The sequence below is a fragment of the Homo sapiens genome, chromosome 14 (assembly GCF_000001405.40).
Source record: "Homo sapiens chromosome 14, GRCh38.p14 Primary Assembly".
Taxonomy (NCBI): domain Eukaryota; kingdom Metazoa; phylum Chordata; class Mammalia; order Primates; family Hominidae; genus Homo; species Homo sapiens.
In genome coordinates this window covers 38928911-39505626 of record NC_000014.9, presented here as the reverse complement: position 1 = coordinate 39505626, position 576716 = coordinate 38928911, and the positions used below count along the sequence as shown (strand labels likewise).

General features: G+C 39.5%; 6 protein-coding genes, 8 long non-coding RNA genes and 7 pseudogenes across 100 annotated transcripts in view, besides 32 other annotated features; 9 read left to right on the top strand and 12 right to left on the bottom strand.

Annotated features, from left to right (window-relative positions):
- LOC105370460 (uncharacterized) overlaps positions 1–30787 on the bottom strand; it is a 39079-nt gene extending 8292 nt beyond the window's left edge. Inside the window, exons 1-2 of the long non-coding RNA XR_001750731.2 lie at positions 30672–30787; positions 25313–25758 (exon numbers count right to left, since the gene is read on the bottom strand). This is a non-coding gene — a long non-coding RNA (uncharacterized LOC105370460). The remainder of the gene's footprint in view (positions 1–25312; positions 25759–30671) is intronic.
- LOC105370461 (uncharacterized) overlaps positions 1–73278 on the bottom strand; it is a 433650-nt gene extending 360372 nt beyond the window's left edge. For 7 of the 13 annotated variants that reach the window (XR_007064127.1, XR_007064128.1, XR_007064125.1 and 4 more), the window contains exons 1-2: positions 72952–73015; positions 35227–35309 (exon numbers count right to left, since the gene is read on the bottom strand). This is a non-coding gene — a long non-coding RNA (uncharacterized LOC105370461). The other 6 variants (XR_007064121.1, XR_007064122.1, XR_007064119.1 and 3 more) reach the window with 2 other exon arrangements.
- LOC112267899 (uncharacterized) lies at positions 12109–22110 on the bottom strand. The gene is made up of 3 exons (XR_001750732.3): positions 21267–22110; positions 20370–20610; positions 12109–13372 (listed from the first exon to the last, which is right to left on the bottom strand). It is a non-coding gene; the product is annotated as an uncharacterized LOC112267899 (long non-coding RNA).
- Positions 37285–37354: an enhancer, noted in NCBI's record as "active region_8291". NCBI's record gives its function as "activates an Ori minimal core promoter by ATAC-STARR-seq in GM12878 lymphoblastoid cells {active_cell/tissue: GM12878}" and the evidence as "EXISTENCE:reporter gene assay evidence [ECO:0000049][PMID:35858748]".
- Positions 72596–72765: a silencer, noted in NCBI's record as "silent region_5691". NCBI's record gives its function as "represses an Ori minimal core promoter by ATAC-STARR-seq in GM12878 lymphoblastoid cells {active_cell/tissue: GM12878}" and the evidence as "EXISTENCE:reporter gene assay evidence [ECO:0000049][PMID:35858748]".
- Positions 73156–73405: an enhancer, noted in NCBI's record as "active region_8290". NCBI's record gives its function as "activates an Ori minimal core promoter by ATAC-STARR-seq in GM12878 lymphoblastoid cells {active_cell/tissue: GM12878}" and the evidence as "EXISTENCE:reporter gene assay evidence [ECO:0000049][PMID:35858748]".
- Positions 73194–107943, top strand: FBXO33 (F-box protein 33). The gene is made up of 4 exons (NM_203301.4): positions 73194–74063; positions 103116–103226; positions 103766–104451; positions 105840–107943. Exons 1-4 carry the CDS (start codon positions 73465–73467, stop codon positions 106109–106111), a joined length of 1668 nt encoding a protein of 555 aa, NP_976046.1. The 5' UTR covers positions 73194–73464; the 3' UTR covers positions 106112–107943.
- Positions 73506–73635: a silencer, noted in NCBI's record as "silent region_5690". NCBI's record gives its function as "represses an Ori minimal core promoter by ATAC-STARR-seq in GM12878 lymphoblastoid cells {active_cell/tissue: GM12878}" and the evidence as "EXISTENCE:reporter gene assay evidence [ECO:0000049][PMID:35858748]".
- Positions 74076–74205: a silencer, noted in NCBI's record as "silent region_5689". NCBI's record gives its function as "represses an Ori minimal core promoter by ATAC-STARR-seq in GM12878 lymphoblastoid cells {active_cell/tissue: GM12878}" and the evidence as "EXISTENCE:reporter gene assay evidence [ECO:0000049][PMID:35858748]".
- On the bottom strand, positions 117105–271712 carry MIA2 (MIA SH3 domain ER export factor 2). Of its 63 annotated transcripts, none has more exons than XM_024449592.2 (30): positions 271398–271712; positions 268572–268705; positions 264980–265066; positions 257486–258716; positions 252661–252879; positions 252456–252556; positions 228562–228693; positions 226269–226290; positions 226090–226178; positions 214516–214608; positions 212921–212947; positions 212246–212356; positions 211556–211627; positions 210598–210702; positions 205641–205763; positions 203378–203498; positions 202103–202149; positions 201246–201336; positions 197040–197178; positions 192186–192287; positions 190828–190888; positions 189909–189944; positions 187616–187683; positions 186336–186418; positions 184571–184699; positions 178605–178763; positions 159601–159723; positions 157856–157914; positions 156650–156884; positions 154223–155529 (listed from the first exon to the last, which is right to left on the bottom strand). In XM_024449592.2, exons 1-30 carry the CDS (start codon positions 271510–271512, stop codon positions 155363–155365), a joined length of 4281 nt encoding a protein of 1426 aa, XP_024305360.1. In that variant the 5' UTR covers positions 271513–271712; the 3' UTR covers positions 154223–155362. The 63 variants fall into 63 exon arrangements, 60 of the variants coding, with proteins under 60 accessions (NP_001341083.1, NP_001341074.1, NP_001341084.1 ...); XM_024449593.2 differs by having other exon boundaries at positions 214531–214608; XM_024449595.2 differs by lacking the exon at positions 184571–184699.
- Positions 118499–121110, top strand: COILP1 (coilin pseudogene 1; annotated as a pseudogene).
- Positions 134533–135032: an enhancer, noted in NCBI's record as "H3K4me1 hESC enhancer chr14:39839799-39840298 (GRCh37/hg19 assembly coordinates)". NCBI's record gives its function as "activates a minimal SCP1, AML or CMV promoter by ChIP-STARR-seq in primed H9 embryonic stem cells {active_cell/tissue: H9 hESC(primed)}" and the evidence as "EXISTENCE:reporter gene assay evidence [ECO:0000049][PMID:30033119]".
- GLRX5P3 (GLRX5 pseudogene 3) lies at positions 134871–135348 on the top strand (annotated as a pseudogene).
- Positions 135033–135534: an enhancer, noted in NCBI's record as "H3K4me1 hESC enhancer chr14:39839297-39839798 (GRCh37/hg19 assembly coordinates)". NCBI's record gives its function as "activates a minimal SCP1, AML or CMV promoter by ChIP-STARR-seq in primed H9 embryonic stem cells {active_cell/tissue: H9 hESC(primed)}" and the evidence as "EXISTENCE:reporter gene assay evidence [ECO:0000049][PMID:30033119]".
- Positions 237874–238454: an enhancer, noted in NCBI's record as "H3K27ac hESC enhancer chr14:39736377-39736957 (GRCh37/hg19 assembly coordinates)". NCBI's record gives its function as "activates a minimal SCP1, AML or CMV promoter by ChIP-STARR-seq in primed H9 embryonic stem cells {active_cell/tissue: H9 hESC(primed)}" and the evidence as "EXISTENCE:reporter gene assay evidence [ECO:0000049][PMID:30033119]".
- Positions 238455–239037: an enhancer, noted in NCBI's record as "H3K27ac hESC enhancer chr14:39735794-39736376 (GRCh37/hg19 assembly coordinates)". NCBI's record gives its function as "activates a minimal SCP1, AML or CMV promoter by ChIP-STARR-seq in primed H9 embryonic stem cells {active_cell/tissue: H9 hESC(primed)}" and the evidence as "EXISTENCE:reporter gene assay evidence [ECO:0000049][PMID:30033119]".
- MIA2-AS1 (MIA2 antisense RNA 1) lies at positions 238566–239924 on the top strand. Its single transcript, NR_038935.1, has one exon. It is a non-coding gene; the product is annotated as an MIA2 antisense RNA 1 (long non-coding RNA).
- Positions 238798–238847: a silencer, noted in NCBI's record as "silent region_5688". NCBI's record gives its function as "represses an Ori minimal core promoter by ATAC-STARR-seq in GM12878 lymphoblastoid cells {active_cell/tissue: GM12878}" and the evidence as "EXISTENCE:reporter gene assay evidence [ECO:0000049][PMID:35858748]".
- Positions 272558–272737: an enhancer, noted in NCBI's record as "active region_8289". NCBI's record gives its function as "activates an Ori minimal core promoter by ATAC-STARR-seq in GM12878 lymphoblastoid cells {active_cell/tissue: GM12878}" and the evidence as "EXISTENCE:reporter gene assay evidence [ECO:0000049][PMID:35858748]".
- On the bottom strand, positions 288468–290563 carry YTHDF2P1 (YTH domain family member 2 pseudogene 1; annotated as a pseudogene).
- Positions 292887–305756, bottom strand: LOC100313942 (transmembrane protein 92 pseudogene; annotated as a pseudogene).
- Positions 300597–301364: an enhancer, noted in NCBI's record as "NANOG-H3K27ac hESC enhancer chr14:39673467-39674234 (GRCh37/hg19 assembly coordinates)". NCBI's record gives its function as "activates a minimal SCP1, AML or CMV promoter by ChIP-STARR-seq in naive H9 embryonic stem cells {active_cell/tissue: H9 hESC(naive)}" and the evidence as "EXISTENCE:reporter gene assay evidence [ECO:0000049][PMID:30033119]".
- Positions 300597–302131: a biological region, named in NCBI's record as "CDK7 strongly-dependent group 2 enhancer GRCh37_chr14:39672946-39674145".
- Positions 300686–301885: an enhancer, noted in NCBI's record as "CDK7 strongly-dependent group 2 enhancer chr14:39672946-39674145 (GRCh37/hg19 assembly coordinates)". NCBI's record gives its function as "activates an origin of replication core promoter dependent on BRD2, BRD4, P300/CBP, MED14 and CDK7 cofactors, with strong dependence on CDK7, by STARR-seq in HCT116 cells {active_cell/tissue: HCT116}" and the evidence as "EXISTENCE:reporter gene assay evidence [ECO:0000049][PMID:35650434]".
- Positions 301365–302131: an enhancer, noted in NCBI's record as "NANOG-H3K27ac hESC enhancer chr14:39672700-39673466 (GRCh37/hg19 assembly coordinates)". NCBI's record gives its function as "activates a minimal SCP1, AML or CMV promoter by ChIP-STARR-seq in naive H9 embryonic stem cells {active_cell/tissue: H9 hESC(naive)}" and the evidence as "EXISTENCE:reporter gene assay evidence [ECO:0000049][PMID:30033119]".
- Positions 322407–330373, bottom strand: PNN (pinin, desmosome associated protein). The gene is made up of 9 exons (NM_002687.4): positions 330235–330373; positions 329478–329549; positions 329032–329100; positions 328143–328215; positions 327940–328034; positions 327711–327786; positions 326381–326536; positions 326165–326303; positions 322407–325124 (listed from the first exon to the last, which is right to left on the bottom strand). The coding sequence occupies exons 1-9, from the start codon at positions 330345–330347 to the stop codon at positions 323764–323766; spliced, it is 2154 nt and encodes a 717-aa protein (NP_002678.3). The 5' UTR covers positions 330348–330373; the 3' UTR covers positions 322407–323763.
- Positions 327804–328304: an enhancer, noted in NCBI's record as "H3K4me1 hESC enhancer chr14:39646527-39647027 (GRCh37/hg19 assembly coordinates)". NCBI's record gives its function as "activates a minimal SCP1, AML or CMV promoter by ChIP-STARR-seq in naive H9 embryonic stem cells {active_cell/tissue: H9 hESC(naive)}" and the evidence as "EXISTENCE:reporter gene assay evidence [ECO:0000049][PMID:30033119]".
- Positions 329484–330683: an enhancer, noted in NCBI's record as "MED14-independent group 3 enhancer chr14:39644148-39645347 (GRCh37/hg19 assembly coordinates)". NCBI's record gives its function as "activates an origin of replication core promoter dependent on BRD2, BRD4, P300/CBP and CDK7 cofactors, and independent of MED14, by STARR-seq in HCT116 cells {active_cell/tissue: HCT116}" and the evidence as "EXISTENCE:reporter gene assay evidence [ECO:0000049][PMID:35650434]".
- PNN-AS1 (PNN antisense RNA 1) lies at positions 329747–330752 on the top strand. Its single transcript, NR_186208.1, has 2 exons — positions 329747–329848; positions 330315–330752. It is a non-coding gene; the product is annotated as a PNN antisense RNA 1 (long non-coding RNA).
- Positions 330156–330365: an enhancer, noted in NCBI's record as "active region_8288". NCBI's record gives its function as "activates an Ori minimal core promoter by ATAC-STARR-seq in GM12878 lymphoblastoid cells {active_cell/tissue: GM12878}" and the evidence as "EXISTENCE:reporter gene assay evidence [ECO:0000049][PMID:35858748]".
- Positions 330526–330645: a silencer, noted in NCBI's record as "silent region_5687". NCBI's record gives its function as "represses an Ori minimal core promoter by ATAC-STARR-seq in GM12878 lymphoblastoid cells {active_cell/tissue: GM12878}" and the evidence as "EXISTENCE:reporter gene assay evidence [ECO:0000049][PMID:35858748]".
- Positions 330846–330985: an enhancer, noted in NCBI's record as "active region_8287". NCBI's record gives its function as "activates an Ori minimal core promoter by ATAC-STARR-seq in GM12878 lymphoblastoid cells {active_cell/tissue: GM12878}" and the evidence as "EXISTENCE:reporter gene assay evidence [ECO:0000049][PMID:35858748]".
- Positions 334067–334656: an enhancer, noted in NCBI's record as "H3K27ac-H3K4me1 hESC enhancer chr14:39640175-39640764 (GRCh37/hg19 assembly coordinates)". NCBI's record gives its function as "activates a minimal SCP1, AML or CMV promoter by ChIP-STARR-seq in primed H9 embryonic stem cells {active_cell/tissue: H9 hESC(primed)}" and the evidence as "EXISTENCE:reporter gene assay evidence [ECO:0000049][PMID:30033119]".
- Positions 335247–335836: an enhancer, noted in NCBI's record as "H3K27ac hESC enhancer chr14:39638995-39639584 (GRCh37/hg19 assembly coordinates)". NCBI's record gives its function as "activates a minimal SCP1, AML or CMV promoter by ChIP-STARR-seq in naive H9 embryonic stem cells {active_cell/tissue: H9 hESC(naive)}" and the evidence as "EXISTENCE:reporter gene assay evidence [ECO:0000049][PMID:30033119]".
- Positions 335294–357813, top strand: TRAPPC6B (trafficking protein particle complex subunit 6B). Of its 2 annotated transcripts, NM_001079537.2 has the most exons (6): positions 335294–335612; positions 346077–346144; positions 347225–347342; positions 351333–351416; positions 353788–353881; positions 355246–357813. In NM_001079537.2, the coding sequence occupies exons 1-6, from the start codon at positions 335532–335534 to the stop codon at positions 355275–355277; spliced, it is 477 nt and encodes a 158-aa protein (NP_001073005.1). In that variant the 5' UTR covers positions 335294–335531; the 3' UTR covers positions 355278–357813. The 2 variants fall into 2 exon arrangements, with proteins under 2 accessions (NP_001073005.1, NP_803235.1); NM_177452.4 differs by lacking the exon at positions 351333–351416.
- Positions 335438–335487: an enhancer, noted in NCBI's record as "active region_8286". NCBI's record gives its function as "activates an Ori minimal core promoter by ATAC-STARR-seq in GM12878 lymphoblastoid cells {active_cell/tissue: GM12878}" and the evidence as "EXISTENCE:reporter gene assay evidence [ECO:0000049][PMID:35858748]".
- On the bottom strand, positions 347711–348505 carry RPL7AP2 (ribosomal protein L7a pseudogene 2; annotated as a pseudogene).
- Positions 368654–391304, bottom strand: GEMIN2 (gem nuclear organelle associated protein 2). Of its 5 annotated transcripts, NM_003616.3 has the most exons (10): positions 391152–391304; positions 390714–390798; positions 387539–387628; positions 387028–387087; positions 383084–383197; positions 380591–380635; positions 377279–377347; positions 373559–373669; positions 371908–371966; positions 368654–369187 (listed from the first exon to the last, which is right to left on the bottom strand). In NM_003616.3, exons 1-10 carry the CDS (start codon positions 391286–391288, stop codon positions 369148–369150), a joined length of 810 nt encoding a protein of 269 aa, NP_003607.2. In that variant the 5' UTR covers positions 391289–391304; the 3' UTR covers positions 368654–369147. The 5 variants fall into 5 exon arrangements, with proteins under 5 accessions (NP_003607.2, NP_001009183.2, NP_001009182.2 ...); NM_001009183.2 differs by lacking the exon at positions 371908–371966; NM_001009182.2 differs by lacking the exon at positions 380591–380635.
- Positions 390798–395804, top strand: LOC105370459 (uncharacterized). 3 transcript variants are annotated; one of them, XR_943772.3, is made up of 4 exons: positions 391567–392460; positions 393537–393699; positions 393811–393940; positions 395256–395804. It is a non-coding gene; the product is annotated as an uncharacterized LOC105370459 (long non-coding RNA). The 3 variants fall into 3 exon arrangements; XR_001750717.2 differs by lacking the exon at positions 391567–392460 and having other exon boundaries at positions 393479–393699; XR_943771.3 differs by lacking the exons at positions 391567–392460; positions 393537–393699; positions 393811–393940 and adding an exon at positions 390798–391165.
- Positions 391025–391244: an enhancer, noted in NCBI's record as "active region_8285". NCBI's record gives its function as "activates an Ori minimal core promoter by ATAC-STARR-seq in GM12878 lymphoblastoid cells {active_cell/tissue: GM12878}" and the evidence as "EXISTENCE:reporter gene assay evidence [ECO:0000049][PMID:35858748]".
- Positions 394325–394842: an enhancer, noted in NCBI's record as "H3K27ac-H3K4me1 hESC enhancer chr14:39579989-39580506 (GRCh37/hg19 assembly coordinates)". NCBI's record gives its function as "activates a minimal SCP1, AML or CMV promoter by ChIP-STARR-seq in naive H9 embryonic stem cells {active_cell/tissue: H9 hESC(naive)}" and the evidence as "EXISTENCE:reporter gene assay evidence [ECO:0000049][PMID:30033119]".
- Positions 396699–397432, bottom strand: PPIAP4 (peptidylprolyl isomerase A pseudogene 4; annotated as a pseudogene).
- Positions 401815–402487, bottom strand: SEC23A-AS1 (SEC23A antisense RNA 1). Its single transcript, NR_146545.1, has 2 exons — positions 402256–402487; positions 401815–402082 (listed from the first exon to the last, which is right to left on the bottom strand). It is a non-coding gene; the product is annotated as an SEC23A antisense RNA 1 (long non-coding RNA).
- Positions 402177–402406: a silencer, noted in NCBI's record as "silent region_5686". NCBI's record gives its function as "represses an Ori minimal core promoter by ATAC-STARR-seq in GM12878 lymphoblastoid cells {active_cell/tissue: GM12878}" and the evidence as "EXISTENCE:reporter gene assay evidence [ECO:0000049][PMID:35858748]".
- On the top strand, positions 402392–473708 carry SEC23A (SEC23 homolog A, COPII component). Of its 4 annotated transcripts, none has more exons than XM_005267262.2 (21): positions 402392–402595; positions 409488–409729; positions 412383–412440; positions 413000–413086; positions 413914–414150; positions 418619–418698; positions 419721–419865; positions 429534–429692; positions 431097–431212; positions 438331–438454; positions 440634–440714; positions 442214–442303; positions 443756–443862; positions 450331–450484; positions 456898–456975; positions 458189–458260; positions 460303–460464; positions 462755–462841; positions 464740–464895; positions 466531–466596; positions 472299–473708. In XM_005267262.2, the coding sequence occupies exons 2-21, from the start codon at positions 409509–409511 to the stop codon at positions 472386–472388; spliced, it is 2370 nt and encodes a 789-aa protein (XP_005267319.1). In that variant the 5' UTR covers positions 402392–402595; positions 409488–409508; the 3' UTR covers positions 472389–473708. The 4 variants fall into 4 exon arrangements, with proteins under 4 accessions (XP_005267319.1, XP_011534657.1, NP_006355.2 ...); XM_011536355.4 differs by lacking the exon at positions 472299–473708 and adding an exon at positions 468019–468180; NM_006364.4 differs by lacking the exon at positions 458189–458260.
- Positions 402567–402686: a silencer, noted in NCBI's record as "silent region_5685". NCBI's record gives its function as "represses an Ori minimal core promoter by ATAC-STARR-seq in GM12878 lymphoblastoid cells {active_cell/tissue: GM12878}" and the evidence as "EXISTENCE:reporter gene assay evidence [ECO:0000049][PMID:35858748]".
- Positions 402707–402786: a silencer, noted in NCBI's record as "silent region_5684". NCBI's record gives its function as "represses an Ori minimal core promoter by ATAC-STARR-seq in GM12878 lymphoblastoid cells {active_cell/tissue: GM12878}" and the evidence as "EXISTENCE:reporter gene assay evidence [ECO:0000049][PMID:35858748]".
- Positions 479048–479342: a silencer, noted in NCBI's record as "tiled region #2779; HepG2 Repressive DNase matched - State 5:Enh, and K562 Repressive non-DNase unmatched - State 23:Low". NCBI's record gives its function as "represses a minimal TATA promoter and a strong SV40 promoter by Sharpr-MPRA in HepG2 and K562 cells {active_cell/tissue: HepG2 | K562}" and the evidence as "EXISTENCE:reporter gene assay evidence [ECO:0000049][PMID:27701403]".
- Positions 487704–488214: an enhancer, noted in NCBI's record as "OCT4-NANOG-H3K27ac-H3K4me1 hESC enhancer chr14:39486617-39487127 (GRCh37/hg19 assembly coordinates)". NCBI's record gives its function as "activates a minimal SCP1, AML or CMV promoter by ChIP-STARR-seq in naive H9 embryonic stem cells {active_cell/tissue: H9 hESC(naive)}" and the evidence as "EXISTENCE:reporter gene assay evidence [ECO:0000049][PMID:30033119]".
- Positions 488215–488725: an enhancer, noted in NCBI's record as "OCT4-NANOG-H3K27ac-H3K4me1 hESC enhancer chr14:39486106-39486616 (GRCh37/hg19 assembly coordinates)". NCBI's record gives its function as "activates a minimal SCP1, AML or CMV promoter by ChIP-STARR-seq in naive H9 embryonic stem cells {active_cell/tissue: H9 hESC(naive)}" and the evidence as "EXISTENCE:reporter gene assay evidence [ECO:0000049][PMID:30033119]".
- On the top strand, positions 531597–532099 carry RIPPLY3P1 (RIPPLY3 pseudogene 1; annotated as a pseudogene).
- On the bottom strand, positions 531801–553954 carry LOC102723516 (uncharacterized). Of its 3 annotated transcripts, none has more exons than XR_429358.2 (3): positions 553837–553954; positions 549294–549411; positions 531801–531977 (listed from the first exon to the last, which is right to left on the bottom strand). It is a non-coding gene; the product is annotated as an uncharacterized LOC102723516 (long non-coding RNA). The 3 variants fall into 3 exon arrangements; XR_943769.1 differs by lacking the exon at positions 531801–531977 and adding an exon at positions 536004–536117; XR_943768.2 differs by lacking the exon at positions 531801–531977 and adding an exon at positions 540380–540539.
- Positions 572328–573527: an enhancer, noted in NCBI's record as "MED14-independent group 3 enhancer chr14:39401304-39402503 (GRCh37/hg19 assembly coordinates)". NCBI's record gives its function as "activates an origin of replication core promoter dependent on BRD2, BRD4, P300/CBP and CDK7 cofactors, and independent of MED14, by STARR-seq in HCT116 cells {active_cell/tissue: HCT116}" and the evidence as "EXISTENCE:reporter gene assay evidence [ECO:0000049][PMID:35650434]".

Genomic DNA, 576716 nt, shown 5'->3' with positions numbered 1-576716 from the left:
CATTGCCTCAGAAAAGCCTACCTTGAGCACCTCCCACCTCAACAATGTAAGCTGCTATGCTCAATGCCTTGTTGACACTGGACCCTCAGCTAGAGTGTGCCCTGCACTAAGAGCCAGTCTCTATCTCTGTGACAGAATCTCACTGTCTCTGAGACTCGCCATCATTCTACCAAGTTCATCTGGATGCCTGCAGCACTATGACCCCAGCTGTGTGAAGCCTAGGCCACATAACAACTGAGACCCTGGCATCTGAACCTACATAGCACACTACCCCCACTCCCAGGGAACAGGCAAACCTATACAGTAAGGAAGCCGCTGAACAGCTGGCCAGCCACTTCACAAACACCTGTGCTGCAAAGCTGACTAGATCACTGAGCCCATATGTGCCCATGCCCAGCCTGACAGCTAGTCCTGTGGTATCCCTGCTTTCGTGGATACACCACTGCAGGGCCACCTGGCACCACCACACCCACACTCACCCCAACATCCAGTCCAGCGGCAGCTCTGCCTCTCCAGAAAGCCCACCAGATAGCCTGTCAGCCCTCTGTGACTGCATGTACCCAGCCTGACAACCAGACCAGTGCCCCTGCTCCCAGCAAACCTGTGCCAATACCATCAAAACTCCCACAGCCTAGGTCACTGAAGCAATCACAGACATCACTGATGAGAATAATAGCTGAAGAAACTGCATGGGGACCATGTTACTGAGTTCACCAGAAATAAAGCCAACGCACCATACCCAATTAATACTCTAGATGCGTCTACAAGAAAAAGATCTCTTCCTACAAAAGCTACTCCATAAAACAAACAAAAAAAAATCCCTATTCTATTAGATGTGCAGATATCAACAAAGGGACACAAGAAACAAGAAAAAGTAAGGACATGACACTCCCAAAGGAACATAGTCTCTAGTAACAGGCTCCGAAGGAAAGGACATTTATGAAATGCTTGAAAAGAAGTTCAAAATAATGATCTTAAGGAAATTCAGTGAGATACAAGAGAACACAAACAATTTAATGAAACTAAGAAAACATTCATGTTCTGAATGAGAAATTCAACAAAGAGATAGACATTAAAAAGAATGATATTAAAATGACCAAACTGAAATCTTGGAGGTGAAGAAAAGAAATAACTAAAATCAGAGCAGAACTAAATGAAATTGAGATCCAAAAACCATACAAAGAATCAATGAAGTAAAAAATTAGTTCTTTGAAAGGATAAACAAGATTGATAGATGGCTACCTAGATTAACAAAGAAAAAAAAGATTATCCAAGTAAGCACAATCAGAAATGACAAAGGGTGACATTACAACTGATTCCACAGACACATAAAAGGCCCCCAGAGTCTACTATGAACATTGCTATGCATACAGATTAGAAAAATCTAGAGGAAATGAATAAATTCCTGAAAACACAAAACCTCCTACGATTGAAGCAGGAAGAAACAGAAATCCTGAACATACTGATAATGAGTAATGAAATTGAATCAGTAATAAAAAAGACCTACCAACCAAAAAAAAAGCCCTGGACCAGATGGATTCACAGCCAAATTTTACCGCACATACAAAGAAGGGCTGGAACCAATCCTATTGAAACATTCCAAAAATTCAAGGAGAGACTCCTCCCTAACTCCCAATAGATGCAGAAAAAGATTTTGATAAACTCTAATATCCCTTCATGATAAAATTCCTCAACAAACTAGCCATCAAAGGAACATAGCTAAAAATAATAAGTGCCACCTCTGACAAACCCATGGCTAACATCATAGTGAATAGGCAAAGTTGGAGGCATCTAAGAACTGGAAAAAAACAAGGATGTCAACCTCACTACTTGTATTCAACATAGTACTGGAAGTCCTAGCCAAAGCAATCGTCAGGAGACAAAAATAAAAGTTATCCAAATAGAAAAAAAGGAAGTCAAATTGTCTCTCTTCACTGATGATAGCATTCTATACCTTAAAAACCCAAAGGTTCTGCCAAAAGACTCCTAGACCTGATAAACAACTTCAGCAAAGTTTCAGAATGCAAAATCAATGTATAAAAGTCAGTAGCATTTTTTTTTCTTTTTTGGGGGGGGATACGGAGTCTTGCTCTCTTGCCCAAATCAAAAACACACTCCCATTCACAACAGTTGAAAAGAAAAAAATACCTAGAAATACATCTACCCAAAGAGATTAAAGATTGCTGCAATGAGAACTACAAAACACTGCTGAAAGAAATCAGGGATGACACAAACACATGGAAAAACATTCCACATACATGGATTGGAAGGATCAATATAATTAAAATGGCCATACTGCTCAATGCAATCTACAAATTCAATGCTATTCCTATGAAATTACCAATGTCATTTTTCACAGAATTATAACTATTCTAAAATTCATACTGAACAAAAAAAAGCCTGAATAGTCAAAATGATCCTAAGCAAAAAGAACAAAGCTGGAAGCAACACATTACCCAACTTCAAATTATACTACAAGGCTACAGTAAACAAAACATGATACTGATACAAAAACAGACACATAGACCAAGGTAACAGGATACAGACCCCTGAAATAAAGCTGCACACCTATATCCATCTGATCTTTGACAAAGTCAACAAAAATAAGCAATGGGGAAACCCTATTCAATAAATGGTGTTGCAAAAAGTGGCTAACCATATGCAGAAGAATGAAACTGGACCTCTACCTTTCACCATATGCAAAAATCAACTAAGATGGATTAAAGACTTAAATGTAAGACTTCAAATTATGAAAATCCTAAAAGAAAACCTAAGAAATACTCTTCCAGACATTGGCCTAAGCAAAGAATTTATGATTAAGTCCTCAAAAGTAAGTGCAACAAAAGCAAAAACTGACAAGTGAGACCTACTTAACCAACGAGCTTCTGCACAACAGAAGAAACTATCAACAGAGTAAACAGACAGCCTACAGAATGGGAGAAAATATGTACAAACTATACATCCAACAAAGGACTAGTGCCCAGAATCTATAAGGAACTAAACAAATCAACAAGCAAAAGTCAAATAACCCCATTAAAATTGGGCAGGCCGGGCATGGTGGCTCACAGCTGTAATCCCAGCAATTTGGGAGGCAGAGGTGGGTGAGTTCCTTGAGCCCAGGAGTTCAAGACCAGCCTGGGCAATAAAATGAGACCTCGCCTCCATCAAAAAACTAAAAATTAGCTGGGTGTGTTTACGTACACCTGTGGTCCCAGCTACTCAAGAGGCTAAGGTGGGAGGATTGCTTGAGCCCCAGAGGTCGAGGCTGCAGCAAGTCATGATCATGCCACTGCACTCCAGCCTAGGCAACAGGGCAAGGCCTTGTCTCAAAAAAAAAAAAAAAATGGGCAAAGGATATGAACAGACACTGCTCAAAAGAAGACATACAAGCAGCCAAGAAACATACAAAAAAAATGCTCAGCATCACTAATCATTAGAGAAATGCAAATCAAAACTACGGTGAGATACCATCTAATACCAGCCAGAATGGCTATTAATAAAAAGTCAAAAAATAATGGATAACGGTGAGGTTGCAGAGAAAAGGGAATGCTTATACAATGTTGGTGAGAATGTAAACTACCTCAGCCCCTGTGAAAAGCAGTTTGGAGATTTCTCAAAGAACAGAAAATAAAATTATCATTCAACCCAACAATCCTATTACTGGGTATATACCCAAAGAAAAATCAATCATTCTATTAATACCAAAAAGTTACATGCATTCACATGTTTAGTGCAGCACTATTCACAATAGCAAAGACATGAAATCAACCCAGGCACCTATCAATGGTGGATTGGATAAAGAAAATGTGGTACTTACGCAGCATAGAATACTACACAGACATAAAAATAGAATGAAATCATGTCCTTTGAAGTAACATGGATGCAACTGAAGGCCACTGTCATGGGCAAATTAACGCAGCAACAGAAAACCAAATACCACATATTCTCGTAAGTGGAAGCTAAATACTGGGTACAAATGGAACAAAGACAGGAACAACAGACACTAGGAATTCCAAAAAAAGGGAGAAAAGAGGGAGGGGTAAGTGTTGAAAACTACCTATCAGGTACTGTATCTGCCACTTGGGTCATGGGATCATTAGAATTTCAAACCTCAGCATCACACAATCTACCTGTGTAACAAACCTGCACCTGCACCCCTTGAACCTAAAATTAAAAAGTAAAAAGACTCTTCAATAAATGGTGCTGGGAAAAGTGGATATCCATATACAGAAGAATGAGACTAGATCTCTACCTTGCACCATATACAAAAATCAAATCAAAATGGATTAAGATTTAAATGTAAAATCTGAAACTATAAAATAGAATAAAACATAGAGGAAACACTTCACGACATGGGGCTGGGTAATAATTTTTTTAAAATAAGACTTCAAAAGTGCAGGCAACAAAAGCAAAAACAGACAAATGGGATTACAGCAATATGAAAAGCTTTTACACAGCAATGGAAACAACAGAGAGAAAATAAAACCTACAGAATAGGAGAAAATATTTGCAAACTATGTATCTGACAAGGAGTTACTGCCCAGATTATGTTTTTAAAAACTTGCATAACTCAATAGCAGAAAAAAAATCTGATTTAAAAGTGAGCAAATGACCTGAGTAGATATTTCTCAAAAGGACACCAAAAATGCCCAACAGGTGTATGAAAAAATGTGCAACATCTCTAATTATCAGGAAAATGCAAATCAAAACCACAATGAGATGCAACCTCATGCCAGTCAGAATGGCTATTGTCAAAAATACAAAAGAAAACAAGTGTTGATAAGGATGTGAAAAAAGGGGAACACTTACACACTGCTGGTAGGATTGTAAGCTAATACAGCCATTATAAAAAACTATATGGAGGTTCCTCAAAAAATTAAAAATAGAACCACTACCTATCAAATAATTTCACTACTGGGTATATATACAAGGTAAATGAGATCAGTACGATGAAGACATATATACTTCCCCATGTTTATTGCAGCACTAGTTCCAATGGCCAAGATATGGAATCAACTTACATGTCCAACAATGGATGAATACAGAAAATGTGGTATATATGCACAATGGAATACTCTTCAGCCATAAAAAAGAATAAAATCCTGTTATTTGCAACAACATCAATGTAATGTAATCTGTGATGAATCTAGATGACATCATGTTAAGTGAAATAAGCCAGATACAGAAAGGCAAATACCGTATGATCTCACTTAGACATGGAATCTGAAAAAATTCACATGTTGATTTTATAGCAGCAGAGAGTAGATCAATGGTTACCAGAAACTGGGGAGGGAAGGGAGGGAAGGGAGGGAAGGGAGGAGAGAAAGATGGGGAGAGGTTAATCAACAGGTACAAAGTTACAATTAGATAGGAGGAATAAATTCTGGTGTTCTATTGCACAGTAGGGTGACTAGGGTTGACAGCAAAATATTGTGTATCACAAAATAGCTAGAGGAGAGGTTTTTGAATGGTCTCACCACAAACAAATGCATGAAGTGAAGGACACATTAACTATCCTGATGGGATCATTATACAACATGATCCATATACAGATATGTACTGAAACATCAAATTGTACCCTATAAACATATACACTTACAATGTGACAATTTTTAAAATAAGCAGTTAAAGAAAAGACTTCAGGCATCTGGTTCAGCATTCTCCTTTATACTACAAGTCTTGTCACATCATAGCTGATTTAATCATACATGTGAAGATCCACTGAACTGTAACCTCACAGTTGTCTGACCTAGACTCCTAAAACATGTTTGGCCACTACAGCACTCCTCTCTCAGAACTATGCCCACTGGATTGTCATCATGCAGGTTTGCTACATTTCTGAAATCCTGGATTCCAAAACTCCAACTAAGTTCTGAAATCATTTCACTCATCTGAAGGCTTACCCCAGTAAACTTGCCTGTCTAAGCACTTTCTCAGCTTTTCATCTCTCAGCTTCTTCCTTTTAATTATGAATTTGTAACTTAACCAGGAGTGAACAGTGAACAAGCATGTACAAAGCAAATTATAACATGTCCTCCAATGCCACCCCCTGCCTCTATTAAATCCTTTCTTAGAAGTCTCCTCTGCTCTCTGTGGCATGTGGCATTGCTGACTCCTCTCAACTCTCTGGCTCTTTTCCTGGTTTATTTTCTACCTCTTTGCCTATTGTCTGACTTCTCTTTCTACTCATTGAACATAAATGCTATAAAGGGCTCTACCATTAACTTTCTTTTCTCTCTTTTTATACTATCCTTTTCAAATCCTGCCCAACCTCATGCTCATGAATTACCTCTGTCAGTAGTTATCAAACATGGTTGTACATTAGAATCATCTGGGGAGCTTTACAAACTATAAAAATACCAGGTCCTTACCCTATACTAATTAAATCTGCATCACTGACCAAACTGATTAAATCAAAATTTTTAGCCTTACCAATTAAATCAGAATCTCTGGGGTCCAGCACATGTACTTTTTAAAGCTCTCTAGGTGCTACTGAAGTGCAGCTATCTTGAGTACTGCTATATGCAGATAAATTTAAAATCTTATGCTTCTAGTCTGACTTCTCTTCTGATCTCCCATTCCACATTTCCAAATTTGTTGGCCATGTCTCTTGGGTTGTCACACCAGTGTTTTCACTTGAAAAATCCAAAATCGAACTCATTAATTTCCCATGTAAGTATATTCTTCTTAAGAACTTACGCACTTCTTATGCCCTTATACACTTTTATTAATGAAATCATTGTTCTCATGACCCAGGAAGGAAACCTCAGAATAATCTGACTCTTCTCTCTTCCTTGCTATCAACATCTAATTAGTTGTTAAGAACTGCTAAGTCCAGCTCTCTTTTTTCTAATCCTCATACCCAGTTCATCTCACTTCCACTGTCATCAAATTAGAGTATCTGTCTGTCAGTTCTCAAAAGTCATTATATCAGCTTCCAATTTTTTTTTGAGACAGGCTCTCTCTCTGTCACCCAGGCTGGAGTACAGTAGCACCATCATGGTTCACTGCAGTCTCAACTGCCCAGGCTCAAGTGATCCTCTCACCTCAGCCTCCCAAGTAGCTCGGACTACAGGTGCACATCACCATGCCTGCTAATTTCTTTATTTTTTGTAAAGATGTAGCTCCAATCTAATTTGATCTCTAGTCCTCCAACTCCAGATTATCCAAAAGATCCTAATATCTTCATATAACAGAGCTCTCATGTAACCCCTCTGCTCAAGGACCTTCAGGGTTCCTGACAATCTACAAAAGGAATTCCAAATGACTTAGCATTCAAAGCCTTTTCAGCCATATTTTCCTCTGCTCCATTTTATTTGCTGTTCGTGCTAACCAAATTGGAATATGTGCAATTAGTCCACACATGCCTCAGGATTTCCAGCTTCTGTGACTATTAACTACTGATATGGTTTAGCTCCGTCCTCTCCCAAATCTCATCTTGGACTTGAGTTCACATAATCCCCACATGTCACAGGAGGACTTGGTGGGAGGTAAATGAATAATGGGGATGGTGACCTCCATGCTGTTCTAGTGATAGTGAGTTCTCACAAGATCTGATAGTTTTATAAGGGGCTTTCCCCCCCGTCACTCTTGTATTAGTCTGTTTTCATGCTGCTAATAAAGATATACCTAAGAATGGGCAATTTACAAAAGAAAGAGGTTTAACTGGACTTATAGTTCCATGTGGCTGGGGAACCCTCACAATCATGGTGGAAGACAAGGAGGAGCAAGTCACGTTTTACATGGATGGCAGCAGGCAAAGAGAGGGTGCTTGTGCAGGGAAACTCCCCCTTATGGAACCATCAGATCTTGTGAGACTTATTCACTACCATGAGAACAGCACAGGAAAGACCTGCCCCCATGATTCAATTGCCTCCCACCAGGTCCCTCCCACAACACATGCGAATTCAATATGAGATTTGGGTGGGGACACAGAGCCAAACTATATCATTCTGCCCCTGGGCCATCCCAAATCTCATGTCCTCATATTTCAAAACCAATCATGCCTTCCCAACAGTCCCCCAAAGTCTTAACTCATTTCAGCATTAACTCGAAAGTCCACTGTCCAAAGTCTCATCTGAGACAAGGCAAGTCCCTTCTGCCTGTGAGCCTGTAAAATCAAAAGCAAGTTAGTTACTTCCTAGATACAATAGGGGTACAGGCAATGGATAAATACAGCCATTCCAAACGGCAGAAATTGGACAAAACAAAGGGGTTACAGGCCCCATGAAAGTCCAAAATCCAGTGGGGCAGTCAAACCTTAAAGATCCAAAATGATCTCCTTTGACTCCATGTCTCACACCCAGGGCATGCTGATGTAAGAGGTGGGTTCCTATGGTCATGGGCAGCTCCACCCCTGTGGCTTTGCAGGGTACAGCCCCACTCCCTGCTGCTTTCATGGGCTGGTGTTGAGTGTTTGCAGCTTTTCCAGGCACACATTGCATGCTGTCAGTGGATCTACCATTCTGGGGTCTGCAGGATGGTGACTTTCTTCTCACAGCTCCACTACATGGTGCCCCAGTGGGGACTATGTGTGGGGGCTCCCACCTGACATTTTCCTTCTGCACTGCCTTAGCAGAGGTTCATGAGGGCCCTGCCCCGGTGGCAAACTTCTGCCTGGACATCCAAGCATTTCCATACATCCTCTGAAATCTAGGAAGATGTTTCCAAACCCCAATTCTTGATTTCTGTGCACTGGCAGGCTCAACACCACATGGAAGCTGCCAAGGCTTCAGGCTTGCACCCTCTGAAGCCATGGCCTGAGCTCTACATTGGCCCCTTTTAGCCACAGCTAGAGTGGCTGGGACATAAGGCACCAAGTCCCTAGGCTGCACACAGCACGGGACCCTGGGCCCAGACCACAAAACCACTTTTCCTCCTAGGCCTCTAGGCCTGTAATGGGAAGGGCTGCCATGAAGACCTCTGACATGCCCTGGAGACATTTTCCCCATTGTCTTGGGGATTAACATTCAGCTCCTCATTACATATGCAAATTTCTGCAGCCGGCTTGGATTTTTCCTCATAAAATGGGATTTTCTTTTCTATCACATTGTCAGGCTGCAAATTTTCCAAACTTTCATGCTCTGCTTCCCTTATAAAACTGAATGCCTTTAACCACATCCTAGTTACATCTTGAATGCTTTGCTGCTTGGAAATTTCTTCCGCCAGATACCCTAAATCATCTCTCAAGTTCAAAGTTCAACAAATCTCTAAGGCAGGGGCAAAATGCTGCCAGTCTCTTTGCTGAAATATAACAAGAGTCACCTCTGCTCCAGTTCCCAAGTTCCTCATCTCCATCTGAGACCACCTCAGCCTGGACTTTATTTTCCATATCACTATCAGCATTTTGGGCAAAGCCATTCAACAAGTCTCTAGGAAGTTCCAAACTGTCCCACATTTTCCTGTCTTCTTCTGAGCCCTCCAAACTGTTCCAATCCCTGCCCGTTACACAGTTCCAAAGTCGCTTGCACATTTTCAGGTATCTTTTCAGCAGCACCCCATGCTACCAGTACCAATTTACTGTATTAGTTCATTTCATTCTGCTGATAAAAACATACCTGAGACTGGGCAATTTACAAAGGAAAGAGGTTTAACAGAGAACTCACAATTCCACGTGGCTGGGGAAGCCTCAAAATCATGGTGGAAGGCAAAGAGGAGCAAGTCACATCTTACATGGATGGCAGCAGGCAAAGAGAGAGAGCTTGTGCAGGGAAACTCCCCCTTGTAGAACCATAAGATCTCATGAGACTTATTCACTATCATGAGAACAGCACGGGAAATATCTGCCCCCATCATTCAATCATCTCCCACTGGGTCCCTCCCACAACACATGGGAATTCAAGATGAGATCTGGGTGGGGACACAGCCAAATCATATCAGCTCTGCACTTTTCCTTGCTGCCTCCATGTGAAGGATGTGTTTGCTTCCTCTTCTGCCATGATTGTAAGTTTCATGAGGCCTCCCCAAGACATGCTGAACTGTGAGTCATTTAAACCTCTTTTCTTTATAAATTACTGAGTCTCATGTATGTCTTTATTAGCAGCATGAGAACAGCCTGATACAAGTAACCTTCTTCCTTTTCTGAATGTTCAAAAACCATTTACCCTTCAAAGCCCAGTGTTAGCTAAACTTCTTTCTGAATTCTCTGAGTAAATCTCTCCAAATAATTCCAAGGGCATTTTGTCTATACTCTCTTATGACATTTACTTCCTACCTTGTATAATAATTGTGCCTATAGTTTACCTCTAGATTAATGCCATCCTCACACGTGTAACCCCAGCACTTTGGGAGGCCAAGGCAGTCAGATCACAAGGTCAGGAGTTCGAGACCAGTCTGGTCAACATGGTGAAACCCCATCTCTACTAAAAATACAAAAATTAGCCAGGCATGGTGGCACACACCTGTAATCCCAGTTACTTGGGGACTGAGGCAGGAGAATTGCTTGAACCTAGGATGCGGAGTCTGCAGTGAGCCGAGATCATGCCACTGCACTTCAGGTTGGGTGACAGGCAAGACTGTCTCAAAAAAAAAAAAAATTTATGTATGATCTTAGCACAGTGTCTTGATGATTGATGATATCCAAATATCTTTTAAACTAATTTTCTTTTCACTTAATTGGTAAAGATAGTAGAAACAGTATAGTATGATTGTTAAGAGACCAGATTCCAGAATTTAGAGTCAAACACACTTAGGTTCAAATGCCAATTTCACCATGTTCTGTTCTGTGACCCGAGCTTGAGAAAATAACTTTTCCTACCAGCAGATTCCTCACCTGTAAAAGTGGCTATAATAATAGTATCTCACTAATAGGACGTAACTACCTAATTGGGTGGTTGTAAGACTCAGATCATTCATGTGAAGAAGTAATTACCGTGACTCACGTACAGGTTCTTGACAAATGTTAGATATTTCTAGTAAACACTGGCCAGTAAGCATGCATTCTAACTTCTTTTAATATAATGGGACTAAATCCCTTGCACCATTTCCCAATCCCTTGCACCTAGGATTCTAGATTTAAGTTCCTACAATTAGATGTTAAACTTCTAGGTTGAGTGTCCAGGAATGACACTCAGCCTAGAGTCTGGAATCCAATTTTGTTGATGTGCCTTAGAACTGCAGTGGCAGCCTGGGACAGCAGCTGTAGCAAAGGTTTCCTAACTTGGTAGGCTATTTTCCACTGATAGCAGAGGCTCTAGAGCTAACAGCTGTGATGGTATCTTTCTTATACCATGGCTTTCTAATGGTAGCAAAGGCATAATCCCTTGACAGCCAATGTGGCTTTGGGAACCATTCCTGGACACTCAACCTAAAATCTGTGGGCCATTTAATGCTCCGTGATGAACACCTTACTGCTTAAACTAGCTAGAGTGAGTTTTACTCTCCACAACTGAACACTAACCAAAATACTATTGTTATTATTTCTTCTGGAGAAGATTTCCACTTGGGAAGGAAAAGATTTGTGACCAGGATGGCAATTCAGAGGCAGATTTCACCCTGAATAGTCGTCTTTAAGTTACTGCAGGTGGTAATCACACTCATACACAAAGAATGGCAAGCAATCATTTGTAATCAGCTTGAGTGAGCATTTAGGGTGTTGAAATTTGGTGTACCATTTAAAAATATCTCTGAATGTCTTGACAGTAACTTAGTTTAGTAAAATATCATGCTACCACTTTGCAATATGTTCCATTCAAGATGAGATTTGGGTGGGGACACAGTCAAACCATATCAGCATGTATCAGTATTTTTCTACATAAACATTTTCTAGGAATAGTAACCACCCATCTTCATGCACCTGCAGGCCCTGGAAAGGTCAAGCACAGAGTTGGAACTCCAGTAGAAAGCATAAGAGAACTCCGAATTCAGGTCTTTTTTCTGCTAGGACCTTAACGACATTCTGTCTGAATTTATCTGCTCTTTTTCCTCTATTCACCTCTGTACCTTTGAGAAGCTCTCAGTATCATACCTTCTACATTTAACCCTGCTTTACTGTAAAGAACTTATCAACAGCTGAGAAACCTCTGTGCTGCTCTCCATGACTTTGACTTCTATGATCCCATGATTATTTTCAAGGTGAACAAACAATAGCCATAAAATAGACCCAGTAAATTTTTGTGGCAGATCGTCTGGCAGCAACAAATATTTATTGAGTGCCAAAAGTATAAAGTATTCCAGGTAGTTGAGATACATATCAAAAAAATAGACCTAGATCCTGCTCTTAACTCACAGGCACTGGCCATTTCATGTCTGAGTGTTTCTGCTTGCTTGTAATGTCACTGAGATCAAACTGGAACAATAACAAAAAGCAGAGATGCAGACCTTAATCTGCGATGTGTTTCTGCACCTTAAAAACAAACACACCTAAAATCTTTTTTACTATAACAAGTACTTTCCCCCCTAATAGTTCCCTCGGACCTGGAAAAGTCTAGAACTTAGTGTGTGAAAAAAACAACAAAATAAATTATCTGGAAATTTTCTATATATTGAAAAGGGTGTGTGAAGACCAGGCATAATGCATTTATCAAAATTTATCTAGTGGTACACTTAAGATTTGGATTTCACTGTATGTAAATTTTACCTCAAAAATAAAAAGAAATTGAAAACAAGTATTATACTCCAGTTAATTATGTTCACGCTAAAATGTCTAGGAGTAAAGTATACTAATGTCTGCAACTAACTTTGAAAATAAATAAAATCAAAAAATAAGATGGTTGCTTTAATAGAGGTGTCTTTAAAAATAATAGTAATAATAAGTAATAATAGTAATTATAAGGTAGCTAGATGGATGGGTGGTTGGATGGATGAAAAGGCAAATATGACACAATGTTAACAACAGTAGAAACTAGATGACATATTCTTTCAACAATTCCTTCCACCTTTCTTTAAAATGAAATTTTTCATAATAAACATTTGGGAGGTGAGGGGAAAGTCCGCTATAGCAGACCAATCGCAATTTGCTGAACCACACCGAGTCACAAAGACAAAGAACTCTTGCTATGGTTTGAATGTGTCCCCCAATATTCATGTGTTGACAGCTTAATCCCTAATGCAACAGTGTTAGGAAATAGGACCTTTTAAGAGGTGATTACATCATGAGTATTCTGCCTTCATGAATGGATTAATGCCATTATCTTGAGAGTGAGTTATTTCAGGAGTAGGCTCATGATAAAAGAATGAGTTTGGCCTCCTTTCTTCTATGCAGTGCACTCTCTTTCCACGTTATGAGTCAGCAAAAAGGACCTCAATCTATGCAGCCCCTTGATCTTGGAATTCCCAGCCTCCAGAAACATGAGGCAAATAAACTTCTATTCCTTATAAATTTCTCAGTCTGTGGTGTTCTGTTATAGCAGCATAAAATGGACCAAGACAAACCCTAAAGGAAAAACAAAACAAAAACAACATCAATGGCAAATAAGGTAAATACTGATAGTCAGATAGTAACTGGGATTTATTTTCTAGGCAAATGGAAGATGGATGGAGGAGTAGAGAATATTAACAAACTCATTAATACCCTGCTTAGCAAAAACCTGCAACCACCACAATTTTCTTAATTTAAAAAAAATCTGCAGGGAAGTGTTTTTTAAAGCATTTTTATTACACTGAAATTACTGTCGTGCTTTCTGTTTCAGGGTAATAAACTGGCACTGCTGCCTTTTGGCAATGGTGGGGAGGAGGAGGAGAAAGAGGAGGGATTTTGTTAAGTGAAGGGCTCACTACCACAGAGCACACTGGTGGGTTTGGAGGGGAGAAAGAAAGAGCAAGAGGGAGGGAAGAGGAGGGAAAAGGGAGGTAAAGAAAAGAAGAAAGAGGTAGAGTGAAGAAGGAATGGAGAAGAGAGAAAAAAATTGAAATTACAGGGCTGAGCAGGGAAAAAGAGGAGCCAACTAGATAGAGAAAGGCTGACAAAAAGAAATTCAGTAAAATTCCATAGTGGTGGGTGGCCAAGGAACATTTTGAGACAAGAGAGGCTGCCTGATCCATTAGAGGTTGTTTTGTTGCTGCTGTATACACTCTGCTGCTATCCTTTCCTCAAATCTTCACTAAAGGCACTTAAAATCATGAATGTTTTATGTGAATGGGCTTTTAGTGGACATCAAGCAGGGAACTTAGTTTTGTTTCTGGGTCAGTGCCGTGCAGAAATCTTGAGAAGGATTTCTGACTCCCACAGGCCTTGGAAGGGGAGGTGTCCAAGTCAATTTTATGTAGATCTTTCAGGATGAATGAGAAGCAGGGGAGGAATGAGACAGCAGCTTATTCAAGGAAAAGCTGCCCTGCAGAGAAAAAATTTCAAAACCACTTTTTCTTATCCATTTTTAACCCAGAAGACCCTCATTATCAGGACTGGAAAATCAGGAAAGTCATTTTCATCCTTACATCGGTCTTTTTTTAATGAGGTTACACTGCCACCTACTGGTATTGGTTAAAAAAAAACCTTTTATTATAATTTTAAACTTCGTGATTCTTTGGAAGCCTTTATCTTTTATTTACTGACAAATTCTTCCCTTGTATGGGAACACAAATTTGCATAAGATGAGTTCTTTGCCAGCGAAATTTTATCCTCTAATAGTAATCTAATGAAGATAACTTGTAGCCCTTCAGAATTCAGACACCATTTCAACAGTAAAACCTTCCTTTATAGAGGTTTCCCATCCTTCTTAACCAGAATTGACAACTCTCTTTTTTGGGCACATACACTATCCATTGTACTTAGTTGATTACTTGATTATACTGTCTCCCATAACTAGACCATAAACTCCTAAGATTCAGGGACTACATCTTTTCTGCATTTATATTCCTAGCACCTGGAACAGAACCTGCACATAGATGACTAATAAATATATAATAAATATATAATATTAATAAATATATAATAATATATAAAAATAAATATATATATAATAAATGAATAAATGATTGATGATCAAAAAGTATAAACAAAGCAAACATCACTTTATATAAACTTTTATTAATAAAAAATTTTAAATAAACATTTCAATTCCAAATATACACATTATGTAATTCCTTGTCTATGGAGTGGCTTTTACCTTGCCCAATATTACATTTTACAAAATTCGTATAGATGAAATCAGAATAAAGAAGATATGTGAAGTTAGATTTTCCCATTAGCATATAATTCATAAACTCTTAATTACCATGAGATAATCTAAAACAAGATATTCTTAAGAGAATCAACTAAGGAAAATTTAGCATAAATAAATTTTATTTATTTAATAATGAGTCAGCATTGCTGAGGGACAAACCTGAGATTTGTAGTACTGAAATTATTCATATCACTTACATAATCCAGAATCATGAAGAGGGTTGAGTCTGAGATTTGAGATCCTCATATTGATTCTAGGGAACCTTAAGGCACCCAGGCCTCTCTTTAGAAACTGATTACGCTATAGGGAGAAGACACTCAGACCTTAACCAAGTCTCCTATCTGAATTTAAACAAGAATGTCTAAAGCACTCTCTTTAAAGCACTCTCTCTAAAGGAACCTCCAGGGAGCATGGCCACTCACTTTGAGTCAATAAAGGATCAAAGAAGTGTGGGCAGTAAGGAGCCACACCTTGTGACATGGCCCTGTTTCACCATGCAATTTTCACAGGGGTCTGCACACACACATTCTTAGCCAATAAGCCGGACACCTCTTGTACTGAGCAAAATCGGATGTGAATTCTTCTATTTTCCTCCCACTTGCTTCAGATTTCCTATTTTCCATCCATTCTTATTTTCTTATCTTCCTTTCTAAGGCTGATCTCATCCCTTCCCAGTCAAGTTCTGAGACCTAAATTCATAAACCATCTTCTTCTTCAGTCTTCCTCATTTTCCTCTCCACCAGTTCCTCCCTACATACCAATACACCAAGTCTCTTCTGTCTTGGAGGCAAAAAAAAAAAAAAAAAAAAATCCTCCGTGAGTCTTTTGCTCTGAAGAGTCAGGTGGCATATCCTAATTCTTCTTCCCTTCACTTCAATCTTCATAAAAGACTTCACCTGCTGCAATTCTCTTCTCCCTTTTATGGCACAATTCCTTGAAACTGAATTTCCCAGGTTCATGTCTTGGTACCACTTTCCCTGAAATTACCAATAACCTTCAAGTTGCCAATTCCGTTACTCCTGCTCAACTTCTGAAGCTTTATGCAACAGTGATCACCTCTGTCTACTGATGCATGCTTGCCCCAATTTTACACTCCCAACCTCTGCACACTTCTCTTGAATAGTTCTCACTTTCCTTCCCTAGAGCCTCTTTTGCCTTCTGCCTCTAAAATAGAAAGTAGAAGATGTACTAAACACTTTAGTCCTCATCTTGTTCTCACTTGACATGTTCTTCCTTAGGGATTTCATCTATTATTTTTGTCCTTCCTCCTTTCATTGATTTAACAGAGGTCTATTATTAGCCAATGATGTGACAGGTACTTTTCCTGGAGCTTGTTATTCAGCAATGAACAAGAATTACAAGATCCCCATTATCATGAGCTTATATTCTAGTGTGTGTATGTGTTAGAGGAAGGAGGGCGGCCAGTGATAGATACTAAACAAATTAAAAGGCAAATAACCAAGAAAGTATCAAAATAACTTTGCACCTGAGCCTATGAGTTTAGCTTTCCCAAGGTGGGCAAATGTCAGCCCTAGAGTATCTTGCTAGGGAGCTTGCCAGGTGAGACTTCTGTGTGGAAGTGAAGATGGAGGCTCAGAGTGAGCCACCCAGCCTGAGCTGACTCCAGCTCATATCCAGAGGGCTCCCCAATACCAGAAGCTTTGTCAACCAGCAGCATCACTAGGCTCTGACCAAACTGTGGGAGAAGCAATCCAAATGCTGAGAGAGAGCAGCAGCAGCCAGCAAACAAAGGACATCGCCATGGCAACCAGAGGAGCCTTGGGATAATATGCAAATCTGGGAATCCTGCCTTCCTTAAGCTGTAACATCATAGAAGCCACCCCAGCACCACATACTTAGATGTTGTCTTAGGAAGAGAAGCTATCTGAGACCCTGAGCAATTATTCCAAGACACTAAGCATTATTGAAACGAAATGTTTAAATTCTTACATAAGACTAAGCTTTAAACCTGATTAAATCCATTTTCTTGTGTTAGCTGTTGTTTATCTGTTTGTTCCCCCATGATCCTAATCCCCCAGTACTCAGCAGGTTGAAGATTATAATGGGTATATTAGAGAGGCGACAACAATCTTTTCTCCCATATTTCTCAGTTATAAAATGGGTAGGATTATGACACAGCTATGTGTTTGTCTTTAATTCTGACTCCTTTCTTGAGTTTTGTACCAGCATTTCTAATAGTCTGCTGGTCTAAAATAAAATTTGTGTCTCCAACCTACAGAGCAACTTTTTCCTAAATCTTTTGTCTCAATTAAAATTAATTTCTGCATGATGGTTTTAGTTGTCTCCCTAACAGAATAGGTTCCTTTTTCCATTCTGACATACACATTCTCTTTTGATTGTCAAATTATTAATGTTATTTATCTCTCACTGTTTTACTTCTTCTGAGAAAACCAGAATCATGATATTGTAAAAACCAGAGATGATTCTACAAAGGCTGTGAATGTCCCTCATTTGCAATCTTATTGGACCCAATCTTTTTTTCATTGTCATTGCCTTGCTGCTGAAACAACAGATGCACCCTCTCTCTAGGCCCAGAGACTATGGGGGAAAAGGTGGGTGTGTGAGATTGTAAGGGCCAGTTTTGAGGGACAGAATTAGTTCAGACTCTCCAAATCAAGGACAGGCACACAGATTGCCTAAAGAGCTGGCAAATTTTTGAGAGACTTTTCCTCCTGAGCCATCTTGTGGTCCCTTTCCATCCATCCAACCATAAAGAATTTCCTGCTTTCCATAGAAGTAAATGAGAATTACTAAGAGAATATCAAGACACCTGGTGACAAAGCCTTCTCAGTATAGTTGTTCCCAGTTACGGGGTTCACACAAATAATGATATAATAAGAAATTTTTCAGCCACCTTAAGATAAATTACTTAAGAGATTGCAAAAGGCATTGCAGAACAACAAAATCTCTAAATTCCTTAGCTTAAAATGGTTTTAGCAAAATGCTTATGTTTTATATAGCTAACGGCTACAAGTCTGTAACTAACACCAAGATTGTAGTAGCTCAGTGCATAGAACTGGTAAGTCACTTTTATAACCTTACTTTTTGGCTTTGGTTTTTGGCTCTTATGTTGCTTAAAAGGTTTTAAGTGTTGATGGTTACCTGCCCACCTCCATTCTCATCTGGCATAAAATGTTTAGTTGGCTGTAAGTCTTTTGGCTCTAAGTCCCTCTGTCACAAGGGTCCCACTGAGGGACAGGATGGACCTGCAGCAGGTAGCCACATCACCCCAGCAATGATATGGGACAAAAGAAAAGTCTGGCAGGTCTTGGCCAAATGGGAGAGAATGTAAACTAAAAATAAAATTCTAAGCCCCTTCAATTGATTAAACAGACCATTTCTTGGCCAAAGGAACCCCAGAGAAATCTTGAAAACTGAGTTCTCAGTCTTGATGGGATGGAGAGGTCAGACACATGTTGTTATACTCGCTACCTTGCTAACCATAATTAGCCTTTCTTCCCTAAGGGCTTAGCAGAAACCAGCCCTTTCAAAAGACTACACCACTGATATCAACCAACAGCCTGATGCTTCCCCTCCTTTTCACCCGATAAGAGACCAATGATGATGGAGTGGTTCTGGCCAATCTACGAAGAATGTACATAAGGGTTTTAATGTCCTCTGCTTCACCTTTTGGCATCAGAGGACCGAAAATTCCACCCTCAGATCACGCTAACACTGACAATTTTTGTACATGGGACCCGTGAAGGAGTATGAAGCTCAATTGTGCATGCACATGTTTCTCCTTTCATAAATACTTATGACTCCTCCTATAACTTATTAAATATGTATATTTGGCCATCCTGCTCAGCAAAAATTCCTGCTCTTTGCCCCTCCCTTGAAGTATCTGTTTATGGCTTCTGGCCGGAGGCTACACTTCCTAGCCTGTCAGAATGGCCACCCTGTAGGCTACAACCCTTTCTGAGAAATAAGGTTCTCCTATCCAAATTAAAAATAAATGAGAAATTAAAAATAAATAAATTGGCCAGGCGCTGTGGCTCATGCTTGTAATCCCAGCACTTTGGGAGGCCAAAGCAGGCGGATCACTTGAGGTCAGGAGTTCAAGACTAGCCTGGCCAAAATGTGAAACCCCATCTCCACTAAAAACACAAAAAAATTAGCCAGGAATGGTGGTGAGCACCTGTAATCCCAGCTACTCATTAGGCTGAGACAGGAGAATCACTTGAACCCAGGAGGCGGAGGCTCCAGTAAGCTGAGATTGCGCCATTGCACTCCAGTCTAGGTGACAAAGCAAGACTCCATCTCAAATAAATAAACAAACAAACAAACAAACAAACAAACTTCTGATCTTCCTAATCAATCAGATTAGGAACTTTAAGGTCTCCAAAATGTCACAAGCCTAACTTAAAATTCCACTCATATATCATTGTTTATTTATATTCTCACTGCCGCTCTGCTAGCTCAGGGCCTCGACTCTCATCTAAAAGACTGCCAAGTCTCTTAATTGGTTTTCCTGGAAAAGGGGCATGAGAATGGACCTAGGGGGGTAAACATAAAGTATGAAGATCTTTGGGTGACTCATTAACACTCACCAGAGAACATTCTGCATGAAGAAGGCACTAAACAAGTAAGTATACAGAATACTAACCAACTGAAATTATCCAGTTTCTGTCATTGGCCGTCTTAGTGCTAGTATAATTTAGGACAAAGCAGCCACGGCAACAGGGATGGAGGCTATGCATGGGCCCAACAGTATGGGCTCTCTCTCACCAAGGCTGAACTAGCTACTGCTATGCTACTACAGATTATCTAACCTACCAGTAACAGACACAAAGCTGAGCCCCCAATATAGCACATTCCCTCAAAGAAATTAACGAGACAGTTGTTGGTAAATGGATTACACTGGACCCTCTCCACTCTGAAAGTGGAAATAAATCACTTTGACAAGAATCAACATATATTACAACATGGATTTGACCTTTCTGCCTGCAGACCCTTAGCCAGAACCACTACCTGAGAACTTATGTTTCTGGTTCACTTTAACCATATTCCACATAACATTGTCTTGGACCAAGGGACTGTCTTTACAGCAAAGGAGATGTGAGCATATGACCACGGTGTGAGCACAGCAGTAGCTAGTTCAGCTTTGGTGAGAGAGAACTCATACTTTTGGGCCCGGGCATAGCCTCCATCCCTGTCACCATGGCTGCTTTGTCCATTATGCCAGCACTAAGGGGGCCAATGACAGAAGCTGGATAATTTCAATTGGTTAGTATTTTGTATACTTACTTATTTGGTGCTTTCATGGAGAATGTTATCTGGTGGATGTTAATGAGTGATCCTTTTCTTTACCGCAAAGGAGATGTGAGCACATGACCATGGTACCCACTGTTTCTATCACAAAATGCAACATTCAGAAGCTTCCAGCATGACAAGCAATGAAAGGTAATTCTAAAGGCATGGCTGAGACAACCCCTTAAAGATGATACCATCTGACGATAGGGTGCCCTGCTCCAGGATGAGGTTATACCTGAAATCAAAAAACATTACATAGTGACTGCATCTGCAATAGGTAAAATGCAGACAGGAAACTAAGGGGAGCAGCAGGAATGGCCCCACTTGCTGTCATTCCCAATGACCCATTTAGCAATTTTCATTTTTATTTCTCATCCCTGAATGCTAGGTTCAATTAATCTAGAGGTCCTGGTCCCATCAGTGGACACAGCCCGTTAAACTGTAAGCTGCAACTGCCACCTGGTCATTTCATACATTTTGGGCCAAGAGACCAGAGGGCAAGAAAAGGAGTCACCATCTATGTAGGGCTAATAGACCTTGATTATCAGGAAAAAGTGGAGCTTCTGCCACATGGTGAGTATGGGGAAGCATATTTTTATCACCCAGGTAATGAACACATTATGTTTGCCATATGAAGGGTATAAATGAAGGGTATCTCTTCATACTCCTTTGCCCAATTTTGATAGGAAATGAACAAATTCTACAGTCACAGCCTCAGGAAAGCGTGGTAACAAGGGCCTCAGGGACCCACAAGGTAAGTGGCTTAGATCAGTAGAGGCGTTAGTCAAGGGTAAGGGGAAATCTAGAATCAGTAGCAGAAGGAGACAATGAGTATTAGTTGTGGCCTGAAGACAAGGTGTAATGAAAGAGACTGGAATAAATCCTACTTACTCTCCTCTGTATTTCCAGAAAAAGAGACCAATCAGAATACTAGAGCTTCTGTTCCCAGATGGGGTGAATATATTCTATGAAGCTAGTGAACGATGGTAGGGATTGCTCGGGTGTACTGTCCAGGACTTACTTTAGTACCAATGCACTCTTCCCCAGCTGTAAGAATGTTGCATGTGGGAGCTCACAACTGGCATCTCTCCAGGAATTGCCTTCTATGAAAGGAGCTTCCTCACCCAAGGGTATGTCCCCTCTCTAGGGGAAGCCCACTTCAAATGACTGGTCCATGTTGGGTATAAGGGCCCAGCTCAATTGACCCAATTCAGAACACTCTGAAGGGTCATCCTAGGTCCAGAACTCTCCATGTGCACAAGATGAACTGCATCACAACTCAACTTCCTCTGCCAGTGCTGCTTTGCTCGCTCCCTTACAGGTGATCTTATGAAAAGTACTCTCCAATCAATCTCCTGCATGTGCTCTCTGCCCTTTTGACATGTGTCCATTTGTCTTTGAGCATTTCCTTACTTTCTGGCAAGTAAAAAAAATGCAGGCTTACTTTCTATCCCTCCTGCTCTGGAATGAGCCATCTCCAAAGAGTATACCTGAATTAGAAGAGAAATTCCACAAGAGAAATTGGTGAAACTACATAACAGTCTTTCAAATGTTATATGTGTTTGAAAGATTTCAAATTCAAAGCCGGAGGAGAAAAAAAGAAAACTTCTTTAAAATTTACAGAAAACATTTGCCAACAGTTGGTCATTAACCACTGAGATTGAAGATTGTGGTTACTGTAGCTTTGTAGTATAGTTTGAAGTCAGGTAGTGTGATGCCTCCAGCTTTGTTCTTTTGGCTTAGGATTGACTTGGCGATGCGGGCTCTTTTTTGGTTCCATATGAACTTTAAAGTAGATTTTCCAATTCTGTGAAGAAAGTCATTGGTAGCTTGATGGGGATGGCATTGAATCGATAAATTACCTTGGGCAGTATAGCCATTTTCACGATATTGATTCTTCCTACCCATGAGCATGGAATGTTCTTCCATTTGTTTGTATCCTCTTATTTCGTTGAGCAGTGGTTTGTAGTTCTCCTTGAAGAGGTCCTTCACATCCCTTGTAAGTTGGATTCCTAGGTATTTTATTCTCTTTGAAGCAACTGTGAATGGGAGTTCACTCATGATTTGGCTCTCTGTTTGTCTGTTGTTGGTGTATAAGAATGCTTGTGATTTTTTTTGCATCGATGTTCATCAGGGATATTGGTCTAAAATTCTCTTTTTTTGTTATGTCTCTGCCAGGCTTTAGTATCAGGATGATGCTGGCCTCATAAAATGAGTTAGGGAGGATTCCCTCTTTTCCTATTGATTGGAATAGTTTCAGAAGGAATGGTACCAGCTCCTCCTTGTACCTCTGGTAGAATTCGGCTATGAATCCGTTTGGTCCTGGACTTTTTTGGTTGGTAAGCTATTAACTATTGCCTCAATTTCAGAGCCTTTTATTGTTCTATTCAGAGATTCAACTTCTTCCTGGTTTAGTCTTGGGAGGGTGTATGTGTCCAGGAATTTATCCATTTCTTCTAGATTTTCTACTTTATTTGAGTACAGGTGTTTATAGTATTCTCTGATGGTAGTTTGTATTTCTGTGGGATCAGTGGTGATATCCCCTTTATCATTTTTTATTGCATCTATTTGATTCTTCTCTCTTTTCTTATTTATTAGTCTTGCTAGCGGTCTATCAATTTTGTTGATCTTTTCAAAACATGGTACTGATACCAAAACAGATATAAACCAACAGAACAGAACAGAGCCCTCAGAAATAATACCACACATCTACAACCATCTGATCTTTGACAAACCAGAGAAAAACAAGAAATGGGGAAAGGATTCCCTATTTAATAAATGGTGCTGGGAAAACTGGCTAGCCATATGTAGACAGCTGAAACTGGATCCCTTCCTTACACCTTATACAAAAATTAACTTAAGATGGATTAAATACTTAAATGTTAGACCTAAAACCATAAAAACCCTAGAAGAAAACCTAGGCAATACCATTCAGGACATAGCCATGGGCAAGGACTTCATGTCTAAAATACCAAAAGCAATGACAACAAAAGCCAAAATTGACAAATGGGATCTAATTAAACTCAAGAGCTTCTGCACAGCAAAAGAAACTACCATCAGAGTGAGCAGGCAACCTACAGAATGGGAGAAAATTTTTGCAATCTACTCATCTGACAAAGGGCTAATATCCAGAATCTACAATGAACTCAAACAAATTTACAAGAAAAAAACAAACAGCCCCACCAAAAAGTGGGAGAAGGATATGAACAGACACTTCTCAAAAGAAGACATTTATGCAGCCAACAAACACATGAAAAAATGCTCATCATCACTGGCCATCAGAGAAATGCAAATGAAAACCACGATGAGATACCATCTCACACCAGTTAGAATGGCGATCATTAAAAAGTCAGGAAACAACAGGTGCTGGAGAGGATGTGGAGAAATAGGAACACTTTTACACTGTTGGTGGGACTGTAAACTAGTTCAACCATTGTGGAAGACAGTGTGGTGATTCCTCAGGGATCTAGAACTAGAAATACTATTTGACCCAGCCATCCCATTACTGGGTATATACCCAAAGGATTATAAATCATGCTGCTATAAAGACACATGCACACGTATGTTTCTTGCAGCGCTATTCACAATAGCAAAGACTTGGAACCAACCCAAATGTCCAACAACGATAGACTGGATTAAGAAAATGTGGCACATATACACCATGGAATATTATGCAGCCATAAAAAATGATGAGTTCATGTCCTTTGTAGGGACATGGATGAAGCTGGAAACCATCATTCTCAGCAAACTATCGCAAGGACCAAAAACCAAACACCGCATGTTCTCACTCACAGGTGGGAATTGAACAATGAGAACACATGGACACAGGAAGGGGAACATCACACACCGGGGCCTGTCGTGGGGTGTGGGGAGGGGGGAGGGATAGCATTAGGAGATATAGCTAATGTTAAATGACGAGTTATTGGGTGTAGCACACCAACATGGCACATGTATACATATGTAACAAACCTGCACGTTGTGCACATGTACCCTAGAACTTAAAGTATAATGAAAAAAAAAAAAAGAAAATCGTGTATACTGCCAAGATTATTGCTTACCACTATTTCCCTTCATTATCTTCTCATATCCTAGAGTCACTGTTCAAGCCCTTTTGTTGACTGGTATATTTTCTCAAGACTTCTCTAATCTCTGAATTCTCACACATCTGCAAACATCTTTCTCCCTAAGAGGTAACTGATAGCTTAGCTTAGCCTAGCCTAAGATTCATGGGTGTAATCTTCTGGTCTACTACCATTAAACCACCACATTCCAGTCTCAAGAAGTGCACACAGGAAATGTAATGTATGTCTGATTATTTGTCCTTTCCAACTAACGTTTTTTTTCTATCTGGACCCTGTAAGATTTTATCATTATCTTTGGAGTCTGAAAATTTTATAGGAATATGCCTATTACCTTTTTTTCCTCATCCATCCTAAATAAAGCTTGGATTAGAGAGACTGGGGCACTCTTCAAGTTGCAGATGTAGGTTTCTTCTAATATAATCATACTATTTTCTCTCACATTTTCTTTTTTTTTTAACCTCCTAGAACTCCTAATATTACACCTCTTGGTCTGTCTTATCCCATGATTTCCTTTTATTTATAATTTAGGGGGCTATTTTTAGCAGAGTTACACATGTGCATCATTTAAAACTTCTACAAGGTTAGATATGAAAAAATTAGATCCCCCCACACTTCAAATTTCTCACTCCCTGAATTGCTTTCAACTCTTTTTGCTGGTTTTTGGTATTTGCCCCAAATTCCTAAATAACATTGTTATAGTCTTATACTGTTACTAACTTTAGTTATAGGCATTATTATCTATATTATTTATTGCAGAAGCTAATAATTTAAATCTTTTCCATATAAAAGCAATAATTTCAACAAACATACACACACACACACACAGGTTATCTTGTTTCCCCAATAGCATTTTACCTTGTTATAGCAGATCAACATACATTATTTATATCAATGCCCATTGTTTATATTGACTACGTAAACACTATTGGTAACTAAAACATGTAGTTTACTATGATTATTTTCCCTAGAATTGAGAATTTTTTTCATTTTTAACTTTTCTATGTACTTAACATTAATGTATCCACCCAGTTCTCCAGAACTGATATGAATCTATTCTCAATGCACTCAAACTCCTTAGGCATTCTATCAATTTTATCTTCTTGAAGAAGTCTCTCCTTGAGCCTCCTGGTCTATTTCAGTTCGAACTGCATTATTTACAGGCTGTGGCTTTTCACCAACACTCAATTAATCCTGTTGTCTCTCTTTTGTGTTGGATCCCATTTCCTCAATTTTGTTTTCTTCTTCCTTGGTTTATGCCATTATTTTGATGATGCACAAGCTCCAGCAATTTCAAGGAAAGGCTATGGAAAAGAATCTTGAGTCAAATATCTTCATCATAATTTACTTCTCTATATGTATTTCTTCTTAGTTTTTAGATATTTCTTCCTCCTAATTTTTCCAACCTATAGTGACACTCCATAGTCACAGGTCTCCATAGTGACTCTCCTTAAATCCATCTACTGAAGTTTTATTTCAAAGATTTGTTTTTCAGTGTCTCAGACCACAGTGCAATCAAATTAGAACTCAGGATTAAGAAACTCACACAAAATCACACAATTACATGCAAACTGAACAAGCTTTTCCTGAATGACTCTTGGGTAAATAATAAAATTAAGGCAGAAATCAAGAAGTTCTTTGAAATCAATGAGAATAAAGAGACAATGTACCAGAATCTATGGAACACAGCTAAAGCAGTGTTAAGACAGAAATTTTAGCACTAAATGCCCACATCAGAAAGCTAGAAAGATCTCAAATCGATACCCTAACATCACAATTAAAAGAACTAGGGAAGCAAGAGCAAACAAAAAATCTAGCAGAAGACAAGAAATAACTAAGATCAGAGCAGAACTGAAGGAGACAGATACATGAAAAAAACCTTCAAAAAAAAATCAATGAATCCAGGAGCTGGTTTTTAAAAAAAAAAATTAACAAAATAGACTGCTAGCTAGATTAATGAAGAAAAAAGAGAGAAGAGTCAAATAGGCACAAGAAAAAAATGATAAAGGAGATATCACCATTGACCCCACAGAAATACAAACTACCATCACAGAATACTATAAACACCTCTACACGAAGAAACTAGAAGTTCTAGAAGAAATGAATAAATTCTAGGACACATACACCCTCCCAAGACTAAACCAGGAAGAAGTCGAATCCTTGAGTAGACCAATATCAAGTTCTGAAATTGAGGCACTAGTTAATAGCCTACCAACTAAAAAAAGACCAGGACTAGATAGATTCACAGCCAAATTCTATCAGAAGTACAAAGAGGAGCTGGTACCATTTCTGCTGAAACTATTCCAAACAAAAGAAAAAGAGGGACTCCTCCCTAACTCAATTTATGAGGCCAGCATCATCTTGATACCAAAACCTGGCAGAAACACAACAAAGAAAGAAAACTTCAGGCTAATATCCCTGATGAAGATTGATGTGAAATGTACTCAATAAAATACTGGCAAACCAAAGCCAGCAGCATATCAAAAAGCTTATCTACAATGATCAAGTCAGCTTTATCCCTGGGATACAAGGCTGGTTCAACATACACAAACCAATAAACTTAATTCATCACGTAAATAGAACTAAAGACAAAAAGAGCATGATTATTTCATTAAATGCAGAAAAGTCCTTCAATAAAATTCAACATCGCTTCATGCTAAAAACTCTCAATAAATTAGGTATTGATGGAACATATCTCAAAATAATAAGAGCCATTTATGGCAAACCCACAGCCAACATTATACTGAATGGGCAAAAGCTGGAAGCATTCCCTTTGAAAACTGGCACAAGACAAAGATGCCCTTTCTCACCACTCCCATTCAACATAGTATTAGAAGTGCTGGCCAGGGCAATCAGGCAAGAGAAAGAAAAAAACGGTATTCAAATAGGAAGAAAGGAAGTCAAATGGTCTCTGTTTGCAGATGACATGATTCTATATTTAGAAAACCCCATCATCTCAGCCCAAAAACTCCTTAAGCTGATAAGCAACTTCAGCAAAGTCTCAGGATACAAAATCAATGTGCAAAAATCACAAGCATTCCTATACGACAATATACAAGCAGAGAGCCAAATCATGAATGAACTCCCATTCACAATTGATACAAAGAGAACAAAATACATAGGAATGGTCCCGGTACAGTGGCTCACACCTGTAATCCCAGCACTTTGGGAGGCCAAGGCAGGCAGATCACGAGGTCAGGAGTTCGAGACCATCCTGGCTAACAGATGAAACCCCATCTCTACTAAAAATACAAAAAATTAGTCGGGCGTGGTGGTGCATGCCTGCAGTCCCAGCTACTCAGGAGGCTGAGGTAGAAGAATCGCTTGAACCCAGGAGGCAGAGGTTGCAGTGAGCCGAGATCACGCCACTGCACTCCAGCCTGGGCGACAGAGCAAACTCTGTCTCAAAAAAAAAAAAAACAAAAACCTAGGAATACAGCTAACAAGGAACATGAAGAATCTCTTCAAGGAGAACTACAAACCACTGCTCAAGGAAATAAGAGAGGACACAAACAAATGAAATAGCATTCTATCCTCATGGATAGAAAGAAACAATATCCTGAAAATGACCATACTGCCCAAAGTAATTTATAGATTCAGTGCTACTCCCATCAAACTACCACTGACATTCTTCACAGAATTAGAAAAGACTACTTTAAGTTTCATATGCAACCAAAAAAGAGCCCATATAGCCAAGACAATCCTAAGCAAAAAGAACAAAGCTGGAGGTATCACGCTACCTGACTTTAAACTATGCTACAAGGCTACAATAACCAAAACAGCCTGGTTCTGGCACCAAAACAGACATATAGACCAATAGAACAGAACAGAGAACTCAGGAATAATGCCACAGATCTACAACCATCTGATTGACAAACCTGACAAAAACAAGCAATGGGGAAAGCATTCCCTAGTTAATAAATGGTGTTGGGAAAACTGGCTAGCCGTATGCAGAAAACTGGAATTGGACCCCTTCCTTATACCTTATACAAAAATTAACTCAAGATGTATTAAAGACTTAAATGTAAAACTCAAAACCATAAAAACTCTAGACGAAAACCTAGGCAACAGCATTCAGGACATAGGCATGGGCAAAGATTTCATGACTAAAATACCAAAAGCAATTGCAACGAAAGCTAAAATTGACAAATAGAATCTAATTAAGCTAAAGAGCTTTAGCACAGCAAAAGAAACTACCATCAGAGTGAACAGGCAACCTACAGAATGGGAGAAAATTTCTGCAATCTACCCATGTGAGAAATGTCTAATATCCAGAATTTACAACGAACTTAAATTTCAAGAAAAAAATAACCCTATCAAAAAGTGGGCAAAGAATATGAACAGGCACTTCTCAAAAGACAGTATTTATGTGGCCAAGAAACATGAAAAAAAGCTCAACATCACTATCATTAGAGAAATGCAGATCAAAACCACAATGCGATACCATCTCACACCAGTCAGAATGGTGATTATTAAAAAACCAAGAAACAATAGATGCTGGCAAGGCTGTGGAGAAATAGGAATGCTTTTACACTGTTGGTGCAAATGTATATTAGTTCAACCATTGTGGAAGACAGCGTGGCGATTCCTCGGGGATCTAGAACCAGAAATACCATTTGACCCAGCAATCCTATTACTGGGCATATACCCAAAGGAATATAAATCATTCTAATATAAAGACACATGCACACGTATGTTTACTGCAGCACTACTTACAATAGCAAAGACATGGAACCAACCCAAATGCCCATCAATGATAGACTGGATAAAGAAAATGTGGTACATATACACCATGGAATATTATGCAGCCATAAAAAGAAGGAGATCATGTTCTTTGCAGGGACATACAAAGATGGAAGCCATCATCCTCAGCAAACTAACACAGGAATAGAAAACTAAACACTGCATGTTCTCACTCATAAGTGGGAGTTGAACAATGAGAACACATGGACACAGGGAGGGGAACAACACACACCAGTGCCTGCCGTGGAGTAGGGGGTGAGGGGAGGGACAGCATCAAGACAAATACCTAATGCTTGCAGGGCTTAAAACCTACACGATGGATTGACAGATGCAGCAAACCACCATGGCACATGTATACCTATGTAACTAACCTGCATGTTCTGCATATGTATCCTGGAATTTAAAGTAAAATATAGAAAAAAAAAAGATTTGTTTTCTACCTATGTATAGAATCTTATTTTCCTTAATGAAAGAATTATATTTGCTCATAGTTTTATAGAAATTTCCACAAAGTAAAACATAACAAATATTTCAAAGTAAACATGTAACAGGCCATAGTCATTGATCATAATACAATAATATTACAAATAATTTTTAAACAGCTTGAAACATCGTAATGACTTCAAAATTAAGTTTTGATCAAAGAGAAAAATTACAAATACTCTAGAGGCTACTGAAAAGGTAAATACTTTACATAAAAATGTATGGAACCCAGCAATAGCCACAGTTAGATAAAAATTTATGCCCCTAAATCCTTTCATTACGAAGAAGAATGAAACTGCAGAAACATTATCATGTTTACCTGAACTTTTTTAAGAAAAGCGAAGAGTGAATGAGTTGATCAATGAACAGTTGTAATTGGTGATATAAGGGGAAAAAGTAGTAGAATTGATAAATAATTCCAAGAGTTTTTTTAACTAAAAATATAAATAAACCCTTTATGGTACTGCTTAAAAATATAAGAGGGAAAAAAATATTAGCAAGACTAGGAATAAAGAAAAATGTACAATTTCCTAGAGAATACAAATAATCCAAATTGAACCAAGAAGCAGACCCAAAATGACTAATTAGCAAAGAAAAAAATGGAAAGGTAACCATTATTTTAAATAACAATAGTAATAATAGCATTATACCCAAAAAAACCTTTAAATCTGAGTTTTACCTAACTTTTAAAGAATGGGTATTTATAGTGTTATTTAAATTATTTCATACCAAATAAAAAGATGAAATGTTTCCCAATTCATTTCACAAAGCCAACATAATTTTATTACCAAAAGTTAACATAAAAATAAACCTAAAAACTATGAACCTAATTATTTCAGTTACTATGGCTATATTTAAAAATTACTCCAATACTTAGTAACCCAAAACAACAATATGTGGACAGGTCTCAGGGGGATACTTCATCTCTGCTCCCCTCAGCATCAGCTAGGGTGTCTCAAAGTCTGGGGACTAAAATCATACGAATACTCACCCACTAACATGTAGTTGATGTTGTCAGATAAGACTTTTGCTGGAGCCAGAACACCTACACATGGCTTCTGTAACTGTCCTAGGCCTCCTCACACTATGGGGGCTGGGTTCTTGAGTGAGCTAGGCAGAAGCAGTACTATCTTTTATGACCTCACCTTGGAAGTCCCATAGTTTCACTCCCACCACATTCTATTCAACAGTGCAAAGTACAGCCCAGGTTCAGGGGGAGGGGAAATAAACTCTAACTCTTGTTGGGAAGTGACAAAGTTTAGAAGAGCATGTGGGACCACAAATATTGCTGAGGTCAGTTTTGGAAAATGCAAAATACCACAGTCCACCCTCTAGCCACAGCAGCAAAATACACTCATGCACTCCCTCAAGACCTACAACATCAGGCTGAGGCTTGAGGTCCAGGTATGGATGAACTTCTTGGGTACAGTTCCTCAAATACAGCCCCTTACGTACAGTTCCTTGTAATCTCAAGAGCTATAAACTAAAAAAGAAAAATTATCTGCCTTAACAAACACCAAATGCACAATGGTGGAGCAAGTACAGGATAACTGCTATAGACACTCCCAAAAAAAAGGAGGAAAGGAGAGACACAGAAGTCATTGGTCCATTAAAAGCTTGAAATCAAGCTGGGCAAAAGGTACTGGTACTTGATTAGGGCTCAGTTGTACTGTTTAAGAATGATTCACTGTGACTCTTGGCTCTCCACTCTGGGCTATTGGTTCTACCCTCTAAATTATTTTTTTTTCATAAAAAATAGCCATGTTCTTAGCATGCTTCCCATATGCAGAAGTTTGGGGTCAAAGGCATCTTTTCATTTTGTACTGTCTCTATGCCTTTCAGTATAAAACGATACAATCCTTTAAAAAAATTGTGTGGATCAAGAGAGAGAAAAGAAAAGCCACTGACTGGAAAAAGTATATGCAAAAGACACATCTGATAAAGCACTGTTACCTAAATATATAAAGAATTCTTTTTTTTTCCATTTTTCCCTCTGAACTTTTATTATAAAAAATTTCAAACATACAGCAAAATTGAAAGATTTCAGTGAACACCTGTATACGCACTACCTGAATTCTATCATTAACTTCTTTTAGCATTTAGAACCTTCTAAATCCTCTCCCTTGTTCCATTTTTAAATTTTTAAAATTGAGTTGAAATTTACACAATGTAAAAGTAATCATTTAAAGTGAACAATAAAGTGACATTTACAATTAGTCATTCACAATATGGTACAACCACTATCTCTATCTAGTTCTAAAATGTTTTCATCACCTCAAAATAAAACTCTATAACTATTATGCAGTTAATCCCATTCTTCCTTCCCCCTAGTCCCTGGCAACCATTGATCTCCTTTCTTTTTTATTATATTTTAAGTTTTAGGATACATGTGCACAACGTGCAGGTTTGTTACATATGTATACATGTGCCATGTTAGAGTGCTGCACCCATTAACTCGTCATTTACATTAGGTGTATCTCCTAATGCTTTCCCTCCCCCCTCCTCCGACCCCACGACAGGCCCCGGTGTGTGATGTTCCCCTTCCTGTGTCCAAGTGTTCTCATTGTTCAGTTCCCACCTATGAGTGAGAACGTGCGGTGTTGGTTTTTGGTCCTTGCGATAGTTTGCTGAGAATGATGGTTTCCAGCTTCATCCATGTCCCTACAAAGGACATGAACTCATCATTTTTATGGCTGCATAGTATTCCATGGTGTATATGTGCCACATTTTCTTAATCCAGTCTATCATTGTTGGATATTTGGGTTGGTTCCAAGTCTTTGCTATTGTGAATAGTGCCACATAAACATATGTGTGCATGTATCTTTATAGCAGCATGATTTATAATCCTTTGGGTATATACCCAGTAATGGGATAGCTGAGTCAAATGGTATTTCTAGTTCTAGATCCCTGAGGAATTGCCACACTGTCTTCCACAATGGTTGAACCAGTTTACAGACCCACCAACAGTGTAAAAGTGTTCCTATTTCTCCACATCCTCTCCAGCACCTGTTGTTTCCTGACTTTTTAATGATCACCATTCTAACTGGTGTGAGATGGTATCTCATCGTGGTTTTCATTTGCATTTCTCTGATGGCCAGTGATTATGAGCATTTTTTCATGTGTTTGTTGGCTGCATAAATGTCTTCTTTTGAGAAGTGTCTGTTCATATCCTTTGCCCACTTGCTGATGGGGTTGTTAGTTTTTTTCTTGTAAATTTGTTTGAGTTCTTTGTAGATTCTAGATATTAGGCCTTTGTCAGATGAGTAGATTGCAAAAATTTTCTCCCATTCTGTAGGTTGCCTGCTCACTCTGATGGTAGTTTCTTTTGCTGTGCAGAAGCTCTTTAGTTTAATTAGATCCCATACAAAGAATTCTTAAAATTCAACAATAAGAAAATGAATTCCCCAGTCAAAAAGCAGACAAAAGATATGAAGACACCTCATTAAAGATATACAAATGAAAAATAAGCATATGAAAAGACGTTCCATATCACATGTCCTTAGGAAACTGCAAATTAAAACAGCAATGAGATACTACTATACACCTATTAGAATGGCAAAAATCCAACACATTGCCAAGACCAAATGATGGTGAAGATGTGGAGAAACAGGAACTGTCATTCATTGCTGGTGGAAATGCAAAATTGCACAGTCACTTTGGAAGACAGTTTGGCAATTTCTTACACAACTAAACACACTCTTACCACATGATCCAGTAATTGCAAGCTCCTTGGTATATGCCCAAATGAGTTGAAAACTTACGTCTACACAAAAACCTGCATGTAGATGTTTATGGCAGCTTCATTCATAATTGCCAAACCCTGAGAACAACCAGGGTTGTCCAGTAGAGGAACAGATAAACAAACTCTGGTACATCCAGAGTTTGGAATATTATTCAGTGCTAAGAAGGAACGAGCTGTTAAGCCACAAAAAGACATGGAAGAAACAAATGTATATTACCACATGAACTACATGATATTTTGGAAAATGCAAAGCTGTAAGAGTTAGTAAAAAGATTTGTGGTTGTCATGGATATGAAGGTAAGGATAAATAGGCAGAGCACAGAGGATCTGGAGGGCAGTGGAACTACCTTATATGATACTATAATGAAGGATATGTGTCATTATACATTTGTCAAAACATATTGGTGTATTAATAGAATATACAACACCAAGAGTGAACCCTAATGTCAACTATTGACTTTGGGTGAGAATGATGTACCAAGGTAGGTTCATTGATGGTAAAAAAAAAAAAAAAAAAAAAAAAGTACCACTCTGGTCAGGGATATTGATAGTGTGGGAAATTTTAGGGAGAGAGGGGAATGGGGAGAATATAGGAACTTTCTACTTTCAGCTTAATTTTGTGTAAACTAAAACTGCTCTAAAAAAAATTTGCAACAAAAAACTGTGTGGATTTCTTGTTTATAATCCACTCCATTAGACAAAACCTGTACCCACAAATCTCTTCAAGATAAGTCCTAGAGCTTCCTATAAGGGTGCCGAGGGACAATGCTCTTAAAATTCTCAAAGGACTTTTTCTTTAATAAAGAGGATCTGTAAGGTATGTCATGTCCTTAAGATAATTAGAGAGACTACTGTCTGTGTGAGGCATGACATTAAATTTCCTGAGGTATTAGAACTAAGATTTTACAATCACTCCCTTGGCTTCATGATAAACCATGTTTTAATGACAGTACCCTAGATTTGCTCTCCTTCCATAAAGAATCTTCTTAATTTTAGAATTCTCTGCCGTCAGGAAAAACTGGAAAAGAGAAAGCTTTATTTTCAAGTCCAAGAAGTTCTGGCTCCTTTATATTTAACAATTATTTCTTTAGCTTACCTCTCTCCTATCATTTTACTATAAGCAGCAAGAAGAAGCCAGACAATCACCATTTTCTGCTTTTCACATTACCACAGGTGATAAGGTGGCCAAACTTCATGTCATTACCTAACAATGATCCTCTTTCCTCCAGCTCCAATGATATTTTTTCACTCTCCTCTAAACCCTCTCTGATAGCCTCCTTGAGGTCCATCAGCCTTCCACAGTCACCTGAAGGCCCTCTCACCTTCTGCCCTCTGTCTAGTCCTGCCTAATCCTGTCTAGTCTAGCTTCAGCCACTACCACATTTTAGATTTCTGTTACATGGCACTCACTTCCAGATAACAAAATCTGTTTTTATGATTGCATAACAAGTTCCTCCAAAATTTAGTGGCTTAAAACAACAATATTTATTTTTGTCAGGTATTTGCAATTTGGACAGGGCTCAGTGAGAATAATTCCTTTTTTTGCTCCACTCAGCATCGACTGGGGAAGCTTGAAGGCTGGAGACTAGAATCATCTGAAGGTTCATTCATATACCTGGTGGTTGAGTCTGGCTATTAGTTGAAACCTTAGCTGGGGCTATAAGCTGGAACATCTTCACTGGCCCCTCCATGTGGCCTGAGATTCCTCACAATTTCCAACAAGTCATGAAGTCACAGAGTGTTAATTCTTCAGCACTCAATTCATTGAAGCTGTTCAATTCAAGAGAATAGAAATGGATTTTACCTCTTGATGCAGGGAAGTGGCAAAGTTCTAGAAGATCATCAAGGGCTGGAAATATTGCTGTGGTCATTCCAGAGAAATGCAATCTATAAAACAAATAAAGATGCAGCAATCCTAAATAAAGTACAACTAAACAGAATCTAGCAACTTATCAAATGAATACTACCATATGATCAAGTAGAGTATACTCCAGGAATATAAATTACTTCAACACCAGGAACTACAGAAGTATAAATCATTAACTTTATCAATGAATTGGAAAATTGAAAAATATATCATAAATGAGATCATACACAAATGATAGATTTGGAAGAAAAGTATTAGGAACATACATGACAAATGATTAATAACTGTAACATATAAAGAATTCTTACCTTTCACAAGAAAAATATACAAGTCAATAGAAAATTAGGCAATGAATATAAATAGTCAATTTATTCTAAAGCAAGTACAAAAAAGAAAACATGAAAAGACCAAAGACTGGGGGAAAAAACAAGATGGCATAATAGAATCCTGCACCAATCATCCCCCTAACAGGAACACCAAATTTAACACCTATTTACACAAAAAAGTACATTCATAAGAAGCAAAAATCAGGTGAGCACTCACAGTACCTGGTTTTCACTTCATATTACTGAAAGGCACCATAAAGGGTAGGAAAGACAGTCTTGAATTGCCGACACCACACCTCCCTCCTCCCTGCCCCCATCCTCCAGCAGCAGCTGCATGGCACAGAGAATCTGTGCACTCAAGGAAGAAGGATGCAGCTATTGTGAGACATTGCATTGAACTTAGTGCTACCCTGTCATAGCAGAAAGCAGAACCAGTATGTACTTGGCTGAAGCCCACCCACAGAGGGAGCACTTGGACCAGCCATAGCCAGAGGGGAATCACCCATCTCAGAGGTCAGAATTTGAGTTCAGGCAAGCCTCGCCACGGCGGGCTGGAGTGCTCTGGGGCTCTAAATAAACTTGAAAGTCAGTCTAGGCTGCAATGACAGCAATTCCTAAGCAAGTCCTACTGCTGAACTGGCCTCAGAGGCAGTGTACTGGGGTGGGTGGGGCATGTGACCAATTGAGACACCAGCCAAGGCAACAAAGGGAGTGCTTGCACTACTCCCCCAAATCAAGGCTGCATAGCTCACAGCTCTGAAAGAGACTCCTTCTTTTTGGGGAGGGGAGGCGAAGAGAGGGGAGAATAAAGAGGACTTTGTCTTGCATCTAGAATACTAGCTCAGCCACCGTAGGAGAGGGCACAGTGGTAAGGCCCCCTTTCCAGGCCCTAGCTCCCAAATGACATTTCTAGGCACACCCTGGGCCAGAAGGAAACTTGCTGCCTTGAAGGGAAGGAACCAGTTTTGGCAGGACCCATCACCTGCTGACTAAAGAGCACTTGGGCCCTGAATAATCAGCAGCAATACCCAGGTAGTATTCCATGGGCCATAGGAGAGACACTGAGATGTGCTGGCTTTAGGTAAGACACAGCACATTCCCAGCTGTGGTGGCTATGGGGAGAGACTCCATCTGCTTGAGAAAAGCAGAGAAAAGTAAAGGGAGCTTTGTCGTGCACCTTAGATACCAGGTTGGTACTTCTGGACCTGCCCTGGTCCAGAGGGGATCCCAGCACCCTGAAGGATGAGTCTCAGACCTGGCAACATTCACCTCAAGCTAATTGAAGAGCCCTTGGGCCTTAAGTGAACATCAGTGGAAGCCTGGCAGCACTCCTCATAGGCCAGTGATGGTGGTGTCCACAGGGTTAGGATCCTCTGCCTGTGGAAAGTGGAGGGAAGAGCGGGAAGGCCTGCATCTCATGATTTGAGTGCCAGCTCAGCAGCAGTACAACAGAACACCAGGTAGATGTCTAAGGTTTTTTACTCCAGTACATGGCTCATGGATGACACCTCCGGACCCACCCGGGGTCTGGGGGAACTTGCCGCCCTGAAGGAAAGGACACAAGTCTGTCCCACTTTGCCACCTGCTGACTGTACCGCCCTAGAGCCTTGAGCAAACATAGGTAGCACCCAAGTAGTGGTTACTGCAGGCCTTCGGCAAGACTTCATGCTGTGCTGACTTCAGGTCTGACCCAGTGCAGTCCCAGTGGTGGTCACAGAGCTGCTTGTGTCACCCCCATCCCCAGCCACAGGTAGTTCATCGCAGAGACAGAAACTACTTTTGTTTGGGAGAAAATAAAGGAAGAGAACAAGAGTATCTGCCTGGTAATCTAGAGAAATGTCCTGGATCTTAACCAAGACCAGCAAAGTAGTACCTATACAAATCTACAAGAACCACAGCATTAGTGGCCTTGGGGTGCCCCCTAATGGAGATACAGCTTACATCACAACACCCAAGTCATTCTGAATACCTGTAAAGCCTTCCCAAGCAGGACAAGCACAAATAAGCCCAGACTGCAAGGACTATAAGTAAACACCTAACTCTTCAATGCCTGACGAACATCTACAATCATCACCACCACCCATGGAAAACATGACCTCAGCAAACCAACTAAATAAGGTGCCAGACATCAATCCTGGAGAAACACAAATATGAAACCTTTCAGAGAAAAAATTCAAAATAGCTGTGTTGAAGAAACTCAAAGAAATTCAAGATAACACAGAGAAGGAATTCAGAATTATATCAGATAAATTTAACAAAGAGATTTAAATAATTAAAAAGAATCAAGCCAAAGTACTGGAGGTAAAAAATCCAACTGACATACTGAATAATGTATCAGAGTCTTTTAATAGCAAAATTGATCAAGCAGAAGAAAGAATTAGTGAGATTGAAGATAGGCTATTTGAAAACACACAGAGGAGACAAAAGAATAAAAAAAAAGCATGCTTACAATATCTAGAAAACAGCTTCAAAAGGGCAAATCTAAGAGTTACTGGTCTCAAAGAGGAGGTAGAGAAAGAGATTGAGGTAGACACTTTATTGAAAGGGATAATAACAGAGAACTTCCCAAGCCTAGGGGAAAATATCAATATCCAAGTATGAGAAGATTATAGAAGACCAAGCAGATTTAACCCAAAGAATACTACCTCAAGGCAGTTAATAATCAAACTTTCAAAGGCCAAAGATTTAAAAAAAAAAGAAAAAAAGAAAAAAAAAGAACCTAAAAGCAGCAAGAGAAAAGAAACAAATAACATACAATGGGGCTCCAATACATTTGGCAGCAGACTTTCCAGTGGAAACCCTATTGGCTAGCAGAGAGTGGCATGACGTATTCAAAGTGCTGAAGGAAAAAAAAAATTTTTTGTTAGAATAGTATATCCAGGAAAACATCCTTCAACATAAAGGAGAAATAAAGATTTTCCCAAACAAAAGCTGAAGGACTTCATCAAAACCAGAACTGTCCTACAAAAAAAAGGTTAAAGGGAATACTTCAATCAAAAAGAAAAGGATATTAATGAGCAATAAGAAATCATCTGAAGGCACAAAACTTACTGGTAAGAGTAAGTACATAGAAAAAAACACAGAATATTATAACACTATAACTGTGGTATGTAAATTACTCTTAAGTAGAAACACTAAAAGATAAACCAATCAAAAATAATAGCTACAACTTTACAAGACAGACACTACAGTAAGATACAAATAAGAAAAACAAAAAGTTAAAAAGTGAGAGACAAAGTTAAGGTGTAGAGTTTTTATTAGTTTTCTTTTTGCTTATTTGTTTATGCAAACATTGATAAGTTGTTATCAGCTTAAAATAATGGTTTATAAGATAGTATTTGCAAGTCTCATGATAACCTCAAATCAAAAACCATACAACAGATATAGGAAAAATAAAAGACAAAAAATTAAATCATACCACCAGAGAAAATCACCTTCAATAAAACAAAGACAGGAAGGAAGGAAAGAAGGAAGACCACAAAACGACCAGAGAATAAATAACAAAATAGCAAGAATAAGAATGTATCAGTCTTTTAATATTACTATCAATAATAATGTTGAATGTAAATGGACTAATATCTCCAATCAAAAGACAGTGGCTGAATGGATGAAAAAACAAGGCCATGACCTGTTGCCTACAAGAAACACACTTCACCTATAAGGACACACATAGACAGAAAATGAAGAGATGGGGAAAATATTCCATGCCAATAGAAGGCAAAAAAGAACAGGAGTAGCTATACCTTTATCAGACAAAATAGTTTTCAAGACAAACACTGTAAGAAGAGACAAGGAAGGTCATTATATAAAGAGGTCAATTCAGCAAGAGGATATAACAACTGCAAATATATATGCATCCAACACTGGAGCACCCAGATATATAAAGCAAATGTTATTAGGGCTAAAGAGAGAAATAGGCCCCAATACAAAAATATGTGGAGATTTCAACACCCCACTTTCAGCATAAGACAGATCTTCTAGACCAAAAAAAAAAATCAACAAGGAAACATCGGACTTCATCTGCACCACAGAACAAATGGACCTCATAGATATTCACAAAACATTTCATCCACAGGCTGCAGAATACACATTCTTTTCCTTAGCACATGGATCATTCTCAAGAACAGACCATATGTTAAGTCACAAAACAAATCTTAAAACATTCAAAAAATTGAAATAATATCAAGCATCTTTTCTGACCACAATAAAATAAAACTAGAAATCAACAACAAGAGGAATTTTGGAAACTATACAAACACATGCAAATTAAACAACATGCTCCTGAATGACCAGTGTGTCAATGAAGAAATTAAGAAGGAAATTGAGAAATTTCTGGAAACAAATGATAATAGAAACAACATACCAAAACCTATGGGATACACCAAAAGCAGTACTAAGAGGGAAGGTTATAGTTACAAGTGCCTACATCAGAAAAGAAGAAAGACTTCAAATAAACAACGTAATGATGCATTTAAAGAACTAGAGAAACAAACACAAACCAAACCTGAAATTAGTTGAAGAAATAATAAAGATCACAGCAGAAATAAATGAAATTGAAATGAAAAAAAAAGATTAATGAAGCAAAGAGTTGGTTTTTAGAAAAGTTAAACAAAATTGGTAAATCTTTAGCCAAGGTAAAAAAAAAAAAAAACAGAGAGAGATGACCCAAATAAATGAAATCACAGCTGAAAAAGGAGCTGTTACAACTGATACCACAGAAATTCAAAGAATCATTTGTGGTTATTATGACCAACCATATGAAAATAAGATGGAAAATCTAGGAAAAAAAATGGATAAATTCTTAGATACATACAATCTAACCAAGACTGAAGCATAAAGAAATCCAAAATCTGAAGAGACTAATAATAAGTAATGAGATTGAAGCTGTAATAAAATTCTCCTAGTAAAGAAAAGCCTAGAATCTGATGGCTTCACTGATGAATTCCACCAAACATCTAAAGAGGCACTTGTATCAATCCTACTCAAACTATTCCAAAAAACAGAATAGAAAAGGGTACTGCCAAATTCATTCTAAGAAGACAGGATTACCCCAATACCAAAACCAGACAAAGACACAGCAAAAAAAGAAAACTACAAACTGATATCACTGATTAACAGTAATACAAAAATCCTCAACAAATACTAGCAAACTGAATTCAACAGCACGTAAAAAAGATAATTCATCATGACCAAGTGAGATTTATCACAGGGATAAAACAAGAACAAGGACCAAGAGTGGTTCAACACACACAAACCCAAATTAATCAATGTGCTACATCATATCAACAGAATGAAGGACAAAAACCATATGATCATTTCCATTGATGCTGAAAAAGCATTTGATAAAATTAAACATCCCTTCATGATAAAAACCCTCAAAAAACTGGGTATAGAAGAAAAATACCCCAACACATTAAAAGCCATATGTGACAGACCCACAGCTAGTATCATACTGAAAAAAAAAACTGAAAGCCTTTCCTCTAAGATCTGGAACATGACAGGGACGCCCACTTTCACCACTGTTATTCAACGTAGTACTGGAAGTCCTAGCTGGAGCAATCAGGCAAGAGAAAGAAATAAAGGGCATCCAAATGGAAAGGAAGAAGTCAAATTATCCATGTTTGCAGATAATATGATCTCATATTTGGAAAAACCCAAAAGCTCCACCAAAAAAACTATTAGAAATTATAAACAAATTCAGAAAGTTGCAGGATGCAAACATATAAAAATCAGTAGCTTTTTTATGTGTCAATAGAAAACAATCTGAAAAAGAAATCAATACCACTTAAAATAGCTACAAATAAAACAGAATACTTAGGAATTAGCCGAAGTGAAAGATCTCTACAATGAAAACTATAAAATATTGATGCAAGAAACTGAAAAGGACACCAAAAAATAAAGATATTCCATGTTCACAGAAGAATCAATATTGTTAAAATGTCCATACTACCCAAAGCAATCTACAGATTCAATGTAATCCCTATCAAAATACCAATGACATTCTTCACAGAAATATAAAAAACAATTCTAAAATTTATTTGGAACCACAAAAGACCCAGAGTAGCGAAAGCTATCCTGAACAAAAAAAACAAGCTGGAGAAATCAAATTATCTGACTTCAAATTATACTAGAGCTATAGTAATCAAAACATCATGGTACTGGCATGAAAACAGATACACAGAACAGTGGATCAGAATACAGAACGCAGAAATAAATCCATACATCTACAGTGAACTCACTTTTGACAAAGGTGCCAAGAATATACATTGGGGAAAGGACAGTCTCTTCAATAAATGGTTCTGGGAAAACATATGGATATCCATATGCAGAAAAATAAAACTAGACCCCTATCTCTCACCATACACAAAAATCAAATCAAAATGGATTAAAGATTTAAATCTAAGACTTCAAACTTTGAAACTCCTACAAGAAAACACTGAAGAAACTCTCCAGGATATTGGAATGAACAAAAATTTCTTGAGTAATACACCACAGGCACAGGCAAGCAAAGCAAAAATGAAAAAATGAGAGCACATCAAGTCAAAAAGCTTCCGCACAGCAAAGGAAATGAAGAGACAACCCACAGAATGGGAGAAAATATTTGCAAACTACCTATCTGACAAGGGATTAATAGCCAGAATATATAAGAAGCTCAAACAGCTCTATAGAAAAAAAATCTAATACTCTGGTTAAAAATGAGCAAAAGATCTGAATAGACATTTCTCAAAAGATGATATACAAATGTTAAACAGGAAAAAGTGTTCAACAGCACTGATCATCAGAGAGCTGCAAATCATAACTACAATGAGATATCATTTCACACCAGTTAAAATGGCTCTTATTCAAAAGACAGGTTAATAACAAATGCTGGTGAGGATGTGGAGAAAAGGGAACCCTTATATACTGTTGGTGGGAATGTAAATTAGTACAACCACTATGGAGAACGGTTTGAAGGTTTGTTGAAAAACTAAAAATAGAGTTACCATATAATCCAGCAATCCCACTGCTAGGTTTATACCCAAAATAAAGGAAATCAGTATATCGAAGATATATCTGAACTCCCATGTTTATTGCAGTACTATTCACAATAGCCAAAATTTGGAAGCATCCATCAACAGACAAATAGATAAAGAAAATGTGGTACATACACACAATGGAATACTATTCAGCCACACAAAAGAATGAGATCCTGTCATTTGCAACGACTAGGATGGAACTGGAGGTTATTACGTAAAGTGAAATAAGACAGGTACAGAAAGACAAACATTGCATGTTTTCACTTATCTGTGGGACCTAAAAATTAAAATAACTGAACTCATGGAGCTAGAGAGTAGAATGATGGTCACTAGAGGTTGGGAAGCATAGTGAGGAGGTATGGGGGAGAAATGGGGATGGTTAATGGGTACAAAATATAGACAGAATGAATAAGAACTCCAATTTCCTAGCACAACAGGGTGACTATAGCACAAAAAAAACGTAATTGTACATTTTAAAGTAACTAAAAGCACATAATTGGATTGTTTGAAACACAAAGGGGAAATGCTTGAGATGCTTGATACCCCATTTACCCTGCTGAGATTATTACACCTTGCATGCCTGTATCAAAATATCTCATGTAACCTATAAATATATATAACTACTATGTAGCCACAAGAATTAAAAAGTGTAAAATGAAAAAAAAAACACCAATGAGTCCTTTTTCCAATTTAAACCTCTTAAAATATAAAAAGATTTATGTTAGGAATTTGAACTTTTATCATAAGGTATGTAATTTACTACATTAACTCTAGTAAATGGATGTATTATATTAAATATCTGTGTGAATTGTGAAAAAAAGAAAAAAAGAAACTCAACTCACTGATAGAGAAATACAAAATAAAGCAATGAGAAATCCCTTTATACCTGTCAGATTGGTAAAAATTAAAAAGACCTATAAAACCTAAAATGGTGGGATATGTGTAAGACGGTTCTCCTACATTGCTAGTGACAATGTGAAGTATTACAGAATTTTTGGAAAGCAATCTTGCAATCTATTAAAAATTAAATTACAGCCGGGCGTGGTGGCTCACACCTGTAATCCCAGCACTTTGGGAGGCTGAAGCGGGCAGATCACGAGGTCAGGAGATCGAGACCATCCTGAGCAAAATGATGAAACCTCATCTCTAACACACACACACACACAAAAATTAGCTGGCATGGTGACACACGCCTGTAGTCCCATCTACTTGGGAGGCTGAGGCAGGGGAATCACTTGAACCCGGGAGGCAGAGGTTGCTGTGAGCCAAGATTGTGCCACTGCACTCCAGCCTGGCAACAGAGCAAAACTCCATCTCAAAAAATTAATTAATTAATTAATTAATTACAGATACATTCCTATCTAACACCCCTTTCCTAGAAATCTATACAACTGAAATACAAGCCCCAGCATTTGAGGACATACATACAAGAAAGAAGAATTGGTGATTTTAAAGCCTACATAATATTCCCTATACCAGGGGAATTTAAATTTAAATTTTAAAGCCTACATGATATTCCCTACACCAGGTGATTTTAAAGCCTACATAATATTCCCTACACCAGCCTATACCAGGGAATATTAGGTAGCCTTTAAAAACAATGAACCAGAGCTAAACCATATCTTGGCAGGATTTAATGAAATATTGTTGAAAAAAAAATGCAAGATGCAGAAAGGTACACAGAAATAATTTTATTTTTGTAAAAACAATAACCACTGTACTGTAAATGAAGTTTACAGAGTCTGTTTTAACCACCATATGTATCACCTTTCACTCTCATTATGATTGTATATGCATAAAGAAAAATAGGGAAAGACACACTCTGGTTGTTAATATGGATTATGAAGTGAGGAGAGAAAGGGCAGAAGAAAGCAAAGGAAAAAGGAAGAGATGAGGAAAATGGAGGGGAAATTTTGCTCTGAAAAATAAACATGAAAGATATGATCAAGTTAATGCATTATATAAAAATAAAGATGGTTATATTTATTTTAAAAGTAATTAAAAATAAAGGCATACTCAATTTTCAGTGATGGGAAATTTTATTATCCTGGTGAAGAAACCTCACTGAGGGAAAAATTTTATTATTTCTATGCTATATATAGCAAGTAAATACCTCTATATACCTGCCAAGACTTCCTGAATACAGCTTTTGAAAATAACAATCTGTCTAACTTTTACATATCAAATAGATAGATAGGACTATTAATGTCTATTAACTGTTACATACCAAATACATAGCTAGGACCATTAATGTCTATAAATTAGAAAGGATACAAAGAAGGTATATGGAAGTCTTAAAAGGAGGTATCAAAAGTCCATATGCAAATGAATGGGCTTACAATCTGTTCCTTATTAAAATAATGACCAGCCTCTAGTACTGATTATGGGAGAAAGGGAGAAGAATTACAGTTTTATGGTGTTCCTGTTTGCCTGTTAGTTTAGCACATTCTGTATTAATATTAAGGTTTTGTTAACAAAATACCTGTAATTGATTATATTTGTGTACTGAAAATCTCAAATGACTCTTTAAAATACTCACTGATGACTACTTGTTCTACATTAACATCATTATCAAGTTATGTTGATAATATTCCTCACCATTTTAAAGAAAAGCAAACTTGGAGAGATTACTTGAACTTCTCAAAATAAAACACATATTTTACTGTTGTTCTGTAACCTGAATCTTGCTCAGCTGACTCCAGATACTCTTTGCACCACATGAAGTTGGCAGTATTGTTACAGATGATTGCATAATACAGTTAATGTGTGTTATATAAAAATGAGGGGAAAATTATTAATTTTGTATATAAATTGTCCTTTTCTTGTTTCAGTTACTCATTACCATATAAAAACCATCCCAAATTTAAAACATAAAGCAACCACCATTTCACTGTGGGTCTCACAGATTATGTGAGTCAGGAATTCGGAAAGGGTACAGCAGGTTGGCTTATCTCTGTTTCACAATGTCTGGGGCCTCAGGTGGGAACACTTGAAGGCTGAAAGTGACTCAAGAGCTGGGAGCTGAAATCACCTAGAAGTTCATTCATTCATATGACTGGTGGTTGATGTAGCTGTAAGCTGGGCTCTCAGCTGGGACTGTCAGTATTAATACCTACATATGGCCTCTCCATGGGCTCTTTGGACTTGCTCACATAATGGTGTCTAAGTTCCACAAACCATGTATCCAAGAAGAGAAGCTATATCATCATTTATGATATAGTCTTGGAAATCACATAGTGCCACTTCTGCTATAGTCACACTCCCACCCAGATTCAAGGAGAGAGAACAGAGACGCTACCTCTCAGTATAAAAACGCTACCTCTCAATATAAAAAGTTCAAAGTTATACTGTAAGAAAACCCAGTGGAATAGGAGTTATGGTTGTGTTCATTTTTGGAAAACACAATCCATGATACTTGTTAATTAAAGATAGTAACTAGCATGCTAAGTACACAGTATCAAGTAAGACATATTGCCTTAATACTAAATGAATAATACTTGATTAGAGAACAATTTTTAAAATCAATAATCCATAAAAAGCAATAAAAGACAAACCAGATTATCATATTATCAGCTGATGAAAACAAGTCAAATAAAATTCAGCAGTTATTCCTAATAAAAACTTTAAGAAATATAGGCCTAAAAGAAAACTATATAAATATGATAGTCTATTCACCACAGCCTACAGAAAATATACTAAACAATAAAACACTAAGTCATTTCAATTAATGTCAGGAAGCAAATAATAGAGTTCCATCACACAGGGATTTTGTCCTTTTTGTTCATTATTGAATCTCTAGCACCAATAAAGCACTTGACACACAAAAACGTGCTCAAGAAATTTTTGCAGAATAAATTGTTTTAAAAATATGAAAAAAGGGGGCAAAGGTAACAAAAAAAGCATGATAAAGAGAAATTAGACCAAAAATGAAGTAATTTATATGGACACTGAAAAGGAAATTAATGATTACATGATTATATATTTAGAAAATATACCAATGAAAGCATCCTGATTTAATAATAAGAATTTGGTAAGATGACTACAGTAAAGTTAAATTTAGAAAAATCAAGAACTTTTTTGTACTTGGAACCAGTAACCAAAAGAGGAAAAGGTGAAAATTTTTCCTCTTACAATAACAGCTAAAACTATAATAGGGGTACAGTAGTAATAAATGTAAACAAGGAAAACACAGAACCTATATGAAGAAAACAAAATCTTAACCTACATGAAGAAAACAAAACCTAATAATGTTATAACAGTTATTGTTATTTAGCCATGGAACACTGGAAAGACATAAATTGTAAAATTCATGTCAAAATTTATATGAATTCTCAAAATTCATATAAATCAAATGTAGTATTTTGTTCGTTTAATAAAATTATGTTAAAATTCATATGAAAGAAAAAATGCCTGAGAATACTCCCAAAAAGTATAAAATATAAGAAGGGTAAAGAGGGACAAACCTAATCAGACACATATAATAAAGCCTCTGCAATCAAATCAATAGGAAAAGTGGTTTGGGATTGAGCAAACAGACCATGGAAAGAGTAGCGAATACAAAAATAGATACCAGTATACAGGAGAGTTTTATATACAAAAATTCATTGGGAAAAAATAGCGTAATAAATGAGGCTGGTTATACATATGGAGAAAAGAATGGTTAATTTGATAGTGTTTGTTATCTATATGGAAAAAAAATACTGGAATGTGATATCAAACTATGTTCCAAAATTCCAGGTGGATTAAAGATTTAAATATAAAAAATTTTGGAACAATACACCCTAAATTTTTCCAAGCAAGAGAGTCAGTTAAGAACATTTGAGATGGATTTAAATATCATCTATATGTTGACAACAAATTATACATTCATACTTTTTATCTCCAGCCCAGGTTTCTCCCCTGAACTTCAGACTTCAATATTAACTACCTACTTGATAGTTTTGTTTGGAAATTTAATAGCAACAAGACTTATCATTTTACATTGTAAGTCACAATGTTTTATTTCCCTGCTCAAAACCCTCCAATGTCTATCATCCCCAGGAAAGAAAAAAAAAAATGCCCTTGCCATGGCCTAGAGGCCCCTAAATGATCTTGTCCCACTTGCTAACTCTCTGACCTCAACTCCTACTACTATTTCTTTGCTTATAATGGTCCATTCCCAATGGCCTTCTCAGTATTCTATGAATACACAAGTATGTTTCAACCTCAGGGCTTTTTCACTTGCTGTTCTCACTGCCTAGACTTGTCTTCTAACCAGACAACCACATGTTTTATTCTCTTTACTCCTTCAGATTTCTGCTCAAACATCATCTCATCAGAGAGGGCTTTCCTGACCATCCTACCTAAATGAGCAATTGCCCCCATCACCTTAACTTGTTTTATTTTCCTCTGTAGTACTTACGACCTATTATAAATTTATTTTCTGATGTGGTTTTGCTGTGTCCCCACCCAAATCTCGTCTTGTAGTTCCCACAATCCCCACATGTCATGGGAGGGTCCCGGTAGGAGGTAACTGAATCATGGGAGCAGTTACCCTCATGTTCTCCTGATAGTGAGTGAGTTCTCACAAAATCTGATGGTTTTATAAGGGGCTTTTTCCCCCTTTGCTCGGCACTTCTTTCTTCTGCCATCTTGTGAAGAAGGACGTGCTTGCTTCCCCTTCCACCATGATTATAATTCTTTATAGCAATGTGAGAACAGACTAATACACTTTCCATCTACTCTCACGAGAACACTCTGTAATGGCAGAGAATCTTTGTTCACCACTCTATCTCCAACACCTATAACAATGCATGACTCACAGTAGACACTCAATAAATAGTTATTTAGAAAGAATGAATTCCAAAAGCCAAAAAAGAAAAGATGACCATAATGTTCCACACCAAGCAAGCAGCTGATAAGGTCCATGTAGGTGTTTCCCATTTCCTTGATCCTGATTTTATTCTTCAATAAACCCATTGCTTAAACTAACTCTTTACAACTAAAACACAAATATGATTATAATCATTCCTTATATTTGTGTATTTATTGCAGCCCATAAAACATTTTTCTAAACAGTCACACATCACTTAACAATAGGGATGTGTTCTGAGAAATGTATCATTAGATGATTTTATCATTCTGTAAACATCATAAAGTATACTTACACAAACCTTGATGGCATAGCCTACTACAAACCTGAGCTATACAGTATAGCCTATTGCTCCTAGACTACAAATCTGTACATGTTGCTGTACTGAAAACTGTTAGCAATTGTAATATAATAGTATTTGTATAACTAAACATAGAAAAGGTAATGTGTTGCACTACTGTTAGGATGGCTATCACATCACCAGGCAATAGAATTTTTCAGCTCCATTATAATCTTATGGGACCACCATTGTATATGCGGTCCATCACTGATCAAAACGTTGTTATGCAGTGCATGACTGTATATTATCACATGTGATCTTCCCAATAACCCTAGGAGGTATATCTTGCAAGTATTATTATTCCTAATTCTTTTCAGATGTAGAAACTAAAATTCAGAAGTCACTGGGCATTAAACAGTCTGACATTTTTGACAGCTTCTTTAATGTCCATTCTACTACTTCAGGTGTTCTTAATCACTAGTTTGTATCAGAACTAGTTGTAGAGCCTAAAATCCACACACCCATGTTCCACTCCATAAATTGGGAGTCAGTCAATTTGAGTGAAAACCTAGAATGATCATTACCTACAAACATCACAGAGTATTTTCATACATAGTACCAATTAAAAACCACTTTATTAAACAATTCTACTATATGTCATCTCCTTGCTCAAAACTATTTGATGGCTTTCAATTTTGCTCAAAACAAAATCCAAAGTGCTCAGTTTGGCACTCAAAATCCTTTACACAATGGTTAGTTACCATGTTACCTTTCCAGTCATTATACACAGACAAAGCTGCATAGTGCTGCCTTCATTTCCTAGTTGTGCTTCCTTTTTCCTTGCTCCTATGCTTTTACTCATGTTGCTCCACCTGGAATAACATTCCTTCTTCTGCATAATATCCAAGTGTTACATTCCTCCAGCCTTCAAAGACCAGCTCAAAAGCCACCATATTCATGAAGTCTTTGCAGAATTTACCCTTCCCTACGTTAAAGTTACTAACATCTGTCTCCTCCACTACATTAAAAACTCTTGGAAACCAGGGATTATGTTGTGGTTATTTTTGTATCTTCTATGACAATAACAACTAACACTTGCCTTATATAATAAATATATGTAGAATTAAGGTTCTTAACATCATTGCTCTTTTTTAAAGAGCAGTGTAAAGAGCACGTAGCCACCCCCAGCGGGCTGGCAGGAGCTCCGATAAAAGCTATCATTTAGAGATGGTGTTGAGCCTGCAGTCCCACTATTTGGGGGGCTGAGGTGGGAGAATCATTTGAGTCCAGGAATTTGAGGCTGTACTGATCACGCCACTACACTTCAGCCTGGGTGACAGAGCAAGATCCCATTCATTAATTAAAATATATAGAAAAAGATGGTGTTGGGAGAGTAAGTTTAAACTGCCTAGCTACACGAGCCCACTCCTTCATTCATCCAACAAATTCTTACTGCCCAGAGCCTGTGCTCAGCACTAGAGATAAAAGATGACTAAGAACCTGCATGCAAGAGTTGCAACTGCTAAAGAAAGCCCCCTAAGGTTAAAGTCAGTTATAAGAAAAAGTGCTGAGAGCTGCTATCATGGAAAAAGGTTGCCAAGTGGTATTAGATAGACAGAAAAGCTACCAGAAAGGAAAACAAGAAAAAGCCTCATTTGGAACAGGCAGAAGGTCAAGCTGGAGTTCCCAGTGTGTTCTGTGTTTCTAACTCACACATTCCAACCTTGGAGGGAGAGAGGGACATCCCCACTGTCTACTTAACAGGGACAGATGATAGTGATCATGAGAATTTCAGTACAGTTTCCCTCTAGGAAATCTACAGAAACAAGGTGAGGCCTGCAGTTATTTATAGAAGCTGGATTACTCTCTTGGGTTTGTGGTGGAAAGCATAAACCTGGAAAAGATGACTGTCTTTCCTTCCCTTCCTTCCTTTCTCTCTCTCTCCTGTCGTCTCTCTCTCTCTCCCTCCTCTCCTCTCTCCTCTCAACTCTCCTCTTCTCCTCTTTCCTCCTCTCTCTCCTCTCCTCTCTTCTCTTCTCTCTCTCCCTCCTCTCTCTCCTCTTCTCCTCTCCCCCTCTCCTCTAGTTTAACGTATGAGATTTCTATATAACCCAGAAATTAACATTTTATTACAAACCCACCAAAATTCAATAGTTTGAACCTTCTGGTCAATCATCCTATCACATGTTTTCTCCTTAGAAGTGAAGTTTTTGTTTGACAGGGACACTTTTTAAATAGGATGGAGAACAACACTAAGATTATTACTCTGTAAAATAAACACTATTTTACTCTATAAAATAAACACAATTTTACGATTTTAAAGCCTTCCTTTGCTTAACAGATACAAAATGTAACCACATTCCCTGAGCCTAAAGGAGTCCTGATGGCAATAGAAGATGCTGTCAGTCCTTATAGCTCAAGTGGATAAGAACTATAGTGGAAGCTTCAAATAGAATCACTGGTGTAACAACAGTAGCCTTTCAGATAAGGATTTCAAGTGGATATGTATGGAGGACAGAAACAAAAAGAATGTCTCCCATAAACTGACAAGTGAAGAGCACTATTCCCAATACCAAAAACTGTTTATACCTGAAAACAAGCTTATATGAAATTTAAATAGAACTTGATGGCATGAAAAAATATTTTTAATTTGGATTCAGGCAGCTCTAGAAGGAGTTGATGGAGCTCTATTTCAATATTTCAACACTGACATGACTCAGTTATTTATCTGTGCTTTACTGGGTTTTGCTCTTATAAGCAACGGCCTATCTTGCTGTAACTTCTGTTTAAAAACAAACCAAAACTAGCCAGGCATGGTGGCTCATGCTTGTAATCCCAGCACTTTTGGGAGGCTGAGGCAGGTGGATCACTTGAGGGCAGGAGTTTGAAACCAGTTTAGCCAACATGGCAAAACCCCATCTCTACTAAAAATACAAAAATTAGCCAGGCATGGTGCCGCATACCTGTAATCCCAGCTACTCGGGAGGCTCAGGCAGGAGAATCGCTTGAACCTGGGAGGCAGAGGCTGCAGTGAGCCGAGATCACACCACTGCACTTCAGACTGGGTGACAGAGCAAGACTCTGTCTCAAAAACAAACAAACGAAAAAAAAAAACTAAACTAAAAGAAAGAATCTCAGAAAGGAGATTCAGCCAGGTGCAGTAGCTCACACCACTTTGGGAGGCCATGGCAAGAGGATCACTTGAGCCCAGGAGTTTGAGACCAGCCTGGGAAACATAGTGGGACACCATCTCTACAAAACAAAAACAAAAACAAAAAACAATAATAAAAAATCAGCCAGGGCCGGGCGTGGTGGCTCACATCTGTAATTCCAGCACTTTGGGAGGCCAAGGTGGGTGGATCACTAGCCTGGCCAACATGGTGAAACCTGGTCTCCACTAAAAATACAAAAAAATTAGCCAGGTGTGGTGGCAGGCACCTGTAATCCCAGCTACTTGGGAGGCTGAGGCAAGAGAATCGCTTGAACCCAGGAGGCGGAGGTTGTGGTGAATCGAGATCGTGCCATTGCACTCCAGCCTGTGCAACAAGAGTGAAACTTCATCTCAAAAAAAAAAAAATCAGCCAGGTGTGGTGGTGCACACATATATTCCCAGCTACTGAGAAGGCTGAGGCAGGAGGATCGCTTAAGCCCAGGAAGTCAAAGGTGCAGTGAGCCATGATGGCATTACTGCACTCCAGCCTGGGTGACAGAGTGAGACCCTGTCTCAAAAACAAGAAAAATAAAAAGAAATATCTAATTGACCAGCAAATGGCCACTTCTATGTAGGCAATGTCTTCATTGCATCTTCCGGTAGGCCACTGGCCTGGGTACAGTTAGAGTGAAAGAGCACTTGACCCAACAATCACCAATTAGCTATAAACAAGCTGGCAAAGTCACATGGCACTACACAGAGCCACCATATGCAAGGAACTGGCTAGAACTGCTTCCCTGGCAATGACTGTGGCCATAGCTAGTTTCACACAGATGGAGCAGCATCCTTTCTTTAGAAATCCAGGCACTAATATGCTTTGTTCTCAGCTCTGGGCCCTCAGCCCAAAATCACAGGGAATGGGAAAAGCTCTACTTCTCAACTTGCTACATTAGGCTACTTTGAAATTTACATTTTTTATTATTCATTTTAGTAGCTCGACTTAGGAGCCTTTTTTAAATGGTACTCTAGGTAAATTTTTGAATTATTTTTTATTTTTTTTGTATTTTTTCATTATTCATTTTTATATTTTTTATTATTCATTTTAGTAGTTCTACTTAGTAGCCTTTTTTAATGGAACACTTTAGGTAAAATTTTGAAGACAGTTGGACAACAGAAATCCTTATGTTCTTTTGATGTATACAGTAGTTTCTTTCAAAATTGTCCCCAGAGAAATTCCAATATACCCAAAAGGACTCACATTCTACTTCACAAAAAATAAAAAGTTCTCTATGCTATCCAAAAGGAAAAGAAAAAAACAAGATTTTTTTCTTTGTTTAAAATGTTTGAAGGTCTTCCAGCTACAAAAGTTAAGCGTTTGGACTAGTTCATTAGAATTTTGTGTTAACAACCTATCTCAGGCATGAACAAATAACATTTTCGCTACTGGCAAAAAGACAGGCAGAAAAATAAAGACAATTGTGTTTGGGTTGTGGTCTGGGTGGGTGAAGGTGAGGGAAAAATGAGAACACCGCACACTATGAAACTAGCCACCTGCTACAAAGCCCAGCAGTATCTATATTAAACTAAATATAATTTCATATTGGTGTCTCCAAATCTAATTCAGTACCACATGGTTCATTCTATCCTCTTGCTTTTCTGCAACCTTCTTCTCCAATAGTGAGAAACTTGGCTCCCATCAATCACCAAATGTATGGTAATACATTTACTTATTTGTCAGTTTCCAGTATACACGTACAGCAGTTTCAGAATTGCTAACCAATACCCCTGTGAGAAACAACTTTACCAGCTGCAGCATTTATGTACACTTTTGTCTTTAATCTTACAGTTTCTAGTTAAAACACTGTTTTCCAAAAATTATTCAGGTCAGCACCTTTTCCCCCATCCCTTTAGTGAAGTTATATCACATATCTGAAACAAGCTTGTTAGGTTCTTTTGTCACCATTGCATTCCCCTCCGGGATCCCTAACTCTTGGTTGATTGATTTTTTTACTTGCACATATTAAGCTCTTTATGCTATAAAGTTCTATCAGTTTTTTCAAATGCATAGTATATGTCCACCACTACAGTTTACTTTTAACTCTACAACTCCCCCATTCTTTCCCCCAAGTGAAAACTCCCCTTTCCTCAAATCCCTAGCAACCACTGATTGGTTTTCCAGTCTTAAATTTGGCCCTTTCTAGAATGCCATATGAATGGAATCATTCAATATGATGTAGCCTTTTCAGTCTGGCTTCAATAACTTGGGAAAATGCATTTAAGACGCATCCATGTTGTAGCATCAATTGCTTATCATTGAATAATAACCCATTGCATGGATGTACCACCGTTTATGCATTCACCTACTGAAGAACTTCTTGGTTGCTTCTAGTTTTTGATGATTATGAACAAAGCTGACAACTATGATTAAAGCACGTGTATGGATTTACATTTTCAAACCAATTTGGTAAATACCTAAAGGTGCTTTTGCTGGGTCATGTGGTAAGTCTGTGTTTAACTTTAATAAGACACTGCTAAACCATCTTCCAAAGTAGCAAGTATGAGATAACCAGCATTTAGTATTGTCAGGTTTTTTTTTTCTCTTAACCAATCTAACAGGTATGTCAGTAATATCTTGCTGTTTCAATTTCCTTAATGACAAATAATGTTGAGAATCTTTTTATAGATGGTTATTTGCCATCCATAAGTCTTTTTTGCCATCCATAAGTCTTTTTGAAGCAGTTGTTCAGATCATTTGTCCATTTTTTTACAAGTGGCTGTTTCCTTAATTTTTTTCTTATATTTTGGATATCCATTCTTTAAGAGATATGTGATTTGAAAATGTTTTCTCCCAGATATAACCTGTGTTTTCATTCTCTCAACAGAATCTTTTGTAGAGCAAAAGTCTTCAGTTTTGGTAAGTCCAATTAATCAATTTTTTCTTCCATGGATCATAAAAGGACTGTCTCCGAGAAGAGAGTGAGTTCTTACAACCAAGTGTGACAGAGAAGTCAGATAATTTTGAGAATATGATTAAAATAACTTATTCTTTTGTCAGTAAAAAAAAAAGCAATTCCAAATTCTGTGGGAGAGGGGAGATACAGAAGAAAGTCATCATCTAATTATCAATAAAATTAAAATGCTACATTTTTTTTAATTTTAGGGAGTGGAAGATAAGATACCCCATTTGACCTTGATACTAGAAACATTATTTTTAGGGTCACAACTTTGAACACAGAGACAAAGAAATGTAATCACAGTGTACTACTTGGTTCTGTATTGTATAATCATAACAAATTAATTAGTTAAATATCATGTATTGAACTTTTAGAATAAATTGAAAGCATGGAAGAGTTCACTATGATTACAGAATAATTATAACACTAATAGCAATCATTTATATAGTCCTTATTACGTATCGGGCCCTGTTTCAAATGTTTTACATAAATCTTCACAATAATCCTGTGAAATAAGAGTACATTATCCTCATTTTATAATTGAGAAAACTGAGGCACAGAGAAATTAAATAATTTGCCAAGGTGACACAGCTAGGATGTGGTAGTGCTTGGATTTAAACCCAGGCAACCTAATTCCAATGTCCACATTCTTAACCACAAAGTTATACTGCCTTCCTTAAATAGAATATAAATATTATAAACTTTGATAATTTTAAAGTAAATGGATATTTGACAGAAGTTAAAAGACAGAAGGGAGGTAAAAATTAAAGTAGAGGGTATGGGTAATAAACTCTCACTTTATAAAAAGGGCAATAAAGGATACAGTACTGCCAAAAGCTAATGGAACATGAAATAGAGGTTCAGGCATATTGGAGTCACAAAGCTAACCAACAGAGGAAATAACAACAATAATATATAACTATATAAAGTTTGAAGAAGGGCAATAGAGTAGCAGAAGAGTAAATCATCTTAAACATCAAGTCATCGACAGTTATCGCCTTAGTTGATAAATCAAGAAGTAGTAAGATAAGCATATTATTTAAAATTATAGAAACACCCACCACAAGACAAAAAGAAATAATCAAAATTGGCATGCAGCATTTCAAATAAACTAGTTGTAGCTGTCCACTTTCACACTGCTATAAAGAATTCCCTGAGAGTGGGTAATTTATAAAGGAAAGAGGTTTAATTGACTCACAGCTCCACTTGGCTTTGTTTCCTCGGGAAACTTACAATCATGATGGAAGGTGAAGGGGAACCAAGGACCCTCTTCACATGGTGGCAGGAGAGAGAAGTACATGTGTCAGCACAGAAAAAACTACCATTTATAAAACCATCAGATCTCATGAGAATTCACTCACTATCATGAGAACAGCATGGAGGAAAGCGACCCCATAATGCAATCACTTCCCACCAGGTCTCTCCCTAAACACCTGGGGACTACAATTCAAGATGAGATTTGGGTGGGGACACAAAGCCTAACCATATCACTAGTATAGTACAGCAGTTAAAAATATAAACTCTGGATCAAACCTTCTTGGGATCAAACCCCATTCCTCCACTTAACATTACAGTCTGTTAAAGAAAGTTACTCAACTTCTCTTTCCTCAATTTTCTTATCAGAAAATGGCTATAAATATGGAGATGGCTAATTCATATGAATGTTATGAAGATTAAAAGAGTTAATGCAAGCAGTGCATTAGAACTATGTCTAGTCCATAGTAGGTAAACCTTAAACAAATATTAGCTATCAGCTATGAACTACAGGAAATAGAGTGCATGCACACACACACACACACACACACACACACACACACACACACAGAGAAAATAGGTTTATGTTTAGTTCCTGACTTACTTAGCTAAGGATTCAAAATCTTATTAGCAGTGAAACTGCCACTCAGAACAAGAACAGATGTAGCATGGCTCAACACAGCTGTGACTGGCCTCCAGAGTCATGCACTCCCAGTGAGAGAACAAGGTGACATTTTGCCATATTTAACAAGTTCAATTATGAGGGTGACACTTCTCTTTGATGCTCAGGGCTTACATCACCATTTGGGGAAGAACAAACTCTAACAAGCTATGCCCTTTAATGGAAAATTACAAACATCTGGGTTCTTACTGGTTCTTGAGCCAAACCCAGTGCCAGTAAAGCCACAACTTTACCTAAGAAGAGAAAGCAGGATCAATGTCCAGATATTCCCAAACAGCCTCACTTCCTCCAGCTTGATAGTGTTTGGAAAGACTGATTCCCCACAGATTGCCTCTGTGAAGTAGAACTGGGGGTCTGATCACTGTGGAAGATGAAATATTCAAAATTATGGTACCAGCCATAGATCCCATTAGCTCATCAGGAAAAAAAGACATATACAAAAATATGATGAACTTTATAGACAAGATTAGGAGGGGTGAAATAAAGATGCAGAATTTTGCAAAATGAAACAGAACACTCTGTGGTAATAAGATAATGCTGCTTGGAGAAAACTGCATTTAAGTTAGGTAGAAAGCAGGTAAGAAAGCACTCTTTGTACGAAGAATAAATGAGCATAGGAAAGCAGCAATGCAAAAGGAGAGCTTAGGCAACGTAAGTGTTCCAGCTTGACTGAAGTAAGAGATTTACATGAAATTCCACTATGAAACGTCATGGAAAACCTGCAGCCTTTGAGGGTATGTACTAAGCCAAAAGATGAAGGTGTAAAGTATTTCAAAAAGTGTAATCTCTTTTCTTTCTACACTTTTTCTCTAGATGACTTAACCAGTCTCACAGTTTTAAATATTATCTCTGTGATGACAATTCTCAGACCTCCTTCTTGAACTTCAGTCTAATCTATTACACTCACATGAAGCCAGGCCATCTCATTCGACTTGGACATCAAGCAAGCATCACAAATTTAGCACATTCAAAGCTGAACTTCCTGAAAACCCCCTGCCAAATCTGCTCCTCTCAGGGCTACACCCATCTTAGTTAATGGCAACTCCATTCTTCCAGCTTCTCAGGCCAAGGATTTTCAAATAATCCTTGACTTTTCTTTTCCCTTCACACCCCACATCCAATCTATCAGAAATTCTGTTAGTTCGACTTTAAGTATATCCCAAACCAGATCTCCCTCTCACTGGATTTGTGCCAAAGCTCCTAGCTGGTCTCTCTGCTTCCTCTCTTACCTCAATATCATTGCCAGAATGATTCTCTTATCACCTAAGTCAGATGTCACTTGCATGTTCAAATTCCTACAAAGGCTGGCCAGCTCAGAGTAAAAACCACACCTCTAATTGTGATCTATGTGGCCCCATTCAATCTGTACTTTTCCACTCCACACCTCTTCCCCAACACACACCCTTGCCTCCTACTAGTCATCTTCCAGCTCACTCTGCTCCCCGTCGATATTCAAACATGACAGGCACACTCGCATCTGAGGTCCTTTACACCTGCTGTTCCCTTTGCCTGGAACCTTCTTCCTGCACATATGTATTGCCTTCCTCACTCAATTCCTTCAAGTTTTTACTCAAACGCTACCTTTATGGAAGGGCTTTCCTAGCCACTTTAATCCAAAATATCAATCTCTTTTTTTTAATATTTTGTCCCTCAGAAAGCCTTGTTCTAACAAAATGTCAATGTCTCACACTCCATACTCCCTGTCTTCCTCCTTAATTTTTTTTCTCCTTTGCAGTTATCACTGCCTAACAGGCTATGTACTTTGCTAATTTATCAGTCTTTTACTTCTCTAGAATATAAGCCACCCAAGATCATAAGTTTTTGTTTGCTGTTTACTATAACCTTAGCACCTAAAAGAGTCCTTAGCACATAATAGGCACTCAATATTTGTTTAATTAATGGAGAACCTGGCAATGCTATACAAAATACACTAGAGGGAGAAGAGATTATAACTAGAATATCATATTCTCAAATTCTCAAAAATATGTGTTTAGTAGCAACAATGCTCCAAGGTTTCTGGGGAATGAAAAGATAAAAAGACCATGTGAGAGAGAGACACAATTGACTGTAATCTAAATATTCACAATTTTCACAAAGAAAATGCTATAAGTACTTGAGGGAAAATTCCACTGGTGGGGAACTACTGCAGTAGCCTAGGCATCAGGTGATCAGGCCCTATATTGAACAAAATGAAAAAAAATGGAAAGGAAAGGACAGGTGTGATTATCACAATAGACAGAAACAGTTAGTAGAGATTGGCTATTACTTGAACAGGGAAAGAAATACCACAAATTTTCAAGCTTAGATAATGACATGAACATAGTGCCACTTTTAAAAGGGGAGGGTTTCCAAAATTAATGGAAAAATGACTAGTCCAACAATAAACATGCTTTGTTTGATGTGACAGCAGACCATATAAGTGGAAATTTCAGGTCACAGTTCTAGACTGAGAACTGTTACTCGCAGTTTTAAGAAATACAGAATTAGGAGAGTTTTCCCCCCTAAAGAGAGAGAATTGAAACTGAAAAAGGTGAGATTTCTAAAAAAAGACTAAAGAACACCATGGGAAATAGGTGAACTTACAGGTCAGGGGAACAAGGGGTGCAAATGAACATGACAGAGTTAAAGAGGAAAAAATAAAATGAGGACACCTCAAAATCCATATAAATATAAAAATTTATTCAGGATTTTAAAAATAACCAAACTACCACCCACTTTCATATTTAATAATTTTGCAAATATGTTCATTTAGGTACTCAAAATCTCAGAAGAAACCAAAGCAATACTTCAATCTTGATTTAAAATTGTCAGACTGGTGTAATTATTTTCCTGGTAACCTCTGAAACAAAAATCAGCTTGTGTACTTTTGCACATTTAATTGGATTGTAGTTTGGATGTAAGATAAAGAATGTGATGCAACAAGACTCTGTCACCCAGGAAACCACGTAATATCATGGAAAATTGTGCAGCCTTCTTTATAACTGTAATTCAACCCTGCTCAGCATCTGGCCCAGTTCCATATATATAAGGAGTACCTAATATATATTCATTTATAAAAGTAGCAAATAAGACAAGTAAGAAAATACCAAAATGGGTAGATTTCAAATAACTAATTCAGTGGAGAAATGGGAAATGGAGAGCTATTGTTTAATGGATACAATGTTTTGGTTTGAGAAGATGAAAAAGGGTGGCAGTAACTGCTGTATAATGAAGTGAATGTACTTAATGCCACTGAATTGTACACTTAAAATAGTTAAAATAGTAAATTTTATGTTATGCATAGTTTACCAAAATAAAAAAATATAACTAGTTTAGCTCACATTTTATGCTATAAGCTAAATGTTAATTCTCCAGGAACAATCATTATATCAATATTCTTTTTAATCCCAGGTCTCTGAATTCATGATTGTAATTCAATAATGAGGAAAAGCTTTGGTCCAAGATGAAATTGACAAAGGAAAATAGAAAACAAGATAAAAACAGGGTTTTTCTATTTAAAATAATGTTTTTTTTCTTGAGAGACGGATTTTCCCTTTTGTTGCCCAGGCTGGAGTGTAGTGCTGCAATCTCCGCTCACGGCAACCTCCACCTTCTGGGTTCAAGTGATTTTCTTGCTTCGGCCTGCTGCGTAGCTGGGACTACAGCCGCACAGCACCATGCCTGGCTAATTTTGTATTTTTAGTAGAGACGGGGTTTCACCATGTTGCCCAGGCTGGTCTCGAACTCCTGACCTCAGGTGATCCACCCACCTCAGCCTCCCAAAGTGCTGGGATTACAGGCAAGACCCACCATGCCTGGCCTAAAATAACTGTCATCAATTATTTTTCTTTACATTTTACTTACGTCACTTCATATTAAAGCTACATTTGGCAATTACATTAATAAGCCAACTATCTAATTTTTTAAAGGCTAAATTAAAAAGCAATGTTTCAAATACATAAAATTTAAAACATACTTAGTATTACTAGTCCCCTGGAAAATCAGCCATAAACACATGGTGAATGAAGGTTTTCATCATGCCATAGCTCAAGCAGTAACCAAATGAATAGGAAATGCTCATTTTATCTGGTGTCTGGTCAGCTTTTCATAAATTTGATTTTTAATTCTGCCAGAACTCTTTCCTCCCTGGTCACCACAAAACATATCATCACACCTCTCTCTACTCCATTTGTGGTCCAAAACCTTGTCATCCCTACCTGAAACAACCCAGTGCACTACAACCATCCAAATGCTATTTAACCTTCAAGTAAAGATCTCACCTCCAACATGAAATCATCTTCTACTAGGCCAAAACATACTGATCTCTTCATTGCTAAATTCTCATATCCCTTGTAGTCTAAATCAGTGCTTCTCAAGCAATCTATGGTAAGGTGCCATTTTTTAATTTGTCTATTCCATTGTGGACTGATACTTTTATAAAATGAAATTAAGATGATTACCAGAAATTTTTTTAAACATGCAAACTAGGCCAGGCACAGTGGCTCGCGCCTGTAATCCCAGCACTTTGGGAGGCTGACGCAGGCGGATCACGAGGTCATGAGATCGAGACCGTCCTGGCTAACACGGTGAAACCCCGTCTCTACTAAAAATACAAAAAATCAGCCGGGCCTGGTGGTGGGCGCCTGTAGTCCCAGCTACTCAGGAGGCTAAGGCGGAGAATGGCGTGAACCCAGGAGGCGGAGCTTGCAGTGAGCCGAGATCACGCCACTGCACTCCAGCCTGGGCGACAGAGCGAGACTCCGTCTCAAGAAAAAAAGAAAAAAAACATGCAAATTAGAAGCCACATTTTTTACTATAAATTTCAACTGATATAAAACTACTATGTCAAATGACTATAAACGTTTCTAAAGTTTATTCTCAATTTCTTTACTTATATTCCAGCAAAGCTGTAATAAACAGTTCATGGACTGACATCCGTCTACAGAACACACTTTGAGTAGAAGTAAACAATTCAGGGCTTCAATCAATAAATATTTATGATATACTCAGCATGAAATCTTCACCATGCTAGACACTGAAGGACAATGAAAAAGGTATAAAGCAAAGGCTTTTCCTTTAGGGAGTCTATACTTTGTAAGGAAGAACACAAAGAAGTGTAAAACAATAACAAATAATATGGATAAATAAGTTTTGTTGCTGATTAGAGGAAAAGCATCACTAAGTTTGGAGTAGTCAGGACAGAAGACTTGAAAAAAGTGAAATTTGAATTCAATATTTATGTTTCAATAGGACTCAGATACAGAAAAGATGGTTACTTTAGAGAGTAGAGACCACATGTACAAAAGCAAAAGAATGAACGTGGCATGTAGATAACACAATAAACTGAGTAGTTCTCAGTAGAGGGACAAGTACTGATAGGCAGGTATTGACCAATCAGAGTTTACACAGAAATATGAGCAAGGAAAAAAATTACTGAACATTTCTAAATAAGTACTATGATAGCCAGGTGTGGTGACTCATGCCTGCAATCCCAGCACTTTGGGAGGCAGAGGTAGGCAGATCACTTGAGGGCAGGAGTTTGAGACCAGTCTGACCAACATGGTAAAACCTCATCTCTACTAAAAATACAAAAATTAGCTGGGCATGGTGGCACATACTTGTAATCCCAGCTACTAGGGAGGCTGAACCAGGAGAATCACTTGAACCCGGGAGGCAGAGGTTGCACTGAGCCAAGATGACACCACTGCACTCTAGCCTGGGGAACAGAGCGAGACTCTATCTCAAAAAAAAAAAAGAAGAAGAAGAAGAACTGCGATAGAATCAGTGTTCTAGAAAGGTAAGCCAGCAGTGACATCAAAGTTGGAGTAAAGTAGAAATTCTTCAGGTTGAAAGGATTATATATTATACCTTTTTACATATCCTCCAGAACCCCCTATTTATTTATCCTCAGTCCATCATGGATAGAAAATGCATCTTGTTCAAGCAATACATGTTTTTTCAAAAATTAAAATTCTGTTAAGGGTACTAATTGAAGATATTCTAGATTTACTTCCTCTGACTCCCGAAACTTAAAATTTAAAAACAATGTATAGATACTTGACTCTGTATAATAAGAAGAGAACTCAGCTAGGAAAGAGATGACCATTGCCACTAAGAGATTCCAAATATTTCCTCAAAGGCAAAAAGTGGACAGGAGTGTATTGACAACTGAAGCAGAACATAACATACTAGTGACCCATGCTCCTTTGGGTGTCGCTCTGCCAAACGGAAACTTCTGTGGCTGGCGATGCCTCTGCTTGAGTTCGCTCACACCCACTGGACTATTCCACCCACTCGACCCAGCATGCTGCGCTTCGCTCTCACTATTGGCCCGGATCCCACGGCTACTAAGGGTGAGCCAAGCACTCAGTGACAAGGGATGCATGAGCAAGTCAGTGTGGAATCCGGCCACTGCGCACAGCCAGGCATACCAGCTGCTGCTGCGGAGCGGGCAGCACCAAGCACCAGCACAGGCACTGGCTCCATGTGAGGCTCTGGCTGGACCAGATGTACTGCAAGCAGCTTCTGCTGCAAAGACCAGTGTCTCGATGAGGGGAACAAGGTGGCGCCCAAAAGCCCGGAGATGCCAGGAACCACAGAGCATCCAAAGAGGGTGTTATAGCATGTCACAGCTCTGGCTTAGGAAGCCCCAAGGTCTGGGCTTCCAGAAGGGCTACAGCTCTTCTCTCCTTCTCATTGCCTGCAGTGCAGAGAGCAGGGGATGGCAGCAAGTTTCAGTGGGGAGTGTTTAAGCCCATTTGTGTTATAGCTCTTTCAGTCCCACCACCACAACTGCAGCCCGTGGCTGGCCCAGCCCCACTGCTGCTTCCCACTGCATGGGGCGGCCACCCGGCGCCAACAAAGGGTGGAAGTGCTACAGTGTTACAGCAGCTCTACCTCAGGAAATCCCAAGGTCTGGGTCCCCAGAAGGGTTACCACTCTTCACTCTCATAGTCCAGGAGCGTGTCACTGCCTGCAGCTTGGCAAGCGGGCCAGGAAAGCATTACAGCTCCTTTCACACCTACCATTCAGTGATATCCTAGTTCTTGTCCCATGTCCATGAAGAATGAGGTAACATGGACAACTGGAAGGTGAACAAGGCAGAGATTTATTGAGCAACAGAACAGCTCTCAGTAGAGAGAAGACGTGTAGTGGGTAGCTCCTTTCCACTGGCAGGTCATCCTGAAGAGTATCTGAGTCTGCATGAGTCTAGGGTTTTTATGGGCTCAGAAGGGAGGAAGTGCATGCTGATTGATCCATGGGTAGCCATGGGCAGGCATGGAAAAAGCACCGTAAGTTCTCACTCTGGGCCGCGGACTCCACCCGTAATTGGCAGCCTGGCCCCCAGGCTTCAGGCCATCCCTGGCTTCAAGACGGGGTTTCACCAAGGACCTGCCCCTTCCCACCTAGGAATCTGTCTGCCTCCTGTTGCCATCAACATGCCATTTGTGCCCAGGCTGTCCATGCTGAGGGGAGCCCACAGGCCCACACCAAGCTGCCCTCAGCACCCCCGGTCTCCCTCTTGAGTTCATCAGTGCCCAAAGTTTCAGAGTTTCAGCTCCCTCTGAGCTCATCAGTGCTCAAGGCGGCAGTGGGAGTTGGTGTGTCAGTGTTGCCCCAGGCATGCACACACCTGGCTGGGTCACGACAGTGCCTGGGCTAAGCTATAACTTTGCTCCACACCAGAGTGGAAACTGAGAGCAGGGAGAGGCCAGGGAGAGTGGGAGCAGGCACTTCCGAACTTGCGGGGGCAAGAGGCTCCCTGGGCCCCAGAGAGCACAGGGATGCCCAGGTCTGGAGCCATGGCTGGGTGGTTACAGCTGCACCTAGAAGTGCAGGCTCCTGCCCCACCAATTTGGTAGAGTGTGAGGCTTCCACTGGGATCACCTGTTCCCACCCCCTACGGGCTCCACAGAGGGCACAGCCCCAGGTGCACCCCCTCCTACTGCAGCGGCCTTCACCGCAGCAGCTGCTCCAGATGAGCCGCCACCATCACTAGGAGGAAGCTGCAATTGAGATAAAAGCTGTCCTGTGCACTGAAACCTTAGAGATTCTGGGTTCAGTGCACCTGAGGAACTATCTCTAAGGAACATTAAGGAAAGAGTGAGAAGGTTAGCTAGGAATAGAGATTAACTAAAGATCTGAATACAAGAAAACTATACTAAACAAATCCACCGTTTTCTTCCATCTCTGTCCACAGCAAATACAAGGACCCTAGTATTTACCTTCAGCCAAAAATAGTAATAAAAGGATAGGCCTCCTTTGTGGCAAAACTTCATCTCTCAGACCCTTTATGTCTAGGCAAGACCATGTGTCTAGTTTTAGCCAATGAATGTAGGAAGTAATCTGTCATTTCCTTGCTACGGCAATTAAGAAGTGCCTTCTCCATTCTCTCTTCCCCTTCCATTACAAGAGACAGAGAATCACAGGGCATTTTAAGGATGGTATAACTATAAAACAGAAGGAATTAGGGTCACTGAATCATCACATGAAGGAAAGCCGCCTGCTAAGAACACCTTCAGTGGACAGTTAAAGGAGTGAAAAAATACACGGCTATTTTGTTGACATTAAGATCTTCAGGTTTCCCTTTTATAGAAACTAGCATCTTTATTAATTAGAGCCCTTCTTATAAACGAAAGACAGGAAAAATTAACTTTACACAAATCGTAAGACCCAAATCCAACATCAATAATCATGGGAGAAAGTATGCTTTTTCCATAAAGGTGGGTAAAGGGGAAAAAAGTGAATATTTGCCTAATATTTATCTAACATACTATAATCTAGCCAATTATAGACAGAAGATTGTGACTGCTATGTAGCAAAAGCTGATTAATGTAAGAACAACCAAGAGGCTGGACACGGTGGCTCATGCCTATAAACCCAGCACTTTGGAAGGCTGAGGCAGGAAGATTACTTGAGGCCAGGAGTCCAAAACTAGCCTGACCAACATGGTGAAACCCATCTCCACTAAAAATACAAAAATTAGCCAGGTGTGGTGATGCACACCTGGAGTCCCAGCTACTCAGGAGGCTGAGGCAGGAGAATTGCTTGAACCAGAAGATGGAGGCTGCAGTGAGCCAAGATCACATCACTATACTCCAGCCTTGGCAATAGAGCAAGACTCCATCTCCAAAAAAAAAACCAAGAGAAAAACAAAATATTACGATTATCAAATATTGGTAGGAATATGGAAGAGGGAAAGAGAGTAATGTAATTGAAATACATCTTCATATTTTACAAAAAGGGAGTAAACAGATGATGTCTAAAGTTAATCAGTTAAAAAGCACAGGTAGCGGCTGGGCCTAGTGGCCCATACATGTAATCCTTGCACTATGAAAGGCTAAGGTGGGAGGATTGCTTAAGGCCAGGAGTTGAAGACCCCATCTCTACAAAAAATTTAAAAATTAACCAGGTGTGGTGGTGCCTGCCTATAATCCTAGCTACTTGGGAGGCTGAGGCAGGAGGATTGCTTGAGCTGGGAGGTTGAGGCTGCAGTGAGCCATGATCCTGTCAATGCACTCCAGCCAGGGCAACAGAGTGAGACCTGTTCTCAAAAAAAAGAAGAGAAAAAAGTGTAAGTAAAGGCATATAATTTGAAATTACCTAAAGAGGCATCCAAATAGGAAAAGATGTCAAACTATCTCTCTTTGCTATCAGTATAACTGTATATCTAAAAAACCGTAAAGACTCCACCAAAAGGCTCCTGGAACTGATAAATGACTTTGGTAAAGTTTCAGGATACAAAATCAATGTACAAAAATCAGTAGCATTTCTATACACCAATAATGTTGAAGCTGAGAACCAAATCAAGAACATGATCCCATTTACAATAGCCACACACACACACACAAACCTAGGGATATATATAACTAAGGAGGTGAAAGATCTCTACAAAAAGGACTACAAAACACTGCTGAAAAAAAATTATAAATGACACAAACAAATGGAAAAACATTCAATGCACAGGGACTGGAAAAATCAATATTGTTAAACTGGCCATATTGCCCAAAGCAATGTACAGATTCAACACTATTCTTAACAAACTACCAATGTCATTTTTCACAGAATTGGAAAAAACTATTCCAAAATTCATATGGAACCAAAAAAAGAGTCTGAATAGTGAAAGCAATCCTAAGCAAAAAGAACAGAGCCAGAGGCATCACATTACCTGATTTCAAACTGTACTATAAGGCTATAGTAACCAAAACAACATAGTAGTGATATAAAAACAGACAGCATAGACCAATGAACAGAATAGAGAACCCAGAAACAAAGCCACACTCCTACAGCCTTCTAATCCTTGACAAAGTTGACAAAAATAAGCAATGGAGAAACGGCTCCTTATTCAATAAATGGTGCTGGGGTAGCTAGCTAGCCATATGCAAAAGAATTAAACTGGACCCCTACCTTTCACCATATAAAAAGATTAACTCAAGATGGATGAAAGATTTCAATGTAAGACCTCAAACTACAAGAATCCTAGAAGAAAACCTAGGAAACACCATTCTGGACATCAGCCTTGGGAAATAATTTATGCCTAAATTATCAAAAGCAATTGCAACAAAAACAAAATTTGACGAGTGGGACCTAGTTAAACTAAAGACCTTCTGCCCAGCAAAAGAAACTATCAACAGAGTAAATAGACAACCTACAAAATGGGAGAAAATATTTGCAAACTACACCACAAACAAAGGTCTAATATCCAGAATCTAAAAGAGCTTAAACCACTGAACAAGCGAAAAACAAATAACCCCATTAAACAATGGGCAAGACATGAATAGACACTTTCCTAAATAAGACACATAAGCAGCCAACAAACATATGAAAAAAATATTCCACATCACTAACCGTCAGAGAAATTCAAATCTGAACCACGAGATACCATCTGACACCAGTCAGAATGGCTGTTATTTAAAAAGTCAAAAAATAACAGATGTTGGCAAGGCTGCAGAGAAAAGGGAACACTTATACACTCTGGTGGAAATGTAAATTAGTTCAGCCACTGTGGAAAGCAGTTTGGAGATTTCCCAAAGAACTTAGAAGTACTATTCGATCCAGCAACCCCGCTGCTGGATATATATCCAAAAGAAAACAAATCATCCTACCAAAAAGACATACATGCTCGCATGTTCACCACAATACTATTCATAATAGCAAAGACATGGAATCAACCTAGATGACCATCATATGAACTGGATAAAGAAAATGTGGTACATATATACCATGGTATACTATACAGCCATTAAAAATAAGAAAAATCATGTCCTTTGCAGCAACATGGATGCAGCTGAAGGCCATTATCCTAAGTGAATTAATGCAGGAACAGAAAACCAAATACCGATGTTCTCACGTGTGAGAGCTGAACACTGGGTACTCATGGATATAAACATGGCAACAACAGACACTGGGGACTACTGGTGGGGAGGGGGAGGGAAGAGAGCAAGGTATGGGGGAAAAAAAGAAAAATGAATTAAATGAAATAAAATTACCTAATGAATCTAACATCAAAATTGTTAAAAATGTTTCTGGGAGTAGGCCTGACAATGGGAGGCAAGAGATGAAAATCTGTTGCTTTTCATCAACAGTACTTTTGTACTACATTTTTTTGTTACCATGGTCATGTATTACTCTTAAGAAAAAAAATGTAATGAATTTCTACTAGAAATTTCTTGCTAAAGGGTTAGATTTTAGAGATATGAGAATCTTCCTACATAAACTGAATACTATGGAAGAAATTCCATAACCTTCAAGTGAATGAAAAATTTGTTTTATTTTCCTTGTGGTATGAAAGTATGACTCCCCTTTTAATATTCAATATAAATGAAGAACTGATTCACATTCCCAGATAATTCAGTTACGAGTTGATTCATCTATAGATGTCAAAATTTACTTAATACGTTGTAGCTATATTATAAAAATTCCTAATTTGAAATAATTTATAAAACTTATTTAAGTGATCTGTTGCTATTCATAAAATAAGGAATTAGCATGAATACAATTCACTAAAGAATGTATCTGCACAGTGCAACAAATGTAGAAAACAAACACTAATATATAGTCACATTAGACAATAATTACCTAAACAGGTCACCAATTCTTTCCAACTATGGCAGACATCACAAATCAAATGATACTCCTTCCAGTAGAATGAGGACAACCTCAAAATCTTTCTTAACATAGTACTTCTCAGCCTGCAAAACTAATTAAAATTGGCACATCAAGTGAAACCCCTTTGGCCTAGAGCAAGACAACATTCCAATTAATGCTACTATATGAAAATATTCACTTCATTTCTCCTTTTCAGCACCTAATGGGCTAAAAAGATTTTCCAAAGGATTAAATATTAAATTCTGCAATGAGAATATTGCAGTAATTAGCCATGAATAATATATTTCTTCATGACAAAGTCTTAAGATTACTCAGCCAGTATGACCTGGAAAAGCTTGATGAAGATTCCAAGAAACTGTGGTACTCAGAGATGAAGAGAGTAACCTTAGCTCCTGCTTTTAGTTTTCCATTCCGGTCCCTACACATCAAAGGATACCTGTGGATGTCCTCAAAACTCCAGGAAGAGGAGGAAGAGGGCCAGAGGGAAGGAGAAAAGAAAATCCTCTCAGTGCTTAAGCTAGTTAGGTTAAACAACCAAAGGAACCCAATTAAAATGACTACTTTGGAGACTGTGCCTCTTAAGTAACAGTCCCGTGAGCCCCGTTGGGGGATCCTGCCTATAATCTAAGCTGCACAACTCCAACGAGGATCATTAGTCAATTACTGATTTTAACTAGAAGTCAAGGAATTTTATTGGTTGAACCAGCTGTGTTAAACATAACACTTAGTTTTTAATATGTACTTAAGCAATAAAGGGTACCTCTGAAAACACCCATCCTCTTAAATAAAAGGGAAGAAATCAGTAATGCAATAAAACAGGCATTCAAGTTAAACCTTTTGAATTCATTTTTTAACTAAATGGGATAGATAGGGAAAAAAATAGCTCTGGAAGTGGACTTAAAATGCGGGGATTAGCTAGTAGGCCTAGCTACAGAGACAAAATATGGCCTTGGCCCACAGTTTTGAGAACTTTGGTAAAGAATTTGAAATCTGGTGCCCTGAAGACTAAATCTGGTTTTGTTATGCCCACAGAATATTTTTAATGTAAATAAATTGGCAATCTGAAGGTTTAACCTTTTTAAAAATGAGGATTTTAGTTACTTTTGAAAAACTAGGAAATCTGGAAACACAGAGCCCACTTTCCCACTTGCGAAAAGCATCCTCCTGTAAGACAAAATCTTTCCATCTCCCTATATTGCACAGTACCCAATTCTTCTCTCACTACACGTATCTGATTCCTTTGATATATGAACTATCAATCCCTGCTTTATGGAGAGAGGTCTTGCACAATCAACTCATGAGTGGCTTGGTTAGAAAAAGTTGTGATATCAGCGACATGCTACACCTAGACTGACAAACCAATGACGCGGTCCTCTGTCATGTAGCTCACCAACGCAGACTTCCTCCTCTAAAGATGAATTCCCTTCAATCCCTCATTTCTTTTTACTGTAATATGATTCCACTAGGAAACACTTCAATCCACCAGACAAGGGTGACGGGAATGAGGTACCCAGATCTACTGTCGCAGGAGGTTCCTGTGCCTCTAGGTAAATTTATGGGTGCATGCTAAGAGATAATTGGAAGGGTATTATGTCACCTCTACCTGTCAACAATGTCTGAAACCCAGACATCACTCAGAAAACTGTATTTTTTCAAGAAATATTAGAATTTAGGCAATTTTCATGTTTACTGGTAGCCTTGAACATCGTTTCATGATGCAGCTAAAATAAAATCTGTCATGGTTACTTTTTTCTATTATAAAATTGCAAGTGATTCAGTATAATAAAAGTTATATTTAACCCAAAGAAAGTTGCCAAACTTAAGCAAAAATGGAAAGAAAGCTATAGTAAGATATATTTAATACCCCAATTACCTAACTAGGAAAAACACTAAACTTAGCATGTTAGAAAAGGAGAAATATAAAAATATTAAGTGCTTAATTTATCTCTAAAAGAATTAACCATGAGTATAACAAGAAAAACAGAACAGACCATTGACTATCAACAGGCAGGCATATCAATCCACCAGAGCAGATACCTACCTTAATATTATAGTCCTATCCACCATTCGTTGCCTGGGTTTCAAATCCAAATAAGCATGGTGGTTGCTATAGTGACAATATGCCACTTTTGGAACCTGGAGCTTAGTACTACTAGGTACTTATGAGCTTCATAACGTCAGTACTTCCTCCCACACTCTGAATCATAGCTCAGATTTTATAACTTCACAAAATGTAATTCCATTCTGTCCTATATGAGTCAATTTTATTTTAGCAGTATAGAATATATGTCAAAAGAATCTAACTCACTTAACATGCTAAATATACATACTCAATATACATTTAATTAATAGTAAATATATTGGCCTGATAAGATAAATTTTGTGCAACCATTGGAATTCACTGATTTATTATTGAAACTGGGCAAGATTCACAGCTAATTCTTTAGCTTACAGTTGTTAAAATAGGATTCCTACCACACTTCATTTAAGAAGAAAGTTTGAAATTCTAAAATAATGAATTTCATTTATGGCAGACTGACATATTTTCATTTTACTCAGGAACCATTCCTAATAATTAAAGACTAATTATTAATGATCTCCAAGATGGTAGCTTGTTGCTAGCAAAATGCTAAGAAAAAAATATCAATCTCAAATTACAGTGCATTTCTAGAATATTAAAAAAAAAAAAGTCAGAGAACTGGAAACCCTCATACATGGCTGGTGGGAATGAAAAATGATGCAGCCACTTTGGAAAAAGTTTCCGTTTCTCAAAAAGTTATACATAGAACTACCCTACGACCCATCACTTTCATTCCTAGGTATCTACCCAAGACAAATTAAAACATACGTCCACATAAAGACTTGCACATGAATGTTCACAGCATTATTCATAACTCGAAACGACCTAAATGTCTGTAAACTGGTAAATGGGTAGTGTTTCATCCTGCCGAACCCACGACTGGGGTCGCCCTCTAAGAGTTCATTAAAATTAATAAGGTATAATTACCTAAAACTCTTGTAAACAGGGGCTCGAATAAGTAACCTATCACAATTGATAAACCACACCATGTTGTTGGCAACCTGATATGTGCAAGGCATTAAACGGAGAGCTTTGCCCTCAAAGGGTTAAGAACATCTAGAATGGGGGTCTCCTCTTTCGTCTTGGGAGCCCCCTCCGTCTGTCTCTGTAGTGGGGAGCTTCTTCCTTCAGCCTTCTTCCTTCTTTCTTGCCTATTAAATTCTCCGCTCCTTAAAACCAAAAAAAAAAAAAAAAGTCCAAAAAGTCTTGGTGTTTACCACAAAAGAACGATGCTATTCCAACATCACAGCCTCCCTAAAGCAACTCTCAATTATTACATAAAGAGGCAGCCTCCCTAAAGCAACCCTCGATTATTACATAAAGTCACTTAATCTTTTCTGACTTCACCACTCTTTGCAACCAGAGTTTACTTTGCAGTAGGCTGTGGTGAAGTTAGGGACATGGTTTGGAAAATCTAAGTTAGGGATACCAGGCAAAAAAAGAAGAAGAAGAAAGAAAAAAAATCAAAGCTCTGTCATTACTGTGAACTTTTCAACGAGAGCCTTAAATCTCAGCACAGGGAAAAGAGACCCTTCCTCAAGCCCTGGAGAAGAGGCTGGTCACAACCTGCGGATCTCAGATCCCTTTGCCAATTTTTTTCTCTCCCTCTGAATCCAAAGGGTGACGCTGTCCTCACTGCTTCCCCACACACCAGCGAGTGCGCGGAAGTCCACCTGCGTGGTTGGACCGAGGGGGCAGGTCCATTCGCGGCCTCCGCCACGCCCCACACCGCCCCTCCCGGCACAGCCCGCCGGGGTTAGCCCGCCCGTCCGCCAGCTCCCTCTCAGCGGCGCAATCTCAGGAATTCTTAACCCTACTCTGGGCAGGTGGGATGGCTGAGAAAGACCCTGCATGCCGCCACTTTGGCTCAGGGTCCTCAGCCCAAACTGAGAAACGTTTTACAAAGAAGCGTGACGACCTTTCGCACTAAACCAGAGTACCGCCACCTCCATCGACCGAGCGCCAAAATTAACCGACTTACAGATGTGACTGGGCGCAGCGGCCACCGTAAGGCGTAAGGGGTGCCAAGTGCCGGTTCCAGTCCCGCCCAGCCCCGCCCCGCCCCGCCCCGCCCAGCCCCGCCCCGCCCCGCGGCCTGCGTGCGTCAGAGATCACGTGCCGCGCCTCCCGTCCCTACAGGCAATCGGGCGCTCCCCTCTTCCGGAAGTCGCGCCGGTGCGCGCCGGACTCCTCCCACCAGCGGCGACGTCAAACTCAGCTCCTACCACTTCTCTGTCTCTGCCGACCGGCGCAGGGAGGGCTGCCTTTTCCTTACAGTACGCCTTGAGGCTTCCGGGCCGCTGAAGTTTACGAGCGAGGGCAGTGCAGTTACTCAGTGTGCCGGCCTCGGACGCACGTGAGTAGAGTTTGAGAAGACAGAGGCTGGCTCCCGGCAGGCCACGCCCGCAGAGGCCTTTCCCCCTCTCCACAACTTGTGTTCTACTTGGTTCCGCCGAGACCCACGACGGTTCCGCCCCCTTCTTCCTAGTCATTGATGTTGTTGTTCTTGTCAGTGCCGCAGCCCCGACCGCCGGGAGCTCGAACCCGAGCCGGGGCCGCCCGGGTGGCGCGGTGGCGGCGGCTGCGGCTGCAGCAGCTGCGACGGCTGCGGGGGCTGCTCCGGGTACTGCGGGGGCGGCCGGGAGCCGGCAGCCGGCGGCGGGGCCGGATGGCTCTGTGCGGGCAGGCGGCGGGCGCTGCGTCGCTGCCCAGCGAGCTGATCGTGCACATCTTCTCTTTTCTGCCGGCGCCCGACCGGCTGCGGGCCTCGGCCTCCTGCTCGCACTGGCGTGAGTGCCTCTTCTATCCGGCCCTGTGGCCCCAGCTCCGCATCTGCCTCCGCGTCTCGCCCGCGGAGCAGCCTCGGCTGGAATTCCTCATGCGCAAGTGCGGCTGGTTCGTGCGAGAGCTGCGTGTTGAATTCGCCGCCGAGAACTATCTGAGCGGCGGTGGCCCAGGGGACGGAGGTGGCGCGGACACCGGGACTGGAGGGGAGGAAGTCGAGGCCCTGCAGCTCTCAGCTCGTTGGCTGGAAGTGCTGCGCACCTACTTGGAGCTGGTGCTTTGCGTGCTGGTCAGCATCCGGAACAACAGGTAGGCTTGCCCTGAGCCCCGCCCCGCCCGGTAACGGGGGGTCGCTCCGTCCCCGCACCCCGACACAGATTCTGTGCATAATACGTGCCCGGCCAACTTCAGTGTTGCCTTCCTCAGTGACGGAGAGTGTTGGTTCTAACTAGGCGGTTTCCTTGAGCGGAAAGGCATAACGGGACTCATCACGATACTTTATAAACAGTGGTGGACGGGGTGTTTAACAGACACCACTTCTGGCGCCTTCCAGGCACTCATTCATCCTCTTGGTGGCCGTGGGATGGAGCTGACAGGCGCTGTCACTTTTCATTTTATATATGGGAGCGTTAAGACTGGGAGGGTGAGGCCTGTGGGTGAGCCTTGGAAGAAACAAAACATACACATAACACGATTTTCTGACTCTGAATCTGTTAGAAATAGTTCATGGTGAGGGAAGGAGTAGGTACTCATAGGACGCTGCCTAAAAGAAATTTTGTAACAGCCATTTTCTTACCAGAAATAGTTTCGGCTAACTGAACAAGGCCCGAAGAGGAGGAGGAGTGTTTGTTAAAGGGATTGGGGAAGAAGTTGATCTTCAGGGTTGAAAGTCCCTCCCCATACACCACCACACTCAACTTCTCCCCAGTAGTTCACCTAAAAGTAACAGTCGGGCGGAGGAGGCGGGCGGGCAGCGAGGGAGTTGGCCAGGGTCTGCAGAGGGTAAGCACATAACTGTTCTGGTTTTGCATCAGGACTTCACTGTAATTCCAGAACTAACGCCTTATATTCTGACCCAGTATCCCTCCCAATCATCATTTTTCTCCATCGCCACCTCCAAAACCCTATTAATTTAGATCTTCTTTATATGGATATTCTAAAGAACCTTACAGTAAAGCTCTTATTAGAAGAAAGTTTAGACGTTCACAAAAGGAGCACCTTACATAGTAAAAATACTTCAGCAGTTTCACATTCACTGTGTTGTTTGAGCCTCTCAGTGGCACTATGAGGCAGGGTAATGATAAATAACCCTGTTTTACAGAAAGGAAACTGACCCTTTATAGGATCAAGTGATTTGCACATTGCTGTACGGCATTGTTTTTCTCCGAAAGCGTGTCCTTTTGCAGTAAATATACTGAACATTATGTTGAACAAGGTTGAGAGCAGTCCCTGGTTTAATGCTAGGAGATATATATAGATATAAGGTTATATATATATATGTATGCGCCATTAATCTGTGTCTTAATTTAGAAGTCAAGAGATAAGTTATAGCTCCAAGTTGTATCTGGGATATGGCTCCATTATTCCAGTTGCCTGTGCGTTTCCACAGCTTTTCGCAAGACATTCTATTTCCTTACTTTGGTTTTATCTGGCAGGAGAGGCCATTGAAGCTAAAAACAGATTAGGTTAGAGACTTTCTCAGAGTTGAATGTATGGCTAGAGGACCAACTGACCCAAAAGTTGCAAAGTTTCAGTCAGTGAGCACTTACTAATGAGACCAAGGTTGAGGGTGAATTCAATGAGTGAGTACCAATTAGATTTTTCTGTACTGAGATCAAATTGCACTTTTATGCAACCATGCAAACACTGTATGTGCCTTTGACCCAAGTAAGAACAAGACTTGATAAGTGTCTAGTTCCTTTTAAGTATTTTAATAACTGGTTGGTTGGATGGGTGGATAACATACAGGCAAAATGGAGATATTTCACATCTTTGCTTTGTAGCTTAATTCTCCTGTCCTTCTCTTCCTTACCCCTACAATTTTTATTAGCATCCCAATCTGCTTCTCTATAAGGCCACCGATGCCTGCCCTTCTGGGTCAGCTATCACTTCTATGCAAAAACATCACACCCGTCATCCCTAATTTTAAGGTTTGCTTGTCATCTACTATTAGCATGGTGTTGTATGTCATGCTGCTTTGGTAGCATATTCATTCTGTTTGTCTCAAAATGTAGTGTAATTGCATGTTGTTTGTACTAATGATACATCAAAGGGTTTTTGGAAATAAGTTAATCTCATCTTTACTGTTGAAAGTGTTTTGAGATACTCTGTGATATTGGAAAAGTTAATATGAATATTAAATCCATAAATAAGACTAGTTTCCTTTAAATTTTAACAAATCTGAAAATGTTTTAAACCACATTGTTTATCAGTGACTAGTAAAGCCTATTATTTCTTTCTATAATCACTTAAACTATAGACTTGGGACATTTGACATTGCTCTTTACATTTCCAAGTTAAATTTACAATGGTTTTGCTTTATGATTTCTGCCATTCTATAAGTAGAAAAGAGGGGGTGTGAATCATACCAGATCATAAGCATTCTGCTTCCAGGCTTTGTGCTGAATTCCTTTATACAGTTCATACAATTCAGACTGTTATTTTGTTTTGTTCCAGTTATTTTCATGTCCCTCAGGAAAATAATTAAAAGTATAAACTTGAATTGTGTGAACTTTTCAAGGGTGCTGATCTTCAGAGAGGACAATTGGCATTTTGTTTTGCTTGGTTCCTGGGTTATATATATACATGTATTCTCATAGTGATTATAGTTGCCATACCTGTATCTTAGGTTTTAGGAACAACTAATAAGGATAAAGAAGGTGCATAAGTGCCTCTCTGAGGGTAACACACAGTCCTTCACGTTTCAGAAATTCCTTCTCTACAGGGCACTAGGATACCTGTCTTCTTCATTAATAGTAAGAACAGAGGGGCAGTAAGTACTCATTCAACTGTATTTTAGGTCACATAGGCTGAATTTCTCTGCAGTCGTTCTATAAGAAATTGTACCTAGAAGTGCAAACAACAAATAGATATAAATGCATTTTTAGCATTTAATCCAGTTGTCAGGTTGGGTACTGCCTATTAAAATGCTGTATTTCAGACTCCTTAGGAAAAACGAGAGCTCATGGTAAGATTTATGATAATAGGTAATAGACTCAGTCACTAAAAATACCTGAAGAGTAGCCATAGGCACATTGTCTTCATCTGGTTTATGCTTCTATGGGCTGTATAAATGTTTTACATAAGCTTTTCTTGGGTGGAATGCTGTTAGGGGCAGTACTTTTTTGTTGTTGTTGAGAATTCATATCGTTGGCCAGGGGTGGTGGCTCACACCTGTAATGACAGCACTTTCTGGGAGGCCGAGACGGGTGGATCACTTGAGGTCAGGAGTTCGAGACCAGCCTGGTCAATATGGCAAAACCCCATCTCTTTTAAAATACATAGCCGGGTGTGGCAGTGCATGCCTGTAATCCCAGCTACTCAGGAGGCTGAGGCAGTAGAATCGCTTGAAGTCAGGAGGCAGAGGTTGCAGTGAATAGAGATCGTGCTACTGCACTCCATCCTGGGTGACAGAGCCAGACTCCGTCTCAAAAAAAAATTTAAAAAAAAAGAATGCATATTGTAACAGACCAGAGAAATTTTGTACAAGATTGATTTTCTTTTTAAGATTCTGGGTACAGCTCTAACTGCTTGTATGTAGATTGACCATTTCATGACTGTGTCTGCTTATATATCCTGTAAGTTAAAAAGGATCTATTAATAATACTTAGATTTGGGTCTTGTTGATTTGGCATGCACAGTGAAGGAGAATCTTACCTTTGTATTGTTTCCTACCAAGAAACAATAATAAAGACATTTAAAAATATTTTGAGACAGAGTCTTGCTCTGTGACTCAGGATGGAGCAATCATGATCATAGCTCACTGCAGCCTCAAATTCCTGGGCTCAAATGATCCTCCCACCCCAGCCTCCCTAGTAGCTAGGACTACAGGCATGCACCACCATGCCTGGCTGATATATATATTTTTTTAATTTTGTGTAAAGACAGGATCTCACTGTGTTGCCCAGGCTGGTCTCTAATACCTGGCCTCATATGATTCTCCCATTTCTGCCTCCTAAGGTGCTGGGATTACAGGTGTGATCCCCTGCACCCTGCCTAAAAATGCATTTTAAAATGGGTTAAAAATTCCCTGGACATTTCAGATTACTACCTAAGATGGTAGAAAATGCCTTGAAGGTATTATCTCCAACAGTTTTTAGCCTTATTTTTCTTGAAATATTTCTCCTGTGGTAGTATAATAAATATGTCTAACAATGTTTCATCTCTGAGAGTTTACTTTGTTATTATTTACTTTAAAAAGCCCATTTACAGAATAAATATATTAAAATATACTGGGCCTGTGACCAATCTGCCCTGTTCAAGAATTAGTTTCCTGTGACACTGCATTCCCAGCAGGCTCCTTACCTAAAAACTGAAAAAGAGGCTCCTTAGGGATAGCCTCAAAGTTACTGAGAAGGAAAGCTAAAGAAACTAACCTCCTGGAAGGCTGTTATGAGAGGTTTTAGGACTTTTTATTCCACAGCTGTATTGGCAACTGATAGATGGAATAGGGTGTAAAACTCAAGGAAAAAAAAGTTAAAATTTTTTGACTGTGTTAAATGAGGGTGTTAAGCAGCTTTTGAGTGGAGTGATTAAATATCTCCATTTTAATTTGTTAGTTCTGAGGCAGCCTTGGGAGAGTTCACCAAACTTGACCAATTTATTTAGGAGCTAAAATGATAGTTATAGAAAATCTAGGGTTTTTTCCTCCAATTATTGAGAGCGTACTATGTGCCAGGCGGGGAAGACATGCTTCCCGTTCTCACGGAGTCATTCTAGAGGAGGAAGGAAGACAGAAACAAGTAGACAAAGGAAAGAAGGATTATTTCAGGTTGTGAAAATAAAATCTGAAAATAAAACAGAAGGATGTAATAGTCACTAGGTGGCAACATTAGGTAAAGTGTCAGGGAAACCTCTTTTGAGAAGGATATTTGAGCTGCAGCATGAATAACAAGCGTTGCCCATCTGAAGATCTGAGCAAATAGCATTCCACACACAAGAAACAGTAAGCGCTAAGGTCTTGAGCCAGACAAATTTTTGGTCTGTTCGAGCAGTGGAAAAGAAAGTGTGACAGGGCTGTGGCAAGTGAGGATGAAAATGATGCCATGATGAGTTCTGAGAAGTAGAAGAAGGAAGAATTGGGGTTAGGTAGGCTTATTTAATGAAGTTTGGAATATATTCCAAGGATAGAAGAAGTCACTGAAAAAAATTTTAAGGACAAGAATAATGTGATATCATTTGCATTTTAAGACAATCACCCTGGCCATTTTATGAGCGACTTAGGGACCAAGAGAGAAAGTAGGGGGACAAGTTGGGAAGCTTTTACTGTACTCTAAGCAAGAGATGATGGTAGCTTGAACTATGATGGAGGCAGGAGAGATGAAAAAAAGTGGATGGATTTTGGAAGTATAGCCCAGAGTACTCACCAGTTAGATGTGGGTAGTAAGACAAAAGGAAAAAACAATATTTTTTCATCATTTCTTTCTCACTCGATTTTCTTGTCCTTATTATTGTTAAAATTATCTTTTAATAGCATGTTAAAAAAATAAATATGAAAAAATAAAATAAAAAATAAATAAATAAATAATTTTTAAAAATAGCATGTTAAATAACAACCGCAAGTGTTCATTTTATTTAAATACACCTTTTGTGTGTAACCTTCGGGATTTGGGGATGGTAGTTATTCTTAGATTAGGGGATGGTAATTCTTAGATGGAATTGTAAGTTCTGGGAAATAACTTCTGGTTAATGGGTCCCAAAGCTAATACGGAGTACTGTTATAGGCCGGTTATTTATTTCTGGGTTCTAATGTTGTACTGTCAAATATGGCAGCCAGTAGCTACAGATAGCTATTTAAATTTTAAATAGATAAAATTAAAGACCCCATTAGTTCCACTAGCCACATTTCGAGCGCTCAATAGTCACATATGGCTAGTGACTGCTATATTGTACAACAAAGAATAGTACACTTCCATCCATAGAAGAAAACTACTGGACAACACATCTCTAAACTATTTGTGTTCGTTTGATTTGGCTATGACCGTTCATTAGCATTTTTGAGGAAAGGAAATAATGTTATTAAAAAAGTATAATGTGGATGTTAAAACATGATACTGAAAGTGGACTAAGAAGAATAGAACCAGCCCAAGAGAATTTCATGCAATGATGGTGGATTATTTTAGCTTTTATTAATTTAAAAAAGGAAAAAAGTTATATGTCATTATCTCTTTTATGGCATTGGAAAAGATTTTAATGTTTTTAAGAGCATCTTTTTAAAGAACCATGTTCTTTTATGTTTCCATAACTAATTCTTCTTAGCTGTAATAACTCTTAAGGTGGCTGCATTTTGCATTTTTCTATTGTTCCTGTGTATTAAATCAAAGAAATAATTTTGGATCCTCTGGAATGAAAAGAAACTTAACAAAGTTTACTACCATAGATGAAGTTCCCCAATTCTGACCCACAGAAGAGAGAACAAGGTCATCAGGCCTGAAATCTCAAGCACTGGGTCACAATTGTGCTAAACAGTCCTAACAGGAGTCTGAGAAGAATAATAAGACAATAAAAAATTGTGATGGTTGTTTAATTCATAAGGAAATTCTTGTGCAGTATAGAAAACAAGATATCTCATTTCAGTGGAATTTTAATAAACTTTTTTTTTTTGAGATGGAGTCTCACTCTCTCACCAGGCTGGAGTGCAGTGGCATGATCTCGGCTCACTGCCACCTCTGACTCCCAGGTGGAAGCGATTCTCCTGCCTCAGCCTCCCAAGTAGCTGGGATTACAGGATGCACCACCACGCCCAGCTAATTTTTGTATTTTTAGTAGAGACGGGGTTTCACCATATTGGCCAGGATGGTCTCAATCTCCCAACCTCATGATCCGCCTGCCTTGGCCTCCCAAAGCGCTGGGATTACAGGCCTGAGTCACTGCACCCAGCCTTAACATACATACTTAAGTTGTATGTTTTCTATTTTCTGTTTCCACAGCTAATTAGACTTAGCTATATTAACTCTCATATAAGGTAGCTGCATTTTGCGGTTTTCCACTGGTTCTATTTACTACGTCAAAGAAATAATTGAGAATGGGATTTTTAGTTTTCTGGGAAAATATGTTGTTTCAGAGGGATTCCTAATGTATAATGTAACTGAAAACTGGTCTGCCCCCTAAATTTGTGGTGTGTGAGATGTAGCTAAATAGACTTTAATTTTTTTTATAAACTAAGGTAAATACACTATTCAACAAATATTTTTGAATGCCAGACCCTGTGTTAGTATTTGGAGATATAGCAATAATCAAAAGGCCCTGCCATCATAGAGCTTTTTCTTATGGAAAAGAAGACAGAAAACACGTTAAGTGAAATTACAGTATCTCAGTTGGTAATATATGCTACGAAGAAATATAAAGCAGTGAAGGGAGATGGGAATGGTGGACTTAGGAGTGTTGCTATTTAAAATAGGGAAGTTAAGGAGGGTCTCAACTACTGAAGTGGTATTTGAAGGTAGGGAGGGAGCAAGCCAGGTGTCTCTTTGGGGCAAGTGATTCCAGACAGAAGTAGCAGTAAGTGGAGTAGCTCTGTAGTGCAAGTATGACTGGCATGTTTTAGAGACAGCATGGTGAAGACCATTATCCTAAGCTAACACAGAAACGGAAAACCAAATACCGCATGTTCTCACTTATAAGTGGGAGCTAAACATTGAGTACACGTAGTTATAAAAATAGAAACAATAGACACTGGGGAATACAAGACTGGAGAGGGAGGCAGCAGGGTAAGAGTTGGATACTATGCTCACTACCTGGGTGATGGATTCATTTTTACCTCAGACCTCAGTATTACACAATATACCTTTGTAACCTGTACATGTGCCCCCAGATTCTAAAATAAAAGTTATTTTAACTTTTTAAAAAGAAACAGAACATTACTAGAGCCCTAGAAGTTCCCTTTGTGACCCCTACCAGTTACCACTCCCTTTCCTCAAAGGTAACCATTATCCTGACTTAACACTGTGGGTTAGTTTTACCTCTTTTTGGACTTCATATAAGCAAGATTATACAGTATGTTATCTTTAGAATCTGACCTCTTTTGCTCAATGTTGTATGTCTGAGACCTCACTATAATAGTTGTTCATTAATTTTTATTGATGATTAGACTGTAATTTATCTATTCTATTGCTGATGGACATTTGAATTTTTTCCAGTTTTTGTATTTAATGATCATTGCTGCTATCTGCATACATATTTGTGCACTTCTTTTTAGTGCATTTAATGTAGGCATTCATATTGGGCTTATACCTAGGAATGAAATTTCTGGATCATACCGTATACATATGCTCAGCTTTAGTAGAAATAACCAAAAAGCTTTTCAAAACGGGTTGTCCATTTGATACTCTCATTGGTAATATATATGAGTTCCAGTTTTTCCACAGTTACTAACATGTTAGCAAGTGTCAGTGTTTTTAATTCAAGTGTATTATATTGTACTTTTAATTTGTATTTCTCTGATAACTTTTTGTATGTCCTAAATGAGTCCTTTGATAGTTCTGAGTATTACAAAATTCTCCCTTTCATTATATTAAGCTTTTTGTTTTTTTTGAGATGGAGTCTCACTCTGTCACCCAGGCTGGAGTGCAGTGGTATGGTCTCAGCTCACTGCAACCTCCGCTTCCCAGGTTCAAGCAGTTCTCCTGCCTCAGCCTCCCGAGTAGCTGGGACTACAGGCACACGCCACCACACCTAGCTAATTTTTGTATTTTTAGTAGAGACAGGGTTTCACTATGTTGGCCAGACTGGTCTCGAACTCCTGACCTTGTGGTCCACCCGCCTTGGCTTCCCAAAGTGCTAGGATTACAGGCATGAGCCACTGCACCCGGCCTTAAGCATTTTTTAATATTCAGAAGTTCTTAATTTTAAAAAATTCCAATTTGACATTTTGTTCCTTTATGGGTAGAGATTTTTGTGTTCTACTGAAACAAAAACTTTGTTAGAAAAAAATCTGCAAAGTCAAAAAGATATTGTCTTATGTCACCATTTAGAAGCTTTATTGTTTTACACTCTACCTAGTAATAAATTCTTATGAAGGGTGAAAAAAGAAAAAGACACAGCATGGAAAGCAATGAAATGTAGAAGAAGTCAGCCAGGTAAGGAGGAAGGTGATAAGGAAATCTGTAGGCACTTGTGAGGCTCTTGTAAGGACTTTGACTTTTACTCTTAGATGAGGTGTCATCAGAGAGTTTTGAGCAAAGACAGTGATGTGATCTGACATTTCAAAAGGAACAGTCTGGCTACTGTGTTGGGAATAGCTTGTAGTAGGGCAAGGGTGGAAGCAATGAGCAGAGTTAGGAGATTGTTGCAGTAATCCAGGCAAGAAGTAATGGTGGCTTAGACCAGGGCATGAGCAACAGAAGTGATGAGTAGTATGATTCTGTTTATTTTGTTTTTTGTTTTATTATTTTATTGGAGATGGAGTCTAGCTCTGTTGCCCAGGCTGGAACACAGTGGCACAATATTGGCTCACTGCAACCTCCGCCTCCCAGCTTCAAGCACTTCTCCTGCCTCAGTCTCCCGAGTAGCTGAGACTACAGGCACACGCCACCAGGCCTGACTAATTTTTGTGTTTTTAGTAAAGACGGGGTTTCACCATGTTGCCCAGGGTGGTCTCGAACTCCTGAGCTCAGGCAATCCACCTGCCTCAGCCTCACAAAGGGCTAGGATTACAGGCGTCAGCCACTGTGCCTGGTCTGTATTTATTTTTATCTGGAGGTTTTCTAGAAGTGGAATAAAGTACAAAGAATTAGATATGATGTTCTAACATTACAATGCCCTTCTAATTGCTATTCCCTAAATACATCTAAAAATATTTTTCCCCTTTTTGGTTATTCTTACTCGTGCGTGTGTTTGTGTGTGTGTGTGTGTGTGTGTGTGTGTGTGTGTGTGATTTGTACTCAAATAGCTAGGGTTTGGATACAGTTTATTATGTGAAAACATAACTTACTTTGTTGTTTAACTCATTTATCACCAAGCACTTGTACAGCAGTGTTCTGTTCATATCATGTTATATAAATTTGGGTTAGTCTGTTTAATTGCTCCCAGAAACTTTGTGGTCTTCCTTACTATGGTCACCTGAAATTTTTATTTTTCTTCTTTTTTCTCTTTGACTTTTCTGCTTCGTATAAACTCATTATGCCCTGAAATTTGCCTAGGTCTAACCTTCATATGAGCTATGGACTCATATGAAGTCCATATGTGGTAGGACTGAGCAGAAAGGAAGAAGCCAGTGGTACTCCCTATGCTGATTTTTCCCTCCCCTTGCATCCAAATCAGTGGTCTAATCACCTGTGGTACTAGACCAAGGTAAATATGTCTTTCCATGTAGATGCTCATCACGTATACTCCTTAAGGTGAACAAAAAAAGGGAAGAAATAAGGGCCAGAGTTGGGCTACCTTTTAATCTGGTTTGTTATTCAACTGTTGCTGGTAACTTCAAAAATGAATCCTACTTTTCAAAACCTCAAAAGGAGAATTTTTGTTCAAGGAAAAGAAGAAACATAGTCACCTGAGGCAAGAGTCTTTGATCTTAATGCCACCTTCTCAAGCCACCCACCTTCATACCGATGTCCTATTAGAATCTACACATAGACCACAGGAGTCACCACCAGGGTCACAGGGCTGGGTAATGCCTGTTCATAGTGCCATGCTTCAGAGGGCGGAGTGGATGTGTTCTTGACATCCCCTAAAATCCTAAACCAGCTTTCCTATATTAACAGCAGTATTCAGCAACTCTAGGAGTTAGGCTTCTCTATTATTTCTATTTTACAGATGGTGAAACTGAAGCACAGAGTAAGTGAAATTATTAGGGTTCCACAATTAGAGAAGTGACTGCCTTGTTTTCTAATTTTACTTGTGAAATTTTTAACACACACTAAAACTAGACACATGAACCCCCATTAATACCATCACCCAGATTCAGTAATTTGAAGATTTTTGAAGATTTTACCACATTTGCTGCTTGCTTGCTTTTTTTTTTGAGACAGAGTTTCGCTCTGTCCCCCAGGCTGGAGTGCAGTGACGCAATCTCGGCCTACTGCAAGCTCTGCCTCCTGGGTTCACGCCATTCTCCTGCCTCAGCCTCCCAAGTGGCTGGGACTACATACAGGTGCCCACCACCACGCCTGGCTAATTTTTTGTATTTTTAGTAGAGACGGGGTTTCACCGTGTTAGCCAGGTTGGTCTCGATCTGACCTCGTGATCCGCCCGCCCCGGCCTCCCAAAGCGCTGAGATTACAGGCGTGAGCCACCGGCGCCCAGCCGCTTTCTTCTGCACTGAAGTATTTTAAAGCAATTCCCAGATATCATTGCCATTTTACCTTTACTAAAGTATGCAGGTCTGAAAATTATGGACATTTCTATGTATAACCACAATACCATTGATAACAGAGTTATCAGTAATTCCTTGGTATCATCTGATTTTTAAAACCAAGTTTATTTTTAAAACCTTTATTTCTACTCCAAGAATCTAATAAGCCCACAGATATTTAGAACTTAACCACCATAACTTTTCATGTCATTGGCACACAATATACATATTTTAGTAATTAAATAAGCAAAAAGTAGGAGAGCAGTCTGTAGGCTGTTTCTAAGTTGTAAGTGCTTAAGGATGTGCTTTAGCTCGAGATCTGGAACTCATTACTTTTAAAAATACTGTTAAGGACAAAATTAAGTAGAAGAAATTCATTCTCTTTTGATGATAGTATATGGCCTTTTGCATGCTTTAGAAAGATTATCAAGCACTGTTTATGACTTTGTGATATTTCACAACACATTTTAGGATTTACATAGGGACTAGTAAATAGCTTATATCCTATCAGTATTACCAAAGGAATCAAAGTACATTAATTTGAAGAATTAAGATGAAAGAAGAAACTTTCTAGCCAACTGTAATATTTTTCCAGTATTTTTTGTTACATGTCTTTTAAGCAAGTGTTATTTGTGGACATTCTGCGGGAAATAACCCTATTGATTTCTTTAGTTCACTTGCTATTCAACAATAAATAAATGAATGAGTAAATAAACTCAGGTTACTGAGTTCACCTTAATTAAAAGGATTATGTAGCACAATTCCCTTATTTATTACTGGTGTAGTCTCCTGGCCTCAAAATGAGACATCTGTTTATTACCACAGCCCAGTAGGTTCTGTTCCAGTGTTGCTGCCTAGATGTTCTTCTCAGTCTCTTTACTATCTGAAACAATAATGAGCCACCTAGAGGCTATATGCAGTTTCCTTGGCTTTACCATGTGGTCTATAATCTAATTTCAACACCATGTATTTGAAAGCTGCCCTTGAGTTGTCATTTTTTTTATGGTTTTCTAACTTTTAAAGTTACTGTTTTCCATATCACTTAATACATTTTCATTTTGAATTGAAAAATAAGTACCTAAAAGCGTTTTTTGCAAATGTTCATCCTATACTGCTCTGAAATACGTGAGTTATAATTTTTCCTATCACTTGAATGAAAGCATTGTATTCAAACACCTGGGTTAATTACAAGAAATATCACTTAGTGGAAGTTAAAACCTCGATTCTCTACCTTGCTGTACTTTAGTGTTGTAGTCTGAAACAGGTCACTTCAATTTCTTCATCTACAACAGGAGAGGAATGAATTCGATAATCCCACAAATCTTCTGGCTTTAAAAGTATATCTCTCATTACATATATAGGGAAAGTTTGTGCATGTATTGTGAACCATACTGTAAAGGGATTATTACCATTTTGTTGCTGCAATTAGAATTTTTGTTCAGTTCCCTTTGAATGGCATATTTCTAACATTGGTAGAACATTTTAAATTATTATATAGCTGGAACTATTCCAGAGAGTATCTTTACATTAACTTGTTAAGTTTTACTGTGATGCAGTTTGTTTTTTTTTTGTTTTTTTTTTTTTTTGAGACGGAGTCTCGCTTTGTCACCCAGGCTGGAGTGCAGTGGCGCGATCTCGGCTCACTGCAACCTCTGCCTTCCGGGTTCACGTCATTCTCCTGCCTCAGCCTCCCGAGTAGCTGGGACTACAGGGACCCGCCACCACGCCTGGCTAATTTTTTGTATTTTTAGTAGAGACGGGGTTTCACCTTGTTAGCCAGGATGGTCTCAATCTCCTGACCTCATGATCCACCTGCCTCAGCCTCCCAAAGTGTTGGGATTACAGGCCTGAGCCACTGCGCCCAGCTGCAGTTTGTTAATTTTTTTAACGATTTTGAAGTAAATTAAGTTCTTATGAACTTAAAGGCTATGTAAAGCAAATTTGACATGTTTTTCTGAGTTCTTAAGTAATATGTGCTTGTAATAATAGAAAATTTGAGGCTGGGCACAGTGGCTCCGGCCTGTAATCCCAGCACTTTGGGAGGCTGAGGCAGGCGGATCACGAGGTCAGGAGATCGAGACCATCCTGGCTAACACGTTGAAACCCCATCTCTACTAAAAACACAAAAAATTAGCCGGGTGTGGTGGCAGGCACCTGTAGTCCCAGCTACTCGGGAGGCTGAGGCAGGAGAATGACGTGAACCCGGGAGGCGGAGCTTGCAGTGAGCAGAGATCGCGCCACTGCATTCCAGCCTGGGTGACAGAGCAAGACTCCATCTCAAAAAAATAATAATAATAATAGAAAATTTGAAAATTACAAAAAAAAAGTCCACCAGATATGATCACTGGGTAAAATGTGATGCATCCTTCTACAAAATTGGGATAACAGTCTGTGTATGGTTTTATACCTTTTTCCATTGATTATATCATGTATTTTTTCACATACTCAAAAATCCTGTCATGAGGGCACGATGACAGAGTAGGAAGTCCTAGCCTTTGCTCTCCCATAGAAACATCAAGATAACAATACTTGGGCCAGGCGTGGTGGCTCACGCCTGTAATCCCAGCACTTTGGGAGGCCGAGGCGAGTGGATCATGAGGTCAGGAGTTCAAGACCAGCCTGGCCAACATGGTGAAACCCCATCCCTACTAAAAGTACAAAAATTAGCTGGGCATGGTGGTGCATGCCTGTGGTCCCAGCTACTTGGGAGGCTGAGGCAGGAGAATTGCTTGAACCCAGGAGGTGGAGGTTGCAGTGAGCCAAGATCGTGCCATTGCACTCCAGCCTGGGCAACAGAGCAAGACTCTGTTTCAAAAAAAAAAAATAACAATACTTGTACTAAAATACCTTTATAAGAAATGCAGAATCCAGTTAATAAGTTGTAGCACCCAGCCACATACATAACTGAGAAACCATGATAGGTAAGGAGAGCAAATTCACTTTGCCCACATCAGCTTCTCCCGCAAACTAGCTTAGTTCAGAGCAAAGAGAATCACCCATGACTTCTCCCACATTGGGAAAGGAAAGAATGGAGCTTGCACTTGGCCATCTGGCCTCCTGGCATTTCAGTGCACCCCTGCCAATTTCTGTCTCACCTCATATCCAGTGCTGAAAAACTGATAGAGCCCAGATGCCTGAAACAACTGAGAACAAAAGAAGGGTGAGTGGCCTCCTACAGATGGCACTGTTCTGCAAGATTGGGAAAAGGCTTGGAACCTTTCCCTTTAGGAGGGAAATGAAGTGAGCCTTGTCTCTAACCTTTCAGTGTGGTACCCAAAGGGCTCGTTTCCATCTCAATTCATGCCACCTACTAAAGGACTGGTGGAGCCTGGATGCCTGTGACAACTAGGAATAAAGGGAAATGAGTGGGTACCCTCTACAGCAAACAGTACTCTGTGAGACTGGAAAAAGTACTGTTTCTTCAAAGGCACAGACAACAATGCAGCCATACAAGGAACATGGAAAATCAAGAAAACATGACAGAATCTAAGGAAGAAAATAATTCTTTAGTAACCAATTTAAAAAAAAGTGGATGTATTAATTACCTACAAAGAATTTAAATTAATCCTCTTAAAGAAGCTCACTGAGTTACATGAAAACACTGGTAGAAAACTAAATGAAATCAGGAAAAGAATATATGAGCAAAGTAAGGATATTAACAAAGGGAAACAATAAAAAAGAAACAAATACTGGTGCTGAAGAATACAGTAACTGAACCGAAAAATTGACTACAGGAGTTCAATAAGCAGCTGACAATCGATCAAGCAGAAGAAAGAATCGAAAACAGGTCATTTTTGAAATTATCAAATTAGCAGAGCAAAATAAAAAGAATGAAAAGGAGTGAAGCTGTGGAATTCAATCAAGCAAAGATAAGGAATGGACAACCCAGAAGTAGAAAAGGAGCAGAAAGCTGTTTCAAGAAATAATGAGTGAAAATTTCCCAAATCTGGTGAGGGAAATGGATATTCAGATTCATGAAGGTCAAAGAGTGCCAAACAGGATGAACCCAAAATGGTCTACACCAACACATATTATAATCAAATTGTCAAAAATCAAAGACATAAAGGTAAGTGAGATAAGCGCTGAAAGAAAAGAAAAAAAAAACTGTCAACCAAGAATAGTGTACCCAGCAAAGCTATCCCTCAGAAATGGAGTGAAAGATTTTACCAGATAAACAGAAGCTAAAGGAGTTTAATCATTTCTAGAACTGCCTTACAAGAAATGCTAATGGGAGTTCTTCAACATGAAACAAAGGAACAATAAATAACACAAAGCATATGACAGTAAAAAACTCACTAGTGAATATATAAACAAATAGAGAATAATATTGTATTGTACTACTGGTTAATAAATCACTGTAACTCTGATATAAATGTTAAAAGCCAATGGTATTAGGCCGGACACCATGGCTCACACCTGTAATTCCAGCACTTTGGGAGGCCAAGGCAGGTGGATCACCTGAGGTCAGGAGTTCAAGACCAGTGTGACCAACATGGTGAAACCTTGTCTCTACTAAAAATACAAAAACTAGTCGAGCATGGTAGGGGGTACCTGTAAACCGAGCTACTTGGGAGGCTGAGGCAGGAGAATCACTTGAACCTAGGAGGCAGAGGTTGCAGTGAGCCGAGATCACACCACTGCACTCCAGCCTGGGCAACAGAGCAAGACTCTGTCTCAAAAAAAGAAAAAGCCAACAGCATGAAGAATAACTCCAATAATTAATTGGTGGATATGTAATATTAAAATACATAAATTAGAACATCAGTAGCAACGTATGCAGGAGCAAATGTGTACAGTTTTTGCATACAATTATATTATTATCTTAAAATGCACTATTATATATACCACATGGTAATCATACAGCAAAAACACATACAGGCATACCTTGTTTTGTTATGATTCATTTTATTGCACTTCACAGATATTATGTTTTTTTTACAAATTAAGTTTGTGGCAACCCTGCATCAAGCAACTATATTGGCACCATTTGTCCAATATCATGTGCTCACATTGTGTTTCTTGTTATATCTTTGTTGTTCTTGTTGTTGTCGTCGTCATTTTCTAGAAACAGTGTCTTGCTCTGACACCCGGGGTGGAGTGCAGTGGCATGATCATGGGTAATGGCAGCCTCACCTCCTGGGCTAAAGAGATCCTCACCTTGGCTTCCCAGAGTGCTTGGATTACAGATGTAAACCACCACACTGAGCCCACCCTTGTTATATCTGATATGATCTGTTATCAGTAATCTTTGATGTTACTATTGTAATCATTTTGGTGCCCCACGAACCACACCTGTAGAAAATAGCTAATTTAATTATAAATTGTGTGTGTGTTCTGACTACGGACCAGCCCTTCCCCCATTTCTTGCCCTCACATTGAGCTGCCCAAATCCCTAAGAGATAATAATATTGAAATTAGGCCAATTACAGTTGCCCACACCTGTAATCCCAACAGCAGGAAGATCACTTGAGCACAGGAGTTTAAGACCAGCCTGGGGAACATAGACCCCCATCCCTACAAAATATTTTAAAATTAGCTGGGCATAGTGGTGTGCACCTGTGTTCCCATCTACTTGGGAGGCTGAGGTGGGAGGATCACTTGAACCTGGGAAATCAGAGCTACAGTGAGCTGTGATTGCACCACTGCACTGCAGCCTGGGCAACAGAGCAAGACCCTGTCTCAGAAAAGAAAGAAAGAAAAAATTAGGCTTATTAATAACTCTACGGTGACCTCTAATTGCTAAGTGAAAGGAAGAGTCCCACGTCTCTCACTCCAAGTCAAAAGCTAGAAATGATTAAGCTTCATAAGGAAGGCACTTCAAGAGCCCAGATAGACCAGAAACTAGGCCTCTTGTACCAAACAGGCAAGTTGTGAATGCAAAGGAAAAGTTTTTGAAAGAAAGTATAAGTGGTACTCCATCTATCACATGAGTGATAAGAAAGGGAAATGGCCTTATTACTGATAAAGTTTTGGTGGTCTGGATAGAAGATGAAACTAGCCACAACATTCCCTTAATCCAAAGTCTAATCCAGAGCAAGGCTCTAATGCTCTTCAAGTCTGTGAAGGCTGAGAGAGGTGAGGAAGCTGCAGGAGAAAAAGCTTGAAGCTAGTAGAGGTTGGTTCATGAGGTTTAAAGAAAAAAGTCACCTCCCTGAAAATGCAAGCTGAATCAGCAGGTGCTGTCGTGGAAGCTGCAGAAGATCTAGTTAAGGTCATTGATGAATGTGGTTACAGTAAACAACAGATTTTTCAGTGTAGACAAAACAGCCTTCTATTGCAAGAAGATACCATCTAGGACTTTGATAGCTAGAGACAAGCCAATACCTGACTTTAAAAGCGTCAAAAGACAGGCTGACTCTCGTTAGAGGTTAATGCATCTGGTCACTTTAAGTTGAAGCCAGTGCTCATTTGCCATTCCAAAAGTCCTAGGGCCCTTAAGAATTATGCTAAATCTACTCTGCCTGTGCTCCATAAGTGGAACAACATAGCGTGGATGATAGCACATCTGTATACAGCATGATTTACTGAATATTTTAAGCCCACTTTGGAGAGCTACTGCTTACAAAAAGGTTCCTTTTAAAATTACATCTCATCGACAATGTACATGGTCACTCAAGAGCTCTGGTGCAGATGAACCAGGAGATTCATGTTGTTTTCATGCTTGCGAACACAGCATCTGTTCTGCAGCCCATGGATCCAAGAGTTAATTTTGACTTTCAAGTCTTATCATTTAAGGAATACATTTTACAAGATTATAGCTGCCATAGATAGTGATTTCTCTGGTGGATCTTGGAAAAGTAAACTGAAAACCTTATAAAAACGATTCACCCATTCTAGATGCCATTCAGAACATTCATGATTCATGGGAGGAGATCAAAATATCAACATTAACAGGACTTTGTAAGAGATTGATTCCAGCACTCATGGATCATTTGAGGAGTTCAAGACTTCAGTGTAGGAAGTCACTGTAGATGTGGTGAAAATTGCAAGAGAACTAGAATTGGAAGTGGAGCCTGAAGATTTGACTAAATTGCTACAATCTCATCATAAAACTGGAATGCATGAGAAGTTGCTTTTTATGGATGAACAAAGTGGTTTTTGAGATTAGAATCTACTTCTAATGAAGATGCTGTGAATGTTGTTGAAATTATAACAACAGAGACTTTAGAATATTCCGTAAACTTAGCTGATAAAGTAGCAGCAGAGTTTAAGGGGATTGAGTCCAATTGTAAAAACAATCTCTCCTGTGGATAAAAAGCTATTAAGCAGCATAGCATGCTACAGAGAAATCTTTCATGAAAGGAAGTCAACAGATGCAGCAAACTTCATTGTCTTATTTTAAGAAATTGCCAGTCACTCCAGCCTTCAGCTATCACCCTGATCAGTGAGTAGCCATCCGATATTGGGACAAGGCATTCTATCAGCCAAAGATTACAACTTGCTGAAGACTCAGGTGATTGTTAGCATTTTTTAGCAATAAAGTGTTTTTTACCTAAGGTATATGTATTGCTTTTTTAGACATAACGCTGTTGCACACTTAATAAACTACATTACAGTGTAAACATTACTTTTATGTTAACTTGAAAAACAAAAAATTGTGTGACTTTCTTTATTTCAATATTCACTTTATTGCAGTGGTCTGGAAGTAAACCTGCAATATCTGCAAGTTATGCCTGTGGTAGATACACAAAAGATAAATACATAGCACTACAAAAAAATCATCAAATCACAAAGGAAGACAGCAAGAGAAGAAAGGAATGAAAAAAACTACGAACAAAATGACGATAGTAAGTCTTTACCTATTATTAATTACTTTAAATATAAATGGATTAAATTCCATCACCAAAAGTCATTGAGTGGCTGAATGAATTAAAAAACAGGATCCAACCATGTGCTGCCTGTAAGACACTCAGCTTTAAGGACAAATACAGGGTGAAAGCGGGGAAATGAGAAAAGATACTCCATGCAAATAGTAATTAAAAGAGCAGGAGTGTCTATACTTATATCTTAGAAAATAGACTTTAAGTCAAAAACTGACACAAGAGACAAGGTCATTATAGAATGATAAAAGGGTCAGTCAGGAAGACAAAACAATTATAAATATATATGCATCCAGTATGAGGGCACCTAAATATGTAAAGCAAATATTAACATACCTGAAGTGAAAAATAAACAACAATACAATAATAAAATAAGACATCAAGACACAACTCTCAACAATGGATAAATCATCTGGACAGAAAATCAGTGAGGAAACACTGGATTTTAACCAAACTATGGGCCAAATGGACCTAACAGACATATACAGAACATTCCATCCAACAACAGCAGAATACACATTCTTCTCAAGCACACATGGAACATTCTCCAGGATAAATCACATGTTAGGCTACAAAACAAGTCTTAACAAATTTAAGAAGATTGAAATCATGTCAGATATCTTTTCTGACCACAATAATATAAAACTGGAAATCAATAAAAGGAAAATTTACAAATATATGGAAATTAAACAGTCAATAAATATTAAAAGGGAAGTCAAGGCCAGGTGCCAGTGGCTCACGCCTGTAATCCCAGCACTTTAGAAGGCCAAGGCGGGCGGATCACGAGGTCAAGAGATCGAGACCATCCTGACCAACATTGTGAAACCCTGTCTCTACTAAAAATACAAAAATTATCTGTGCATGGTGGCATGCACCTGTAGTCGCAGCTACTCGGGAGGCTGAGGCAGGAGAATCGCTTCAACCCGGGAGGCAGAGTTTGCAGTGAGCCAAGATCTGGCCACTGCGCTCCAGCCTGGGTGACAGTGCGAGACTCTTGTCTCAAGAAAAAAAAAGGGGGGGGAAGTCAAATAATATCTTGATACAAATAAAAATAAAAAACAACTTACCAAAACTTATAGCAAGTGGCAAAAGCAATACTAAAAGGAAAATTTATAGCAAAAAATGCCCTATGTTAAGAAAGAAGAAAAAGGCCAGGCGCAGTGGCTCACACCTGTAAGCCCAACATTTTGGGAGGCCGAGGCATACAGATCATGAGGTCAGGAGTTTGAGACCAGCCAGGCCAACATAGTGAAACCCTGTCTCTACTACTACAAAAAATTAGTTGGGTGTGGTGGTGGTCGCCTGTAATCCCAGCTACTTAGGAGGCTGAGGCGGGAGAATCGCTTGAACCTGGGAGGCGGAGGGTGCAGTGAGCCAAGATCACACCACTGCACTCCAGCCCTGGCGACAGTGCAAGACTCTGTCTCAAAAAAAAAGAAAAAAGAAAAATTTCATACAACGTAACTTTAAACCCTAATGAATTAGAAAAACAATGTTCAAAGCCCCAAGTTAGCAGAAGAAAGGAAATAATAAATATTACAGCAGAAATAAATACAGACTAGAAAAAGCGGTAGTAAGGACTAACAAAGCTGGGCATTGCTTTTTGAAAAGGTAAACAAAATTGACAAACCTTTAGAGTAAGAAAAAAGACTCGAAGTGAAAGAGGAGACATTACAACTGATGCCACAGAAATACAATAAGATTATAAGAGACTCCTGTGAGCCTTCATTTCCAACAAATTGAATAATCTAGAAGAATAAATAAATTCATAGAAACATAAACCTTCCAAAACTGAATCATGAAGGAAATATAAAATACCATCAGACCAATAGCAAATGAGAGTGAATCCATAATTATTAAAAACCTTCCCCCAAAAAAGAAAAGCCCAGGACTGGATGGCTTCACAGGTGAATTCTACCAAATATTTGAAGAAGAATTAATGCCAGTCCTTCTTCAACTCTTCGAAAAAGTTGAGGAAGAGGGAACGCTTCTAAACTCATTTTATGTGACTAGCACTACTGTGATACCAAAGCCAGACAAGGACACTAACAATAAAACTATAGGTCAGTGTCTCTGATAAACATAGATACCAAAATCCTCAACAAATAGCAAACTAAATTTGACAGCACATTAAAAGGATCGTATATCCTAAATGGGATTTATCCCTGGGGTGCAGGCATGGTTCACCATATGCACATCAATAAATATACTACGCCACATTGTAACAGAATGGATAAAAATCTTGACCATGTCAATAGATGCAGAAAAAGCATTTGACAAAATTCAACATTCTTTCATGATATAGCACTCAAAAAATTAACCATAGGAGGAATGTACCTCAACATACTAAAGTCCATATATGGCCATGTATGACAAGCCCACAGCTTAATATCATACTCAATAGTGAAAAACCGGAACCGTTTCCTCTAAGATCAGAAACAAGATATGGATGCCTGCTCTTGCCACTTCTATTCAACAAAGTATTGGAAGCTCTAGCCGGAGCAATTAGGGAAGAAAAATAAAAGCATCCAAATCTGAAAAGAAAAACTAAAATTGTCTGCAGATGACATGGCATTATATATAGAAAACACTAAAGACACCACCAAAAAAAAAACTCTTAATAAATTCAGCAAGGTTGGTGGATGCAAAACCAACATACAAAAATCAGTTGCAGTTCTATATATTCAACGGGAAATTAAGAAAATCCCATTGACAGTAACATCAAAAAGAACAAAATATTTAGGGAATAAACTTAGCCAAAGAGGTGAAAGTCTTCTGTTTTACTGATAAAAGAAATTAAAGCAGATACAAATAAATGGAAAAACATCTCATGTTCATGACTGGAAGAAATAGTATTGTTAACATCTCCATACTACCCAAAGCAGTCTACAGATTCAATGCAATCTCTATTAAAATCTCAATGGCATGTTTTACAGAAATAGAAAAACAACCCTAAAATTAATATGGAACAACATAAGACCCTGAATAGCCAGAGCAGTCTTGAAAAAGAACAAAGCTGGAGGCATCATACTTCCTAATTTCAAAATATATTACAAAGCTGCAGTAATCAAAACAGTATTGTGCTAGCATAAAGATGGATGTATAGACCAGTGGAGCAGAAGAGAGACCCCATAAATAAACCCACTCATTTATGATTAACTGATCTTTGGTACCAAGAACATAAAATGGGGAAAGGATAGTCTCTTCAACAAATGGTGTTGTGTAAACTGAAAATCCACAGGCAAAAGAAGGAAATTGGATCCTATCGTAGACCATGGCCAGAAATCAAAGCAAAATAGATTTAAGACTTAAATATAAATTCTGAAACTGTAAAACTTCTCACAGAAAACATAGGGGGAAAGCTTCTTGGCATTGGTCTTGGTAATGACTTTGTGGTTTGACACCAAAAACAAAGGCAACAGAACCAAAAATAGGCAAGTGGGACATCGTAATAAAAGCTCTGTACAGAAAAGGAAACAATCAGCAAAATTAAAAAGCAAGCTGAAGAGGCCGAGGCAGGCAGATTCCTTGAGCCCAGGAGCTCGAGACCAGCCTGGACAACATGATAAAACCCCATCTGTACAAAAAAATACAAAAAGTAGCTGGGTGTGGTAGCATGCATGTGTAGTCCCAGCTGCTTGGGAGGCCCAGGTGGGAGGATCCATTGAGCCCAGGAGATCAAGGCTACAGTAAGCCATGATTACACCACTGCATTCCATGCTGGGAAACAGCAGGACCCTGTCTAAAAGAAAAAAAATGTGAGATAAAAGTAAGGAGGCTGAGGCAGGTAGATCACTTGAGGTCAGGAGTTCAAGACCAGCCTGGCCAACATGGTGAAACCTGTATCTACTGAAAAAAAAAAAAAATAGGCATGGTGGTGCACACTTGTAATCCCAGCTACTTGGGAGGCTGAGGCAGGAGAATTGCTTGAATCTGGGAGCCAGAGGTTGCAGTGAGCCGAGATGGTGCTATTGCACTCCAGCCTGGACCACAGAGTGAGACTCTGTGTCCAAAAAACAAAGAGAAATGGAAGTTAAATATTAGCAAACCATCTATCAAGGTAAAAGGTTAATATCCAAAATATGGTAACTCGTATAACTCAATAGCAAAATAACAAATTTAACCTAATTTTAAAACAAGCAAAAGACTAATAGACATTTCTCCAAAGAAGACATACAAATGGCCTCCAGGCATATGGCAAGATGCTGAGTTTCATTAATCATGGAAATGCAGATCAAAACCACAGTGAGATATCAACTCACATCTTAGCATGTCTATTATCAAAAATAAATTTAAGGTCAGGCATGGTGGCTCACGCCTGTAATTCCAACACTTTGGGAGGCTGAGATGGGCAGATTGGTTGAGTCCAGGAGTTCAAGACCAGCCTGGCCAACATGCTGAAACCCTGTCTCTACTAAAAAATACAAAAAAAGTTAGCCAGGCATGGTGGCGCACACCTGTAGTCCCAGCTGCTCAGGAGGCTGAGGTGAGAGAATCGCCTGAGCCTGGGAAGTTGAGGCTGCAGTGAGCCTAGATGGTGCCCTGCACTCCAGCCTTGGCAACGAGAGTGAGACCGTCTCTAAATAAATAGACATTTGTGAGGATGTAGAAAAATTGGAGCTTTTATACAACTGTTTGTGGGAATGTAAAATGGTGCAGCCACTATGGAAAGCAGTATGGAGATTCATCAAAAATAGCACTGCCGTATGATCCAATAATGGAATATTTCTGGATATGTATACAAAAAGAGTGTAATCAGGATCTCAAAGATATCTGCACACCCATGTTCACTGCACCATTATTCACATTAGCCAATATAAGGAAACAACCCAAATGTCCATCAAAAGATGCATAAAGAAAATGTGATATAGACATGCAATGGAATAATATTAAGCCTTTAAAAAAGAGAGAAATCCTACTATATTCAACAAACTGGATGAACCCACAGGACATTATGCTACATGAAATAAGCCAGTCACAGAAGGACAAATACTACATGACTCCACTTATGTGAGGTATCTAAAATAGTCAAACTCCCAGAAGCAGAGAATAAAATGGTGATTGCTGGGGCTGTAAGGAGGGAAAAATGGAAAACTGTTAATCAATGAGTATAAAATTTCTGTTCTGCAAGATGAAAAATTTCTAGAGATCTGTTGTAAAGCATAGTACCTATTAGGATTGTGTGAGTCTGTTGATCAATTTGGGGAGAATTGACATGTTAACAGTATTGAAACTTCCAACCAACAGACATGGCATTCCATTTACTTAGATCTTGTTTGATTTATTTCAACAATGTTTTGTAGTTTTCAGTGTATAGGACTGATACTTCTGTTCAGTTTATTCCTAAATATCTTGTATTTTTGATACTACTGTAAAAAGTTGTTTTTTAAATTTTAATTTCCAAATGTTCATTGCTAGCATGTAGAAATACAATTGATTTTTATATATTGACCTTGTATCCTGTGACCTTACTAAACTTGCTAACTTTACTGAACTCATAGTTATAGTAGCTTTTTTTAGATTCCTTAGAATTTTTGTGTAAATGATCATGTAATTGGCAAATAAGGACACTTCTGCTTCTTTCTTTCCAATCCATATTCTTTTTATGGATGAATAGTTTTATGGAGTATAGTTTTAATAGCTGATTTAAGTTCTTTCCCTAAATCCTTCATCTGCCATTTCTGAGTATATTTCTGTTGATGGATTTTTCTCCTAGTTGTGAGCCGTGTTACCTTACCACTGTGTGGACTCTACTGCTTTCCAGCGGTTCTCTCTTCAGACTTGTAGTTTTGCCCAACACATGTACAAATCATTACTCAGCCAAAAACCTGGGTAATATGAAGTCTTTGCAAATCTGTGAAGCTCTTTCTGTACAGTTTGTCTCTGGTACTCTGCCCTAAAATTCTAGACTGCAAACTCCCCAAAATCTCTTGTCTCCTCGATTCAGGGAGACTACCAGGCTATGTTGTAACCTGAAAACTCTCTCCAGACCATAATCGGAGGCAATTTATAATACACACCTCATTTTTTCCCCATCTTTCAGGATCACAGTCCTATATTGCTTATTGTCCAATGTCTGAAAACAATTATTTTGTTTTCTCTAGTTTTATAGTTGTTTACAGAGGGAAGGCCGTTGTCCTTAGTGTTTCTTTGTAGAAGAAGTAAAAGTCTCTTACATGTGTATTTTAATACCACCAAATAAATGAAAGTTGAGTTGAAAGGAGAAAAATACTGAGACTGTATGACTGTCCCCTCTGAGTATTATTAGAAATTGTGTGACATATTTTTTCTACTTTATATAATACCTTATATTCTCCAAAGCCAAATATCCATTCTTTTAGAAGCCTTTAATTTTTTTTATTTTTCTTTTTAAGAAAACTTATGGAAAACAAATTAACGTCTTTATAATTTATGGATATGGTAGCAACTTTAGAATAAAGAAAGGATAAAAACCTTAAAAGCAGACATACTTATATATGTTAGTAATGTATTCTTTGGAGTCTAATATGGAAGCCATTCTCACAAGAACAGTTTTATATCCTTTCTGTAACAGAAAAAAATACGGTTTTTTTGTTCGATGTCTCCTTGAAATGTTTTTTAAAATACAGTTTAGAATCACATGTCAAGTTGATTAGATTTACCAGAGTGACTAAAACTTTTTAAAGGTCAAGAAAAATTAGATTATTTCCATTAGTAATTCCTGTGATGTTTTCCTTGACATGTTCTACATTGGCTGTTTTATAACCTTTTCCTATTTACTACTTGGATTCTTCATATTTTTCTTATGTGGGGTGATTTTATATATGAATTTTTTAAAATGTAGCATTTGTTACACATTTTTCTCACAATGTTGGTTTGCCCTTTTTAGTGAGGTATGCTGTTGGATATCAAGTTTTTCATTTTTATATAGTCAAAAATGTATCACTTCCTAATTTATTGCTATTCTAAGATTAGGAAGACTTGACTATCTTAAAAGCACCTCAGGTTCAACATGTGCAAAATAGTGCTCATTGTTTACTTCACCACCATGCCTCCACACCCCCCCAAAAAATTCCCTGATTTTCATTTCTAATATTCCCTATCCCAGTAAGAAAGAAACTGTACCATGTTAACACAACCCAGAAAATTTAGGAGTTATTCTTGCCTACTGTCCCCTCACCCCCTATAGCTAATCCAGCACCTATTCCTGTCCATTTTACCTCTGATATGTAGCTTGAGGCTGTCCATTTTCTCTACATTGACCAACAAAACTCCAGTTCAAGGTGCCAGTATCTCTCATCTCTATTACTAAAATACTTTCTTAACTCATCTCCCCACTTTGGTTCTGGCATCCTTCCAGACTCTTCTAATGCCACAGTAACATTTTCTAGACAGAAATTTAATCATTTTATTCCTTTTTTTTTTTTTTTTTTGAGACAGAATCACACGCAATGGCGTGATCTCGGCTCACTGCAACCTCCCATCTCCCAGGTTCACGCGATTCTCCTGCCTTAGCCTCCCAAGTAGCTGGAATTACAGGAGCACACCACCACACCTGGCTAATTTTTTGTATTTTTATTAGACATGGGGTTTCACTATGTTGGCCGGACTGGTCTCGAACTCCTGACCTCGTGATCCACCCACCTCAGCCTCCCAAAGTGCTGGGATTACAGGTGTGAGCCACCGCGCCCAGCCTATTCTTTTCTTAAAATGATTGTTGAGCAGCTTACAAAATTTTTTCTTTGACATAGAACCCTGTCTACCTCTACGTCATCATTTCATGTTCACTTACTCTCTGTACTCCAGTCACTCTGGATTCTTTTCAGCTCGCTTTGATCTCTTCAAGTGCTGCAAATGCTTTTCCTTTTCCCTATAATGCTGTCTCCCTACCTTACTTCTCCTGGTTAACTTCCACTTATTCTTAAGATCCATTTAAAGCCGGGCACGGTGGCTCACGCCTGTAATCCCAGCACTTTGGGAGGCCAAGGCGGGTGGATCACGAGGTCAGGAGATCGACACCATCCTGGCTAACACGGTGAAACCCCATCTCTACTAAAAATACAAAAAATTAGCTGGGCATGGTGGCGGGCGCCTGTAGTCCCAGCTACTCGGGAGGCTGAGGCAGGAGAATGGCATGAACCCGGGAGGCGGAGCTTGCAGTGAACCGAGATCGTGCCACTGCACTCCAGCTTGGGCGACAGAGCGAGACTCCATCTCAAACAAACAAAAAAAAAGATCCATTTAAATCAATTTAGGGACGCCTGCTCTCCCTTACAGTGTCAAATATGCCCATGATATGTAGCACCATGTACTTGTCCTTCACAGCACTGAATCACTATTGTGTCTCTAGTATATAGCACAGTTCCTGGTACTTCGTAGGCCCTCAGGGAATTGTTGGTTAAATGAATAAACGAATTAATGATTATTCCTCAAGCTAAATTTTAGAATCATTGGGCTTTTCCGTGAAATTAAGGTGATTTACTTGAGAAAATGTGACATACCATCAAGAAATGGTGTTTTTCAGGCCAGACATGGTGGCTCATACTTGTAATCTCAGCACTTTGAGAGTCCAACAAATACAAAATATTTAAAATTATCCACATATGGTGGCACATGCCTGTGGTCCCAGCTACTCAGGAGGCTGAGCTGGAAGGATCACTTAAGCCCAGGAGGTTGAGGCTGCAGTGAGCCGTGATCATACCACTGCGCTCCAACCTGAACAACAGAGTGAGACACTGTGTCCAAAAAAAAAAAAAAAGAAATGGTATTTTTCATTTATTTAAATCTTGTATCACTGTTGTAGATGATACATTTTTTAATTGAAATTATCCCTAAGTTTTATGTTATAAATGAAATATCTAGTTCGTTATTATTGGACTTAGGAGTTTTCTCTTCATCCAGTTTTCTCCTATTTTATTTACAATTTTACTATCAGAAAACTATATGTTTTGTAGCTAAAATTATCTAAAACCAAAAGATTTTAACATAGTTTTCTAGTTTTCTTAGGTAGAGTCTGTCTCCCAGGCTGGAGTGCAGTGGCATGATCTTGGCTCACTGCAACCTCCGCCTCCCAGTTCAGCTGGGATTCCAGGCATGTACCACCACGCCCAGCCAATTTTTGTATTTTCATTAGAGACAAGGTCTTGCCATGTTGGCCAGGCTGGTCTCGAACTCCCGACCTCAAGCGATTCCCCCCGCCTTGGTCTCCCAAAGTGCCAGGACCACAGGTGTGAGCCACCGCACCTGGCCTTACATAGTTTTCTACTTCTGTTGTTCATAAGCTGTATGGTTTGATCATAAAACTGGAGAAGGTTCTCTTTAGATTTCAGTTAAGGAATATTTCTTAACTGAGTAGATATCTTCAGGGCAGTGACTTACCCTGGAGCATTTAACATGTTGACTAAATTAACTGGTTTGAGACATGTTTATATTGTAATTATCATCTCTATAAAATTTAGAGCTTACATAGTTTGTCATATATCATTGTGTCATTTATCCTTAAACCCTATAAGGTAGGTATTGTTATTACTGATGAAGAATTGAGTCTCACGCACATTAAGAGACTTTTCCATGGTCATTATAAATTTAGTTCCTGAACCAATCTTTATACCCTGGTCCTTGTTCTTTAAAGCTTATGCCACTTCTCCTGTATCATGTTGCTTTGTATGTATAAAGAAATCTGAACCCCATCTCTACTAAAAATACAAAAAAATTAGCCGGGCATGGTGGCGGGCGCCTGTAGTCCCAGCTAGTCGGGAGGCTGAGGCAGGAGAATGGTGTGAACCCGGGAGGCGGAGCCTGCAGTGAACCGGGATCGCGCTACTGCCCTCCAGCCTGGGTGACAGAGCAAGACTCCGTCTCAAAAAAAAAAAAAAAAAAAAAAATCTGAATATATGTATAAAGCAATCTGAAAGTACTTAACTGGATTCTAATTGAGTTATAAAATAGAAACCTTCCTAGAATATCCCCTTTGCATATTCTTATTTTTTATATTTATATTTTTTAAGTATAAATTATTTAGCAAATCATTTTAAATGATTGTTCTTGTAGGAACCTTCAGAAGTTTAGTCTTTTTGGAGACATAAGTGTTCTACAACAGCAAGGAAGTTTGTCAAATACATACCTCAGCAAGGTGGACCCTGATGGCAAAAAAATTAAACAGTAAGTTATATGGTTAATGGAAAGGAGGTTGTACTATTAATAATATGTTTTTCCTAAGAAATTATGAGATACAAACAGAAGAGTAATGATTTTTTTCCTAAAAGGAACATAGGTCCTGGAAATGTTTTAATGGTGAAATACAGTGATCAGCATCTGCCATTCCATCTCATAAATCTTTAAGAAAAATCAAGTAACTTAGTGGATAATTATTGCTATTTAAAATTATTCCTCTACTTGCCTTTGCTATAACATAAATTGTATGTTATCCTACTTTTCTACTAAACGGGTATAAGTGGTGCTTTTCTTGGATGAGGAACATATTTCTACGTGTTTAATAGATCTTTATGTTTAATATACCTTATTCATTATATTTTAATGTGAATTTTAATGGTATTTACTGTGGGTTGAATCGAAATTACCTAATGAGGAAAAATAGATCTCAAAATTGCATGCTTTTCATTGCCTATTTTCAAAAGTCAGTGTTAAAAGATTAGAACTAAATGTTAATGGGATCACTGTGGCATGTGTTTTCCTTATAGAATTCAGCAACTGTTTGAAGAAATCCTGAGTAATAGTAGGCAACTGAAATGGCTGTCCTGTGGGTTTATGCTGGAAATAGTAACCCCAACATCACTGTCATCTCTCTCTAATGCTGTTGCCAACACCATGGAGCACCTCAGTTTACTGGACAATAATATTCCTGGTAACAGCACTCTTATTACTGCAGTTGAACTGGAGCGATTTGTGAATCTGCACTCACTTGCCTTGGATTTTTGTGACTTTACAGCTGAGATGGCAAGAGTCTTAACTGATAGCAACCATGTGCCTTTGCAACGACTGTCTCTTCTGGTTCACAATGTTTCTGTAATGCACAAGTCTCTGGACAACATGCCAAATGATGAGCATTGGAAAGCCCTGTCACGAAAGAGCACCAGCTTTCGGGTCTATATAATGGCTTTTGATATCAAGAGTGAAGATATGTTAAAGATTCTGAAACCCAGTATACCACTAGAGAGGATTCATTTTGATAGCTATATCACTTGTGTTTCAGGGGCTATTGTTGATCTTATATCCAGGCAATATGACAAGTTCCTCACTCATTTTATTTTAATGAATGATGTGATTGACACATCTGGTTTTCCAGATCTTAGTGACAACCGAAATGAAGATCCGTTGGTTTTATTAGCATGGAGGTGCACAAAGCTCTCTCTTCTGGCAATTCATGGTAGGTGATCTTGTTCATTGTAATCTGATACTGGAATTAGACCGAAAACATTTTCTGCCAGTAAAGAGATAGCACTGACCTTTATAGTATCAAGAAATCTTGTATCAAGTTGATATACAGATTCTTATGCTTTTTAAAGTTTGCAAGATATATCACTTACAAAAGGAAAATCATATTCAAACCCAAGTGTTCTGCTCCAGCTTCCCTGTTACTTTTTTGTCCATCATGTGAATGGCAGTATTTCATAAAAAATCAGTGAAATTAATTTAGCTAAGAAAGCACACATACCTGTGGTAGATATATTTCCTCTAATCACACGACCCCTTAAAACATAGTGCGGGGGAAGAGAATGTATGATTTCTTTCATGCTCACTACCTCATCTTTTAGATTCTTGGTATCAAAGTATTAATGTATATAATTTTTTTAACGATGGTTCCATTGATATGCTTCTTTCATTTTAATGTGACCTGTTCTCATTTGGATCTAGAGTTGGTATTCTGACAAATAAATTTACTTCCTTTTCGGATACTTGTAAGATAATTACAAAGTAGTCTATAAGAATGTCTTAAACTCTCTTATTAGCTATCCTACTAGCACTGTTTCATTATTTTTTTTTTAGTGTGCATTTGTATTTGGGAATGTATGCCTTGCTTTTCAAGTCTTGCTTTATGCCAGTCATCAGAGGTAGCAGAAAAGACTAGATCAATACTGAAAGTGCTAAACACAATGGGCTAAAGACATATCAGGTTATTTAAAAGTTAATTTAAGCCAGTCTTTTTAAAGCCTTTTTCTTCTTTATGCTAAAGCTCCCCGTATTCATTCCTCTTTATTCCTTCCCAGAAGTAGTTATTATTCTGAAGTTGGTGCATATCATTCACATGATTGTTTTATAATTTACGTATTTGCTACTGACAATTAACAGTTTACCTTTAAAGTGTCACTACATAACTTCGCAAAGCATTATAGGAGATGATTTTTCACAAATGAAAAATACATTTACCACGTGTGGTTAACAGATACATGCATATATGAACTAAAAATTTCATCCTTATGGTACATCTTTACCCAAAGCTATAAAATTTATTTGTATATACTTTAAATGTCTATTTTACTGAATGAAGTAGTGTCATAAAGGATTAGATCACCTGCCAATTCACCACCTATAGCGGTAACTCTTGAACACAACTTCTAGCCTTTTTTTTTCTGGGCTATACAACCATGTTTCCTTTTCCAATTTCAATATATTTCTAAAGGAAAAAGACCAAAACGGTAAGTGAGATACAAATTTGAAGCTTCTCTAGAAGCTTTGAATGAGGAAAAGACAGACTTACCAAAGAGAAAAGGAAATGCAAGGAAATTACAGTGTTGTCTTTTGTTTATTTTTCAGGTTACACGGTGTGGGCACACAACCTCATTGCCATTGCTCGTCTTCGGGGCTCTGATCTGAAAGTGCTTGAAGTCACCGAAGAAAGCATTGATTTTGACCAAGGTGAACTGGCCGACCAGGATGTAGATCCAGTGCATAACCTTATTGAGCAGGTATCCCTGGGCCTGGGTCAACCTTGGCATGCAGTCATGGACATCGAATCACTCAGTGTCTTCACTGAACCAAATCGTCATTTTTACAGAGAGATGCAAAGCTTCAGTGAAGACATTTAGCTTTTTTTTAATGTAGAATTCCTGTGGTTACATATGCAAGTAGGGTCCTATTATGTTTTTTTTTCAGTAGTGTGAATTAATCCTTTTGTGCTGTGTTTAATCAGTATTAGCTTTATAGAATTATATATGTATATTCTACTTCTTGATCAAAGAACGTAGTCGGGTATTGGTTTAGAAGTTCAAAGTGACAATGTATAGGGCTTTCACGGTTAATGGACTTGTTACCAAACCTTAAGGATATACAGCCGAAGATTGTCTGAGGTTGCTGGCTAACTTTATTTTTCACTGAGTTACTCTGCCTTTTTGACGTTTTTATTCTTTGTGTGTCAGAGTTCAGAGCTCAGGAGCCAAAATATTTTTATACATATATAGATATATATCCATAGCCTGGTAGATTTATATGCAATGCACTGCATCCATGCATTCTGATAGCATTTCATTAATTTTGATTTCAAATGGAAGATAAATAATATCCCAAATGAATTATCTGTAACAGAAAAGCCAAGACTTTAACTTTCATTACATATCTAATAGTTGATATCACCAGTTACCATTTTGAATTTTGTATAGTACTAGGTTAGAACATTGCTTAATCCTTTTAAAAAAAATGCATTTACGTAAACACGAATACTGAAATTGTTGGATTTTTTAACTATATCTGACATAATTTTATTCATCAATTACATTACACATTCATTTAGCCCAGATTTCAAATAGTGGGGGAAGAAAGAAACTGTATTTCAGAGTAAAATCTCCTAAAGGAAATAAAAACACAGAGTTGTAAATACACATGCTTGCAAAAACATTAGTCGTGAAATCCCTAGCAACAAGTCACTGGATTTTTCTCTGTCAGCACGCGTGTCAGCTGCCAAAGAATAGACTTAATGAAGAAGTGCCCACATGCTGGCAGGGGCCGGCCCACTCTGGCCAGCCAGATACTGCTAGATTGTAATATTTAAGGTCGAATTTCGACCTGTGGTACACAGCTGTGCTGTGGCTCAGTCAGCAACCTCAGAACTCTGAAAAAACAAAACAAAAAAAAAAAAAAAAGAAAAAAAAAACATGCACCTGTTTCACTGTGAATAGTGAATGTAAAGGAAAGAAAGGAAAAACTGAAAGCTTGTTCTATCACAGGTATGAGCTGCTATGATACATGAAGAACATTCCATGAAGTATGTTTTAAAACCTTGTTATATCTGAGAGGCTTTAAAAGCCTATTAACTGTTTCAGGGCAACCGCGGTACAGACGTGGTCTCTGTGAGACTTCCACCTGACCCCAGTTTTAAGTGGTACGAATGTTGTGCATTTAATGTTAAAGGACAGTCTGCAATAATAAAGTAAGTAGCCAACCTGGGTGCCCAGCAGTGCTGAGACCTGGCTGCTCTATTGTAAGCTTTGGAAACACAATTTATGCAACAGATGTCCAGATATGATTCTATTTATGGAAAAAAGTTTATATGTGTTTTACAAATGGTTTTACCATCTTATATTAAAATGACCTTTTGACAGGTGTGCACTGTTTTGTCTCCAGTGAGCACATACCATGCGGATTTTATATGTACATCAGTAGTGTGAATCCACTGGCACAGTGTGTGTAAATGCCAGATGTGGTGAGATTTTATCTTATAAATGTGATCAGATAAAATAACTCCTGACAGAAACTGTAAGGAAACCAGCTGAATGTTTGACCTGATGACTGATGTTGTATGGTTTATGTTAAATGTATATTCTTTTAATCAATGAATAAAGCATTAAAAATGATCATTGTAATATATTTTATTGTATATGAAGCATGACTACTTTTAGTGTTAAATAAACTGCAATAATCCTTATATTGTGTATAATAATGTGTTAGTATTCTGGTTGTATTCTGGTGCAGCAAAGCTTAAATTTGAGATACATTATAAAAAGTCTTAGCTGAATAGTTTGGAAGATTTTTTTACAGAAATTCACTTTGACAAAATACAAGCTTAAAAGCAAACAAACACTGGATTTCTTAGCACAAAATCTCAGTATATTATGCACCTAGAATACATTACATTATCAATATGGTAAAACTTAATTTATAGACTAGAGGGGCTGCTTTTTTAAAAGAAGATTCCTATACCAAATGCAAAAATACTTAGATATGCCAATATTAAATTCTTCATAAACCCCTATATTCCTTTATTTATTTTGGTATTCTGATCTCTGTTCTTGGTTGTTGAGACTCACAGCTCTTATTCATAGGAAACAAAAGGACTTCTTTTCTTCCTTCCATCTTCCCTTCCTTATCATTCCAGACATTGACTCTTCCAGGCACTGCTTTATCTTGGAATAATCTGGTGTTCACAAATAATTGTCCTTATACTTTTTACTTACCACTTCGTTACTTTCCTGGACACATCTGAGTCCTTTGAATGAATCAACATGTTTAAGTATATATTTAAGACGTACCCAAAATGTACGAAAAAGGAAAGTCTACTAATATGAATAGCATGCAAGTTAAGGTTATTGTAGTAAAGCTCTAAATTTGGGAGGCTTGACATCTGTTTTCTAGTCTAAGCTCTGGCTCTACTTGAGCACAGACTCCTCTTTCAGCTTTGGTTTCCTCATCTCTAAAATGAAGGATTGGTCTTGGCTAGCTAAAACTCCGATTCTTCATTGAAATTTTCCATTGCTGTTAGCTCAGTAGCTCACAGATACACAAGATCATCTTTAAACCAAGGTATTAAATATTTTCAAAACATAGCTTATTAAACTATATGAAATTTACATATCTATCTAAAATTACTTTCCATTTCCCCACCACAAAGATGCAGAAATTGAACACAAAGATGGGGAAACTTGCTTGGGACTTAGAGCATGAGTCATATTGGATCCTTATGAAGCCAGTAACATAACACAGTGCTAATGGAGTAACACAGCAGATGTGAATAATACCCAGGGACCATACCACATTGTATCAATGTTTCCCAACCTTTGTCATGTTGTAGCACACATAGAAAATATTGTACAGCATACTGGTATAAACCAGAAAGAATTAGAGAAAAAAATTACTTTTTTTAAATTATATAATTGATGAAAAAATGTAGAAGATTTGAGGAAAAATACTGAATTTGTATGGAACTTTCAAATAAAATCTTGCCAGATGTTTTAATTGATTTAATTGACATTTGATTAAAATGTTTTAATACTGTCACCAATGAGAAACACCCCACAAACAGGTAATAATTTTTAGGTCTTTTTTAAAAATAACCATTCGTTAATTTATGCAGTTGAAACTAAGAAATTTAACGCTTCCTTCTTTGGGAAATAATGTTGTGAGTTAAGTTCAAATTCAAATTGATGTTTATTACAATTATTTTAAAATCATGATGCTCTAATTTGTAATCTCCCTTACATAATCCTACTGCTAGGTGAGACACCACTGAAGAGTAAACAGCCACCAACTTTATATATATGTGAAGGCAATTAGAGGCTGCAGGGAGCCCTCCTCCCACCTCCAGCTCCCAACCCTTTCAAATCCAACTAGCCACACCTGGGGGCCTCACACTTGGGCTTCCTTCCTGCTCTTTGGACACCTGGAACGTATTTCTTTCACAGCTTTGTAGACGCCCCCCCCCCCCCCCCCCCCCACCCTTTTCTGTGATGGACAGTGACTCATCTGGCTAGGAATAGTGAGTATCTGAGTTTGCTCTCTGTCCAGGGCCTACTTTCAGAATCAGCTCCACTCCCACTGCTCAGAAGAGCCTGAAAGCATCAGAAGGCAACCAACCCAGGCTCCAGCCACCCCAGGACTCATTAGGTGTCCTTGCAGGGTATCACCCCTGGTACAGTATACTAATTAATTTGGTTTGCTGGTTGTGGAAAGAAACGGATGATGTATTATGAGTAAGTTTTCAGGATACTTGAATCATCCTTTCTGAAAGATTTTTTTAAAAGGGCAAGATATACCATGTGTTGGCAAGGAAGAGGAAACACAGGTGGAACTTGAACTGATATATCCATTTTGGAAAGCAAACTTGCAATATCTTGTAAAGTTGAAGTTGCCTGTGCCCTGTAACCCAGATTTTTCACTTTTAGATGTATTCTCTAATCCCATGTTTTCTAACTTGTTTTCCTAGCCCCTAAAAATGTACCCCTTTGCATATTTTTAAGTTAAACATGTAACATTGGTCATAATCTTAGCAGATATAAACATCAGCAGTTTAAAGTAAATTACATACATGACTTCTTAAAATATGTATAATGGAATCTAAATGCTATAGTAATTTAGTACTTACCATCTTTTTTTTTTTTTTTTTTTTTTGGACAGAGTCTCACTCTGTCACCCAGGCTGGAGTGCAGTGGTGCGATCTCAGCTCACTGCACCTTCCATCTCCTGGGCCTACCAAGTAGCTGGGACTACAGGCCTATGCCACCAAGCCCAGCTAATTTTTGTATTTTTTTTAGTAGAGTTGGGGTTTCATCATGTTGGCCAGGCTGGTCTTGAACTCCTGACCTCATGCGATCCTCCCACCTTGGCCTCCCAAAGTGCTGGCATTACACGCATGAGCTACTGCACCCAGCCTACTTACCAACTGTTTTTAAAATGCAATTCACTCACTCTTGATCACTAGAAATTTTGTCATTCATTTTCCTCCTTAAGCTTGTATATTGTCAGTTATCAGTTTATTTGCCTTTTAGCTCTGAATGAATCCTTCAATATATACTCTCTCATAATGAAAAACAAAAAACATTCACACCCTCTTCACAAGAGTGCTTACCTATGAGGCAGGCATGAGGACAAGGATCAGTGTGGATGGGCATGAAGGTAATTTTATCTGTAATGGGGCATTCATTATATTATTTTGTTATTTCCTATTTTAAAAAATAATTTGTAATTTACTGATCCAAGTTACAAACAAATGAATGTTCATGGACTGACTTGTTTCATAATGCTGAGTCTAAAGTCAACTGTTGTAGTCCATTTTGTGCTATTACAGAAGATCTGAAACTGGGTAATTTAGAAAGAATATTAATAATTGATTTCTCACAGTTCTGGAGGCTGGGAGGCCCAAGATAAAGACACCAACAGGTTTGGTGTCAGGTAAGGGCCCTATCTCCACCTCCAAGATGGCACCTTGAATGCAACATCCTCCGAAGCAACAGTGTAATCTCACATGGCAGAAAGAGAGCTAATCTACTTTTGTAAGCACTTTTTATAAGGGCAATAATACATTCATGAGGGTGAAGCCCTCATGACCTAAATAAACTTCTCCCATAAGACCCCACTTTCCAACTCTGTTGTATTGGGGACTAAACTGTGAATTTTGGAGGGGACACATTCAAACCATAGCAGTGACCAAGGCAGGAGGACAGAGTATTGCTTTCTATCCTTTCATGCATTACTGAATCACAGTAACTTGAAAGAGGCTCAAAGATCTACTGAGAGCTTAAGACCTAGTTGTTTGTAGGAAAGTTCTGAATAGATTTTTCAAAATATGTCACTGTGTGGGGGAAAAGGGGAGATACTGGTCAAAGGGTACAAACTTTCAATTATAAAATTCTGGAGATTTAATATACAGTATGGTGACTACTGTTAATAATGTATATTTGAAATTTGCTAAGAGAGTAGATCTCAGGTGTTCTCACCACACCAAAAATGGTAACTATGTGAAGTGATGGATATTTTAATTAGCTTGAGTATTGTAATCATTTCAGTATATATATATATGAAAACACATTGTGTACCTTAAATATATGCAAGTTTTGCCAATCACACCTCAGTAAAGCTGCAAAATGGCACTGTAATTGACTCTACCATATTTCAGTTTAAAGCACTATTGTCATTAGATTAATACTTATTTAATGTGGACATTATATCCAACAACCTCAGCTATTTGAAGTGTAGCCAAGGATCCAGAAATAAGTATAAAAGACTCGTGGAGCTGGATTAGTCCCTGACTAATGGGTAAAGGTGTCACACTCAGAAGAGCCATTTCCAATTCCTGCTAGCTCACTTTGTCTTATTTTCAGCATAATTCTAATAAACCTGTTCATCAGGTTTCTCAGTCTACAGTGGGTTAGAAAGGGAAAGGAAGGGGGTGACTGTGAAAGGCATGCAAGCTTACACATGTGAAAGCAAGAGCATAATCAGTCTTAGGCCATTTTGGAGTTTGAAACAGACTTCAACACCCCTATAACAAACCTGAACTACAGGGCAATGGTAAGTATTTGTAATGAACTTGAATCAATATGAAAATTACACTGTGTTCAGAATATTGGCATAAATTAATGGAGCATTTAATACATTTTGGAAATATTTCTACTGAAGATGGCTAAAATAATACTATATATTTAAAAGACTAGCCTTTAGCTAAAAAATACACACTTAAGGCCGGGCGTGGTGGCTCAGCCTATAATCCCAGCACTTTGGGAGGCCGAGGCAGGCGGATCACCTGAGGTCAGGAGTTGGAGGCCAGCCTGGCCAACATGGCAAAACCTCATCTCTACTAAAAGTACAAAAATTAGTCGGGCGTGGTGGCGGGCAACTGTAATCCCAGCTACTCAGGAGGATGAGGCAGGAGAAGCTTGAACCCAGCAGGGGGAGGTTGCAGTGAGCCGAGATCGCACCACTGCAAAAAAAAAAAAAAAATCACTTAAGTAAATTCTCTGAGAAACAATGTTGATAAATAGACTAAGAAATACCATAACTTATATGTATTAAATATTTACTGTGTGCAAAGCACTGTTTTGAGCATTTGACAAACAAGTATTTTGTCATTTAATTCTCACAGCAACCCTGGAGTAGATATCATTTCATTTCACATATAAGGAAATAGGCATAGAAAAATTAACAATTGTGTCTAAGTTGTAAAACCAGTAAGAGTTTGGGTAGAATTTAAACCCAGAAGATAGAACTCCTACATTACATGACTTTTATCCTGCTGATCCTAAAGACTACGATTACCTTACTATTAGGTAGATAATTCTATTTTTCCACTTAGTTTGTAAAATTTACAGATATTAAAGCTCCATCCATATTCTCCATGTACCAGTATTCTTGCTGTATTTCTTGAAGTGCATTAACTGCCCTTGGTATATTTATCAGTATCACCAAATCTATGGAATCACAAAGCAACAGAATAATCATCATGTAGGTGTATGAATTTATGCCTAACACATCTAACATACAAAGTGTGTGTGTGTACTATATAACCTAATCTATGCGTATAATTTTATTCTAATTTTTAATAATACATAATTGGCCAGGTGCAGTGGCTCATGCCTGTAATCTCAGCACTTTGGGAGGCTGAGGCGGGCGGATCACAAGGTCAAGAGATCGAGACCATCCTGGTCAACATGGTGAAACCCCCATCTCTACTAAAAATAGAAAAATTAGCTGGGCATGGTGGCACAAGCCTGTAGCCCCAGCTACTCGGGAGGCTGAGGCAGGAGAATCGGTTGAACCCGGGAGGCAGAGGTTGCAGTGAGCCAAGATCGTGGCACTGCCACCAGCCTGGCGACAGAGCGAGACTCCGTCTCAAAAAAAAAAAAAAAAAGAATACATAGTTGGTATGTGATGAGCCAATTGTTAGACAAGATAGCTCTAAAATTAGAATAGGCACTGCACTATAGTTGTAATTATTTCTGAAAGCTTAAGAACTACTCAACTGAGATGACATTATTAAAGATTTTCAAGTGGTTTTAGTTTTAGTTTTTTATTTTTTTTTGAGACAGTCTCACTCTGTCGCCAGGCTAGACTACAGTGGCACGATCTCAGCTCACTGCAACCTCCACCTCCCGGGTTCAAGTGATTCTCGTTCCTCAGCCTCCAGAGTAGCTGGGATTACAGGCACGCGCCACCACACCCAGCTAATTTTTTTATTTTTAGTACAGACGGGCTTTCAACATGTTGGCCAGGATGGTATCAATCTCCTAACCTCTTGATCCGCCCACCTTGGCCTCCCAAAATGCTGGGGTTACAGGCGTGAACCACCACACCTGGCCTGAAGTGGTCTTACACATAATTGTGGTCAATATATAATTGTGGTCCTTTATAAATATTATCTTGGCTATATTTGTGGACCCAACAAATAGAAGACATTTTTTAAAGGCTAATTAATTTTATAATTTGTTAATACCTGAGCTGACTGAATTGATCATGTTTTCCACTAAATTAATAAAATCAACAGACTATTTTCGCATCGTATCATCCACAGGTTATAAAGTTGACAGATCAAACTTTTTCAGATCTACATAGTTACCTGATTTTTTCTCCAAAATAAATTCTCTTTTGACATAGTAGATTCTTTGATAATATATAACAGTTATACTATAATCTTACTAAAACATATAAGTTAGACTTTAAGATTTTTTTGCATGGATTTAAAGACAAAAGTAAAACAGACACTCTGAGGATACTATTTGGACCTTACTTAGATACTGATTCAAACAAACAAACAAAAAAAAATTTTTAAAGACAATTGCAAAAATATGAATGGATCTTTATGTTATTAAGTTACTGGATGTTAGGTGACATTTGATGATGGTAGGAAATTATTGGGATTTTAAAGGGTGGACACTGGTATTGTAGTTATGTTTGTTGTTTGCTTAAGGGTCCTTATCTTATAGAAATATACTCTGGATTCCAGCCCAGGCACATTACTAGTTCTGTCTGTGGCAGGAATTTTAACAGCTGTCCTGCCTAATCACTGGATATAAAGCCACCACAAATAGGTATGAAAACTTTTTAAAAGCTAATGCATAATGCATTGTACAAATTCAACATGTGACTAAATATCATGTACTCTGTTAGAATATATGTGAAATTAAAGCATCAAAACTAGCTTTGGAGTTGAAACATACAGGAAGAAATCATTTTAATTTATATATTTCCAAGCTCTGCTGCACCTGAATATTTTGAAACACACAGGTCACATTTAGCCTCATGGGATAAATGTTAACATTGTCACTAGAATTTTCCAACATTGTCACTAGAATTTTTCTGGCTTACTAGAGCATTCCAGACAGAATTTTAAATATTTTCAAATATTAAAATATTTTAAATCTTCTGAAATGCTGTTTTAAATAGTTGGAACTGAAGGTAATCTAGGAAGGGTGTTCTAGCACAAGAAAAATCCATTCCCAGTAAATCCTCACCTTTGAAGGAAGATAAATAGCATTTCATGCAAGGTTTCCTAAGTCACACTCAAATCCAGAAAAGTAACCTGAGAGGATTATCTTTGTAAGTAGCCAAATTATGCTGCCTGTTTGTAAGACATACCTATAGCACAGCCTACTGAGAAACAGATTAATGCAAAGGTCTCCTAAAACTAAGCGGCAGCATCAGTCAAGTAAGCTAAGTGACAGGAAAAAAAGTAAAACATAGTCCGAGACAGACTGACACTCATTCCCTTTGATAAAATTTCTCTTACTAGAATAATGCCAGAAACATTAATCAAATCTAAGCAGGAAGGTTCTCACTCACTCTGAGGTTAATCCCCTTAATTAAAAATATATTTCTCTATTTTGTCATAAAACTTTTAGACCCATGGAGGAGGAAACCATGCCAGAGGATGTTTGGCTTGGAAGAAGCACTGCAAGGCTTAAATTTATCAGAAAGGGATGGCATGGTTTTCAGGCATTTCGGGGACACTTTTTTTTTTTTTTTTTTACCTTCCCAGATGTATCACAAAGGTTTCTAAATTGAAAGTGTTAAGCAGCTTCCATACGTACTTGATGTAAACTGTGAGAATTTTCACAACTCTACATTCACTCCCCACATAATTTCATCCACTGGCATGGTTACCTGTAAGCTGATGACTCCCAGATTAGTTTCCCCAGCCCTAAAGTGCCCTCCTCCATAAGCTCCAGACTCACAGTTTACTTCCTTCTTAGTATCTCCACTTGGATGACTAAATGGGCCTCTCCAACTTAATCTCTATTCTGTATTCTTCAAAAGAATTCTCTATTCTTGATTTTCACCCCCTCCAGAACTTTTCTCCCCAGTTTTTCCCATTTCCATAAATGGCATTATTGTTCATCCAATTGCTCAAATCAAAAACCAAGAGTCACTCTTGATTCCTTTTTTCTCTCACTCTCTACATCTAATCCACCAGCAACCCCTTGGCTATAACTTTAAAATATATCCTAAGGTCATCCACTTCTCTTCCTTCTCCATCTCTCCTTGCCACCACTGTCTCTCAGCTGTACTATTTCAATAGTCTTTCAGTTTATTTCTTTACTTTCCATCTTTCTCCCCTTCAGTCCATTCTCCACACACAAATAAAAGTGCTTTTCATTTTATATGTTGTTAGGTCATATAAAAATATTCCACTGGCATCTTGTTGTTCTTAGAATAAAATACTAACTTCCTAACATGGCCTTCAAGATAGGCATAACCTATCTCTCACACAGATACTGGGGAAAAAAAAAAAAAAGATAGGCATGACCTGCCCTGTCTACTTCTTGACCTGATCTCTCAGGCTCTCCTGTGCTCACTCTACTCCATATCACACTGGCCATGTTTCTTTTCCTGAAAATGAAAGCCCATTTCTTTCCGCACAGATGTACAGGCCAGCAGCAGCAACCTGCTCGGGTCCCCTTCCACACTGTGGAAGCTTTGTTCGTTCGCTCTTCACAATAAATCTTGCTGCTGCTCACTCTTTGGGCCCGTGCCACCTTTATGAGCTGTAACACTCACCAGGAAGGTCTGCAGCTTCACTCTTGAAGTAAGTGAGACCACGAACCCACCGGGAGGGACGAACAACTCCAGATGGAAGGAATGAACAACTCCAGACCCGCCGCCTTTAAGAGCTGTAACACTCACTGCGAAGGTCTGCAGCTTCACTCCTGAAGCCAGCGAGACCAGGAACCCACCAGAAGGAAGAAGCTTTGGACACGTCCGAACATCAGAAGGAACAAACTCCGGACACGCCATCTTTAAGAATTGTAACACTCACCACGAGGGTCTGCGGCTTCATTCTTGAAGTCAGCAAGACCAAGAACCCACCAATTCCAGACACACTAGCACACAGAAGACTCTCAAATATATTTCTCAAATGAATGGCATATTAACATTTGGGTTAGCATTAATATCACAATATCACTACATCTCTGGAAAACATTTTTCAGAGGGAAATCAGGTAAGGACATAAAATTTAGACTTAAAGGGATATGGAAAGACATGAAAAAACAGGTTTAAACTATAAAGTTTGAAATTACAGTAACAATGCAGCAAAATAAAACTGCCTCTTTGAAAAGAAAAACATGAAGGAAAAAATGTAAGATTGTTTGGATAGCTGTCAATAAATACTCTACATGGGTATGCCTTACTTTATCAACAGCTTTGTATATTGACCAAAGTTAAATTCTAATTTCTGATGAAAACAATTGTTTTTCCATAAGGCAATAAATGATTAGCAGATGGGGGAACTCGGCATTATGGTACAGCCCTACCTTGGAGATATTGCAGGTTCAGTTCCAGACCACTACAATAAAGAGAATAATGCAATATAGCAAGTCACACAAACTTTTTGGTTTCACAATGCACATAAAAGTTATGTTTATACTGAAATGTATTAGGTGTACAATAGCATTATGTCTAAAAAATGTACAGACCTTAACTTTTAAAATATTGCTAAAAAATGCTAATAATAATCTGAGCCTTCAGCGAGTCATAATCTTTTTCCTGGTGGAGGATATCACCTCCATGTTGATAGCTGCTGACTGATGGCAGTGGTGGTTGATGAAGGCTGGGTGGCTCTGGCAATTTCTTAAATGAGACAACAGTGAAATCTGCCGCATCCATTCCTTCTTTTTGTGGACATTTTCTCTGTAGTATGCCATGATGTTTTATAGCTTTTTCCCCACAGAACTTCTTTCAAAATTGGACTCAATCCTCTCGAACTCTGCGGCAGCTTTATCTACTAAGTGTATGGAATATCTGAAGTATTGTGTTATTTCAACAATGTTCACAGCATCTTCACCAGGAGTAAATTCCATCTCAAAAACACACTTTTTTTACTGATCCATAGAAGCAATTCCTCATTTGTTCAAGTTTTATCATGAGATTGCAGCAGCACTTTAGTCACATTGTCAGGCTCCACTTCTGATTCTAGTTCTCTTGCTACTTCCACCACATATGCGGTGACCTCTTCCCCTGATGTCTTAGACCCCTCAAAATCATTCCATGGATTCCATGGAATGGACTCCTTAAACATGGAATCCACTCCTTACAAAGTCCAGTTAATGTTGATACTTTAATCTCCTCCCATGAATCACAAATACTCTGAATGGCATCTAGAAGGGTGAATCCTTTTGAGGTTTTCACTTTACTTTTCCCAAATCCATCAGATGAAATACTATCTATGGTAGCTATAGTCTTATAAAATGTATTCCTTAAACAATAAGGCTTGAAAGTCGGCTTCCGTTGAGCACCAAGCAAGATGGCAGCCTCCGAGACAGTTAGGCCAAGGCTTCAATTTGATTACCCGCCGCCAGCTACCCGGCACTGTAGGGCCTTCTGGCTTCTGTTCCACTTGAACAGATACGAGTCGTCACAGATCTCGTTAGTCTCATCCGCCAATGCTTCGGCTTCATTTCTGGGGCCCTCCTAGGCCCCTACCTGAAGCCGGGGCTCCTGCCCCGGGCGGAGAGCGTGCGCCTGGTGAGAGAGAACGACCGCCTCAGAGTTAAAGTAGAAGAGAGACGAGTTGCTGAGAATTCTATGGTCATCAGTAATGGTGACACTAATCTATCACTTAGAAAAGCAAAGAAGCGGGCATTTCAGTTAGAGGAGGATGAAGAAACTGAACCAGATTACAAATATTCAAAGAAGCATTGGAAGAGGCAAGAAAACAATAACAATAATGAGAAGGTCTTTGATCTGGAACCAAAAGCTGTCACAGATCAGACTGCCAGCCAAAAAAAAAGAAAAAAAAGAAAAAAGAAAGCCCACTGTGGCACAGCAGGTGATGATAACAAAGAGACCAAAAGAAAATCACCAAAGAAAAAGGAGAAATGTGAATATAAAAAAAAAGGCCAAGAATCCCAAGTCTCCTGAAGTACAGGCAGTAAAAGACTGGGCCAATCAGAGATGTAGTTCTCCAAAAGGTTCTGCTAGAAACAGCCTTGTTAAAGCCAAAAGGAAACGTAGTGTAAGCGTTTGCTCAAAAGAGAGTCCCAGTTCCTCCTCGGAGTCTGAGTCTTGTGATGAAGCTATCAGTGATGGTCCCAGCACAGTCACTTTGGAGGCCAGAAATTCCTCAGAGAAATTACCGACTGAGTTATCAAAGGAAGGACCCTCTACCAAAAATACAACTGCAGACAAACTGGGTATAAAATCTGGCTTTAGCCTTACCCCCAGCAAGGGCAAGACCTCTGGAACAACATCTTCCTATTTCAGACTCTAGTTCAGAGTCAGATGACCAATGCTTGATGTCATCAAGCACCCTGGAGTGTGCTGCGGGTTTCTTAAAGACAGTAGGCCTTTTTGCAAGAAGAGGTTGTCCGGGCCCAGAGTTGTCATGACAGACTGTAGGTGCTGCTGGATGGAGGCGTTCTTGCTCAAATGGTGGCGGACAGGCTCCTGGTCCTCCTCTCAGTGTGTCTCTCCCCACCAGTTTAGGAAGAAGATGGGGTAGAGGAGATAACCTTTTTTCTTGAAAGGGAGCTAGGGGACGGGGCATGCGGGGGAGAGGTCGAGGACAAGGGCATCCTGTTTCCTGTGTTGTAAATAGAAGCACTGAGAACCAGAGGCAACAGCAATTAAATGACCTGGTAACAAATTCATCTACTATTATCCAGAATCCGGTAGAGACACGTAAGAAGGACTATAGTCTGTTACCACTGTTAGCAGCTGCCCCTCAAGTTGAAGAAAAGATTGCATTTAAGCTTTTAGAACTAACATCCAGAAGAATATTAAGCCCCAATCCAGAGACCCAGCAAGTAGATATAGAAATTGTTTCATCCTTACCCGCCTTGAGAGAACCTGGGAAATTTGATTTGGTTTATCACAATGAAAATGGAACAGAGATAGTGGACTACGCTGTGACACAGGAGAGCAAGATCACTGTATTTTGGAGAGAGTTGATTGACCCAAGACTGATGATTGAATCTCCAAGTAACACATCAAGTACAGAACCTGCCTGAGTATGACCTCTCCACCTTATAGTTTATGAATGTCTTGTTTGTGCAAGTGAGTATAACCTGAACTTTTTTTTTTAAAGAGGATTTGGAAGTTGTGTGGATTTTTTTGTTATCTTCACTTTACTGCATAGGAAACAACCTACCTCATCATTTAAAATGACATGGGTGTTGGTTTTGTAGATCTTTGGGTTTGTCAGGTTTAATTTCAGTTAACAAAATGTACAACATGACATTCCCTGCAGACATTGTTGTATACCAGTATGGTTTCTTCTTTTTTTAGATGTTTTGGCCATCAAGTAGCAGTCGTCAGTAGGAGTTTATAATACCAAGAATGTGCTGCTATCTTGTCTTAATAAGTTTTAAGTAACATTTAGAAATATTAAAGCATGTTACTTGACCTAATTTTTTAGCATTTGAGTTGTTCCATTAAATGGAGCATCTCATAAATTTCAAGTATTTTATACTTGCAATTGTTAAGAGTTAAAAGGTAGTTGGATTTGTCACAGACAATGAGTTAAGGAATCCTTTCACGTTTTTCCCAACTTTAAAATTAAGGATTCTCAGGGCGCTGTGTAGAGCAGTGAAAATAAGATGTGTGTGTGTGTGTGAGTGTGCGCGTGCACATGTATGTATGTCTGGAGAATTGGTGTTCCACTTAGGTGAGAGGACTGGCTGTGAGCTTCAGACCAGGAAATGTGTCATCTTGCCAGGCACCTGGCTGAGTGTGCCGGAGTGAGGATCTTGAACAGAAACTTCATTTTCTGTTATTATTCACTACAAAGCTAAAATGGCCAAATATATACTGTGAAAATTGGTTTCATCTAACAAAAGATCAGACCCCTCCTTCAGCTGTACACGTTTAAATAAAACCACATTGAACTTAAAAAAAAATTAAAAAAATAAGACTTGAAAGTCGAAATTACCCTTTGATCCATGGGCTGCAGAATGGGTGTTGTGTTCACAGGCATGAAAACATGAATTTCCTTGCACATCTCCATCAGAGCTCCTTAATAACCAGGTGCATTGTCAATGAGAAGTAATTTTAAAAGGAGCCTTTTTCTGAGCAGTAGGTCGTGGGCTTAAAATATTGAGTAAACCATGCTGTATACAGACGTGCTGACATCCACACTTTGTTGTTCCATTTATGGAGCACAGGCAGAGCAGATTTAACATAATTCTTAAGGACCCTAGGATTTTTGGAATTGCAAATGGCTTCAGCTTAAAGTGACCAGTTGCATTAACCTCTAACAAGAGAGTCAGTCTGCCCTTTGAAGCTTTGAAGTCAGGCATTGACTTCTCTCTAGCTATCAAAGTCCTAGATGGCTTCTTCTTGCAACAGAAGGCTGTTTTTGTCTACACTGAAAATCTGCTGTTTAGTGTAGCCACCTTCATCAATGAGCTTAGCTAGACGTTCTGGATAACTTGCTGCAGCTTCTACATCAGCACCTGCTGATTCATCTTGCATTTTTAGGGAGATGACTTCTTTATCTAAACCTCATGAACCAACCTCTGCTAGCATCAAACTTTTCTCCTGCAGCTTCCTCACCTCTCTCATCCTTCATAGACTTGAAGAGAGTGAGGGCTTTGCTCTGGATTAGATGTTGGCTTAAGAGAATGCTGTGGCTGGTTTCATCTTCTATCCAGACCACTAAAATTTTCTCCATATCAACAATAAGGCCATTTCACTTTCTTATCATTCATGTGTTCAATGAAGTAGCACCTATACTTTCCTTCAAGAACTTCTCCTTTGCATTCACAACTTGGCTGTTTGGCACAAGAGGCCTAGTTTCAACATGCCTTCCTCATGAAACAATCATTTCTAGCTTTTGATTTGAAGTGAGAGACATAGGACTTTTCCTATCACCTGAACACGTAGAGGTCACTGTAGGGTTAGTCATAGGCCTAATTTTAATGATTGTATCTTAGGAAGTAGGGAGGCTCAAGGAGAGGGAGAGAGATGGGGAAAGTAGTCAGAACACATACATCTGTCAATTCAGTTAGCTATTTTCTATAGATGTGGTTTGTGGTACACCAAAATAACAATAGTAGCATCAAAGATGACTGATCATAGATAACCATAACAGATACAATAATAATGCAAAGTCTAAAATATTATGAGAGTTACCAAAGTGTCACACAGAGACACAAAGCAAGAACAAACTGTTGGGAAAATGGTGCTGATAGACTTGCTCAACAGAGTTGCCACAAACCTTCAATGTGTTAAAACAAACAAACAAGAAACCACAGTATCTGTGAGGCACAATGAAGTGTAATAAAATGAAGTAGGTCTGTATTATATTTCTGGTCATGATTTACAGGTAATAGTCATATCATCTGTTTCTTTATAATTTCCACCATTGTTTGGGAATTGTATCAGGACCCACAGAAGGCCTACTGTAAAAAACAAAAGTTATATCTCTTACCAAAAAAAAAAAAAAAAAAAAAAACTGTGGCCATAGCAGATATATGTCTAAAAGCTGTTCAATTAGTAAAGAGTGTCCAATTCTTATCTTGTTATTGTACCTAATTATAAATAATAAATAGTATTTCAAATAATAAACTAGAACACATTTTTGTTACTAGACATCTCTTATGAGTGTGAAAGGAAAATAAAAAGTCTGGACTCCAATTCACTATCCTAAAGGAAAAACTGAAGCTGAAAGCAGAGTCATACAAGCAACTGCTTTTCCTTTTGTTCCTAAGCAGTAGCTACAGATAAAGGTCAAATATCTCCACTCTATGTTCACCTTATCTTGTGTACAGCGCAGAATTACTGAGCACGAGACAAATGCATAATTGACTATTCCCCTACCTGCTCCTTTTTTCTTGTAACATGTGGATTCAGTAACGTGACCATACTCTCCCAATTTCCCCTCCAGCCTGCTTTTCCCCTTTAAATACTGAAGCCCTCAAAATCATCTTTGCAGAAAGGTACAAAGCTGTCTCCTGGGCATGTCCTCAACCTTGGCAAAACAAACTTCTGCATTGGTTGAGACTTGTCTCAGGAACTTTTTGGTTTACAAATTTGTGACCAGGAAGGGGCTCAGTGGAGGTCCCCCTGACCTTTAACAAATTTCCTATCGATGCTTGGTACCAGCTTGGGCTGTCTTTATTGCTCAAATAGGATGATTTGCTGAGGCCTGTGAGCTCTCCCTTCCAGAGAATCCCTGATCTCCCAAAATTTGATTGAGATCTAAGGTTTATTTTGCTGTACAACTCCTTTTCTGGAGTTTTACTCGCTTCCAACAAGAAAGGTGAGTTTTCCTGCTTCCCTGACGATGGAGAGCAGGCAGTATCTTTCTGGAGTTTCAGCTTGCTTCCAATAGGGAAGGCAAGTTTGAGTTTTTTTCCTGCTTCTAGGACACTAGAGAACAGTCTTTAGCCTGGACCCCATTCCTAGTTAGCTGAACTAGGGTTTGTCTTAGAAATTCTCCTTAATAACTAAAGGTTAAGATTAACAACCAGCTAGTCTTAATTTCTCCTTACCATTAAGAGCTCAGTAGTCATATAAATTGTGCAAGCATCATTTGTGTTGTTTAATTGTTCTTGTTGTTGTTGTTGATTTGTTTCTGGTTTTTTTGTTTTTGTTTTTTCAGTCTTTTTCCCATTGGGTTTGACCAACTCTACCTGACTTGATCAAATGCAAAGGAACATTCCAAATTAGGAGGAGTAAGGCCTCTGAATTGGTTAGATTCCCACAGCTGGGGAAAAAAAAGAAAAAGAAAAAAAAAAACAGCCAGCAAAAGAAAAAAGATTGACTACACAGGGACTTTATTTATGTAACAAGGCCACCTTTTGCTAGCCAAGCGAAACCGAAAGAGCTTCGGCCATCGCCCCACAGTGTGGTTCATTCTTTTGCCCTTTTTTCACCATGACAGCTGGGATTGGTCCTTAAATCAAGTCCTTTCTGGCTTTATATTTTCATATTTATGTTACTTTTTAAATATAAGCAATTTGTCCCAGCTAAAATATGGTAATGAGATATAAAAGGATGTTTTAAACAGTTTGATGGTTGAAAGTCACCTTAAAAGCTGCTATCAAGATGTGTGTGTGTGTATTTAAAAGGCCTTTATGCTTTCTTTCTCTCCTAGAATCTTTTTTGAGAAAAAGGTTTTATTTCTTCTCAGTAGACTGAATTCTGTCTTCTCCATTTACTTCTGCCTATCTTTCCTTCCTCTTACCACCTTCTGCTGCATGAAGGACCTAAAACAATTTCTAACAGCCTAGGATTCCTTAATGAAAACAAAGAAGATGCCAGACTCCTTTTTAGGGAGAAGCTCTGTTTTTCCTTATGATACCCCAAGAGTGTAAACAGACAAGTTTCTCAGATTTTTAAACTGCCTGCTTTTGTATTGTTACCTTTGTTTTTTTTTTTTTTGTTTTTTTTACTAAAATAGTTATTACCACAGGGGCTGCTCTTGGGTGTTTAAGAAAGGACATAGTTTAGAGACTTACAGAAAAGTCTTTGTAACAAAATGCACTGTAAAAGCACTACATGGCCTAGTCTCTTCGGAATAGGCCCATGATATCTTTCTCTTTGGAGAACCAGGGTTTCAGTGTGGGCTCTGCCCAGAGCTCAGAAATCTAGATAGAGACTAAATTTAAAACTAGCAATCTAAATAAAATTGGTCTCTTTATATAATCCTATGGTAGATTTCTATAATTTTATGTTTGACTTGGCATCGATTTTTTTTTTTTTTTTTTTTTTTGAGTCTGAGTCTCGCTCTGTCGCCAGGCTGGAGTGCAGTGGTGCGATCTCAGCTCACTGCAACCTCCGCCTCCCGGGTTCAAGCAATTCTCCTGCCTCAGCCTCCCTAGTAGCTGGGACTACAGAGGCATGCCACCATGCCCAGCTAATTTTTGTCTTTTTAGTAGAGATAGGGTTTCACCATGTTGGCCAGGATGCTCTCTATCTCTTGACCTCGTGATCTGCCCTCCTTGGCCTCCCAAAGTGCTGGGATTACAGGTGTGAGCCACAGCACTCCAGCATCAATTTTTAATTGCCTTCTAGCCCACCGACTTTCTCTCTATATTTTGAGATGTCAATTTCACTATCTGGTTTTCATCTGAGTTGTTCCTTTAATATACAAAATTTTTTGTTTGACCCAAAAGTTTAACTTTTATTGTGTCTCTCTGTTTTCAGCTTTCTCTCCCCTTGGAGAAGACCTGAGATAATAAGTTGCTCCAGCTCCTCTTTTTTCCTCAGGTTTTAATTGCTGTTGTGACCTGATGCTAAAAATGTTTTATCTTAAAGGTCTGAAGGAAATGTTTTCTTTCAATATAACATTCTATGCTCTTGGCTTAATATATCTAAATTATTTTATGAAACCGAAAGCCTTCACTTACAACTCAGGACATATTCCTTCTATTTAAGTATCCTTCTCATTAGTTTTGACTTGTGGGTTGTCTAAATGTACTCCCCACATTGAAAAGCAATCACACTGCAGGAGGTGGTGGGGTTTTTGTTGTTGTTGTTTTTTGTTTGCCTTAGGAAAACTGAGATAAAAACATTTTTTAATTTAAGGTAATTTAAGGTTTTTGGGTTTTTTTTGAGACATAGTCTTGCTCTGTTGCCCAGGCTAGAATGCAGTGGTGTGACTTGGCTTACTTCAACCTCTGCCTCCCAGGATCAAGCAATTCTCCTGCCTCAGCCTCCTGATAACTGGGATTACAGGTGCGCACCACCATGCTTGGCTAATTTTTGTATTTTTAGTAGGGGTGGGGTTTTGCCATGTTGGCCAGACTGGTCTCGAACTCCTGACCTCAGGTGATCCACCCGCCTCAGCCTCCCAAAGTGCTGGGATTACAGGCATGAACCACCACCCCCAGCCTAGCTTGCAAGTTATCTAAATGTACTCCCCATATTGAAAAGCAATCACACTGCAGAAGGTGGTGCGTTGTTTGTTTTGTACGACGGGAGAGGGGAGTTTGCCTTAGGAAAACTGAGATTAAAACATTTTTAAATTTAAGGTGATTTAAGGTTTTAAATTAAGGTTATTACATCATGAACTGCATTCATGAGGCACAGGGCCAGAAATTAAAACTATTCAACCACTCTAGGCCCAGGGACTATCCTGAAAGAGGTGGGTGCATAAGATGGTAAGGGCTGATTTTGAGAGAGAAAATTAGTTCAAAGTTTCTCTATAAATTAAACATTAGTACCAAAGGTACACTAATGCAAGACCAGCATCTGGGCCCCATGTCAGATTAACAAGGTTTTCTTGGAGCATTAACCCACTTTTTAACCAAAAAAAAAAATTATAAAAGACTATAAAAAGGTTTATGGAAATTCCATCTTATGGTCGAGATGATTAAAATTTAATAGGTTTATAAGATTTGAGAGACAGGTTTAATTGGCCTTATGCTGTCTTTATTTTGGCGTATTGTTTGAGGAATTAAGTCTCCCCTCTCAAAGAATAAAGATTTTTGCCTTTTAAACAAAATCTTATCACTTTGGCTAAATGAATGACTTATTTTACAATGACCTGTGATCCTATTTTGCAATATCAAGTATTTTAAACTCTTTATATTTGACAAACTTTCCAAAATCAAATTCTAAATTCGGTCTTCATTAATTTTTTTGGTATTAAGCACCCTTAAGTCCAAGAGACACATTTGGCTTGTTTGGTATAATAAATTCATACAGGAAGTATTGTCAAATATGAAATTTTGTTTAGCCTTCTTTGGACTGCATTTATATAAATGTGTTATTAGTATATGTGCCAAAATCATAAGAGATTCCTGTGATTCTGATGTTTTAGTGTATGTTATCAGTAGTAATTATGATTATGTAAAACTATTGTATGCCAAAGAAGTAACTAAATTTCCTTGTCAGTTGTGTCTTTAACCATGGCTGTTCTAAGACTTTTGTCATCCACAATTGTTGTTTTACTTTGATCCTTTTATAAGGCAGTTTATAATCAGCTATAGAACTCTAAGGAGTACTCTTAGATATAGATTTATGGATAAATTTAGAGATGGTGCCATTGGAATAAAGAGGAAAACTTCCAGCACTCTCATGAAGAGCTGATGTATTCATGAGGTTTGCTGATCCAATATTGAGCACAGTAGGAGTTAACTGCATGGGATGAACTAGTAGCAGACTGGAAATAATCTTTTATGACTTTTTGTTTAACACATTTGCTGATTCTTTTTGTTTTTCAAAGTCAAGAAAACTTTTTCTTCTTTTAGGCTATTTGCAGCTTTTAACAATTCAGTAACATATACTCTTATGAGAAAAATTTAAAACATAATTCCTTTCACTCAACCTGATCTTGACAAAATTTGGTAACTAATTTGTGAGAATTCTTAATTTATGAAAATACAGTTATTTGCATAACTTCAATAAGAATGTATTTTCTTTTATACAAGTGCATAACTGGAGCCCCTTGGAAAAACTGGCCTCATACCTTGTTCTTTACAGGGTCCTGATCTGTGGTAAGTAAAGAATGTCACTTGGTGACAGGCCCAGGAACCCCAAGTTTTCTTGGGACCTCAAAAAGAGAAGAATTCACCCAATTCACACAGGTATTTGAAGGCACAGATAAATCCTCGGCTGGGCTCAAGGCTTTTAAGAAAGTCTAAATCTTAGATTCCTTATAAAAAAAAGTTTCCAGCAAAGCCAATTTAAAAAAAAAAAGGGAGAGAGCCTGTATAACAAATGATTATTCTTGCTGTACTTTATGCAAATAATCAAGCCAAGTGTAATAGGTCTAAAATGTATTTTACAAGTAAGTTGGTCCTTCTATGATTTTAAGTAAAATTGGGTTATTGGAGAGAGAAAAATCCTGTTCAAATTAAATTATAGTATACCTGTTATTAGACTCCAGCCTTGCCTAATGTTTTCATTTTTATTATTTTCTACAATTTGGACTGAATTCTAAAATTTTTGCTGGCTATGACTCTCCAAAATAATGTTTTCAATTTCTTTTCCTTATTTCTTTTCCTTCTTTTTTTCCATTTTTCCTGATTTGAAATCACTAAAAATTAAGCTTTGCTTTTCTTAAAGCCCTGTGAACTGAAGCTAGACAACTTAAACTTCAGAAGAAAACAATAGCAACCTATTTATATACATAAACCATTTTCATACCTGCCTACTGATGAATGGACTTCAGAGTAATATGGCCTTTGTCAGTTTTCCAGGATTGTTCTTTTTTTTTTTTTTCTTCCTCCCCCTATGTTCTCTTTGTAGGACATGAGACTTCACAACCTGCCAAAAAATTAGCTTCCTAACAACATGAGACCTATTCGTCTAGGAATAAACTGTCCTAGCCACAAAAGATCAGACAAAACCCAAGACCAGAGAGTCATTTTCTTCTAAAATGCTTTATCTGAAAGATTTTAAAAAGAAAAGTGGGGAGAAATGTGAAAGGAAAATAGAAACTCGGGACTCCAATTCACTAGGCCAAATGGAAAAATTTAAGCTGAAAGCTGAGTCATGCAAGCAACTGCCTTTCCTTTAGTTCCTAAGCAGATAGCTACAGATAAAGGTCAAATATCTCCACTCTATCACCTTATCTTGTGTACAGCACAGATTTACTGAGCATAAGACGAATACATAATTCACTATTCCCCTATGTGGTTTTATCTTGCAACCTGTGGATTCAGTAATGTGACCCTACACTTCCTATTTCCCCTCCAGCCTGCTTTGCCCCTTTAAATATTGAAGCCCTCAAAATCATCTGTGGAGAAAGGCACAGATCTGTCTCCTGGGTGTGTCTTCAATCGTGGCACAATAAACTTCTAAACTGATTGAGATTTGTCTCACATACTTTTTGTTTTACATGAGATTGAAAAAACAAACTCTCTTCCTAAATACTTAGTTCACCTTTAGCTTGAAATAGTACATTCTCTTATGTTTCAGTTAATAAAGATTTAAAATTGGCCATGTTTTCTGTTTTCATAAATTTGTTATATTAAACCTACTGATATTAAACATAATTTTTAAATGATAGAGCTATCTTTAAAAACATTTATATATTAAAATATTAGTTTCAAACATTTAACTTTTAAAAACACTAAATCAACCCACAGCATGACACAATAATTTATCATGTTAAACTCATTTAATTTCAATATTGAAAAATCGTTTAGAAATCAACTTGTCTAATTCCCTCACTTTATAGATAAAGAAATGTAAAACCATTTGGCTGGGCGCAGTGGCTCACTCCTGTAATCCCAGCACTTTGGGAGGTCAAGGCAGGCAGATCACTTGAGGCCAGGAGTTTGAGACCAGCCTGGACAACATGGCAAAACCCCATCTCTACTAAAAATACAAAAATTAGCTGGGCATGGTGGCAGGCACCTGTAATCCCAGCTACTCAGGAGGCTGAGGCAGGAGAATCACTTGAGCCCAGGAGGTGGAGGTTGCAGTGAGCTGAGGTTGTGCCACTGCACTCCAGCCTGGGCAACAGAGCCAGGCCCTGTCTAAAAATAAAAATAAAAAAATCAATTTTTCACTGTTTGCTTTAGGTTACCAAAAAAAGATAACTATATAACTAAAATAACAATATCCTGCTTTAAAAAGCTCATGAAACTATAGTTTTTCTCTAAACAAGATTCATAATTTCAAGAGCTTATGAAAGATTAACTTCAGTTACATGATTTTGTTCAGTGAAGCAATAACAAAATATTAATTTTCAGGTTGTTTCCTTGAACTTCTCATCCCTCAACTGGATCCACAATTTTGTTTTGTTTTGTTTTTAAAGACAGACTCTTGCTCTGTCACACAAGCTGGAGTGTAGTGGCCTGATCTCCACTCACTGCAACTTCTGTCTCCCGGGTTCAAGCAATTCTCTTGCCTTGGCCTCCTGAGTAGCTGGGATTACAGACATGCGCCACGATGTCTGACTAATTTTTTGCATTTTTAGTAGATACAGGGTTTCGCCATGTTGGCCAGGCTGGTCTCGAACTTCTGAGCTCAGGCAATCCGTCTGCCTCGTCCTCCCAAAGTGCTGGGATTACAGGTGTGAGCCACCATGCCTGGCCTGGATCCACAACTTTTAATGCTCTCATTTTACAACGTTTCTAAAAGCTTTACCATTTCAGGCTGAATTTAACATGGCAAAAACTCTATCCAAGGTAAATAATGAATAAAGTATGAACTAATGATAACATTCTCAGTAATACCATTAAAAATACTAGAAATGCAACTTTAATCAACAGAGCCAATTATTCATCTGCCTAGCCAATTCCTTAGAATTGAAGGAATAGCTTTGTCCATAAATGAAAAACAATCTAGAAAACAGAAGGCTCTTAAGTTTTAATTGGGAGCACATGCTTCTCCCTTACTAACAAGCAGCAGGAAGAATATTTATTTCCTGATTACACATTTCCTTTACCTCATACCAATCCAAGTCTAATCCCTGGTTTTCTTTGCCATGTCCAAACCTCCATGATTCAGAAGTGAGAAATGAAGCACACTCTGAAAGTTTTAAAGCACATCATCATGAGCCAGTTTTAGTTATAAAACCCAATTTAAAAGAGTTGCTTCCTAAGGTTTTACCTAAAATGAGAATTCAAATACCTGCCTTAACTCCTTCACAGGATTGTTTTGAAAAATATGAAGTATTACACGCAAAATGAGTTTCTCATATTACTAACATCCAGAGATGTTATTGCAAGTAATCGCAGAGGCTACTGGGTCAGTCTCAATACAGAAACATCCCTCAGACCTGTTAAATAGCTGCCTAATTTCCATGTGAACACATACCTTGATAGGAAGAGGACAGCCTCCTTAACTGCCTGTTTGAATATTAGACAAGATCTCTTGGGATGAACACACACTGGCCCTGGTTAAGCAAAATATTTATATCTATAGAAATGAACTGAGTCATTTTTCAGTCTTCTCCAACCCCAAGATTCTCTGATGTTTTGCCTTTTGAAAGATCACATTTCCTTTTTCCAAAAAAAGATAGCCATCATCATATCTGTTCTCAAAGTTAATATTTTATCACTCATTGAACATTTACCATGTGTTAGCATCTGTATATACATAATTTTGGACCTGTATAATTACTGATGAGAAGGCTATTAGTTTGCTGTTTATAGGTAATTTGTCCTGCTGGTTGCTTTCAAATTTCCTTAGTATTCTGTAGATTTCCAATGGCATGACCTTAGGTATAGATCTACTTTTATTTATCTGCTTTGGACTCAAAGTGCTTCTGCAATCTGAGGAATTACATTTTTCATCAACTCTGAGAAATTCTCAGCTACCATTTCTTTGAATGTTGCTGCTCTTCCAGTCTTCACTCTGGAACTCCTACAAGGCTCATATTGGACTTTTCATTCTATCTTCTGTCCCTTAACCTCCCCCATAATTTCCATTTATTTATCTGTTAACATACTCTGGTAATTTCACATATTCTCTTTTTAGCTGGGTCCAGTCTCACACCTTGAGTTTGCTTGTTGAGACAGTCTTGCTATGTTGCCCAGGCTGGGAGAGACTCCTGGGCTCAGGTGATTCTCCCATGTGGGACTCCCAAAGTGCTGTGATTACAAGCATGAACCACTGCACCTGGCCAGAGTTTGTTTTTTTTCTTATGACTGTTTTCTCATTTTTTATTTTTTATTTTTTATTTTTAGACCAACTCTTGCTCTATCATGCAGGCTGGAGTGCAATGGCATGATCTCAGCTCACTGCAACCTCTGCCTCCCAGGTTCAAGTGATTCTCATGCCTCAGCCTCCCAAGTAGCTGGGATTACAGGTGCACACCACCATGCCCAGCTAATTTTTGTATTTTTAATAGAGACAAGGTTTCACCATGTTGGCGAGGCTGGTCTCAAACTCCTGACCTCAGGTGATCCACCACCTTGGCCTCCCAAAGTGCTGGGATTACAGGCGTGAACCACCACGCCTAGCCCTATTTTCTCATTTCTACACATCCTAATGGATTCTTATCAACGATACCTCAGCCTGTTTCATAATGCTCTGCTCTTTGTGGCTTTTATTCTTTTATCTTTCAAATTATTTTTAAAATATACTTTAAAATCTCATTCAAGTTTTTCTTTTAATTCAATTAGGTAGGTTGCTAATTTTCCAGACTATTATGTCTTCTGGTTTTCCCTCAGTGGCATGCTTTTTTTTTTTTTTTTTGGCCAAGAATTTTTTGCTTTTTAACATAGAAAGCCAGTATGTATTTACATTGATAAAGCAATTACAGATAAATACACTTAAAAAGACATGACATGCTGGAATATTTTCTTAGTGATATCCTAAAACCATAATTAAATCCTTTTTCACTTCTTCATTGAAACACAATAAATGTACGTATTTAGGGTACATGTGCTAATTTAATATGTTCATGTAGTTCAAGACCAAATCCATGTAACTGGGATATCCATCACCTTAAATATTTGTCTTTGTGCTAGGGACGGCTCTAACTCTTCTGTCTTGGGGTAAATTTCCATCTCTAAACCCAATCCCCTTGAACATTTGAATTACTCTCTTCTATCTATTTTGAAATATACAATACACACACTTTTTATTGCATCCTCAATTTCAGTAGGAATTGCTTGTCTATGGACAAGCTGTGAGTCACAACTAGTCTTAAGTATTACTACAGTTCAGTTTCTGCCAAGTACTCCAGATATGTTACATTCAGTTTTTAGCACTCCTTTAAAAGTCCTAGATTTGTGCAGGAATCTCTATATCCATTTATACATTAAAACACTAGTCCATACAACTTATATCTGGTTTTAATATCCTTTTATCATTTTTCATTAAAAAGGTTTTAATATCCTTTTTAAAATTCTGGCACCAAGGATATTTTCCTTTCCTATACTCTTAGATTCCTCTTCTCAACTAAACATACCCTCAAGTTATTTAAAATTTACGAAGTTCATGCAATCTGCAGGCACATTTAACATATGGTACCCAGAACAGAACAAAGTTTTCCAAAAACTGCTGCCTGGTCCGATTTGGAAACTGAACTTCTATTATATACATCCTTAATTGTTCTAGCTTCCACATTATACTGTTGACTCACCTTATGCTCTACTCACTTATAACTCATAGATCTTTGATGTAAGAACAACTTCTAAAATAATTGAAATTGAAAAATGAGACTTCATATTTATCCTGCATCAACTTTTTTTTTTACGTTTTCACACAAAACTGAGTCAATACTACTCAGCAAGTGGGAACCTTTAAAACACACACTTGGCTTTCTAGGAAAAGAGGAATAAGCTTATTCCTATGTGAAATAGACCCTACTGTTTCTGCCTACACAGTACTCCATTCTTATAACAGAATCCCTCTACTTATAAGAAATTTATTCCACATCATTCAGATGAGGATTACCCTGTCCAGCCACAGGGGGAAGCTCCCGATCCCATACCCCAGCCAAGGGGATTTGTTCAGAGATGGAAATTCACCCCAAGACAGAAGAGTTAGAGCCATCCTTAAGACTTTTGCTAAAATTTTCCAATTTAAAAAAAAAAGAAAAAAGGACTCTCTCCCCCTTCTGAAGTAGTAAATACTAAATACCATGTAAGCTTAGAGATGTTGCCCCTACACAGAAAGATAATGTGCCTGAGAATGAAATTAACAGAGGAAAAGTAAAGCCCAGGAGACTAAGACAGAAAGACCATGTTTTCATAATATAATTTAAGTCATTAGATGTAACTGTGAAACCTTGAAACTCTTAGTCACAAAAAACAATATTCAGTTATTTTTCTCAAACCAGTTTGAGTCGTATTTCCGTCTTGCAAGCAAGAAACCTAACACAATGTATAACATGCTTAACTGCTCTTTATACAAAATTATCAGAGCATTCTCCTATTACACAAAAAACCCATCATCTCTTTTGTAGCACTCATATCAAAATCTGTAAAAGTAGCTGCTAATTTGAAAAAGCAGGAGGTTTAGTTTGTCATGATTATAACACTGGATTCTCGTCTAAATAGACACACGATGAACCCTGAACCACATCTGCAAAAACAGACTAAAAATCACTCACTATATTCACAAAATAATTGTGTAGCATCTAACCAAGTCTACAAATTGGCCCTAAAAAAGTCTTGTCTTTTTTTGCAACCAACCTGGTTCCAAAGAATATGATCTTCTCCCTTTTTCTTAACTACCCTCTCTCCCCTTCCCCAAATTCTGGCCCCAATTCTGGGAATACATTCCTAAACTTATCCTAAATCCAGAAAACAAAAGTGAATAAATAAAGATATTTAATATTACATCATCATATATATTTAAAAATCCTTTTAAAAAATGAAAACAGCGTAAGTGCTCACCAAGAAAAGAATAGTCAAGTAAACTATATTCACAAAATGGACCATTTACAAACACTAAAAGTGAAGTTTACAAATGACTACGTAACATAAAAATGATTTACGTTAGAGGATTAAGTTTCAGGAAAAAAAAGTAAAATTCCAGACACACATAATTACAACAATTCAAAAGATACTTGAATAAAAGTTTGAAGGAAATATGTAAATGCAAAATGCAATTCTGCTTTGGTGATGGCCTTGGATTATTGATTTTTCTTCTATCTGACCGTTTTCCAACTTTTCTTCAAGGACCACGTGTTAGTTTTCTATTTAAAAGACTGTAAGATCAAAGCAACGGGAAAAGTTATCCAAATAGAATCCAGAAGTAGTCTTTCTTGAAATTTTCAAGTCTACTGTATTTCAGTTCAAAATAATGCTCGAGGGCCTGGGCCATTGTGGGCTCCAGCAAATGTGTGGGGATGAGCAGCGAAGTGGTGGCTCTGCTGTGCTGGGCATGCAGCACGTGCGACAGACTCGGGCAGCAGAGAGGCGCTGGTGAAGGACAAGGTGCTGGACTTCCTCAAGAGGATGCCGGAGCAGCCCCAATGCGGCTTCAGCAACACGGTGGTGCATATCCTACAACTGCGCAGTCTCCATGACAATCTGGCCTACAAAGTGATGGGTGACCTCAAGCTCCGACAGGGCATTAAGACTATTCCAACCGGCCCACCATCCCACAAGCATACCTCAATGGAGAGTTTGTCAGGGGCTGTAACATTCTTCTGCAGATGTGCCAGAATGAGGACCTGGTGGGAGAACTGAGAAAGCTGGGGATCTACTTCACCCTTTTAGATAAAAAGGAAGACCAAGATTCAAAGTGTGGCTGCCCAGGTCCTCACTGAGCAGAGATGGAGCGTTCATGTCAGAGACTGCCAGAAAAGCCTTACCGATTTTGCTTTTCGCTATTGAGGCAACAACTGCTTGCACTGATCACTTCGGTTTGTAAGCAGTCGGGTGATTTTAGTTTGTCTAGTGTTTGAGCTAGTAATATTTTATTGTGAAAACTGCAACCACTTCACTGCAGTAATTCAATGTTGTATTATAATATTGCTGTAAACAAAATTCATTCTTATGTTGTCATTTATTCTTTGTCTGATTCAGGAGCTAAACTAGGGGCTTTGGAATCATTATTCATGACTCCTCTGCAAATGACAGTCTGCAAAGACAATATATCGCCCCCAATTTTGTGTAACTTCTATTAAGCAAAATGATGAACAAAGAAGAAACTAATAAACGGGGTGTTGTTTTTTAAAACAACTGCCAACATAGGGGGGAGAAAAACAAAACAAAACAAAATAATGCTCAGTTGAACTTTTACCTATTCATGTCGCTATCACTTCAGAAGGTGGTAACAATTAACAATAGAAAACTGAAGCTTTGAGATGGCAGACAAAGCACATGCATTTATCATCTGCCCACCTCCTGAGACCCCACTGAAAAAAACACAAAGAGCTGACTGAAATCCCATAACAGTAAAAAGAATAAAGGAGGCCACCAACAAATAAGAGGTTTTCCATTTTTTTGGAGGAGAGGAGGAGCAGAGAGGATTAGGTTGAAGATAAAATAACTAGAGAAAGCCACAGCCTAGAATCTGTTACCAGGGGCTGGAAGCCAGTCTACCTGATGGAACCTGAAGATGTGTACCCTATACTATACACAGAATTAAGGATGAGTGTGAAAAGAGGGAGATTAAAGATCTGTATATAGAATACCTAATTGTAGGTACTACCATTCTAGTCCTATAATCCCAAGCACAAGGCAGTGAGCCTGGATTTGCCTCTAGCTAAAACACCGGACAGATCTTCCCTAAAGAAATTAAACTGGAACAAGCAAGGGCTTCTAGTGTGACTAGATCTCTTTCCGGCATCTGAACAGCCTTCACCCTGCCAACCAGATCCCTATCTGCTCAACCCAAGGCAAACCCTGTCAGTCACAGATTCCCCTCCCCAAGCCCTACCCACAAGAAAAAAGATCTCCCAGTCTGAATTCTCACTTGAGAAAGCCATGTAACAGGAAAACAGTCCATCTTACATTTAAAAAAATATGAGCCAGTACTAGTTAACTAGTTCATCTTTCTGAAACATGGATAACTTCAGACTTAGCAAGCATGGTGAGGACAGAAGACCCAAGAGAAGCAAATGGAATTTAATTATTAACTCCAGAGGAAACAGATAATTTAGAAGACAACTTTTAGAAAGCTCTAATATAGAGAGATTGAAGAAGATAATAAATCTTTACAAAAAGGACAACATCTGTGAAACAAAGTTTGAACTAAAGAAACAAGTATAATAAAAATGTTCTTGAAGATTAAACGTACGTTTACTGAAAAAAATTTCAAGAGAATGACTGGAATATATAATTGAAAAAAATTTTCAGAACAAAAGTTGAAAGACTAAATTACCTATGGGTCAAAAATTACCAAAAAAAAAAACAAAAAAAAGAAAAGAAAAAGAAAAAAAGTAGAGACTAAAAATATAAGAAAAGTAGAAAAGGAATTTTCCAAAGATTAAAAAAAAAAATTCCCAGAATTTCAGAAAATGAGTCTTCAGAGTAAGTGCCTTAACACAAGGTGGCAGCCACGGTACACCAAATCATGTCTCTCCTCTGCAAAAATCCTGCTATGAGGAGTACAGCTCTTTAGCCTTCAGCACGCACACAAAAACCAGGTTCCTCCTGGGAGATTCTCCAAGCCAAGGACAGAACACAGCAGGGGAACCAGAATAGAGCCATTCCTACCTAATGAGGGACTATTCTAACAGGCAATTTTTACCCTGGGAATTGCCACTGCCCTGCCTGAGACTTTCTCAGAGATGCACTAAGACTGTTTACACCCAATTTTTCTTCCTTCTCTCTCTCCATTCACTGATGACAGACCTGAATCACTGTCTGAAGGTCCTCTCCAATCTAATTTTGCTCTCTCGCCCCTTAATCCTTCACAGGTGTTCTTCCTCAATAAATCTCTTCATTGTCTAATTCAATCTTGGAATCTTTCTCAGAGAACCTTAACAAAACAATAATTGAAAAGAGCCTCACATGTAAATGCATTATATTGTGATTGTCAGAACACCAAAGATAAAGGGGGGAAAAAAGCAAGTTTCCATAGGAAAAAAATCAGGTTACCAACAAAGGGAACAAAATGAAATTTCCTTCAGACTTCTCACCAACAACATTAAAAGATAATATATTGATATTAATTGATACTTAGAAAGCAATATGCAGTAGTTCCTCTGTAACTTTGAGTTCTGAATCCACAGAATCAATCAACCACAGATCACAATATTTGGAAAAAAAAACCGACGACAATAAAAAATAATACAAATAGAGAAGAGAAGGGGCTTCAAGACAGCAGACGAGAGGCATCTGACATTTGCCTCCTCCACAAAGAACCAAAATAGCATGTAGATAATCACACTTTGAATAGATCACCTAAGAGAGAACACTGGAATGGAATAGAGAAGTGACAGGAAATACCTGAGGCATGGAAGGAGAAGGAAGTCTGGCAGCCAGCTCAGCTGGGTGCCCAAAGAGGCTCTCCAGTGTAGGAAAAGGGTGAGGGATCCCCAGGTATCCACATTCCCACTGCAAACTCCTGCAACATTAGCCACAGGACAGAACCCTCAGACTAGCTAGCATAAGGAGCTGCCTAGACATAGCACGTTAGCATTGCTCTAGAGAGGGAGCTCATGCCGAGTACCACACACAGTCCCTGAAATCCAAGCTGTGCAGCACAGCACCATTTCAAAATCCAGCCCCACCAGACTAGGCCTTCTGCTCTAGGGCTCAACAGCCCCTGCATCTCCACATCCCTGAAGCTGCACTGATATTCCCCTGCATTCACCAGAATGACTGCAGTGGCATAGTATCAGTTGGACTCAGTGGAATGACAGGGTCGCCAACACTCTAGCACACACAGTATCCTGCACCCCAAGGATAGGGCACTGTAGCACACAAGGGAGGCTGCCCCCAGGACAAAGGGAGCCAAAGTGCTGCAAGTTCCCCAGAGCCTGAAACCTGCCTGCCTAAAGCTACTGCCATTGATAAAAACCCTGCCTCCATCAGCAGCAGGGCCACAGCACAACTGCGTGGCTTTCCAGTGTGCCACACTGCTGCTGCCACCAGGGACCCAAGCGTGCGCCACTGGCAGCAACTCTCTGCCCCTCAGCAGCACAGCGGCCATGCACTTGCACACACTCTGAGAACTATTTCTGCTGTTGCCACCAATGCCAGAGGTTGAAGTTTGTCCTCCCTAGAGCCTACGAGTTGCCTACCTGCAGCTGTGAGCACTGACAGCAACCCCATCCCCACCAGCAAAAGGACAACAGTGCACTAGTGTGTGCCCTGAGGATGGGCTCTCTCCACTCACCACAATGCAGCTGCCACCATCCAAGTGCTCTGCCAGGAAACCTAAGGGTCACCCCGATCTGTCCACCACAAACTGCACCCATGCATACCACAGGACAGACTGAGGACAGGCTATTTCCAAACACACCATCCAAGGGCGTGGGGATCAGCCCAACCCATCCACCACTGCTGGCATCTGTGCACTCCTCCTAGGGGCCTGAAGATGGGCTCACTTAGCCTGCCACTAACATCACAGCTGGTACTCGCTGGCACGTGCCCTGAGGGCCTGGGAACTGGCCCACCCAGCCCAACACAGCCATTTCCAAAACAAGTGTGTGCCACCTGGAAACTCAAAAGTTGTCTTACCACCACTACAGACATTGCTCATGATACACACACTGCCCAGGGGCACAACAACCCACCCGCCTGGCCCACCAATGCAACTACCAGCACCCAACAAAGTTACCCAGAAGCCCAAGAATAGGCTACTCGGACCTGTTAATACCTGTACCCGTGTATGGACACCCAGAGACCCAAGGACAGGCACACTCAGCTCACTATTCCCACTACTGGGCCCTGAGGACGGCCTGGCCCACCTGGCATCCCTATATCCAGCAAAACCTCACCACAGTCTCCACTAACAACTACAGCCTAAGCGACTGATGAAATCACAAACACCACTGAAGCTGCTTAAAGTCTAAGAAACTGCATAGAGACTACACTACTGCATGCACCCAGAATCAAAGCTAAAGTGCCCTACCCAACCAACAACACAGGCACACTTTTAGGAAAAAGTCTGGCCCTACAAAAGCCAATACAAAAAATCAGAAGAAGTGATTGTTACACCAGACATACAAATATCAATGTAAAGGAGACAAAAAACATAAAAAAGAAAGAAAATGTGACACAGCCAGAGAAACAAAATAATTCTCCAGCATTATATTCCAATAAAAATGAAATTTATAAGATGCTGGAGAAATAATTCAAAATAATGTTATTAAAGCTCAGTGAGATGCAAGAGAACACAGATGAACAATACAAAGAAATCAGAAAAGCAATTCAGGATATAAATGAGAAATTACTAGATAGATAGATAGATAGATAGATAGATAGATAGATAGATAGATAGGTATTTTTAAAAACCCAGGTATCCTAGAATGAAAGAATTCAATACATGAAATTACAAACACATCTGAAAGCTTCAACAACAGACTAGATCAACCAGAGGAAAGAATTTCAGAACCTAAACACAGGCCTTTTGAAATAACTCAGTAACACACACATGCAAAAAAAAGAAAAAATAATAAGAATGAACAAAGCCTATGTGATGTACAGAGCACCATAGTGTAACCAAATATTTGAATTCTGGGTATTCCAGAAAAAAGAAGAGAAGGCTAAAGGCACTGAAAACCTATTTAATGGCCGGGTGCAGTGGCTCATGCCTGTACCACTTTGAGAGGCTGAGGCAGGCAGATCACTTGAGGTCAGAAGTTCGAGACCAGCCTGGACAACATGGTGAAACCCCGTCTCTACTAAAGATACAAAAATTAGCCAGGCTTGGTGGCGCATGCCTGTAATCCCAGCTACTTGGGGAGCTGAGGTAGGAGGATTGCTTGAACTTGGGAGGTGGAAGTTGCAGTGAACTAAGATCATGCCACTGCACTCCAGTCTGTGCAACACAGTGAGATTCCATCACAAAAAAAAACAACAAAACCCCAATTATTTAAAAAAAAGAAAAAGAAAACCTATTTAATAAAATAATAGCTGAAAAGTTCTCACATATAACAAGAGACTTAAACATCCAAATACAGGAAATTCAGAGATCCCAAATGCGTAAAATTCAAAAAGGTATTCTCCACAGCACATTATAGTCAAACTGTTTAAAGTCAAAAACAGAGGATTCCAAAAACAACAAGAAAAAAAAATCTAGTTACATAAAAGGGAATCCCCATCAAAATAACCACAGATTTCTCAGCAGAAACTTTATAGCCCAGGAGACAATGAGATAATATATTGCAGTGCTAAAAAAACAAAACAAAACAAAACAAAAACAAAACAAAAAAAACAAACTATCAGCCAAGAATACTATACCCAGCAAAGTATTCCTTCGTAACAAAAGGGAAAATAAAGTCTTTTCTAGATAAGCAAAAACTGAGAAAATTCATCACCACTAGAACAGACCTACAAGAAATGCTTAAGGGAGTCCTATAAATGGAAGGGAAAGGACAAAACCTATCACCATGAAAATACAAAAGTATAAAACTTACTGGTAAAGCAAATACAAATAAGGAACAAAAAGGATTCAAATGTTACCACTACAAAAAAAAACAAAACAAAAAAAAAACCAACAAACCACAATAAACTAGAAAGAAACATGAGACATACAAAATAACCAGAAAACAATTTTTTTTTTTTGAGAGTCTTGCTCTGTCGCCAGGTTGGAGTGCAGTGGCACAATGATGTTGATGATATCAGCTCACTGCAACTTCTGCCTCTTGGGTTCAAGTGATTCTCCTGCCTCAGCCTCCTGAGTAGCTGGGACTACAGGCGCGCGCCACCACACCCAGCTAATTTTTGTATTTTTAGTAGAGACAGGGTTTCACCATGTTGGCCAGGATGGTCTCGAGCTCTTGACCTCATGATCCACCCTCCTCAGACTCCCAAAGTGCTGGGATTACAGGCATAAGCCACCGTGCCCGGCCCCAGAAAACAATTTTTTAAATGCCAAAAATAAGTTCACCACATATGAACAATGACCTAGAACACAGAGAGATTAAACTTTCCGCTTAAAAGGTGTAGACTGGCTGAGTGAATTAAAAACCAGAACCAAACTATATACTGCCTACAAGAAAATCACATCACCTGTAAAGACACATAGACTGAAAGCTTTACTCTTCAGCTTTTTAAGTTGAAAAAAGATACTCCATGTGAAGAGAAACCAAAAGCAAGCAAGAGTACTTACATGAGATAAAACAGACTTTAAGTCAAACACAGTATACAGAGGCAAAGAAGAACATTACAAAACAATAAAGGAATCAATTCAGCAAGAGATTATAACAATTCTAAATACATATGTACCCAACAATGAAGCACCTAGAAGAAATATCTGAAGCAAATATTATTAGATCCAAAGGGAGACACAGACACCAATGCAGTAATAGTTACGGACTTAAACAAAACATTGCTCTCCCAGCATCAGACAGATCATCCAGACAGAAAATTAACAAAGAAACATCAGATTTTTTTTATTTGAGACAGGGTCTCGCTGTGTCACCCAGGCTGGAGAACAAAGGCGCAATCTCAGCTCACTGCAACCTCCACCTCCCAGGCTCAAGTGATTCTCATGCCTCAGCCTCCGAGTAGCTGGGACTACAGGCACATTCCACCACACCCAGCTAATTTTTGTATTTTTTGTAGAGACAGGATTTTGCCATGTTGGCCAGGCTGGTCTCGAAATCCTGGTCTCAAGAAAACCTCCCACCTTGGCCTCCCAAAGTGCTGAGATTACAGGTGTGAGCCACAGCACCTGGCCAGAAACATTAGACTTAAACTGTACTTTAGACCAAATAGACATAACAGATATTTACAGAAAATCTTATCTGACAGCTGTAGAATATACATTCTTCTCACTGGCATAGAATATTCTCCAGGTTACACCATATGTTAGGCCACAAATTTAAAATACTTGAAACTATACCAAATATCTTATCAGAACACAATGGAATAAAACTAGAAATCAATAATACTTTGGAAACTATACAAATACATGGAAATTAAAAAGGAACTCTGGAAACTATACAAATACATGGAAATTAAATGACATGTTCCTAAATGACAGACCACTGGGACAAAGTAGAAATTAAGAAGGAAATAAAGAAGTTTTCTTGAAACAAGTGAAAACACAAACACAACACACCAAACCCCATGTAATACAACAAAAGCAGTGCTGAGAGGGAATTTTATAGCAACAGACATCTATATAAAAGTAGTAGGAAAATTTCACACAATCTAACAATGCACCTCAAGGAAACAGAAAAGCAAGAACAAACCAAACCCAAAATTAGAAGGAAATAAATAATAAAGATCAGAGCAGAACTAAACAAAATAGAGACTAGAAAAACAATACAAAGATTAGTGAAGCAAAAAGTTGGGTATTTGTAAAGATAAGCAAAATGGATAAACTACTAGCTAGACTAACCAAGAAAAAAAGGAAGACCCAAATAAAGAAAATCAGAAATGAAAAAGGAGAAATTACAACTGATAGCACAGAAATATAAAAGATCGTCAGAGGCTATTATGAACAACATGCTAACAAACTGAAAAAACCTAGAGGAAATGGATAAATTCCTAGACAAATACAATCTACCAAGGTTGAATGAGAAAGAAAGCAAAAACCTGAACAGACCAATAACAAGTACCAAAATTAAATCAGTAATAAAAAGTCTCCAAACAGAGAAAAGCCCAGACTGAGACAGCTTTACTGCCAAATTCTAGCAAACTTATAAAGAATTAACACCAATTCTCCTCAAACTATTCCCAAAAAAATGAAGAGGAGGAAATTTTCCCTAACTCATTCTATAAGGTCAGCATTATTCTGATACCAAAACCAGACAAAAACACAACAAAAAAACAAAACTATAGGCCAATGTCTCTGATGAATATGGATGTAAAACTCAACGAATATTAATACTAGCAAACTGAATCAAAAAGCATATCATAAAGTAATAAACTATATTCAAGTGGGTTTTATCCCACAGATAAAAGGATGGTTCAACATATGCAAATCAATAAATGTGATACATCATATGAACAGAATGAAGGACAAAAAACAGATCATCTCAATAGACGAAGATAAAATTAAACATCCCTTCATTATAAAAACATTCAAAACACTAAATACAGAAGGAACATTCTTCAACATCATAAAGGCTATTTCTGACAGACCCACAGCTAACATCATACCAAAATGAAATTGTAAACCTTTCCTCTAAGAACTGGAACAAGACACTTTTATGACTCCTATCAAATATAGTACTAAAAGGCCAGGCACGGTGGCTCAAGCCTGTAATCCCAGCAGTTTAGGAGGCCAAGGCGGGTGGATCACCTGAGGTCAGGAGTTCGAGATCAGCCTGACTAACATGGTGAAACCCCATTTCTACTAAAAATACACAAAATTAGCCAGGCGTGGTGGCACACATCTGTAATCCCAGATACTCACAAGGCTGAGGCAGGAGAATCGCTTGAACCCGGGAGGCGGAAGTTGCAGTGAGCCGAGATGGTGTCATTGCACTCCAGCTTGGGCAACAAGAGCGAAACTCTGTCTCAGGAAAAAAAAAAAAAAACCACACACCTAAAAGTCCTAGTCAGAGCAATAGCCACAAAGAAAACAGTAAAACACCAAAGAATAAATATAAACAAGGAGGTGAAAGGCCTTCACAAGGAAAACTACAAAACACTGATAAAAGAAGTTAAAGAGGCTATAAACAGAAAGATCCCATCCCATCATCACAGGATTGGAATAATATTGTTAAAAAGTCCATATTACCTAAAGCAATCTATAAATTCAATGCAATTGCTATCAAAATACCAACATAATTTTTCACAGAAATAGAAAAACAATCCTAAAATTCATATGAAACCAAAGAAGAGCCAGAACTAGCCAAAGCAATCCTGAGCAAGATCAAGGTGGGGGCATCACATTATCTGACTTCAAAATATATTACAAGGCTATAGTAACCAAAACAGCATAGTATTGGTATAAAAATAGACACACAGACCAATAAAACAGAGTAGAGAACCCAGAAATAAATCCATGTATTTACAGCCAACTGATTTTCAAGGTTTCCAAGAACATACATTGGAGGAAAGAACACTCTCAATAAATCGAGTTGGGAAAACTGGATATCCATATGCGGAAGAATGAAACCAGACCCTTATCTCTCACCATATGGATTAAACTCAAGATGGATTAAACACCTAAACATAAGGCCCAAAACTATAAAACTACTAGAAGAAAATATAAGGGGAACACTATAGGGCATTGGTCTAAGCAAAGATTTTCTGGTTAAGACTTCAAAAGCACAGGTAACAAAAACAAAAATGGACAGATGGGACTATAATAAACTAACAGGCTTATGCACAGCACAAAGGCAGAAGGAAACAATCAACAATTAAGAGACAAGTGGTTGAATGGGAGAAAATATATGCAAACTATTCATTCAACAAAGGACTAATATAAAGAATACACAAGAATACACAAGGCACTCAATGGTTAAAAGAACAAAAGACAACAACAACAACAAAAACAAACAAACAAAAAAAAAAACATTAAAACATGGGCAAAGGACATGAATTCAAATTCTCAAAGACATACAAATGGCCAACAGGTATATGAAACAATGTCCAACCTCACTAATCATCAAAGAAATGGAAATCAAAGCCACAGTGAGATATCATCTTACCACAGTTAGAATGGCTTTCTTTTGGACAAGGCTCTATTGCCCAGGCTGGAGTTCAGTGGCACAATCTTGGCTCACTGCAACCTCTGCCTCCCAGGTTCAAATGATTCTCATCCCTCAGCCTCCCAAGTAGCTAGGACTAAAGGTACACGCCACCATGCCCAGATAATTTTTGTATTTTTAGTAGAGACAGGGTTTCATCACATTGGCCATGCTGGTCTCCAACTCCTGAGCTCATCCTCAGCCTCCCAAAGTGCTGGGATTACAGGCATGAGCCACTGCGTCTGGCCAGAATGGCTATTAATAAGACAAAAAAAAAAAAAAAAAAACATGCTGCAGAGGATCCGGAGAAACAGGAACTTTTATACACTGTTGGTAGGAATGTAAATTAGTATAACCACTATGGCAAAGAGTATGGAGATTTCTCAGAAAACTAAAATTAGAACTACTGTATGATCCTGCAATGCCATTAACTGGGTCTTTATAAAAAGGAAAAGAAATAAGCATATAAAAGGAAGGCCTGCACTTGTGTGTTTATCACAGCACTACTGACAATAGCAAAGACACGTCATCAACCTAAGCATCTATCAATGGACACAAGAATTAAGAAAATGTGGTATAGGGGGCTGGGGCAAGATAGCCAAATAGGAACAGCTCCAGCCTAGAGCTCCCAGTGTGAGCGACGCAGAAGACAGGTGATTTCTGCATTTCCAATAGAGGTACCGGGTTCATCTCACTGGGGATTGTCGGACAGTGGGTGCAGAACACTGGGTGCAGCACACAGAGTGTGAGCCAAAGAAGGGCAAAGCATCGCCTCACCTGGGAAGCGCAAGGAGTCAGGGAACTCCCTTTCCTAGCCAAGGAAGGGGGTGACAGATGGCACCTGGAAAATCGGGTCACTCCCACCCTAATACTGCGTTTTTCCAACGGTCTTATCAAACGGCACACCAGAAGATTATATCCCACGCCTGGCTCAAAGGGTCCTACGCCCACGGAGCCTCACTCATTGCTAGCACAGCAGTCTGAAATCAAACTGCAAGGCGACAGCAAGGCTGGGGGAGGGGTGCCCGCCATTGCTGAGGCTTGAGCAGGTAAACAAACCTGCTTGGAAGCTCGAATTGGGTGGAGCACATCACAGCTCAAGGAGGCCTGCCTGCCTCTGTAGACTCCACCTCTGGGGGCAGGGCACAGCCAAACAAAAGGCAGCAGAAACCTCTGCAGACTTAAATGTCCCTGTCTGACAGCTTTGAAGAGAGTAGTGGTTCTCCCAGCATGCAGCTTGAGATCTGAGAACAGACAGACTGCCTCCTCAAGTGGGTCCCTGACCCCCGAGTAGCCTAACTGGGAGGCATCCCCCAGTAGGGGCAGACTGACACCTCACACGGCCAGGTACTCCTCTGAGACAAAACTTTCAGAGGAACGATCAGGCAGCAACATTGGCTGTTCACCAATATCCGCTGTTCTGCAGCCTCCACTGCTGATACCCAGGCAAACAGGGTCTGGAGTGGACCTCCAGCAAATTCCAACAGACCTGCAGCTGAGGATCCTGACTGTTAGAAGGAAAACTAACAAACAGAAAGGACATAAACACCAAAACCCCATCTGTACATCACCATCATCAAAGACCAAAGGTAGATAAAACCACTAAGATGGGGGAAAAACAGACCAGAAAAACTGAAAATTCTAAAAATCAGAGAGCCTCTCCTCCTCCAAAGGAACACAGCTCCTCACCAACAACAGAACAAAGCTGGACAGAGAATGACTTTAACGGGTTGAGAGAAGGCTTCAGACAATCAAACTTCTCCAAGCTAAAGGAGGAAGTTCGAACCCATGGCAAAGAAGTTAAAAACCTTCAAAAAAAAGATTAGACAAATGGCGAACTAGAATAACCAATGCAGAGAAATCCCTAAAGGACCTGATGGAACTGAACACCATGGCACAAGAACTACGTGACGAATGCACAAGCTTCAGTAGCCGATTTGATCAACTGGAAGAAAGGGTATGAGTGATGGAAGATTAAATGAATGAAATGAAGCGAGAAGAAAAGTTTAGGGAAAAAAGAATAAAAAGAAACGAACAAAGCCTCCAAGAAATATGGGACTATGTGAAAAGACCAAATCTATGTCTGATTGGTGTACCTGAAAGTGACGGGGAGAATGGAACCAAGTTGGAAAACACTCTGCAGGATATTATCCAGGAGAACTTCCCCAGTCTAGCAAGGCAAGCCAACATTCAAATTCAGGAAATACAGAGACCACCACAAAGATACTCCTTGAGAAGAGCAACTCCAAGACACATAATTGTCAGATTCACCAAAGTCGAAATGAAGGAAAAAATGTTAAGGGCAGCCAGAGAGAAAGGTCGGGTTACCCACAAAGGGAAGTCCATCAGACTAACAGCTGATCTCTCGGCAGAATCTTTACAAGCCAGAAGAGAGTGCGGGCCAATATTCAACATTCTTAAAGAAAAGAATTTTCAACCCAGAATTTCATAGCCAGCCAAACTAAGCTTCATAAGTGAAGGAGAAATAAAATACTTTACAGACAAGCAAATGCTGAGAGATTTTGTCACCACCAGGCCTGCCCTACGGGAGCTCCTGAAGGAAGCACTACACATGGAAAGGAACAACCTGTAACAGCCACTGCAAAAACATGCCAAATTGTGAAGACCATCGAGGCTAGGAAGAAAGTGCATCAACTAACGAGCAAAATAACCAGCTAACATCATAATGACAGGGTCAAATTCACACATAACAATATTAACCTTAAATGTAAATGGGCTAAATGCTCCAATTAAATGACACAGACTGGCAAACTGAATGAAGAGTCAAGACCCATCAGTGTGCTGTATTCAGGAAACCCATCTCACATGCAGAGACATACATAGGCTCAAAATAAAGGGATGGAGGAAGATATACCAAGCAAATGGAAAACAAAAAAAGGCAGGGGTTGCAATCCTAATCTCTGATAAAACAGACTTTAAACCAACAAAGATCAAAAGAGACAAACAAGGCCATTACATAATGGTAAAGGGATCAATTCAACAAGAAGAGCTAACTATCCTAAATATATATGTGCCCAATACAGGAGCACCCAGATTCATAAAGCAAGTCCTTAGAGACCTACAAAGGGACTAAGACTCCCACAAAATAATAACGGGAGACTTTAACACCCCATTGTCAACATTAGACAGATCAACGAGACAGAAAGTTAACAAGGATATCCAGGAACTGAACTCAGCTCTGCACCAAGTGGACCTAATAGATATCTACAGAACTCTCCACCCGAATTCAACAGAATATATATTCTTCTCAGCACCACACCACACTTATTCCAAAACCGACCACATAGTTGGAAGTAAAGCACTCCTCAGCAAATGTAAAAGAACAGAAATTATAACAAACTTTCTCTCAGACCACAGTGCAATCAAACTAGAACTCAGGATTAAGAAACTCACTCAAAACTGCTCAACTACATGGAAACTGAACAACCTCCTCCTGAATGACTACTGGGTACATAACGAAATAAAGGCAGAAATAAAGATGTTCTTTGAAACCAATGAGAACAAAGATACAACATACCAGAATCTCTGGGACACATTCAAAGCAGTGTGTAGAGGGAAATTTATAGCACTAAATGCCCACAAGAGAAAGCAGAAAAAGTTCTAAAATTGACACCCTAATATCACAATTAAAAGAACTAGAGAAGAGCAAACACATTCAAAAGCCAGCAGACGGCAAGAAATAAGTAATATCAGAGCAGAACTGAAGGAGATAGAGACACAAAAAACCCTTCAAAAAAATCAGTGAATCCAGGAGCTAGTTTTTTGAAAAGATCAACAACACTGATAGACCACTAGCAAGACTAATAAAGAAGAAATGAGAGAAGAATCAAACGGACACAATAAAAAATGATAAAGGGGAGATCACCACTGATCCCACAGAAATACAAACTACCATCAGAGAATACTATAAACACCTCTATGCAAATAAACTAGAAAATCTGGAAGAAATGGATAAATTCCTCAATACATACAGCCTCCCAAGACTAAACCAGGAAGAAGTTGAATCTCTGAATAGACCAATAACAGGCTCTGAAACTGAGGCAATAATTAATAGCTTACCAACCAAAAAAAGTCCAGGACCAGATGGATTCACAGCCGAATTCTACCAGAGGTACAAGGAGGAGCTGGTACCACTCCTTCTGAAACTATTCCAATCAATAGAAAAAGAGGGAATCCTCCCTAACTCATTTTATGAGGGCAGCATCATCCTGATACCAAAGCCTGGCAGAGACACAACAAAAAAAGAGAATTTTAGACCAATATCCCTGATGAACATTGATGCAAAAATCCTCAATAAAAAATACTGGCAAACCGAATCCACAGCACATCAAAAAGCTTATCCACCATGATCAAATAGGCTTCATCCCTGGGATGCAGGGCTGGTTCAACATACGCAAATCAATAAACATAATCCAGATATAAACAGAACCAACGACAAAAACCACATGATTATCTCAATAGATGCAGAAAAGGCCTTTGACAAAATTCAACAGCCCTTCATGCCAAAAACTCTCAATAAATTAGGTATTGATGGGACATATCTCAAAATAATAAGAGCTATTTATGACAAACCCACACCCAATATCATACTGAATGGGCAAAAACTGGAAGCATTCCCTTTGAAAACTGGCACAAGACAGGGATGCCCTCTCTCACCACTCCTATTCAACACAGTGTTCGAAGTTCCGGCCAGGGCAATCAGGCAGGAGAAGGAAATAAAGGGCATTCAATTAGGAAAAGAGGAAGTCAAATTGTCCCTGTTTGCAGGGGACATGATTGTATATCTAGAAAACCCCATTGTCTCAGCCCAAAATCTCCTTAAGCTGATAAGCAACTTCAGCAAAGTCTCAGGATACAAAATCAATGTGCAAAAATCACAAGCATTCTTATACACCAATAATAGACAAACAGAAAGCCAAATCATGAGTGAACTCCACAATTGCTTCAAAGAGAATAAAATACCTAGGAATCCAACTTACAAGGGATGTGAAGAACCTGTTCAAGAAGAACTACAAACCACTGCTCAATGAAATAAAAGAGGATACAAACAAATGGAAGAACATTCCATGCTCATGGGTAGGAAGAATCAATATCGTGAAAATGGCCATACTGCCCAAGGTAATTTATAGATTCAATGCCATCCCCATCAAGCTACCAATGACTTTCTTCACAGATGGAAAAAACCACTTTAAAGTTCATATGGAACCAAAAGAACCCACATTGCCAAGTCAATCCTAAGCCAAAAGAACAAAGCTGGAGGCATCACGCTACCTGACTTCAAACTATACTACAAGGCTACAGTAACCAAAACAGCATGGTACTGGTACCAAAACAGAGATATAGATCAATGGAACAGAACAGAGCCCTCAGAAATAATGCCACACATCAACAACTATCTCATCTTTGACAAACCTGAGAAAAACAAGAAATGGGGAAAGGATTCTCTATTTAATAAATGGTGCTGGGAAAACTGGCTAGCCATATGTAGAAAGCTGAAACTGGACCCCTTCCTTACACCTTATACAAAAATTAATTCAAGATGGATTAAAGACTTAAATGTTAGACCTAAAACCATAAAAACCCTAGAAGAAAACCTAGGCAATACCATTCAGGACATAGGCATGGGCAAGGATCTCATGTCTAAAACACCAAAAGCAATGGCAACAAAAGCCAAAATTGCCAAATGGGATCTAATTAAACTAAAGAGCTTCTGCACAGCAAAAGAAACTACCATCAGAATAAACAGGCAACCTACAAAATGGGAGAACATTTTTGCAATCTACTCATCTGACAAGGACTAATATCCAGAATCTACAAAGAACTCAAACAAATTTACGAGAAAAAAACAGCCCCATCAACAAGTGGGTGAAGGATATGAACAGACACTTCTCAAAAGAAGACATTTATGCAGCCTACAGACACATGAAAAAATGCTCATCATCACTGGCCATCAGAGAAATGCAAATCAAAACCACAATGAGATACCATCTCACACCAGTTAGAATGGTGATCATTAAAAAGTCAGGAAACAACAGGTGCTGGAAAGGTTGTGGAGAAACAGGAACACTTTTACACTGTTAGTGGGACTGTAAACTAGTTCAACCATTGTGGAAGTGATTGTGGTGATTCCTCAGGGATCTAGAACTAGAACTACCATTTGATCAAGCCATCCCATTACTGGGTATATACCCAAAGGATTATAAATCATGCTGCTATAAAGGCACATGCGCATGTATGTTTACTGCGGCACTATTCACAATAGCAAAGACTTGGAACCAACCCAAATGTCCGACAATGATAGACTGGATTAAGAAAATGTGGCACATATACACCATGGAATACTATGCAGCCATAAAAAATCATGAGTTCACGTCCTTTGTAGGGACATGGATGAAGCTGGAAACCAACATTCTCAGCAAACTATCGCAAGGACAAAAAACCAAACACCGCATATTCTCACTCATAGGTGGGAATTGAACAATGAGAACACTTGGACACAGGAAGGGGAACATCACAAACCAGGGCCTGTTATAGGGTCAGGGGAGAGGGGAGGGATAGGAGATACACTTAATGTAAATGATGAGTTAATGGGTGCAGCACACCAACATGGCACATGTATAGATATGTAACAAACCTGCACATTGTGCACATGTACCCTACAACTTGAAGTATAATAAAAAAACAGAAAATGTGGTATATATACACAAAGGAATACTATTCAGTCATAAAAAATGAAATCACATCATTTGCAGCAACATGGATGGAACTGGAATTCATTAAATTAAGTGAAATAAGGCAGGCACAGAATGATAAATACCACATGTTCTCACTCATATGGGGGAGTTAAAAAACTTAATCTCATGTACACAGAGAATAGAATGATAGATACCAGAGACTGGAAAGGGCTTTTGGGTGTGAGGGGAACATGAAGAGAGGTTGGTTATGGGTACAAACATACAGTTAGATGAAATAAATTCTAATCTTTGATAATTTTGATAGTGATGATACTTAGTAACAATATTTTATATATTTCAAAGTAATCACAAAAGAGGACTTGAAATGATAATCATATGTACAGAAATGATAAATACTCAAGATGGTGGATACCCCCAAATACCCTGACTTGATCATTACACAGTCTATGCAAGTAACACTCACATGTACCTCACTAATACGTAAAATATTATGTGCCAATAAAAGAAAAAGAATCAGTGGAAGAGGATGGGGTGGGGTGAAGAGGAACTGGGGAGATACTGGTCAAAGGATACAAAATTTCAGTCATGCAGGAGGAATAAGTTCAAGAGATCTACTGTACAACTTGAAGACCCTAATAACAATATCTTAATACTTGAAAAATCACTAAAAGATTAAATTTGAAGTATTCTCAATATAAAAAATGAGTATCCAAGGTAAAATATATGTTAACTAGCTCAACTTAGTGATTCTACATGCATACATACTTCAAAATATCATTCTGTGTACAACATATACACTTCTAGTCTATTTAAATAACCTTAAAAATGTAATTTAAAAATACAGTATAACAACTATTTATACAGCATTAATAAGTAAACTAGACGTGATTTAAAATATATGGGAAGAAGTACAGTTATAGGCAAATACTAAGCCATTTTATATAAGAGACTTGAGCATCCATGGATTTTGGTATCTGTGGGGGTCCTGGAACCAGTCCCCCACAGATACCAAAGAGGTGACTATACTCCAAATTCTGACCTACAATTTCATACCCTGATAAACTAACACCAGTAAAAGGAAGAAGGGGAATTGAGATTTTCAGACATCAAAGGATTCACATTTTATATTGCATATATCCTTTTTTAAGATTTTACTTGAGAGTGAACTCCAACAAAACCAAAGACAAGATAAATAAAATAGAATAAAGAAATAAAAACACCAAGATAGATGATTCACATGGAACAGAGAAGCAATCCCAAGAAATTAGTAAAAAGGCAGGCTCTGTTCACAGGCCAAGAGAGCAACCAGTATGGTTTGCAGCAGGCCTCCATGATGAAAGTATTCAACCAAAAAAAAAAAAAAAGCCAAAAACAATATTGAAGAGAATTTTTTTTAAATCTGGATATAATAAAGGTTAATTTGAGGAGACAAAAAAGAAGAAGAAAATTCATCGGAACAGTAAGAAGGGGAAATTGTATACCTGGCCTAAGTATAAAGCAAACTAAATGTATCATTAGCCTATTACTGCCAAATGAGGGAAGAATAAAATAAAAGGTAAAAAAAAAATCGGTCATTTGACTTTGATGTTTAAGAACATTCCCTTCTGAGTGACTCAGGAATTACGACACTGGATTTACTGAGAAAGAAATATAAACTGGCCAGGCGCGGTGGCTCACGCCTGTAATCCCAGCACTCTGGCAGAACGAGGCAGGCAGATCATGAGGTCAGGAGATTGAGACCATCCTGGCTAACATGGTGAAACCCTGTCTCTACTAAAAATACAAAAAAAATTCGCCAGATGTGGTGGTGGACGCCTGTAGTCCCAGCTACTTGGGAGACTGCGGTGAGGTTTCTAGCTCCCTGCCTCAGAGATGGAACCTTCTTGCTGCATACTCCTACAAGGTGGAAGGGGTGAACAAGCTCCCTTGAGCCTCTTTTATAAGGGCACAAATCCCATTCATGAAGTCTCCACCCCCATAACTTAATCACCTCCCAAAAGGCTACTTCCTAATACATCACCTTGGGGGTTAGTATTTCAACATAAGAATTTTGGGGAACACATTCAGACCACGGTAAGCACTAAATGTAATTACATTTTCACAGTCTTCATTTTACTTAATATTTTAACCAAGCATTCAGTTCAAGTATTTCTTTTTAGTTTTTTGTTTTTTGTTTTTTTTTTTTGAGGTGAGGGTTAGAATAGAAAGGGAGCAAAAATACTTCACAAGATCAGTGTTCCAAACAACACCTGGGGAAATGCTGGGGTGAAGTGTTCCAATATATATCACTGCTTTATTCAAGAATATTTAATCTTCTATCTTTTGGCATTGAAAAAAAAGTCTAATACTAAAACAACCAACTGGGCAACGTTAAGTATTATGATGTTTATTAGTTATGCTTCACTGCCTTTCCTTCCATAATCATATTAATGTGCAAGAAGCTTAACATGACCTACAAATCTGATTTAGGGAAACACTAAAGATATTGAGTCCAAAGCTCAAAATGATGACACATCATTCACTACAGTTATCCTGTAGTACATCTCAATATCCTCCACAGAAAATAGTAAATACCTTACAAAAGAACAGGCGGGGAAAAAAAAGCAATAAAGAAACCGTGCAAGAAACTCAGTGAATAAGAAGATCAAAATTCTACAATTCACCATTAGATAATATCCTGGTTATCTTTAAAATATAATCAATTTTGACTTTTAAAAGTGTATTAATTTGTTGCTTTGGGCCACTCATGTCTATTTACAAGAAAGAGAGCACATTTGTCATAACATAATTGAACACAAAAGACCCACATAAGTTTGAGTTTTGCACCTCAAAGTTATTGGTAAAAGGAAAAAAGTTAATAGAGCCATAGTTATAGAAAAACTACTGATTTTATTATTATCAATGCCAAACAAATCTTTAAATCAACTATAATTTATTTAAGCATAAAGTTACTTTCACATTTGTCCACAACCACAGTAAATACAGTTCTTGGCATAAAGACACAGACTTCAGAATTTAAAGCCTCCCCACCTGAAAGATTACATATATAAAACTCCCACTATTGTTTATATAATAGTGGATTAATCAAATTGAAATAGTTATACCGTCTAAAATAAAATTGAAATAATTTACTCATAAGATTCATATTTAAATCATCTTTATTTACAAAATACTATCCTGAGAATTATAATTCCATTAAGCTTCAATTTGAGCAAAAGTGTAATCACTTAAGTAACAGCAGTTACTTAAACTGAAAATGAGATCAGTCAAAATTACTTTTGAAGAGAGCAAAAATATTGTCAGGTTTCTTGCTGTGGTTCTGGATGTTCAGTAGCAGGCTCATTTGAAGGTGGAATCAAACCTGAGGGGAACTCACTTCTACCTTCAGAATGTGGGGGTGGGGGGAAAAATCCAGGTCTTGGGGGAAGGTAAGGAGGAAAACCCCTCGGTGGATAGACATTTCTCACTGTTCAAAGAGATTGGTAAAAGACATTTTTTAACTTTAAGAACCTGTACTGTGCCCTAATAAATCATTAAGTTTATAACTTCCATTACCTATTCTTTTATTTGAAAATTGACACTAGATAATTACTTGATCTAACAAATTAATTTTTACATTGAGAAAAACGTACCTCTTCAAATACAGATGATTAAAGGAAATATCATTAATTTTTATGTAATTTTTGTCCTATCTTAACACCTGTTTTTTAAAAAAGAGGAATTATTTCAAAATATATAAAACTTACTGTAAATCACTTTTTTCTTTCATTATCAAAGTCCTCAAAAAACATCTGCATGTAATATAATTTTCAACAAACTTAAAATTCGTATTAGTGATTCCCAATTCTAATTTGATATTATACTAAAACATTTCCAGTAATATCAAAGGCCACCTTAAAATTTCCCCAAACAAAATTCATTTTAATTCACCTTTAACTTTAAAAAGAGAAGAGAAACAAGGGAAGGAAAGACTATATGAGACATTCATAGGCAAAGCCTAGTATTTGGTAACCACATATTTATTCTGCAGAACCCTATAGTTCAAAACAGTAAAGTATGAATATAAAAGCAACATATTATTCCCTTTTTCTTATGTGAAGCTTTAAAAGAATTCAATAAATCCAAAAATTCGGTCAAACGTAATAAATACATTTTAAGTTTTAAATAAGTAGGACTGCATCAGAACTACTTATGAAAAAGACTTTAAAAAATATCTTAGCCAGTAATTTTAATGCTAGAATATAAGTTATTATTTTCACTAACTGTCAGAATAACCAGTTGCTACCAAATAAGGTACAGATAATTTTAGTTTTATCGTAAGACCTGCAAAAAGTCCATTATTTTCTTGACTGCCAAAATACAGAAATAATTCTATATTATTAAGATGAATCAAGCTGAAACCTCATTGCAGTCCACTTATGGCTGGCTGCCTTCCCAATTCGGAAAAGTAATGAGAATTTTCAGATTCACAGAATGCTAGAAAAAACTTTCCTCCACTGTGTTACTACATTAACAGATAGTAAAATTAAATCTCCGATTAATAAACCACATATTGAGCTTTAAAAAAAAAGTTTAAAAAAGCATACTTGCAAATGGAGCAGGTGGTGGACCTGGGAAATCCCCTGGTGGAAAATAATCTCGAGAAGCTCCAAACATGGCTCCTGGAGGAGGTGGGGGGAAAGGAGGTCCTCTTCTCAAGAATGGGCCTCTTGCATCCACTGGAAACAATGGACCTCTGATTGGAGCAAGAGGTGGAGGAACAAAGCCAGGGCCAGTGGCTTCATTTTCAGCAGGGAGAGATGAATCAGGCACATTTAAATTCTACAACAAATTGACATATGGCAGTCACTAAAACAGTAAATTTGCAATCATTTTCCCGAAAATCTCAGGCTTAGAAGAAATCATCTAGACAGAAAGCATTCCATGATAGTCTTAGAAAGCTCTAGAGAAAGATTCAAACAGCTTTCCACAGTAATGTATCAGCTATCACATTTTAGTTATCATAAATATTTTATTAAGTCAACAGAAAACAGCTTTAACCAACAAAGTAACAGTCTGGCTAAAGATAAAACAGAAATTTAACCCAAGAGCACTAAAATATATACTATTGTATCAAATATATACTGGAAAAAAAGAAAAAGCAAAATGTCTATGTTTATATTTTCCAAAAATCAATATCTTAATAAACAAAAATATACTTTAAAATATTCAAATAAAAATCCAAGGATGGGGAGGGAACTAAAATCTTAAACTAACTCAAACTCCTAGTCTGCAAATTGTATTTTATCACCATAGGTTACCATCTACAAAAGAAACAGCTTTCACGCTAAGTAGAAAGTATATTAATCAAAAAGAGAAAATCAGCTTTATATCAAAACCTAGATTATTAGCTATATTTCTATTCTAGTAAAGCATGAGATTAGAAGGCACAGGCCAGGCACAGTGGCTCAGGGCCAGGCGCAGCAGCTCACACCTGTAATACCAGCACTTTGGGAGGCCAAGGCGAGTGGATCATCTGAGGTCAGGACTTCAAGACCAGCCTCGCCAACAGGGTGAAACTCCGTCTCTACTAAATATACAAAAATTAGCTGGGTGTGGTGGCACACGCCTGTAGTCCCAGCTACTCAGGAGGCTGAGGCAGGAGAATTGCTTGAACCCAGGTTGCAGTGAGCCGAGATAGCGCCACTGCACTCCAGCTTGGGCAACAATAGTGAAACTCCATAAAAAAAAAAAAAAAAAAAAAAAGAAGGCTTCTGAATACATGCATACAATTCCACTCTTTCAATACTTACACCAAGATCATCTTTGGTATCATTTCTACTGGATTCCATTTCTGAAGGCATTGACCCATCTAGACATAAAAGTTAAACCATGAAAAGTACATGATTTATCACTTTATTCCTAGAGTATCTCCAGATCACAAAATTGGTATTTTCCCACTCCCCTTGTTGGCACATAAGCCAGCTGGACACCAATATCCTATATTGCGGCCACAAGAACAGCTTGAGGTCCCTAGAAATTCTGGCAGACTCAGAGTTCTATGATGGCATGTGGCAATTATTTCTCTGGCTAGTTCCTAAGCAATCCTGCTGGAGCAGAATGCTAAGAAGACATCTGGGAGGAAGCATCTCCCTCCTTCCTTCTTTTCCTCCTCCCTCCTTTTATGTTTGCCTCCTATCCTCTTCTCCTTCCTCCTCTTCTTCCTTCCGTCCTTATTCCTCCATTAAGTAAGAGAGACTAGCTACTGAAATTTAGCTACTGTTCCGAAATAAATGTTCCCGAACTTTGTTATCATCAAGAAATGCAATCCTCTCTGACCACAACTACCTCTCCTCTTGTAGCTTTCTCATTTATTCTCACTACATCTGTCCTTGGAAGTCACTGATGCTTCTGACCACTGAGTTTCCTCCCTCACTTCCTTCCCCAACTAACTAGACTCCAAAGTCCATGACTTCAGCCAGTTATAAATGTCCTTGTCTTACTGGTCATTTTTCACTTGTGCTTGACACAAGTGAAACCTCCTGGGTTTCTCTTTAACCCAGGAGGCGGAGGTTGCAGTGGAGCCGAGATGGAGCCACTGCACTCCAGTCTGGGCAACAGAGACTCTGTCTCAAAAATAATAATTAAAAAATAAATAAAATAAAATACTGACTTTCCAGGCTGAGCAAGGTGTCTCATGCTTGTAATCCCAGCACTTTGGGAGACCAAGGCAGGTGGATTGCTTGAGCCCAGGAGTTCAAGACCAGCCTCAACAACATGTCGAAACCTCATCTTTACAAAAAATTAGCCATGTGTGGTGGTGCACACCTGTAGTCCCAGCTATATTATATAGTCTACTATGTCAGAAAATCAATATTTTTAAAATTATATATATAACATTATTTATTATATATATTTAATAATATATAAATATATGTCCTTTCCTGAGGAAACCTTTTACCAATACATTTAAATCTTGACTTTAAAAAAAATTTTTATTTTCTTAACGTTGTGTACTTCTGGTTGATACACTGCATACATCTATTTCCCAACTTTAATGGGTTGCTATGAGGTAGTTTAAGTAAAAGACAGCCTGACAAATAGTAGATTGCTCAGTACATGTTAGTTATATCTAAGCATGAAATGTTTAATATAACTGATTACAATATCAACAGAGCATGCATCTAAATTGTTTTCTGGTGGGTTTTTATGTATCCATTCACATTTGCCTGGCTTATTTCCCTGATTACTAAACAGAACACATGTAAGTGGACTAGAAAAATTAGAAAATTAGTCATAGAACAGAGTAAAATTTATCATCATAGGTATATGGAGTAAACCTATTTCCATGGTGCTCAAACCAACCCACCAACATATATTTGGATGCCATGTCTGTGTACAATATAACAAGAAACATAAAACCAGGACATTTTCAGGAAAGAGATTTTGGCCTTAGGAACTACTAGAGATAGCAATTATATTGGTCTTTATTCTAACTTCCAGTTCTTTAGTGTGCCACCAAAATTTTTAAAGAAGAAAAGCACAAAGTACTTCTTACCCATTTTATCCAAAGAAGGCATATTAAAACTTCTGAGTTCTGCTGGTCCAGACAGTCTACCAGAATTAGAACAAAATCTGTCTTGCCTTTGTGGAGGAAGGGCTGAATCAGGATATGATTGTCCTAGAAAATAAGTTTTTAAAATGTCTTCATTAATGTAAATATAAATCAAGTTTACTTAAGTTTAACGTATTGAACTTACACTTTTGACCTGTATTCTAACACTTAAACTCATCATCTTCTTGGTTGACAACAGTAGACAATTTCAGAAGAATTGCATATTTTACTATAGGCAATAACCTTTATAGTAAACACAAGCATAATCTGCTACTTTGGATTTTGAAAATTTCAATTACTATGTGTAAATTAGAATATGTGAAAACAGAATTTAGTTTTATATATATGTAAATTAACTTTCCATTTTAATAATGGATGGAAGTAAATACATCAATGTATCAAAAAAGACCCAGGAAACATCTACTAACATAAGGAAAAAGTAAAGAGAAAAAACGTAAGCACAGCAAGAAATTTACCAGAACAGGTGATAATTTGTCATCAAAGCAGAAAGAGTATCATTCAGATGTCATCATTGTCAAACTTTCAGTAATATTGACGTTTTGGAATTTAGTATCTATTCCAAACCAAATGGAAAGAGACGGGTATGGTGGCTCACACCTGTAATACCAGCACTTTGAGAGGCCGAAGCGGGTGGATCACCTAAGGTCGGGAGTTCCAGACCAGCCTGGCCAACATGGTGAAACCCTGTCTCTACTAAAAATATAAAAATTAGCCAGGCATGGTAGTCTGTAATCCCAGCTACTCGGGAGACTGAGGCAGAAGAATCACCTGAACCCAGTGGGGCAGAGGTTGCAGTGAGCCGAGATCATGCCACTGCACTCCAACCTGGGTGACAGAGCAAGACTCTATCTCAAAATAAATAAATAAATAAATGAAAATAAATAAAAAACAAACTAAATGGAAAGCTCTCTCTGACTCAACAGATGAGTACCACTGCTGAAACGAAGAACATCTGGAGAGACACAAATTTGGACACCAACTATCTCAAGTGCTTCTACAGCCACCCTTTGTCCCCAGGGGTGATTTATGATGACAATATGGTATTAGGTTGGTGCAAAAGTAATTGCGGTTTAATAATTCCTGGGTCCTTGTGGAACTCATCACTCTTGAAAAAGTATAGGTAGTTTCTCATTCTTGAAAGGTGATGTCAGACTGCTAGATTAGGCATGCATATGTCCAACTCCAAAAATAAGGAGAACGACAAAGAAGGTGAATTGTGTAACTTTCCCCTATCCTATTACAGATATACGTAAACAACCCCAAATTGCCTCTAATTGACTTTATAGAATCAGTGTTGGATATATCACTCCTCATCTGACTCTGCCACAGGGGACCTTATTGACACATCATCTCTCCTACACAAAACCAGAGAGACCACCTGGCATCAACGAGAGTCAATAAAGAGAATTATATTTAATGAGCTCCCAATGGTCGGGAGATGTGACTGAGGAGAGAAAGATACAAATAGTTTGAAGGCTCATTTACACTCCCTTTCAAAATCCTAGGGAGGAGCTGTTTCAAAGGGTTTGAGTTAGCCTAATGAAAGAAAAGGTCAATACCAATCACTGAGATCTAAACTCAGTTTTCCCTTTCTACTTCAAACAAAGGATTAATTAAATGGTGGAGTTGGACAAGGGGATAAAATAAGGAAACCTGAACACCAACTCTTTTTTAATCAGGTCTCCAGATACTACATCATTATTTTGCTTCTAAATTATATCCCCACACATCAACAACCTCAGAAATAAAAAAATTTTGTTATAAATTTACTACTTTATAAACTACATGGCTATGTTGCCCTCCACTGGCAAAAGCAATTCATTCCTTAAATCTTACCAAGGCCTAGTATGTGTCAGGCACAAACAATACAATGTTGGCCTTGATAAACCCCATGTCCTTACAGTCTAATTCTGATAGAAACACATAAACACCATGTGATTAATGTCTTAATAAAAGGAAATATACATAATATAAGAGGTAGACTATCTATTTCTGATTGCAGGAATCAGAAATGGAGTCAGAGGCAGTAAAGCTTGCCCTGAAAGAAAAGTAAAGATGAACAAGTAATCAAGGGTATTCTGGTCAAATGCACATATACATATACACACATACATACACACATATACACACACCCTCATATGCACATATACACATACACATATACACATAATAAGATACAGCTATGTGGAAAGCATATGACCAATTAAAGACTGAACTGAACTACAGAAAGTAAGGACATGAAAGGTCCCTTTCTTTTTTGCTTTCAAACTTTTGTTTTCTATAATAGTATTCTACGCTTATAATAGAAGACATGATTAGAAAGAAAGAATGGAAGAAAAAAAGATAAGAAAAAAATGAATAAGGAGTGGGAATAAGTGTACTGGGCATTCTAAAGCAGTTTTGCAAACTAAGAATTATACTGCAGAAATCAGCTACTCTCATATACTTCATTCACAGCTTCTGTTGAGGGCGATGGGGAGATATCTATTAAAACCAAAAACAGGCCGGGCATGGTGGCTCATGCCTGTAATCCCAGCACTTTGAGAGGCCAAGGCAGGTGGACTGCTTGAGGCCAAGAGTTCAAGATCGGCCTGGCCAACATGGTGAAATCCCATCTCTACTGAAAACACAAAAAAATTAGCCAGGTGTGGTGGCACAGGCCTGCGATCCCAGCTACTCGGGAGGCTGAGACACAAGAATCGCTTGAACCCAGGAGGCGGAGGTTGCAGTCAGCCAAGATCACGCCACTGCACCCCAGCCTGAGCGACAAAGCAAGATCCTGTCCCAAAAAAATAAAAATTGAAAATAAGATCAAAAGTGTGCATACCCTATTACCTAGGAATTCCAATTCCTGGACAATCTTGAAAGAACATATGTACAAAAAGGGTGCTAGCTGCAGCACTGTTAGTAATGGTGAGATATTGGAGACACTCTAAATGCTCACCAACAGGAAATGGTTAAACATTTTGTGGTTTCTTATACACTGAAATACCATACCACAATTAAGGTGATAAACTCTCTATATACTAACATGGAAAGAATTCAAGTAGGTAAGGCTGATAAGGAAAGCTGATAAAACAGAACTTTAATTTTTTTTAATCATTATTAGAACTGAAAGTTTACACACGCTAAACTCATGAATAGCTGCTTCTAGGAGAGGAAGGTAATATGCCCAGGAAAGGAAATGCAATAGTGTTCAATTCATGTAAATAGTGTGCTTTTTCTTTTTATGTCTTATTTACACATTTACGCACACAAACACATATATATCTGAAGCAAATATTAATATGTAAATTCTCAAGGGTGATATCCAGGATTGTGCTATAATATCTCAATTTGTTTCAACCATTGTGGAAGTCAGTGTGGCAATTCCTCAGGGATCTAGAACTAGAACTACCATTTGATCCAGCCATCCCATTACTGGGTATATACCCAAAGGATTATAAATCATGCTGCTATAAAGACACATGCACACATATGTTTATTGAGGCACTATTCACAATAGCAAAGACTTGGAACCAACCCAAATGTCCAACAACGATAGACTGGATTAAGAAAATGTGGCACATATACACCATGGAATACTATGCAGCCATAAAAAATGATGAGTTCATGTCCTTTGTAGGGACATGGATGAAGCTGGAAACCATCATTCTCAGCAAACTATCGCAAGGACAAAAAACCAAACACTGCATGTTCTCACTCATAGGTGGGAATTGAACAATGAGAACACATGGACACAGGAAGGGGAACATCACACACCGGGGACTGTTGTGGGGAGGGGGGAGGGATAGCATTAGGAGAGATACCTAATGCTAAATGACTAGTTAATGGGTGTAGCACACCAACATGGCACATGTATACATATGTAACAAACCTGCACGTTGTGCACATGAACCCTAAAACTTAGAGTATAATAAAATTTTTTTTTTAAATCTCAATTTGTGTTGTTCACCAAGTTACCCAACCTTTCTGTGGTTTTGTTTCTTCATCTGTAAAATGGGAATAACAGAATAACACTCTTAAGAGTGTTAGAATGATTAATAAAAGGCATTTAGTCTGACACAAATACATTCTATATACAGCTTTATCAATATCTGATGATAAATTAAGCTTGTTATGATTATAAACTATATTAAAAATATAGTATTGACTGCTTTTCATTCAAATTTATGACCATAAATTTCAAACTGATGCTCAACAATGCCCTATAATCATACTACACTTTACTAATGTTTGAGTTCTTCCACTCTCCTAAATAGCTACTGCATACCTTTTTTTCTCTTCAGATCTGACAGTCCTCTCCTCTACCACCTGCTTCAGCTGATGATCTTGCCACAACAAGAAAATTGAAACAACTGGACACCTCCACTTACCCTCCACCCAACAGCTACATCTGTACTCACTTGCTCTGCCTTCCTTCTTTTTAGAATGGATAAATTGACCCAGCTACCACAATTTCTGCAATTACACTCTGGATAGCATCTTTTGTGCTTAATATTCCAGGGTTTCACTTTTATAACCAGACCTTCTCCAAACATCATTAATTTCCCCTTCTAGCCTGAATTATTCCCATCAGCAAATAAATATGTTATATTATCCATCATTTATTTATTTATTTATTCATTTATTTATTTATTTATTTTTGAGAGGGAGTCTCACTCTGTTGCCCAGGCTGGAGTGCAACGGTGCGGTCTCAGCTCACTGTAAGCTCTCCCTCCCAGGGTCAAGCAATTCTCCTGCCTCAGCCTCCCGAGCAGCTGGGACTACAGGCGCGTGCCACCACACCCGGCTAATTTTTGTATTTTTAGTAGAGACGGAGTTTCACCATGTTGGCCAGGTTGGTCTTGAACTTCTGACCTCAGGTGATCTGCCCGCCTCAGCTTCCCAAAGTGCTGGAATTACAAGCGTAAGCCACCATGCCCAGCCAATATTATCCATCTTTAAAAACCAAAACACCTCTCCCTCCAGCTACCATCTCTTTTTCATTCAAAGTGAAATTTTTCAAAAAGTTGTTTACATTTGTCCCTGTATCTTAATCTCTCCACAACCTAGTCTCTTCAGGAAGACTGACAAATTAAACACAGATTTTTAAAGTTTATAAAAACACATACAGTGGCAATTTATCAACTGAATAATCATTAGAATTTATAAAGGATCATTATATAAGACATAAGTGATTAAGATATATATATTCCTAAAAAACTGGTAGCCTAAAATTTAGGAACAACTTTAAGTAAATATCATCCTCTGAGAGGATAAAAGCATATATACCACGACTTCAGAACACCTTATTAAGTTTGGGAAGACCACAAGTTTTCATCAAAGAGATCAAAATGAGCCTTAAGACAAACTATAATTCTACTAAATCAGTCTTGTCTGAAAAAACTGTTCAGAATGTAGGACAATGGTCAGCATAAATGTCTATGAATCAGAGTCAGTGAAGTAAAAATCTACGCCTATGCATTCAAAGCTATCCAAGGTATTTTGATCTGCTTAGCACACTTTTGTTTCCCAAGGAAAGAGTCAAAACTGTTCTCATCAATTTAGCTGTACACTATATGTCTCTTATTTGTTCAGCTCTTTAAGAAAAAGAGTTTTTAAACATGCCAGGCTAGCAACCACACTTAACTCATGATTACACCACCAAGGTATGGTTGCTTAGTCTCTTTGCTATGCTTACATAAAATATATTATCCAAATCAGTAAAAGATAAGCACCAACAAAAATAAGGAGAAACCACATACACACTCCTTGTTCTTTTAAACAATGAAAACTAGGAATACTAAAGCTCAAAAGGGTACGAAGGAGGGCGTGGTGGCTCACGTCTGTAATCCCAGCACTTTGGGAGGCCAAGGTGGGAGGATTGCTTGAGCCAAGGATTTCGAAACCTGCCTGGGCAACATAGTGAGGCCCCGTCTCTACAGAAAATTTAAAAATTAGGCATTAGTGGTGCATGCCTATAGTCCCAGCCACTTGGGAGGCTAAAGCAGGAGGATCACTTGGGCCCAGGAGGTCGAGGCTGTAGTAAGCTGTGTTCATGCCACTGCACTCCAGCCTGGATGACAGAGTGAGATTCTGTCTCAAAACAAAACAAAATAATAAAGAAAATTAAATAAATTTTAACTGACAAAATTCAATAAGATTAAAAATTCTGTTTCTCAAGTTGTACTAGACACATTAGGTATTTACTAGCCACATGTGCCTAGTGGCTACTGTACTGGACAGTATAGATATAAAACATTTCTATTATTACAGAAAGCTCTATTGGACAGAGCTGTTGTAGAAAAAGATCTGTTTCAGTATTACATTCATTTCATTATATTAACTCATCATTGAAATACATAACTACACCTTTTTAATAATTTATCTTTTATCCCAACATCTTGAATAAGATGTTCAGTAGAAATTCTTGTAAAAATGAAACAAACTATAGCACATAGATCCTAAAAATATATTTAGAACAAAAAATATAGAGTTAACATTTTAATTCCTTCTCCTTGTGAAAGCTACTAACCCACTGTATCTCTCTATCTAAATATATGCCAACAATTTTCAAACTATATATCCCAACCTGAGCTACAGTAGAAGTAGTTATCAATCAGCACCATAAGACAGGGAAATAAATAAATAAATGTATGTAGTCATCTACAGCAGGGGTCCCTAACCCCTGGGCTGCGGGCCAGTACCTTTCCGCGGGCTGTTAGGAACTGTTTGCACAGCAGGAGGTGAGGAGGGCAAGCGAGCATTACCACCTAAGCTCCACCTCCTGTCAGCTGAGGCATTCTATTCTCATAGAAGCGCAAACCCTACTGTGAACTGCGCATGTGAGGGATCTAGCCTGTGCATTCCTTATGAGAATCTAACTAATGCCTGATGATCTGAAGTGAACACTTTCATCCCGAAACCATCCTCCTCCCTGCAACCTCCATGGAAAAACTGGGCTCCATGAAACCAGTCCCTGATGCCAAAAAGGTTAGGGACTGCTGATCTACAGGATAGTGACATTATCTACTTAATAAATTATGATACCTCACTTTCATTTCTAAAAGTGAAGACAAAACAAGCCAACACATACAACTTGAAAGTTTTTATGAGAATCACCTTTGTTACAGTTAACCCTGGCAAAAGAATTACATGGACAATTTAAACTACTTTCTTACCAAGTCTCTTTGATCTGTAATGTTCTCATTCTAAATATGAAAACACTTTTGTGTTTTTTCTTAACAACTGAAGCGCTGAGCAAGGTAAGTCACATTGATAAATTTTTGTTGCAGGTTAGTATTTATAAAGAATTTATAATGAACTGGTTATTCCCAGGACATATTTCTGTTAAAATTTTAATTGTGATTACTATATGATATGTGAATATTATCAACTCACTTACATTATTCAAGAACATTTTTTCTGCTAAAATTATAAATAAGTTTTCTAATTAAACTTATGAAAAACCAAACTGAAAACTATCCCTTTATCTGAGTGTTAGTTATATCACTGTGCTCAAATTGTGAAAAAAAATCACATTATATGCTTAATATTTGTACTTCCCTGTATGTGTATGATATACAATAAGATTTTTACTTTTTTATTTTAAAATAGATTCACAGAAAGATGCAAAAATACTACAGAGAGATCCTGCACACCCTTTACTCAATGTTTACGTCTTTCATAACTATAGTGTATTGTAACAGCCAGAAAACTGACATTGGTACAACTCGTGTCTAGTTCTATGACATTTTACAGCATATGTAGATTTATGTAATCACTACCACTCTCAAGATACAGAATTATTGTGCCACCAAAAACACCTCCCTCGTGCCACCCCTTTACAGTCATACCCACTCCCCTCCCCACTACTGTCTCAAACTCTTGAATCCACCAATCTGTTTTCTGTTTCTATACCGTCATTTCAAGAATGTTATATATGGCCGGGCACAGTGGCTCACGCCTGTAATCCCAGCACTTTGGGAGGCCGAGGTGGGTGGATCACTTGAGGTCAGAAGTTCGAGACCAGCCTGGCTAAAATGGCAAAACCCTGTCTCTACTAAAAATTTTAAAATTAGCCTGGCCGGGCATGGTGGTGTGTGCCTGAAGTCCCAGCTACTCAGGAGGCTGAGGCTGAAGGACAGTTTGAACCCAGGAGGCAGAGGTTGCAGTGAGCCGAGATTACACCACAGCACTCCAGCCTGGGTGACAGAGTGAGACTCCATCTCGAAAAAAAAAAGAATGTTATATACATGGAATAACACAGTATGTAAACTTTTGAGACTGGTTTTCTTCACTCAACCATTGAGATACATCCAAATTGTTGCATGTATCAATAGTTTATTATTTATAGTTTGATTCCATTGTGATCAAAGAACATACTGTATATTATTTCACTTCTTTTAAATGTGTTGAGGTTTGTTTTATGGCCCAGGATACAATCTGTCTTGTAAAATGTTCCACTGCTACTTTAAAAACACGTGTATTCTGCTGCTGTTGGGTAACTTGTTCTATAAATGTCAGTTAGGTCTTGTTGGTTGAGGGCACTGTTCAGTTCTTCTATATACTTGCTGAATTTTCTCTTCAGTTGTTCCATCAATTGCCGAGAGAGGGGTGTTGAAGTCTCCAATTATAACTGGATTTGTCTTTGTTCCTCTCAGTGCTATCAGTTTTTGTTTCCCATACTTTGTAGCTGCTGTTGGCATACACACATTTAACATTTGCTATATCTTCTTGACCTCATTTTCTTTCGATTAATGTTTGCATGGTGTATCTTTTCTATCCTTTTACTTTCCACCTACTTATACTATTATATTCGAATGAGTTTCTTATGGAGTTATATGGTTATGTCACTATATAATATATAAGGTCCAAAGAAATGAAACAAGTTTTAAAAATCACACTAAAAGCCAGGCACGATGGCTCGTGCCTGTAATCCCCCACTATTCAGGAGGCTGAGGAGGGAGGACCACCTGAGGCCAAGAGTTTGACACCAGACTGGGTAACACAGCAAAAACCTGTCTCCAAAAACAATTTAAAATAAAATAAAAATTACCCAGGCATTGTGGCATGTGCTTACAGTCCCAGTTACTTGGGAGGCTGAGAGGGGAGGATTGCTTGAGATCAGGAGTTCAAGGCTACAGTGAGCTATAATCACACCACAGCACTCTAGCTGGGTGACAAAGTGAGAACCTGTCTCTAAAAAAATTTTTTAATAAATTTTTAAAATCACACTAAAAGATAAAGGAGTGAAAACCAGAAAGCAAATTTCTTGATTTCCAGTCCAAATGCTTTTTCACCTAAGCCAGTCTTGTTCTAAACATGCAAACTAATTAAAAGCACATATAAGAATGTTAGATGAACAGATACATTGTAGACTGTTCAACACTGTACAAAACTTTGTACACATACTATGCTTCAGCAGAATTAGCTCTTTCCTAATAAGGTAGCCAAATTTGTGTACTAACCTTTAATAACCACAGAGTTTTAAAAGAAAACTTAAAAGTTTTAAAATCCTTATTAGTTTATAAGATTGAGTCTGCTACTGAAAATAATGAGAATAAAGTGTTGATTACTTGAAGAAACTAGGTGTATACTTGCTAATAAAACCTTTAAGTAATAAGAATGTTTGGATCAAAACCACAATGAGATTCCACCTCACACTAGTCAGAATGGCTACTATTAAAAAGTCAAAATAACAGATGTTGCCAAGGTTGTAGAGAAAAGGGAATGCTTATACACTGTTGGAGGGAATGTAAATTATTAGGCCACTGTGGAAATCAGTTTGAAGATTTCTCAAAGAACTTAAAACAGAACTACCATTTGACCCAGCAATCCCATTACTGGGTATATATCCAAAAGAAACTAAGTCGTTCTACAAAAAAGGCACAAGCACTCATGTTTATCGTAACACTATTCACAACAGCAAAGACATGAAATCAACCCAGATACCCACCAACGGTGGACTGGATAAAGAAAATGCAGTACATATACACCATAGAATACTACACAGCCATAAGAAAGAATAAAATTATGTCCTTTGCAACAACATGGATGCAGCTGGAAGCCATTATCCTAAGTGAATTAATGCAGAAATATAAAACTAACACATTCTTACTTGTAAGTGGTAGCTAAACACTGGGTACACATGGATATAAAGATGATAACAAGAGACACTGGGGACTACCAGAGTAGAGCGAGGAGAGACAAAGGGAGGCAAGGGCTGAAAAACTGTGGGTACTATGCTCACTTTCTGGGTGATGAATTCAGTCACGCCCCAAACTTCAGTATCATGCAATATACCCATGTAACAAACCTGCACATGTACCCTGTGAATCTCAAATAAAAGATAACATTATTAAAATATTTTTTAAAAGAATGTCTGGAATAGGGCATATGAGAAAAGAGATAAGTTAGAGCAGTTTTTTCTGACTATATAAGCTAAGTAAAGTTTTCTCCTTTTTCAAAGTATTTAACGGTGCAAAAATAAATGATTCCTTGTAAATATGGAACTATTTAAAATCATTTCTGCTAACTCATCTTAAGTCAATGGAAATCTAAAACACTTCTTCCAAGTAGAAACATGTTAAGAAAATATATACATTTTATAAATTATGCCTAACAGACTAAATGACAGATAATCTCAAATGCAGAATCCATATTCTTCAGAAACTTAGTTATTTTAGTTGTCATATTTTTTTAACATAAGTATTTTAAACTAAAATATTTTAAAATTTAAGAAAAATCTTAAAGACAATTATTAGTGAGAAGGACTCTTCATGAGTCCCAATAAGTCAACCTTACATAAAAGAGAGGCAGATTACTTTAGAATATCACCATCTCTGTTTTACAGAAGTCACTATTTTGTTTGTTTTTTTGTGGAGACAGAATCTCACTATTTTGGCCAGCTTGCTCCAGAACTCCTGGCCTCAAGCAATCCTCCTACCTCATCCTCCCAAAGTGCTAGGATTACAGGCATGAGCCACTGCACCCAGCCAGAAGACCATATTTTGAAAGAGAGAAAACCATGACAGGTAAAATTTATTGCTCAAGGTTACACAAAAAAGTAATAGCAATGATAAGGTTTAAAAAGCCTAGGCCAGGTGTGGTGGCTCACACCTGTAATCACAGCACTTTGGGAGGCCAAGGCAGGTGGATCACCTGAGGTCAGGAGTTCGAGACAAGCCTGGCCAACATGGTGAAACCCCGTCTCTACTAAAAATACAAATATTAGCTGGGCATGGTGGCACATGCCCTGTAATCCCGGGTACTCGGGAGGATGAGGCAGGAGAATCGCTTGAACCCGGGAGGCAGAGGTTGCAGTGAGCTGAGATGGCACCATTGCACCCCAGCCTGGATGACAAAGGTGAAACTCCACTTCAAAAAAAAAAAGCCTAAGTCCCCTCATTCATTATCATTTCGTTAACTGAAACACAACATAAAAGAAAAGAACCCTGAAATCTGTTCAGTGACCATTTTTTTATTTTTTTTTTGAGAGAGTCTCTCTCTGTTGCCAGACTAGAGTGCAGTGGCGCAATCTCGGCTCACTGCAACCTCTGTCTCCCAGGTTCAAGCAATTCTCCTGCCTCAGCCTCCCGAGTAGCTGAGATTACAGGCGCCTGCCACCACACCCAGCTAATTTTTGTATTTTTTGTAGGAACAGGGTTTTGCCATGTTAGCCAGGCTGGTCTTGAACTCCTGGCCTCAGGTGATCCACCTGCCTTGGCCTCCCAAAGTGCTGGGATCACAGGCATGAGCCACCACACCCGGCCTGTTCAGTGACTATTTAAATGGCATGTACCAATATACCAAGAGCAAACATAGAATATTTTTTAACTTTAGGTAGGAATGAAGCTAACTGAGAAATACATTTATCAGCATTACTCTAATTCATGCTAGAGCCTCAGGAGTCATTTAGCCCTTCTCACTCATCATAAATTTTGGAACAATACTGAAAATTCCTTTACTGTGTCTGTAGAATTACCCTTGTCTATGACATTGAGATTATAGTTGACACAGGTTGGCCCTCTGTCAAACCACAGGGATCAGGTTCATTATTTGGAGATACTCTGTAGAATGGACCATATCTCTTCTATGAAGGTATCAATTTAGAAGCTCACAAATGATTGAAAAGTACGGAGACCAGGTTCCATTTCTAGTATGGTAGAGTAAATTCAGACTGACTCTCCTACACATAAGTATAAACTCCAGACAATATGCAAAAAAATAACTGCCTGAAGCGCTTAAGCATCAACAAAAGCAGGAGGACTTAGAAAAGAAGAGAGAGCTTGGAAGAAGAAAGGAGTAACAACCGGGTATGGGGTGAGTTTTCCATTTTTATGTTTTAGCCTGATAGAAGACCACAGTGAGTTGCAGCACACAGCAGTCAAAACTCGATAAAACTTTCTTGCCTGAAGAACAAGTACACAGAGCCCAAGCCTGAGGCAATGGGATTGGGATATCCTAGAAAGGAGAAAGCCGCAAAGGTAGAGCCCAATATTCTGGGTACAATCTCTGCCCAAGTCTATGGCTGACTCCAGAGCAACACATGTGTATGGCAAATTTAAGCAGTTTTCAGCTAAGGCAAAAATAACTGAACTAATATTTGAGCTGTTCCCCACCACAGAAGGGAAAAGGCTGCAGTCTGAGCCCATCCAAGTTAATGGTCTTCTACAGCAAGACCAGTAACACTCTTAGAGGAATAGAATAGAATCCAGAATTGCCACAATGTCTAGTATCCAATACAAACTCATCAAGAAAGAGAATGTGACCCATCCTTAAGGGAAAATATCATCACTAGAGGCCAACCTCAAGATGACCCTGATGTTAGAATTACCATACAATGACTTTAAAGCAGTTATTATAAAACTAATATACTCAATGGTTTAAAAAAAATGCTTATAATGAATAAAAAGATAAAAAACTCAGCAGATAAATCAAATTATAAAAAGGAACCAAATGGTAATTTTAGACCTGAAAAATATATCTAAAATAAAACTTTTACTAGATAAGCTTAATAACAGAATGGAGATGACAAGGAAAGAGTCAGTAAACCTGAAGATAGATCACAAGAAATTGTTGATTCCCAGGCAAGACGTCGAAATAGGAACAGCTCCGGTCTTCAGCTCCCAGTGAGGCCAAAGCAGAAGGCGGGTGATGTCTTCATTTCCAACTGAGGTACCTGGTTCATCTCACTGGGACTGGTTAGAGAGCGGGTGCAGTCCACGGACTGCAAGCAGAAGCAGGGTGGGCGTCACCTCACCTGGGAAGCACAAGCGTTCAGGAAATTTCCTCCCCTAGCCAAGAGAAGCCATGAGGGACTGTGCCGTGAAGGACCAAGCAAAAACTCCATCCGAAGGTCATCAACAGCAAAGACCAATGGTAAATAAATCCAGGAAGATGAGGAAAAACCAGGCAAAAAGGCTAAAAATTCCAAAAACCAGGATGCCTCGTCTTTCAAAGGATCACAACTCCTTGGCAGCAAGGGAACAAAACTGGACAGACAATGAGTTCGACAAATGGACAGAAGTAGGCTTCAGAAGGTGAGTAATAAACTCCGCCAAGCTAAAGGAGCATATTCTAACCTAATGCAAGGAAGCTAAGAACATTGATAAAAGGTTAGAGGAATTGCAAACTGGAAAAACCAATTTCGAGAAGAACATAAATGACCTGATGCAGCCAAAAAACACAACACGAGAACTTCATGAAGCATACACAAGTATCAATATAGCCAAATTGATCAGTCGGAAGAAAGGATATCAGAGATTGAACACTAACTTACTAAAATAAAGCGTGAAGACAAGATTAGAGAAACAAGAATAAAATGGAATGAACAAAGCCTCCAAGAAATATGGGACTATGTGAAAAGACCAAACCTATATTTGATTGGTGTACCTGAAAGTGATCGGGAGAATGGAATCAAGTTGGAAAACTCTCTTCAGGATATTAGCCAGGAGAACTTCCCCAACCTAGCAAGATAGGCCAACATTCAAATTCACGAAATACAAAGACACTCTTCTAGAAGAACAACCCCAAGATACATAATCGTCAGATTCAGCAACATTGAAATGAAGGAAAAAACGTTAAGGGCAGCCAGAGAGAAAGGTCAGGTTAACCACAAAGGGAAGCCCATCAGACTAACAGCGGATCTCTCTGCAGAAACCCTACAAGCCAGAAGAGAATGGGGGCCAATATGCAATATTCTTAAAGAATTTTCAACCCAGAATTTCATATCCAGCCAAACTAAGCTTTATAAGTAAAGGAAAAATAAAATCCTTTACAGAAAAGCAAATGCTTAGGGATTTTGGCTCCACCAGGCCTGCCTTACAAGGGCTCCTGAAGGAAGCACTAAATATGGAAGGGAAAAACCGCTACCAGCCACTGCAAAAACACAACAAAACGTAAAAGACCATCAACGTGATGAAGAAACTGCATCAACTAATGGGCAAAATAACCAGCTAGCATCATAATAACAGGATCAAATTCACACATAACAATATTAACCTTAAATGTAAATGGGCTAAATGCCCCAATTAAAAGACAGAGAATGGCAAATTGGATAAAGAGTCAAGACCCATCGGTGTACTGTATTCAGGAGACCCATCTCATGTGCATAGACACACATAGGCTCAAAATAAAGGGATGGAGGAAGATTTACCAAGCAAATGGAAAGCAAAAAAAAGCAGGGTTGTAATCCTAGTCTCTGATAAAAAAGACTTGAAACCAACAAAGATCAAAAAGTCAAAGAAGGGCATTACATAATGGTAAAGGGATCAATGCAACACCAAGAGCTAACTACCCTAATTATATATGCACCCAATACATGAGCATGCAGATTCATAAAGCAAGTTCTTAGAGACCTACAAAGAGACTTAGACTCCCACACAATAATAGTGGGAGACTTTGACACCCCACTGTCAATATTAGACAGATCAACGAGACAGAAAATTAACAATATTCAGGACTTGAATTCAGCTCTGGACCAAGCGGACCTAACAGACAACTACAGAACTCTCCACCCCAAATCAACAAAATATACATTTTTCTCAGTGCCACATAGCACTTATTCTAAAATCAACCACATAATTGGAAGTAAATCACTCCTCAGCAAATGCAAAAGGATGGAAATCATAACAGTCCCTCACACCACAGTGCAATCAAATTAGAACTCAGGATTAAGAAATTCACTCAAAACCGCACAGCTACATGGAAACTGAACAACCTGCTCCTGAATGACTACTAGGTAAATAACAAAATTAAGGCAGAAATAAATAAGTTATTTGAAACCAATGAGAACAAAGACACAACATACCAGAATCTCTGGGACACAGCTAAAGCAGTGTTTAGAGGGAAATTTACAGCACTAAAATACCCACAGGAGATCAAGCGGGAAAAATCTAAAATCAACACCCAAACATCACAATTAAAAGAACTACAGAAGTAAGAGCAAACAAAGTAAAAATCTAGCAGAAGACAAGAAATAACTAAGATGAGGGCAGAACTGAAGGAGATAAAGACACAAAAAACCCTTCAAAAAATCCATGAGCTGGTGTTCTGAAAAGATTAACAAAATAAATAGACCACTAGCCAGACTAATAAGGAAGAAAAGAGAGAAGAATCAAATAGATGCAAGGAAAAATGATAAAGGGGATATCACCACTGATCCCACAGAAATACAAACTACCATCAGAGAATACTATAAAGAACTCCATGTGAACAAACTAGAAAATCTAGAAGAAATGGATAAATTCCTGGACACACACACCCTCACAAGACTAAACCAGGAAGAAGTCAAATTCCTGAATAGATCAGTAACAAGTTCTGAAATTGACGTAGTAATTAATAGCCTACCAACCAAAAAAGTCCAGGACCAGATGGATTCACAGCCAAATTCTACCAGAGGTACAAGGAGGAGCTGGTACCATTCCTTCTGAAACTATTCCAATCAACAGAAAAAGAGGGAATCCTCCCTAGCTCATTTTATGAGGTCAGCATCATCCTGATACCAAAACCTGGCAGAGACACAACAAAAAAAGAAAATTTCAGGCCAATATCTCTGATGAACATTGATGCAAAAATCCTCAATAAAATACTGGCAAACCAAATCAAGCAGCACATTAAAAAGCTTACCCACCACGATCAAGTTGGCTTCATCCCTGGGATGCAAGGCTGGTTCAACATATGCAAATTAGTAAACGTAATTCATCACATAAACAGAACCAATGACAAAAACCACATGATTATCTCAATAGATGCAGAAAAGGCCTTTGATAAAATCCAACACCCCTTCATGCTAAAAAAAAAAAAAAAAACTCAATAAACTAGGTAGTGATGGAACATATCTCAAAATAATAAGAGCTATTTATGACAAACTCACAGGCAATATCATACTGAATGGGCAAAAGCTGGAAGAATTCCCTTTGAAAACCAGCACAAGACAAGGATGCCCTCTCTCACCACCCCTATTCAACATAGTATTGGAAGTTCTGGCCAGGGCAATCAGGCAAGAGAAATAAATAAAGGGTATTCATATAGGAAGAGAGGAAGTCAAGTTGTCTCTGTTTGCAGATGACATGATTGTATATTTAGAAAACCCCATCATCTCAGCCCAAACACTCCTTAAGCTAATAAGCAACTTCAGCAAAGTCTCAGGATACAAAATCAATGTGCAAAAATCACAAGCATTCCTATATACCAATAACAGAGAGCCAAATCATGACCAAACTCCCATTCGCAATTACTACAAAGAGAATAAAATATCTAGGAATACAACTTACAAGGGATGTGAAGGACCTCTTCAAGGAGAACTACAAACCACTGCTCAAGGAAATAAGAGAGGACACAAACAAAAGAAGAAACATTCCATGCTCATGGATATGAAGAATCAATATCGTGAAAATGGCCATACTACCCAAAGTAATTTATAGATTCAATGCTATTCCCATCAAGCTACCACTGACTTTCTTCAAAGAATTAGAAAAAACTACTTTAAATTTCATATAGAAGCAAAAAAAAGCCCATATATCCAAGACAATCCTAAGCAAAAAATACAAAGCTGGAGACATCACACCACCTGACTTCAAGCTATACTACAAGGCTACAGTAGCCAAAACAGCATGGTACTGGTACAAAAACAGACATATAGAACAATGGAACAAAACAGAGGCCTCAGAAATAACACAACACATCTACAACCAACTGATCTTTGACAAACCTGACAAAAACAACCAATGGGGAAAGGATTCCCTATTTAATAAATTGCGTTCGGAAAAATGGCTAGCCTTATGCAGAGAACTGAAACTGGACCCCTTCCCTGCACCTTATACAAAAATCAACTCAAGATGGATTAAGGATTTAAATATAAGAACTAAAACCATAAAAACCCTACAAGAAAACCTAGGCAATACCATTCAGGACACAGGCATAGGCAAAGACTTCATGACTAAAACAACAAAAGCAATGGCAACAAAAGCCAAAATTGACACATGAGATATAATTAAACTGAAGAGCTTCTGCACAGCAAAAGAAACTACCATCAGAGTGAACAGGCAACCTACAGAATGGGAGAAAATTTTTGCAATCTATCCATCTGACAAAGGGCTAATATCCACAATCTACAAGCAACTTAAATTTACAAGAAAAAAGCAAACAACCCCAACAAAAAGTGGGCGAAGGATATGAACAGACACTTCTCAAAAGAAGACATTTATGCAGCCAACAAACATATGAAAAAAAGCTCACCATCACTGGTCATTAGAGAAATGCAAATCAAAACCACAATGAGATACCATCTCACGCCAGTCAGAATGGTGATCATTAAAAAGTCAGGAAACTACAGATGCTGCAGAGGATGTGAAGAAATAGGAACGCTTTACACTGTTAGTGGGAGTGTAAGTTAGTTCAACCATTGTGGAAGACAGTGTGGCGATTCCTCAAGCATCTAGAACTAGAAATACCATTTGACCCAGCCATCCCATTACTGGGTATATACCCAAAGGATTATAAATCATTCTACTATAAAGACACATGCACATGTATATTTATTGCGGCACTGTTCATGATAGTAAAGACTTGGAACCAACCCAAATGCCCATCAATGTCAGACTGCATAAAGAAAATGTGGCACATACACACCATGGAATACTAGGCAGCCATAAAAAAGAATGAGTTCATGTCCTTTGCAAGGTACATGGATGAAGCTGGAAACCATCATTCTCAGCAAACTAACACAGGAACAGAAAACCAAACACCGCATGTTCTCACTCATAAGTGGGAGTTGAATAATGAGAACATATGGGCACAGGGAGGGGAACATCACACACCGGGGCCTCTCTGGGGGTGGGGGGCCAGGGGAGGATAGCATTAGGAGAAACACCTAATGTAGATGATGCAGCTGTTGAATGGCAGTTATTATCTTATTTCAAGATATTCTGCTGTGACTCTTCTGGTAAATATATTTATTTTGGTGAGATAAAATGGTCAGTGAAAAAAGACAATTACAAAAGAGGATGAATGGTACAACTGCACAGAGTGATTAAAAGAATTTGAACAGCTATGTGTATAAATGTATACCCAAAAAAATCTCTAAAAGATATATACCTACAACTAAATTCTGGGAAGGACACGCTAAGATGACAAAAGGGATTTTTCACTTCTTTACACATTTCTGTGTTGTTTGGATTTTCTAAAGTAAACATGCATTATTACCTCTACAAGCAACAAAAACAATAAAAACATTCCATTTAGGGAGAAAACAGCTTTCTATAATATGAACAATTATCTCAAATCATTCTGTTTAGATTATTTATCATTGTTGTTTTCAAAAATGTACGATGATTTTTCTTAAGAGAGAACAAACATATACTCCTCCCTTCTTCCATTCCTGTGTATTCCACATCCCAGCTGCCTTTCAAAGAGAAATAATAACTATTGTCTTTACATACCTGGCGGAGGAAACATCATCCTACGGTCCTGGTCCCATGGAGGTGACAGAGACCCAGTGTCAGAGGGAGCCCTATGAGGATCGGTTAACCTATCACAGCTTGATTCTCCTCTTTCATTGGTAATCTGATGGTCCAGAGGATTCCCTGGGCCTCGTGAGCCTAATTAAAGAAAAAAAAACATACAAATCTGTTTCATCTTAAAAAGTCTTATATACTTGTTTTACACATAAAATCAGTGGTTAAATCATAAATTATAAATACAAAGTCTGAAAAATAACAGTGTAGAAAGTAAATTGCTATGATTCCTATGCCTGATGTAACAGGATAATTATAAAGTAATTATAAGAACTGATTAAATAAAAAATATAATATAAAATAAATATAAAATATTTAAAATAAATATAAAATATAATAAATGATTAAATAAAAAGCATAAATGATTTTGTTGCTTAAACTAATATATCAATAGTCCAAATGAGCATGATTCCTTTAAAACAGTCATCTTAGCAGTTCTATATCTATTCTACTAATTTTGCTACTAAAGTATTTTTCAGAAAAACTCTTTTGGAAATGTACTCAGTTTAACTTAAGAGCCATGTAAAAAACTGCATCTCAAAGTTAAAACATGACTCTCTACTTCTGCCCAAATTCACTGAATAGTGTTACGAGTCAATGAGAAGATAAAAAAGATAAATACTTCTGCCCCAAAATGATTTTAAATAGCCTGATTTAAAACATTATGTACAACAGATAAACTGGCACTAGATGGCTTTTAGTGATTTCTAAATATCAAATTCACATTCAAAAGAAGAATTCATAAGTTCTGAAGACAAGTCTAAAACGATAGTTTCAAAAACAACAGCACTGTTGAAATAATCACTTTAAATGAGCTAACATTCTTTTGGATAAGAAAATCTAGTATATTTACATTTACAAACAGGAGTAATTTTAAAGTTCCCTTCTTACGACCACAGAAAAGATAGTACCTTAATTAAAAACCCATATACAGGGCTGGACGCAGTGGCCCATGCCTGTAATCCCAGCACTTTGGGAGGTCGAGGAGGGTGGACCACCTGAGATCAGGAATTTGAGACAAGCCTGGCCAACATGGTGAAACCCTGTCTCTACTAAAAGTACAAAAGTTAGCCAGGCATGGTGGCAGGTGCCTGTAATCCCAGCTACTAGGGAGGCTGAGGCAGAAGAATGGCTTGAACTCAGGAGGTGGAGGTTGCAGTGAGCCAAGATCGTGCCACTGCACTCCAGCCTGGGTGACAGAGTGAGACTCCATCTCAAAAAAAAACAAAAAACAAAACCCATATTCAACTAAAATGGAAAAGACAAATATAAAAAAATTTTGGCCAGGCGCGGTGGCTCACACCTGTAATCCCAGCACTTTGGGAGGTCAAGGCGGGCGGGTCACAAGGTCAGGAGATCGAGACCATCCTGGCTAACAAGGTGAAACCCCATCTCTACTAAAAATACAAAAAATTAGCCGGGCATGGTGGCAGGCGCCTGTAGTCCCAGCTACTCAGGAGGCTGAGGCAGAAGAATGGCTTGAACTCAGGAGGAGGAGGTTGCAGTGAGCCAAGATCATGCCACTGCACACCAGTCTGGGGGATAGAGCGAGACTCCATCTCAAAAAAAAAAAAAAAAAAATTTAACATTCAATAAAATATATTAATACCTCATTTATCTGTCATTGAGAGGGAAAAGGGGGGTCTTCTCAAAATTATATTGTCCAGAAAACAAAAGCTTATTATTCTCAAGGAACAGCTTTAAAAACATTTTTTTTTTTGAGACAAGGTCTCACTCACTCTGTTACCCAGACTGGAGTGCAGTGGTGCGATTCTCAGCTCACTGCAACCTCCGCCTCCTAGGCTCAAGCAATTCTCCCACCTCAGCCTTACAAGTAGCTGGGACAACAGGCATGTGCCACCACGCTTTGTTAATTGTTGTATTTTTTGTAGATACAGGGTTTTGCCATGTTGCCCAGGCTGGTCTTGAACTCCTGGGCTCAAACAATCCCACCACCTTGACCTCCCAAAGTACTAGGATTATAGTTGTAAGCCACTGCACCCAGTGAACAATTTTTTTTCAATAGAAGCCTAACTAAAATAGCCAGGCGTGATGGCTCATGCCTGTAATCCTAGCACTCTGGGAGGCCGAGGTGGGCGGATCACCTGAGGTGAGGAGTTCGAAACCAGCCTGGCCAACATGGTGAAACCCCATCTCTACTGAAAATACAAAAATTAGCTGGGTACAGTGGCACGTGCCTGTAATCCCAGCTACTCGGGAAGCTAAGGAACAAGAATCATTTGAACCTGAGAGGAAGGGGTTGCAGTGAACCGAGATCGTGCCACTGCACTCCAGCCTGGGCAACACAGTGAGACTATCTCAAAAAAAAAAAATAAAAAAAAAAGAAGTCTAACAAAAATGCTTACTCTATTTCAGTACCTCCTTTAAGAGAACAAAATTAATTTTAACTTTTCTTGGTAACTTGTACAAATCAGCATAAGCATTCACATTTAATATATAGTAATCTTTAAAACAAATTTTCCATCTACTCCCTTTAGTAGAATCAGATCAACTGGCTTTTACATCAGGAGGTAAACTATCATTTTTCCTTATTAGTATACATTCTATTAAGTTCCCCAAATCTTTCCTTCTCGCTTCTTCATCCTAATAATTAGCTCATTAGAAGAAGAAGGCTGGGAAAGCAGAAAATGTGCAAGTCGTCATTTAGGCTGAGTTCATCTGGAATGAAGCACAGAGATTTAAAGGAGACATTCAGAGGCTTTCCTTCCTGATTGCTTACTTCCAGAAGACCAAAGCTACAGGCCAACTGACTACCCAGTGAATATTACAAACCTAAAAGTTCTAATGGTTAAAGTTTTCTATTCAAACCCAGTTACATACAATTTACTCTAAGAAGAAATTGTTTTACTTGTACTCAGTATTATTCAAATATACCACTCATCCAAACTTCAAATTAAAAAGATAATAAAAGTAAGGAAAAATAACAGGTACTCTCCATCCTCCTTTGGTGGATCATAGAAACTTTTAGTTCGGATCAACTCTGTAAGACCCGATGACAACTTACCTAGAACTTCTGTAGCTTTTTAAACAAATGGTAAAACACCCTTGCAGATAATCTAAACACACTGTATCTTTAAATTAAATAGGAGAGGAAATAGAAGAGGAGAAATCAAATGTAAATTTTAATCATTCCAAATATTCAATTGACTACAAGCAATCCTTGACTTATGTAATTCAATTTCCAGTGACTCATATTTGCAGTTTAGCCAATTATACCCTTATTTCTAGGGCACTGTTTTTTCAGACTGCTAGCTCCTACTCATTTGTGATGTGTGAAGTTTAAAAAATAATGCTAATTAAGATTAAATTAATGAAACGGGATAAAATTGAATAGAAAGCATCAAAACTGTAATGGCAAGTACTATTTCATGTAGCGGTTTCAATTATATTTCAATCATGTTTATGTTAGTGTACAATATGACATGATACAAAATACATTTCTTAGTGTAAGCCAAGGTAAAAAATGGAGGGGTGGGGGTGGACTTAGAGAACTAAGTCATAAGCTTGCAGCAGACATGTCAATGTCAAAATCAGTCTCTTTCCTGAAGTGCTCAATGCAAAGCCTCCCTAAGGCTCTAAGTATCAGTCTATAGGGCAGTCCCTTTCCCTAGGAGCTTCCAGTTCAAAATCAACACAAGCAGAGGCTCTGTAGGGACCCCAGGCTGTGGCCCAATCTACTGGGGGGACTGGGAGGTGGACAGGAACAGTTCTAAGTGAAGCAAAATGAGGGTGGAGAAAGAGGATACAAACAGGATATGGGCAAAGGGAGAATATCTCATGACCATACAGTAGTAAGTTGATTTTCTCATATTATTTGAAAGCAATTCCAAAGGAAGAGTTCCAAAAATATGTGGAGTAATGGCAGCTTCAACTAACAAGTACACAGACTTCCTGAGATACTATTTAGATGAGTAATACCCATCTGAGTATATGAACTTTGATTTGTTGGATTTAATTTGGTGTTTTTATTTAGATTCATTACTTTATGTTCCTATCTCAAATTCAATCTGTTAAAATCACTGATACAAAGGGTGGGAATGTTTCACTGGTGAAGAATGCCATCAGCTCTTATAAAACACATACTTGGAACTGAAAATGTAAGACTTTTGATTTTGAAATAAATAAGGCCCTATATCTTTGAATTTCGCCACAAATTAAGATAAAACTTTAAAGGAACTTGACAAAGAAAGTATGGTGAGAGATCAAAAAAGGAAAACTCCAGGTACACAGGAGTTTTCAAAGGTACTAGGGCCTTTTGTAACACCAGGGTGATGCTGATGAGATAAATGTAGAATAGCTAATGATTAGGCCTGAGGTACCTATAAGGGGGTAACAGCAGACAATTGTGGCTTGGTTTCCCAATGTACTTTTTTTTTTTTTTTTTTTTGAGACGGAGTCTCGCTCTGTTGCCAGGCTGGAGTGCAGTGGCACTATCTCGGCTCACTGCAATCTCCGTCCCCCGGGTTCAAGCAATTCTCCTGCTTCAGCCTCCCAAGTAGCTGGGACTACAGGCGCCCACCACCACACCCAGCTGATTTCTGTATTTTTAGTAGAGACAGGGTTTCACCATGTTGGCCAGGATGGTCTTGATCTCTTGACCTCATGATCTGCCCCCGTCGGCCTCCCAAAATACTGGGATTACAGGCATGAGCCACCACGCCCAGCCCCCAGTGTGTTAACAAATGATGCAGACCACAGTAAAGGTTCCCATCAAAAATCTGCCTACAAGAGCACTACTGATTTCCTTGAGTCTATAAAAAGATTATTTCACTTTCTAATTTTCTACAATAAAAAGATCATGATACTAATGTAAATTTTTTTAATTCCAAATTCTAATGCTTCATCAAAATATAATTTTATGGTGTTTCACACTTGTAATCCCAGCACTTTGGGAGGCTGAGGCGGGTGGATCACCTAAGGTCAGGAGTTCGAGACCAGCCTGGCCAGCCAATGTGGCAAAACAACCTTTTGTATTTTCTACTAAAAATACAAAAAAAAATTAGCCAGGTGTGGTGGCATGTGCCTGTAATCCCAGCTACTCAGGAGGCTGAGGCAGGAGAATCCAAGCTACCTGGGAGGCAGAGGTTGCAGTGAGCCGAGATCGCGCCACTGCATTCCAGCCTGAGCAACAAGAGTGAAAACAGTCTCCAAAAAAAAAAAAAAATTACATATATATACATACACATAGATAATTTTTATGCTAGGTTATACTGTTATTATATTTCATGCAGTCTTACAAAATTTTATATTATATCATGTAATATATAGTTTTTAAGAAGTCAAAAATATGGTTTAAAAAGATACGTTATCAGGCTAGGCGTGGTGGCTCACGCCTGTAATCCCAGCACTTTGGGAGGCCGAGGAGGGTGGATCACGAGGTCAGGAGATCGAGACCATCCTGGCTAACATGGTGAAACCCCGTCTCTACTAAAAATACAAAAAAAAATTAGCCGGGCATGGTGGCGGGCGCCTGTAGTCCCAGCTACTCGGGAGGCTGAGGCAGGAGAATGGCGTGAACCTGGGAGGTGGAGCCTGCAATGAGCCAAGATCGCGCCACTGCACTCCAGCCTGGGTGAAAGAGCAAGACTCCATCTCAAAAAATAAAAATTAAAATTAAAAAGAAAAATAAATAAAAAGATACACATCAAGTCCTTGATCAAAATGTTATCTAATATAGCACGGTTTCTAAGAGAAAAATACATCAAAATTAGATGTCATAGAGCTCCTTTTCCAAATAAAAGTTATCTACAGTAAGTGCAAGGAATGCCTGTATTTTCCAAATATTTTACAGATCATTTTTAAGGTAAGTTGAGATGAAAATATAAAGTAAGGAAGAAATCTAGAGTAATAAAGATGTTTAAACAATATACCTCTTCCTCCTCCCCCTGGAAGCAAAGGTGAGAGTCTGAGTGGACCCTCCAACAAAGTTGGAGGAGAGAGAAAAGCTCTTGTTTCAGATGAAGGCCAACCCAATGGTGAGGGACCATATGGGGAATGCTCTGGAATAATTAAAACAGCATATTTAAATTCATAGTTTCACTTAGCTACACTACAGAGTTAGAATCCCATTTCGACAATTACCATCAGGTCATCCTATTGCCAATTTAAGTTTAATCTATGTCCTGAATGTATCCTTTGATTTTGCTAATATAGAACAGAATTAAATACAGACCCTGGTGTTTTCGATATTTGTCTATCAAATAGACACTTTAAGCAATAAAAACATCAACGAACTGGGAATAAAAAGATCATGATAAATAATCATTTATATTAAGCAAAGGATATTGGAGATATATCTTAGAGTTATAGGAGCATAAAGTTAGATTTTTTTTTGGTTTGTTTTTACTGGCAGTATGCACCCAGACATTTCAGCTGGTGAGAGTTGCAACATAGAAGTACTCAGTTTAAATCAGGGCCAGATAGGCTGTATTGGGCCATGAATTGTTTAAATAATGCTCAGATTATGAAGAGGAGAAAAATGCATAAAATACTCTGAAGCAAGATCACAATTTACTTTTGATTCATTACCAGTAAAAAGTCAGCTTACAAATACTAATTTATCAACTAAATCACTTTATCTATAATCTATACAGCCAAGACACCTACCACTTTACAAACTTCACCACTCTCAAATAATGGTTTTGTTTCCAAAGTCAAAAATCAAAAACAAAATACAAACAAAAACCACCAAAATAACATTTTTAAAACATGTTAAATTTAAAACATGAGTGTAGCTGGTATAATATTCAAACCAGCTACAAGAAAAGATCAAAGCATTAGTTACCCTTCTTGAAATTTTGTGTTGGATTCAGACAAAAAAAAATCCTTCTATATACTTCACCCCAATCCAAACTTTGTTACTACCTGAAATTCGTAATAATCTAATATTTTTTAAATGTAGAAACAGACTTTCATTTTAATGAAATTTTACTCTCAAAAGTGATTTTTATAACTTTCCAAGGTTATTAAAATGGAATTCTACCTATATATAGATTTTTCAGTACCTTAGAAGCTTAATTCCAATTCAACCAAAATTATTATGAAAAAATTTAAACTGTTTGCAATAGTTTGAGATCACTGCAGACCCTAACTCAACAATGGACAGAAATATTAAATATATCTTACAAAAAAAATTGGTCCTCCCTTGAGGGTAATTAAAGCAATCAAACCTCAGACTGAGTTTTTCCCACATTTTAAATTGATACTTTTAAATAATTAGAAACTATTTTTTAATTATTAAACAAGCAAATTCCAAAGTATAGTTAATATATAAACAGTCACAATGCTAGTCCATGTAAGCACTCCTTATTCATTCAATCTCACAGAAAATTGTTAATGAGTACCTTACTATGTGCCAAGCACCTAGCTTTTCAAGGAGCTCAAAGTACTAAATATGTATCATCTTACAAAATCCCACTGAGAAATAAAAGCAACAGTAATTTTCATTACTGCACAGGAAACAAAACCTAGAAGCTTGTGAGTCTATGAGAAAGCTTAGTCTAGAACCTTGGTTCTAAAATCTAAAATATTTATATAAATAACAGTGTTAACTTACACTAATAGAAACTATATGTGCAATATATATATATATGTAAAATATGTATTTTAAATGAGGGGTAAAAAAAAAAAGACTACCTCTGCCAAATGCTGTATTTGGAACATCGAGTGCATAAGGATCTTTTTCTAAAAGTTCAAATTTAAGCTCTGTTTCAGTTAATCTGCAAATAAAGAACAAACATCTCTAAGTTACTCATCCAAGAGAAGCACCACAAGAAAAAATGCCTCTACCAACTACAAGCTGCTCTTCACTATTTTAATATCTACACAGAACAAACAGATCCTCTAAAATTATTCTGACCAAAACACCTTTATCTCCCACTGCTTATTAACTAGGGTAATCAGTTTCTTGCTGCCCTAGAGATAGTGATGTTATGTGGAGCCTTACAATTGTTTTATTTCTTCTTCAAAACTAGACTACCATGAGTACTATATCACAGAATCCAAATTTTTGAAATACAAGAGTCCTCCAAGGTCAACCAGTCTATCATTTTACAACTAAGGAAACTGAGGCTAGGAGTTTAAATATTTATTCACAATGAAAGTGCCTGGATTAAGACACAGGGTTCCTGGCTTTGAGTCATGTATGCTTTCCATTGTAACGTGACACTCATGATTCCAGTTACAACACTGGAAATCCCATTAATTTGTCCTACTATCTTACTCGTAAACTTTTTATCCTACAAATGTGACATTTTAAAAGAATCTTATTTCTAGTTCTTAATCATGAGATATAAAACATTTAATAATTTGATTTTAATTTCTGAGACTAGAAAAGACAAGCAAGAGGACTAAAAACTAATATTGGATAATGTTAACAGTACATTGTGACAAGAAATTATAACACTCTAGGAAGACTGTTATCATCTTCACAGAAAAGCACTTATTCTTCCCTGCTATTGTACATTGTAGACTTTTATTCTACCTTTCATTTTATTATTGTAAAACAATGTCACCCAATACTACAAAACCAGGAAATGAGAGAAATTAATGAATATTATCCTATCTACTTATCCATTAAAAGAGGCTGATATTCTGGGCATTACTATGTCAGAGAGATTCACCCCTTCTCTTTCCATCCATTTTTACCTCCATCCATCTACACTGGTTTAAAAAAAATTCTAGTTATACTTTTTGCAGAATAATCTGTTAACAGTTTCCTCCAAGTGCCACTTCAGTGACCTAAGACAAGTACTTCAACAGACAAAACAAACTAGACATTCCTAGTAAAACTAATAGATATCTCACAAGATATGCTGGATTCACTGCAAGTTTTCTTGCTTAACCTTATAAAAGTATTACCTAATTAACGAAATAACAGAATAACTAATTTTAAATGTTCCCACTAAGATACTTACTTTTGTCTGTTGTGAGCATTTTCTTTCCTTAAATCATTGAGGTTTCTTTCAGCATTCCGAGCTGCCAACTTGAAGAAAATAACACATTTTAAAAATATATTTATATAAACTTAAAAAATAAGCATAAATATGTCAATATAAACATTCATTAAATTTCTTAAAAATATATATATATCACAACAATGGTATACAAATCATAATCACTGAAGTAAGAAAAAGTGTAAGACTTAGACTCTGAAAGATCAGAATTTCTATACCCACTCTTTACCCTCTAGTCCATGACCTTCGGCTGTTTCCTCATCCATAAATCTGGGATTATAGTACCAACTTTACAGTTACTGAGTAGATTGAACAAGTAATGTATGTAAAAGGCCTTTAAGTACAGTGCCTAGGACACAAGAGATTTTAATAAACATCCTTTTTGTGTAGTTGAGACTTTATTATCCCCCTACCCTCAAATCTCTAAAGTTGACAGTGTGAGCCATGTCCTTGTCCCCATCCACCCTGGGGTCAAACGTTCAGAGCCTCATGGACTCTAAACTCAGCCAGCCTGGGTTCTATCTGATTGGGTGATTAGTTCATTGAAATGAACACTTTTTCCCTAAAAAACAAGTTAAACTCTGTTACCATGTGACTTTTCAGAAACTAATATGAGCCTCTCCTATTAACTGTCTTCTGCCCAGACCCGTCTGCTCCTGTGGGTAGCTCAGCTCTGGAGCGTGTGACAAGCTACTGCTCAGTGTCACTTTCATTCCCTCTACCAATCCCAATTCAGCTAAAAACACACCTTGTCTGTGGAGCTTCTCCCAAGTGACCTTCCTGATATGTAATTCTTTAGCCTGTGGTTCCTTGGGTTTTCCTGCCTGCCCTGTGCTCTAGAACACGTGAGGACAGATATATCCTAGGTGTCATCTGGCTGTCCCGATCTTTATATCCAACTGCTTAACTGTCTCTTTGTAGCCTCTACCCATGTCATCTGAGATAACCTTTATCTACCTTAGAAGACTTCACTAAATACGCAGCGGTGAGGGAGGGATGTGGAATTGTTACCTCTGGACCTCAGCATATTCCCTTCTTGGCCATTGTTGTTTGTGGTTTTCATTCTAATCTTTACAAGTCAGTGTCTCTGTAAGATCTGTAAGATGTTCCTGCTGCCCTTCCAGAAACAGCCTGGTTACCGTCTTACCCTGGGACTGTGTGTGGACCTCTCCATCTTCAAAGAGTAATCTACACCTAAGTATTTTACAAGTGGTGAGCAGTGGTTAACTAAATTCATCTCCAAGCCCAGCTTAATTTAGTAACAAATTTTCATTTGAACCCTCAATACTAAAGCATACAGAATCTTACAACTGAGGAGGACCTAGACATTCACCACACCTAATCTCTCACCCTAGGCTGGAATCTCCACTCCAACATGTCTAAGAAATACCTACCAAGCTTCACTACAACAATAACAACAGTTAACATTCACTGAATGTATACTGTGTGTCAGGCATTTGGCAACAACCTTACATGAATTTAATCATCACAATAACCCTATGAAATAGGTACTACTGCTATCTCTATCTTACACGTAAGAAAACTGATGATAGGTGATGAAGCCAGGACATGAGCCAAGACAGCCTAATTCCAAACTCCATGTATTCACCCACTGTGCAAACTGCCTACTGCTGAAGACTCCTAGTGACAAGTACTCCAAAGGCCAGCTACTACAACAGTCCTATATGTTACAGTGTCTTTCTTATAATTAGTCAAAATCTGCATCCTCATCACTTCCTCACACAGTTAGTTCCTCTGGAGCACAAATACACTATTTCTCATGATGACCCTTTTCTTAATGTGTACCCAGTAATTCAACACTGAGGATCAGGTAACTGAATTTTATGACTTTTAGAACTAGAAGGGGCTTCTAAGATCACTTAATCTAATCCCATTGTTACACAAATGAGGAAATAGGCCCAAAGAATTTTAAGTAGCTTGTCCACAACTAATTAGTGGCAATCCAGTGCCCTGGAACAATCAGTCCATGAACATTATATCACCTTCCCCATGGAGTATAAACTCCTTTCAAAGAAGCAATGTGATAAAAGCAAAGAAGGAAAAATCAGATTTTTCTAATAACTGTGTTGGAACAAACTAGTTCACAAGGAACATAATTTCACTACTTGTAAAATTAAAAGAAACTGATTTTTTAGAATACTATATTTATTTTCATCTAATTTAAATAAACAACGTATCTTCTGAAAAAAACATACAATTTGACAAAAGAGACTTAAGGAAATTTTAAACTTACCCAATTATCATGTGCTTTTTTCTCATGGGAAATAATCTGAAAAAGAAAGTAATTAAAATGCTACTGACCATTATTTTTCTTAAGTAAAAAACATTCACATCTACCACTATGATGTAGTGCACAACTCAAAACTATCCCAAGCATCTCTGAAGAGTAGGCAACATTTTTAAAGCAAATTTTCATGTATACATAATCTATTATATTTTAAAACAAAAACTGAATGTAAAGACAATTAAATTTTTTGTTTGGTAAACTTTTACTTTATGTAATAATCAACAGGAATTGCCAGTTAACATATAACTAGCCTGACTGAGTATGAGACCCCACTGTTGATACACATTTATGTGATGCAATCTACCTTCCCAAAGCAGCAGGAGATACGGCAATTTTATTTATTTTATTTTTTTTTTTTTTTGAGACGGAGTCTCACTCTGTCACCCAGGCTGGAGTGCAAGTGACGTGATCTCAGCTCACTGCAACCTCTGCCTCCAGGGTTCAAGTGATTCTCCTGCCTTAGCCTCCCAAGTAGCTGAGATTACAGGCATGTGCCACCATACCCGGCTATTTTTGTATTTTTTTTTTTTTTTTTTTTTTTTTTAGTAGAGACAGGGTTTTGCCATGTTATCCAGGCTGGTCTCGAACTCCTGACCTCAAGTGATCCACCCACTTCGGCTTCCCAAAGTGCTGGGATTACTGGTGTGAGCCACTGCACCCAGCCAATACAGCAATTTTAAATAAGATTTCTTATCTCAGAATCTTTGGCTCCTGGGAAATGTCCCACAGCCACATGCAACACCTCAAAAGAGGTATACAACTGGTCAAGTAATTATATTCCTGCATCAATTCAAAGAAATCAGAATTGTTTTAAATTATATATATATACACACACACACACACACACACACACATATATATATACCTGCCCTTGATAAGAATGAATAGTTCTCTCCAATTCTTCTTCAAGATCTTTGGCTCGCTTTCTAAATGGAACGAATAATTATTCTACTATTAACATATAACATGAAATGACAGAACATACTCTCTACTAAAAAAATATTTATTAGAAAACCCAGAATGCTCTACTTCATGAAAAAAAAAAAAAAAAAAACTCCAGAACTCCACATTAAGAAATAATCACCTCTGACAGGTTCTACAGTATATTTTTTCCTAAACTAATTTTAACATTGATTACAACTTAATACTACTACTTGAGTTTACCTAAACCCAAAGTCACATAAATATTTACGTGGTATATTGTGTTGTTTTTTTTTTATTTTTAAGAAGAATGATCCTAGAAGATTTATTCAGATGTTGGTCATTTTTTTTTTTTTTAAACAGAGTGTCGCTCTTGTTGCCCAGTATGCAGTGCAGTGGCGTAATCTCGGCTCACTGCAACCTCCACCTCCAGGGTTCAAATGATTCTCCTGCACCAGTCTCCTGAGTAGCTGGGATTACAGGCACCTACCACCACGACCAACTAATTTTTTGTATTTTTAGTAGAGATGGGGTTTCATCATGTTGACCAGGCTGGGCTCGAATTCCTGACCTCAGATGATCCACCCACCTTGGCCTCCCAAAGTACAGGGATTATAGGCGTGAGCCACCATGCCCGGCCAGATGTGGGTAGTCTTAATAGAATTCTAGGAAATTAGCAACCACTGTGAAGTAAAATGTTACTTGGTACTTTTGTGAGATTAACAAGATAACTTATTTTGGATAAAAAGCAAGCTTGCTCTTTCTGAGGTAAAATGAAGTATCACAACTATTTGGGATACTGCTGAATCTTTTTTTCTCTATATTTTCTATTTCCTGGGATCTAGTAAGGATCAAACCAAGGTAAAATCTAGATTTATAGTCTTTTAAATACTTCCAAATGCTCTATGGCTCACTCTTCTTTTTGTGGCACACCTATTGATTCACTAATATTACATACATTCTTCTCAATTTGAACCAATGAGGAAGGACCTTAAAATTAATATCTATTCATATTGACACTAACATAAAATAGAATTGTCCATATTCAACTTTGAGAGATTTTAAAAATCACACAACCTGAAAGAAAAACATTTTTCCTCTTTATATTTTCTGTATAATTGCTCAAGACCAAGAAATCTGAATGAAAAGTGATGAGACAAAAATATATTATTTTTTTGTCTGTACCACCTGTCAGATTTTAAAATGTTTTCTATTTTCATTTGATTTATTATTTTTCTGGCATTAAGTTTTTTAGATACTCTTCCCATTCCAAAAAAGAAACCAGAAAAATGTATTTAATACCTATAGGTCTCCAGCTCTTCAGTGGCATGGCTGATCTTTTCATCTACTTTAGAAAGTTTCTCTTCTTTCTCTAACCGATAATTTTCCTCTACTGTTAATTTCCTTAAAAACAAAAAATGTTATAATTCTCTTAATACATGTCAAAAGATAATCAATTCTATATTTTTAATTGTGAAAAAACTGGTGATTCCTGTCAAATGATTTCTAAAATACCACTGAAAACATCACCTACAAGGAAAAAAAAAGTATCTGTGTAAATATTCCTGGTGTTGAATTTAATATTATAAACCGAAATTGTAAAGCATTGTGTCTAATACAGAACTACTAATAGTTTCAAGAGTTTTCTATATAAATTTATCTTAAAAATAGGATCAAAGATATATTTAATAAAAACTATTATGACTATCACTTATCAAGTCTTTCTGTATAAACAAGCATTACATTTGCTAGTAAGAAGTCACCAATTAATAAAATGTGTTTCGTTAATTTTTATATTGGTTAGTGATTAGGCTTCCAGGCAAGTAAACACACACGCACACACACACACACACACAATTATAATTACAATGAAACCAAAGTAAACAGTAGTAGTAGCAGTCCTATTTACTACATCTAATTCTATTAATAATAATAATAGATAACTTATTGAGCCATTAGTATGTGCCAAAAACTGTTCTCAGACTTCTACATGTATTATTTAATTACCACAACAGCTCTACAAGAAGGGTGGTACTGTTATCCCATCTTACAAAAACGACAATGAAGCACAGAGAAATAATTAAACCAAAGCCTAGAGCTCATAAGCAGTGACTCTTTTATGCTATAATACCCATGTTGTTTCATTTCACATACTATCATTAATATATCTTGGTCACCCAAGAAATATTTATTGAACACCACAGGAAAACACATTTGGAGTCCTAAATGGATATCTTCCCTTCTTCATGAACTTTGAGAAGAACAAGACAAACTACTGAAGAAGTCTTGCAGTATGGCAGTAAATATTTTGTATTCTACACACTACATTACCTATTGCTTAGAAAGCATTCCCTAAGGTCAATCACTTTCATGGATGTTATAAGAAAATAAGTCATCTCCTTAGGAAAAGCACGAAAGTGCGACGGGCATGGATATGGAAGAGAGATGTGTTTTTACAGACTGTGTAGACTGAAGATAGCCAGAAATTCTTTGACACCTCTCCTGATAAAAGGTGAGGTTTATGTACCTTCCCATTGAATTTGGGTGGGCCTATTAATAATAGAAATTACACTGTGAAAGGAGACCTGATGATATGACTTAAAAATATCATATCTTGGTCGGGTGCAGTGGCTCATGCCTATAATCCCAGCACTTTGGGAGGCAGAGGTGGGCAGATCATGAGGTCAGGAGTTCGAGACCAGCCTGGCTAACATGGTGAAACCCCATCTCCACTAAAAATACAAAAATTAGGCAGGCATGGTGGCGCGCACCTGTAATCCCAGCTACTCGGGAGTCTGAGGCAGGAGAATTGCTTGAACCCAGGAGGCAGAGGTTGCAGTGAGCCGAGATCGTGCCACTGCACCCCAGCCTGGGCGACAGAGCTAGACTCTATCTCAAAAAAAAAAACACACACACACAAAAACCATCATATATATTTAAAGTAACACATCAAGGGCCAGGCACAGTGGCTCATGCCTATAATCCCCACACTTTGAAAGGCCAAGGTGGGCAGATCACTAGAGGTCAGGAGTTTGAGACCAGCCTGGCCAACAAGGTGAAACCCCACCTCTACTAAAAATACAAAAAAAAATAAATAAATAAGCCAGGAGTGGTGGCGCACGCCTGTAGTCCCAGCTACTCGGGAGGCTGAGGAAGGAGAATGGCGTGAACCCGGGAGGCGGAGCTTGTGGTAAGCCAAGATCACACCATTGTACTCCAGCCTGGGCATCGCAGCAAGACTTCATCTCACCAAAAAAAAAAAAAAAAAAAAAAAAAAGCAACACATCAAGCTTCTAGGTCCTACCATTTCATTTGTTTCCATTATTAAATTTGGGAAAATGGTATATCAGTCATGAAAAACATCAAGCCAACATCCAGACTGAACTTAAATTATACTATATGCAGCAAGAATATAAATTTAACACTTCACTGGTACTATCAACTCAATATTCTACTCTGAAGAAGTGCCAATGGCATAATTCATTGAATTTCAGTAATATAAACTACTTGCTAGTTAAATATAAGAAGGAAATGTAAAATATTTTAGGAATTTAAAATAATTTTAAACTAATGAATGAAATCCTGTGAACAACACACACAACTAGGGTACTACTCAGTTTCCTATCCTTCCTTTAAAAATCTAAAGAAAATACCTTTTCTTTGAAATGTTAAACATTACTCATCAAAATTCTATAATCAACCATATACTTTTTTTATTCAAAAGATACACTCAAAAATATTTCTTTCACCTCAATCACTTTTATATCCAAGTTTTACTTTAATACCTTTCATTCTAACCTAAAAAGAAGGGCCCACTCCTAGGTATACTGGCTGAAAAACCCTGAAGTTATACTGTAATTCTTCCATTTTGTCACGTTTAGTCTCTTGCATACCCTGAGCAGTCCCAAAGGGCCAAAGGGCCATAACAAATAACAGCTTTTTAACTGTGAACTGAATCCAAATCATGACTGAAGTACAGAACTTGGCAGTGAATGAGCCAAGCACTACCCAGCATCCTGATCTCAAAGAAGCATTAGTACTCTCTACCAGTTTCCAAATAGATAAAGTAGATTCTCATTATTTGTGCTAGTTTTGTTCCATAAAGTCACTATACATCGTAAATTAGCAAATACTAGATCACTGCTCCTAAGGGTAATACAGGGTTAGCTTCCTGCTACAGCCTCTGGTCACAACAATTTTATCAACCAATCAATATATAACCTTGTTTTTTTGTGTGCTTCTGTTTAAAGATACTTTCTTTAATATATATTGTTAATTTATTGACATTGAACTCACAGCCAAAAGCACTGTAATTCATGCCTAAACAAAGTTTATCTAACACATGTATTTTCTCCATAACACATATCACAGCATTCTTGTGCTTAAAAACACTACATAGCAGTTCAGCACTATGCTTAGGGGGCATTTTAAACAGCTAAATCACCAGCAAAAAGCATAAAAATGTAAAAAATGAGGCACTAAATATACTGTAAAAAGGACACCTGTTTACAGAATGAGAGCTGAAACAAGAAAGCAGAGTGTCACCTTGTTTGACCTCAGCTGGGAACATGCACATTGGGCAACTCAAATTTTTCATCATTCTGAATATGTCCATGAATGGCTACAAAAGCTTTGCATGTACTGATCTGATTTACAAATAAATTTTAGCTAGTAAGTCAATTCACAAATACAGATTCTATAAATAATAAGGAACAACTGTAATAACTATCATTAAGAGCCTAAAGGAACCTGAAAGTCTGTTACATTTTATTACCCTTTATGATAAAAAAAAAAAAAAATACATGCCATGGCACTATTTGAAAATCTAGAGTCTTCAGATATCTCAAGGGTCTTCAGTGTACTTAGGCATTTAGGCAACAGCATGTACACACACACACTCCTTCACTCCAATATATAAAGGCACTGAACATATTTGTACATATATTCAACAAACATGTACTGAACAGTTACCACACGTCTCATGTAGCTTTAGGCACTGGGAATACAGAAGTGAAGAAAATAATTTTCTCTCAGAGCTTGTATTTAACATAAGGAAGATAAAAGAAAGAAAAGCAATCAATCAGAGGACAATAAGAGCCATGAGGCAAAATAAGGGAATAAAGAGTAGCAGGTATTATTTTAGTTAGAGTAGCCAGGGAAGGATTCTTTGAGGTAACATTTGAACCCAGGCCTAATAAAATGAAGAACTGAGCCATTCAAATATATAAGGAAACATCATTCCAGGCAGAAGGAACAAGCACAAAAGACCCTAAGGTCAATGTGCTGAAGAGCATCAAAAAGGCCAGTGCTGGATGGAGGGTACTGAGAGGAAAAAGAACATGAATAAGCTAAAATTAAAGAGGTGGCCAAGGGTCCAATCCTGTACTGTCTTGTAGGCCAAGATATAAAAGCTGTGGGTTGAGTGTGATATAAAGGCACTCAGGGATTTTGAGCACGAGAGTGACCATACTCACAATTCACATTTTAAGGGTCATCCTGCATGTTGCAGAGAAAACACAGTGCAGGAGAAAGGGCGGAAAGAAGGAGACTACCCATAAGGCTACTATAATAAGCCGGGTATTAACTGTTGATGACTTGGACTAGACTAATATGGAAGATGGTAAAAAGTGGTCAGATTCAGGCTATAAAAAAGCTGACAGGATTTAATGACAGAATAAATAGGAGATATAAAAGCAAGAGAGAAGTCAAAAACAGCTTGAGGTGCCACCCTAAGTAACTAAGTAAAGGACACTGCCATTTACTAAGCCAAGGAACACCTGGGCAGAAGCAATTTGCACAGAACAGAAAAATCAGTTTTACATATATCAGAGATGGAATTAATGGGCAGTTTAATCAAGAGTGTCCATTCAGATTCCCTGCCAGTATTAGGAAGTTTAAGGCAATAAGTTGCTGACTACTTACTAGGAGCTAAAGAGGATTCTGTTAACTAGCTTGGAAATTCCAACATCACTTACAATATTTTCTTTGTTGAAAAAAAGTGTCTCCAGATCAAATACCTTTCTTAAAAATAAGTTGATGAAATACAATCTAATCATAAATTGAGAACTTTCAATAATCACTATAGCTAACTATGTAACATATATCTCTAAAGCTATTTTACTTGCTGTTCAATGGAGTTAACATAATTTTTATTACCTGTGGAGTTTCATTTCATTTTCTTGATATAATTCAGTCATTACTTTAAGTTTCTGTTGAAGCTTCTGATTCTCATTTTCAAAATGTGTGTTTTCTGACTGCAAAGATGCTTGTTCAGTCTGAAGATTTTTAATATGCTCTATATAAAAATTTTAAGTCATAATTAAAGGAGAAACATTTTGAGTTGCATATTAACATTTCAGAAAGATAAAAATTACTAAAAATAATAAATTATTAATAAACTAAACTCTTTCCAATAACAGAAAATCTATAAGGGATTCTGTTTACCTAAATGCTTTTATTGTTATTAGTTGATTGACACATAAAAATTGTACATATTTATGTGGTACAGTGTGATATTTCAATATAGGTATTCGATGTGTAATAATCCTATCAGGGTAATTAGCATAACCATCGCCTCTAACATTTGTCATTTCTTTATGTTATGAACATTCAAAATCCTCTCTTCTAGCTATTCAAAAATAACAATATGACAAATAAAGTAGATCTAAGAAAAAGAAATATAAATATACAGCAACTTAACTAACCACTCTACAGTGCTATAGAACATTAGAAATTGTTCCACCTATCTAGTTATAATTTTGTATCTGCTAACTAACCTCTCCCTAACCCCCTACCCTCTATACTTCCCACCCTCATATTACTATTACTATTCCACTCTTTACTTGTATGAGATCAACTTTTTTAGCTCCCATATATAAGTGAGAACATGAGCCATTTCTCTTTCTCGTGTGGCTTATTTCACTTAAAATAGGCTCACTCATGTTGCCACAAAACAGGATCCCATTATTTTTTGATGGCTGAATAGTGCTCCATTGAGTGCATTAATATCTGAATTAAGGAGCTATATAAATTGTTTTAATTTTGGCCGGGCACGGTGGCTCACGCCTGTACATCTCAGCACTTTGGAAGGCCGAAGGGGGTGGATCACTTGAGGCCAGGAGTTCAAGACCAGCCTGGCCAACATGGCAAAACCATCTCTACTTAAAATACAAAAATTAGTCAGGCGTGCTGGGGCGTGCCTGCAATCCCAGCTACTTGGGAGGCTGAGGAAGGAGAATTGCTTGAACCTAGGAGGCAGAGCGTGCAGTGAGCCAAGATCACGCCACTGCACTCCAGCCTGGATGACAAAGGGAGACCCTGTCTCCAAAAAAAAAAAAAAAAAAAAAAAAAAAATTCTTTTAACTTTTGTTATTATTTATAGGATTCCCAACACCTTCAACATTCTAATTCTAGCATCTAATTTTCAATTTTAGAGCTAAACGCCACTAAAGTTCTCAGGAAGGTTTTGGAGATAAGAGTTTTAAAGGGAGATATTGTAGTTCAACATTCCCCGTAAAACTATTTCCAGGTGATGAATAATGCCTGTTTTTATCTAGTAAAAACTTTCTCTCTTAATAATACTTAAATTCTACCTAGCCCTCCCTTTTAAGCTAAAATTTTGACATATAAGTCAAGCCAGAAATCTAGATCTTCTCATAACAAATGCCCAAACATACTCCTAGTTTAAAACAGATCAAGACCAGAGAGAAAAATACCAACTTTAAGCGTTGTTTCAACCGCTAAGCCATCTTTAAAAAAATCTATAAAATAAAAATGAATCATTCTAAATAATTATGAATGCTTTATAATTTATGCATCAATTTTTTTAAAAACCTCGTTTCTCTTCTAACATAATTACCTCAACTCTGAGCGCCTCTAAAATTGAAGTACCAACTCTGAACAACTCTAACATTAAGGTATCAAGATAATAACCTCAACTCCTCTAAGATGAAGGAAGGCATCATCTCCTGTAACGTGTATATGAATCACCACCACAAATCTTAAAAGACAAAACTCACTCTGCCTAAAGAGGGAAGTTTTGGAAACAGTATTAACAAGCATGAAAATTTTAGTAATTACATGTAATGGTATTTAATTATTCTAAAACCCTCATGATATGGTTTGGCTTTGTGTCCCCATCCAACTTTCATGTTGAATTGTAATTCCCAATGTTAGAGGTGGGGCCAGATGGGAGGTGATTGGACCAAGGGGGTGGTTTCTAATGGTTTATCACCATCCTCCTAGCGCTGTCTCCCCCTAGATGATAGAGTTCTCATGAGATCTGGTTGTTTTAAAGTGTGTAACACCTCCCCCTTCACTCTCTTCCTCCTGCTCCCACCATGTAAGGAAGCTACCCCTTCACCTTCCACCATGACTGTTAATTTCCTGACACCTCCCCAGAAGCAGAAGCCTGTACAGCCTGCAAAACCATGAGCCAGTTAAACCTCTTTTCTTTACAAACTTCTCAGTTTCAGGTAGTTCTTTACAGCAATGTGAGAACGGACTAATATAACCCATTAAACATACAAACCAAAAGAACAGTTTACATAAATACCTAAACATTAAATGATTAAATGTATAGGAAATTGTACGTAACTATCTTTCCACAGAAATTTTTTAATCTACATCAGAAAAAAAAAAATTCATTGACCTAGGCTTTAAGCCATTGCCAAGAACAATCACGTAAAGAAATTAACGTTGGGTATTATCTCTATTAAAATTTAATCATCCCTATTGTAAAACAAACAAGAAAACTACAACCCAACACTTAATTATTTAATATATTTATGTACTTTTTTTTTTTTTTTTGAGACAAAGTCTCGCTTGGTTGCCTAGGCTGGAGTGCAGTGGTGCAACCTTGGCTCACTGCAACCTCCACCTCCCATGTTCAAGCGATTCTCGTGCCTCAGCCTCCCAAGCAGCTGGGATTACAGGCATGTGCCACCACGCCCGACTAATTTTCGTATTTTTAGTAGAGACAGGGTTTCACCATGTTGACCAAGCTGGTCTTGAACTCCCCAGCTCAAGTGATCCACCCACGTTGGCCTCCCAAAGTGCTGGGATTATAGGCGTGAGCCGCCGCGCCTGGCCATATTTTTGTACTTCTACTGTGTTTCAAATTGTAACATAAAGACCACTGTAAATGATTACCAGAAAAGGAAGAAACAGTTTAGAGGAAAATCTTCATGCTATGAATAAAACATCAATTACAGAAATTTATCTTTCATGATCCATTAAAAAAACAAAGTTAGATTTGAAAGAAGAGTACAAGGAGACATAGGTCTCCAAGTATTAGTCTAAGAAAGAAACAAAGATTTGCCAGGAAACTGTATTAAGGAGTGGGATAACTGGTGAGCAAATTTCCTTGCCACTCTGGCACTTTCTACACACATTTTTTGAAATACAGCTTCCTTGAAAGTAAGCTATCTTTTCCTTCTGTATATCTCCCATAGTTTTTAGTACAATGCTTTACATATAGCAACATTCTCTTAAACTAATACTAATGTTTCTTGAAATCCAAAAATAATCCAATTACTATAATCATGTGAGTAGGGATATAATTTTTTAATAACCTCTATCTTTGGTGGTTCAATCTTTTAAAACAGTATTATAAATGCAGTTCACTTACTGTAGAAGTTTTTGAAAATACAGATAAGTAAAAAGAATATAAAAATCTGCCCATAATCCCATATTCAGAGATAATCATTGTTGACATTTGAGTATGTCCTTCCAGTCTTTTCTGATGCAAACGCATATGGTAAATCTTTATATTTTTTATTTTTACAAAATGAGATGCTATTTATCTCAACTTTAAAAATTTTCAAACATATTGACAGAACTTGTTTACTTTTTGAAAATACAAACACTATCAGCAAAATAAACATAAATGTTTTCAATTAAAACAACACCTTCATTTCTACAGGTCTAACATCACTCTCGTATGTACTAATATACTACGTATGTACATTAAAGGAACGAATCATACTGCAAATAGTACCACTATTGAAGATCAATTTTTCAATTAACAAAGACTTTAAACATTAAGTTTCAATTTGCTACTTTTTAACATCTAAAACCATTCAAACACATAACACTGTAATTCGAAGATAAATACGGTTTTACATGTTTTTTAAAAAATTTCCTTATTTTAACTTCACATAAATACAGAGGAAATCGATATGCCTTTAGCAACAATGACAACAAAAACCAGGACTAATGTTTCACAAATACCCAACAGGAACAAAAGTTAAAAAAAAATAAAATTGGATCTTCCCAAAGTTAATTCAATTCATTTTTACCATTCTCTGCCAAGAGATGTACTTACTTAGAAAAACATTAAAAGTATGTATGTCAATGACCTACCTGTAAGCTCTTCCTTTGTTTTATCAACTTCAGACAACTGAATATAAATTTGGTTTCTTTCTCCTTCTAAGGTTTTTAAAGAAGCATTTAACTTTAAAGAAGGGAAGAAGGAAAAAAGTAACATTAATCAGTTATACAAAAAAATAAAAATAAAAAATAAAACCTCAGTATGACCCCCCTAACACTTTTTAAGTGATTTTATCGTTTTGATGAAATTATCACCTGGAATACAGAAACCATAATGCAGCTTCCGTCTTAAAAAAACCAGCAAAGTCGTCAATGCTTGTAAGTCTCAGAACAAGGGACAGGGAAAAGTAGTGAATGCTTTTCACTGGCTGCTTAAGAAAGTGACTATTTTCATTCTATTTACTTTCAACAAAAGTTTTTATTAAAGCAGCCTTCAAACTACATTACCAAGACTTCACATAGATCAGCAAAAATGAGGATACCACACTACTAGGGTGGAAAAGAGAAGGAATAAACCAGAAAAAAAGGCATCTAGTATTTACTTAAAATAGGATATAGGGCAGAAGGGGTAAGAAAATACTGAGACTAGAAGAAAAAGAATGCACTGAGGGAACTACAAGATAAAATACAGGAAACATTTTAAATATAGTCTTATCCGAAAAATGAGTACAGAACTTGGAATTTTTTATTTTGATAAATTCCAAAAATTATATAAATTTCTAAAGTTAATAATTGAAAGGAAAAAGCAATTGATGATGAAAATTCTGATAATTTGTAAATATATTTATATGGGAACAATAAAATGGACTTTTTAAACATTTACTGGGACATGAGTAATCCACGTTCTCTTTCTTCCTCCTTATTCTTTTTAAGTATCTAATAGCACAAACCTTAGCAGCATGAATCAGTTTCTTCAAAGCTCCTTTTGGAGGATTATCTACAGTGAAAATCAAAAGCACAACAATGATTTGGGAAAATAGTACAATACGACAATAGACATCAAAATGATTTTATCAGTTCACTAAACCAGAAACTTATAATCCCTCTTCTTGCTACAATAAAGAATTTGGTATAAAGCAGAATGGCCTTGGACCTGCTCCCAGGAAGCTAAACAATAAAAGCACTGAAGTGTCATACCATTTAACAAGGTTCTTCAGCTCTAACTCCAAGAACAGAGTTATAACAAGGATTCTATATTCATCTAAATATAGACCACAATCATTAACTATTCTTGGATTCTTACAGCATCCAAAATATGAGTAAAATTATAACCCAAGTTAAAATAACATTAAACAAGCATGAGTTTTCTCAAATAGAGAAAGGATTATTTTATATATAATAAAGTAGAAATGAAAAAGTACAAACAGAACTTTATATACTTATTTTAGGGATGTAATTTTTTCCAACATATTAATGTTGTCACGAAAAAAATTTTTAATCACACTTTTTCCTCCATAATAAATTTGTTAATTATGCAGGGGCTGGGGAAGAGAACAGAAAAATGACATAAAAGTCTGAAGAACTGCCACTGGGGTAAAATGAGAGAGGGGTACATGGGACCTCTGTACTAGTTTTAGAACTTCCTATGATGCCATATTTCAAAATAAAAAGGTTTTTTTTAGGTCAAAGGAATTGGTGTGAGAATACATTAAGGGGCTATAGTGAAACTAAATTTGGCCACTTTTGCCAACTTCAGAGCACAACCATCAATGGCAATAATAATTTGAATGGCTAACATTAAAAGTACTGTAACCATCTGAACCTCTGACAAAAGCAAAAGAAGTATCCTGAAGTATTTATAGAACACTTGTTCTTCAAACTAGTCATTCATCCATTTGATTAGCTTACAGTACAGGGAAAAACAGGCATTGAAATGATTATGATGTAATTTTGAAAATGGCTATAATAAAGATATGTATAATACACAAAAAAAAGGGAGGAGGCTGTAAGTGTGTCTGAGCAGCTGGAGAAAGACTTACTGAAAAGGCAGTGCTCCAGCTGAAGCTAAAAACTATAAGGGATGGTGAGAAAGGACAGTGTGTCACAGACAGACAGAATGTGCCAAAGTAAAAGCATATAAAGAACATGGTGCACACAGGGAACGAAAAGGAAATAGAAGAGCTAGTCACCATTTTAGCAAAAGGAGATGAGTCATGACTTAATACCTAAGTAAGCACCATTTTCCGATTCACTGTTCATTTCTAATTCCAAGTTATCATCATCCGTTATGTCTTCTCCAAGCATAGCAGCCCAATCTTTCATCTTTAACAAGCGTTCAGTCAGAGTCTTGACATTGAACAAAGGGGAAAAATAGAGAGGGTAATGCCTTATGCTAACAGCTTTACAACTTGTGAATGTACAGTTATAGTTTAAAAATCAGTCCACATAAATAACAACACAAGAGCTCTTATTTTCCACCTCTTATTAAGATATTGTAGTCTTGAGAAATGGTAACATTTATTGACTATTAAACTCTGCAAGTAAAAGCCAAAACTAGTTATTCCCAAATCAAATATAGTACATATTAATATTATGCAACTAAAAAGTAGTAAAATATTTTTTATATGACATTTCTCACATGCCACAAATAACAGTGCCCTAATTAACATGAGAGTAAATTCTGTGTGACACCAAACACATCTGCAGTGAGATACATAATGTATAAAAAGATCGTAGATTTTTAGTTGATTTATTCAAGGAAACAATTAGCTGAGATAAAGACATTTATAAAAGAGAATTTGAATGGAACATTAGAGGTTTTCCAAAAGTACTTTTTGAATTTTGTTGATTAAAGAAATATTTTCTAACACTACAGATAATCAAATGACGTGTCATGTATTCCTCTGGAGGGACCCACCTAAAAATAATGCACTGATCTACAATTTTCACCCTTCGATCTCCTCCCTCTCTTCAGAGTTCCAGGCACAAATAACATGGCCTATACCTTTGAGCAGAGCTTGAGGTTAGCATCTCATTCTTGTTATCTTTAAAAGAATCCCAAAGCCTTTAGTAGAGGAAGTTTAGAAAAAATAAATAAAACAATATGCCACAGCCAGATGCGGTGGCTCACGCCTGTAATCCCAAAACTTTGGGAGGCTAAGGTGGGCGGATCACCTGAGGTCAGGAGTTCCAAGACTAGCCTGGCCAAAATGGTGAAACCGCGTCTTTACTAAAAATACAAAAAAAATTAGCCAGGCATAGTGGCACATGCCTGTAGTCCCAGCTACTCAGGAGGCTGAGGCAGCAGAATCACTTGAACCCACGAGGCAGAGGTTGCAATGAGCCGAGATGGTGCCATTGCACTCCAGCCTAGGTGACAAGATTGAAAGTCCATCTCGTGTGTGTGTGTGTGTGTGTGTGTGTGTGTGTGTGTGTATGTATATGTATATATGTGTGTATATATGTGTATATATGTATATATGTGTATATATGTATATATGTGTATATATGTGTATATGTATGTGTATATATGTATATATGTGTGTGTATATATATATATGCCAAATTCTGAATAAAACTCAGAAAGCTGGAATTTTGAAAATATTCTTAGTAGCAACATAACTGGCATAAATGTATCACTTTCTTTATACTATTTTTTATTATATTTTAAGTTCTGGGATACACGTGCACAATGTGCAGGTTTGTTACATATGTATACCTGTGCCATGTTGGTGTGCTGTACCCATTAACTCGTCATTTACATTAGGTATATCTCCTAATGCTATCCCTCCCCCCTCCCCCCACCCCACAACAGGTCCCGGTGTGTGATGTTCCTCTTCCTGTGTCCAAGTGTCCTCATTGTTCAACTCCCACCTATGAGTGAGAGCATCACTTTCAATATGACAACATCCACATCACTGTGTAAATTATAGAACGTTAGTTTTACATATCATTATTTGATACACTTGAGTATCTGTATTTATCAGCATTAAGATTTTTAAAAATCTTAAAAATCTAAAAAATCAAAAAATCCTTTTATTCTTATGACTGGAGTCAAGTTTCAATTAAATTTATTTTTTAAAAGTATTCCTCTCCATCAAAGTACATACACCAGTTACATTAAAGATATTCAATTAATATATATAACTATACATCCAATTTCTCAAACTCTTCCAACCTCCTAACAGGAGCAGATAGCATCCTGAAGAGAAATGGTAGAAACCATTATTTTTATTTCTTTATTAAATACCTAGGCTAAAATACAGAGAAGAAAAAAGGACACACAGAATATTCATATAAGTATGTGTGTGTGTATGTGTATGTACATATGACAAATCTGTAAGTCTTCAAGAAACATTTGAAAATCTGGCCAAATATGTTATGAAAATATGTTGTGAAAATAAAAGTTGCTAAAAACTAGCTTTCAAATTTCAGAGTTAGTGTAAAATTCTAGCCAACTTGATCACTAAAACCAGTAGAGCCATTTACCTTGATGTGACTTTCTTTATCATTTAGAACTTGTTCTGCATGTACTTTGGAGTCTTCAAATGTTACTTTCTGTTTATTAAGTTCACTCACTTGTTCTTTCCATACTTCAGCTTCTTGCAAAAGCTGAAAATGAAAATTTTAAAAATGCAACTCATCACACAAGTGAATCATTAAAAGATACCAAGAAGGCATTATGTAGCTACTTAAAAAAGAAAAACATGGCTCCTATTTTCAAAGAACTTTCAAAATGGGGTAGTGTAAAATAACACACACATTCTTCAACTAGTTTATATCATATATTTATATCAAATAAAGGTTTCCTGAGATATACATATCTTAGATTTGATCATTTCTTACCATTCCTTATATCCCATATAAAATATCATACCTTACTTGCATTAAAATTTATTTTTTAAATCATTGTGCAATTTTGTACTTAAAATAACTAACCTTTAGAAATACCACCATCCTGGCCAACATGGTGAAACCTCGTCTCTACTAAAACACAAAAATTAGCTTGGCATGGTGGCACGCGCCTGTAGTCCCAGCTACTCAGGAAGTTGAGGCAGGAGAATCGCTTGAACCCAGGAGGCAGAGGTTGCAGTGAGCCAAGATTGCACCACTGCACTCCAGCCTGGCAACAGAGCGAGACTCCGTCTCAAAAAAAAAAAAAAAAAAAAAGAAATACCATTAATCTAGAACAGATCAGATTCTCCACAACAGTATTCTACTATATATACTTTTACAGGAAAGGAAAGCCTTTCTGAACATGACAAAAAGTAAAGATCATTATAAAAGGTAGACTTGACTACATAAAGCTTAAAAGCTTCACAAATCAAATATAACACAAATGACATTTAAAGATAAATAACTAGAAAGGAATTATTTCTTTTTTTTTTTTTTTTTTTTTTTTTTTTTAGAGGCAGGGAGGGTCTCATTCTGTCATCCAAGCTGGACCACAATCTCAAACTACTGGGCTCAAGATATTCTCTCACCTCACCCTCCCAAGCAACTAGACTACAAGCACATGTCACATACTCTGCTAATTTTTTTATTTTTATTTTTTGTAGAGTCAAGGTCTTACTATGTCGCCCAGACTGATCTTGAACTCCTGGCCTCAAGTGATCCTCCCACCTGGACCTTCCAAATCACTGAGATTACAGGTGTTACCCACTGCACCCCACCAAGAAAGGAATTCTCATAATATTTGTAGCAAAAGGTTAATAACCTTAGCAAGCAAAGAGCTCTTAGATGTCAATAAGAAAAAATAGGCAAAGAAAAAAGAAGACTGAGCAGGCAATTCACAAAAGAAATGGCTCATATATATGAAAAAGTCTAAATTTATTTAGTCTTTAAAACTCTGTTCTGGCTGACTCTTTTCGGACTCAGCCCGCCTGCGCACCCAGGTGAAATAAACAGCCATGTTGCTCACAAAAAAAAAAAAAAAAAAAAAAAACTCTGTTCTACCAAACAGTAATTATTGGATTTCTCCGCAAAACTAAGGCTTCATTAGCGTATTCCGAACACATGAAAAACTAATCTTTATATATATATATATATATATATATATATAAAACAGAATCAGATGATACAGGTAAAAACAAATGAGAATCCAAGAAAAAATTCACATTTGGTGATTAGGTCATCTCTCATGAGTTAGTAAAGAGACTTAAGTACACAGTATACAGTATTAAAACATTAGAGAAGGAGTGCATTAGAACATGGCATCAGTGAATACAGTTTGTTTCAAGAATTTGGATTATTACAAGGGAGTTAGATGAAAACAGTTGTAAAGAGTAAGACTGATCTAGGTGAAATATTTTCCAAGGTGGAAAAGGCCACTTTTGATCATAACATGGCAAATTTAACACAGGGTTTACCACCACTTTCTACTCAAATCTATTAAAATGGCAGAAAACAGATTTTTTTTTCAAAGGCATAAACCCACAAGGAAAAAAGAAAATAGGAGATGAGACAAAAAATAATTGTAGAAGTAGAAAATGGAAAGAAATGGAAGTGTGATAAAAAGACTCAACCAACTAGAGAGAACTTAAATCTAAGCCTGAAGGTAGGAACACCCAAAAGTAGGCTGATTTGATATACCCTAGAAAGCCTCATGATTTGAAGGCACAAATACCAGGGGTATAAGCAGGACTGGAAAAAAGGAGGACTGGCCAAAAGTCTGTATAAAAAGCAGTTGGAAAGCCTCCCATGACATAAATATATACACATTCTTATTCTCATTCTCTCTCATTCATTCTCTATCTCTGTCTCTTTCACACACACAAACACACACACACACACACACACACACACACACGCAAAACCCTACAGGGTCATTCTTTGGAGAGGTGGAACCTGAGACTCTGGGACATCTATCCAGGTGAAGGTGGAAGTAACATACTGAAAACATAAAAGTATTAAGAGGAAACTGACTACTGAACAGTCAGACACCAGCATTCTTTACCTAAGTTGCAAGACTGTTGGCAAACAGGCTTACACCTCCCAAATGGGAAATGTGGAGGACTCATCCCTGTGGAAATGCTCTTCAGATACCAACAACTGAGAATCCTCCAATTAGAAATACCCTAACCTGGCCAGGCGTGGTGGCTCATGCGTGTAATCCCAGCACTTTGGGAGGCCGAGGCAAGCAGATCACTTGAGGTCAAGAGTTCAAGACCAACCTGGCCAACATGATGAAACCCCATCTCTACTAAAAACATAAAAATTAGTCAGATGGTGGTACATGCCTGCAATCCCAGCTACTCGGGAGGCTGAGGCAGGAGAATCACTTGAACCCGGGCAGCAGAGGTTATAGTGAGCTGAGATAGCGCCATGAACTCCAGACTGGGTGACAAAGTGAGACTCTGTCACAAAAAAAATATATATCCTATAGAAAAGCCCACCAATAGCCGGGCGTGGTGGCTCGCGCTTGTAATCTCAGCACTTTGGGAGGCCGAGGTGAGTGGATCACCTCAGGTCAGGAGTTCAAGACCAGCCTGGCCAACATGGTGAAACTCCGTCTCTATTAAAAATACAAAAAATTAGCCGGGCGTGGTGGCAGACACCTATAATCCCAGCTACTCGGGAGGCTGAGGCACGAGAATCACTTGAACGCGGGAGGTGGAGGTTGCAGTGAGCCAAGATCAGGCCATTGAACTCCAGCCTGATCAACAAGGCAAGACTCCATCTCAAAAACAAAAAAAAAACAACAAAAAGAAAAGATATACCTAATGCTAGATGACACATTAGTGGGTGCAGCGCACCAGCATGGCACATGTATACATATGTAACTAACCTGCACAATGTGCACATGTACCCTAAAACTTAGAGTATAATAAAAAAAAAATAATAAAAATAAAAATTAAAAAAAAAAAAAAAGAAAAGAAAAGAAAACCCCGCCCGTGGCCAGGCGCGGTGGCTCACACCTGTAATCCTAGCACTTTGGGAGGCCGAGGCGGGTGGATCACGAGGTCAAGAGATGTGTAATGATCTGTAATTTCAGAGAAGGGGAAACAATAAAAAGATATTAAAAGCTTCCAGGAGGAAAAAAGCAGATTTCCAAAAATGACCAATTATCTGAATAGCTTCTGACTTCTTAAAAGCAATATTGGAAAGTCAAGACAATGGAGTGACAGTGTCAAAATTTTGAGGAAAAAAAAAATGCCAACCCAGAATATATTCAACCAAAATATCAACAAGTATGAGAAACAAGACATTTCCAGGCATGTAAGTTCTAAAAAAATTATCTCCTATACCTCTTCCTCAGAAAATTAACCAAAAGAATTAACCGCAAAAGGGCTCAGATATGGAAAATAAAAGATCTAACACAGGAGAAAGACAAGAGGAACCTTTAGGATGGGGGTGAAGTGAAATCTTAGGACACAGAACAGAACACACACCTACAGAATAAGTTCTTATGAAACCAAGGGAGGCCAAAGAAAAAACTGCTTCAAGAAAAAAAAAATGCAATTAACAGATTAAACAAAGCATTTGAAGGCATGAATAAGATATCTGTATCTCTAGAAGACAGCATACAGATGAACCGGATAAGTATACAAGAAACAAAACAATTATTAACCCTAAGGAAAATATTGAATAAGACAGAATATGTAATAACAAACCATGAGGCCAGGTGCAGTGGCTCACGCCTGTAATCCCAACACTTTAGGAGGCCGAGGCAGGCGGATCACGAGGTCAAGAGATTGAGACCATCCTGGCCAATATGGTGAAACCCTATCTCTACTAAAAATACAAAAATTAGCTGGGCGTGGAGGCGCGCGCCTGTAGTCCCAGCTACTCGGGAGGCTGAGGCAGAAAAATTGCTTGAACCTGGGAGGCAGAGGTCGCAGTGAGCCGAGATCACGCCACTGCACTCCAGCCTGGCAACAGAGTGAGACTCCGTCTAAAAAATTAAAAAATAAAAAAAAAAGAACAAACCATGTGGCTCTGGTGTGAGTAATATTTGGATAATTATAATAATTTAATCACTGAAAAATTTTCCCACTGAAAAGTTACAATTACATTGGCAAAGGAGAAGAAGAAATATACGTGGGAGTATCTATGTATGTGGGGGAGAAAGAGGGCAAATGTCACATCCTTATGTGATCTGCCACCAGAATTGTTTCTATCTTTAGACCCCAGATCTATAACTTCAATAATCCTCACTCATATTCTCTGTACCCCTTCGGCATGGCTTTAAGAAGTTGGTTATGATTACCAAAATGCTAAATGCCCTGGCTTACTTTCCCTGCCCTGGGGTAGAGGGTGCCAAAAGTATACACTTTTGTATACTATACAAAAGAGACAGACACTGAAATATGTATGGGAGACTGTCCTGCTCTCATGCTCTCAAGGAAAAGCCTATACTTGTCCCTAGCATGGGTCAGTCATGAGGATGACAAGAACATCTATAATTACATATTCACAAGTTGAAGAGTCCCTACGGAGCACAAACCTGTTTCTGGCTTTCCTGAAGTTGAGAATTTTCATTCAAAGCATCTTTTATTGCTATCTTCAGTCGTTCTTCATTCATTTGAAATATCTTGAAGGTCATTTTGGCCTAAGTGAAACAAAAAATGTCAAGTTTGTAACAATTAATTTAATACATAGCTCATCTTTACACATACTCCCTAGAACACAGAATTAAACAAAGGCAAAACCATGCCAATATTAACAGCAGAGGCAGCATGGTGTAGCAGAAAAAAGGCTTGTCTAGAATCCAGGTCTAGTCCTGCCTTTCCCACTAACTTGCTACGATGTGACCTTGGACAAACCTCTTGTAACTTTCTATGTACTGTGCAGCAAATTTTGATAACTATTTATTCTGCCTCCCCTACTAAAATTTAAACTTCCTGGGGACTTTTTTGTCTATTAATGTTAAGTGTCAAGCAACCAGTCCTCAATATATAGTAATAGCTCAATAAACACTTGTCCACTGAAAAGATGAACTTTTCTGAAGCACTTCACGTAAAAAAAAAAAAAATACAAGCTGGGTGTGGTGGCTCATGCCTGTAATCCCAGCACTTTGGGAGGCCGAGGTGGGCCGATCACTTGAGCTCAGGAGTTCAAGACCAGCCTGGCCATCATGGTGAAACCCTGCCTCTACTAAAAATACAAAACTTAGCCGGGTGTGGTGGCACATGCCTGTAATCCCAGCTATTCAGGAGGCTAAGGCAGGAGAACTGCTTGAACCCAGGAGGTGGAGGTTGCAGTGAGCCAAGATCGTGCTGCTATACTCCAGCCTGGGCAACACAGCCATGCTAATTCATTTAGGTATTGTTAAAAAAAAAAAAATACATATCTGGGATCCCCTATATCTCAAATCCTACTATTGTGTCTTATTTCTTAATTTTAAAAAATTAAACTAAAATTATTTCCAAAAGCAACAGACCTACTAGACTAATTCAACTTACTTCAGCTACTTGTGATTTGAGGGATTTTGACTCATCTTCTAGAGACTGTATCCTTTTTGAAATATCCGCCATCTAGAAACACAGTATCAGGCAATTAATATTTACTAAACTCTAGTTTCCAAAATGCCATGTTTATTAGATATACTGTTAACCTAACACTTTAGCTCCATAAGTGAAGCTCAAATTAAGAAACCTTCTCAGTTTATTTAGCCATATGCTAAAAGGGATTTTATATGAACATTACGTAACAATAGTATCTCATAACTTTAATATTTCATAACATTTAAGTTATATAGGCTCAAGATAAGTCCACTAACATGTTTTACTAAATAATCTCACATACATCAAGATTTTCATTAAGACAGGTTTTTTCAAAAGAAAAAGTTTTAATGTTAATATACATGTTAAGTAATTACAAATATACACTATGGACATGATTATTCAGTTTTTATTTACATGAGCTACTTCCATAGTGCATATAGAAAATTTCTATAAAAATATGCAAGAAATTTAACACAGTAACATCTGGGGGAAGTGAAAAGAATGGATCTAGAAAATTTTGCTCTCTACAACCACCTGTATTCTTTACATTTTTTACAATAATGTAATACTTTAACCAGTATCATATTAATTTTTTAAAGCTCAGTAACTTTCTTTTTCTTATATTCTCCTCAAATAAAAAAGCCTTACCAATTCATCTTGTTCAGAATGTTTGGATTTCTCTTCTTTTAACTCTTTTTCTAGACAGAGTATTTCATCCTCAAGTTCAGAATTGGACCTGTTCAGCTTTTCACAGGTTGCCTAAGAGAGAAAGCCAACTTTATTAAACAGATATAAGAATTTTTCATTAGGGAAATCAGACGAGCATAATAAAAAATATGTACTATAAGTTAAATAACTTTCATTTATACATTTGCTCATTTTTATAATATCAAAATAACAGCAATTGTAGCAGTGGTCAGCAAAGTTCTGTAAAGAGCCAGAGAATAAATATTTTAGGCTCGTAGGCCATGCAGTCTTTGTTGCAATTACTCAACTATGCCACTGCAGTGAGAAACAAAAGCAATACCTACATAAATGAGCATGGCTGTGTTCCAAAACAATTTTTTACAAAAAAAAGTGGAGAGCCCATTAGGCACAGTTTGCCAACCTCTGCTTAAAAGCACTATAAAGAAAAAAATGAGAAATAAAGCCAATTTAATACAATTAAAGGCATGACATAAAAAATCAACTAAAAAAAAATCAAGGCTGCTTCATGATAATATTCCATATTGAATTAAGACCTATTTTCTATGACCTTTTTAATTTAAAATGATTAGTTATTGGATTATTCCAAATGGATTTTAAATACTATAATAAACATACCTCTGATATTTGTGATCCTTCAACAAACTTGTTAAAGAAAAATAAACCAAAAGATTCAAAGATTTTAATGCAGGCCAAAATAAAAGCAAAAAAAATACATACTACATTACAGTGATTTAAAAACTTGTTTATACATATTACCCCAAATTTGAATATTTCATTCTAGGAATTCCCTGACCCGAATGAAAATTACTCTACTGGTTTGATTTTATCTACAGATTCAGCTATCATATTTTTTTAAATTGCATCACATTATAGTTTGAATTCAATTATGATTACTATTACTGAAAATACTATGCTAAAAAATTACTGAAATTGAAGAAAAATTTCCAAAATGTTGAATGCAGCTAAAAATTCAGCTAATTTTACTCCTATAATAATTCATTACCTTGAAAATAAATTGATGTGTAATATTTTATCCTCAGTATTACCAAGCTTGAGTAAATGTCTTTGCTACCTACTTTTTGCTCTTCTGTTAGCATGTCAAATGCCTTCTAAAATTTTTTTATCAAACATAAATTACTAATGGAAGGGTAGTTAAGACAGAGGGTTAGCAAATAAAATATAATTTCAACAAGTTCTTGAAGATAGTAATAGGCAACAAATGAAGAAAACATTAAGAAACTTATTTGGAATCCAATTTATAACTTCCTTTGGACTCTACTAGAAAATTCTGAATCATAACACATAGAGTTTCTGATGATTACGGAGAGCAGTGATTGAGAACTGCCACACTGTACTAGACGCTTATCAAAGGTACAAGGTCTACTGTTTTCTGTTTTAGTATCTGCAGACGCAGGTGTCCTCTGCTATCCTTTGTCACTTCTGTGCTTTTTACAACACGTCCACATCTAAACAGTAGTAAGGCACTCCCATCACTTACCCTAATCTGTCTTAGTTTAGCTAAATTACAAATTACCATACTTTCCTTCCTTAAAATTAACCAAATCACACTTGGCTCAGGAAAGCCTACTTTAAGCATTATCTTCCAAGACTCCTCATTCAGTGACATCATGTTGGTAGCTTGAAACTGGCCATGGTGGAAGTATTCATACTACAGAACTCAGCAAATGCTACAAATAAGGCTGCTTTTTAAAAAAAAAGTTGTCAAACATTTACCAACATACACCATTACTTATAACGTAAACCTCTGGCCTAATTCTAGTTAGCTCTTAATATCCTCAGGATGAAAATAAAGCAAATACTGTCATAATTTACAAAGTTATTGTTGCCAACTATTCCTAAGTTTGTAAAAATGAATCTTATTTCTCCTTTCTAGAGCAAACTGAGTCAAAAAAGGAACGATCACCTTAATACATTTCCCAGGAATAATAGAACGAAGTTTCTATACAGCTCCTGATTCCTTGAACATAAACATGCCTGACTCAAAACAAGTTAGCAATAAAAGCTCAAATTTTTAAATTTTTATAATATTTTATGCTACCTCCTATTGTCCCATTTCCTATATTAATTTTCTTATTTAAGTTTTAACATCCAGAGATGCTCTTTCACATTTTTTTCAAATAGTTTTCAGAAGATACATTTTTAAAGTTTTTGTTACTTAGTATTTTTTTCCCCAGCTTTTAAAATTATACCATTTGATTTTCTACCTCCAAACTTTGTGCTTCTGTTGCCTCCTTCTCAAAGCTGGCATCCTTTAAAGATGACTCTACTTCATAGCCTTCATACTGAAACAAAGCAACATCACAAGTAAAAACTCTACCAATTGTATTCTAAATCTTATCTGGATAGATGCCTAAGAAGCAGACAGAATCCATTTCCACATAATACATTAAATTTACTTGGATTTACTTAGCTTTAAGTTTTTTAAATCTGACCACTACAACAAACAATGCCAGAGCAGCTAACACATCACAAACCACTAGCTCTGGCAACAAATGCCAGAACTTCACCTCTAAGAGTAAAGTCTGCTTCTCAGAGAACATAGGACTATAACTCATATTAGCATCTTTTACTAAAAATGAAGTAAAAATTCTAATGGTAAGATTGTACTAAAGATTATCCAAAGATTTACTCAAAGAGCGTATTTTTACGTAAGCTGTCTAATTATGCCCCAAACAAGTAAACCTCTTCTTTAAGCCTATTCATTAAAGAGAAATATATAGCAACTGACCATCAAAACTTTTCACTTTTAATCCATACCATACAACAAATAAAGCAGGTGGGGAATATAAAAATCTTTAAAAGGTAGGGAACAACCATCAAAAAATGAACAATAAAACATATAATGCTATAAGATTTGGCAAAATGCACTTCAATTATTCAAAAAAAGTGATCAAATTGAAGACTACGTTGTTCTGGATCCACCTTTCTGGCAAGAACAAGAAAAGCTTGACAAAAAATACCAAAAAAAAAAATATATATCTGTCTGAAAGCCTCAGAGAGCTATCAAAACAGTGAGAATTTGTGAGAGAAGTGGGAATCCCCAGAAAGGCAAGTCTAGTATTTGACATTTCTATTCCCCCTAGAAGAAGAGGCTGATGGGCTAAGAAACTAAGCAGAGATTTCAGGAGAATCAGAAGCTGAGAAAAAACACTTGGAGTTCAGGACCTGCCAAGTCAGATGAACCCTGTGCTTGGCTAAACAATGACCTGTCCAAAGATGTCTATGTTCTGCTCCCCAGAATGTCCAGGTGTGATAAAGGATCTTAAGACGGAAAAAGCATCCAGAATTATTTTGGTGGGCCCAATATAATGCCAAGGGTCCTTAAAAGGAGGAGGCAAGACGACCAAACTTAGAAAAGAATGATATAAGATAGAAGCAGAAACTGGGGTGACATAGTTATGAGCCAAGAAATGTTGGTAGACTCCATATAAGACACAAGACACAGATTCTCTCCTAGAACATGCATAAGGAAACAAACTTGCTGCTATCTTAACTTTTGCCCCCAAGATTGGTTTTAAGGCTGGGCATGGTAGCTCATGTCTGTAATCCCAGCATTTTGGGAGGCCAACGTGGGAGGATCACTTGAGGCCAAGAGTTCAAGGCCAGCCTGGGCAACATAGTGAGATCCCATCTCTACAACAAAATATTTTTTAAAAGATCAGTTCTAGACTTCTGACCTTCAAAATTTTAAGAGAATAAATGTGTGTTGTTTTACACCACTAGGTTGCACTAATTTGTTACAGCAGCAAAAGGAAATTAATGTCCTTACCAACCAAAACTGGTACCTTGGATGGGCGCAGTGGCTCACACCTGTAATCCTAGCACTTTAGGAGGCCAGATCACAGGGATCATGAGGTCAGGAGTTCAAGAACAGCCTAGCCAACATGGTGAAACTCTGTCTCTACTAAAAATACAAAAATTAGCCGAGCGTGGTGACGTGTACTCGTAATCCCAGCTATTCGAGAGGCTGAGGCACAAGAATCACTTGAGCCCATGAGGCGGAAGTTGCAGTGAGTCGAGATCATGCACTCCAGCCTGAGTGACATAGCAAGACTGTCTCAAAAAAAAAAAAAGAAAACCTGCCTACCTTACAACAAAGTCGAAACCAAAAACAGACTAATCCTCTGAACTGAGGCCCAGCTTCCAAATATCTCAATCTGTTATTAAAGTAATCTGACCTCCCAACAAAGAAAAGCCCAGGAAGAGATGGCTTCACGGCTGAATTTTACCAAATTTTCAAAGTAGAATTATTACCAAGACTTCTTAAACTCTTCCAAGAAAAACAACAGGAGGGAATATTTCCTAACACATTTTATGAGTCCAGCATCACCTTGATACCTAAGCCAGACCAAGAAACCACAAAAAATAAATAAATAAACAAACAAACAAACCTACAGGTCAATATCTCTGATGAACACTGATGCAAAAATCCTAAATAAAATATCAGCAAATTGAAATTAACAATGCATCAAAAAGATTATGCATTGGGATCAAGTGGTATTTATCCCTGGCATGCAAAGCCGGTTTAATATATGCAAATTGGCCGGCACAGTGGCTCACGCATGTAATCCCAGCACTTTGGGAGGCCGAGGCGGACAGATCACAGGGTCAGGAGTTCCAGACCATCCTAGCCAACATGGTGAAACCCTGACTCTACTAAAAATACAAAAATTAGCCAGGCACCTGTAGTCCTAGATACTCAGGTGGCTGAGGCAGGAGAATCGCTTGAACCCGGGAGGCGGAGGTTGCAGTGTGCTGAGATCACACCATTCCACTCCAGCCCGGGTGACAGCGCCAGACTCCGTCTCAAAAAAAAAAAAAAAAATATATATATATATATATATATATATATATATATATATATATATGTATAATATATACACGCTCAAATCAATTAATGTGATACATCACATTCACAGACTGAAAGACAAAAACCACATGATCATACCAATTGACACAGAAAAAACATTCAACAAAGTTGAACATCCATTTTTTTTTTCTTTTGAGAGATAGGTTCTCCTATGTTGCCCAGGTTGGACTTGAATTCCTGGGCTCAAGCCATCCTCCCACCTCATGCTCCCAAGTAGGTGGGACTATAGGCACACACCCTCACGTCCAGCCCAACATCATCTCTTGATAAAAACCCTTAACAGTTTAAGTATAGAAGTAAAGTTCTGGCCAGGTGTGGTGGCTCACGCCTGTAATCCCAACACTTTGGGAAGTCCGAGGAGTTCGAGACCAGCCTGTGCAACATGGCAAAACCACATCTCTACCAAAGATAGACAAATTAGCCAGGCTTGGTGGCACACACCTGTAGTCCCAGCTACTCTAGGGAGGCTAAGGTGGGAGAATCACATGACCCCAGGAGGTTGAGGCTGCAGTGAGCCATGAGCATGCCACTGCACTCCATCCTGGGCAACAAAGCGAGACCTTGTCTCAAAAAACTAAATAGTGGCTCATGCCTGTAATCCCAGCACTTTGGGAGGCCGAGGCGGGCAGATCATGAGGTCAGGAGATCAAGACCATCCTGGCCAACATGGTGAAACCCCGTCTCTACCAAAATACAAAAAATTAGCCAGCCATGGTGGCGCATGACTGTAGTCCCAGCTACTCAGGAGGCTGACGCAGGAGAATTGCTTGAACCCAGGAGGCAGAGTTGCAGTGAGCCGAGATCACGCCACTGCATTCCAGCCTAGTGAAAGAGCAAGACTTCATCTCAAAAAAATAAATAAATAATAAATAATAAAATTTTTAAAATAATGAAAAAAAATAAAAAGAAAGTTCCTCAACATAACAAAAGCCATTTATGAAAAACTTACAGCAAATATCATCATCAGTGGGGAGAAACTGAAACCTTTTCCATTAAGATCTGGTACAAAGCAAGGATGCCCACAACCACCACTTCTATTCAAAACAGTACTGGAAGGGCTGGGTGCGGTGGCTCACACCTGTAATCCCAGCACTTTGGGAGGCTGAGATAAGCGGATCACTTGAGCCCAAGTTCGAGACCAGCTTGGGCAACTTGGCCAAACACCATCTCTACAAAAAAAATACAAAAAATTAACTGGGCGTGGTGGTGCACGCCTGTAGTCCCAGCTACTTGGGAGGCTAAGGTGGGAGAAACACCTGAACCCGGGAGGCTGAGGCTGCAGTGAGCCATGACCATGCCACTGCACTCCAGCCTGGGCAACAGAGTGAGACCTTGTCTCAAAAAACAAAAACAAAATAGTACTGGAAGTACTATCAAAGCAATTAGACAAGAAAAAGAAATAAAAGGCCTGGCATGGTAGCTCACGCCTGTAATGCCAGCACTTTGGGAGGCCAAGGTGGGCAGATCACTTGAGGTCAGAAGTTCGAGACCAGCCTGTCCAACATGGTGAAACCCTGTCTCTACCAAAAAATACACACACACACACACACACACACACACACACAGAAAAATAGCCAGGCACAGTAGTGCACATCTGTAATCCCAGCAATTTGGGAGGCTGAGGTGGGAGAATCACTTGAACCCGGGAGGCAGAGGTTGCAGTGAGCTGAGATTGCACTGCTGCAATCCAGCCTGGGCAACAGAGTGAGAGCCTGTCTCAAAAAAAAAAAAAAAGTAAGAAGGAAGGAAGAGAAGGATAAGGAAAGAAAAGATATCCAAATCAGAGAAGTAAAATTATCTGTTCGCAGATGACATGATCCTATATGTAGAAAACCCAAAAGATGTCATCAAAAATACAGATATAATAACTGAATTCAGTAAAGATGCAGGATATAATATCAAAACAAAACTATGTCATTTCTATACACAAATAACGACCTAGCCAAAAACGAAATCTAGAAAACAATCTCCCTCTCCCTCTCCCCTCTCCCCTCTCCACAGTCTCCCTCTGATGCCGAGCCAAAGCTGGACTGTACTGCTGCCATCTCCGCTCACTGCAACCTCCCTGCCTGATTCTCCTGCCTCAGCCTGCCGAGTGCCTGCAATTGCAGGCGCGCGCCACCACACCTGACTGGTTTTCATATTTTTCTGGTGGAGACGGGGTTTCACTGTGTTGGCCGGGCTGGTCTCCAGCTCCTAACCAAGAGTGATCTGCCAGCCTCGGCCTCCCGAGGTGCCGGGATTGCAGATGGAGTCTCGTTCACTCAGTGCTCAACGTTGCCCAGGCTGGAGTGCAGTGGTGTGATCTCGGCTAGCTACAACCTCCACCTCCCAGCCACCTGCCTTGGCCTCCCAAAGTGCTGAGATTGCAGCCTCTGCCCAGCCGCCACCCCGTCTGGGAAGTGAAGAGCGTCTCTGCCTGGCCGCCCATCGTCTAGGATGTGAGGAGCCCCTCTGCCCGGCTGCCCAGTCTGGGAAGTGAGGAGCGCCTCTTCCCGGCCGCCATCCCGTCTAGGAAGTGAGGAGCATCTCTGCCCGGCCGCCCATCGTCTGAGATGTGGGGAGCACCTCTGCCCGGCCGCGACCCCGTCTGGGAGGTGAGGAGCGTCTCTGCCCGGCCGCCCCATCTGAGAAGTGAGGAGCCCCTCCGCCCGGCAGCCGCCCCGTCTGAGAAGTGAGGAGCCCCTCCGCCCGGCAGCTGCCCCGTCTGGGAAGTGAGGAGCGTCTCCGCCCGGCAGCCACCCCGACCGGGAGGGAGGTGGGGGGTCAGCCCCAGCCCGGCCAGCCACCCCATCCGGGAGGGAGGTGGGGGGCAGCCCCCGCCCGGCCAGCCGCCCCGTCCGGGAGGGAGGTCGGGGGGTCAGCCCCCGCCCGGCCAGCCATCCCGTCCGGGAGGGAGGTGGGGGGTCAGCCCCCGCCCGGCCAGCCGCCCCGTCCGGGAGGGAGGTGGGGGGTCAGCCCCCGCCCGGCCAGCCGCCCCGTCCGGGAGGAAGGTGGGGGGGTCAGCCCCCGCCCGGCCAGCCGCCCCTTCCGGGAGGGAGGTGGGGGGCAGCCCCCGCCCGGCCGCCGCCCCGTCCGGGAGGTGGGGGGGCGCCTCTGCCCGGCTGCCCCTTCTGGGAAGTGAGGAGCCCTTCTGCCCAGCCACCACCCCGTCTGGGAGGTGTACCCAACAGCTCATTGAGAACGGGCCAGGATGACGATGGCGGTTTTGTGGAATAGAAAAGGGGGAAAGGTGGGGAAAAGATAGAGAAATCAGATTGTTGCTGTGTATGTGTAGAAAGAAGTAGACATGGGAGACTTCATTTTGTTCTGTACTAAGAAAAATTCTTCTGCCTTGGGATGCTGTTGATCTATGACCTTACCCCCAACCCTGTGCTCTCTGAAACATGTGCTGTGTCCACTCAGGGTTAACAATGGATTAAGGGCGGTGCAAGATGTGCTTTGCTAAACAGATGCTTGAAGGCAGCATGCTCGTTAAGAGTCATCACCACTCCCTAATCTCAAGTACCCAGGGACACAAACACTGCGGAAGACCGCAGGGTCCTCTGCCTAGGAAAACCAGAGACCTTTGTTCACTTGTTTATCTGCTGACCTTCCCTCCACTATTGTCCTATGACCCTGCCAAATCCCCCTCTGCGAGAAACACCCAAGAATGATCAATAAAAAAAAAATAAAAAAAAGAAAAAAAAAGAAAACAATCCTATTTACATAGCATCAAAAAAAATAAAATACCTAGGAACAAATTCAACCAAGGAGGTGAAAGATCTGCACACTGAAAAGTATAAAACATTGATGAAAGAAATTGAGGAGCACACAAAGAAATGGAAACGCAGCCAAAATCTCAATGGCATTCTTCACAGAAATTTTTTTAATCTAAATTTAATATGGAATAGCAAAAGATCCCAAATAGTCAAAGCAATTCTGAGAAAAATAGAGTTGGCAGCATCAGACTAACTCATTTTAAATTATATTCCAAAGCTGTAGTCACGAAAACAACGTGGTACTAGTATAAAAACAAATACACAGACCAGTGGAACAGAATAGAGAGCCCAGAAATAAATCCAAATAAATATGGTCAAATTTTCAATAGGGCACCAAGAATATACAATGCAGAAAGAATAGTCTCATCAATAAATGGTAGTGAGAAAACTGGATTTCACACGCAAAAGAATGAAACTGAACTCTTAACTTTATACAACACATAGAAATCAACTCAAAGTGGATAAAAGACCTAAACATAAAACCTGAAACTACAAAACTCCTAGAAGAAAACACAGGGAAAAAGCTCCCTGACACTGGCCTTGGCAATAATTTATTGACTATCACATCAACAACTTAGGCTACAAAAGCAAAAAGTAAGTGAACAGGACTACATCAAACTAAAAAGCTTTTGCAAAGCAAAAGAAACAATAAAATGAAAGTTCCTTTGAGGTGAAGCTGCAAGGTAAAAAAAATAAAAATATACACAAGTAAACACAATAAAAAGGCAACCTACAGATTGAGAAAAAATATATCAGATAAGGGGTTAATATTCAATATTTTAAAAGACCTCATACAACTCAACAGCAAGCAAACATACAACCTGATTTAAAAACAGGCAAAGGACTTAAATAGATATTTCTCTGAAGATGACATAAAAATGGCCAACAGGTATATGAAATGGTGTTCAATATCACCAATCATCAAGGATATGCAAATCAAAAACACAATGAGATACTACCTTGTATCTGTTAGAATAGCTATTATCAAAAAGACAAGAGAGATGACAAGTATTTGTGAAGGTGTGGAGAAAAGGGAACCCTCTACAACAAACCCCCAGGACGCAAGTTTACCTATGTAACAAATGTGCACTTGTACCCCTGAACTTAAAAGTTACAAAAAAAAGGGAACCCTTTTTCTAGACAAGAAAAGAGAAAGGCATAGAGCAGGTCCTTTGTCCTTTGAATAACATTGTTTTCTTCAACATTGTTTCATTATAACATTGATGAGAAAAAAAAACTGAATTCAGTATACACTGTTTCACTTAAAGTCAATTTTCAACCATCTATCAAGGACATTGAGGGCTTACTGTACACTACTGGCAGGGATGTAGATGGGTACAGTCACTACAGAAAGTAGTATGGAGACTCCTAAAGAAATTTAAAATAGAGCTACTATATCCAGCAAACCTTCTTCCAGATATTTATCCGAAAAAAATGAAATTGGCACCTTCTACACACAGCTGCATGCCCATGTTCACTGCAGCATTATTCACAGTAGCCAGTATGGAGACAACCTAGGTATCTATCAATGAACAAACGAATAAAGAAACTGTGGTATATATTTACAATGGAATATTACTCAGCCATAAAAAGGTGGAGATCCTGCCATTTGCTACAACATGGACGGACCTAGAAGACATTTTGCTAAGTAAAATAAGCCAGATATAGAAAGAAAAATATTGCATGATCTCACTTATATGCGGAATTTTTGTAAAGGTCAAATATATAGAGATAGAGAACAAAACAGTGGTTAGCAGTGTTGGGTAGGAGGGAAGAAACATGTAGGTCAGAAAATATGGCCGGGTATGGTGGCTCATGCCTGTAATCCCAACAATTTGGGAGGCTGAGGCGAGAGGATCACCTGAGCCAGGGAGTTTGAGACCATCCTTGGCAACATAGGGAGACCCCATCTCTACAAAAAATTTAAAAATCAGGCAAGCATGTATCATGTGCCTGTAGCCGCAGTTACTCAGGAGTCTGAGGTGGGAGGATTACTTGAGCCCAGGAGATAGAGGCTGCAATGAGCCAAGATCATGCCACTGCACCCCAGCCTGTGTGACAGAATGAGACCCTGTCTCAATAAAAGAAAAGAAAATATATGGGATGAACAAGTTAAAAGATCTCATGTACAACATGAGATCCATAGTTAATAATAGTGTACTGCATTCATGATTTTTGTTATATGAGTACATTATAGCTGCCCTGGAGGGGTGGGCAGGGAATGGGTAACTATGAGAGAGAAAGAATACGTTAATTTGTTTCACTATAGTAACCATTTACTATACACGTATCTCATCATGTTTATACCTTAAATATATACAATAAAACTTATTTTACAAAAAACAAAATCAAAGTTATCTGAAATTTCTATACCTTAAATATACACAATAAAACTTATTTTACATAAAAGAAAGTCAAATACATAAAGTTATCTGAAATTTCCAATGTCCCTAGCCTAGCTGCCTATGAAAAGCAACAGTAAATCCTCACTGAAGAGAGACGACAGCACCCACAGCTTCAAAATTATCTTTACAATTTTTATTATATTATCACTGACACTTCATATAAAATAACCTGGCATTCAAGCGGACAAGACTTGACTGAGAAACAAGAGAAAAAATGAGCACCAGAAATAGACTACTGGATAATGCAGTAGTCATTAAAATAAGAAAGCATATTTGTCGGCAGCATATATTCTGAAAATCAGAAAATAAAAATAACACATAAATAAATAAAATAAGAGAGCATAGGCCAGGCATGGTGGCTCACACCTGTAATCCTAGCACTTTGGGAGGCCAAGGCAGGTGGATTGCCTGAGCTCAGGAGTTTGAGACCAGCCTGAGCAACACAGTGAAACCCATCCCTACTAAAATACAAAAAATTAGCCAGGCGTGGCAGCGTGTGCCTGTAGTCCCAGCTACTTGGGAGGCTGAGGCAGGAGAATCACTTGAACCTGGGAGGCAGAGGTTGCAGTGAGCCGAGGTCGCGCTACTGCACTCCACTCCAGCCTGGGCAACAGGGGAAACTCCGTCTCCAAAAAAAAAAAAAAACCAAAACAAAACAAAACAAAAATAAGAGAGCATAATGTGTAAATGGAATTAAAAAATAGAATTGTACCAGAGAAAAAGAACTACAAAAAGAGCCACAATAAAACTGCAGAACTGAAAAAGGCAAGAGATGAAATTAAGATCTCAATGGATGGTTTAAAAGATGATTATAGGCATAAGTGAAAACTATTGGCAACATGGAAGTTAAAGAAGATTATGTCTAGACTGAAGTGTGGGCAAACAAAAAGATGGAAACCCTGGAAAAGAACGTAAGAGACAGATGAGATATAATAAAAAGTTAAAATACCCATTTTTATAGTCCCAGAAAGAAAGAACAAAAAAGGGCAAAAACAATATGTGGAAAAGTAACAATCAAGAGTGTTTCAAAACTAATAAAAGGTAGAGCACGGTGGCTCACAGCTGTAATCCTAGCACTTTGGGAAGCCAAGACGGGAGGATTGCTTGAACCCAGGAGTTCGAGACCAGCCTGGACAACATGGCAAAACCCCATCTCTACAAGAAATTTTAAAAAATTAGCTGGACATGGTGGCGCATGCCTGTAATCCCAGCTACTCAGGAGGCTGAGGTGGGAGGATCACCTGAGTCCAGGAAGTGGAGATTGAAGTGAGCCAAGATCACACCACTGTACTGCAGCCTAGACAAGAGAGAGAGAGAGACGCTGTCTCAAAAAAAAAAAAAAAAAAAAAAAAACTAAACTAATAAAAGACATTAAGCCACAGATTCTAGAAGCATCATAAACCCCAATAAGGACAAATAGAAAAAAACCACACCTAGACAAATCATAGTAACACTGCTGAGAGCCAAAACCAAGAAAAAATGATAAAAACAGCCAGTAGGGTTTTTTTGTTTGTTTGTTTGTTTGTTTGTTTTGAGAAGGAGTCTCACTCTGTTGCCCAGGCTGGAGTGCAGTGGCACAATCTCGGCTCACTGCAAGCTCCGTCTCCTGGTTCACGCCATTCTCCTGCCTCAGCCTCCCGAGTAGCTGGGACTACAGGTACCCACCACCACACTTGGCTAATTTTTTTGTATTTTTAGTAGGGACGGGGTTTCACCATGTTAGCCAGGATAGTCTCGATCTCCTGACCTCGTGATTTGCCCGCCTCAGCCTCCCAAAGTGCTGGGATTACAAGCATGAGCCACCGTGCCCAGCCGGTTTCTTATCTTACACAGTTAAACTATACCTGCCCTAATGCCCTAATGACTTACCAATTCCACTACTACTTATGAAGAGAAATGAAAATACATGCCCACAAAAAAAAAACTTGTAGAAGAATGTTCACAGTAACTTTATTCACAATAGCCAAGAACTGTAAATTAACCATACCAGATACTAAGGCTTGTTATAAAACTACAGGCTATAAAAAGCATGTTATTGGCAAAAAACAAACAAAAAGCCCAACAAAATAGAAGATTTAACAGAAACAGACTCACATATATTCAGTGACTTAAGAAGATGACACTACAGAACAACAGAGAAAAGATGGTCCTTCCAATAAATGGCATTAACTCGACACGCCCAGGAAAAAAAATGAATCTTCACACACACACACACACACCCTCAACTGCACCATCACAGATCTGATTTCAAATGGATCAAAGACTATTATGGACTGAATTGTGTCCCCACAAATTCACATGTTGAAGCTCCAACCCCAGTACCTCAGAATGTGACTGTATTTGGAGACAAGGCCTTTGGAGGTGGTCAAAATAAAATAAGGTTGTTAGGGTGGGCCCTAATCCAATCTGACTGGTGTCTTTACGAAAAGAGAACATTTGGATACACGAACAGATACCAGAAATGTGCACATGCAGAGGATGTGTTTGTGTGCTCGACCTCATCAGTCAGGAAAACTCAAAAGGAAAGCACAAGGAGACACCATTGTACACCTACTACAATGGTTAAAATTAGTAAGACTGGTTAAGTGTTGAATATGAAGAGCAAAGAGAACTCTCATACTCTGCAAACAAAGCATTCATAATCTTAAATTTACACAGAAGTACCTACAGTGAGAAGTATAAAGTTCTCTGACTCTAACATGAATATTATTTTCAAAAATATCTTACCTCTTTTTGAACAAGGCTAAATTTTTCAAGTAGTTTACTTTTTTCTTCAATTAGTCCAGAAAGCATTAGAGCAAGCTTTTTCTCTCGTCCTAAAAAAGTCAAGTCAATATTACCATGAGTAAATTATTATAAGTTTTTACAACACAACAATGAGAGTCAAAGCAGAAAAAAGAACTTACCCACATAAAGCCGACTCCTAACCTGAAACAAATTTTTAACAAAAATTACATTAAAACAAATACGCTCTCAAGTAAATCAATTCATTTAACGTCTACTGCCAACTTAGAAATACAGGTTTCTTATTGCCTTTGTATAAATACAAGCCAAAAGTATTCTGTTTCCAATGAGAAAATAAATGCTTTTTTTTTTTTTTTTTTGAGACAGAGTCTTGCTCTGTCTCCCAGGCTGGAGTGCAATGACGCGATCTCAGCTCACTGCAACCTCCACCTCCTGGGTTCAAGCAATTCCTCTGCCTCAGCCTCCTGAGTAGCTGGGATTACAGGTGCCCACCACCATGCCTAGCCAATTTTCATATTTTTAGTAGAGACCGGGTTTCACCATGTTGGCCAGGCTGGTCTGGAACTCCTGACCTCAGGTGATCCACCTGCCTGGGTCCCCCAAAGTGCTGGGATTACAGGCATGAACCACCATGCCCAGCCTAAATACTACTTATTAAAGACTCCCTATTGAAGATTCACATTGTGAATTAGCATATTAAAGACTCTGAAATAACTTTACTCTAAAGATACTTGTTTAATTTCATTTAACCCATTGCTCCCCAAACAAATTTGACCCTAAAAAAATAATTTCAAGAAGCCCCTATTATCATATCCCTTGATGCCAATATCCAAAATAAAACAGCCTGAGAAATGTTACCATAGGGCCATAGATCTGAACTGACTAAAGAAACAGTAAACCAAACCTTTTTCTTCCTTAACCTCTCTCTCAAATAATGAAGCAGGCGGGAATTCATTTGTAAAAGGATCAGCCTTAGGGCTGAGGTAACACAAACAAGTAGAAAAGAAATGAGGACTTCAATCATCTACAGAATATGGATAGAGATAAAAGGGAAAACCTTTAAAAGACAAGATACTCTACAATGAGTGTAGATGAAGAATAGATTTCAGTTCCTCAGATTAAGGAACTCTCAAAAGGTATAGAAAACCATAAAGAAATTGAAAAATAGAAGTTAAGAGATAGGGAAGTCAGAAGTAAAAGGGGCAACATCTGAAAAATAGCAGTCCCAAAAATGCATTAAAAATTTCCCAAAATTAGGCCAGGCGTGGTGATTAATGCCTATAATCCCAGAACTTTGGGAGACCAAGGCAGGCAGATCACTTGAGGCCAGGAGTTCTGAGCAACACAGTGAAACCCGTCTCTACAAAAAAATACAAAAATTAGCCAGGCATGGTAGTGCACGCCTGTAGTCCCAGCTACTCAGGAGGCTGAGGCAGGAGAATTGCTTCAGCACAGGAAGCAGAGATTGCAGTGAGCCGAGATCATGCCACTGCGCTCCAGCCCGGGTGACAGGAGTGAAATCCTGTCTCAAATAAAATTTCCCAGAATTAAAAAAAAGATGAAGCTGGGCAGAGTGACATGGACCTGTGTAGTCCCAACTACTCAAAAGGCTGAGAAAGGATTGCTTAAGCCCAGGAGTTTGAGGCTGTAGGCTGTAGGCGCACTATAATTGCATCTGTGAATAGCAACTGCACTACAACCTAGGCAACATAGTGAGACCCCATCTCTTTAAATATAAATATATATATATATATATATATATATATATATACACACATATATATATATATATATATATACACACATATATATATATATATATATATACACACATATATATATATATAAAAGATCTTACATTAAAAGATTCCAGTTGAGCATGGTGGCTCAAACCTGTAATCCCAAGACTTTGGGAGGCCGAGGCAGGAGGATCACTTGAGCCCAGGAGTTTGAGACCAGCCTGAGCAACACAAGACCCTCATCTCTTTATTTTTGAGACAGGGTCTCTCTCTGTCACCCAGGCTGGAGTACAGTGTCACAACCATGGCTCACTGCAGCATCGACTTCCCAGGATCAGGCAATCCTCCCACCTCAGCCTCCTGAGTAGCCAGGACCACAGACGGGTGTCCTCATGTCCAGCTAATTTTTGTATTTTTTGTAGTGATGGGGTCTCACCGTGTTGCCCAGGCTGGTCACAAACCCCTAAGCTCAAGTGATCTTTCTGCCTTGGCCTCCCAAAGTGCTGGGATTAGAGGTGGGAGCCACAGCACTGGGCCTGACTCTCATTCCTGACCCTCATCTCTTTTAAAAAAAACAAAAAACAAAAAACAAAAACCTCTGAATCCCTATGTAGTTTCTAACTTGTTTACTTAAAATAACAAATATGTTTCTCATATTATTTGTTCAGCCCAGTGACAAAATGAACATTCTCTTAGTATAGCACTGGTTACTTACCGATCTAAAACTTCTCCACAAAAAAAAGAGAACAGCAAAAAATCCAACAACAGCTGCACATATCACCAATTCCCATGGAAAACCATAAAGATTAGAATCTGGTCTCATACCTTCAGGCAGTGCTGCCACAACCTTCAAGATAAAGAAAAGTAAGTTCTTAAAAATGTACTTTTGGTAAAAATATTGATTACAAACATAGGTACAAGTTTATGTGGTCAACACAAAATGGGCTGCCAGACTAACACCAAACAGAAAGTATCAGAGTACATTTTTTTGTCAACTTTCAATCACTATCGCCAAGTAAAGAACAGCAGTATGGTGAAATGCAATTATCTTCAAACTGGAGTTCTACAGAGGTGACTTAAAGTTTCCAAGGATGAGAATAAGAGAAGGCCAAAGAAAGAAACTGAGTGACCTAGGGTTCAGGTACTCTTACCCTGATTTCAACCAGTTCAGGTTTTATCTGTAAAGTATAATCAGTTCCCCAATATACAATTTCCCTACAGGAAGAAAAAATCAATTTGCAGCTTTAAAAATAAAAAGTTTGATTCAAAGCCAGCCTGGGCAACAAAGTAAGACCTGTCTCAAAAAATAAAAACAAGTTTTGAACACCACTGATAGAGATTTGGGTTTGGAGTTTGAATCTCCCCACCCTACCTCTGTGCGTCCCTTCTCTTAAGTGTAATGAGAATAATGCTGTTTGAACATGCCAGACAGGTGCTCAAAAAAGGGTAATTATTTATATTATCTCCTCCAAAGACCCTGATCTTCTGACCATGGCCTTTCCACATTACTTCTCCCCACAGCAGACCTTCAGCACAACACAGCCTAAGGCTTTTGCTGTTGCTTCTATATTTCACCTTTCTCTGGGTCAGCTCATTACTCATCCTTACCTAATGGGGTTATTCTGCTCTTTGTTACCAGGCCCAAGATATTACTTGATCAAAAAGAAAAGGGGAAAGGTAAGGGGAAAAAAGAAAAATGCCATTTTAAGAACAATCTGAAGTATGATGGGGTTTGATTCTTTTCAGGCTTTAACCCAAAACCTCTACAGCAAATCTTCCTTTTAGGCCCTTTCTGCCTATAAGAACAGTGTTTAATAGTTATTTTCCTCTCCAAAATCTTTTATAACTCTAATCCAAATATGTACTCCTTCCAAGGTACTATCTATACTTCATAACCTGTACCAAACAAACCTGATTATACTTCTAAAAAATATCCCTTTACCCTGATCTCTGCTTCTGCCTCTCCCTACATTACCCTAGGTACCAGTTCGCAGAAATCTAATATCATTACAAGCAATTAATGATAAAAAAAAATTATTTTTGCTATTGGGGGAAAAAAGGCATTCAATACACAATACCAGGAAGAAAAGTTTTCTTCACAGTTTACACATTTTCCAAGCATCTTACTTTTAGCTAATGTATTCAACACATAAGACGCACACTAACTCAAAAATTGTGTAATCAATATGACCTATGACACTCTACTTTAAAAGGCAATTCCAAAAGCATCTCTCAGATCAAACACGTAATTACCTTTAGTACAATAATATTTCTTAGATTCAATCACATTTTATCAGCTCTTCTCTTCTAAAAGGACATGGTAAATTCTAGTTTAAAGCATTGAGCTAGGGCCGGGCGCAGTGGCTCATGCCAGCACTTTGGGAAGCCAACGTAGGCGGATCACATGAGGCCAGGAGTTTGAGACCAGCCTGGCCAACGTGGCAAAACCCTGTCTCTACTAAAAATACAAAAATTAGCCAGGCATGGTGGCAGGCACCTGTAGTTCCAGCTACTAGAAAGGCTGAGGTGGGACAATCACTTGAACCTGGGAGGCAAAGGCTGCAGATCGCACCACTACACTCAAGCCTGGGTGACAAAACAAAACTGGACTCTGACACACACACACACACACACACACACAAAGGATTAAGGAAACATGGAAATTAAGGAATAATTTAAAAAAAAAAAAAATTTTTTTTTTTTTTTGAGACGGAGTCTCACTCTGTTGCCGAGGCTGGAGTACAGCGGCACCGTGTAGGCTTACTGCAACCTCCGTCTCCTGGGTTCAAGCAATTCTCCTGCCTCAGCCTCCCGAGTAGCTGGGATTACAGGTGCCCACCACCATGCCCGGCTAGTTTTTATATTTTTAGTAGAGACAGGGTTTCACCATGTTGGCCAGACTGGTCTCAAACTCCTGACCTCAGGTGATCCACCTGCCTTGGCCTCCCAAAGTGCTGGGATTACAAAAAAAAAAAACTTTAAAAAAATAAAATAAAATAAAGCCTTGAGCTGGTTAGATCTGGCAGACTGGAGAAAAGCAAAGAATCTGAGTCTTGGCCACGCACGGTGGCTCAGGCCTGTAATCCCAGCACTTTGGGAGGCCAAGGTGGGCAGATCACTTGAGGTCAGGAGTTTGAGACCAGTCTGGCCAACGTGGTGAAACCCCATCTCTACCAAAAATACAAAAATTAGCTGGGCATGGTGGCGTAAGCCTGTAATCCCAGCTACTTGGGAGGCTGAGATACAAGAATTGCCTGAACCCGGGAGGAGGCTACAGTGAGCCAAGAACACGCCACTGCACTCCAGCCTGGGTGACAGAGTGAGACTCCATCTCAAAAAAAAAAAAAAAGAAAAAAAGAAAAAAAGAAACTGAGTTCTAAAGGATTCATCTCAAATTCATTGCTCTGGTCTAAATTATTCTGGCTTTCTCAAGGAGATTTTTCACCCTTAAATTTTATCTACAACATAACACCCTATCTCACAAAAACATAGAAAGAACAACCAAATTTCTCAAATATCAACAAATATAATACAGAATTACATGTAATCTGATAAACTGAAATTTAAAGGGTGATGGGTAACCCCTCCAAGAGTAACCCTCCATAAAGTACGGTAGTGATTAATCACAGAACACTTAAAATCTATTCCATTTCCAAAACATGAGTACTAAAGGAGTTCAAGATCAAGTAGCTTTAAAAAAAATCAATTAATCAGGTTGACAAAATATACTAAGAATAAACTAAAATTGTTTTTCATCTAACTTCAAACATGATATATACTAATAACAAAAAGAATGTCAACATGCAGACCCTGTGAATACTTGACTATAACACAAAGTTCCATGAAGGTACACCTCTCCAAGATAAAACATTAACACCAATCACTCTCAAACTCTTCCCAAACATAGAGGAGGAAGAAATACTTCCTAACTTATTCTATGAGGCTGGTATTTACCCTAAAAGCCAGACAAATACATCACACAAGAAAAGAAAATCACACACCAATATATCTTATGACTCCAGATGCAAAAATCCTCAAAAAAATATTGACAAACCAAATCCAGCAACATATAAAAAGGATTATGTACCATGACCAAGTGGGATTTATCCCAGAAATGCAAGGTTGGTTTAACATACAATAATCTTATGAACCATATTAAGAAAATGAAGAGAAAAAAAAAACGCATGATCATCTCAATAGACACAGAAAAAGCATTTGACTATATCTAGCACCGTTTCATAGTCAAAACATTCAACAAAAATTAGCCAAGCATGATGGCACATGCCTGTGGTCCCAGCTACTCAGAAGGCCGAGGTGGGAGAATCACCTGTGCCCAGGAAGTCGAGACGGCAGTGAATCATGATCATGCCACTGCACTCCAGCCTGGGCAACAGAGTGAGGCCCTGTCCCAAACAAACAACAAAAAAAACAAAACACACTCAACAAAGTACGATTTGAGGGAATTTCCTCAACCTGACAAGAAACATCTATGCAAAACCTACAGTTAACATCATACTTAAAGATGAGGAAAAAAAAAAAAAAAAAGCTTTTCTCCTAAGATCAGGAACAATAATGTCCGCTCTATCAACATGTATTCAACATTGTAATGGAGGTTCTAGCCAGAGCAATTAGGAAAGAAAAATAAATAAAAGGCATCCAGACTGGAAAGGAAGAAGAAAAACTGTTTGAAGATGACATAATGCTATTCTATACACAGAGAAAATCCTAAAGAACCTATAGAAAAACTATCAGAGCTATTAAGTTCAGCAAAGTTGCAGAATACAAAATCAACATAGAAAAATCAGTTGAATTTCTATACAACAGCAATGAGCAACCTGAAAATGAAATAAAGAAAACATTTCCATCTATAATAGCATCAAAAAGAATAAGATTATTAGGAATACATTTAACAAAAGAAGTGCACACTGAAACTACAAAATATTGTGGAAAGCAACGAAGGAAGACTTAAATAAATGTAAAGCCAATCCACGTCCATGGGCTGGAAGACTTCTTTGTTTGAAACAGGGACTGAGTCTGTCACCCAGGCTGGAGTGCAGTGGTGCGATCTTGGCTCACTGCAGCCTTGCCCTCCCCAGGCTCAGATGATCCTCCCACCTCAGCCTCAAGCAGCAGGACTACAGGCACATGCCACCTTGCCCAACTAATTTTTGTATTTCTTTTAAAGACAGGATTTTGAGAGTGGCAGGAGGCAGCCAAATGCCCAGGCAGATAGGGGCGGGTCCCTAGTGAAACCCCAACTTCAAGCCAAAGACAGTTTAAAGCCTGAAAGCCAAGCCACAAGTTAAATCCTTGGACCAGATTGAGAACTTGCCTTCTTGTTTGGCCCACTTTCCTCTGATTGATCCCCATCTTTCACCTATTTTACATATACCTACCCTTTACTAATAAGTTTTCTTTTTCTTTTTTTTGGGATGGAGTCTCGCCCTGTCACCCAGGATGGAGTGCAATGGCGCAATCTCAGCTCACGGCAACCTCCGCCTCCCGGGTTCAAGCGATTCTCCTGCCTCAGCCTCCTGAGTAGCTGGGATTACAGACGCACACCACCATGCTCAGCTAATTTTTTGTATCTTTAGTAGAGAAGGGTTTCACCATGTTGGCCAGGCTGGTCTCAAACTCCTGACCTCGTGATCCACCCCCATCAGCCTCCCAAAGTGCTGGGATTACAGGCATGAGCCACCGCACCCGGCCTCCTAATTAGTTGTCTACATTGTCACGCCCACCTCTAAGTGGTGTCTTTGCTTTAACCTTTTTTGCATACTCACAAACCAATCAGCATGCACTCCCCATTCTGAGTCCACAAAAGGCCGCAGACCCAGCCACACAGGGGGACTTTCCTGCCTTCTGGTAGGGGAACCACCCCCTGCATTCCCTCTTTGCTGAGAGCTTTCCTTTCACTTAATAAATTCTATTCCACTCACTCTCTGGGGTCCGCATGCCTAATTCTTCTTGGTTGTGAGACAAGAACTTGGACCTAGCTGAGCTAAGGAGCAGAAAGACCACAACAGTTTCACCAAGTTGCCCGGGCTGGTCTTGAAGTCCTGGGCTCAAATGATCTGCTCACCTTGGTCTCCCAAAGTGCTGGGATTACAAGCATGAACCACTGCACCCAGCTTGGAAGACTTAATATTATTAAGAGAGCAATACTCCCTAAACTGATCAACAGACTCAATGCAACCCCTATTAAAATTCCAACTGCCTTTTTTGCAGAAATGGACAAACTGAATCCTAAATTCCTAAAACTGAATTCCTAAAATTTATATAGAAATGCAAGGGACTCCACATAGCCAAAACAATATTGATAAAGAAAAAGAACGTGGATAAACAAAAACAACGCTGGGGGACTCATACTTCCCTACTGTATCTTACTACAAAGAAACAATAATCAAGACATTGGGTAAAAAAATGTTTTAAAGATAATGTAGTAATGGCATAGGGACAGACACAGACCAATGAAATAGAAATCAGAGTCCAGAAATAAACCCTTAAATTTATGGTAAATTATTTTCAACAGTATTAAGACAAATCAATGAGAAAAAAACAGTTCTTTCAAACAAATCATACTAGAATAAGCCAATAAATATCCACATGCCAAGGAATGAATCTAGACCCATTCTTCATAACATATATGGAAACAAAATCACTCAAAGTGGATCGAAGAACTTCCCGTAAGAGCTAAAACTCTTAGAAGGAAGCATAACTGTAAATGTTTGTAACCTTGTCTTAAGCAACGGTTTCTTAGCTATGATACCAAAAGCACAAGCAACCAAAGGAAGAAAAGATAAATTAGACTTAATCAAAATTTAGAACGCTTACGCTTCAAAGGACACACCAAGAAGGTGAAAAGAAAATGCACAGAATGAGAGAAAATCTTTCTAAATCATTTATCTGGTAAGCATTTAGCACCCTAAATGTATAAAGAATGCTTATAACTCAACAATAAAAAGACCACCCATTTTTTAAATGAGCAAAAGGAAATCAATAGACATTTCCCCAAAGAAGATATAAACAATAAGCACATGCTCAACATCATTAGTTACTAGGAAAATACAAATCAAAACAACCACAAGGCCTGGTGTGGTGGCTCACATCTGTAACACCAGCACTCTGGAAGGCTGAGGCAGGAGGATCCCTTGAGGCCAGGAATTTAAGGCAGCAGTGGGCTATGATCACGCCACTACGCTCCAGCCTGGGCAACAAAGCAAGACCCCATCTCTTAAAAAACAAAACAAACAAACAACAACAACAACAAAAAACAGAGTAAAGCCGGGTGGGGGGACTCACACCTGTAATCCCTGCACTTTGGGAGGCCGAGGCGGGTGGATCACAAGGTCAGGAGATCGAGATCATCCTGGCCAACATGGTGAAACCTGTCTCTACTAAAAATACAAAAATCAGCCAGGTGTGGTGGTTAGTGCCTATAGTCCCAGCTACACAGGAGGCTGAGGCAGGAGAATCACTTGAACCTGGGAGGTGGAGGCTGCAGTGAGCCGAGATCATGCCACTGCACTCCAGCCTGGGTGACAGAGCAAGACTCAGTCTCAAAAAAAAAAAAAAAAAAACCACAACAGAGTGAAATACCACTCACCTGTACACCCACAAGGGTGGCAATTAAAAACAAAAGAAAACAGAAAATCACAAGCGTTGGAGAGAATGCAGAAAACTGAAACCCTCATAAACTGCTGGTGGGGATGTAAAATGGTGTGACCTCTGGAAAACAATTTGGCAGTTCTCAAAAAGTTAAACATATGGTAAATATGACTCAGCGATTCCACCCAGGTACTTACCCAGGAGAACTAAAAACATATATAAAAACTTATACACAAAGCAGCATTATTCATAATAGCCAAAAAGTATTAATAATCCATATGTCCATCAACTATGACATAAATGTGATATAGTCACACAACGGAATATTTTTTCACCATAAAAAGAAATGAAGGGCCAGGCGAAGTGGCTCACGCCTGTAATCCCAGCATTTTTGGAGGCCTAGGTGGGCAGATCACTTGAGCCTAGGAGCTCAAGACCAGCCTGGGTAACATGGAGAAACCCTGTCTCTACAAAAAATACAAAAAAATTAGCCAGGCCTGGTGGCATGTGCTGTGGTCCCACCTATTCAGGAGGCTGAGGTGGGAGGATCACCTGAGCCAGAGAGGTCTAAGCTGCAGTGAGCTGAGATCAAGCCACTGCACTCCCCCCTGGGTGACAGGGATGAGACCCTGTCTCAAAAAAAAAAAAAGAAAGAAAAAAGAAATGAAGCTCTGTTACATGCTACAACATGGATAAGCCTTGAAAACATGCTAAGTAAAAGAAGCCAGACAAAAGGCCACATATAGCATGACTACATGACACATGCAGAATAGACATGTTCATAGAGACAGAAAATAGATTAGTGGTTGTCAAGGGATGAGGGGTGGGAATTAAGACTGCTAATCAGTAGAGTTTATTTTCTGGGGTAATAAAAATGTTGAGGAACTGTGCTGACAGTTGCATAACATAGTGAATTTAACAAAAAAAGCACTGAAATGGACATTATAAAAGGATGAATTTTATGTTGTGTGAATATATCTCAATACAAAATAATTTTTAAAAATAAAAAAAAAATTTAAAGCGGAACAATGTTGTGCCATCCTAGCCCCCAGGCCAGGGTACTCGCATTTAGCAAAAAAAAAAAAAAAAAAAAAAAAACTGTGCAGGTGAAGATACAACGCACCAGACTAGAGAAAACTGCAAAATCTGGCTGCATTTCTCCATGTATTTCTGCATTTCTCCATGTACACTGGCAGTCCTATAAAAACTAAATCTTGATTATTATTGTTTTTAGTGAAGAAAGGGAAATATGCTTCTCTTTCTAAAAACCCTACCTCCATGAATAAGTTACCACAGCCAGAAACCTGGGAGTCCTTCTAGATTCCTTCTCTCTCACCCTTCACATGCAATCAATAAAGTCAAACATATTTTAGCTCTTAGAGGCTATTTCTCCACACAGTACCCTCTTTCCTATCCTTACTACTGTCACCTCTCCCTTAATCCCTATTTCAAGTTTTGTTTCCCTAACATCTAATCTACATGCTACTATCAAGAAGAGCTTAAATTTTAAACCACAAGTCTAACCACGGAAAAGCCTTCAAGAGCTCTCCAACACCTACAGCACTTGGAACCTACTTACATCTCCGGCAAGCATCATTGCCCATCACTCCCTAAGCCCACTTTACACTCTAAGTAATACAGCTCCTAGTTCCCTGCACTGTGTGTGTATGCTTAGGTAAGCACTTCATCAGTTTCTACTTTGTACTATTTTTTTTTTTGTCTTCTCTCTCTTAACAGACAACATGATGCTAGTGGCCAAAACTAAGTCTTAGTCCATTTAGAATCTCCATAAAGGTGCTCTTTTCATATTAAATACATATATATGCGTATGCATTAGACAAACTATGAACTCATAAACACCATGGCAACACTACCTTTAATTCACCTAACAAGAAAACATAATCGTAACTGCCTCAATAATTAAGTGGTCTTTTTAAAGATTTAATCCAGTTTTTAAAAACACGGCGACATAAATGCCCCTACACATGTCAACAAAGATACCTAGAAACACTTAAGGAGAAAAATCTCTACAACTTGATTATAAACTAGACCTGAAAAATAAAAAACAAAATTTGAACACTGGGAGTTTACTATCTCTAGACTGTACATTAACAAGACAGAAGCGAAGAACAATCTCACTCATGGTAGAGCATCTCAAAAGGGCATTCATTCTTTACCAAAAAAAAAAAAAATGCAGAATCAAAATTTCAACTCCCCGCCCAACCTCAGGTGTTCTTTCAAGGTTCAACGAGAAGTTACATCAGTAAATGTAACTAATTTAAAGGAACAGTCCTCAAGTTTCTCACAGTCGAAGGAACCACGTGTCTCTGCTCAAAATAAACAACATAGCGGAAAGGCTAATTAGTTTTAGGAATCGGGAAACATTTACATCTTTGCAAAGTCCAGCTAAGCAAGTGCTTTCTTCACCTTCCCAGAGCCCCAGGTCCTCCTCCATCACACAAAAACCACTCAAGCGCCCTACGAGCCTAACTACTGCCTCGAACACGGGCGGGAGCCGGGCAGCAGACGAGGACTGGCTTCGGGACCTCTGACCACGGCGGCTTAGACCCCAAAGCCGGTCTACTGCTTCCTTCCCCCGGCGGCTCCCGCGACCCCTGGGCCACGTAACACTCATCGCGCCTGGGCTCACCCTGCGTAGCTCCTCCAGGAGCAGCCCCAAATACGGTTGAGGGGTAACCCCGGGCTCCTCCATAGCGCCAAAGCTGCTCTCGTGGTCGCCACAGTAACCCCGGCCTGTCGGGGCCACAATAAACGGCGGAGAACACACAGCCTTCGGTCCGGAACCCGAATCCGCACCCGGCAACCGGAGTGGACCACTGCGGAGCCGGCTGCGGGGGGAGCTGGGGGACAGGGGCACCCGCAGGCCTCACAGGCCTACGCTGCCCATCCCGACCCTCTTGTTATACTTTACATCCCGAGGCAGCGCAGGTCCGAGCCCGACCCGCACAAGCCTGCGACGTACCCTGTCCTCGCCACCCCACCCCTCGGTTTGGTTTCGGCCGGGCAGCCGCGAGAAGGCGGGGAGGCGCGGACAGCCGCAAACTTCCCCTTCTTCGCGCAAGCTTCGCAGACGTGTCCGGGTCGTTTGCTCTTAAAGGGGCCGGCGCTCTACCTGGCGAAGCCACCCAGCCCTGGTAGTGGAGAGGCTTGGGACTAGAGGATGAGATTCGGCCTCATACTCCGCGCTGTCGTGTGAGCCGCACAACCCCAAAGACCAGGGCTATGTCCCAAGGGCACCCGCCTCGGGCGGCCGCGGTGGCGGCGGCGGCGAGACTTCTCCTAGAGGCGTCTCGGCGCAACCCCCACCCCCCCGACCCAGGGGCCGACGCCAGGCCCAGCCCCGACACCCAAGGCTTTCCTTCCGCAGCCTCGCTGGAGCCTGCTGTCTGCGCCCTGCAGAAGTCCTGACGGCGGCGTACCCCGGGAGACCCCGGCAGCCCCGAGAAGCCAGCCGCCGCCGTCATTCCAGTCAGAAAAATGGCCTGCGGGGCACGCGCCGGTGCGCCCTGCCAACCACGTCCGGACTTTGGACTTTAGACAGGAAGGCGTCCCGGCTCAGCTGTGGTTTGGTCAGAGTTTAACCTGTCCCACGCAAGAGAACCTCGATCTGGTTTCCTCGCTTACCTGAGTCACCTGGGCACTTGTTAGGCCCAGCTGTCTTCAGTTCCATTAGCGGCCAGTTACCCAAATGCTAAATCAAATCCCCGTGGACCTTGGCCTGGCGCGGTGCGTGCTGTTTTCCTCCGAGAAGAGGAGCTAAAAGTAGCACCTTGCCTTCTAAATTTAGGACTCTATTTTTAGGACCGTCGAATAAAGTGCCAAGTGCTGGATTTGTTCGTAGGAGACGGTTTTAGCTGACGTAGGTGTAAAGGATAACCCATCTCATATATATGTCTTCCTTGCCAGCATGATCATTCTCATTATATTCTGCCTTCTCACTCAAGTACTTTGGTGAAGCAACTCAAAAAGGAGCAGATACTTCCTCCTAAACAAATCACCCAAAAGAACTCAATAGATGAACAAAATCTTAAATCCTTAGGAAATTTTCCTGATGTAACCTCTTGTAGCAACGAACTGTTATGCCATTTAAAAAATCAAAAACTGGCCCAAGTTCACAGCAAGTGATTTTTCAGGACCAAAATGCGGCCTAGCTTTTCAGAACTCAAGATTGCTATTTCTCCTTTGCCACATCAGCCTGAGGAGTTTCAGGAAATGCTAATATCAGAGTAGCCAAAATTGCTTAGTAATTCTCCATTGTTAAGGTATAAGGTATTACACAACTTTCATACGTGTTAGACACTGTGTATTAAAATTATGTGAATAGTTCATTAAAGTCAAAACAAGCATAATCAAACTTTTATCTTTAGAATTTCACAGACTCCTAGAACAACGTGTATGCCTCAATTAGAACATTGTATTACTCAATAAAAATTCTTAAATGTGTCTGAACATTTTCGGAAGACTCCAGAATAATTTTCAGGTTTTAGAACTTTCAAAAAACAAAAACAAAAAAAAAACCTCCCTTTGCCCTCCCTAAGTCACTCTATGTCCCTCTCCAATTTTCAGTAATTACCACTCCAAATATTAAAAATATTAAGGACAGAGGATAAAATGAAAAAAAAAGAAAAATCCAAGTTCCCCCCATAGCAAAAACACAGTAAAGCTTAACAAACTTAGTGCAAAATTCCAAACCTCATTTGTTTCAGTATGCTTAATAGTTATAAACTCACCTCTTCCTCTGGACTTTTCAATTCCATTTCTTGAAAAGCTCATGTTAAAATTTCCTAACATGTAAATAAAGTTCTACCAGGCACCTCATATCCTTGAGAAAGATTTCAGATTCTAATATATCCTGCACTCTTCTGTTTCCACACTGTGATCCCGTTTTGACATTTGTGTGGTAAAGGGGTGCTACAGGTGGAGTTGTGACTACCAACCCATAACCCAATTTCATGGACCTCACTCGTTGTTAAGTATATATATATATATATACTCACACACATACATATGCACCTATATATGTTTTTTAAAATGTACATATTACTACCCTCTTACAATCTATAATTGAAAAGAAAAATCCTGAATTTGATAACTGATAAAAACTAAAATGTTTTATTCTATAGCCTATTCATATAGAGTACATGATCTCTATCATTTAAAAGATATTCAAAGACTGTCCTCCATAAGTAGACATGGGAATTTTTTGGTCTTATATAGTACCTGTTTTAAAGCAGATGTTAGAACAAATGCTGTTAGTGTTTGTGATAGATACTAGAAAACATCCAAGAACATCGGAAACATGCTAACCAGTAAACTTTGTTCACAACCTAGACACTGATTTCCCTTATGAAGGGCTCCATTGCAAAGCTGTAAGTACTAGTTACTCCCTTTTAATTAAACAGGCAGTGTCACAGACTTTAAGATTTACTCTTTTGGAAGAAAATCAAAATTGTGGAGCCACATCTTTAATCTCTGTACTAGTGATGTAAGAGTTGTTCTCAGAACATATTGAATCAGGAACTACCTGTTGAACAATAGCTGGATAATTTCCATTGTATATTCTGTGAATAAATGAAGCATTCTACTTAAGAATATATAAACATTAGAACTCAAAGAGGCTCCTCAATTGTAAAATAGAAAAAAAAGTAGTGTTAAAAATAGAACCACCATTCGACCCAGCAATGTCATTACTGGGTATATACCCAAAGAAAGTAAATTGTTCTAACAAAAGACACGTGCACTCTCATGTTCATTGCAGCACTATTCACAATAGCAAAGACATGGACTCACCCTAGGTGCCCATCAACGGTGCATTGGATAAAGAAAATGTGGTACATATACACGATGGAATACTATGCAGCCATAAAAAATGAAGTCACATTCTTTGCAGCAACGTGGATGCAGATGGAGGCCATTATCCTAAGCGAATTAACGTAGAAACTGAAAACCAAATATCACATGTTCTCACTTATAAGTGGCAGCTAAATCTTGGGTACGTACAGACATAAAGATGAGAAAAATAAACACTAGGGACTCAAAAATGAGGAAGGGAGCAGGTCAAGGACTGAAAAACTTCCCACTGAATATTATGTTCACTATCTGGATGACAGAATCAATAGAAGCCCAAATCTCAGCATCACGAAATCAACCCTTGTAACAAACCTGTACATGTACCCCTTGAATCCAAAATAAACATGGAAATAAGAAAGAAAGGAAGGGCTGGGCGTGGTTGGCTCACACCTATAATCCCAGCACTTTGGGAGGCCAAGGCGGGCGAATCACTCGAGGTCAGGAGTTCGAGACCAGCCTGGCCAACATGGTGAAACCCCGTCTCTACTAAAAAATACAAAAAATTAGCTGGGCATGGTAGTGTGCACCTGTAATCCCAGCTACTTGGGAAGCTAAGGCAGGAAAATCATTTGAACCCAGGAGGCCGAGATTGCAGTGAGCTGAGATCACACCACTGCACTCCAGCCTCGGTGACTGAGTGAAACTCTGTCTCAGAAAAAAAAAAAAAAGAGAGAGAGAGAGAGGAAGGAAGGAAAATAAAGGAAAAGAGAAAATAAGAGGAAAGGAAAGGAAAGGAAAGGAAAAGAAGAAAGAAAAGAAAAGAAAGATGCTGGGCATGATGGCTCAAGCCTGTAATCCTAGCACTCTGGGAGACTAAGGCAGAAGGATTCCCTTGAGCTCAGGAGCTCCAGACTGGCCTGGGCAAGATAGTGAGCTCTCGTCTCTACAAAAAATTTAGAAAAAAAAAAAAAAGAACAATCCATCAAGATCAAGTTGGCTTTATCCCTGGGATGCAAGGCTGGTTCAACATACACAAATCAATAAATGTAATCCATCACATAAACAGAAACAAAGACAAAAACCACATGATTATCTCAATACATGCAGAAAAGGCCTTCGACAAAATTCAACAGCCCTTCATGCTAAAAACTCTCAATAAACTAGGTATTGATGGAACATATCTCAAAATAATAAGAGCTATTTATGACAAACCCACAGCCAATATCATACTGAATGGGCAAAAACTGGAAGCATTCCCTTTGAAAACTGGCACAAGACAGGGATGCCCTCTCTCACCACTCCTATTCAACACAGTGTTCGAAGTTCTGGCTAGGGCAATCAGGCAAGAGAAGGAAATAAAGGGTATTCAGTTAGGAAAAGAGGGAGTCAAATTGCCCCTGTTTGCAGGTGACATGATTGTATATTTAGAAAACCCCATCATCTCAGCCCAAAATCTCCTTAAGCTGATAAGCAACTTCAGCAAAGTCTCAGGATACAAAATCAATGTGCAAAAATCACAAGCATTCTTATACACCAATAACAGACAAACAGAGAGCCAAATCATGAGTGAACTCCCATTCACAATTGCTTCAAAGAGAATAAAATACCTAGGAATCCAATTTACAAGGGATGTGAAGGACCTCTTCAAGGAGAACTACAAACCACTGCTCATTGAAATAAAAGAGGACACAAACAAATGGAAGAACATTCCATGCTCATGGATAGGAAGAATCAATATTGTGAAAATGGCCATACTGCCCAAGGTAATTTATAGATTCAATGCCATCCCCATCAAGCTATCAATGACTTCCTTCACAGAATTGGAAAAAACTACTTTAAAGTTCATATGGAACCAAAAAGAGCCCACATTGCCAAGACAGTCCTAAGCAAAAAGAACAAAGCTGGAGGCATCATGCTACCTGACTTCAAACTATACTACAAAGCTACAGTAACCAAAACAGCATGGTACTGGTACCAAAACAGAGATATAGACCAATGGAACAGAACACAGGCCTCAGAAATAACACTACACATCTACAACCATCCGATCTTTGACAAACCTGACAAAAACAAGAAATGGGGAAAGGATAACCTATTTAATAAATGGTGCTGGGAAAACTGCTAGCCATATGTAGAAAGCTAACTGGCTAGCCATATGTAGAAAGCTGAAACTGGATCCCTTCCTTACACCTTATACAAAAATTAATTCAAGATGGATTAAAGACTTAAAAATTAGACCTAAAACCGTAAAAACCCTAGAAGAAAACCTAGGCAATCCCATTCAGGACATAGGCATGGGCAAGGACTTCATGTCTAAAACAACAAAAGCAATGGCAACAAAAGCCAAAATTAACAAATGGGATCTAATTAAACTAAAGAGCTTCTGCACAGCAAAAGAAACTACCATCAGAGTGAACAGGCAACCTACAGAATGGGACAAAATTTTTGCAATCTACTCATCTGACAAAGGGCTAATATCCAGAGTCTACAAAGAACTCAAACAAATGTACAAGAAAAAAATAAACAACCCCATCAACACGTGGGTGAAGGATATGAACAGACACTTCTCAAAAGAAGACATTTATGCAGCCAACAGACACATGAAAAAATGCTCATCATCACTGGCCATCAGAGAAATGCAAATCAAAACCACAATGAGATACTATCTCACACCAGTTAAAATGGTGATCATTAAAAAGTCAGGAAACAACAGGTGCTGGAGAGGATGTGGAGAAATAGGAATGCTTTTACACTGTTGGTGGGACTGTAAACTAGTACAACCATTGTGGAAGACAGTCTGGCGATTCCTCAAGGATCTAGAAGTAGAAATAGCATTTGACCCAGCCATCCTATTACTGGGTATATACCCAAAGGATTATAAATCATGCTGCTATAAAGGCACCTGCACACGTATGTTTATTGCAGCACTATTCACATTAGCAAAGACTTGGAACCAACCCAAATGTCCAACAATGATAGACTGGATTAAGAAAATGTGGCACATATACACCATGGAATACTATGCAGCCATAAAAAAGGATGAGTTCATGTCCTTTGTAGGGACATGGATGAAGCTGGAAACCATCATTTTGAGCAAACTATCGCAAGAACAAAAAACCAAACACCGCATATTCTCACTCATAGGTGGGAATTGAACAATGAGAACACATGGACACAGGAAGGGGAACATCACACACCAGAGCCTGTCGTGGGGTGAGGGGAGGGGGAGGGAAAAGCACTAGGAGATATACCTAATGTAAATGACAAGTTAATGGGTGCAGCACACCAACATGGCACATGTATACATATGCAACAAACCTGCATGTTGTGCACATGTACCCCAGAACTTAAAGTATAATTTAAAAAAAGAAAAAAAAACAAGAAACGGGGAAAGGATCCCCTATTTAATAAATGGTGCTGGGAAAACTGGCTAGCAATATGTAGAAAGCTGAAACTGGATCCCTTCCTTACACCTTATACAAAAATTAACTCAAGATGGATTAAAGATTTAAATGATAGACCTAAAACCATAAAAACCCTAGAAGAAAACCTAGGCAATACCATTCAGGACATAGGCATGGACAAGGACTTCATGAATAAAACACCAAAAGCAATGGCAACAAAAGCCAAAATTGACAAATGAGATCTAATTAAACTAAAGAGCTTCTGCACAGAAAAAGAAACTACCATCAGAGTGAACAGGCAACCTAAAGAATGGGAGAAAATTTTTGCAATCTACCCATCTGACAAAGGTCTAATTTCCAGAATCTGCAAAGAACTTAATAAAATTTACAAGAAAAAATCAAACCATTTCATCAAAAAGTGGGCAAAGGATATGAACAGACACTTTTCAAAAGAAGACATTTATGCAGCCAACAGCCACATGAAAAAATGCTCATCGTCACTGGCCATCAGAGAAATGCAAATCAAAACCACAATGAGATACCATCTCACACCAGTTGAAATGGTGATCATTAAAAAGTCAGGAAACAACAGGTGCTGGAGAGGATGTGGGGAAATAGGAATGCTTTTACACTGTTGGTGGGACTGTAAACTAGTTCAACCACTGTGGAAGACAGTGTGGCGATTCCTCAAGGATCTAAAGCTAGAAATACCATTTGACCCAGGGATCCCATTACTGGGTATATACCCAAAGGATTATAAATCAAGCTACTATAATGACACATGCACACGTATGTTTACTGCGGCACTATTCACAATAGCAGACTTGGAACCAACCCAAATGTCCATCAATGACAGACTGGATTAAGAAAATGTGGCACATATACACTATGGAATACTATGCAGCCATAAAAAAGGGTGAGTTCATGTCCTTTGCAGGGACATGGATGAAGCTGGAAACCATCATTCTGAGCAAACTATTGCAAGGACAGAAAACCAAACACCGCATGTTCTCACTCATAGGTGGGAATTGAACAATGAGAACGCTTGGACACAGAGTGGGGAACATCACACACCGGGGCCTGTCATGTTGGCGGGGGGATAGGAGAGGGATAGCATTAGGAGAGATACCTAATGTAAATGATGAGTTAATGGTGCAGCAAACCAACACGGCACATGTATACACATGTAACAAAACTGCATGTTGTGCACATGTACCCTAGAACTTAAAGTATTTAAAAAAAAAAAAAAAAAAAAAAAACCTAGCCAGGCATGGTGGCACATGCCTGTAATCCCAGCTACTCAGGTGCCTGAGGTGGGAAGATTGCTTCAGCCCAGCAGGCTGAGGCTGCAGTGAGCTGTGATAGGGCCACTGTACTCCACCCTGGGTGACAGAGCAAGACCCTGTCTCAAAAAATAGAAAAAAAAGAGAAAGAGAGAGAGAGAAAAGAAAAGTGCTAACGGGAAATAAATTTTCAAAAGACATCCATTAAATTTTCAGATTACTCTTGCCAAGGCTCCTTGCGGAGATTTGAAAGAGATACTCTCCTTCTCTTTCCATTGTTGAATCAGGAGAGTCAGTATACTAGTAGCTGTCCAAAATCTGCCTCCTTGGCTGGGCGGTCTGGACTGGGTGGAACTGCTTCTCTAGATTCCTCCTCACTGGTCAGGGCATCTCTGAAGGAAAGGTAAGAGCCCCAGTTAGGGGCTTACAGACAAAACCCCCATTTCCCTGGGACAGAGCACCTGGGGGAAGGGGCGGCTGTGGGCAGAGCTTCTGTGGATTTAATCGTTCCTGCCTGCCGGCTCTAAAGAGAGCAACTGATCCTAACAAGAGGGATTCTATCAGCACAGCGCACCAGCTCTGCTAAGGGGCAGACTTCTTCCTCAAGTAAGTTCCTGACCCCCGCGCCTCCTGACTGGGAGAGACCTCCCAACAGGGGTCAACAGACACCTCATACAGGAGAGCTCCGGCAGGCATCAGGCCGGTGCCCCTTGATGAAGTGTCCAAAGGAAGGAGCAGACAGCAGTCTTTGCTGTTGTGCAGCCTCCACTGGTGATATCCAGTCGAACAGGGTCTGGAGTGGACCTCCAGCAAACTGCAGCAGACCTGCAGAAGAGGGGCCTGACTGTTAGAAGGAAAACTAACAAACAAAGCAAGATCAACATCAACATAAAGGACCCCCACACAAAAACCCCATCCAAAGGTCACCAGCCTCAAAGATCAGAAGTAGATAAATCCATGAAGATAAGGAAAAACCAGCACAAAAACGCTGAAAATTCCAAAAACCAGAATGCCTCTTCTCCTCCAAATGATTGCAAGTCCTCTCCAGCAAGGGCACAAAACTGAACAGAGAATGAGATTGATGAATTGACAGAAGTAGGCTTCAGAAGGTGGGTAATAACAAACTCCTCTGAGCTAAAGGAGCATGTTCTAACCCAGTGCAAGGAAGCCAAGAACCTTGATAAAAGGTTACAGGAACTGCTAACTAAAATAACTATTTTAGAGAGGAACAAATGACCTGATGGAGCTGAAAAACACAGCATAAGAACTTCGTGAAGCATACACAAATATCAATAGCTAAATCAATCAAGAGGAAGAAAGGATATCAGAGACTGAAGATTAACTTACTAAAATAAGGCGTGAAGACAAGATTAGAGAAAAAAGTATGAAAAGGAACAAACAACACCTCCAAGAAATATGGGACTATTTGAAAATACCAAATCTATGATTGGTTGGTGTACCTGAAAGTAATGGAGAGAATGGAACCAAGTTGGAAAACACACTTCCAGATATTATCCAGGAGAACTTCCCCAACCTAGCAAGGCAGGCCAACATTTAAATTCAAGAAATACAGAGAACACCACTAGCATATTCCTCAAGAAGAGCAACCCCAAGACACATAATCATTAGATTCACCAAGGTTGAAATGAAGGAAAAAATGTTAAGGACAGCCAGAGGGAAAGGTCAGGTTACCTACAAAGGGAAGCCCATCAGACTAACAGCAGATCTCTCTGCAGAAATCCTATAAGCCAGAAGAGAGTGGGGGCCAATATTCAACATTCTTAAAGAAAACAATTTTCAACCCAGAATTTCATATCCAGCCAAACTAAGCTTCAAAAGTGAAGGAGAAATAAAGTCCTTTACAGACAAGCAAATGCTGAGGGATTTTGTCACCAACAGGCCTGCCTTACAAGGGCTCCTGAAAGAAGCACTAAATATGGAAAGGAAAAACTGGTACCAGCCACTGCAAAAACACACCAAAATATAAAGACTAATGACACTATGAAGAAACTGCATCAACTAATATGCAAAATAACCAGCTAGCATCATGACAACAGGATCAAATTCACACATAACAATATTAACCTTAAATGTAAATGGGCTAAATACCCCAATTAAAAGACAGAGACTGGCAAATTGGATAAAGAGTCAAGACCCATCAGTGTGCTGTATTCAGGAGACCCATCTCACGTGCAAAGACACACATAGGCTCAAAACAAAGGGATGGAGGAAGATTTACCAAGCAAATGGAAAGCAAAAAAAAAGGAGGGTTGCAATCCTAGTCTCTGATAAAACAGTCTTGAAACCAACAAAGATCAAAAAAAAGAAAAGGGCATTACATAATGGTAAAGGGATAAATGCAACATGAAGAGCTAACTATCCTAAATATATATGCACCCGATACAGGAGCACTCAGATTCATAAAGCAAGTTCTTAGAGACCTACAACGAGACTTAGACTCCCACACAATAATACTGGGAGACTTTGATGCCCCACTGTCAATATTATGACAGATCAACGAGACAGAAAATTAACAAGGTTATTCAGGACTTCAACTCAGCTCTGGACCAAGCCGACCTAATAGACATCTACAGAACTCTCTAACCCAAATCAACAGAATATTTTTCTCAGTACCACATAACACTTAATTAGAAGTGAAACACACCTCAGCAAATGCAAAAGAATGGAAATCGTAACAGTCTCTCAGACCACAGTGCAATCAAACTAGAACTCAGGATTAAGAATCTCACTCAAAACCAACTTGATTACCGTTAAAGCTCAGATAAGTTTTCTTTCTAAAATTTCTTGAATTGTTGCTTCCTTCTCTTCATTTACCTTCTCTCCTTCTGGAAATTCTATTCTTGGCATAAGTCTCTTGGCTTGTTCTATATTTTCTTTTTTTACTCATAATTCCTATTTATGTTTATTTTTCTTTTTTAGATAGTTTCTATATTTGAACTTGCAAAACACTTATTCAGTTTTCAGTAGTGCTGATTCCAATTTCTTCACATTTTTGGAATCTTAAAAATTAAAAATCATTTTTTTCCAAAACCTTTTGCTTTCTCATAATTTCTTTGTTATTTTTTTTTAAAAAGCTGCCTCCTTTAATTTTCCATTGCTTTTGATGTGATGGAATCACTTAAGAAATATCATTTTAATTTTCAAAAGAAAAATGTAGTGTTGATCCCTAGTACTTGAACATTACAAAGCAAGTATGTTCTGCACAAAATCTACCTGAAACTACAATGAATTGGAAGAATTACCTAAAATATTTAGACAAGAAGAAAAGGAAACCTTTCACCTAAATGTAACTGGAAAATTGCTCAAATTTTCCATTTACTACAGCTATTCAAATTTATACTATGGGTGCTTAATAGATACATTCACATTGTTAGAATCCTAGATCTAGCAGGAACTCTCAGAATATTTAGCCTGAAGATTATGAACTTAAAGCCCTGTAGAGACCAAGCAGTTGACATAAATGTAGGAAAATGGAGAGTCCATGTCTATGTAAGCAAGCACTAACCAACTTGAGTTTCTTTTTGCTCCAGAAAAATTGGCAACTATGTATCACAGTCTTCTACTTTTTCAAGAGAACCCAGAAATTCAGATTTTAATATGAGCTCACCTTTTAAATGTTGACAACTGATTCATAATTTTCTTAGACAATACAAAGCCAGTTTTGACCAGCAGCCTGTGATCTCATCTCAGCTTCTGTTATTGGAATTTTCAAACTGGAACTCCTTCCCAGACAATAAGTGACTTTCCAAGATCACAAGATAATTAACATAAATTTAAATTCAATATTTTCATGTCTAAATAATTTCATCCAAAATTGTCCAAGTAAAATGTATTTGACTATGTTTACTGAGTCCACAAAAATAAGCATATTTAGTATAGACTTGATTAAATAAGCACTTTATATAGAAGTGAGTATCATGTGTTGATCAGCAAATTATCTGTTCAATTATTTAACTTCATTCATATAATTTGTGGAGGAGGGGATTAAGAGGTCAGCAAGACATACCAAAAAGTAGAATTAATTCCATGGGGAGTTGAAAGTTTTATTATGGACTATTTTGTAATTATCATTATTGTTAGTTTTTCTTTTCTCCTAACCTGGGACAGATTTCTAACTTTTTCTGTTTTTGTTTTGTTTGTTTGTTTGAGACAGAGTCTTACTCTATGGCCCAGGCTGGAGTGCAGTGGCATGATCTTGGCTCACTGCAACCTCCGCTTCCCAGGTTCAAGCAATTCTTGTGTCTCAGCCTCTCAAGTAGCTGGGATTATAGATGCGCGCCACCACGCCCAGCTAATTTTTGTATTTTTTGTAGAGACGAGGTTTCACCATGTTGGCCAGGTTGGCCTTGAACTCTTGACCTCAACTGATCGGCCCACTTTGGCCTCCCAAAGTGCTGGGATTACACTCAGGCCTGTAGGCCTGAGCCACCATGCCCAGCCTAATGAACGTTTTATAATCAACATCTTCAACACCAAATCATACAGAATAAATTAATGATTTCTCTAAGCTTATTTATCATGTAATGTCAACTCTCTTGAATCAAGCAAAAAAAAATTAAGTGAGGAAGAGGCCTCTGAAAGCAAAATGATGTATGCTATTAAGCCCAGTTTTCACAAAGACTCAATGGCACCACCATCTAACAGGTCCCCCAAGCTAGAAACCTCATAAGTTATCAGGTCCCTGAGCTGGAAACCTGGTATCCTCACTTTTCCTTATAATTCTCCATGCTGCATTCAGTCAGTCATTAAATCCAACGATTCTGTCTACAAAAGATCTATCCAATTTGTCCTTCCAATCATTTCGACTGCCACCATCGGATGTTAGACCAGAGGCTAAAAAATGTGGTTAGTGGGCCAAATCCCACTCACAGAATACTTTTTCTGAACTGCATGGTGTTTTATTTTACTCTGAATATTTGCCAGTATTAAAAATTGTGAGATTTCACACACAAAAATCCAGATTTCCAGCTTTTCTTGAAAATCAGAGTATCTGGGAAACTAGGCTGAAGGCAAGTAGTACCTTTATCCTTTAGACAGCGCATACAATCTCTAGTTGGCTACAGTTCTCACCTTTACCCACACTTCACTCATTTCATTTGAGTTAGTATACCCTGATTTGGATTTTCGCTATTTCCTCATTTTCAGAACTAATGCAACAGCTTCTTGACTGGACTCCCTGCCTCTGGTCTTTACCCCTTTAATCTTTATTTGACAGCATTGATAGACTTTATAAATCAAACTTTTTCATTTTACTCCCTGCTTAAAATTCAATAGTGCCCCATCATCTACAAGATAGAGTTGAACTCCCTATTATTTGACCCCTCTGTACTTCTTCAACTTCAGCCTATGTTCAATCAAACTCAATTGCTTATTGTGCTCCAAAAGTGCCATATTCTCTCCCACTTCACTACTTTAAAAGTGCTCTTCTCAACCTAGAATGCCTATCCTTTCTTTGTCTGGCTAACTCCTACTCTTCCTTCAAAATCAGCTCAAATATGATCTTCTCTGGGACATTCTCCCAGGCTCCTTCTCCCCACCCTCTCTACCTAACACTCCCAATCAATCTACTAGGCAGCTACTCCTGCATATCAGTAGCACCCTGTGACTATTATAGCACTATATTAAAATTATTACTTTTTTATCTGTGTCCTCCAACTAGAGTGAGCTCCTTGAAGACAACCACTATTAAATTTCAGCTTAGAACATAAATAAGAAGATAAAAGTGCTTCCTCAATTATTTCTATCACAGCAGTAGATGAGAAAAGGAACATTTGTAAAAGATCTCTTATATGCCAAGTACTACAGCTAGTCCTTTTGCAATATCTCATTTAATAGTAAAATTTACAAGTGAAAATAGAATTTGGAATTTCAGTTACAGCTTGGTTAAATTTTGATATATTAGTTGCTTTTGTACTCCAACATTATACCATTTTGAGGTTACAACTCTCAATTGAATACAAACAAGTTGCTTTTCATTTTCAGTTTTTTTTAGTTTAGGTTTTTTTTTTTCTTTTTTAAGAGATAAGGTCTAGCTATGTTGCCCAGACTGGTCTCAAACCCTTGGGCTCACTCTTCCCTTTTATTCTCCTTGTTACATTCAGTAAAAGGATCCTCCTGCCTCAGCCTCCTAAGTAGTGGGAACTCCAGGCACACACCACCACACCCAGCTCTAGTTCCTATTATTCCTGAGTTAACTTATTTAGTACCTAACTTTCCCTAATTTGAAAAATGGGGAGGGTGGAGTAAAAAGCAAACACCGCTCAAGATCAACATCAACAAAACTTAGGGAAATGTTTTTAAAAATCAATATCCATTTGACAAAACATTCATATAAAGAGAAATCTTACAGGTAAGATGTCATGGAAAGAGAAACATTATATAAACATTAAACAGGGAGGATTCATTCAAACATATTTTGTAGCCACTCTTATATTTAGCAAAATAGGTAAAATTATTGCAAAAGGTTTAAAAGGCAAACTTACCCTTTCTGTAAGAATTACAATTGGTGAAAATGCAGAATTCATGAAATCATAAACATCAATTTGGAATAAGTATTTCAGAATCTGAAACTCAGAAGCATCTTCTGTTGATTTATAAATAAAAATATGTTAGCATGATATTATATAACTTCTGATTCTAATTTCTTCCTTAATTGATGCATTAGAGAATAAATAACCTGTTTCTTACCTTTCTGAGAAATATAATTTTGAGAAGACAAAGAGTTATCAGTTGAAACCATCTGACTATTTAGCAGGGTATTTTCCACAGATCTGTCTATCTCCACCAGAGCAGGCCCTTCGGTGTCTACTGATGGTTTCGAATTTTCATCACTATCTTTAGAAGATGAGGGTTCAAAATATACTTCTTCGTGAATTCTCGTAGGTAACTCTATGTTAGAGACCATATCTACAAATAAATAAAAAGAAATGTGTTTTTCCAAAATACTTGCTTTGTTGAGGGCTCCCCTTTTGTTTTCTAGGCAGGTCATTTTTCTGAACTTTTGTAGGTCATTATGATACTTCGTTAAAGAAAGGACACACTAAAACATAAATTGTATCCTGTATTAGTTCCTATTGCTAGTAAGATAAATTACCAAAACTTAGTGGTTTAAACAATGCAAATGTATCCTCTTAGAGTTCTGGAAGTCAGAAATTCTAAAACCAAGGTGTTAAAGTTGTCAAGGCTGCATTCCTTCAGGAGGCTCTAGGGCAGAATCTATTTCCTTGCTTTTTCTGCTTTCTGGAGGCCTCCTGCATTCCTTGACTCATGGCCCCATCCTCCATTTTCAAAGCCAGCAGTGTAGCATCTTCTAATCTCTGTCTTACTCTGATACCCCTGCCTTCCTCTTATAAGTAGCCTTGTAATTATATTAGACACACAAGGATAATCTCTCCATTTCAAGATCCCTAATCACATCTGCAAGGTCCTTTCCACCATGTAAAGTAACATATTCTCAGGGTCTGGGGGTTAAGATATAGACATCTTTTAGGGGGCTTTTATTCAGCCTACTACATAGCCTTTTCTTTATTCCTCAGCCAAGGAAGAATTACAAAAGCTATATATAATTCTATTCTCTAACGTGCCTTTTTGTCCTAAAAATTACTTTTAAAAAACCCTAAAACTAACATAACTGTCAACAATTCTGTTGTACTATATATGTACATATATAGTATATATGACTAAGAATAAGGCAGCACATAGATTCCCTTCAGATTTCATTCCTGCTATGTATGCATTTGTTAAACAGAAGGTGTAATATCTTAAAAAAAGTATCAGTGTGGTCCTGAAAAACAATAATAAAGAGTAGTAAGTGAATTGTTCAATGTCTAATTTTGCTCTTTGAGCTTGTGAGTCTTAACATAGCACTTTGACAGTTTCATTTATTTATCATTGTTTAAAAGATGAAAGTCCCAATTGAGCAAACACATACCAGTAATTTAGTAATAGCACCTGTGGATGATAATACTTAACAAGAGCATACAAATCAGGAGTCTGTATTCAAAGGGATTATTGTACATACAGGACTCAAGTAGTGATCTACAATAATGTTTTATGCTATAAGAAAAAAAGGATTATTCAATAATTATACTCAAATTTATATGTAGCTATATTGATTATTTTAAAATACTGTTTTAAACTGCATTTGAAATAAATATATAAGAAAAATGAATATTCCCTATACTATTTTCATATTTAATTATATTTTTAGATATTATTTACACATTTAAACCTAAGCTTTAAGATTTATATTAAATACAGATATGCTTTTATCATTGCTTATTAGCAGAATTTTAAGTCAAAATAATAATTTTTAATATTTAACTGTACTGGGGAGACTCATTATTTAAGTATGCACAATTGGAATCCTTTTGTAAAATCGTTATGCACATTGTAATATAAATAACCGTTCCCTAGTTTACCCGTTTTGTAAATTCCTAAATCAATATGTTAGTTTTCTATAAATGTGGTTATCTCAAGTCTGAGCCTTTCACAGAGATTCAAGATCAGTGATTCATCTTGCTTATGCACTATAATTACAGCAAGTTTTCATTTGTTATTCCCTGAAAGAGTTGTTGGAATCTTCAGAAAAGATTGGCTGTTTAACTCTTTCTCTAATATCCAGAATATAGGGCCTGTGGCTTTATAGAAATCTCTCTTTTAGGATGCTTTTTTAAAAACAAATTTTTGCATGATCTCGTGTTGCTTTTCATTCAATTCTTATTTAATATTGTAGTGTTTTGGAATAGCCCACTTTGTTAATAAATGACGTCTTTTTTTCTGAAATTTAAAATAATTTCTGAATATTTTCATAAAAGTTCCTCAAAACTAGTTAAAATTGCAGGAACATCCTATTGTCATTTAACTATTTACCAATTTTAGAAATTCTTCCAGTATCTCTATATAAAATGATAAATTTTAAATATATATATATATATATATATATGCATATTTTTTTTTGAGACTGAGTCTCACTCTATTGCCCAGGCTGGAGTGCAGTGGCGCAATTTCAGCTCGCTGCAACCTCCGCCTCCCGGGGTCCAGTGATTCTCATGCCTCAGCCTCCCAAGTAGCTGGGATTACAGGGGCACACCACCATGCCCAGCTAATTTTTCTATTTTTAGTAGAGACAGGGTTTCATCATGTTGGCTAGGCTGGTCTCAAACTCCTGACTTCAAGTAATCTGCCTGCCTCGGCCTCTCAACGTGCTAGGATTACAGGCATGAGCCACCACACCCCGCCAATATTTTCTTTAGAGAAAAAGTGTCACTGTGTTGCCCAGGCCGGCCTCGAACTCCTAGGCTCAAGTGATTTCCCACCTCAGCCTCCCAAGTAGCTGGGACTATAGGATCACACCAACACTCCCAGCTAAATAAAATGTACGAAAGTGATTTTTTTGTGAAATCCTTTTGTATTCCTTGAGTTTCTATGATTGTGCTCTAAAATATTTTTATATATCAATCTTTGGAATCATCTGGATTTCTGGATCTAATATTGTTTGGTTGTAGTCTGTCTTCCTTCTAATTACTGTGATCTGCCTTTTCATAAATATTCCTTTAGGATCTAACAAGTTTAGAACAAGAGAATTTACCTTTTAATTAGCCTTTAACAACCTAAAAAGGTCTCTAAGCTTTTTAGTCATAAAAAGCATCACGCCTACACCTTTCTCATTTGGAAAAGGGTTAGAATCTAAATATCTATATGTTGGTTGAGGATGTTGAGTAGAGAGCTCACATTTTAGGGAATGTTAAGGTATTACGTATAGTTCTGGAAATTCAAAAAAATCACCTGGTTCTAATGGAAATGTGTTTCCTTCTGAGTTTGTTGCCCTCTTCCTGTAAAAGGTTTTCTGTCATTCTAGGGTTTGTTTTTGTATTATTGGTCAATATTTGCTGCATTTATATTCTGTCCATCATAGAGTCATAAGGATGGAGATGTCGGAAAGTCATAAAGTTTTCTACTTAAAATACCATCCACATGTTTTTAATCATAGAAGTTGCTAGATACCTGGACATCTAGATCTGAAAGTATTATCTTATATTCTGTTGCCCACTGTTGAACTCTCAGAATTCAGGGACTTGAGGGAGAAAGTTGAAAACTTTTTCCCTTTTTTTTTTTGCTTGAGTTTTCTTATTACCTTGAAACTTAAAGAAAACCCTTGTTATCAGCTGGGCACGGTAGCTCATGCCTGTATTCCCAGCACTTTGAGAGGCTGAAGTGGGAGGATCCCTTGAGCCTGTATTCCCAGCACTTTGAGAGGCTGAAGTGGGAGGATCCCTTGAGCCTAGGAGTTGGGACCAGCCTGGACAACATAAGGAGACCCCATCTCCACGACATATAAAAATAAATTAGCTGGGTGTAATGGTGCAGACTTGTAGTCCCAGCTACTCAGGAGGCTGAGGTCGAGGGATAGATTGAGCCCTGGAGATTGAGACTGCAGTGAACTGTGATCGCACCACTGCACTCCAGTGTAGGTGACAGAGTGAAACCTTGTCTCAAAACAAAAACAAAAGAAAACTCTTGTTATCCTAGTTCTTCTTAGGAAAAACAAAACTGCAGACCTAGAATAAGATCTAATTTAATAATCAAAACTATTTAATTAAACTTTCCTTTAGCTGGCCAGGCACGATGGCTCACACCTGTAATCCTAGCAGTTTGGGCGGCTGAGTGGGGCAGATCGCTTGAGCTCAGGAGTTCGAGACCACCATGGACAACATAGTGAAACCCCGTCTCTACAAAAAATACAAAAATTAGCGGCTGTGTTGGCACATGGCCATAGTCCCAGCTACTTGGGAGGCTAAGGTGAGAGAATTGCATGAGCCCAGGAGGTCGAGGCTGCGGTGACCTGAGATCATGCCACTGCACTCCAGCTTAGACGATAAAGTGAGACCCTGTCTGGAAAAAAAAAAAAGTTTCCCTTAGCTTAGGTTTCTAAGAAAATCGTTCAAATATAGTTGTATTGGGAAGGTGTTATTGGGCTAAAAAGCGAATGTGAATGAGAAAATCCACACCTACCAGAATAGGAAATCAATAGACATTATCTAAAATAGGATAATCAAAGCAGGACAGTATAAAGATTCTATTTAGAAAACTCTTAAATACTAAAAAGATACTGCTTTAAAAACAAAAAAAGAAAATTACTGTCTCTGGGAAAGCAGTGGGAGTGGAGGTAGATGGAGAGAACAGAAATTGCTTTTGTCAAAAAAAAAAAATGCCTTAGCACTATTTCAAATTTTAAACTATTTACATACAATATTCTGATAAAAATTAAAATTTATTGTAAAATACTTTAAGATTTTCTTGGAGCATCTTTAGATCTCCAATCATTGTTTTTCTGTTGAGATTTTATTTTATAATATTAAGATCTAAATTCCAGAGTAAACTGGAAATTGATGAAAGAGCTAAGTATTCTGAAAAACGTGGATTCCTGGACTTTTTCATCTGATTTGCACTTATAAAAATAAATTATGTTTAAAAATAAAATAAATTCTAATGTAAATATTTTCATACCAACCTGACAGACTGTATGAACTTTTGAATATCATAACTTTTGTATTATCTGTGGGATAATTATCAATGGAAAATTCTCCAGTTTCTTCATTTTCAATTACATTATTTTGATCCAGTATCTGTTTGGGAAATGGCAATTCTGTTTCCTTTGGAATGTTCTGGAAGTTCCAAGGGTTGTCAAAATTATACAAGAACTTTTTCAAATATGGTATAGTATCAGATTCGTCTGTTTTTTCTGAGACTGGTTTCTTGTCTATTTGATCTTCTGTTTCTATAATTTTTATCGTTTCTATTTCTTGTTCTTTTTCAGGGTCTAATTCACTTGTTAGAGGATGTTCATGTTCATCTGCCCCACCATCTTCTTCATTTTTCCTGTCATCTAACATAATTTTATCTTCCTTGGCATATGCAAAGCCTAGTATAGCAAAACCAAAATCAAACCAACTTGGCTTGAGACTCAAGCTATCATTAGTGATTGTGTCTTTTTTTTCTGTTAATATTTCTGTACATGGAACTGTGGCTTCTTTATCAGATGATATGGAATTGGGAAAATCTTGTAGTGGTGGATTGCTTTCTTCAGCTATTAATTCAAGCCCTGTATCCTCATCTCCAAAACCTAAATAACTTGTAAATCCTCCACCAAACCAACCAGTGGATTGAGGTTTGGGAATGTGCTCTGACTCAGATGCTAGTTCAGACTGTGTCTTTGGCACTGAATCAATTTCTGATTCAGATTCTTGCTGATGTTCTGTTTGAGGCTCACCATTATTTAATTCCTCTAGGTCATTCTCATCTTCCACTGCTATTTTTCTACTCCGAAATGAGCTTTCTTGTACAGGTTCAATAACTGATTCAAAAGCCTTCTCTTCAGCTTGTTCTCCTCCCAATCCAAACCATTCTTTGACTCCAGACACAGCTGAAGATGGTGGGACATGCACTTCTGGAATACGATCCTGTTCCATACTTTCAACAACTACTTCTTCCCAGTCTTTTGATTCACTGGTACTTCCGATATCTTCAGGAGCCTCTAATGCTGGAACTTGGTCTTCAAACAAAGTACTTTCATAAGTTGCATAAAATCCAGGTTCTATCTGAAAATCACTTTCATATATACTAGATTTTTCATCTTTATCTTCTTCATAAGGATATATATTTTCACCATAATCACCGTTTAATTCACTATCTTCATTGTCAAATGTGTAACTTACTCCAAGAAGACAAAGAAAGTCAGATTCCTAAAAGGAAAAAATATATATATGATTAACATGAATGTACTAGAGCTCCTTGTTTCTCCCTGAGTCATTTAAAATGGATGATTGTGATATTCCCAAGACACATGACTAGCTCAACAGCAGAGCAAAAACTCAAACACTTGTATCACAACTGACTTCAAGGCTAATTATGTAAACCTAAATGAAAAACCTTTTACATTATGGTTTTTTGTTTCTTTGTTTGTTTTTAGAGACAGGGTCTTGCTCTGCTCCCAGGCTGGAGCAGAGCTCACAGCTTGCTTGAACTCCAGGATTCAAACAATCCTCCCTCCTCAGCCTCCCAAGTAGCTGTTACTATACCCAGCTAATTTTTAAAAATTGTGAAGATAGAGTCTCGCTATGTTGCCCAGGCTGAACTTGAACTTCTGGCCTCAAGCATTCATCCTGCCTCAGCTTTCCAAAGCACTGGGATTACAGATGTGAGCCACTGCCCCAGGCCCATTATGATTTATTTGTTATTAAATAGTTGGAATTTTGGGGCCAGGTATGGTGGCTCACGCCTGTAATCCCAGCACTTAGGGAGGCTCAGGCGGGTGGATTGCCTGAGCTTAGGAGTTCGAGACCAGCCTGGCCAACATGGCGAAACCCATCTCTACTAAAAAATACAAAAATTAGCCAGGCATGGTGGTGGGCGCCTGTAGTCCCAGCTACTCAGGAGGCTGAGGCAGGAGAATTGCTTGAACCCAGGAGGCAGAGGTTGCAGTGAGCCAAGATCGCACCAATGCATTTCAGCTTGGGTGACAGAGTGAGACTCTGTCTCAAAATAAATAAATAAATAAATAAATAAATAAAAATTTTTAAAAATAATTGAAATGTTTGAGAAGCAGAGGCAATCAATGCTTTCAGTGTATTCTGCAAACAAAATCTGATGAAAAGGCATGCATATCCACAAAATCTTGTACCTCCTAAGAACACACTGACTGAACACATGTGTGTTTGCCTTGATTTGAGGTAGGGTTCTATGGTTTGACTGTGTCCCCAAAAACCATATATTGGAAACTTAATCCCAAATGCAATATTGTTGACAGGTGAGGCCTGGTGAGAGGTGATCAGTCCATAAGGGCAGAATGGGTGGGATTAATGCCATTACTACATGAGCGGGCTTGTTATCACAGGAGTGGGTTCCCTTATAAAAGGACCACCAGTTCAGCGCCTGTCTTGCTCTCTCTCTCTCGCTTTCTCCCCATCTTGCCTTCCAGTATGAGATGTTGCATCAAGAAGACTTCTCAGCCTTCAGAACTGTGAGAAATAAATTTATTTTCTTTGTAAGGTATCCAGTCTCTGGTATTCTGTTATAGCAGCACAACATTGACTAAGAGGGGAATTTCACAGCATATGGTTATAGCTCAGACAGACCAGAGACTCTAAAGCAAGCTTGTCCAACCTGCAGCTTACAGGCTGCATGCAGCCCAGGATGGCTTTGAATGTGGCCCAACAAAAATTCATAAACTTTTAAAAAATACTATGGGATTTTTTTTTTGCAATATTTCTTTTTAGCTCATCAGCTATATTAGTGTATTTTATGTGTGGCACAAGACAATTAATTCTTCTTCTTCCAGGGTGGCCCAGGGAAACCAAAAGATTGGACACCTCTGCTCTAAAGCATGAAAACCTTGTTAAAAGTTGCACCAAAACGCTGGACACAGTGGCTTATGCCTGTAATTCCAGCACTTTGGGAGGCCAAGGCAGGAGGACTGCTTGAGCCCAGGAGGTCAAGCTGCAGTGAGCCATGATTGCACCACTTCATTCCAGCCTAAGCAACAAGGCAAGATCCTGTCTTTAAAAAAAAAAAAGGTTAGCTAGGTGCGGCGGCCCATGCCTGTAATCCCAGTGCTTGGGGAGGCTGAGGTGGGCAGACTGCTTGAGCCCAGGAGTTTATACCCAGCCTGGGCAACATGGAGAACCCCTGTCTCTACAAAAAAATACAAAAATTAGCCAGGCATAGTGGCATGCGCTGTAGTCCCAGCTACTCTGGAGGCTGAGGTGGGAAGATCACTTGAGCCTGGGAGGTTGAGGCTCCCGTGGACTATAATTGCACCACTGCACTCCAGCCTTGGTGACAGAGTGAGACCTGTTTAAAAAAAAAAAAAAGTTGCACTAAAACAATTTGACTTTATTTATTGAGATATTGCATACAGCCAATGGAAGTGAGGATCTACTTGCTCATCTCACAGAACCACCAAATCATTAAGAAGAAACATGATGAAGACTTTTTTTTTAATCTGAATGTTAGAAATAGCGATGTGTGCTGCCTTTGGATATTACCATTAGGAAATGAGAATAAAGTTTAGGTTTTTTAAAGAATAAGCTTCAGAATTGCAATTTTACAATATATACTTGGCACTGCAGTCTAGTACATGATTAAGAACAGACTCTGGAGTCAAACCCTTTGGCTTCAATGCCCAACCCTGCCATCTACTACCTCTGTGAACTTGGGTGAATTTTATGATCTTTCTATGCCTCAATCTCCTTCATCTGTAAGATGGGGATGTTGGGGCTCAGAAATACCCCTGAAATGAAGGCATCAGAAGCAAAATTATTTTCTGACCTTCTCCTATTCTCCACCTCTCAGTCTCATTTTCCCCTGAGGCTAGTCATAGAAAGTAGAATCCCCCTTTCCCAAGGCAGGTCATAGAAACCAGAACCCCTTTTCTCCAAAGCCAGCCATATAATCTAAAATTATTACTCTAATTTTTCCTCCTCTTTTCTATGCAAAGCTATTTATAAATTATCTGACCTACCTTGTTTGATTGTAGGGCGTAAGACCCCCATTCCAGGGAAGGCCCTGCCCTATAGCCAGAAAGATGCAATGCATGCTCAGCAAAGCCAAGAAGAATCCAGACAGACAGGCTTTTCTGGGTTCCCCCACTCAGTCTACTGCATTAGATCATACCCTTTTTGTTCAGTCATATCTCTACAGGGCTATCCATACTTTATTGAAGCTAAGCATAAAAATGGACAGTTTCCTCTGTATCTTCGGGTCTTCATTCTTTTTTCTGTTTGTTTTTTGAGATGGAGTCTCGTTCTGTTGCCCAGTCTGGAGTGCAGTGGCATGATCTCCACTCACTGCAACCTCTGCCTCCCGGGTTCAAGCAATTCTCCTGTCTCAGCCTCCCAAGTAGCTGGGAAAACAGGCGCACATCACCACACCTGGCTAATTTTTGTATTCTTAGTAAAGACGTGGTTTCACCGTATTGGTCAGGCTGGTCTCAAACTCCTGACCTCAGATGATCCACCTGCCTTGGCCTCCCAAACTGCTGGGATTACAGGCATGAGCCACCACCCCCAGCCTGGTTCTTCATTCTGAAGTTTCGTGTGTCACGTAAAATTGTGATCAAATAAATTTGTATGCCTTTTCACTTATTAATCTTCCTTTTGCAAGTTGACTTTTCATCTGACTTTCAGAGGGAAATTTCCTCCTTGAATCCTCCAGGGAAACTGACAGTACCTATTTTACCGAGGTGTCGTGAGGATTAAATGAGTCAAGTGTTTAGAATAGTAACTGTCTCTAGTAAATACTCCCATATCCCAGCCCAAAGTTACAGTACCCCAGATACAATGAGAAATGTGGGGATAAAAGGCCCAAATCGTCTTGCCTCTCTCTCTATTAAAGACAACTCCAAAGGGCCATTGCAGCTCCAGAGCTCCTTAGGAAATCAACTGAGACCTTCACTGCAACTACATCACAATTTGACTTCTCTGTCTGCCTGGTCATGCTTCTTTTTTCTTTGTCTTCTTTTTTTTTTTTTTTTGAGACAAAGTTTCACTCTGTCACCCAGGCTGGAGTGCAGTGGAGCAATCTTGGCTCACTGTAACCTCCGCCTTCTGGGTTCAAGCAATTCTCCTGCCTCAGCCTCCCAAGTAGCTGGGATTACAGGCGTGCACCACCACACCCAGCTAATTTTTGTATTTTTAGTAGAGACGGGGTTTCACCATGTTGGTCAGGCTGGTCTTGAACTCCTGACCTCAAGTGATCCGCCCATCTCAGCCTCCCAAAGTGCTGGGATTACAGATGTGAGCCACAATGCCCAGCCAAGTCCCGCTTTTTCTTTTGTTCTTCACAGGTGCTATTCCCAAGAGTACTACCCAGCAAACTTCTTGGATGCAAAGATTCATCTCAATATCTGTTTCCCAGGGAACTTGACATAAGAATTTGAGGCATCTGTGTGCTACTTTGTGCCTGGCACTGTGCTAGGTGCTGGGATTCTGCAGTAAACAACAGAAAAAACTAATTGTAAATTGCAATAAATGAGGACAGGTGTGGTGGCTCACACCTGTAATTCCAGCACTTTGGGAGGCCGAGGCAAGTGGATCACTTGAGGTCAGGAGTTCAAGACCAGCCTGACCAACATGGTGAAACCCCATCTCTACTAAAAATACAAAAAATAGCCAGGCTTGGCAGTGGGTGCCTGTAATCCCAGCTACTTGGAAGGCTGAGGCAGGAGAATCACTTGAACCCAGGAGGCGGAGGTTGCAGTGAGCAGAGATCATGCCATTGCACTCCAGCCTGGGCAATAAGAGGTGAAACTCCATCTCAAAAAAAAAAAAAATGCAATAAGTACTATGAAGGAAATAAACAGAAAGCTGTGATTAAGAAGCAATAATTCCTTTAGAATCATCATGGAAGGCCTCTCCAAGGCACTGGTTTTTATTTTTAATTTTCAAACTCAGCATACTTTCATTTCAGTTTTATTGAGGTATAATTGGTATACATAAACTGCATATAATGAATGTATGCTTTTGAACAAATGTATACACTTGTGTTACCATCACCACAATCCAGATATTAAAACATATCCTTTGCTTCCAAAAGTTTCCTAGGAGGCACTGATGTTTAATCTCAGGCCTAATGGATAAGAAGGAACTAGCCAAGTGAAGTATTTGGGGAAAGCATTCCAACCAGAAGAAATAGCCTGTTTGGGTCCCCAGGCTGGGAAAGAGCCTGGCATGTTCTAAGAACAGTCAAAAGTCCAGATTAGCCAGGATCATGGTGAGTGAGGGGAGAGTGGCACCAGAGACAGGGTCAGCAAAGGAGGCAGGAGCAGATCATGTGGGAATGCGAAGCCAGGGTAAGAAGTCTGGGATTTATTCCAGGTCCAGTGAAAAGCCACTAAAGGGCTTTAACCAAAGGAATGACATAATCAGATTTTTTGTTTTTACAAGATTCATTACTGTTTGGAGAATGGATTGAAAGAGGGCAAAAGTATAGGCAAGAAGTATAGTTAGAAGGCTACTTAGTATTCTAATCAATAGATGAAGCTGCTCATGTTGGCACACCTGTAGTCCCAGCCATTGGTGAGGCAGAGGCGGGAGGATTGCTTGAGCCCCAGAAATTCTGGGCTGTAGTACAGTTTGATTGTACCACTGCTTTCCAGCCAAGAGATGATGGTGCCTTGAATTAGGGCGAAAATGGAATTGAAGAGAAGACAATATACTCCAGATATATTTTAGAGATAGAACTGACAGGACCAATTATTATACAGTAAATAGACAGCTAATCCCAGAGTTTGTGATGGGAAAGAGCCAGAAAATAGGCAGTTTGTTTAACTAGATAGACTCACTTCTCGCTGACCTTATTTAAGGTAAATTGGCTTAACCCAGAATCTGAATTAAATGAGCTAACCAAGTTTATTAATTGAAAAGCCACCTCCTGATTCCCTTGAAGCCCAACATTATCATGCTCATGAAAAACTCCAACAGCAAAAGAGGATGTACAGATATGAGACTAAGGAGCGTGGTGGAAAATAAACTTTTATCTTAGTAAGACAATAGCATTAGTAATAATATATAACACTTACTGAGCATTTAATGCTGTTCTATGTACTTTACATATACTCATTTATTCTTCAATATATGTAAGGTAGCACTATATTATACTCAGCACCCCCATTTTACAGATAAGGAAATTGAGGCATACCAGGCCACATAGCTTGTAAGTGGTTGAGTCAGACTTTAAACTCAGTCCATCTCCAGAATCCATGCTCTTAACAATTACACTCTACTGCCTGTCTGTTAATTGTTCAGAAAGCAAAATCTTTTACTGTCACCTAATTTGTCTTACTTAATTTTATTCAAATATTCAAGCTATTCCTAGAGTAAGTTCTCAGGCCAACTATTTTATGCATTTACTATAAAAGGTACATAACCAATAGGCACTGATACCTGGGAAAACTGTTTTAACCAAGAAATTTTAAATTCAATTAACAACTGAGAATGAGTTTACTCACTTTCGTTGACATCTGAATTTCCTCAGATATGAACACCTCTTCAATCTGGACTGCATCTCTGGGAAAATATCCAAACTCCTTTCCTTTCTGTCAAAATGAAGAACAAAGATTATCGAGGAAGAATGATCAAAGCAATAATAATTATTGAACCTAATTTTGTCCCATGTCCTTGGCTTTCATCTACTCTGAATCGCAAACATTACTCGACTATCAATTTCCATATAAAAAAGAGTGAAATAATATTCTTTTGTTATTCAAAAGAAGAGCATTTATTTAAGGAACAAAGAGCCAAATCATAAAATGTCACTGTTTCAAACTTCAGAAGGAAACCTGTTCCACTTACTCATTTTATTCGTTTTTCTGTTCTTTAACGACCTTTCTTGTCCAGGTCAACTGCAGATTTACACTAGTAGACCTGGGATATCAAAAGGCAAGGCAATGGCGGCGGTAGCCAAGCTAGATGGAGTAGTGACATATTCAATGTTTTCAGGATGTTAAAATCAGACAGGCGGTTTAAACTCTGAAGGGCCACAAATGGATTCATCATGATAGTAAAGGTCTACAAGTCCTTCAGGGAGGATTTGGTTCCATTCTACTTTTCTGGGGCTGCCTTGATAACAGAGATCCTCTTCACCCAGTTCAAGCACAGGCAGATTGTGCCCCAAGGGTGAAGGCTTACCCATCCACCCTCAGCGCATTTCCTAACCCTGTTAAAGTTTTAAAGAACATATTTCTTTTGGCCCTCTAATCCAGCACCATTATACCTCAACTGTGATTTGTCCAGCTCTCCAGTTGCCATAACTATTTGGAAACTGACAGACTGTGGGTCCACAGTGTGGTTCCTTAAACAGCTAACTGCATGAACTAAACATCAAATGCACAAAACTAAATGTGCCTAAAACTTCACCCTGGCTGCACACATTAAACACTGCTTTTGTGTGGAACCATTATTTTCACGTATAGTAAATAAAAAAGAATGCTTTCTTTGCCTTTTATGACACCTAAGATGTCAGTTTTTGTATGGCTGCATTGGATGCCTCCAATGAATTCAAGATATAGATTTTGTTTTTGTTTTTGTTTTTGTTTTTTAATAGAGACAGAGTCTTGCTCTGTTGCCCAGGCTGGAGTGCAGCAGTGCAATCATAGCTCACTGTAACCTCTAACTTCCAGGCTCAAGCTGTCCTCCTGCCTCTGCCTCCCTCAGCCTCTGAAGTAGCTAGGACTACAAACATGTACCACAACACCCCACTAATTTGTGTGTGTGTGTGTGTGTGTATTCTTGCTATGCTGCCCAGGCTAGTCTCGAACTCTTGGTCTCAAGTGTTCCTCCTGCCTCAGCTTCCCAAAGCACTGGGATTATAGGCATGAGCCACCACACCTGGCCTTAGACTGGCATTTTAAAGGCACCAGAAGCAGTAGGGAAAGTTGGGAACTGCAGAGGCCAGACAAGCAATTCTGGCCAGTGACTATTAGAAGTCCAGTCCTATAGCCCCTGATGGGAAAAGCAGAATTTTTAAATAAAATATGCTCCTTCAAACAGTGACCACAGAGGCTATACAAAAAAGGAGGTCTGGTGCATATGTAATATGGAAGTGATACATGTATCAAGTCGACCATGCTTGTTCAGCTTGGGAGTAAAAGTACTTATCATAGCACCTTTTCATTATAAACCATAATGATACAATCAAAGATAAACCTTTTTTCAATGGAAAGTATTAATCATTAATTTTCCCATGTTATATATTCAGAGATGATTTAACCTTCTAGGAATTTCAGCATACTAAAGCTTCGGGCCAAATAAAAAGCTCTATCAGCTAGGTTTTTTTGTTTTTTGGGTTTTTTTTTTTTTTTTTTGAGACAGGGTCTCACTTTGTAACCCAGGCTGGAGTGCAGTGGTACAATCATGGTTCACTGCAGCCTCTACCTCTGGGCTCAAGCGATCCTCCCACTTTAGCCTCTCAAGTAACTGGCTTTACAGGCATGCACTACTACACCCGGCTAATTTTTATATTTTTAGTAGAGATGAGGTTTCGCCATGTTGTCCAAGCTGGTCTCAAACTCCTGGCCTCAAGTGATCCGCCCACTTTAGCTTCCCAAAGTGCTGATATTACAGGCATGAGCCACCAAGCCTGGCCCAAGCTGTTATTTTTTTCTATAAAAAACTTATACACCTAGGGCCGGGCATAGTGGCTCACGCCTGTAATCCCAGCCCTTTGGGAGGCCAAGGCAGGTGGATCACCTGAGGTCAAGAGTTCCAGACCAGCCTGGCCAACATGGTGAAACCCCGTCACTACTAAAAATACAAAAATTAGCCAGGTGTGGTGGCAGACACCTGTAATCCCAGCTACTCGGGAGGCTGAGGCACGAGAATAGCTTGAACCCGGGAAGTAGAGGTTGCAGTGAGCTGAAATCGTGCCACTGCACTCCAGTCTGGGTGACAGAGAGACTCTGTCTCAATAAAAAAAAAAAACTTGTACACCTAGCTTCCCTAGCTACCAGCCTTTCTGGGGATCTCTTCAATAACAACTCAGCCCTTCATTTGCTCAGAAACACATGTCTTTGAATCTGATTAACTAAAACTTTGCAGTCTCTTTAAAACTTGACCATTGGCAGGGCGCAGTGGCTCACGCCTGTAATCCCAGCTCTTTGGAAGGCCAAGGCGGGTGGATCACCTGAGGTCAGGAGTTTGAGACCAGCCTGACCAACATGGTGAAACTCCATCTCTACTAGAAATACAAAAAGCAGCCGGGCATGGTGGCACACGCCTGTAATCCCAGCTATTCGGGAGGCTGAGGCAGGAGAGTTGCTTGAACCTGGGAGGCAGAGGTTGCAGTTAGCAGAGATCGCGCCACTGCACTCCAGCCTGGGCAACAAGAGCGAGACTTTGTCTCAAAAAACAAACAAACAAAAACCTTGACCATTGGCAGCACCAAGAAATGACTGGGGTTGCCTAGCCATCCCATAATATGAAGTCCCTCCAAATAAATATAAAAATATAATTTTAAAAACAATGCATGCTATGTAAAAATAAATTCAAGGCATTCTCTTAGCCCTCCATCCCAACCATACTGCCTTCCCAAAAAGCCTCTTTTATAGAAATATTGGAACCAACACTGAACATGATCATTTTTGTTTGTTTAAATACATTAAGGGTTCTTAATATATACACCGTGTTTTGAAACTCTTAACGTTTCTTTAAAGATGAAAAGCAGGTATCCTTGGGCGGGTGCGGTGGCTCACACCTGTAATCCTGGCACTTTGGGAGGCCGAAGCAGGCAGATTACTTTAGCTCAGGGGTTTGTGACCAGCCTGGGCAACAGAGTGAAATGCTGTCTCTACCAAGAATACAAAAATTAGCCGGGCGTGGTGACACACACCTGTAGTCCCAGCTACTCAGGAGGCTGAGGTGGGAGGATGGCTTGAGCTCAGGAGTTGGAAGCTGGAAGTTGTAGTGAGCTGTGATCACACCACTGCATTCCAGCCTGGGCGACAGAGCCAGGCCCTGTTTCCAAAAAAAAGAAAAGAAAAGGAAGGAATCTTTGTGCAAGTTGGTCATTTATTCTGCATTCAATTTTTAAAAGTAGTTACTTACACTTCCTGCCCACAAATCTTCCCTTTCTCCTGCAAGTTTAACATAAACAGATATCTCTTCTCCCTTAGTGAAGTTCAGGTATCGGCAGTCAGGTCCTCTATAATCTCTCATGGCTGAGACTCTGTTTATTAAAGCTATGTAAAACATGTAAAGAAAAATACACACTTTAAATTAAAATGATATTTCTCCTCCTTTCATCTTGCTGTCCCTCAATCCATCCTATATGTTTCCAAATGCTAATTTCTTTATATCATTTATGGCCTCAAAAACCTACATAGCCTTCCCACTGCATGCAGAATCGAGTCTAAGCCTCTGGGCCTGGTATCCAAGGCTGTCCATAACCTGGTCCCCTTTCTCTATTTGAAAGGACCTCTTCCTATCCCTTCACACAGACTTGGCTACACTCAAGTTTGTTTATCCATTGTCCCTAGAACATATCATTATCATTCTCTAGTCTGTAGGAAAGGACAAAAGATAATCAGTTTTCTTCCTGGCACTTACTATATTCTAGGCATTATGATAAGTGCTCTCATATTTTTATTTTATTAAATCCTCAAAACAGATCTATGAGGTAAATAATTTCATCTCAGTCTAATAAATGAGCCTTTAGTGAAGGCTCAGAGAATTGGTCACATAGCCCTAGTGGAGCCCAATTTGCCCTGAGGTTCTTCTCACTGCAAAATCCTCTTCCTTATTCTGAGCTTTTCTTTCTGTCCTTTCCCCAACCTAGACACCATTTTGCCCCCTTCATGCTTAAGTCATGTTCTGCTTCCTCTATGAAGCAGCCTGATTATTCCAGCCTACTGCGATTGCCCTTTCTCTGAACTTTAATATTGCCTATTATCCTTACTAGGCTGCATCACTATTTACTGTTTCATTTTAACCTGTCTTGTCATCCTTCACTAAAATTAAATTTTCTGAAGGGGAAGAAACTTATCTTACATCTCATCTGATTTCCCTTACATGCATAGCACCTGCCCCCCGCCCAACCCAACGTGTAGTAGGCCTCAATAACTATGAACGAATCACAGCCACATATGCCAGATTCAGCAGTTCAACACATGAATATACACACCATATTACCTATTATAATTATACAAACATATGTAAAATAAGATATTTTTATTGTCATGCAATTAAAGTTAAAATAACATTATAAATTTCTATAAATTTGAATGTTCCCTTTTCATGTTCTATATCTGGCCCTAAGGAAACTAAAATGAAGTTGTAATATAAAGAGGGAAAGAAAAATTTTTTTTTCTTTATATATATTTTTTTGAGGCAGGGTCTTGTTCTGTTGCCCAGGCTACAGTGCAGTGGCATAATGATAGCTGACTGCAGCCTCCACCTCCCAAGTTTAAGCCATCCTCCCACCTCAGCCTCCCTAGTAGCTGGGACTATAGCTTGTGCCACCATGCCCAGCTAACTTTTTTGATTTTTTGTAGAGATGAGGTCTCACTATGTTGCCCAGGCTGGTCTCAAACTTCTGGACTCAAGTGATCCTCCCACCTCAGTCTCTCAAAGTGCTGGGATTACAGGTGCAAGCCACCACACCCAGCAAAAGATTATTATGATAATAAAACATCTAGTAAACTTCTCTATATATTACATTATATGTCCAAAAAGTTAAGGAAGAATGTTTACTCATAATTATTACTTATAAATTATTTATGTTTATACTAATAACATTTTTCATTTTTCATTTTCATGTTGCAAATTAGAAGTAATTCTCACAGCTGGGCATGGTGGCTTATGCCTGTAATCTTAGCACTTTGGGAGGCTGAGGCAGGTGGATTCCCTGAGCTCAGGCTGGGCAACACAGTGAAATCCCATCTCTACTAAAATACAAAAAATTAACCAGGTGTGGTGGCGTGCGCCTATAATCCCAGCAACTTGGGAGGCTGAGACAGGAGAATCGCTTGAACCTGGGAGGCAGAAGTTGCAGTGAGCCGAGATCGTGCCATTGCACTCCAGCCTGGGTGACAGAGCAAGACTCCATCTCAGAAAAAAAAAAAACCAAAAAGGTAGAATTTATTTAAAGCAATTTTTGATTCTGCTGAGAGAGAAAAAATATGTATTTATTATAAAATAAAAACAAAAGGAAAAATAACTTATTTAAAGCAACTCTAATATATTGGGATGTAATTTATTTTGCACCATAAAACTAATAACAGAAATAAGTTCTTTAACAATAGAATGGAAATTAATTTCCATTTACAGTAAAGAAAGCTTTATATTCAATGATATAAATAAAAAATTTATATTCTAGTCCTGATTTCAGTATTTTTACATAATAAATAACACAGAAATGATTAACATTTAGTAAAGTTTAGAAGAATAAATCATGATGGTTTGAAATAAAAACACTTTTTAGGAACGTCATGAGAATCAGAAAGTTCTGAGTGTGAAACAGAAACTAAAAAGTAAAAGGCCTTCATAAATAAAGGCCTATCAAATTAGCCTGATGTCTTTTTTTATATGAATCAATTAGATTTATCTTTTTTTTTTAATGGGCAGCCTTCTGAGCCAGAATAGGCTCAGAGACTCCTAGATTAATCTTTAAAAATAGTAAAAGGACTGACTAGTTTTTTAACTTCTGATATATTTCTATAGCAGACTGATTTTTGCTATTTGTATATTTGTATTAAATACTACCACAAAATGCTTTGCTTCCAACATTTCTTTTTTATACCAAGCTGTACTTCATAATCCAAATATTTCTCAATGGTATCAATACTCATTTTTATCATGCGTGACCACAATAAGATTTTATGTCATTGCAGAGCCTCAATTTAGGAGGAGAAGAAGCGGGGGAAGCAAACTTACCTTCACATTCCAAGTCACCACATTTTTTAAGGTCTGCCAGCAGTTTTGTACTCTCCAGACACTTTGTCAGAGAAATAGCCAGAAGAAGGATTCTGTGAACGCCAAATTTTGCCATGCTAAAACAAGCAACCGGGAATCCCAAGTGAAGTTTAAGCCAATTGTTCAGGTTGTAGAGATGTCAGCCAAAACTGGAGATATTCTACTCTCTTCACTAACTATAAGAGAAAAAGGGTTGAAGTTTTAAAAATCTCTTGATAACTACCTTTTTCTATCGGCTTGTTGGTTTAACTTGAGAGACAAACACTGTCTGTTTTCAATCTGCAGTGTCAGGTATTCCTGTAATACCTAAGGGTTTAATAATTAACAAGGATTTTTAGTTGGACTAATGTGTTATAAAGGAAGCCCATGTAAAACTGTCTCACTTAAAGGTACCTTGTGTTCAACAGGATAGTTTTTAAGTAGGCCTCCGCAAAAGGGTAGTTACCTGCAAATACTAATTTCAGTGGATAACGTATATAGCTGTGTGCAAAAAGAGTAATAATTTATGTTAAAAGAATGGCTTTGAAATATGGTGAAAAGTATTTTTAAAAAGATTCCACTTTTCTATTTAAAAACCCCTTATTGTTACTATGAAGTTAAAACTTATTTAGTTAAGAACAATAGTTGAAATGTAGTAAGTACTTACTATGTTCCAGGTACTGTCTTAAGTAAGTACTTAAATATATGATCTGATATAACCTTCACACCAACTCTCTGAGGTAGGTAATATTATCGTCCCCACTTTTGTGTATAAGGAAACTGAGGCACAGAGAGATGGGTTAAATCACTTACTCAATGGCACATATGAGTGGAAAAGAAATGTTAACCTAGGCACAATGAGACCCCATACTTATAACCAACCACTTGCTTTACCACCAAGAATCAAGTCATCTGCCATTGAAAGAGGTCACTCTGTCTACAACAATACTACTCCAGAAACAGCAGGTAGAGTATTACTCCATGCTTTAAAAACTGTATGCATATTTCTTTAAGTGGACAGAGAATGAAAGAGAGATATCTGAATAAGTGCCCCCCCACATGGTAGAAGTATACAGTGTGATTTCCGTTGGTATTTATTTTCTTCTTTGTAGTTTCCTATATTGTTTGGCTTTCTTTTTTAAAAAAGAAAGCATATGTCTTTTTTAGTTTTGTTTTGTTTTTGAGACAGAGTCTTACTCTAGCCCAGGCGGGCCTCCCAGGCTTGAGCAATCCTTCCACCTCCCCTTCCTGAGTAGCTGAACCACAGGCATGCGGGACACAGCTGGCTAATATTTTATTTTTAGTAGAGATGAGGTCTCACTGTGTTGGCCAGGCTGATCTTGAACTCCTGGACTCAAGTAATCCTCCTGCTTCAGCCTCCCAAAGTGCTGGGATTACAAGCATGAGTCACCACACCTGGCCCGTATATTATTTTAAAATAAATCAGCTGGGCGCGGTGGCTCACATCTGTAATCCCAGCACTTTGGAAGGCCGAGGTGGGTGGATCATGAAGTCAGGAGATCGAGACCATCCTGGCTAACACAGTGAAACCCCGTCTCTACTAAAAAATACAAAAAATTAGCCAGGAGTGGTGTCGGGCGCCTGTATTCCCAGCTACTCGGAAGGCTGAGGCAGGAGAATGGCCTGAACCTGGGAGGCGGAGCTTGCAGTGAGCCAAGATCTTGCCACTGCACTCTAGCCTGGGCGACAGAGCGAGACCCCGTCTCAAAAAAATAAATAAATAAAATTAAAAAATAAAAATAAAAAAATAAATCAGCCGGGCCCGGTGGCTCATACCTGTAATCCCAGCACTTTGGAAAGCCAAGGCAGGAGGATCACCTGAGGTCAGGAGTTCAAGACCAGCCTGGCCAATATGGTAAAACCCCATCTCTACTAAAAATACAAAAATCAGCCAGGTGTTGTGGCAGGCACTTGTAATCCCAGCTACTTGGGAGGCTGAGGTAGGAAAATCGCTTGAGCCCAGGAGGCAAAGGTTACAGTGAGCTGAGATTGCGCCACTGCACTCCAGCCTGGGCAACAGAGAGAGAGTCCATCTCAAAAAAATAACAATAATGAAAAAATAAATAAATAAATACTAAAATAAAGCTATGAAAATCCAGTCATTTGAAGGTTACCGTCACTCAAAAAGGATCAAAATCCCACATTGGAAATTTTTGGGTAAAACTGTAGGTCTCAGTCGATTTTCAGAAACCATGGTTGTCCTATTTCATTCTTGGGAAAATATTTGTCTAAGCCCTCCTTTGCTGTACTTTTTCACTGTATTTGGGCATATCAGTGAGCACACAGTTGGTCTTCTGATTCTTAGGTCAGAACCCAGCACTTGTATGATGTCACACTCCCCTCTAGTGCCTGACACAAATAGGACAAATACCCAGCCCCCGAGCAAGCTAAAGTGAAGGAAGGACTTTTGCTTTCAAGATCCTAAGTAAAGGAAGTTTGTTTGTTGGTTTGTTTTCAAAAAACAATGATCAGTAGGAAGCCCGCTCTCTCAGAGCTAAGATTTTGATATCCTTCAAAAGAATCTGATAGAGCATGCATTTCAGGATAATTTGGCTTGCAACAGAGCACTGCACAGTTGTATGCATACATACACAAAAAGGTGTAGGTTAGGCCAGGTGCCTCACAACTGTAATCCCAACACTTTGGGAGACTGAGGCAGGAGGATTGCTTGACCCCAGGAGTTTGAGGCTGAGTGAGCTATTGTCACACCACTGCATGCCACCCTGCGTGACAGAGTGAGACCCTGTCTCTATTTTTTTAGAAAAGATGTAGGTTAGTTTCTTGAGTACCTTTGCAAATCTACAAGCTGTGTTGTTAAGGACATTTAAAGAAGGATCAGCTCTTCAGCGTCAAAATTTAGCTCAGGGTTATTTGCATATTTTATATTACCAAATCCAGTATTAAATCAAGAACATTTAGTAATTAATGTAGTTTAACTCTCTTTGTTTTTGTATTAAATATTAAAGACAATATAAAGAATTTATGGATAAATTCAGAAGTAATTGACTTAATCATGTTCTAAGTTAAGAACAGCAAGGGCCCAGCAAAATCTAAATTTGGTATTCATTGGCCTGAGGGAGATTTCGGTCAAGAAAAATTTTTGCCTAAGATGCCGGTCTGGAGAGATTTGCTCCTATTAGAAATGCTCCCACACTCGTGCTACTTAATGCATTCAGATGATCTCATTTTATGTTCAGATCATTATTTAAATTATAATTTAACAAGATATCTGAAAATGTGGTAGCACAATGTTGATGAACTATCTCTAACAAACTGGATGAGGAGACGGCACATGAAAGGGACAAGAGCATTTGGTTAAAAGAAACTAAAGTGTGACTTTCACTATGAAAAATAGTCATATTAACTTAGCCAGATATTATCTAATTGCTGATGCATTTTGCAGAATATATCAAATTCATCAAATGTAATGCTAAATGTTAGTACTGAGGAAGGCGTCATGGTAACACAGCTCAGCCAGGAATACTGATTTGGAAGGCCTATACTATTCTTTACAAACCATATGGGAAGTAAGAGTACTTACTGCATAATGCCAAAGAATGAATCATCAGCCAGCCATGGCGGCTCATGCCTGTAACCCCAGCACTTTGAGAGGCCAAAGCAGGAGAATCACTTGAGCCCAGGAGTTCGAGACCAGCCTGGGCAGCCTGAGCAACATAGGGAGATCACATCTCTATAAAAAAAGAAAGATTAAATGAGCCAGATATAGTGGCACATGCTGTAGTCCTAGCTACCTGGGAGGCTAAAGCAGGAGGATCTCTTGAATCCAGCGGTTCAAAACTGCAGTGAGTTATGACTGTCACTGCACTCCAGCCTGGGCGACAGAGCGAGAGTCCGTCTCAAAAATAATAATAATAATAATAATAATAATAATAATAATAATAATGAACCCTCAAAGCCACACATATTCAGTACCTAGACATAGAATCACAGAGCAACCCTTTCCATGAGAATATAAAGACAGAATCATGAATGCTGCCCTTCTACCGCTTGGTGATGTTATTTCTGATACTATATATATAGTACAGTCTTCTCTCTTAGTATCTCAGATTTCCTAAAGTGGCAACATATTTCCTCCAACATCTGCCTGTTACTCTGGCAATTTATAAGACACAGAAATTTAATTAGAAGGTATTGGGATAAGGAGAACTGATTAATCTAGAGGGATTTTACTATGGATGAGGATAGAGCCTTTGGAAACAGTTCCCATGGTATGATGTGTGTGTAGTGAGAGATAAGACCCAGGAGAGATTAAGATTTTAGACTTGTGGGGAAGAGATGGAGATGGCCCTCCACATCCGCTCGCCAAGATAGGACTTTCTGCCCACCTACAGGGAGTACAGTTAGTAAACAGCCTCCACTGGCAGCTATGTCAGGGCCTGCCTCAGCTGCAGAGACCTATACCAGCACCCGCAGAGACAAATACCCAGCTCCTGAGCAAGCTAAAGTGAAGGAAGGACTTTTGCTTTCAAGGTCCTAAGTAAAGGAAGTTTGTTTGTTTTCCAAAAACAATGATCAGTAGGAAGCCTGCTCTCTCAGAGCTAAGATTTTTATATTCTTCAAAAAAATCTAATAGAGCCTGCATTTCAGGATCATTTAGCATATGACCTTACCCAAGATCACCCCTTCCTGGGTGATCCAGTGAATCTAGTGAATAAACAAGAGGGTACAAAGGCAGAGTCATTTCAGCCTCATGTGGGACAACCTGATGGGCATTTCTCACCTAGAGCTTCCTGTTGGGTTGACTGAGTCTTTGCAGGGCCTGCATTGCAGTTTGACTTCCCACTCTGCCCAATCCTGCTATCTGCCACTTCCTTTCATAGGTTTGATTCTTTGAACCCCAAACTCTATCTCAGCATCCGCTTCTAGAGGACCTAACCTCAGAAGCTGGTGATTCACAGGCACAAAAAGAGGAGATGACAGAACATGCACATTTTGACTTGACACATCATCTGTGCTAGTCACGCCACGGCTTTCCTTTTTTTTTTTTTTTTTTTTTTTTATTTTGAGACAGAGTCTTGCTAATTTTTGTATTTTTTTTGTAGAGACGGGGTTTTGCCATGTTGGCTAGGCTGGTCTCGGCCTCCTGACCTCAGGTTATCCACCCACCTAGGCCTCCCAAAGCACTGGGATTACAGTTATGAGCCACCACGCCCGACCAATGGCTTTTCTTATGTTTGTTGTTTTGTGTCGTTGAAGACCACATTGTAATTCTACCACTTTTTCCCATTGTATCTCTATCAATAAGAATTTTACCAGGAAACAGATGGACATTCAATTTTAAGGGGATAGCACTCCTCAATGATTTAGGAGAATTTAATAAAAGGACTATTTACAAAGGTGGGGACACGGTTAAGGGAAACCAACAAAGGATGTAACATCCCCAGGCAGGCAGGAATGTGACCACTGACTGGAAAGAGCTTAGGAGAGGACGGCTGAACAGGAACTTGAAGTCTTCAGTAAAGGAACTCAGTCAAGATAACCTCACCCTGCTCCCACCTTCTGATCTCCGGATGGAGCCTCCCACTTGCCAAACCCAGCCAAATGCTGGCAAATAATGGAACCCACTGAAGCAGTCCTAAAGGTCTATGTTCCAGGGACACCGAGCAGAATGGCAGAATGAAGAGTGGATTAGGAAGAGCAAAAAGAGAATACCCCCACACATTGTCATTATTCCTTTACAAGTTGTTTCAGAATAATAGTATGCAGCATTCTTAACATCCAAGATATGTGTGTGATTTTTGCTGATCAGGGAACCAAATTGATTAGTCTCGTCAATAGGCAGGAAGGAAAATTAAAGTTTGTTGAGCACGAACTTTGAACAAGTGAGTTTAATATCTTGCATACAAATCTCACCTTCCAGGATAGGTATTATTTGTTGAATGCCTATGATGTGTCAGGCATTCTTCTAGGGACTGGAGATACAGGAATGAACAGGACAAAGTTCCAGCTCTCACAGAACTTGCATGCTTATGAAGGGAGACAGACAAGAACAAGTAAACAAATGAACAAGATAACTTCAGGTAGTGATAAGTTATTATGGAGAAAAATGTCTACTTAGATAAGGTTGTCTTGGAAGGCAACACTGGAGTGACATTTGACTTAAGACGGAGGAGTGGGGAGACAGAATTACTGTGCGGAGGAAAGAATTAATGAGGAGGTTATACTTCATTGTCTGAAGCTTCATTACCCCAGATTTAAAGAAAAAATAAAGAAGGCATACAAATGCATTACAGTATGTCAGAAAAAAATGGCCTTGGCTGGGCGCAGTGGCTCACGCCTGTAATCCCAGCACTTTGGGAGGCCAAGGCGGGTAGATTACCTGAAATCAGGAGTTTGAGACGAGCCTGGCCAACATGGTGAAACCTCGTCTCTACTTTAAAAAAAAAAAAAATACAAAAATTAGCTGGGCATGGAGCGTGTGCCTATAATTCCAGCTACTCAGGAGGCTGAGGCAGGAGAATCACTTGAATCTGGGAGGCAGAGGTTGCAGTGAGCTGAGATTGCTCCACTTGCACTCCAGCATGGGCGACTCTGTCTTAAGGTAGAAATGAACTTGGTCTTTATATTCAAGAAACATCAAGGCAAGTGAAGAGTAATAGGGGATGAAGCAAGAGGCACAGACAGGAGGAACCCAATCATGCAGGGACTTTTTGCTGTGGAAGTGTGGAGTGTGAGTTTTATTCTAAGTACAATGGGAAGCCATAGGAAGTTTTAAGGAAGAAATATGATTTGTGTTTTTACCATATAACTTTTTTTTTTTTGCTTTGGTAACTCCTACTTATTCTTTAGGTGTCTTAGGTTCTTAGGTTAAATTACTTAATAAATAGGGTGGGGCATGGTGGCTCACGCCTGTAATCCCAGCACTTTGGGAGGCCAAGCCAGGTGGATCACGAGGTCAGCAGTTCGAGACCAGCCTGACCAACATGGTGAAACCCCGTCTCCACTAAAAATACAAAAAAATTAGCTGGGCGTGGTGGCGGGCACCTGTAATTCCAGCAGCTTGGGAGGCTGAGGCAGGAGAATTGCTTGAAACTGGAAGGCGGAGGTTGCAGTGAGCTGAGATTGCACCACTGCACTCTAGCCTGGGCAACAAGAGCAAAACTCTGTCTCAAAAAAAAAAATTACTTAATAAATATATCGCTCAATAATTTTTTACTGAATGAATGAATACATGCATGAATGAATAAATAAAGTGATTCCTTTTCAAGAAGTCATACCTCATGACTAAATGAAATTCTGTACTGAGTTGGGTAGCTCAACTGCTCTCTCTCATTTCAAAAAAAAATTCAATTATATCTTTTGATTAATTTTTTTCAATCAGATCTAGCTTTTCCCATATTCATCTTTGTCACTGGATTGATATTAGCAGTAGCAGTAAAAGTCCAAATATCCAGCATGCAAAGCTAAGAAAAGTCTTTGGATTCCCAAGTACTTCAAGGATGTTACAGGTTCCTGTATATGAATAGGTTAATGAGCAACAGCTTAGAAATATTTAATATTCCTACTAATTCCCAATCATCAATAGCCTAGATGTCTATAAAGAACTCAGATGGGCTGGGGGCAGTGGCTCATGCCTGTAATCCCAACACTTTGAGAGGCCAAGGCAGGTGGATCACTTGAGCACAGGAGTTGGATACCAGCTTAGCCAACATGGCGAAACCCCGTCTACTAAAAATACAAAAATTAGTTGGGCATGGTGGTGCGTGCCTGTAATCCCAGCTACTCAGGAGGCTGAGGCAGGAGAATCACTTAAACTTGGGAGGCGGAGGTTGCAGTGAGCCAAGATCATGCCATTACAATCCAGCATGGATGACAAAAGCGAAACTCCATCTCAAAAAAAAAAAAAAAAGAACTCAGAAGGGCCAATTTAAGATACTCTTACACCATTCTCTCCCGAATCATCCTCCTTCACTCCCTGTAGCCATCCCTTTCTCATTTATGTATCCTTTCCTCCCTCTTGCCTTTTTGGTGCCCACAGTACTAGATACCTTGTGCTCCAAAGTTTCTTTAAGAAAAAAATTAATTTACTCACAAAAAAGTCAGTAATTTAATATTTACGCCTCCCCCAAATAATTATATATATATATATGTACTTTTTTTTTTTTTGAGACAGAGTCTTGCTGTGTCACTTAGGCTAGAGTGCAGTGGCATGATCGCAGCTCACTGCAACCCCCGCCTCCCAGGTTCAAGTGATTCTCCTGCCTCGGCCTCCCGAGTAGCTGGGATTACAGGCGCCCAAGAATATGCCCAGCTAATTTTTTTTGTTTTTTTTTTGTTTTTTTTTAGTAGAGACGGGGTTTCACCATCTTGGCCAGGCTGGTCTCGAACTTGTGACCTCGTGATCCTCCTGCCTCGGCCTCCCAAAGTGCTGGGATTACAGGTGTGATCCACCACACCAGGCCAATAATTATATTTTTAAAAGCATGTATTGCATAAAATTTCTACATGAAAATGAATAGATAAGTTCTTTATGATTATTTATTTTATCCATTTCTTTCAAAGATGTACAAAATAAAAACACCTTGAAAGCCGGGCGCGGTGGCTAATGCCTGTAATCCCAGCACGTTGGGAGGCAGGAGGAATGCTTGAGCCCAGAGTTCAAAACCAGCCTAAGCAACACAGCAATACCCTGTCTCTACAAAAAAAAAAAAAAAAAAAACCATAAAAAAATAAATAAAAATTAGCTAGGCATGATGGCACCTACCTGTAGTCCCAGCTACTCAGGAGTCTGAGGTGGGAGGATTGCTTGAGTCTGGGAGGTGGAGGTTGCAGTGAGCCCTGCTTGCATCACTACACTCCAGCCACAGTGACAGAGTGAAACTCTCTCAAAAAAAAACCCTAAAAAAATCTTGATCTGATACTATTATTTTCCTTCTTCTTTTTTTTTTTTTTTTTTTGTCTCTCTCTCCCTTCTTCAGACTTCCCTGGGACATAGAAATAAACAACCCCTCTGCCAGTGAACTCATGCTAAGTCTTGGCAAACTACTTAGCCTCTTGTAGCTTCAAAGTACATTCCATCTTGGGGTCCTCCTGCCATTCTAGTTGATTTTCTTATATTTGCACATGGTAAAATTAACTCTTTGTGGTGTAAGTATAAGTATACAGTTCTATGGGTTTTGACAAATGCATAGTCATGCACCCACTACCACTATACCATACAGAACAGTTCAAAGTCATTATTATTATTATTATTTTTTGGAGGTGGAGTCTCACTCTGTAGCCCAGGCTGGAGTACAGTGGCACAACCTCAGCTCACTGCAACCTCCTCCTCTCGGGTTCAAGCAATTTTCCTGCCTCAGCCTCCTGAGTAGCTACGACTACAGGCAGACGCCACCATGTCTGGATAATTTTTATTTTAGTAGAGATGGAGTTTCACCATGTTGGCCAGGCTGGTCTTGAACTCCTGACCTCAAGTGATCCACCTGCCTCGGCCTCCCAAAGTGCTGGGATTACAGGCGCAAGCCACCGTGGCCAACCCGAAGTCATTTTAAAGTTAACATTTAAGTTGAAAACGTATCTGAATTATGTGGAGAATTCTTACTTTGCTGATTCTCTTCATAAGGCTTATTAATCCTTTAGCAGAATAGAAACAATATATAAGATCATTGAAAGCAAAATAAACAAATATTTGTTTCTTCATCTCTGCAAGATAACGCTCCAATAAAGGTTACCTTTGAGCCTTTCCACCAGTTCAAAAGCGAGAAAGCTTAAATAGATGTATCTTGGTGGCTTTTTGTCATTAGTGAAGAATCAGATCAATCACATGAATCTGACATTGAGGGTACAAAAAAATGCAAAAGAAAAACAAATTATTGGAAGCCTCAAATGTGATAAAATACATTTTAAAACAAAGTAACTGCTTTTTAAAATGTTATTTCTCATGAAAATAATTTCCATGACTCATTCTGGTCCTAATACATTGCCAGGTAACTGTCTGTCTGCTTTTACGTAACTGTCCTCCAACTAGGCTTCTCCAATAAAGTCATGGCAGAGAGGGGCAATGGGTAGGGAAGAGAAGACCGTGAGGAAGAGAAGAGAAGAGAGAAGAGGAAGGTGAGGAAGGGAGGAACAACAGAAGCCTCAGTCTCTGCAGCCTCTGGTGAGGGCGGAATGAGGTGGGAGGGTACAGTGGGGCTCTGGACTGTGAATACTGGCTTCACCTCCCCAGGTGGCTTCACGGAGCAGACGAGAAGGGAGATGGAGTGGATTCAGCAGGTGGTGCTCTTATTCAAGCACTCATGGTTATTAATATCTTCCATTAAACCTATGTCTAGAGGATAACACTCAATGACCCACTAGACACAAGCCTACCTAGTTTTAAAAGCGACAACAAAATGTACCCTCTGACTAACCTCAAATATAAGCGTGACGTCATTTTTAAATGAGGTAATAGGCTTTATCATCTCCTTTCTTATGTTGCAACAGCACACAATATTTCTCAGTTTTAATTCTTTTTTGTCTTGAGTGTATGATATTATTTTAATTCATCAAACTCTTACTGATTAACAAGATACTACTGATGGGCCGGGGCGCAGTGGCTCACGCCTGTAATCCCAGCACTTTGGGAGGCCGAGGCGGGCAGATCACGAGGTCAGGAGATCGAGACCATCCTGGCTAACATGGTGAAACCCCATCTGTACTAAAAATACAAAAAATTTGCCGGGCATGGTGGCGGGCACCTGTAGTCCCAGCTACTTGGGAGGCTGAGGCAGGAGAATGGCATGAACCCAGGAGGCAGAGCTTGCAGTGAGCTGAGATCGTGCCACTGCACTGCAGCCTGGGCAACAAAGCGAGACTCTGTCTCAAAAAAAAAACAAAAACAAAAAACAAGATACTACTGATGATAACAAAAAATCATTTGAGAAGGTGCTTTCCAATGCTTTGGCCACCAATAAAAATGTACTCCACTAAACCCTCTATGATTATACTACTAAATACACCCATCCTTTTACACTCAGGAGTAACCACAACTTCATCTCACAATAGCTGCATAAAAGGCAATCACATAACAAATGCCTCAAGCATTTTTTATTACTATTACCTAAGAGTTTATTTTACGTTTCCTCAAGACTCAAAATATTTTCAAACACTATTTACAATTTATGTGTATGAGCCTACATTTTTCATTACGAGATGTCACAAAACAACCTTCTTAAGTATATGTTTCCTCCACCAAGTAATATTTTACTTTATATGAAATCATCAGGATCCAAGGCAATTTTTACTGCCTTACAAAACTTCCATGGGGCAAGATTGCTAGTTGAGATCCATGCCATGATGTCATCCTGGCCAGTCAATCTGAGCAGTTGACTGTACACCACAAATTATAATTTCTTCCCAGGTCCTGTGGGATTATGCTTTGCTTCTTCATCTCCTACAATGTGGTGAAAGAGAGATTGGAAATTCCTCTTTACAAGCCACGCTATGTCAGGAGTTTCTGGAATTATCTGAACACTGTGATTATTGTAGTCGGTTTAAGAATGACAAATTCTCTTCCTACATATAAATTTAAAAGCTTGTTAATTATGTTCTTGTTCACTTCAAAACTGATATTCACTCTAATATCTCTGAAGGAGACTCCAGAGGGTCTCCACTGTTATATTAACTTTACTATTCCTAATAATTTTTTTCTTCTACACAAGTTTTCCCTCTGCATTTAGCAGTCTTCTATGACTGGAAAAGCATCAATATTAACTCTCAGTTAACCTCATTAACAATAAAAATAATTGATTAATTTATATTTGGATTTGGAACATACGATGAAATCCTGAGAAATAACTCATTACTTTTCCAGTAACATATTTCTTAAACTTATATTAAAATGAATTTTTATTTCTCTGTGCAAACGCAAACTGATGACAAGAAGGACCAGCTCGAAGGTATTCCTGGGAGCAAGGGAAATTGGCTAGGATTTAAAATTTCCTGCAAATAATCAGAGAAGTCAAAATTCATGTTATAACCATTACATATTATGCCTAGGCTTGATTCTATTATAACTTCCAATACTTTTTTCTCAAGATCTCATTCCCAAAGGCCACAGGGTAGAAATTTTGTACCTTTCAGGATTAAAAGCCCTTGTGACTAGTCCTCTTATGTTTTTAAGCATGTGCATTATTAGAAACAGCACAACTGTCCTGTAATCCCAGCACTTTGGGAGACCAAAGAGGGCAGATCACCTGAGGTCAGGAGTTCGAGACTAGCCTGGCCAACATGGTGAAACCCCATCTCTACTAAAAATACAAAAAATTAGCTGGACATGGTGGTGCATGCCTGCAGTCCCAGCTACACGGGAGGCTGAAGCATGAAAATTGCTTTAACCCGGAAGGCGGAGGTTCAGTGAGCCGAGATGGCGCCACTGCACTCCAGCCTGGGCGACAGAGCAAGACTGTCTCCAAAAAAAAAAAAAATCATATCTGAAGACCATGATATTGCCACTAGTATATAGCTGTGAAGTGCATGATTCAGTAACTCAGCTCGACAAGACAAAGTATGAAGATATCCCTCTAAAGTCTTGGGCAATTAATTCATTGCTGTAGAGATGACTTCTGTTTGATTATCATTCTTCACAGCCTTTATTCCCACCTTCCCCTTCAAAAAAGTATAAGTTTGGCTTTGTGAAGCACTGGTAGCACTGGTATGAACCTAAGATTCCGGATCAAATGTTATTTGATATCACTATAGTCAGGTGATAAAAATATAAAGATGAGTTTTATTTGGGTGTGTTTTTTTTTTCACCACAGAATATGTAGTAGTATTCATGTATTTCCAAAATAATTTTTAAAGAATAGACTCATCAACTTGTCATAGTGTAAATACTGTATAGACTATGGAAAGCTGCAGTAATAGAGTCAGCTGTGATTTATAATTAAAATTCTTATTGGTTAAAGAATAAATATGCGAAACAATGAAAACAATAAACAAAGCAAAAACAACACAGATTTGCCTTTATTCTTCAAGCTTCCAAAATATCCAGAAATGCTCTGATTTAACAATGTGGCTACCCAGAAGAATCTGGGAGCACAGTTAGAGATAATCAAAACTCAGTTGAAGAAGCACTTTCTATTTGGGAAAATGCTAAGACCCTGAAATTATAAATAGAAACAGGAAAAGAGACGTCTTTTTGTTTGTTTGGAATTTGTAAGTATTCCGTTTGAGGTAGAGTACTAAACTACTACTTCACAGAACTATAACAAAATTGATTGATCCTCTCTCATACGAATTTAGGAGGCATCACACCAGCTCCCTAGGACACAAGAACTCTTTCCATATTTTTGCATTAGATATATTTCAAGAACTGTTTACATGTTGGATGATGGGCATATGTACTTTGCAAATTATAACAATTATGAGTAATTGGACAGTGGCTCAGGCCTGTAATCCCAGCACTTTGGGAGGCTGAGGCAGGCCAGATCGCTTGAGCCCAGGAGTTTGAGATCAGCCTGGGCAACATAGCAAGGCCCCATCCCTACAAAAAATAAAAAATTACCATGTGTGGTGGCACATGCCTGTAGTCTCAGATACTTGGAGGCTGAGGTGGGAGGATCACTTGAGCCTGGGAGGTCAAGGCTGTGGTGAGCCATGATTGTGCTACAGCATTCCATGCCTGGGCAACAGAGTGAGACACTATCTCAAAAAAAAAAAAAAAAAAAAAAAGGTAATTGGAGATAAATTTACCTATGAGTTCCAGAAATAAACAACTCCTAAAAAGTCATTTATTTATTTATTTATTTACTTGCACTTTTATTATTATTATTATTTTGAGACAGAGTCTGGCTTTGTTGCCCAGGCTGTAGTACAGTTTTGCAACCTTGGCTCATTGCAGCCTCCACCTTCTGGGCCCAAGTGATCCTCTCACTTCAGCCTCCTGAGTAGTTGGGACTACAGACACGTGCCACCACACCCAGCTAATTTTTGTATTTTTATGATAGAGAAAGGGTTTCGCCATGTTACCCAGGCTGGCCTCAAACTCCTGGATTCAAGAGATCCACCCACCTCAGCCTCCCAAAGTGCTGGAATTACAGATGCAGCCTAAAAGTCTTATTTATTTATTTGAGACCGAGTCTTGCTTTGTACCCCAGGCTGGAGTGCAGTGGTGTGATCTCGGCCCACTGCAACCTCCATCTCCCGGGTTCAAGCAATTATCGTGCCTCAGCTTCCCAAGCAGCTGGGATTACAGGCGTGCACCACCACAGCCCACTAATTTTATGTATTTTTAGTAGAGACAGGGTTTTGTCATGTTGCCCAGGCTGGTCTCGAACTCCTGGGCTCAAGCAATACACCCGCCTCAGTCTCCCAAAGAGCTGGGATTACAGGCATGTAATTTTAGGCGCCCAGCCCTAAAAGTCTTTTTTTTTTTTTTTTTTTTTGAAATGGGGTCTTGCTCTGTCATCCAGGCTACAGTGCAGTGGTGTAATCTCGGCTTACTGCAACCTCCACCTCCTGGGTTCATGCAGTTCTCCTGCCTTGGCCTCCTGAGTAGCTGGGATTACAGGTATGCACCACCACACCTGGCTAATTTTTGTATTTTTAATAGAGACGGGGTTTCACTATGTTGCCCAGGCTGGTCTCAAACTCCTGACCTCAAGTGATCTGCCCACCGCGGCCTCCCAAAGTGCTGGGATTACAGGCGTGAGCCACCGCACCACACTAAAAGTCATTTTTAAATAGAAATATATTAGTTAGTGTAAGCTAAGATATGCTGTGATAACAAACAACAAAATCTCTGTGACTTAAAATAACAATGGCTTACTTCTCACTCACAAAGTCAGTCATGCAACTTTCCTTGTTGACTTTCTTTCCTTTGGTAACTCAGGGATCTGGAGTCCTTCCATTTTGTGACTTTGCCATCTTCAGCATGTGGCCCCCGAGGTCATCACAGAAGCAAAACAGGATGTGTAGACAATCACGCATGGAATTTTATGGTCAGGTCTGAAAGTACATTCCCTCTGCCAACTCCCACTAGACAGAACCCAGTCACGTGGCTATAATCTAACTGTAAGAAAGGCTAAAAAATATGTGTGCCCAGGAGGAAATGCTTCTACCACAAAATCTCTATAGTATGGCTTTATGCAAATATCTACCATTATTTCTGAACTAGGCCTGCCAAAGCCATGAAATGCTTATCCTTGCCTCTGTAATTTCAGCAGTTTTCATGACTTTGTTTTTGTTTTTTTTGTTTGTTTGTTTTTGAGACGGAGTTGCATGGTGTGCCCAGGCTGGAGTGCAGTGGCACGATCTCAGCTCACTGCAACCTCTGCCTCCCAGGTTCAAGCGATTCTTCTGCCTCAGCCTCCCAAGTAGCTGGGATTTGTTTATTTATTTATTTATTTATTTTTATTTTTTATTTTTGCATTTTTTGTATTTCACCATGTTGGCCAGGCTGGTCTTGAACTCCTGACCTCAACTGATCCACCCACCTAGGCCTCCCAAAGTACTGGGATTACAGGCATGAGCCGCTGTACCTGGCCATGACTTCTTTAAATGAACATTAAACTGTGATTTTTTTCACATTGATAAGTACTGAACAAACAACTGTGAGTCTGAGGTCATGTTCGCTGACAATATGTAGACTGTAACTTTCTATATGGCCTGTTAAGTGCTGAATCATATACTTTTAACTCTTAGCAGAGTAGAGGTAAGACTGATATTATCTTATGAAAGGTAAGGAGTTCAAGAGGTCAAGTGACTAAATAGAAAGTCACTTCCCAACTCCACCTTGAAAGTAAGCCAAAGGAGCACTTGGAGACAGCCCAAGAATCTTCTCAAAAAGTAATTTTGCTTTTGCTCCAACACAAAAAGATCAAGCCAAAAACTTCTAAGTCAGCATTGTCCGATAGAAATAGAGAGTGTTGAGAGGCTGAGGTGGGAGGATTGCCTGAGCTTAGGAGATTGAGGCTGCAGTGAGCTACGATTGTGCCACTGCACTCCATCCTGGGTGACACAGCCAGACCCCGTCTCTAAAGAAAAAACAAAAACAACAAAAAAAGAGAGAGACAGAGTGAGCCACATATGTAATTTTCTAGTAGTCACATTTTACTTTGTGTGTGTTTTTTCCTTTTTATTGTTGAACTGTAGTCCATTTGTATGGATGTACAACAGCTTGTTCATCCATTCTCTAGTTGACAGACTTTTGAGTTATTTTCAGTTTTCGGTGATTATGGATAAAGTCCCTACAAATATTTGCATACAGGTTTTTTTCATGTAATTTTTTAAATAATAAATTTTGGCTGTACAACTTAGGAACATACCACTGGGGAATTTTTCCCTGCTCTTTTAAAAAATAACTTCAACTTTTATTTTAGATGTGGGGGAACATGTGCAGGTTTCTCACATGGGTATATTGCGTGATGCTGAGGTTTGGGGTAGGAATGATCTCATCAACCAAGTAGTGAGCATAGTACCCAATAGGTAGTTTTTCAGCCCTTGCCCCCTGATATGGTTGGGCTGTGTCCACCCAAATTTCATCTTGAACTGCAGTTCCCATAATTCCCACGTGTCATGGAGGTACCCAGTAGGAGGTAATTTAATCATGGGGGCGGTTACCCTCATGCTGTCCTCAAGACAGTGAGTGAGTTCTCATGAGATCTGATGGTTTTACAAGGGGCTTAAACTCTTTTGCTTGGCACTTCCCCTTGCTACTGCCACATGAAAAGAATGTGTTTGCTTCCCCTTCTGCCATGATTGTAAGTTTCCTGAGGCCTTCCCAGCTGTGCTGAACTGTGAGGTAATTAAACCTTTTTCCTTTATAAATTACTCATTCTCGGGTGTGTCTTTATCAGCAGCGTGAGAACGGGCTAATACACCCACTTCCTTCTTTCCTCCCCCTAGCAGTCCCCAGTGCCTATTGTTGCCACCTTTATGTTCATGTGTACCTGTAAGTAGCGGCTCCTACTTATATATGAGAACATGCGGTATTTGATTTTTTGTTCCTGTGTTAATTCATTTAGGATAATGGCCTCCAGCCGCATCTATGTTGCTACAAAGGACATGATTTCACTTTTTTTTTTTTTAATGCTCAACAGGATCTCACATTTATTGAGAAGTGATTAATGGTAAAAAGAAAGGCAATGCCCTTTCCTCATTGGCTGAACAAGAAACTGAAGAAACATTCACTACACGTTTTACAGTATTTTTCTCTTCCAAAATGCATTTCTGTAAACAAGTTTTTACCACTGTTCTTAGCTTTGAAATCAAATTAATCCTGACTTAATCAGTAGAATGTACAAGAACAGAACATTTCTTAGGACTCCTAGTACTTTATTTTGAGTAACAAAAGATCAGAGAAAATGAACCACCCTTAAAGACACAAGCTTGGGTAACACTGTTATATTCTCCTAGACAAAAATTCTTCATAAAAATGTTCTTCCAGTTCGGAAGGATAAAATCAAATTCCCACTTTCTGGGGTGGATGCCCAAAACCTTCACAACTCAAGTGTTCTCCAAGTGCAAATGTCAAAATGGGAGGAGGAAAGGGTTTAAAAATTAGAGAAAACTGTATGCACTTACGGACTTAAAAATCTGAAAAACATAGTAAAAAGACAAAAAAACAAAGCATTATGCTCTGAAATCACAACCAAAGCCAAAATAAAAGGGACATTTTTCACCTAAACTACCTAGAGGGATTTTTTGTTTAGTTTTTTCTTTTTCTTTTTTCTTTTTTCATTTTCCAGTTAAGTCCTATGTCTTTTGTGAAATTCCAATACTTAAACTGCAAGTCTGCAATCGTCGCTGAAGTCAGTGAAATTAAGAAAAAAGTCCTAATTCTCTTGAAGGTCATTTTTTCCTCTTAGGATATGCAGATGCAACCGTTGCTGCAGTCTGTGTAGAACTGCCTTTTATTTCCCATGACCTTGACGTTCCTTTTTAACACTTTCTTCTTCCTCTTGGCGTTTCCCATAGTGTGAGAAGTCATCAAAAATGGAAGTGGTGTGCTTGTAGCTGGCTATAATTTTCAACACCTGCTTAGCCTTTTCCAGAGGCACTTCCTGAGTGTCCCTAGAGTTGGTCACTGGTTTATTCTCATTGTTCTCTAGGCGAATGTGTCGCAGTTGGCTATTGGGAATGTCCTTCACAAAAATCCACCTGACATCAAAACGACCCTTCCATTTGTCCTGGGACCACACACCTGCACATGTGTTGTAGTCCACAGCAGATTTCATTTCTGCAGCGCCACAGAAGTGTCCACGGCTGTTGACACTGAAAAGTAAGTAAAAGGAGCCTTTCCCGTTCATGGAACGATAAGCAGCATCCAGTCTCTTGTTACCATGTTCTGTGCTGCACCAAATATTATACTTAGTGAAACGGTGAATATCGTCCTCAGAGTAGCTCTTAATGATGAAAACCCGGCCATGTTTCAAATTCCAGTCAAAATCTTTGGGGTTATAGTTATTAATGGACCGAAGCTTCTCCAACACAGGGTGGGGTTCTGAAGGAGTAGATCCAGAACCAGCCTGAGACTGTCCTACTCCGTTACCATCCATCCCATTATGACCGAACCCACTGCCATGGTTCCGAGGTGCTACCCAGCGGGTTGGCTGAGCTGCCTGTTGCTGGACTGAAAGCTGGGCAGGCTGTGGTGGAGGTGGAGGCAATGGCTGTGTCTGTTGCCCTACTGATGCCTGAGCCACTGGTGGGCTATTGTTAGCCTGCTGACCTGCAGGCTGAGGAGACCCCTGGGTTGGCTGACCTATATTCTGAACCAAAGCCTGTAAGGGGGCTTTTGCAATGGACCCTTGTTATCCCAAGTTCCAATATCCATGTTATGCTTTATCGGGGGTGGCGGAAGACTTGACCCTGCATGCCATTCTTGGTCTTCGGTTTAGGTTGCTGTTTTGCAGGCTTGCTAGCAATATCAGCCCAAGATGCTGGTTTTGGAGAGCAATGGTGGCTGGAGGCAAACTATTGGAAGCATGATGTTACTAGTAATGGACCCGCTACCAACAGCAGAACCTACAACTTTTGGAACATTGCTTGCAACTTCTGTGCTACCCAACTTCAGTGCTGCCATCCCTTGGTCTATAGCATTCATGCCAGGAGCCTTACTGAGGGTCTCATTGGCAAAAGCTGACTGTCCATCAACCATGGCTCCACCTAAGGAGCTAGGTGCAATTTCACTCTTTTTTATGGCTGTGAGTATTCCATGGTGTATATGTACCACATTTTCTTTATCCACTTCACCTTTGATGGATACCTAGATTGATTCCATGTCTTTGCTATTGTGAGTAGTGCTGTGATGAACATATGAGTTAGTACCCATATTTTTTAAAGTAAAAAGAAACAGGTGAAATCAACTTCAACATTATATTTTACTTAAGTCACTATATATGAGATATTATTTAATATTATTTTATTCATTGTCTCTTTACTGCTGTAACAAATTACTACTAACAGTAGCTTAAAACAAACTTATTTGTTTATTCATTTGGGCTTTTTTGTTTTAGTTTGTTATTTTGGAGACAGGGTCTCACACTGTTGCCCAGGCCGGAGTGCAATGGCATGATCATGGCTCACTGCAGCCTCAATCTTCCAGGCTCAAGCGATCCTCCCATCTCAAGCCTCCCAAGTATAGGCACGCGCCACCATGCCTGGCTAATGTTTTCTTTTTTTTTTTTGGTAGAGACAAGATCTCACCATGTTGCCCAGGCTAGTCTTAAACTCTTTGGTCTGAAGTGATCCAAGTGGTCCACCTGCCTGGGCCTCCCAAAGTGCTGGGATTACAGGCATGAGCCACCACGCATGGCCCATTCATTTATTCATTCATATTTATATAGGTCAGAAGTCCAATATAGGTCTCACTGGGCAAAAACCAAAGTGTCAGCAGGACTGCATTCTATTCTAAAGTTCTAGGGGAGAATACATTACCTTGTATTTTTCAGCTTCTTAGAGGCCCCCTTCTTCTATCTTCAAAGCCAATAATGTTGCATCTCTGTGTCTTTTTTCTTTTTTGGGGCAGGGTCTGTCTCTGTCACCCAGGCTGGAGTGCAGCGACACAATCACGGCTCACTGCAGCCTCAACCTTCTGGGCTCAAGTGATACTCTCACTTCAGTCTGCTGAGAAGCTGGGACTACAGGTGGGCACCACCATACTCAGCTAATTTTTTTTTTTTTTTTTTTTTTGAGACGGAGTCTTGCTCTGTCGCCCAGGCTGCAGTGCAGTGGCACGATCTTGGCTTACTGCAAGCTCTGCCTCCCGGGTTCACACCATTCTGCTGCCTCAGCCTCCCGAGGAGCTGGGACTACAGACACTGCCACTACGCCAGGCTAAATTTTGTATTTTTAGTAGAGATGGGGTTTCACCGTGTTAGCCAGGATGGTCTTGATCTCCTGACCTTGCAATCCGCCCGCCTTGGCCTCCCAAAATGCTGGGGTTACAGGTGTGAGCCACCGCACCCAGCCCCATGCCCAGCTAATTAAAAAAAATTTTCTGGAGAGACAGGGTCTTAAACATCTGGGCTAAAGTGATCCTTCCACCTCGGCTTCCCAAAGTACTAGGATTACAGGTGTGAGCCATGGTGCCCAGCCTCTATGTCTTTTTTCTGTAGTCACATCTTCTTTTCTACTGTTAAGGACTCTTGTGGTTGTATTGGGCCTACTCAGATAATCCAGCATATTCTCACTGTTATAAGGTCAGCTGATTAGCCACCTTAATTCCATCTACAGCCTTGATTCCCCTTCGCCATGTAATATATGAAACATATTCACAGGTTTTCAAGATGTGTACATGGAGATCTTCAGTGGGCCATTATTCTACCTACTATGATTATCAGTATAAAAATTATTAAGACATTTTTTCCTGCTATGCCTTTGAAATCTAATGTATTTTATACTGACAGCATTTCTCAATTCAGAATAACCACATTTCAGGTGTTCAATGGCTACATATAACCAACGGCTACATATCAGACAGCATAGTTCTAAATAATAACTAATATTTATGAGCATTTTTGTAGAATAGTGCTATCCAGTAGCACTTTTTATATTACAGAAGCATTCTATATTTGTGTTATCTACATGGTTATTTAAACTTAAGTTATTTTAAATCAGATAAAATTTAAAATTCAATTCTTCAGTCAAACTAGCCACAAGTCAGAGGCTCAATAGTCACATGTGGCTAGTGGCTACCATATTGAATAGCACAGGTACAGAACATGGCAGCAACATTTCAAGTCTTAAGTGTTAACCAAATGCTCATATCAGTCATTAATTTTTTTTCATATGAGCATTAAAGCAACCACAGAGCATCTAACTTGAGCAATATATCTTTCTAGCATACTCTTCAGGATAAGAAGAGTTGCAAAATGTACACTTAAGCAACTGAATGAAGTGACTTTCTATATAGGTTTAACTGTCAATTCATTGAAAGTGGAAGAGCTAGTGTTTTTAATGGCTTTATAGTTTATAAAACATTTCACATAGATCAGAGATTTTTTTTTCAGTGAGGATGTGTGTTTATCATGTGTTGGGGGTGGGTACGGTGAGTTCTCTATTCAGGTAGGATTGGAAGCTGGCTCAGAGCTCATCCAGTCCAGTCTCCCACAGGTATAGAAGTGCCCTGATAAAATTTCAGAGCTGACTGTCCAGTCAAGATTTGCATGCCTCCAGAAATGGGGCTCTTACGACCCCTCACAGTAGCCCGTTCTGCTCTTGGGCACCTCCAATGGTTGGCATTTTCCTTCCAGCAGCCTCTTTCTTGGGTTGGGGGGTGGGCAGATACTGTCACTCCAGCCTAACCCTCAGGACAAGAGAGGCAGCTGGGTTGGGAACAGAGGCAGAAAAAACAATAAGTTAAATCCAAGAATGAACAGAGACATGGCAGGATGGGCAAGGACATTTCTGGGGTGCCAGCAGTCTCTAGCTTGATCCAGGAGGCACTGGGGAGGAGGTTGCTGATGGCAAGATTCCAGGCAGGAGGTGACTCAGAAGGCTGGGCTGTCAATGGCCCTCTGATCCCCAGTATATTTTTCAGGCCTGAAGCTGTAGGGAGGGGGTGGCTCTGTGGGACTCTGGCCCCGAGTAGGCTTCAGAATCACTCACTGTAGGGGGGTGGGGGAGTAGAGAGGGATGCTCTGACCCTCTCTAGGGGGATGATGGAGGGCAGTTCCCGGGGCCCCTGGCAATCCTTCAGGGCGTCTGGGTCCAGGTCTCTGCAGTTGGGACAGAAGCGCTTAGCCAGGCCACAGATGCACAAGAGAGGCAGGATGACCAGGAAGATGATGACGAAGATCCTCAAGGGGCCAGGGAAGAACTCGTTCTCCTGGCAGCAGCTGTCGCCACAGCATTTGAATCCTTTGGGGCAGGCGAAGGAGAGACCACATTTAGCTGCAACATTTTGGGGGCCAGCCAGCAGGCTGAGCAGCAAGGCGGGCATGAGGCCGGGGACCCCAGATATTTTTTCTTTTTTTTTTTTTGAGATGGAGTCTCGCCCAGGCCGGAGTCCAGTGGCATGATCATGGCTCACTGCAATCTCCACGCCTCCCCAGTTCAAGTCATTCTCCTGCCTCAACCTCCCGAGTGGCTGGGATTACCAGTGCACGCCACCATGCCTGGTTAATTTTTGTATTTTTAGTAGAGACAGGGTTTCATGATGTTGGCCAGGCTGGTCTCGAACTCCTGACCTCAAGTGAGCTGCCCGCCTTGGCCTCCCAAAGTGCTGGGAATACAGGCGTGAGCCACCGCAGCCGGCCAGAGATTTTTCTTTTTTTTTGTAAAGTCTCAGCCTGGGCGACATAGGGAGACCCTATCTCCACAAAAAAAAATAAAATAAAAAAAAATAGCTGGGCATGGTGTCATGTGTCTGTGGTCTCAGCTACTCAGGAGGCTGAGACAGGAGGGTCACCGGAGCCTGAGAGGTCAAGGCTGCAGTGAGCCGAGATTGTGCCACTGCACTCCAGCCTAGATGACAGAGCAAGCCTCTGTCGCAAAAACAAAACAAAACAAAAGTCCGGTCAATTTCCTCAGTTTTTCTCAAGGAAGACATATAGGAAACAGCACGAGGAGATAGAAATTCACACAAGCACAGGTTTATTTTGTCCACTTCCAGGGCGCCTACCCATGCTGGGTTTGCCTCACTCAAATAAGAATAGCCATTCAAGAACAGTCAAGGTAAAACCAGCCACATTCTTTCATATTCCAAATTGCCAGTGCCTCCTCTAAAACTTAAGTTCTGCTTCTAAAATAGTGTATGCCAACATAGGGGAAGGAGTGGGCATGGGAGTGGATTTGAAGTCTCAAAATAACCTGTAGTATGATTTGGAAATTTTGGAAAATCACACTATTCACAGGCAAAATAAGCATAGTCTTAATATTCCCTGCTGTATACTCTTAAATATCAAAAAGCAGAAAAATTATATATCTACAGTGATGGCTGGAAACAGTTGATACTTGTATAGTATCAGACCGCAGTGGTCTTAGTGCTCCCCTCACATGGAAGTGAGGAAGTGTAATCCTCGGCCTCGGAGTCCGAGGTGGGCGGATCACTTGAAGTCAGGAGTTTGGGACCAGCCTGGCCAAGGTGGCGAAACCCCGTCTCTACTAAAAATACAGAAATTAGCAGGGTGTGGTGGCATGTGCCTGTAATCCCAGCTAGTTGGGAGGCTGAGGCATGAGAATCTCTTGAACCTGGGAGAAGGGGGCTTTAGTAAGCCAAGATTACGCCACTACTCTCCAGTCTGGGCGACATAGAGCGAGACCTTGTCTCCAAATAAAAAAAAAAAAGACCAGGCCTGGAACCCAGAAGTGGTGTATATTACTCCTGTTTACTTTTTTTTGTTTGTTTTTTTAAATAAGGAGTCTCACTCTGTCACCCAGGCTGCAGTGCAGTTGCGCCATCTCGGTTCACTTCAACCTTCTCCTCCCGGCTTCTAACAATTCTCCTGCCTCAGCTTCCTGAGTAGCTGGGATTACAGGTGCATGCCACCATACCCAGCTAATTATCTTTGTATTTTTGGTAGAGACAAGGTTTCGCCACCTTGGCCAGGCTGGTGTCCAACTCCTGGGGCTCCAGTGATCCCCCCGCCTCAGCTTCCCAAAGTGCTGGGATCACAAGGGTGAGCCACTGCACCTGGCCTCTTCTGTTTACTTCTATTGGCCAGAAATAATTTCGTGCTTCCACATAATTGCAAATTGGGAGACGCTGGGCGCGGTGGCTCACGCCTGTAATCCCAGCACTTTGGGAGGCCGAGGCGGGCAGATCACTTGAGGTCAGGAGTTTGAGACCAACCTGACCTGGTCTCAACATGGTGAAACCCCATGTCTACTAAAAATACAAAAATTAGCCTGCCATGATGGCAGGCGCCTGTAATCCCACCTACTCAGGAGGCTGAGGCACGAGAATCGCTTGAACCCAGGAAGCGGAGGTTGCAGTGAGCCACTGCACTCTATCCTGGGCAGCAGAGCAAGACTCGGTCTCAAAAAAATAAATAAGCCTGGGCACGGTGGCTCACGCCTGTAATTCCAGCACTTTGGGAGGCGGAGGCGGGTGGATCACCTGAGGTCGGAGTTCGAGACCAGTATAGCCACCATGGAGAAACCCCGTCTCTACTAAAAATACAAAATGAGCCAGGCGTGGTGGTGCATGCCTATAATCCCAGCTACTTGGGAGGCTGAGGCAGGAGAATCGCTTGAATCCAGGAGGCAGAAGTTGCGGTGAGCCGAGATCGCGCCATTGCACTCCAGCCTGGGCAACAAGAGCGAAACTCCGTCTCTAAATAAATAAAAATAAAATTGAGAAGAGAGGAGGAAATTTTCATCTTCCTGTCTGCCCAGGAATAATGACAACACAGTTCTGCTTCTGGCACAGAGGAATTGCTTCTCAGATCCCAAAGTTCCACAACAAGGACATAGACCTCTTGGTGATACCCCAACAAAGTGTGAATTCAGCCATGCTCATTAAACTTTCTTTACCATTCTCAATTGGGCATGTTTCACCATCGTCGCCCCTACTCTCACCTGATTATTGTTCTAATGTGAACTAATTTTTCATTCTTATTTTCAGCTGAGTGTATGGGTCAGGGGTTTAAAAACATTCAACATTCAAACCTACGGAAACAAGGAAAATGAAACAACCTGAAATCATAAAGATTTGTGATAGATACAATGATGTTCCCTTAAGCTGCCCAGCTAATAAAGGGATACCTAACAAAGAAGTTAATCTGTATTAGTCAGGTCCTACAGAGAAACAGCAACCAATGGGATGTGTGTATGTATGTGTGTGTCTACATATATCTATATGAAGAGACTTATTTTTAAAAAATGTGTTTGTGTCAATTGTGCCTCTAGGTATGAGAAGAGATTTGTTATAAGGAATTGGTTCATGTAATTATGGAGGCTAAGAAGTCCCAATATTCTCAAATCAGCAAGCTGGAGATTGGGGAGAGCCAATGTGTGTTTATTTGGGTGGCTAGGAGATGTGGTAGATAGAGTTTTTATTATAAGGAGGAAAGTCTTCTGAGACACCTTTTTGCACCCATATCTGATTGCTAGGACTTCCAGCACTATATTGAAGAGCAGTGGTGAGAGTGAGTATCCTTGTCTTGTTCCCGTTCTTAGAGGGAATACTTTAAACTTTTCCCCATTCAGTATTATGTTGGCTGTGGGTATGTCATAGATGGCTTCTATTACATTAAGGTATGCCCCTTGTATGCTGATTTTGCTGAGGGTTTTAATCATAAAGCGATGCTGGATTTTGTCAAATGCTTTTTCTGCGTGTATTGAGATGATCATGTGATTTGTTTTTAATTATGTTTATGTGATGTATCACATTTATTGACTTGCATATGTTAAACCATCCCTGCATCCCTGGTATGAAACTAACTTGATTATAGTGAATTATCTTTTTTATGCGCTGTTGGATTCTGTTAGCTAGTATTTTGTTAAGGATTTTAACATCTATGTTCATCAAGGTTATCAGTCTGTAGTTTTCTTTTTTGGTTTTGTCCTTTCCTGATTTTGGTATTAGGGTGATGCTGGCTTCATAGAATGAATTAGGGAAGGTTCCTTCTTTCTCTATCTTGTGGAATAGTGTCAAAAGGATTGGTACCAATTCTTTGAATGTCCGGTAGAATTCTGCTGTAAATCCATCTGGTCCTGTACTTTTTCTTTGTTGGTAATTATTAAATTAACATTTCAATCTTGCTGCTTGTTATTGGTCTGTTCAGGACATCTAATTCTTCCTGATTTAAGCTAGGAGGGTTGTACTTTTCCAGGAATTTATCCATCTCTTCTAGGTTTTCTAGTTTACGTGCATAAAGGTGTTCATAGTAGCTTTGAATGCTCTTTTGTATTTTAGTGGTGTCTGTTGAAATATCTGCTGTTTCATTTCTTAATGAGGTTATTTGGTGGATTTTCTCTCCTCTTTTCTTGGTTAAGCTTGTTAATGCTCTATCAATTTTATTTATCTTTTCAAATAACCAGCTTTTTGTTTCATTTAGCTTTTGTAATTTTTTTGTTTCAATTTCATTTAGTTCTGCTCTGATCTTGATCATTTCCTTTCTTCTGCTGGGTTTGGGTTTGGTTTGTTCTTGTTTCTCTAGTTTCTTGAGGTATGACCTTAGAATGTCAGTTTGTGCTTGTTCAGTCTTTTTGATGTAAGCTTTTAGGCTATGAACTTTCCTCTTAGCACTGCCTTTGCTGTATCCCAGAGGTTTTGATAGGTTGTATCATTATTGTCGTTTAGTTTGAAGAATTTTTAAATTTCCATCTTGATTTCATTTTTGACCCAGTGCTCATTCACGAGCAGGTTATTTAATTTCCATGTATTTGCATGGTTTTGAAGGTTCCTTTTAGAGATGATTTCCAGTTCTATTTCACTGTGGTCTGAAAGAGTACTTGATATAATTTCAATTTCTTAAATTTATTGAGACTCATTTTGTGGCCTATCATATGGCCTATCTTGGAGAAAGTTCCATGCGCTGTTGAATAGAACGTGTATTCTGTGATTGTTGGATGAAATGTTCTGTATATATCTGTTAAGTCCATTTGTTCCAAGGTATAGTTTAAATCCATTGTTTCTTTGTTGACTTTCTGTCTTGACCTGTCTAGTGCTGTCAGTGGAGTACTGAAGTCCCCCACTATTATTGTGTTGCTGTCTATCTCATTTCTTAGGTCTATTAATAATTGTTTTATAAATTTGGGAGCTCCAATGTTAGGTGCATATATGTTTAGGATTGTGATATTTTCCTGTTGGACAAGGCCTTTTACCATTATATAATGTCCCTCTTTGTCTCTTTTAACTGCTGTTGCTTTAAAGTTTGTTTTATCTGATATAAGAATAGCTACCTCTGCTTGCTTTGGGCGTCCACTTGCAAGAAATCTCTTTTTCCATCCCTTTACTCTAAGTTTATGTGAGTCCTTATGTGTTAGGTGAGTCTACTAAAGGCAGCAGATAGTTGGTTGGTGAGTTCTCATCCATTCTGCAGTTCTGTATCTTTTAAGTGGAGCATTTAGGCCATTTACATTCAATGTTAATATTGAAATGTGAGGTACCATTGCATTCATTGTGCTATTTGTTGCCTGTGTACCTTGGGTTTTTTGGTTTTGGTTTTTGCTTTTTAACTTGTATTTTTGTTTTATAGGTCCTGTGTGATTTATGCTTTAAAGAGGTTCTGTTTTGATGTGTTTCCAGGATTTAAGATTTTTTTTTTTTGAGACAGAGTTTCAATCTGTCTCCCAGACTGGAGTGCAATGGCACAATCTTGGCTCACTGCAACTTCTGCCTCCCAGGTTCAGGTGGTTCTCCTGCCTCAGCCTCCCAAGTAGCTGGGATTACAGGGGCCCACCACCACGCCTAGCTAATTTTTGTATTTTTAGTAGAGATGTGGTTTCACCATGTTGCCCAGGCTAGTCTTGAACTCCTGACCTCAGGTGATCCACCCGCCTCGGCCTCCCAAAGTCCCAGGATTACAGGCATGAGCCACTGCCCCCAGCCTGTTTTAAGATATAGAGCTCCTTTTAGCAGTTCTTGTAATGGTGGCTTGGTAGGGGTGAATTCTCTCAGTATTTGTTTGTATGAAATAGACTGTATCCTTCTATCATATGCAATGCTTAGTTTTGCTAGTTACAAAATGCTTGGCTGATAATTGTTTTGTTTGAGGAGGCTGAAGATAGGGCCCCACACCCTTCTAGTTTGTAGGGTTTCTGCTGAGAAATCTGCTGTGAATCTGATAGGTTTTCCTTTATAGGTGCTTCTGTATCACAGCTTTTAAGATTCTTTCCTTCATCTTAACTCTAGATAACCTGATGACAACCTGATGACAATGTGCCTAGGTGATGACCTTTTTGTGATGAATTTCTTAGGTGTTCTTTGTGCTTCTTGTTTTTGGATGTCTAGGTCTCTAGCAAGTTTGGGGAACTTTTCCTCAATTATTCCCCCAAATATGTTTTCCAAGCTTTTAGAATTCTCTTTTTCAGGAACACTGATTATTCCTTTTTTTTTCTTTTTCTTTTTTTTTTTTTTGAGACAGAGTCTCACTCTGTTGCCCAGGCTGGTGTGCAGTGGCACAATCTCAGCTCACTGCAACCTCTGCCTCCTGGGTTCAAGCGATCCTCCTACCTTAGCCTCCTGAGTAGCGGGGACTACAGGCACATGCCACCATGCCCGGCTAATTTTTTGTACTTTTAGTAGAGACAGGGTTTCACCATGTTGGCCAGGCTAGTCTCAAAACACCAATTATTCTTAGGTTTGGTAATTTAACACAATCCCAGGCTTCTTGGAGGCTTTGTTCATATTTTCTTTCTTTCTTTTTTTTTTAGATGGAGTCTCGCTCTGTCGCCAGGCTGGAGTGCAATGGCACCATCTCGGCTCACTGCAACCTCCGACACCCTTGTTCAAACGATTCTCCTGCCTCAGCCTCCTGAGTAGCTGGGATTACAGGCAGGCACCACCACACTCAGCTAATTTTTGTGTCTTTAGTAGAGATGGGGTTTCACCCTGTTGGCAAGGCTGGTCTCAATCTCCTGACCTCGTGATCCGCCCGCCTCAGCCTCCCAAAGTGCTGGCATTACAGGCGTGAGCCACCCTGCCCAGACTCATATTTTCTTATTCTTTTTTCTTTGTCTTTGTTAGACCTTGTCTTCGAGCTCTGAATTTCTTTCTTCTACTTGTTCAATTCTACTGCTGAGACTTTCCAGAGCATTTTGCATTTCTATAAGTGTGTCCAGTGTTTCCTGAAGTTTTGATTGTTTTTTCTTTATGCTATCTATTTTCCTGAATATTTCTCTCTTCACTTCTTGTATTGTTTTTTGGATTTCTTTGTGCTGGGCTTCACCATTCTCTGGTGCCTCCCTGATTAGCTTAATAACTAACCTCCTGTATTCTTTTTCAGGTAAATCGGGGATCTCTTCTTGGTTTGGTTCTACTGCTGGTGAGCTACTGTGATTATTTGGGGGGTGTTACAGAGCCTTTTTTTGTCATATTACCAGAGTTGGTTTTCTGGTTCCTTCTCATTTGGATAGGCTCTATCAGAGGGAGGGTCTAAGGCTGAAGGCTGTTGTTCAGATTCTTTTGTCCCTTGAGTCTTCCCTTTTCCTATGGATGTGGCTTCCTGTGAGCCAGACTGCAGTGATTGTTGTCTTTCTTCTGGATCGAGCCACCCAGCACGTCTACCCAGCTCTGGGCTGGTACTGGGAGTTGTCTGCACAGAGCCCTGTGATGTGAACTGTCTATGGATCTCTCAGACATGGATACCAGCACCTGTTCTGGTGGAGGTGGCAGGGGAGCGCAATGGGCTCTGTGAGGGTTCTTAGCTTTGGTGGTTTAAATGCTCTATTTTTGTGCTAGTTGGCCTCCTGCTGGGAGGTGATGCTTTCCAGAGAGCATCAACTATGGTAGTATGGAGAGGAACCAGTGGTGGGTGGGGCCCTTGAAGTCCCAAGATTATATGCCCTTTGTCTTCAGCTACCAGAGTGGATAAGGAAGGCCCATCAGGTGGGGGCAGGGCTAGGCATGTCTGAGCTCAGACTATCCTTGGGCGGGTCTTGCTGTGGCTGCTGTGGGGGATGGGGTAAGGTTCCCAGGTCAATGGAGTTGTGTACCTAGGAGGATTATAGATGCCTCTGCTGAGTCATGCAGGTTGTCAGGGAAGTGGGGGAAAGCTGGCAGTCACAGGCCTCATCCACCTCCCACACAAACTAAAGAGCTGGTCCCACACCCACCATGCACCCCCTGACAGCGTCAAGTCTGTTTCTGGACAGTGGGTGGGCTGGGCTTGAGAACTTGCCCCAGGCTACCCTCCTCCCAGCTGCAACATAAAAGGGCTTTAGTTCTACCCCAGTCTGTGGAGTCTGCACACTGATATGCATCCTCCCCTGAGTTCTGGCCAGGAGGCTTCTCACCAGGTTCAAATTGTCACAAAGTTCAGCTGGAGATTTCCTTCTCCCTGTGGTGTTTTCCCTCACTCTTCTGCCCACTCTCCTGATAGATCCCTGTGGTGCCAGGCAGGAATGGCCTGCTGGGGACCCAGCAAGTTCCCAGGGCCTTTCCTACTGCTTCCTCTACACCTGTATTTTGTTGGGCTGTCTAAATTGAATCAGCTCCAGGTAAGATCAAAAACTTCTCCTGCAAACAGTCCTTCAGTTTCTCCAGAGGGGGTGTGTGTTCGGGAGAGGAGGATCTCGCTTTCCCACTTCCGCAATTGGGGCTCTCACAATATTTGGGGTGTCTCCAAGGTCCTGCAGGAGCAGTCTGCTTCCCTCAGAGGGTCTGTGGGTCCTCTCAGGATTGGTGGTCTGTTATTGCAGTTGATCTGAAGCTAAAATTCATGACGTGAGCCTCCACACACTGCTCTGTCCATCAGAGTCAGAGCTGCAGTCTAGTTCTGCCTCCCATCCGCCATGATGATCTCCAGTTAATCTTTAAAAAGAGAGTCTAGGCCAGGCGCAGTGGCTTACGCCAGCAATCCTAGCACTTTGGGAGACCGAGGCGGGTGGATCACCTGGGGTCAGGAGTTCAAGACCAGCCTGGTCAACATAGTGAAACCCCGTCTCTACTAAATATACAAAAATTAGCTGGGCGTGGTGGCAGACACCTGTAATCCCAGCTACTTGGGAGTCTGAGACAGGAGAATCACTTGAACCCAGGAGGCAGAGGTTGCAGTGAGCTGAGATCGTGCCATTGTGTTCCAGCCTGAGCAACAAAAGCAAAACTTCACCTCCAAAAAAAAAAAAGAATCTATACGCCTGAGGGACACCACATTGCAACCAAACAGTCTGTAGCTTTAGCACTCGCAGTGTCCCAGGGCCTTAGTGGCCCTGCAGAGTGAAATAGGGCAAGGGGGAGCTACTTCAAGCAGAGCCAGGCCTCTGGACCCGCAGCCTGTGCCAGAGTTCTCTCGCAAGGCAGAACAGCAGTGCAGCAATGGAGCCATTTCCTACATTTCTTGAGTTTATATGTGTAACATGGTGATAGATGTGTCAAGCAGTATCTTTCTTGTCTTCCATGTATTTCCTAACAGAACTTAACAGCTGAGAACAAAAATGGCACTGAGTACTTTTATATTCTATTTTCAGAAAACCGACATCTTTGAGTCCAATAATCTCTTTGCAAGCCTTCTGTAAATCTAAATATTGGAGGTGGGAGGTAGCACACAGAGCTCATAGTAGTGTCAATCATCTCTTCTCCCTTCTCTTCTGATGTGCGGTGATGGGAATGGGGATGTTTGGCATTCAGTTTGTCCCCTCCCCCTTGCTATTTAACTAGGAGGTGTTCAAGTTAACCCATCTACCAAGGGATCTGTTCATAGTGTCATCTATAGATTGCTAAACCAAAAAGTAGCACAATATGTAACGCCTCAGGCTTGCTGCCACTCAGTAGAGAAAGAAATGAACAAAAAAGAAAGGAGTGGTGGGACCAATGTCTTCCTACTGCATGGCATAGTAATATGTGACTGTCCTCATGATCAAATAGACATTGTGGAAAGAGGCTAGTCGCCCCAGTGGGCAAGGAAACCTAGGCCATCAAAAAGTTTTGGAAATGATTCAAGTGGCAGAGACTAAGGGTGTGTGTGTGGTAAGGAATATGTGGAGTGTTGAAACAAAAATAGCAATAAGTTGATAATTGTTAAAGCTGAGTGATAGGTACATAGAGGTTCATTATAACATTCTTTCTACCTTCGTGTGTTTAAAACTTTTAACAATAAACATGTTTTTTGGCCAGGTGTGGTGGTTCATGTCTGTAGTCCCAGCACTTTGGAAGGCCAAGGCAGGAGGATCACTTGAGCTCAGGAGTTCGAGACCAGCCTGAGCAACATGGTGAGATCCCTGTCTCTACAAAAAATAAAATAAAATTAGCTGGGCGCGGTGACATGCAGCTGTAGTCCCAGGTACTTGGAAGGCTGAGCCAGGATGTTGAGGCTGTAGTGATCTGTGATCCTGCCACTGCACTCCAGCCTGGGAGATTGAGCAAGATCCTATCTCATAAAATAAAATTTTAAAAAATCAAACAATAAACATGTTTTTTAAGGTTATGGAATTGGACTGAATTGTGAAGATCGCCTGATATCACAGGGAAAGTCAACAGAACTTTTTTTTTTTTTTTTTTTTTTTTGAGTCTTTGCTCTGTCGCCCAGGCTGGAGTGCAGTGGCACAATCTCAGCTCACTGCAAGCTCCGCCTCCCGGGTTCACACCATTCTCCTGCCTCAGCCTCCCGAGTAGCTGGGACTACAGGCGCCCGCCGCCACGCCCGGCTAATTTTTTGTATTTTTTAGTAGAGACGGGGTTTCACCGTGTTAGCCAGGATGGTCTCAATCTCCTGACCTCATGATCCGCCCGCCTCGGCCTCCCAAAGTGCTGGGATTACAGGTGTGAGCCACCACGCCTGGCCCAAGAGAACATTTTTGGTAACAGTTTCAGGAAGGGAAGTTACATCTTTTTATATATTTATTCATTTTTTAATTAATGGGGTGCTACACACTTTTTTTTTTTTTTTTGAGACAGCCTTGCCCTGTCTTCCAGACTGGAGTGCAGTGGCACAATCATGACTCAATGCAACCTCCACCTCCTGGACTCAGGTGATCTTCTTGCCTTAGGAAGGACTACAGGTACGCCACCATGCCTGGCTAATTTTTGTATTTTTTGTAGACATGGGGTTTTGCCATTTTACCCAGGCTGATCTTGAACTCCTGGGCTTAAGTGATCCACCTGCCTCAGTCTCTGGAAGTGTTGGAATTACAGGTGTGAGCCACTGCACCAGGTGAAAAATTACATATTAATGAATTAAGACTTTGCTATGATCTGAATATCTGTGTCCCACCCCCCCCCCATCAAATTCATATGTTGAAATCCTAGCCCCCAGGGGTGATGGTACTAGAAAGTGAGGTCCTTGAGTGGATTCGTGACCTTATAAAAGAGGGCCAAGAGAGACTCCTCATCCCTTATATTATGTGAGGTCACAGCAAGAAGATGCCATCTATGAGGAAGCGGGCCCTTACCAGACACCTAATCTTATCTTGTTCTTGGACTTCCCAGGTTCCAGAACTGTGAGAAGTTTCTGTTGTTTATAAGCTACCCAGTTTATGGTATTTTGTTATAGCAGCCAGAGTGGACAAAGACAGACTTATTATTCCAACATTTTATAAGTCCAACCACCAAAAGAAATGTTCTTGTCTTCCTGAAGAAGTGCCTCACTTTTTCTTTAACTGTGATCCAGTCAAGTATGGCTTAGAAAATAGTCACAGGAGTTTCCACTGTAGACAAGAGGTAGACAAAGGAGCTTCCTGCAAACTGGAAAAATATTTTTAAATTTCCTATACATAAACAACAAATCGGTGGAAATGCAATAAAAAGAAAAAAATCCTGTTCACAATAGCAAATAATTTGTTTTAGCAAAAGACACTCTACGGCTAAACTTAATAAAAATGTACAAGACCTGATGAAGAAAACTATAAAATGTTACTGCAGAATATAGATGATAGAATAAATGCAGAGTTATACTTGTTTCTGTTTAGAGTCAATATTCTAAAGATGTTGATTACTTCTAAATTTATAAAGGCCATATAATTGCAATGAAAATGTTAACTTTTTGGGGAACTTGAAAAATGATTCTAAAGTTTTCATTAAAAATAAATATATAGCCAGGCATGGTGGCTCATGCCTGTAATCCTAGCACTTTGGGAGGCCTAGGCAGGTGGATCACAGGATCAGGAGTTTGAGACCAGCCTGACCAACATGGTGAAACTCCATCTCTACTAAAAATACAAAAATTAGCCAGGCATGGTGGCGCATGCCTGTAGTCCCAGCTACTCAGGAGGCTGAGGCAGGAGAATCGCTTGAACCCAGGAGGCAGAGGTTGCAGTGAGCTGAGATCGCACCACTGCACTCCAGCCTGGGCAACAAAGAGAGACTCTGTCTCAAAAAAATAATAACAATAAAAATAAATATTTTGGAAAAATTGGAAAAGAAGCATATTGGGGGGGACTTAGCATACCAGATATTAAAACCTACTATAAAACAATTTTAGGCTGGACGTGGTGGCTCACGTCTGTAATCCCAGCATTTTGGGAGGCTGAGGCGGGTGGATCACGAGGTCAGGAGATCGAGACCATCCTGGCTAACACGGTGAAACCCCATCTCTGCTAAAAATACAAAAAATGAGCCGGGCATGGTGGCGTGTGCCTGTAGTCCCAGCTACTCGGGAGGCTGAGGCAGGAGAATGGCATGAACCCAGGAGGCAGAGCTTGCAGTGAGCCGAGATCGTCGCCCCATTGCACTCCAGCCTGCGAGACAAAGCAAGACTCTGTCTCAAAAAAAAAAAAAAAAAAAAATTTAATATAGCATTCAATTAAATAGACCCAAGAAAATATGATAATTTGCTATATGGTTGCATTTTAATTCAGGGAGGGAGACAAAGATTATTCAATAAATTATACTGGAAGAACTAACAGCAACTTGAAAAAAAAAGTTAATTCTGACCTTTTTTTTTTTTTTTTTTTTTTGAGATGGAGTTTCACTCTCGTCATCCAGGCTAGAGTGCAATGGTGTGATCTCAGCTCACTGCAACCTCTGCCTCCTGGGTTCAAGCGATTCTCCTGCCTCAGCCTCTAGAGTTGCTGGGATTACAGGCGTGCACCACCACGCCCGGCTAATTTTGTATTTTTAGTAGAGATGGGGTTTCTCAATGTTGGTCAGGCTTGTCTCAAACTCCCAACCTCAGGTGATCCGCCCTCTTCTCAAGGTGCTGGGATTATAGGCGTGAGCCACCGTGCTTGGCCATTCTTATCTTTTTTTAAACAACTAAATAAATTTCAGATATATTAACAGTTAAATGTAAAAAAAACTACAAATGTGCTAGAAAACACATTTGACTCTTTATTAATGAAATGTAGAAGGCCAGGCGCAGTGGCTCACACCTGTAATCCCAGCACTCTGGGAGACTGAGGCAGGCGGATCACCTGAGGTCAGGAGTTCAAGACCAGCCTGGCCAACATGGTGAAACCCTGTCTCTACTAAAAATACAAAATTAGCTGGGTGTGTTGACAGGCGCCTGTAATCCCAGCTACTTGGGAGGCTGAGGCAGAAGGATTGCTTGAACCCAGGAGGCTGAGGTTGCAGTGAACGAGACTGTGCCACTGCACTCCAGCCTGGGCAACAAGATCATAATTCTGTCTCAAAACAGAAAAAAAAAAAGAAAGAAAAGTAGAAGAGTACAAAATTTCTTTATGAGCTTGCTCTTTTCAACCTCAAATAAATAAAGCTGACAAAATCCATGTTGGTAAGGATATGGGGAAAAAAAGCAACCTCCTCTATAGTCGGTAGCAGTATAAATTTATAAATTTGTATAAATTTCCAATATACTTGAAATGTCTCATTGACCCATCAATTTTACATATATGAATTTACTCTAAGGATATAATATTACACATGGGAAGAGATATATGCACTGGAATTACTTATAATATTGAAAAATTGTAGGCCGGCACGGTGGCTCACACCTGTAATCCCAGCACTTTGGGAGGCCGAGGTGGGCGGATCACCTGAGGTTGGGATTTCGAGACCAAACTGACCAACATGGGGAAACCTCGTCTCTACTAAAAATACAAAATTTGCTAAGTGTGGTGGCACATGCCTGTGATCCCAGCTACTGGGGAGGCTGAGGCAGGAGAATTGCTTGAACCCGGGAGGCGGAGGTTGCGGTGAGCCAAGATCGCGCCATTGCACTCCAGCCTGGGCAACAAGAGCAAAACTCCATCTCAAAAAAAGAAAAATTGTAAACAACTTAGAAGTCCATCTCTAAAGTATTGTTAGTTATAGAATGTCTGTTTGCTTTCAAAGGGAACAAATAACCTTGTCTTCAACAAGACAAATGTATTTTTTTTTTTTTGAGACGGAGTCTCGCTCTGTCGCCCAGGCTGGAGTGCAGTGGCGCGATCTCAGCTCACTGCAACCTCCGCCTCCCGGGTTCAAGAGATTCTCCTGCCTCAACCTCTTAAGTAGCTGGGATTACAGGTGCGCGCTACCATGCCCGGCTAATTTTTGTATTTTTAGTAGAGTCAGGGTTTCTCCATGTTGCTCAGGCTGGTCTCAAACTCCTGACCTTGTGATCCGTCTGCCTTGGCCTCCCAAAGTGCTGGGATTACAGGCGTGAGCCACCACGCCCAGCCGACAAATGTATTTTTCACACAAAATTGCAATGAGGATAGGAGGTACGATGGGTATGTTTCACAAGATCATTCAGATTCCTTCTGTCACTTTACTCCACTTTCCTCCTTTGTGTGGTCCATCCTTACCACTACCAAACACATGCTACAGTTGGTAAAAGGGAAAGAAAGTAGAGTCTGACCTGGAAGTTTCCTCATAACTTCCACTCACATCACATGATAGCCATGCCTAGCTGAATGAGCCAATGAGAAATGTAGTTTGTACACATAAGCAACATGTCTCCAGCTTGGAGACTATCTAATAATCAAAGGAAGAAGGTAAAAAATGGATTTCAAAGACTATTATCCCTTTCCATCAGCGATATCGATTAAAGTACACTACATCATTCAGTGAAAAACTCTGCAGCCATTAAAAATAAGAGACAGGCCAGGTTTGGTGGTTCACACGTGTATCCCAGCACTTTGGGAGGCCGAGTCGGGAACATCACTTGAGAACAGGAGTTAGAGACCAACCTGGGCAACATTAGAAGACTCTGTCTCTAAAAAAAATTGGTGGGGTGTAATCGTGTGTCTGTAGTCCCAGCTACTTGGGAGGCTGACGTGGGAGGATTGCTTGAGCCCAGGAATTTGAGGCTGCAGTGAGCTATGACTGTGCCACTGCACTCCAGCTTGGGTGATAAAGCAAGACCTAAAAAATATGTATTATTATACATTATGTATATGGTCACTGTTATATAAAGTTGTATTTGACAGTGAGTGAAAACTGCAACTACAAACATAGGATAATTCTATTTGAAAATTATGTGTGTTGTGAATATATATAGGTATACATGTAGGCACCAGTGTGTATGTGTTTGTATTTATGTATTAAATGTATATATTTGAAAATATAGAGTTGTCTGGGAAAATGTTCCCTAACGTATAAATGGCAGTTATTTCTGGAGAATGAGATTGAAAGTGAATGTCTATTTTACAGTTTTTCTTTTATACAAAACAATGAAAAAAAATTTTTTTGAGACAGGGTCTTGCTCTGTCACCCAGGCTGGAGTGCAGTGGTGCGATCATGGCTCACTGCTGCCTTGACCTTCTGGGCTCAAGCGATCCTCCTACCTCAGCCTCCCAGGTAGCTGGGACTTTAGGTGCGTACCACCACACCCGGCAAATTTTTTTTTTTTTTTTTTTGAGACAGGGTTTCACTATGTTGCCCACGCTAGTCTTGACTCCTGAACTCAAGCGATCAGCTTGACTTGGACTCCCAAAGTGCTGAGATTACAGACATGAGCCACCACACCCAACCGAAACATTTTTTAAAGCAAAAACATACACGATTTAAAATAAAATATCCAGAAATAACTGCTTCAAACTTGCTTTTAAGGTCAGTTTCAAAATTGCTTGAGAATAGGCTTGAGAGTAGGCCAGGCCAGGTGGCTCATGCCTGTAATCCCAGCACTTTGGGAGGCTGAGGTGGGCAGAACACTTGAGATCAGGAGTTCAAGACCAGCCTGGCCAACGTGGTGAAACCCCCGTCTCTACTAAAAACATAAAAATTAGCCAGGAGTGGGCTGGGCGCGGTGGCTCACGCCTGTAATCCCAGCACTTTGGTAGGCTGAGATGGGTGGATCATGAGGTCAGGAGTTCAAGACCAGTCTGGCCAAGATGGTGAAACCCTCTCTATTAAAACTTCAAAAATTAGCCAGGCGCAGTGGCAGGCGCTTGTAATCCCAGCTACTTGGGAGGCTGAGCCAGGAGAATCACTTGAAACTGGGCGGCAGAGTTTGCAGTGAGCCAAGATCGCGCCACTGCACTCCAGACTGGGCGACAGAGTGAGATTCCGTCTCAAAAAAAAAAAAAATTGGCCAGGAGTGGTGGCGGAAATCCCAGCTACTTGAGAGGCTGAGGCAGGAGAATCGTTTGAACCCAGGAGGCAGAGGTTGCAGTGAGCCAAGATCTTGCCATTGCACTCCAGCCCGAGAGACAGAGCAAAACTCTGTCTCCGCCCCCGCAAAAAAAATTGCCGGAGAGTAAAGGTGAAGCTCACATAATATTGGAGAAAATTTGGTTAAGCTCTGAGAGTAATTAATTAATTTAGGCAAGATGAGAAAAGTGCTCTTATTGAAAGACATTATAAAGTGATGGATTTAATATACTCAAAGACATAAGAAAACATAATTGACTCTGGGTGGTTGGGGGAAGGGAAATGAACACACTAAATAAAATTAGAGGATACTTTAATTTTTTATCACATTTTATTTATTTCACTAGATGATAAGGTTCATAAGTATTTGCTATAATTTTGGCTATTTTTTCTTGTCTGAAATATTACATAGTAAAATGTTTTAACTGGATGACAAGTAGAGATAAAGTGAATTCTGTTTGAAAAAATTACATACTAATGAATTACGACTTTGCTATGGTCTGAATATCTGTGTTTCTCCCAAATTCATATGTTGAAATTCCAACCCCCAACATGATGGTATTAGAAGGTGAATTACAAATTGTATTGACTTATTTTGCTTATTCTTTGTCATATTTAAACTTATAACTGAGAAGACATTAATTTGCAAAGAAAATACATTTTTAACAAGATACATGAAATTTTCAGTGAACTTGGAGTTAACTAGGAAAAATGCATAGTTCTAGCCAAATCTACTACAAGCAAAACTTCAAGAGTAGTAGCGGCACTGAGGCTACTGTGCACTTGAAATGTACACCCAGCTTGTGTAACATTTTCCAAGAATACCTCTCATCAAAACTTTTGCTTCTAAAGAGTTTTCTATATATATATATATATATATATATATATATATATATATTTTTTTTTTTTTTTTTTTTTTTTTTTTTTTTTTTTTTTTTGAGACGGAGTCTCTCTGTCACCCAGGCTGGAGTGCAGTGGCGCGATCTCGGCTCACTGCAGGCTCCGCCCCCCGGGGTTCACGCCATTCTCCTGCCTCAGCCTCCCGAGTAGCTGGGACTACAGGCGCCCGCTACCTCGCCCGGCTAATTTTTTGTATTTTTAGTAGAGACGGGGTTTCACTGTGTTAGCCAGGATGGTCTCGATCTCCTGACCTCGTGATCCACCCGCCTCGGCCTCCCAAAGTGCTGGGATAACAGGCGTGAGCCACCGCGCCCGGCCGAGTTTTCTATATTTTTAATTGGAGGGTTTTTTTTGTTGTTGTTGTTTTGTTTTGTTTTTTTTGAGATGTGGTCTCTGTCGCTCAGGCTGGAGTGCAGTGGCATGATCTTGGCTCACTGCAACCTCCACCTCCTGGGTCAAGTGTTTCTACCACCTCAGCCTCCCAAGTAGCTGGGGCTACAGGCTTGCACCACTACACCTGGCTAATTTTTCTATTTTTAGTAGAGATGGGGTTTCACCATGTGGGCCAGGCTGGTCTCAAACTCCTGACCTGAGGTGATCTGCCCGCCTTGTCCTCCCAAAGTGCTGGGATTAAATGGCAGATTCCATATGTGAGGAGGTGTGTACACATATATATGTAAACAAAATAAAATAACAGTGGTTTGAATATTCATTGAGGGGAAACACGTGCAATTCTATGACATAAATTAATTAACTAGAAAATTTATATAAAGAAATTATACAGAATTCAGAATAGAGAGACATAAAAATGTGAAAGATAGATTCAAAAATACTTAGAACAGGTCGGGCACGGTGGCTCACGCCTGTAATCCCAGCACTTTGGGAGGCCGAGGTGGGCGGATCACGAGGTCAGGAGATTGAGACCATCCTGGCTAACACGGTGAAACCTCGTCTCTACTAAAAATACAAAAAATTAGCCAGGCGTGGCGGCGGGCGCCTGTAGGCCCAGCTACTCGGGAGGCTGAGGCAGGAGAATGATGTGAACTCGGGAGGCGGAGCTTGCAGTGAGCTGAGATTGTGCCACTGCACTCCAGCCTGGGCGACGAGTGAGACTCTGTCTCAAAAAAAAAAAAAAAGAAAGAAAGAAAAAATACTTAGAACAGATTGAGGTATAACATGTCTAAGCTGAATTCAAGGAGAAAAGAGAGAATGGGACACAAGCAATATTTGAAGAGATGTTGGTTAAGAATGTAAGCCCCATGAGGGCAGAATTTTTTTTCCCCAATACTGTATCCCTAATCCTAGACTAAAGCCTGATATATAAGTACTTAATAAATATTTGTTGAATTATGTTGGATTCTATTTCCAGTAATATGAGAAACTATACACTTACATAAACCATCCCACTGAAAACATTCAAAACTGGGTAAAATGTAAAAATAAAATCTTCTTAAAATTATTTCTGAGATCCCAAGGAAACTTTTGTCAAATTAGAGGCAGAAGATGAGATAAAGGAGCCTTTGCAGAAACAAATTTGTGTGTATTTTTAAATAAAACCTGAACCTTCAAAAAACAAAGAAGTTTTGTGGTTGAGCTCATCCTTTTACTCCATTTGGGGGGCATTTTTTCCTCTATAAGAGGTATTTTGGAGAACAAGTTGAAACAGCACTAGTTATGGCAAGTACATTAAAATCTTTCAAAGGCCACACTATATCCTCTACTCTCTTCTCCCCCACCCTCCACCCACAACTTAAAAAAAAAAACAAACAAATCCTCCATTGAAATTTCCCCCCTTCTTCATGAAAAAATCTGCAGTAACAGGAAAAGGGGATAGCTGGAATAATAATCTTTTTATTTGTTTATGTTGAAGAATAAGGTTTTGTTTTGAGACAGGGTTTTGCTCTGTTGCCCAGGCTGGAGTACTGTGGCACAATCACCATTCACTGCAGCCTTGAATTCCCAAGTTCCAGTGATCCTCCCACCTCAGCCTCCCAAATAGCTGGGACTACATACAGGAGTGCACCACCACAACCAGCTTTTTTTTTTTTTTTTTTTTAATTTTTGTAGAGAAGTTGTCTCGCTATGTTGCCCAGGCTAGTCCTGAGCTCCTGGTCTCAAGTGATCCTCCAGCCTCAGCTTCCCAAAGCGCAGGCATTACAGGTATGAGCCACTGCATCTGGCCTAAACGTCTTGCTGTCTGGTAGAGAAAGTCTTCACTTTGTTCTTCAAGATTGTTTTAGTTCTTTACGTTTTCTGTTCCTATACACATTTTAGAAACAGCTTGTCCATTTTCTCATACCTCACCTCCCTCTTCCTACACACACTGCTGAAATCTATACTGGAATTATATGGAATCTGAAGAACAACTTGATGAATATTAACATCTTTATTATAGTGAATCTTCTAAGGATTGAGCCTGGTACATTCTTCTACCTATTTCTTTTAAAAATTGTCTCAATCTTTTATGGTCTTCTGCGTAGACAGTTTTCATTTTTCCTTTCCAATCTTCCTCCCATCTATTTCATCTTCTTGCCTTATTGCACTAAGATGGTTCATCCAGTAAAATGTTGAATACATGCAGGAATACTGGATATCTTATTTTGTTCCCAATCTCAAGGGGAAAGTGTTCAATATTACACCATTGTGTATCCTCTTCATATATGGCTGGACTTAATCTTCTAATATTTTGTGTAAGATTTTTACATATATATGTGAGATTACCATGTAAATTTCCCTTTCTTGTGATATATTTGTGACCTGCTTTCAGGGTCATATACGCCTCATTAAATGAGCTAAGAATTGATTCCTTTTCCTCTATTCTCTGGAATTTGTATGAATTGATAAAATTAGTTAATGAAATCTTCTGGACTGGAGTATTTCATCTACTCCCTGCCTTCATCTCCCTTCAGGGAAAAGGTTTGAATTACCTTCAAAGGAGACTGTCATGTGGCTTCTCAACACAAACAATGGAATGCAGAAAACAGATAATTAAAACAATAATTCAAATTGCAGAAAGAAAATACTCACCAATAGAACTCCAAACTGAACAAATATATCCTTCAGAAAGGTAGGTGAAGTAATTTTATGACAAACAAAAACTGAGATAATATCACCAGAAGATCCACACTAATGGAAATTCTAAAAGATGTTCTTCAGGCTAAGAAAATGTGGCATGTATAAGCAATGGAATACTATTCAGGCATAAAAAGAGAATAAAATCCTGTCAACTGCAACAACATTGATGAGCCTGGAGAACATTACATTAAATGAAATAAGCCAAGAATAGAAAGACAAAAAACACATGACTTCATTCACTCATATGTTGAATCTAAACAAAACTGATCTCATAGAAGTTGAGAATAGAATAGTAGTTACCAGAGACTGGGGAGAATAGGAGGAGGGGGTAAATGGAAGAACGTTGGTCAATGCGTACAATGTTACAGTTAAACAGGACTAAGTTCTGACACTCTATTGCACAGTAGGGTGACTATAGCTAAAAATAACATATTGTTTTGTTTTTTGCTTTTTGAGACAGGGTATCACTCTGTCACCCAGACTGGAGTGCAATGGCACAATCTCGGCTCACTGCACCTCTGCTTCCTGGGCTCAAGCGATCCTCTCACCCCAGCCTCCTGAGTAGTTGGGACGACAGGTGCATGCCACCATGCCTGTCTAATTTGTGTGTGTTTTGTAGAGCTGGGGTTTTTCCCAGTTGCCCAGGCTGCATAGTATATTTCAAATAGCTAGAAGAAAGGATTTGAATGTTCTTACAATAAATAAATCATAAGTGGCCGGGTGTGATGGTTCACGCCTGTAATCCCAACACTTTGGGAGCCTCAAGCCCAGGAGGTCGAGGCTGCAGCAAGCCGAGATTGCACCACTACATTCCAGCCTGGGCAACAGAGCAAGATCCACAGATGTAAGAAGGTATGAAAAGCAATGTTAAAAAGCGGTATTCAATAAATAAATACTGAATGTTGTATAAATCAATAATAATGTATTGTGAAGCTTAAAATATAAGTAGACAAACTACATAGAAAAAGTACCATAAATGGACTAAAATGTTCTAAGGGTCTTGCATCATGTATGGATGTGTGTTGTAAATTCTAGGAAAACTGAAAACCACTGAAACAACTGTAAAAGAATGCAGAAGTATCAATTTAACAGAGGGAGATAACAGATTAATAATTATTCATCCAGTTCAAAGGAAGAAAAGAAAAACACAAAATAGGCAAAACAAAAAAAAAGGCGGGGTTGAGGGCAATTAGCCAGGGCTCGGTAGCTCACGCCTCTAATCTCAACCCTTTGGGAGGAAGAAGCGGATGGATCTATTTAACTGGGTCGCTTGAGCTCAGGAGTTTGAGACCAGCCTGGCCAACATGGCGAAACCCTGTCTCTACCAAAAATACAAAAAATTAGCTAGGTGTGATGGTGCAGGCCTGTGGTCCCAGCTACTTAGGAGGCTGAGGCAGAAGAATCACTTGAGCCCGGGAGGTGGAGACTGCAGTGAGCTGAGATTGTACCACTGCACTCCAACCTGGGTGACAATGAGACTCCCGTCTCAAAAAAAAAAAAAAAAGCAATTAGTAAAATGCTAGATTTAAACCTAAACGTGCCAATAAACTTAAGCAGACTGCCAAGACAAAGGCTGTCCTAATTTTTTTTTAAACCTACTTATAAGACACATTGTTAATAAAAGGATTACAGAAAGCTTGAAAGTAAAAGGATAGGAAAAGATAAACCATACCAACATTATCCCAAAGAAAGGTTAAGTAGCTATACTAATGGCAGGCAAAGTAGACTTTAAGACAAAAGCCTTGTTTGGAATACAGATATCTGAAAATTCCAAAAGGATTAATTCATAAGGAAGATAAAGCAATTTTAAATGTATATGCACCTACTATAATAGCCTCAAAATATGTAAAATAAAAATAGAAAGGAGAGGCCGGGTGTGGTGGCTCACATTTGTAATCCCAGCACTTTGGGAGGCCAAGGCGGGTGGATCACGAGGTCAGGAGTTCGAGGCCAGTCTGGCCAACACAGTGAAACCCGTCTCTACTAAAAATATAAAAATTAGCTGGGCATGGTGGCAGGTGCCTGTAATCCCAGCTACTCGGGAGGCTTAGGCAGGAGAATAGCTTGAGCCCAGGAGGCGGAGGTTGCAGTGAGCCAAGATGGTGCCACTGCTCTCCAGCCTGGGTGACAGAACAGAACTAGGCTCCATCTCAAAAAAAAAAAAAGAAAGGAGAAAGATAAATCCACAAATCACAGTGGAAGATTTTAACATACTTCCCTTGGTATGTGATAAAACAAGCCCACAAAGACTTGGTAAGGATATAAAAGATTTAAATAATACAAGTAATAAAATTGACCTAATTGGCACAAGCTAAACTGCATATGATAGCTAAAGAATCAACTTTTTTTTCAGGGCCACATGCCTATAGTTTCTAAACTTAATCATATGCAGGGCCCAATAGCAACTCTCAACAAATTTTAAGTGATTGAAACTATACAGAGAATGCTCTTTAATGAAAGTGGAATTAAGCCAGAAATAGATAATAAAAAGATAATTAGAAATTCCCATACATTTGGGATTTGGTTTTCAAAAGTTTTATTATGATGTGCCCATGTGGTTTTTTTAAAAATTACTTATTTTTTTGAGATCCGGTCTCATTCTGTCACCCAGGCTGGAGTGCAGTGGCACAATCACAGCTCACCACAGCCTCAACCTCCCAGGCTCAGGTGATCCTCCCACCTCCACCTCCGGAGTAGCTAGGACTACAGGTGCCCGCCACCATGCCCAGCTAATTTTTGTATTCTTCGTAGAGGCAGGTTTCGCCATGTTGCCCAGGCTGGTCTTGAACCCCTGGGGCTCAAGTGATCTGCCCACCTCAGCCCCTCAAAGTGCTAGGATTACAGGCATGTGATTCACCACACTTGGCCAGTTGTGGTTTTATATTGAGAAATAAAAATAAAATTCTAAGTCCCCAACTGAATGGACCCCCTCTTAGCCAAGGGGACCCCAAAGAAACCTGGGAAACAGTTCATAGCTATGACGGGATGAGAGGTCCAACATGCCTCATTATACCTACTCCCTCACCAAATGCCATTAGGCTTTCCTCCCCAAGGGCTAACCAGAAAGCAGCCCTTTCAAGACTCCACATTGATAATGTCGATTACTAGCTTATCTCCCCAGGGAGAGAACAAAGACAAGATTAATCAGTCCTTCACCTCTCTGCTTCCTCTATTCCTATTTCTTCAAATGTTCACCTTACCTTATGTAAAATGTAGATTTGCTGGGCACTAACTAAAGTCTCATAAGTCTGTAATCATTCATCTCACTGCCACCCTCACCCTCCTCAGACTTTTAAAGGAAAATGTATAAATACTAAACCTCCCGAGAACCTCTTTGGAAAAAAATAGGCACAGATACATCCGTGAAACAAGTTTTTACAAGTTTTTTTTTCCACCGGGCATGCCCACAAGCTAGCTCAATAAACCTCGATGACTAAGACTTAGGTCTCAGTCACTTATTTTGGTTGTCGATATTTATCCAAGTTGGGTTCAAGACCATAGGCTTGTTGTGTTTCTCCTGTTGTAGCAAATCCTCAGCCATTTTCATTGACTATTACCTCTCTGAATTACTTTACCATTTTCCTCCCTTGCATACACTGCTCCAGCCACAAGGGCTCTTTACTGTTTATTGAAAGGACCAGTCTTGTTATTCCTTTGCTTGGAATTCTCTTCCCTCATATCCAAATGGCTTGCGTCTTTACCTATCTGATCTCTAAACATCACCTCAGCGAGGCATTGTGACCATCCTACCAAAAACTGCAAAGCCATCCCACTTCAGAACTCCTAATCTTCCTTCCCTACTTCCTCTCTGTAACATTTATCACTCTCATTTGGCCCTTTTCTGTCCCTCCTGCAAATGTAGGCTCTATGCAGGCAGAAACTTTTGTTTTGTTCACTGTTGCAACTCAGTAATGAGAACAGTACCTAGAATACAACATATGCTCAAGAGCTATTAAATAGCTTTTCTTTATTCTTCCAGGTCACTTCACCTGCAAAGCCTTCCCTGGTGACCCAATTATCACATCATTTGCATGAAAATAGCATTTTGTAGGTTTTTTTTTTTTTTTTTTTTTTTTGAGACGGAGTCTCACTCTGTTGCCCAGACTAGAGTGTGGTGACACAATCTCGGCTCACTGCAACCTCCACCTCCCAGGTTCAAGTGATTCTCCTGCCTTAGCCTCCCAAGTAGCTGGGACTACAGGCATATGCCACCACACCAGGCTAATTTTTCTATTTTTGTAGAGACAGGGTTTTGCCATGTTGGCCAGGCTAGTCTCAAACTCCTGACCTCAGGTGATCTGCCTGCCTCGGCCTCCCAAAGCACTGGGATTACAGGCGTGAGCCATCACACCAAGCCTAGCATAGCCTAGCATTTTGCATTTCTAACACAAAGGTCAGCAGCCTTGAACATACTGCTCTGTGGGTATGTACCTATAAACAGAAGCACATACACAGGGCTGTGAGAACAAAGGCCCAACAGGCATTAACAGAAAACTTAAATTTGAAGGGTGCATTTATTTTGTGGCCCATTCCCCACTCACCCCTATTTCACTCTGGAGCACCAGGGGATACTGAATTCCACAATAAAAGATCATTCCTTATAGTTAACGTGCTGGCTGTCAAAAAGCAAATTTTTGGAAAGGTCAGGATTGTTTGATGTAGAGTCCAGAACATCACAAATGGCAGGTCTTAATACAGAAAACTAGACGAAAGGATTGTGATTTGAGGGAGGGGTATCTGGATGAAAAAGAAGTCTGAGAGTATGAAAGGCAACTAAATTCACATAAATAAGAAATTAGAAGAGAAACAAAAGCCCTTTTTAATCTTCATTATATAATCTCAGTTCCTAGATAACTTTGTTCTTCATCCATCAAAAGAGATATATAACATATTTAAAGAGGTAACACTAGTTCACTAAGACAACAAAGATTCTTAAAGGGTTGGGCTGTATCTGAAATCTCCAAAAAGGCTGAGTAATTTGACAAAGAGCCCCAAATAATTTTGATTCCTCCATACTCCTTTTCAGATCTACTATGTACAAGGAGCACTCTGGTCACCCTTTAGCTGCACAGCACACAAAATATTTACAAAAAATGTCACAGAAACTGTTGTTTCCATTATTTGGAAGAAAACGAGGACAAATTTCAGGATGTGACTTGGCTCATTGTTTCAAACATATTTGGATGTGCTGAAAGAGAGGAAAGAAAGTGGGAAAGAGAGACCAAGCCACTTAACACCAAGGATTTTTTTTTTTTTTGATGGAGTCTCGCTCTGTCCCCCAGGCTGGAGTGCAGTGGTGCCATCTCGGCTCACTGCAAGCTCCGCCTCCCGGGTTCATGCCATTCTCCTGCCTCAGCCTCCCGAGTAGCTGGGACTACAGGTGCCCACCACCACGCCTGGCTAAATTTTTTATATTTTCAGTAGAGACGGGGTTTTCACCATGTTAACCAGGATGGTCTTGATCTCCTGACCTCATGATCAGGGGCCCGCCTCAGCCTCCCAAAGTGCTGGGATTACAGGCATGAGCCACCGTGCCCGGCCAACACCAAAGATTTTGGGACAGTCATGGCAAGGAGTGGCAGCTATTACAAATTTGAATAGGGTAGTCAACTGGCCATGGAAAGTGGAGTTGCAGGCATTTGAGTATCATCATTTTTTTTAGTATAATTATTTAAGTTCCTTTTTTGAAAAGATTGGCTGGACATGGTAGCTCACACCTGTAATCTTAGCACTTAGGATGGCCAAAATGGGAGGATCGCTTAAGCTCAGGAATTCGAGACCAGCCTGGGCAACAGGGCAAGACTCTCATCTCTATTTAAAAAAAGAAAAAAAAAAAAAAGTCCTGCTAGCTGAGACAAAGACAGGCGTAAGAAAAACATTCTCAGATACCTCGTTTATTTTTACCAAGTTGTAGTCTCTACCCCACTGGCTTACTAGAGTAGTGGTATTGAATCAAATACATAGCTACATTTTCTGGGCTATGTGATTTAATAACATTCATTTTAACCTCAAAAAGGGAAAATGGGTTGGATTTGTCGTTGGATTTCAGAAGATATTTTAAAGTTTGACTAGTCATAAAAAAATTCTTACACAATATTAGCCATAAAAGAAATTCTTGTTTATGTACTTTAAACCCACATCTTGACTGACTCTAATAGCATTGGCCCATGTAATCACTACTCTCTTTCCTTTTGAATTTATGTCAATACATTATTGGTATGGTGGCTTTTGCTTTGCCCAAATTACCTGAGTAATCATGTAAATTGTTATCATTCTACAGATAGTGTGTAGAAGGACCCTAGATTGGAAATACAGCTCATTGAAGTTCAAACTATCTTTATTTTGGTGGTTACCCAAACCTTGGTATCTTAAAAGATGTTTCCTTAATAGCCCCTTAGACATCTCTGCCAATTTTTTTTTTAGACAGTCTGTCACCAGTATGGAGTGCAGTGGTGCCATCAAAGCTCACTATAACCTCAAACTCCTGGGTTCAAGCAATCCTCCCACCTCAGCCCCCGAAGTAACTAGAACTACAGGTACACACATGGCTAAATTTTTCTATTTTTTGTAGAGATAGATTCTTGCTGATGCCCAGGTCAGTCTTGAACTCCTGGCTTCAAGCCATCCATCCTCTACCCTCAGCCTCCCAAATTGCTGGGATTACAGGTGTGAGCCATAGCACCCAGCCTGTCTTTCCTAATACAGCTCTAAACTGATTTCAGTCCTAACTCACCATCTCTATCCCCTTTCAGCTCCTAAGTTTTCCATAAACACTATTTGGGTTTTTTTGTTATTTTTTAGACAGGGTCTCACTCTGTCACCCAGGCTGGAGTGCAGTAGTGTGATCATAGCTACTTCACCTCAACCTCCTGGGCTCAAGCAATCCTCCTGTCTCAGCCTCCAGAGTAGCTGGGACTCAGGCTCATGCCACCACAATCGGCTAGTTTTTCTCTTCGTAGACAGTTTTTTGCCATGTTGCCGAGGTTGGTCTCTGGCTCCTGGGCTCAAGCAATCTTTCCACCTCAGCCTCCCAAAGTGTTGGGAATTACAGGCCACTGCACTCAACCATAAACACTAATTTGTAATCTCCAGTAGGAAGACTACTGCGTGTTAGCCGGGCGCCGTGGCTCATGCCTGTAATCCCAGCACTTTGGGAGGCCAAGGCAGGCGGATCACGATGTCAGGAGTTCGAGACCAGTCTGGCCAACACAGTGAAACCCCCAACTCTACTAAAAATACAAAAAAAAAAAAAAAAAAAAAAATTAGCCAGGTGTGGTGGTGTGCGCCTGTAATCCCAGCTACTTGGAAGGCTGAGGCAGAATTGCATGAAGCTGGGAGGCGGAGGTTGCAGTGAGCCGAGATCGCACCACTGCACTCCAGCCTGGGTGACAGAACGAGACTCCATCTCAAAAAAAAAAAAAAAAAAAAAGACTACTGCATGTCTTTTCCCCCTGGGAAACTGTCATTACTTTTACATTCTTCTTCCTTGTGTCTCTTCAAGTGCAATTCCATGGTTCTCTGAACATTAAGTTCCATAAAATTTTAGTTCAAGGATAAAGCACTGATCGGAAACAAAAAAATCTAAAATACTATATTTAAAAAATTAAACCTTCCAACCTAAAAATGAATACCACTTAAAAATGTTAGTACAATCTGTTATTAAAATTCCTGTGCTCACTTCAGCAGCACATACTAAAATTGGAACACAGACCAAGAGTGGTGGCTCACGCCTGTAATCCCAGCACTTTCAGAGGCCAAGGCAGGAGTAACGCTTGAGCCCAGGAGTTCGAGACCAGCCTGGGCAACATAGTGAGATCCTGTCTCTACAAAAAATAAAAAATTAACTGGGAATGGTGGTGCACACCTGTAGTCCCAGGTACTTGGTAGGCTGAGGTGGGAGGATCCCTTGAACCCAGGAGGTCGAGGCTGCAGTCAGATTGTTTGTGCCACTGCACTCCAGCCTGGGTGACAGACTAAGACCCTGTCTCCGAGAAAAAAAAAAAAAAAAAAAAAGATTAAAATGGCCCCTGCACAAGGATGACATGCAAATTCATCAAGCATTCCATATAAGAAAAATTCCTTTCACATACTATGATCAGTAGCGCTTAACTGAAATTACTGAAAATTACTTTCCCCTCAAGCATTCATTATACCCCCATTACTACCCCTCCTATAGTAGAGCTTCAAGCCAATACTAGCCTTTTCTGTAAGCAACATGAATATTGTTCAGATTTTCCAGGTACAAATCAGTAGACAAAACTTAATTTGTATAAAGGATTTTAGTGCATACAAACTGTCATCAAATAAGGTGCTTTTTAACCAGGTTAAATTTTATGATCATCCCTTTAATTCACTATTTACCAACCTCTTTCCTGCCAGGGCACACAGGAAATGAAACATTTTGCTGGATAAGCCACAGATGAAGGTACTAGTGGTGGAACTGGCTCATGGATACAGATTGCTGTGCAAAGCTCTATGCATTTACTGTTTTAATAATTACTCCAATAAAAGGATTTTTAAAAAGAGATCTTTTAACACATCCACTTACACAAGTGAGTTATATACACACAAAAACTAACTGGAAATACTTCTTCACATTTTCACTGTAACCATTTACTTGTCAAGGGAAGGCAAAATGAATATTCAAAGTCAAGGCTAAAGCTACAGTGTTAAACTCAAAGAAGGATGCAATTTAAGTGCTCTCTTGTATAAAGCATCAGAAAGTTAATACAAGTACTAGTCTTAAGCAGTCACACAAGTCTAAGCCACATTTATTTGCACATGTATAGTAATGGCCAACAGATACTCCAAGTTCATACAAATTTGTAAAACAACAAAGTTAATAATCACTTGGTACACTTGTGTGTTATCTTGCTTACATATTAAAACCTAGATGAACTTCCTTCATTTTGTGGACTTCCATACAATACTTCCTTAAACAAAATTCTTGAAAACACATATCAGCATGTTTAAGTTAGAGCCAACACAAAGTTAAGACAAGACACAAACTCAAAAACCAAGTTTGAAAGATACTTTTCTACCTCCCTCCCCTAGAAAGAAGTGATTTTCTTTAACAGATGTATGTTATATCACACAAGTAACCATGAAGACAAAAGAATGACGCTCCCATCATCAGGAAGAAAATGCCAACCAGATCATACTGTTTAGTTATCTACCGAACATATGGTTAAAATATGAGAAACGGGGGAAAATGCTTAGATTAAAATAACAAGGGAGAATAGAAAATAGCAAATGATTTTAAAGAGAACTGTTCCCCCTCAAAGCTGCAAAGCTCTGACTCTGACAACTAAAAACTGTCCAAGGCAAATAAAAACGAGGAAACCTTCAAAAACATTCTAATCACGTGCAGTATCTAGTGTTAAAAGCTGAAAATGATAAAGAGGATATTTATTATACAAGTGTCAACGAGGACATCCCAAAAATAATGAAATAAACACACATTTATTTCTACAAAAGCAATGTATGATACAGAATTAGAAGGGAACAGACTTAAAGATTTGCCTATTAAAATATACAGATTCTTACTGAAGAGTATAGGATATTTAAAAAAGATGACAAGGGATGTTAATCTTTTTTTATTATTATCATTTTTACATATTTTGGAACCTCACATAATTTTGATAAATAACTCTTACAAAATTATGCAAAAAGTACAAGAATGTCTGGTAAACAAACAGTCTGTATTTTCCAAAAAGATTTTTTACAACATGCAATTCTTAAGGCAGCATCCTCTTTACAAGGAAAGGTAATCCTTTTTTATCAAGAAATCTTCTGCTGCAAAGAATGGCTAAGAAAGCCTGGCTTCTTCCATTAACGCCTTTTGTCTTTCCTGTCTGATTTTCGGTCTCTTTCACTTCTTGAAGATCTTTTGCCTGATCGACTACTCTCTGATATAGACCTCTTTCTGTCGGACCGGGAATTCTTATCCTTTGATCCTTTTGTATCTCTACTACTACCACCTTTTGAAGATTTGTGACTTCTTTCTAGTCCTGAAGTATCCCTTCTCTTCCGATCCACGCTCCTTCTGTGCTTTCTATCTCTATTATGTCCCCGGCCCCTACTCCGACTTCTACTCTCACTACTACTACTAGTGCTACTGCTACTATCTCTGCTGCTGCTGCCACTTGTACTGGAGCTGCTACTGGAACTACTGCGACTGCTACTACTTCCACTGCTGGAACTACTTCCACTGCTGCTACTGGTTGAACTGCTACTAGAACTGCTACTGCTACTGCTTCGACTTCTACTCTTGCTTGTTTTATTTCTAGCTCGACCTCTACTTCTGCTCCTAGTTTTGGTTTTGCTCTTGCTCTCTGGATGTACTGTCAAGACTGGCTCTACTGGTACCTCAGTGAGTTTTACAGACTCTACAGGAAAATCCTTCCTCTCAGGTAGTAAATGCCCTTGCTCCTGAGTAACTTGGGGTGTTGGCTGTAAAACAGCTAATGACAAATCCTCAGGCTGAGAGGGAGGCTGGGACTGGAGTACTGGTTGGGACTGGGATTGAAGCTGAAGCTGGGGCTGAGACTGAGGCTGAGGTTGAGCCACAGGCTCAGGTTGGGGCTCAGATTCTTTTTCTTCTTTTTCCTCAGACTCCTTTTCCATGTCTAAAGCACTGACATTCTCTTTCCCAGGAGAAAGGGTTTTACATTCTTTATCTGGCTCAATTTCAAATTCCATTTCTGGTTCCAATTCTTTGCTAGCTTCATTTTCTGAAGGTTCTACACTTTCAACTCGATTAGTTTCCATTACCTCCTGGTCAGCAATTACATGTTTGACATTCTCAACCATCTCTAGCACATCCATAACTTCTTCAGGCTGACTATCCTGCTGCTTCTCACTTTCCCTTACCTCAGTTTCCTCCTCCATCTTAACCTCCATTTCCTGTTTTTGTTCTTCCTCCTCCTGTTCTTTCTCTGCATCACTATGAACAATCGCTATTTCCTTTTCCTCTTCCTCTCCTGCTTCCTCTATTTCTACATCATTGTGCTGATTACCTGTCTCCTCCAACTCTTCCTCTCGCTGAGCCACCTTACCCTCTTCTTGTTCCGCCTTCTGTTCTTCATTACGCACCACCTGATGCTCTTTTTCCTTCATTGATTGTCTTCTAGGCCTAGCCTCCATTTTATTTATTTGTTCTGCAAATTCGATGCGTCTACCTTCAAATAAAGCTAAAGAATAAAAATTTACATGTGTAAAATTTACCGATTAAGAAAATTCAAAGCCATAATTTTATAACTGGTCACAAATTGTCATTAAGCTTCATCTGAATTTGTTTTTGTAAAGTTATGACAAAAGATTATGGCAATTAAGTAACCACAAACTGACATAAAATTATAAAAGCAAAGATCCATGGGAAATCTACATACTAGAAATTGTGGCAGACAGAACTACACATTTTCTAACTGATGAAGAAAACAGATCAATCTTTATGTCTGATGAAAAATAAAACTTCTGTAAAACAGAACCAGTTTTGGCATAAAATCATATATATTAATTTTTCTGATCCCAAAGAGATAAATCATCATCTTAGCAGTGTCTATCCTTCCATGTGTTTTCCATCTAGAAACTGAGTTGGTTTTCACATTTGTCTTATTAGCATTTTATCAGAACAATAATAGCATGCAAAAAAAAGTAATTTTACACAAATGCTTAAGGAATACAGATGCATAAGCACTGTCTATAACTTTCACATTAAACTCCATCATGATACAAATATTCCTATACTACAAACTCACCAGCATCTCAGAATGTATCTTTTTTTTTTTTTTTGAGATGGAGTCTAGCTCTGTTGCCCAGGCTGGAGTTCAGTGGCGTAATCTCGGCTCACTGCAACTTCTGCCTCCCAGGTTCAAGTGATTCTCCTGCCTCAGCCTGCCAAGTAGCTGGAATTACAGGTGCCCACCACCATGCCCAGCTAATTTTTTTTGTATTTTTAGTAGAGACTAGAGACGGGGTTTCACCATGTTAGCCGGGATGGTCTCGATCTCCTGACCTCATGATCTGCCTGCCTCAGCCTCCCAAAGTGCTGGGATTACAGGCGTGAGCCACCACGCCCGGCCTAGAATATCTTATTATCTTATTTAAAAAAAAAAAGCAAACACAGCAAACCAATCACTGAATCATAATTATTTTAGAAAACAAACGTGTGCATATGAACATATTACCTTACCCACTATGAACAATTCAATGGACCTCTTCGCATACTTACCGTTCATTTTTCTCTGTGACTCTTCTATTAGTTTTTGGGTAGCTGGACACATTCTTCCAGGAATATAAAACAAATGGGGCTTTGTCTTAGTTCTTATATATTTAATTATTTTGGCATTATGTTCATTCCATTCTTCTTGCTAAAGAAAAGGTAAAGGGTCAGTGCTTTTGTAAACACAAAGGATTACCAATCTTAGAATTCCAAATTACCACTCACCAGCTGCGCAAGCTCAACTTTCTGTTCCAAAAGCCGCAGTTCTGTCTGTTTAGCACGCCTCTCTTCAAACAGTTCTCTCCTTTCATTTTCAACCTGCTTTCTCTCTTCTTCTGCCTGAACTTCAAGTTTTTGTTCAATTTCCTGGCGCCGCTTTTGCTAAAAGTTAAGTAGCCTGCTTTAATACTTACGTGTTGAAATAGTTACAACAAAAGGTATATATGATTTCAGTTCAATTATGATAAAAAGTTATTACACATACTAATTACGTGAAACATTAGAGGCAGGTAGATCATCTGAAGTCAGAAGCCAACACCACCATCTCTACTAAAAACACAAAAAAATTAACAGGGCGTGGTTGCACGCACCTATAATCCCAGCTACTTGGGAGGCCGAAGCAGGAGAAATCACTTGAACCCCAGAGGCGGAGGTTGCAGTGAGCTGAGATCACGCCACTACACTCCAGCCTGAGCAAGAAGAGCCAAACTCCATCTCAAAAAAAATTTTTTTTTTTTTTTTTTTTTTCACTATGTAAAGGTATCTGCAGGCCGGGCACAGTGGCTCACACCTGTCATCCCAGCACTCTGGGAGGCTGAGGTGGGTGGATTGCTTTGAGCTCAGACCAGCCTGGGCAACATGATAAAACCCCATCTCTACAAAAAAAAAGAAAAAGAAAAAAAAAAGGTATCTGCATATGCTTCACATTTTTTCTTTTTTTGAGATGGAGTTTTGCGCCTGTTGCCCAGGCTGGGGTACAATAGTGTGATCTTGGCTCATTGCAACCTCACCTCCAGGGTTCAAGTGATTCTCTTGCCTCCGCCTCCCAAATAGCTGGGGATTACAGGCGCATGCCACCACAGGCGGCTAATTTTGTATTTTTAGTAAAGACAGGGTTTCACCATGTTGGCCAGGCTGGTCTCGAAAAACTTCTGACCTCAGGTGATCCACCTGCCTCAGCCTCCCAAAGTGCTGGGATTACAGGCATGAGCCACTGCACCTGGCCGCTTCACATTTTCAATTCAGGATACCAACTAACTAGAACTTAGCACTTGGTACTGACTGTAATTTGTCTTTAAGGAAATGGAGACTTGAGGCTTTTTTTTTTCACATATCTAAATTTCAAGGCTATTAGCTATGATATCAACAACTGTTATATTCCAACACAATGTTTAAGTAAAGCTGTTCTATAAGAAGTTAAACCAAGTTTTTACTTGGCTTTGTTTCAGGTTTACAGTTAGGTCTTAAAAGAGCTTTAAGGATTTTTTAAAAAAAACATTAATCTACTACTTTGATAACTTAAATATATGATGCAAAACAAAACTTGGATAAATACCCTTTCAGTAGCAACAGTGGATTCTTGTTTAAATTTTTGAAGGGTACCCATCAACAAGCCAAATATTCGCCGGTTCCTAAAGAACAGAATAAGAAAATTTACTGTCAACAGGATCCATTTCATTTAAACCCATCATTTTCTAAGAAATACTACAGGATGCTTGAACAATCCCTTGATTTTCCTTATAACTGCATTATTTCACTAGAGTTTTTTTCCCCCAGGGAAATACCTTTGCTTTCCCTTTTCATCCATATTTTGATCCTGGATAAGGTCTCTACGTGTGCGCTCTTTGGAGGTAGCTACAACTGAAGACTGCAATGCTGGCTGCAGAAAAAGAAAATCTCAGTAATTTAACTAGCATATGAGTGGTGTGCTTTTAAATGTAGTAAAGTGAAGGTACTACATTCATTTAAGTTCTTTCAATCTCAATACCTTTTTAACATCATCATCCTCCGGGTCGCTTTCCTGGCGTGATTCTCTTCTGGTCCGACGCTCCCCGCCCAGCCTGTCATAGAAAATATTAATTTTTTTGAGACAGGGTTTCACTATACCACCCAGGCTGAAGTGCAGTGGTGCCACCACGGTTCACTGCAGCCTCGACCTCCCAGGCTCAAGTGATCCTCCTGCCTCATCCTCCCAAGCAGCTGGGACTACAGGCGTGAGCCAGCATGCCTGGGTAACTTTTTTGTACTTTTTGTAGGGATGGGATTTCACCATGTATCTAGGCTGTTCTCCAACTCCTGGGCTCAAGTGATCTGCTGGTCTTGGCTTCCCAAAGTGCTGGGATTACAGGGATGAGCCACTGTGCCTGGCCAAAAATTAATTTAAATGACCACTGAGGTATTTATGTAACTGCACACCAAGGGCAAATGCCCTCTCTTCTAGGACTCGTTTCCAGAAGCTTTGTTCTATCAAGTCTCCATCCCATTTTATTCTTTCCTCCAGCAGAGAAAGGATACTACAATGTGTGAACTAACGCCCAAACCAATTTTGCTCTCCTGTATTTTCTAAGTATTTCAAACTGGTTAAGTTTTTCAAGTACAAGTCAGAAAAAATGGTACTAATTGACAATTTTTCCAATTTTACTCTTCACATGACCTTTATTTGGATAAAATTTAGGTTATCATGAGTGCAGAACTGCGTTTTGAGGGAACTGATAGTCAACTGTTCAGTCAAATACCAACAGAACTTGGGGGGGGCAGGGAGTGGCATACCACTCAATTTTAATATTGCTGAAACAGAATTATTGTTAATAAACATTTATATTTGTGTGGTACCTCAGAAACTAAAGAAGCCTTCAGGAATCTTTTTTTAAACCTACCTACTGACTGCCCCTTCAAGGTCTCTCTGTTTGGCTGGGGGTCCTCCTCCACTATCTGAGAATCCACGCCTGAAATTTAAAATGTTCAACATAAAACACTTGAAATACAAGATAAATGGTATTTCCATTTGACAAGAGAATATGGTTAAACTTTCAAAAATCTTTCCAACTAAAGTAGCCTTAAACGGGCATTCATTCCAAAATGCTTTTATAGTGTTACTTTATAAGAATTAAGTTCACTCAAAATTGGTAAACTTAATATATTCTTCAACCTCCAGTTTTTCAGGATAACTATATTTATACAGAAATCTAGTCTATTACAACATTAAACAAAACAAAGACGACAAACACTGGGTTATTGATTTTATCACAGGTTTTGTTCAAACCAACATATTTAGTAAAGTACCAGTAGTTTCAGCATGAGTAAAGTCCAAAGGAAATCTTACCTCAGTAATAAACTACCACGTCCTCTACCTCCACCAGGACCAGAAAGGGCCAGCAATCTGGCTTGGATGGGCCTGTAAAAGATTTACAAATCAGTGCAAAATCATATGTAGACACACACAGTCGCACCCAAATACTTTCAGAGATGTGGATCATAAGGAGAAAAAATCACAAAAGTTCCAAAAAGATAGTTTCAAATAAATCTAAATGTCTGAAACAGGACAGGAAGTACTATTTCATTTAACTTCCTCGTTTCTCCAGGACCTGTGTCACAGAAATTATATTCACCTCGATGCCCCCACACATTAACAAGCCTGGATCAGGTCCCCATCCCGCCATCCCCGAGGAGGCTGCACGTGGACAGGAAGCTGGGGTAAGGCGGCTTGTTGCGTCCCGGCAGGGTCTCGGGGCCAGCAACGGGCCGGGTGTCCGCCGGAGCGGGAAGGGGCTTTGTGCTGCAGTTCCGGGCCTGCAGGGCCGAGAGCGGGAATCAGCAGTCCGGGTCTTCTCACAGGCCAAGAAAGCATGCCGGCGCACCCAGGCCTCGCTCTCCTTCCTCAGGGACCTGAGACCAGCGCTCTACGGAGGGGACCTGGGGCCTCTCCACCTCGGCGACAACAGGGTTTTACCCGCCGCCCCGCGAACAGGCCTCGAGGTTCCAGTCTTCTTAAGGCTGGCCGCCCTCCCCGCCCCCAATTCACCCCGACCTGAGGGCTGCCTCTCCGAGCTCCGAGTTCCGAGTTCCCGTTAGGCCCTTACCTCACGTCATTCGGATCCCGCCCGGTGAGCTTGCGAATGTTCTCATCCACGTTCTTAAGACTCTCTTTGGCCTTTTCCAGCTGTTCCTGCAAAGTTCTCACGGCGACCGCCATCTTCTCCCTGCGGCAGGCTTGAGACTGCTTTACAGGCCGAGCCGGGCTATGCCGCGCCGCCGAGGCGCGAAAGGACTGACAGCCGGGCTCAGCCAATGACGATGAGCGTTGTCTTCCGGCCTCAACCACTCAGCGACCGGAAGGGGGAAGAACCTGCAGCCTTTGTGACTCTGAGCCAATGAAAAGTCAGCCAGGCAGTCATCTCCCTCCCCAGTTAGCTGCGGGTGCCTGGATCCCGCTGCTAGCGCAGAGTCGGGGCGGGTTTCACAATCCCTGAGTTCTCGGAGACTTAGGCTCGCGAGTCTGCAGTTCTGGCAAGGGGAGCGCGGAGTTTTCTAGGCCTTTTAACCTATGATGTAATGTGCCTTACACCGTTTTAACGTGATCACATCAGAGTGGGACTTAGCCAAGCCTCCTTTTCTTCCTTACCCTCACCTTGGTTAATGATTTAATTAGGAAAGGGCGCGGCTATTCTGTTGGTGCGCATGCTCAGAGAGGGGGTGGGCGCGTGCTTTCCTCTATTAGGTTAATTTTTTTTTTTTCACACGGAGTCTCGCTCTGTCGTCCAGGCTGGAGTGCAGTGGCACCATCTCGGCTCACTGCAACCTCCTCCTCCCGGGTTCAAGCGATTCTCCTGCCTCAGCCTCCTGAGTACCTGGGACTACAGGCGCGCGCCAACACGCCTGGCTAATTTTTGTATTATTAGAGACCGGATTCCACCATGTTGGGCAGGCTGGTCTCGAACTCCTGACCTCAGGTGATTCGCCTGCCTCGACCTCCCAGGGTGCTGGGATTACAGGCGTGAGCCACCACGCCCAGCCTGATTAGGTTAAAGTGAGAAGAGGGAAGACAAAAATGAAAACTAGTAAAAGTCATTAGTCATAATGGCTAACGTTTGTTAGGGGTTGATCTTGTTCCCGACCCTCTGTGAAACCGTCTACATGCCTTATTTCTCACAAACTGAAAGTGTGGATAAAATGCCTGTTATTACTGATAAGGAAATTGAGACTGGAGATAATATAACTGTCCTTTGGTCACGCCAGTTGAGAATCAGTCTCTGATTAGACGCTGAGCATCTATACTAGAGAAAAGAAAGCAATGGCGAGACAGACACGCAGTCATGGTTGAGTTAGCCTCTTCACCTGGCCTAGAGCTGGTTAAGACCAGACCTAAGGGAGCGGCCCTGTTGTTAGTGGTGTCTGTGTGTGTTGTCCCGCTTCTGGTTCTGCCCTACCTGCACTGCCAATGTAGGAACTAGTTTTGTTCTATAAATATATATACAAATTGAAGCTCAGAAAACATTTTTTCACAGGCCAGGCACAGTGGCTCACGCCCGTAATCCCAGCACTTAGGGAGGCTGAGGCAGGTGGATCACTTGAGGCCAGGAGTTGGAGACCAGCCTGGCCAACATGGGGAAACCCCGCCTTTACTAAAAATACAAAAATTAGCTGGGAGTGGTGGTGTACGCCTGTAATCCCAGCTACTCGGGAGCCCGGGATGCGGAGGTTGCAGTGAGCCGAGATTGCACCACTGCACTCTAGCCTGTGCGACAGAGTGAGACTCCGTCCCAAACAAACAAAAAAACAAAACACTTTCCCACAGAAACAATGCTTTAAATAATCTCAGCCAGGCATCTATCTTCCTTGTACAAAGAATTAGTGGGCCCAGTGTATTAATTAACTCAAGCTACCACTTTAATCCAGCAATCTTTTAGAGCTTCCATTGTGTATCAGCAGTAAGCTAGGGTTTGAAAATAAAGCCTAGAACAAGATAGTTGTGATTCCTGCTTCTGTGGGGTTTGTAGGCTTCCAAAGGAGCAATGATCATTCATTAGTTCAACAAATACTGAGGGCCCACTATGTGCCAGGTGCTATTCTAGGCACTTGGGTATATCAGTGTACAATAAAGATCTCTGAGCAAGTCCAGTGGATTGTGCCTGTAATCCCAGATACTTGGGAGACTGAGGTGGGAGAATCGCTACAGCCCAGGAGTTAAGACCAGCCTGGGCAACATAGCAACGATCCTGTCTCTAAAAATAAAAATTTTAAAAATTGTACTGGAGAGGCTGAGGCGGGATGATTGTTTGAGTCCAGGAGTTTGAGACTGCAGTGAGCTGTCATCACACCACTGCACTCTAGCCTGGGCAGCAGTGAGACTCTGTCTCAAAAATAAATAAATAAATAAATAAATAGTATAGCATGTTAGAAAGCGGGAAGTACTATAGGAGAAAAAAATGTAGAGATGAATAATGGGGATGAAGATTGACAATTATCTAATTCTGATTGTGAGCATACTTAGCCTCATTGATCTTATTACAGGTCTGTGTACAACCTTAGGCAGTACCTGAGGCATGAGAGTGTGATAATAGTAGAGCGTATTCAGCAAGTGTAAGAATGTTTGCATGTATGGTCGGCCCGGTAATCCCAGGATTTTGGGAGGCCTTGGTGGGCGGATCACTTGAGATTGGGAGTTCAAGACCAGCCTGGCCAACATGATGAAACCCTGTCTCTACTAAAAATACAAAATTAGTCCTGCATGGTGGCAAGTGCCTGTAGTGTCAGCTGCTTGGAAGGCTGAGGCAGAATTGCTTGAGCCCGGGAGGTGGAGGTTGCATGCAGTGAGCCAAGATCATGCCACTGCACTCTGGCCTGGGCAACAGTGAGACTCTGTCTCAAACAAAACAAAACACACACAGCTGGGCACAGTGGCTCAAGTCTGTAATCCCAGCACTTTGGGAGGCCGAGGCAGGCGGATCACCTGAGGTCACGAGTTCGAGATCAGCCTGACCAACATGGAGAAACCCCGTCTCTACTAAAAATACAAAATGAGCTGGGCTTGGTGGTGCATGCCTGTAATCCCACCTACTCGGGAAGCTGAGGCAGGAGAATCACTTGAACCCGGGAGGCGGGGTTGCAGTGAGCTGAGATAGTGCCATTGCACTCCAGCCTGGGCAACAAGAGCAAAACTCTGTCTCAAAACACACACACACACACACCACACTCACTGTCCTTGCTTCCATAGGATCTATTCCTAGGAGCCTTGGCAATTTAACTTTATGGAGAAGGATAAGTAGGATGCTGTGTTCAATAGTTAGTAGGTCCTCATTAAATAAGTTTCCTTTCTATCCAGAAACGTACTTTAAAAGCCTCATGTTATTGTGGTTGGAGAAGTCAACTTTGATAAATTGGCCATTTACTTACTTTTTGACTTGTGTGGTGGACTTGGACTCCTTTTTCTTGATGGTAGTGATGAGGGCAAGAATGTCATCTAGACATAAAGGACCTGATTTCGCATAACTGAAAATTTAGTGCTGGAAAAATTAAGATTACCATGGCAAAATACTCTTCAAAATTACACAATTTAGTGTTTTCAAAGGCTTAAGTGGAGCTTTTATGCTGGATTTACGTGATGAATGGAATAAACTGATTCAAACATTAGAAGGGACATGCTTAAAAAAAAAACCTACCACAATTAAAATTTTGGAACATGATCTTAAATTCCTGTGAAAGGGCATGAAGAGTTTGTGTGTGTGTTTCGTTTTTTGAGACGAAGTCTTGCTCTGTCGCCCAGGCTGGAGTGCAGTGGCACAATTTCTGCTCGCTGCAACCTCTGCCTCCCAGGTTCAAGTGATTCTCCTGCCTCAGCCCCCCGAGTAGCTGGGATTACAGGCACCTGTCACCACGCCCGGCTAATTTTTGTATTTTTAGTGGAGACGGGTTTTCACCATGTTGGCCAGGCTGCTCTCAAAACTCATGACCTCGTGATCCCCCCCACCCCCCGTGCCTCGGCCTCCCAAAGTGCTGGATTTTACAGGCATGAGCCACCTTGCGGTATGTTAATTTGGGGGAAAACAACAGGGACAATTGGGGAAAAATTTTGTTTTGTGAATTACCAATGGAAGAACTAATCACAGGCTAAGCAACATGCTTACGGTTGAATTTGCCAAATTTAAGATGTACATACTATGATGTAGCATGTGTATTTATTTGCACATGCAGTGGGACAATTCCTACAGTTGTCTCACACTGCTGTAGATTATTAGCAACTCCATCCTGCAGTGACATCGCTTTTCTGAATTCTATAGCACTTTTCACCTAATCCTCTGATTAGTCTGTATTTTCCGGTTCAAGTGTATCTTGTTTTTCGTTTGCTCCACTTCCCTTGTCCCTTGCACCCCACTAACAGGAAAATTCCTGGTGGTCAAAATGGCTCTAATTCTTTTTGTATACCCGGGCTTAATTCAATAGGAATTGGGATAACTTTTCAATATTTAAAAAATTTGCACTGTGAAAACGTATATTTTAAACTCTTTCTACAACTTTTCATATTTGAAGAACATATGGCAGGAAGTGGATGCTTTTGATGAAGCCAAAAGAATTTTTTTAACTTCTATTGCTAATTAACAAGGAGGTGGCCGCGGGAGCTCTTTTTTTTTTTTTTTTTTTGAGACGGAGTTTCACTCTTGTTGCCCAGGCTGGAGTGCAGTGGCGCGATCTCAGCTCACCGCAACCTCCGCCTCCCGAGTTCAAGCGATTCTCCTGCCTCAGACTCCCGAGTAGCTGGGATTACAGGCATGCACCACCAGGCCCCGCTAATTTTGTACTTATAGTAGAGACGGGGTTTCTCAGGCTGGTTCGAACTTCCGACCTCATGTGATCCACCCGCCTCCGCCACCCAAAGTGCTGGGATTACAGGCGTGAGCCACCGCGCCCGGGCCAGGCGGGAGCTTTAGGTCTTATTTTATCTTGCTCTGCCCCCGACATCGTGGTGAGAGGGGAACCTTCCTCATATCTGGGCGCTGGCCTCTCCGGGCTTGGGAGAGAGGAACTCAGTGATCATAGAGCTGGCCGAATGCCGGGGTAGAGGGGACCGGAAGTTGTTTTTTTCGCCCCCGCCCAGCGGCCGGATCGCATCTCAGCTGGTTGGCTTTGGTTAGAGCTCCCGTCAGACTTTAGTTCGGCCCTAGGATTTGGTAGCCCCGAAGTGTGGGCTCTCTCCAGTACCAGACTCATTTCAGTACCAGCCTTTGGGAAGTCGTGTGAATACCTCGGTCTCTTAGCCACAGGGATAGAATGGCGGCCTGACGGAGCCGCGGCGCCGGCGAAGTCGCTGAGGCGCGAGCTGGAACCCCCAGACCAGCTCAAACGGGAGCCAAAACTCGAAGCTTGGAAGAATTAGCAGGAAATGGCGGATGAGGCGTTGTTTTTGCTTCTCCATAACGAGATGGTGTCTGGAGTGTACAAGTCCGCGGAGCAGGGGGAGGTGGTGAGTGCTGCCACACAACCTTGAGGTCCTTTTGCGGTGACACACCTTGTTTCCCCTCAGTGCTTTCCTTCAACCCCTGTCCCATCGCCACCCGACGCCTCCCGAGGTGTACACAAAATGGTCCACCTCCAGGTGTCCTAAACCCTAGAACCTGTCAGTTGTCTCCTTTGAACCGTCATCTTTCATCGTTTTCTCTTTCGTATCTTCTTCTATTTGATTCTCTTTTGTCTATTCCCGTACGTTTGTCTTGCACGCCACAGATTTTGGTACTTTTAGTGTTGTCCCTGCCATTATTTACGAGAGGGTTAACTGCAGAGCCTACTTAGTTTTGCTGGCACTTCCAGCACTTGAGCCATGCACTGGACAGACCTGTGCCAACCTGAGAAGCCTGTCCCTCCTTCCTCATTCCTAATGCTCAGTACAACTCCACACAACTTGAGACCTGAAGCCTAATGAAGGTTGAGTTTGCAAAGGAAAGTTTGCAGGCGTTAGGATAATTAGGGAACATAATTTAAATTAATTATTTCAGAAAGTATTTATTTAGTGCCCTTATGTCAGAGCGATTTCTAGGTGCCAGGGATATAGTAGTGAATGAAACAATGGCCCCATCCTTGTAGAGATTTTTTTTTAATCTAATTTAATCCGAAATGTGATAGTATGTAGCGGTTACTTCTAATATGTGGGAGTCCTTATTCAATCATTGTGGGCCTGTCACTGCTGACACTGCTAGATAAATTAAATAAAATAATACTCCTGCCTCACAGTATTTAGGGAATAGTGATTTAATGAATAGTTAACACTGAGTATTGGCTGGTAGAATCATGGAGTTGTAACGGATTTTAGAAATACTCCAAAGTCATGCTCAAGTCAGGAGCCCTTTCTTTAATGCTATTGATAAAAAATGAGTGGAGAGTGGGGATAGGAAATGTATCCTAGGCAAAGATAAAGTGGTAGAGGTATGAAAGAGTGGTGGATTTAAATACACTTAAGCATTTCTTTGGACTAGACTGAATAGAGAGTGAGAAGAATTGAGAGGTGAAGTTAGAAAGCTTTGTGTAATTAAAGAATTCGGATCTTTTCGAGGGAATATTTTTAAGGAAGGGAATGATGTGGACCATTTGCATTTTAGAAAAGTAATCCAGTGTTTGGGCTAGAGAGGGAAGATCCTTGTAGGGGGAAAATCCTTTATTACGGGAGTCACTGCAGGAGGAGATGAAGATCTGGATTAAGACAGGGATAGTGAGAAAAGGAGATAACAGATTTGAAAGTTAGAAAGTGGAATTCTGTAGGCCTTGTTTAAGGATGGGAGTGGGAGTTGAAAATTATCGTCAGGTTTTCAGCTTGAGCAGCTGGGTTGGATGGTGGTACTATTAATCAGAAAAGGAAATAAAGGAGAAGAAAAAAATAAGGAGGTAAGATAATGAGTTATTTCGGGGCAGGTTGAACTTTTGAGGTGCCTGTATGACATCCAAAAAAAGGTACTGCCAGTTTGCACAAGAAGGATAGGCAGGATACATTTGGAAGGTTATTGGAAATGAAGCGAATTCTATTCTTATTCAAATGACCCATCTATAATAGAGATTTTTTTCAAGTCACAAACTTCTGACTTTATTATTGACCTCAAGGTTTACTGTTTGTGCAAAGCTAGCCTTCCTTTTCCCTCTAGAACAGTTAACACACCCCTTTTACTTTTTTGTCATAACCCCCGATCCCCCCAAACCACTTGCGTATTCAGTTCTCTTCATTCTCCCCTCCCTTCTTACCTTTCCTCTTCTCTCTCTCTCTTTTTTTTTTTTTTTAGATGGAGTTTTGTTCTTGTCTCCCAGGCTGGAGTGCAGTGGTGTGATCTCAGCTCACTGCAGCCTCCGCCTCTTGGGTTCAAGCGATTCTCCTGCTTCAGCCTCCTGAGTATCTGGAATTACAGGTGCCGGCCACCATGCCTGACTAATTTTTTTGTATTTTTAGTAGAGACGGAGTTTCACCCTGTTGACCAGGCTGTTCTTGAACTTCTGACCTCAGGTGATCTGCCCGCCTTGGCCTCCCAAAGTGCTGGGATTACAAGCGTAAGCCACTGCGCCTGGCCCTTTTCTGACTCTTGTCTAGAATAATATTTTTTCTTCTTTTTAAAATATCTTTTTTTTTTCCCGTGGGTTAATCCTAAATAAAATGAACAGAGCTGTTCTACTCAGGCCTGATAATTTTAAGAGATGGACTAACATACAAGAGAAAGGAAGTTCATAGTTTTGAATCATTTAAGCTAAAAATAACTTTCTTTTTCTACTGCAGTGTATTTATGATGGGGGGGAAAATTGAAAGTACATAATAAGCAAAAATTATATAAATAACAGTTATGTGGTAGTCTTCATAATCAGAACCCATACTGAAATACGGGTATATAAGGGTTCACATTAGTGTCCATACTTTGAGTGTGCTTGAAATTTTTCATCATGAAAAATGTAAAAGATACATAATCCTGTCATCCAGAGGTGATTTTTAGAGATTTTTTTCAGACATAAAAAGATCTGTAAAAACTATGTTGTTTATGTCTGAAAAGACCTATAAAATCCATTTCTCGCTGACAGGATTATGTGTCTTTTTTTTTGTTTTTGTTATGGAAAGTTTTTTTAAATGAAATAAAGTTTTATAAATTTTCAGTATAGCAAAATAAACTTCCATAAGACTTGAGGTGAGATAAAAGAAAGAAACAGTGTTCTAACCCTCCAAATCAAGGTTTTTCAAACTATGCTTAAAGAGGAATTCTCTTAAAATGGACTAATTGGGCATTTCTCAATTTATGGTGAATGGATTTTGAAAGGCTAATGGATAAAATGTTCTCAAGTTGAATTTTTCTTAAAAATTTGGTGCCTACTCAAAAGTGCATGAACAAGTAGCAAAATTAAGTAGTAGGGCTTAATTCAAAAGCTCATGTGATCATAGGATTTGAAAGTGTCTGCATATAAGCATATTGTAACTGCCCAGTGGGTTCTTCTTCCCCACTGCCCAGGTAGAGCTGATCTATCAAGACAGGAGAATTGCAATAAGGAGTTTATGTAGAGCTGCTAAATGGGAGAGCAGAGTTTTATTATTGCTCAAATCAGCCTCCCCAAACATGCAGAGTCTAGGGTTTATCAAGGATAGTTTGGTAGGCTGGGGGCTGGGGAATGGGTGCTCCTGGTTGGTTGGGGATGCAGTTACAGAGGTGGGGGCCAGAGGACCAGTTGGAGTCATCCGAAATGCAAAAGTCTGAAAAGACATCTCAAAAGGCCTTTTTTAGGTTCTACAATAGTGATATTATTTACAGGAGTAATTGGGGAAGTTACAAATCTGTGACTTCCAGAATAATGTCTGATTATCATTTAACTACCTACATTTTAGCAGAATTCAGACCCCTCTCATAAGCCTAACCTTATAGTCTTTCATTAGTTTTGCAAAGGTGATTTAGTTTCGGGAAGGGCTATTATCATTCTTGCTTTAAGCTTACACTATAAACTAAATTTCTCCCAAAGTTAGCTTGGGCTGCATCCAGAAATGACCAAGGGCAGCTTGGAGGTTAAAGGCAAGATGGAGTTGATTAGGTGAGATCTCTTTTACAGTCATGATTTTCTTACTGTTACAATCTTTGCAAAGGTGGTTTCAATAGTTCCTGCTAATAAATATGTTCCTAGGTGATTCTACAGAGAGCAGATTATTCCAAAAAGAGCATCATGATTTACAGACACTTATTCTAGCTGAACTTGTTTTTTTGTTTTTTTTTTTTTTAAGAGACAAGTCTCTGGGTTAGTGTGGTGGCTCACACCTGTAAATCCCAGCACTTTGGAAGGCTGAGGTGGGAGAATTACTTGAGCCCAGGAGTTGGAGACCAACCTGGGCAACATAGTGAAACAGTGTCTCTATTTAAATAAAAAAAAAAAGAGGCTGGACACGGTGGCTCAGGCCTGTAATCCTAGCACTTTGGGAGGCCAAGGCAGGCAGGTCACAAGGACAGGAGTTCCAGGCCAGCCTGGCCAACATGGTGAAACTCCGTCTCTACTAAAAATACAAAAAATAGCTGGGTGTGGTGGTGCACGCATGTAGTCCCAGCTACTCGGGAGGCTGAGGCAGAAGAATCACTTGAACCCAGGAGGCGGAGGTTGCATTGAGCCGAGATTGTGTCACTGCACTCCAACCTGGGTGACAGAGCAAGACTCAGTCTCAAAAAAAAACAGAGAGAGAGAGAGAGAGACAATGTCTTGCTCTGTCATGCAGGCTGAAATGCAGTGTTGGGACTTTGGCTCACTGCAGCCTTGACCTCCTGGGCTTAAGTGATCCTCCCACATCAGCCTCTCGAATAGCTAGGGCTATGGGCATGCTACCATGTCCAGCTAATTAAAAAAATTTTTTTTTGTAGAAACAGAGTCTTGCTATGTTGCTCAGGCTGGTCTCAGACTCCTAGTCTCAAGTGACCCTCCTGCCTCAGCCTCCTACGGTGCTGGGATTATAGGCATGAGCACTGCGCCTGGCCTCATCCTAAGCATGTTTGAGAAGTGTGGAGAATAGCAGAAAAACTGAAGATAGTGATACGTACAGTAATAGATGTATGTACAGAATTTTACGACAGCATAGGGCCTAAGGAAGTTTCAGGGAAGCCATCTGGGAGAATGTAATACTTGAGCAGAATTTAAAGAATGTGAATGCCAGGCGCGGTGGCTCACGCTTGTAACCCAGCACTTTGGGAGGCCGAGGCGGGCGGATCACAAGGTCAGGAGATCGAGACCGTCCTGGCTAACATGGTGAAACCCCATCTCTACTAAAAATACAAAAAATTAGCCGGGCGTGGTGGCGGTCGCCTGTAGTCCCAGCTACTCAGGAGGCTGAGGCAGGAGAATGGCGTGAACCTGGGAGGCAGAGCTTGCAGTGAGCCGAGATCACGCCACTACACTCCAGCCTGGGCAACTGAGCGAGACTCCGTCTCAAAAAAAAAAAAAAAAGAATGTGAAGTCTAGGGAATAGCACATAAAAAGGCAGGGAGACAGAAGAGAACATGGCACTCTGGAGTTGCTGCAGAAATTTCAGAGTGGTAAAAGGGAAGGATGTTTGTGAATTTGGTTAACTAGCCAGGAGTCTTTAAGGAAAGGACATACCATGATGCCATGCTAAGGAGTTTGGACTTTATTTTTTGTTTGTTTGTTGGTTTGTTTTGAGACAGGATCTCACTCTGTTGCCCGGTCTAGAGTGCAGTGGCTAGATATTGGCTCACTGAAACCTCTGCCTCCTGCACTCAAGCCATCCTCCTACCTCAGCCTCCCAAGTAGCTGGGACTATAGGTGCATGCCACCATGTTCACCTAATTTTTGTAATTTTTTTAAAGATGAGGTTTCACTATGTTGCCCAGGCTGCCCTCGAACTCCTAAGCTCAAGCAATCCTTGGCCTCCCAATGTACTGGGATTTACAGGCATGAGTCACTACATCAGGCCTGGACTTTATTTTGAAGAAAGGGGAGCAGGTGCTGAAATTCCAGTAGAGAATAACATGATTTTTTTTTTAGACAGAGTTTCACTGTTATTGCCCAGGCTGGAATGCAATGGGGTGACCTTGGCTCACTGCAACCTCCGCCTCCTGGGTTCAAGCAATTCTCCTGCCTCAGCCTCCCGAGTAGCTGGGATTACAGGCATGCGCCACCATGCCCAGCTAATGTTTTATGTTTTTAGTAGAGATGGGGTTTTTCCGTGTCGGTAAAGCTGGTCTCGAACTCCTGACCTCAGGTAATCCGCCTGCCTCGGCCTCCCAAAATGCTAGGAGGCGTGAGCCATCATGCCCGGCCGAGAATAACATGATTTTTTTTAGAAATTTACTTTAGTAGAAGTTACACTACCAGAAATATAGAAGATGACACAAAGTAGGAAAAAATGAGACAAGACCAGTTGGAAAGCTATAGCTAAAAACCAGGAGAGAAATGATAAGGCTTTACTTAAGAAGTAAGGGTAGAGAGAGACGATGAATTTTGAAAAGCTTGTAAAAGATAGGCTCCACCGGACTACAGTGTATGGGGGGTTGGGAGCACAGGGGTGAAGAAAATGGAAGTTTTCTGGTTGGAGTAACTAGGTGAATGGTGGTGCCATTAATGAAGTTAGGAAATTTTGGAGGCAGAGCAGGCTGAAGACATTAATAAAATGAATATCATTTGAATATGCATACTTCGAAGGTCCTGTGGGACCACTAGATGTCTATGCCCAATAAAGTCTGTACTAGAAACGCAGATTTAATAGTCACAGCACCATAAGCAGAGTGCATGGTTCCTTAGAAGAAAGTTTAGCAAATAATAAGCCCTATGGTTTCCTTAGTGGGAGACAAACAGCCTTCAGAATATACAAAAATCCCTGCCTTTTTGGAGCTTTATTTTAGCAGAGAGGGGAACAAGGGGCACATGGGCAATATAAAATAGTAAAATGTATGGTATATTAAATGGTGAAAGAAGTTCTGTGGAGACAGATTAAGCAAGGAAGTGGGACTGAGTATCAAAATCAATTTTTAGAAGGTTTGTTAAAGCTGATTAGCGGCCCCATACCCAGAGTTTCTGATTAAGTAAATTGGGAGTGGGACTAGAGAATTTGCAAGTTCCCATGTGATGCTGATGTTGCTGGTCTTTTTTTTTTTTTTTTTTCTGGTGATGAAGTCTCGCCCTGTCACCCAGACTGGAGTGCAGTGGCATGATCTCGGCTCGCTGCAATCTCTGCCTCCTGGGTTCAAGCGTTTCTCCTGCCTCAGCCTCTTGAGTAGCTGGGACTACAGGTATGTGCCACCATGCCCGGCTAATTTTTTGTATTTTTAGTAGAGATGAGGTTTCACTGTGTTAGCCAGGATGATCTCGATCTCCTGACTTCGTGATCCGCCCACCTCAGCCTTCCAAATGCTGGGATTACAGATGTGAGCCACCACACCCAGCCAACACATTTTTAAAATCACTAGGATAGAGAGTTGCCAAAGGGGTATGATGTTGCACTTTTAAAGAAGATGGTTAAAATGGGCCTAAGATGGTGACATGAGAGTAGACTCAAAGGAAGTGAGGGAGTTGGTTGTGTGACTATCTGGAGGAAGAGTTGATGCAAAAGCCCCTGGAATGTGCCTGGCATGTTTAAGGGACGGGGCAGAGTGCATCTGCAGAAGGTTGAAGCCAGAGAGGTATGGGGTCTGGATTGTAGAGGACAGTCCATCAGTCATCCATAGGATTTGGATGTGTTCAGCATAGAGGTACTATTTCAAGCCTTAAGATTGAATGAGATTGTCAAAGAAAGAGCAAAGCAATCTCATGATTTAAGGCAAAGTGTGATAATCAGCTAAGACACTGAGAACTGGGAAGCCTGGATGATTCTGAGACATTTTGAAGCAAGGAACAATAGAACTTAGAGCAGAAAGCAAATGACTCAGGGAAAAACATCAAAGGTGATACCAGGTTTTATAACCTAGGAGAGAAGAATGATTGAAATTGGGATAAAAGGGAGACGAGGAGTAATTAGGAAGAGGATTTGATTTCTGAAAATCAATTATAAGCAGTAGTTCCCTGTTTATCCTGTTGCCTTGTGCCAGGTGCAGTGGCTCACACCTGTAGTCCCACAGCTTTGGGAGGCCAAGCCAGGAGGATATCTTGAGGTCAGGACTTTGAGACCAGCCTGGGTAACAGAGTGAGATCCCATCTCTTAAAAAAAAAAAAAATAGCCAGGCATGGTGATGTGCCTGTAGTCCTAGCTACTTGGGAGACTGAGGTGGGAGGATTGCTTGAACCCAGGAATTTAAAGCTTCAATGAACCATGATCTCGCCAGTGCACTGCAGCCTGGGCGACAGAGCAAGACTTGTCAAATAAATAAGTAAATAGCAGTTTGGTCTTTTGTTGGAGGAACGTCTATTCTTAGCTTGGACACTGCGGTTTTTCCTTGGGCAGCAGAAGCAATGTGGCGATTGAAGAAGTGACCTAAAACTTTGATGTTAGGTAGAAGCAGATGGCCCAAGCCAAGACAAGTGCTTGTAAATCCACTGGTGGGAGCCCCTCCTCCTAACAGCAGGTTATTAACGCTGCCAGAAAAAAAGTGTCCCCTCTACCGGTCTGGTGAAGAAACCTCATCGCTACGGGCCTGGGACTGTGGCACTTCTAGAGATTCTCGTTACCAGAAATTGACCTAGCTTCTCATCTGGAAGCTGCCTTTCTAGAGGTTGGTGAGAGAGATCACCCAGGATTTCAAAACCAACTTTAGGTTTCAGAGCACAGTCATTGGGGTGCTGCAGGAGGCTAGTGAAGTGTACCTGGAGGCTAGTGAAGTGTACCTGGTGGGTTGGTTTGAAGATGCTAATTTGTGTGCCATCTACGGTAAGAGAGTTGGCTCTCATGCCCAAAGACATCCAGTTGGCTCGCCAGACACGGAGTGAGCGAGCTTAAGTGAAGGCAGATTTTAAGGCATTTTATATGAATTCTGTAAAATACTTTGGTTTAATTTGTGACTTTTTGGGGAGAAATTATTTATAATATGTTGCATTTGTGCTTAAGTCATTCCGTCTTTTGGGATGAATGTGAAAAGTGACTGTTCATAGACCTCAGTGACGTAAGCACTGTTGCTCAGGAGTGACAAGTTGCTAATACGCAGAAGGGATGGGTGACATTTTTTCATTCTCATGACGCATGTTTCTGTAAGTTAATGACTTGTTAGGTAGCTATTAAGGAACTAGAGTTGATAAATAAATGTGTATAGGTTCCTTTTGCAATATAACTGGTTATTACTTGATCCAAGTGTTTAACATTTGGAGCTAAGTCTGACCATACATTACTGTGATAGAATGTGGGCCTTTTCAAGGGTGAAGATACAAGCCTTAACCACAGTATAACTTGCAGTTTCCTTAAACAAACAAAGAAATAAAAACCTAGCATGGAGTACATTATGTGCATTTATAATAGCTATTTTAAATATTGTAGTGTCAACATTCAAAAATTAATTCTTTTACATTCGCAAATGGTGGGGAGTCTTGTCATTAAGGTGTGTATAACTTAGAATCCACTTGGTTTTCTCCTAACTGGACTGCATTTGTTTTCATAGTAGTAAAATGTTATGTGTATTACACCTTGCATAAGTCCTCATTCTACTACGTGTTAACTAACCCTCTAGATGATAATGCAGATGCTAACTGTGGGATTTTATTTATAAGAACTCTAGAATAAATACCAGTTATTCCTACCAACATCGGCTGTTACTAATATTCTGAAGTAGTTAGTGCAACTTTTCATTGTGTTGTGGTTGGTCTCCTAAGTAGGTTGGATTTTTCTCCTCTTCTAAGAGAAAACAATAGTGAAATTATTTTCTTTCTCTTTTCTCTCTGTTTCTGTCTCTTTCTCTCTCTCTTTCTCCCTTCCCTTCCCTTCCCTCCCCTCCCCTCCCCTCTTCTTTTCTTTTCTTTCTCTTCTCTTCTCTTTTCTTTCTTTCATGGGGTCCCTTGCTCAACCTGTTGCCCAGGCTGGAGTGCAATGACATGATCATGGCTCAGTGCAGCCTCAACTTCCTGGACTCAAGCAATCCACCTGCATCAGCCTCCAAAATGGCACATGCTACCATGCCCAGCTATTTTATTTTTACTTTTAGTACAGATGTGGTCTTGCTATGTTGCCCAGGCTGGTCTTGAGCCATTGAGCTCAAGTGATCCTCCTGCTTTGGCCTCCTAAAGTGCTGGGATTACAGGCATGAGCCACCGTGTCTTGAGGGGTTTGTTTCTATTAAAAGACTTGGTGTCAGGGAGGAGCACAAAGCTTTAACCCATTGAACCTCTGACAGTTAAGATGGTGTTGGGTTAGGTTACATCTGGTTACTATCCTGGGAAAATCACTTCTATAGAGATGGCCTTCCAAGTGGTTTTAAAATGTATCTTTCTGTCTGGGCGCGGTGGCTCACGCCTGTAATCCCTGCACTTTGGGAGGCCAAGGCAGGTGGATTGCTTGAGGTCAGGAGTTTGAGACCAGCATGGCCAACATTTTGTATTTTTGTATTTTCTCTACTAAAAATACAAAAATTAACCAGGCATGGTGGTGGGTGCTTATAATTCCAGCTACTTAGGAACCTGAGGCAGGAGAATCACTTGAACCCTGTAGATGGAGGTTGCAGTGAGCCGAGATGGCCCCACTGTACTGCAGCCTGGATGACAGAGCGAGACTCCATCTCAAAATAAATTAAAAAAATGTATCCTTCTATTGAAGTTTTTAGGTTAATCATGTATATGTTGACTAAATTATGAATTAACTTGTTTATCAAAAAAAAAGTAAAAAGTAAAGTAAGTAAAAGTAAAGTAAAATAAATAAAATCAACCTTATAATTCACTTTTTCTTAAACTGTTTCAGGGAAAAAAGTATAAATGTTTACATTAATATTTTTAACCAATCTTGTAAAACAATTTCTGAATACTAACATCCTAGCATTCTAAAAGTATTTAAAACTATTGTTTTTTAAAATAGGAAAACGGACGATGTATTACTAAGCTGGAAAACATGGGGTTTCGAGTGGGACAAGGATTGATAGAAAGGTGAGCAGGTTGGATTTGAAAATTTTCTTGCAGGTAGGTTATAAACAAAGGTGATCTATTTCAAAAGATTGCATAAAACTTGGGATATTTTAATTTTAATTCCTGAATGTTATTCTCTTTACTTCAAAAATTAAAATTTCTTTTTAGATCCAATGCCATTTAACTCATTTATTCAAATTTTATTTTAATGTTTAAAGAAAATATATATTTTATATATTTTAGACTTTCTTCCTGAAGCTATTTTAGACTTTATTCCTGAAGCTATTGAAGCAACTATCTAAAATCTTACTGCATTTTCAACTTAAGATCTGCTAGGTTCTTTAACCTGCATAGAATTTTTAAGTACATAGGTTTGAAATAACTATAGTCTATGTTTATGCGTGTAATTATCTTTGAACTTATAAATCAGTTCTTTTTAGTATTTCTTTCTCACTACCTGAATAGTTAAACTCGGAGTATATTTTATATAACAATGTCATGATAATGCTCAGCTCTTTGTTCTTTTGTGGTTTTTTGATGTGCTAGAATGCATTGCACCTGAAATTTTGGCTATAATGTTAGACTAATTTGAGGCCTCATAATTTATATAACATAATGTGAATCCATTGAGATAGGATCATGTTACCTGGTGCTTATGACTTTATTAGTGTTAATAAATGTTCAGCCAGGTGTGGTGGCTCATGCCTGTAATCCCAGCACTTTGTGAGGCCAAGGTGGGAGAATCTCTTGAGCTCAGGAGTTTGAGACCAGCCAGGGTAACAAAGTGGAACCCTGTCTCTACAAAGATATACAGATTAGCTGAGCATGGTGACATGTGCCTGTGGTCTCAGCTGCTAGGGAGGCTGAGGTGGGAGGATAGCTTGAGCCTGGGAGGGAGGTAGACGTTGCAATGAGCCGAGATTATGCTATTGCACTCTAACCTGGGCGACAGAGCCAGAATCTGTCTCAAAAAAAAAATTAAAATTAAAAAACCCAATAAATGTTCAGTGCTGTTCTGGCATTTGGAAATTAGTTAATAATTAGTCCCTCTTGCTTTTTTTGGAGGAGAAATACTGTATTACTTCTAGTTGATCTTTTTAGGTTTACAAAAGATACTGCAAGGTTCAAGGATGAGTTAGATATCATGAAGTTCATTTGTAAAGATTTTTGGACTACGGTATTCAAGAAACAAATCGACAATCTAAGGACAAATCATCAGGTAATTAAATTAATTAAGGCCTATATTTTAAAGTCCTTTAACTTGATATAAATATCGTATTTTAGTGACTTATTTAAAACCTAAAATAATTTCTGGTTAACTTTGGAATATGTTTATGTTATTAATGAGTTATTAGTTTTTTTCTTCTAATAGTGTGAACTGAGTAAAGACAAAGGGACAGTTATCAGTAATGATAGCTGTTCCTTTCACCCAATTATATGCTATGTTAAGTTTTTTAAAGTAGCATAAGTCAGGATGAGAATAGCTTTTACTATTTGGTTCCTTAGTTACTGTTAATTAGTGGTAATAATATGCAGAACCACAAATATATCACCTTTATGTCTTTAGAGTCATTTCTTTTTTTTGAAGAAGAAGAATTTGGATTATTTTAATTATTTTTATATACAGAAAACTCAACAGTGTATGTTTAACCCAGTTTGGTGTCAAGTTCTTTAGCCTTTGCCTTTTCCTGCTTGACAATTCAAGCCACAGACTTGAGACCCAGGACATTGCCTCCCCAGTGACAGTGGATTTCGTTTTGTCTGTCGTAATTGGTTCTGATAGCTTCCACCAGCTGAACCTAAGCTCCATTGTCCTCTGAGTTAATCTGTGTAAAGGCGACAGTGGTGCGGGTCTTCTTGTGGATTAGACATCCCAGTCTTGCCTTCCCCTTGATAATGCGGTAAGGGACCCCCATTTTATGACACAAGGCAGGCAGGAAGACAGCCACCTCGATGGGATCCACATAGTGTGCAGTCACCACCAGCTGAGCCTTCTTGTTCTCCTCCAAGGTGGAGATGGTGTTAACTCCTGCTCGGAGGACAAGTGGTCTCTTAGTGGGGACATCCCCTTTGCCTGCAGCTTTCTTTTCAGCCCGGGCCAATAGCCTCTGCTTATTTTCTTGCTTTGTCTTTGGTCTGTACTTGTGGGCCAGCTTAAGCAGCTAAGTAGCTATTTGGCGGTGCAGGGCCTGGGTGAACTGGTTAATTGTAGGAGGCACTTTCAGCTGCTTACAGAGGATGGCTTTGTGCCACTGCAACCTGATATAGCGGGGCCATTTCACAAAGTGAGTGAGGTCCATATTGGGTGGATGTCCTGTCCAATGCCAGAATTCTTAGGCCTTTTCTCAAACAGGGGATTCACCACTTTCTTTCTTTCTTTTTTTTTTTTTTTTTTTTGAGATGGAGTCTTGCTGTGTTGCCCAGGCTAGAGTGCAATGGTGCGATCTCGGCTCACCACAACCTCCGCCTCCTGGGTTCAAGCCATTCTGCCTCAGGCTCCCAGGTAGCTGGGACTACAGGCATGTGCCACCACTCCGGCTAATTTTTGTATTTTTAGTAGAGGTGGGGTTTCACCATGCTGGCCAGGCTGGTCTCGAACTCCTGACCTCAAGTGATCCGCTTGTCTCGGCCTCCCAATGTGCTGGGAGTACAGACGTGAGCCACCACGCCCAACCAGGATTCACCACTTTCTTGGCCTCCTGTTTCTTCATGACACCAAGGGCCAGAGCCACCTCCTTCCTCTTGGCCTTTCCTTTTGGCATCTTGGGTGGCAGGAAGAGATTCTTTATAGTCATTTCTAAAGTCTAATTTATAGAGCATTTTACTCTTAAATAACTCCTGGATTATTACTGCTGTCATATTTTCTACTCTTAAAAGATTTTCTTACTACAAAATTAATAGATTACATAGAAAACTATGTATTTATTAAAATTTTAAAAGGGAGACAGAGTCTCGCTTTGTTGCCCAGACTAGTCTTGAGCTCCTGGACTCAAGTAATTCTTTGGCCTCAGCCTCTTGCATAGCTGGGATTATAGGCATGCACCACCACTCCCAGCTTCATTAGATTTTATTTTATGAACTTCAAGGAAATACTTAGAGTAGATTTGGAATTTTGATTAAGTAAAAAATTAAATGTATCTGGTACTCTCAATAGGATAATTCATTTATTTATTTATTTTTAATTAGAGACAGTGTCTCACTATGTTTTCCAGACTGGTCTCAAACTCTTGGGCTCAATGGATCCTCCCGCCTTGGCCTCCCAGAGTTCTGGGATTACAGGTGTGAGCCACTGTGCCTGGCCTGGAATTCATTTTGTACCAACTTTAGCTTGGAATTACTGGAAATGCTAATAGGAAGAAATGACTATGATTTTTTTACTCTCTAGACATGATTTACTAATATATATCAGCTGGCTGGACATGGTGGCTCATGCTTAGAATTGCAGCATTTTGGGAGGCTGAGGCAGAAGGATTGCTTGAGCTCAGGAGTTGGAGACCAGCCTGAGCAACATACTTAGAACCTATTTCTACAAAAAACTTGAAAAAAATTTCACCAGGCATATTGGTATGTGCCTGAGGTTTCAGCTACATGGGAGGAGTTCAAGGATACAGTGAAATACTACACTTTTGCCTGGATAACAGCAAAATTCTGTCTCTTAAAAAAATAAAGCTGGGCGCGGTGGCTCACCCCTGTAATCCCAGCACTTTGGGAGGCCGAGGTGGGCAGATCACCTGAGGTCAGGAGTTCGAGACCAGCCTGGCCAACGTGGTGAAACCCTGTCTCTACTAAAAATACAAAAATTAGCCAGGCATATTGGCGCACGCTTATAGTCCCAGCCACTCAGGAGGCTGAGGAAGGAGAATTGCTTGAACCCGGGAGGCAGAGGTTGCAGTGAGCCTAGATCACACCACTGCACTCCAGCCTGGGCGACAGAGCAAGACTCTGTCTCAAATAAACAAATAAATCCGGGTGCGGTGGCTCACGCCTATAATCCCAGCACTTCAGGAGGCCAAGGCGGGTGGATCACCTGAGGTTGGGAGTTCAAGACCAGCCCTGCCAACATGGAGAAACCCCGTCTCTACTAAAAATACAAAATTAGCTGGGCGTAGTGGCGCATGCCTGTAATCCCAGCTACTTGGGAGGCTGAGGCAGGAGAATCACTTGAACCCAGGAGGCGGAGGTTGTGGTGAGCTGAGATCGAGCCATTGCACTCCAGCCTGGGCAACAAGAGTGAAACTCTGTCTCAAAAAAATAAATAAATAAAAATAAAAATTAGGTCGGGTGTGGTGATCATACATGTAATTTCAGCACTTTGGGAGGCTGAGGCAGGAGGATTACTTGAGCCCTGGAGTTCCAGACCAGCCTAGGCAACATAGGGAGACCCCCTTTCTACAAAAAATTAATAAAACTAGCCGGGTGTGGTGGCATGTGTCTGTGGTCCCAGCTACTCGGAAGGCTGAGGCAAGAGAATTGCTAAACACCCAGGTGTTTGAGGGTGCAGTGAGCTGTGATTGCACCACCACACTCCAGCCTAGACAACAGAGTGAGAGCTCATGTCTAAATAAATAACTATACAAACAAACAGCTTATTTCATGTGGACATGTATTAATGATTCCATCGTACTAGACTATGAGTTTTTAAGGATAGGGACTATGTCTCAGACAGTGTTTTTATCTTCAGTGTATAAAACCGTTCGGTATACATTAGTGTTGTGAAAATACTGAACTCGCAACTCTTCAGCTTGAACATTGCAAAACTCCTTCATTTAAACAAAATTTGACCAGGCTGGGCACGTGGGCTTATGCCTGTAATCCCAGCACTTCGGGAGGTCAAGGTGGGCAGATTGCTTGAGCCCAGGAGTTTGAGACCAGCCTGGGCAACATGGCGAAACCCCATCTGTACAAGAAATATAAAAATTAGCAGGGCATGGTGATGCACGCCTGTAGTCCCAGCTACTTGGGAGCCTGCGGTGGGAGGATTGATTGAGTCTGGGAGTTGGAGGCTGCAGTGAGGCGTAATTGTGCCACTGCATTCTACCCTGGGCGACAGAGGAGACCCCGTCTCAAAGAACAGAAAAAGAAAACTTGGCCAATGGGAAGGAGACTTTTAATAACTTTAAAAAACACTTAAATTGTTTCATAAGAATAAAATAATTTTAAGGACTGCTAGGTACATTGACTTTGGATTTTTTTTCTATTTTTGGAACAGGGCATCTATGTACTTCAGGACAACAAATTTCGCCTGCTTACTCAGATGTCTGCAGGAAAACAGTATTTAGAACATGCATCTAAGGTATTTAATGGAATAGAAGTTGGGGTTTTTGTTAATAGTAGGACTACAGGGAAAAGTACAGTGCTAATCATAACAAACTATTGAATTAAAAATATGTTTTAAGGTGTTCTTTTTTGTTTAAAGAGTTTTCTATGAAATGAGAGACATGTTACAATAACACTAAACTGTAGCTAAATAGTCATAGAGTGACCAATTAAAGAAACACTGGCCGGGCGCTATGGCTCACGCCTGTAATCCCAGCACTTTGGGAGGCCAAGGCAGGTGGATTACCTGAGGTCAAGAGTTCAAGACCAGCTTGGCCAGCATGGGGAAACCCTTTCTCTACTAAAAATATGAAAAATAGCTGGACGTTCTGGCGAGCGCCTGCAATCCCAGCTATTCGGGAGGCTGAGGCAGGAGAATCACTTGAACCCGGGAGGCAGAAGTTGCAGTGAGCTGAGATCGTGCTATCATTGCACTCCAGCCTGGGGTATAAGAGCAAAACTCCATCTCAAAAAAAAAAAAAAAGAAAAAAAAGAAACACTATAACTAAATGACAGTGAAATGTAGATGTATGGTAGATCACTTTTTTTTTTTTTTTAAGACAAGGTCTTGCTCTGTCATCTAGGCTGGAGTGTAGTGGTACAATCATGGCCTATCTTGACCTTGACCCCCCCGGGCTCAAGTGATCCTCCCACTTCAGTCACCCAAGGAGGTAGGACTGCAGGTGTGGGCCACCATGCCTGGCTAATTTTTAAAAAAATTTTTTAGAGATGGGATCCCACGATGTTGCCCAGGCTCGTCTTGAACTCCTGGGCTCAAGTGATCACCTCACCTCGGCCTCCCAGTGTGTTGGGATTACAGGTGTGAGCCACTGCATCCGGCCTGATTGCCTATTTTCTATATTTTTGGGGTATCCAGGCTCTAATTACATTTTTATGGTTAATGTGTATATTTTCTCTCTTTTTTTTTTTTTTCGGACAGAGTGTGAGACTCACTGCAACCTCTGCCTCCTGGGTTCAAGTGATTCTCCTGCCTCAGCCTCCTGAGTAGCTGGGATTACAGGTGTGCGCCACCATGCCTGGCTAATTTTTTGTATCTTTAGTAGAGACAGGGTTTCACCATGTTGGCGAGGCTAGTCTCAAACTCCTGACCTCGTGATCCACCCACCTCAGCCTCCCAAAGTGCTCGGATTACAGACGTGATTACAAAAGCCACCCAAAATGCTGGGATTACAGCCTCCCAAAGTGCTGGGATTACAGACGTGATTACAAAAGCCACCCAAAATGCTGGGATTACAGCCTCCCAAAGTGCTGGGATTATAGGCCATGCCTGGCATATTTTCTCTTTTTTACTAACTTCTTAGTTTAATATTTCTGGTTCTCACTTAACTTTTTGGGATCTTGGTTTCTTCAGCTGTGAAAAGAGTAAGTTGGACCAATTCAGTGATTTCTAACTATTTTGAGTTATGGACATCTTTGAGAACTGGAACACCTTTCCCCATAAATACGCACATATACATGGTTTTTATTTTCATAGGGGTCACAAATTCCCCGATTAAGAACTCTTGGGATGAACAATCTCTAAGGCCTCTTCCAGCTTAAAATTTCATGACTCAGATCTAGTTACTTATTAGTGCCCATTTATGTATATTATTTATAAGATAATATTTTATATTATTCGTAGATAATGTAGTATGTTGAACATCATGCAGTATAGATGTGGGTAATCAAAAATTCCCTGAATTGCTAATTTTTCAATCCAGTTCTTGTCATGACTTTTGGTTTTGTAGCTCAGCCCTATTCCCTTTCTTTGTTTCTATATGACAGGGTTTCTCAACGTCCAAACTGTTGATACTTTCAACCAGATAATTCTTTGTTGTGGCAAGCTATAAGTCTTGAACAAGTCAAGATTCTTGGTTGTAAATAGGGGAAAGAAATTCTGCTTGTAAGCTAACAAAATTGATAAGCTCAAAGAATAGGCAATAACCAGGGGAGGTTAAGGCAGCCAGTAAGATAGCCAAGTCACTCTGCAGACTGTATCTACTTAGAATCCTGCAGGCAGCAGGGACTGTAGACACAAACTACCTTTACTGCCTCCAGAACTAATTCTGATCAGTTTCTGGCTTGTTTTTGTCACTGAGTCTAGATTCACAGTCCTGGACTGGAGTACTTAATTGGCTGAGCTTAAGTCTTAAGTCCTACGTCCATGCTTTAGTTTCCAGGGAGCTGGGAAATATATCAATATTTTTCAGTAATTTGAACAGTTCTTCAAAATCCTTTTTTTAAACAGGAATGACTTACTGATGATAAATCATGTAATGTTGTATTTATCAATAGCTTTACTATTTTAGTAAATCCTTACTATTTTTAATGATTTTTTTTCCTTTTAGTATTTAGCATTTACGTGTGGCTTAATCAGAGGTGGCTTATCAAACTTGGGAATAAAAAGTATTGTAACAGCTGAAGTGTCTTCAATGCCTGCTTGTAAGTTGAATTCGCCTTTCTTACAAATGTTTTAGTAATTTGTTTTCAGGTCTGTTTTTTTTTTTAATTTAACTGAGAGGAAATTTAAAATGCTGAAACTTTCATTTTAGTTTTATCAATGTAACACTTTAGTGTAGTAATATGTAGCATACTACATTCATTTTCAGTAATTTTTGAATAATGGACTAAAATCCAAATTTATAAGACAATTTAAGGGATGATTTTTAACTTTTCTAAAGTTATTCAAACTGTAACTTTTTTAAAGATATTCTTCTGAATATCTCCTGCAGTGTTTTAAGATAGCAAATTTCCCTAGAACATTGAAAATGCTATTTTTTTTTTTTTTTTTTTTTTTTGAGACGGAGTCTCGCTCTGTTGCCCAGGCTGGAGTGCAGTGGCACAATCTCGGCTCACTGCAAGCTCCACCTCCCGGGTTCACGCCATTCTCCTGCCTCAACCTCCCGAGTAGCTGGGACTACAGTTGCCTGCCACCACGCCCAGCTAATTTTTTGTATTTTTAGTAGAGATGGGTTTCACCGTGTTAGCCAGGATGGTCTCCATCTCCTGACCTTGTGATCCGTCTGCCTCGGCCTCCCAAAGTGCTGGGATTACAGGCATGAACCACCGCGCCCGGCCCGAAAATGCTATTTTTAAACAATTGTTTAGGATATGTCTATTATATCAAGCTAAGTAAAACCAAATATTCTTTTATCACTAAATGTCTCCCTAAAGATCTTTTCACCAGAGCTACCAACCAAGAAAAAATGGACTTGAGCTTTATTGTATTTCTTTTCAATTTACAATGATCATTAGCCATGAAATACTGTACCCAAATGTAGGATTCATAAAGAGAAACAAAAGTGCTTACTCAACAAACCATATAATCATCCCATAAAAATAGAATTGACTGGCCGGGTGTGGTGCCTCACACCTGTAAGCTCAGCACTTTGGGAGGCCGAGGTGGGCGTATCATGAGGTCAGGAGTTTGAGACCAGCCTGGCCAATAAGGTGAAACCCTGTCTCTACTAAAAATACAAAAATTAGCTGGGCGTGGTGACAGACGCCTGTAGTCCCAGCTACTCAGGAGGCTGAGGCAGGAGAATCACTTGAACCCAGGAGGTGGAGGTTGCAGTGAGCAGAGATCGTGCCACTGCACTCCAGCCTGGGCAACAGAGCAAGACTCCATCTCAAAAAAAAAGAAAAAATAGAATTGACTTTATTGAATATTATGAAGAATGCGAAAAAGTTTTTGACATAGCAGATTTCTTGACTGAAACTATTTCCTATATGGAACAGAAAATTGATGTTTAGACTTGTTTTCTTTGTATCTAAAATCAAAGAATTATTTGTATTTTTTTTTTTAGGCAAATTTCAGGTGATGATACAGAAGCTGTAGAACATACTGAAATGCAAGGCTTCAACAGTGTAAAGAGATAAATTATTCATGTAAAAGTATTTCAAGTAGTGATGATTTAATTACATTGTTCGATGTTTGTACAGGAGTAAGCATGTATTTTTATCAATTTAACACAGATCAAAGGAGATGAAGGGACATTCTGCCATGACATACACTTAACCAAAACTATTCAAAATGAAAACCGGATTTCAAATAACCAGACACCAAGATGCAGGGCCCTTATTTTAAACCTTTTTATTTGGTTAGAGTGATATGTATTTAGCCATAGATGGAGAAACAAAGCTCAGGGTTTGTTGAATTAGCATGAGAGAAAATTATGTACCAACAGAATTATTTGTGAGAAGAATGAACAAATTTTGATAAAGTATGAATTTGTTTTATTTTAAAAAGCAAACATACTAAATTTTTTTTATTTTATTGCTTATAATTTATTAAGAATGTTTACACCTGTATAAGGATTTCATATATACATTGTATGTGTGTATATATAAATACATATATGACTGCCTAAATTGTTTATAAATTTAATTTTTCTTTAATAGGTTTCATTCCTTCAGAGCTCCATTAATGTAATCAAAATGAAATATAGATTAGTTTAAATGTGAATTCAGTGACTCTAGGGCCAAAGAATATTAGGTATGTTTGGAAAGAATTTTTGTATTTATTCCTGTTACAGTTTTGACTTTCAACTTCTCTCCCCGTGCATGGAAGTCCTGGTAAAGGATCTAACATCTTTATTCCCTTCTTTCCTCTTCCAGCTGAGCAGAGTTGGATAATTGAATTAGTCATTCTGACATTCTTTGGACCATATCATCTTAGTGGTTTGGGGTCAGTGCTCATCTGATATATCTTTCTTACCACCTCTTCTACTTACTTTCTCTTACTTAAATTATCTGGCATAAGCAGTTATCTCCAGCTTTTGTTAGAATCTTGCATGTTGATTACTAAAACTATACTTTGTTTCCCATTTATTTATTACCCTTTTGCATGTATTTGTGTGACAGGGAACTCTGCAGCAGGGGGTGACTGACACACCAAACAAGATGTTTCACTGGGTACTCTGCCATAGAAATGGCAGATTAAGAAGATTGACTATACCAAACATTATATTAAAAACACAAAATAAAAACTATAAAAATGTACTTTAGGACATTAAAGAAAACTCAAGTTAGAAGCATACCATTTTCCTTTCATGGAAGGGTACAGTATTACAAAGATAATTTGTTTAACTTGATTTATTAAATTCTAGTTATGTGCCCTATAATGATGTTTCAGTCAGTGACAGACCTCATATATGGCAGTGGTTCCATAAGATTACAATACTGTATTTTTACTGTACCTTCTTTATGTTTAGATATGCAAGTACTTACCATTGTGTTACAGTGTCCTACAGTATTCACTACAATAATATGCTGTACAGGTTTGTAGCCTAGGAGCAATAGGCCATAGCTTAGGTGTATAGTAGATCATACCATCTAGGTTTGTGTAAGTACACTCTGTGATTGTACAATTTTAAAATCTCCTAATGATGATGCATTTCTCAGAATGTATCCCCTTTGCTAAGCAATGCATGACTGCAATCCTAATTCTCACATGTTTTGGGGAAAAAATTTTAATTTTGAAAAAATTTAGGAAAGTTCCTACCAAATATACATGTATAAAGTTTATTAAAAGTCATAATGACCCAGGAATAGCTAATGACACAGAAGTAGATCAAAATAGAACACAATAGAGAACTTCAAAATAAAACAGGTGTGAGAATTGTGTGTGTGAAAAAGCTGGGTTCAAATAAGTTGGTTTGTTAGACATTCATATGCCTACCCATCAGCCATTTCGTTCTCCCTTCCTTGCTGACAAAGCCCCATTTTTTTTTTCTTTTTTTTTGGCCTAAAACTCTGTATGGCTGCCTTGTGCTATAGAATAGGGTGCTTCCCTAGCCTAGAGAGGGTGAGTGTTGATTAGATTCTGTGCCAATCATGGTAATTGGCTTACTTGATCATTTGATGGAATCTAGGCTAACGAGACAAAGGAAGTCTGAAGGCTTTGAATAAGAAATTTTCTGTTGCTCTTAACAATTGATACAAGTTAGGGATTTGCCAGCATCCCTCTTCTGCTTCTCAGTGAAGATATGTGATATGGATGTTTGAAGCTAATCTGCAACAGCCTTCTGATGGCCATGAAAGGACAAGTATGGAGATGAAAGCTATCACACTGAGAATAGTGGGATGTAGATAGAAAGCACCTGAATTGTGCTTCTGAATTAACCAATCCAGGAACTGCTTTACCTTTGGACTTTTTGTTATGTGAGATATTCTTTATATTGTTCCATTTGCTTTGGGTATATGTATATTGTTACTTGTAGCCAAAAAGAAACCTCTCTTAGTAGAAACAAAGGGAGAGTTAGGTTATTCAAAAATTAGTATGGGACAATTGAATATGCCTTTTTCTGCGGGAGTAGGTGGGGAGAAACTTAAAGGTTCACTTGTAAAACAATAAAGTACTAAAGAAAATGTGATAATACTTTCGTGATTTTGTGGTGGAGAAGGCCTTTCCAACACACAAATGTAGGAAATCATAAAGGAAAACTATAAAACAAAGAAATGTAGTAAAATCTCTTCAACAAATAGTGTTGGGAAAACTGGACATCCACATACAAAAGAATGAAATTGGATTGTTGCCTTAATGCCATACATAGAAATCAACTTAAGGCCGGGTGTGGTGGCTCAAGCCTGTAATCCCAGCACTTTGGGAGGCCGAGGTGGGGCAGATCATGAGGTCAGGAGTTCAAGACCAGCCTGGCCAAACAGTGAAACCCTGTCTCTACTGAAAAAAATACAAAAATTAGCTGGGTGTGGTGGTGGGCGCCTGTAGTCCCAGCTACTTGGGAGGCTGAGGCAGGAGAATTGCTTGAACCCGGGAGTCGGAGGTTGCAGTGAGCCAAGATGGAGCCACTGCGCTCCAGCCTGGGCGACACAGTGAGACTCTGTCTCCAAAAAAAAAAAGAAATCAACTTAAAATGGATTGAAGATTTAAAAGTAAAATCTGAAACTATACAATTCTAGCAGAAAACATAGGGGAAAAGCTTCGTAACATTGGTCTTGGCAATGATCTCTTGGGTAAGACACCAAAAGCAGGCAACAAATGCAGAGATAGACAAGTGGGACTACATCAAACTAATAAGATGCACAGAAAGGACAGTGAAAAGGCAACTTAGGGATGGAAGAAAATATTTGTAAGCCATATACACTCGGCCCTTTCTATCTTGACGGTTCAACCAAGAATTCAACCATCCTTGGTTTGAAATATTTGAAAAAAAAAAAACAAAGACAAGGCCTGGCTCACACCTGTAATCCCAACACTTTGGAAGGCCAGAGTGGGCGGATGACCCGAGATCAGGAGTTCAAGACGAGCCTGGCCAACATGGCAAAACCCTGTCTCTACTAAAAATACAAAAATTAGTTGGGTGTTGTGGCACATGCCTGTAGTCCCAGCTACCCAGGAGGCTGAGGCAGGAGAATTACTTGAACCGTGGAGGTGGAGGTTGCAGTGAGCCGAGATCATGCCACTGCACTCCAGCCTGGGTGACAGAGTAAGACTCCATGTCCAAAAAACAAAAAGAAAACCAAAGACAATATAAAACACATTTTAAAACTACAGTATGACAATGATTTACGTAGCATTTACAGTGTGCTTGGTATAAGTAATTTTTTTCCTCTCTGTATTGATCATGTGGCAGGTATAAGTAATCTAGAGTTTTTTTTTTTTTTTTTTTTTTTTTAAGGCAGAGTTTCGCTCCTGTTGGCCAGGCTGGAGTGCAATGGTGCAATCTCAGCTCACCACAACCTCCGCCTCCTGGGTTCAAGTGATTCTCCTGCCTCAGACTCCCAAGAAGCTGGGATTACAAGCATGCGTCACCACACCTGGCTAATTTTTTTGTATTTTTAGTAGAGACAGGATTTCTCCATGTTGGTCAGGCTAGTCTCAAACTCCCGACCTCAGGTGATCCGCCCACTTCAGCCTCCCAAAGTGCTGGGATTACAGGTGTGAGCCACTGCACCCAGCCTAGAGATGATTTAAAGTATATGGTGGTGTGGTGGCTCGCATCTGTAATCCCGGCACTTTGGGAGTCTGAGGTGGGCGGATCACCTGAGGTCAGGAGTTTGAGACCAGCCTAGCCAATATGATGAAACCCTGTCTCTACTAAAAATACAAAAATTAGCCGGGTGTGGTGGCTGGTGTCTGTAATCCTAGCTACTTGGGAGGCTGAGGCAGGAGAATCAGCTGGACCTGGGAGGTGGGGGTTGAAGTGAGCCGAGATCTCACCACTGCACTCCAGCCTGGGTGACAAGAGTGAGACTCTGTCTCAATCAGTCAATCAATCAATCAATCAATCAAGTATACAAGATGGCAGAGCAGGCCAAGCAGGCTGGGTGCAGTGATTCACACTTGTTAGCCAAGCACTTTAGGAGGCCAAGATGGGATTGGTTGAGCTCAGGAGACCAGTCTGGGAAATGTGGCGAGAGCTCATCTCTTAAAATAAAAAAAAAGTTAGCCAAGTATGTACTCCCAGTTTCTTGGGAGGCTGAGGCAAGATGATTTTTTGAGCCTGAAGGGTTTCATGAGCATGGGAGGTTGAAGCTCCAGTGAACTGTGATAGTGCCCTTGCACTCCAGCCTGGGACCGGCGAGATAAGGGATTTTCTTTCTCCCTGGGTATGTTCAACCTGTGAATGTACACAATGACGAGGTCAGGGTGTAGAGTTTATATGAGGGCTTCAGAAATTTGGCTTAGGGCCAGATTTCATGTTTTTTAACCACAGTAACAAAATGACATAACAAAAAGTTTGCATTGCAGAAAGCACAATTTTAAAAAGGAAAATTATTTACAGTGCATACCACATAAGCGAATATTTGCAAATTTTTTTGTAATAATAGAGATGGGTCTCCCTATGTTGCCCAGGCCAGTCTCAAACTCCTGGGCTCAAGTGATCCACCTGCCTCAGCCTCCCAAAGAGCTGGGATACAGGCGGGAGCCACGGCTCCCAGCCACATATTTGCATTTTAAAAATGCACGTATAACTTTAAAACATATAATTTAACTCAGCAATTCCACTTCTACAAAGTTAACCTAATTAAGTAAATGAGTATGAGAACTTGTATGTATAAGGATTTTCACTATTTGGTTAAGTGTCCATTGATGGTACTTTATTAAATTATGATGCTAACAGCCAGGTGCGGTGGCTCACACCTGTAATCCTAGCACTTTGGGAGGCCGAGGCGGGTGGAACATGAGGTCAGGAGTTCGAGACCAGCCTGACCAATATGGTGAAACCCTGTCTCTACTAAAAATAAAAAAATTAGCCGGGCGTGGTGGCACACACCTGTAGTCCCAGCTACTTGGGAGGCCGAGGCAGGAGAGTTGCTTGAACCTGGGAGGCGGAGGTTGCAGTGAGCCGAGATCATGCCACTGCACTCCAGCCTGGGTGACAGTGATACTCCATCTCAAAAAAAAAAAAAAAAAAAAAATTATGATGCTAACGGCCAGGCACGGTGGTTCATGCCTGTAATCTCAGCACTTTGGGAGGCCGAGGCGGGTGGATCACCTGAGGTCAGGAGTTCAAGACCAGCCTGACTAACATGGAGAAACCCTGTCTCTACTAAAAATACAAAATTAGCCGGGCGTGGTGGCGCATGCCTGTAATCCCAGCTACTCGGGAGGCTGAAGCAGGAGAATCACATGAACCTGGGAGCGGGAGGTTGCAATGAGCCAAGATTGTGCCATCGCACTCCAGCCTGGGCATCAAGAGCGAAACGCCGTCCCAAAAAAAAAAAAAATTATGATGCTAACATTCAAGGAAATTCTGTGCAGCTGTTAAAAAGGATGAAATAGATTTACATGAATTTACATGGAAAGATGTTAACTGGTATATTAAGAGAAAAAGTTTTGCTACAGGATACTGCAAATGTAATATTTAAGTATATATAATGAATATATACATAGTGTCAAAAAGACTGAAAGTTAAAAGTAAATTATACAGTAGTTCTCTTGAAACTTTTTTTTTCTTTTTGAGACGGAGTTTCGCTCTTGTTGCCCAGGCTGGAGTGCAATGGCATGATCTTGGCTCACCACAAACTCCGCCTCCTGGGTTCAAGCAATTCTCCTGTCTCAGTCTCCTGAGTAGCTGGGATTACAGGCATGCGCCATCATGCCCTGCTAATTTTGTATTTTTAGTAGAGACGGGGTTTCTTCATGTTGGTCAGGCTGGTCTCAAACTCCCAACCTCAGGTGATCTGTCCGCCTCGGCCTCCCAAAGTGCAGGGATTACAGGCGTGAACTACCATGCCTGGCCAATTCTCTGGAATTTTTGACATTAAGTTTCTATATTATTTGGGATTTTTATTTTATTTTTATTTTTTTGAGAGGGAGTTTCGCTCTTATTGCCCAGGCTGGAGTGTAATAGCATGACCTTGGCTCACTGCAACCTCTGCCTCCCGGGTTCAAGCAATTCTCCGGCCTCAGCCTTCTGAGTAGCTGGGATTACAGGTGCCTACCACCACACCTGGCTAATTGTTTGTACTTTTAGTAGAGATGGGGTTTCACCATGTTGGCCAGGCTGGTCTTGAACTCCTGACTTCAGGTGATCCACCCACCTCTCCCTCCAAAGTGCTGGGATTACAGGCGTGAGCCACTGTGCCTGGCCTATTTGGGATTTTAAAATAATCATTCCCCCAATACAGATTTTTTTATCTGGAGTGGGAAAACATGATAAAACAACCAGTGATTTTTAGACTTTTTTGGAGTCCTGGGATTCCACAGGGTGCCTGATATGGTTTGGCTGTGTCCCCACCCAAATCTCAACTTGAATTATATCTCCCAGAATTCCCACATGTTGTGGGAGGGACCAAGGGGGAGGTAATTGAATCATGGAGGCCAGCCTTTCCCATGCTATTCTTGTGATAGTGAATAAGTCTCACGAGATCTGATGGGTTTATGAGGGGTTTCCACTTTTGCTTCTTCCTCATTCTCTCTTCCTGCTGCCATATGAGAAGTGCCTTTTGCCCTCTGCCATGATTGTGAGACCTTCCCCAGCCACGTGGAAGTGTAAGTCAAATTAAACCTCTTTCTTTTGTAAATTGCCCAGTCTTGGGTTTGTCTTTACTAGCAGTGTGAGAACGGACTAATGCAGTAAATTGGTACCAGTAGAGTGGGGTGTTGCTGAAAAGATACCCGAAAATGTGGAAGCGACTTTGGAACTGGGTAACAAGCAGAGATTGGAACAGTTTGAAGGGCTAGAAGAAGACAGGAAAATGTGGGAAAGTTTGGAACTTCCTAGACTTGTTGAATGGCTTTGCCCAAAATGCTGATAGCGATATGGACAATAAATCCAGGCCGAGGTGGTTCAGATGGAGATGAGGAACTCCTTGGGAACTGGAGCAAAGGTGACTTTTGTGTTTTAGCAAAGAAACTGGTGGCATTTTGCCCCTGCGTTAGAGATTTGTGGAACTTTGAACTTGTGAGAGAGGATTTAGGGTATCTGGCTGAAGAAACTTCTTTTTTTTTTTTTTTTCGATAGAGTCTTGCTCTGTCGCCCAGGCTGGAGTGCAGTGGCACGATCTCAGCTCACTGCAGCCTCCGCCTCCCAGGTTCAAGCAATTCTCCTGACTCAGCCTCCTGAGTAGCTGGGATTACAGGCACACACCACCATGCCCGGTTAATTTTTGTATTTTTTTTAGTAGAGACGGGGGTTTCACCATGTGGGCTAGGCTGGTCTTGAACTCCTGACCTCAAGTGATCCACTTGCCTTGGCCTCCCAAAGTGCTGGGATTACAGGCGTGAGCCACTGCACCCGGCCTGGCTGAATAAATTTGTTTTTTCCTTTTTCTTTTTTTTTTTTGTGAGACGGAGTCTCACTCTATTGCCCAGGCTGGAGTGCAGTGGCGCGATCTCGGCTCACTGCAACCTCTGCCTCCTGGGTTCATGCCATTCTCCTGCCTCAGCCTCCCGAGTAGCTGGGACTACAGGCACCCACCACCATGTCCAGCTAATTTTTTTGTATTTTTTTAGTAGAGACGGGGTTTCACTGTGTTTGCCAGGAAGGTCTCGATCTCCTGACCTCATGATCTGCCTGCCTCAGCCTCCCAAAATGCTGGGATTACAGGCGTGAGCCACCACGCCCAGCCAGCTGAAGAAATTTCTAAGCAGCAAAGCATTCAAGAGGTGACTTGGGTACTGCTAAAGTCGTTCAGTTTTAAAGGGGGAACAGAGCATTAAACTTCAGAAAATTTGCAGCCTGACTACGATAGAAAAGAAAAACCCATTTTCTGGGGAGAAGTTCAAGCCAGCTGCAGAAATTTGCATAAGTAGCAAGGAGCCTGATGATAATCCTCAAGACCATGGGGAAAATGTCACCAGGCCATGTCTGAGACTTTTATAGCAGCCCCTCCCATCACAGGCCCGGAGGCCCAGGAGGAAAAAGTGGTTTTGTGGGCAAGGCCCAGGGTCCCCATGCTATGTGCAGCCTAGGGGCTTGGTCCTTTTGTGCAAGCTGCTCCAGCCATGGCTGAAAGGGGCCAATGTACAGGTCAGGCTGTGGCTTTAGAGGTGGAAGCCCCAAGCCTTGGCACCTTCCATGTGGTGTTGAGCCTGTGGGTGCACAGAAGTCAAGAATTGAGGTTTGGGAACCTCCACCTAGATTTCAGAAGATGTATGGAAACATCTAGATACCCAGGCAAGTTTGCTGCAGGTGTGGGGCCCTCAGGGAGAACCTCTGCTAGGGTAGTATGGAAGGGAAATGTGGGGTTGGAGCCCTCACGGAGTCCCTACTGGGGTATCATCTAGTGGAGCTGTGAGAAGAGGGTGACCATCCTCCAGACCCCAGAATGGTAGATTCACCTACCATTGCACCATGCACCTGGAAAAGCCACAGGCACTCAACACCAGCCTGTGAAAGCAGCCAGGAGGGAGGCTGTACTGTACCCTGCAAAGCCACAGGGGTGGAGCTGTCCAAGACCATGGGAACCCACCTCTTGCATCAGCGTGACCTGGATGCGAGACATGGAGTGAAAGGGGATCATTTTAAGATTTGACTGCGCCACTGGATTTTGGACTTGCATGGGGCCCACAGCCCCTTTGTTTTGGACAATTTCTCCCATTTGGAATGGCTATTTACCCAATGCCTGTACCCCCATTGTATCTAAGAAGTAACTAATTTGCTTTTGATTTTACAGGCTCATGGGGGAAGGGACTTGCCTTGTCTCAGATGGGACTTTGGAGTGTGGACTTTTGGGTTAAGGCTGAAATAAGACTTTGGGGGACTGTTGGGAAGGCATGACTGGTTTGAAATGTGATGACATGAGATTTAGAGGGGCCAGGGGATTGGAATGATATGGTTTGGCTGTGTCCTCACCCAAGTCTCACCCTGAACTGTATTTCCCATTATTACCACGTGTTGTGGGAGGGACCCAGGGGGAGGTAATTGAACCATGGAGGCTGGTTAGATCTGATGGGTTTATCAGGGGTTTCTGCTTTTGCTTCTTCCTCATTTTTTTTTTTTTTTTTTTTGAGACAGATTTTTGCTTGTCACCCAGGCTGGAGTGTAATGGTCTGATCTTGGCTCACCGCAACCTCTGCCTCCCAGGTTCAAGCAATTCTCCTGCCTCAGCCTCCCGAGTAGATGGGATTACAGGCATGCACCACTATGCCTGGCTAATTTTTTTGTACTTTTTGTAGAGGCTTCACTATGTTGGTCAGGCTGGTCTTGAACTCCTGACCTCAGGTGATCCACTGGCCTTGGCCTCCCAAATCCCAGGCTCACACCTGGGATTACGGGCATGAGCTACTGTGCCCAGCCCTTCCTCATTCGCTCTTGCTGCTGCCATGTAGGAAGTGCCTTTTGCCCTCCATCATGATTATAAGACCTTCCCCAGTCACGTGGAACTGTAAGTCCAATTAAACCTCTTTCTTTTGTAAATTGCCCATTGTCAGGTATTTCTTTGTCAGCAGTGTGCTAATACAGTGCCCTAGGCTGGGAGCTGGGTAGGGGTAGGGGGATAGCCCTGAAGTTACAGGAAGTCAACAGATGCAGCTGGTAAAGACCTTTTGGTTTAAAATATCTGCTTCTCTGGTTTAAAATGTTTATTTCTGGCCAGGCACAGTGGCTCACACTTATAATACCAGCACTTTAGGAGGCTGAGGTGGGCGGATCACCCGAGGTCAGGAGTTCAAGACCAGACTGAACAACATGGCGAAAGCTTCTCTCTACTAAAAATACAAAACTTAGCCCGGCATGGTGATGGGCACCTGTAATCCCAGCTACTCGGGAGGCAGAGGTTGCAGTGAGCTGAGATCACACCATTGCACTCCAGCCTGGATAACAGAGCAAGACTCTATATCAAAAATAAATAAATACAATGAAATGTTTATTTCTATTTGTCTCTATCCTCCTGAAAAATGGCTTTATGCCAAGGTAAGTCATTATAAAAATGGTTTCTTGGTTAACTATTAGAGATCCTCCAGCTTGCTAGTAGAGGTGTAACTGCATTAATTTTTTTTTTTTTTTTTTTTGGGAGATGGGAGTCTTGCTCTGTTGCCCAGGCTAGAGTGCAGTGGCGTGATCTTGCCTCACCGCCACCTCTGCCTCCCGGGTTCAAGCGATTCTGCCTCAGTCTTCTGAGTAGCTGGGATTACACATGTCTGCCACCATGCCTGGCTAATTTTTTTGTATTTTTAGTAGAGATGGGGTTTCACCATGTTGTGAAATGTCCAAGCTAGTCTCAAACTCGTGACCTCAGGTGATCCATCTGCCCCGGCCTCCCAAAGCGCTGGGATTACAGGCATGAGCCACCATGCTCGGCCAAAATTTTTTACACCTCTTGTCTATTGCACATGCAAAATTGCCTTTTTTGTTTGTTTGTTTTCTGAGATGGAGTCTTGCTCTGTCACCCAGGCTGGAGTGCAGCAGCGCAATCTCGGCTCACTGCAACCTCTACCTCCCAGGTTCAAGCAATTCTCCTGCCTCAGCCTCTTTAATAGCTGGGATTACAGGCACGCACCACCACGCCCAGCTAATTTTTGTATTTTTAGTAGAGACAGGGTTTCACCATGTTGGCCAGGCTGGTCTTGAACTCTTGACCTCGTGATCCACCCGCCTCGGCCTCCCAAAGTGCTGGGATTACAGGTGTGAGCCACTGCACCCAGCCACCTTCTTCTTAATATTATCTAGTTCTCAGTAATTTTATTCTCTATGAGTAGAATGCCTAAGTGTATGCCCAGCCACGTTATGAGAGAAATATAAAACAATTGACACTTTACTTCTATTAAAGCAATCCCCAACCCACTTCCCAAACCCCCACCCCAAGCATCATATCAGCAAAAAATGTGAGGCTATAACACAGCTAGCTGTGGTACAGGTTGGTAATCTAAACCCTTTATAGTAGACTGCTGGCTGCCTACCCAATATCCACTCTCCCCTTTCAAAATAGAACTCCACTTTTGTTAGGAGTAGCAATGTGTCCAGGTACATCTTCCAGCATTCTTTACAATTAGGGCTGGTCATATGTCATAATTCTGGCCAATGAGATATCGAGTTGAAGGTTTCTTAAAATGCTCTGCTCCCAGATATAAATGACAAGAAGGGGTGGTGCCATTTCCCTCCCTGGAGTGTAGATGTGAGGCAAGAGATAAACCATACTTCATAAACAAAAAGATGAAAACTGCATACTCAAATGATGAAAGAGAAATCTGGATGGAGCCCAGAATATTTAAGACATTGTAAAGCTGCTGCACCATCCTGAACTTCTCACACCAGAATTATATGAGAAACAAAAACAATTTTAGAAACCTCAGTTTAGCCAAGTTTTCAAATGCAGTATTAAATGATAGACTCTTATGGCTTGCCTACTTTTGGGAAAAGGAAACTTTTGATCAAAGGAAAAAAGTTTGAAAAGAAACATTGCATACATGAAGATATCTGTGTAGTATTTTTTTATATTAGGTTAGCACTGAAAACAAAACTAGATATCCAACAATGAGGAAATTTTTAAGTACTTAGGACTGCAGTTTTATAGTGAGCTTTATGTGCCAGGCACAGTGGCTCATGCTTGTAATCCCAACACTTTGGGAGGCAAAGGTGGGCGGATCATTTGAAGTCAGGAGTTTGAAACCAGCCTGACCAACATGGTGAAACCCGGTCTCTACTAAAAACACAAAAAAATTAGCTGGGTGCGGTGGTGCATGTCTGTAGTCCCAGCTGCTCAGGAGGCTGAGGTGGGAGAATCACTTGAACCTGGGAGGTGGAGGTTGCGTGAGCCGAGATTGCGTCACTGCACTCCAGCCTGGGCAACCAAGCGAGACTCGTCTCAAAAACAAACAAAAATAATAATAAAGTGAGCTTTATGAAGACATTACAGAAAAGATTCAAATATAAAATGACCTCTGCTCTAATTATAACTGGTGGCAAAACTGTTGGTTGTCTGATCCATGGTAATTCCCAATCCCCATTTTCCTTTCCCACCTTCCATTAGTGAGACTGGAAAGGCGTACAGCTTCATTTTCCCACTTTCCTGGGAACAAGGGGTGATCATGTTGTACATTTATGGCTAGCAGATGAACACAAGTCTGATCTAAATTTCTAGAAAAGATTTTACATTTATGAGAAAAGGATCAGATGTGGAAGGCCCTGCTTCCCCTTCTTTTTGTCTTGAATACAGACACATTGGCTTGAACTGCAATGGCCATCTTGTTTCCATGACAGAAAGGCTAAAGGAATCTGAGCCCCTGATATCACTGAGTCACTAAACCAATGCCAGTGGCCAGCTCCTTTAGACTTCTTGTTATCTGAGAAAAACCCCTATTTGAAGAACCATTGCCACTTGGATCTTTTGTGTTACTTAAAGCAGAAAACATTCCTACCTGATACAGAAATAGGTAAGTTATAAGTGACATAAACAAATTAAAACAGTTGACCTGTTATTTTTGAAAGTGATTTGTTAGATAAAGTTCTATTTGTGCAATAAAGCATTTAAAAATAAAAATATTGAGGCCAGGCACAGTGGCTCATGCCTGTAATCCCAGCACTTTGGGAGGCTGAGGCGGGCGGATCACCTGAGATCAGGAGTTCAAGAGCAGCCTGGCCAGCATGGTGAAACCCTGTTTCTACTAAAAATACAAAAATTAGCCAGGCTTGGTGGCGGACACCTGTAGATCCAGCTACTCGGGAGCCTGGGGCAGGAGAATCACTTGAACCTGGGAGGCAGAGGTTGCAGTGAGCTGAGATCCTGCCACTGCACTCCAGCCTGGATGACAGAGCGAGACTCCATCTCAAAGAAAAAAAAAAAAAAAAAAAAAAAGTGCTGAGCTTAAAGGGAAAAATGTTTAATTTTATTGCTGACTATGAACACATTGCCATTTAATCCAGATTATTTTAATTCTGATGCTAAGGCCATCCATTGTCTTTTGTTAGGAGTCAAACAAAATTTTAGTAACCAAAACATATTTTCAATAAAATTTTATATGTATATAAGTAAATAACAAAACAACAAAAAACAAAAAAAGAACAAAACAGCACCAAGAACCTATGTAAAATTTCATCATACAATTTCTATGCAAGCTGCTTGATTACAGAAAACTGTTCAAACTGTTCATCAAAAACTGAGTGGGATTTTCCATTGATATTTCAGATATTCAAATCAACCCATATTCTGAGTATCAATCTGAATTGCACAGGTTAAGATGTGAACCCTTCACATAGTGTTGAAGATGTGTTGAAATCTGTACTTGAATTGGCATTGTTTTCCTCAGAGTTAGGCTGCCTTCATGAGAAATATCTTCTATCCCTGAGAGATCAGCTACATCAAGATGGCTCATCAGCTAAATCACGTTGGTCAAAATACCTAGTAAAAAAAAAACAAAAAATTTATGTATAAAGATATTAACTGTAGCACTATTTTTAATAGCCAAAGACCATAAGCAACCCAAACGTCCATCAATAAGAAACTGGTTAAATAAGCTATAGTATGTCTACATAGTGGAAAATTATGAAGCCATAAAAAGAGAAATGAGGGAAATATTTATACTGCTAAAGTATGAGGAACGTATTTATACTGCTAAAGTATGATTTCCAGGATTTATTAAGTGAAAAAAAACGAAGTACAGAACAGATTGTTCTGTATGCTACCTTATGTGAGTATGTGTAGGACTGCCAATATACGTGTTTGTTTATATTTTTCTTTTCCTTTTTGAGACAAGGTCTCACTCTGTCACCCAGGCTGGAGTGCAGTGGCATGATCATGGCTCATTTCCCAGACTGGTCTTGAACTCCTGGGCTCAAACAATTCTCCAGCCTCAGTCTCTCGAAGTGCTGGAATTACAGGCTTGAGCCACCACATGCGGCCTACTTATACTTTTAAAAAGAAACAATGAATGAAAAGATGAAACAAAAATTAGTAATACAATGGTTAACTAGAGGAGAAAGGAAAAAAGAGGATAATGAGGATAAAGATGGATGCTAAAATACTCCAAATGTACCTTGAATTATAATTTTAACTTTGGCAAGGTAACTATTTTATGTAATTATAAGATTAAATAAAAAGGAAAATCACTAATCAGATTTTGTCATGGCTCACTGCATTCTTGAACCCCTGGACTCAAGCAATCCTCCCACCTTGACCTCCCAAAGCACTGGGCTTACAGGTGTGAGTCACTGTGCCCAGCTTTCCTTTTTTTTTTCTTTTTTCTTTTTTTTTTGAGATGGAGTTTCGTTCTTGTTGCCCAGGCTGGAGTGCAATGGCACGATCTCAGCTCACTGCAACCTCCACCTCCCAGGTTCAAGTGATTCTCCTGCCTCACCATCCCGAGTAGCTGGGATTACAGGCGTGAACCACCGTGCCCGGCTAATTTTCCTATTTTTAGTAGAGGCGAGGTTTCACCATGTTGGCCAGGCTAGTCTTGAACTCCTGACTTAAGGTGATCCACCCGCCTTGGCCTCCCAAAGTGGTGGGATTACAGGTATGAGCCACCATGCCCGGTCCTTTTTTTCCTAAACTTTCAAATCTTTGTGTCTTCTATTGTAAAGCTGTTAGCTTCAGAACCTTTTGTAGTCTAGAACTTTTTCCATTTTTATCTAACTTTTTGAGGGCAAAAAATACACTTGAATGTTTTTGCTTTCATAATTGCATAATACTGTAAAATCTCAACTGAGGCAGTCAGAAACTATACTTGTCTGAGGTTTCATTAATTACTGGTTTGCTGAGCTACCAATTACTTAACCTTTCTGAATCTGTGTCATTATCTGTAAAAGGAAAAAAATCAAGTCCAACAGAGCTGAAAGGAAAAAATTTATTAAAACAAAAACAAAAACAAAAACACAACTCTGATCTATTGTAAAGAGTAGAGATACTATACATAAAGTAAGTAGGGCAATGCTATATCATCTCATTTAACTGCTACTACCAACAGATGAGGTAGGTATTAGCTTAATTTTTGATCAGCATAGTTAAAAGTTTAGCTCCGGAGTCAAAGTTGCCTGGGTTTGGATCATTACTCTAACACTTACTAGCTTTGTGATGGTAGTAATATTATTTAACCTCTCTCTGCCATGGTTTCCTCATCTGTAAACTGTTAACAGTACCCACCTTAGAAGGATTAAATGGGTTCCTCACTAAGAAAAATGCTTGGCACAAATTGCCCAGTAAATGTTAATTATCATCAGCAGCATAATTATTGTAGATCAAGAAACTAGATATTGAATATGTGAAAATATGGAAACAAGATTACTTGCCTTCCCAATATTTAAGTATATTATAAAGCTTTAAAAAGGTACTGGCAATGAAATAAAAACACTGATCTATGGAACAAAAATATGTCCAGGAGGAGACCTAAAATAAATATGTGTGTTTTACTGCCTGGCCAATAATGGTGAAACTCCGTCTCCACAAAATTACAAAAATTAGCCGGGCATGATGGCAGGTGCCTGTAAGCCCAGCTACTTGGGAGGCTGAGGGGGGAGAATTGCTTGAACCCAGGAGGTGAAGGTTGTAGTGAGCCGAGATGGTGCCATTGCACTCCAGCCTGGGCAACAGAGCGAGACTCTGTCTCAAAACAAAACAACAAAAAAAGTTTTCAAATAAATTCCAAGAAGAATTTCTATGTAAGAAATGAAATAAAACAGATACTAAATAAAAATATGCCACAACTGAAAATGAACGCAGGACACAGGCAATTAAACAAAAATGCAGGCTGAATGCAGTGGCTTTACACCTGTAATCCCTGCACTTTCGGAGGCTTAGGTGGGAGGATCGCTTGAGCCCAGGAGTTTTGAGACCAGCCTGGGCAACATAGTGAGACCCTGTCTCTACGAACAATTTTTTTTAATTAGCCAGGTGTGGTGGTGCTTGGTTGTGGTCCTAGCTACTCAGGAGGCTGAGGTGGGAGGATTGCTGGAGCCCAGGAAGTTAAAGCTCTAGTGAGCTGTGATTGCGCCACTGCACCCTAACTATAGCAACAGAGTGAGACTCAAAAAAAAACCAACCAAACAAAAACCAAATGTAATAAATACGATCTAACCTCACTGACCTCACTGATAAATAATAAAGAAGCCAAGGATTAACTATACCTGCTAACCAAGCAGATTAATAAATTCAAAGCAGGAACCCTCTCATCATCTTTGCTATCCTAAAAAAAAAAAAAGAAAAATTTAAATATTGTCTGTTCCTATTACTTTTGAAATAAATTTTCTATTAAGATGTAAAACACGAAACATGAAAACTTTATTATATGACAGTAATCATCATGTGGAAATAGGAGCCCTCAAAGAAAAAGCAGAGAACTGTAGAGTTAATGATTCCTTGAGAAACATCTAAGACTATCTTTTAAATAAAGATTCTGAATAGGGAAAAAAAAATAAAGAGGGATCTAAGGGGGATAACTTGGGGGAAATTTTTCCCTGGTTCCTACTAAAGGAACAATAAGAATCCTGTGTCTTAACTGTACAGTGATGAATATATATATATATATTCATATATATTATATATGTGTCTTAACTGTAGTGAATATGTATTCATATATAATAAATATATATTAATATACATATATGAATAAATATATTTATCACTGTAGTCAAGACACAGGATTCTTATTGTTCCTCTATATAATGCATACAATATATGTGAGGATATATATAGAATATATATGAATATATATAATATATATTAATCACTGTACAGTCAAGACACAGGATTCTTACTGTTCTTATATATATTCATTACTGAATTATATAAAGATATATATATAAAGATATATATATATACACACACACACACACACATATATATACACACACACACACACACACACACACCAGGTGCAGTAGCTCATGCCTGTAATCCCAGCACTTTGGGAGGCTGAGGCAGGTGGATCACTTGAAGTCAGCAGTTTGAGACCAGTCTGGCCAACATGGTGAAACCCTGTCTCTACTAAAAATACAAAAATTAGCCAGGCATGGTGGCGGGCACCTGTAATCTCAGCTACTCTGGAGGCTAAGGCAGGAGAATTGCTTGAACCTGGGAAGCGGAGGTTGCAGTGAGCCGAGACCGCACCATTGCACTCCAGCCTCGGTGACAGAGCGAGACTCCATCTCACAATAAAAGAAAAAAAAAAAAAAAAAAAAAAGGCTGAAGCTACAGCAGCCATCTTGGATCATAAGATGAGCATGAGGATGAAAGCCACATATGACAAAACTCAAAGGTGTGGGTGGGTTACTGCCATCTTAGTAAAAATCTAATTTTTTTACCTACTTCTTTTTTGAGACAGAGTCTTGCTCTGTTGCCCAGGCAGGAGTGCAGTGGTGCAATCTCAGCTCACTGCAACCTCCGCCTCCTGGGTTCGAACGATTCTCCTGCCTCAGCCTCCTGAGTAGCTGGGATGACAAGCACCCACCACCACACCCAGCTAAATTTTGTATTTTTAGTAGAGACGGGGTTTCACCATGTGGGCCAGGTTGGTCTCAAACTCCTGACCTCAGGTGAGCCACCCGCCTCAGCCTCCCAAAGTGCTGGGATTATAGGTGTGAGCCACCACGCCCGGCTCAGACTTCTTTATCTCAGAAAACATTTCCATATTATTTAAGCTACTATTATTTTGGGCTTTACAAATCTAATTGCCACCAATAAAATATTCCATGTGTTTTCCTATTTCACTGAACTCCTTCTTTACCACCATATAAATTGGTGGGTGCTTTTAATTTTAAACAGTAAGTTGCAACTTACCACTAAGAGCCTCACTTCAGAGCACCTTCTTGCAAGCTGCCGAATCAGTGAATGAGCCTCAGGTAACAAAGGCTTTTCAAGACAAGCCAATAAAGCATAAAGCCATCTTCCCTAAAAAAAAATTCAAAAAATTAATATTTAGACAAATACTGAACCAGAAGTTTATTTTTTAAATGTCCAATGTTATGCCTGATTATCTGCTATGAATAAATTCATAGAACATTTAACTATATTATGTTTGGGTATAGACAAGAAAGCCTCATTTGGAGAGCCAGGTGTTATCTCTTGTATCCTATAATTACAGACACAGGACATTGGATACCTCAAAATATTCCCTGATCTCCAAAGAGTTTGTTTCAGATATTCTTATGATAGGAAGTTCTCATTTGTAAGCAGAACACTACATTAAGATGAATATAAATACTGGAAAAAATTAAGATACATTTTTTTCTTTGTTCTGTATGGACAGATATAGAAATCATTTTATAATTGTATAATTTTGTCCTCTGGGGACATACAAAGAAACTATACTACAGATGAAATAATCTTTTGACACTTTTATAAATACTTTGACAGGCTCAATGTATCCCCACTCCCTTTTAAAATGGGGTTTTCAGCTACAAAATGAATACATATTTGATGCAGAAAAACTGTGAAGAATACCACAAGCACAAGAAAAAACCTGCAGTCCCAACATTCCAGATCAAACTTTGATTCACTTTAAAAATGTTCTTGTTTTTCCTATTCGTATGTACAACTTTCTTTTTTTTTGAGACAGAGTTTCACTCTTGTTGCCCAGGCTGGAGTGCAATGGCGCGATCTCGGCTCACTGCAACCTCTGCCTCCCGGGTTCAAGCAATTCTCCTGTCTCAGCATCCTGAGTACCTGGAATTACAGGCATGTACCACCACACCCGGCTAATTTTGTATTTTTAATAGAGACCGGGTTTCACCATGTTGTTCAGGCTGGTCTCGAACTCCTGACCTCAAGTGATCTGCCTGCCTTAGCCTCCCAAAGTGGTGAGATTACAGGCGTGAGCCACCATGCCCGGCTGTACAACCTTTTTTCAATACAATTTCATCAGTTGTAATATCATCTTGTAGCCATCTTTTTTATTTATAATACATAATAAAATGTTTACCATGTTGTTTTTGTCCTTTTTCTTTTTTTTTTCGAGATGGAGTCTCGTTCTGTCATCCAGGCTGGAGTGCAGTGGTGCCATCTCGGCTCACTGCAACCTCTGCCTCCCAGGTTCAAGCAATCCTCCTGCCTCAGCCTCCTGAGTAGCTGGGACAACAGGCGCCCGCCACCATGCTCAGCTAATTTTTGTATTTTTAGTAGAGATGGGGGTTTCACCATGTTGGCCAGGCTGGTGTCGAACTCCTGACCTCAAGTGATCCGCCCACCTCGGCCTCCCTAAGTGCTGGGATTACAGGAGTGAGCCACCCCACTCAGCCATCCCTTGTAGTTAAATGGGATTAACAAGGGAATGTTAAGTGTCTTGTTTAGAGTATTTAATAACATTCCCTTGTTTAATCTCATTTAACAACATGGGGAAAGTTTATTAAGTATTGCAAGTAAAATGGTGACAAAGGGTATGTATATTCATCAAGGTTTTTCAGATATGATCACCAGATTGTATCCTGGAAAGGTTATACCAAATTTGTATTTCCACCAGTAGTATATACAACTTTGTTTATTCTAAGCAACATATCACTTCGGGGAAACCTAAAAAATATTAGGACAAAATTTAAATAGCAATTTATACAACACACTAAATGGGTTCCTCAGGCAAACTCAAATCAATAGTTAAGACTTTTTCTTACAGAAAAAGATTCAAATCCAGGTTTCTTTTACAAATTGTGGAATTCTTTTTCTATAAAAAAAAATTATATGTTTCAACTTGACTCAAATTTTAAGGGATACATTTACTATGTAAAGCTAGCATTTAAATTAAATATTTAATTTAAATTAAATATTCTCTACACTTGTCCCAGCTACTCAGGAGGCTGAGGCAGGAGGATTGCTTGAACTTGGGAGGCAGAGGTTGCAGTGAGCCGAGATGGCACCACTGCACTGCAGCCTGGGTGACAGAGTGAGACTCCATCTCAAAAAAAAAAAAAAAAAAAAAAAACAAACTTGTCTGCAATGAGATAAGGAGTTTGTACCTTGTACCAGGATATACATCAACTCTTTCATTGACTTTTTTTCTCCAAGACTTTCTCAATGAAGGAAGTAGTATGTTGATTTACATTCTAGTGTTTCTTATTTGACTACAAACAAGTATAGTTCAGATTATACATATGTATATACACACACACACACATATACAAATATAAATATAAATATAAATACTGGCTGGGTGCAGTGGCTCACGCCTGTAATTCCAACACTTTGAGAGGTGGAGGCGGGCAGATCACCTGAGGTCATGAGTTCAAGACCAGTCTGGCCAACATGGAGAAAGCCTGTCTCTACAAAAATACAAAAATTAGCTGGGTGTGGTGGCAGGTGCCTGTAATCCCAGCTACTTGGGAGGCTGAGGCAGGAGAATCACTTGAAACCAGGAGGTGGAGGCTGCAGTGAGCCGAGATCGCGCTACTGCACTCCAGCCTGGGCAACAGAGGGAGATTCCATGTCAAAACAAACAAATAAATAAAAAATAAATAAATACCGTAGCATCACATCAAGTACAGTCATGCATCACTTAATGAAGGGAGATATATTCTGAGAAATGCATTGTTAGGTGATTTTTGACCCTGGATGAACATCATAGAGTATACTTACACAAACCTAGATGGTATAGTCTACTATACCTAGACTATATTGCATAGCCAATTGCTCCTAGGCTACAAACCTATATAGCACATTACTATACTGAATACTGTAGGCAACTGTAACATAATGGTAAACATTTGTGCATCCAAAAAAACCATATATTTATTTCTTAAGATAGGGTCTCACTCTGTCACTCAGGCTAGAGTGCAGTGCAGTGGCACAATCATGGCTCACTGCAGCCTCAACCTCCCTGGCCTTAGGTGATCCTCCTGCCTCAGCCCTCCCTAGTAGTTGGGATTACAGGCATGAGCCACTGTGCCTGGCCAGATCTAAACATATTTAAATACTGGAAAGGAGCCGGGCTCAGTGGCTCATGCTTGTAATCCAAACAGTTTGGGAGGCCAAGGTGGGAAGAACACTTGAGCCTAGGAGTCTGAGATCAGCCTGGGGAACATGGTGAGACCTCGTCTCTATTTAAAAAACACAAAAGGCCGCACACATGGTGGCTCATGCCTGTAATTCCCAGCATTTTGGGAGGGTGAGGAGGCAGGATCATTTGGACTCAGTTCAAGACCAGCCTGGACAACACAGTGAGACCTTGTCTCTAATAAAAAAAACAAAAAACAAAAAACAAAAAAAACTGGGCGTGGCTGCATGCGCCTGTAGTCCCAGCTACTCAGGAGATTGAGGCAGGAGGATTGCTTGAGCTGGGGAGATCAAGGTTGCAGTGAGCTATGATTGTAATACTGCACCCCAGCCTGGGTAACAGAGCGAGACCTTGTCTCAAAAAAAAAAAAAAAAAAAAAAAGAAAAGAAAAAAAGAAAATGTGCAGTAAAAATACAGTATTATAATCCTATAGGAGCACCATTGTATATGTGGCCCACAGTTGACCCAAAACGTCTAATTTTTGCCTACATTATGAAAAGAAAAACATGCAATACTACCAATTCTGGAGTAAAGTCTCTTTCTCCAAACCAATTACTCAGATATTCCAAGACACTAGTTACTGTTGCCTAAAAAAAAAAAGAGGGGGTGGAGAAGAGTTGTATTAATAATAAAACATGAATTCAACATGAGTTTCATTAAGTTTATTTAGAAAGCAACTCTGATGTTAAAAATGGCCTCATTCTTTAAACTTTCAAAGAAAGCTAATTTGTTTGACTCTAATTAGTTTGATTAGGCGGCTTATCCAATGAGGCTTTTTTTTTTTTTTTTTTTTTTTTTTGAGATAGAGTCTCACTCTGTTGCCCAGGCTGGAGCGCACTGGTGCGATCTTGGCTCACTGCAACCTCCGCCTCCCGGGTTCAAGCAATTCTCCTGCCTCAGCCCCCTGAGTAGCTGAGATTACATGCGTGCACCACCACGTCCGGCTAATTTTTGTATTTTTAGTAGAGACAGGGTTTCTGCATGTTGGTCAGGCTGGTCGAACTCTCGACCTCAGGTGATCCGCCCTCCTCGGCCTCCCAAAGTGCTGCGATCACAGGTGTGAGGCACCGCGCCTAGCCCCAGTGAGGCTTTTAAAACAAATATTTTCACACTTTCAAATATCAACTAACACCTTGGTTTAAATCCTAGGATTTAGTTTGTAACTATTAATAATTTAGTTTGTAACTACTTGAAAGACTTCACAAGGTTAAAAGAAAATGTATTTGTGGCCAGGCTCAGTGGCTCTTGCCAGTAATCTCAGCACTTTGGGAGGCCGAGGCAGGTGGATCACTTGATGTCAGTTTGAGACCAGCCAGGCCAACATGGTGAAACCCCATCTCTACTAAAAATACAAAAATTAGCCGGGCATGGTGGTGAGTGAATGCAGTCCCAGCTACTAGGGAGGCTGAGGCCGGGGAATCCCTTGAACCTGGGAGGCAGAGGTTGCAGTGAGCCAGGATTTTGCCACTGCACTCCAGCCTGGGCAACAGAGTGAGACTCTGTCTCAAAAAAAAAAAAAAAAAAAAAAAACAATGGCACACCTGAGGTCAGGAGTTTGAGACCAGCCTGGCCAACACGGCAAAACCCCGTCTCTACTAAAAATACAAAAATTAGCCAGGCATGGTGGCGGGGTCTGTAATCCTAGCTACTCGGGAGGCTGAGACAGGAGAACTGCTTGAACCCAGGAGGCAGAGGTTGCAGTGAGCTGAGATCCTGCCGCTTCAGTACAGCCTGGGCAAAAGGCGAAACTCTGTCTCAAAAAAAAAAAAAAAAAAAGATGTATTTGTAAAAATACCATCAGTTGGCCAGGCGCGGTGGGCTCATGCCTATAATCCCAGCACTTTGGGAGGCTGAGGCGGGTGGATCACAAGGTCGGGAGACAAAGACCATCCTGGCCAACACGGTAAACCCCATCCCTGCTAAAATACAAAAAATTAGCTGGGTGTGATGGTGTGCGCCTGTAGTCCTAGCTACTAGGGAGGCTGAGGCAGGGGAATTGCTTGAACCTGGGAGGTGGAGGTTGCAGTGAGCCAAGATTGTGCCACTGCACTCCAGCCTGGCGACAGAGCGAGACTCCCTCTCAAAAAACAAAACAAAACAAAACAAAACAAAAAAACCATCAGTTTATTTCTAAATTCAAATTAAATCAAAGTACAAATCTGAATAAAAATTTAGGTGGAGAAAAATCTGTTCTTAAACTATACAGATGGATTTATCAAACTCTTGAAAATAATCTCTGGTTTATTCAAATACAGTTGATGGTTACAACAAAAATGACACTGATGGAATTTAGTATGACTGCTACAATATCTTAATGCAAATGATTAAGTAACACTGTCAGCTTGTGTATTATTTCCAAGAGAATATCACCCACAAAAAAAATTGTTGGCTGGGCCCAGTGGTTCACACCTGTATTCCCAGCACTTTGGGAGGCTGAGGTGGGAGGATCGCTTGAGCTCAGGAGTTCCAGACCAGCCTGGACAACACAGTGAGACCTTGTCTCTACCAAAAATAAACAAAATTAGCCAGGCATGGTAGCACATGCCTGTGGTCCCAGCTACCAGGAGGCTGAGGTGGGAGGATTGCCTGAGCCCCAAAGTACAAGACTGCAGTGAGCCAAGATCACATCACTGTACTCCAGCATGGGCAAGAGAATGAGACCCTGCCAAAAAAAAAAAAAAAGGCTTCCAAAGGTACCCAATGCTATGTGAAGATAAAATTAAATTTTTATTTGCTTTTTAAATGAATAAGAGTCCTTACTCCTAAAAAACTGAAGAACCAAACTCCATAATTCTTCCCTTTTGATCCAAGAAATCATATATTTCAATCTTTCTTTTTTTTTTTTTTGAGACAGAGTCTCGCCCTGTCGCCCAGGCTGGAGTGCAATGGCACGATCTCGGCTCACTGCAACCTCTGCCTCCCAGGTTCAAGCGATTCTCCTGCCTCAGCCTCCCAAATAGCTGGGATTACAAGTGCACACCTCCACATCCAGCTAATTTTTGTATTTTTAGTAGAGATGGGGTTTTACCATGTTGGCCAGGCTGGTCTCGAACTCCTGACCTTGTGATCCACCTGCCTTGACCTCCCAAAGTGCCGGGATTACAGGCATAAGCCACCGCGCCCGGCCCATATTTCAATCTTAATAGAATGTATAGGACATCTAGAACTAGAAATAGCAATCTAACCTTAGTACAGATGCCCCTGAACTTGCAATGGGGTTATGTGCTGATAAACACATTGTAAAGTTGAAAATTCCTAAAATGGCTGGGCATGGTGGCTCATGCCTGTAATTCCAGCACTTTGGGAGGCCAAGGTGGGTGGATCAGTTGAGGCCAGGAGTTCGAGACCAACGTGGCCAACATGACAAAATCCTCTCTCTACTGAAAATACAAAAATTAGCCAGGCATGGTGGGAAAAAAGGAATCCTAAACTGAACCATTGTAAGTCAGGGACCTTGTATTTAATTCAAACCCCAGAATCTAAGACTTATAACTGAAAGCTACAGAAATGAATACTCTAGCACCATGATTAAGACAGAGCATGAGCTCTGGAGTTAGATCTACCTGGCACTGAATCTCAGTACTGCCATTTACTTGCTGAAAAACCACCTGCAAGTTACTTAACCTCAAATGCTGTTTCCTCATCTATAAAAAGTAGTTATCAATAATAACTCTCCATAGAGGGTTGTAGTAAGGATTAAATAAGAACCATTAAAGAGCTTAGGACAAAGTCTTGCATACTGTAAGAATTCAGTATATGTATTAACAATTCAAATACTTTCACACACAATGCAAACAAAAGAATGCATATATCTCTATTATTAATTTTACCTGATTCATTCTGCTAACAATACTAAGCAAGGGAGGAAAACCAATCTGAAAGAAAAAATGAGACTGAATTTTACTAAATGGTATTATAAGCTTCATTTTTTTTTTTCAAACTGGTGAATTTCTTGCCACACTGTTGTTTAGAAACAAAGAACAAATAAAAGAAAATTCTTTCATTGTCCATAACAATGAGACATTCCGGAAACTACTATGTTTGTAATGCGGAAGAAAATAACGCCTTAAATTTTGAATATGTAATTTTTTTTTTAGATGGGGTCTCACTCTGTCACCCAGGCTGGAGTGTAGTGGCGCGATCTTGGCTCACTGCAACCTCTGCTTCCTGGGCTCAGGTGATGCTCCCACCTCAGCCTCACGAGTAGCTAGGACCACAGGTGCATGTCAACACGCCCAGCTAATTTTTTTGTATTTTTGGTAGAGATGAGGTTTTGCCATGTTGCCCAGGTTGGTCTGGAACTCCTGAGCTCAAGTGATCTACCTGCCAGAGCCTCCCAAAGTGCTGTGATTACAGGCATGAGCCACCTCACCTGGTCTGAATTTGTAAATTTTTAAATAAAGTATGATTTTAGTAAGTAAAATGTTAAAGACTAAAAATTTTTTACATGATAGTACTTGAAAAAACTAACTTATTAAGTATATCCAATAAAACTGTAACATTGATAAGATGACATTAATATGTTGTATACACCATTTCAAAATCTTCAGCTAAAGCTAATATTTTCAAGAATTAAGGACACTTGAATTAGAATGACATTTTTAAAACCTAATTTGATTCAATTTTTAAAAGTCTACTTTGGAGTCTGAGGCTGTGATTGCTAATTATGAAAATACCACTGATTTGTGAGAAACTTAAGAGGATATACATTAAACGCTTACTTCCTTAAGGGTTTTTTTTAACATGGTGTATTTTACTTGTATGTATTCTCTGAAAATAAGCTAAATAAGTAAGTTTTAATTCTTTATAAATTAAAAACCATTTTTGGCTAGCCATGATAGCTCATGCCTATAATCCCAGCAGGAGGATTGCCTGAGCCCAGGAGTTTCAGGCCAACCTTGCAACATGGTGAAAACTTCTCTCTACAAAAAAATTTTTTTAAAAAATTAAAAAACTTATCGCTACAAAAAATTTAAAAATTAGCTGGGTGTGGTGGTGGGTGCCTGCTGCCCCTGGTATGTTGAAGGCTGACGTGGGAGGATTGCTTGAGCCCAGGAGGTTGAAGCTGTAATGAGCTATGAGTGCACTACTGCACTCCAGCCTGGATGACGGAAGAAGACCCTGTCTCAAAAAAAAAAAAAAAAAAAAAAAAAAAAAATATATATATATATATATATATAGCTATTTTTGAAATGTAGCATATGTTAAGGATATCATCCAAAAGATCAATTGGTTATATAGAAAGAGTACCAAATTAACTTCCCTAAGATTTGAGTCTATTTATACTCCTGTACCACGTCTAAGAGTGCTTGTTTCCCCAGCTCTTGTCAATATGGTGTATCAAACTTTCTTGGCCAATATGTTACCTGAAAAATAGCACCTTGGCATAGTTATGTTATACTTCTATTACAAGTGATTTTTGGCATCTTGTCATATAAGAATAATTTTATTTCCTTTCTGTGAGGTATCTATATCCTTTGGCTATTTTTTCTTGGGCAGGGGAGGGGTGATTCTTGGTCTTTTTATTGATTCTTGGGGCTTTTTACATTTTTAGGAAAAATTAGTTTTAAATGTGAAAAACACAATGTGGCACCATATAGCAAATAATAAATACCTGTTGAACTGAAAAGAACTACATGCTATAGGGAGTAAGCGCTAATGCAGAGGCATGCACTGGATTCTCAAGGAACACCTGCAAACTTGGGGGCAGGTAAATCCTGAAGGACAAGGAGTTGTCTACATAACTTATGATTACAGCCACATGAATTTTAAAGATATCCTCAACATTTCATCTTTAGAATATGTGATTTATTTTTTACAGGCCCATGAAGTGATAGATGTGATTATGCATTTTAAAGCATCTAATTGTGTCGATTTCCATTTTTTCCCTGGCTACTCATAACACTGTTTGCCTGATGCCTCATCATTTAAAAAAACTATGAATCTTATCCAACTCATAAAATGATTACCAAGCCAAACATAAGGGATATGAAGCCAAACTAAAAAAAGTCACAGTAAATTGTTTCAGAAACTAAGCTGTTTTGTTAGGTTGAAGAGCTAATAAACTAAGTCTGGGTTGGCAAACATTTTCTATCAAGAGTCAGACAGCAAATATTTTAGGCTTTGCAGGCCACATAAAGTCTCAGCCACATATTATTTGTTTCTTTTTTACTCTTTCAAAACCTAAAAACAATCCTTAGCTCATGGATATAAAAAAGGCCATGAACTGGACTTGGCCCAGGGTAGAGTTTGCTGACCCCTTATATTAAGTGGTGCACCAAAATTAAAATGCTTTTTGTTCTGTTTATCCACACAGCCCTTACTTGTACATAATCTATTCCAGGACTTTCATTTGTGGCTGGTCCAACAGCCCCGTCAGCACATAACTTTTCACCCAGACAAAATTTCTTCCAGCCTTCTTCATCTTCAGATTTTGGCTAAAAGAAAAAAAAAAAAACTGATTTATTCCTGTGTATTAATTTTTACACTGAACAGTAAAAAAAAAGAAGTTAAGTCCTTCCATATTCCCATTACCGCAACCCAAAGATACGGAGCCAGTTATGGGGAGAATCTCTGCCCCCAAATTTGTATGTTAAAACCTTAAACTCCAGTACCTCAGAATGTGACTGTATTTGGAGACAGGGCCTTTAAAGAAGTGATTAATTTAAATTGAGGCCATTAGGGTGAGCCGTAATCCAATCTTACTAGTGTCCTTATAAGAGGAAATTTGGATTCACAAAGAGACACCAGGGACTCCCACACACAGAGGAAAGACCACGTGAGAAAACAGGGAGAAGGTGGCCCTATGCAAGCCAAGGAGAAAAGCCTCAGAAGAGACCAACCTTAGGCCGGGTGCGGTGGTTCACGCCTGTAATCCCAGCACTTTGGGAGGCCGAGGCAGGCGATCACATGAAGTCAGGAGTTCAAGACCAGCCTGGCCAACATGGCAAAACCCCACCTCTACTAAAAATACAAAAAAAAAAAAAATTAGCCGGATGTGGTGGTGCACACCTGTAATCCCAGCTACCCAGAGGCTGAGGCAGGAGAATCACTCGAGCCTGGGAGGCGGAGGCTGCAGTGAGCAGAGATTGCGTCATTGCACTCTAGCCTGGGCAACAAGAGCGAAACTCTGCCTCAAAAAACAAACAAACAAACAAAAAGAGACCAACCTTGCTGCCACCTTGTTCTTTGACTTTCAGCCTTCAAGACTGAGAAAATAAATACATTTCTGTTGTTTAATCCACCTAGTCTGTTATGGCAGCCCTGACAAACATAGTGCCTAAGTGGCTACACAATATGTGGGACATGTTGTTTTTCCTTATTATTACATTTTTTGAGACAGGGTCTTGCTCTGTCGCCCAAGTTGGAGTGCAGAGGTGTGATTACAGTTCATTGCAGCCTGAATCTCGGGCTCAAATAATTCTGCCACCTCAGCCTCTTGAGTAGCTGGGACTACAGGCATGTGCCACCATGCCTGATAATTTTTAAATTTTTTTTGTAGAGATAGTTGTCTCACTATGTTGCCCAGGCTGGTCTCAAACTCCTGGCCTCAAGCAATTCTTCTGCTTTGGCTTCCCAAAGTGCTGGGATTACAAGTGTGAGCCACTGTGCCCAGCCAAGATGTGTTTAGTTTGGACAAGACTTTAGTGGACACTGACAGACAATGGTGTGTCCAAAAGAGGATGATAAAGACAGAAATAAGTATGGGGGAAAAAATGCACCAAGAACACTTAATAGAATGAAGGATATTTATCCCATGTAAAGAGACATGATTACATATTTCACATATTTGAAGGGTTGTCCAGTCAAAGAAGAAACAGATCTACTCATGCTGCCAGACAGAAAAAGCAGGACGCAGGACTATTTGGGAGAAGCATTCAGCTCAATATAACCTCCTTAACAAAATAACCTTTGTTTGTACATATCACCTTGTATATTACTTTGCATAGGTGCATTTTCCCCCTAGGGATAAGTAGCTTTCATTAAATCCTTAGGATGAATCACCTGAGGTCAGGAGTTCGAGACTAGCCTGGAAATATGGTGAAACCCCGTCTCTACTAAAAATACAAAAATTAGCTGGGTGTGGTGGCAGGCACCTGTAATCCCAGCTACTTGGGAGGCTGAGGCAGGAGAATTGCTTGAATCCAAGAGACAGAGGTTGCAGTGAGCCAAGATTGTGCCACTGCACTCCAGACTGGGCAACAAGAGCAAAACTCCATCTCAAAAAAATAAATAAAATAAAATAAAATAAAATAAAACCTCACGATGAACATGAGACCACTACAAAGTTAAACCCTATTGTCTTGGAATAAGGTTATCTACCTTTTCCTAACACTCTATTAGGTCAGAAGCTGTTTCTGTTTCAGTTAGTACTGAATATCCTGATTATTAAATATAGCACATGCTTAAATTATTGGATCAATTAATAAACAAATGTTTATGTTTTCACACAGTTGCCATCACAGTGTACTTTATTTTTTAAATAATTTAAATAGAGACAGGGTTTTGCCATGTTGCCCAGGCTGGTCTCGAACTCCTGAGCTCAGGTGATCTGCCCACCTCAGCCTCCCAAAGTGCTGGGATTATAGGCATGAGCCACTGTGCCTGGCTCAGAGTGTACTTTAAAACATTTTCATTTTATTACTTATATGATGTTTGCATTTGCCATGACAAACACTTAAAATTGCTACATAATATTCCACTGTTCTGATGGACCATAGTTTATTGAATCAATTATGTTAGGTCATTTCCATTTTTGACAAAATTTTATCAAGTCATAATGTTACTGATGTGGCTTCTTTTTTAGTTAGTGGGCATGCACCCAAAAGGCCTTCCGCTAAGTAAGAAAAAAAATATATTTACCTACCTAGCCCTGTCCCTACTACATACATACATCCTTGGTACTAGGAAGGCACCATTGCATAGTCAAAGGCACACAGGCTTTAGAGACAGACCAACTTGGGTTTGAACCTTAAGCATACCTTTTGTGTGTTTATGTGCGCATGCTTCTTTGATAGAAGGACTAGCTATACCTTTTACAAGTTAAATGACCATTGGCAAGTGATAAGTTACTTCCCTTCACGCTTTTCCTGGAGCAGAGCTTCCAAATGGTATGCAGAAGCATACAGAGATGCCATATACTGAATCTCTCAGCTTTCGGCTGGTTTCAGGAAGAATATGCAAGCAGTCATTTATTCTAATGTGTCACCATGTAAAAGATATCAGGAAGCACTGCCTAAAGGAAGCTTCTAAAATCTAAAATCTATGAACTACCTGAAACTAAAATGTTGTGCATAGGTGCATTTTTTTTCCCTCTGAAGATAAATAGCTTTCATTAGATTCTACGAAAGAATATGAAGTCCCCTAAAAGGTTAAAAACTACTGTCCTGAGACAATGTATCATCTTTCCAACTCCTTTTTTCATTTGGTAGTCCTGATATATCTACTAAAGGGCTTAAAGTTATATCTAAACTGATAAAATATAGGACATATGCATGACAATATACATGACAGGTTTCACTTATATGTCACTGGAATTGTGACACAGACTCATCACATTAAGCAGAAGCAGAATCCATTCACAAGTTCTGTAAACATGTGAGTTTACTGCATGGCACCATCACCTCATCAGGAAAATCCATTAAGGCTTTATTCAATTTTTTTTGTAAATATTGAAAATGTATTTATTTCCTAGAAAGTAAATGTCTAGAAGAATCCTTAAAAACTTGTGGAAGTTTCACAGTCACCTATCCAAAGTCCCCCAAGATATTGTGAATTAAAATTGACATGAAAGGCTGGGTACAGTAGCTCATGCCTGTAATCCAGCACTCGGGGAGGCTAGGGCAGGAGGATCACTTGAGCCCAGGAGTAAGAGACCAGCCTGGGTAACACAGGGAGACCTTGTCTCTACAAAAAATTTTAACAATTAGCTGGGCATGGTGGTATATGCCTTAAGTTCGAGCTACTTGGAAGGCGGTGGTGGGAGGATCACTTGAGCCCAGGAGGTCAAGGCTGCAGTGAGCCATGACTGCACTCTAGCCTGGGAGACAGAGCAAGACCCTGTCTCAAAAAAAAAAAAAAAAAAAATTTGTCATGAAAATCTATACTTTCCAGGCTACTAATGTAATGAATTGTTACTATTAATGGTATATTGAAGAGAATGAAAGTAACACTGACTAGGCAAGTGAATCTTTAACGACTGGAAGTAAATATAGACTCTTTCAATCAGGTATACATTGTACATCTTAAAACTGAGAAACTTACATACCATTGTCACATTACTATCCAACTGTTGTGATTTCCAGTGACTTCTATGTTTGTTCACATTCTAAAGGAAGAAAACTTAGACATTAGATGGTACTCTTCAAAAAATGGATAACTGAAATCAGTTTCTGCACAAAATTGTAACCATCTAAAACTTGAAAAATGGGAAAGGTGGGAGGGGGTGAGATGTAAAAGACCATGTATTGGGTACAGAGTACACTACTTGGGTGACAAGTGCACCAAAATCTCAGAAATCACCACTAAAGAACTTATCCATGTAACCAAAAACCACCTGTTCCCCAAAACTATTGAAATAAATAAACAAACAAATAAAAATAAACAAAACTTAGAAAATATTTCAAACTGTATCATGTCTAATGATTATAAAAATAATTTGGTAATTAATTCATGAATATTCTGTATACTTTAGGATCATAAATTTTATTTTTCCAGCTACAGTCTAAGAACAGAAATAAATCCAACAGGGGCTTAATTAGATTAAATATGACACTTACCTGTCGAACAGTTGAAAACTGTGCCACTTGTTGCTGTTGCCATTGAAGTGTTGGGGAATAACCTTCAGGGGCGGGTTGGCATCCTGAAAGCTAGAGATCAAGTTCACAAATATTAGGATCAACATTAGTGTCAAAACTAGAATCTCATGCCTCTGCAAAGCAAAAGTAAAACCAAGATAAAGTGTATAATAAAATAAAGATTATACAAGAAAATAAAATATTTTTGCAGATGTAAAAAAGTAGGCATTTCACTTTATTATTTATATCTCAGTTAAAAATATTAGGGAAAGAGCCTTAGTCACCTTAATCAGAGAAATCTGGAAAGGTTTATAGTTGGAGTTTCTATGAAATCTAAATGACATGAGCCTGGAGAATATGATCTAGCCCTACCTGCCTTTCTAGAATAGCAAAACAGAAACAAAAAGAGAGATATACCACAAATAAAGAATTCTGGTATGAAATACAGTTAGAAGGAATGAGTTCTAGCATTCAATAGCACAGTAGAGTGACTACAGTTAACAATAATTTATTGTATATTTCAAAACAGCTAGAAGATTTGAATGTTCCCAAAAGAAAGAAATGATAAATGAGGTGATGGCTATCCTAATTACTGATTATTATACATTGTATGCATGTATCAAAATATCACATATACTCCATAAATATGTACAATTATTATTGTGCCTGCGTGATAAAGCATGAAATTATGATTATTATGTATCAATAAAATTAAAAATAAGAACTTTGGTATGGGCAAAATGTACTTAAAGACGCTTAACTTTAAATTGTCTACTTCTGTTTTCTTTTTTTTTTTTTTTGAGACGGAGTTTCGCTCCTGTTGCTCAGGCTGGAGTGCAATGGCCATCTCAGCTCACTGCAATCTCCGTCTCCCGGGTTCAAGCAATTCTCCTGCCTCAGCCTCCCGAGTAGCTGGGATTACAGGCATGTGCCACCACACCCGGCTAATTTTGTATTTTTAGTAGAGATGGGGTTTCTCCATGTTGGTCGGGCTGGTCTTGAACTCCCCACCTCAGGTGATCCGCCTGACTTGGCCTCCCAAAGTGCTGGGATTACAGGTGTGAGCCACTAAGCCCAGCCATACTTCTGTTTTCTAAAAGAGCACATACAGCCTGAGCAACATATCAAGACCCCGTCGCTACAAAAAATACAATTAGCTGGGCACGGTGGCACATGCTTGTCATCTCAGCTACTGGGGAGACTGAGGTGGGAGGATGGCTTGAGCCCAAGAACTCGAGGCTGCAGTGAGCTATGATCGTGGCACTGTACTCTGGCCTGTGCAACAAAGCGAGACCCTGTCTCAATCAATCAATCAATCAATCCATCAAATTAGGTATATTAAGACATTCTGTTCCATTAAATGTCCATCAACTAAAAAACCCTGAAGAGGAATTATAGGAAAAATTACAGTGTCTGAATTAAAATTTCCTGATTACAAGTATCAGAGAAACTACTTTGAGCATGAAAAGGAAATTACTATCAACTATTTAAAATGCCACTCTCCCAGGCGCCTGTAGTCCCAGCTACTCGGGAGGCTGAGGCAGGAGAATGGTGTGAACCCGGGAGGCAGAGGTTGCAGTGAGCCGAGATCGCGCCACTGCACTCCAGCCTGGGCGACAGAGCGAGACTCTGAGACTCCATCTCAAAAAAAAAAAAAAAAGAAAAAGAAATAAAATAAAATGCCACCCTCCTTTGAGCTTAGGTTAAATAGCACCTCCTTAGAGAGACCTTTGCTGGCCAGGCGTGGTGGCTCACATCTGTAATCCCAGCACTTTAGGAGGCAGAGGCAGGCAGATCACTTCAGGTCAGGAGTTTGAGACCAGCCTGGCCAACATGGTAAAACCACGTCTCTACTAAAAATACAAAAATTAGTCAGGTGTGGTGGCACACGCCTGTAATCCTAGCTACTCAGGGGGCTGAGGCAAGAGAAGCTCTTGAACCTGAGAGGCAGAGGTTGTGATGAGCTGAGATTGTGCCACTGCACTCCAGCCTGGGCGAAAAATTGAGACGCAAAAAAAAAAGGGGGAAAAAGAGAGCCCTTCTATGATTCCTCTACAGTAGTTCTGTCATTTATTGATTATTATACATGCTTATTTTCTTCATAGCAATAATCACAATATGTAATTATTTGTTTGCTTGTTTACTCTCTGTCTTCCTCAGGAGGGTATGTAAACTCTACAAGGGTAGGAACCTTTTTTGTCTTACCCTCTGTTGAATTCCCAATGCCCGGCACAACCTAGTTGCTTAATTAAAGATGTGCTGGATAAATAAATAAATGAAAATGTCCAGAGTGTGCAAGTAGCTATAAAAGTGTAAGGCCGGGTATGGTGGCTCACACCTGTAATCCCAGCAGTTTGGGAGGCAGAGGTGGGCGCATCACGAGGTCAGGAGTTCAAGACCAGACTGGACAACATGGTGAAACCCCGTCTCTACTAAAAATACAAAAATTAGCCGGGTGTGGTGGTGGGCGCCTGTAATCCCAGCTACTCGGGAGGCTGAGGCACGGTAATCGCTTGAAACCGGAAGGCAGAGGTTGCAGTGAGCTGAGATCGCACCACTGCACTGCAGCCTGGGCAACAAGAGTGAAACTGTCTCAAAAAAAAAAAAAAAAAAAGTGTAAGACATCTGGGTTTCTATTCTTAAAAAAAGTGAAACTTGGTCAAATTCAGAACATGCAAAGCACACTAAGATTAAACACCAATCCAATAACTGGAAAAAGTTCCTTAAAAAATAAAGGGGCCAGGTGAGGTGGCTCACGCCTGTGATCCCAACGCTTTGGGTGGCAGAGGAGGGAGGATCACTTGAGGCCAGGAGTTCCAGACCAGCTGGCAACAGAGACTCCCTCTCTATAAACAAACAAACAAGCAAAAAATAAAAGATAACATAAGTAACCCATTTAAAGACTCCTTTGAAAGGACTGGATAATGTCCTGAAGTAAGATGGGCAACACTCCACAAAGGCTAGAGTTACAGAAAGCCTCTTTAGAGGCAGTAAATGCCAATTGTCTTTCTGAAGGAAAAAGTACAAGCGAATGTCTAACTTTGCACGGAGTAGTCAAATCTTACGTCATAATTGATGCTGTCAGATACTATAGGAAGAGCGTTAGTCTTTTAATTGGGGGGTTGGGGGTAATCTCCAGACGGTTAATAAAACTCACAGAAATATTCACACTTTGCTTCCTTTTCAACTTCTTTGGGTCAATTTGAGCTACCACAACATCTGGACATTGAGCTGCTTCGATCCTACAAATAAGTAATAAACGCGATAAATTAAATTTCTGTTGTGCTTTGCTCAGGTGTAGTAAAACAAGCGATCCACTTCCACAGTTCATTGTGAAATCAGAAAAAAATTCAGACTTCCAATTGAGGTACTAAACAATGTATTTCTGAAATTATCTGGATTGAAAACAAATCTAAGAGCACACATCTTGATACGTGCAATCACGTTCAACAGAAACTCGCCCACGTTAGGATGTAATCCAGAATCCTGAATAGACCTGAACTCGCAACAGACTGGAACGGGAATAGAGCACCGAGGGCTGTACCCAGGGGCAGGGCAGAAGACCAGCCCACCCGCCCAGGGCCGAATCACTCACTGGACCCGCCTCAGGTATTCCTGAGGCGTCCTCGGGGGTACCGAGGGATCGAAACCTTCCGTCAAGTCGCAAGGCTCTACCGGCAATAGCCGAGGCATCAACTCTTCCACTGCGGACTCCGCTGGTACCCACGCCATGGTTTTCAAACCAGCCAGTTCCGCTCGGCGCATGCGCCCATTCTAGGTCACAGCGCAGGCGTACTAATAGACACCTTAGGCGCGGAGCTGAGCAAGTGGCAGTTTAGGGAGCGTTAACTGCGCATGAACAAATTGCTGCTTGCCTCAAGGTTAAGGCTCCGGTGGTGTAATAAAGGATCTGAGAATTTAATTCCTAGCTGAATTGGTTCGAACGCGTTTCTGGGACTTTTACCCTCTGTTTTGTCTTCTAACGCTGGGTAAAGGCCGAGGGTTAGCAACTTTTATGCATCCCTAGTAGTGAGGGATCCTTAAAAATGTTTTTTGAATTAATGAACAATATTACTGTAATTATCATTCATGGAGCTCTAAATTCTTAAACTCTTCATAAACACATTTTCTCATTTGATTCTTAGAACAGTCTTGTGAAGTGGGTGGTAATATACCGCTCTCTTAGGGCAGGGACTGACCTTCCAAAGAGGAAGAACCAATTCCAACCTAGATTTATGCGATGCCAAATGAATGAAAAATTAATTTTCTACAGAAATTTCTAGTGCTTGACCACTTCAAAGATCACTGTATGTTTATTTGGAATGAATATTACTCCTAGAATAGCCAGCACTTTTTAATTTTTGTTTTAAAGAAAAATCTCTTCGTTTAAATACAAATAGTGAAAAAAATGAAACTAATGCTAACACCCAGAAATTAACAAAAATGTTAGGTCAATCTTGTTAGGTAGATAGTATTATTATCTCCATTTCATAGGTGAGGAAACAAGGCAAGAATGTGCAAGAAACAAGTATAATATCTGATTATTTCTAAACAAATACAATTGAGTGAATACAATTGACTTATTTTCTAACACTGATGTTTATTTTAGAAGGTTAAAAATTTTTATTTATGGCACTGCCTTTAGTTTGCAAGGAATTGATTTCAAACCAGGATGTAAGTCTAAATTGAAGATAAAGTGAGGATAGTCCTTAGCTTATTTAAGTACTTAATGCTTAGGAACTGTAACTAAACAATTGGGACACTTGGAAAGATATCACCTGGCTGCAAACTACAGTTATTTGGTTAACAAATTTTCACTGGTTTTGGGAAAAACAGACTTAGAATAGGGAGAAATACTCCTGTCGTCCAACATTTTGGTGATAATCAAGGACAAATTTGAAAAAGTAAGTAGTGACGTGAGGACTAAACTGAATTTTTTTTTTTTTTTTTTTGAGACGGAGTCTCGCTCTGTCGCCCAGTCTGGAGTGCAGTGGCGCAATCTCGGCTCACTGCAAGCTCCGCCTCCCGGGTTCACGCCATTCTCCTGCCTCAGGCTCCCGAGTAGCCGCCGGGACTACAGGCACTCGCCACCACGCCCGGCTAATTTATTGTATTTTTAGTAGAGACGGGGTTTCACCTTGTTAGCCAGGATGATGTCGATCTCCTGACCTCGTGATCCACCCGCCTCGGCCTCCCAAAGTGCTGGGATTACAGGCATGAGCCACCGCGCCCGGCCTGATTTTTTTATTTTGCCCAAATTCCTATCTAAGGGGTCTGGGGAGTCATGCCCTACAAATCATAAATTCTCATCAGATGGGTTTTATTTAACCCTATATATCACGATTTACTTTTCAACCTCACTTCGAAATGACATTACGAGACAAAGAAGAAAATAAAAATATTTGACCCCAAAACATGTTTCTTTGCCGTATTTTGAAATGGCCCTGCAAAGCTGTTCTTTGTGGAGGAAATTTTGCATCCGTAAAGAATCTTGGCCAGGCGCAGTGGCTCATGCCTGTAATCCCACCACTTTGGGAGGCCGAGCTGGGCACATCACTTGAGGTCAGGAGTTCGAGACCAGCCTGGCCAACATGGTGAAACCCCGTCTTTGGTAAAAATACAAAATACTACCTGGGCATGGTGGTGGGCGCCTGTAATCCCAGCTACTTGGGAGCCTGAGGCAGGAGAATCGCTTGAATCCAGGAGGCGGAGGTGGCAGGGAGCCCAGATTGTGCCATTGCACTCCAGCCTGGGCAACAAGAGCAAAACTCCATCTCAAAAAAATAAAATAAAATAAAATAAAATAAAATATTACCCAGCCTTGACCTCCCGGGCTCAAGTGATCCACTCACCTTGGCCTACCAAAGTGCTGGGATTACAGGTGTGAGCCACTGGGCCAGGCCACAAATACATTTTTTTTAATTTTTATTTTTTACTGTAAATTATTAGCATTTTCTTTCAATTTTTTTCTGGAGAAAAGGTTACCTTGCCAATCAACTACCAATGGAACAATGGCTAACATTGGAGTTTGTGCATAAGTATGTGTCAGAACTATGCATGGATTAAGGAAGAAAGGAGACAATAGGAGAATGGAACAAAGGTTGTCCTGGGAAATAATAATAAATTATTTTCCAAAAGAAGAGGTAATAATATAGCTTCGTGCTACTTCAAATCTAATTTTATTTAAAAGAATTAGTAATGATTTTTTGAGTGAAGTTTTCAGAAATTGCACTAAGTATTTTTTAATGCTTCAGTGAAATATGGAACACATGAGATAAGTTATATTTGGTTGATGAAGTTATTCTGAAAAAACGCTATTTGGAAAGGTGAACTTCTGAAACTACAATAACATTTCATCTATTCCCAGGAAGAAATATTCCTAAGGTACTGAACTACTTCTGGTGCCCTGTTTTTAGAGATTTATCGCCGGTTTTTAGTTTATGATGGAAAAATTCTTGTTTCAGTATTTCTCACACGATTGGTTAGCTGTAGGAGTTACATGACGATTGTGAGAACAGAACATTCTGTTGTGTGTTTATTGATGATGTGGCTGTTTATTGATGATGGAGGCATCTGTTAAGTCAACCTTACACAGCCAACTACAGTTTATCTCTGTCTCTGTGTTTTCTTTTCTTTTATTATTTTCCTTTTTTTTTTTTTTTTTTTGAGACGGAGTCTCGCTCTGTCACCCAGGCTGGAGTGCAGTGGTACTGCTCACTGCCACCTGTGCCTCCCGGGTTCAAGTGATTCTCCTGCCTCAGCCTCCTGAGGAGCTGGGATTATAGGCACCCACCACCATGCCCGGCTAATTTTTTTATTTTTAGTAGAGACGGGTTTTGTCATGTTGGCCAGGCTGGTCTTAAACTCCTGACCTCAGATGATCTAGCTGCTTCAGCCTCCCATGTCTCTGTGTTTTCTATCCCTTTAAGTGGCTCAGTTATTCTCAAATGTTAGTGTGTATAAGAGTCATCCGGCTGGACGTGGTGGCTCACACCTGTAATCCCAGCACTTTGGGAGGCCAAGGCAGGTGGATCACTTGAAATCAGGAGTTTGAGATCAGCGTGGCCATCATGGTGAGACCCCTGTCTCTACTAAAAATACAAAAAATTAGCTGGGCATGGTGGCGTGCACCTGTAATCCCAGCTACTTGGGAGGCTGAGGTGGGAGAATTGCTTGAACCCAGGAGGCAGAGGTTGCAGTGAGCCGAGATAGCACCACTGTACTCCAGCCTGGGCGATGGAGTGAGACTCAGTCTCCAAAAAAAAAAAAAAACTGGAAGAAATTATTTAAAATATGGAATCCTGTATTTTACAGCTATTTCTTCCAGAGCTTCTGTTTCTGTTGATGGGGTGTGGGGCTAAGAAACTGACATTTTAAAAGGCATTCTAGGTGGGATTTTTTTTTTTTGAGACAGAATCTTGCTCTGTCGCCCTGTTGCCCAGGCTGCAGTGTAGTTGCGATCTTTGCTCACAGCAACCTCCGCCTCTCCTGTGTTTGAGCGAGTCTTGTGCCTCAGCCTTCTGAGGCCACCACACCTGGCTAATTTTTGTATTTTTAGGAGACACAGGGTTTCGCCACATTCCAGCCCTCCGGCGCTGTTTTTCTCTTTCTCAGGGCTAAATCTTTTACATGGATTATCTCGTTTAGTCTTCACAATACATGGCCATTTAAGTGGTAGTATTGTTATCTTCATTTGCAGGTGAAGAAACTGTGCAACATGCCCAGATCATACAACAAGGAAGTAATGGAATTGAGATTCTATCCTGGGCGCCAAGCCATTGCTCTAAATCTCTATGCTGCACAAGATACAGCTGAGTAAAGATTAGTAACAACAAAAAAAAACAACAAAAAAAGACAAGTCCCAGGGAAGGTTCCTGTGAGTCTTTATGATCCACTGGCCATAAATTAGAGAGAGGCAATGAAGACTAAATGCGGAGAGATCCAGTTTGCTTCCTAGTCTTAGTACATTGCCATCTAGGCATGAGTAGTCTCCTTGTCTCCGTTGTCTGAGAATGCTATCCTCTGGCTCTGAGGTCCAGAGCCACTAAGAGAGAATGCTGACTTGATGTCAGAAAATCAAGACAAGGTCTAGTTTAATTATGGAACATGAAACAAAAACTTTACTCCTCTTTTGAAGTAAAAATGCAAATCTGTTCCGTTTTAGAGTGGGATTTCCCTCCTTTGTTATATGGCTTTTAAATTACTCATGTTCTTTACAAATCAAATAAATAAAAGATAAAAAGAAAAATAAATATGCCAGTAGATATTCATGTTTTCTTTGGGCCACTGTAAATGGTTTAAGGGCAAATCAACAAATTTCATTTGTTTAGGTTTTTTTTTGAGACGAGTCTCGTTCTTTTGCCCAGGCTGGAGTGCAGTGACGCGATCTCGGCTCACTGCAAGCTCCGCCTCCGGGTTCACGCCGTTCTCCTTCCTCAGCCTCCGGAGTAGCTGGGATTACAGGCGCATGTCACCATGCCCGGCTAATTTTTGTATTTTTAGTAGAGACGGGGTTTCACTGTGTTAGCCAGGATGGTCTCGATCTCCTGACCTCATGATCCGCCTGCCTCGGCCTCCCAAAGTGCTGGGATTACAGATGTAAGCCACTGGGCCAGGCCCCTCATTTGTTTAGTTTTATAAAATTAACTCTTAAATTCTGGGATTGGTCAGAGTGACAGAATGAAGAGATATTGGAGTATATCACTGTTGGGGCACTCTGTGGAATAGAGAAGATTGCTATTTGGGCCGAGCGTGGTGGGTCATGGCTGTAATCCCAGCACTTTGGGAGATCGAGGTAGGAGGATCACTTGAGCCCAGGAATTTGAGACCAGCCTGGTTAAACCCCATCTATACAAAAAATACAAAAATTAGCTGGGCATCCTGGCACACACCTGTAAGTCCCAGCTGCCCAGGAGGCTTAGGTGGAAAGATCACCTGAGCCCAGGAGGTCGAGGCTGCAATAAGCTGTGATCCTGCCACTGTACTCCAGGCTAGGTGACACAGTGAGACCCTGTCTCAAAAATATATATAAAATATAAAATAAACAATTGCTATTTGAACAAGAGTTAGAAAATCTAGTCTTGTCAGCATTTAAAGAGGAAAAGACAGGCATGAAATGAAAACTCAGTGTTGTAGGTTTTATTTGTTATTTAGTTTTTATTTCATAATTATAAACTTAACTCTGCAATCCAGCTAGGCATGGACGGAAACAAGGAAAACATGGAACCCAAAGGAAACTGCAGTGAGAGCACAAAGATTATAGGATACTGCGAAAAAATGGGGTGAAGGCGTGCTCTATTGAGCTACAGACAGAATGGTCTGGTGGTTAAGATAAAAACACAAGTCAAACTTATTAGAGTTATCCACAGTCAGCAATGGTGGTCTTGGTCTTGCCACTGGACCCAAAGCACTCCATGGCCTCCACAATATTCATGCCTTCTTTCAACTTGCCAAAGACCACATGGCCTGCCATCCAACCACTCAGTCTTGGCAGTGCAGATGAAAAACTGGGAACTGTTTGTGATGGGTCCAGCATTTGCCATGGACAAGATGCCAGGACCTGTATGCTTTAGGATGAAGTTCTCATTATTAAATTTCTCCCCGTAGATGGACTTGCCACCAGTGCCATTATGGCATGTGAAGTCACCACCCTGACACATAAACCCTGGAATAATTCTGTGAAAGAAGGGAACACTTATAATCCAATCCTTTCTCTCCAGTGGTCAGAGCATGAGTTTTCTGCTGTCTTTGGAAACTTTTCTGCAAACTGCTTGAAGGAGACACGGCCCAAGGGCTCGCCGTCAACCACGATGTTGAAGAACACGGTGGGGTTCACCATGGTTGATAGTACAGGGCTCCGGCAGTGGTGTCTGCAAAGCCAGTGTTGTAGGTTTTAAATGAGCATCAGCACCCTGGCCTAGGGTGTTGTTAAGTGTGCCACTTCTCTTGTCCTCACATTCATTTGTCATGTATGGGGATTAGACTAAATGATCACAAAGGCTTGAGTTTACTATTCTGTAATTTCCATGTGACTTATTAATTAGCCTTATTATATTTAATACAATTGTAGTCATTATGAGTGCAGAATAGAGGATCAGACAGATGTTATTCCGTGAATATAACTTTAACACACTACTGGTGCTGAAAATTCAAAATTATAAGAATCTGAATATTGCTTTTTCAAGTGACTACTCCAAAAATAGTTGGCCAGTGCCTTAACCTGTCACTATCTGAACAAATGGAAGAGAATCCATGTTAGAAAAAACTACAAGTGCTTCATCAATACTAGAAAACAGAGTAAACCTAAAAAGGAAAAGTAGAGGTGAAAGCTCCATCTGGTGGTTAACATCTACAGTTCCAAGAAATTGACATTATACTTCACTGACTGTAGTACTGGAACCTCAGTTTAGAAATACCTGTGGGTTCTGAAGTAGGAAGATTACTGGCTGTTACGTATTAACTAATATTTAATGGTGGAAGGCAAAGTCTTTCATAGGGTGTTTAGAATACTTGACTCAAGATAATCCCTGGGAAAAAAGTTGCAAGGTCAAATATCTTTAAGAAATGTTCTTGGCTATACATGTCTTTATTCGACCACATAATCTTTCCCTCTCTTTTTAGTCTCTGGCATTTTAAGAAATGCCAGTTTGAGGAAATAGTGAACTTAGGAGTATTTGCTTTTAAAAGACTTTCTTTTGAAGGGAGCTTATATGAGATTTTATATTTTTTACAATCTCTTAGATGTTCTGACCTTCCTTTCACAGGAGTTAAAAAAAATTCCATTCCCTTTCTACTCTTCCTCAGGTTGAAACCTCGTAACCAGCATACTGGAAAAAATTATAGGTGTGGTAGTTCATACCTATAATCCCAACACTTTGAAAGGCCAAGGTGGGAGGATCCCTTGAGTCCAGGAGTTCAATTCCAACCTAGGCAGCATAGCAAGACCCCATCCCTATTTAAAAAAGCAAAAAAAGCCCACGCCTGCAATCCCAGCACTTTGGGAGGCCGAGGAGGGCGGATCACGAGGTCAGGAGATGGAGACCATCCTGGCTAACTCGGTGAAACCCCGCCTGTACTAAAAATACAAAAAAATTAGCCAAGCGTGGTGGCGGGCGCCTGTAGTCCCAGCTACTCGGGAGGCTGAGGCAGGAGAATGGCGTGAACCCGGGAGGCGGAGCTTGCAGCGAGCCGAGATCGTGCCACTGCACTCCAGCCTGGGGGACAGAGCAAGACTCCGTCTAAAAAAAAAAAAAGAAAAAAAGGGCCAGGTGCGGTGGCTCACGCTTGTAATCCCAGCACTTTGGGAGGCTGAGGTGGTCGGATCACTTGAGGCCAGGAATTCAAGACTAGCCTGGCCAACACGGTGACATCCCTGGAATTATAGGCGTGAGCCACTGCGCCAGCCTGACTTTCATCTTTTTTAAAGCATAGCTTGGAATAATTGATCAGTAAGGATGAAATAATTCTATGGATGATGAAGTAGCAGAACGTTTCAACATACAAAAAAAAAAATTAGTAAATCCCACTATGTGTCCTAGATGTATAAGGGTCCAATGGATCTATATGGGAATTGTAAATAGAATGAGTTTTATTCTATTTTTTAATTTTATGTATTTTATTTTTGAGACAGAATCTCACTCTATCGCCCAGGCAGTGGCACAGTCATGTAATGGCACCATCACGGCTCACTGCTGCCTTGACCTCCCTGGGTTGAGGTTACTCTCCCACCTCAGCCTCCTGAGTAGCTGGGATTAAAGTCACACACTACCACGCTCTGCTAATTTTTCTATATTTTTGGTACAGATGGGGTTTCACCATATTTTCCAGGGTGGTCTTGAACTCCTGGGCTCAAGGGATCCTCCCCCTTCAGCTTCCCAAACTGCTAGGATTACAGGTGTGAGTCACCACATCTATTTTTTTAGAAAATAAATTTTCTCTTTGTTGTTTGGAAGACTTCTACGAAGGAACAAAAAATCATGAAATATCAATCCTTAAGAGTAGAGCCCAAAAACAAAAAAACAACCCTGAAAGGCTAAAGTTGGGTCCAGTAGATCCTGATCCTGATAGTATATCCAAGGATTAAAGCCATTCATCATTTTTTTTTTTTTTGAAACGGAGTCTCGCTCGGTTGCCCAGGCTGGAGTGCAGTGGCGTGATCTCGGCTCACTGCAACCTTTGCCTCCTGGATTCAAGTGATTCTCCTGCCTCAGCCTCCTGAGTAGCTGGGATTACAGGCGCCTGCCACTGCGCCTGGCTAATTTTTGTATTTTTAGTAGAAATGGGGTGTCAACATCTTGGCCAGGCTGGTCTTGAACTCCTAACCTTGTGATCCACCTGCCTCAGCCTCCCAAAGTGCTGGGATTACAGGTGTGAACCGCTGCGCCTGGACTTAAAGTCATTCATCTTAAAGCACATAAAGACAGATGCAACTGAGTTTGTTATGCATCCTAACATCTATTTCATTGTAATAGGGAATTAAAACCTTTGATCAACTGAAAACAAAGGAATGATGAATTTTTTTTTGTTTTTTTTTTGAGATGGAATCTCGGTCTGTCGCCCAGGCTGGAGTGCAGTGGGGCGATCTCTGCTCACTGCAGGCTCCACCTCCTGGGTTCACGCATTTCTCCTGCCTCAGCCTCCCGAGTAGCTGGCTCTACAGGCGCCCGCAACTATGTCTGGCTAATTTTTTGTATTTTTAGTAGAGACAGGGTTTCACCATGTTAGCCAGGATGGTCTTGATCTCCTGACCTCGTGATCTGCCCACCTCGGCCTCCCAAAGTGCTGGGATTACCGGCGTGAGCCACTGTGCCTGGCCAGGAATGATGAGTTTTTGAAAAGACTTCATTGAGCTGGATGGTAAAGATGCCTTTCTGGGAACCATGAAATGAATGAATCTACCAAAGGTACTATGCTTTGATTTATTCCTCGCTGGATTCCAGGATTTCTGTGGATCTTCTCATCAATGTTGCTATGGTCTGAATATTTGTGTCCTACCAAACTCATAGGTTGAAATCTTAACTGCTAAGGTGATGGTATAGGGAGGTAGGGCCTTTGGGAGGTGAACAGGTCATGAGGGCTGGCCTCTCATGAATGGGATTAGTACCCTTGTAAAAGAGACCCCAGAGAGCTAGCCAGCCCCTTCTGCCATGTGAGAACAAAGAAGGCACCATCTATGAATCAGAAAGCAGGTCCTCACCGGACACCAAATCTGCTGGCATCTTGATCCTGGACTTCTCAGCCTCCAGGACAGTCAGAAATAAATTTCTGTTGTTTATGAGCTACCCAGTTGAGGGCATTTGTGTTAGCAGCCTAAATGGACTAAGATCTTTTTATCCTACTCATTCTTAGATCTTGTCGCTTTTGGTGGGTGTACTTATTCCACCTTTATAACAACACCTCTGCTGTGTGCTGTTAAGAATCTTCATTAAGGTAGCACCTTGAACCTACTTTATTTGGAAGCCTACACTAATTTTTGGCTTTCGATTCCCATTGCCCTCTTCAGGATTGTATTACAATTTGACAAGCAAACATCCTCTTCCACCTTCCAAAACAACTTTAGTACACACATTATAGAAAGGGAAATATGTTTGGTGCTTTTTTTTTTGAGACAGTCTCACTCTGTCACCCAGGCTGGAGTGCAATGGCGTGGTCTCGGCTCACTGCAACCTCCGCCTCCCGGGTTCAAGCAATTCTTCTGCCTCATCCTCCCGAGTAGCTGGGACTACAGGAGCGTGCCACCACACCCGGCTAATTTTTGTATTTTTAGTAGAGACGGTGTTTCACTATGTTGGCCAGGCTGGTCTCGAACTCCTTACCTTGTGATCCGCCTGCCTCCGCCTCCCAAAGTGTTGGGATTACAGGCGTGAGCCACCGCGCCCAGCCTGGTGCTGCTGTCTTATTTCTCATGAATATGAGCTTTCAAGGACAGGGACTTGATCTTTTTTTCCATTCCATAAAATGTTGATATGGCTAAACTTTGCAGGCTTTTAGGCGTTGTCATATATGCAATTAATTCCATGGGCACTTAATTTCATTCCCCTCACTGAAGGAAGGGGTTGTCTGAGACCACCAAGCTCTAATGTCTTACCAATCTGTTGCTTTCTCATTTTGTTCAACTTTTTTCTTGGAAAGAAAAACATTGAACATATCAAGATGAATCAGCCAAATATTGTACTGTGTGTGTGTTTTGGGGGTGGGGGGAGACAGAGTTGAAGTGGCAGAGGCAATGTAGGAGGAAAAGACAGGCTGACTAAAATACATAAATAGTACGTGAATTCTTTCGGGCCAGGGATCTGGGCCTACTTTGCCTGCATCATATTACCAGCATCTCAATTGTGTCTGGCACATAGTAAGTTTCAGTAAACATTTGTTGCACTAAGTGAAAGAATGAACTTTTCACTTTTTTCAGAGATGTGATTTGTGATTCTCGGAATCAACCAGGGTCCTAAGATGTCCTGGAGGCCGTCTCCATTTCTCTCGGTGAGCTAAGGTGTCCGAGTGGCACCAGTTCTCCACTCTTTCTGCGACCTGCAGGGAGTGGGATACGCTGTGGCTTTAGGGAGCTGGGAAAGGCGCTCTCTCCCGGTCCCGCTCTGCCCGGTCCCACGCCCCTCGGCCGTCCGGCTGCCTGGGTCTTCCGGGTTCTTCCGCCCCTCTGGCTCGGTCCCCGCTACCTCTCCTCCCTCCTCCCCTCTCGGTACCTTCGCCCGCCGCGCGCCTTTCTCAAATCCTCCGGTTATTAAGCAAGCTCAGGGGTCCGGTGGCCTGCCCTGGTAACTCTGCGCCCGCCCCTTCCTGCCCCCTTCCTGCCCTCACGCCCCGTCCCCTCCTCTTGACGTGGCAGAGGCGGCGCCAGCCATGTTGGCCGGGCGGAGGTCTTCGCTGAGGCCCGGGGCGGGGTGGCGCCACCCCTGATTGCGGTGCCACGGACTGCTCCTGCTGGGCGGAGAGGACAGATTTTGCAAAGCGGAGGCTGCGACGGGTCCTGCAGGGGGACAGTGAGGAAAGGGCCGCCTCGTCTCCGCTCCTGGGGGACCGCAGGTGCGCAGCGGGGAGCGGGGGCGGGCTGGCGGCGGCGGGCTGGGGGCTGGGATCCTGGGGTGGTCCCGGCTCTGCCCTCTCGGTGCCCCGGGGCCAGCGAGGTGTGCTGGAGGCTGAGGCCCGGTCCGGCGCGGGGAGCGTTGAGTGCTGAGCTTGCCACCCTCTCACCCACTTCGCTCTGCCGGGGCCGGGGGCCCGGCCTCCTCCAGCTCCCCTGGATTAGGTGGAAAGATGTGGAAAACGGTGGTTCGAGCATCTCGCCCAGCACCCACCCCCACCTCCTGGGCCACCCACCTCCACCCAAGTCCATCATCGCCTCTGGGCCCTTGGACTTACTGTTTCATTCCTTGCCAGATATGGAGTGTCCTAGACTTTGAACCCAATTGACTACGTCACCGTAATTCAGCCTTGGAAGTTAAAGGGGTTAAAGGGGAAAAGAGCTTGGTAAAGATAATGCCTTGGGTTTTGATTACAAAGAGTTCAGTTTTCCAGCAGGACCAGCCCTATCTCACTGGGCTTTCTTTCTACGGTAGGTAGTGTTTCCCGATTTGGTGGTAAAGGTACTGCCTGAGGAAGGTCATAGTAAATCTACATCAATCACTGAAGTGGGGATGTGGAATTCTCGTTTTCACTTGAACTCCCTCAACCTCTACCGTCCAAAGCCATGGATAACTAGCCAAATTAACTTGGTTTAAAAAGGTTTTAGATTTAAATATAAATGCATGTTGAGTTTTCCTTCTCTTTCTCCTCTGGTAGTGAATGAACATCATTTCAGAAGTCCAGCTATTTTTTTTTTTTCTGAGACGGAGTCTTGCTTTGTCGCCCAGGCTGGAGTGCAGTGGCGCAATCTCGGCTCACTGCAACCTCCGCCTCCCTGGTTCAAGCGATTCTCCTGCTTCAGCCTCCCGAGTAGCTGGGATTACAGGGGCGAGCTACTATGCCCGGCTAATTTTTGTATCTTTAGTAGAGACGGGGTTTCACCATGTTGGCCAGGCTGGTCTCGAACTCCTGACCTCAGGTGATCCGCCCGCCTCGGCCTCCCAAAGTGCTGGGATCACAGGCATGAGCCACTGCGCCCGGCCAGAGTCCAGCTATTTTTAATTGACTTACAGAATTTTAGAGTTAGATGGGACCTTGTGATTTTCTAGTCCAAGTCTCTTATTTTGCTGATGAGAAAAACAGGATTCAGAGAGGTTAATTGTCCAAGATCATAAGAAGACAATTCATTGAGGATTTTGGAAGTGAAAAGTAGGAGACAAATTTAATTGGCAACTAACAAATACATGTAATTGGAAGGAACTCAAATTTACTTGGCAAGTACATTTTCAATTAGATATGAATAAAAGGGCTTAAAATTAGAATATTGAAAAACTATCATAGGGAAAGTCTTTTTTGTTTTTTTTTTTTTTGAGACGGAGTCTCGCTCTGTCACCCAGGCTGGAGTGCAGTGGAACGATTTCGGCTCACTGCAACCTCCGCCTCCCAGGTACAAGCTAAGCTATTCTCCTGTCTCAGCCGCCTGAGTAGCTGGGACTACAGGCGACCGCCACCATGCCTGGCTAATTTTTGTATTTTCAGTAGAGACGGGGTTTAACCATATTGGCCAGGCTGGTCTCGATCTCCTGACCTCATGATCCACCCTCCTCGGCCTCCAAAAGTGCTGGGATTACAGGTGTGAGCCACCGCGCCCGGCCAGGGAAGTCTTACTTTTAAAAGACTTGGGCACATATTTGATATACTAGGTTAAAGTGACATAGTGGTTTGCTTCTTAGCTTTTAGCTCTATTATGATAAATTATTTAACCAAAGTATATTGTACTGAAATTGGACATTTCTTTGTAATAGTCTTTTGTGTTTTGTATCACTTTTTAAAAAAAATAAAGACTAGTGGCTGGGTGCGGCAGTTTACGCCTGTAATCCCAGCACTTTGGGAGGCCGAGGCAGGCCAATCACCTGAGGTCAGGAGTTCGAGACCAGCCTGGCCAACGTGGTGAAACCCCATCTCTACTAAAAATACAAAAATTAGCTGGGTGTAGTAGCTCACGCCTGTAATCCCAGCTACTGGGGAGGCTGAGGCGGGAGAATCGCCTGAACCCGGGAGGTGGAGGTTGCAGTGAGCCGAGATTGCACCACTGCACTCCAACCTGGGTGATAGAGTGAGACTCCATCTCAAAAAAAAAAGAGACTAATATGCTAAGTCTGCATTCTAATATAGTGTGTGGAATAATATTTCTTTGGTTTAATACTTTTATGCAAACATGTTAGTATTAGGGGAGAGAGTGCTTATCAAATAATATCATGTTATGAAAAGCTAGTTTGTGGCTGGGCATGGTGGCTCACACCTGTAATCCCAGCACTTTGGGAGGCTGAGGTGGGTGGATCACCTGAGGTTGGGAGTTCGAGACCAGCCTGACCAACATGGAGAAACCCCATCTCTACTAAAAATACAAAAATTAGCCAGGTGTGGTGGCTTATGCCCGTAATCCCAGCTACTCAGGAGGCTGAGGCGGGAGAATTGCTTGAATCCGGGAGGAGGAGTTTGCGGTGAGCCGAGATCACGCCATTGCACTCCAGCCTGGGCAACGAGCGAAACTCCGTCTCAAAAAAAAAAAAAAAGTTAAGTTGGCTTGTAAAAGGACTTTATTTCAGATATGCCATTGTCGGACATGGGACTAAGCCTGGCAAATTTTGTAATTGAATTCGTGATTTTAAGATTGCATGACTCCTACTATGGAAAGGTGAGGGAAGTCAGGGAAGTGTTGTGCATAGCCATGTAATTGGACCAATTGAGAAACAGGTGGGATTTTCTTCAAACTACTGCTGGAATGTGGGAATGTAAGAAGTATAATAGATGTGATTTAGCAAGCAAATTGATCTTAGAGCAGGGAGATTGAGAGGAAAAAATGTGAAGAAGAGAAGAGAGTTGTGCCCAGATATCACTCAGGTGATATTTAGTATGTCTTAATAAGAAGTAAGAATGTAGAGATACAATCCAGCCTTTTAACCAGTTGTAGAAAGTTAAACCTGGCTATTGTCTGTGTGTGAATGTCTTCCTGCTAAGACTCCTGGAACCTTTCTTAGTGAGGTTTCCTAATGGTCCTAAGGCAGTGGTTTTCAGAACCCCTAACTTAAACATTATTGAGTATCCAAAGAGAAAAAAAAAAGGCTAAATAGAAGACAGGTGGGTTTTCATATCTGTTTCTGCAGTTTATTGTGATATATTGTTTTGGTTGAATTGTATGAAGGATTAATTAATAAATTAAAAGGTTAATTGCAGTGTGGAATCTGAAAGCTTAGGAGTGACCTTTTTGTACTTTGTTACCTTAAAACTCATTGGCCTATTCTACACTTTGAATGGATCATCTACCCATGTGTGATATTTTCATATCACAAATTGACGGTTTGGAAGATATTGCTTCACTGAGTAATGTATATCTTCTAAATGTTAATACATTTTGTTATATACTATCAAACAAATTACATTAATACCAACACTGATCTCATCAGAAAAATCTTTACATATTAGGAACTTGTCAAGCTTATGGTAGCAGGCACAAGTTTTAAAACAATTTAATGGCGGGGAGCGGTGCCTCAAGCATGTAATCCCAGCACTTTGGGAGGCCGAGGCCGGCGGATCACGAGGTCAGACAATTGAGATCATCCTGGCCAACATGGTGAAACCCTGTCTCTACTAAAAATACAAAAAATTAGCTGGGTATGGTGGCACGCGCATGTAGTCCCAGCTACTTGGGAGGCTGAGGCAGGGGAATCGCTTGAACCCGGGAGGCAGAGGTTGCAGTGAGCTGAGATTGCCCCACTGCACTCCAGCCTGGTGACAGAGTGAGACTCCGTGTCAAAAAAAAAAAAAAAAAAAAAAACCCAAAAACAATTTAATGTTTGCTTGAAAGCTCAAATTTTTATCATTGGCAAAAAATACTATAAGTTGTTTTCTATGAAGTGATAGGTTTACTTCATACATTTTTGAGAAAATATCTGTGTAATACCTAAGTACTAGTTATGTACTATCCTTGGGAGAATTGAGAAAACAGTCATTGAAAACATTTTTTGTTTTGTGTTTCAGCTATTTTAATGCCTTTTGCAGATGTGTTTTAGATGCATTTTATTTTTTTTTTTTGTTATGGCACATTAGAATTTTTATTTTTTCTTAATAACACTGGATTTCTTATGACTTATTTTTTGTCAAATGTAGTCATCCCTGTTCTGATTTCATTTTATTTTATTAAATTTTTTTTTTTTTTGAGAAGGAGTCTCACTCTGTCGCCCAGGCTAGAGTGCAGTGGCATGATCTCGGCTCACTGCAACCTCCACCTCCCGGGTTCAAGTGATTCTCCTGCCTTAGCCTCCTGAGTAGCTGGGATTACAGGCACTCACCACCAGCTCAGCTAATTTTTGTATTTTTGGTAGAGATGGGGTTTCACCATGTTGGCCAGGCTGGTCTTGAACTCCTACCTCAAGCGATCCGCTGGCCTCAGCCTCCCAAAGTGCTAGGATTACAGGCGTGAGCCACTGTGCCTGGCCTTAAAATTTTTTTTATTTTTAATTTTTGTGGGTACATAGTAGGCGTGTACATGCTTCTTAAATTATAGGAGCAATTAAGTAGTAAACACAATTTTATTTGCCTTATGTTCTGTATAATAAATGTGGAAGAGGTTTGCATAGTCTTAGAATTTATATTCACATCAGTAACATGGAAGCTGTTGCTAAAAACTGGATTTCTAATCTCCCCCTCACCCCCACGTCCTGGTTGTTTTTTCTTTATTGCCACCTATGTTACGGTGGAGTTTGACATCTTCTAACTCTCCTCTGAATATCCCACACCTTTGTTTTATCATTATCTTTCAACACTTTTCCTTGAAAGCTCATACCACCCTTCTCAAAGCTGCCTTCTATATTTACCTTCAAAATAGTTTTGTTTTTTTTTTTGAGATGGAGTCTTGTTCTGTCGCCCAGGCTGGAGTGCAGTGGTGCAATCTCAGCTCACCACAACCTCTGCCCCCCCAGTTCAAGCGATTCTCCTGCCTCAGCCTCCTGAGTAGCTGGGATTACAGGTGCATGCCACCCTGCCCAGCTAATTTTTTTGTGTGTTTTTAGTAGAGACGGGGTTTTGCCATGTTGACCAGGCTGGTCTTGAACTCCTGATCTCAGGTGATCCACCTGCCTCAGCCTCCCAAAGTGCTGGGATTACAGGCTTGAGCCACTGCACCCGGCCCAAAATAGTCTTTTCTAAACAAGTTTAGTCTTGGGATTTCTCTTTACCCTTTATGCACCTTTGAAAAACCACAATCTTTTTTGATTAGCGTAAGATTTTCTAGCTGTCTCCAAGATTCTGGCACAATTGGAGGAAATACAGTGTTTTCTTTAATTTTTATTTTCTTATTTAAAGAAGAGAAAGTTCTTAACTGCTTGGAATGCTTAGATTTGTTAAGCTTCACTTTCTGCCATTTGTTTTATGAAAATTTATTTGAAAGATTTTCTAAAATTAAAATTGTTATATCTAACTTTTTCCCCCCAAATAATATCTCTTCTTTCTTCACTTAAATTTTAGAATCAGCTTCTTGTCCCACTATTGCTCTTAGCAACTTTAAACATCCATGTTGGGTTTTCCAGGCACCCTAGGTTCACAGTTCACTTCTTTCAACTTGACGTCCTTCCTGTCTGCTGCATAACACTTGAATGTCTTTGTCCTCCCACACCTTTAAATTCTTCAGCTTCCTTCCATGACTAACTACTGTTGCAGTTTGAGAGCATGAGATAGAGCTGTTGCCTACGTAGGAAAGCCGGCATCCTACCTAGGCATTTAGACAGTAAAAATGGAGCTGTCTTTTGATACTGGTCCCTCCCCAGAGTGCATCCTCTTCCCTTGGTTAGTAAACTTAAATTATTATACTGAAATTTTATATCTCAAATTGGAGTTTAAAATGCTCTCATAATTTGGAATGTTCAAAATATTCTGAAGTAAGTTTCTGCAAAAGAGTCTAAATGATATATAAATTGGGGGAACAGCACTTATCAAGCATTTTATTTATTGTGCCACAAATAGCCTGTACTTGCACAATAAGAAAATTACCTGTCCAAAGCAGAAGTGTCCAGTTTTAGGAAAATCTTTTTGTTACATACCATTAAACATTCTCTTCTGTAAAGTTTAGTGGAAACTTGTTATTTTTCAGATAGAAACCATGTGAGTTTTAGAACTTTATAATTTTGAAATCTGTTTATATGAATTCTTATAATTTTCAAAACTGATATGGAAAACATAGGATCTAGGTTTTCCCCCTATTTTTGCATTTCTTTCCTATATATCCTTAAAGAAATAAGACACTATTTTTTGCCATCATCTTTTAGAGTGAATAAAAAAGTGTTAAATACCTCTTATTGGGCCTTGTGAACATTGGGTAGAGCCATTAATTATTTTGTTATGAGTTGCTTGCTAATTTTTTTCTGAGATAAATATTTTCATTTGGTCCTGATTTTTTTTTTTTTTGAGATGGAGTTTTGCTCTTGTTGCCCAGGCTGGAGTGCAACGGAATGATCTCGGCTCACCACAAACTTTGCCTCCAGGGTTCAAGAGATTCTCCTGCCTCAGCCTCCTGAGTAGCTGGGATTACAGGCATACGCCACCATGCCTGGCTAATTTTGTATTTTTAGTAGAGACGGGGTTTCTTCGTGTTGGTCAGGCTGGTCTCGAACTCCCGACCTCAGGTGATCCGCCTGTCTCGGCCTCCCAAAGTGCTGGGATTACCGGCGTGAGCCACGGGGCCCAGCTGGTCCTGATTTCTAAGGTGTTAATATTGCTGAATGAGGGGAGAACATTCATATTTTGAACGTTCTTAAGAGGATCCTGGATTTTAAAATATTTTAAAATTTTGATACAGAAATAAGAATCAAACTCCACAATGACAACCTATTTGGAATTCATTCAACAAAATGAAGAACGAGATGGAGTCCGATTTAGTTGGAATGTTTGGCCATCAAGTCGACTGGAAGCTACAAGAATGGTTGTTCCTGTGGCAGCCCTGTTTACACCACTGAAAGAGAGACCTGACTTACCACCTATTCAATATGAACCTGTTCTGTGTAGTAGGACCACTTGCCGTGCAGTTTTGAATCCTTTATGGTAAGTAAAATATATAGAAAAACTAATGTGGCAATGTGATTTTAAAATGTCGGGGTTTTTCTGCATATTTTTATAAAAATCCCTTTGTTTTTGTTCATACTAATTTTTTCAAATTAGGACAGTCAAAACAATCCAGAGAGCTGTAAAATTTTAGGATCATTCTAGTTGTACTGAGTTGGTAATATAAAGAGACCAAATGTAAAAGTGGCACTATAAAAACTGTTAGATTCCATCAGTGTCTTCTGAATAGTGGTGCTGGATGTGTATCAACCCATCTTGCATCATTAGATAAGTCATAATTGGCCGGGCGTGGTGGCTCATGCCTGTAATCCCAGCACTTTGGGAGGCCGAGGTGGTGGATCACCTGAAGTCAGGAGTTCGAGACCAGCCTGACGAACATGGTGGAACCCCGTCTCTACTAAAAATACAAAACTTAGCTGGGGTGTGGTGGCATGTGCCTGTAGTCCCAGCTACTCGGGAGGCTGAGACAGGAGAATTGCTTGAACCTGAGAGATGGAGGTTGCAGTGAGCTGAGATCGTGCCTCTGTACTCCAACTCTGGGTGACAGAGCGAGACTCCGCCTCAAAAAAAAAAAAAAAGTTGTGATTGAGTGACATGATGTTCCAAAAATGTTGTGATTTCTGTTGCTGAAGCCAAAATCTCAGGAATCATCTCTTACTTCTCTTTCCATTCCCTCTCCCCCCAGCCAATCCACTAGCAAATCTGGGTGATCTACCTCTAGAACATTATAGATTCTGTCTCTTACAGCCTCTTATTCCATCTCTGGTAGTATACCCTGCTTCAAGATACCACAGTCTTTTTCCTGGGCAATTTCAATATCCTCCTACCTGCTCTCCCTGTTTCTATTCTTGTCTTTCAGCAGTCTGTTCTCTACCCAGAAGCTAGAGTTTTATGAATGAAAATCAGATGATGAACATCTTCCAGTAGTAGCTTCTTATTCTTGGAATGAGAAATACAAACTCCTTATCAAGATCTATAAAGCCTTGTATGATCTAGCCTCTGTATATATTTCTGCCTTCATCTTGTGTTATCCATTTTCCTTATTCTCATCTACATAATACCTTAACCCTGTTACCCTCTTTCTGATTCTTGAACATACCAAACTTACTCCTACCTTGACAATGGTATAGTAGCTGTGCATTCTGCCCGGATTCTTCTGTCTCCATATTTTCGTATGATTGCTTCCTTTTCATTCTGATCATACTTTAGTTGTCTATTTAAGAAGGCTGTTTTTTAAAGCAGCCCTCTTAAACACATTCTCACATTCTGCTTTGTTTTCTTTAATCTCTGTTATTACAATGTAAAAGTATTTTTGGCTGGGTGCAGTAGCTCACGCCTGTAATCCCAGTGCTTTGGGAGGCCAAGGTGGGAGGATTGCCTGGGCAGCAAAGCAAGACTCCATTTCTACAGGAGGGGAAAAAAAAAAAAAAAAAATATATATATATATATATATATATATATATATATATATATATATATGTGTGTGTGTGTGTGTGTGTGTGTATATATATATGTATATGTGTATATATGCATATATATGTGTATATGTGTATATATGCATATATATGTATATGTGTATATATGCATATATATGTGTATATGTGTATATATGCATATATATGTATATGTGTATATATGCATATATATATATGTATGTGTATATATGCATATATATATATGTATATGTATATGCTGGGTGTGGTGGTATGTGTCTGTAGTCCTAGCTACTTGGGAGGCTGAAGATGGGAGAAACACTTGAGCCAGGAGTTCAATGCTGCAGGGAGCTATGATTCTACCATTGCACTGCAGCATGGGCAATAGAACGAGACCCTGTCTCAAAAAAAACACCAAAAGTATTTTCTTGTTTGTGCATCTGCTTGTCTTTTGTCTGTTTTTTCTAGAATGTAAACTCCATGAGAGCAGTTCTCTTTTTCTTGTATCACCAGCGCCTAAAATAGTGGTTGGTACTTATTAGGCATTCAGTAAATATATTTTTGACCTGAATAAATGTTTTCTAGGTCTGAGTGTAGATGTTACTGAAGTCACTTGAAGAAAAAAATAGGATTATTTTAATTTTATTGATATTTGCTGTATATATGTGTGCATATATATATTTTTGAGATGGTTTCACTCTGTCACTTAGATTGGAGGGCAGTGTTGTGATTGTGGCTCACTGTATCTTTGACCACCTGGGCTCAGATGATCCTCTCACCTAAGCCTCCTAAGTAACTGGGAGTGCAGGCATGTGCCACCACGCCTGGATGATTCTTTGTATTTTTTGTGAAGACTGGGTTTCACCATATTGCCCAAGCTGGTCTTGAACTCCTGGACTCAAGCCATCTGCCGCCTCAGGCCTCCCAAAGTGCTGAGATTACAGGCGTGACCTACTGCACCCAGCCAATATTTACTATATGTTAAAAGTTATATTCACCATTTAGGTAAACTTGTATATGTTAAAAGTGTGAATTAGATATTGGCAGTATCTAAAACTACATGGCTTTTAAAAGTTACTTTGACTATCAATTTGAATATGTTCATGTTTTAGGAAGAAATTAATTTTATTGAAATTAGGATTTTTGTAAAATTGAACTGAAATATGAACTGATATGTCTTTTCTTTTTTTTTAAAACAGTCAAGTGGATTATCGAGCAAAACTTTGGGCTTGCAACTTTTGTTACCAAAGGAATCAGGTAAGAAAACATCCATTGCATGCCGGGCGCAGTGGCTCATGCCTGTAATCCCAGCACTTTGGGAGGCCGAGGCGGGTGGATCACGAGGTCAGGAGATTGAGACCATCCTGGCTAACACAGTGAAACCCCGTCTCTACTAAAAATACAAAAAAAAAATTAGCTGGGCGTGGTGGCAGGCGCCTGTAGTCCCAGCTACTCGTGAGGCTGAGGCAGGAGAATGGCATGAACCCGGGAGGTGGAGCTTGCAGTGAGCCGAGATTGCACCACTCTACTCCAGCCTGGGCAACAGAGCAAGACTCCGTCTCAAAAACAAACAAACAAAACAAACAAACAAACAAATGAAAAAAAACCCATAAAACATCCATTGCAGATGTTAATGCCAAAATACTAGTCATGTAGAAAAATGCATATTTAAAAAAAGATACAAATAATTATTTCTCATTTAATGAAAATGCCTTTTTAAAAATAATTAAATGATCAGGAAATACTTTGTTTAAAATTTTATTAATCTTTCTAGCCTATAATTTGTTAAAAATTTTTGTTTGTTTTCTATTTGTAGTTTCCACCTAGTTATGCTGGTATATCTGAACTGAATCAGCCTGCTGAACTTTTACCTCAGTTTTCTAGCATTGAATATGTAGTTCTGGTAAGAACCTAAGAACAAATATTTAAGAAAGTTTTAAAATTTATACTGAAAGAATTGTTAAATTATGATGATTTAGAAGGAATCATGCTTAATTCTCACATTGATTTGATGGAACATTTCAAAGGTAAGAACTGTTGAGGTCAGTTTGAGCAGGGTAATTCCTATGTTGTACTTATTTGATGGGTGGCCAAGATACTGGGTAGGGTGGTGTGATTTGCTATACTGAGTAGATCAGTAAACAATAAAGTATAAATCTTGCTTTGTAGTTGGAAGGTCAGTTAACAAATATTTAGTCAATATGATGCTGGAGTTGGCTAATGTATCCCCCAGGTCTAATTAATGAAAATAATCTTGCATTGGTCTTTAGGAAAATCATTTTTATTCTCTTTCTGAATACTTAACCATAGTTGTTTACATGTTTTACTGTGGAAGTAATATCTTTTATGAATGTTTTAGAGAAAACAATTATGGTTCACTTGGACCATTCAGTAATTTGTCCAGCCTGGCTAGTTTCTAGTTATCTGAAAATCCAAGTCAGGTTTACTAATTATTTTAAAAGAGTCAAATGAAACCTTATGCATGTAGTTAAATAAAATGGAAAGTGAAAGTCCCCTCTGTGTAACTATACCTCATGTTCTTAAACTTAATTTTTCACCTGATGATATGTCTTAGATCTCTCTCCATGACAGTAGAAATAACCTGTTTCATTTCTGAAATGGCTTTACTAGGATTCTTTTGTATTCGTTATTTAATTAGTTCCCTGTTGACTGTCTTGTATGCTGTGCTTTAAACTACATATTTTTTCTTTTTGGTGAATTTTTTAAAAGCGTGGTCCTCAGATGCCTTTGATATTCCTCTATGTGGTTGATACTTGCATGGAAGATGAAGATTTACAAGCCCTGAAAGAATCCATGCAGATGTCATTAAGTCTTTTACCACCTACAGCTTTGGTTGGACTTATTACTTTTGGGAGAATGGTTCAGGTTCATGAACTTGGATGTGAAGGCATTTCAAAAAGCTATGTCTTCAGAGGAACAAAAGATTTGTCTGCCAAACAACTGCAGGTAAACAACAAGAATGGTAGTTTTTACCTATCTGAAAATTACTCTATATATGTTTATAAATGCCTTCTGTATGTTTCTAGGACAAATTTTTATTATGAATAACTAATATAATTGTATTATAACAAAGGCTTTAAATTCAGTGCTGGCTTCAGTTTTCTTTTCATGTGCCTTAAATTGTTATACAGATTAAACACCCTTCACTTTTAACTATATCTTTAAAATTTAAAGTCAAACCAACAGTATTTTACTAGAGATTTGAAGGGCTTATGAAGAGTCATGCTGAAGGCTAAGAGAGAGCAACTGCAGAATATTAGCTTGTTTCTTTTTTTTTTCTTAAGAGTTCAGCTTTTTTATTGAACATGTTATAAAAGAGGTTTAGTCAAAAAGACCAAAGTCCATGTCATCATCATACTCCTCAGGTTCTTCTTTCTTTGTTTCCACTTTCTTTTCCTCAGCTGGGGCAGCAGTGGTGGTGGGGGCAGGACCTTCTGCAGGTGCAGCACCAACTGTTGGAGCAGGTCCACCAGCCCCTACATTGCAGATGAAGCTCCTGATGTTGACATTGGCCAGTCCTTTGCAAACAAATCAGGCCAGAAAGGTTCAACATTTATATCAGCTGCTTTAACAAGGGCATTGATCTAATCCACTGTGATGGTCACCTCATTGTCGTGCAGAATGAGGTCCAAGGAGATACAGAAGAACTTGAGATGGAGGCCATGATGTGGGCGAGTGCAGGGCTGGTGCTGCCTGACATGGTGCTAGTCACCTGATGAAGTGAGGGTCTCACCCCAGTGTGGTCTTGGCTTCCTCATAAGAACCGAGAACCTTGGTGGCAGCTGAGGAGAGAGCTTTTATTTCTTAACATTTCACTTAAGAACTAAATACTTTTAGTATGTTTGGTGAGGGAAGTTATTTTGAGACTGGACGATTTTTAGTGTAGGAACTATGGTTACATATGTTTTTTAGTGGTTTTTATCACTGGGACAAATTGAAGCTTTCTCTTCCAAGGCAAAGGAGTTATGTGTAGCATACTAGGATCATCTGCTCAGATGAACATCTTTTTTTCTGCCCAGAGATTTTGATAGTCCATAAGAGAGTAATAAGTGAATGTCTGTTTGTATTGGGGGATAGTTGGTATATATACCTTATATATATAATATAAGATTGTTCATGTAGGTACTTTGAAAAAACTTTCTAAGTAATTCTGGTGCAACTCCTAGTTGAGAACATTTACCCTAGAAGATGATAGATAAGCCTGGCATAAAGTTGACAGATGTAAAATCAGACTTTAGAGGCTTCCAGGTAGACCAAAATGAAGAAGAAAGGAAGAGATTTTTGAGGGTGAGTCTAATTTGAAACTTGGCAGACTGAGGTAGTGGTGCTGCAGTTAACTAAGAGAACATACTAGGGGAATTTGCAGGTTTAAATGGGGAGGATAATGAGTAATGAATGCGTTAGTCAATGAATAGTGAATAAGATTTGAGAAGGTAGAGAAAGTTGAAATTTGTTCTTTTTCTTCTGAGACAAGAGTCTCGCTCTGTCACCCAGGCTGGACTGCATTGGCACAATCTTGGCTCACTGCAACCTCCGCCTCCCGGGTTCAAGCTATTCTCCTGCCTCAGCCTCTCGAGTAGCTGGGACTACTGGCACCCGCCATCATGCCCAGCTAATTTTGGTATTTTTGTAGAGACGTGGTTTCACTATGTTGGCCAGGCTGGTCTTGAACTCCTGACCTCAGGATATCCACCTTCCTCGGCCTCCCAGAGTGCTGGGACTACAGGAGTGAGCCACCGTGCTCGGCCTGAAGTTTGTTCTTTTAAGAGGTTTGTTGAAGGTAATGAAGGAGGAGATAGCATGGGAATTTGAGAGAGAACTGAGTTAAAGAGATGTACTTTAGGAGGAAGGAGAAAGGAAAGAGACTAAAGAGGGTGAGTTAAAGCAAGAGTGAGATGAGGAAAGTCAGGTTTAGGAAGACATAGTAGGGATTCCTTCAGGAGCACAGGAAGCGGAGTACCTTAGAGAGGAGAATCATGTTTCCATGAGACAGGAGAGAAAGTGAACCAGTTGAAATCTCTGTGCTTTAGTTTTTTTCAATTGTAAAATAGAGATAGTAATAGTATATACCTTATAGTGTAGTCATGAGAATTAAATGAATTGTACATTTAAGCATTTGCTACTATTAATGTTATTATTAAATTATGAATTTATTTAGAATAGTTTACTGTTCTGATTGTAGAGTACCTTTTACTTATATAATGCATATGAAGCACATAAAACATCTTCCTTTTTTTTTCTTTTTTTTTTTTTTTTTGACACGGAGTCTTGCTCTGTCACCCAGGCTGGAGTGCAGTGGCATGATCTTGCAATCTCCGCCTCCTTAGTTCGAGCGATTCTCCTGCCTCAGCCTCCCGAGTAGCTGGGACTACAGGCGCATGCCACCACACCCGGCTAATTTTTTTTTTCTGTATTTTTAGTAGAGACCGGGTTTCACCATGTTGGCCAGGATGGTCTTGATCTCCTGACCTCGTGATCTGCCTGCTTTGGCCTCCCAAAGTGCTGGGATTACAGGCGTGAGCCACCGCGCCTGGCCAATTTTTGTATTTTTTAGTAGAGACAAGGTTTCACCATGTTAGCCAGGCTGCTTGAATTCCTGAGCTCAGGTGATCCCCCTGCCTCAGCCTCCCAAAGTGCTGGGATTACAGGTGTGAGCCACTGAGGCCGGCCTAGTTTTTTTTTGTTTGTCTGAGACAGAGTCTCGCTCTGTCACCCGGGCTGGAGTGCGGTGGCACGATCTCAGCTCACTGCAACCTCTGCCTCTTGGGTTCAAGCGCTTCTCTTGCCTCAGCCTCCCAAGTAGCTGGGATTACAGGAGCATACCACCATGCCTTACTAATTTTTGTATTTTTAGTAGAGTTGGTGCTTCACCATGTTAGCCAAGGTTGGTCTTGAACTTCTGACCTTGTGATTTGCCCACCTTGACCTCCCAAAGTGCTGGGATTACAGGCATGATCCACCGCACCTGGCCCTAATTTTTGTATTTTTAGTAGACATGGGGTTTCACCATGTTGGCCAGGCTGGTCTTGAACTCCTGACCTCAGGTGATCCACCCGCCTCGGCCTCCCAAAATACTGGGATTACAGCTGTGATTCACTGCGCCTGGCCACATCTTCCTTTTTTCAATAGGCAAGTGAATGCCTGCAGACTGAATTTTTTTTCTCCATTGAAACATGTTTATTTTCTTTCCCTATTTAGATTAAATTTCCCTATTCTTTCCCTATTATTAGTTGAAAAGAGCCTGGCCTTTGCTCCCCAGATAGTCCTGGATTCAAATCTTAAACTCTTCTGGTTGTATGATCCTGGGTTTTTGTCTTTGCTGATTGTGTCATCCTTCATAGAAAGGAATAAACTACCTATTTTGCCAGGTTATTAGTACTAAATATGAAATTCTCAATATGGTGTAAACCCTTATAGAGCTTTATAGAAAAACCTGGATTTAAAATCTTGCTTTGTTACTTACTGATTGTGTAACCTCAGACAAATTACTTAGTCTTTCTGATTGTCAATTTTCATTTATAAAGTAGAATTTAAGAAGAAATCTATTTCATTATTGTTTTGTGAGGAAATAGTATATATAAAGGTTTTAGCATAGAATATGGAACATATTAAGTTCTTAGTAAAGAGTTGCTGTTTCTGCTAACAGTATAGGAAATATTGCAGGATTAGTTCACTAATTTTATCTTTGTACATCTTTAGACTTCAGTTTTCTGTTACACAGTTTTATAACTCCAGTACTTCATGACTAAGCATTTCTAGATTCAAGAAAAATTTAGTATAACATTATTTTCATTTGTCTAGAGAGAAATTGTGCACATATCTGAAATTCAAAACAAAGGTGGCAGTTCGTAGTTTGGTTATGAATTACATTAGAAAATCAAGATGTATATAGGTACAAAGTACGTGAGCCTTATAACTCCCCAAGTCCTAACATTTACTACTGTTGCAATTTTACATTTATTTATCTGTTGATTTGATTAATTTATGTTTCTGGATTTTAATTTCCATGAGGGAAGGGACTAGTTAGTTTTTACCATTGTATTCCTGCCACATAGCAGGTGCTTATGATATAGTTTGCTGAAACGGATGAATGAATATAAATTAAGAAGTATGGACATTTAAGTTACACAACAATTTATTTTGACTGTTAATTAGAAATAAAGTGTTTTTGAGCTAATATGCCTCCTCTTTGGTTATATAACACCTTGTGCTTTTCTCTCTCATGATGATTATTTTGTGTTATTGTTTTCTTGATAATCTCTCCCACTGGATTCTTTGTTTTCTGAGGAAGGAGACCTTGTATTTTTTATTTTTGTGTTTCTAATGTCTAGCACAGCATTTTATACATGATAAATAGTTGATAAATCTTTGTAAAAGTAATTAAATGAATATTGCACAAGTAATCTCTTTACAGGAAATGCTGGGGCTCTCTAAAGTACCACTTACTCAAGCAACACGTGGTCCTCAGGTACAGCAGCCACCTCCTTCCAACAGGTAATAAATATGATGAAGAGAATTTGACCGTTTCTGTAGCTATTTTAAACATTCCATACCCTTGAACATAGGCATTCAGTGATACTATATTGTTAAATATTTTTAGGAATATAAGTAAATTGTATTAACATACTTTTTAAAGAATTGAGTCAAAATCATGTCATTAAAATGGTTTGTTTTTTGTCTTAACAATGTAAGGAGTTACTTTAGTTTTGTTATTTTCCTTATTTTTTATTTTGAACTTTGGAAAAAACTTGTTTTTGTGTGGTTTTAGGGCAGCCAAGGTTTTTATTTTTTCTTCTTAGCTTTAGAGGTAGCTTTTCCCGCTAAGGTTTCTGGAGTGCAGTGGCATGATCTTGGCTCACTACAACTTCCGCCTCCCAGGTTCAAACAATTCTCCTGCCTCAGCCTCCCAAGTAGCTGGGATTACAGGCATGCACCACCATGCCTGGCTAATTTTTGTATTTTTTGTAGAGACGGGGTTTCACCATCCCAATCTCCTGACTTTATGATCCTCCCTCCTCGGCCTCCCAAAGTGCTGGGATTACAGGTGTGAGCCACCGCGCCCTGCTAGCTTTTTCCCCTAAGCTTTCTAATCAGAGGTAGTATTACTAAAATTTAGTTGATGTATTTTCTCATAATTATTTCAGTAACCTAAAACTTACTAGACTAGTGAGAGATGAAATCCTGAAGTACTTGGTTTGAGTGTTTCGTTTATTGTGGTTGTATTCAAAATGTGGTTTCTGGGGCTGTTATCATCACGTGTCACCTAGGAATGCGTTTGAAATGCAAATTCTTCGGCTCCACTCCAGACCTACCGAAACAAACTCTAGAACTGGGACCTAGCAATATGTGTTAAAACAAGCCCTCCAGCTGGTTCTCATATACACGAAAGTTTGAGAACCATTGGTCTGCTGTGTGTTCAGAGTGTTGTTTTCTATTTTTAGGAAAGTGAAATTTGTTTATCGAACTCTCACCCATAAACATTTACAAATGGCTTTTTATTTAATTCTGTTTCTTAGATTCTTACAACCAGTACAGAAAATAGACATGAATCTCACAGATCTTCTGGGAGAACTCCAGCGAGACCCTTGGCCTGTACCACAGGGAAAGAGACCTTTGCGTTCCTCTGGGGTGGCACTTTCCATAGCTGTAGGACTGCTGGAGGTAGGGAAGATGGTTTTGTTTTGGAATGTAAAGTGTGTGTGTGTGTGTGTGTGTGTGTGTGTGTGTGTGTGTATATATAATTATAAGGATAAGAAGAACCAAAGTGCTTTTTTTCCTCCCTATTCTCTCACTCAGCATCAACAAAGAATACTTCTATGGTTTTCCCCCACATACCAACCAAGCAGTTCTGCCTTCGATACCACCTGGGTGTCCTGTAATTCAGTTCAATTCTGATACTATCTAACTGGAGATAACATCACATCTCACAGATTGAGGGCTCAGTCCCACAAGACTGCCCCCACTTAAGTGCCAGTCACATAGTAGGTTGTCACCTATACTTCTCTGATAGACTGGCTGTAAATTGGACACTCTTGGGTTTGATTAATTTGCTAGAATGGCTCACAGAACTCTAGGAAACACTTTATGTTTCTCGGTTTATGATAAAGATATTACGAAGACTATAGATGAACAGTCAGATGGACTAGATGCATAGAGTGAGGTGTGGGAGAAGGGGTTCCAAATTTCTGTGGCTTCTCTGGGGCACCACCCTCCAGGAACCTCCACATATTCATTTGTCTGGAAGCTCTCCAAACTGTGTTCTTTTGGCTTTTCATGAAGGCTCACTGCATAGGCATGATTGATTACATCACTGGCCATTATCCCCTCTCTCCTTCTGGAGGTTGGGGTGTGGAACTGAAAGTCTCAACCTTCTAATCAGGCTTTAGTCTTTTCAGTGACCAGCCCCCATCTTGAAGCTATCTAGGAGTCATTTTATTAACATACAAAAGGCACTCTTGGCTGGGCACCTCATGCCTGTAATCCCAGCACTTTGGGAGGCTGAGGTGGGCAGATCACCTGAGGTCTGGAGTTCGAGACTAGCACGGCCAATATGGCAAAACCCCATCTCTGCCAAAAATACAAAAATTAGCCAGGCGTGGTGGCGGGCGCCTGTACTCCCAGCTACTTGGGAGGCTGAAGCAGGGAGAATTGCTTGAACCCAAGAGGCGGAGGTTGCAGGGAGCTGAGATCGCATCACTGCACTCCAGCCTGGGTGACAGAGTGAGACTCCGTCTCAAAAAACAAAAACAAAAAACAAAAGGTACTCTTATCATTCTACAGAATCCAAGGCTTTTAGGAGCTGTGTGTCAGGAAAGGAGAGGAAAAAAATATATTCACAGTATTATAGGAAATGGTATGTATAAGATAATATTGAGTGAAAAAAAATCAGGTTATAGGACAGTGGGTGTATGATTTTATCTACGTGAAGTGTTTTCCTCCAGCATATTGTCTTGTGTATTGTTTTGTATATATCCTGTACAGACATGATTCTGGAAAGAAGTTCACCCAGATGTTAACAGTGATACAATAAGTGGAGTTTTAGTAGAATTTGAAAATTTTATGCTATACATATCTTAGCTTTAGAATTACAAAATAGTGGCTGGGTGCGGTGGTTCACGCCTGTAATCCCAGCACTTTGGGAGGCCGAGGTGGGTGGATCACGAGGTCAGGAGATCGAGACCATCCTAGCTAACATGGTGAAACCCTGTCTCTACTAAAAATACAAAAAAAAAAACTAGCCGGGCGTGGTGGCGCATGCCTGTAATCCCAGCTACTCGGGAGGCTGAGGCAGGAGAATCGCTTGAACCCGGAAGGTGGAGGTTGCAGTGAGCCGAGATCATGCCACTGCACTCCAGCCTGGGCAACAGAGAGAGACTCCATCTCAAAAACAAAACAAAACAAAATAGTTTTTAAAAATGTTTTTTAAAAAATTTGAAATGCTATCAAATTTACAGAAAAGATGCAAGAAGTGTATAAATAATTTTTTTCTCCAAACTATTTGAGATTGTGAACCCCAAATATCTGAGATAGTCTCAATTAATTTAGAAAGTTAATTTTGGGCTTGGCGTGTTGGCTCACGCCTGTAATCCCAGCATCGTGGGAGGCCGAGGTGGGTGGATCTCTTGAGGTCAGGAGTTCGAGACCAGCCTGAGCAACGTGGTGAAACCCTGTCTCTACTAAAAATACAAAAAAATTAGCCAGGTGTGGTGGCAGGCGCCTGTAGTCCCAGCTACTTGGGAGGCTGAAGCAGGAGAATCACCTGAACCTGGGAGGCAGAGGTTGCAGTGAGCCGGGATTGCACCACTGCACTCCAGTCTGGGTGACAGAGCGAGACTCCATCTCAAAAAAAAAAAAAAAAAGAAAGTTTATTTTGCCAAGGCTGAGGACACATGCCTCTGGAGGTCCTGATGACATGCGTCCAAGGTGGTCAGAGCACAGTTGGTTTTATAAATTTTCGGGAGACATGAGACATCAATCAACATATGTAAGATGTATGTTGGTTCCATCCAGATAGGTGGGACAGCTCAAGTAGGGAGGGGCTTCCAGGTCACAGATAGGTGAGAGACAGGTAGGTGAGAGACACAGGTAGGTGCATTCTTTTGAGTTTCTGATTAGCCTTTCCGAAGGAGCAATCAGATATGCGTTTATCTTACTGAGCAGAGGGATGACTTTGAATAGAATGGGAGGCAGGTTTGCCCGAAGCAGTTTCCAGCTTGACTTATCCCTTTAGTTTAATGATTTTGGGGTCCCAAGACTTACTTTCCTTTCACAAGATTAAGTTGCAGATATGATAGTCCCAACCCCTTGAAACTTTGTATTTCCTATGAACCAGGATAATCTCCTATATAACCACAATATAAAACTATTAAAATTAAAATGTTAACACTGATACATTACTACCAGCTAATTCTCAGACCCCATTCAAGTTTTACCAGTTGTCCCAATAATTTCCTTTACTGAAAGGATTTAGTTCAGTCCTGCATTTATGGCTATATCTATTTACCCTCCTTCATCCTGGAACAGTTCCTCAATCTTTCCTGATCTTTGGAAGATTCAGACCAGTTATTTGGTAAAATGTTCTTCAATTTGAGTTTGTCTTGAAGTATTCTCGTAATTTGATTCAGGTCTTGCATCTTTGGGAGGAATATCACAGAAGTAATGCTGTGTTCTTATTGTTACATTTTACAGGTGGCACATGGTTTTCATTTGTTCTGTTACTGATGATATTCACTTTGGTCATTCATTAAGGTAGTATCTGCCAGGGCTCTCCACTTTAAAATTACTCTTTTTTTACCCCTTTGTAATTAATAAACATTGCAAAATATTAGGAACCCCCATGTTGATTTATTTCATTACTGCTGATGTTAACTTTCCTTACTTGGTTAAGGTTGTTTTTGTCACTGTAAAGTTACAGGTTTTCCTATTGTAATTATAAATATCTTATTAGGAGATACCTTGAAAATATGTGAATAACCAGTGTACTCAGCAAACTTTTACCCACTAGTTTAGCATCCATTGATGATTCTTTTCTGATCAATTATTATTATGATGCATGCCAAATAGTGGCTTTCTAATTCCATCATTTCTACTTTTATTAATTGGCTTTCTACTTGAGGAAGAGCTTTCTCTCCTCTCCCATTTACGTATTTATATATATATAAATTTATATACACATATATATATGTAAATACATACAGAATACACACTGGGTGTATTCTTACATTCTTATTTTATACAACAAGATACATTCCTTTACTATCATAATTTACTTTGATGCTTAAGTTTTCCCCGATTTGGCTAGTGGGAGCCTCTTCAAGCTGCTTCTGGGTCCTTATTAAATGCCGCATGTTTGCTTAAATACTTCCTTTCTGGTATAGTAAGTTGTTCAGGGCTCATCTTATCCTTTTCCTGCTCTGGACCTGAAATGAAACCACTTAGGAGCCCTGTTTCCTTTTAGCCTTGGTTCTACCAAGAAGATAATGCTTCATGTGCACCCTTACCCTGGGTGTCATTAATTCTAGGTCCCAGCGGATGGAGCTAAGAAGAAGATGTATGTGCATATATATGTATCTATAGATGTATATAAAATCATAAGTATATGTGTGTGCATATATGTCTGCATACTCCAATATGCATCTATATCTCTATTAAAATAAAAAAAATTTTATATTAAAAACCAATGTTTCTTTCAGGTATGTTCAATTCAGTACCACAGGGTTTATTCTATCCTTCCCACTTTTCCATATTTGTAACTCATTCTCTATGAGAAACCTGCTCCCGTTATCAAATATATTTACTTATTTGCTCAGTCCTAGAATATATAGAATAGTTTCAGAGTTTCTAGCTCATACCTCTGTTAGAAAGAAGCTTAGGAGTTAGAGCCCAGTATTTGTTTAATGTTCTGAGAATATATAGTACAAAATATAATGTTCAAAAGTTAAGTGGGTTATTCCCCTCCACTGCCCTTAGTGTGATTATGTTATTCTTTGCTGTAAGTTTTATTTGTATCTTCTAGTAAATTTCTTAAGAAGACTTAAGAGTACAGAATTTCTTGGGCTGTTGAATGTTTAAACTTTTTTCCTGTGGTTCTGATAGTTGAAGAATAGCTTGGTTGGATATAAAAAGCTTTGGTTCTAATTTTTTTTTCCTGGAGGTTTTGGAAAATGCTTTTTCATTATTTTCTTACCTTGATGTGTGTGTGTTTTTTTTTTTTTTTAAACAGAGCCTCTGTTGCTCAGGCTGGAGTGCAGTACGTGATCATAGCTTACTGCAGCACTGCAACCTCAAACTCCTGGTCTCAAGCAGTCCTCCAGCCTCAGACTCCTCCCAAGTAGCTGGGACTATAGGCCCATGCCACTATGCCCAGCTACTTTTTAAATTTGTAGAGACAGAGTCTTGCCATGTTGCCCAGACAGGTCTCAAACTCCTGGTCTCAAGTGATCCTACCACCTTGGCTGATGTTTTTTGAGAAGGCTGATACCAGCCTTATTTTCTTGCCCTTGTAAATTATTTGATCATTTTGCTTCAAGGTCTTGAGGAATTTTTTTTTTATCTTGTAGGGTTTTTGTTGCAGGTTAATTTTCTCTAGTATGTGGTAGGCCCTCTTTATATGTATTTTTTCCTATAAAGTTGTCTTATAGTATTTTTTCCTATAAAGTTGTCTTATAGCTTTAAATAGTAGTTTTGTTCCATTGTTTTATTTTATTTAAGAACTCCCGGCCAGGCGCAGTGGCTCATGCCTGTAATCCCAGCACTTTGGGAGGCCGAGGCAGGCGGATTACCTGAAGTCAGGAGTTCGAGACCAGCCTGGCCAACGTGGTGAAATCTCATCTCTACTAAAAATACAAAAATTAGCCGGGGGCGGTGGCACACGCCTGTAATCCCAGCTACTTGGGAGGCTGAGGCAGGAGAATTGCTTGAACCCGTGGACAGAGGTTGCAGTGAGCCGAGATCATGTCACTGCACTCCAGCCTGGCCGACAGAGCAAGACTCTGTCTCAAAAGAAAAAAACAACTGCCGTTATATATAAATTGACTCTTCTTTGCTTGCTTTTTATTTCAGCCATCTTTTTATTTCTTTATTTCATTTTCATTCTCTTGGTTTTTTTCTTTTCTTTAGTGCCTCTTACCAAGTTTTCATTTGAATCTGTAGTCGTTCTTCTAGGCCTGCTGTTTGTTTCCCTCTTCTCTCTTCTGTGTACTTCTTCCCAAACTGCCCTTGATCTTTTTGGAGAATTGCAATGAGAGCATGAGAGATACAGTTCACGGGGATTTAGTGGCTTTTTTTTCCCTCCAGTTGTAGGAAATTTGAAGTTTGGATGTTCTTTGTGTCATAGTTTTATGAAAGTATCTGTATATAGTTTTATTTGCTCTTTTCTTCATTTTTTCAGCTTTACATGACTGCTATTATCTCAAATACCCAGAATGAAGAGAGTATTTTTGTTATTAGTTAAGAAAGTTATAGAAGTAATAATCATACCTTGTGAAAACATTCAAACAATATGCAATGGTATATACAAATAAGTAGAAGACAACTTTCCTTGTTCTCTAGATTTGTTAACCATATGATTTTATTTTATTTTATTTTATTTATTTATTTTTTAGATGGATTTTTGCTCTTGTTGCCCAGGCTGGAGTGCAGTGGTGCAATCTTAGCTCACTGCAACCTCCACCTCCTGGGTTTAAGCAATTCTCCTGCCTCAGCCTCCCAAGTAGCTGGGATTATAGGTACCCGCCACCCCGCCTGGCTAATTTTTTGTATTTTTAGTAGAGACAGGGTTTCACCATGCTTAGCCAGGCTGGTCTCGAACTCCTGACCTCAGGTGATCCGCCCACCTCATCCTCCCAAAGTGCTGGGATTACAGGTGTGAGCCACTGTGCCAGGCTAATCATATGACTTTAAAAATTATCATGAAGTTTATATCGTTTACATTCTGTTCTGAAGCTGTAGTGTAGGTTGAAAAATGTACTCTATTTTGTCCAATAACCACTTATAGAAATTAGAGATAAAATAGCCTTTCTAATATGACAATACAAATATTAATTGTGGAATAAAGTAGAGCGATTATACACAGAGAAGGATACTTTCATATGTAAAAGTCATAGGATATCTTTTACATTTTTTTCTAGATCCTGTCACTTCCTTTGGATCATACGCAGTTGCTCTTTTGTTTCTTATAAGTATTCTGAGTTCTTCTATATTCAAACATTAAAAAAAAATGGCCCTCTCATTTCATTGGTAGTTTGGGTGGCTATAGAATTCTAGTTTCAAAATAGTCTTCACTTGGAAATTCAAGTCATTCCTCTCTAGTTTTCTGACATAGACATACAGTTTATTGATGATAATTGGATGTAGTCTCGTTCTTTTTTTAGGAAACTTATTTTTTCACTAGACATTTTTAGAATATTCTCTTTAATTTTGGAGTTCTGAAATTTTGTTAGGCTGTATTTAGGTTTGATTTTTTCTTTCTTTAATTACGTTTGGTTTTGGTAGACCCTTTAATTCTGAAAAATATTGTCATTCTTCAGCTTAATTTATTTCTCTTTCTATTCTATATTTGTTACATTGATGCTGGACCTCTATATCTCTTTATATATTTATTTTTTTCCTCATATCTTTCTTTGCTCCTATTTATATGAGATTTCCTCAGCTTTGTTTCCCATATTTCTAGCTCAGCCTTCAGACATGCTTTTTGGCCCATCCATTGAGGTTTTAAAAATTTTCTTAATGCTTTTATTTCCAGAAACTTTTGAGAGTTGTCATGTTTGTTGTGATATCCATTGTAACATGTGCTTGGTTCTGTATCTCTCAGCCTCTAATTTTCATGCAAAGACCCTTCTCCAGGCAGATGGCCTGCTTTCTACAGAGAGTAGTTCTTAGGAATTGCTGATGGCAGAATCTGTCATCAGCTGCTGTATCTGGAGGTATAGATACACACTGTTTCTTCTTTGGTTCATTGCTGCTTTTTGTATTTTTTGACTCCAAATATGGAGCTTTTTGGGCATCCTCCTTTGGGAAGATCTGGGGCTTACTTTTGATATCTGTGATGTGTTTCGTTGATTCTTTTGATAATCCAGTACAATTTATTGTTTGAATTCCTCAAAATTTCTGATCTACTGCTTGCATTATTTCCTATCTTTAAATTTTATGTACTTTTTGTTTTTTTTTGAGACAAGAGTCTAGTTCTGTTGCCTAGGCTGGAGTGCAGTGGCATGATCATGGTTGACTGCAGCATCGAACTCCTGGGCTCAACCAATCCTCCCACCTCAGCCTCCTGAGAAGCTGGGACTATAGCATGTCCCATCATGCCCAACTGATTTTGTTATTTATTTATTTTTTTCAGACAAGGTCTCCCTTTGTTGCCCAGGCTGATCTTGAACTCCTGGGCTAAAGTGATTCTCCCACCTTGGACCCCCAAAATGATGAGATTAGAGGCATGAGCCACAGTGTCTGGCCTATTTATTTATTTTTAATTTTACTTTATTTTATTTTAGACAGTGTCTCACTCTGTCATCCTGGCTGGAGTACAGTGGTGTGATCTTGGCTCACTGCAACCTCCACCTCCTGGGTTCAAGCAATTCTCTTGCCTCAGCCTCCCAAGAAGCTGGGATTACAGGTGTGCACTACCACACCTGGCTAATTTTTGTATTTTTTTAAGTAGAGACAGGGTTTTGCCATGTTGGCCAGGCTAGTCTCGAACTCCTGGCCTCAAGTGATCCACCTAAAACAACTTTTCTCTTATTTCATTGACATCTTGTGAGGAAGGGGAAGTAGATTGGGGTATTCAATCCATTAACTTGGACTGGAAGTGTAAGTCATGCATACTTTTTTTTCTCTCTCTCTCTCTCTATCTTTGTCTCTCTTTCTCTTTCTTTCTTTTTTTTGACAGAGTCTTACCGTGTTGCCCAGGCTGGAGTGCAGTGGCACAATCTCGGCTCACTGCAACCTCCACCTCCCGGGTTCAAGCAATTCTCTGCCTCTGCCTCCCAAGTAGCTGGAATTACAGGCGCCCGCCACCATGCCCGGCTAATTTTTTGTATTTTTAGTAGAGATGGGTTTTCACCATATTGGCCAGGCTGGTCTTGAACTCCTGACCTTGTGATCCACCCGCTTCGGCCTCTGAAAGTGCTGGGATTACAGGTGTGAGTCACCGTGCCGGGCCTCTTTCTTTTTTTTTTTTTTTTTTTTTTTTTTTTGAGATGGAGTCTTGCTCCATTGCCCAGGCTAAGGTGCAGTGGTACAATCTTGGCTCACTGCAACCTCAACCTCCTGGGTCGAAGCAATTCTCCTGCCCCAGCTTCCTGAGTAGCTGGGACTACAAGCATGTGCCACCATGCCCAGCTAATTTTTATATTTTTAGTAGAGACAGGGTTTCAACCATGTTGGCCAGACTGGTTTCAAACTCTTGCCCTCAGGTGATCCACCCACCTCAGCCTCCCAAAGTGCTGGGATTACAGGCGTCAGCCACTGCGTCCAGCCTCTATTTTTTTTTTTTTTGAGACGGAGTCTCGCCTTGTTGCCCAGGCTGGAGTGCAGTGGCGTGATCTTGGCTCACTGCGACCTCCACCTCCCGCGTTCAAGCGATTCTCCTGCCTCAGCCTCCCGAGTAGGTGGGACTATAGGCGTCTGCCACCCTGCCCGGCTAATTTTTTGTATTTTTAGTAGAGATGGGATTTCACCATGTTGACCAGGCTGGTCTTGAACTCCTGACCTCAGGTGACCCACCCGCCTCAGCCTCCCAAAGTGCTGGGATTACAAGTGCGAGCCACCACGCCTGGCCTTTTTTTTTGTTGTTCTATGATACTTGTGTTCTAAACATCAAAAACAAAAGTAAAACACCAACAAAAAAATAGAAGAGCCAGGTGCAGTGGCGTGTGCTTCTCATTCCAGCTACTTGGAAAGCTCAAGTGGGAGGATCACTTGAGCCCAGGAGTTAAAGTCCAGCACTGGCAACATGGTGAGACCTTGTCTCTAAAAAAAAAAAAAAAAAAATTAAAAACCCAAAACAAAACAAAAGAAGATGTTCACTCTTCCACTTTTCTCTCCACTCTTCCCTGTCTGAGATGAGTTAAGCAGGAGAAATATCCATGTTTATAGGGATTAGGCTCATAGATTAGTTTAGAATTAGGAATGTGCTACTATATACCATAGGATTTTAAAAGAAAGTTGTTCAGATACCTTTGTTTTTAAATTTCATTGTAAACATTTGATTATTTTATTTCTTAGAAAATATATGCTTTTCTCTTATTTAGAAGGAATATATAAAAAATTATTATCAGAAATGTATATTCATATGTTTTCTTTTAAACTCTTGACTTTTTTTTTAATAGTGTACTTTTCCCAACACTGGTGCTCGTATCATGATGTTCATTGGTGGTCCTGCTACTCAGGGGCCTGGAATGGTGGTTGGAGATGAGTTGAAGACACCTATAAGATCGTGGCATGACATTGACAAAGACAATGCCAAATATGTTAAAAAGGGAACTAAGGTAATTTTGACTGTTAAATATTTTTGCCTTATTAGAAAACAGGTATTCATTTGCTGGCAGAAGAAGAATACAAATAGTTTTTGATAGAAATTGGTATTATACAGTTTGATACTATAACTGGTATTCAGAATTGGAGAAATATTCATTTTTTCTTGATAATTTGTTGTAATGTTTCTGGTTTGAAATATTTAAACACTTCATAGTACGTGTCAGTAGGTATCTCCTTAAAAATTATTACTGAGAGAAACATTCTATGCCTTTTTAAATATTCATGTTAAAGAATGCCTTTCTGTTTAGGAAAAGTTGTTTTTACATTTTTCAGTTTTTCATTTCCAAGAGGCAGTCCTTAATTTTTCCTTTAGATATGAATATTGTTCATAGCTTAAATAGTCCATCATTTTCTTGTAAGTTGTTTTATGTTCATCTAACTTCCCATTTTTTGGGTTTGTGTAAGTACATTTCACTAATGTTGATTTTTGACTCTCTTATATTCGTTCTATTTGTTAATATCTCTTAATTTTTAAATTCTCTAGAGTTCAGTTTTAATTTGGCTTGTGCTGTATCATGTATTTTTTGATAGTCTTCATCAGTATTATATGTTTAAAAGTAATTTATGACATAATTTTTGCCACTGTTGGTGCTTTTCTTTCCTGCCAACTAATTTCCTTTTTGAGCTTGGAATTTTTCTTGGTTACAGCTTCAAAAAAGGTTTTAGATTCATTTATCTTACTGCTTTTTGTATTTTCTCTATTTTTGGATGTTTTTGTTACTTGGGTATGGATTTAGCTAGGAAAGAGAGTTCTCTGTTGTTTTTCTTTCTTTTTTTTTGAGGCAAAGTCTCGCTCTGTTGCCCAGACTGGAGTACAATGGCATGATCTCCACTCACTGTAAGCTCCATCTCTTGGGTTCATGCCATTCTCCTGCCTCAGCCTCCCTAGTAGCTGGGAATACAGGCACCCACCACCACGCCCGGCTAATTTTTTATATTTTTAGTAGAGACGGGGTTTCACCGTGTTTGCCAGGATGGTCTCGATCTCCTGACCTCATGATCTGCCTGCCTCGGCCTCCCAAAATGCTGGGATTACAGGCGTGAGCCACCACGCCCAGCCTGTTGTTTTTGTGCTATGTTTATATAGGAAGAACAAGATATGCAATAGGACTTTCTTTAAGTTTGGCTTCATTTAGGGGTTTATCTAGAAAGAGTGGCTTTCAAGGAAAATGTGAAAATGTCAGACTCACAGAAGTTGTTGTATAATTTTATTAACATTACAGAAAGTTAAATAACTAATCATAATTTAAATTATGAGTTACTCTTTTAGTCCTTAGATCATTTTGATCTGTTAATGGAAAAAAGATTTATAGGACAATTTTGTATATTATTTTAATTAAGAAAATCTTTTGTAGCATTTTGAAGCATTGGCTAATCGAGCTGCTACAACTGGCCATGTTATTGATATCTATGCGTGTGCATTAGATCAGACAGGTCTCCTGGAGATGAAATGCTGTCCCAACCTTACTGGGTATGTATTTAAATTTTTACAGTTTTTGTAATTATAAGCAAATGATGACATTTACTGATATAAACCAATAATGACCATTTAGGGAAAAGTGTCATCTTCCCACTACTTCAAGGCAACACATCTGTTAGTAGTTTTTGATATTCCTTTCAGTAAAACACACTTTTGAATTTGTTTAAAAATATGGAGTTATAAAGGTCCAACCCTGTTTCTAAAGCTCACTTTGATATCTTGAAGTCATTATTTTGATTTATTACTTCAACAGCATTTTTGAGATAAAATTCACATACCATAAACTTACCATTTAAAATGTACAGTTTGATGCTTTTAGTATATTTACAGGATGCACAGCCATCACCGTAATTTGTTTAGAACATTTGCATTACCCTAGAAACTATGTTCCCATTAGCAGTTACTTCCCATTATTCCCTCCTTTTTCTTCTCACCACCCTCTCATCCTTAGACAGCTGATAATTGCCTGTTCTGGGTATTTTATAAAATGAAATCAGAGGCTGGGTGTGGTGGCTCACGCTTGTAATCCCAGCACTTTGGGAGGCTAAGGCAGGTAGATCATGAGGTCAGGAGTTCAAGACAAGCCTGGCCAAGATGGTGAAACCCTGTCTCTACTAAAAATACAAAAATTAGGTGGGCGTGGTGGCAGGCACCTGTAATCCCAGCTACTCGGTAGGCTGAGGCAGGAGAATTGCTTGAACCCGGGTGGCAGAGGTTGCAGTGAGCTGAGATCATGCCACTGCACTCCAGCCTTGGCGATAGAGTTAGACTCCGTCTCAAAAAAAAAAAAAAAAAAAAAAAAGAGGAATCAGAGCCGGGCACCGTGGCTCCCAACTGTAATCCTAGCACTTTGAGAAGCCGAGGTGGGAGGATTATCTGAAGTCAGGAGTTCAAGACCAGCCTGGCCAACATGGTGAAACCCTGTCTCTACTAAAAAACATAAAAATTAGCTGGGCGTGGTGGCACGTGGCTGTAATCCCAGCTACTCAGGAGGCTGAGGCAGGAGAATCACTTGAACCTGGAGGTGGAGGTTTCAGTGAGCCAAGAAGATTGTGCCACTGCACTCCAGCCTGGGCCACAGAGTGAGACTCTGTTTCAAAAAGAAGGGAATCAAATGGTCTCTTGTGATTGGTTTCTTTTACTCAGCATAATGTTTTCAAGGTTCATCCAGACTGTAGAATGTACTAATATTTTATTTTATTTTATTTTATTTTTACTGCTGAGTAAAAAGGGAACAAGGGGCTAAAGTGCATTTAATAGTATTCCATTTGATGGATACACCACATTTTGTTTAGGAATCCATCAGTTAATGAACATTTCATTTCCACTTTTTGGCTACTGTGAATAATGGTCCTTTGAACATCGTGTTCAAGTTTTGGTGTGGAGATTATGTTTTTGTTTCTCTTAGGTATATATCTAGGAGCAGAATTGTTGCATCACATAGTAATCTGTCCTTAACATTTTGAGGAACTGTCTAACGATTTTCCCAAGTAACTGTACCAATTTAAATTCCCATTACCAAAGTATGAGGATTCCAGTTTCTCCACATCTTTGTCAGCACTTGTCGTTGTCTGTATTTTAATTAATTTTTTTTAGATGGGGTCTTTCTCTGTTACTGAGGCTGGAGTGCGGGGTGCAGTCATAGCTCACTGTAGCCACAATGTCCAGGGCTCAAGCAATCCTCTCACCTCAGCCTCCTGAGTAGCTGGGACTACAGGCACATGCTACCACACCTAGCTAATTATTAATACTTTTTTTTTGTGGAGACGAGGTCTCACTTTGTTGCCCAGGCTGGTCTCGAACTCCTGGGCTCGATCCTCCTGCCTCTGCCTCTCAAAGTGCTGGGATTACAGGTGTGAGCCACCGTGCCCAGCTTATTGTCTGTCTTTTTGATGATATCTGTCCTAGTGGGTGTGAAGTAATATCTCATTGTGGTTTTCATTTGCATTTCCCTGAAGACTAATGATGTTGAGCATCTTTTTATGTGCTTACTGGCCATGTGTATATCTTTGGAGAAATGTCTATTCAGATTCTTTACCCATTTTTAATTTGGGCTATTGATTTTCTTTTTATTGAGTTAAAATAGTTTGTTATTTGGATATAAATCCCTTTATCAGATATATGACTTACAGATATTTTCTCTTATGGGTTTTTTCCCTCACTTTTTTTTTTTTGAGACAGAGTCTCACTTTGTCACCCAGGCAAGAGTGCAGTGGTGCGATCTAGGCTCACTGGAACTTCTGCCTCCTGGGTTCAAGTGTTTCTCCTATCTTAGCTTCCCCAGTAGCTGGAATTACAGGTGTGCACCACCACACCCGACTATTTTGTATTTTTAGTAGAGACAGGGTTTCATTATGTTGGCCAGGCTGGTCTCGAATTCCTGATCTCAAGAGATCCACCCACCTCGGCCTCCTAAAATTCTGGGATTACAGGTGTGAGCCACCCCGCCCGGCCTCCCTCACATTCTTGATGGTATTGTTTGCAGCACAAAAGTTTTAAATTTTGATGAAACCTATTTCATGCTTTTTCTTTCTTTTTTATTTTGAGACGGAGTCGCTCTGTCACCCAGGCTGGAGTGCAGTGGCGTGATCTCGGTTCACTGCAACTTCTTCCTCCCAGGTTCAAGCGATTCTCCTGCCTCAGCCCAAGTAGCTGGGACTACAAGCGCCTGCCACCACGCCCAACTAATTTGTTTTTGTATTTTTAGTAGAGACTGGGTTTCACCATGTTGGCCAGGCTGGTCTTGAACTCCTGTCCTTGTGATCTGCCTTCCTCGGCCTCCGAAAGTGCTAGGATTACAGGCCTGAGCCACCGTGCCCAGCCTTGATTTTAAAAAATTTTTTAATTTTTAAATTTTGAGACAGAGTCTCACTGTGTTGCCCAGGCTGGAGTGCAGTGGTGCGATCTCAGCTCACTGCAACCTCTGCCTCCCAGGTTCAGCAGATTCTTGTGCCTCAGCCTTCCAGGTATCTGGATTACAGGCATGTAGCACCATGCCTGGCTAATTTTCATATTTATTTCAAGTTATCTGCCCGTCTTGGCCTACCAAAGAGAGCTGGGATTACAGGCATGAGCCACTGTGCCCGTCCAACAATTGATTTTTATATGTTGATTTTACCCCCTGCAACCTTGTGGAACTTGTTTATTAGTTTTAATAGTTTTTCTGTGGACTTCTTAGGATTTTCCCTATATAACATCATGCCATCTGCAAATTGGTATTGTTTTACTTCTTCCTTCCCACCTGCATGCTTTTTCTTTTCCTTGCCTAATTGCCCTGGCTGGAATGTCCAGTACAGGATTAAAAATGTGAGAGTGAATATCCTTGTGTTGTTCTTGATCTTCGGGGTAAGTCGTTTAGTCTTTTTTTTTTCTTTTTTTGAGATGGAGTTTCCCTCTTGTTGCCCAAGCTGGAGTGCAGTGGCACGATCTCGGCTCACTGCAACCTCCGCCCCCTGGGTTCAAGTGATTCTGCTGCCTCAGCCTCCTGAGTAGCTGGGACTACAGGCATGCGCCACTACGTCCAGCTAATTTTTGTATTTTTAGTAGAGACGGGGTTTCACCATGTTGGTCAGGCTAGTCTCGGACTCCTGACCTCAGGTGATCCACCTGCCATGGCCTCCCAAAGTGCTGGGATTATAGGCATGAGCTACCGTGTCCAGCCCTGTTTAGTCTTCTACCATTAGAAGATATTAGCTGTGGATTTCATCAGATTGAATAAGTTCCCTTCCAAAAACTCTCATGAAAATGTGTTTTTGGGATTTTGTTAAATGCTGTTTCTATAGCTATTGATATGATCATGTGACTTTTGTCCTTATTAATATGGTATATTGCACTGATTTTTGGATTTTAAACCTACCTTGCATTTCTGGGATGAATCTCACTTGGTCATGGCGTATAATCCTTTTTATTATTGCTAAATTCAATTTGCTGTCATTTTGTTGAGGATTTTTGCATCTGTCTTCATAGGAGATACTGGCCTGTAGTTTTCTTTTGTTTGGTGTTGGCATCAGGGTAACTGTCGTCACAGAATGACCTGGGATGTGTTCTTTCCTCTTCCATGAGCAGTTATTATTTTTGAAATAATTTAATTAGGCTTAAAAATCAATTAGATATGTCAACACTTTCTCAGGTTTATTTATTTAATTCATTCATCTAATAAATATGAATGAGCACCTGCTATGTAGCCAACTGCTCAAGGCACTGCAAGTAAAGCAGTGAACTAAACGTAAAAATCTTTGCCCGCATGGAGCTTATCTTCTAGCGCAGGGCTCTTCCGTATAATTTCGCAATGGATATATTCTTTGTGCTGTCCCATTGAAATGTGGCAAGTATGACTGAGGAACTAAAATTTAATTTTAATTGCTTTACATTTAAATTTAACTAGCCACATGTTAGTACAGTTCTAATGAGAGGAGATAGGATAAGTATGGTAGATAGGATGTCAGATGGTGATAGCATTGGGAAGAAAAAAGTTCAGGAAAGAAGAATTGGGGTTTGCAGTTCTAAATAGGATGAATAGGCAGAGCCTTATTGAAGGTGATATTTTAGCAAAGATGTAAGCAAGTGAGAGTGAGCCATGTGCATATATGAAGTAAGAGTGTTCCAAGTGAGGAATAGCAAGTACAAAGTTGAGAATGTACCTGGGGCCAGGCGCTGTGGCTCACACCTGTGTAATCCTAGCACTTTGGGAGGCTGAGGTGGGTGGACTGCTTGAGCTCAGGAGTTTGAGACCAGTCTGGGCAACATGGTGAAACCCTGTCTCTACCAAAAATACAAAAATTGGCTGGGCATGGTGGTGTGCGCCTGTGGTCCCAGCTACTTGGGAGGCTGAGGTGGGAGGATTGCTGGAGCTTGGGAAGTCGAGGCTGTGGTGAGCCATGATCGCATCACTGCACTCCAGCCTGGGTGACAGAGTGAGACCTGGGCTCAAAAAATAATAATAATAAAGAGAATGTACCTGTGATGTTGAGAAATAGCAAGGAGAACAAAGTAGCTGGAATGGAGTGAGTGAGGAGGGTAGGTTACAAAGTCCGTTTACCTTTTTAAAGGGCTTTGGACTTTACCTTGAGTGAGATGGGAAGGCGTTGGAGAGTTTTCAACAGAGGAGTTTTATGATCTGACTTAATAGTTTAAAAGGATCGCTGAATTCATTTGTCATTTGTAGAGTATAGGGATGTAAGAATACCAAGTGATGGTAGCACAGATGGTGGGAAGTAGTTGGATTTTGGATATATTTGGAAAATAGATGTAAGGGTGTGGACAATTCCTTCATAGAGGTTTACTGTAAAAGGGAGCAGAGAAATGGGGTGGTATAAATTGTCATTAATCTAGGATGTATTATCAGGTATAATGATGACTTAGATCATCATAGATAACATGTTTGTAGAAAATCTGAAAGAATTTATAAACTATTGGTATTAATATGTGAAGTTGGCAAGACTTCTGGATCAAGGTCAGTGTACAAAGTTTAATTATAAATTTATGTACCAGTAACATTAAAAAATTTAAAAGGATACAATTTCTAATAAGCATCAGAGATAACAAAAACTTCTAATAATATCAAAAGTAAAATTATGGTCAATTAGTTATAACACATCAGTTTTATTCTTTTGCCTATTTTAATTTTTGATTGTATCTTTTATTGATGTTTAATACTTAAAATATTTTAAAAATGTGAGCAAGTGTATCTAAATATTTGTATGCATGTGTATCATATAAACAATATTTTATACATCTTTCCTCTCTTTGTGTTTTTCACTTGTATCCTAGAAATCAGTCTGTAGCAGTGTATTACTCCATTGTGTGGATGTAATATTTTTTCAACTAGTCTCTAATTACATGATTATTTGGATTGTTTTCAGTTTTCTGTTATTCTGAGTTTGTGTTTGAAATACAGTATTTCAAACACAAGGGAAAAAGGAAAAAAACTTTTGTTGTTACAAATAGTGCTTCAGCGAATAACCTTGTGAATATATTTTGTTTTTCTGTTTTTGTTTTGTTAGAGTATCTTTGGAATAGATTACTATTAGTGGGGTGGCTGGATTAAGGAGGAAATCCATATATAATTTTGTTAGATATTATCAAGTTACTCTGTACTGGGGTTGTACCATTTTGCAGTCCCAGCAGAAGTGTATGAGAGTGCCTGTTTTTCCATAGCCTCACCAACATAATATGTTGCTGTCAAACTGATTTTTGCCAATCTATTAGAGAAGGAATGGTATCAAAATAGTTTTTAACTTTCAAGTTAATATTAAAATTTTTTTAATTAAAAAAGTAGGTATATGCTTATTAAAAAAATTAAAAATAAGTGCAAAAAGTGAAAATACTCTCAATTTTCTTCCATTCTCATTTGCTTGGTATAACATGTATATTTCATGTGACACAGATAGTACATGCATATACATACACACACATACTTGTTTTTAAGAGTGAGAATGGGCCAGGTGGGTGGCTCATGCCTGTAATCCCAGCACCTTGGCAGCCCGAGGTGAGCATATTGTTTGAGCCCAGAAGTTCAAGACCAACCTGGGCAACATGGCAAAACCCTATCTCTACAAAAAAACAAAAAAATTAGCTGGGCGTGTTGGTGCAACCTGTAGTCCAGCTACTTGGGAGGCTGAGGTAGGAGGATGACTTGAGCCCAGGAGGTTGTGGCTGCAGTGAGCCGTGATTGTTCCACTGCACTCCAGCCTAGGCAACAGAGTGAGACCCTGTCTGAAAAAAAAAAAAAAAAAAAAAAGAGAATGCATGCTGGAAACTGTCAGGTACCTTTACCAATATGGAGAACATTTGTTACTATATACTCTTCTGTACCTTTTGAATTTTGTAATATGGTGGATATATTGCCTATTTAAAGAAGAATTTTTTTTTAAATTACCAAGGACAAATGCAACTGTTAGGGGTACTCTGTTACCTTCGGAATTGAGATTATTTGTGGGGTGAGGATATTCTCATATATATTTGAATATTAAAAATTAGTAATACAGCACATTTTGGGAAATATCTTTAAAATTTATTGGTAGTTTTGAGAGGTAATTTTCTTCTACGATTTTAACACACGGACTCAGTAACTGTGTCAAGTATGTTGTTTTTTTGTTCTTTCCATGCAGAGGATACATGGTAATGGGTGATTCTTTCAATACTTCCTTATTCAAACAAACTTTTCAAAGAGTCTTTACCAAAGACATGCATGGACAGTTTAAAATGGGCTTTGGTGGTACGCTAGAAATAAAGGTAAGAACCAAAACTTGACATGTGCGATATGTTATCAAAAGACAACTTATAGGCTTGAGTGTAATTCTAAAATGCCATTAATCAAATTTAATATTTACTTTCAAAATTGTGGTTATTTTATATTGAAACCTGAGTTAGAGATTTTCTTCACCAGAAGAGTGTCATCATTCAATGTGTGAGACTTTACTTGAGCATTTCTGAACAATTGTTAGAAAAGTAGAACAATATTGGTAAAATATTCTTTAACTTTTTAATTTTTTTCTTTATATAGGGCTTAGCTCTTTAAAGTATGTTTTATCTTCTTTTTTTTGAGACAGAGTCTTCCTCTGTCGCCCAGGCTAGAGTGCAGTGGCATGATGTTGTCTCACTGCAGCCTCCGCCTCCTGGGTTCAAGTGATTCTCCAGCCTCAGCCTCCTGAGTAGCTGGGACTACAGGTGTGTGCCACTGTGTCTGTCTAATTTGTGTTTTTAGTAGAGACGCAGTGTCACCATGTTGGCCAGGCTGGTCTCGAACTCCTGACCTCAGGTGATCTGCCTGTCTCAGCTTTCCAAAGTGCTGAGATTACAGACATGAGCCACCACGTCTGGCCTGTTCTATCATTTGTAGAGCCAAATCTATTTATGTTAGTGCTAGGTTAATGATAGGAATTGTTATCTAACTTAAGAGGAAACTGTTTTTTTTAAAAAAAAAAAAGAGGAAACTGTTTTTTACCTTTCGGATAATCAGTAATTGTTTTATGATTAGTTGTTATTGCATAATTCTATCATTTATTTCAAATTTGGATTTAAAATACCCAAAGGCTAAGTGCTTCTAATCCTAATTGATTCTTATTAAATTAACTCTAAGCACATTAATTTTGAATTTTCATTAAATATTTATTAATCTTGTTTTATTGAATGCTTGCTATATGCCCAACATTGCTTGGGAAATTACAGAGATGCCTAGGGATATCTAAGGTACACGTCTTGCTATAGAGAAACTTAGCATTCTCTTGATAGAGAGGCAGGGAAAGAAAACACTGCATGTAATAGAATGACATAATGGTAAATTATAAAAACACTATAAAGGTTTAGAGAAGAAAAATGAACATATATAGGACACAATTTATTCTAGACTTCTAGAGGAGTGTGACTTATAGTTTTTTTTTTTTTTTTTTTTTTTTTTTTTTTTTTTTGAGATGGAGTTTCGCTCTTATTGCCCGGCTGGAGTGCAATGTCATGATCTCAGCTCACTATAACCTCTGCCTCCTGGGTTCAAGCAATTCTCCTGCCTCACCCTCCCGAGTAGCTGGGATTACAGGCATGTGCCACCATGCCCAGCTAATTTTGTGTTTTTAGTAGAGATGGGGTTTCTCCATGTTGGTCAGGCTGGTCTTGAACTCCCGACCTTGGGTGATCCACCTGCCTCAGCCTCTCAAAGTGTTGGGATTACAGGCGTGAGCTACCGCGCCTGGCCACAGTTGTTTTCTTAAAGATGTTAGAGGATATTGCATTTTATTCAGGAACCCAGTGTGAGGAGAGGCATAGAGGTGAGAATCAGCATTGTATGTTTGAGAAAACTGCCCAGTGAGAGTAGATGCTTTGTATTTGAATGAAAGGAAATAGCTTAAATCTGTGGGAGCTGGCTGTAGTGTGGAGACACATGTGTAGGCAGAAGTCATTAGGTATTTTGGGTAAGATTCATCTGACAGTGGTATTCTGCATATGTCAGGAAAAAGAATCTCAAGTAAGAAAACAAAAGTAAGCTTTCCAATTTTTTTTTTTTTAGACAGAAGGTATTGTGATAGCTTACATTTTGGTGGCAGGAGAGACTGGGGGGAGACCAATCTTGGTGACAGATTTTCTATGGGAGGAAAAATAGAATAGGGTGTCTAAGGTTTTAGATTAGGATATGTGAATTTTGGGTGGGTAGGTAGAAGTGTGAAGTCAGGATGAGGTTCCCAAATGGAGACCTCGTATGTGCTAATGGAAATAGAAGGTTAACATTAGGTTGGTGCCAGATTTTAAATTTGACAGTGAGCATAGAAGTGCTTATTGATTGATTATTTTTCATGTTAGTATATTTTCATTGGCTTTGAGTTTTAAATATAGATGAATATCTTATATTCTTATACACCTGTAGTTGAACATTTGAACGTATCTTTGAGGAAACCGAACATGCTGTATTCTTATTTTGCAGACCTCAAGGGAAATAAAGATTTCAGGAGCTATTGGACCCTGTGTGTCACTCAATTCTAAAGGACCCTGTGTGTCTGAAAATGTAAGTTGTGTTTATTCTAAAAAGAAAATACAGGACCAGGAACTGTGGCTTGCACCTGTAATCCCAGGTACTTGGGAAGCTGAGGCAGGAGGATTGCTTAAGCCCAGGAGTTAGAGACCAGCTCAGGCAACATAGAGAGACCCTGTTCCCCTCCTGTTATCCCCCCAAAAAAGAAAAAAAGACACAGCGAACGCACAGGACAGCACCAATAAAAACTTGGGGTGGCAGCCTATAGCATTCCTTTCAAAATTCTTATATTGATTGTTTTAGGTAGTTCAGCTCCCATTGGTATACCTCTATTCATGGTTGCTCTTTCTGCATACCCTTTTCCCATCCATCCCTAATTAAAACTTTTGTACTGTCACCAGTCTTCTATTTTTTATGCCTAAATTATGTCTTGCCCCAGTGTGCCTAAAAAAAAACAAAAACAAAAAAAACTCATGATTTGGAAATTTGGAGACTTCTGAAAGTCAAAATTAGCTCTAAATTGATTTTTGATACCAGAATTTTCAAAAAAGTAACCAAATTAGCCAGATTTGGAATTTCAGTTCTTTATGTTCTTTTTATCCAATTTAATGGAAGTATAACGTACTCTAAAATGGTAGAATCATGTAGCTGTGGAGAGGATGATGGGACAAATAATACAAAGTGGGTAATCAACTTTAAAAATGACAAAGCTAAAAAATTAATATGTACAAGCAGTTTGCGTGGTAAAGGTCTGTCTATATCTATGACGTTTTCTTGGGAATCAGAGTGCTTAACAATTCTCATCCAGAGAACATGTGTTCGTAAATGCATATATTATATGTTAAATCAGTTTCTCTTTATACAGATCAAGTAGTTGGATAGAAGGATAATGTTAGTTGCAATTACTTCATTAAATAGCATATACTTTTATTTTTTATTTTATTTTTTTTGAGACGGAGTCTCGCTTTGCCTCGCAGGTTGGAGTGCAGTGGCGCCTTCTCGGCTCACTGCAAGCTCCGCCTCCTAGGTTCACGCCATTCTCCTGCCTCAGCCTTCCAAATAGCTGGGACTACAGGCGTCCGCCAGCATGCCTGGCTGATTTTTTGTGTTTTTAGTAGAGATGGGGTTTCACCGTGTTAGCCAGGATGGTCTCCATCTCCTGACCTTGTGATCTGCCCGCCTCAGCCTCCCAAAGTACTGGGATTACAGGTGGGAGCCACCGCCCCTGGCCAAATAGCATATGCTTTTAAAGAGAACAGTATGAAGAACTTATATTAATACTTTTGTAATTTACTTAGCAAGAATTTAAATTTTACTTTTATTATGTAAAAATTATTTTATTTTTTATTATGTAAAAATGCTTTATTTTATAATATACTTATGGTCTTAAAATATTTTAAGCTCTTAACATTGTTGAATTAGTTTGAAACATGACTTTTTTTTTTCCTGTGGTCTTTTTCCATTTTCACTTTAATATAAAATTAATAAATTGTGTCTCTAGCTTTCAAACATGCTATATTTTATTTTTACAGGAGATAGGAACAGGTGGCACATGTCAGTGGAAGATATGTGGACTTAGTCCCACTACAACCTTAGCCATATATTTTGAGGTTGTCAATCAGGTATGACTTTCTACATCTGAATATCAAAACGTACAACGTACATTTGAATAAGTACTTACTTTAGGCCATGAATAGTTCATATTTTTTTTCCTATAGTAGATATAACCCAACATTTATTTTCTGTATTGGAATTTATATTTGTCGTTTTTTATTTTTCAAGGCTAAACTCCTTGGTGAGAGTACATATTGTAATAGAAATGCAGGGAAACCTACAAACGCCAAACCTTGGGTAGCCCAACTTTTAGTCTGTTTTCTTTCTTTCTTTTTTTTGAATATAAAATTGAAGGATAAATGCAGTTATTTAAAATTCCCTTCTAGCTACACATTTTTGCAATTAGATGTCTAGCTTTTCCTAGTTGTCAGAAAGTATATATGACATATGAGTCTTTGTACAAGAAGGTCTAATATGTCAAAATCCATAGAAAAAGTTTGGAAAGTAATCGTATTTGGGAAGATTTTTTTTTCTGCCACAGGAGATAATTAATCACATTGAAGAATAACACAAATTACTGACTTATATATTAATAGTTTTTAGCCATAAAATGAACCACAAAATATTAACAGTCAGCTTTCCTAAGGCAGGTGCAATAGTTTTTTTTTAAACATTAAAATTTATAAGAAATATATTGACTCTTATTGACAAAAACAAAACAACACACAAAAACAAAGCAAGAATGTCTGTTGTCAGAATGCAGGAATAAAGTTTTCCTATTGATTACTTGTATTTCTTTCTGATGATAATTATTATATATTGCTATTAGTTTCTTCTCATTATTAATCTTTCATTGGTTGGTTGTTCATCATATGATTATGTTCCTAAAAGTTCTGCTTTCATCTTCTATACCTAGGGGAGGAGGACTTAGCTCAATTTCTGTTTATCTAGTTACAAGTTGAACATCTCAGATCTGAAATCTGAAATGTTTCAAAATCTGGAACTTTCTGAATGCTGACATGACACTCAAAGAAAATGCTCATTGGAGAGCATTTTGGATTTTGGATTTTTGGATTTGGGGATCTTCAATTGGTATAAGGCAAATATTCCTGAGTTTAAAAAAATACAAAATCCAAAACATTTCGGGTCCCAAGCATTTTGGATAAGGGATATTCAATCTGTGCAGTTTGGCTTAAATGGCTTCACTTAGGAATTGTCTTTTAATTTCTTTGTGCTCTCCCTTTTCTTTGTTCTTTCATGTCCCTCTGGCTTATATATTACTTGAAAATTGATTTCCTAGCAGGACTGACTTCTATCATTCTTGATTATTTTCCTCCTCTCCAAATTAATTTCTCCTCTTCTGTGTAACAAATTATAACTGTTTTGAATGCACTGGAAATAAGTATCCTTCTAATCAATTTTAGAATGAATTATTTTTAGTGCTAGGACATGTAGCCTGTGATTATATGACAACAGCATAGTAAATTTTGCTTAGGTTTTACTCCATTATATTTATACAGCATAATGCTCCAATTCCTCAAGGAGGGCGTGGTGCAATCCAGTTTGTGACTCAGTATCAGCATTCAAGTGGGCAGAGACGCATCCGAGTGACCACCATTGCTAGGAAGTAAGTTGTATTTGTTAGAGATTTGATTTTCATATCACAGGTATCTGGGTTGTGTTTCCAAACTGGATTCCTATTTTGGGTGACATCCATGACTAGCAAGTGAATATTTGTGACTAATAGTATTTTATTTATTTCTTTCTAACCCAGCTTATTTGCTACAATATGCATTACTAAGAACCGTAAGAGCAATTTTAAAAAGTACTTCTAAGACACACCCTTCAAAATATTATTTTATTTACCTCATTCCTGTGAGAGGAGAAAAATCAGATATTTACCTATAATAGTCAATAATAATATATATAATCCATTATATATATAAATGATATAGCACAGTAATTAATCACATTACTTTTCAATTAGTGATAAAAATTCTTAGCTATTTTTTTTTCAAGTTTTATTAGTCATTTAATTCATTTATTATGCCATTACTCAGCTTCTGCTTTGTGGAGTAGGTTCTGTTTTAGGAGAGTATGAATGCGGAAGCCGTGAACGTACTTAGCCTCCTGCTGTATGACAGTGTGGTATAGAGTCATCCTCACATTGTCTGTGGTAAAGGGCCAGTTGTGTTTTTTTTCCTAATCCTTCGGGTACAGATGCTTTTATTAAATACAATAAAAATGAATTACTAGAAAAATGAAATTTTAAAAAGTGATTTAAAACAAACTCCCTGTTTTATATTATTAGATTAATAAGATATAAGATTATTTTGTGAAGTTGCTCAGTTTCTAAATATTTATTCTCAGTTCCTCTTTTGACTTCATGGCACTGGTTCACATACCACACTTTGACTAGCACTTGTTGAGACCACAAAAGGTAAAGTCTCTATCTAACAGATTCAATTATAGGGTAGTATTTTGTGTAACATAGTCATGTTCTAATTTATTGATATAGGCAGGGTCCCCAGAAGGGAATAATAAGGCCCAACAGATACCTTTTCTTATTCCTATCTTTGTGATAGATTTTCCAAATAAGGCATGTATTTGTTCATGGGCTCTTTGCCCAGCATTTGCAGAGACAACAAATTTAACTGAATTTAGTACCTTTCTTTTTATTAAGAATTACGAATAAATTATTTCTCTGCTACTTTGGTATCTCTGTGTATTTGTGAAGTATAAAACAAAAGGAAAATAATTGTGGAATGAGTTTAGTTAGGAAGAGGTTTTTTAGATGAGGTGAATCTAGAAATGAACAGGCTTTGGTCTTTATTTCTGTTTGTCTTGAACTTGGTTGTCTGGATAGGAAAAGTGTTGATCAGTAAACTTACCCAGTTTAGTCATGGTCTCGACAATGGACAAGGAAGGCATTTGTAGCTCTCATTTTCATTAAGTGTACTTAAACTCTAGCTTCATTCCTGAAAATCTTAAGACTTTTGTTGAGTGATGGACATGAACACAACATTTGAACTGAGTATTAGCTGTATTGGGTGATCTATTACTTAGCACAGGGTTGTACATAGATTTAGTGTTCTGTTCTGTTACCTTGCTTTGACTTAACATCCTGGAACAATGTCAAGGGGATACATTATTCATTTGAAGAAAAAATGTCAGCTGAACCTTCCCTTAGATTTATTCAGATTTCAGATAAGGAACTTGGAAGTACTGATGCTTGGCAAACTTCTCAGTTTATTTATGGCTCTCAACGTGTGTGCACACACACACACATGTGTGTGCACACATTAAATTTGACATTCAGAACATTTGCTTAAGGAAACAACGACATACCAAATGAAGGACTTTTTACAACTTACAAAGTCACTGGTTTGTACTATTCAAAAATGTCTTGGAAGACAAAGAAAGTCTGAGCAACTGATCCAGATTAAAGGATACTAAAGAAACATTACCACTAATGCCAATGTGTGATCATGGACAAAATGCAAATGTCAGGGAAAAATTTTGCTTTAGAAGCCATTATTAGACAATTGGGGAAATATGAATATAGTCTCTTTCTATATGATAATGGCATTATATCAGTGTTAGATTTCATGAGTTTAATAATTGGAGCTATATAAGAAAATTTTTTGTTCTTAGGAGATATACACTGAAGTATTTCAGGCAGAAGGTCATAATATCTCCAACTTAATCTAGAAAAGTTCAGCAAAAAATGTGTATATAAATGGAGAGAGAGAATGATAATGCAGATGTGTTAAAATGCTAACAACTGATGAATCTAGGTGATGGTTATATAGGAGTTTATTCCACTCTTACTGTCTTTATGTTTGAAATATTTTTAAAATGAAAATTTTAAAAGGTTAGGTGACTCTTTCAAGAGACAGGGTGCTGTCTTATGAGAAATATTATGGGCTTATATATTTTCAGTTTGCACAGAATTTATGAGGCTATTTGTAGAGACATATGTGTGTTATGGTGCCATTTATAGCATTGTGTCTTACCAAAAGCATCCGTCTTTTCAAGTTAACTTATCCCAACCATTTCCAATGATCAGAGCACCTTGTTGTTTTTTTTTTTTTTTTTTTTTTTTTTTTTTTTAAACTAGGACTATGACTTTAGGGGCCTAGACAAGTGTTTTTGTTAAGTGAATAAGCCATATGAAAATAAAGGCTCCTGAGAAGACAAAGTTACTCTATTTTTCATGTACAAAATGACTTTGATCTAGGAATTTTGGTTTAAACTAGTTGTAAGAATCACAGTGAAGGGATACGGGAAATGTAGAAGACAGATTTTTACAATGTCAAGAAGCCCTTTAAACTTGACTTTAAGAGCCCACCTTTTAATTTATGTCTAAACAAATAATAATTAGTAAATTTGCATGTGTTCACTTGGAATGTATTTCCTCTCCTGCACCATTATATTTTCAGAATTAAAAAAGTCACCTTTGTAGTTCAGTTTAAAGCAAATAAATACCGTCATTCAAGTTTAGAAAGTATTGATTCAAACAGTGTTGTTTTAAATTCTTTGATTTTTAAAATTAAAACTAAAATAATTAATAAAACACTAAACCAAACTATTAGTATAATCATGAAGTCTTTAAATTGCATTAAAACATAACTTTCAAAATTACCAATGTCTTCTTTTACACATTCTCAGTCTTTTTTGCTTCTTACTGTTTACTACACTGAGATAATTCACACGTTTCAACCATCTGGGAAACATTTAATAATTATTTTGCTTATTGAAAGAAAATTAAAAATACAGAAAGAAGGCCGGGCGCGGTGGCTCACGCCTGTAATCCCAGCACTTTGGGAGGCCAAGGCGGGTGGATCATGAGGTCAGGAGATCAAGACCATCCTGGCTAACAAGGTGAAACCCCGTCTCTACTAAAAATACAAAAAATTAGCCGGGCGTGGTGGCGGGCACCTGTAGTCCCAGCTATTTGGGAGGCTGAGGCAGGAGAATGGCGTGAACCCGGGAAGCGGAGCTTGCAGTGAGCCGAGATTGCGCCACTGCAGTCCGCAGTCCAGCCTGGGCGACAGAGCGAGACTCCGTCTCAAAAAATAAAAAAAATTAAAAAAAAAAAAAAATACAGAAAGAAGGGAGAAGAATTTTAAACATGCTGCTGCCTGAATTCCCTTAGGATCACTCATCACTCTTACATGTAAAAGTGGTTCAGCACTTATTTTCAGGAAGTCTATAAGTATGTCTGGCCAGTCACTATATCTGAAATATTAAACAAACAAACAAACAGATAAAATGTATTGCTGGGTCTACCTAGGTTCAGTTTGATCTGAGTCTACCCAGGATCAGTTGGATTTATACAGCATTTGGATTTAATAAATTGCTGCTATTTTATGTGTAGTATCAAATTAATCCCTTAGACTGAAGTTTTTACTTATTAACTTTTAATTGGTTTTAGTCAGTGTATTAACATGGAAATAAAAGAATACAAAGTAATTTTAATTATTTGATTTTTATCACTAATGATTGAAAGACCAATGAGAAACTTCCGACACTTTATTCATTTTCCAGTGGAATAAACAAGAATTACTTAGGTTGAGAGAAAACCTTTATTTTTGTATTTCTATATTTCTGCTTTAACAAAATTAAATAAATGAAATTTTAAAGTTGGATATAGGGACTTGCATATCTATGTGTGTGGGCACACGTATATCCTATTGTTTTTACTTGTAAAAATCTTTTATTGGCCAAGTGCGGTGGCTCATGCCTATAATCCGAGTGTTTTGGGAAGGCTGAGGCAGGAAGATCACTTGAGTCCAGGAGTTGGAGACTAGCCTGGGCAACATAGTGAGACCCTCACCTCTGAAACAATTGTTTTAAATTGGCTGGGCATGGTGGTCCGTGCCTGTAGTCCTGCTGCTCAGAAGGCGGAGGTGGGAGGATTGCTGGAGCCCAGGAGTTTGAGGTGAATCATGATTGTGCCACTTGAACCATGATCATGCCACTTCATTCCAGCTTGGGTGATAGAGTGAGACCTTGTCTCTTAAAAAAATCTCTGTTTTTTAAAAACTTCCTTATTTTATGACTTTAAAGTTTTTTTTTTTTTTGAGACAAAGTCTCGCTCTGTCGCCCATGCTGGAGTGCAGTGGTGCCATCTTGGCTTACTGCAGCCTCTGCTTCCCAGGTTAAGGCAGTTCTCATCTCCAGAGTAGCTGGGATTATAGGCATGTGCCACCATGCCTGGCTAATTTTTATAGTTTTAGTAGAGACAGAGTTTCACCATGTTGCTGAGGCTGATCTTGAACTCCTGAGCTCAAGCAATCTGCCTGCCTCAGCCTCCCAAAGTGTTGTGATTACAGGTGTGAGCCACCGCAACCAGCCTAGAGATAGGGTCTTGCTGTTTCCCAGGCTGAACTAAAACTTCTGGGCTTAAGTGATTCTCCCACCTTAGCCTCCTGAATAACTGGGACTATAGATGTGTGCCACCATGCTGACTGGACTAGTAAAAATATTAATATTTTAAGGAATGTGGTTGGAGAGCTGCCTTTACACTTACTTTGGAAGATTTCTTTAGGTTTGGTTATATTTTTCTGAAAAACAGTGAATGCTATACTAAAACTGCTATTAGTGATTTAAAAAAATGCTAATTTGAGCCTGGTGTGGTGCTCACGCCTGTAATCCCAGCACTTTGGGAGGTTCAGGTGGGTGGATTGCCTGAGCTCAGGAGTTCAAGACCAGCCTGGGCTACATGGTGAATCCCCATCTCTACTAAAATACAAAAAAGTTAGCCGGAGCCTGTAGTTCTGGCTACTCAGGAGGCTGAGGCACAGGAATTGCTTGAACCCAGGAGACAGAGGTTGCAGTGAGCTGAGATCCTTCCACTGCACTCCAGCCTGGGTGACAGAGCAAGACTCTGTCTCCAAAAAAAAAAAAAAAGCTAATTTGTCTAAGTAATATTGGAATTTTGAAATATTGAAGTAGGCTGGGCGTGGTGGCTCACGCCTGTTATTCCAGCACTTTGGGAGGCCAAGGCAGGTGGATCACTTGAGGTCAGGAGTTCAAGACTAGCCTAGTGAACATGGTGAAACCCCCTCTCTACTAATGTTGTGGGAATCAGGAGACTGGAGAGACTAGTAAGTAGAACAGGAGGATTTTATTGAGTGCACTCAGAACCAGTGGATTAACATCCGAAGACTGGGCCCTGAACAAAGACAGGGCTTGGCTTATCTACACACTTTTGAAAGGGGGCTGACTAGTTTGAAACAAGCTTACAGTGGCATGAAGCGTAGTGGCACGAAAGCTCATGTACAGAGGCAGAACAAAGGCAGTTAATTAAACTGTGACAGGTTCATAACTCAGGCTTATGTGTGACTCCTGCTATGTGGCCCAGATGGCTGTTATCTAGCTTTGCTCAAGAGAGCCTTGCACAGGCTTATCTCATAACCTTCGCTATAGCGCCTAGATGGTTGCAATCCAGTCCCGCTCAGGCATGTCTCATGACCTTCGCTGTGCTGCTCAGTTAAAACAGACTACTTGAAGTTGCTAGTTATAGAAAACAGGAATCTGTAAACTCATAGGTTTACTCATATCGTAAGAGAAAGGAAAATTTGTTTCTCTTTTCCTTGTGTTTGAGGGAGTGCTGGGAGGGTCTCCAGAGCACATTCCTTTGAGCCCTGGCTTCTTGGATAATGTTATCGATACTTTGCCTGGGTCTGGGCTTTGCCTGTTACTGCCTTTGGGATGAGTTAGCCTAATACCTAAAGCTTGTTTCCTTCTCTTGTTTAATTTTATTTTTCTTTATTTGTTTAATTTCCTGCCTCACTAAAAATACAAAAAAATTAGCTGGGCCTGGTGGCAGGTGCCTGTAATCCCAGCTACTTGGGAGGTTGAGGCAGGAGAATTGCTTGAACCCAATAGGCAGAGGTTGCAGTGAGCTGAGATCGCGCCATTGCACTGCAGCCTAGGTGACAGAGCGAGACTCTGTCTCAAAAAAAAAAAAAAATCCTAGTAGTTTCTGTATCTTTTATCTTTTAAATTTAAATTTGTGTGGTAGCCAACTATGATATTGTGGGTATAATAATTCAGAAGCATTTCTATGCTTTCTTATTGTCTTCAGCTGGGCAGATGCTCAAACTCAAATCCAAAACATTGCTGCATCTTTTGACCAGGAGGCAGCTGCCATTCTTATGGCCCGGCTAGCAATATATAGAGCAGAAACAGAAGAAGGTCCAGATGTGCTTAGGTGGCTGGACAGACAGCTCATTCGACTGGTAAGAAATAAACACTGTGCTTTTCTAAATCTGTATGCTTTCATTTGTAGTAAATGTTTGTTGCAGATAATCTCTTTCAAAGTACTTAACAGTGTATCTGAAATACTGTATGAGAAACTCCTATTCAAATTACTGAGACAGTAGCACAGTAATGAATAGTAGAACTCATTAATCTCTTCCAGTAAACTAGATTGCCTTTTTTCCTTAAAATGTAAGAGTGACAATTATGTAACCTATTATTTTTCTATTCTTATTGGCTGGAATGAGGTTAGTTCCCAATTTAATTCTATATTATTGTAACAATTTTTAGTGCTTTTTTACATATTTCTTCATTGCTGTGGCTTTAGTTTTTTACTTTCATTTTAATGGAACTATTATATGTGCATCTCTTAAAAGAAATTAGGCCAGGAATGGTGGCTAATGGCAGTAATCCCAGCACTTTGAACCAGGAGTTCAAGATCAGCCTGGGCAACATGGCGAAACCCCTGTCTCTCCAAAAAAAAATTGGCCAGGCATGGTACTGTGTGCCTGTAGTCCCACCTACTCCAGAGGCTGAGGCGGGAGGATCACTGCAACCCAGGAGGTTTGAGGCTGCAGTGAGCTGTGATTGTGCTGCTGCATTCCAGCCTGGGCAACAGAGTGAGACCTTGTGTCAAAAAAGAAATGAACTGGGGTAGAAAAATTATGCATATTAACATGCAAAATATAGACAAGTCTGTATTATCTGGTTCTAGATTACCAAGTCGTGTGCTAATAAAGTTATTAGTAGTGTTGATTTACTTAGATTTTTAACATGCCAGAACACCATTACTGTACTTACATTATGACACAGAGCACTTGATTAAGCTTAGTCCCTTTTTTTTTTTTTGAGACAGGGTCTCACTCTGTCACCCAGGCTGGAGTTCAATGAGATGATCATGGCTCATCATAGCCTTGACTTCCCCTGCTCAAGTGATTCTCCCACTTCAGCCTCCTGAGTAGCTGGGACTACAGGCACACACCACCACACCTGGCAAATTTAAAATTTTTTTGTAGAGATGGAGTCTGCTTATGTTGCCCAAGGTGGTCTGGAACTCCTGGGTTTAAGTGACTCTCCCACCTCATTCTCCCAAAGTGTTGGGATTACAGGCATGAGCCACCATCACCATACCTGGCTAATTTAAAAAAAATTTTGTTGAGACTGGGTCTCACTATTTTGCTCAAGGTAGTCTCAAACTGCTATGCTCAAGCACCCCTCCCACCTTAGTCTCCCAGAGTGTTGGGATTTTACAAGCATGAGCCACCACACCTGGCTAAGCTCAGTTCTTAATGCTTCATTTTTACTTAGCAACCTCTGGCTTATTCTTTGAAGGTACTTCTTTATGCACTCTAGCTTAAACACCCTTTTGAGAACTCTATTTGCTAAGCTGTCGAATTTCTGTGTCCAGTGGCTTTTGTGTGGTTGGTGTAGGCTTTCATGTAATTTTAAAAATTCTTGAGTGAACTAGACTTGTTTTAAAAAGTTAGCCATTTTTATATCATCATTCAGAACTTTTTTGATTTCACCTCCAAGAGTTTTTTTTATACTAGTACCTCTTTGAAAAAAGCAGCATTATGACAATATTACCTTTTTTTTAAAAAAAAAAAACAAGAAAGATTAATCCTCTCATAGGGTCCACTATTGATGGGACACTATTAGAACAAATGCCAACACAGTTCCTTCAAGGTGGATCTTTTGTTTCCAGATAGATATAACATTAAATATATTTTGACCCTTGCTTATTTAGGATAGCAGAAAAGTTTCTCTTTGTAGCAGAAATTTTCCTTGAATTTCACTGTTATTTAGAAATCTGACATGACATCATTGAAACCTGTTAACTCGTCAATCTGTAGAGAATCTGTTATTTTTCAGCTTATTATACACAGATGTCTCCAGCATCATGTGACATGTCATCAGTGCTTTGACTTATTGTACTGTTTTTAAATGGGACCTTTTCAATTTCTCAGACTACATCTTTTTTTTGTTTTGAGACAGAGTTTGGCTCTTGTTGCCCAGGCTGGAGTGCAGTGGTGCAACCTTGGCTCACTGCCACCTCTGCCTCCTGGGTTCACGTGATTCTCCTGCCTCCGCCTCTGGAGCTGCTGGGATTACAGGTGCACACCACCATGCTGGCTAATTTTTTGTATTTTTAGTAGAGACGGGTTTCACCATGTTGGCCAGGCTGGTCTTGAACTCCTGACCTCAGGTGGTCCACCTGCCTTGGCCTCCTAAAGTGCTGGGATTACAGGCGTGAGCTACCGCACCTGGCCTCAGACAGCATCTTGTCCTAGCATTTTCACTTACTGTGATTTTACATATTGGCAATATTCTTTTCTCAACAACTGTGTGACTTTTCCTTTTCTAGGTAATAAGTTGTACTCTGAAATAGCTTGCTTCCTTAGTTTTTTTCACTAATTGTGACTTTGTCTCAACAAATGCTTCATTGTTTAGAGATTCTAAAAGCTGCTTGATGTAATCAGCACCTTTTGCTTGTCAAATGGCTGTGATTTGTAGTAAAGGGCTTTTTCCATTTTGCCAGAGGTATTGCTGAATTGGTAGGTTGTCACATATGACACAAAATTGAACAGTACAACTTGGATTACTGTCCCATGTAAAACCTACTGATTTTCCTTGTAAAGGTGGATTTTTTTTGTATGTCCCTTGTTGCATGAATACACTGAAATGACTCAGATGATTGTAATTCTTCAGAATTATCAGGATTCTCTGAAGACTTATGTCTAGAATTGTTCTCTTTTATATCTTTTATCTCACATCTCAATTTTGAGATTGTTTTTTAATTTTTTTTTTTCAACTTTTAAGTTCAGGCATACACGTGCAGGATGTGCAGGTTTTTTGTATAGGTAAACGTGTGCCATGGTGGTTTACTGCACAGATATCCCATCACCCAGGTATTATAGGCCAGCATCTATTAGCTATTCTTCCCAATGCTCTCCCTCCCCTCACTCCCCACAGGTGCCCAGTGTGTGTTGTTGCCCCCCATGTGTCCATGTGTTCTCATCAGTCAGCTCCCACTTGTAAGTGAGAGCATGTGGTGTTTGCTTTTCTATTCCTGTCTTAGTTTGCTGAGGATAATGGCTTCCAATTCCATCTGTGTCCCTGCAAAGGACATGATCTGGTTCCATTTTTTTTTTTTTTCGAGAAGGAGCCTCGCCTTGTCGCCCAGGCTGGAGTGCAGTGGCACGATCTCGGCTCACTGCAACCTCCTCCTCCAGGTTCAAGCAATCCTCCTGTCTCAGCCTCCCAAGTAGCTGGGATAACAGGTGTGTGCCACCACACCCAGGTGATTTTTTTTTTGTATTTTTAGTAGAGACGGGATTTCACCATGTTGGTCAGGCTGGTCTCGAACTCCTGGCCTTAAGTGATCTGCCTGCCTTGGCCTCCCGAGTACTGGGATTACAGGTATGAACCACCACGCCCGGCTAGTCTTGTTCCTTCTTATGGCTGCATAGTATTTCATGGTGTATATGTACCACATTTTCTTTATCCAGTCTATTATTGATGGGCATTTAGGTTGATTCCATGACTTTGTCTCACACCTCAATTTCAAAAATTGCCACATTATTTGACATGTTTGTAAAATGTAAGCACTAATGTAAAACAGAAGGGCCTAGTAATTAATTAAATGAGACAACTGCAAAAAGTACAAAATTACATAAACCTCACAGTGTACTTTACTTCTAATCTACACATTCTACATTCTGCAGCATTTACAACAGCAGCAGGGCAGTTGGGGCTAGAGACCAGATTAGTCTTGTGGCCCCATTTTATGATAATGACTGAAGGAAGCAAGGGCTTCCTGTCATGTTAAAGGTATCCAAAACAGACATGGTGCCAGCACCAATTTGGCTCTGTAATGCACACTGTCTCCAAAACAGTACACAAAAAATGATGTTTCTTTTTAATTAAAGTTACTCTAGTAAGTCATCAAGGAAAAGAAAACATATTACTATGCTAAATTGAGGGAAAGAAATTTATTAGTATAATTTCCTAGGTTTTTGATTAGGAAAAAACTTACAAAAAGTTTTAATACCTAAACAGTATTAACTTTTTCTCTATTTGTGTTGCTGTTGTTGTAATAGCTAAAAATTCAGCAGTGAAGTTGTCAGTACAAGAAAATGAGGCTATCCTAGAATAGCTACTGAAACTAAAGTGCGTTATCACCTAAGTCATTTATCACATAAGATACTGGTATCCACACATGATTTACTGCCTCTATTCTCAGTCCCTTGTTCGGATCCATTGTGCATCCAACTTCAGGGATCTGTTCATCTCTTTCTTTCTTTCTTTCTTTCTTCCTTTCTTTCCTTCTTTTGAGATGGGATCTTGCCATATTACTTACCCAGGCTGGACTTGAACTCCTGGGCTCAAGTGATCCTCCCACCTCAGCCTCCCAAGGAGCAGGAACTACAGGCCTGTGCCACTGCTCCCGGCTTCCTTTTTGACTCCTGGCCTTTTCTGTTTCACAACTTAAAATTGATGGCTGATTCATCTCTGACCTTTGGTTTACCCATCAACCACTAATTGTGTTCTCCCTTCAGCTGCATTGCTAGCCATCCTGGGTAAACACTTCATCTAATCAGACTTGACTCAGGAAATCTTCTGTCTTAAGACTATTGGGACTTTCCCTGCAAGCCAGGTTTTCTCTTGCTGCACCAATGGGATGAAACACTTTAGCTTTACTGTTTTTACAGATACCGCTTTTGTCATTACCATTTTCTTATAGAGGTTAGGCATTGACCCCTAGGGTCCTTTTATGTGGCTGCCTTTATGCATAAATAATTACTGAATTAAAGAAGGAATTAGCCTTTTTGTAAGGGATGTTATTTTCCTCAGGAAAATCATTACTGTTGCTTTATCTGCCCAGTTTTATTACTTCTGAATAACTCAAATAGTGGGTCTTGGATATACCTTCTTTATGCTTCAGTCTGTTTTCCACCGGTATTAGTGTTTTGGTTGGGTTGTAAATAAGGACTGCTCCTCGTGACTCAAGTAGTTGATACTAGAGCATTTTACAGGTGTTCAAAAAATTGTTTTTGGCCGGGCACGGTGGCTCACGCCTGTAATCCCAGCATTTTGGGAGGCCGAGACGGGCGGATCATGAGGTCAGGAGATCGAGACCATCCTGGCTAACACAGTGAAACCCCGTCTCTAATAAAAATACAAAAAATTAGCTGGGCGTGGCGGCGGATGCCTGAGGCAGGAGAATGGCGTGAACCTGGGAGGCGGAGCTTGCAGTGAACCGAGATCGCGCCACTGCACTCCATCCTGGGTGACAGAGCGAGACTCTTGTCTCAAAAAAAAAAAAATTGTTTTTTTCTTTTTCGAGACAGAATCTCGCTCTGTCTCCCAGGCCGGCTTGCAGTGGCACGATCATGGCTTACAGAGTAGCCTCAACCTCCTAGGCTCAAGCAATCCTCCTACCATAGCCTCTCGAGTAGCTGGGACTATAGTCACGTGCAACCATGCCTGGCTAATTTTCAAAATTTTTTGTAGAGACAGGATCTCGCTATGTTGCCCAAGCTGGTCTCAAACTCCTGGGCTCAAGTGATCCTCCTGTGTTGGCCTCCCAAAGTGCTTGAATTATAGGCATGAGTCAGCACACTTGGCTCAAATTTTTTTTTTTTTTGGAGACAGAGTCTTGCTCTGCCACCCAGGCTGGAGTCCAGTGGCACGATCTCAGCTCACTGCAACCTCTGCCTTCCGGATTCAAGCAATTCTTTTGCCTCAGCCTCCCATGTAGCTGGGATTACAGGCGCGCACCACCATGCCTGGCTTATTTTTGTATTTTTAGTAGAGATGCGGTTTCACCATGTTGGCCAGGCTGGTCTCGAACTCCTGACCTTGTGATCCGCCCGCCTTGGCCTCCCAAAGTGCTGGGATTACAGGTGTGAGCCACTGCGCCCGGCCACAATTTTTTTTTTTTTTTTAATAGCGATGGTTGTCTTGCTATATTGTTCAGGCTGGTCTCAAACTCCTAGGCACAATCTTCCCACCTTGGCCTCCCAAAGTGCTGGAATTACAGGCGTCAGTCACTGTGCCAGCCTTTTTGGTGTTTTAAGGCACGTGTTGAGCTTTTTTGTTGTTATCTAAGAGCTCTTTATTTGTTGTGAGAGACACTTAGTTAAAAAATATCCAAATATTTTAAGGTGAGTTATTAATTACATTGGGACAATGTGGTGTTTGTTTCTGAAATTTAGATGTTTTTTCTTTGGTTTTGTCTCTTGGTAAGTCTATAAGTAATATTATAATTTTATTCTTTATCAAGTATCTGCTTCCTGATGATTGGTAACTTCTTGTAAATAGAATATTTATAGGCAACAGTGTTAGCTTTTATTCCAGGAAATAAATTACTAACACATTTTATTTTATTTAGTGTCAGAAATTTGGAGAATATCATAAAGATGACCCAAGTTCCTTCAGATTTTCAGAAACTTTCTCCCTTTATCCACAGGTAAGTAGGTAAAAGGTCCATATTCTTTTCTTTTCTTTTTTTTCCTTTTTTAGAGACAGGCTCTCCCTATGTCATCCATGCTGAAGTATAGTGGCTCCATCATAGCTCACTGTAACCTGGAACTCCGGGGCTTAGTCAGCCTCCTGAGTAGTTAGGACTACAGGAGTGTGCCACCATGCCGAGCTAATTTTTTTTTTTTTGGTAGGGATGGTTTCCTGCTATGTTGCCCAGGCTGGTCTTGAACTCTTAGCCTCAAGCAGTTCTTCTGCCTTGGCCTCCCAAAGTGCTAAGATTGCCACATCCAGACAGACCCATATTCTTTTCTTGTGTGGCCAGTAGCATTGAGCCTCATTTTTCCTTTTTTATTGCTCTTTTTATGGTATCTATTTTATTGGGTTATTCTTTTTGTTAGGTAAGTTTTGGGATAGCTAAGAAATTAATATTGTGCTACGAGTAGTTGGTGAAAAGTATATAATATTTTTATATTGGCCTTGCAAATAGTCATTTATTTGTGGTGAATAGAGACTTATTCTGGAACCCTGCAGTGGGTAGAATTACATGTAAGGCTGGTTAGTTTTCCATTTGACATAAGGGGACCTAATTATAGTGGTACCAGAAGGACTTCATCTGAGGTTATTTTACCAGTTAGCTAGTCTTGCAGTATGGTATCATCACCTGAGAACAATTTTATGGGGCCAGACCAGATAAATAGAAAATAAACTCATTTGATTTACCTTACAGAATATTTTCCACCTGGAGCAGTGGAATCTATCCCTCCATCTTCCTGTTGATTTGATAGATATTTTTAAGTCTGTGTGTTTAGAGTGCTGTGTGCAGGGAACTTTAGGAGGATACAGGTGACTGACATGGATCCCTCTTACAAGGAGCTTTTAAAAGGGTGAGATGTGAAATATACATAAACAACACAGAACAGAAAGTGAGAAATATACAGAATTTAAAGGAAACTTAAAGGAGTCCTTCCAAATGGATGATTTTATATATCTTTTGAAGGAGGAGGTGGCCTTTTAGCTTAACTTGGAAGGATGATTAATATTGAGATGTGGAAATTCATATTTTTGCCCATGAGAACTTTGTTTAAAGCATCAGCTTTCTTTTTCAGAGCTGCTCTGTTTTTTTTTTTGTTGTTGTTGTTTTTGTTTTGAGGATCCTTTATTGCTGATTGATCTATAACCCAGAAACTCCATGCTTACAGAGGAGAGACTTCCCTAAAACCTCTGGTGAGATCCTGGAGAACCAGGAAAAGGCAAGGTCTGCTTGTCTTAAGGCATGTAAAATTCTTTGTTTTGTCATTTTTGTAGCAGAAACTAATAGGAAAGTGATGGAGGGCATTAGCCTAAGTATTTGACTAAATTCTGCACACTTTCTCTTCTCTCCCTGCCTCAAGCCTTCTTGTTGGGCTTTTAGATCTTCAGAGAGATCTGGACATTTCCATCTTTCTTCCTTTCCTGGAAATAGGAAGCAGAGGACCCTGGAATACTTTTTGTCTTGGGTTTTCAAAGTCTGATAATCTTCTAAAAGGTAGCATAGACCAAATTTAAGGGAAGTCTTCATCCCCAAAATATTACCTAACATTTACCAATTGGTCATTTCTGTGAGTAAACAAGAATGACTGAAGTAGTAAGGGATGCAAGAGCCTCTCAATGAATTATGGATCCTGAAAACAGAATAGGAATCAGAATTTCAGTGAATGACATGTTGGGAGAAAGCTGTTGAGTGAGTCCCAGGCAGGAGCAACATATAGGCACTTAAGACCTGAGGGTTGGAGGAATTTAAGAGAAGTGACTAAAGACAAGTGGGAATACTTTCTGGCTGATCCTAATCAGTTTTATCAAAGACCCAGTGTAACTGTCCATTATTCAGGCCTAACTCTCCCTCTTTTTGATTTCTTTCATGTGAGGAGTAGGTGGAAGGGAAGGAAAGTGAAAGGAGAAAGAAGCAGTGAAACAAAATCTGGAGAATGTTTCTTAGGTATAGGGAAGATATTAAATATTAAGAAATTATATGGGTATATATGTGGTTGTTTTTTTTTAAACCAGTGTAGACCCTTCCCAGTACAATTTTTAAGTCATGGTATTCGTTCTCATGTTGCTAATAGACATACCCGGGACTGGGTAATTTATAAAGGAAAGAGGTTTGTTTATTTATTTATTTATTTTTGAGACAGAGTCTCACTCTTGTCACCCAGGCTGGAGTGCAGTGATACAATCTCAGCTCACTGCAGCCTCTGCCTCCCTGGTTCAAGCAATTCTTGTGTCTCTGCCTCCCGAGTAGCTGAGATTACAGACACATGCGACCATACCCGGCTAATCATTTTTTGTATTTTTAGTAGAGACGGGGTTTCACCATGTTGGCCAGGCTGGTCTTGAACTCCCAACCTCAGGTGATCCACCTGCTTCGGCCTCCCAGAGTGCTAGGATTACAAGCGTGAGCCACCATGCCCAGCCAAGAGGCTTAATTGACTCACAGTTTCACATGGCTGGGGAGGACTCACAATCATGGCGGAAAGCGAAGGGGAAGCAAGACATATCTTACGTGGCAGCAGGCAAGAGAGCATGTGCAGGGGAACTCCCATTTATAAAACCATCAGATCTCCTGAGACTTACTACCACGAGAACAGTATGGGGGAAACTGCCCCCTGACATGATTCAGTTCCCTCCATCTGGCCCTGCCTTAACAAGTAAACTTGAATTGACAATTCAAGGTGAGATGTGGGTGGGTGGGGATGTAGCCAAATCATATCAGCCATATAAAAAGTAGAAAATCTGTAATTTATTTTTATATGTTCTTAGAATCTTTGGTGTTGGTAATGAGTAGTAATAAAAAAGCCCAAAGATATGGTCAGACGTGTGAAGATTAAAAACAAAGAATGGTCATAGTTTTACTACCTGGCGTCAGCCTCTGAATAACTTAGATTTGAGCAAGGGGTTTTTGTCTTTTTGTTTTTTTCCTTTTAAATACAAAGTCTTGTTATGTTGCCTAGACTGGTCTCCAACTCCTGGGCCCCAAGCCATCCCAGAGTGTTGGGATTACAGGTGTGAGCCACCATGCCCAGCCATCCTTTTCTTACTTTAACTTAAAAATTTTTTTTTTCTTTCTTAAATTTTTTTTCTTGTGGAATTTTATTTTTAGGCAGCTGATAAATTTTGTGAATAGGATTCCTTTCCTGAGGGATATAAATTAGAACATTCTTATAATAACATGTTTTGTTATGTTGTTAATAGTTTGTAATCAAATATTTTTGCTAATAGTAAACACCTGTTTTAATATTAAAATCAGTAACAACTATCTTACGTGTTTATCTTACAGTTTATGTTTCATTTAAGAAGATCTTCTTTCCTGCAAGTTTTTAACAATAGTCCTGATGAGAGTTCATATTATCGTCACCATTTTATGCGTCAAGATCTGACCCAGTCTCTAATTATGATTCAGCCTATCCTGTATGCGTATTCTTTTAGTGGACCACCAGAGGTAAGAGGGACAGAAAAAAATAAATTGGTCTTGTTACTGCAATGTGTGGCATTAAAAAAGTGAAAATAACTAAAAAAATGCATATAGTTACTAAATATAAGAATTTAACTAAAAGAATGGACATCTCAACCTATTAATGTATTCGCTTAAAATATTTATGAATGTTTACTATATGCTAGATACCATGTAGGCTGTATTAGAAGATTGTTAAATTTTTTTTTTTAAAGGAGATGGAAGAGACTTTCAGATCATTTTGTCCAGCCATTTGGTTAATCAAATCCTCCAAAGCATATGATTATTCTTTACGTCTTTAACAATGTCCAGAAGTGATTATAATTCTGTAGACTGTAGCTTATTCCAGAGTTTAGTGTCTGTGACAGTTATGACATTCTGTCTAAACAAAGGCTCTTGTTTTAATCTCATTTTCCTTTGTTTTTTTGAGAACATAAAAAATAGTTGATTATAAAGACACATGCTTAGAAGATTGATAAAGTTATCCATTTAACCTTCTTAGCAGACTGTCCCACTTATTTTAACCTGTTATCAAATGAACCATTTTTCCATTCTGTAGTTAAAATGGTCTGTTTTACTACTTAAAAGTGTGTAGTTACTGTATTTGAAAATAGTAAGGTCAATATAAAGAGAATATTTACAATATCTATTGATTAATGATCCCTCATGATGCTATTATTCACGGTTTTGTAAAATAATGGGTAAAATATTTTATTTCGTTACAATGATTTTTTTGTAATTGGTCAAATAGTTTCTATTTTTCTAGGAAATATATATTTTTAATATGTTGGTTTGGCTATATGTATTTTGCCTTGTATTCTTTGAATCAGGAATGTTTTAGAAGTAACTTTTTTTTCTTCTGAGTAATAACGTGCATGTAGACATCTGAAAAATGTAGAATGGTGTTTAGAAGAAAATTGGAATCCCACTGTCCCTAGTGCCTGCTCCTATTAAATTTCAACCTTTTCATTTAATCCATGAATCCTATCAGCTTCATGTTCTTAGGGTTTTGCTTTTGGAGTTATCTTCTTTCTGTTCTATATAATTACTTTCTGTCCATCTGGATCATTCTTATTAATTAACATAGAAACCATAACAACAGTCAGGTTTATAACAAACGGCCAAAACACCCCCACCATGACCCACGCTTTCTCTAACTGCCACCCCATTTCTCTGCTCCTGGTGAGAGTTGAACTCAAAAAAGTTATTTGTTGTTTATACTTTCTCACCTCACATTGTCTTCTCAACCTATATAAGTAAGACTTTTGTCCCTAACATTATATTGAAATGGCTCTTATAAAGACCACCAATGTCCTACATCTCACCAGAGCTCTCAACAGTATTTACCTAGTCTTCACTAGTACTCAGCCCTTGAAAACCTTTTGCCCTAGGCTTCTGTGACACCTATACCTTCCTGGTTTTCCTCTTACTCACTCACCGTTCTTTCTCAGTCTTTTGCTAGCTTTTCCCTTTCAGACCTCTAAGTGTTGACATGCTTAAGGGATCAATCTTCTGGCTTTCCCTGTCTTCCCTCTCAGTGATGTAGTCTAATCCCATTGCTTTAATCTTTGTGCTTTAATCTTTGTGCATGTGACACCTAGATTTATGTCATCAGTTCAGACCACTCCCTTTCATTTCATATGCAGAACTATTTTCCCATGTGCTCCAAATTTGCTCTATCCCAGGCCTTTCCCCATTTAGGCTTAGGAGTTATCCTTGAATTCTTCTTGACTTTACTCTATTTTTAAATTGTTTGTTACCTCAGCTTAAAGGGATTCCTTAAAAAATTAAAATACACTATAAGAATTCATAATAGCAAGAGATTTTAGGTAATAAAATATAAATTTCAAATTTAGGCCATCATGGCCTAAGTTTCAAATTTAGTGCTGAGCCTGTAATCTCAGCCTTTGGGAGGCTAAGGCAGGAGGATCACTTCAGCCCAGGAATTTGAGACCAGCCTAGGAAGCATAGTGAGACCCCATCTCTACAAACAAAAAAATGAAAAAACTAGCTGGACATGGTGTTACACACCTGTAGTCCCAGCTACTTGGGGGTCTGAGTTGGGAGGATTGCTGAAGCCTGGGAGTTTGAGGCTGCAGTGAGCTGAGATCATGCCACTGCACACCAGCCTAGGTGACAGAGCAAGACCCTTCTCCAAAAAAATAAATAAATAAATAAATAAAAGAAACTTGGAAAATAACCTGGAAACATCTATTTTATATTATTGAGTAGATTATTTTTCCTTTTTCCTCATTTCTCATTGTTTTCTTTACGTTAGCCGGTTCTTCTTGATAGCAGTAGCATTCTTGCAGATCGTATTCTTCTCATGGACACATTCTTCCAGATTTTGATTTATCATGGTGAGGTAAGATTTCAATAGCATTTAAAGCTATGCATGTAAAGTCTTTTTACTTAGAAAGGTTTTCTTACTTCTAATTGTATGGCTAGTGTTTCATCTATGATAAACTTTGATTTCCATTTTTATAAAATAATAAAATATGATGCTGCCTACTATAAGGTTTTAGGCTTCAATTGCAGTTGACCCACATGTGATTATTTTATTCATTTGTCACACAATTGGATTTTGCGCAAAGCACAGTGTTGTGAAAGTAAGAACACTGACTGTACATAGACAAATGGCACTTTTGGGTTTTACCTGAAAACATTAAGGGGGGAAAAGTCAGCCTTTGTCAGTGGGCAGGCTTTCCTTTTACGTTATGCAATCATTATAAGTTATTATTAAGTGTTCTACATGATCTTGAAAACTCATTTAAAGCATACATGAATTAAAATTTGTAACTTCATTGGAATGGTAAATGATTACAGAGAGCAGAAGATTTTAGTAGCTATTAAGCTTTAATCCAGGTATTTAGCAGACCTTGATGCATTCCTGCAGTTACTCATTCAGCCAATTGTTAAGTGCTTCCTCTGGATGCTTTGGAAGATATAGATGTGTTCTTTTTTCACAGATCTGTTCTCAAACTTACAGTCTAGTGTTTTACTAAGTTCTGCAGATTTATTTTTTCAGTTGCTTTAATTGTAAATGATTTTAGATTTGCACTGTGACTGGGTGTGGTGGCTCACGCCTCTAATTCCAGCACTTTGGGAGGCCAAGGCAGGAGGATTACTTGAGCCCAGGAGTTCAGGACTAACCTGGGCATCATAGTGAGACCCTGTCTCTACAAAAAAATTTTTAGAAAAGATTTGTACTGTAATAGTAAAGACATTACTCAAAATATTCTTTGAAGTAGTACTACCCAGGACTTTTTTTTTTTTTTTTTTGAGACTCAGTCTTGCTCTTTCACCCAGGCTGGAGTGCAGTGGCGCTATCTTGGCTCACTGCAGCCTCTGCCTCCCGGGTTCCAGCGATTCTCCTGTCTCAGCCTTCTGGGTAGCTGGGATTACAGGCACATGCCACCACGCCCAGTTAATTTTTGCATTTTAGTAGAGACAGGTTTTCACCATGTTGGCCAGGCTGGTCTCGAACTCCTGACCTCGGGTGATCCGCCCGTGTTGGCTTCCCGAAGTGCTGGGATTATAGGCGTGAGCCATCGCGCCCGACCTACCCAGGAGTTTTAAAAGATTTAATTATTATTATTGTAAATTATTTTTAATTGATACCAGTTTCTAATGCCCTTTACTTGTTAAGAATAATACCTGTTTTAACTTCTTGCCTTTGTTAAAAAAAAAAAAAAAACCTGTAATACTGACAGGGCTTTTTTTTTTTTTTTTTTTTTTTTTGCTTTTTCTTTGTTTTATGGTGATTTTTACTTTTTCAAGTAGCTTGTTAAAGGAGAAATCAGAAATGCACATGATTGTTTTATACAGAGGTATAAAGCTATAAAAGAATGTGTTGACTGATTCAGCTAACTTAGAAAATAAACCAGGCATAAGTTTTTAGATGATTTAATTACATGGTGTTTAGAGCTACTTACCTATGGATTGATTCAATTGCTTTCACGTATCATAAGCTTAGGTAGATAGCTTTTAGCTAACATTCATTTGATAAGCATAGTGTTTTAAAAATTTTCTGACTTATGTAAGTATTCTTTCATTTTACTTTTAAAGGAGAAGAAATATTCTAATTTTATATTTATTAAGAATATTTTCTCTACTGAAATTGTAACTTTTAAAAAATTGAGGTAAATGGAATAATGGTCTATAATTTTTTTAGTTTCTAAAGATTATTTTCTTTGGAAAAATCTCAAGATTTTTGGATGGGCAAGAAATTTAAAGTAATTTCTTTAATTGTTTTAAAATTAGACCATAGCACAGTGGCGGAAGTCAGGATACCAGGATATGCCTGAGTATGAAAATTTCCGCCACCTTCTGCAAGCCCCAGTGGATGATGCACAGGAAATTCTTCACTCCAGATTTCCAATGCCAAGATACATTGACACTGAACATGGAGGCAGCCAGGTAAGTAGTGTTAATTTGTTTGTGTGTTTGTTTGTTGTTAGGTTTGCAGTGAGGTGTACCTGCTTGCCTTCTGATTTTAATAGATTGCTTCATAAAGCAGACAGAAAGGTAAGGAGATAGGTGGGGAAGGTATCAGTGCTTACTTTTTGCATTAGCTTTTGAGAGCAAAACAGTAAGATTATTGACTAGTTGCCTAAACCTGGCACTTTCCATCATCTTCTGTCTCTAGCCTAGCTTCCTGAACAGGGCCAGGATGGCATTGTGGTGGTATACTAGCTTTGGTTGAACAAGAAAATGTGAACAGCTTGGAAAGTAATATACTTTTCTTAAAGCCGTTTATTTACTGTTAAAGTCTATGAATATGACATTTGTGGTAACTTACATTTTTTCATTGTCTTCATTCTATCATTCCAATTTTCTAGAAAATAAAATTTTATGTAATAGGAAAACACTGTAGTATTATGAAAAGGTTTTGTGGCTTTTAGGATTTTGAGGATACATATACGTTAGATACATATACATACATACACAGTTGCTTTGAGACCTTCAGAAGGCTAAGTTAGGTTCCTTAACATACTCTCATAAAATACTTCTTACTTCTCTTTTGTAATTCTTATAAGAGTTATAATAAATTAATTATAAGTTGTTATTAATTTGTTTTACATGCTCTTTGAAGGCAGGGACTATGCTTTGTATTCCCTAGTGCCTAGTACGGTATTATAAAATAGGTAGCAAATATCAGTAACTGTTATTCAGAAATGATAATTACTATTAGTTTTACTGTATTTATATGAGAGTTATTTCATATTGAGAATTTGCAAAGTACTTCTGCATGCCTTATCTCATTTGATCCTCATAAGAATTCTAGTGTTATTTTCATTTAACAGATAATAAAACTGAGATCTAGGTTACTTATGGCCAAGGGAACACAGTAAATACAGGAGTGGGATTTGAGTCCTGGTACTCCAGGGCCAGTGCTCTTCACTGTTAGGTTAAACTGATTCCTTAGAGAGTAGAAAAAGATTTTGTATGATACTAAATTTCAAAAGATGTTACTGTCTATGTGCTTCCATTATGAGTTAAAAATCTTACTGGTTCTTTCATTGATGTCTCACTGTGTGTATTACCATTTTCCTCTTTTATTCTGGTTATTATTTTCATGATGATAAGCCATAGTGGGTAGAAGGATAAAATGTTGGATCACTTGTCTCATAGAATCACCTGTGGTTTAAGAAAGCTTAAGGGTCATTATTTTAAGCAAAAGAACATACAGATTTTCATGGCTTTTGTTTTTATCATTATTTGGGATTTTGAACTTCTGACCAAGTGTTTAGTAATTTCACACCAACCTTGTCATAATTGTTGCACACATAATTTTTATATGCTGAGTTTTGGACTCAACAATGTATTTGTTATTTTGGATGTATGATTTGGAGAGAAGAGGTGCATTTATTATTTATTTGTAACACTTAGTGACCTATACATTTCAAAGTTTAATCTTTTAAAAATTAAGTTAATAAAATTAATTTTACCAACACATACTAAATAAAATTGATTTTGCATGATATAATTATTCAGCTGATATTGACTGAAACCATTTTTGATGGATAATGTTATTTCTTCTTTGCTTTTAAGGCCCGTTTCCTCCTTTCAAAAGTCAACCCTTCACAGACTCATAATAATATGTATGCCTGGGGGCAGGTAAGTTTAAATAGCAGGTCTTGGAAATTATTTCTTTGTGTATTTATTGTTTATTATTTTAGTGAAAGCTACATTTTTTTCCTGTGTATTTAGTAATGGTTTCTGTTGGAAAAGTAATGTAAAAATGAGAGTAGAAAACAGAATTAATATTTGGCGACACCATAGGACAAAAGTGATCCTATCAAATAGACTCCAAGTTTAGCACTATACCCTTGAGACAAAAAGCAATGAAGTGTGTAAGACAGGAAGTGGTGACTCCAGTTTAATGCTAGGTTGTGAACCACAAAAGGCCACGATAAGCCAAGAGAGGCCAGGGATCATAGTTGAGAAGGAGGGGCAGGAACCCTGCAAATCATTATTGATATAGTTTAATTTGGTAAAAGTCCTGCTGGGTGTGGTGGCTCATGCCTGTAATCCCAGCTGCTCAAGAGGCTGAGGCAGGAGGATCACTTGAGGCCAGGAGTTTGAGACCAGCCTGGGCAACATAGCAAGACTCCATCTCTTAAAAAAAAAAAGTGTTAACCTCTTGGTATAACATATCAACATTTATTGAGTGTCCAGTATGTTTAGGACTTTGTATTGGCTCTTTAGGGTGCAGTTATTACCCATGCCTTTGGAGAGCTTGTAGTCTAATATTAGAGATAAAATACATACCTAAGTAAATTACAAGGCAGAATGGGATATTTGTCCTTAGAAAGCTATGAAGTATTACAAAGGTTAGAAGAGGAAGATGGCAAGAGGTCACATAGTGGTAGCAGGAAGAGGGTGTGTAATCAGAAAAGAGCTCAGAAAAAAGAAACATTTCATTTAAAGAATGGTTATTTCAGTAATTGGAAATTGCATGAGGAAGGGAAATCTAGGTAGAGAATAGTATGGGCTAAGATAAAAGACTACATGCAGAGCTGACTAGAAGAACATAAAACGGAAATGTGTTGTACAAGTAAATTGTGGAGGATCTTGAATGTCAGGTTGAGGAGTGAGAAGTTGAGTATTTATTTGGTAAGTAATGGAGAGTCATTGAAGGTGGACAGAGGGCAGATTTGAGTCTTAGTATAGTTGAATCTTAAGATTAAATGGAAGCAGTCTGTAGGTTGAAAGTATATTTACGAAAATAATCCAAGTGAGAGGGAGTAAAGGCAAGATGGTGAAAGGAATAGATTTGGGAGATATTTTAAAAGTAGACTCAATAGGACTTGATTAGAAGTTGCAGGAAAGTAATTATTCCAGGGCATGGCAACTATGCACAAAATCTGAATTCTGATTGAATCCTGGATTAAAGGGAGAGAATAGCTATAAAGAACATAATTGGGATAATTTGTGAGATTTGAATATAGATCATATATCAGATAACTAGTACAGAATTATTAAATTTCTTGAGAGTGATAATGGTGTGGTTATGTAGGAGATTCTTCTTGATCTTAGGAGATACATCCTGAAGTATTTAGGAATAAAATGTCATGATGGCTTCAACTTCCAGAAGTTATTCAACAAAAAGAAGAAAAAAGGAAAAATAATGTAGAAACATAAAGCATACGTGGCAAAATGTTAACAGTCAGTGAATGTAGGTATGCTATATGGGTGTTTATTGTACTTCTCTCTCAACTTTAATGTAGTCTTGAATTTTTAAAAAACAGGTGAGGGGAAACAGGGTATTTTGGGGTTTTAAGCCTGAGTGACTAGGAAAACATATGTCAATAAATGGGAGAGTGGAGAGAAATTGTTTGGTTTAGACACTGAGTTTGAGGTACTATCTAGAAGGCCTTATTGAGCCACAATAAGATGACCATATTGATTATGGCCATGTTGAGTGGGCTGTTGGCAATTTGGGTTTGATGGTCAGGGCAAGAATGAGAAAGGTGATAAAGTCATCACAGTAAATGCTTGTCTGAAGAGAGAGTAAAGAGGTAAAGGAGAGATGAGACAAAAACTTCAGGGGAGTACAAGTGGTAGGAGTGTTTAGTGAATTATCAGAGAGGCAGAATGAAAAGAATAGTATGTCATAAAAGGTGACTTTATAGAAGGAAGAAGAAGGAGGTAACAAACTGACATGCCGCAGACAGTTGAAGAGGGATACAGAGTGAGAAAAGGTGCTTGGATTTGATGGCTAGGAGGTTATTCGTGGCATTGTGTAAGCGGCTTTAGTATGGTGGTTGAGTAAGAAGATAAATTTATAAGGAATTAGTGGGTGAGAAAGAAGCGGAGGTCGAAAGTATAAATGATTCTTTTGCAAATTTAACCTGAGGATAAGCAGTAGGATAGGCAGATGATTGTTATTACGGTAAGGGCACAGAACTTATTTGGAGACCAAGCATAGGAAAGACACAAAAGAACAGATATTTAAGATCCTCAGGAGACAATATGATCATAAGCAGTATATGGACGTTAAGCATTGGTAAGGAGGCAGGGCACTTATTTCTGCAAAAGCAAAAGGTAAGAAGGGTGAAGACAGAAAGGTTTTTAGGTGGAGTGAAAACTCACATTGGATAATTGCCTGTTTCTTTTCAATAATATGAGATTATTTAGGAGTGAAAAAGGCTGGAGTTAGGGGCCAAAAAAACTAGAAAAGATTAAAAACAGTTCTAAAGAATACAAAAATCAACTGAAGATTAATAAAACGCTTTTGCAGCAGTGGTGAGGGCCTATTTTATTTACTAAAAATATCTAGAGCATGCTTCCATAATGTTCTTTTTTTTTTTTTTTTTTTTTTTTTGAGACGGAGTCTTGCTCTGTTGCCAGGCTGGAGTGTAGTGACGCGATCTCGACTCGCTGCAACCTCTGCCTCCTGGGTTCAAGCGATTCTCCTGCCTCAGCCTCCTGAGTAGCTGGGACTACAGGCACACACCACCATACTCAGCTAATTTTTTTGGTATTTTTAGTAGAGATGGAGTTTCACCATGTTGGCCAGGATGGTCTCGATCTTCTGATCTCGTGATCTGCCCACCTCTGCCTCCCAAAGTGCTGGGATTACAGGTGTGAGCCACTGTGCCTGGGAGTATCCATGAATAGATTTTAATTGTTTCATGAGGGCGGAACCCTTATGACCCAGTCACCTCTTAAAGGCCCCACCTTTATACTGCCACATTGGGGATTTTCAAAATGAGTTTTGGAAGGGACAGATATTCAAACCATAGCACCGTCCTACAATTGCATGATTGAATTTGTGTAATATCCCTGTCCTGTCATCCCTTTTCCCGCCTCCATTTTTTATGGCATTGCTCCTGTTAGATTATTAATTACTTGAGGCAATAACTGTCATTTTCATTTTTGATTTTCCATAGGACCTTAAACATAGCATATATTGAATACAATAGATCTGGACAGGAGAGAGCAGAGATTAGAATATTGGAAATCTGTGGAGGTGGCTAGGAGTTAAGAGTTTTTGTAATATAGGTAAATAAATTGAATCCCAGGTCCAAAAGTTCTAAAAGTTGGGGAGGTTATAAAAAGTAATCTTGGAAGGGTGGAAGGCTGGTAATGGAAAATGCAGACTCTGCAAGTTACTTGACTTCTCTTTGTTTTCACTTCCTTGTCTATAGAGTTTAATAAAACATGCTTGAAATGGACAGTAATACTCAGTAAATGTTAGCTATTAGTTTTCACTATTATCAATGGAAAAAAAAGTCACTTCTTATATTTAACATGGGAAAGGAAACCTATTTTAAACTCTGAAGTGTAATTGTTACTGCCTGGAAGTAGGGGCATTACAGGCATAAATAAGAGTGCTCAGGTCTTTCTTAAGATTTTTATGAGTAATGATGTCAATATTTTAATAATCATAATATCTAATACACTGAATCTACTGTTTTAGTCACTATGCTTTTAGTGTACTCTCATTTAATTAACTTTTATAAGGTGGATACTAGTAATCCTATATTTCATGAGAGGAAATTGAGGCTCATATAGATTAAGTATTTTATGCAAGATCATGTAGCTAAACTGTGGCAGGGTCTAGATTTTAACCAAGGTCTAACTCCAGACTCTGAATTTTTAATCAAGTTAATTTGATGATTGCATTTAAAGGAAATAACAGTAACCAAGAATTTTACTAAAAATTAATGGACTCTAATAGCTTACAGGATTTTTTGGGGGTCAGAAATCAAGGACCCTATGATAAGTATTATCCATGAACGGCCGTAAGAGGGCACCACTGCAACACTTCTGTGACAGTGCTGGAGGCCTCTGTTGCTGTAGTGCCTCATATACTAAATAATGTAAAGCTTGTACCTTTCTGCCTAATCCTGGATATATTTTAAATAGAAAAAGGGTCCATTTGAAAAGTTGAGATCAGCTAACTGCTAATTTTTTATAAAATCGAATGAGCATTGGTATTTATCATTTCAAGCAGGAGCTCTGTGGTATATAAATTAGGAAATCCTTATATTTTGTCTTGACTAGGAGAAATGGCTCTGAGATTGGGTGACTTGAGATGGAAAACATTGTAAAATGAAAATAAAATCAGGCATAGTTACAGGAAGAAAAAAGTAAGAGCCATGAGGTTGTTACTGGTTTAGGTTACAGTTTTGAGACTTGTGCTTTTCTGTGTTAGCTATGCATATAGAATAAAGAAAAGTATTTCATTGTTATAGATTTTTGAACAGGAGGAACAATAGAAATAGCTAAAACATGTATGTCTACTGTGTGTACTAGGTACTGTTCTGTTTGCTTTATAGAATTTAACTCATTTAATCATTACAACAACTTGTGTAAGATAGGTCCTGTTATTATCCTTGTTTTACACATGGGGAAACTAAGACATAGTTTAAATAACTTATTCAGTCATATGGGTAGGAAGTGGCAGAGCCAGAATTTGAGCCTAGGCATTCTGGATCCAGACTCTATGCCCTTAATCCCAGTAAGGGATTGCCTCCCTTCATTATCAAATCTTTCAAGTTCTTTTGAATAAACATATGATAAAATTGATTTCCCTTTATTCAGGAGAGGTTATGGCATGTTTGTGGCTATGCCAGACTAGAATCACAGGAGCTATAAGTTCTCATCTCACATTTGCCAATAATTTGCTGAAATTACTTAATTTCCCTGTTTTAGACTTTGAATATTTATAATTAATAAGAACTTGAGTATAAGAAGAAAAATGTAAAATTCAGATTAAAAATCTTCTAGAAATACCTTCTCTTGCTGAAGTAAAATTTCATTGTTAATGGATTGGGTTACCAAGATCATTCTGTCAATACAGTTTTTATTAAAATGGATAATAGGAATTTTCCCTAACTCTTGTTAATTACTTGGAACCTACAGAAATCAATTAAAACGACCTGAAAACTTGAGAAGCATAGTTTATTTAAAAAATGATATTATGAGTTTGCTTCCTTCCAGCTGGGATTTCTCTTAAAATGCCAGGGAGAAAGGGTCTGGAGGTCAGGCTTTCTTTTAAAAGCACCAAGCCTCTAATTCCATTGTTAGTCTTCGTGGTGACTAGCCGCCATCCTGATTCATCTCATCTCATAGCATAAACTCCTATGTGATCCCATCAGCCTATGAATAAAGACACTCCTATTATCAGGGAATTCTAAGGATGTAGAGTCTCCCTCCCAGCAACCAGGGACGGAGGCCAGTTAGATTCTTTTTATTTAATAGGACCATAGGCATTTCAAATGATTTCCTTGTCTATTTTAAACATTTGTGTATAAATTCCATGATATCACCCTATGCTTTAATCATAACAAATATCTTTTTTCCTCTAGGAGTCTGGAGCACCTATTCTTACAGATGATGTTAGTTTACAAGTGTTTATGGATCACTTGAAGAAACTTGCTGTGTCCAGTGCTGCTTGAAGTGCTAATAATGTTAAAGACACTTAAGAAGATGAAATAATATTCAAATTTCATTTTTTCCTTTTTCCATTTATCTGTGGAAACCAACAGATATTGCTCTATATTTTTTGTATTAGTATGGTTTGAGACAACATATGGAAAATGTTCACATTTGTAGATTAAGCTGGAATTATAATGAGAGCAATAAGAACAAATTTATTTTGCTTACCACAGTGTTATAGCTGGTTCTAGAAATTTGAAGTCTTTATAACTTAATTATGTTTAATAAAAAATAGAGTCTGCCTCGTACTACAGATGTAACTCATTTGTATATTGCAGACAGACCCAAAGTGGCACTGAATTTTCTTGCTCACCTTTTAAAAACTTGTTCCTTAATTTTAGCCAGAAAGCAAAAAAACAATAGTAATGATAAATGTGAACATTTTTGCTTATTCATTGAATATTTTTCTGTAATTTTCAGCACTTATGTATACACTTTTTCTGTACTTACTAGGTTAAGGCAGATTTATTTTTATGATTTGTTTAGGAATTATTTGATTTTATAATGGTAATTTTCATGATGATAATGTTTTTGGTTATTTGGAAAGATAGTTTAGAGATGAAAGGTTTTTTTGGGTAACAATCCCGCAGCTGACAAAAAATGTGAAATTTCCACAAAATATCCAACTTATGTGACTAAACGCAGTAGTTTTTTTAAAAGGGGAGATAGAAAATAAATGGTTTTGTTGGAGTGCATTTTAGTAAGCCTTTGCAGTAAAATGACGGTTGTAACTACTAAACCAAATTTAGTTTTCACAGCATGGTTTTGTTGTTTTCCCCTTGTTTTTCAGAGGTAAATTTTGCATTATATCCTTCAGTATTTTAACACTATTTTGGCAGTTTACACATTACTTTTTGTTTTTCCTTCCTTTTTGTGAAATGTATTAAGTTGTGGTTCTTATTGAAACAGTATTATATAATGTTTGCTTAATTATATCATGTGATGCTCAGTTCTATTTTGATTTATTCATTAGTATTCACTTTTACCTTTAAAGTTTACTTGTAGCAAATATGTTTACATTGATAAAGCCAGATATGTTTTGACAATGAAATTTACATATCAAGTACTGCAAATAAAAGGTGGTGCTATGATATATGCTTAGGAGGACAGTTTTAATGATTGTACTTGCATGAACACAATCATATGATGGTAAAGCAGAAACTTAAGAAAAAATTGTTTATGTGTTATATTCAATTAGCTTAAATAAGTTGCTTTGTTATATTTTATTTGAATTGAACTACGCTAGGCCTAAATGCCAATAAAATATACTTTTCACTGTTTTTCTGGCTATTTTGAAATCTAGTAAAACCTGAGAAGCCTAATGTAAAATTAGAGTATTTAAAATCATTAGATTTAAAAGCTACTCATTTAAAAAATAACAACTTTAAGATATAATTCACACATCATACACTTCACCCACTTAAAGTGCACAATTTAATAGTTTTGAGTATTTTCGTGAAGTTATGTATGTAACCACATCACCACAATCAATTTTAGAGTATTTTTTATCACTCCCAATAGTTACTCATTTTTGTTGTAAGGCTAGTGTGTTTTTAAAAAGGGAGATAGAAGTTCATGTAGTTTTTTGTTGTTGTTGTTGTTTGAGACAGAGTCTTGTTCTGTTGCCCAGGCTGGAGTGCAGTGGCACAGTCTCAGCTCACTGCAACCTCCACCTTCTGGGTTCAAGCGATTCTCCTACCTCAGCCTCCCAAGTAGCTGGGATTATAGGCGCCTGCCACCACACCTGGCTAAGTTTTGTATTTTTAGTAGAGATAGGGTTTCACCGTATTGGCCAGGCTGGTCTTGAACTCCTGACCTCAAGTGATCCACCTGCCTTAGCCTCCCAAAGTGCTAGGATTACAGGTGTGAGCCACTGCACCCAGCCAAGTTCACGTATTTTGAATTGAGGAAAGACATTGTAATGATGACACCTGTTTAATTTGCTTGGCCTCTTAAGTTATGTTCTTTAAGTGCTTGGCCTCTTAAGTTATGTTCTTAAGTGTTGTGCCATTGTTTCTTGTCTTGGTACTTAGCCCTAAACTGTCCTCTACTTCTAAATCAGTTACAGCTGAATTTAGGGATAAGGATGAACAAATATACCCTTTTAGTTCACCATTTAAAAGCAATCACCTGGGATCATTTTTGTGTATAATGTGTCTATTTCTAAATTATTATCTACCTACATAGACTGTTGAATGTTTAGCCCTGTCTTAGTTCTTTTGCGCTGCTAGAACAAAATACCCTAGACTGGGTAATTTATAAACAATGGAAATTTATTTCTCACAGTTCTGGAGGCTGGGAAGTCCACAATCAAGGTGCACCATAGAGTTGGTGTGTGGTGATGGCTCTCTGCTTTGTAGGTGGCACCTTCTATGCGTCCTCACATGGAGAAAGGGAGGGAGGTGAACAAGCTTCCACAGACACCTTTTGTAAAAGCAGTAACCCCATTCATGAGGATGTACCCCTCATGCTCTAGTCACTTCCTGAAGGCCCCACTGATCTGGGAGGGAGGCAGAGAAGTGCCAGGAAGGGAAGGGCGTGGTCCTTGGCTAGGGCTTCACCCTCAGGCCTGTGCCTACAGACCTAGGTGAAGACTAGCATTTCTGTTTTCCTGCCCAAATGTTGCATTTCCCAAGACCACTGTGGCCCACCATGCCCCCATCCTGTGCTTTTAAGAACCCCAAGACCCTAGCGGGCACAACACATGCAGCTGGATATCAAGAGGAATGCATTGGCGGAAGAACACAAAAGCAGCAGGACGTCGAGAGGGGCATGCCGGCAAAGAGCACACCGGGAGACTCCAGTAGACACCGGCAGGCCAACCAGTGGAACGACACAGAGTTTGGCTGGGGTGGCCGGAGGAGGGCCCGGGCTGCTGAGCTGCCTGACTCCAGGGGAAAACCACCTCCCCACTCCATCTCCCTTCTGGCTCCCCATCCATCTGCTGAGAACTTCCACCCAATAAAACCTTGCACCCATTCCCCAAGCCCACGTGGGATCCGATTCTTCCCGTACACCAAGGTAAGAAACCCTGGGATACAGAAAGCCCTCTGTCCTTGAGATAAGGCAGGAGATCTAATTGAGCTGACACAAACTGCCTACAGATGCCTAAAGTGAAAGAGCGTACTGTAACACACGCTGGGTTTCAGCTGTGAACATTCACCCCTGAACACTGCTGTGGGGTCGGAGTCCCACAGCCTGCCTGTCTGCGTGCTCCTCCTTGAGGTTGGAGCATTGGGGAACTGAGGAAGCCAGCCACACCCCCATCGTACACCCTGCCAGGGGGATAAGGGGACTTTTCCCGTTTCACCACCTCTTAAATGTCTACTGGAGATTAGGTTTCAACATAGGAACTTTGAGGGAATCAAACATTTAGACCACAGCACCCTTTTAAAGAACGTAGATGATATGGTTTGGATTTGTGTCCCTGCCCAAATCTCATGTCAAATTAGAGGAGAGGCCTGGTGGGAGGTGACTGGATCGTCGGGGCGGATTTCCCCCTTGGCTGTTCTCATAATATTGAGTTCTCGTGAGATCTGATTGTTTAAAAGTGTGTGGCACTTCCCCCTTTGCTCTCTCGCTCTCCTGCTCTGCCATGGTAAGACGTGCTTGCTTCCCCTTCACCTTCTGCCGTGACTGTAAGTTTCCTGAAGCCTCCCAGTCAAGCTTCCTGTTAAACCTGTGGAACTGTGAGTCGATTAAACCTCTTTTCTCCAAAAATTATCCAGTCTCAGGTAGTTCTTTATAGCAATGTGAAAACAGACTAATACAGCAGGACAGGTAAAGAATATTTGCTAAATTATTAGCAGCACTGAGAGGCTTTGGTATATTACCCGGAACTATTTTGGAATTCATTTTTGAACCTACTACCTCTATTGGCATAATCTCTAAAAATGATCTTAGACATCATCTGTGTACACAGATATTTTGGTGTAACAGGATAAATTTATTCTTTTATTGGCAGATTCCAAAACTGAGCTGACATTTCTCTATTTAGTTCCCCAGTTGATAGACTTCCCTCTCATATCCCCAGACTCAGAGACTGCATCTAATGAGTGTACTTAGTTGTCCAGTTCAGGCCAGAAACCAAAGAATCATTTTCAACTCTTACTCTCCTCAACATCTTTGGTAACCACGTTGTACAAATTCAACCTCTCTAGTATTTCCATAATCTGTTTCCAGTTCTCTATCCTACTGCTATTCTGCCTTCATTATATCTCACATGGTTTGGTGAAATACCCTCCTAACTAGCCTACTTTCTCCAGTCTCCTATTCTCTATCCCTCTTTTCAATTCACTTTACACACTGCAACAAGAGTGCTATTTCTGAATACAGGTCTCATTCAGTAATTGCCTTTTGCCCACCCAATAAAGTCCAGACACTTTGGCCTGGTAACATTGAATACTATATATCAGATCATACCCCAGTTCTCTCCTAGAAAAATGGTATAAAAGACACAGTTAAAAAGGTGTATTGGGGAGGGGTTCTAGTTGTACCCAAGCATTAATTTAGGTGTGGTATTTGGTATCTATATAGTGTCAAAAGCAAATGCATTCTTTACTGGCCACTACAAATTAAATTCCATGGCTTATTGCACTTGCTTTTATTTTAAATGAACATGGTATTTTTTCAGTTATTTTTAAACTGCTGACAAATTAGGATTATTTCCTTTCTTTATCTTTTATTAAATTAAAAAAAAATAGAGACGAGGTCTCCCTTTGTTGGCCAGGTTGGTTTTGAACTCTTGGCCTCAAGAAATCCTCCTGCCTCGGCCTTCCAAAGTGCTAGGATTACAGGGCATGAGACATCTCGCCCAGCTGTATATTATTTCCTTTCTAACATCCATTTTACATTTTTATTTTCATTTCCCATGTATCCAGTATACATGCATATGTATTTTTTGTGCTCTTCAAATGCTTGACTTGCATTCATCTTGATGATTTTATCAAGTTATTTTACAGATGTTTCTATTTTTCTTGTTTGCTTTTTAATAGTTTATGAAATTAAGTCTCCTTTCTTCTGTTTATTCTTCCTCCTTTGTTTATCTATTGAAACAACTGCTGTTCTAGGCGTAATGTATTATTATTCAGTGAATAGAATAATATTAAGGTATGCAACACTGAAGTTACATTACTAAATATTTTTGATTTTTTTTTCTTCCCTACCTATGGATTATACTGACCAGCATCTTCTGTTGCTTTTCTTTGAGACTCGGTTTTTTTTTCTATATGTCTTTTCTTACATTTTGTTATTGCCTACCTTTTTCTACATTTTCTGTGTACTAATTTTTAAGGAGCAATTTTAAAGCTCAGTATTTTACTCTACATTGTTCAAGCCTGATTTGTACTGTTTGCAAATATTTTGGTCTCCGATTAATCTTATCTAAAACTTCACAGCGGGAAAAACTTAAATTGCACCACTGATGGAATGATATGTTTTTTTGGTTAGTCCTTTAGTTTTAAAAAACAGTTCAAAAAAAATGTAGTGCCATAGATATTCAAGACACAAACTGCAACTCTAAGAGAGGGGAAATTATTCAAAAATTGTTACTAACTTACTTTCTAAATGTAAGGGTATCCATGTATGTTCAGGACACATTGTATAACTGGGGGTTCTCTGAATTAAGTTCCATGTAGAACACAATGTTTATTGAAAGATAACTTATAAAAATGTACTAATCAGACGGTTACACACACATTATTAAAACTCAGGGAGTAACTACAGCAATTGTATAGATCGTAGACCAATAAAAGTTTTTTCAGGTTGGAGTATTTTATTACTGCATTTGTTTATAATTGCTGGCATGGGGTGATAATACAATTCAAACCTACTGCTCTATCCTTGTTAAATCGTTAGGAAACCAATCAATCAGGTTTGATTTACTCATAAGTTGAGAAATTTCAATGAAAATCATAATACGTTTAGAACTGAACAGTAAAAATATGCCAAAATTTGTATTGAAAAGGGATTATTACACAGAAATAAGTTGTTTTAAATGCAACTGGAGAAAGAATTGAAAAGAAGTAAATGTTGCATTCAACCCAAGAAAACAGCAAAGGAGAACAAATAAATCTAAAGAAAGAAAGGGAAAGGAGATAATGATAAAGTCAGAATTTTTCTTTTTCTGTTTTTTTGTTTTTTTGTTTGTTTTTTTTTAGAGACAGGATCTTGCTGTAGTGCTCAGGCTCGTCTCAATCTCCTGGCCTCAAGTGATCCTTCTGTCTTAGCCTTCTGAATAGCCAGGATTACATGTGCAAGCCACCGTGCCTGGCTTAAAATCAGAATTTTAATGAGATGAGCAAAACGAATCAATGGAGTCGTTCATAAAAGCAAAAAAGTGATAGTTTGAAAGTATTAATCCATTTCTAAAGCTAAGAAGAAAATTGAATATCAATTCTTCTGATAAGTGTAAAATACATGTGTTTTTTTTTTATGTTAGTCTTAAAAATTATTCAAAGTTTTTTGCCCAGGCCAATTAAGAAGCATAATTGCTTAGTTATTTAATGATCAAGATCCATCTACTTTTCCTCTAATGAATTTCAAGTGAGACTTGATGTAACAATCATCATACATTCACCACTCATGAATACAGTTTGGGAAACTGGACTTTCGGAGTTAAAAGGGTCAATTGAAATTGTTAAGTCCTATCTCTTTACCCAATTCATTCAAGGATCCCTTCACAATATCACTGTTGGTCACCTGACCTCTGTAAAATACCTTCAGTGATAAGTCAAACAACACAGCTGTAAGTTGCTGAATGCTGTGAGTGACTTTTACCTTTAGAGAAAAGAATGTTGCTGAGTTAGGAAGGATTTGTATATGACATACCAAAGTCAACTTTGACCAGAATTTTATGGGGAAATACTTAACTCCATTTTACACAATAACACAATCTGAGGGGCTATTAGCTTTCACCTAAAAGGCCATCTGGCAGTCTTTGATACTGTCATTAAAAGAAAGTGGGTAGACAGTTATGTAGCAGGTGTTTGCCAATTAGAAGAATGCTCCCAAGCAGGACATCGTGGACACACTCTCCACAGAACTGTATATTTTCCAACTGCAATAACTGTGTATTTAAGTGAAGAAAAGTACATTGTAGAGCTTGGTGTTATGAGTCTGTTTCCTGTGGAAAGTGTGGCCTGCTGTGCTGGGGAAGCTGCTGTTTTCTCTTCTGGTCAAGATCTTGCTCAACTGCCTTAACAGGGTACAGGGTGAAGCATCCACAGAATGATCCTGTGTGTACATTTAACCTGTTCTGGGGACGGCACTGTTTGTTTTGGCAAAATAGGAAAATTGACAAAATCAACAATTTTTGTAGAGATTAGAACTTTTTCTAAGAATAACAAATCTGAAGATTACTTATGAGTAGCAGTAAAGATGTCACTTTGAAGTGATAAGTATACTGAATAAAGAACCTCCAATAAGGAAGGATCACATTTCACTTTATTTAGTGGCTTAGAGCCTTTTCTTCAAGGCAATTTAAAAGTAAATCTGCAGAGGTTTAAAAATTAATCTTTATCAAATCCTTGTGAGATGCTAATAGGTTAGGTATTCTGCATGTTTGAAAACATTTGTAAAGAAGAGATGAAAGAATCACAGAGCAGTGCTTCTCAAACTTGAACATGAATCCTCAAGGAATAATGATAAAATGCAGATTTCCATCGAGTAGGTCTGAGGCGTTGCATTCTAACAAGCTCTCAGGTGATATCAGTGCTGCTGCTGTGGCAGGCAGACCACAATGTAAATGGCAATGTCAGCTAAGAGCAGCGTTGTCATGTTTTGGGATTCCCATAGGAAGAAGTCCAGCAGTCACTTGGAAATGTGCATTTTGGACTCAGGAGACTCAGTTTTGGGAGCCATAGCATGGAATAATAGCTGAAGTTATGAGAATAGATGAAATTGCTCTTCTTTAATTATTTACTAAATACTAATAAGGTAGTTAGGGAGCACAGTCAGACACAATCCTTCTTTGTCGAGCACAGATTATGCCATCCTGTATGGTCTCCTGCAATGTTTAATTCTAAAATTCTATTTTTAATGAGAACATTAAGCCTATTGATTTATCAAGTATATCTTTTTCAGCAAGGAGTATTTCTATTAAAAAGGCCATCAGGTTGCTGAAATATTAATGGTAGTACAAGATCATGTAACTGAAGAGAATGTTATCATTGAATTCAGGGTTTTGATGAAAACCCAGAGTTAGGTTCTTAATTTAATAGGGATGTTGAGAAAATAAGATTCTAAGTAATAAATTGTGAAATGGCTTGATTAATAATTGTCTTTTGGCCAGGCATGGTGGCTCAGTTTACTCCCAAAGTGTAATCCTAGCACTTTGGGAGGCCGAGGAGGGTGGATCGTTTGAGGTCAGGAGTTCGAGACCAGCCTGGCCAACGTGGTGAAACCCTGTCTCTACCAAAAATACAAAAATTAGCTGGGTGTGGTGGCGCATGCCTGTAATCCCGGATCCTCAGGAGGCTGAGGCAGGAGAATTGCTTGAACCCGGGAGACAGAGGTTGCAGTTAGTCGAGATCGTACCACTGCACTCTAGCCTGGGCAACAGAGTGAGACTCCATCTCAAAAAAAAAAAAGGTCTTTAATTATTTTAAGGAAGATATCTCCTACTTTTTAGGACCATAAAATACATTGCCAAGGCATGTTATGCAATGTTCTTAATTAGGTATGTTTGTTAATTGATTAGCTAACTATTACAGTATAGATAGACATCACTCTGCCTGGAGTTAGAGAAGTAAATGTGACAGTCTCTGAGCAGACTTTGGACCAACAGACTTCTATTTTTGTGTTTGTTATGTGGTGACTCTTCTTATCTTCTTGCATATTTACATTGGGCCTTTTAAATTATATTTACTTATTGAGTGCCATACACACTTCTGACATGGCTTGTTGTAAATGACTCTAATGATTATTTTCCATTTGGAGTCTAAAGTCCAGCATGGTTTCAGGGAGCTAATGTTTTATTATTGCAGGTTCTTTGGCAAGAACATTCAGTGCACCTGCTGTGCGTACTCAGCCTATATATACGGTGACAGCTACATCTGCTTCCCCATCTGCCCCTTTTGGTTTTAAGTTGGTATCATTAGCTATCTGTAACACTTAAGAATCTGCCTGTATCTGTTGAAGGAAACTAACTGGGTTAAAAATCCTCCCCTTTCTGCAGGACCTTCCACAAAATAATAGCTCTGTGGAGTGATTCGGGGATTTCTTATTATTAAATAGATTACTGAAGCTGTGATTGTCAAATAGAAACATGTTTAAACATGTCCAGAGCTTACTTTTATTTATTAAGAAGGATGTGATCACAAAATGTGTTTAATTATAATGTAGCTATGCTGTATGTTAAATTTGGATCTGTTCCCATAGCAGATAAGATCTGTTAATTAATAAAGTCTAAAGTTATCTGTACAGAGTAGAAAACCCTAATTCTTAACATTAGTATACTAGTCATGTCAATCAGCATGTCCACATCCTCCTGCTTGCATCTCTCTGCTGGACTAAGGAGCCAGCCTCCGTCTCTTCCTTAAGCAAAGGGGTGGGATCAAGTTTCCTAAGGGCACCTAATCCATAGACTGGTTGCTGAACCTATGAAATGACTTGATAGGAAAAAGTTTCCTTAGTAAGAATAATGATAATTAAGTAGACTAATTATACTCTCTTCCAGCCTCCCCAACTAATGGTAAAGACTCTAGCAGACTGATTTCGGGTCACTTTTATCTAATAGACTTAAAGGTCACTATAAGCCATAGACAAAACCCTGTTTAACAATGGCTAGGTCCTGTGCTAGGTGGAAACATGCACCACCTCATCTACTTTTCTCCGTGGTAATCTGTCTTTTTTTTTAAATATATTTTTTAAATTTTATTATTATTATACTTTAAGTTTTAGGGTACATGTGCACAACGTGTAGGTTTGTTACATATGTATACATGTGCCATGTTGGTGTGCTGCACCCATTAACTCGTCATTTAGCATTAGGTATATCTCCTAATGCTATTCTTCCCCCCTCCCCCCACCCCACAACAGTCCCCGGAGTGTGATGTTCCCCTTCCTGTGTCCATGTGTTCTCACTGTTCAATTCCCACCTATGAGTGAGAACATGCGGTATTTGGTTTTTTGTCCTTGCAATGGTTTGCTGAGAATGATGGTTTCCAATTTCATCCATGTCCCTACAAAGGACATGAACTCTTCATTTTTTATGGCCGCATAGTATTCCATGGTGTATATGTGCCAAATTTTCTTAATCAGTCTATCGTTGTTGGACATTTGGGTTGGTTCCAAGTCTTTGGTATTGTGAATAGTGCTGCAATAAACATACGTGTGCATGTGTCTTTATAGCAGCATGATTTATAATCCTTTGGGTATATACCCAGTAATGGGATGGCTGGGTCAAATGGTATTTCTGGTTCTAGATCCCTGAGGAATCGCCACACTGACTTCCACAATGGTTGAACTAGTTTACAGTCCCACCAACAGTGTAAAAGTGTTGCTATTTCTCCACATCCTCTCCAGCACCTGTTGTTTCCTGACTTTTTAATGATTGCCATTCTAACTGGTGTGAGATGGTATCTCATTATGGTTTTGATTTGCATTTCTCTGATGGCCAGTGATGATGAGCATGTTTTCATGTGTTTTTTGGCTGCATAAATGTCTTCTTTTGAGAAGTGTCTGTTCATATCCTTTGCCCACTTTTTGATGGGGTTGTTTTTTCTTGTAAATTTGTTTGAGTTCATTGTAGATTCTGGATATTAGCCCTTTGTCAGATGAGTAGGTTGCGAAAATTTTCTCCCATTTTGTAGGTTGCCTGTTCACTCTGATGGTAGTTTCTTTTTCTGTGCAGAAGCTCTTTAGTTTAATTAGATCCCATTTGTCAATTTTGGCTTTTGTTGCCATTGCTTTTGGTGTTTTAGACATGAAGTCCTTGCCCATGCCTATGTACTGAATGGTAATGCCTAGGTTTTCTTCTAGGGTTTTTATGGTTTTAGGTCTAACATTTAAGTCTTTAATCCATCTTGAATTAATTTTTGTATAAGGTGTAAGGAAGGGATCCAGTTTCAGCTTTCAGCTTTCTACATATGGCTAGCCAGGTTTCCCAGCACCATTTATTAAATAGGGAATCCTTTCCCCAGTTCTTGTTTTTGTCAGGTTTGTCAAAGATCAGATGGCTGTAGATATGCGGCATTATTTCTGAGGGCTCTGTTCTGTTCCATTGATCTATATCTCTGTTTTGGTACCAGTACCATGCTGTTTTGGTTACTGTAGCCGTGTAGTATAGTTTGAAGTTAGGTAGCGTGATGCCTCTGGCTTTGTTCTTTTGGCTTAGGATTGACTTGGCAATGCGGGCTCTTTTTTGGTTCCATATGAACTTTAAAGTAGTTTTTTCCAATTCTGTGAAGAAAGTCATTGGTAGCTTGATGGGGATGGCATTGAATCTATAAATTACCTTGGGCAGTATGGCCATTTTCACGATATTGATTCTTCCTACCCATGAGCATGGAATGTTCTTCCATTTGTTTGTATCCTCTTTTATTACATTGAGCAGTGGTTTGTAGTTCTCCTTGAAGAGGTCCTTCACATCCCTTGTAAGTTGGATTCCTAGGTATTCTATTCTCTTTGAAGCAAAAGTGAATGGGAGTTCACTCATGATTTGGCTCTCTGTTTGTCTGTTATTGGTGTATAAGAAAGCTTGTGATTTTTGTACATTGATTTTGTATCCTGAGACTTTGCTGAAGCTGCTTATCAGCTTAAGGAGATTTTGGGCTGAGACAATGGGGTTTTCTAGATATACAATCATGTCATCTGCAAACAGGGACAATTTGACTTCCTCTTTTCCTAATTGAATACCCTTTATTTCCTTCTCCTGCCTAATTGCCCTGGCCAGAACTTCCAACACTATGTTGAATAGGAGTAGTGAGAGAGGGCATCCCTGTCTTGTGCCAGTTTTCAAAGGGAATGCTTCCAGTTTTTGCCCATTCAGTATGATATTGGGTGTGGGTTTGTCATAGATAGCTCTTATTATTTTGAGATATGTCCCATCAATACCTAATTTATTGAGAGTTTTTAGCATGAAGGGCTGTTGAATTTTGTCAAAGGCCTTTTCTGCATGTATTGAGATAATCATGTGGTTTTTGTCTTTGGTTCTGTTTATATGCTGGATTACATTTATTGATTTGCGTATGTTGAACCAGCCTTGCATCCCAGGGATGAAGCCCACTTGATCATGGTGCATAAGCTTTTTGATGTGCTGCTGGATTCGGTTTGCCAGTATTTTATTGAGGATTTTTGCATCAATGTTCATCAAGGATATTGGTCTAAAATTCTATTTTTTGGTTGTGTCTCTGCCAGGCTTTGGTATCAGGATGATGCTGGCCTCATAAAATGAGTTAGGGAGGATTCCCTCTTTTTCTATTGATTGGAATAGTTTCAGAAGGAATGGTACCACCTCCTCCTTGTACCTCTGGTAGAGTTCGGCTGTGAATCCATCTGGTCCTGGACTTTTTTTGGTTGGTAAGCTATTGATTATTGCCACAATTTCAGAGCTTGTCATTGGTCTATTCAGAGATTCAACTTCTTCCTGGTTTAGTCTTGGGAGGGTGTATGTGTCGAGGAATTTATCCATTTCTTCTAGATTTTCTAGTTTATTTGTGTAGAGGTGTTTGTAGTATTCTCTGATGGTAGTTTGTATTTCTGTGGGATCGGTGGTGATATCCCCTTTATCATTTTTTATTGCGTCTATTTGATTCTTCTCTCTTTTCTTCTTTATTAGTCTTGGTAGTGGTCTATCGATTTTGTTGATCTTTTCAAAAAACCAGCTCCTGGACTCATTAATTTTTTGAAGGGCTTTTTGTGTCTCTATTTCCTTCAGTTCTGCTCTGATTTTAGTTATTTCTTGTCTTCTGCTAGCTTTTGAATGTGTTTGCTCTTGCTTTTCTAGTTCTTTTAATTGTGATGTTAGGGTGTCAATTTTGGATCTTTCCTGCTTTCTCTTGTGGGCATTTAGTGCTATAAATTTCCCTCTACACACTGCTTTGAATGTGTCCCAGAGATTCTGGTATGTTTTGTCTTTGTTCTCATTGGTTTCAAAGAACATCTTTATTTCTGCCTTCATTTCGTTATGTACCCAGTAGTCATTCAGGAGCAGATTTTTCAGTTTCCATGTAGTTGAGCGGTTTTGAGTGAGTTTCTTAATCCTGAGTTCTAGTTTGATTGCACTGTGGTCTGAGAGACAGTTTGTTATAATTTCTTTTGTTTTACATTTGCTGAGGAGAGCTTTACTTCCAAGTATGTGGTCAATTTTGGAATAGGTGTGGTGTGGTGCTGAAAAAAATGTATATTCTGTTGATTTGGGGTGGAGAGTTCTGTAGATGTCTATTAGGTCTGCTTGGTGCAGAGCTGAGTTCAATTCCTGGGTATCCTTGTTAACTTTCTGTCTTGTTGATCTGTGTAATGTTGACAGTGGGGTGTTAAAGTCTCCCATTATTATTGTGTGGGAGTCTAAGTCTTTCTGTAGGTCACTAAGGACTTGCTTTATGAATTTGGGTGCTCCTGTATTGGGTGCATATATATTTAGGATAGTTAGCTCTTGTTGAATTGATCCCTTTACCATTATGTAATGGCCGTCTTTGTCTCTTTTGATCTTTGTTGGTTTGAAGTCTGTTTTATCAGAGACTAGGATTGCAACCCCTGCCTTTTTTTGTTTTCCATTTGCTTGGTAGATCTTCCTCCATCCCTTTATTTTGAGCCTATGTATGTCTCTGCACGTGAGATGGGTTCCCTGAATACAGCACACTGATGGGTCTTGACTCTTTATCCAATTTGCCAGTCTGTGTCTTTTAATTGGAGCATTTAGCCCATTTACATTTAAAGTTAATATTTTTATGTGTATTTGTTCCTGTCATTATGATATTAGCTGGTTATTTTGCTTGTCAGTTGATGCAGTTTCTTCCTAGCCTTGACGGTCTTTACATTTTGGCATGTTTTTGCAGCGGCTGGTACCGGTTGTTCCTTTCCATGTTTACTGCTTCCTTCAGGAGCTCTTTTAGGGCAGGCCTGGTGGTGACAAAATCTCTCAGCATTTGCTTGTCTTTAAAATATTTTATTTCTCTTTCACTTATGAAGCTTAGTTTGGCTGGATACGAAATTCTGGGTAGAAAATTCTTTTCTTTAAGAATGTTGAATATTGGCCCCCACTCTCTTCTGGCTTGTAGAGTTTCTGCCGAAAGATCCGCTGTTAGTCTGATGGGCTTCCCTTTGTGGGTAACCCGACCTTTCTCTCTGGCTGCCCTTAACATTTTTTCCTTCATTTCAACTTTGGTGAATCTGACAATTATGTGTCTTGGAGTTGCTCTTCTCAAGGAGTATCTTTGTGGCGTTCTCTGTGTTTCCTGAATCTGAATGTTGGCCTGCCTTTCTAGATTGGGGAAGTTCTCCTGGATAATATCCTGTAGAGTGTTTTCCAACTTGGTTCCATTCTCCCCGTCACTTTCAGGTACACCAATGAGACGTAGATTTGGTCTTTTCACATAGTCCCATATTTCTTGGAGGCTTTGTTCGTTTCTTTTTATTCTTTTTTCTCTAAACTTCTCTTCTCGCTTCTTTTCATTCATTTCATCTTCCGTCACTGATACCCTTTCTTCCAGTTGATCGCATCGGCTCCTGAGGCTTCGGCATTCTTCATGTAGTTCTCGACCCTTGGCTTTCAGCTCCATCAGCTCCTTTATGGACTTCTCTGCATTGGTTATTCTAGTTATCCATTAGTCTAATTTTTTTTCACAGTTTTTAACTTCTTTGCCATTGGTTTGAATTTCCTCCTGTAGCTTGGAGTAGGTTGATCATCTGAAGCCTTCTTCTCTCAGCTCGTCAAAGTCATTCTCCATCCAGCTTTGTTCCGTTGCTGGTGAGGAGCTGCGTTCCTTTGGAGGAGGAGAGGCATTCTGCTTTTTAGAGTTTCCAGTTTTTCTGCTCTGTTTTTTCCCCATCTTTGTGGTTTTATCTACTTTTGGTCTTTGATGATGGTGACGTACAGAAGGGTTTTTGGTATGGATGTCCCTTCTGTTTGTTAGTTTTCCTTCTAACAGACAGGACCCTCAGCTGCAGGTCTGTTGGAGTTTGCTAGAGGTCCACTCCAGACCCTGTTTGCCTGCGTATCAGCAGTGATGGCTGTAGAACAGTGGATCTTGGTGAACCGCAAATGCTGCTGCCTGATCGTTCCTCTGGAAGTTTTGTCTCAGAGGAGTACCGGGCCGTGTGAGGTGTCAGTCTGCCCCTACCGGGGGGTGCCTCCCAGTTAGGCTGCTTGGGGGTCAAGGACCCACTTGAGGAGGCAGTCTGCCCGTTCTCAGATCTCCAGCCACGTGCTGGGAGAAAACCACTACTCTCTTCAAAGCTGTCAGACAGGGACATTTAAGTCTGCAGAGGTTACTGCTGTCTTTTTGTTTGTCTGTGCCCTGCCCCCAGAGGTGGAGCCTACAGAGGCAGGCAGGCCTCCTTGAGCTGTGGTGGGCTCCACCCAGTTGGAGCTTCCCGGCTGCTTTGTTTACCTAATCAAGCCTGGGCAATGGCAGGTGCCCCTCCCCCAGCCTCACTGCCGCCTTGCAGTTTGATCTCAGACTGCTGTACTAGCAATCAGCGCGACTCCGTGGGCCTAGGATCCTCCGAGCCAGGTGCGGGGTATAATCTCCTTGTGTGTCGTTTTTTAAGCCCGTTGGAAAAGCGCAGTATTAGCGTGGGAGTGACCCGATTTTCCAGGTGCGGTCTGTCACCCCTTTCTTTGACTAGGAAAGGGAACTCCCTGACCCCTTGCACTTCCCGAGCGAGGCGATGCCTCGCCTTGCTTCGGCTCGCGCAAGGTGCGCTGCACCCACTGTCCTGCGCCCACTGTCTGGCACCCCCTAGTGAGATGAACCTGGTACCTCAGATGGAAATGCAGAAATCACCCATCTTCTGTCTTCTGCGTCGCTCACGCTGGGAGCTGTAGACCAGAGCTGTTCCTATTCAGCCATCTTGGCTCTACCCCTGTATAACCGGTAATCCATCTTATAGCTCACTTGGAATTTGCTATCTGTTATCTTGGCATCTTAGTCCAAGCCACTTGTTATACATTTATCCACAAGAAAAGTATAAATGATACACACATGGAGAATTCCATTGTCATTCTCTGGTTCTTCTCTCAGGGATACTTGCTCATCAGTATGTCTTGGGAATGGTTCTGTTCTCTGATGTGTTCTTCTCCCAGCACATGAAGAGTTTCTCCTAGGCCCCACCCACTCAATGCTTGCCCCACTGTGTTGGCTCTGGGATATACACTTCTTACCTAGACGTTTATTTTTACTCACAGGATTTACTAAACCTTAGGAGCTGAGCCAGGAATGGTGGTGCATGCCTGTTGTCTCAGCTACTTGGGAGGCTGAGGTGGGAGATCGATTTAACCCATGTGTTTAAAACCGAACGGAGCTATGATCATGCCACTGCACTCCAGCCTAGGCAGCAGAGTGACAGCCCGTGAAGAAAGAGAGAGAGAGAGAGAGAGTGAGAGACAGAGAGAGACAGAGAGAGAGAGACCTTAAGAGCTGAATCCTTATCAACGGATTCTAATGAAAGGCCATGCTTTTCTCCAAAATGCTGGATGAGGCCATCTGTCTACTATTCTTGTTAATAAAAATAATGAGATGCTGCTACAGCTTTCTGCAGTGTTGTGTGTTCGTGTTCTTTCTGCCTGCTGTGTCCACTCTGCAGTGTGGGGATTTTTTTGTGGGCTGTAGCCACAGGAAGGGTGTTCTAGTGAAGAAATGCCCTACTTGCCTGGAGTCTGAGCCAAACATGGACACTCCTTTGCACAACTTTATAACATCTTGCATAACATCAGTAGGTATTTTTTGGCAGTTGTGGCTAAAAAAATAGCTCAGGGATATTATCATTCAATAATGTTATATGCAGTAGTATGTAGGTTACATACCTGCTGATAGACTAGGGATAAATATGACTTATGGAGCAGTACCTTGTACTAAAAATAGCACTTGCTCATGATTGTAGAAAGTTAGAACTAACCTACCACTCAGATATCTGCGGGGAGAGAAGCATACAGGATTTAATCAATTATCTTCCCAAAACACTCCCTGGAAAGAAAATTGTAATTTCATTTAAAATAATCAATGAAATATTTTTCCATGTGTTAGATGACTTATATACATTAGCGTGTATTCTCCCTTATTTCTGAATCTTGTGATTTAAAAAAATTAATATTACAATTTTATTTCTAGCCAAGTGTTCTTTACTATTAAATTTTAGAAGGGTTGTGAAAATTTGTGTTGGGAGTCACAAATTATTCTGCGCTTTTTTGTTCTATTGGGAGATATTACATTTCTCTCTATTATTTTCACTTTGTACTTATTTGTAGGGTTGCTGAAATAGCTTTTGAACTGAGTGAACATTTTAAATTCACTCTGTTTTTTAATATTATTAAAGCTTCTTTGAGCAAATAAGAGAATGACGAAAGAAAGAAATTCGAGAGGGATAAACTAAAAAGAAAGAGGAAAGCTTTTCATATCTGAAAGTGCTAAGGATAACTAAACTTCAATCAAGAGACAAATGTAGTTTGAAGGCACTGACACTTCATCACCGCAGGGAGGCAGTAGCTCCTTCTGTAATAGGAAACTCAAGGCTTTTAGTATCTTTCTCCACTTTAAATTCTGAACTTTTCTATTAATAATTCTTTATGTGATTTTTTTCTATCAACACCCAAGCTTTAGTCCTTGATTTTAAAAGGTAATCCTTGCTCATGTCTGAAATAATTGGACCCCAAAAGTAAAACATAGTTTGCCGAAAGGGTACAAAATTGAAAAATGACTTCAGCTGCACACCATGCATGAAAGACTTTCAAAGTCTGAGTTCCCATAAAAAATTATAAATAAATGAAATTCTTTATATGCTCTGTAAGTCAACTGTTTTAAAAGCAGCAATTATGGATTCTATAGCACAACAAGAAAGGTTGGGTGGGATTTTGAGGTCACCTCATCCTAGCATCTTCACATGTGACCACATTTTTAACCTATTTCTTGCAGAATATTTAATATTTTGGCCACATTTTCATTTTGGTCACAACCTAAGTATAGATTTAAAAGTGCAGTAATACTTTTGATCCAGCAAAAGCACTAGACCCATAGTCAGGGGAATTTATGTCAGAAAGTGATATCTAGTGGAAGATTCTAAAATGTTAAAAATTCTCTCCTACTCAGTTTCCATGCTTGAGTGAATTACTTATCTGAGTGGGGGGCTTCTTCTGTGGGGATAAACAGCTTGGTAAACGTTAGAAATAGTGGTGTCTCAGATATTTCTAAGTATCTATGTCTGAGTATTTGCTATTTCCAGTAGAGGTAATGCAGCAGAGTTTAGATTCAGACATTTTCTTTTTAAAATATAATCAAATATATTTTCATCTAGTGAAGAAGGAAAAACAGATATGTTCCATATCTTTTAGGGGACAAGACTCCACTGATGTTGACTTTAAGCACAAATGCAAACAGCAGAGGAATGGCAGGGTGAAATGTATAGGAGCACAGACTCTGGAACACTGTACAGATTCAAAGCCCAGCTTTGCCATTTCCCAGTCGAATTACACTGGACACATTTCTTAACTTCTCTGGGCCTCTTTCTTCAGCTGCAAGATGGGGAAAATCATAGGCACCTACTTCATAGAGTTGTATGAAGATTAAACAATTGAGTACCTATAATATATTTAGAACACTGCTTGGCGCTTAATATATGCCCTGTAAGTGCTGGCTGTCATTCAAATGAGAGGCATTACTCTCCAACTCTTCATTGTCTATCAGGTACTCCACATTATTATTATTATTTTTGCAGAGACAAGGTCTCACTTTGTTGCCCAGGCTGGTCTTGACTCCTGGGCTCAAGTGATCCTCCTGCTTTGGCCTCCTAAAGCACTGGGATTACAGGTGTGAGCCACCATGCCTGACCCTGGTACCCTACATCCACATTATTATCTACATTTTACATACCAGGAAACTAAGGCTCAAAGACCTGTGACAGGTTGCACAACTGGTAAGTAGTGATACCCACAGATTGCACTGTACAGATTGTATACAAATATATCATCACGTGCATTAATAACATCTTTATTACTAATATGTCTTTACTGATAATGTCTAATAATGTTTTTATTACTACCTGGCAACATGAATTGAGTGCTCATCCTGCACCAAGCATGGTTCTATGTGCGAAGGATAACCCATAAGATAGGTGCCGTTATTATTGCCATTTTGTCAATGAGGAAACTAAGGCACAGATTGTTTAAAAAACTTGCTCAAGGTCACACAGCGCTTACTGGCAGACTTGAGATGTAAACCCAAGTGGTTTTCTCTAGAATCTGTGCCCCTCTTCTGCCCCTTTCCTGAGAGTGATCAAACCCTTGTGGAGCTTTCATGTGGTCCTAAGATCAAGGAAGAGGCGTTTGGTCATCACTGGCTTTTGGCTGGAAGGCAATTCCATTTGGCTTTTGGCCATCAGCCTTTTCCTCACTATCTGTTACTTCTGTATCTTGTGGGCTGTTTCTCTTGGGGGTGCTCCAGGAGAGGCCAGCCATGACCCCCTGCTGGCTAGGTTCCACATCTGCTCACAGTGGCCCGGTGGTCTTCCAAAACTCATCTGGTCTACCCTCTGGCCGCTGGCTGTGTGCTGTACACAGCCACTCAATTGGGTTAAGCTCAGTGTTTTGTCTTGTAATTTTCAGACACCTTCTGGACCCTTCACTAAGGGTTTTGAAACCTCTTGAAGCTCTTCCCAGCTCCCCAGCCATACTCTGGTACATGTGAGTGAGGGTGAGCAGGTGTTCTCTTGGGCCATCTCCCTGCTACTATCTACTTATATAGCTGTCTGTTGGTGGAATAGAACTCCAGTCAGGAAGAAAAATACAAGCTCCTTTTCACTGGAGATTTTCACACTTACCTGGAATCTCTACTATTTATCTCCTCCACCAGGCATTTTGATATTAGGTTGAGGCACAAGGCCTCAGACATGTCCCAAATCTCCCTCTTTTACTATTAACCGTCTCCTACTTTCCTCTCTCTCTCTTCCAAAGCTCCTGATTTCTTTTTTTTTCTTTTGTCTTTTTTTTTTTTGAGACAGAGTCTTGCTCTGTCACCCAGGCTGGAGTGCAGTGGCACGATCTCAGCTCACTGCAACCCCTGCCTCCCGGGTTCAAGTGATTCTCATACCTCAGCCTCTCGGGTAGCTGGGATTACAGGCATGCACCGCCACGCCAGGCTAATATTTTTTTTTTTGTATTTTTGGTAGAGATGGGGTTTCCTCATGCTGGCCAGGCTGGTCTCAGACTCCTGGCCTCAAGTGATCCACCCGCCTCGGCCTCCCAAAGTGCTGGGATTACAGGCGTGAGCCACCGCGCTTGGCCCTGATTCACTTATTTTTAATGGACCTATAGTCTACTTCCAGCACCTCATTCCCAACTGCATCATCACCATCACTGAACGTGTATAGCACTTTCCCAGGCTCTGGTCCTATATCAGGCACGTGTTGCAAAGAGAATGTTGGTAGCTGCAAGAAAATCTAGCAAGCAATTCACTTGCAAGAGTCTAGAAAGTGATCTTAGTTGAGTAATTTCTGTCTCTCCCAATTAAATACACTGGGAAAATTCAGTAAATGATACTGGTGAGATAAACATAGGCCAGATCTTGAAGATCCATGTAAGTCAGATGTGTTAGGCTGTTCCTGTGTTGCTATAAATAAATACCTGGGGCTGGGTAATTTATAAAGAAAAGAGGTTTGATTGGCTTACAGTTCTTCAGGCTGTGCAGGAAATATGGCACTGACATCTGCTTGGCTTCTGCTCAGGGCCTCAGAGAGCTTGTACTCACGGTGGAAGGCAAAGAGGGAGCAAGTGCCTCACATGGTGAAAACCCGAGCAAGAGAGGAGGAGGAAGTGCCACACACTTTTAAATAACCAGATCTCATGAGAACTCACGACTGTCACAAAGATAGCACCAAGCCATGAGGGATCCCCTCTTGTGACCGAATCACCTCCCTTTAGGCCCCACCTCCAACATTGGGGATTACAATTCAACATGAGATTTAGACGGGACAACATCCAAACCATATCAATAAGGTTAAGAAGTTTAGATTTTCTCTTGAAGGCAATGAGGATCACATGGCAGAATAAAGCAGGGAAATGTACAGAATGGAGAAGCCTGAAGAGTGTCAGGCTGAATGCAATCAACAAGGAGGTGTCTGGGAAATACCTGTCATTTAGACACGAGAGATGATGTTCTGAGGAGGCCTGTGGAAGTGATAGGATTTAGACAAGAGGGATGATGTTCCGAGGAGGCCAGTGGAAGTGATAGGATCTGGAGGAGAAGGCTGCTCTGCTTGGAGTCACCTCTCTTTGGCTAGAAAGCTCATTCTTAAAGGTACCTTCCCAGTGAAAGCTTCTCTGAATTCCCATGACTTGCTCTTATGGCTATCTGTACACAGTCAATATTACACGGTTTCTTTGTTTGTTTTGTTTGTTTGTTTGTTTGTTTTTTTTACAGTATTGGTCTTTCCTGTTAGAATGTGCTGCCCATACTGAGGGCAGTTATTTTTGTCCAAAGTTTTTGCATTCCCAGAACTTATTACGTGGCTTGGCACATAAAAGGCTGCCAAATATTCGTTGAATAAATGAATTAAAAAATGGATGGGTAGTGGGTTATCTTGTGAAATATTATGGCCAAGCCATTGCATTAAAAATCTCAAGTGGACACAAATGGAAGACTCCAGGATCCTGCAGTGCAGACAACGGGCATTGCCCCAGAGCTGCCATGTCAAGGATGTCAAGTCATGGAGTTTGAACACTAGGCATGGGCACTTTGGCTTTTTGAGTGAAAAAAGTTGTTTCTGGGTTTTAATGTGTTTAGGGATATAAAGAATCAGGGACCCCTCTATTCTATGGTCCTCTGACCTGATGGACTGAAGTTCCAGTGTGCCACCATGAAATGCAAGGGAAGTAACAGGGAGCCACATCCACCCACCTGCATCTCAGATAGACATCCTCCACACGGCCTATTTGCTGTTTGCATAGTAGACTAAAATAAAAGCAACTTTGAACTACTTGAAGTCTCTAGGCTTGCTTATCCTCAAAACCAAAGCAGTTTGCTGTGGTCTAGCCTAGCTATTCAACTACATATGCACAGCCTTTGTTATTGTTAGAGTTTTATAATTTTTGCTAGGCTAACTGGTGTGAAACGGTATTTCATTATTTGATCCTGATTTATTTAAGTTTTAATCTTTTATCTAAAAAAGTTCTCATATCTGGATTCCTGATGTGAATCCAGTAGTCTTCTATGAGTACTTTCTATCTGCTTCCTAATTAGATTCAACAGAAGTTTGTCTCTTTTATCAGTTCTTTCAAAGAACCATCTTTGGGGGTAATACATCAGTTTTAATATTTTTCTATTTTCTTATTTATTACTTTCTTCTTTTCCTATTCATTAATTCCTTCCTCGTGCTTACCCTTGACTGGTTTTATTGCTTTTATTTGTTTGTTTTTAGAAACAGATCTTGCAGAGTTTCCCAGCCTGGAGTGCCATGACTATTCACAGGCACAGTCATGGAGCCCTACAGCTTCAAACTCCTTCAAACTCCTGGGCTCACGTCATCCTCCTGAGTAGCTAGGACTATAGGCATGCACCATTGCACGTGGCCTTACTGTTTTCTTATAAGTTCTCAGTTCATTATTTTGACACTTAAAATTGCTTAATATTTAAAGTGCTTACAATTTTTTTCCCCTGAGTGCCTCATTTGTAATATCATATCCTTTTATATGTACTGCAGTGTTCTCATTTTGATTATTTCTAAATTGATTGTAACAGTAGTTTTGATTTTTTTCTTTTACTTAGAAGGTTTTTAGAAGGTGGTGCTTGACTTGTGGGATACATAATTTGATATATATTCATTAAATAGTATGTATTTTTTAAAACATTGTGTCGTGTTTAGTTTTTTCTTATTGGATTTGTCAAGGTGGAGACTGTCAAAATCTCCTATTATGACTGAGTTACTGAAGACATATCCTTGCATTTTTAAGAAATCTGTATGTGTTTCAATACAATTCTAGTCAGCATGTAAGGATTGGACTGTCACTGTGATACAAAGAAACCTTAATATAAAATGATAGTATTTGCCCTATGTAAAGCTTTTGGCCTTAAATTCATTTTAATTTGAAATTAGTATTTTCTTTTCTGTTTCTCTTTTGTTTGCCTTTGTCTTTCATATATTTTTCCTTTTCTTTTACTTTTATCCCATTTATGGCATTTTATATTATAACAGCCTCTTAAAAACAGCAGTTTGAACTCAATCCGCAGCCCTTTGACTTTAATGCATTAGGTCTTACTTATCATCTTGTTTCAAGTTTTGTTTTGATAGTTCTTTGCATTTCTATTGTTTTGAAGTATGGATCTTATTTGTCCTTCTTTGGAGATAAACACACATTTAAATTTTGTTACAGTACTTAGTTTTCAAAAGCACTTTTTTTTTTTTTTTTTTGTTAACTGCAATCACCCCCCTATTTAATACCTGTTGGGTATAATCAGCACTATATTTGGTCTGGGGAGTTTGGAAAACGGAAAAGCTATTTCAGCTTTCTTAAATGATTTAGGAGTGATGCAGAGTATAAAATCTCAAATTCAAAGTGAAGCTGAGTCATTCCTGGGTCTGGAGATGCCTACTATCTGATTGAAGAAATCAAGAGTACTGCAGACCACTGGGACCTGCCTAGGTGGAACTCAGCACAACTCTGGTGCAGCTGGAAAGAAACATTTGGGAACATTCAGATTCATAGTTTTTGGGTATAACTTGGAGGATATTTGAAAGCACTTCAACGGAATTGAACACTCAGGAGGTGGGGGACAGATGTTTACAGGCCAGTGTTAGATGGAGGGGAAGTAAAAACCAGGGTTAGACTCTCTGGCCAGAACTTGAAATATTTTCCTGGTTATTGGCTTGTCCAGTACTTTCTGTTCAAATGTTCAAAGGTCAAACTTGATGTGTCCTCATGTCCAAAAGCACTTTTTAACTTACATTTCTCCAGTTGTTAAAGAGTAAAGTCATGTTTTTCCATTACCTTCCACCTTCTTGCTGCTCATTGTTCCTCATTCACCCATTTTTGTTAATGTATTCTGGATTATTGTAAATTTTTTTTAATTGTAAAAATCTAGATTTAAAAATTCCAGATTATTATAAAAATATAAAAAATTGTATCTATTAAGAATGTTTTGACATTGCTTTAGTTTAGTTTTTCTTTTTTTTCTTTATTTTTACTTTTTTTGAGACTGAGTTTCCCTCTTGTCGCCCAGGCTGGAGTGCAATGGAGCAATCTCAGCTCACTGCAACCTCCGCCTCCCCAGTTCAAGTGATTCTCCTGCCTCAGCCTCCCGAGTATCTGAGAGTACAGGTGCACAACACCACTCCCAGCTAATTTTTGTGTTTTTTTTTTGGTAGAGACAGGGTTTCACCATGTTGTCCAGGCTGGTCATGAACTCCTGGCCTCAAGTGATCCGCCTGCTTCAGCCTCCCAAAGTGCTGGGATTACAAGCGTGAGCCACCACGCCCATCCTAGTTTTTCTTCTTAAAAAAACCTGTTCCTACAATGTAATGTATCTTTGTTTCAGTCATTTTGGAGGTCTGGGAGTAATGTCATTCCTTCTTCATTTTCATCTCCTTTTAGGGCTTTTTCTTCAGTCAATTGAAATTTGTCTTCACACATCTTCTTAAAAAAGATTTACACATGAATGGGTGTATTTTTTAAGATATCTGAGTTTGTCTTGTTGCTTTCACAAGGGTGAGACAACTTGGCTGCTACTATGGTCTGAATGTTTATGTCCCCCTAAACTTCATACGTTGAAATTGTCACCCACAAAGTGATGGTATTAGGAGGTGGGGCCTTTGGGTGGTAATTAGGTCATGGGGGTGGAGCCCTCGTGAATGAGATTAGTGGCCCAAGAGAGACCCCTTTGCCTCTTTTGCTATGTGTGGTTAGAGTGAGAAAAAGGTTGTCTGTGAGGAAGCAGGCCCCCACCAGACACCGAATCTGCTGGTGCTTTGATCTTGGACTTTCCAGTCTCCTGAACTGTGAGCAATAAATGCTGTTTATAATCTATCCAGTCTATGGTATTTTATAATAGTAGCCTGAATGGACTAAGACAACTGCATATAAAATTCTTGGATCAAAATACGAGTTTCCCCTAAAGTCTTTTAAAATATTTTACTGCCATTCTTTGGCATGGAATATTGCAGTACATTATATTTTAATCTGGAACAGGAAATAATAGGGGACAGTGTGATACAGTGTCTCAGAGAGCTGACTTTAGGACCTCACAGACAGGGAGGGGTTCAAGGCCTCTGTCTACCACTGACCTGCTTCTCACTTACCAGTCATAAGGCCTTGGGAAATTTTGACGTTGGTTTTCCCAGTAGTATAAAGAACCTAAAAATGGTATTCCTCATAGGGTTATTGTAAGGATTCAGTGAATTAATTCTATAAAGTTATAAATTCTATACAATTATAAAGCTTAGTACCTTTTATACCTTTCTGTTTCATTTTGGACTTTTTTTCTGGGAACATCAGTTGCCTAAATTTCCATCTCTTAATTCTCTTTCTTTCATGGTCATCATCTTAGCTCTCATTGTTTTTCTCTTTAGTTTTTTTCCTTTATATTCTATATGAGTATACAAGTTTATCCTTATTTTTCTTTTATTAAACCTGTTTTTTTCCTCAACCTAGATTTTAATTCTGCTAATATGTTTATAAAACTTTAAAAATAATAAAAATACATGCACATGAAGAAAAGGGTATAAATCCTAAATATACACCTTGAGAAATCATGGGAATAAACTGTTTATCACCTCGGGTTAAGAAACAGAACACTGTAGGCTGGGAGTGGTGGCTCACACACATAATCCCAGTGCTTTGGGAAGCTGAGTCAGGAGCATTTTCAGGACTTCATTTGAGACAGCTTGGGAAATGCAGCGAGACCTCCATCTCTACAAAAGATAAAAAAATTAGCCAGGCATGGTAGTGTGTGCCTGTAGTCCCAGTTACTGGGAGGCAGAGGCAGGAGGATTTCTTGAACCCAGGAGTTCAAGGCTGCAGTGAGCTGTGAGCGTGTCACTGCACTCCAGCTTGGATAACAGTGCAAGACCACATCTCTAAAAAAAAAAGAAACCAGAACATTACAGCATCCCATAGGCTCCCCACATGCCTCATACCAAGCATGCTCTTCTTAACTGCAATACTCTTCTGACTTTGATGGTAATCACCGTGTGACCTTTTCTTTTTCTTTTTTTTTTTTCCTGTGGCTGGTTTACTTCACTTAGCATTTCATCAAGGTTTATCCATGTTGTAGCATGTATGAGAATTTCCTTTCTCTGTAAGGCTCAATAATATTTCATTGCATATCACATTTTGTTTATCTATTCATCTGTCGACGGACAGATGGGTTGCTTCTACCTTTGGCTATGGTGAATAATCTTGCCATGAACATGAGTGTACAAATATCTCTTTGAGATTCTGCTTGCAATTCTTTTGGGTGTATACTGAGAAGTGGAATTGCTGAATCATATGGCAATTCTATTTTTAATATTTTGAAGAACTGTCATACTGCTTTCTATAGCTGTTGCACCAATTTACATTCCTATCAATATTGCACACAGATTCTGTTCCAATTTCTCCATATCATTGCCAATGTTTGTTGCTTTCTGTGCTTTTGATAGCAGCCATCCTATTGGGTGTGAGATAGTACCTCCTTTTGGTTTCGATTTGCATTTCTTAATAATTAGTGATGTTGAACATCTTTTCATATGCTTGTTGTCCATTTATATATATTCTTTGAAGAAATGTCTATTCAAGTCTTTTGCTTATTTTAAAAATCAATTTTTTTGTCATTGTTAAATTGTAGAAGTTCTTTATATTTTCCAGATACTAGACCCTTATCAGATATATGATTTGCAAATATTTTTTTCCTAATCTCTGGGTTGTCTTTTCACTTTCTCGATATTGTCCTTTGAAGCACAAATGTTTTTAATTGTGTTGAAGTCCAATTTATCTATTTGTGTGTGTGTGTGTCTGTGAATGAAGAGCTTCTCAGAGCCTTTCCTATGTTCACGTGGATCAAGATTCCAAAAGACAGATGGATCTTACTGCATTTCCACAACTTAGCTGACCACAGAAACCTAGTTCTGTGCCTCCCGCATCATCGTATTCTCCTCACAGAATAATTTGCAAGTCACAGAACACACTCTGAAATATTCTGCTTTAAGGGTTTTCAGTACTCCATGAAAAACCCTTCAGCAGAAGATGAGACATCACATATTCAGAACCCTAAAGCCAGAATAGATTCAGCCCAGTGCCTGACTTCAGGGATGAGGGCCCAATGACCTGCCCAAAGCTTGTGAGATTGGGGAGAAGATCAGACCCCTGGGACAACTACCCAAATGGGGAACTCAAGACAGGAAGCGTTTGTCTTATCAGTTGTGCATGGGGCTGGGGCTGGGTGGCAGGACCTCAGTCAGTTGCTTCCAGAGTGAGGATTTTAGGCCCATCCTTCGCTTGTGTGAGCCTTTGGCTTGGAAAGGCAGGGGCCCTTCTCCTCTCCTGTGGGATGCCAGGACTTGGGCTGCCTACAAGCTGGCCAAGAGCTTCCTTGATTCCCTGCTTCGCTGTCTGCTCTGGACACTCGGCAGACTTCTTTCTCTGGAAGACTCAGGGACAGATGAATGACTGAGTGAAAGAGCCAGAATCCAGGCCTTGGTGGAGCCTGGACTTGGTGGAGACTGGCCCAGCCTGTCAGTGGGGCTGAAGGGCTAAGCTCTGGGCAGTTTCTTATGGTCTCAGAGGAGATTCTAGAAACAGGCTCAGGAGGGCTTTCATAAGGCTGCCGTGGGCTCCGCTGGACACAAGCACATCCCAAGCTGGATCCAGCTGCTGAGATAGCAGCTGTATTCCATATCTAGGATTTCGTTTACCGAGATGACAGCAAGGTCCAGTGCCTGATGATTATGCAACTTTTTCTTTGAGAGTCTGCACACACATCTCAGGCAATCTCTTAGTCACATGGGAGGCCAGAGAAGCAATAAAATTCTTTCTCATTCACTCCTTCCTAACACATTATGACTCTGGAGAAGCTAAGTGGTTAGAATCCAGATTCTTTGTTTTTATAGCTGCATATAGAGTAGGTTACATTTCCCCCTCTATATGCAGCTCTATCTTGTAAGGAACCATTAGATGGGCAGTCCCTAAAAACATGGTGTCATGGAAAGAGCAATGGTTTTACAGTCTCATAAATGTGCGTTTGAATCTAGAGTCCTCCAGGTACTGGATGATTGATCTTGGACCACTTCTTTCACGTCTCTGAACTTGATATTATTCTTACACTTAAAATGGAAATAGCAATACATGTGAAAGATTTGGCACATATCAGTGGTTTCATAAATGCTAGTTTCCTTCTCAAATTGCATTGTACAGGAAAATCATCACAGGTGATGAAATTTTTCAATTGGAAAGGATCTTGGAGATGATCCAGTTAGATTCTCTAGTTTTTCAGAGGAGGAAGTTGGAGCACAGAGAAAGTGACTTGCTGAAGGACACGCTACAAAGTGAGATCGCTAAATTCTACGCAATCCAAGTCCCCTTGGGTAACTGAAGGCCCTGACTGGCTCCTCTCCACTAGGCACCAACACTGCTCTTCTCAGGCTATTTACATGCTTTATCTTGAGGCTTGAGTTTTGACCATTGGAAGCACTATTGGCCATGAGAATAGAAGACGAGAGGTTTACACAGTTACTCAAGGAAGCTGGCAACTTCAACAGCTCCTTATTCATTTCCATGGCTTCCAGCTGATTTTCCTGTGTTCGGCTCTGGGAAACAAGGAACCCTCTCTGCTTGGTGGACATCACCCTGCACACCACCCCTGCCGCCCACCACTCGCGTCCTCTCCAGTTCCTGCCTCCCCTCTCTGCCTGCTGCAGATTTGGCTGCTTCTTTATCCTATGACCAGTTTTCATCGGCTCTGAGGATTAGCAGGGACCAGAGCCCAAGCCCCGGGAGTGCTCAGGTGAGTTCCCCGTGATCAACCAACCTCTGTGTTCTCCTCCCTCCCCTCTGACCTTTTTGTTTTCAGCAGCTTGGCAACCCAAGTGTGCATCCCTAAATACTGTTGTTTAGTTTTTAAACTTTAGATACATAAAATCAACCAATTTGAATTTTTGGTTTGACTTCTTCTTTCACAAGTCATTATATTTGTGACACTTCTCTGTGTTGAGACTAGCTATAGGTTGCTCATTTTTTGTACAGCATGTCGTTATTTGTGTATACTACCATATTACCCTCTCAACAGTTGGGCAATTGGGTTTTCTATGGTTTTTGGCTACTACAAACAATGCTGCTATAAGCATTGTTGAAATTTGTATCTCGATGCCTCTGAAAAGTTTCTTAGGGTAAATATACCTGCTAGAGGGCTTGCTGGATAATAGAGCATATATATAATAAGCTTTAGTAGATATTGCCCAACCATTTACCAAAACTGTGCTGCATGCTTTAATATTTTTAATTTCCTTAAAATCCTTCATCATTTTACCATCTCGTTTCCTCGTTCTGCTTCTCTTTATTAAAAACTCTGTCTTTTTGTACCATGCCTAAGAAATTAATCAGAGTTTGGAAATTTTTTTCTGCATTATAAAAAGAGTTTATTTTCAGATGTTAGCTCTTTTTCTTGCTCTCTTAAATATTGTTCTCTTTCCTTATCTTATAATTTTTCCCCATAGACTTGTGTTGTATTTTTTTCTTGAACAAGGTGAGACGAAGCTAGACTCCATGTTTGTCATCAGACAGTGTATATAGACATTTTCTTATTCCCTCCTTACCATGTTTTTCACAAACAAATGTTGATGTGGTATCTTTTTTTAAGAGATGTGAAGGGAGGTTAATGCACTGAACTTTCAATCAAATTCCCCAGTTCTTAGTGGGCATTTGTTTAATGTGACACCTATCTCAAATGCTTGATTCTATGATATGCAAACCATCATAATGAACAAAAAACCACAATCCCCAGCAATCATTGCTCCCATGGCAGAAGCCAGAAGCCACCAGCTGCCACTAGTCCCTCCTAGTGCCTCCTACCTCTGTACATACACTAATCACTCCACTGTGTTCTCGAATTTGTAATCTCTGCCTGGATGCAGAGATTTGGAGGAGTGGGCTGGGGGAGGAGAGTATTGTGTTTGACACATAGAGAAGGAGAACCCAAGAGAGAATAGAGGGCAGATGCCTTAGTCTCTGGTTGCTGTGTTTCTTTTGGACTCAGGGGATTGGAGGTGGGGAATAGAAATATATTTTTTGTTTGTGCATTTCTTTTCCAAATGGCTTCTTTTTCATGAAGCAAACCAGGGTATGTGATCTGCCGAACAATCAGTAATTTTTTTCTCAGTGCAATTCCAAATGCCTTGGGCTTTGTGTTGATTCTACTAAGATTCTGGAATGGAGATTATTGATCATGTAGTTACATGAGTGGTGGGTTTTTTCTTATATTTCTCAAGGATACTTCTAGTGCAAACATAGGAGCAACTTTATGGGAGGATGTTAGCCAGGTTACACTTTGATTTGGAAGTTATATCATATTTCATTTAATAAGCAAAGTAAATAAACATGAAGGCAGGGTATATATTCTTAAATCTATTGAACTATATTAGCTGGATATGTTATGGTAAAGGTGCGGTAGTATCTGTTCAAAGAACCAAACCTAAATCTACCTCGTCATATATGGGGTAACGGCATCAGTATTAGGGTTACTACTGAGATTTTAAAAACTCATTTTTTTTGTGATATTAAACTGTTTTTGTACAAGCCAACATTAAAGAAGAAGGTGATGACATCTAGTGAATTGAAAATGCCAAGATAGATGATCCACACATTTAAAAATGCATGACCTTTCACACACCATCAGTGTGATATATACTCTGAGGAGTAAAGACTAAGAATTTTTCTTTAATTAGTTATATTCTTAAATGGACTAGAATAGTGGTTTTCAAACCTGGCTGTGCATCAGAATCCATTGGAGAGCATTTCCGAATGCGTACTTATTTGCTGTCACACTCAGACTTACTGAGCTGGCATACCATGGGCATACCAGAGTATGGGAGTGCATTTAAAGAGGTGCCATTGGACTGGGGCACAGCCCTTTTCCTCTTGCTTTTCTAAGCTTCTGGGACACTACTGGTACAGGTGCATCTCTTCCAGAGGGATCATGGAGTCTGGTCTCAGGTCTGATCTGGTTCCAAGGGCTTCTTGCACCCAGACTGTTCTGAAGAGATAAGCAACTATCATTCAAGAAAAGTTGCTGGAATTTTGTAACCATTCTGGGAGTTAGGATGTATTTTACAGAAGGGGCAGCAGGATCAGCTTGGTAATGTCATGCACAGGGAGCTAAAACCTGAGTGTATGGGGTCACAGAAGCAGCTCAAAATCCCATTGAAAAACCAATGGTGAGGCTGGGGGTGGTGGCTCACGCCTGTAATCCCAGCACTTTCGGAGGCCAAGGTAGGGGGATCACCTGAGGGCAGGAGTTTGAGACGAGCCTGGCCAACATGGTGAAACCCCATCTCTACTAAAAATACAAAAGTTAGCCAGGCATGGTGTGGCTCACGCCTGTAGTCTCAGCCACTCAGGAGGCTGAGGCAGAAGAACCGCTTGAACCTGGTAGGCAGAGGTTGCAGTGAGCCTAGATAGCACTATTGCACTCCAGCCTGGATGACAGAATGAGACTCTGTCTTAAAAAAAAAAAAAGAAAAAAGAAAACCAATGATGGAGCTAGGGCTAATAGTTATACCCCAATGGATGCAAATGTCTATGTGGGCAGTACAATGGAGTGGAAAAAGTATGGCTATTGTAAACACAAATATGTGTATTTGAATCCAGTTCTTATACGTTTTGGCTGTTTGACCTTGACCAAATTAATTTGATCAGAACTTCAGTTTTCTCATCGATAAAAAACATAGGAAAATAATATCTACCCCATTGGGTTGTTGTGGAGAAAATGCAATGTGAATGTGAAAATGTCTTGGTATATATAGTGCCTAGGACATAGAAATTTCTAAATAAATGTTATTTTTTCTTTTTTTTCATGCATTCTCCTTTTTTGCAATCACTCTATGAGTTTTTTGTTTGTTTGTTTGTTTTTTGTTTTTTGAGATGGAGTTTCGCTCTTGTCACCCAGGCTGGAGTGCAATGGCGTGATCTCGGCTCACTGCCACCTCTGCCTCCTGGGTTTAAGTGATTCTCCTGCCTCAGCCTCCCGAGTAGCTGGGATTACAGGCATCCACCACTATGCCCAGCTAATTTTTGTATTTTTAGTAGAGATGGGGTTTCGCCATGTTGGCCAGGCTGGTCTCGAACTCCTGACCTCAGGTAATCCACCCGCCTCGGTCCCCCAAAGTGCTGGGATTACAGGTGTGAGTGACTGCCCCTGACCTCTTTATGAGTTTTTAATGTCACATTTTTTTGCTATGGTAGTTTCATAGCAAAAGCAATGAATAAATCACAAACTTTATTCATTCATTTATTGAGTCAAAAAACATTTTCCAAGTACCTGTTTCAGTTATTCATTGTTGCATAATAAAGCCAAAATTTAGTAGCTTAAAAATATATAACTTAATTTTCTTATGGTTCTGCAATATGGGCCCAGCTGAATAGTTCTTCTGCTTATCTTACTGGTGGTCACTTCTTGTGGGTCAGTTGGGACTGGATTAAATTGGGACATTGGGAGGGCAGGGCCTCTCTCTCTCTCCAGCAGAGTAGTTCAAGTTACACAGTACCTTAGAATTCCCATGATCTCAAAGCAGAAGTTGTAGGTTATCTCAGGTCTTAGGCTGGGAACTGGCACAGTGTCATTTTCACTGTCATTCTATGATTAAAGCTAGTCACACAGAGAACCCCAACTAAATGGGAGGCAAGCACACAGTGTGTGAATACTTGTGTGAATTGAGCCACTGATACAATAGACTCTCACAATGCCAACTGCTGTGGTAGATATTAACAAAGGGGCGGGGATATAAGGAAGTGAAATTGATAGAAGATTACATTCTAGTTGGCAATGTGGTGAATATATAGGTACTGTTAAATAGCACTGAATTAAAGCATCAGGGCTTACTCAAGTGCCAAATTTGTGCTAAGAGAAGGGTTCTGTGTGGGGATAGAATGCTCAGGCAAGGCCATGGATGCTTGGTGAATGAGGGTGATTTTTGAGAGACAGTAGGAGTTTCCCTAGGAGGATGCTGATTTGCTGTGTGCCTTCTGGGTCATTGGGCTCTGTAATAGTTCATGTTCCACACCTGGGATGATTGATGTCCATTGTGAACAGCTGCTTTGTTTTAGAGTCTTTCTAGGCCACCACCATTGCTCAGATAGCTTCTCATTTATTGGGCAGACATTAGCTCAGGAGGGAAAGATATGTGGGCATGCGTGTGGCAAGAGTAAAGAGGTTAAGGCTTGGCAAAGTGGAAGCAAGAATGAGACCATCTGTTATTTCTATTAAATTACATTTGGACTAAAGCTGCCTCCTTACATATTTTAAGTTCAGCCTAAAGATTTCTCCATGCATAGTAAAGTGCAACCTAACTGGATGTATAAACACACTGTAACCTGCTCTTGTGCCAGTCACTGAGTTTCAGCCAATCAAGGGTGATTAACTGTTCAAACCATGTTCAAACAAGGCAAATGCAGAACTGTAACCAATCCAGCTGTTTCCGTACCTCTCTTCCATTTTCTATGTCACTTTGCTTTTCTTGTCCATAAATCTTTCACCATGTGGCTGCAGTGGAGCCCCTCTGAAACTGCTCTGGTTTGGGGGCTGCCAGATTCTCAAATTGCTCTTTGCTCAGTTAAACTCTGTTCAATTTTAAACTTTCTTCAATTGATTTTTTTTTTTTTTTTTTTGAGACAGAGTCTTGCTCTCTCACCCAGGCTGGAGTGCACTGGTGCAATCTCGGCTCCCTGCAATCTCCACCTCCGGGGTTCAAGCGATTCTCCTGCCTCAGCCTCCCAAGTAGCTGGGATTACAGGCATGCACCACCAGCCCAGCTATTTATTTAGTAGGTACAAGGTTTCACCTTGTTGGCCAGGCCAGTCTCGAACCCCTGACTTCAAATGATCTGCCCGCCTTGGCCTCCCAAAGTGCTAAGATTACAGGCATGAGCCACCACACCAGGCCTCAGCTGAATTTGTCTAAGATTTTTCTTTTAGCATTCTTGATCTACCTTTATGGGGAAATATATTTGTATCTTCTGTAGGAATGCTGCCTGCATTTCCATCAAAACGTTGGGGTTTTCCAGAGGCATAGCAATTAGGACCATTTTCTGTTCTGGAAATTCTATTTGCCTCATGAGATAGGATTTTCAATTTAAACTTCTGTTCTTGCAAAGAGACTGATAGCCTCACTGCTCTACATCTGTCTTCATGTGTAGTTTTTAAAATTTCAGGTATGCTATAGATATTTCATGTTCACAAAGGGCCTGAAACAGTCTCTATCTGTGAGCAGATATCATTGAAAGAAAAAGCATTTAGTGCCAAAGAACCCAGGTTCAAGTTCTGTTCTTCAAGTTGCTTAAGTTCTCTGGGTCTGGGTTTCTTTCTAGTAAAGTGGGTTTACATGAAAATATAAATGTTTCCAGCTAATTCACCAAGTTAAGAGGAGAATTAAAGGACATAATGACAAATAAATGACACAATAATTCTCAAAACAATTTGATAATTATAAACACTATGTAAATGTTATTTAGCTACTTCAATTCCCTTGTGGAATAAAATAAAATATTCATTGTGGCTGCTATCCAATGTCTGGAGCATAGTAAGTATTCAATATATGTTGATTGAATTTATATATGAATTTAGAACCCCTCCTCCCCATGAATTAGGTGTCTTGATCAATTTGGGGCTGAATAAATGGAAATGGAAATGTTAGCTAAATTATCCGTATATTAATTGGTAATCCAATAACCAGTATGTTAGAGATAAGACTTTTAAATCTCTGCAGGGTTTTTTCCTGCTATTAAGCTTGTATGGCTTCAGTTCTAGAAAACCTCTGTGAACACGGTTAAATGTTTGTTTGTTTTTAGGCCAGGTGCGGTGGCTCATGCCTGTAATCCCAGCACTTTGGGAGGCCGAGGCAGGCAGATCACAAGGTCAGGAGATTGAGACCATCCTGGCTAACACGGTGAAATCCTGTCTCTACTAAAAATACAAAAAAATTAGCCGGGCACCTGTAGTCCCAGCTACTCGGGAGGCTGAGGCAGGAGAATGGTGTAAATCCGGGAGGCAGAGCTTGCAGTGAGCTGGATCGTGCCACTGCACTCCAGCCTGGGTGACAGAGTGAGACTGCATCTCAAAATAAATAAATAAATAAGGTTTTTTTTTTTTTTTTGTAGGCCCTCAGATTAAGAACTGATTCGAAAGACTTCAGTACACTGAAGTACCATGCACACTGATATTTCAACTGGTTATCAGCTCTCAAAACATTAACCTAAAATGAAAAATGTAAACTTGCCAAATTTGGTTTTTGTTTTCATCTTATGCCAGTAAACTCATAAGAAGGAACTTCTAGAAAAAAGTGAAATACTCTAGGCAAACTATGGTCTATGAATCAATTCTGGATCCCTGTTTATTTTTGTATCGCCTACAAGCTAAGAATGTGTTTCTCAGTTTGAAATGGTTGAAAGAAAATCAAAAAAAGGCAATATTTTATGACACATGAAAATGATGTGAAATTCAAATTTCAGTGTCCATAAATAAAATTGTATTGGAACTCACTCAGCCATGCTCATTTATTTAAGAATTGTCTACTGCTCTTTCTGAACTACAACAGCAGAGTGGAATAGCTGCAACACAGAGCACATGGCTCACAAATCCTATAATATGTATTATCTGCTCCATGACAGAATAAGGGTCATGGATTCCTGCTCTAGGCTCTTCAAAATGGAAGCAGAACATTTGGAATTTTCCTCACAGCACAAGAAGTGGCCAACAATTTGAGATTTCAGGGAATCAGGAGCATCTGGGGCCTGTCACCTTTGTCACCTTTGAAAACACTGTCTATTGGCCCCAAAGATGGGGATTTCCTCTGCTGTGCTTGTAAAAGTGTTCTTAGCCCTATAGAGACTAAGGTTCACAATGAGCTTCTCATTTTTTTTTTTTTTGGCAAGAGAGATTTTCTTATTCAGTGAAAAAAATTATATATATAGGTATGTATATACACACACACCGATTAGTGACTGCTGTGTGTGTGTGTGTATGTATATATATATCCCAGTATAAAACACATTATGATGCTTAATATTGCGTGTCAACTTGATCGGATTGAAGGATGCAAAATACTGTTCCTGGGTGTGTCTGTAATGGTGTTGCCAAAGGAGATTAACATTTGAGTCAATGGACTGGCAGAGACAGATCCACCCTCAATCTGGCTAGGCACCATCTAATCAGCTGCCAACACGGCTAGAATAAAGCAGGCAGAAGATGGAAGGACTTGACGTGCTGAGTCTTCCGGCCTTCATCTTTCTCTTGTGCTGGATGCTTCCTGCCATCAAACATCAGACTCCAAGTTCTTCAGCTTTTGGACTCTTGGACTTATACTAGTGGTTTTCCAGGTGGTTTTGGGCCTTTGACCACAGACTGAAAGCTGCACTGTTGGCTTCCCTACTTTTGAGGTTTTGGGACTTGGACTGATCCACCACTGGCTTCCTTGCTTCTGAATTTGCAGACGGCCTATCTTGGGACTTTACCCTGTGATTGTGTGAGTCAATTCTCCTTAGTAAACTCCCTGTCATATATACATATATACTATTAGTTCTGTCCTTCTAGAGAACCCTGAATAATACTCACATCATTAGTGAATGTTATATATACACAATCATTAGTGAATGATATTGAAACACGTCATTCACTAAATGATGTGCTTCATATTGGGCCAGTTGCTGGAGAGCAGTGAAAGTTTCTGATCTTCAGGAACTTACTCTCTAGGTAGGTGAAGCAAGATGTACACACATAAATCTGGGGCAGTAATGGTGCTATGTCATGAGGATGACTTAAAAAAATTTTTTTTTTGATGTGCGTGTGTCCATCCAGCATTGTTCTATTTGGTGTCAGAATCCCTCCATTCTTTCTGGGATCCACTCCTTTTTTCTTCACGAAACATGAATTTTGGGTAGAGCTGATCTCCACCCCTCTTTCAGAGGTGAGCATGTAACTCAGGGCTGGACCTCTTACCATCAGCCCTGGGATTTCTCCTAGAACTTTGGGAAAGAGGACTTCTTTTCCTGGGGTCTCCAGCTGCTAGGATTGTATAAGTGCCTTGCAGGGAGAGCTTGCCTGAGAAGGGGAGTACACAGAAGGAAAGCAGAGCCAAGAGACGGAGAAGGAGGGAGAGATTTCAATGACACTGATTCAACATCTAGGCACAGGTGCCTTAATTCTTTTTATTTCCTGTCACGTGAACTGATGCAGTCCATTTATTAGATTTCTTGCCAATGAAAGATGAGATAATGTGGGCTCGAGTGCTAGGGTGAATGATATAAAGAGAAACATGCAGGAAATCAGAGAAGAGCAAGTCAGAGGGAACTGATGCAACCGGGGAAGTCGCTTTTGAAGAGGTGGACTTAGCTGGGCTCTGAAGGATTTAGGTATAGGCTCTTATGGGGGTGGGCATAAAGGGAAGAGGGAAAGTGTGTGAGAAGAAATCTCTTCCATTATTTAATGCAAACTTAATAAAATATGAGAAAAAGTAGGTTAAAGCAACCTCAAAGCAAAGTGAACTCTTGCAAAAAAAAAAAAAAAAAAAAAAAAAAAACTTAACTGGACTTCTGTTTATCCCAAATCTGTATGCCTTTAAACAGTTCTCTTTCTTAGCAAAGGCAGACTAAATTTCTCTTAGAATAGTGTTTGGAAAGAAAAATGAGCTAAAAAAGGGAGAAAGACAGTAGTTATTAACTAATTATTCCAAACAGGACTTTGGGTAATAACAAAGAGGAAAAAATGCTTTGCATCCATCCGGTTGAACAGGGTGCCTCTTCTGGTTTCAGTCCAGCCAGTCATCACAGACACAAAAATATCAGCTCTGGCCCTCAGCATTTGCAACGAGTATTTGACCTTTCCATTTTAAAGGAAATGGGGAACAAAGGGATTACATAATTAAAAATCTGTTTCTGTCTCTTAAAAGCAATTCAGTGTAGGTCAGGAGCCAACTGTCTCCCTTCCCTTCTAATTGTTTTACGCTGGCTCCTGGTACCCTGTTCTTGTTTCTCCTGTGAATAGCTCATTAGTGTTGGGCAGATGTTCCCATTGGGTGCACCATGTTAATGGAGAAACAAAAGAGGCAGCATTGTGATCCAAGAGAAGTTAATATTGAATCCAAAATAGAATAATGAATAAGAATATGTGCTTCCTACATGCCTGTTAGCAACAAACTCTCAATTGTGGCTTATTTTCTATATGACTTACTTGGTTAACCTCCTGTTAACAAGAATGGAGAAAAAATATTCACCAGTTTGGCTGTTAGGTGCTGATACTGTTCACTTTTACCCTGGTCATCTTTCTTTACTATTTGAAAAGAGGCCAGTAGAAATGTAAAAAAAAATGCTTATGGATATTTGAATATAATTAATGTTAAATCAAGACTAAACCACTAAGCCAGTTACAGAGGTGCAATCCTGGGGAAACATGATAGAATACATAAGTTAGTGAGAAGTACAAAAGATGAATTAAAAATTATGCTGCATTAAAAAGTCAACATTTATTGCAAAAAACAGATTTCATACTTCGTACATTTCCTGCATTTTTATTTTGTTTTTTCAGTTAATAATACATTTTGGAGATGCAAAGTCAGAGGATTTTAAGAGTGTTAGATGTGGACTTCAGAGATTTGTGTATGAATCTTATCACTGTATCTATGGCATAATATTGCCTGCTTTTAAATATGACATAGAACAGTAAACTTGGATGATAGTCTTCAGACACAGCTGCTCGGTCTTCTTTTTGGCAGCCTTTTTTCACTTTTTATACAAGTAAGTCATATTCCTTGTTAAACAATTAGAAAATAGAAATAAGCAAAAGGAAAGAAATCATCCATATTTTTTCACTCTCAAAAATATACATTTACATCTTGATGTTTAATGAGAATCTTCCCTTTCCTCTCTCTCCTTTCTCTGTGTACACACACACAGTGACACACACACACACACACACACACATATATACATACATCTTTTAAAAATAAGATCACATTATATATAGTTCTGTAACTTGCTTTTATCACTTAAGTTTTTACGCCAATGAAGATAGGTCTATATTATAACTTTAAATCATGGCAAACTGTTCCATTGTTATGTGTGTGTTATCAAACCAAACTGGGGTCCGCTCACCCAGCACAGTGAGGCCAAACATCCACATTGAGTTTTGCAGTGGGAGAAGGGAGGGTGATTATTTTTATTTTTCAGCTTTTATTTTAGATTCAAGGAGGAGTATATGTGCAAGTTTGTTACATGGGTAAATTGTGTGTCGCTGAGGTTTGGTATATGAATGATCCCATCACCCAGGTAGTGAGCATAGTATCCAAAAGGTAGTCTTTCAAGTCTTACCCCCTCCCTGCCTCCTCTCTCTAGTAGTCTCCCGTGTCTATTGTTGCCATCTTTATGTCCATGTGTACTCAGTGTCTACCCACTTATAAGTGAGAACATGTGGTATTTGATTTTCAGTTCCTGTGTTAGTTCACTTAGGATAATGATCTCTAGCTGCATCCATGTTGCTGCAAAGGACATGATTTTGTGCCTTTTTATGGCTGTGTAGTATTCCATGGTGTATATATGTGACATTTTCTTTATCCAGTCCACTCTTGATGGGCATCTAGGCTGATTCCATATTTTTACTGTTGTGAATAATGCTGTGATGAACATACAAGTGCATGTGTTTTTTTGGTAGAACAACTTATTTTCCTTTCAGTATATATATCCAGTAATGGGATTGCTGGGTCAAATGGTAGTTCTGTTTTTAGTTCTTTGAGAAAGGAGGGCATTTATTTGCAGGACACCAAGGAAAGGGAATCCAGCAGCTCACATTTAAGTCCCAACTTCCCTGATGGCTTGCAAGGAGGGTTTTTAAAGGCAAGGATAAATTTCAGGAAAGCAGAAATTACAGGCAAAATCATAAATCAATACATGGTGATTACACATTGGTTTTGGCCTAAAAGGGCAGGATATCTTGACGTGGGGGCTTACAGGCCATAGGTAGATTCAGAGGTTTTCTGATTTGCAATTGGCTAAGGAAGAGAAGCTTTGTTTAAAAATTTGGGGTCAGCAGAAAAGAGTATTAGCTCTGGCTTGTGGGTGTGACTTCCTCCAGGCCACTTACAAAGAAATTTAGAACAAAGAACGACGGTCAGACTTCAGTCCTCTGTTCCACCTTATCTGAGGTCTGTGTGCCAGTGCATCTGTTTGGTGGTGGTCCAGGTTTCTGAAAAACAACTCAGGGACATATGTTAGATGTTATCTTCAGTTCCTTTAGAGGACCAAACAACCTATGATTCAAACTTCCTTGCATATTGTTTTAAGCTACTATTATCTTCTTCCTGATCAAGTTACTTATTTACTTTTTAGGACTTCCTTGGCGCTTGGAATTTCCTTTGAAGGAACTCAAGACTTTCCTTTATTTCTATGCTTGGGGGGCCTTCAGGCCCCTAAGAGGGGCCCCTGCTGCATCTCATATGGACAGTCCGTAATCTATTTATTTAACCAACCCACTGTGGTTGAACACTTCAGCAGCTTCAAGTATTTACAAGTATAAACAGCTCACACTCTGCAACATGAGTGCTTAATAATGTCTTATTGACACCAGAATTTCAGGTACTTCTCCAAAAGGCATTTATTTCCCCTTGATTCCCTCCCTCCCTCCCTCCCTCCCTTCTTTCCTTCCTTCCTTCCCTCCCTCCCTCCCTTCTTCCTCTCCACCTCATTTTTTTTAGCAACACTTCCATCAGTTATGTATTTCATTCTGTCCTGATCAGGTAATGGGACTGAATCAGAGGGGGCAGCTGGCAAGGAGGCTAAGAGGAGGGTTTACCAGCTGGTGGTAAAGAAGAACCAAGGTTTCTGCTTACCAGTAAACTCTCCATGGCCGTTAATGCAGAATGTAGCCCTGCCTTTACACGTAGCTCGCAAGCTGATATATGTCATCCTTCTCTGATGAGTCTTCTTTTCTCTTTCAGAGTTTATCTTAATATAGTATTTTAATAAGAGTTCACTGGTATAAAAATGCAGCCATGTGGACTAAATATTGAGCCTTCCAAGGTGATTATTTAGAAAGATAAGACTTATTTGCATGCAGAAGTTCTAATACGTTTGTTTAAAACAAGAAGTCTCACTATTGTTTTAATATTAGGGAAGAGTCCCTAGGCTGCAAGAGGTGGGAGATAGAGTAGGATGCTGGAAATTAAAAAAATAAGGGCCACTTACCTGAGCCTGTTGGAGATGAAAAATACATTTGAATAGGGTAAGAGCAGCCACAATTATATTATATCTTAATGCGCATCTCATATTCCAGGCAAGTCTTGCAGGATAGCAAAAACAATTAGCATTTCATAATGTAGTAATTCTGTATTCTAGCAAAACAGCCCCTTATGTGAAAGCCAAATTAATTGACAGAATGATGGCACTGAACTCACAGGCATCATCTTTGGTTCAGTGAGTGCATGTTTTCTACATTTTTAAGTGGGAGAAACAGAAGATTTTGGAGATTGGGCTTCCCTCCTGTATTAGGGACTAATCTAGGACCTTTATTAAGCTCCTCTCAAATTATCCACTTTGAACGTACTGTCTCTTTCCTGAGGGACTCTACCTGATGCTGCTCTTTATGGAATTTTGGTTCTGGAGTTTTAGGATAGGCCTGGAAACTGTATATTAACAAGCAGCTCAAGTAAGTCTTAAAATCTGGAAGATTTGGGAAGTCTGCTGGAGGGGATAGGAGTATAGACTTTGAGTCAAACGGACCTAGATTCTGGGACTGGCTTTCAGTTTCCAGCTGGGTAAGCTTGGGTGTGTTACTTAACTTTCTTGAGGTTAAGAGTCCTCAGAAAGGACTCATCTGTAAAATGTCTACTACCTATTTAACCTAGTATTGTGCACTGTCCTCTTTGCTTTCTGAACCGGCCACCTGCCCTTTTATCCCTGCTCCTCAAGAATAGCAAGACCTTTTCTTCCCCAGGGCCTTTGCACATGCTATTCTGTCGGCACATCTCTCTCCTCTGGCTTCCTCCAACTCATTCTTCAGGCTTTAGCTCCACCATCACTTAGATGGCCTTTCTTGATTTTTATAATCTGAATTATGTCCCCCATCCCATCTGAAGTATTCTCTTACATAATTTATTTTCCTTCTTTGCCTTACCTTTTACCTTCTCTTGCAAAATGATTTCTTTCCTAGACTAGTCTGTTAGCTCCATGAGGGCAGAGGGCTTCCTTTGTTTAGCACCATTGTTAGAGCCAAGGGGTGACTTGGGGAGGGAGCTTTATGCTTCCTGTTACCAAAAAACTTTAAGTCTTAAAAACAAACAAGCAAACAAACATACAAAACCCAGTGCTCTTTTTGTGCAAATGTGGCTTCAAGAAAAATCCTCTGGGCTCCAGTTATTTCTCTTTTGCCTTCTTTTATAGAGACAAAGTTTCCTTTAGTTAACCAGGCTTGCCTCAAACTACTTACTGGCTTCAAGGGATCCTCCCACCTTGGCCTCCCAAAGTGCTGGGATTATGGTGTGAGTCATTGCACCCAACCACCTTCTTAATCCCATTCTGGAGCCTTTCTTGTTCCTCCTACACACCCTAACAAGCTTGTCCAACTCACCATATTTTGTTGTTGTTGTCCTGTTTTGCTTTGTTTTAGGCTTTTAGCAGCCTTGAAGCCATGGTTTTTAGTTTCTGTCTGTAGTGATAAGCAGAAAAGAGGGAAGAGGAAAGGGCTTTACCAGCCCAAACAGAAACAGAAACCGAAGCTAAGAAGCCGTGACTGTATTCTTTCCCTTGGACATCCCTCTGAGAGCACAGGGACTGACCTAGAATTCTTAAAAATATTTGTATGCAGATGACACCTGCATTTATAGTTCTAAACCTACCTCTTTCCTGAGCTCCAGCTCTGAGCTTCCAGTTGTTTCCTAATTAACTCATTGATATCTGGTAATGGCTATTCCTCTAATTATTTCAGTGGGCTTTTGTATTGCTGTCATTAAAAAAAATTGTACCTTGTGTTGTTTTGAATTTAATCAAACTAATTCAATCTTTTAAAAAAGGATTATAATTCCAAATAAATAACAAACTGCCAATTGAATATTTCCATTTAAGATCTTCAGTGTCATCTCAAACTCAACATGGTTAAAACCAAATTTATCATCGTCCCTCCAAACTGACTCCCCTTCTGATTTCCATGAGATCCCATTTGTCAGTGGCTTTACTCTTCTTTCAGGCAAGTGAGTGGGAGCCTTGGAGTCATCTTTACTTTCCTCCTCTTCTATATTCTTTCTTATCATTAATCACTATGACTCAATTATCATCATATCTCTCGCCATCATCATCCCTTTCCACTGTCTTTCTTAATCACATCCTGACAGTTTCTGTAGATTCTGTCTCTCTTTCCTTCCAAGCTCCCTGTAGTCTCCTTCCAGCATTAAGTAGTGCATCTGGAGTTCCCTTTGATGACTTCATTTTCTACAGAGTTCCAGCTCCCTGACCTGGTTGTCCAGGCCTTTCTCAGGCTATCCCCCAACACACCATCCAATCTCGTCACTACGACTTTCTCACATGCACTCCTTTCCTTCCTTCCTTCCTTCCTTCCTTCCTTCCTTCCTTCCTTCCTTCCTTCCTCCCTCTCTCTCTTTCTGTCTCTTTCTTTCTTCTTTCTTTCTTTTTCTTTCTCCCTTATTTCTTTCTTTTCTTTTCTTCCTTTCCTTTCCTTTCTCTCTCCCTCCCTCCCTTTCTTTTATTTTCTTTTCTTTCCCTTTCTTTCTTTCTTTCTTTCTTTCTTTCTTTCTTTCTTTCTTTCTTTCTTTCTTTCTTTCTTTCTTTTCTTTCTTTCTTTCTTTTCTTTCTTTCTTTTCTTTCTCTCTCTCTCTCTCTATTGCCTAGGCTGGAGTGCAGTGGCATGATCATGGCTCACTGCAGCCTCACTCTCCCAGACTTCAGCGATCATCTCACCTCGTTCTCCTGAGTAGCTGGGACTACAGGCGTGTGCCACCATGCCTGGTTAATTTTGTTTATTTTTTATAGAGACAGGGGCCTCACTGTGTTGCCCAGGCTATCTCGAACTACTAGGCTCAAGCTATCTTCCTGCCTGGGCTCCCCAAAGTGCTGGGATTACAGGTGTAAGCCACTGTGCCCAGCCCCATGCATCTTTTCTCAGTCAGATTTATGTATTCACTGTTTCAAGAGGCTGCGTTTACTTTCAGGGAAAATAACTCACTGAATCCTTTAATACCTTCTCTTCCCTCAAGGGTACCTGGAGGGACCCCTTTTGTGAATGGCCCTGTCTTAGGCCTAATGAAGATTTACAGAATGAGGTAGACATGTTCCCTGACCTTGAGGAACTGCTAGAAAAATGAGAAGAAATGGACAGAGTTGATCTCTTTGCTTTAGCTGTCTTCATGATCAATATCTGTCTCTGTTGAATTGATTTTATGGAGCCTGAAACTGGTGGTTAAGAGACGAGATAGAGTACTGCAACTGTGTTACGTATTCCCATTTATATTTTCCATGCTGGCCAGGCCAAGGACAATAGATTCTGTGTGGTACCATCGCTGGGGTTAAATATATGCACAAGCCATTCTTGAAATGGATTATTATTCTTCACAATTTTTTTTTAAATATGAAGTAAACACTATGGCTTCATTATGATTTGAGAAAAAACAAGTCAGGAACTAATACAGCCCAGGGACAATGTTTATAAGCTCTAGGTAAGGTTTCTTAAATTTTCATAATGTCATTTATTTTTGTCACGTTTCATAGTAATTAACAACAAAAACATTAAAACTAGCAACAAAAAGCCTTTTGTGTATTTATCTTCGGGAACTGGTGATGAGTAGGTCTTCATCTGAAGCAGAGTTTTTCATTGTTCTCTCTCATAGCACTTGGTTGCTTCATCATTGTTTGTAAGACTATATTTTCTCAGTTCTTGTCAGTCTGTCTCATGTAAAGTCTATAAGGGCAGGGAACATGTCTGCTCTGTTCCCTAATAAGTCCCCTGAGCCTATCACAGAGCATAGGATGTCAGGAAGTTCCCTTCTTCCCCTGTCCTTTTCAGTTGTTTCTAGAAAACTGTAGTAGGAAGAGCTAAACTCTGGAGACATATTTTTGTTTCTATCTGAAATGAGGTAGCATTCTTTATTTTTCCTGCAGCATGCTGGTATTCTTACTTGATATCACCCTCATCTAGTTTTTGTTTTTTGAGATGGAGTTTTGCTGTGTCGCCCAGGCTGAAGTGCAGTGGCTGTATCTTGTCTCACTGCAACCTCTGGCTCCTGGGTTCATCAGACTCCTGAGTAGCTGGGTTTACAGGCATGTGCCATCATGCCCAGCTAATTTTTGTATATTTAGTAGAGACGGGTTTTCACCATGTTGGCCAGGCTGGTCTTAGTTTTTTTTTTTTTTTTACATATACTATATAATTATATTATATATTTTTCTTTTTTATTTACCTTAAAGGAATGAGTTTGAGGTAGTTTTTGTACTTATTTATTTAAAGACTAGTCAAGTGCAGTAGTGAGAAGGGGGAAAGAGTAGAACAAGGAGTTCCATCTGTAACTATGAACAATCAATTGAGATAACTATCTTCCAACAGCCTGATTTTTATTTTTCAGCTTTAATATTAAATATTGTACTTCTAATGTCATTTTGTGACATCATACACAAGAAAAGATATTTTTTAAAGCAGGGACAAAATTAATTTGTTTAAAACTGAAGACATTATATTTATGTGTTAATAATATTTTCTGTATACTTGTATGCATTCATGTCTTAAAGTACATTCCCTGGGGATTATTTCTAATGTAAAACCCTCAGGGACATTGTGTATTAAAAAATATAATTACAGTGCCAAACTACAAGCAAATATGTTCTTTTCCAATCTAACCAAGTATAGTTCTCAGTTATGTTTTTCAATTTGCTTTAAGATGAATTAGTTCAATAAAGACTTAAAGGAATTATGATACATGAAAAACTGATTTTTGTTTTGTTACTGAAGCATCAAAAGGCCCCAAATTACATGTATCTTAGTGATGACAATTTATCTATTCAAGCAATTTAGTCAGAGGGTATGAGTATCTAAAGAAAAACTTCAAAATGAAAGAAAGTGTAATTTATCTTAGGGACCATATTGGTACCACTGTTCTTACCTGTCAGTTGTACTTTATTTACTTGTTATTTATACTATTAGCCTCACTGATGCATATATGCAAAAATGCACTTTTTACATTTAAAAATCTGATACAGTTGTGTAAAAATCAGATACTATCAGATTGACGTAATATGTGATTGTCACATTTTTTCTTGAAAATTAGCTTGATGGGTTAATTTTCTTTTTTTTTTATGTTTACAGTATTCTTTTTATTTATTTATTTTTATTTTATTATTATTATACTTTAAGTTTTAGGGTACATGTGCACAATGTGCAGGTTAGTTACATATGTATACATGTGCCATGCTGGTGTGCTGCACCTATTAACTCGTCATTTAGCATTAGGTATATCTCCTAATGCTATCCCTCCCCCCTCCGCCCACCCCACAACAGTCCCCAGAGTATGATGTTCCCCTTCCTGTGTCCATGCGTTCTCATTGTTCAATTCCTACCTATGAGTGAGAACATGCGGTGTTTGGTTTTTTGTTCTTGCCATAGTTTGCTGAGAATGATGGTTTCCAGTTTCATCCATGTCCCTACAAAGGACATGAACTCATCATTTTTTATGGCTGCATAGTATTCCATGGTGTATATGTGCCCCATTTTCTTAATCCAGTCTATCATTGTTGGACATTTGGGTTGGTTCCAAGTCTTTGCTATTGTGAATAGTGCCACAATAAACATACGTGTGCATGTGTCTTTATAGCAGCATGATTTATAGTCCTTTGGGTATATACCCAGTAACGGGATGGCTGGGTCAAATGGTATTTCTAGTTCTAGATCCCTGAGGAATCGCCACACTGACTTCCACAATGGTTGAACTAGTTTACAGTCCCACCAACAGTGTGAAAGCATTCCTATTTCTCCACATCCTCTCCAGCACCTGTTGTTTCCTGACTTTTTAATGATCGCCATTCTAACTGGTGTGAGATGGTATCTCATTGTGGTTTTGATTTGCATTTCTCTGATGGCCAGTGATGGTGAGCATGTTTTCATGTGTTTTTTGGCTGCATAAATGTCTTCTTTTGAGAAGTGTCTGTTCATGTCCTTCACCCACTTTTTGATGGGGTTGTTTGTTTTTTTCTTGTAAATTTGTTTGAGTTCATTGTAGATATTGGATATTAGCCCTTTGTCAGATGAGTAGGTTGCAAAAATTTTCTCCCATTCTCTAGGTTGCCTGTTCACTCTGATGGTAGTTTCTTTTGCTGTGCAGAAGCTCTTTAGTTTAATTAGATCCCATTTGTCAATTTTGGCTTTTGTTGCCATTGCTTTTGGTGTTTTAGACATGAAGTCCTTGCCCATGCCTATGTCCTGAATGGTAATGCCTAGGTTTTCTTCTAGGGTTTTTATGGTTTTAGGTCTAACGTTTAAGTCTTTAATCCATCTTGAATTAATTTTTGTATAAGGTGTAAGGAAGGGATCCAGTTTCAGCTTTCTACATATGGCTAGCCAGTTTTCCCAGCACCATTTATTGAATAGGGAATCCTTTCCCCATTGCTTGTTTTTGTCAGGTTTGTCAAAGATCAGATAGTTGTAGATACACGGCGTTATTTCTGAGGGCTCTGTTCTGTTCCATTGATCTATATCTCTGTTTTGGTACCGGTACCATGCTGTTTTGGTTGCTGTAGCCTTGTAGTATAGTTTGAAGTCTAATTTTCAAAGATTAACAATAACGGGCTGAATCACAAACTACCACTAAAATAAGTACTTATACAATAAAATCTTATTTTTCTTGATATAAAGTCTTAGATAGATTGAGATTAACAGAGGTAAGATCACTCAAGATCCCAGATGGATTAGTGTGCCGAGTGGCAAGAGGCAACTCAGCAGCCAAAGATGCTCTTGGTTGGCACTAGGAAAACTATACACAGGCCTTCCATTGTCTGGAACACCCATCCCCTTCTTTGTCTAGGTCTGTCTTGTTATGTTGCCTGACATCTAGCAGGCACTCAAATATTTGTTCATTGAATGGATACATTCAATACTTAGAGCAGAGGGTTTGAAATTAGCCATAGGACACTCACAAAAAATAAGTTGGTGTGAGTGTCCAATTAATATTATACACCAACTATATTCAGATAGGATAAAGTTGTCTGGAGGTTAAAGGGGGCCAGTATTGATTATTTACTTTGTCCAGGCTAAGGAAGATAGTGTCCAAAAACTGCTAGGGGCATGGCGGGGAAAAAAATCTGGCCAAGAGTCAAAGGGATGTGAAGGTGTCAAAAAGATGTCTCTTACCTCTCTTCCTGCTCCGGCTCATGGGCACTGACCATTGTTATTGGTTAAGGGTCCTTGCATGGAATTTTGATGGCAGTGTCTGAATATTATCTCATAGCCTAGTGGAGTTTGTTAGAGATTTTGTAAATTTGCTTAATCAGATATCATTTATTCTGTAGTATATTTGCATAGGTAGTGTTTTAGAAATAATAAATCACTTTATGTTTTAAGAACGATTAGAATTCAGCATTTAGAAAATATTTATTAATAGTATACATGAATTTAGATTATATAGTATAGAGGTCACCAGGCTTGTCACTGCAACTAACAGTAGTTGGGGACTGGAGAAGATATTCTTAGTGAGGATTCTAATATTAAACCTGAAAAACTTAAAAAAAAAAAGATGTCTGCTGTTTTTGTTATTTCCAAATGCTAACTTTTAAATTATCTTTGGGCTATGCAGTCCAAAAATAACATGGTAAATATTATAGATTTTAAAAGAATATTGACGTTTATATTTTTTGTTTAAGAAAAAAAAAAAACAAGCCCTAATGCTTGCATTTATTTTCCTTTAAAGGTAGGTTGCTTTTTGATTGCATTGGTCACTTTGGAGTTATTTGTTACCTTACTGATTGAATGAGTGGGCTCTTATTATTTGGCAGGAGGCAGAAGGGTATGCGGCATCATTTCAAAAGAAACTATAGCAACTCTTGACCTTGGGTTGTGAACAGTGGTTTACTCTCTTCACTTGGCCATTGCTGTCATTAGAAGCACATTCTATCTTTTGAGTAAAAAGACTGTTCTATTCATCTTGATATATATAGATTTGTCCAGAAGATGTTAACCTTTATTATAACACCAAAATTGAGAGGAGAGGATAAACCTGCGGAAATAGAAGCAGAATTTAAAATAAAATTTTTTAAATTCAATGATCTCAGCTTGTCATTCTTATTTGAGATGATAAAAAGATACCTTAGGAAAGAATGCAGATTCTGACTGATAAAATCTGAAGGCATTATGGGACAGGAGAATTTGAAACTCACATCATTTTATTATTGTCAATAGCAGCCACACAGACAGACAGGAACATCTAATAGATACCTCCTTCAATAAATTTATGAGCTAATCCAAATTATTCTTTGTAAAATCCTGTGAGCCACTGATACCCGGACACTATGCCAAGCAATCCGAGACAGGCCACGTGGCTTTATCATAATTAGAAAAGAGAGTTGGAGCCTAGGGTTTTCTACACAATCATAAAAAAGCTTCAATTCACTCTGCTGTGACTTAAACTCTGAGATATACATAGAAAAAAACCCAAAAAGTTCTATGTTAGAATTCCCCATCATGTTTAAGCATCACCTGAATGGCTGAGACCTAAAGCTATCACACACAACGTTGATTAGTCAAAAAACCAACCAAAAGAAGGTGTGAACAGGTACCAGGCTGTTGCTAAAAATAATATGACAGCACCAACACTGTGCTGGGAGGAGTAGGCATCTTGACTAAATTATGAGTCAGGCAAAGTGTGGGGCTCAGTCTCCTTGTCTCTAAAATAAAGCTTTTAGATTTAGGTAATTTGTTAAGTATCAGTCTTAAAGTGCCATGAAATAATTATTCTAAAATTTGGGGATTTCTCATTTTGAGGGGTTCTATGCTATCTTTGGAGCATCTCCTTCACCTGCCAGATGTCTCCCTCTTCTCCCCTTGCTGCCACCTCACTAAGGGGTTTCACCTGCATCTGTCTCTCACTCAGCTCTAGGTGTGTGTGTGTGTGTGTGTGTGTGTGTGTGTGTTTTGTTTTGTTTTTAGCTCTAGGTGTTTTTATTGCCTATGCACTCCCTCTTCTCATTGGCCCTTCTTCAGGGCATCTTTGACTGGTGACCTAATTCGTTCAAATTATTGTTTTAATGTTGTAACTCCTCCACAATATACATACATTTATAGAAGCATATTTTGAAATATTTATCTATGCGTTTTCTTATTTCTTTTAGCACTTTCAGCATTAACATTAGACAGTGAGGTTGAATCTTATAGCCCCAGGGAAGGAAGGACACAAGGAAGCACAGAGAGAAGGAAAGATTTCATTGAGCTTCTAACTGGATTAAAAATCAGACAAACACTAGAGGCAATAGACAGAAAATTTCTGGATTTTAATGGCAAGTGTTGGTTTCTGCTTCTGGTAATGGTAGAGTAGCTTCTGTCAGAATAACCCTCTCTCAAATAACGACAAACTCTGCATAAAATAAAAACACAACCTTCGGAAGGCATTAGAAATCAAGCCAAAGCAGGCACATGCATATGAATTATGGATGGACATTTGGAGAAAGGGAGTGGCACTGGGTGGGTTTCCAATTTCTTATAGATTTTAGCCTGAAGAGAAGTCTCAGATGGTATACTAAGAAAACAAAGCATAGATAGAAAACCCACATCCTTACTGAGGACAGGGCTTGAGGCAGCCAGCAGCTGAAGGTAAGGAAGGAATCCTGGAAAAGAGAGCCACAAAGAGGGAGCCCCCAAATCCTGTATATTAACTGCCAAAATATCTGACTGCCCCCTGAGCTACACATGTCCAGGAAGACTCCAAGCTACCCAGCCAAGGCCAAAAGAACTGAACTGAGATTTCAGAGTCTGGAGTTTGAGTACAGCCTAGTTAACTTTTTGCCAATATAAGCAAACAAAAATGAACCTCTTTGGAGAAACAGAAAGAATCCAGATTTTCCACAATGTATCATTCACAATATCCAGGTATAATCCAAAATTACTGGACATGAAGATATAAGAAAATGTGACCCATACTGAAAAGACTGACCCAAAGATAACCAGATGTTGGATTTAACAAAAAAGAATTTCAGATTCCCGGGCAAGATGGTTGAATATGAACAGCTCCGGTCTGTAGTTCCCAGCAGACCAACTCAGAAGGCAGATGATTTCTGCATTTCTGACTGAGGTACCCGGTTCATCTCATTGGGACTGGTTAGACAGTGGGTGCAGCCCACAGAGGGCGAGCAGAAGCAAGGTGGGGCATTGCCATTGCCTCACCCGGGAATGGCAAGGGGTCAGGGAACTCCCTCCCCTAGCCAAAGGAAGCTGTGAGAGACCCTGTTGTGAGGGATGGTGCTATCTGGCCCAGATACTATGCTTTTCCCACGGCCTTTGCAACCCACAGACAGGAGATTCTCTTGGGTGCCTACACCACAAGGGCCCTGGGTTTCAAGCATAAAACTAGGCGGTCATTTGGGCAGACACTGAACTAGCTGCCGGAGTTTTTTTTTTGTACCCCAGTGGCGCCTGGAACTCCATGAGACAGAACCATTGTCTCCCCCGGAAAGGGGACTAAAGCCAGGGAGCCAAATGATTTTGCTCAGTGGACCCCACCTGCACAGAGCCCAGCAAGCTAAGATCCACTGGCTTGAAATTCTCACCAGCACAGCAGTCTGAAGTTGGCCTGGGATGCTTGAGCTTGGTGGGGGAGGGAAGACTGCCATTACTGAGGCTTGAGTAGGTGGTTTTCCCCTCACAGTGTAAACAAAGTCACCAGGAAGTTCAGACTGGGCAGAGCCCACCACAGCATTGCAAAGCTGCTGTAGCCAGATTGCCTCTCTAGAGTCCTCCTCTCTGTGCAGGGCGTCTCTGAAAGAAAGGCAGCAGCCCCAGTCAGGGGCTTATAGATAAAACTCCCATCTCCCTGGGACAGAGCACCTGGGGGAAGGGGTGCCTGTGGGCGCACTTCAGCAGACTTAAACATTCCTGCCTGTCAGCTCTGAAGAGAGAAGCGGTTCTCCCAGCACAGCGCTTGAGCTCTGCTAAGGGACAGACTGCCTCCTCAAGAGGGTCCCTGACCCCTGTGGCTCCTGACGGGGAGATATCTCCCAGTAGTGGTTGACAGACACCTCATACAGGAGAGCTCTGGTTGGCATCAGGCCAGTGTCCCTCTGGGGTGAAGTTTCCAAAGGAAGGAGCAGGCAGCAATCTTTGCTGTTCTGCAGCCTCTGCTGGTGATACCCAGGCAAACAGGGTCTGGAGTGGACCCCCAGCAAACTACAGCAGATCTGCAACAGAGGGGCCTGACTGTTAGAAGGAAAACTAACAAACAGAAAGCAATAGCATCAACATCAACAAAAAGGATGACCACGCTAAAACTCCATTCGAAGGTCACCAACATCAAAGACCAAAGGTAGACAAATCCACGAAGATGAGGAAAAACCAGTGCAAAAACGCTGAAAATTCCAAAAACCAGGATGCCTCTTCTCCTCCAAAGGATCACAACTCCTCACCAGCAAGGAAACAAAACTGAACAGAGAATGAGTTTGATGAATTGGCAGAAGTAGACTTCAGAAGGTGGGTAATAACAAACTCCTCCTAGCTAAAGGAGCATGTTTTAACTCAATGCAAGGAAGTTAAGAACCTTGAAAAAAGGTTAGAGGAATTGCTAACTAGAATAACCAATTTAGAGAGAACATAAATGACCTGACGGAGCTGAAAAACACAGCACGAGAACTATGTGAAGCATACACAAGTGTCAATAGCTGAATCGATCAAGTGGAAGGAAGGATATCAGAAATTAAAGATCAACTTAATAAAATAAAGTGTGAAGATAAGATTAGAGAAAAAAGAATATGAAGGAACGAACAAAGCCTTCAAGAAATATGGGGCTATGTGAAAAGACCAAACCTACGTTCGATTGGTGTACCTGAAAGTGACGGGGAGAATGAAACCAAGTTGGAAAACACACTTCCAGATATTATCCAGGAGAACTTCCCCAACCTAGCAAGGCAGGCCAACATTCAAATTCAGGAAATACGGAGAACACCACAGAGATACTCCTTGAGAAGAGCAACCCCAAGACATATAATCATCAGATTCATCAAGGTTGAAATGAAGGCAAAAATGTTAAGGGCAGCCAGAGAGAAAGGTTGGGTTACCCACAAAGGGAAGCCCATCAGACTAACAGCGGATTTCTCTGCAGAAACCCTACAAGCCAGAAGAGAGTGAGGTCCAATATTCAACATTCTTAAAGAAAAGAATTTTCAACCCAGAATTTCATATGCAGCCAAACTAAGCTTCATAAGTGAAGGAGAAATAAAATCCTTTATAGACAAGCAAATGCTGATGGATTCTGTCACCACCAGGCCTGCCTTACAAGAGCTCCTGAAGGAAGCACTAAATATGGAAAGGAAAAACCAGTAGCAGCCACTGCAAAAACAACCCAAAATGTAAAGAACATTGGCACTATGAAGAAACTGCATTAACTAATGGGCAAAATAACCAGCTAGCATCATAATGACAAGATCAAATTCACACATAAAATATTAACCTTAAATGTAAATGGGCTAAATCCCCCAATTAAAAGACACAAACTGGCAAATTGGATAAAGAGTCAAGACCCATCAGTGTGCTGTATTCAGGGGACCCATCTCACATGCAAAGACACACATAGGCTCAAAATAAAGGGATGGAGGAAGATTTACCAAACAAATGGAAAGAAGAAAAAAAAAAAAGCAGGGGTTGCAATCCTAGTCCCTGATAAAACAGACTTTAAACCAAAAAAGATTAAAAAAAAAAAAAAGACAAAGAAGGGCATTATATAATGATAAAGGGATCAACGCAAGAAGAAGAGCTAACAATCCTAAATATATATGCACCCAATACAGGAGCACCCAGATGCATAAAGCAAGTTCTTAGAGACCTACAAAGAGACTTAGACTTCCACACAATAATAGTGGGAGGCTTTAACACCCCACTGTCAATATTAGACAGATCAGCAAGACAGAAAATTAACAAGGATATTGAACTCAGCTCTGGACCAAGTGGACCTAATAGATATTTACAGAACTCTCCACCCCAAATGAACAGAATACACATTCTTCTCAGCACCACATAGCACTTATTCTAAAATCAACCATATAATTGGAAGTAAAACACTCCTCAGCAAATGCAAAAGAATGGAAATCATAACAAACAGTCTCTCAGACCACAGTGCAATCAAATTAAAACTCAGGATTAAGAAACTCACTAAAAACTGCACAACTACATGGAAACTGAAAAACCTGCTCCTGAATGACTACTGGGTAAATAACGAAATTTAGGCAGAAATAAATAAGTTCTTTGAAACCAATGAGAATAAAGACACAATGTAGCAGAATCTCTGGGACACAGCTAAAGCAGTGTTTAGAGGAAAATTTATAGCACTAAATGCCCACAGGAGAAAGTGGGAAAGATCTGAAATCGACACCCTAACATCACAATTAAAAAAACTAGAGAAGCAAGAGCAAAAAAATTCAAAAGCTAGCAGAAGGCAAGAGATAACTAAGATCAGAGCAGAACTGAAGGAGATAGAGACACGAAAAACCCTTCAAGAAATCAATGAATCCAGGAGCTGGTTTTTTGAAAAGATTAACAAAATTGATAGACTGCTAGCCAGACTAATAAAGAAGAAAAGAGAGAAGAATAAAAAAGACACAATAAAAAATGAGAGGGGGATGTCACTACTGATTCCACAGAAATACAAACTACCATCGGAGAATACTGTAAACACCTCTACGTGAATAAACTAGAAAATATAGAAGAAATGGATAAATACACATACACCCTCTCAAGACTAAATCAGGAAGAAGTCAAATCCCTGAATAGATGAATAAGTTCTGAAATTGAGGCAGAAATTAATAGCCTACCAACCAAAAAAAAGCCCAGGACCAGATGGATTCACAGCCAAATTCTATCAGAGGTACAAGGAGGAGCTGGTACCATTCCTTCTGAAAGTATTCCAAACAATAAAAAGAGAGGGAATCCTCCCTAACTCATTTTATGCAACCAAGATCATCCTGTTACCAAAACCTGGCAGAGACACAACAAAAAAAAAGAAAATTTCAGTCCAATATCCCTGATGAACATCGATGCAAAAATCCTCAATAAAATACTGGCAAACCGAATCCAGCAGCACATTAAAAAGCTTATCCACCACAATTAAGTCAGCTTCATCCCTGGGATGCAAGGCTGGTTCAACATATGCAAATCAACAAACGTAATCCATCACATAAAGAGAACCAATGACAAAAACCACATGATTATCTCAATAGATGCAGAAAAGGCCTTTGATAAAATTCAACACCCCTTTATGCTAAAAACACTCAGTAAACTAGGTATTGACGGAACATGTCTCAAAATAATAAGAGCTATTTATGACAAACCCACAGCCAATATCATACTGAATGGGCAAAAGCTGGAAGCATTCCCTTTGAAAACCAGCAAAAGACAAGAATGCCCTCTCTCACCACTCTTATTTAACATAGTATTGGAAGTTCTGGCCAGGGCAATCAGGCAGGAGAAAGAAATAAAGGGTATTTAAATAGGAACAGAGGAAGTCAAATTATCTGTTTGTAGAAGACATGATTGTATATTTAGGAAACCCCATTGTTTCAGCCCAAAAACTCCTTAAGCTGATAAACAACTTCAGCAAAGTCTCAGGATACAAAATCAATGTGCAAAAATCACAAGCATTCCTATACACCAATAATAGACACACATAGAGCCAAATCATAAGTGAATCCCATTCACTATTGCTACAAAGAGAATAAAATACCTAGGAATCCAACTTACAAGGGATGTGAAGGACCTCTTCAAGGAGAACTACAAACCACTGCTCAAGGAAATAAGAGAGGACACAAACAAATGGAAGAACGTTCCATGCTCATGGATAGGAAAAATCAATATCGTGAAAATGGCCATACTGCCCAAAGTAATTTATAGGTTCAATGCTATTCCCATCAAGCTACCATTGACTTTCTTCACAGAATTAGAAAAAACTACTTTAAATATCAGATGGAACCAAAAAAGAGCCCATATAGCCAAGACAGTCCTAAGCAAAAAGAACAAAGCTGGAGGTATCACGCTACCTGACTTCAAATTATACTACAAGGCTGCAGTAACCAAAACAACATGGTACTGGTACCAAAACAGAGATACAGACCAATGGAACAGAACAGAGCCCTAAGAAATAATACCACACATCTACAACCATCTGATCTTTGACAAACCTGACAAAAACAAGCAATGGGGAAAGGATTCCCTATTTAATAAATAGTGTCGGGAAAACTGGCTGGCCATATGCAGAAAACTGAAACTGGACCCCTTCCCTACACCTTATACAAAAATCAACTCAAGATTCGTTAAAGATTTAAACATAAGACCTAAAACCATAAAAACTCTAGAAGAAAACCTAGGCAATACCATTTAGGACATAGGCATGGGAAAGACTTCATGACTAAAACACCAAAAGCAATGGCAACAAAGGCATAATTGACAAATGGGATCTAATTAAACTAAACAGCTTCTGCACAGCAAAAGAAACTATCATCAGAGTGAACAGGCAACCTACAGAATGGGAGAAAATTTTTGCAACCTATCTATCTGGCAAAGGGCTAATATCTAGAATCTACAAAGAACTTAAACAAATTTACAAGAAAAAAAACCAAACAACCCCATCAAAAAGTGGGTGAAGGATATGAACAGACACTTATCAAAAGAAGACATTTATGTAGCCAACAAACATATGACAAAAAGCTCATACTTGTCATTAGAGAAATGCAAATCAAAGCCACAATGAGATACCATCTCATGCCAGTTAGAATGGAGATCATTACAAAGTCAGGAAACAACAGATGCTGGAGAGGATGTGGAGAAATAGGAATGCTTTTACATTGTTGGTGGGAGTGTAAATTAGCTCAAACATTGTGGAAGACATTGTGGCAATTCATCAAGGATCTAGAACTAGAAATGCCATTTGACTCGGCAATCCCATTGCTGGGTATATACCCAAAGGATTATAAATCATTCTGCTATAAATACACATGCACATGTATGTTTATTGCAGCACTATTCACAACAGAAAATACTTGGGACCAACCCAAATGCCCATCAATGTTAGACTGGATAAAGAAAATGTGGAACATAAACACCATGAAATACTATGCAGCCATAAAAAAGAATGAGTTCATGTCCTTTACAGGGACATGGATGAAGCTGGAAGCCATCATACTCAGCAAACTAACACAGGAACAGAAAACCAAACACCGCATGTTCTCACCCATAAGTGGGAGTTGAACAATCAGAACATATGGGCACAGGGAAGGGAACATTACACGCAGGGGCATGTCAGGGGTGGTGGGGCAAGGGGAGGGATAGCATTAGGAGAAATATCTAATGTAGATGAAGGGTTGATGGATGCAGCAAATCACCATGGCACATGTATACCTATGTAACAAACCCGTACGTTTGGCACATATATCCCAGAACTTAAAGTATAATAATAAAAAAGAATTTCAATGCAGCAGTAATAGCTACATTCAAAGATATAAAAGAGAAATATTTTACAATGAACAAGTAGCTAAAATATAATAGCAAATAAACTGAAAGTATAAAAAAGAACAAAATGAAAATTTTATTATTTATTTTTAATGTTTGTCGATTTAGAGAGTACAAGGGCAGTTTTGTTACATGGACATATTGCCTAGCAGTGAAGTCTGGGCTTCTAGTGTACCTATCACCAGAATACTGTACATTGTACCCAATAGGTAATTTTTCATTCCTTATCTTTCTCCTGTCCTCCCTTTTGGAGTCTCCACCACCTATTATTCCTGTCTGTATGTTAATGTGTATACATTGTTTAGCTCCTTCTTATAAGTGAGAACATGCAGTGAAATTAAAATTTTAGAACTGACAAATATAATACCTGAAATAAAAATCTACTCAGTGGATTTAAAAGTAGATTGCACTGTCCACAATAGCTAAGATTTGGAAGCAACCTACGTGTCCATCAACAGATGAATGGATAAAGAAAATGTGGTATATATACACAATGGAGTACTATTCAGTCATAAAAAAGAATGAGATCCTGTCATTTGCCACAACATGGATGGAATTGGAGCTTATTATGTTAACTGAAATAAGCCAGGCACAGAAAGACAAACATCACATGTTCTCACTTATTCGTGGGATCGAAAGATCAAAACAATTGAACTCATGGACACAGAGAATAGAGGATGGACATCGAGAGTAGAGGGTAGTGGGGGACTGAGGGGGAGACAGGGATGGTTAGTAAGTACAAAAAATAGAAAGAATGAATAAGACCTACTATTCAATAGCACAACAGGGTGACAATAGTCAATAATAACTTAATTGTACATTTTAAAACAACTTAGAGTATAATGAGGGGATGAATACCCCATTCTCCATGGTGTGATTATTTCCCATTGCATACCTGTAGCAAAACATACCATGTATCCCATAAATATATATACCCACTGTGTACCCAAAAAACTTAAAAAAAAAACAACCAACAACAACAAAAAACCCATAGATTGAAGATGATAGAAGTCATAGTTAGAAATTTAAGATGGATGGAAATCACCCAATCTCGGTGAGCGCACTGGGCCTAGTGGATCAGGGTGCAGGGGCAACCCGGGGTGTAGGTCAGAGCTGGGAGGCATGGGGGCACGTCTGTCACTGCCCTGGGGACCATCTCCAGCATGGAGCCTCACAGCGTGGAGACCTGTGATCCTGACACCTGCAGATGCTGAGCTGACCAGAACTGGAAGCCAATTTAAACCTGGGGGAGATCAAGAAACTTTTGGATTAAAGGAAGTCTTCAGGTTTCTGCATCCTGTAAGACTTTACTTACCCTTTTTGAAATGTCAATAATATTTGCAGTGTTCTGGGGAAAAAGTGCTGGTCAGTTTTCCAGTGCAAGCCATGATATACTTCTATAACGATGAGTCTGATTCAGATGATGAAGAGCAAGAGGAAGAAACTAGCTCTTCCATTTTCTGTGCAAGGAGGCGGAAGGTCTGGAGGAAAATGTCCTCTGGGGGAAAGGGCAGAGACAGGATCATAAACTGAGGATGGCAGTCTGAAAGAAGGGGTGGCCTCTGTGTGGAGGACCAGCTCCCCTGAGGTGACTCCTCAAGGGGCAGGGAGTGCTCCTCATTCACACAAATAGGGCTCTCTCCCATGCCAGCTCCACAGGGGCCATCTCCTCCTGAGCCCTGCTCTGGGTCCTGCCCCCCATGCTTTTTTGGGGACAGCCAAGCCAGGACACGGTGCATCCTCTGCTGAGTTTACAGAGGCTGGGGGCTGCTTTGACTGCCTCTGGTCAGCACTCTAACTCATGGCTGGAACTCAGCTCTTACTTTTCTTTCTCTTGGTCATTCTTTTTTAGTGCACTCATGCATACCTTTGAGAAAAGATTCCAGGACAAAGAGAAGGTTTGTGTCAACATGAGTTCTTATCAGACAAAACCATCTTTCAAAGCTCATTCAGCACTGTCACTCTGCTGATCAGATTATAAATTATTCTATATAGATTAGTAACTCTCCTCCACCTCTCACTTAACCTGAGACTCAATTTTTAGCTATTTCTGCTTTTGTAAAAACTATTTAGATATTAAATTTTAATTTTAATTCATTGTTTAAAGGTTGATGTGGTTGTTTAGTAGCATTTTGAAAAAAATCATTTATGAAAAAGCAAAAAAACTCACCAAATAATTTTGATAAGAGTAACAAATAAAAAGACTTAAATAAAATATACACAGAATAAAATAACAAAAGAATTTTTCGCAGACAGTTCTGGATAAAAATGTGTGCGATAGATTGTATAAAGCTGTGTGTATGGGTACAGGGATCAGAACTTTAACTCTTATTAGTTGGTGACTGCTTTGGGTTTGTTACTTAAATAGACGAACATTATTATTAATAATTTTATTGTATTTTATTATGTATTATATTTTATTTATTTTATTTACTTCATTACATATTTTATTATATATAAATATATATTTTATTTTATTATTTATTTTATTATTATTATTAACATTATTTTTATTATTACCTAATGTAAAAATTTTAAAAAATGAAATCACCCAGGCTGAAGGGCAGAGATTTCCAAAGACTGGAAAAAATAAACAGAGTCTCAGCAACCTGTAGGGCAATATTAAAATAGATTGAAAATTGGCCGGGTGCAGTGGCTCATGCCTGTAATCCCAGCACTTTGGGAGGCCGAGGCAGGTGAATCATTTGAGGTCAGGAGTTCGAGACCAGCCTGGCTAACATGATGAAACCTTGGAGTCTACTAAAAATACAAAAATTAGCCATGTGTGGTGGTGGGTGCTTGTAATCCCAGCTACTCAGGAGGCTGAGGCAGGAGAATCGCTTGAACCTGGGAGGCAGAGATTGCAGTGAGCTGAGATCACACCACTGCACTCCAGCCTGGGCGACAGAGCGAGTCTCCATCTCAAAAACAAAAAAACAAAAAACAAAAAAACAAAAAAAACGAAGGTTGAGTAAACTGTATCAATATCAGATAAAACAGGTTTTGAGATAAAGGATATTATAAGAGATAAAGGAGTCTTTGTAGTGTTAAAAAGCTCACTCTGTAAGGATGACGTGACAATCATAAATAAGTATATGCCTAATCACAGGGCTTCACAGTACATGAAGCAAACCGGAAAAAATTAAAGGTAATGACAAACACCAGGCACTTGAGAATTTTCTAGATCCCCAAAGCTTTTGTTGTTAAATATTAAAAGTCAGAGCCTGATGGACTCAGAGGACAAAATGTATTAAATAAACCTGAAAATAGAGGGGATGCAGCATGTGGATATTTGTAGGGAATGGATGTGAAGAGGATGAAGCCGGAGAAACATGGCAGATTTGGGAGAAGGCCAGAGCATGAAGATTTGTTCCTTGCTTGCCATGGTATGGGTGCAGGAAGACGGACAGCAAATGACGAATAAGCCCGGGCAGCTTCACTAAGGCCTCATGCTCAACAGGGCAGCACAGAGAAAGTGGCTGAAATTCCCTGAGCCTGCAGGGCCTTGCAAAAGTGCTGAGAGGGTCGCTTGGTTGAAAGAGGGCACAGGTCTCAGTGAGGAGGATTCGGTGTGCACTGACTTTGAGATTGGCATGGGGTTGAGGCAGGAACTGAGTATATACATGTGTGTTAGATACCAATGCATGATGTCCGGTGACTGGTGGGGTGAGCTACACTTTTGTAGATGCTGGTGAGTACAGGTAATTACATGTGGAGCAGATGCCTTTCTCCAGCTGTCAGGATTTCATATAAACCCCTTGGGAAATTTTGTCATCATTGCAGGAGAAGCATGGTGTAGGGGAAGGAGAGAATCTTGAATTGACAGACTATTTATTCAGTGAAACAGCGTAAATCAAAAGTAACCGGGTTAACTTTAAGTGGCATGACTAAGGGATTAAAAATATTTTTTTAATGTTGAAATTAAACATTAAAAAATGTTTAAATAAGAATGCTTCTGATGCATGCTAAAGTGAGAGAAAAAAACAAAAAATAAGGATAAAATGCATAAAGCATATATTTAGAGTTTAACAAATCATCCAGGTTAAGAAATAGGACATGCTATTGCTTCAGAATCTTCCAGTATGGTCATTCATGATCACAGCCTCCTCCTTCCTCCCAGTGGTAACTACTGTATTGATGATTGGTTAACATTTCTTTGAAAAAAGTTTTTTAAAACCACCTTTTGTAAGAGCATCGTGCCATGATTATTCTTGTACAGGACAATAATCATGCACAGACAATTCTATAAGATAAACACCTAGGAATGGCATTACTGGGTCATACTATATGCACATGTTTGCCTTTACTGAATAATGTTACTATTTTCTAAGTGGGCTTACCAATTTTCATGACCACCAGTAGCGAATGAGAGTTTCTTTTGTTCCTCATTCTTGATAACTCCTTTTTATGCGTGTGTCAGACTTTAATATTTTGCCAGTGATGCTTACAGTATTTTGCAGTCCCTGCTCTCAGGTGATGACTTACCTTCTCATTTCTCTGAGAAAATAGATAAGAATAGACATGCCAGAATTCCCATCACTACTTCTACCTGCCTACCTGTGTCAGTGCCCTGGACTCTGCCTTTTCTCCTATCCTTATGAAAGAAGTGTCTGTGCTCTTGGCCGAGGCCAGTCATCTCACTTGTTCCCCGGATCCCATCATTTATTATCTACTCAAGGACATTACTCCACTAATTCTCTCTTCTTTGTTCTTCATCATTGTTTCCCCTTTCTATACTGGAAAATTTCCAGTATTTCCAGGCATGCAGTTATGTCTCCCAACTTAAAACACAGCAAATGGTAGTTAGTACCATTGCCAGCGACTGCTCCATTTTCCTGCTTTCCTTTACAGCCAAACTTCCAAAGAGTTGTCTTTTCTTCCTGTCTCCAACTCCTCACCTCCCATTCTCTCTTAAACCCAATCCAATTAAGCTTCCTTTCTTACTCTTCCACCAGAACTGCTCTTAAAGTTACTAAAAACTGGGCTATTGCTAACTCCAGGGGTCACCTCTCAGTCTTTGTCTTACTTGCTCTACCAGTAGCATTTGGCATTAGTCTTCTCATTTTCCAGGACACCTCTTGAGTTTCCTCCTACTTCACTGGTTATTCTTTCTTGGTCTCCCTTGTTACTCCTGGTTTATTAACACTGGATATTCCAGACCTTAGTCCTTGGATCTCACCTTTATTTGTTCCCACTCCATTGATATCTCATCCAGTCTCATGGATTTAAATAGTATAATTAAGCTGGCAACTCCCAAGTTATATTTCCTCTTCTGGAATTGTTTAGGGATCTCCAAATTTGTTCATTCAACTGTTTACTTGACAAATTACTTGGCTATATATTTAAAAATCCCTTAACATGTGTGAAACCAAACTGTGATTTTTCTTAAAGTTATCATACCATTTGCTTTTATGCAAATTAGAAAAATACTTCTCATCCTTTCGGCAGATGCTGCCTGTGGAGGGTGAACAGCTTGCCTGGATGCTTGGGTGCGGGCATTTGCAGCTTCCCTCATCTTCCCCTTCAAATGCCTCCTCCCATTGTCTTCCATTTCAGTTGCTAGCAGTTCCAGCCTTCCTATCATTCAACTCAAATATTTTGGAGTCATCCTTGAGGTCATTTTTCTTTCCAGTCGTATCTAATTAATCAATAAGCCCCGACAGGTAGTTAGGTTGGATAAGAGGAAAGAGAATTCCAGCTAAAGGAACAGCACACAGGTAGGGAGGCCAAAGAGCACATCACATGTTTGAGGAGGCAGTGTAGCTCTTCAGCCTTGCTACCTTTTTATTTTTATTTTATTTTATTTTATTATACTTTAAGTTCAGGGTACATGTGCACAACGTGCAGGTTTGTTACATATGTATACATGTGCCATGTTGGTGTGCTGCACCCATTAACTCCTCATTTACATTAGGTATATCTCCTAATGCTTTCCCTCCCCACTCCCCCCACCCCACAACAGGCCCCGGTGTGTGATGTTCCCCTTCCTGTGTCCATGTGTTCTCATTGTTCAGTTCCCACCTATGAGTGAGAACATGCGATGTTTGTTTTTTTGTTCTTGCGATAGTTTGCTGAGAATGATGGTTTCCAGTTTCATACATGTCCCTACAAAGGACATGAACTCATCATTTTTTATGGCTGCATAGTATTCCATGGTGTATATGTGCCACATTTTCTTAATCCAGTCTATTGTTGTTGGACATTTGGGTTGGTTCCAAGTCTTTGCTATTGTGAATAGTGCTGCAATAAACATACATGTGCATGTGCCTTTATAGCAGCATGATTTATAATCCTCTGGGTATATACCCAGTAATGGGATGGCTGGGTCAAATGGTATTTCTAGTTCTAGATCCCTGAGGAATCACCACACTGTCTTCCACAATGGTTCAACTAGTTTACAGTCCCACCAACAGTGTAGAAGTGTTCCTATTTCTCCACATCCTCTCCAGCACCTGTTGTTTCCTGACTTTTTAATGATTGCCATTCTAACTGGTGTGAGATGGTATCTCATTGTGGTTTTGATTTGCATTTCTCTGATGGCCAGTGATGATGAACATTTTTTCATGTGTCTATTGACTGCATAAATATCTTCTTTTGAGAAGTGTCTGTTCATATCCTTTGCCCACTTGTTGATGGGGTTGTTTTTTTCCTGTAAATTTGTTTGAGTTCTTTGTAGATTCTGGATATTAGCCCTTTGTCAGATGAGTAGATTGCAAAAATTTTCTCCCATTCTCTAGGTTGCCTGTTCACTCTGATGGTAGTTTCTTTTTCTGTGCAGAAGCTCTTTAGTTTAATTAGATCCCATTTGTCAATTTTGGCTTTTGTTGCCATTGCTTTTGGTGTTTTAGACATGAAGTCCTTGCCCGTGCTTATGTCCTGAATGGTATTGCCTAGGTTTTCTTCTAGGGTTTTTATGGTTTTAGGTCTTATGTTTAAATCTTTAATGCATCTTGAGTTGATTTTTGTATAAGGTGTAGGGAAGGGGTCCAGTTTCAGTTTTTTACATAGGGCTAGCCAGTTTTCCCAGCACCATTTATTAAATAGGGAAGCCTTTCCCCGTTGCTTGTTTTTCTCAGGTTTGTCAAAGATCAGATGGTTGTAGATGTGTGGTATTATTTCTGAGGGCTCTGTTCTGTTCCATTGGTCTATATCTCTGTTTTGGTACCAATACCATGCTGTTTTGGTTACTGTAGCCTTGTAGTATAGTTTGAAGTCAGGTAGTGTGATGCCTCCAGCTTTGTTCTTTTGGCTTAGGATTGTCTTGGCAATGTGGGCTCTTTTTTGGTTCCATATGAACTTTAAAGTAGTTTTTTCCAATTCTGTGAAGAAAGTCATTGGTACCTTGATGGGGATGGCATTGAATCTATAAATTACTTTGGGCAGTATGGCCATTTTCATGATATTGATTCTTCTTACCCATGAGCATGGAATGTTCTTCCATTTGTTTGTATCCTCTTTTATTACATTGAGCAGTGGTTTGTAGTTCTCCTTGAAGAGGTCCTTCACATCCCTTGTAAGTTGGATTCCTAGGTATTTTATTCTCTTTGAAGCAATTGTGAATGGGAGTTCACTCATGATTTGGCTCTCTGTTTGTCTGTTATTGGTGTATAAGAATGCTTGTGATTTTTGCACGTTGATTTTGTATCCTGAGATTGCTGAAGTTGCTTATCAACTGAAGGAGATTTTGGGCTGAGACAATGGGGTTTTCTAAATATACAGTCATGTCATCTGCAAACAAGGACAATTTGACTTCCTCTTTTCCTAATTGAATACCCTTTATTTCTCTCTCCTGACTGATTGCCCTGGCCAGAACTTCCAACACTATGTTGAATAGGAGTGGTGAGAGAGGGCATCCCTGTCTTGTGCCAGTTTTCAAAGGGAATGCTTCCAGTTTTTGCCCATTCGGTATGATATTGGCTGTGGGTTTGTCATAAATAGCTCTTATTATTTTGAGATACGTCCCATCACTACCTAATTTATTGAGAGTTTTTAGTATGAAGGGCTGTTGAATTTTGTCAAAGGCATTTTCTGCATGTATTGAGATAATCATGTGGTTTTTGTCTTTGGTTCTGTTTATATGCTGGATTACGTTTATTGATTTGTGTATGTTGAACCAGCCTTGCATCCCAGGGATGAAGCCCACTTGATCATGGTGGATAGGCTTTTTGATGTGCTGCTGGATTCGGTTTGCCAGTATTTTATTGAGGATTTTTGCATCGATGTTCATCAGGGATATTGGTCTAAAATTCTCTTTTTTTGTTGTGTCTCTGCCAGGCTTTGGTATCAGGATGATGCTGGCCTCATAAAATGAGTTAGGGAGGATTCCCTCTTTTTCTATTGATTGGAATACTTTCAGAAGGAATGGTACCAGCTCCTCCTTGTACCTCTGGTCAGCCTTGCTACCTTTTTCATGCTGTCTTTTGCCCATAAGCGTCTTTCTTTCAATCCTTCACAGCCCAGTGCATCTTTTACAGCCCAGCTCAAATAGTACCCATTTTGTTGACATTTCTTTATTGCTGTTTTTGTACCAAACTATTATTTATTTACTTATTTATTTATTTATTTTTTAGACGAAGTCTTACCCTGTCGCCCAGGCTGGAGTGCAGTGGCTCGATCTCAGCTCACTGCAACCTCTGCCTTCTGGTTCAAGAGATTCTCCTGCCTCAGCCTCCTGAGTAGCTGGGATTACAGGCTCCCACCACCACACCCAGCTAATTTTTGTATTTTTGTATTTTAGTGAAACCCTTGGGGTTTCACCATGTTGGCCAGGCTGGTCTCGAACTCCTGAGCTCTAGTGATCCACCCGCTTCGGCCTCCCAAAGTGCTGGGATTACAGGAGTGAGCCACCGTGCCTGGCCCGAACTATTCTTTTTACTACTTGTCAATATTTGTAATAGTTGGCTTTTGCCCTAATTTTCTCATCTGTATGGTGATATTACTACTACCTAACTCACAGAGTTTATATGGGACTAAGTTGAGATAATGATTGGAAAGAACTTAGGACAGTGCATGGCACATGGTAAATATTTTTAAAAGTTACTTTTTTTTTTTTTGATAATGCTGATGGTGTTACTCTCTTCACAGTAGATTGTGTGCTTTTGGGGGGTGAGTGAGTTTACCTGATTATCTTTGAATATCCAGCATTTAACATAGTGTTTATTGAAGAAGTTGGCTCATAGGATGTCGATGTAGTTGAGTAGACATAGATACATGGAGGTAGCAGTGGTACATTGGAAAAAATGCTGAATTTAGAAGACTTATTGGTGAAGCTCTGGCTCAGACTTTACCAGTTGCATGACCGCTTGGGCAAGCCACTTCACCTTTTTGAACTTTAGTTTCTTTGGCGGAAATTAGAGATGATACCTTTGGGTAATATTATAAACATCATATATGAGATAACATATATGAAATTACTTGGATCTCAGCACTTTGGGAGGCTGAGGCGGGCGGATCATGTGAGGTCGGGAGTTTGAGACCAGCCTGACCAACATGGCAAAACCCCGTCTCTACTAAAAATACAAAATTAGCCAGGCATGGTGGCGCATGCCTGTAATCCCAGCTACTCAGGAGGCTAAGGCAGGAGAATTGCTTGAACCAGGGAGGCGGAGGTTGCAGTGATCCGAGATCACTTCATTGCACTCCAGCTTGGCAACAGAGCGAAACTCCATCTCAAAAAAAAAAAAAAAAAAAAAAAGAAAGTACTTGGTAACTTATACCTCATGATGTGAATTAAGGTTATTTGGTATTATGGTTTGTAATTCAAGGTAATTTTTATTAAAATTACAAAGCAATGAGACTTACTGTAAGTTTTATAAGAATATTAGTCCTGCTGTTTTACACTTATCTCTGTTATATGTGTATATGGATCTCTTTACCCTTTGTGTGGGAAGGTGATGTATTACTTATGATTACTTTTTGCACATGTAATGGGGGCTGCAAGAACATTTCCACGCTCTGCTCTGAGAAGGGTTATCTTATGGCTTGCTCGAGTCATCACAATTGTGGTCTGTTGATCTTTGCAACATGGACTATTAGTCTTCTTCTGCCTTAGAAAATCAGTCTGTGAAAGATAATGTAGGTTAAATGCAATCAAACATTAGTTTGAATGTAACTTGTAGAATTAAATTTAAAAAACCCAGTTATTAGACAGTAAATAGTTGTTTTCACAATAAATTGGGATGGATAAAATTTACACCCATACTAAAAACCTTGACAATTGAATAAGTTTCTTTCAGAAGCATTTTTATCAAGCAGTTTGTGTACATTGATGAGTGGTCATCTTGAAATCTTAGTCAAATAGAACTAATCCCTCCCACATTCCTCAGTACTGTGGGCTGGTCTGCCTGCACTGACATTTTTTCAGCAAACCTCAGCTCTTAGTTCTACTGCAGTCCTTGAACTGAGAGAAGCTGCTCAATCAAAATTTATTCTTGCTTGTGAAGCTGTGTTTTATCCCATTTGTTAAGGGTTTCTTATGTCTTCTAAGAGTACATAAAGAACTCTTTGTATTCTGCTGTTATCCATTTAAACCCAGCCACTTTAAAATGTGATAAACCTCATTTCTATATTGTAGTATTGATAACATTTCAGGCCCTGGATGAGGGTGATCTGTCTCATCATTTAGTGTTTGGCAATGTTGATGAAACTGTTCAAGGAGCCCTGTGAGATGGCAGTGGCAGTTGCAGATCTCACAGTCACACTATCATTTGTACATAATGGGCTTGGTCTGAAGGATGTAATCCAAACCTGACTACTTTGCAACTCTATTCGATATTTTATTGCTTTTAAACCTACTTTGAGATTGACTGCAGCTATGGCAGTCTCAAGAACATCTCAGTGCTGTAGAATAACTCTTAGTTGAGATTCATTCATTTCTTCATTTACCCATGAAGAAATAGAATGTTCTCTGCTCACTTAATGTAAGTAAGAAAATGATACCTAGTATAACTCAATATATATTTTTATATTTAAACAGTTGAGCCAAGTTCTCATGTGCTCTGAATAATTCAAGTTAGTGACTGAGGAAAACAATATGATACTCAATTTCTATTTATATGAATAGTTCATGGTGTGTGTGTGTGTGTGTGTGTGTGTGTGTGTGTGTGTATGATCTTTTTCCTGGGTCAATGGAGACCACTGTCTCAATTGTGTAAGAGGAAAATCAGGACAGTCAGTAAGGAAAACCCTTGGTTTATCTTTCCAAATTTTATCCCAACACAAGTGTAATGGGAAAGGTATGCTTTCTGTGCCATTGGAGCACAAAGGATAGCCTGGAAATCTTCCGAAAGTAGGTGGTGGCTGACCCTAAGTCTTGAAGAAAGAGTGAGAATCAACTGGATGCAGAAGATGGAGGATGATTCTGCTGGCTGAGAGATCAGTGTATAGAAAGAAACAGCAGGGAATATAACATGTAACTGAGGAAATTGGATTTGGTATGATGGGATCAAAAAGAGAATGTAGGGGAGTGGTGGAAATGAGCCTAGGCCTGCAATTGGGAAAAATAATTAAGTTGTTGCTATTATTGTTGTCATCACTACCACCAATCACATCATCATCCACTTTTTGACCCCACTCTCACACCCACCATCATTGTTATCATTGTCCTGGAAAGTAGCATCCTGGCTCAATAAAGGAAGTAGCAGAAAGGGAAATGTTGGGGCTGTCTAATCTACAGAACTGGGAGGCTAATTTGATATGGGGTGAGTTAAACTCAGATGGGTTGTTGTGTTCAGGCTGCCTGTGGGACATCCAAGAGATGCCAAGCAAGGCTCTGGGCATACAGGAGTCAAACTCCACAGGAGGCTGGGCTGCAGATGCACTTTGGGATTGCTGGAATAAAAGTGCAACTTCATAGGTGAAGCTGTCATTGTTTGTTTGCAAAGAATACAGGAGATGAAGTCAGGGAAGAGAGCAAACTCTACTTTTAGGGGGCTTGAAAAATGTTAATTCATGTTGTGGGAAAGGAAAAAGGGAATGTGTATTAGTCCATCCTCACATTGCTATAAAGACATACCTGAGAATGGCTAATTTATGAGAAAAGAAGTTTAATTGGCTCATGGTTCTGCAAGCTTTATAGGAAGCATGGTGCCAAGGTCTGCTTGGCTTCTGGGGAAGCTTCAGGAAACTTACAATCATGGCAGAAGGTAAAAGGGGGCAGGCACGTCATATGGCAAAAGCAGGAGCAAGACAGTGACGGAGGAAGTGCTATGTATTTTTAAATGACCAGATCTCATGAGAAGTCACTATCACTACAGTACCAAGCCATGAGGGATCCACTCTTATGACCCAATCACCTCCCACCAGGTCTCACCTTCAACATTGGGGGTTACATTTCAATATGAGCTTTGAGTTGGGATACACATCAAACTATATCAGAGAGTTCAAGAAGAGGGAAAAAAGGCATTGAAGGGAAATGACGAAATGTCAGTAGCAGAAAGAGGGAGAGAATTCATTTATTCTCATCTATTGAGTGGCTACTATGTATCACTGAGGTAGGCAAAGAAGATATAGGAGTGAGTGACCACGACACAGAAGACTGTCTAGGTGTAGTGGGCCATGCAAGATGAATATAACAGTTTTTGTTGTTAAAAAACTTATAATACTTAGTGGAGGGAGACACATAAGCAACTAATAAGAAACAACATGGAGGAGAATGCAATAATTTCCACAGTAGGAATAGATTATTCCCAACTGGGATTCTGGGACTGGGGAAGGCTTCTTGGAAAAGAATGCTTGGATGAAATCTGGACACCTCAGTGGATCATCTCTCAGTGGAGAAGAGAGAAATGCTTTCTGGGCTCGTTGTAGTGCATAAGTGTTATGAACTGAATTGTGTGTCACCTTCCCCAAGTTCATATGTTGAAGGTCTGACCCCCAATGTAACTATTTGGAGATAAGGCCTTTAAGGAGGGCCTATGAATCGCCATAATCTGAAAAGATTGATATCTTTATAAGAAGAAGAGACACCAGAACTCTCTGCCTCCATGCATGCACAGAGAAAAGGTCATATGAAGACACAGTGAGAAGCTGGCCATCTGCCAGCCAGGAAGACAGCCATTATCAGAAACCAAATTTTTCAGCATGTTGATCTTGGACTTTTTGTCTCCAGAACTGTGGGAAAATAAACTTTTGTTGTTTAAGCCTCCCAGCCCATGGTATTTTGTTATGACAGCCCCAGTCGAATAATATGATGATCAAAGGCACAAAGTTGCGTGGTGTATTTGGGGACAGATGAGTTTCTCCATGAGTCTGGAGACAAGGCACGTGAGGGGATGTGGTGGGAGATAAGTGAGAGAGGGACATTTTTTGAGTAGCTGTGAATGATCATGAAGGAAATGACCATTTGGTGTAGTACCTCTTGGGTTATAAATACTGGCCAAAGTGCCTTCTAAGCAAAAGGAGCAGAAGTGGAAAAACACTTGGGCTCCTTAAGGAGGGTGAGAGCTAATGATCTAAATAGATTTATGTCACAAAGTCAGTTGGGGTAGTCACCTCCCTTATAATGAAGACCTGAAAAATTAAGATTCAAGTAAAACATGAAACATTTCCCACATTCACCGATGGACAATATCTGTTGCCATATAGGCATTAGATATGATAGTTTCATTATGTGATTTTTGGCTCCTTTGTTAGCAGTGTTAGAAAATCAGCTTGGGGGTAACAATCAGAGCACCACCCTGGTGGCTATATTCATTAATCTTGTAATTTATTGTCAGTGAGTGCAATGCTCGCACAGACATCTTTGATGAACTATTGTGAAAACATTCCTTTTTCATCTTGTTGAAACTGCAGGCTTCACTGTTGATGCACTGGCTGATTAATGCCTTTCTGGGCCAAGCCAAAGTCATGTACAATGCAGCCAGCTTTCCTTTGAATAATCAACTCTCATTTAGAAGGAAATGGAAAGTTGTTTCAAATTAAACACTAAAAAGAAAGTAGTGACAGATGTTTAATTGGTTGCTTTCTTGTCCCTTCTTAATGTGTGAGATGCCCTCATGAGAGAGGTTAGAGCAGACAGATTAAGTGGAGAAAGCCACTTAACTATCCTCTGCCCTCATGACCAAGAGAGTATTCATTCCTCATTTTCTTTTTGATATATTCCTGTTTGTTACAATTTTTTAGTATCTGATTGTGGAAAAGGAATTACTACCCCCATATATTTGTCAGTGGTTGGAAAGACAGTGTTGAGTGAGCCTGATACTCATTCACCACACACGAAGCTTGGCTCAGTCCTCAGAAGTTCAAAGAACTTGTCTGTTCTTCTGAATACCTCAGACCAAGGGCTATCATGAACATGTAAGTGTTCAGGCACCCACCAGTGAATTTCTCTTCTGTAGTGTTCATTGAGACTGTCACAGGTTCCCTTCCTGTTTTTACCTTCCATTTCTGACCTAAATCCCCCTCTGAAACTCACCTGTCTGGCTGTGACCTGTGGACATGACTTGTTGTTTGCCCTCTGACTTTGTGCAACGATTGCTACTAGTAAAGAGATGCTCTGATCTTCTGTCCTATTTCTGGAGGGACCTGATTGGAAGTTTGAACATTCTGAAGGTCCCCCAAAGGGTCTGCTGATGAGATCACATATATAAAGTATTGAGCATAGAATCCGGCACTAAGTAGGCTTTTAGTAAATGTTAGTTCCTTGCTACTTTCCTACCTTTAGCATCTTCAGATGTCAGATGAAGGATATGATGGTGGAGGAAATTTGAGAGTTTTAGACTGTTTGCTAGATGGAATCAGAATTGAAAACGAGGAAGATTTTGGAGCATGGAGCAACTATTTTCCCTTCTCTTTTGATCCATCGTAAGGTCTGGTATCAGGTTAGCCCTTCCTCCTATGGTGGCTGCTGAGGTTGGAAAATGAGTTCAAATTCAAACTCACCAGCTGTGTGATCTTGAGAAAACTGCATAATGCCTCTGTGCCTCATTTGTAAAATGGACATAACAGTATCTCACTGAGAATTATTGGGAGCAATAAAAGAATCACATAAAGCACCTAGAAACAGAGCCTGGTGGCTAAAAAGTGCTCAATAAAATTAGCCATTAATATTCCTACTGTGATTTTCTTGTATAAAAAGTGCCTGACACATAGCAATGTTAGTTCTTACTATTATCACTATCATTATTATTATTTCCCATATTGGTCATTTTCTATGGATAGTGAAATAGACTCAGGGGTACAGTTTTGTGTATTATTAGCCTGTGTTTAAATGGCTCATACACTTATTCATATATACTTACTAGATCAATTAGAAAATGCAAAGTTACTCTTATTTGAGCTTTTATTTTTGGCGTATTTTTTCAGAACCAACAGAAGCTGTCTCTGAGAGAGGTGAAGCCACTTATCTCTTTGCAGCTGTGCACTGAGACTTGGCAGGCAGTATCTAACAGGCCCTTGAATGAGACAAATCTTGTATCAGAGTCACATTTACAACATGGTGCCTTGACTACTGATGCCTTGGACTGACTCACTTGTCTCCCCAGGCTTTACATCTTTTACTTGCTGGGACCTCTACTACTTGCTTCCTCTTACCTGTGAATTATCTACATGGATTATTGTATTCTTGCCTCTTTCTCATTGTGGTTAATTGATTCCTGGCTCTTGACTGTTAGTAATCTCATTCTTTTTCCCATTCCTGGGTTTGAGTAATTACATAGTGCTCAGCTTGCTAACCTGGAGCTGGCCTGTCTTTCCTGACTTCTGATTCCTTTCTGGTCTCATATTATTGACAGCCTCCTCCATCTAAAATTTTTCTTTTTTTGAGAGATGGGATCTTGCTGTGTTGCCAGGGCTGGTCTTAAACTCCTGACCTCAAGTAACCCTCCTGCTTCAGCATCCCAAAATGTTGCAATTACTGGCATGAGCCACTGCACCTGGCCAGCCTTCTCAGTCCAAATGTCTTCTTGTTCGTACTGACCCATCAAAACGAATACTGTCCATGTGACCAAAGCCTTTCCTGAAAAATTGCTGTGGCTGACATGCACCACATAACAGTAAGTTGCCATTTGGTAGTCTGTTGTAAAAGATTCAGAGAGAGAATTTCATGCCTTGCGTCTTGAGGTTGATGTGAAGTGAATCAGTGGGTATTGTTCAACCACAAGTAAAAAGTGGATTTGAATTTCTGTTTTTGAGTCTGTATCCTTACACTATGGAAGTGGGAGAAAGAACAGTTCTGAAAAATGCATACACATCTTTCCTCATAAATAGTGGGCATTGCTTATTTTGTTTTCTTCAACCACGAATCTGTGTAGCGTTGCATAATTTTCAACTTCCTGAGAGAGTAAGTTTTGTTTGTGTCATAAACTCAGAGTCCTTGATGACATGTTGACAGGTAATGGAAATGATGGGATTGGAGAGCTGACAGGTGACTCATGCATATGGATGTCTTCTGTAATTATACATAGCAATCTATCTGGGGTTATTTATGGTAGCATTGTCATGGCGATCAATGAGCAGTAAACAAAGCTCTCAAAGCCATGGGGAGAGTTTTTATAGCTTCCATGACCAACTGTAGTACTTCCATTTTTAAAAAACAAGTTTCATAATAAACTTATTGAACTAAACAATTTATATGTATATACTTTAAAATCATGGTGAAGTGCAAAAGTCTGCTGAAATGAAAAAGAACTGGTTTGTGGTTGAATAGGAGCCAGAGTTCCAGGCCTCACTCACTGGCTGTGTGACCTTGAACAGGTCATCTATTTTGAGTCTCAGTTTCCTTATTCTTAATGGGGCTTCAAATGTCTGTCCCAGGATGATCCATAAGACTATTGTAAGGAACAAATAAAATAATGAATATAAAAGAGCACTTATAGCATGTCCAGGAGAAATAAGCCTGTAAGACAGCATTCTGTAAGAGAGTCTAGGGATCTGGTTTTGTTCATTTTGGGTGCCAGAATCTTGGTGGATTTCTAGATAGATTTTTAAGATCACCATACAGAAACATGAATTTTCAAATGAGGATATACCCATAAAATGCCAAGTGAAGCAGACCACAAACCATTAGAAACAATATGGTACCATCACTATCCAGAGGACCTAATGGCCCTTGTAAACTGAACATGCCTAAAACCAGACTCTTGGTTACTTCAAATGTTTTCTTTCCTAGTGTTCCTCATTTCTGTAAATGATACTATTTAGCAGAAATCCTTTTCCTTCAGAGTATTTATACTTCTCTATTATATTTGTTAGTTTCACTACTACGTGAGTTCTATGGGGGCAGCCATCTTTGTTCTGTTTGTCATGGCATTGCCAGTAACTAGCATAATGACTAGTACATAGCAGACAATCAATAAATATTTGTTGATTAATTGCCTGAATGACTGCTTAAAATGCATTAAATAGAAAAAGACACATGAAAATGTTACTCATGATTCTTTTGAAGGTAGAATTATGGTGTTATATTAGAGCTTTTCTATACTTTCCAGTTTTCTCTCTAGTTAGAAGAAAGTTATTAAAATTGGTATGGAAAGCCTGGTTTGTAAACATATCAAATTAAAAAAAATCATGTGCACTGTGTTATTTTTAATGGTCAGGAAGAAAAGCAAACAATGAAGCTGGATAGTTTCTTACAATAAAATATCTGCATTATTAACATACCAGCAGAAGATCAATTAAATTAATTATAAAAATTGACAGCAAAGAATTATTAAGGTCAGTTATAATCCCAGAGAAATAACTCCTGAAAGGTCAGTGTAATGTTCTTTTGAAGAGTTTTGCCTTATTAAAAACTGGACCAGTACTCTTGGAACAAAATAACAAATTCAATTTTTAGGAAACTTTACTTCCAATTTCTTTTATTCAACTTGAACTTATTTTTATCTTAAGTTCCATTTTTGTTTTTCTGACTTGGGAAAAATAGTTGATAGAGTTTTTTTATAAGATTAAAATTTTTATTGTGGTGAATGAGGTCAAATTTATACTTTGCAAATCTTATATACACTCCTCGAGATGTATCATATGCTTTTAAATTTCTTACTCAAAAGAGGTATTTACAGCTCTCTTGATACCACAGTGAAAAGCAACCCTCTCATCTTGTTTTCTGGGTTTGCACTGTTTTTTGTACTATATTACTGTTCCTCATGGACTAACAAAATATGATTTTGTTACTAACTTTGGTCAAGTGCCATGCACATCTCTGTGCTTAGAAAGTGTTACTTAAAAACCACAACACCACTACATGGGGAATGGGAAAGAAAGAATAATCTACAAGGAAGAGTACAAAACAATTTTCCTTTTGCAGTATGTTATTACTACATGGTATACCCTGAGATGCTAAATATGAATCAGCCTTGATGTTGTATGTTTGTTAAATCCAACAGATAATGGCATATGTCTTTATGTAATAAAAAAGTATAATTTATTTTGCAAGTATGACTGAAGTAATATTACCTTCAGTATGAAAACATGATGTTTCTCTGAGCATATGCAATTATTTTATAGGAATCAAACCACCTTACATGGATATTAATAAGATCGTTTCTATTGTATATCTAGTGTTTTTAATATCCATGTAAAAAGCTTGTTAAAATGACTGAAAACATGCATATTTAGTTATTAGTTAGGATTTGGAAATACAGACAGTAGGTATTAGTAATAATGCTGTAGGGCTAATTTATGTGCAATTATGAAATTTTATTACTATTCATTATTTTTCAAAATAGCACATTTAGCCAAAGATATCATTATCAAACATTTCTAACATGGCAAATACTAACATAGACTTTCCTATCTTTATTCTGTGATGGGTCATGATGTTATTATATGCTTTCAAAAGGAACTATGAATTATAATAATGACAAGGATAACAACATACCCTTCCAAAATTCATGCAGCACATTTGGTATTTGTTCATTCAATTCTTCATTCCTTGTTTTCTTTTTTCAGTAACTATTTGTGGCACACCCTCTATGTGTTAGATGCTGTGCTGGCTTCTGGGAATAAGGTAGGGAGTAAAATAAACATGGTCTTTGCCTTTCTGAAGCTTACAAACTAGAAGAAACAATTACTCATTGATTCAACATGTATTTATTGGGCAGCTACTATGTGCCAGACACTCTATAGCAGTAAAAACAGCAGACAAGGGCAATGAGGTAGAAAAGGCTTGGTATGTTCCAGGAACTGAAAGTAGGCCAACACAATAAATGGATTGGAGGGGGCCAAAGTGGAAGCAGAAAAGAGGCTTTTGCAGGCATTTAGGTGAGAGACGATGGTGGCTGGAACTAGGACAGCGGCAGAAGAGATGGAGAGAAGGGAACGCATGTACAATCCACGTAGCTGCTAGAACTGACAGGACACTCAGAGGGCACCCTAAGAAAATTAAGGTTTTAACTTTGCTGATCTCTTAAAGTCCGGTTCAAATCTGATTTTTCAAAAAACTATTCCTGATAATTTACAGCCAAGAGAGACTCCTGTCTCTTTTTTTTTTGAGACGGAGTCTGGTTCTGTCGCCCAGTCTGGAGTGCAGTGGCGCGATCTCGGCTCACTGCAAGCTCCGCCTCCCGAATTCACGCCATTCTCCTGCCTCAGCATCCCGAGTAGCTGGGACTACAGGCGCCCGACACCACGCCCGGCTAATTTTTTGTATTTTTAGTAGAGATGGGGTTTCACCGTGTTAGGATGGTCTCAATCTCCTGACCCCGTGATCCGCCCGCCTCTGCCTCCCAAAGTGCTAGGATTACAGGCGTGAGCCACTGCGCCCGGCCACCCCTGTCTCTTTTATCCATCATGTATGTGCCCAGATTTATGGCCATCGTAACAAGTATATACTGGCTTTTATGCATAGTGACATTTGTCTTGACATTATCCTTTTTCTACAAGCTTCTTACCTTTTGAAATTCTCTTGTATGCTTTTTTTTTTTTTTTTTTTTTAATACTTGACTCTAATAAACAGAGGTCAGAAAACAATGAATGGGGTTTGCTACTGGTACTCTTTACTTGGGGATTTTACAATAGAAAATCAGTTCCATTACATCCTAGGATCACCTTTAAAGAGATAATTTGTCAGGACCCAAATCATATAAGAGAAACAGAACTAGGTCTTCCAGAGTAAATCGTTCTATTTCCTCAACAGCTTTTATCCTGAAAGTCTTTTGTTGGGAACTCGGAAAAGCCATCAGATAGTCCTAATCTAGTACAGGGTGATAGCACTAGGCAGACTCAAGAAAAAGAGGCTTTATTAACTTCATTTTGCTTTTTGCTTCATTTGCGGACCTTTATCATAATTCCCTTGTCCTTGAAATCTCCCTTGGACATTACTCTTAACTTTATAGAAAATAACTAAAGAATTGTTCCAGAGAATAATCTCATGAGCTTTCTGCAAGACAGTTTAAAAGTAGATAATACTAAATTTTCTTCCAGAAGCAACATATCTTCCATTGAATCTTCATCTGTGTGATTTGCAATGGTAGTCTTGAAATAATATGATGGAAAAAGGGACATAGCTAGAGATGAGACCAAAGAGGGATGGATCTTGACAGATTGGAACTAACTTTGAAAAGAGGAGAAAATTGATTTTGCATTGTGTCACGTATACTTGGAAACAGAAGGTGCAGTCTTTATCCCATGAGTATGTTAGTCTTCATATATCACTAAGTCCTTTGGGAAAAATGACTACTACCACAGAAATGCTTGTCATGTCAGATTTATCTAACATGTTGTTTACTGCAGAGTTTTATTCTTCCAGGTCAATGTGGCATATGAATCTGTCTTCTGTGTGTGTGTGTTTTTAAGGCCTTATCTTTGTCAAAAAATCAGTATTAAGGTCACAGAGTCTATAGAGCAAGCCTTGGAGAAAGGTGTGTATTGTTCCAGGTTGATTGCTACTAGAATGTAGATGCAGGGCTGCCTATTGTGAGATTAATGAAAAACATCACCTACCAATGCCCACATTACTTGGCGGTTTAGTCTCTCCATACTGGAGAGAAATAGAATTCAAAGAACAGCAAAGAATACTTAAATGGACTTGTTGGAAATGAAGAAATAGTAGGACTTAAAAATAGAATTATAAAGGTTCGATCTGCAAAAACCTTAGATGTCATTTAGTCCTGTCTTTTCATTTTACATAGAGTCACAAATCTGGACAAAATATCGTTTGGCTCAGAATCATCCCTCAGAATCACCTGTAGAGGGGCTTTAGGTGGTAAGTTCAGAGCTGGGCTAATACTCTGGTAGGGTCATGACTCCCTTTCTCATGTTCTTTGTGTCATACCTCTTTTTCTTGAAGCTGGAGCTATTATTCACTGGAACTAACTGTAAGGTGCCTCCTTGCCTAATTTGCATCCTGTCACTCCTTGCTGCATCTCCCCTGCTTTCTGGGAGTCTAACCCTCTCAGAGGATCACACATGCACCAGTTCGTGTTGCCTCTTACCTTCGTCATAGTAATGCTCAGACCTGGAGAACCCGTGCCTTTCCTCCATCCATCAGTCTCCAGTCTGCTACAGTTGACAGTCTCCTCTGCTTGGTCAAATCCTGCTTCTGCCACAGAACTTTCTCTGATTGCTTAGCCCTGACAGATTTTGATGGTTTCTGAATTTCTGAAAAGCTTATAGTTTATAATAGTGGCTCCTAAGCCTAGCTAATCTTCAAGATTGACTTAAAATGCAGATTCTTGGGCCCTACCTTCAAGATTCTCTTTTGGGCTAGGTCTGGAGTAGAGAATTCGACCTTAAAACAAACAAGCAAACACACACACACACACACACACACACACACACACACTCACACACACACACACACGCATGCTCCCAGGTGATTTTGATGAACAAATAGATTTGAGAACCAATGATCTAAAGTACATAAAAATTTAGTTTGTCTTGCATAAAGTCACATGAAAACTTTTTCATGTGAGTTTGTTTTATATTTCAACCTGTAATGTGAACTGCAATGTGTTTGAGGATGGTGGGAATGGGGAGAGGGTGGTAGGGTCTGTTTGCAAAAGAAAGGTTGAGCTGCAAGTCCCTTGGAACAATAGCTAATATATGTGGTAAGACAAGTCTCATGAAAACGAAAATGAAGGGAGGTGCCTAAGGATATTTGTCCCCTTAGAGTCTATTCTGAACACAGTAGTCACATTAATTTTTTAAAAGTATCAAGTCAAATCATGTCACTCCCTTGTTCAAAGTCTCCAATAGTTCTCATCATACTTGGAGAAAATCTTGTGCCCTTACTGTGGTTTCCAGAGCCATGCATGAACTGGCCCCTGGTCAGCCCTCTGACCCCGTTCCCTGTGTCTCCTCCATGTTCTGTGCTCTTTTTTATTATTCTACAAGTGTATCAAGCAGGCTTCTGTCTTGGTGCTTTTTCACTTGTTCTTCCCTAAGCATTTGTGTGACTCATACCTTCTCTGTATTCACATCTCTGCTCAAAATGGCATCTCCTCAGACAGACCTTCCTGATATCCTCTTCAAAATAGTTCCTGGACTCTACCACCCACAGCATTAATCTGGATTTGTTTATATCTGTCTCTTCTACTAGAATGTGCACCCCTGGAAGGCAGGATATTTTTACCTTCCAGGGGTGCATAGTCTAGTACGAGAGACAGATTGCCTATTTTGCCCATTTTGTTTGCCTATTTTGTTTGCTCTCAGCTGTCCCTGGACCATACTAATAAGAATAAAACAGATATTTGCTGACTGAATACAGTCAATAATGTGTATTGATGATAGTGATACTGAGTTGGAAGATTGAAGGAATGACAATAAGAAAACTTTATATCCCAGCACTTTAGGAGGCCGAGGTGGGTGGATCACCTAAGGTAAGGAGTTCGAGACCAGCTTGGCCAACATGGTGAAACCCAGTCTCTACTAAAAATACAAAAATTAGCTGGGCATGGTGGTGCATGCCTGTGGTCCCAGCTACTCAGGAGGCTGAGGCAGGAGAATCGCTTGAACCTGGGAGGTGGAGGTTGCAGTGAGCCAAGATCGAACCATTGCACTCTAGCCTGGGCAACAAGAGTGAGACTGTCTCAGAAAAAAAAAAAAAAGCTTTAGGAATTAAGAAGTGCCTTTAAAGATGAAGGACAATTAAGTTTTAAGTTGGAAATAGAGTACACAGTCTACACAGGTCAAGGAAAAACTCAAAGGCCTTTGGCTTTGGTAGGCCCTCTGAAAGGATGAAGTCACCAATGTAAGACGTTAGGCAGTGGTGGGGATTCTGGTGGGCTGGGCGGTGTATCCTGGCCTAAATGTATTCAAATCTATTAACAAAAAATAAAAAACGCTGTGCTGGCTTAAAAGATACTTCTAAATGTAGAGCAAGATTCTGCTCCAGCTGTCAGTTTGTAGCTGCTGATAGCATACAAATTCTATGAAAATGCAATTGTGGTCCTTCTAATTACTTGTTATAAATATAAAAATACCTGTTGTAAGTCACAGAAAGTGCACTAAGTCAGGAAGTTTGGCCTTTTGGACTCTGGAAGATTCTCTGTAGCTTTAGACTAACGAGTTAGCTGTTGTAGGCTTCAAGTTATTCACTCCTTGGCTGTGGATTAAAAAAAAGTCACCCTCTGGGTTACAGGCAGAAAAATGTTTTTAATTCCCTAAAGATGACTCATAACATTAAAAATAATTGAAACAATATAAAGCATTTGAACTGTTAGAAAAAAGTAGCTTTATACATGTATTTTATTTCTTCTCTTTTATTCTGCCTAAAGAAAAGCATATGTACCTTCAGCCAAATCTTTCATTTTAATCCATGTCCTATCCGTGAGTAATACATAATGAATATATTGATGAATTACTATGCAAGCTGAGAAGCTGCATGCTGGCTTGCTCGAGGATTCAATTAAAATGGAGCAACATTATTTGTAATAATCAAATGTTGTTTTGAATAAGTAATTCAAGTAAACAATGCAATTAGTAAAAAGTGATGATGATAAAGTTGAGTGGGGGAAATTCTTATATATAAATTAAATATAATTTTGGAATTTATAAAATAATAGTTTGTTGGAATGGAAAAGTTTATGCTGGAATTAATAATAAATTTCTGAAGAAATCTTTTTAGTTTGCAATACTTACCTAACCTTCTTTGATACTTCAGGCTGTTCTTTTAGTTGGCTAAGAAGTTCTTTTAGTTTGCAATACTTACCTTACTTTCTTTGATAATACAGGCTGTTCTTGCCCTGCAATAAAGAAATCCCTAAGACTGGGTAATTTAGAAAGAAAAGAGGTTAATTGGCTCACAGTTCTGCGGGGTGTAAAGGAAGTGTGGTGCTGGCATCTGTTTGTCTTCTGAGAAGGCCTGAGGGAGCTTTTACTCATGAGGGAAGATAAAGGAAGTGTGGTGCTGGCATCTGCTTGGCTTCTGAGGAGGCCTGAGGGAGCTTTTACTCATGATGGAAGATTAAGCGGGAGCATATGCTTCACATGGCGAAAAGAGGAGCAAGAGAGAGAAGAGAGAGAAAGAGAGAGCATAGGGGGAGGAGCCATACACTTTTAAACGACCAGATCTTGTGTAAACTCATAGCAAGATCTCACTTATCACCAAGGAAATGGCCCAAGCCATTCATGAGGGATCCACCCCATGATCCAAACACCTCCCACCAGGCCCTACCTTCAACAGTGGGTATTACAATTCAACATGAGATATGGGCAGGGACAAATATGCAAACTACATTGAGGTATAATAAAATTTTAATGTTTTTATAGTGCTTTACTTCATGTTAGTGTAAAAGACTGTCCCTGTGCAATGGACAGGTCTAGAGCTAATATAAAAGTCTGGACTATATCTATACTATATTAAATAACTGAATGAAAAACATTCCAGGAAAACATTCATATAGTATAGCTAACAAATCAAACATCCATTTGTTTTGAATGGTCTGGATGTTTCTAATATCTGAATAACAGTTCCTATTTTGATAATTTGCTATCATGTTATACGCTGCTTCTGGGATAACCTTTAGTTCAAATTCAAGGGAAAATGCAATTTTCATTATTATTGTTTGGGTGGGAGAATTATGGGAGCTAATGTTTTTATGAGCTAAAAAGAAACTCAAAGAAGAAAACTTATCTCCCCATTGATCAAGGGTAGGATTCTGGAGTTTGGATGGCTTCTAGACCTCATAACTGCGCCCAGAAAGTTCCTCTCAATGTCTAAGCTAAGGTTATATTGCTCTGGTTTAAATGTTTTCCTGCTTCTCTTGCTAGTGGAGGTAGAAACTTTATAGTCAGTTATTTTTTTTTCATATTTTAGAAACATTTGAAAAACTTTACAAATGACAAAGGAAGATCTAAATTGCATTGCTTGTTGCTCCTGTCCCTTTACTGCATTGAGGTAGCCTGGTGGTGAAAACATATCTCATATAAAAACTTCAGTGGAAATCTTGATTTTGTTAATCTTATTAGTGAAGGCTGAAATAAATTTTGTCCTCCAAAAATGTAAATAGCTAATTCAACTGGTCATTCAAAATTTTGATAACTGGTTGATTATTCTTTCAATCATCATTTACTGGTAACTACTATGTGCTGGGTACCTCCTATATACATGTGTTATAAGCCCACAAAAGTGTTTCTTGTTTCTGAGGAACTTGTCTATCTTTATATGATGACGTTATTCACCAGATCTCATAACCCTTCTTTATGGGTCTTACAGTAGAAAATATCAGTTGTAGGCCGGGCGCGGTGGCTCACGCCTGTAATCCCAGCACTTTGGGAGGCCGAGGCGGGCGGATCACGAGGTCAGGAGATCGAGACCATCCTGGCTAACACGGTGAAACCCCGTCTCTACTAAAAATACAAAAAATTAGCCGGGCGTGGTAGCGGGCGCCTGTAGTCCCAGCTACTCGGGAGGCTGAGGCAGGAGAATGGCGTGAACCTGGGAGGCGGAGCTTGCAGTGAGCCGAGATCGCGCCACTGCACTCCAGCCTGGGCGACAGAGCGAGACTCCGTCTCAAAAAAAAAAAAAAAAAGACAATATCAGTTGTATATGTCTTGAGCAAAAGACAAATATAGTTGACTCCTGAATGGCCTGTGTTTAAACTGCGTGGATCTACTTATACATAAATTTTATTTTTTGGAGGTTCTTAAAAAAAAACTAATTTTAACTTTTATTTTAGAATCAGAGGCTACATATGCAGGTTTGTTACATGAGTTTATTGCATGATGTTGAGGTTTGGGCTATGAATGATCCTGTCCCCCAGGCAGTGGGCATAGTATCCAGTAGGTAGTTTTTCAGCTCTGGCCCCACACCCTCTCTCCTCCCTCTAGTAGTCCCCAGTGTCTATTTTTATTTTTATTATTATTTTTTATTTTTTGAGACAGTGTCTTTCTGTGTCACCCAGGCTGGAGTGCAGTATTGCGATCTTGGCTCACTGCAGCCTCAACCTCTCGGGCTCAAGTGATTCTGGTGCTTCAGCCTTCCAAGTAGCTGGGACTACAGGCATGCACTACCAAGCTGGGCTAAGTTTTTATATTTTAGTAGAGATGAGGTTTCATCGTATTGGTCAGGCTGCTCTCTAACTCCTGACCTCAGGTGATCGACCCACCTCGGCCTCCCAAAGTGCTGAGATTAGAGGCATAAGCCACTGCGCCCAGCCCCCAGTTCTATTGTTCCTTTCTTTATGTCCATGTGTTCCCAATGTTTAGTTCCCACTTATAAGTGAGAACATGTGGCATTTATTTTCTCTGGGGTATATAACTGGTAATGGGATTGCTGGGTCAAATAGTAAGTTTTGTTTTAAGTTCTTTGCTAAATCTCCAAACTGCTTTCCACAGTGGCTGAACTAATTTGCATTCCCATCAACAATGTGTAATTGTTCTCTTTTTTCTGCAGCCTTGCCAAGATCTGTAATTTTTTGGCTTTTTAATAATAAGGCCATTCTAGCTGGTATGAGATGGGTATCTCATTGTGGTTTTGATTTGCATTCTCGGGTGATTAGTATACATGAATTTGCTTCTGCCTTTGCCACCCCTGAGACAGCAAGACCAACAACCCCTTCTCTTCCTCTTCAGCCTACTCAGTGTGAAGATGATGTAAGTATATTTTTTACTTATAATTTTCTTAACATTTTCTTTTCTCTAGATTATCTTATTGTAAGAATACAGTATATAAATATATGCAGCATACAAAATATGTGTTAGTTGACTGTTTATGTTATAGGTAAGGCTTCCAGTCAACAGTAGCTATTAGTAGTTAAGTGGACTTTTGACTACATTCATGGCCAGCACCCCTCACCTCCACATTGTTCAAGTCAACTATATTTTTATTTTATGGATACTCTTAAATTATATATATAATTAGGTTTACTTTTTTGAGTTGGTTGCTAGGAAACTCAGAGTCAAAATTGTGGCCCATATCTAAAAAGGGTGCAAGATCTATGGCATGCATCTTGGATGAAAACTTTATCCCTGCATTATCTTTTCCCCATCCTCATTTTATGATTTTATCATAAATTCTTTGATACTTTTATTAGAGTTTTCCAGAGAACTCTAATAGATGTTTGTATCTATCTATCTGTCTATCTATCTATCTATCTATCTATCTATCTATATCTGTCATCTATTTATTTTAAAGAATTGGCTCATACAATTGTGGAGCCTTACAAGTCCAAAATCTGCAGGGTAGGCCAGCAGGCTGGAGAGCCAGGAAAGTGTTGGTGTTGCAGTTTGAGTGAGAAGACACTCTGCTGGCAGAATTCCCTCCTTTTTGGGGAAGTCAGTCTTTTCTATTAAAAATTCTAACTGGATGAGGCCCCTCGATAATATGGAGAATAATCTGCTTTACTCAAAGTCTCCTGATTAAAATATTAATCTCACATGAAAAACACCTTCACAGAAACATTTAAAATAAGTTTGATCAAATAACTGGATACTGTGGTCCAGTCCAGTTGATACGTAAAATTAATCATCATAGTATGTTATGCATTTTTTTTGAAACATGGTCTCACTCTGTCACCCAGTGCAGTGGCATGATCTCAGCTAACTGCAGCCTCCGCCTCCTGGGTTCAAGCAATTCTCCTGTCTCAGTCTCCCAAGTAGCTGGGATTACAGGTGTGCACCACCACGCCCAGCTAACTTTTGTATTGTTGTAGAGATAGGGTTTCGCCATGTTGGCCAGGCTGGTCTCGAACTCCTGACCTCAAGTGATCTACCTGCTTGGCCTCCCAAAGTGCTGGGATTACAGGCATGAATCACTGCACCCAGCTGTTATGCATTTTTATAACCCTCCTTGAAGTCTTTCTTGAAATAAAGCAGGGTATAGAACATACCTAAGGTAAAATGTGGTTTTCCTTTTTAGTAATTTATGAAATATGTGCTGTTATCTTTAGTTTATTTTAGCCCCAATATTGTATCATTTGAGATGGCCATTTCTTCATCACTCTGGCATTGAGGAGCTATATGTAGCTACGGTCTGCAAGCCAACCATCCTGGGCAAGTCAAACAGACACTTCTACTTAGGTCTTCCAGTGGATGTGCCTCTCTCTGGACATTTAAAAAAATCTGAATATTGCCTATGGAAGTAAGTAATAACTGAACACTTAAACTTCAATTCCGTACTTGTCGCAGTTTAAGACTCTTGATTGAAATTATTGGAAATACATCTCTAGTTCCTTAAGCAAGAAGGGAGTTTATTGGAAGCATTCAAAGTTAGGGTGGCATGTGCTTTTAGAAACTAAAGAGGCTGAAGATGGTGGCTCACACCTGTTATTCTAGCACTTTGGGAAGCCTAGGAGTTTGAGACCAGCCTAGGCAATATAGTGAGACCCTGTCTTTACAAAACCAGAAAAATTAGCTGGGTGTGGTGGCACGTGCCTGTAGTCCTAGCTACTTGGGAGGCTGGTGTGGGAGGATTGCTTGAGCCTGGGAGGTAGAGGCTGCAGTGAGCTGTGATCGTGCCACCACACTCCAGCCTGGTTGACAGAGCGAGCCCTGTCTCAAACAAACAAACAACAAACAAACAAACAAAAAGCCCAAATAACTAAAGAGAAACACATAATACACAAAAAGCTTAGAAGTGAATTACATACTGTGATTATAAAATTATTATTATCTCATAACAGATTATTAAGTATCTCATAGCCATCATTTTTCTTTATGTCTAACCTAATCCCTGCTGCTGAGATCCAAACAATTCTCTTTCTGCCTGATTATTAGCAGAAAGACAAACTTTTCAGTCAAGGGCAGAAAGCATATTTTGGTCAGGTGTCTACTACCAGGCTAAGAGGCTGTGGCCAGGACAGCAGGGTCTATAGTAGAAATGTAGCTTGTGGGGCCTGTCTGTGTTTGTGTATGTGTGGTGGGGTGTGGGGAAGAGGAGAGAGAGACAGAGGTGTGGGGAGAGAAAAGTAGTAAAGTAGGCTATTTCTCAGTAAACAGATGCTTGGGCCAGGTAGACACCATAAACCTTGTCTATTATGATTTTTCTTATATAATTGGTGGTTTCAAGCCTCTTAGAATAATAATAAAGAAGAAAGTCAGAATATTGAGGTATGGAGATATTCTTGAAAGATGTACTAGTCAATCTCTTCATCCAGCTACCTTAAAACCATTATTACTAAAAAGTTGTGTATACTTATTGTGAGAATAAAAGAGTAGCGACATACAATATGAAACATAAAACTCCTCCCATGTCAATATTGGCTCCCACACCACTAATCCCAGTGCCATTCACTAGAGGTTAAATGTTCAGTTTGGTAGGTAGCCATCAGATGTTCTTCTTTTTTTTTTTTGAGATGGAGTTTCGCTCTTGTTGCCCAGGCTGGAGTGCAATGGTGCGATCTGGGCTCACCGCAACCTCCACCTCCCAGGTTCAAGCGATTCTCCTGCCTCAGCCTCCAGAGTAGCTGGGATTACAGGCATGCGTCACCACACCCAGGTAATTTTTTTGTATTTTTAGTAGAGACGGGGTTTCTCCATGTTGGTCGGGCTGGTCTCGAAGTCCCGACCTCAGGTGATCTGCCCACCTTGGCCTCCCAAAGTGCTGTGATTACAGGCATGAGCCACTGCGCCTGGCCCAGGTGTTTTCTTCAAATATATAACTATCTTTATTCAAAAATATCTGTAACATATATGTAGTGCCAATCAGGAGGCTTTTAGCTAGAAGTGAGAGAACACTTGGTTCAAACTAGCTTAATTCATGAGGACATTTACTACTCTAGGAGCAGGAAGTCTGAAGGTAGGCTGTCTCCAGGCACAGTATAATCAAGGCTCTGGCTCAGCTTCTCTGTGATCTTTTTCCCCGACTCTGCCTTCCTATATATGTTGGCTGGTCTTCAGCTGGCTTCCTGCATGGTGGCCAGATGGATCTCAACAGCATGCTGGTCACATGCTTCTTTGTTCACATCCAGTTGCAGAGGGAGAAAATGCTCAATCATGGAATAATTTGATTGTACCAACTTAAATCTTGTGTTCACCTCTGGATCGATACCAGCTGTGGAACACTGCCACGTGTTGATTTTTTAAAGCTTGGATTCCTAAACCAAGGGGATTGGATTACCATGATCAACTTAGACTGATCAGAATCCATCCCTGGAGCTGGAATGGAGTCAATTTCCACTGAGCCACATGACTCGTGTGGGAAGATATTAATATATAACGGATTGTGAGGAAAGCAGAAATGTCGGCGTGTGAATAGATAACACGAATGTTAGTCTCCAGCCCCACTATAAGACCATAGTATACATGAGATTTGAATTTTTTTCAAGAAGGGAGTTATTTTTAAATTTTCGTGCTAAGAACTGAAGATTATAAATTGCAGATTTATAAGGAGTATGGTCACTAGGATGTTTACGAAAAGCAGATATAGACATTTTCGTAGAACCTAACTATAAACATTGGCCAGGGAAGGATAATATTTTAGGTTATCAGCAGTCAATTATATCACAGGGGCAGAGTCCCGAATAGAGACTATTTGGAGGTGTGGGGAGGTGATGCTGCCATTGAAGGGCAGCCTTTGAAGTCTCCCCACTGTCTCTTGCTGCTGCCTAGCTACTTTCAGCTGATCATTATTTATAATCCCTGCTCAATCACCTCCCTGGGTCTTGAAATGGTAGCATTTCAGGCAGTGGGTCATGGTCTGAATCTAGTCATCTTTTTATTATTTTAAGGTTACTGGTAATGTTGAAAAAATACTTCTAGCCTTTCCAAATATTGCTGGATACTAGAAATTTGAATTTCTGTAATTTCTATTAATGATATATAATTAAATCCAGATACTTCAGTATTGCACAGCTCAGTCATTAGCAAATGGATACAGTGCCAAAGCTGGTAGCTCTCCAAGTTGCAGGTGGTTCTCAATGGTATCCAGGGTGATATTTGGGCTATAGCCACAGGCAAAATGGCAAAGTAGAAGCGAAGCGAACTTGGGTCACATCCACTGTCTTTTTTGCATCATTCTTCCAGCAGTTGAAAGGAATAATAGAGTGATCCTCATATCAAAGACTTCTTTGATGGGTCTGACATGGAGGTGGGTAGATGATGGCATTATGGAAAGCAAGGGGTGGTGTACAAAGTGACATGTCCTCTAGAGGAGTGACTTTTATGTAAAGGAGAAGAAGCATTATAGAGTAAGAACTCTCCTGCACCATTCTTGACTCAGGGATATGGAGTGATGAGCAGTGCTTATCCAAGGGTTGCTAGAGAAGTGAAATCCTCAGTGCAGAGCCAGGAGAAGGAGGCAGAGCTCCGAGAAGCTGTTCCTGCTTGACTGCTCAAAGGGAAGGATGTCTCAATGAGGCCACGGCACACCCACTGCCGGGATGGAGGAAGAAGGTGTTAAGGATGGTCGCTGGTGGTCTGTCCACCACCAGAGACATACTCTCTGGATATTTGTTTTTGTCATCTCTACGGTGGAGGTGAAAATACTTACCCTGCAAGGCTGTTGTGAGGATCACGTATAATCATCCTCCTTGAACGCACCCTTTGTTTCAGAATTGCTGTTTTCCAACCTTGCATCATAATGTAAAAGTTTATTCTCTAAGTGAAGCTGATCTCATCTATCAAAAAAAAAAAATGATTCTTGCTTCTGCCTTTTCCCCTTATTGCCATTCTCCTTCTTCTGTACCTGTTTGCTTAAAGAAAAGGTCAGCGACTTGGCCACCCCATTCCTGAACTGTTGCCAACTGTTGGTATGTGCACAGCCTTGCTGAAAACTCCCAAGGCACCAATTGCTTTTTAAAACCTCAAAATCACTTAGTGACACTTATCAACAGCTAATATTAACGGATAGTGACGAATACCACAGATGTCTTCCCAGAACTGACAGCATAAAATCAGTGTAGCCTGGGCTAGGGAATGTTAAAAAATTATAGAAGTAAAGTGCATATTTTCCAACTTTTATCTTGTAATAAAACTTTCTATATTTTTAAGTGCTTAATTACCATTCCTTCCTCTTTAACAAAAAATAATATCTGGCCAGGCATGGTGGCTCACATCTGTAATCCCAGCACTTGGGGAGGCCGAGGTGGGTGGTTCACTTGTGGTCAGGAGTTTGAGATCAGCCTGGCCAACATGGTGAAACCCCATCTCTACTAAAAATACAAAAATTAGCTAGGCATGGTGGTGGGCGCCTGTAATCCCAGCTACTTGGAAGGCTAAGGCAGGAGAATCACTTGAATCCAGGAGGCGGGAGTTACAGTGACCAGAGATCACACCACTGCACTCCAGCCTGGGCGACAGAGCAAGACTGTCTCAAATAAATAAATACATAAATAAATAAATAAATAAAATCTAATGCAATGAGTTTCACTCTGAGGAAAAGAAAACATATCAAAAAAATCTCAACAACTTTAAGAAGTTTTCAAACTTAAAACTTCATTTATAAGGTGATCATAATGTTACTAAATAGGCCATAGAAAATACAATGTATTTATTTAGATTGTGTGGGCACCAATCATCAAACCACCATCTTTGATTATGAAGATCAGTGCTATAATCTCATCTAAGTTTACACAGTGGGCTTCTGAACACCACACTGGAGGAAGCAGAGAGAAGAGGTTGTGTTATATATTCACCCTGAGCACAACAAATACTCTTGGCCACTTTGGTTTCGGTTTTTAGTTGGAGTTAGGAAGTTTTGGGGGAACAGTTTTTGGCTGTTAAGAATCGAACTCCATGTCTAGATGCATAGCAGTAAATATTGTATTCTTAGAAGTTTTCCAGCTGAAATTTATGTTCAATGAATATTTACTGAGCATTTATTACATGCAAAGCTCTGTCTTATGGGCTGGAAATATGACTAGGATACAAATTTAGTTTTTAAGGAGCTTAGAATTTTTTGGTATGTATTTATGTGTGGGTGTGTAAAATGGCAAAAAAATCTTTTTAAATAGTTTAAGAAGTTAGTACCACAATTATTTCTAAGAGGCTGATGACTTCCTTTGGAGAGGAATTTTCTGATCTTCTTTTTGAGGAATATAAGCCTATATTCTCAGAGCCGAATGAGAGAAAGGGGTGGGGTTCTTGTTTATTCAGTATGTAGACTTTTACTTTGTTCCTCGGTTTTAATTTTACCTCAGTGCTGCCCTCAGCTGTGCCTGGAGCACAGGGCACCTCCAGTTCGGCCTCTCCAGAAGTAAACTTGTCTTCTGCCTATCTTGTGTTTGTTGGGAGGAGGTGACCTGGGACTCTACTACTATTGATGAAGAATCCGAAAAAGTCTTCTATTAGCCCTGTGCCACACCCTACCTATGAGGTAGACTTTGTCTCTTATTCCCCCAAATTCCTTGCCCATTTATTTACCATCTTCCAAAATTAATTAACATTTAACATCATTTCCTTTACTGAGCTTCTTATGATTTTGGGTTTATTAGTGTTCATTCCTTTACTTTTGTATTTCAGGCTTTTGGGAAGAAGCAGAGGTAATTTCTTTTGCACAAAAATGTGTGCAGGCCGGGAGCGGTGGCTCACACCTGTAATCCCAGCACTTTGGGAGGCCGAGGAGGGCAGATTACCTGAGGTCGGGAGTTCAAGACCAGCCTGACCAACATGGAGAAGCCCCATCTGTACTAAAAATACAAAATTAGCTGAGCATGGTGGTGCATGCCTGTAACCCCAGCTACTTGGGAGACTGAGGCAGGAGAATTGCTTGAACCTGGGAGGTGGAGGTTGTGGTGAGCTGAGATTGCGCCATTGCCCTCCAGCCTAGGCAATAAGAGTGATACTCTGTCTCAAAAAACAAAACAAAACAAAACAAAACAAAACAAAAAACAAAACAAAATGTGTACAATTACCTATGTTTGACTCTGTGAGATCTTTGGACACAGCACCTTGCCATCTTTGCAGCACTGTTCCCAGACCACTGCTTGTGTTGGTTGGAATGGTGCTTGGCATATCTCATCCATGCTATTTATTGACACAATTAGAAGTTTACTGTTCCATAGCAGCTGCCATATGACAAGTCTGAAGCACATTACATCACTCTCTGGGGGATCTTTGTGGTATTGTATAACATAGTGGACTTGGTACATTTGCTAAATCCTCTATTACACAAAGTACTATTCTAAGTGGGATATAAGATTGGAATCAGCATGCAATTAGCCTTAAAGGAGTCTGGACTCCAGGTATTCTACTGAGGGAGCTAAGAAACACTCATAAGGCCAGGCACAGTGGCTGACGCTTATAATCCCAGCACTTCGGCAGGCTGAGGTGGGCGGATCACAAGGTCAAGAGATCGAGACCATCCTGGCCAATATGGTGAAACCTTACTAAAAATACAAAAATTAGCTGGGTGTGGTGGCACGTGCCTGTGGTCCCAGCTACTTGGGAGTCTGAGGCAGGAGAATCTCTTGAACCCGGGAGGTGGAGGTTGCAGTGAGCCGAGATTGCACCACTGCACTCCAGCCTGGTGACACAGCGAGACTCCGTCTCAAAAAAAAAAAAAACAAACCCCAAAAACAAAAAAACACTCATAAGTCACTATAATACAACAAAGGAATCTCTCTCTTTTTTTTTTTTTTGTAGCCTGTGTATACCTGTCATCAATTATGCTATGTAGTTCAGCAATGAAATAGCAGACTTCTCTAAAAGTCTCAACTTGGGCTGTGTGGCCTGGGGCTTAAGAGCATGGACTCTGGAGCTAAGTGGCCAGTGCCAAATCCTGGATTTGAATCAAAAGCCTAGAATCTAAATTCTAGGAGCTGTGTGACTTCTGACAAATTGTTTTTTTTTTTTTTACTTTTTCAACTTTTATTTTAGAGTTGGGGGTACATGTGCAGGATTGTTACAGAGACATCCTGAGGTTTGGGGTACTAATGATCCTGTCACCAGGTAGTGAGTATAGTACCCAATAGGCAGTTTTCAGCCTTTGTCCCTATCCCTCTTTCCTCCTGCTAGTAATCTTCACTGTTTATTGTTCCCATCTTTGTATCCCTGTGTACCCAGTGTTTAGCTTCCACTTACAAGTGAGAATATGAGATATTTGGTTTTCTGTTTCTGTGATAGTTCACTTAGGATAATGGCCTTCAGCTGTATACATGTTGCTGCAAAGGACATGATTTTGTTCTTTTTTATGATGTATAGTATTCCATAGTACATATGTCAAATTTTCTTTATCCAGTCCACTGTTAATGGGCACCTGGGTTGATTCCATGTCTTTGCTATTGTGAATAGCGCTGCAAATGAACATAAGAGTGTCTGTATTCTTTTGGTAGAACAATTTATTTTCCTTTGGGTGTATACCCAGTAATGGGATTGCTGGGTCGAATGATAGTTCAATTCTTAGTTCTCTGAGAAATCTCCAATCTGCTCTCCACAGTGGCTGAACTAATTTACATCCCCACCAGCAATGTATAAATGTCCCCTTTTCTCCACAGCTCACCGACGTATGTTATTTTTTGACTTTTTTTTTTCTTTTTTTTGAGACGGAGTCTCACTCTGTCGCCCAGGCTGGAGTGCAGTGGGACGGTCTCGGCTTACTGCAAGCTCTGCCTCCCAGGTTCACACCATTCTCCTTCCTTAGCCTCCTGAGTAGCTGGGACTACAGGCACCCGCCACCACGCCCGGCTAATTTTTTGTATTTTTAGTGGAGACGGGGGTTTCACTGTGTTAGCCAGGATGGTCTCGATCTCCTGACCTCATGATCCACCTGCCTTGGCCTCCCAAAGTGCTGGGATTACAGGTGTGAGCCATCGCGCCCGGCCTATTTTTTGACTTTTTAACAAAAGCCATTCTGACTGGTGTGAGATGGCATCCCATTGTGGTTTTGAGTTGCATTTCTCTGACTATTAGTAATGCTGAAAATTTTTCACGTCTGTTGGCTGCTTGTATGTCTTCTTTTGAGAAGTGTCTGTTCATGCCCTTTGCCCACTTTTTTTTATTTTTTATTTTTGCATAAGTTATTGGGGTACAGGTGGTGTTTTGTTACATAAGTAAGTTGTTTAGTGGTGATTTGTGAGATTTTGGTGTACCCACCACCCAAGCAGTACACACTGCACCCTATTTGTAGTCTTTTATCCCTCACCCCCTCCCACCCTTCCCTCCAAGTCCCCAAAGTCCATTGTATTATTCTTATGCCTTTGTTTCCTCATAGCTTAGCTCCCACATATCAGTGAGAACATACAATGTTTGGTTTTCCATTCCTGAGTTACTTGGAATAACAGTCTCCAATCTCATCCAGGTTTCTGCAAATACCATTAATTCATTCCTTTTTATGGCTGAGTAGTATTCCATCATATATATATATATTCACATATATATATATTCACATATATATGTATATTCACATATATATATATTCACATATATATACAGTTTCTTTATCCACTCATTTTTTGATGGGCATTTGGGTTGGTTCCTCGATTTTGCAATTGCAAATTGTGCTGCTATAAACATGCATGTGAAAGTATCTTTTTCTATTAGTGACTTCTTTTCCTCTGGGTAGATACCCAGTAGTGGGATTGCTGGATCAAATGGTAGTTCTACTTTTAGTTCTTTAAGGAATCTCCACACTGTTTTCCATAGTGGTTGTACTGGTTTACTTTCCCACCAGCAGTGTAGAAGTGTTCCCTAATCACTACATCCATGCCAGCAGCTAGTGTTTTTTTATTTTTTGATTATGGCCATTCTTGCAGGAGTCAGGTGGTATCACATTGTGGTTTTGATTTGCATTTCTCTGATCATGATCATTAATGATGTTGAGCATTTTTTCATATGTTTTTTGGCCATTTGTATATCTTCTTTTGAGAATTGTTTATTCATGTCCTCAGACCACTTTTTGATGTGATTTTTTTTTCTTACTGATTTGTTTGAGGTCATTGTAGATTCTGGTTATTAGTCCTTCATCAGATATACAGATTGTGAAGATTTTCCCCCACTCTGTTGGTTGTTTGTTTACTCTGCTGACTGTTCCTTTTGCCATGCAAAAGCTCTTTAATTTAATTAAGTCCCAGCTATTTATCTTTGTTTTTATTGCATTTGCTTTTGGGTTCTTGGTTATGAAATCCTTGCCTAAGCCAATGTCTAGAAGGTTTTTTCCAATGTTATCTTCTAGAATTTTTATAGTTTCAGTTCTTAGGTTTAAATCCTTAATCCATCTTGAGTTGATTTTTGCATAAGGTGAGGGATGAGGATCCAGTTTTATTCTCCTACATGTGGCTAGCCAATTATCCCAGCACAATTTGTTGAAAAGGGTGTCCTTTCCTCACTTTATGTTATTGCTTGCTTTGTTGAAGATCAGTTGGCTGTAAGTATTTGGGCTTATCTTTGAGTTCTCTAGTCTATTCCATTGGACTATGTGCATATTTTTACACCAGTACCATGCTGTTTTGGTGACTATGGCCTTATAGTATAGTTTGAAATCAGGTAATGTGATGCCTCCAGATTTGTTCTTTTGCTTAGCCTTGCTTTGGCTATGCAGGCTCTTTTTTTGATTCCATTTGAATTTTAGAATTGTTTTTTCTTATTCTGTGAAGAATGATGGTGGTTTTTTTTAGGATTGTGTTGAATTTGTAGATTGCTTTTGGCAGTATGGTCTTTTTCACAATATTGATTCTACCCATCCATGAGCATGGGATGTGTTTTCATTTGTTTGAGTTGTCTATATTTCTTTCCGCAGTGTTTTGTAGTTTTCCTTGTAGAGGTCTCTTGCTTGCTTTGTTAGGTATATTCCTAAGTATTTTATTTTTTTTTGCAGCTATTGTAAAAGGGGTTGAGTTCTTGATTTGATTCTCAGCTTGGTCGCTGTTGGTGAAGAGCTACCAATTTCTGTATATTAATCTTGTATCCAGAAACTGTGCTGAATTCTTCTATCAGTTCTAGGAGCTTTCTGGAGGAGTCTTTAGAGTTTTTGAGATTTTGCAATTGCAAATTGTGCTGCTATAAACATGCATGTGCAAGTATCTTTTTCTATTAGTGACTTCTTTTCCTCTGGGTAGATACCCAGTAGTGGGATTGCTGGATCAAATGGTAGTTCTACTTTTAGTTCTTTAAGGAATCTCCACACTGTTTTCCATAGTGGTTGTACTAGTTTTCTTTCCCACCAGCAGTGTAGAAGTGTTCCCTGATCACCACATCCATACCACCATCATATTGTCATCAAACAGCAACAGTTTGGCTTCCTCTTTACTACTTTGGATGTCCTTAATTTCTTTCTCTCGTCTGATTGCTCTGGCTAGAACTTCCAGTGCTATGTTGACTGGTGAGAATGGGCATCTTTGTTTTGTTCCAGTTCTCAGAGGGAATGCTTTCAACTTTTCCTCATTCAGTATTATGTTGGCTGTGGGTTTGTCATAGATGGCTTTTATTATTTTGAGTTATGTTCCTTGTATGCCGATTTTGCTGAGAGTTTTAATCATAAAGAGATGCTGGATTTCACTGAATGCTTTTTTTGCATGTATTGAGATGATCATGTGATTTTTGTTTTTAATTCTGTTTATGTGGTGTATCACATTTACTGGCTTGCATATGTTAAACCATCCTTACATCCCTGGTATGAAACCCACTTGATCATGGTGGATTATCTTTTTGATATGTTGTTGGATTTGGTTAGCTACTATTTTGTCAAGGATTTTAGCATCTATGTTCATCAGGGATCTTGGTCTATAGTTTTCTTTTTTGGTTACGTCCCTTCCTGGTTTTGGTATTAGGGTGATACTGGCTTCATAGAATGATTTAGAATGATTCATACATGCTAAAATCCTAAATGCTCCAGACTTTTCTCTTTCTCTATCTTGTGGAATAGTGTCAATAGGATTGGTACAAATTCTTCTTTGAATGTCTGGTAGTATTCTGCTGTGAATCCATCTGGTTCTGGACATTTTTTTGGTTGGTAATTTTTAAATTACTCTTTCAATCTTGCTGCTTGTTATTGGTCTGTTCAGGGTATCTCATTCTTCCTGATTTAAGCTAGGTGGGTTGTGTTTTTCCAGGAATTTATCCATCTTTTCTAGGATTTCTAGTTTATGTGCATAAAGGTGTTTATAGTAGCCTTGAATGATCTTTTGCATTTCTGTGGTGTCAGTTGTAATAACTCCCGTTTCATTTCTTATCGAACTTGTTTAGATTTTCTCCCTTCTTTTCTTGGTTAATCTTGCTAATGGTCTATCAATTTTATTTATCTTTTCAAAGAACCAGCTTTTTTTTTTTCATTTATCTTTTGTATTTTTTTTGTTTCAATTTCATTTAATTCTGCTCTGATCCTGGTTATTTCCTTTCTTCTGCTGGGTTTGGGTTTGGTTTGTTCTTGTTTCTCTAGTTCCTTGGGGTGTGACCTTAGAATGTCAGTTTGTGTTTTTTCAGTCTTTTTGATGTAGGTGTTTAGGGCTATGAACTTTCCTCTTAGCAATGCCTTTGCTTTATCTCAGAAATTTTGATAGGTTTTATCACTATTGTTGTTCAGTTCAAATAATTTTTTAATTCCCATCTTGATTTTGTTTTTGACCCAGTGATCATTCAGGAGCAGGTTATTCAATTTCCCTGTGTTGGCATGGTTTTGAAGATTCCTTTTGGAGTTGATTTCCAGTTTTATTCCACTGTGGTCTGAGAGAGTGCTTGATATAACTTCAATTTTCTGAAATTTATTGAGGCTCATTTTGTGGCCTATCACATGGTCTACCTTGGAGAAAGTTCCATGAGCTGTTGAATAGAATGTGTATTTTGTAGTTGTAGGATGGAATGTTCTGTATAAATCTGTTAAGTCCATGTATTCCAAGGTATAGTTTAAAATCCATTGTTTCTGTTTTGACTTTCTATATTGATTACCTGTCTAGTGCTGTCAATGGAGTATTAAAGTCCCCCACTATTATTGTGTTGCTGTCTGTCTCATTTCTTAGGCATATTAGTAATTGTTTTATTAATTTGGGAACTCCAGTGTTAGTTAGGTGCATGTATGTTTAGGATTGTGATATTTTCCTGTTGGACAAGGAACCTTGTCCTTCCTTTACCATTATATAATGTCCCTCTTTTTAACTGCTTTTTAAAAAAATGTCTTTTTAAACTGCTGTTGCTTTAAAGTTTGTTTTGTCTGATATAAGAATAGCTACTTCTGCTCACTTTTGGTGTCAATTTGCGTGAAATGCCTTTTTCCACCCCTTTACTTTAAGTTTATGTGAGTCCTTATGTGTTAGGTGAGTCTCTTGAAAGCAGCAGATGGTTGGTTGGTGAATTCTTATCCATTCTGCAGTTCTGTATCTTTTAAGTGGAGCATTTAGGCCATTTGCGTTCAATGTTAATATTGAGATGTGAGGTACCATCGCGTTTATCATGCTATTTGTTGCCTGTATACCTTGGTGTTTCATTTTTTGCTTTTGATTTTTTTTGTTTGTTTGTTTGGAGACAGAGTCTTGCTCTGTTTCCCAGGCTGGAGTGCAGTGGCACAATCTTGGCTCACTGCAACCTCCACCTCCACCTTGGCGCAATCGTTTCTCCTGCCTCACCCTCCTGAGTAGTTGGGATTACAGGTGCCTGCCACCACACCTGGCTAATTTTTGTATTCTTTGGTAGAGATGGGGTTTTGCCATGTTGGACAGGATGGTTCTTAAACTCATGACATTAGGTGATCTGCCCATCTCTGCCTCCCAAAGTACTGGGATTACAGGCATGAGCCACTGTGCCTGGCCTGTTTTTACTTTGTAAATTGTATTTTTGTTTTATGGGTCCTGTGAGATTTATGCTTTAAAGAGGTTCTGTTCTGATGTGTTTCCAGGATTTGTTTCAATATTTAGAGCTCCTTTTAGCAGTTCTTGTAGTGGTGGCTTGGTAGTGGCGAATTCTGTCAGCATTTGTTTGTCTGAAAAAGACTGTACTTTCCATCATATGCGATGCTTAGTTTCAGTGGATAAAAAATTCTTGGCTGATAATTGTTTTGTTTGAGGAGGCTGAAGGTAGGGTCCCAATCCCTTTTAGCTTGTAGGGTTTCTGCTGAGAAATCTGCTGCTAATCTGGTAGGTTTTGCTTTATAGGTTACCTTGTTGCTTTTGTCTCACAGCTCTTAAGATTCTTTCCTTCGTCTTAAGTTTAGATAACCTGATGACAGTATGCCTAGGTGATGATTTTTGCAATAATTTCCCAGGTGTTCTTTGTGCTTCTTGTATTTGAATGTGTGGGCCTCTAGCAAGGCTGCGGAGGTTTTTCTCAATTATTTGCCCACATATGTTTTTCTAGCTTTTAGAATTCTCTTCTTTCTCAAGAACACTGATTATTCTTAGGTTTGGTAGTTTAACATAATCCAAGACTTCTTGGAGGCTTTGTTTATATTTTCTTATTCTTTTTCCTTTGTCTTTGTTCGATTGGGTTAATTCAAAGACCTTGTCTTCGAGCTCTGAATTTCTTTCTTCTACTTGTTCAATTCTGTTGCTGAGACTTTCCAGAGCATTTTGCATTTCTATAAGTGTGTCCAATGTTTCCTAAAGGTTTGATTGCTTTTTCTTTATGCTATCTATTTCCTTGAAGATTTCTCCCTTCACTTCTTGTATTGTTTTTCAGGTAAACCAGGGATTTCTTCTTGGTTTGGATCCATTGCTGATGAGCTAGTGTGATTTTTTGGGGGTGTTAAAGAGCCTTGTTTTGTTATATTACCTGAGTTGGTTTTCTGGTTCCTTCTCATTTGAGTAGATAGGCTCTGTCAGAGGAAAGGTCTAGGGCTGAAGGGTGTTGTCCAGATTATTTTGTCCCATGGGGTGTTCCCTTGATGTAGTACTCTCCCTCTTTTCCTATGGAGTTGGCTTCCTGAGAGCCAAGCTGTAGTGACTGTTATTTCTCTTCTGGGTCTAGCCACCCAGCAAGTCTACCAGGCTCTGGGCTGGTACTGGGAGTTGTCTGCACAGAGTCCTGTGATGTGAACCGTCTATGGGTCCCTCAGCTGTGGATACCAGCATCTGTTCCAGTGGAGGTGGCAGGGCATGAAATGGATTCTGTGAGTGTTCTTAGCTTTGGTGGTTTAATGCTCTATTTTTGTGCTGGTTGGCCTCCTGCCGGGAGTTGGTGCTTTCCAGTAGCATCAGCTGTGGTAGTATGGAGAGGAACCAGTAGTGAGCACGGCCCTAGAACTCCCAAGAATATATGCCCTTTGTCTTCAGCTACCAGGGTGGGTAGGGAAGGCCAATGAGATGGGGGCAGGGCTAGGCATGTCTGAGCTCAGACTCTCCTTCAGCAGGTCTGGCTGTGGCTGCTGTGGGGGATGGGGTGAGGTTCCCAGGTTACTGGAGTTGTATACCTAGGAGTATTATGGCTGCCTCTGCTGAGTCATGCAGGTTATCAGGGAAGTAGGGGAAAGCCGGCAGTCACAGGCCTCACCTAGCTCCCATGTGATCCAAAAGGCTGGTCTTATTCCCACCATGTCTCCCTAACAGTGCCAAGTCTGTTTGCAGGCAGTGGGCAAGCAGGGCTGAGAATTTGCCCCAGGATACCTGCCTACCAGCCTCAAAAGAAAAGGGCTTTCGTTCTTCCTCTGCCTGTGGAGTCTGTACGCAGGATTTGCGTCCTCCCCCGAGTTCTGGTCAGGGGGCTTTTTGATTGGTTCAAATTGTTACAAAGTTCAGCTGGAGACTTCCTTCTCCCGGTGGCATTTTCCCTGCACCTCTGGCCGCCCTCCTGAAGGATCCCTGTGGTTTCAGGCAGGAATGGCCTGCTTGGGGACCCAGCAAGTTCCCAGGGCCTTTCCTGCCACTTTCTGTACCCCTGTATTTCACTCAGCTCTCTAAATGGACTCAGCTCCAGGTAAGGTTGGAATCTTCTCCCGTGAACTAGACCTTCAGTTTCCCCGGTTGGGGTGTGTGTTCAGCGGCAGAGTATCTCCCGTTCCCACTTCCACAGTTTGGGCACTCACAGTATTTGGAGTGTCTCCCGGGTCCCGCAGGATCAGTCCGCTTCCTTCAGGAGTCTGTGGGTCCTCTCAGGATTCCTGATTTATTCCTGTAGTCATTCTGGAGATAAAATTCACAATGCGAGGCTCCACACGTTGCTCTGTCCACCTGAGTTGGAGCTGGAATCTGGTCCTGCCTCCTGTCCACCATGATCATTTGCCAAGTTTTTAATGGGGTTGTTTTTTGCTTGTTGATTTATTTATGTTCGTTATAGATTCTGGATATTAGACTTCTGACAAGTCATTTGACCATGCTGTCTCAGTTTTATTCTCTGTGAAGTGGGGATGATAACAATAGAAGCTCTCTTGCATGATTGTTATAAAAATTAAATGAGCATATATATCTGCTCATTTAATGAATTAATTAATTTAACACACACTCTTTATATATATTTGTATATAATATATATAAATACACACACATACACTAGAACAGTGCCTGGAGCAGAGTAAGCACCATTTAAGTATTTGTGATTATTTTCTGATATCCTTCCAAGTGCCTTCTTCTTGTGTTCCTAGCTGGCACATCATAAATGTCTGTTAAATGATTGAACATCTTTTATGCATATTCCTTTTCATTCCCTTCACATGGACTTATATCTAATACGACAATATGATCTGTATATGGGGACTGCAACAAAGGAAATTTTTATATTGTAACCACCATTTCCCATACGCTTTTGGGGAGAATTGAGCCATAAAGTAGCAGCTTTTATTTTGACTGTTTTCTGGAGCAGAATATTATGGATAACAATTTAGCTCACAGTTGTTTTGGGGAGTGGTTTGACATTTGTAAAGCTAAGTAGTTCCAGGAATATCACTTAAAAGTCTATGTTGTGGCCTTGTCAGGATCTGCCAAATAAAATAATAGACAACTGGCACAGACACAGAAGGACAGAGAATCTTTGTGCTTTTATGACCCTGGGGGCTTTCACACCTTTCACTACTGTGAAATGACCAGTTGTTTATATCCACAGTCTATGGCAATGTGTATTTTGTAGGTAAGCATACTAAAAGAAGAAAAAAAGGAGGAAGCATTCCATTAGAAATGCTGTGTCTAAATTGTACTATTTCCCTGATTTAGTCTGTCCATTTTATTTAGTAAGTCTGTCCATTTTACAGGATAGGTTTAAATTTTTAAAACTTCTGGGTAAAGTTATTAAAATAGATATGTTGTAAGTTCTTCATTGAAACACAAAGCAGATCAGGGGTTGCCAGGGCCTGGGTAGGGGTAACAGGGAATAACTGCTAAATGGGTACAGGGTTTTATTTTGGAGTGACGAAAATGTTCTGAAACTAGATAGAGGTAGTGATTGCACACATTGTGAACATACTAAATGTTACTGAATTGTTCACTTTAAAATGGTTCATTTTATGTTATGTGAATTTCCCCTCGATTTAGAAAAGGCAAAGTAAAAACAAAAACAAAAACACAACTTCCAAGTCTCAACTTTCCCAAGCCATGGCCTCATAAAACAATAGGCCATTTACTTTACACTTGATCTTAGTCAAGAGGCCCACAAGCGATAGACCATTGCTTTAAAAAACAAAACAAAAAATCCCTAAAACACAGAGGACAAACCTATTATTCTTTAACCTTTAAAATTATTAGGCTTGTTTTTACTTTTCAGAAGGTCATGACTTATCTTGCCACCTGTGAGACTTCGTGATGGCAGGTTTTTGCTGACTTAAGGGAATGTCAACAATCCTGCTCTGTCACCAAGTCTGTGTAGTTTTTGTGTGTTGGTGTGTTGTTCGAACTTAGTAAAGGATATTTTTTATCTTTATGAGGAAGACTTGATTGTAGTACTATGTTCTTCAACCTAGTTTATGGTGAAATAGTCACTAATAACTCTCATTATTTGTATTCTTTGTTTTGCTATTGCTTCTATCACGTTATAAGCAGGTATTTACTTAATATGAAAAATGCAGTTTAGCATGAATGGTATTTACGCTCTTGGTGTGGTGATCAAACAGGGTCCTTTCTATAGCAGTGGATACATTGTGAAGAGAATGCAGTATTTTAAATTAAGTTGATGATGATGTTTTATATTTGTTCATGTTTAATCTATGGGAAAATATAATAGTTCATACAAAAGCTTTTAGCAACTAACATTTACAAAAATCTTTTAAAGCCCTGTGGCTGAGGATCCCTGGATCTAGAAAATGGTTTTTGTAACCAAAGGGTCTGTTTTGAATTTGCATTATTGCCCCTTTTCTTTCAGTTTAGTTGAAATTATTCTCAGCTTTTGGGAGAGAAATAGATGTTTTGCTAAAGCTTTGGCCTACTGCCACAGCTCATCTGAGAAAGGGAATATAAACATTTGAGTCTCAACCTCCTGCTTGACTCAGACAATCTGGGTTTAAATCCAGCTTTGTCACCTCCTGGATGTATGATTTTTGGCAGTTTGTCATTGCTACCATAGAGGAACAATATATGCTTAGACTACAACTAAAATTAATAGAGTAATCATATGCATCAAAAGTTAGTCTTACTCTTGCCTGGGAACAATGGGAGAGGGGAGTTTAAAATTTTGTTTTTAAGTTGAGATGAGGGTCTTGCTATGTTGCCCAGGCTGGTCACAAACTCCTAGCCAAAAGAGATCCTCCCTCCTTGGACTTTCAAAATATTGGGATTACAGGTGTGAGCCACTGCCTCGGCTTGAGATAGGGCTTTTAAAAGACGGTCAGGTGTCTGCAATTGCCAGGCTACTTTTTGTTGTTGTTATTCAGCTTTGTAATAGCAGATAGAACTTGTAGTGGCCGTTCTGGGGCCTTAAGGGAGAAAGTCAGACACCAAGAAAGGCAAAGCAAAAATACAGAAGAATCTGGGACCTCAGTGACATACCAGCTCTGTAGCTATTCCTGCAAGACTCCTGGCATGAAATAAGTAAATTCCTGTCAGGTGAGTGAGGCATCTGTTACTTGCAGCTGAGTGCAATCTCAAGTGTCTCCTAGTTGAGCAATTGCTCAGGTGTCTCCTAGTTGCATTTAACATGGGTCTCT

What these genes read in the sequence shown, in the direction of transcription:
- FBXO33 (NM_203301.4), top strand. Translation starts at nt 73,465, where the DNA reads ATGTTGTTGTTCTTGTCAGTGCCGCAGCCCCGACCGCCGGGAGCTCGA. An exon ending in GTCAGCATCCGGAACAACAG is followed by an intron (nt 74,064 to 103,115) that starts GTAGGCTTGCCC and finishes TTGTTCTTGTAG; the next exon opens with GAACCTTCAGAAGTTTAGTC. An exon ending in GATGGCAAAAAAATTAAACA is followed by an intron (nt 103,227 to 103,765) that starts GTAAGTTATATG and finishes TTTTCCTTATAG; the next exon opens with AATTCAGCAACTGTTTGAAG.
- MIA2 (XM_024449592.2), bottom strand. Translation starts at nt 271,512, where the DNA reads ATGGCAAAATTTGGCGTTCACAGAATCCTTCTTCTGGCTATTTCTCTG. An exon ending in TAGGAGTCGGCTTTATGTGG is followed by an intron (nt 226,179 to 226,268) that starts GTAAGTTCTTTT and finishes TGACTTTTTTAG; the next exon opens with GACGAGAGAAAAAGCTTGCT. An exon ending in ATACCAAAGATGATCTTGGT is followed by an intron (nt 156,885 to 157,855) that starts GTAAGTATTGAA and finishes AATTTGTTGTAG; the next exon opens with AATTTAAATGTGCCTGATTC.
- PNN (NM_002687.4), bottom strand. Translation starts at nt 330,347, where the DNA reads ATGGCGGTCGCCGTGAGAACTTTGCAGGAACAGCTGGAAAAGGCCAAA. An exon ending in CCACTGTTGCTACTGAAAGG is followed by an intron (nt 326,537 to 327,710) that starts GTATTTATCCAA and finishes CTTAACTTTTAG; the next exon opens with CAAAAGCGGCGCCAGGAAAT. An exon ending in AAGTTGAGCTTGCGCAGCTG is followed by an intron (nt 326,304 to 326,380) that starts GTGAGTGGTAAT and finishes CCTTTTCTTTAG; the next exon opens with CAAGAAGAATGGAATGAACA.
- TRAPPC6B (NM_001079537.2), top strand. Translation starts at nt 335,532, where the DNA reads ATGGCGGATGAGGCGTTGTTTTTGCTTCTCCATAACGAGATGGTGTCT. An exon ending in GGACAAGGATTGATAGAAAG is followed by an intron (nt 346,145 to 347,224) that starts GTGAGCAGGTTG and finishes TGATCTTTTTAG; the next exon opens with GTTTACAAAAGATACTGCAA. An exon ending in AGTGTCTTCAATGCCTGCTT is followed by an intron (nt 353,882 to 355,245) that starts GTAAGTTGAATT and finishes TTTTTTTTTTAG; the next exon opens with GCAAATTTCAGGTGATGATA.
- GEMIN2 (NM_003616.3), bottom strand. Translation starts at nt 391,288, where the DNA reads ATGGCGTGGGTACCAGCGGAGTCCGCAGTGGAAGAGTTGATGCCTCGG. An exon ending in TGGATAGTAATGTGACAATG is followed by an intron (nt 383,198 to 387,027) that starts GTATGTAAGTTT and finishes TTTTTCTTTTAG; the next exon opens with CCAAAATCTGAAGATGAAGA. An exon ending in CTGGAATAGATTATGTACAA is followed by an intron (nt 380,636 to 383,083) that starts GTAAGGGCTGTG and finishes TTTTTCTTTCAG; the next exon opens with ATTGGTTTTCCTCCCTTGCT.
- SEC23A (XM_005267262.2), top strand. Translation starts at nt 409,509, where the DNA reads ATGACAACCTATTTGGAATTCATTCAACAAAATGAAGAACGAGATGGA. An exon ending in TAGCTGTAGGACTGCTGGAG is followed by an intron (nt 419,866 to 429,533) that starts GTAGGGAAGATG and finishes TTTTTTTAATAG; the next exon opens with TGTACTTTTCCCAACACTGG. An exon ending in GTGACCACCATTGCTAGGAA is followed by an intron (nt 443,863 to 450,330) that starts GTAAGTTGTATT and finishes TATTGTCTTCAG; the next exon opens with CTGGGCAGATGCTCAAACTC.